Below are 576,716 nucleotides of genomic sequence, written 5' to 3' on the forward strand. Positions count from 1 at the left end.
ATTGGATTTTATCAGATGCCTTCTCTGCTTCTTTTGAGAGGATCATATGGTTTTTATTTTTCAATTTGTTGATGTGATGTATCCCATTTATTGATTCGTGAATGTTGAACCATCCCTGCATGCTTGTGATGAATCCCACCTGGTCTGGGTGAATGATCTGCCTGATGTGCTATTGGATCCTGTTGGCTAATATTTTGTTGAGGATCTTTGTATCTGTGTTCATGAAGGATATTTGTAGTTTTCTATTTTGCTATCTGGCTTTGGTATAAAGGTGATATTGGCTTCATAGAATTTGGAAGAATTGCCTCTTTCTAATGTTTGGAAGAGCTTGTAGATTGGGGTAAGTTCCTCTTGAAACATTTGAGAGAATTCAGCAGTGAAACCATGTGGTCCAGGAGTTTACTTGGTTGGGATGGCTTTAATTACCGATTCAGTTTTATTGCATGTTGTAGGTCTATTTAGACTGTTAATTGCTTCTTGATTCAATTTTTGTGGATTGTATGTGTTCAAAAATCTGTCCATCTCTTCTAGGTCTTCTGGTTTGTTTGCATATAGTTGCTTGTAATAGTTCCTGATTTTTGTATGTCTGCGGCATCTGTAGTTGTATTTACTTTCTTGTCTCTGATGCCATTGATATAGCGTATCATCTTCCTTTTTTTGATAAGTTGGGCTATTGGGGAGTCTATTTTGTTGATTTTTTCAAAGAACCAGCTCTTTGATTCATTGATCTTTTGTATAATTCTTTTGGTCTCTATATGGTTTATATCCTCCACTATTTTGATTATTTCTTTTTTCCTACTAATCTTAGGATTGCTTTGCTGTTGCTTTTCTAGCTCCTTGAACTGTGAGGTTAGCTGATTTACTTGATGCTTTTCTAGTTTCTTGACATAGGCACTGATTTAAATGAACTTTCCTTTTAGCACTGCCTTAATTGTGTCCCATAAGTTTTTTTTTTTCAAGTTAATTTTCTTTAAATGATCTTACTTAGCTGATTAGGGTACGGAGGGTCAAGGGCTACAGGAAAGTGGGTAATACCATTGTTTTCACACTAATATTTTTTCCCCTGTATCTGGGATAAGGGGAGAAACAAAGGGAGAAGCCCCACCCAGTCTCATCCTGATGTGAGGCAAGCTCCGGGGGTCCTGCTCTAGCAGTTTTGATGGTTCAACAGGTCTGAATTGCTGCCAATCTCACCATTCCAATCACGATGGATTCAGAATCCACTAGCTGACATAGTCTCTTCATGGTTGGAGTTCTGAGATCAGCAGTTCAGTTGGAGGGATCTCCAAACTTCATCTGAGATGACCCCAAACCTGATTCTTGTGTGAATTTGCCAGTACAGGGTCCAGCACAGTCCGTCGCCCCAATCAGCTTATGCACATGCTGGTCATTGCAATTACTGGGTCAGTTTTGTTTCCAGCCCTGTCATCCACTTGAACCAATGGATGTTGTAGTCCAGCTTGATCCTACCCACTTCATTCTTGGTCCTCGCGCAAACCAGTGGGAACTGCAGCCTAGTTGGGGCAACTCCCCAAACCCCCACCAGGCCTGCTCCCTACCCTGGTTCCTATGCATGCCAGAATGTACCGCAGACTTGTTCAGTCTGTCCCACATTTCCATTTAGCTCTGGTGCTTGTCAATGGGCGTTGAAGCCTACTTCAACCCAACCAACTTACACACATACTTTCTGTCTAGCCACCTCTACCTCTCTTGTGGTTTTCATGCTCTCCAGTGGGAGTGGTTACCTACGAGGCAGGTACCCACTGTCTCCTACTAGGCCACTCCAACTTCTAGATTATGTACTCTCCAGGTGGTTCTGGCATTTAACTTGACAGAATTGCCCCCCCCCCCAGTGCCAGCCTCTGCCATCTGATGATGTGGCAAAGCCCAACCAAACCTTACCCACTCTAATTTTTGCTTCCACCAGTCGAAATAGTCAGCTCAGCCTGGCCCTTCCCCAATCTAGCTCACATGAGGCCCACATGTTGTAGCCCTGCCTGGTCTATTCTGCCCCCATCCCAACTTGTGCTCTCCAGTGGGAGTGGCTGTCCAGCAGGGGAGCCCATATTCCCCTGCCAGATTTGCCTCCTTCCCCCTGGTTCTCAAGTGTGCTGTTTGGACGCTGCAACTACATCTGGTACGGCTCACCTCACCTTGGCATTCCTTAATGTGCACTGGTATGTGTTGCGACCGAAACTGGCCTGACCCACACTCTATGCTGGTGCTCGGATTTGCCAGAAGTTGATGTGAACGGGTTCAGCCTGGTCTGCCCCCCAACCTGTGCCATATGTATGATGCTGGGTATCTTCCTCTTGCCTGGTCTGGGTTGCTCCATAGTGTGGTTCTTGAGCTCACCTGGAGGGGCTGTGTTCCAACAGAGGAGTTTCCCAAGCTCCTCCTTCAGAACCTCTCCCTATGCCAGGTCTTGAGCGTACTGGTGGTTCCATGGGCCAGCCCTCCTTGCTGGCCTTAAATCAATTCCAGTTCTTGGTGTTGGCTGTTTAACCCCAGCCAAGGCTTGTCCATACCCAGACACTGCTCACACATAGCTCAGTAGAGGCAGAGACCCAGCCTAGTCTGTCCTATATCTACCCAGGTTCTCCAGAGCACCAGATGTGCTGGGGTCTAGCTCAGTTTGGTGCGCCCAGCCCTAGTCCACAATTGTGCCTAGGGATACTGCAGCCATATCCAGACCAGAATGCAGCCCCCACTCCGGCCCCTGCACCCTTCTGTGGGAATCCCAACCCAGCAAGGGTATGCTCACACAGCTCCCCAACCGAGTCTATTCCCAGACCTAGATTATGTGCATGTGCCAGTGGGTGCTCTGACCCAGTTGGCTTAGCCCCTCACCTGTCTCAGCCTTTGCCTTCGATGCTGTGGCCTAGTATCCCTGCCTCATGAAGACCAGTTGGTGTAAGAGCATAGGTCAGAATGACATGTGCTCCATCCTGATTTCTTTATTTTTTTGTGAATTGAAGTTTGCTTGGCCCTGCCTGGTCTGCCCCCTTCTAGTTGCAGCTTGGCCCACCCCACTTCCTATTTTAGGATGTACCTTCGGGTGGTGCTGCCTTAACCTGCCCAGATTGCCATCGGTCCCTTTACCCATTAGTGATGGCAGGTGCCATGGTCACATCTAGCTTAGCCCATTGCCACCCCAGCTTGCGAGCTAACCTGCGGGACTTGTATTTCCATAGGGTTGGACCCACATGTCCCCCATTGAATTTGTCCCCAGATCAAGTTCTCTCACGTGCTGGTTAGTGTCTTGATTCTGCTAAATGTGACCAGTCCACTGTTCCACCACCCAGTCAGGTAATGGTACCTAGCCCTGCCAGACAGGACCCCATCCATAGCTTTGGTGTGGACTGGTGTGTGGCAGTCAGTGATGCTCTATGCTAACAGCCCATCTCAGGATTCCTAATTTGGCTGGTGAATCAGTCTGGCCCAAATAGGTCTTATGGACACTCCCCTCCAAACCATCAGGTCTCAGTCCCCATGTTCGCCTGAAAGTTTCATGACCCTGATACTGGGAATCATGCAGAATTCATTTCTCACCCACTCTAAAGCTGGCCTTATTCAGGGTGTCCCTAAGAGGCAATTTCATATCCTAAAAGCCCCAGAGCTCACCGCTGGGTGACCAGCAGGCAGAGTCTTGCACCATTTGGTGCACTGGCCGCCAAAAGCCAAGGACTCAGTCACTGCCTTTCAGCAGTGGCTTTGGTCTCAGTCCCCAGCCTTGGATCCGGCCTGGCAGGGGCACCCCCTACAGCCACAACACTGCAGGGAGCTGCAAGCCGCCCCCAACTCCAAGGCCTGGACCCCTCCCAGACTCCTCCTGCTGCAAGGTGTTGGCGGCAAGCCGTGTCCCACAAGTTTTGATATGTTGTGTTGATGCCTTCATTGTTGCAAATAATTTTTTAATTTCCCATTTGATTTCCTCTCTAACTCATTGCTCATTAGTAACATATTATTCAGTCTACATGTGTTAGCCAGTGGTGTTTTGACTTCTTTGTCTCTGGCTTCACTCCTTGATGATCTGAGAATATACATGGTATAATTTTGATTTTTAAAAATTTGCTGGTGCTTGTTTTGTGGCCTATAACATGGTCAATTCTGGAGAAGGTTCCATGCGCTGAAAACAAAGTGTATTCTCTTTAGGATGAAAGGTTCGTTAGAGGTCAACTAAGTCCATTTGCTCTAGTCCATTTGGGGTGAGTTCTGTTGTTTCTTAGTTTCTATCTCTTTGATTTGTCCATTGATGTTAATGCGGTATTAAGGCCTCCCACTATGATTGTATTGGAGTCTATTTCTCCCTTTAAATCCATTGATGTTTGTTTCTGGTAGCTAGATGCCTTGACATTTGGCACATGTACATTGATTATGGTGACCTCTTCTTGCTGAATGGATCCTTTGATCATTATGTGGTGTCCTTCTTCATCTTTTTTTTTTTATATTCTTCACATTAAAGTGACTGAGTCCTTCCCTTAAAACGGATATAAGAAAGGCTACACCTGCATGTTTTTCCTTACCATTCGCTTGGAATCTCTTTTTCCATCCTTTCACTTTGTTTCCTCTGATCTTTGTTGGTGAGATGTGTCTCTTGTAAGCAGCAGATATATGGGTTTTGTTTTTAGATTCAGTCCTCTATTCAATGGTGTTTGACCAATGAGTTTAAGCCTTTTACAATCAGAGTTATTATGGATACTGGGCAGTTTGATCCTGTCATTTTAGCGATGGGTTGTTCTTTGAGTCTTCTGTTAGCCTTATAGTGGAATGTCCTCCACATTTGCTTTGGGTTTTGGTAGCTGCTATTCCTTTTTGCTTACATGGGAACATCTTAGAATATTATTTGTAGGGCAGGTTTAGAAGAGGCAAATTCTTGAAGTTTTTCTTTATTGTGAAAAACTTTTATTTCATTTTCAAAGACAATGGAGAGCTTTGCAGGATACGTTTTTCTGGGCTGAAAATTTTTCTCTTTTAGCATCTGGAATATGTCTCTCATTCTCTTCTGGCCTGTAGAGTTTCCTGTGAGAAGTCTCTGACTTTGATTGGGATTCCTGTATATGTCACTCAATTTTTTTTTTCACATGCACATTTAAGGATGTTTTCTTTTTGTTCAGCTGAAGAGAGCTTGATTATATGTGTTGCAGTGAAGTTCGTTTTTGATCAACCCTATTGGGAGTTCTGTGGCTCTCCTGTATATTGTTTTCCAATTCTTTCTCCAGATTATGGAAGTTTTCATTTATTTCGTTAAATACACCTTTAATCCCAGTTTCTCTTTCTATGGCTTCTGGAACTCCTGTAACTCTTCTGTTGGGCCTTTTAATCATATCTTTTAATTCTTGGATACTTTTTTAGCTTGACCCAGCTCTTCTTCCAGTTTGTTTGTTTCTTCATGGTGACAGGAAATACCTTCCAAATCTGAAGTTCTTTCTTCTACTTCATTCATTCTATTTTTGATACTCTCCACTGTACTTTTAATTTGCTCCACTGTGTTCTTAATTTTTGATATATGACCCTGACTTGATTCATTGCTGCTATTTCCTGTATAACATATTCCTTAAATTCTTTGAACTCTTGTTTATGCTTCTCATTGTTGATCAGAAGCTTTACAATGAGTTTTCTGAATTCTGTGTCACTCATTTTTTCAATGTCTTCCTCAGTTAACTCTGAGGGTGATCGAGCCTTTTGCTCCTTTGATGGAGAGTCTTCAGTAACATTCATAGTGCGTTTGTCTTTTCTTTTGCCTTTTGTCATTGCCATTCTGGTTGGTGGATTCTTCTCCTTAGTGCAGATTTCTACGATGTATAACCTACAGGTCTACAAGTTGTTTTTGTTCAATCAATGCCTTGGATTAGGAACATGTCAGTTGTCCTGAATAATTGCTTTCTTGGCAGCACTGATCGCATCGACACCTGCTGGCCAATATGTCTGAATGCCTCCTGGAGTTATTTTGGATGGAGTTTGGTAACATGCCTTGATGGGACTATTTTTTTCTGCGGAGTTTGTGCAGTGCTCCAAGATGGAGGTAATTTTGTTCCTAACTTGGCTCTTGCAGCTCAGCTGTCCTCCCTTCAGTCTAACAGTGCCTGGTCCCGCAACACTGACATCAAATTTAGCGCATGCGCAGTTTACCACTGCTCCTCCTGCTGTTTATCAATGTTCTGAGCACTTGCCTGTCTGCAAGATGGCACCTGTAGGGGCACCAACAGAGATCTGGGGCTGTCTGCTGTCAGCTGCAGGACCACACAGACCCTGCACCTGCAAAGCTGGTACTGCTTTCTCTGTGGGCTCAGGTCAGTGCAATTAGCTAGAAACAAGCCCACTCTGGGCCTTCACTTGAAATCCACACTTGCTGCCCTGCTACACAATATGGTACCCAGTGGGGGCACTGCTGGAAAATTGGGACTGCTGGCTTTCAGGTCCAGGGACACCCAGACCCTGCAAGGAGCAAAGCTGGTGCTACCCACCCCACTGGATTAATTCTGTGTAATCAGCTAGAAACCAGCCCCCTCTGGGTTGTTCTGTCAAGATGGTGCCTGGAGTCCCCCGATTTTTCTCCACTTGTGGCTGGCCCAAGGTATTCAGTGAGATTGGCAGGTCTCAAACTGCATTCGTCTCCCCAGCTCTCCACACAAACCCAGGCTCCCACCTGGCTGCCACAAGAGCTGAGCAGAGGCCACTGCTGGATGTCGGCTGGTGTTGGAGCCTGGGTCACTGGAGTCTGCATTGCCACTTGCCGACCACTGGTGGGTTTTTCTGTCTAATGCAACACTGCTGTGTCACTGCCGCAGCTTAGCTGTGTCAGGGGGTCTTCAAGTACTCCCCTGCCTACTGTCTGACCCCTATTTTTTCCCCTGTAATCTGCTTCTTTTGCTTCATCCTGACTAAAGATTCTCCATTATACCAGTGTGTCTGTACCCTATGCCACCATCTTCGGGTTTTTAATTTCTTCCGTATTTACGAAAGATAGCTCTTTCCTGAATAAAATATCCTAGCTGGAAATTTTCAAGAATGTATTATTCTATCATTTTATTCATTCTTGTCTTATAAAATTTCTGTGGAGACATATGATGTCAATCTAATAGGGATTTCCTTAAAAGTGGCCTGATGTTTTTCTAGTATAGATTTTAGAATTCTATTGTGTTGTAGTTTAACAAGTATGTATGTATGTACGTGTTCAATTATGTGGTAAACAGCACAACAAAGAAGCAGGGAGAGGGGACGATATTTTCCCCTTTAGGGTTTCACTCCTCAAATGGCCACAAGATCCAGGTGTGGGCCAGTCCAAAGCTAGGAGCCAGGAACTCTATTCTGATATCCTACATGGGTGCCAGGGGCCCCAGTTCTGGGACCATCTTTTGGTGCCTTCCCAGGTGCATTAACAGGAGATCGGTTTGGAAGCAGAATGGCCAGGACAGTAGCTGCCATTCTAACAGGAGATACTGGGCATCACTGTCAGTTGTCAGGTTTGCCAGCCACCAGGGAAAGAAAAGCCTCGTTCAGCTGTCCAAACAGGGTCTTTATTGGGTCGAAATCCATTTTTGGGCCTTTTCTCCATGCAACGGAGAGGCAGAGATAAAGCTGGGAGCTGTGGAGATGAAAAGGCAAGGACAAAAAAGGCACACGAAGGCAGCTTTTATATCCCTCCTGATAAGGAAGCCAGAGCACGTGCCGCTCTGGTCCTTATTAGGAGAGGAAATGCTGGCCCAAGCTGGCCATAGGTCTGCCAGGGCTCTACTGCCCCTTCAGGATTTGGCCTGAGGTCCGATAGACATGTCCAATCCCACGCAAACTGTGCCTACCTCCATAACCAGTTACTTACACTGTTGCACCACAAAGCCTGCCCTCCTACCTCCTATCGGAAATTTGACTTTAATATGCCAGAGTGAGGATTTTTCTAGTTTTTTGTTATGGTTGCTTTGGAACTCTTGTTTTTGAATATCCCTATACTCTGTTATGTTTTTTTTTCTTTTTTCTTCGGGAATGATTAAAATCAAAATATAGTTGTTTGATAATGTTCTTAAGTTGTGGAGGCTGACTTCTTTTTTACTTATTTGACTGGTATTCAAGAGGCTTATTTTCATGTTCAGATTTTTTCCTACTTTATTTTTTTTTTGGATTTCAGCTATACTTTTTATTTGACTTACTGAGTTCTTCATTTGCAAGGATGCTGTATGTTTTTTTCCTCAAGATTGCTTTTTCATGTTTCTCATTCATAATGTGCTATGATTTCCTAATTATCTTTAATTGTTTTCTCTGAAGTACTATTCTGATGTGTCACTGTATTCCTTTTGAGGTGTTGCATTATCTCAATGGTCTTCTGTTCAGCAGGCCCTGAGACCACCAAGGGAGGCAGCAGTGCTCCTTTGCAGCAGAAACACTGGAGACAAACTGATGCTGAGGGATGTCTGTTTGAAAGAAGTCACAAGTTTATGTAGGATAGGCAAAGGGGGCAGGCAGAAGGGTGGTTCTGACAGTACTTCACCCAACAATGACATTGTGACAGGTTAGTAGGTATGTCTCTCTGTACCTTCCACTGAGGCTAAAGGCCATGAAGCACAGGAAGCTATGTCTAAGGGCAAACTCATTACCTGCTGACAAACAGAGTGAACTTAGCATTTGACTTCGTAGAATTGTTTACTAAGGAAGTCCTAGCACAGTTTGCTAAAGAGGCAGGAAAGAGAGACTGGGGTGGGGTCCATCATTCTTGCTGCATGCCTACTGAATAAGCCATGTTGGGGTCTAGGTTAGCTGAGATTGCTGTCAGTGGTTCCCCCAGGGACACAGTGTACCTATGGCCTCCCACATGGACTAGGCAAGCAGAGATCCAGGGGCAATTTCCCACAGCATTACATTGCTTTTCCATATTTCTTACATTCCTAGGTTGATATTTGTCCATCTAGCGTAGCAGTTGTCTCTATTTTTAACAGCTTTCATGCTCAAAGCCTTTTTCCCCTGAAGCTAAATTGCCAGGTTCAATTTGATTTTAGTTCCAGCTGAATGTTGAAGTGTAGTCTACCTGTCTTCCTCTATAGTCAGTGGTATTGTGATAGGGGAGTGGGGGGCTACTCTCATTCCCAACATGGATGTGCAAGTCTTGGTGACACCCAAGGACAGGGACAGTCCTGAGCCCATGCCTTGGGTGAGCATAGGTAGCTGCCTGTCAATGCCAAACCAAACTGGAACCACGGTGCCAGCCTGGAAAGTGATGACACTGCTCTCGGTAGTAGGGTGTATTGTTCTTCAAAGAGGAAAAGGGAAGAATTGAAAATGGAAACAAGTTCACAGAGCAAGCACTCTTGCTTCTAAGATTCTGAAACCAGGATCCTCCCTACTGTCGTGAGCCCCTGTTCTATGTAGTGCAGACAATTCTTGGGCTAAGATGATGGGGGGTCACAGTTGCCCCTGAATTTACTTGGCTTTCTGAGGCTGTGGTCCTTCTGGTTGGTGTGGTAGTATTGGGCTACAGGGATGGAGATATTTGAGGCTTCTCTCCCTTGGGTAGCATGGATTCCAATAGTGATTTCTTTCTAAAGATTATATCACACTTGGGGTCTGGTGTTACGATGTAGTGGATGAAGCCACCATCTACAATGCAGGCATTTCATGCAAGTGCCAGACTGTGTTCCTACTGCTGCATTTCTTAGCTGTCTCCCTGGGACAGCAAGAGTGGATGGCCCAAGTGGGAAACTTGGAAGAAGCTCCTTGCTCAGGGTTCAGCCTGGTCCATCCTCAGTAATTGTGGCTATCTGGAGAGTGAAACAGTGGGTGGATAATCTCTCTGTGTATCTGTGATTTGAAAATAAATCAAAAGATTTTTTTTCCTAAAAAAAGGCTAACACTGCTTACAACCTGTGCTGTGGTAGTTGGGGGCAGACGACGTAGGTTCCTTCTCAAGCAGAGCTGTACAGTTCAGTTAGCTCTGTATTCTTTAGTGAGTTCCCTTGCTGGACTCCAAGCTCTGATGACTATAAATCCATGTTTTCCAGCTCTGTGTGTCCCGCAGAATTCCTGTATCTGCCTTGTTCCGTTCTAATGCTACCTCTTGGGCACAGAACTTTTTTTTTTTAAGATTGATTTATCTTTATAGTTAAGTCAGATTTACAAAAAGGAGATACAGAGAGAAAGATCTTCCACTTGTTGGTTCACTCTCCAAGTGGCTGCAATGGCTGGAGCTGAGCCAATCTGAAACCAGGAGCCAGGAGCTTCTTCGAGGTCTCCCATATGGGTATAGCGTCCCAAGGCTTTGGGCCATCCTCTACTGCTTTTCCAGGCCAGAAGCAGGGGGCTGGATGGAAAGTGGAGCAGCCTGGATATGAATGTGATGGCGCTGTGTGCAAGGTAAGGATTTAGCTACTGAGACATTGTGCTAGGCCCTGGCACTGAACTTTCAATGCACTTATTGTTGTTTTAGTTCTTTTGGGGGGAGAAGGAGATGAATTCTGGACATGTATATTTAGCCATCTTGGCAAAGCTGAGCTTTTGTTACAAAGAGAAGAGAGTTTGGAAATAGTAGAGGAGGGCAAGATGGTATTTTGTACTTGTCTAAGGGACTCCTAGAATTCTGAGGTAGGTGCTTTAGTTCTTGGGAGCTAGAATTAGCATACAACATTGTGGAGAGTTTAGATCTGCTGGTTCTTTTAGAAAAAATTAAAATAAGTCAATATGAAAATTTTGAAATTCCTGTAGCTGTTTACAATAATACTCATTTTCTACGAACTGAGTACCTCTCCTATCAACACACCCCAGCTACTCTGTGTGCCTGTGTGTTGCTCTTCATCACACTCCTTACCACCTGACATGTGGAAGTCTGTCTGCTGGCACTCAAATGTAAGCTCCAGGAGAACAGTGCTTTGCCCAGGAGACAGGTAGCACATTTATACCAAGCAGAGAAACTGTCAGCTCATGACAGATATCTAAGCACTTGAGATGTCTAAAGATGAACATGTGGGGGATGGGGCTGATGTAATAGCCTAGTGGCTAAAATCTTTGCCTTATATGCTCTGGGATCCCATAGGGGTACCAGTTCATGTCCTGGCTACTCCACTTCCCATCCAGCTTCCGGCTTGTGTCCTCGGAAAGCAGTAGAGAATTGTACTAAGCCTTGGGACCCTGCGCCTGCTTTAGCTCCAGCCACTATGGCCACTTGGAGAGTGAACCAGTGGACAGAAGATCTTTCCTTCTGTCTCTCCTTCTCTGTATGTCTGCCTTTCCAGTAAAAATGGGAAAATCTTTTAGAATAGATTTGAATTTTTTTGAGATATAATCAACATACCATAAAATTCACCTCTGGGCTTTCATTTTAGGTTGTTTAAGCAAGTGTTTGGAGCAAATTGAAATTACTTATATATATTATATGTGTATATAATATATTATATATATATATATATATATATATATATATATATATATATATAAAATGTGTGCGTATCTTTCATAGGTACTCTGATTCTTTCTAGAATTCTGTGATTCACTGAGACGATCGCTGTTTCTTAGGACATAGAATCTGAAATGCCCTAAAACCTGACTTTGTGTGAGTGGCTGCACACTACACTAAGAAGCACTATTTTGCAGTTTTCTTAATAATTTTCTTAACATTCTATTCCATGGGTGGGACTGAAACATTTTGATGTTTCTGAAATATAAGGTTGTCTTTTGAAATTTTGGAGATTATAATTGTCATCAACTCATATGTAAGTCACAAAGCACCTTTCTGGATTGCTTTACCTCACAGTGAATGAGCAATGTTATCACCTTGTCATGATAAAGAAGTGCTGAGCTACACAGTGACATTTCACTTTGTTTTTGAAATCATTGTTGGATGTCTATTCTCTCCCTTGGTTCCTCTGCTTTTCTGTATCCATGGGGAAGGCAGTGAAAGTTAATGCTTTAGCCGCAGGGTCACTGCACAAGAGCCAAGGAAATCAGTGGATCTAAAGTCATTGCGGGGCTCTGCTGGGATTGGGTTGCAGTCTCTGTTTTTCCTCTTGGAGTCATGAGTGATGTAAATGTATGGAGGAACACCAGGAGAAGCCTTTCATATTACAGTAGTTCTTTTAAAAATGTTTGCTACCTTGGAGCCAGCACCATGCCATATCAGGTTAAGCTTCCACTTGCTATGCCAGCATACCATATGGACGCCAGTTCAAGGCCCAGCTGTTCCACTTCCAATCCAGTTCCCTGGTTGCCTGTACTGGATATGAATGCAGCACCCATCCAGCACACGTGAGATCCAGGAAGGGAGGGGCAGAGCTGGCGGGGGGGTTAAGGGGCTGGTCCCCTCGCTGGACAACCACTCCCACTGGAGAGTGTTGGCTGGGATAGAGACAGACACGACTAAGCAAGGCTACAACACCTGTGCGCTGCATGTGGACAAGATCAGGGCCACAGCATCAGCTGGCAGAAGCTGGCACTGGGGACTAATTCTGTCGAGTCAAATCACAGGACCACCTAAAGAGTGCATAAACCGGGACAGAGAGACCTGGGAGGGAAAAAGTGGGTTCCCCCTTCTTGGGTCACTATTCCCGTGGGAGGGCATGAAAACTAGGACGGGGGCTGGGATGGCTAGATAGAGAGGTACTCAACAATATCTGTGAGGGCTGGATGGTTGAGTTGGTTAGATAAAACCAAGCTTTAATACCCATTGACAAGTACCAGAGCCAAATGGGATGGGGGACAGATTGGTCTTCTGCTACACATACTGGCAAACCAGGGTAGGTGGCGGTCTTGTGGGGGTTATTGTGGGTCGCCCCAACTAGGCTGCAGCTCCCACTGGTTGATGTAAGGGCCGAACCAGACTGGACTGCAACACCCATTGGTTCCAGTGCAACTCGGGACTGAAAACAGAACCAACACAGCAATTGCAACCACCAGCTGATCAGGGTGATGGACTGTGCCGGGCCCTGTGCTTGCTAGAACATACAAGAATCTGGTCTGGGAATACCTCAAAGTATCTTTGGAGATCTCCCCACTTGAACGGCTGGACTCAGAATTCTAACCAAGAAAAGACAGAAGACAGAATAGGACAATCATTCATCTCAGCTACATGTTGGCAGCGAAATATGGGACAAATGGAGACTTCATGATGGACCATATCAATCAGTGGACCACCTCATCGAGCGAAACTGGCAGTGACTCATAACTGGAGAATTATTAACTCCACTTGAGCACATATCTCAGAGCATGCCCCACATCCGGGACTTGGGGTGGGCGGGAAACCGGGTGGGGCTTCTCCCTCAATATCCCCTTTTACCTCAGATACATGATGGAAACAATATGGACATAATAGCATTGCCCACCTCCCTATCCCCCTGAACCTTTTTTTTTTTTCTTCTTCTCTTTCTTGATTTTCCTTCAACTATAGTTAACTATGTAAAGATTGTCAACAACAATACAATAAAATGGATTATTAAAAAAAAAAAAAATGTTTGCTACCTTGGAGCCAGCACCATGCCATATCAGGTTAAGCCTCCACTTGCTATGCCAGCATACCATATGGACGCCAGTTCAAGGCCCAGCTGTTCCACTTCCAATCCAGTTCCCTGGTAATTCCCTGGGAAAGCAGCAGAGGATGGCTCAGATGGCTCAGATGGCTCAGATGCTTTCATTTGATTCCATTGATTCATCCATTGATTCATTCTCCAAATGGCCACAACAGTCAAGGCTGGGCCAAGCCAAAGTTTAGGAGCCAGGAGTTTCTTCCAGGTCTGCCATGTGGGTGCCCAGCTATTTAGCCTGTCATCTGCTGGTTTCCCACTTGCAGTAGAGGGAGCTGGAGCAGAAGTGGAGGAGCCAGGATTGAAACCAGGTGGCCTATATGGATGCTAGCAGTGCAGGCACAGCCTTTAACTTACTGAGCCACAACATCCACCCCACTTTTTAAAAAAACTAAGTATCATGATTCATAGTTGGGTAAGTAGGCATTGTGGAAGATTCAGTCATGGTTGGTCACTTCATTCTGTAGTTCCCAATAAAACACTGAGAGTTGGCTATTGTGGTTACCCACAGAAACCTAGATTTTGAGGTATTTTTCAGAGATTGATTCAGTTGTCTTCTGCGATAGTGAATATCTTTCAGAAAATTTGAAAAAAGTCATCAGAAGAATGTTTGCAGCAATCCCAATATTACTGAAATCTATTAATAGTTGCTTCTATGGCAACATAAAGACATCCTAGATCAGATACTGTGCTACAGGATACTCTGGAAAATTGCTACTGATGACTCAATAATTTTATGCTAGTAAAGGAAGATACATTTGTTAGTCCAAGTAAAACACGAATGGGAAGATAGTAAAAATCCGATCACGTGTCTTGATGGCCCTATTTTTCTTAGTGGGGTAGATAGGTGGTCGTGAAGGAAGCAAAGTGCTATCATTTCCTGCTCATTATAGAGTCAATTTCAGTACTTAGGACTGGATAATCTAATGATATTTTATTGCCCCATGGAGCCCTCATTCTTCTGACTTATTCGTATTTGTTGGCTTACCAAGAAAACTGAAGATCATGATTCTTGCTGCCTACCTCCAAAGAGTTCAAACTTGGTTCAGCCTTCGCAGGGCCATGTACAATGGGTATCATTGGATACACATAGAAGCATCTTTTGCAGTTTCCACTGTGGCAGCCCACATGTAAAAATGTAAATAAATGCCATTCAGAAATAAAATCCATGGTCAACATGTATTTTGTCACTTTTTTTAGTCTAAAGAAAGTTCTGAATAGAATATCAATCAAGATTACATCACAAAAACTTTAAATGTATTTACAGAGTGAATAAGTTACATAGATAAACTTTGACTATTTTGGATGTGTAACAGGTTCACATGCACACATCTAACACTTGACAGCGTTAAGTTTAAGGAGAAAACTAACAATGGCCTTTTACATATATTACAAATAAAATGACATTCTTAAAAAACAAAGTGACAACTTATATTTTGCCTTTATGATTCTACTCCTGACTATCCAAATGGATATTAAAATATGCATGCATGACAGGTAAAAAGACTTGGAAATTATAATGTGATTAATTTTCTCTACAAAATGGCAAAGTGAATTAAAATTAACACTCATCGATCTGTAATATAAATACGCTCATAAAAGCAACCTTCTTGTAAAAAGCAGCCACGATCCTTAAAAAGAGTCTATCTGGATCAATTTTGGTGCAGAGATCCAGGGCCTTCAGAAACAGTAGCCTAGCAACATAAGAAAAGGTACTTCACAGCAGCTCCATTTACGTACAGTAATTGTATTCAAATAACAGTGTGCATTAAATTGTAATTCATTTATAATTCCCTTTTCAAATAAACAGGCTGTCAGCTTTAGACCATCTTCCATGTCTTCAGTGGCCAGCTTCATTCTGCCTGCCCCATTCTCAGCACAAAAAGGAAAAACAAAAAAAAGGAAATTAAAAAAAAAAAGCAAGACTGTACAAATTTTAGAATATAAAAATTTTTAAGTGAAGAAAACATTGCACTTTTGCCAATCTAAAATTCTTTTCTAGAAAGGAAGTTATTGTTCAGTGTAGTCGGCTTTGGTATGCAATGGAAGTCACTTTTTCAGTAGTGAGTTGCATTTGCTCAGTAAATAACACATTTGTGCCACACAGCATGACGGATGGAGTCTGTCTCAGGATATCCTATGCTACCTTGGTTCCTAGAGTATTGCTACATATTGGAAGTTCTGCCATCTTCTTTAGAAAAAGTCCTACAGGTAACAAGAGGGAGAACAGTCCGTCCAAGCCTTGTGAAGACTGAGAAGACACTGAATGACGTCGCCCCAGCATGGCAGCACCGCCAGCCTGGAACCCATGGGGGACGGGAAGCTCCTGTCAGAGACTAGTGCCGGAAACACTGGAGTCTGGAAGAAAAGTTGTGAGAACTCGGTAACTCTGGGCCCTGCGAATCATGTCCCGTATCTCCATGTTCAGTTCCATCAGCTTGGTGCATATTTCAGTCAGGCTCTGGTTAGATCCCACCAGTGCGTAAGTACCCGTCTGTCCTAGAGTTTGGTGACGGAAATAAATATTCAGTAGTGTCTGGACCTCATCATCAGAACTGCTTCCAAAGATGTCGTTGGGCCACAGACTTCTGCAGTCAAAAATAAAATAGCACACGTTAGAGACATTGTTGGTCACACAGCTAGGAGTTTACGAGTGTTCATTAATATAAGATTAATATAAGATTAGTTTTTTTTTTTTTTACAAAAAATAAAGTTTTACTGAGGCAATATAGAATTGCGCAAATACTGCCATAATTAGTGTCAGAATGTTGCATATCGCTGATTTTGAAAACATCAAAAGTATAAGAAATGCAGAATGGAGTCTAATATTCTTTAAATACTACCTTTTACTGATAGCATTCTGATTATACTTCTTTGAATGTGAATTCCAATGAATGTGAGTGTGATTTAAAAATACTGGTGTAAAACCTTAAAAAGGATATGTTCAGGTAGTCATTTCAAATTGTATAGAGATATACCTTGAAGTGCATCTTAAGGATGGCATATGGCCAGAATCAACCACAATATTTTAAATGGGTACATTTTGAATGCCAAATGTTTTTGGCATGGCAATGGTAAAGACCTGAGAAAAGCCATATAAAATACAGACATCCTTTCTGTGGTGAGTTAATTTCCAGGCATGACAAACACATGATGAGATGTGCATTTTCCGAAACCATCTCTGAAAGAAACAGTAGAGTGACCTGCATTCCCTGATTTGCCGTAGAGCTTTGCCAAGTTCGTTGTTCTTGAGGCACTCCAGCATGGACTGGATGGCCGCTTCAGTGGACGTGAAGGTTGGCTCAGACCATGCTCCCTCTATGTAGAGAGGATCAGCAGCAATGGCTGCAGTGGCCTCCTTCAGGTTTCGCTTTAGATCACTCAGTTCCCTGGACATATTCAGCAACTGTTGAAGAAAAAAAAAAAAAAAGATACCATTTTTACTTCTTACTGCATTTGAACACAGGCTTGTTTTATGTCTCCAAAGAAATGTATTCAGTGGGTCCATAAATATACACATGGTACATAACACATAGTGCTCCAGGATCATACCCCAATTGCTGTTTTGTGTAATGCGTATTTGAGGTTTATAACATGCTATAATGGGATATAGATAATAAAATAATTACTGTAGTAAAACAGATGAACATCTGCCAGCTTACCATAATTTTTTCTTTTGTGTATGTATGTGTCAAGAGCAACTAAAATTAATTTTAAAATCCTGAAAGTAAATTAGTTTATTAACTTTAGTTCTCAAGTACTACATTCAATCTCTACACATTCTACATATCTGTTATTCTGTATCTATTTGACCTATGTTGCCCCATTTTCCTCTTCCCCTGACACTGGATTTCCTGATCCTCCCTTTCCATGTCCCTCTTTACAAATGCTATCCACAAGTTAACTCTGTGCCTTCTAGCATTCTCTTAGTCCCCCTTTTAATAGTGCATATATAAGTGAGATCCTATATTTTTGTGTCTAGATTATTTTGCTAAGTACAGTGTCCTATAAGTTCCATTTATGTTGTGACAAATGGCATTTTTTAAAAAGCAAGTCTAGAACTTGAACTCGATGGTCTGGTTTCCAAATCCATGTTCTTTTTTTGTTTGTTTGTTTAAAGATTTATTTTATTGTTATTGGAAAGTCAGGTAGCCAGAGGAGGAGAGACAGAGAAGATCTTTTGTCTGTTGAGTCACTCTGCAAGCAGCCACAATGGCCTAAGCTGAGCAGATCCGAAGCCAGGAGCCTCTTCTGGCTCTCCCACGCAGGTGCAGGGTCCCAAAGCTTTGGGCCGTCCTCGACTGCCTTAAGGGCTAAGTAATATTCCACTGCATAAGAGTTCTTTATTGAGTTTGTTGAAATCAGATTTGAAACAGGTTTGTTGTGTTGGATAAATTTTAAAATATGTATATATGTGAGCTCTCCAAAAAGTCCATGGAAATGCTTGTTAGGAAAGAACTGTGCATGATTTTGTTCTTTTTTACACCAAAATAAACTTTGAATTCTATATCTGTGAACTTTTTCAATGATCATTGTGTGTGTGTGTAAATTATACATGGTATATTCTACTTACCCATTCATCCATTAAAGGATATAATTATGGTTATTTCTGTATTTCTGGCTATTGTGAATAACATGGCAAAGGGCATGAGGCTGCAGCTACCTTTAAGAAGTGATGATCTCGTTTCCTATGGATACACAGCTAGTAGATTGACTACTGCTTTGTATGATCAGGCCATTTCAAGTTTTAAAGAAACTTCCATACTGTTTTCCTTAATGGCTATGCCAATCCATATTCTCTCAAAACTATCTTTTGGTTTTCTTTTTCTCCAGCATTCGTTATGTGCCAATATTTGTCATCCCTTGCCTAACTGATAACAGTGATCTTTATGGGTGTGAGGCCATATCTCACTTTTTGCATTTTCCTGAATGCTAGTTATGTTAAGTACCTTTCCACATACCTCATTTATGTTATTTTTATATCTTTATCGGAGAATATCTGTTCAAGTCTCTTGATCCTGTTGTAATAGTTTTGTTTTTTTTTCTCCTGCTAATAATGTAAGAGCTGAAATTTTGTATATAAACCCTGTCAGATATTTAGTTTGTCAATATTTTTCCCTAGTTGGTAGGCTGCCTTTGTTTTTGCTTGATTGTTTCCTTTGCTGTGAATAATCTTTTTAATTGGTTGAGGAACCACTTATTTGTTTTGCCTCTGAAGCCTGAGCTTTTGGTGTAATATTTAAAGTCATTACAAAGGCTAATACTGTAGAGCTTTTACCCCCATTTTCTTATATGAGTTTAATATCTCAGGTATTACATTTAGCCCTTTCAACAATCTTTTTTGTGTGTGGTTTAAGAGTACAGTTTCCCTCTTTTGTACGTGGAAAATCATTTTTTTTGCAGTGCCACACATTGAAGTGATTTGTTTTTCTCATGGCTGTGTTTAAGATGAGCTGACCATATATACTTGAACTAACTTCTCGGCTCTCTTCTGTTCCGCTGACCTATGTTTTTGTTTGTATGCAAGTACTTTACTGTTTTGATGACTCTAGCTTTGAAATAACTTTAAATCAGTAAGTGTGAGGCTTCCAGCCTGTTTTCTTTGTTGTCATTGCTTTAACTGTTCAAGTTTTATGTGTGTTAGTGGTGTCTCTGTACTGTTCTGGTTATTTTTTGGTATTTTCATAAACACCATTTTTAACATTGTTCACAAAATGAGACGGATGCATACCCAATCGGTTTCTGATTAGGGTGGGGAGGGGTTGAGGTTTGGAGGAAGGAGGGTGGAACAAGTGTTTGTTTTTTGCTTCTGTGTATTCTTTGGTATTCTCAAGAATTATTTTTTTCTGCTTAAAGAGTGTCATTGGAATTTTGATTGATTATGCTAAATTTATACATTTCTTTTGGTCATATGGCTGTTTTAATAATGTGAATATTTCCCATTCATGAATAGAAGTTTCCATTTGTTTGTATCTTTGATCTATCAAGAATTTTGGTGTACAAGTATTTTTACCTCTGAAATTAAACTTATTCATAGGTATTTGTGTTTGATACTCATAATTAAAAAACTAGTCTTTTATCTATGTCATTATTTGTATATAAAATAGTATGTTTGCATATTGGTTCTGTATTCTGCAACTTTCTGAAACAACTTTTGAAATATATATGTATATATTTGATACATATTTTATGTGATATATGTATTTTGTGATACATATATCACCAATTTCATATATATACACACACATATACATGTATAAATGATCATGTCATCTGCAAATAGAGATAATTTTACTTCTTCCTTTCCAGCCTGCATTTCTGTGTTTCTCGTCTGCTTGCTAGTACCTCTAGCGCTGTCTTAATGGAAATAGTAAGAATGTCCTATTTTCTGCATCAGTGCATGCACACATTGGTGTGTGTCATTGCAAACATTGCTGTGCATGCAAGTTCATTTAAAAATTAATTGGATTTCCCTCTGTACCTGGGTGCTTTTCACTGACAATATTGAAAGTTGTTTGGAAAGCTTTCTCAGAACTCAACCTCATTCTCTGTTGGAATTAGCAGAATCAAATATCAAATAAATTCTAATGAATTAATTGCAGGAAATATAACTCAATTTAGTTTGTTGATTTCTTCCAGAGTTTCTATATGTTTTGCATTCTTCTGTTGTGATAGAATAATCCCTTTATTACTGCAAATTATTCCTTGGGAAGGTTCTTTAAAAGTTTGTGAAAGATGAATAAAATGAAGAAACGAAAAAAAAAAAAAGAAATAGTAAGAATGGGCATCACTGCTTTAATTGTGTCATCAGAAAAACTCCCAGTCATTCCCCATAAATTACTGCATTTGTGGGATTTTCATAAATGGTTTTTCTTACGCTGAGTAACTTGAATTCTATATCTGAATTACTAACAGCTTTTACTAAAGAAAGGATGTTAAGCTTTTCAAGTGCTTTCTCTGTTTTCCTTTATTGATGTGATGTATTATTTTAATTGATCTGTGTATGTTCAATCAGCCTTGCATGTCCAGGATAAATTCCACATGGTCATGATGCATATTGTGATGGGTAGGCTGGACTGTTGCTGATATTTTATTGCTTGTTCAGGAGCATGTTATTTAAACATTTGTGAATTATGATTAACATTTGTGAATTATGATTCCTTCTGTGATTATTCCTAGTATTCTTCCATTTTTAATTAAGAAAAGGTACAAGATAATGATTGGCATATTCTTGAATTTGTAAGACGTATTATGTGGGCTAACATCTGATCTGTTCTGAAGAATGTTTACCCTTTCAGAGTTAACATTCTACATGTTCAGTCCATTTTGTCTACTTCAGTTCAAGTCCGGTGTTTCCTTAATTTTCTGTCTGAACCATTGTGGAAGTGGGTACAGAATTTTCCTGCTATTATTATGTGGATCTCTATTTCTTTCATCATGCTCATCAATATTAGCTTTACATATTTGGTTGGGTACATATGTAGTTATTGCATTCTATTGATAAACTGACCCATCTGTCATAAACAATGACCTTGTCTCTTCTGACAATTGACAGTTGTTGACTTGAAACCTATTTACGTGTGACTATTCTTGCTCTTGTTACTTTTTTCATGGAATGTCTTTCATCTCTTCACTTTAACCCCATGTGTGTCTGAGGGCCAAAATAAGCCAGCATATATAGAGTTTTTCAAAATTCAGCCATTCCATGTCTTTTGATTGCAGTTTAACCTATTTATGTTCAAAGTTATTACTGACAGGACTTCTGCCAGTTTTTCGTTTCTCCCCACCTCCTTCACCCAGTAGATCTCTATTCCTTTCATCCTTTTGTCTACCCTTGTGGCTTGGTCATTTTCCGTAATCCTAAGCCTTGGTTTCTTCTTTCCCATTTGTGCAGCTGTTGAAACTCTTTTGCTTCATGGTTACCACACAGCTTACATAAAACATCTTGTAGTTATAATGGACTGTTTTAAGTTGCTAATAACTAGACTTTTTCCCTCCCTCTATTTTTATTTACTTTCACAAGTTGTATCTTCTATACTGTGATTCCATTAGCAACTTATTGTTGCTATAGATACTTTAGAATATTTTGACTTTTAACCTTTATACTAAGGATCTGAAAGATTTATATCATTGCAGTAATGGAATATCCTAAATTTGTTAGTGTATTTATGTGTACCAGTGACTTTTACATTTTAATGTGTTTCCATGATTATATTGTCCTTTTTTTAAACTTCCTTAAGCTTTTTCTTTTTTTTTTTTTAAGATTTATTTTTATTGGAAAGTCAGATATACAGAGAGGAGGAGAGACAGAGAGGAAGGTCTTCATCTGAGTCACTCCCTTAGTGACCACAACCTCTGGGGCTGAGCCAATCTGAAGCCAGGAGCCTGGAGCCTTTTCCGGGTCTCCCACGTGGGTGTAGGGTCCCAAGGCTTTGGGCCATCTTTGACTGCTTTCTCAGACCGCAAGCAGGGAGCTGGATGAGAAGCGGGACTGCTAGGATTAGAACCGGTGCCCATATGGGATCCCGGCACGTGCAAGGTGAAGACTTTAGCCGTTAGGCTACCATGCTGGGCCCAGCTTTTTATTTTCTAAATGATGAATGATCTCTTGTCTGGGAAAGTCATTATTCCTCCTTCACTTCTGAAGGAGAACTTTGCTTAGAATAGCATTCTTGGCTACATTTTTGTTATTGTTTGTTTCAAAGCTCTGTTCCTACATCCTACCCTGTAAGCCTTTTGCTGAGAAATAATGGTGATTACTTGCAGGTCACTTGACATTTTACTTGTGATGCTTTTAACATTTTGTGTTTTTCACTTGTATTATAATGTATGTTGATGACGATCTCTCTGGGTTAAGGTCCTACTGCAGACCTTTGGATCTAGAAGTCCCCATTTGTCCCAACACTTGGGACATTTACCACATTTATTGTAATAAGTTCTCTGCTCCTTTGTCTTTTCCACCTCTCAACCTCGCATAATGTGAATGTTTATCTAATGTCCAATAAATCCAATAAGTTTTATTCACTTGTTCAGTGTTTTTTAAAATTTTCTTATGTTATTTCAAAAGACATGTCTTCAAGTTCAGAATTTTTTTTTGCATGCTCTAGTAGGCTGTTGAAATTATTAACTGTAATTTTACTTCAATCCCGGGTTTCTTCCCTGCCTAAGATCTGTTGGTTCTTAAAGGATATATATCTCTGTTGAATTTTGTGTTCAGAGCTTTAATAATTTGACTAGTTTCATGACTTAGATGATTTTGAATTTCTTTTCAGGCAATCTGTAAGTTTACTTTGCCAGGAAGATCTGTTAGTGGGGGAGTGTGTTCCTTTGGTATGTTTCCTTGGTTTTTCATATTTCTTTTTTTGTGTCCCTGTGTCGCTGTATGTAAGTTTGTTAGAACAACTTTTTCCAATATTAAGGAGTGGCTTTCATAAAGAAAGATTTTTCCCCTGCAGATGGGGCCCAGGGTGTCAGCTGGATAGGATATATTGGCTATGGTTCTGGGTGGATAAAGTAGCACAATCTCCTTGTAGCTTTGTTAGTTGTAGTAAACAGAGCAAAGACTGCAGATGACTAATGATCTAGCCTGAGTTTGTGGCAGTGAGGGGAAGGTTAGGTTGTTGGGTTCTCTATAGACAGGGCTCTAGGTATCTCTAGGTATCTCTCATTATTTCTAATAATAATATTGAGGAGGTGCAGCTGAAGGGATGCCTCTTGGTGTCAGGTGTGACATAGGCCACAGGCAGCAACAGGGTTTTTCTGTGTTATAGAATATAGTTGGTAGCAGTAGCTGTGGAATGGTCCCAGTTCTAGGCTTTCAGTGCACTACTGAACTACCATGGCACAGATGATGTATATGCAGTTTGGCTTCCTTAGGCATGGGTCAACAGAGTTCCCCCACCAAGTAGAGGACTGTGACTCTTACTCCCTAAGGGACTATCTATGACTTCTATCCTGGGGGTTAGGGCAGAGCATTCCATGACTTTGGGAGGGAAGTAATAGTCCCCAAAATTCTTGTGTCCCAGAGAGCAAGGCACACTTACAAATTGGGTTCCCAACAACCTAACCTTCCCCTCACTGCCACAAATTGGGTTCCAGACCCAACAGTGTACAGAGGTAACCTGGACACCAGGAGAAAAGATATTACACAGTAGACTATGGACCCTGGAGTTGAAGGATATAACAGTGGCCCAGGTTTAATGAAGCCAAGTGCAGAAAGACTCAGGACTGGTGGGCTACCACAATGCCTTGGGCTCCAGGCAGCAAAGAATGGTGCGAGTTGGCTGTACTTCAGAGGGAGATGGGATACCTCAGCAGCTCATATACTGGAAGGCTGGTACAGATCCAGGGATGTGTGCAATGGCTGTTGGACTCACAGGAGAGGGAGATATTAAAACTGTTTCCCTGATGGCCAGGTGCCACATTGGCTCAGACATCAGGATTGCAGCTGCTCCTCTGGACCACAAGTTCCAATTCTCCAGGGGGTTGAAGTGGCAAGGCCACTTGAGTGTAGCTCTTTTTTTTTTTTTTTTTTTTTTTTGAACCAGCCTAACCTGGTCCTTGAGAACCTAGGCACTGGGTTCATGGTTACTCTATGGATTTAGAGCCCCAAATTTCTAGGGTTGGTTCAGTTCCCAAGGGGACACAGCTGCTCTACTGTCTCGGGTGCAGCTTCTCTGCTGGACCAGAGCATATGAACACAAGGTACCCTGTTGGCTCTGACAAAGATCCAGTTCCCTGACACCGAGGAACCAGGTTGCTGCAGGTGCTCAGGAGGCACTCTGCTCTGTTGGTCTAGCTGTGGTTTCTCCGATGGGCCAGCATGCACCATTTCTGAGGGGCAGACTATTTTGAGAAACTGGGTGCTACAATGGCACCTCTTTGCCTTCATGGATTGGTTTAAGCACTGCAGGGACATTGCTGCTTTGGTAACTCCAGTGTGGAATGTCTGCTGACTGGAGTGCCTGGGCCCACTGAGGCAGGGCACTGCTTGAGCAACAGGGTCACAGCTGCTTTACTGGCTATAGGCCTTAAGTAGCTGATGGTGGGGTGCAGAACCAACTGGAAGGGGAGGATGAATGCTTCCTGTACAGCTTGTTTCCAGAGGGTAGGGAGACAGAGCACTCCACCTGGCTGGGAAACAGTGTCCTCAGATGTGTGGAGTATGGAGTGATGATGGCAGACACCTCAGCTTCAACATGATGCTGTACAGTAGCATCTTGGGTCATACAAAGGTGAGATACGAAGGGGACTCCTCCCCAGGAGTGTTGTAGCCATGGGCACTGCAGGAAGCTGCTCCTGAAACTGGGATCAGGGCCTGTGAGGTCTGTAGGATTTTTCCAGCAGGGAAGATAGGCAGTAACTGGGGAGGTGAGCTATACAGCTGTCCTGATGACCTTTATTTCACAGTGGGAAGTCTCTGTTGGTTCTCAATTAGTCCTGACTGGGTAGACAGAGAGAGCAACAAGGTGTCTCCTTCCCTTTCCTGTGCAGTTGGAGCTTTTGTGTTCCATACAATTCTCACTCTGGTCACTATAGCAGGAGTAGAGTAGTGTGTTCGTAATTCCGTGTGTGTACTTACGGGAGGAGTAGAGGGAGACAAGTATCAGATACCTCTAGAATAAGACATCTTGCTCGAATTTTTTTTTAAATCATGGAAAATGGCATATGAGTTCATTTGTTTGTTCTTGACCTGTCCTTCTCCCTTATGTCAGCTGAATTGATCTTTTATTCTAAGAACTTGCCATTTCCTTCCTCCTCTTGGTACCTAGCATTTCTGTCCTAGTCAGAATCTTCTTTCTAAACTATATGGCAGCCTTATAAATAGGGTCTAGATCTTACCAGATCGACTCCACAAAGCTGTTACAGAGATCTGTCTAGGGTATTCTTAAGTGCAGTGTCTTGCATGGCCTTCCTTTTGCCTCTTTGTCCTGCCTTAGTTCATTGCTCCTTTTTGGTTTGCATTTTATATTCTAATAGTAATAAACTGATTATAGTTCTCTTACAGTTCTTTCTTCCTGCCTCCCTGTGCCTCTCCCTCTCCTTCTCTTCCTTCCTTTACTCCCCTCCCCCCTTTTAAAACACCATGTCTATGTCCAGGTTGTTTCTTCTTACTTGAATGTTGCTTTGCAACCTCCACATGATCTCTAACTAGAACTAGAACTCATCTTTCAAGATTCTGTTAAGGGGAGATATCCTTCCAAAAATTTCCAATTTGAACTTTTCTCAGCCCTCTGCAATTTAGGTACTCATCTTTTGCACTTTCATGATATCCAATGAACACTGCCATTATTTCATTTCCACTTCCAATTACGGGAAAATTTGGCTTTCTTGGAAGCAAGGTATTTAAATTATCTTTTTACATTGAAAGATATTAATGTCCTGTGACTGAACAGAACTATACATATCATATAGATATTTCCTTCTTACTTCAATGTAAGGGCAGGTATGAAAAGCTAAATGTAAAGAAGAAAAACCATAATACAAGGAATTCTTTTCAAATAAGGATCACTCGGTGAGATTCAAGCAAGTGGAGAAAGGCACTCACATTCTACTCTCAGCTATGAATTTTGAGGTCTCTACTATCTACTTCACCCTATCCCAGGCATTAAAAAAAAGATGTAAGAACCAGAATAGCAGTAAATGTGAGACTTATGCTTCAACAAAATAGTTTTGTGGGAATAAAATCATGTGGCAGTTACAAATGGTGTCTAGAGTGGAGAATAACAACAAAAACCAGTAATGATTTTAGTGTCAGAATACAGAATTGGGAAGTGTACAAACTCACCTCTGGCATGGAGCTAACTTCATGCACCTGGCCAATGAGCTTACAGTAGGACTGAAATAGCAACAGCAGCTGGAAGTGTAGCTTGTAGAGTCTCTGGCACAGTTCCAGTTGCTAAGGAGAAAATTGGCATGAGAAGAAAGTTATTAAAGGAGCAGGGTCATTCTTGAATCAGGAAAATCTCAATAGAGGCAAGCAAACTTTTCTTAAAATTAAGGAAACTTCACTAGCTGTAATCATTCCAAATAAAAGAGAGAAACAAAATCCAGTCCACAAATGCCATCAAAACATACACAGTATAATATAGAATATAATAGCCTATATAATAAAAAATGACTATATAGAGAAGAACAATAGTTATAAAAGGACTGAGTGAGCCTCCAAATTTTCAGTCTATTTGCCAAGTAAATATATGCAAATTACAGTGGTTGAGTGGTTGTCTTCATTTTCTAAAGAAATAAATTATTTTTAAAAACATACGTTTTAGTTATGAAAATCCTTGTAGCTCTAGCTGTTAGATTTTTAAATTCAGTCAATGCTTGGGCAATTACTCTGTGTTGCAGTTCCAGCTGCCATGTATGGTACAGACACTTATAAAGTCTGTGTTAATACCAGCTTACAGTTCTTTAAAGTAGTGTGTCATTCCTACTGATGAGGCTTCTACTCAACAGTCCATTAAACATTTCTTAAGTTCAAGACATATAAAAAGAGATCAGATACAGTAAAAAATGAAATCAAGGAAACATCCAAGATATTAGGTGGAGGAATATTAAAATAAAATCCTTCAAAAGGATCCTTGAGCCAAGTGTTTCTGTTGTATGGATTATGTGTGTCATGAGGAGAAACTGATCCTGAGTAACCCAGCGTCAGAGATCATGCTAAATTTTAGCTCTTAGTTCTAAGGATGGGCTAGCTCCAAGGGAGCAGTGGGATTCTGTGAAAGAACAGACTTCACCAGATCGACTTCCATGGCTCAACAGTCACAAGTGAAATTGGGCTAAATGTATTGTTTAAACTAAACACTTCACTGTTCGTGTGGGGTTAAGTAAGGGTAAACAGACCTTTCTTTTAGTAAACTACAGATAGATTATAAATAACTCATCTCAGAATTGAAAGCATCTAGTGGGACTTAAAATTGTTCCCCAAATCAGTTTAACCAAAGATGTCATAAGAATTTAAGTTTTAGGAAGGATATTCTATTGCTATTATGAACTGACGTTTGATTCTGATTTTAAATTACTAGTATTTATGCTAAGACCATCCTGAATGTAATTTCCGTTCTCAATACTGTTAACCAGCCCAAGTCTAACGAAGTTGCTGTACTCGCTAACCCAATCTTGGTGTTTTGTTGTTTTAATGAAACATTTTATTATTATTTAAACCTCTTTATAGAAAATCTGGAACAGAAGAACTGCCAGGGACTTGCAAATAAAAATGGATTGTTTAAAAACAATGTTGTCTAAACAATTTAAGGGAAACCTAGCTATGAAAACTGACTTTCCTAAGTGCCAAATAATGGTAGTTATTACTGAGAATATTCCACTGATAATATGAGAATTCATAGCAACTTAGGTTTCTGCCATGGGGCAAAAGCATCCTAAAATGCTACTGAGAAACTGCTGCATCTCAATGTACCAAATAAAACAAAAATAAATTAAAAAGGGAAAACATGCTAAGAGATATAATAGTAACAGTAAAAATAAGGTTTGTTATGGGTCCATGCCTAAATGGACTAAGAGTATGAAAGAAAGTTAACTTACTGCAAGAGATTCCATTTGCTACACAGCAAGCATGGCACAGGAAACAAAGGAAAGGAAAGAAAGTACAGGGTCAGTGTATGCATGCATCAGAAAGCGCGACCCTCTTCCAGAGCAGAACTGGCAGCAGTATTAGCATTGCTTGCCCAAACTTGATCAATGGTTGTGAAATGTTGTACCCAGACATGCACAGCGCTTCAGTTAAAAACAAGCTCTAAAGGGAATTGTATCATTGATAAAACATAATTTTTAATATTCTTGACTCTGATTAGTTCATTTAGATTTTGTCAGTTTAAGTCTGGAAATCAAAACTTTGGTTGCTTGAAGATTTTAGTGTTTAAACGTGAACTGTATATGAACATAGCATAATTATGAGGACAGCTGAGTGATTTAATTGTAGCCCCCAATCACGTTATTTGTATTATTGAAGGTAGGGTTACTAATTTGCTCATTTTCATATCTACTAACTATTATGACCCAATTAAAGCTGCAAATGATTAATAATATGATTAAATGAGACAATTATTTTCTTTAGCTGTACTGTCTTCCTCACATAAGTAATATCTTAAAGGAGTACTGGATAGTGTAATTTTAAAGACTGTCTTCTCAAACAAGTATGATATGTCATTTTTCCACATTTAACTTTTTGACTATTGTATCTTCAGTAGATTATTTCTGAAAGTAACCTAGAACTGGTGCTTAGTCTAAAATAAGTTTGTTACTGGACCTGTGCAACTACAGCTCATGTTTCAAATATCACTTCAAAATAACCAGACTTAGTTTAAGGAAAGTTTGCAGATAAAGGTTAGAAGCACAAATGGAATTTTTAAACAGAATTGATTTCATCAGTTGTAACTATGTGCCAGTGTATCTGGTTCTAAATTGTCAAAATATTTAAGGATTTATCTGAGTATGCTGATCCTTCACAATAAAAACCCAGATTTTAAAGTTCTGTAAAAAAAATCTCTATTATGTTAAAATTCAATACATTAAACTCATAAGGAACTGTGCATAAGACACACACATCAAAACTACTTATTAGTATTTACAAACATAATTAAAGGATAGTCCCAGTAATTCCCACACATTATCTAAGGGTTTCTTCTTCCCTCACCTGTTGCTGATGTCATGAGGGGCCTGCACATTAATGATGGTTGTATTGTGTTTACTGAATGTATATCTTTCAAACCTCTGGAAGATACACATCTTTAAGCCTGTGCCCATAATTTTTAGCTATTGTGCTGCATTTTTAAAACTCCAGTTTTTGCATAATACACATTCTCATGAACATTTTGAAGGTTTTCTTGTACAGTGTTGTATCCAGGCATACAGAGTGAGTCTTAAATCCATAAATGTATGTGTTCTCTCCACTGTGCGAGTGTTTTGTAAAACATCACATACGATTCAAATGTTGAGTAGGTACTTTGGCAAGTTACTGCTTCTCCATGGAATTCCCTTTGCAGCAGTGTGGAATGAAGCAAGCAGTGAGTAAATGATAGGCCTGGTGTAATGCAACCATTTCATTTTTCTACGGTTTTCCAAAAAACAGGGTTATGATCCAAGAAGATCCTTAAAGTACTTAGCATAAAAATTTTCTCTGTTCAGTAAAGCAATATGAAACTTTCTGATTACAGCTTAGAGCTAAAAAATGTCCTTGTCAATGAATTCAGTCAGCTCTCAGGGCTTAAACCTTCCTGGGAGGTGTCCAACTTGGATGAATACTTCTCAGTGTGCCTCCTAAACTCTCCTTTTTAGGTAAGCTGGTTCAGGACTCCAAAATATTTATTATCTCAGAATGCTTTCCTGAGTCACAGGTTAACATCTCTCTGGTTTCAGGTTAGAGTCCCAAAAAGATACGAAAAATGCCTTCCTGGGGAACTAATGAAAAATGTTAAATCTTGTTTCTTCTTTGGGCTAATATTTTCCTCTTTTTAGAGTTTAAAAAATAGTCCCTTTAGAAGTTTTTATAGACCTGAAAATGTTTTAGTGACTAAACTTTTTGGATTTGTTGTGTGACTCATTTTCTTTGGTCACAAGGATTTTTTTTTTTCAAATATAAGTTTCTAGACTTAAACATAGGATTTAGAGAGATGTTTCTCAAAGTGAAGGAAAAAATTAAAAGATTAGGAAGCTAAGCTGCTAACAAGGGCCCATCAAAACTGAGCAATGAGTAGCTGCCTGACATTTAAGTTAATTTATCCACTTAGTAGTGGCCATTCCAGAATGAATTTCACTAGGAGATGGAAAGGCTAATGGGAACCAAAGCCTTCTATTCGAGATGCTGCTTTTAAGTCATGACCACATTGGTCTCTCCATTTTCATGGACTGGGAAAATAAACAGTAGAGTGGTATCTGAAAACTTATGGAACTGAGACATATGCAAATCACACTACATGCTTTTGTTTTATTTTTCCATTTAGTGTATTATGTGCCTTGGTCTAGGAGAATTGGCATAACACAAAGAAGACAAATAATTTACTAACCATGTTTATCTTTCTTTAAGGTCTTTACCAAAATATGCTTCCCACATACTAGAAACACTTTCCTTAGAAACATGATTTATTTTAAACATGCATTGAGAATATTCCAACATTGATGAGCTCAGCAGACAGGAGCTGCACAGTGGTTTCTCATATTTACCAATAATATTTCCTGTGTTTTGTAGCCCTCTGTATCCAGCTTTCACTTCCTATTTTGGTTCCTTGGGTTCAGAGAAATGTTTTGCTATTTCAAGAAAACAGTTCAAACACCAGGAGGATTGACACATGCCTCTCACCGTTATTGTTAAGAACTTAATGGGAGTGGCTGGAGCAGAGTCCAAATAGGGGTAGTTATTTTTAATCCTAGCTCATTGTTGTCATTTAGGAAGGCAGGGCCAATGTTATTAAATCTTATTTAGAGACATTAGAAATCCTGTTTTGGAGTTGTTTGTGTGAGAATATTTAGTTTTAAAACCTGAAGTCAATTAAAATGTTTAAAATATGAAGAAATTAAAACATTTAAAAACATGAAGCCAATTTAATAAAACACATCTCTGAAGTGATTATAGAGCTCACAGACCATCAGTATGTAGTCTTTCTTCATTTTTTGGGTGTCTACAACTGCATGTTGGAAAGGGAAAATGGAAAATAATTATCCGGACCCTAGCAAAGAGCAATATTTTCTTCTGCAGAAAGTTCCATAGCATTCCACACTTATGTCACTTTTTTTTTTTTTAACAATGACTAAAAAAGATCAGACTGGGTAGGGCTGGGCAGTTGGGAAAACTGCATATGCCAGTCTGCTTATGCTCGCTGATATACTGATCTCTTTGGCTTCAAGAATTTATTTTGCTGGGTTTACTTGGGTAAATACTTATCTGTCATAAAGTGCACATTTCCTTTAAAACACACACGCATAAACTTATTGGTATGCTTACTTTGCAATTTGCATCCAGACAAAAAATTCTGAAAGATTTTAAAAAGTTTATGGAAAAAAATTATTTTGGTGCCAAAAGTTGAAATGTATGCATAGTTCTATCATGTTATTTTCCATAAGCTTTCTGAAGACCATTCCTATGAGTTTGCTGTCCTTATTTTACTTGCCCCCCACCAAAGGGTGCTCAGAATAACTGACATCAACTTACTTTGCATGATAAAGAACCTACCTATGAAAGAGAGCAGTACTCTGAAGCCAAACATTTCTTAGGTTTTGCTTTGGAACAGAAGCCAAATGTTACCTCTAATCAGTAAAATTAGAACTCCAGATATAAGATCTCAGTATTTAAATGGAGTGATACTCTGATTTCTTCCAAAGTATACCTAGTATGTAATAAATTTCCTCCTCCCGCAAAACCGTTTGTCCACATAGCTCATTTTTGGCCTTGATGTAGTGTGTTACTCATGATGCAGTGCCCAGTCAAGGCTGGTGGAACTGGAGACAGAATAGGTGGAGCTGCATGGCTTGTAGCCAGCTTACTTACAGGATTTACTAACAAATGCCAACAAAGAGCTCAGCGAAGCATTCAGACTAAACAAATCACCCAGCATTGCCCTCCTGAATAGAGCTGCTAACGTCTCTCTTCATGTGGGATGCATTTTGTCTTCTATGCTGGCCTGAGTCCCTAGATTTGTCACATACATGGTACCTAAAGCATCTTGCTCAGGATACCTGAGTTCTGTGGTCCACAGGGTGTCCCTGAGCCACCTAGTAAAATTGTGAAACAATGAGGTAATACCAATAATGGAATCAAATTCTCGTTGGTTTTCCTAAAATTTGCTCTTCTGTTTCCTGACAAATTCTCTTATGTCTTTGGGGAGTTCTGTGCGTACTTAATATTTTTTGGCAGGTCCTTAAATCATATATATAATATATACTTAGCATATATACATATGCTATATATATATATACTTAGCATACATGCTAAGTATATATTATCTCTCTCTCTCTCTCTCTATATATATATATATATATACACACACACACTAAAGTGATTTTCTAGTTTTTTTTCTCTGTGAATGTTTTGCTCCCTAAAACTAGTAAAGTATGGACAAATAGAAAGAATATGGCCTTTAGTGTTAGTCTTTCATTTTGGCTTTTGTATCTTCAAAATTAGAAAAGCCCTAATTTGAAAGGATTGTTGATCAAGTGAGCTATATGTACAGTCTTTGGAAAACATTAGTTTCTTCTTTATTTTTTTATTCTTAAGCCATTATTGTAATAAGGTAGCAGCATAAAGGTGCTTCCAAAAGTTCAGGAAAATGGAAATAAGAGGTAAGTTTATTTAGGTATAAAAATTGAAATCCATGTATAGTTTTCCCATAGTAAGAACTTTTAATGAGCTGTTTGAAGATCTTAATTTAAATAACTGATTGAATAGATGAACGCTATTTTTTAAAACTTTGGGTTTAAAAAACACAAAAGAGGGAAGAGTAAATATAAAAAGGCAAAGCACATGGATAAAGAGAAAATGAGTCAGAATATCTGAAGAACTAGGAAATAAACAAGGCAGCAATTAAAGTGAGTTAATCTAATGGAAATTAGACCACAAGCACAGTTGGAACATATATTTTAAAATTAGAAAGTTTGGGAAATAGAATAACTAGAGTTTCTGGTTATCCCTAGGGCTAATTAAGAAGGTACAAACACAACCAAATCAATGATTCATTTCAACTTGTTTTCCCCAAATATTATCAATGTACTAATGCAAAGTTTTATTATAGAGAATATTTGATCAAGTGAAGATGTTTAGACAACTACTTTTGTATACTAGTGTACAAACTACACTAAAAATAGCTATGTGTTTTCTAATCGTAAATCCCAACATGGTATCAGTTTTCTAGACTAAATTTCCTCTAATAGGATATGGCAGAGTGAGAACTGGGCTGAAATCAGAAAGCACAGGCTTTCTGGTTACGTGGCCATAAAATGGGAAATTTAGATAACTTTTAAATTGTAGTGCTGCTTTTGGGGGTCTACCAATAGCATCAGTTAATCAGTGATGCCACATCCACAATGGAACCCTGCTATTGATGAGGTTGTACGCATTCATAGTTTCCTTATAGTTCTTACTGATACATTGCAGTTTATACTTGGCGTGGTTTTTTGATTCATGTTTGTTTTCTCTGGTAAGATCAGGAGCTTAACAAGGATTGAGGCCTTGTCTGTTGCTCACTATTGTATCCACCATGTAGGCTATACGGGAAGAACTGAATACCAAACTGCAGAATCAGTAACTTCAATTCTTTCAATTTCTTTCTGTCCAGTTTCCCTTGCAGTAAAGTATGCATTTACCAGCCAGCTGGTTTGAAGTCTGTACATGAAGCTCTTTAAGTGAGCAAATCTCTGATTGCTGAAAGGTCAACAGAAATCTTGCCTTCTTGAAGGAACTGAGTGGTTCAGTGGAAAACTAATGAAATTTGGCTTATATTATGATTAAGCACAAATTTGTTAGGAAATAATTAGTATAGTTAGACAGTGTCCAGAAAAAAATTTTATACCTTTTTCCAAAAAAGAACAACACAGTCATCATGCATGACATGAAAGTCATTCTTACTCTTTCCTGTGAATGTGTGAGAGGACTCATTCCACCTGTTTCTCTGAAGCTCTGTGCTTCTTGGGTGGATCAAAAGCAACACAATGTCAGCACAGAGGAATACATTTTCAATAGGCTTTTATTACCTTTTCTTCTGAGTCCCCTGGTTGACAGGTGATTACTCCATCTCTTGATCCTCCTGCAAATGTTGCCTTACAGTTTGCAAGCCACTGTTATCAGAAAGAGATTCATAGGTAAATTTAGAAATTCTTGAACATTTAAAAAATAGAATTTAAAACTTTATTTTAACTGACAGAAAAATTACATATTTGTGGGATATTGTAATGTTTTGCTACATGTATAAGTGTAAATATCTAAATATTTATAAATATATATTTTTTATACTTCCATTATGTATGTGCTTCTGTACACACACACATACATATACATGAAACATTTTCCATTTCTTTATGGTGAAAATACTAAAAATACAAAAAATCCTTCCAGCTTCTTTAGAATAATACATACATTTTTGTTCTCTATAGTAACCAAGCAGTAGAATGCCAAAACATCTCATTGCTATAAAGCCGTAAGTTACTACATGGTAATCAACATTCCTCCTTCTCCTCTTTTCCCATTCTCCCAGGACCCAGTAACTTCCATCATTCTGTCAACTCACATGAACAGGATTTCAATTTTTTTTTTAAAGATTTCATGTATTAGTACTTGTCTGACCTCAGATTCCATCCATGTTGTTGCAAATGACTAGATTTAAATCTATGTTGGAACAGTGTTCCATTCTGTATAGCTGTTTCTTCATTTGTCACTAGATGGACACAGGTTCTAGTTCTATAGTAAATTTGGAAACTCAGTTATCTCTCTGACAGAGTAACTTAAATTCCTTGGACAAAGATCCAATAGTGGGATTGCTGCATGTACTTTTGGAATCTTATCTAAAAAGCTGTTACCTATACAAATGCCTTGAAATGTTTCCCACATATTCTCTTCTAGAAGTTTCTAGTTTCAGTTGTTATATCTTTGGTCCTTTTTAAGTTGATTTTTAAAAACCCACCCGTAATGAATGAGAGATAGAGGGAAGCTGTCAAGTTTCAGTCTACTGTATGTTGATTTGCAGCTTTTTCAGTGCTATTTTTGAAGTGACCTTTCTCCAGTGTGTGTGGTGCCTTTGTCAAAACATGGCTGGCTGGCTTGGGAATGGCATTTTAGAGCAGTGGAGTTATTTAAGCCCTTGCCTGTGATGCTGGCATTCCTTATAGGCTGTGACTGAAGTCCCAGCTGTTGTTTCACTTTCATTTCAGCTCCCTGTTAATATGCCTGGGAAAGCAGTGGAGGATGACCCATGTGCTAGACACCTGAGACTTGGATGGAGTTCCTGACTGCTGGTTACAGCCTGGCTCAGCTCTGACAATTCTAGCCATCTGGGGAGTGAAGACACTGATGACGGGCCTCTTGGTTTCAGTGTCTCTTCCTCTAATTCTCCCTTTAATAAATATATCTGGAAAACTAAACAACAAAAAAGGAAAAATCCAGTTGACTGAAGACAAATGAATTCATTTCTAGGCTCTATCAAAAAATTTTTAAGATTTATTTTTTATTGCAAAGTCAGATATACAGGGAGGAGGATCTTCCATCTGTTGATTCTCCAAGTGGCTGAAATGGCTGGAGCTGAGCCGATCCAAAGCTTGGAGCCTGAAGCCTCTTCTGGGTCTCCCATGCTGGTGCAGGGTCTCAAGCCTATGGGCCACCCTCAACTGCTTTCCCAGGCCACAAACAGGGAGCTGGATGGGAAGCGGGGCTGCCGGGATTAGAACCAGCACCCATATGGGATCCCAGCATGTGCAAGGCAAGGACTTTAGCCACTAGGCCACCACGCTGGACCCTAGGATCTCTATTCTGTTGTTGGTTTATGTGTCTTATGTATGTATGTGTTTTTAGGTTAGTAGCATATGGTTTCATTAAAATAGCTCTGTAGAATATATTGACATCTGGAGATGTGATGTCTCCTGCTTGTTTGTTCAAGTTAACTTTGGTTATTTAGGGGCTTAGGTGCTTCAATATGAGCTTCAGGAGTTTTCTTTTTTTTACTAGTTTGATGAAGAATGCTATTGATATTTTGATGGGGACTGCACTGAGTCTTTAAATCACTTTGGGTAGTAAAGAAATTTTATGGTTATTTCAGTCTATCCTCATGAGAGGTGTTCCATTTTTCTGTGTCTTACAGTTTTCATTGTCGGGATCTTTCACATTCTTGTTAAATTTAATCTATGGTGTTTTTTACTGTCTGTGTGCTATTGTGAAGGGTATTGCTTTGGCTTTTCAGGATGACTATTTGTTGGAACCCTTGAGTTCTTCTATATATGATTTCATGTCATACTATACAAAGCACGATTACCTGATCTCATTCTTTCCTATTCATATGCACTTTATTTCTTTCTCTTGACTAATGCCTCTGGCTAAAACTTCCACTGTGAGATTCATCAATCTCTCCTACTGTGGCTTATTTTACTTCATTTCATTTACTTCTGCTCTGACCTTTGTTTTTTTCTACTGCCATCGTTTTGTTTTATTCTGTGCTTTTGGGATGCATTGTTAGGCTGTTTATTTGCTATCTCCCTATGTTTTTGATATCGCTTCCTTTTTTTTAAAGATTTATTTATTTTATTACAAAGTCAGATATACAGAGAGGAGGAGAGACAGAGAGGAAGATCTTCCGTCCGATGATTCACTCCCCAAGTGAGCCGCAATGGCCAATGCCAGGAACCAGGAACCTCTTCCGGGTCTCCCACGCGGGTGCAGGGTCCCAATGCTTTGGGCCATTCTCAACTGCTTTCCCAGGCCACAAGCAGGGAGCTGGATGGGAAGTGGAGCTGCCGGGATTAGAACCAGGGCCATATGGGATCCCGGGGCATTCAAGGCAAGGACTTTAGCCACTAGGCCACACTGCTGGGCCCTTGGTATCGCTTCTTACTGTTATGAACTCCCTCTTACACGATATTTCATTTTTTGAAGTTGTATAGGCTTCTCTAATGGATTAATATATGGTCTAGCTTCAACCCTAGCCCTTGAACTTGTAATGGGGCACAAGTATCCCTAATGACATCTTAAGCATTGTGCCAATCATATCATCCCCAAACTTATCTTTGGGTTGCATTCTTTCTAAAGATACTTATGTCTTTGAAGGCACAGAAGAGTTATAGTGAGATCTCCCATCTGCTGGTTGACTCCCTTGATGGCTATAGTAGTGGAGAATGGGCCAAGCTGATACTGGGGCTATCATCTGCTGCCTTCCAGGTGCACTAAAAGGAAGCTGGACTAGAAATGCACAGAGCTACGACATGAACCAGTTATTCCTATACAGGATGCAGGTTTCCTATGCTGTAATGTCTGCCCAGGTTGTAATTTTAAAAATATTTATTTGAGAGAGAATCTTCCACCTGGTGTTTCACCTCCCAAATGGCTGCAGTGGTTAGCACAGGGCCAGGCTGAAGCCCGGAGTTTCACCCAGGTCTCCAACATGGGGGGCAGGTTCAGAAATAGAGCAGATGGCACACAAACCAGTGCCTATATGGGACCCTAGCATCTCAGGGAGGCGCATTCCCTGCTGTGCCATGACTGACACAATGCTGACTCTGTGTTGCACTTTTGAGTGAATGTGTTACAGTGAGGATTTTTTCCCCCAACAGATTTTACTTCAAAAGCAAACAAGAAGGGAGAGAAAGACAGATGGAGATCTTCTACTCACATATTTATTTACTCTCCAGATGGCCACAGCAGTCAGAGCTGGGCCAGGCCAAAGTCAGGAGTCATGAACTCCATTCCATCCAGGACTCTTACGTACATGGAAGGGACCTAAGTACTTGGGTCATCATTGACTGCTTTCCTGTGCCTATTATCAAGAAGCTGGAGTGGAAGAGTAATAGTTAGGATTAAAACCAGTACTCTCCTCTGTGATTGCCAACACTGCAAACGGTGTTGTAACCCACCTCGGCCTCCAGCCACCAGGATCTTTTGTAGTGATATTTATTTGGGATTTTATGGGTCTCCTTACACATCTGTGTAGCACTCCAATTTGAGGAAATGTTCGGATTTAGTTTCATTGAATATATTTTCTGTGCTGTTACTTCTTTCTCCTCTTTCAGGTATTCTCATATTTTGAATATTGCTTACTTGATGTTCTCAAAGTATTAGAAAATGTCTAATTCTTTTCTTGTCCCTTTATCTGATTGGAAGTTACTTTGAAATATCCGGTTTGTATATTTCTTCTGATTGATCTAGTCTCTTATTGAGGCTCTTAACTGTTTTTTGAATCTGGTTTACTGAATTATTTCTAGGATTTCTGTTTCTTTTTAAACATCTCTTTCTGCTGGATTTCCCACTCATAGTCGGCACTGATAGTTTCATTTATCTCCATTGACTATCTTTGTAATCCTTCTTTGGATTTTGTTTTTCATTCTCAATCCCCCTATGGAATCTGATAGTGTTCCTTTTGAGGTCTCCTATTGCTTTGCTTTTTCATATTTCTTGTATTTCTGTGATGCTGTGTGCACATCTGATAGATCAATTATCTATTGAAAACTGATGGAAAGATGAATATCCATATAACTGAATAAAATTGTTTATTCAAATGTCTAAGTGGTAATATGAAAAAACATGTTGTTAAAGTACATAATCATACCATAATTTTTCCTGTCAATGCTGGCTCAGTCAGGGTGTAATCTTGTTCTCTTTCCGTTAAACTATTGTATGGATAAAATGAGAAACTGCCAGTTGCCTCAGGGATAATTTTTCTCTTTTTCTGTCCTGATTGTGTCACAGAAATTCTGTGATCTGAATGGGTTTGGTCACAAATCTGAGATCTTCTTTAGAGCAAGGGAGGAATCTTCTCACAGAAACTCCGGTGCATGGAGGAATGATTTGTTAGGGGATGAACATTTAGGTGGGCCATGCAATAGCTGTCTGCGAGTTAAAATGAGAGGTAGAACCTGAGGTTACACTCAGGCCAGAATTAAGCATTTACACAAAGGATAGTTTGTGCTCAGAAAAATCCAATTGGGCATCTGTAATGCAAAAGCCCACCAATGGGTACTCCCATGTCTCTGAGATGGTAAGGTGTAATTTTGGGGAAGCCTTCATTCTCAGTTTGGAGCCAATCATAGGAGGGTATGGTGGCGGTAGGAAAAATTATTTCCATAGTTTCCTTTAGAAGAGGAGTTGGCTGGTGAGAAAAATGAACCAGATGTAATGAGGCTGCTGGGTTATATTGATCAAGCTTGCGGTTGTTTTGTTCTTGAAAACTCTGGAGGTCATAGTCTAGCATAAATCTTCCTGGTTTTAGAGAAGGCAGCGTGTAGCTCAACTTCAGTTGTCAGAGTGTCCACTCTGCCTCAAAGAGTGTGTCATCCAGAACAATGTCACTGCAGTTCTTGTCTGCATGCTGCCAGCAGCCCATTGAGTTTTAGTCCTTGTCTAGGACTGTGGGGCTTGTGTCTCAGTTTCCACAGTGCTTTGTTCCTCTCTTCACACCATTATCTTTAGTCTCTCCATCCTATAGGGGTGAGTGGGTTTCCGTGGAGATGAAGGCTGGGTATCTACCTGGCCATGTTGAAGACCACCATGCACTGATGGGCTGTCATCACAAACTGTAGCAAAAGGATATTTTACTGTGGTATTAATTTGCATTTTTTGATTACTGAAGGTGAGCATGTTTTCATACAAATGTCCAGGTGTATGTATGCTTCTGAAAAAGTCTAATCTAAGACTTGGCACGAATTCAAAATATCTTTTATGTCAGGAACAATTAAGCCTCTAGAGACGGTGGAGTGACATTGTACTGTGATGACCTTTAGAAAGGGATTTTTAGGGGGGAGATGAGTGATTATTTGTTGGAAATTTAAATGTCTGTTAATATTGGTTAAGTGGTGGTCACTTAAAAACTAACTTCACACTGTGATACACTGCCCTGAGGATCATTACTCACTTATACATTCAGTTCCCTTTATGCTATATGGGTAGAAATCTTTTCATATGGTTGAGATTAGGAGCGTTTCTCACAGGCTGGGGGGGGGGGGTGATCTGACCTGAAGTATACCTTCAACTTGGCTGCTACAGGATATCCTTTCTCTGCTGTAAGACAACCTATGATAGTGACATCCTGCCAGTGTGAAGCAATGACAAAAGGTTAGTTTGGTTCACTAACCAGCAGGAAAAGACTTGTTTTCGTTCCTCATGACTGAAAAGCTGGACAACAGTGACAGGTGAAGTATCACAGAAACAAAGAACATTGGTACAGCAAATACACAAACCTAGGCTGGTACTCACAGTGGTTCTTTTCAGGGCAATGCTATATCATAGTAAATAGTATGAATCTTTTAGTCTCCCAGATGTAGACTTTAATTCTGCCTTCCCTCCCACTTGCTAGCTAATGAGGGTAGTAATAAAAATTGCCAGCATTAAATGAGTTAAGGAATCATTCCTAAGAGTTAAATCTTTCACATTGACTCCTTTACCCTTACAATGATTCTGCAGTCTAGTTACTATTATCACTGGCTTTCAGGTGAGGGAAGGTAAATTGTTTATCCAAGTCACCTGAGCTATGATTTGAGCCGAAGTTCATGTGAGTTTGGAATCTATGTTCTTTCTAAAGCATCTGGAAGATTACAGGAAGCCATAGCTTTCACCGTATAGTACACATTATTCGTAATTCTGAACCACTGAATCCTGCCTGCTGCTGTCAGAAAGCAGGTGCCTTGCCTATGTGATTTCTGGAACACTGACATGTTACCCTCAACGTCTGGAAAGGAGGAAAAAAGAGCTGGCGCTAACACAGAGAGAAAGCTCAGGAACTGGGCAAAGCAGCTCTACCATGAGTAGCATTGGATGAGAGTGTTCCTGGAAGGAAAGGATCAACAACTAGAAGAAGAAAGGTATCACATGAATGAAGTGACATATCATGCAGACACACACTTATTTTCTTGGCCCATTAAGGAATAGTCTTAATATTTCCTTTATAGATGTAATTTTGATTTCATGGTGGTAGTCTTTATAGAAAATCAATATTCTAGCCCTTAATTATAGGAAATGATGGAGTTGAGGAAGAGAGGAACTCTTCCACTCACAGTGGTTTGGGTTCACTCGGTTTCTAACTGAATATTTGTAAACAGAAACACTTACTGAGAGAGTGGCTTCTTTTCTGTTGTTGTAGGTATCCAAATATTCTTGCAGTTCTAAAACACTGAACTTGAGCTTGTCCAGAAGTCCACAAGAAAGAAGCTAAAGGCAGAGAAGTAATTTTTCATTGTAATAAGTAAAGAGATACCATCACAAAAGCATGGATGCATAAAAAATCTATGAAATTTGGCATTTTGCTCCACAATTAGCTGTAACTGAATACTAGCATACCATTCCTGGCCTGTGAAATATCTATCTTTCCCACTGTTTCACTGGAGGTAGACAAGCTTTGCAGGTGTTTGTTCCACAGAGGCCCCACTGTAAACTATGATATCTGGTTCTGCAAGAGCTCCACCATCATCATCTAGTGACAGTCCAAAGACTGTAAAGAACGGTTCTAAGGAGATTGTGATTTTGTATTTAATCAAGATTAACATGATTTATGATAGAATAATTTCAAATAGATTCCTTATTGTGAGACAGCTAATCACCAATCAGTTCTTGGAACAAGTGGTTCTTCAAGGATGTTTAAAACACAGCCTCATGAGTTCTAAACCTTGGTCATTAGTCAGTCAGTCTGTTGGTTGTGCTATGATGGAGGCTACTAGTTCAGTGGTCAGCCAGAGACTGGTATAATCCCCCTTTAATTTCCTTATTTTCAGCTCAGCACAGTGAATCCAGGGGACCACAAACCTATGAGACTCAGGGTAAGAGACAGACTTGTGATTTTCTGACATAGCTCTACCTTGGCTGGAATGCTGGTGGACAGTGATGACTGCCGGCCCAGAAGCCCTGGGGAGGCACCTGCCATAACACTGTTTCTCACACACCTCAGGTGCCTTAGAGAGAAACCTTGATGGCAACATGCTATCCTAGCTTGAGCTGCCCATGTCCAGGATACTCACAGTCTCGGCGTCCACGAAAAGGGTAGGGCACTCGGAGCAGGACGTGAGCATCTGAGAAGAGCTGACAAATTTGGAGCCGATTCCACGGAGGTTATCCCCAAGGTAACTGGCTGCGTCACAGGTTAGGAAGCAGAGCCTCTTCTGAATATTCTGTAAGGCACAATAGTGACCACTTGTAAAGGGCCAAGTTTAACTCGTGCGCTAATTTTGTTGTGTGTGATTTTTTTAAAAAATCAATTTTCACTTGACACATAAAAATCATTACATATATTTATCATATACAACATGCTTTAAATTCTGCTCATATTATCTCATAAGCTTATTATGGCTACATCTTTAGTGCTGTTTCCAGGAAAAAAGTATGAAATGAGCATGGAATCTCAAGGGTAGCTAGGGGAAGAGATGAGCATCAATGTTCATCTTAAATAAACAGAGTCATCCACTGTGGAAAATTCTCCCTAAAACGTCATTTTCCAAAGTGTCAATGTTCAAGAATTTTTTTAGTAAATATTGCTTTTTTATTCTTGCTATATTTCTACTGGTTGGCAGGTTGAACTAGCACACAATATTTTAACAAACAAATTCCATTCAAAGGCACTGGCTTTCCCTGGAAGAACTGTCATCCCCTTTGAGTTGTAAAACCTAATTTGTGTTTGCCATTGTATAGGGAAATCAATACATCCATCAAATAATAGCAACCATTAGGTGTTTGTAAGTTGCATTAGAAAAATGCCAATTGTAATGAATAAATATTCATTACAATTAACACGTGAGAGTTCTTCAAACAGTATATAAAAAGTGGAACTAAAGTAAATTTATCTTGGTGCCCAAAATACATTTATTGTTTTTTTATACTATGTATTTTCCATGAACTTTTTGAGGACCCTCATATGTATGGATTATTAAGCATTTTGAAACAATACAAACAGTTTAATGTTAAAGTATTTCTGGAATTCTTACCTCTTGGAAACAAATTGCTTTTGGCCTTAAGCACAACAGCCCATTCTGAATTTGTCCCTTCAGCTTTCTAACAGGTTTTCATTTAAGTTAAAAAGGCCTGGACAAAGTAGCACCCAGTAGGAGGGCCTAGGGAGCCATCATTTAGTACCTCTGGCATACAATCCTTCAAAACTGGATTATGTGAAAAATTTTCAGCATTAAAAAGAGCATGCATTTTGGGTGCAGTGGCCTAGTGGCTAAAGTCCTTGCCTTGCACAAGCCAGGATCCCATATGGGCACTGGGTCTAATCTTGGTGGCCACACTTCCCATCCAGCTCCCAGCTTGTGGCCTGGGAAAGCAGTTGAGGATGGCTCAAAGCCTTGGGACCCTGCACCTTCATGGGAGACCCAGAAGAGGTTCCTGACTCCGGAGTGGCGCAGCTCTGGCTGTTGCAGCTGCCTGGGGAGTGAACCATCGGATGGAAGATCTTTGTCTCTCCTCCTATCTGTATTTCTGACTTTGCAATAAAAATAAATAAATCATTTTTTAAAAACAAAGGTCTTCCTGAAAATGAAATTAGTAAATAACTCCAGTTTTGTCTATTGAATAAGAGATTCACTAGAGTAAGACTGAGAAGCAGTTAGGTCTGATACTCTTAGGGGTTGAGTAACCCCATATCGTAAGAGATTTCTGAGCAGGAATGGTATGCATTGTAAAACTACTGAGTCAAGGGACTCTAGTTACTGAAAGCTGTTGAGATATTTTAAGACAGCTTAACCTATGTGGTGTCCTAGTCCTCAGATGTAACACATTTAAACAGGATATGATTTTCATTTTGGATTTTTGATAGTTCTTTGTTTTCCATATTTCCCTTCTGCAGTGGCTCTTTTAGCAGATGATAGATAAATGACAGGTCTCATACTAGCCTCAATAGGTCTAAGCATTAACTCAGATGCTAATGGCTCTTCCCATTCATAATCCAAGTCCATTCAAAGTTGGAACGATATCATTTTTACCTATTTTTCCTTGTACACAGGGAATATAAAAAAGTTCATGGAAAATATGTATTCTTAAAGTATGCAAGGATTACAAAAATTTTTGGTAGATAAATTGCAACACCTTAAGAAAACAGCCCGTGCTAATATTTTTCGCTGTTTCTTAGGTATTCAAAACAGAAACACTATCACACACGATTTTAAGGCTATGTTTCCTAAATTATATGATATCTGTGTTTTCAGGTTAACATTTCTTCACTGATGGCCTTGTCTGCCAGCTGAGTATTCTCTGCAACATTGCCATTTTCATGGCTACTGTGTGCTTTAAACTCAACACACAGGTCTGGTTAATTCCAATGCTAGCGGAAGGCCTGTGCTTCTCTATGCTGAGGCATGTTTTTCTTTTCCCTTTGTCTCCTTTTTTCTCTCCAAACCCTGCCAATCCACTGATGAAATCTGGAGAGTAAAAATATAGATCAAGCTACGCTGAAAGGAGGAACCCATGGGAATATTCAGTCAGCAGGCAACAATAAAACTCAGCCTTCAGCCACCAATTACTTGTTGACTTGTCCTTCATCTACTTAGTACAGTAGTCATGGTTAGTGTGTTACAGGTGAACAGGTACAATCTGAGCGCGCCCATGTGAGACTCCAATGTTGCCAGGTGTACAAAATGCCAAGGGTTCCGGGGCGGTGTGATTGCAACTAGAGCTCACGTCCAACGTTGTGCCCTTACCTTGAACAAAGAGGAGAACACATGGAATGTGTACACGGCACAGGAGCCATCTGAGTCGCACATGAGCTGGTTAATGTGACTGCGCCAGGCCTCCTCAGCGTCGTCACAGACTGTGGGCTGAAAGGCAGCAAGGATGGCCGAGAAGAAGGGTGAAGGTGGGGGAGACATGCCCCGGTCACCTTCTCCAAAGCTGCAAGAAAGGAAAAAGACTAAGTGAAGATAAATATACCAGGTCGCACTGATACCGCCCTTGCGGCTCAGCGGGCTCGAGGATCCCCAACGTGGCCCACTCTTCCCTTTTAGGGTGCTGTGGGGACTTGATTTCACTCAGCAGTTGGCAGGGTTTTTTTTTTTTTTATGAAGAATTTTCACCTTTAGAATCCCCACAGTTCTTCCATTTCTAATTTCCTTAATACAGATTCAGGGTAGCTTTTAGTGCTCAACTAGAGTTTTCTCTCTCATCCTCCTGAATGCTTTGTCCCAAAGTAAACATTTATTCTTTCATTCCTCCCAATTTTTCATTGTAAAAATGATTTTAAACATTAGAATCCCCTAGTTTCTCCTTTTAATGAGTGAAAGTATGTGCCTCAGGTCCATAGAGAGGAAGGGGAAAAAGTGACGATTAAAGAGTGAGAAGCCAAATTCCTCACAAGGTGTTATGCTAATTTTTCTTGCTGGTGGACAGATATTGCCCACCATTGCCTCTGTCTGACCATGTCAGAAACTTTCACTCCATGTTTCTCTGAGGGATCTGATCTTTGCTTTCTTCTCCCAAAGTAAATCAGGATGATCATTAATGACTTACTCTAGTTGCTGTGCCTATGTTGTTGTTTTAAAATCTTCCTCTCCTCATTATATGTATGCATATATGAATTTGTTTTTCTTTTTAGAAACCTCACTGGTCTTAGGAGTCAGTTGCTGGGCTGGATGATACTTAAAGTAGCCAGTTTATAAAGAATCTCTTACGTCTTTAAACTCAAAATGGAACTGACTTTTTAAGACTTGGAGGTCTGTCTTCATGATTCCCCTGTTCCAACCTCCACATTTTAAAGATGAGGTCTTGGGCCAGCACCATCGTACACTGGGTAAGCCACTGTCTGCAACACCACCATCCCATAAGAGTGTTGTCTGAGTCTCTGCTGCTTTAATTTTTTACTCCGAGTCCTTGCTAATGTTCCTAGGAAAGCAGAAGATGGCCCATGTTTTGAGCCCTTGCCACCTGTGGGATCTGATTAAAGTTCCTGACTGTCATCTGACTCAGGCCCAACCTTTGGGTTCATCTGAAAAGTGAACCAGTGGATGGAAGATTCAAAGTTTGCTTTTTAACTAAAGAAATAAACGTTGAGGACTGTACCGTGTTCCCAGCCCCTTCTTTGGCTTTTCATGTCTTACTTGGGCATCCTTTCCTGATTCCAGGGAAGACCCTGCACTGGGGTTAGATGATGCTAATTCAGTTGAGGTCTAACAAGTTCTTTGTCACTTTGGGTTCCTTCATTAAGAAGTCCCTGCAATACAGGTGTGATGCTGCATGGGAGTATTTCTACCAAGCATTTCCCTACCTTGCAAGAGTAAACTGGTCCAGGGCTCGGTTGCTTTTTTCCTCGGCTTCAGTCATGTCCAGGCTGAAGCTGTCACTGCATTCAAAAGCTGCTGGCAATTCATTGATGGAGCTGGAAAGATCATCCTCCTGCACGGTGGCGTCCTCCTCCTCCTGGACGGCCTCGGCCTGCAGGAGATGGAGCAGAATCCCCCCGGTGTCTAAGAATACACACAGGACAAACGAAAATGCCAAGAAGGGCAGGAATGGACAGGTTTTCTAGCGACACTGCAATTTCTGGAAATCGACTCAAATTCTTTGGAATACAGACTGCTCACTCTTGACCAGTTTTTTCCAGTCTCTTCTACAGTAGTTCTCAAAGGGGCTCTCAGATGACTTTGACCCATGCTTAAGGGGAGTAAATGCTAAACTTAGAAAAAAAATCATGATTCCCCTGGTCCAACCTCCACATTTTAAAGATGAGGAAATGAAGTTCCATGTGGGAAAGGGAGTTGCCAAAAAGCAGGTTGTAATCACAGCCAGAGCCTGGATGATCAGTATCTTTGTATCAGAAGTGCTTCTTTTTTATACCACCCCAGCCTGCCAGAACAAGCCTATTCAGAAAATTTTCCAATGCAAATCCCTTTGCCAATGGAAGCCAGAATTTGGAATCATCAGTGCCTGTCATATTGGCTTGAGCACCATGTATGTGGTGTGCTCAAAGTGACTTAGAGTCCTTCACCAAGCCTGTTGGTAGATAGAGGATTTTATGGAAAAACGTAAGATCCACATGCATACCATACGTGCCTCACTCCTTAGAAGATAACGGGTAAGTATGTGCTCTCATCTTGTTACAACATTGTGAAGTGAGCAGTAAAATACAAGAGCTCCAGGGCAGGCAAAACTGAGCTCAGTGAGACAGGAAAGACACTTAACAAGTGGAAAAAGAGGCTGGGCTTGAGCTCCAGCCAGGGGAAAATGAGCCTGGAGGGTTGGGGAGGGAACGGATTGTTCTTTCTGAGAGGAAGGCAGGCAACTGGATCACACATTAGGAGAGGAGAGGAAGAAAAAGACGTGAACGTGTCTCAGTCATTTTCTATACAAACTAAGAAAATAGAAATAGAAATGAATTAGGGCATTCTCATGGACTAACATCTGGCTACCCATTTAATCTACAGTAATTTGAGTCTAGGACTGGAGAGAAAATGAACAAGAGTGGTACACATACATTAGGGAAACAAGATGTCTCATTTTTAAAGGAATTGTTTGTCAGTACTGAATTTCAGAGGTTTACCTGTGCCGGCTTTGTTCTGCTTTTTAAAGTCACAGTATTGCCAGTGAGTCTCTCCCTTGGATATCAGTGCACAAAAATGTTATCTAAGACAAGGGCTGAGTTCTTATAAATCATCACAGGATACAGGAAATCTCACTGAAACCTAGCTCTAGGGAGAATCAGAATAGCTCTCCAAAAATGAATTAGGTGATGTTTTCTAAGACAAACCTATGTAATTGATAATTCAAAATAAAAAAAATGGGAAAATGACTATACCAAGAAAAGTCAGATGCTAATAATGTCAAGTATATTTTGTGATTTCTTTTTTCATCATGAAATATTTCTTAATCTTAGGTCTGGTATTTTAAACTAGCCAAGTTTGTTGTTGTTGTCTTTGCTAACTCTCAGAATGCTGGTCACAGTCCCTTTGCAGGATGGCTATCTTAGAGACTTAAAGTTGAACAATTTTAGCTAATTGCAATTTCAGTTGACCTTAGTCTGAAGATCTGTTTTCTGTACACTGTGACATATGGAATAGCCAGTCTTAATATTTTTCCATTAGATGTGTCAGAGGAATATACTTTCATGAAAGTTTGTCCTACTTTCTCTTTTAAGCTTACAGAACCATAATCAAACTCAGGATAAATAAATCTTTGTGTTATAATAATAAATTATTTTGGTATTTCTGTTGTTGGTATTTTTAATGTAAGGAAATAAAATTATACTTGTCTGCATATATGCCCAACAGTATAGCAGTAGATAGTTTTATGGACAGGGTTTGCCTGAAGATAAAGTTTAAAAATAAAATACACTACTAATTCTTCCTGTTAAATTCAATAAGGAGATCATGTCCATTAGTTGCTTTTCTCTTCAGAGTCTGCAAATCTGGCACAATACCATGATCGACAGCAGAAATTCCAATAGTGTCAGAAAGAGAATATAGACTCAAAGCACAAATTGTATAATTGGTTCCTACACAGGGAAAAATTTCCCCCATGCATGCACACACCCACGTGTCCCTTTGCATCTTGTTTTATAGACGTCCTGACAATGAAAGCAGTTCACCAGTTCCCACAGATACGCATCAGTTTGTTTCGCCTTCAGTCAACAGTTTTCAAGCAAAATGTTTCTTTTCAAAGAACCTTAAAATAATGGCTGTTGGAGTTTTTGAGAGTAAAATGACTTTAAAACATAAGCTCACACGTACAGAATTCATGTATTCTAAAAAAAAAGCCTGAAAGATAACGATAATCCTATTTTTCATCCTCTCCTAGGAATTCTCAGAAAAGAGGAAATACATATTTTGCTTTTTTTTAAAACCATAATAATTGCCCAAATCTCTTCACCTTTGAGCCCTCAGAAATCTGCAGATTGTTCATATCAGGCAAAGAAGCATCAAAGCTGGCCATCCTGGCGTTAAAGGCATGGGGGTCAGCAGGGGTCGAGTCACAGGCCGTGTGGAGCAGCTCCAAGGAATTGGTGTCCTCGGAGGGCGAGAGGGTCATGATCTGTTTGGAAAGCAAAGGAAATAACACATAGACCCAAGTCCCCATTCTTTAAAAGGTCTAATTATTCTTTGCTTAAAAGTGCAAGCCATTGTTCTCTAGTTGTGGGCGGATAGGGATTAATTTTCTAACTTCTATGCTACCCGGCTATTGGAACTTAAACATAGCAGCTGGCTCTCTGGCTTATGGCACTGCCCCTGAGACCCCAATCCTGTATTGCCCTATCGTGTAAGCTTTTAGATAGCAGAGGAAAAAAAAGTTATTTCCAGAGATTCCAGTATCATAAAGGTTACTGTGGAAGACATCTAGGCCTTCACAGATTTGGTATCCTTCAGGATATATAACATGTAAGAGGACACTTCAGTAAGCTAGTACAAAATGGAATTCAAAGATAAAGTATATTTTGGTGTTAGGAATTTTAAAATCCAGGCAGACACATTACACGGCAAATGCACATTACTAAAACTCTACATGGATTTCAAAACTGTTTTTCATCTAAATAAACTGTCATCTTTTAATTCTTTTTCTGTCCATGAACTCTGCGAAGTGCCCTGCATGCCTGTCTTTGTGTCCAGTTGCAAGCCACAGCCAAGAAGTCAGGCAGAATCGGACCCCACCCAACAGTTCAGATTTTGACCTCAGCAGCTGTGGAAAGTTTTTTGGGGCCACTGGAAATGACCCTCCTGCATTCACGACGGAAAAGCAAGTCTCTCCTTTCTGAGCGGCAGTTTCTACTTACCAGGTCTGAGTGCTCCAGGATGTGGCTGGCTGTGAGGTCCTCCTCCTCAGATGACTCCTCGGAATCCTCACGGTTCATTTTACTCAGGCTGGGGGTGCTTCCTGAGAGTCGACGCTCTTCCACAATCTGCATGTCACACTTGTCCAGGCTGTCCAGGGAACGCCTGCGCACTCCCCAGTTGAAATTGTCCATGCTTTCCCCCTGAAATCACACCATTAGCCTGGTGTTTATACCACCATGCACACTGTCACAGGGACGCTAAGTCACAGCCTCCAAACAAATATAGTCATTATCAACTCTTAACTGCCTTATCTGCATTGGTACCAAAACATTTGTTTACCTGATGGGAAAAGAGCGTTAGGGAGGCTGTGAAAGCAAGGTATCTTGGTACAGGACCCAACAGCTCTGTTAGAGGCAAGGGTGTTGAAATGGTTTCTTGGGAGGTGGCTGAGGGTTTGACACCAGTGTTATGGTTCAGCCTCAAAGTATTTTAAATGACTTTTGGAGGCTCCCCAAGTGTTCTTACCATGGCAAAGGAACTTCCTTAACGTCAGAGCCACCATCCATCCTTCCCCTTCTATAAATTCCAGATTTCTGTTTTGTGTCACATCCAAAATTGAAAGTCAGATCAGTGGTTTTCATGATAATGGGTGTTTTTATATCTAAGAAACTGCCGAGGCTCACTACCTACTCCAAATGGAAATGTTCATGTCAGTCATCAAACCACTCAAGATTTATACTGATAGGAGTGTACCAAACAATGTAGAAATGTTTACAAGTAGAATAATACAGAAGTGTTGGAATTAATATTCTTCCAAATATACTTTCTATATTGGAATCCTGATAAACAAGAATTGCTGCTGAAGGAACTTGGATCCAATATGACCAAATATGCTCTCCCAAATGTAGCTACTTAAAATAATTCTGATAGGACACAGATACAATCACAGGCCAGTTTGCCCAGCATGACCCTGTTTTACAGCAGTGACCTGGGTTTGAATATTGTTAGCACCCATTTTAACTTGCAAAAGGTTTGAATAAAAATATGTATAGTCATAGAGATAACATCTAATCCCTGTAAAACAAAAAGATTGAACTGGATTGGTAAATGGTATACTGTTTGATGCAATTATTGGTTTCACTTCTACTAAGAGCGACAACAAAAACCATCCAGTTGTGCAATTAAACAAGAATTACACGATTTCCAGGATCAGCTAGAAAAATTCACTTTCTCTCAAGAGACATAATGATGCAACTTCTAGAACTATGCTTAGAGAGATTTTTAGAAAAATCTTGCACTTATATTTAAAATAGCTCCATAGTATAGTTACCATGAAAAATAGGTCTTCTATCACACACACCTAAACTGAAATGAACACACAAATAAGCATACATATGCTGGAAGGGAGGAAAAAGCAATTACGTTGCTACACATCTATGATGCAAAACATCTGCTAGCATATCCAAATGAAAAGTAGCATCACCTTACCTGAAGTTCCTGGGTAGCAGATTGAATGGACAGAAAAACAAAAGGTCTATTTAAAGTGGTTGTATTAAACACAGTCAAGTGCATTTGTTTTAGTGTTAACAACAGCCAGCAGTACTAACAATCTATATTTCCTCAGATGCAATTTTAAAAACAAGGTACGTATACACTAAACCCAAAGAGACAAATCAGTATGCAACACCAGAAATTCCACACTTCCTTGTGATGTTGGTTCATTAGGGTAGCAAATTCACAAGGACAGTTTCTGAAATAGCCTTGTCCTTCAGGGCCAATTTTGGTTTCCTCAACACTTTCTTTTTCCCCTCAGGATGCCTAATTATTTGTGAGAATATTGTTACATGCCATGGGAAACTAAAGAGAATTATCCACTGGGGGAAAAAAGGTAACATTTTTATCTGATCCAGCTCACAAAGCTGAAAGTGTTGGTGATCATGATCTGTTCAATGCAGAGTGCGATGAACAGCAAAGATGCAGCAGCTTTTTTTTTTTTAAGATTTATTTTATTTTTATTACAAAGTCAGATATACTGAGAGGAGGAGAGAGAGAGGAAGTGGAGCTGCCGGGATCAGAACCAGCGGCCATATAGGATCAAGGCGAGGACCTTAGGCACTAGGCCACGCTGCCGAGCCCGATGCAGCAGCTTTTAAAAATAGTCAAAAGTCGACAGGAAAGAAAAGATGGCCGACTGCAGAGAGCTGGTGTAGGGTGGAGTAGGGAAGGAGGGGAGCCGATCCAGCAGAGAAACAGGCCAGGAGGTGCGAAACTGTAGGGAGAAGAACGAGAAGGTCACTGGAGTTCACTAAAGCAAGAAGATCTACACAGCGTGAAGGAACAGCCGCAAAAAGTAGGAAAGAAAATACAGCACGCCGCGAGAAACCTGGTGAGTCATGATCCCAGGCAGGGGGAAGGCGGCGGAGGCTCTACCGCCCCAGGGAAAACAGAGGCGGCCGGAAGGATAGGCGCCCACACCGACAGGGGCACCAGTCCCCTGGAAGGCAGGAGCCCCCAGAGGAGGCTACTGGACTGATCATTGGGTGCATCATCCCTGCAGAAGTGGAGGAAAAGCAGGGGAGATTTCCCAGAGGCTTGCCTACCCGCTGCTCAGCGGCTGAGGGAGAGTGCAGAGGGAACAGGAGCGGCGCTGTGGGACTGGGGCTCAGAGATCCCCGTATCGGCTCTGAGCTGTGGACTGGCTGTGGGAGAGTCAGTGGATCCTGTTGCTGGACTAGCCCTGAGCCCCAGAGGCTGGGCAACGCTCGACAGGGCCTCACGTCCTGGTCAGAGGAGCAGACTAGTGGGGGCACATTTCACCTCAAGGGCTCTGTGCCTCTCAGAGATCCGCTTCTACCCTTGAGAGAGTGCAGCTGAGGAAGTGGCTTCTTCAGGGCAGAGTCCCCAGCCGGGCTCAGCTAGAGAGGCCAGACCAGAGCGGGCTCAGCTGAACTGGCCGGACAGGTTTTCCCAGCAGGAGCCCACTCGGAAAGACCTGCCTGTGGTGTTGCAGCCCTCAGCGGAGCAGCGCTTCCGAGTTTGGCACTGGGACCGAGGAGATTTCCAGCCCAGCACAGGCCGGGGTTGGGGATTTTAGACTCCGAGCAGCAGGAGCCCCTGCTGTGCTAACCTCAAGCCCTGAAGGAGAGTCTCGGCGCAGCACTGAGGCGGAGACCCCCGCTGTATTAGCCTTGTGACCCAAAGCCCAGGCGCGGCTCAGCAGAGTGAATCTGTAGGGCACTGCCTTTGAGAGGGAGCCACAGGGGAAGGGGCCTGGCACTGGGGCTGGCCCACAAAGCCTCCTGACCCAGCTCAGGGCTGTGATCTACAGACCCTGAAAGCAGCTGGTGACTCAGGCAGTAAGCCCTGCTAGGCTCAGCCGGAGGCCCCAAACCAGAGCCAGCTCAGCTGAATCACCGCTAAAATCTCAAAACAACAAGAAGCAAAAACACAATGAGGAGAAGTATCAGAAAAAGCAATGACCCAGAGGAAAGATCAAGCACTCCCTCCCAATACAACCAAAAACTAATCTCAATATCTGAGATGCAAGATGAAGACATAGAGGAACTATCAGATAAGGACTTTAAGAAGCTAATGATGAAATTCGTCAGAGAGAGTGAAAAGCGCTGGGAAGAGTCTAAGGCATTCGAAAACCATATCACTGCAGAAATAAATCAAATCAAAAAGGGAATCCTCGATATAGAGCACAAAATTGAAAGCCTAACCAACAGAATGAACACAGCAGAGGACAGAATATCAGAATTGGAAGACAATCAGAATGAAAGGCAGCAGCTCATCAAACAGTTGGAGACAAATCTAGAGAAAGCCAATAGGTCCATACAGGAAATGAAAGACAACCTCAAAAAATCAAATATTAGAATAATAGGCCTTCCCGAAGGAGTGGAAAAGGAGACAGGCTTGCAACGGGTGCTCAATGAGATAATACAGGAGAACTTCCAGAATATTGGAAATATAAATCCAGCACAAATCCAGGAAGGGCAAAGAACCCCCAGGAGATACGACCCAAACAAATCGTCTCCCAGACATGTGGTCCTCAAGCTACCTTCAAGTGAACACAAGGAAACAATTCTAAGACAAGTAAGAAAAAAGGATAAGATTACTTTCAGGGGAAGGGAAATCAGGATCACAGCCGACCTATCAGAAGAAACGCTCCAAGCAAGGAGAGAATGGGGTAAAACCTATCAAATCCTGAAACAAAACAACTGCCAACCAAGAATAATGTACCCAGCAAAGCTCTCATTTATATTTGAGAATGAAATTAAATACTTCAACAGTAAAGAGAAACTCGAAGAATACATCAACACGAAACCAGCTCTGGAAAATCTCCTCAGGAAGGTGCTAAACCCAGAAAGAAAAAATACAAACCAAAATCAAAGATGGCAAATGGGAAGACCTCCCCACTAAAATCCATACAAGAAAAGTCAACCAATCAAGAACTCTAATAGTCGCAAATACACACTTGCATACTTACACTCATGGCAGCCCAAAACCAATTCCTTTCAATATTATCTCTAAACACAAATGGCTTAAACTCACCAATCAAAAGGCATAGATTAACGGAATGGATCATCAAACAGCACCCAACTATATGTTGTCTACAAGAGACACATCTAACCAGAAAATCCTGTAAGAAATTTAAAGTGAAAGGATGGAAAAAGACATTTCATGCCAATGGACGAGAAAAAAAGGCTGGCGTAGCTGTTCTAATCTCAGATGACCTAGACTTCAAGCTGACAGACATCAAAAAGGACAGAGAAGGACATTATATATTGGTGAAGGGACTGATCCATCAAGAAGTAATTACAATCGTGAACATATATGCACCTAATTCCAATGCGCCTAGCTTCGTGAAGCAACTACTTACAGACTTAAGGGGAGACATAGATACACACACAATAATAGTGGGTGATCTTAACACCCCACTAACAACTATAGACAGATCAACAAAACAAAAACTCAACAAAGAAACAACAGAGCTCGTACAAACATTAGAACAACTAGACTTGGTAGACATTTATAGAATTTTTTATCCTAAGACCACAGATTATACATTTTTTTCAGCAGTGCATGGCACCTTCTCCAGGATCGACCACATGATAGGACACAAAGCAAATCTAAATAACTTCAAAAAGATAGGAATCATACCATGTACCCTCTCAGACCACCACGGAATGAAACTGGAAATCAGCAATTCAAAATGTCCCAGGAAATATAGAAACTCTTGGAGGCTGAACAATATGCTATTAAACGAACAATGGGTCAGGGAAGAAATTAAAGATGAGATCAAAAAATTTATGGAAACCAATGAAAACTCTGACACAACATTCCAAAACTTGTGGGACACTGCCAAAGCAGTGCTACGGGGTAAACTCATCGCAATTGGAGCTCATGTCAAGGCCCAAGAGAGTCGCCAAATACAGGAACTAACCACACACCTCCAGGAATTGGAAAAGCAGCAGCAGATGAGCCCCACACACAACAGGAAACAAGAAATCATCAAAACAAGGGAGGAAATCAACCAGATAGAAATAAAAAAAACCATACACAAAATCAACGAATCAAAAAGCTGGTTTTTTGAAAAGATAAACAAAATAGACACCCCGCTGGCCCGTCTGACAAAGAAAAAACAAGAGAAAGCAAGAATTAACAGCATCAAAGATGAAAAAGGCAACATAACAACAGACATTACAACCATTAAGAACATAATCAGAAATTACTACAAAGCACTGTACTCCAACAAATCAGAAGACCACCAAGAAATGGAAAAGTTCTTAGACTCACACAACCTGCCAAAACTTAGCCCAGAGGCAACAATCAACCTGAACAAACCCATAACTGAAGCAGAGATTGAATCAGTGATTAAAGACCTCCCAACAAAGAAAAGCCCAGGCCCAGACGGCTTCACTCCAGAATTCTACAAAACATTCCGAACAGAACTAACTCCAATCCTCTACAAACTCTTCAAAACAATAGAAAAGGAAGCAACCCTTCCAAACTCATTCTATGAAGCCAACATCACCTTAATCCCAAAACCGGGCAGAGATCCTACAGAGAAAGAAAACTACAGACCTATCTCTTTGATGAACATTGATGCTAAGATTCTCAACAAAATCCTAGCCAACAGAATTCAAAAACACATCAGACAGATCATTCATCCAGATCAAGTAGGATTCATCCCTGGAATGCAGGGATGGTTCAACATTCGCAAATCCATAAATGTGATACACCACATCCAAAAACTGAAAAACAAGAACCACATGATAGTATCAATAGATGCAGAAAAAGCTTTCGACAAAATTCAGCACAACTTCCTGCTAAAGACCCTAACCAAGGTAGGCATAGATGGAAAAATCCACAACATAATCAAAGCAATATATGAAAAACCCAATGCCAGCATCATACTGAATGGAGAAAAACTGGAACCCTTCCCACTGAGATCTGGAACAAGACAGGGATGTCCGCTTTCTCCGCTGCTATTCAACATAGTTCTAGAGGTACTCGCTGAGGCCATAAGACAAGAAAAAGAAATCAAAGGAATCCAAATGGGAAATGAAGAAGTCAAGCTTTCACTATATGCAGATGACATGATTCTTTATATGGAAGAGCCAAAAGGCTCAACACAGAGACTACTAGAACTTATACGAGAGTTCGGTAGAGTGGCAGGGTACAAAATTAATGAACAAAAATCAACAGCCATAGTGTATGCTAACAGCCCCAAGTTGGAAAAAGATCTAACCAGCAAGATACCATTCAAAGTAACAAAGGAAAGCATGAAGTATCTGGGAATTAACCTAACCAAAAATGTAGGAGACCTATTCGAGGAAAACTACAAACTACTTAAAAAAGAAATTGAACAAGATCTAGAAAGATGGAGTAACATCCCATGCTCCTGGATAGGTAAAATCAATATCATTAAAATGTCTATACTGCCAAAAGCAATATATACATTCAACGCAATCCCAATCAAATTGCCCAAAACATTCTTCACAGACCTGGAAACAATGATCCAAAGGTTCATCTGGAAGCACAAAAAACCACGAATAGCTAGAACCATTCTCAAGAACAGGAAGTTAGCAGGGGGAATCACAGTTCCGGACCTCTGGACATACTATAGGGCAGTGGTTATCAAAACAGCCTGGTACTGGCACAAAAATAGAGAAGAAGATCAATGGAGCAGAATAGAAACACCAGATGGGAACCCACAGAAATACAGCCAAATAATCTTTGACAAAAAGACAAACGACAACCCAGGCAAATGGGAAGGTCTGTTCAATAAATGCTGTTGGGACAACTGGTTGATAGCCTGCAGAAACAAAAAGATAGACCCACATCTCTCACCATATACTAAGATCAAATCCAAATGGATAAAAGATTTAAACCTACATCCAGAAACCTTCAAACTTTTGGAAGAAAATGTTGGAAACACACTGGAACACTTAGGGGTAGGCCCTCACTTCCTAAAAAAGACTCCAAATGCAGTAGAAATCAAGACCAAAATAAACAATTGGGACCTCATCAAACTAAGAAGCTTCTGTACAGCTAGAGAAACAATCAACAAAGTAAAAAGGCAACCCACAGAATGGGAGAAGATCTTTGCACACGACTTAGGTGATAGAGGGCTGATCTCCAGAATATACAAAGAGCTACAAAACAACCAAAATGTCAAAACAAACAAGCCACTCAAGAAATGGGCACGGGAAATGGGCAAACACTTCACAAAGGAACAAACCCAAATGGCAAATAAACATATGAAAAAATGCTCAAGTTCCCTGGCAATAAGGGAAATCCAAATTAAAACATCAATGAGGTACCACCTAACGCCAGTAAGACTGGCCCACATGAATAAAAGCACCAACAACACTTGTTGGCGAGGTTGCGGGGAAAAGGGAACCCTACTCCACTGCTGGTGGGGCTGCAGGCTGGTACAGCCTCTATGGAAATCAGTATGGAGAACATTCAAACAACTCAAATACAACATACCGTATGACCCGGCAATAGCACTCCTAGGAATATATCCAGAACACTTGTTTTATGAGAAACCAACATGCACTCCTATGCTCATAGCAGCACAATCAGTAATTGCAAAGACATGGAAGCAACCAAAATGCCCATCAACAGAGGATTGGATTAGAAAGCTATGGTTCATCTACTCCATGGAATACTACTCAGCTATTAAACAAAACAAAATGCAGTTCTTTGTGGCCAAATGGGCCAAACTGGAAACCATAATGCTAAGGGAAATGAGCCAATCCCAAAAGGTTAAATACCACATGTTTGCCTTAATTTAAGATGACACGATGTTATGTATAACAAGTTATGTTATGAATGTTATATGTTGTGTATAAACCTAAATTGAAATGTCAATGAGGTGGTCACAGAAGGTGGATAAGAAATCGCATTTACTTTTACCATATTGGTTACTCGTTACTATGTCAATTAATTCCATGGTGATGTAAATTTTTGCTGATGGTATGTTGGAGCTTTTAATTGATCGGGATGATAGTCTGCTGGCTCTGTCTTCAGACCAGAGAGTGTATACCTAAGAAGCCGTTGAACTTATCTGGACAATAAGATGCTGGACTCTATGTTTGGTATATGCTTGCAATGGGGGAATCTCAACTGAACTTGAACTGTGGTTATGCAACAAGGTGGAGGAATCCACCATGGTGGGAGGGTTTGGGGAGGGGTGGGGAGAATCCCAGTACCTATGAAACTGTGTCACATAATACAATGTAATTAATGAATTTAAAATAAAATTAAAAAAAAAAAATAGTCAAAAGTCAAGGGCAAACCCTTTACAGATATTATTTAGCAAGTTCATGGGACAGTTTAATATTAAATAGGAAAGGGAAATTATATGTTGATCAGGAAGCCAAACTTAATCAAGTGAGGAAATACTAAAATTATTCACCAATGAAAGTATGAGAAGACTATTGCCAACCATGTGCCTGGTAAGAATCTACAAGCTGATCATAGGTAATGGCATCAAATTCTATGTCAACACTCTGGGGAAATGTTAAGGTCATTGAATAGACAAGGAAGCCAAAAGCAAGAGGAACTGAGTGTGTCCTGTCACAGCACTGTTAGCTCATTGGCAGAGATGAAGTTCAGTGTGGATCCCACCAAGCCTTGTCCTTCTACTACACTACAGGCATGCTAGAATCACTTACTAAAAATTTATATAGAAATACAAAAGCATTCCTGGATGTTTTATTTGGATAGAATGTCCACTGTCAAACTGTTGAATTTGTAAATATCTTAATCACTGATTTTATTTTTAGTTGTGGTCTAACACAACCAAGAGAAGATTAGAGGGAAGATATAGTATTCATTATGTGTTGACTCTGAAAGACAGTGGTATATTTATAAGTGCTGGACATCTATGCTGTTTTTTCATGGAGATTTGATGGAAATTGCATTTATCAGGAATTGGTTGTTGGCCAACACTGCTGGGGATGCCTGCATCTCATTCCCTGAGTGCCTGTGTCCAAGTCCCCGCTCGGCTCTCCTCCAGCTTTTCTCTAATGACCACCCTGGAGGCAGCAGGTGATGGCTGTTAGCTCCTTGCCACCCAAGTTGGAGACCAAATAGCTTCAGGCTTCTGGCTTTGGTTGGGCTCAGCCTGCACCGCTGTGGCCATCTGGGGAGTAGGCCAGCAGGCTGGAGCTTTCAGACTATCTCTTTTTGGTTCTCAATCAGGTGAAAAAGAAATGCACAAAATGGCAAAAATAAATTTGTTGGTTTTCATTTTTCCTGATTCCTCCACTTCACAGCATTTCTGCCATGTCGTGTTCTCTGCAACTGGACAATGCTGCCGCTCATGCTGCCGCTCATGCTGCATCAATTTTGTCCCTAAGTTTAACTTCCAGAGTGTAGAAGGTGCTTAAGCTGAAATTCTAGTCTCAGAACAAGCATAAGTCAGTTTCGTGGTAGGAAAGTTACTCTTGACATGAGTTCTGAGACATTTAAAAAGTATTCAAAGCAGCACTGCTTTGTATTACATCTTAAAAGCAATCCTGAGAGCTTTGCTTTCTCTGTTGCTAATTATGGTCAAAGCAAGACTCTAATACTTTTTACTGGTTCTCAGACAATTCTAGGTAACCATTACATCAGCCATTAATTTAAGGCTCAGTGTTTTTTTATGCCCCTTAAGCACCAAGTCTACTCAATTTTTTTCCAGGGGATAGGATTAATGAGAAGAATATTGTTTATTCTGAAGACACAATCCTGGGGAGTGAGTAAGGCAGAGAGGACAAAAACAGCTCTTGGGCCTCCACCAGACCAAAGAGGGTCGAGTATCAATCAATCACATCTTTTGAGGGAGGCTAGGAGGCTGCTAGCTGCCATAGTACATGTTAGTAAAGCTTGACTTCCATCTCAATCTTAAGATGAGTAGAAAGCCTTCTAAGAAATACAGTGCACTTAGTTAAATGTGAGCCAGATTCACTAGTGGGCATCTTTACTAAAGCCAATCTCACTGAAGTAGACTGAGTTTTCATTGCCGGGAGGCAGGGCTGCCTCTCAGCTGGAACATCCCTTAGGTATTGAATGAAGGGGAGATGTTCCACCTGCCTATCCTAGTTTTAAAAAACATGATTCATCACAGACAGCATCTGTTACCAAGATTATCATCCAAAATAAGCATAGCTGCACTTGCTTGCTGAGGCTTGAATTCAGCCGCTCCAGGTGTCTGGAATGCCAGCCACTGACATAGAGCAGAGTAAAGAGCTCTCTCCTGTGTGTTGCACTCTGTCTCAAGTTCTAATGATTTCGTCAAACACTACACATAAGTACTGAGGCCCTCTGGAGTTACCAACTTTGAGCACCTTCTCATTTCACACGACATGCTTAGCAAATGTCATCCAGGTACCGGGGAACAGGCTCCGAATGGAAATGTCCCTGTAATATTTTTTTCCTCAAGTTCTCTTTTTAACCACACACACAAACACACATGCAGAGCCTCTCTGTGGTCATTAAACTCAGGTCTTAGCCCATTTAGAAATAACTCAGCAGCTCTGGCCCTGGGCTCCGGCAGGAAGGGTGTGGTGACTTTTGCCACAGTTAAGTAAGTGGCAGTGCTTTGAATAAGTTGATTCAGAATCAAGTTCACAGCTTCCCAATGAAAGAAGGCCTTTGTTGCGAAAACCCACTCTCCAGCGAGATGGACACTGATTTGTTATGAAGGCAAGGGTGGCAGGGCTGACCGACAGAAAAACAGGGTTACCTCTCCGTCCTCCAGTTCCACATCTAGGAAATCGAAGTCTCTGAAGACTCGGAACTGCTGCTCGCTGTTGGCATCATCCATGTTCTCCTGCTCCCGGGCGCCGTCCTCGGAGGACACCAGGCTCGGCTGGTGCTCCAGCAGATCCAGATCTCCACACGAGGAGAAGATCACCTAGAAACCGAGGAGAGTCCGCTCCTGAGAACTGGCTTTCCTTCCCTTGTTTGTGCAATGGAAAACGGTAATTGGCCCTTCCTCCTAGCACTGTATTTCCAGTACACACCTAATTCCTTAAGTGGGTATTTTTAGAATGTTCTTTTATTATTTATGTTGGACAGGTGCCTTCAGATTAAACTCGCGGCAGAGTCGCAAGTTCACACACAGGAAAATGTTCCGAGAGTCGAACTGCTGCTGCTTAATGGCTGAAGAGTGGGTCCTCTCTCTGTAACAACTGTATGTTCACAACTTTTCCACTGTTCTGAACTGAGTGTAGAAACTACATATTCTCTCTCTCTCTCTCTCTCTCTCTCTCTCTCTCTCTCTCTCTCTCACACACACACACACACACACACACACACCAAATACTTGTTAACAGTTTAAGGACTACTGATATCAAGACGGGTTGTTGTAGGATTAACTGTGGGAGCAAAGGATTTAACCTTTTTAGAGATAAACCAGGAACTGGTAAAGTTAAACAGTAGTTAGAAAGTAAAGCTTTGCTCATTTCAGTTACAGAAGAGTGGCTCAGGAAACATAACTTATATCTACATCCCTGTCCTGTTGATTTAAACCAAGCGTATCTTTCAAGTTTCTAGTGTATTAAGATTTTAAAATTAACCTCTATGTTTAGGCTCTTTCCCCTAAGCCAGTATTGAAAAACTGCAAAGTACCAACATGTTTTGCTGTTCTGCCTCCATTGAACATGTATTTTATATCAAAGTACTTTAAAATGTTTGCAGAAAGTGTAATTAAAATGTAAGCTTCTTTGGTTGCAATTTTTTGACACCTATGCATAATTTTTCCATAACACACATTTGCACAAACTTTTAAAAAGCACTCTCATAATGTTTTACTCTGCTTTGAAAAGTAGTTACATCATTTATCAGCATATAAATATGTGTAACAGACATCTCTCAAAAGTACACAGAAGGGTGGGCATTGCAGCACAGCAGGCTAAGCCACTGCTCGGGATACACACTGAGTACTGGCTGGAGCCCTGGTGAATCTGCTTGGGATCCAGCTTCCTGCTCATGCACCTGAAAGGATAGCAGACGATGGCCCAAAGACCTGGGTTCATGACACCCATGTGGGAGATTGGGATGGAGTTCCCAGCTCCTGGCTTCTGCCTGGCCCAGTCCTGTTTGTTGTTGGCAAATGGGGAGTGAACCAGCAGATAGAAGAGAGCTTTCTCTTTGTTTCTCTCCATTTCAAATAAGTAAGCAAATGATTTTTTTAAATGAATGGGTTTCATATATATATATATATATATATATATATATATATATATATATATAGTTAGTGTTTAAGAATGCCATATGAGATATAGCATCAAAGGGTGCATCATACATAGTTTGCATATAGAATAGCAAATTTGTATGTGAGGAAGGGCCAGCTGAATAGTCTGTGAGAGATGGGACATAAGGTCTCTGATTATTAGCTCCTGCCTGGGGGAGTGGGTTGAGTGTATGCTTGCAACTCTGACTTGAATTCTGGCTGCTCCACTTGCCATCCAGCTCCCTGGTAATGTACTCAGAAAGGGACAAGGATGGCCCAAGTATCTGGGTGTCTGCTACACACGGAGGAGCACTGGACAGTGTTCCTGACTCCTGTCTCAGTCCCAGCTGTCGAAGCAATCTGAAGAGTGATGGCAGATGGAAGATCTCTCCCTTTCTCTCTCTCCTGTCTGTTTCTTCCCCTGCCTCCTGTCCCTCTGGCCTTTCAAATAAATAAATATTAAGAGACCTCCTCAGGAAAAGGCTCTCTTTCCTAGGCAGTGCTGCTGTGATTATCATTTCTAGCTCCAAAGGCTCAGCACGGGGCAGACAGTAGGAATCTGGAGGAGAAAGCACCAGATACAAGCACAGAAAGAAACAGCTCTCCCCGGCTGAGCGTGCCGCACTGCAGAAGCACAACTCTGTCTCCTGTTGTGACCTGGGGGGCTTGGTTTCCCTGCCACTCTGCCCTTTGCCTGAAATAAAGTTGCAGGAGCAGCCACAATTCCACAGATCAACAGTGCTAAAAGTGAGTTGAAATGGACGCCATGCTTGGATGATGACCGGCTGAGTATTTTCCCAAGTGATAAGAAATAACAATTTAGCAAGTATTTATGAGCCTCATCAACTGTGCTGTAAAAATAGTTTAAGTGCTTGTTTATTCATCTTTCTTTATTTGAAGGTGTGGGTTTTGCATTTTCCATCTTGCTGGTTTACTTCTCGAATGGCTGCAACAGCCAGGGCTGGGTGAGGCTGAAATCAGGGTTCATCCAGTTCTCCTGCATTGCAAGGAAGGACCCCGTGTTTAAGCCGCCACCAGCTGCTTCACAAGCGCATTAGCAGGATGCTGCACTGGAAGTGGAGGGGGAAGGTACGACTCGATTCCAGGCACTCAGATATGATCAGATACAGGCCTCCCATGTGGTGGCCTAACCTGCTGAGCCACAGTGCACACACCCCAGCATGTTCTTTTTCTTCTATAAACAATACAGGTACTATAATATAGATGGAATAAAAGTACCTGGTGAGATGCAGGTGTTTGGGGCAGTACTTGAAACATCTGCATCCAACTCATAGTGCATGGCTTCATTATCTGCCTCAACCTTTTAAAAAATTTTTTGTAAAAATTCTTATTTTTATTGGAAAGGCAGATTTTACACAAAGAAGAAGAGAAAGAGACAAAGATCTTCCATCTGTTGGTTTATTCTCTAAATGGCCGCGACAGCTGGAGTTGAGCCAATCTGAAGCCAGGAACCAAGTGCTTCTTCTAGGTCTCCCATGTGGGTGCAGGGTCCCAAGGCCTTGGGCTGTCCTCGACTGCTTTCGTAGGACACAAGCAGGGAGCTGGATGGGAAGTGGAGCAGCCGGCACACGAACCAGTGTCCATATGAGGTCATGGCACGTGGAGAGGGAGGATTGACCTCTAAGCCATTACACCACCCCCTGGCTCACCTTCTGATTCTAGTTTCTTGCTGGTGTACACTCTAGGAGGCAGCAGGTGATAGCTCAAATACTTGGGTCCTTGTCACCCATGTGAAAGACTCAGTCTGGGTTCCTAGTTCCTGGCTCAGGCCCGCCCAGTTGTGGCTGCTGTAGACATTGCGGAGTAGAGCAGCCAATGGATGATCTGTGTCTACCCCTCTGCCTTTCAAATAAATGGAAATTTTTAAAAAAAGATTTATTTATTTTTATTGGAAAGGCAGATATACAGAGAGGAGAGACAGAGAAGAAGATCTTCCGTCCAATGATTCACTCCCCAAGTGACCGCAACGGCCAGTGCTGTGCTGATCCGAAGCCAGGAGCATGGAATTCTTCCAGGTCTCCCATGCGGGTGCAGGGTCCCAAGGCTTTGGGCCATCCTCGACTGCTTTCCCAGGCCACAAGCAGGGAGCTGGATGGGAAGTGGAGCTGCCGGGATTAGAACTGGCACCCATATGGGATCTTGGCACATGCAAGGTGGGGACTTTAACCACTACACTATCGTGCTAGGCCCAAAATGGAAATTTTTTTGAAAAAGCAATACTTAGTGAACCAAGACTGACATTTTTATGAGTTTAGGCTGCAAGTATACTGATACAATTCAACTTTTCTGAAAACTCTATATGCTACTACTTAATACTTCAGTTGTTTGTTCATTTTAAAGTCTAGTGGCATGATCTTTTTTACTAATGTGTACATGAGAAAAACTATAATATGCAATTGTTTTCATCTTTATTAAATTTGAGTAAAACAATGACATAAAGTGTGGTCAGGGTGTAATTATATCCAAAATGAATTAATATTTATGAAGATACCTTAAAAAGCTTGTGAAAAAATTAAAAGTAAAAAAGTTCATTTTGCTGTAAATTTTTTTTTGAAATCCGCATAGTTTGACTAATTTCTATTTTCACATCCTTTTAAAAGATTGTAATACTGTGTAATCCTTATGGAGAAGTGCTATAGATAAACATCTGTTTTATAAGGAAGACTGGGCAAATTTATTTTAAAAAAAGCCCAGACAGGGGCCCAGCAGCGTGGTCTAGCAGCTAAAGTCCTCGCCTTGAACACCCCGGGATCCCATATGGGCACCAGTTCTAATCCAGGCAGCTCCTCTTCCATCCAGCTCCCTGCTTGTGGCCTGGGAAAGTAGCCTAGGACGGCCCAAGGCTTTGGGGCCCTGCACCTGTGTGGGAGACCCGGAAGAGGTCCCAGCTTTGGATCGGCGCAGTACTGGCCGTTGCGGTCACTTGGGAAGTGAATCATCGGACGGAGGATCTTCCTCTCTGCCTCTCCTCCTCTCTGTATATCTAACTTTGTAATAAAATAAATAAGTCTTTAAAAAAAAAAAGCCCAGAAAGTCAAAACAATGAAAATGACTGAGTATTCTCAAACTAGAACAAGCATCCAACAACAACAACAACAACAAAATGTTATTTCTGAACCCAGTGAGATTAAAAGTCATGATGTGAGTGAAAAACTGAGCAATTTTTTCTACATGGTCGATATCACATTTGCCATTCATAAATTAAATCTTTCAAACAGATCAAAGACAAAAAAGATATAATACTGAAATAACGGACATATGCAACAGAACTCACTGATGGGTTTTTGCTTAATCCCACTTCTTGGCCACACAGAGAGAGGACGTGTACCAACTTCTCCTTTGTCCTCTTCTGGAAAAGAAATAGACAAGCAAGTTTTTACTTTCAGGTCCTACAGCAAAGCCCCAGCCACAAAGGGACAGCAAACATGGTGGGAATTGGCCTGTGAAATACACAGAGGTTTAGTAGGAAAAAGAATGCAAAGTATCTCATTCATAGTAAAATACTGGAAACCCATTGAAATATTTTAGATTAAGGTAAGTAAAATTTGTCACTACAATTAATTATGAAGGTGCGTGTTTAGCATAGTTGTTAAGATACTGCGTGGATGTCCATAATCCCATATTAGAGTGCTATAGTTGGAGTGCCAGTTCCACCTCTGATCCAACTTCTGGCTACCACACACCTAGAAGACAAGTGGTTGCAGGCCTAGACTGAGTTCTGGGCTCCTGGCTTCAGATTGGTCCAGCCCTGACTCTTGTGGACATTTGGGGAGTGAATCAGTGTGTCAAGGATCTGTTATTCTGTGACTTGAGAAGTGGAAACACTTTTCAATGAAAATAAATTTGAAAAACATAAAAAAGTGAATTTTCCTGTTTCTTTTAAATTGATTTTTGAAAGGATTTACTCAAAAAATTTACAAAGAGAATAGGGGAGGGAGGGAGGTTGGGAAGGAGAGCGAGTGAGTTTCCATCTGCTATTTCACTCCCGAAATGGCCGCACTGCACTGGCCAGAGCTGAGTTGAGCTGGCCAGGAGATTCTTCTAGATTCCCACATGAGTATATGCTCAGTGACTGAGTCATCCTCTGCTACCTTCCCAACCATAAGCAGGGAACTAGACAGGAAGTGCAGCAGCTGGGACAAGAACCACTGCCCATTTGGGAGGTTGGGGCCACAGGTGGAGGCTTAGCCTGCTGCACCATGGTGCCAGCCCCTCTTTTTTTTTAAGGTTTTATTTTTTATAGTTATTTTTATTTTTGATGATTATTACATGGTTGATTAGGGTGATAAGGGTCAAGGGCCACAGGAAGGTGACTGAGACCACTATTTCCACGTTTTTTTTTTCTCCTTCCTGTATCTGGGGGTACAGATAAGGAAAGAAACCACACCCAGTCTCCCAAATGCCTCTGCACCCGGGGAATGGAGGGCAGCCACCTGACACCACCCCAGGGTCCCTGGTATGGGGCATGCTCTGTGGGTCCTGTTCAAGAGGCTTTCCTAATTCAACAGCTCTGTTTTGCTGTCAATTTTACCAAAGGACAATGAAATCTCTCCAGAATCCACTGGTTTGACATAGTTCACTCTACAGTTTGCCTGGATATTCACTGCCAACACTTGGCTGTGGTGGTTAATTTGTTCTGTCCTCTGTTGTACCAGGTATCCTCCGCAGACTCCAATGTACTGCCATATCCTTCATGTGCACCTGGTGATGCTGTCCACTGCTCCGTCTAGGCCACTGAGGAGGCCCAACTCACATATGCACTCTACAGCCGGACCATGGAAATTGCAATTCTCTCCATGGTTGGGGTTCTGAGTCCAGCAGTTCAGTTGCAGGGGATCCTCAAAGAAACTTCATCTCAGGTGATCCCAGACCTGATTCTTGAGTGCTTGCCAGTACAGGGTCTGGCACAGATGGTTGCCCGGATCAGCTTGCACGCACACTGCTGGTTACAATTGCTGGGTCAGTTCTGTCTCCAGCCCTGTCTTCTACACAAACCAGTGGGTGTTTCAGCCCAGCCTGATCCTGCCCACCACACACTTGGCCCTCACGCAAACCAATGGGAGCTGCAGCCTAGTCAGAGTGACCCACAATAACCCCCACAAGGCCTGCCCTCTGTCCTGTTTCCCATGCTTGCCAGTATGTACAGCAGACTGGTCCAGTCTGTCCCATATCCCATTCAGCTCTCCTACATGTCAATGGGTTTTGAAGCCTAGTTCAATCCAACCTGCCCCACTATCCAGCTCACACATGTGCTGGCAGGTACCACTCTGTCTCACCATGCCTGCCCTAATCCTGGTTTTCATGCTACCAGTTGGAGTGGCAACCTAAGAGGGAGGCGTTCACTGTTTCCCTTATGGGCCCATTCCCACTCCTGGTTCTTGCACTCTGTAGGTGGTTCTGCAGTTTAACTGGACAGAATTAGCTCCCTGTGACAGCATCTGCCAGATGATTCTGTGGCAAAGCCCAACCAATCCACACCCACTCTAGCTTATGTATGCACCAGTAGGAACAGTCAACCCAGCCTGGCTTTCCCCTGGTCCAACTCACATGAAGGCAACAGGTGTTACAGCCCCACCTGACCTGGTCTGCCTCCTCCCAGCTCTTACCAGTGGGAGTGGTGGTCCAGCAAGGGAGCCCCACGCAGCCCCTACCAGATTCTCTCCCTTCCCCCTAGTTCTCACATGTGCTGGTTGGGTGTGGCGGCCCAGTCTTGCATGGTCTGCCTAACTTTGCATTTGCCAGCGGGTGCTGTAGCCTGGCCAGGCCTGGCCCACCCCTATTTCCGCTCAAGTTGGTGGGGGTTACAGCCTAGCCTCCGGTCCCGGACCTCTTGTGAACTGGCTTGTGTTGCGCCCCAACCTGGCCTGACCCACACTCCATTCTGGTGCTTGGATTCGCCAGCAGGTGATATAAATTGGTCCAGCCTGGTTCACCCCCAACCTGGGCCAATTGTATGCTAGTGGTTATCATGACCTAGCCTGGTCTGGGATGCTACCTATTGTAGTTCTTGTGCTCACCTGCAAGGACTGTTTCCCAACAGAGGAGTTCCCCAAGTTCCTCCATCTGAACTTCGCCCAATGCCAGATCTCGTGTCTGTCAGTGGGTCCATGGGCCAACCCTACTTAATTAGTCCTCCTTCTGTCCCAGCAGGAGCAGTGGCCTTTCCTGACCAGCCTTTACCCATTCCAGTTTTTACTGTTGGGTGTTACAGCCTAGCCAAGCCTGGTCCACACTCAGACACAGCCCCCATATGGCTCAGCTGGGGCAGAGACCTAGCCCCACCTGTCTTATCCCTACCCTGGTTCTGATGATCACCAGTGGCTGCTGGAGTCTAGCCCAGTCTGGCACACTCCAGACCCCCACATTTGTGCAGAGGGAGACTGCAGCCATGTCCAGATCAGACAGGAGCACCTACTCTAGCCTTTGCACTCACCAGTGGGAACCAAATCCCACCCGGGGTGTACCCTTTGTTCCCCAACCATAGATCTTGCACATGCCAGTGGTTGCTCTGACCCAGCTTGGCACAGTCCCTCACCTGTCTTGGCCTTTGCCTTTGGATGCTGTACCCTGACCTGACCCAGTCTGCCCCCACTTCCAACTCTCGCTGGTGGGTGCTGGAACCTGGCCCTGTTCAGTCTGCTCCCATCCCTGGCTCATGCAAACCGGTAGGTATGACAGTCTAGCCCAGCATGACCTGCACTCCAGCCTGGTTTCTGCACTTGTCAATGAGCTAAGGTTTGCTTGGCCCTGCCTGGTCCACCCCCTTCCAAAACCAACCCACATATCTGCCAGCAGCTGGAGCTACCTTGCCCAGCCTGTCTGATCTCCAGGCCTGGACCACGTGCTCACCAGTAGAAGCTATGACCCACTGGGGGAGTTTCCCAAGTTCCCCCGTCAGCCTACTCCAAGACCCAGACCTCATGCATGCCAGGGGGTGCTAGGCTCTTGTCTGGCATAGCCTGCCCGAGTTGGCTTTTGTATGAGCTGGAGGATGTTACGGCCTCACCTGCCCCACACCCTGTTTTAGGATGCACATGTGGGTGCTGTGGCCTGGATCTGCCCAGACTATTCTCAGTGCCTGTACCCAAGAGTTTTGGCAGGTTCCATGGTCACACCTAGCTCAGTCTATCACCACCCCCAACTCTTGAACTAACCAGCAGGACTTATTTTTCCACAGGGTTGGGCCCACATATCCCCCACAGAATCTACTACTGGACCTGTTTCTCTCACGTGCTAGTTAGTGTATTGCCCCTGCCTAATGTGACCTGTCCCCTATTTCAACACTGGGATATAGCCCTGCTAGACAGGCCCCCAGCCCTAGCTTTCTCATGGGCTGGTGCATCAGTCTGACCTATAAAAATCTTAAGGTCTGTCCCCTCGAAACCATTAGGTCTCAGTCCCCTCGCTTACCTATAATTATAGTGGCACTGTCATTGGGAGTCTCTCAGGATTCACTCCTCACCTACACATACTGTGGCCTTATCCATGAATGTCCCTAGGCAGTAATTACACACTCCCAAGACTCCAGAACTTGCTGCCAGGCGGCCATTGGGTGAAGCCCGATGCAGGTTAGCACTCTGGTTGCCTATAAGGCCAGGATTTGCCCACTGAATGGCAGTGGTGGTTAGGGCTCAGGCCTCAAGCACTGAGCCTGACCTAGTCCGAGTCCTCCCAGCAACCGCCACGCTGCCAGGGGTTCCATTTACCCAAGCCCCAAAGTCGAACTCACCTGGGCCTCCCCCACCAGTCCCTATTTTTACTTTTTAAATAGGTGACCCTTAGAATATATAAAATAAGGCCTATGTCATGTTTTCACTGGACTGTACTGGTCTAAGTTATCCCAAGGGTGGGTGTATTTGGAAAATAGCCATGAGTCAGTCATATTTGAATAAAAAATATTGTGTTTCTAGTGAACATGTACAGACTTTTTAGAAAAATTCCATAAAAATGCATAAAGACAAATATTTGCATGACAGTTACTTTGCATTAGGTAGTAGAGTCTTCTAGAGATGTTTGGAAGGATGTGGCAGGATGTACATAGGTTATAAGTATCCTACTGTCCTAGAAGGGATGTGGGCATTGTGGAAGGTCTAATCATCCAGTACTAGAACCCATCTCTACAGGAAGCAATGACAGATGATGAATCAACACATTCCTTTTCTGCTAACTTTTTGGTGGGTTTTGTCGTGTGTTGCCACAAGACCGCTGAATAATGCAGATGTTTCCCTGGACAGCAAGCTTGACAGCATGAATACTGTGACCCAGTCACCCGTGAACATGAACAGGCCTGGACTGTGATGGGTGCTCTTCCTTCCACTCTGCACAGCTCATCCTATGTGCAAACCATGGCTGAAGTGTATGCTCTGAGGATGGCAGCTCTGCAGCCCTGTGCTATAAAATCGGTTGGAAGAATTAAGGCGGTGCTCTTTGCAGAAAAGACAACTTTGGGGTAAGTGACAGAAGACCCAGATTTCTTGGAGTGACTAAAGGGTTGTCATGTGAGGGATCAGATTTTGTTTTCAGATCTCCCTTGCACCTCCCTGAAGTGCTGCACCCTTAACGGGCACTGCTGGGATGGCAAGTGGCAGGATCTTGTATGAACCATGCTGATGGGCTCTACAGGTCCCAGCTCCCGCCTGAATGCTATCAACATCAGATTATGTACCTGAGAGTACTGAGGCCTTTTCCAGCTCACAGGAACAAGGACGTTGGAGTTGGAGCCTGATGAAGTGGAGGATGCACTCCGAGTGACAGCCATGGCTCTGGGCTTGCCATCACGCCCAGAGGCGTTCTGTAGTTCATCATACCGCCTCCCAATGATTGGTGTCTTGAGAAGAAAGAACACAACAACACACATTTCTTCTATCTCAGGAATACTAATATGGTATATGGGATTGCTCCAACTAGAATGGCCACAAACTGCTTGTTTGATAAAAGATGGGAGTGCAGTGTGACAAGGACACTCCATCCCCCTAGTATTCAAATACACATTCGGAGTAATTCTGCACCTCCACAGCAAACCCAGCTGCTTGTTCTTGAACATGCTAGAAACAACCAATGAAGACGAGAAGTTTGCAGAAAAGCAAAATCAGTTTGTGTGTTTCAGCTTGAAATAACTTCTTAATTTTTTTTTACTAACACATGGCAGCAACCCAGCATCGTCTTCTGAATACTAGAAAGAAAAAAGGTGAGTTTGGGCTTCATCAGAAAACTCAGCTTGGCTTAATCTGTTTAAATAGTGCTATATATGTGGACCTGGCTCATTTCCTGGTGAATGTGTTCTTTTAGTATTGTGGGCAGTGTTTGTTGATCTTGTTTATCATCAATGATCTATTCACAGACCGTCAGAGAAGATCAGGCCATTTTATGTCCTAGGTTTCCTGCCTCTTTATTAAGGCAGATTCGGTCTGTGACCTGGGGAAGCCAGCTAGATGGCTTATTCCTGTGAAGCCCAGTGAGTTGCTATTGGGTTGTAATTGAAGGGAAAATGTTGTGGCTGGAAGGAGGTGACATGACAATTTTCTGATAAGGACTGAGTAAAAAGTCATGGCTTAATATGCTCAAGTCCCTTTTTTTCATATCTCTGAGCTTAGTTTCCATCTTAGAAGCTGTCAATAGTGAGGTCAACATGCTGCCTGATGCGACTTTCAAAATGTAGAAAAACTAATTTAGGCCTTAAAATGTACTTAAAAATAAAATCTAAAGGAATGGGCATTCGGCCTAATAGCTAAGAACCCACTTGGGGCAGCAGCATCCCCGATCAGAGTGCCATGGAGTGACGCCAGCACCACTCTCGGGTTCAGCTTCCTGTTGACATGTATCCTCATGGCTCAAGTGGCTGTGTCCCTGTCACTCCCATGGGGGACCTGGAGAGATTTCCTGGCTTCCACGTTAGGCCTGGTCCAGCTGTGGTTGTTGTAAGCATTTGGGAGACTAAACCAGAAAACTGGAGCTCTCTGGCTCTGGCTCTCAAGAAAAAAAAAAAAAGTATAAAATAGGTATTCCTTTCAACAAGCAACAGTTTTGATCTTGCCAGTACAGATTCTTATTAACGCTCACCACAACAGTTATCATAGCTAAGTACCTCCGAAATATCAAAGTGAAAGTCCAGGGTTTTCCCAGGTAATTCTTTTGAAGCACTGGTCCACACGCGATGGATTTCTATCTTTGAGAGATCACTGTGCTGGTATGAAGGCAAAACGAGGCTGGCAGATCTAGACACCACGAGCTTCAAGATATTCAAAGCTTCTCTCCAGTGCACAGTCTGTGGGCAATAAAACATCCCAGTGTGAAAAAGGCTCTGGTTCTTACAGCTAACGCATTGCTAGGGACACGTCTCTGGTGTCCAGCAGTCAGAACTCACAAACACTAAAAGGCAAATGGCAAATACTAAAAAGATCACTGATGCATCAGATGAGCTATATTTTGGATGCCAAAAATAAAAGACCAATGCTGTCCGTATTCAAATAAGTTTACCGTGATGAGGTGTGATGTTTGCTGATAAGGCCCCCAATGCATATTTTGCGGTTGGCTGCTCGCTGCTTCTCACATTCTTCCTTTCCCAGTGCCCTGTTTCCCTGGTGCTTTTCCCATGGCCCTGGCTCTTCCTGGGCACCAGCATTTCTTTTTCTGGCCCTCTTTCCTTCTTATCTTATCTTGTTCACTATCTAGCCCTGGGACCTGGAGGCTGTTCTAACTCTTTGTTTTTCCTGATAATTTGTTCCCTGCACTCCATTCCTGTTGGCATCGGCCTGTTTAGAGTCTCAGCTATCTATCCTATTCAGCTTTAGGGATACTTACAGAATGCCTAGGGCCAAGCCACATCTTTGCCTAGCCTCCTTCGAGCGCGCCCTCTGGTGGAAGGAGTTGGAGAGGCACCCACAGTCCCTGAGCCTGGCCTGCAGGGGTCATTCTCTCCTGCGCTGCCACTGGAGTTCCCCCGCACCAAGCAAGCTCTCAGCTTCTGTGTCTTAACTCATTCCCTGCCTTCAACCTGTTCAGCTTTTCTTCTCCTGATTGGTTCCCCAAATACCTACTATTCCTTTGACCATCTTTTTACCTCCCCAATAAATTAGACTGGGGCTGGGGAGAGGCGCTTCTCCTATAAATTACTGAACACAGATAAACATGTTGGAAGGTGGTGTTATTTTTTCCCTAGGACTTGGAGTCAAAGTTCTCTAAGCAAAACACATTTCCTGCCTTGTCAAATACTGCAAAAAAGAGGTCATGGTTTGACTGTGAAATTAGCTACCACGCAAGGTAAGGTGCTGAGTGTCAGAGCCAGCCTACAGGCCGAGACAGAGTGGACAGCCCAGTGAAACCATGACCTAGAACACAGGACAGGCAGAAAGCAGGGACCTGACCCTGCGTCTCCTGTGAGAGGAAGTGAGAAACAGCTATTCCTATCTACCACATGGCATGACTTGAGACACAAGATGTTTGGCTTGGAAACACTTTTAATTTCTGTTAAAAAATGTGTTTGGTAGGCTGGATGCATTTACCAGTGAGCCTAGAAAAACTGCCATGTTTGCCCTTGAATTCTGAAACTCACTAAGTACCCAGGGAACAAACAGAGGAACATTTCAGATTCATTTCTGCCATTGTCGTTATAACCACCAATATATGGTTTGTTTTGGGGGGGATTTTTAAGCATATTCATGCAAATTTCTTAACCTTAGTTCCCTTAGCTTGAAGGTGGTGATTTTTAACATCTTACTGCCTCCTCACGTGTTGGGACACCTGGCACACATTCGGATAACCTGCTGCTTTTCTGAGCAGCACATGAAACAGAAATCCTGTGTCTGCCCTCCCCCATGTGTGTACTTTGACACCCAGCCAGGAAACCCATAACAGGTGGAACTACATCCTCTGAAGGTCGGGGCCTTGTCCTGTCTTCCTTCATAGGCTACCGCTCGGCGTGGGTCATGGATACAAGGCATGAACGGGGGCAAAGCCTCTGGCTTTCTGGAGTGACTCTCGGGCTGCTCCATGGAATTATCCATATACTCACCTGCACGTACTTCTCAATCGTCTTCAGTACTTCCACATTAAACTGCTTGACGGGAATGACAGAGAGGTCCATGTAGCTGAGCAGGCTGTAGATGACTTGCAGGAGGGGCTGCTGCATGCTGGGCAGGCCCTTCTCCAGCAGCTGTGGAGGCAAAGGGCAGCTGGCATGAGCTGTGTACACAGGTCCACACGGGAGCACTGGGCTTGCCAGCACCACCCCACTGCACGTCTCCTCAAGGGGAAAACCGAGTTCTAACAGAACCCTTCAACTGGCCCAGTCCCGGCGATTGCAGGCATCTCGGGGGGAGAACCAGCCTGTAATTGCTGGGACTGGGGACACAGTGCCGCTCTCTCACATGGGCGCCAGGAGCCCAGCTACTTGAACACTCACTGTGGGCTCTTAGGGGCCACAATAGCAGGAATTTGGACTCAGGAGCTGAGGCTAGGCATCGGACAGGGTGTTGTGATGTGGTATCTGGGTTTCTCCACTGGAAGATTTATTCATTTATGTTATTGGAAAGTCAGATTTACAGAGAAAAGTAGAGACAGTGAGAAAGAGCTTCCATTTGCTGGTTCACTCCCCAGATGGCTGCAACAGCTGGAGCTGAGCTGATCCGGAGCAAGGAGCCAGGAGCCTTCTCCAGGTCTCCTGTGAAGGTACAAGGTCCTTGACTGAATTCCCAAGCCACAAGCAGGGAGCTGGAAGGGAAGTGGAGCAGGCAGGACATGAACCGGTGCCCATATGAGAGGCTGATAAATGCAAGGCAAGGACTTTAGCCACTAGGCTACCTTGCTGGGCCCTCTCCAATGGTACCTTAATTGCTAGGCTAAACATCTGCCCCCAAAGCATGATTTAAAATGCTAAAAAAAAAAAAAATCACAGACCATTGTGTGGCCTGTGATGTTGGCATCCACATTGGTACTGGTTTGAGTCTTGGCTGCTTCACTTCCAATCCAGTTTCCTGATAATGTGCCTGGAAAAGCAGCAGAAGGCCAAAGTACTTGGGCCCTCGCACCTGTGCGGGAGCCCTGGGAGAAATTCCTGACTCCCGGCTTCAGCCTGGCAGAGTCCTGGTCATTGCAGCTATTTGGGGGAGTGAACCAGACAGTGGAAAATATCTGTGTCTCTCGGCCTCTTATTATTCTGTCTTTCAAGTAAGTAAAATAAATCTTTAAAAAAAAAAGAAAAGCAAGAATGCTCTGTAAGCAGTTTAAATGTTGAAACTAGGGAACTGGGGCCCAGCGCTGTAGCCTGGCAGCTAAAGTCCTTGCCTTGGACGCACTGGGATCCCACACGGCTGCTGGTTCTAATCCTGGCGGCCGCGTTTCCCATCCAGCTCCTTGCTTGTGGTCTGGGAAAGCAGTCGAGGGCGGATCAAAACTTTGGGACGCTGCACTGGCATGGGAGACCTGGAAGAGGCTCCTGGCTTTGGATTGGCTCAGCTCTGGCCATTGCGGCTGCTTGCAGGGTGAACCTGCAGATAGAAGATCTTCCTCTCTGTCTCTCCTCTCCTTTGTATATCTGACTTTCCAATTTAAAAAAATCAATTTTGCAAAATAGATTTTGACAATTTTGTTAAAACAGCTGAAAAAAAACAAATTAGGTTTTTAGGTTTTTAACTTTTTATCCAGGTAAAATATATGTAAACAAAAAAATACTACTTAACCATTTTAAGTGTACAATTTAGCGATATTAGGTGCATTGACATTGTTGTGTAACCATTGTAACTATTTCCAGAACTTGCTCAGTACTCACAAAATATTCATGAAATAGCCCCTAAAACCCACTGCTCCCAGCCCCTGGTGACCACTGCTTTATGTCTCTATGTATCTCCTCTAGCTAGAATCATGAAAGCATCCTTCTGTGCCTGGGTTATTTCATGTAGCATAATACCTTGAAAGGTTTCATTCATAGAACAGAATGACAGGATTTCTCTTTTCACAGCCACCTACAACTGCATTGAATGTATACACCGCATTCCCTCTGCATTTCTGAAATTTTTATGGTTATTGATCCCAGAGAATGTCTTATTGCTGTCTCACCCTTCACCTTTGAAAGCCAGCATTTCCAGCCTTCATACAGTAGCGCATTTGCACCGTCCTCCCGACACCAGTGCTGGGTTGAGCTGGATGTATGTGGGAACAGGTGTGGCCAGGTGACTACTGAAAGCAGATGTTCTTCAAAATGCCAGGGGCGCAGTGTGGAGAGAGCTAATGAATCCTGGGCTGTTCATGGTCTGAATGCCATCCACTTACTGCAAATCAAAGTCCTGCAGGGCCAGTGAGAAATGCTGACGGATGTGGCATCTGCCGTATGGTAGGCAGACATCTTGGACGTGTGGCGCCTTTGAGGTCATAGTGCATTTTACTAACCTAGCTGGAACATGGGTTATCGACATAGCTGAAAGGAAAAGTAGGACAGACTCTTCTTATCTTTTTTCAGAAGATTCTAACAAGAGGTATGGATGCGTATGCCTGTAGGACACATCAACATGGACCATCTAAAACAAGTTGGCTGTTACCAGTACCTCATACATTTTATGGTTTCGTATATGACTTTGAAGGCTGGAGATGCTAAATAGAACACATTTTATCACTTGCCCAATATGCTCTGTATTTCTAGTACCATTGTTAATAAAAGAATAGTGTTTTTCTAACAACTGTGCCAGGACTACTTTTGGGTGACGACAAAAATCCCATTCTAGGTTTAAAAAAAACAAAAACATACAAGAGAAATAAAAAATTTTGATTACATAATTGATGATGTTAGTTTAGAGCAAGCAGCCGTGAAGCCTGTAAATCCATATTTCAGCACACAAAACAATGAGGACCAAATGTTCTTAGCTCTACCATGCACCCACAGGTATCAATGTATTTATTAGTTGTAGTTTCTGCTTTGTGGTAGCTACAGCTAGGCTGAAAGGCCTGCTCTGCTGCCTACAACTCTGGCCAAATGACTCCAATTGTCTTGGTTTCTTTGTTTTACTGGTCTCTACAGCCACAGGTTGTTATAAGGATTAAAATGATTCTGTTAGGGTAGCGTATGGCGTAGAGGTTGACCTGCTGTTTGGGAAGCCTGCAGGACCATGCGGTCATGGCCTAGCTGTGTCCCCGAGTCCAGCTTCCTGCCAATGTGCACTGTATGAGGCAGCTGATGGCCCATACGACGGCCCACATGGAGACCTGTGATGGCTTCTGACATTGGCCCTGACCCAGCCCCTGCCATCCAGACATCTGGGCAGTAAACCAGAGGACTGGAGCTCTGTCTCTATCAGCTCTTACGTTATTCTGTAACAGATGCTCAATAAATGGAAGTTGAGTATATTATCGGTTTTGTGGGTGTGTTTATATGGACTCAAGGAAGCTATGATAGGTTTTATCCTCAGTCTGAATGCTTACCTCTGCCAGGTAGGTGACCATATTCAAGGTAATGTCAGCATAGGCTTCATGGAGGTACCGACAGACCACATTGACCCACGTGGCGCAATCCCTCGTGTAGCTGTGCGTTTTATAAAGCGTCATAACGTGTGCAAGATTCGAAAGTTTAGGGTTCTTCTCTTCTAAACAAACCTTTTAAGGTAAGAAAAGCAATGAAAGATACACTTAGAGATGAAATGGAAATGTTAGAAATTATGCTGCAAGTCCTAGAAGTTTGGAAAGTACACCGATGAACACTTTTTTTGCACTTATACAACTGCTTAGCTAACAAAAATCTCACCAATTCTTTCTGCTTATTTTTAAAACAGTTAGTAAACAAGACATTTTACATCAGCCACCCTGAGACGTACATCGCTGGATGTCAGGGACTCTCTGGGTCTGGAAAGGTTAAGCGTTCACCTGAATGTGGAACCGACACTCGTACCTGAGCGATCCTCTCTGCTACATCCTTACAGAACTGATTAGGGCTTTCAAAATGCTGAATCAGCTGTGGCAGCAGACACAAGACATTCAGTGGAAACCCTGAGGAAGAGAAGACACAATGAGGGCCTGGACAGAGCCCATTTTACTTCTGCACGGCAGAAAGGCATGTGACAGGCTTGACTCTGAGATGCTGCAAGCATTCTTTTGCATCAGCTTACACGTCCTCTCACACAAACTCACCGAGGAACGCACAACCACAGTGATACCAGTTATGAAGGAGCAGCTGGAGCCGACCTGTAGTGTTTCTTGCAATGGCCTCATTGTGAAAGGGTGACTGGCCCAGATTGAACTGAGCTTACAAAAAGTGAATTTTAAGAATTATTTGTGTGGGAAAACACACTATTAATTCTTTAATTATGAAACAGAACTCTAAAAATGATGAAGAATGGCTTGGTATCTCTGTGTTACACTCTGGGATCATGACCTAAAGTCAAGGCTTTACGCTATGGTCTTAAAAACCTGGTTTGCTGATTTGGCTGAATTCAAAACAATCAGGAGCCAAGAGAATTTTCCAAGAAAGAAAAAGAAAAGAATATGTTCGAGGAAAGCAAAGAAAAAAAAGAGCTTAGTGCTGGGTCTGTTTAGAGCGATGGGATAAACTAATGGTGATCGCAGTGTGATCTGGGCAGCACACCAATACCTCTAATACCTTAGATATAATTTCTGCCCTTTTTTGCTTCTTATCAGCATATATAAAAGGTTACACCATGCCAAATATTTAAAGAAAAAATCCCAACTATTCCCAAACAACCAGTTCTAAGCAGAACTGTTGAAAGCAGTAAGTTTAGATTATCTCATTACAGTAAAAATGAACACAGCAACCGTCAGAACTGCAAGAATGAACGACATTGGCTCTACCAATAGCTTGGGATGAATCCACCATGGATACTTTGGACACCGGCGTCAGCAGACTGAAAAGTTGCAGAGTCAGGTCTGTGGTGGTGAGGGAGGTGAAGCCTTTCAGCAGCAATTGCTGCAGCCCTGAGAAGTCAGCCCACTTGAGCTGTGCCTGGAGTTTCTCAAGCTTTTCTCGGTTCTCCACTTTATCCAGTGGCATGTGTGCCAGTAGTCTATTGAGCAACCTTAAGGCCATTAGATATTCAAACTCAAAGTCAGACTCCATCAGAGCAACTGTGACCCAGAAGATGGTGGCCAACAGGTTGGTTGGATGGTTTATGTGGGATGGGTCCGTGAGACTGTCCTTTAAGGAGGATGAGCTCCGGGTTCTGGAGGACAGGCCTTGCTGGGTACAAGCCTGAATCCTGTCCAGTGTGGCACTTCGAGGTGGGTCGGAGGATCGGTCGACAACTCCAAACTTCTTGGGCACAGAGAAGCTTCTTTGATGTCGGCTCCGTTCTGCAGTCGTGGGATTGCCACTGGCAGTTCCAGGATTCACATTTAACTGCCCTGTGCTTTTTCTGCTTGCTGTTAGTTTAGTGCTGGAGTTCAAATCCGGTGATGAAGAACTGGGTATAAAAACAAGTATAACAGAACGACAATGTACTTCAGTGAAAAGACCAGTCCCTTCCAGCCCATCAAGAAATACCAATGAAGGGAAGCTTTTCTTTGGGATTACTAATTAGTTTATCTTCCTTATTGATAAAGCTATGGAAAATAAAAGATGATTAACCCTTGTCAGCAAAACAAGAACGAATTCCAGTGCTGGTTTCACTTACTGAAACTTGAGTGGTGCTGGGAAATTTTTTCAAGGGCCATACAGGCGGTATGAAATTATTGACTTAAAAATGAGCCTGCTTTGATTTATTGAATTTTTAGTTCCACATACAATTGTCTTGGCAGGGCCAAACCAGATAATTTCATGGGTGTTACCCAGCACATGGGCTGGATGTTCAACACCCTTGCAAGAAAACCAGTTGATCTTAAGATTTTATCGATCTTGCATTTAGTTTGATTTAAATTTGGGTATCAGCGATCACGAAACAAAACGTGCTTGCAAGATGCAAACTTAAATGTTCTGTTGGCTGATAAGAGGAAAAGGAATGGAAATTACTACCTAAAGTTAGTAAGCCAAAAGAATTTTTTTCCCCTTATAAAAATTCATTGAAATAATTTCTATTTGTGCTGAAAATTCAATATTTCTGCCAATTTTTACCAGTTTAGATACTCCACAGGTTCACATAAATATGTAAGAAATCAGTAATCATGTCAAGATTATCCATTAAAAATGCTCATCTTAAAAATGAAACAAGGTTCAATAGGATATAAAATAAAATTAGTGACTCAGTGTTAAGATAAGCTCCGTTACATCAACAGAATGTGGAGTACTGAAGGAACTGAAATGTGTTACCAAACATAAGCAGCAGAAAACAGATCACACAAGGTAGGTCTCTCTTATGCAAAGCCATTATCTATTCCAAATATTTTTGTAACAGTGGTTCAGATTGGATATATTCATTTGCAAATAATATTTAGATTCTACTTACCAATATGATAAACCTAGTATGTGTTGTAAATTATGTATTTACTTATGTAAAGATTTTTTGACAGGCAAAGCAAGAGAGAGAGAGAACCTTCCATCTGCTAGCTTACTCCCCAAATGACCACAATGACTGGGGTGAGGCCAAGCGGAAGACAGGAGCCAGGAACTCCGTGTTACACTTTCTCACAGCACTTGGGCCATCCTCCGCTGCTTTCCCAAGCATCTTAGCAGAGATCTGGGCTGGAGGTGGAGTACCGTTGGACATGAACTGGAGGCCATGTGAGATGCTGGCATTGCAGGTAGGGGATTAGCTTACTGTGCCACAATGCTAGCCCCCCCCCTTTTCTATTTTTTAACTTTTTTTTTTAAATTAAGAAAACAACATATACACTGTTTGGGTCACAAACTTCAAAAACTAGATTTTTTTTCTTCTTTGAGCTCTGCCAAAAGTCTAAGATTCTCAAATACTCATTTCAAGTCTATTTGATGTCAAAATATCATTAAAATGTTTCTCACCGAGATAACACAGTTAAGAGATCGCTGTTCTTCAAGCAGTCAGACAAGTTGTCCACGGCAGCTTCTAAGGTCAGGAGCGCCTCCATCACATAGCCCTGCCAAACACAGACAGCATCTGGTGTTACTTGTTGCCACTGTTAGCTTCCTGAAGATACAGCTAATCAACGCAAACTTCACACCAATAATGAATAACTTCCTGAAGATACAGCTAACCAATGCAAACTTCACACCAATAATGAATAACTTCCTGAAGATACAGCTAACCAATGCAAACTTCACACCAATAATGAATAACTTCCTGAAGATACAGCTAACCAATGCAAACTTCACACCAATAATGAATAACTTCCTGAAGATACAGCTAACCAATGCAAATTTCATACCAATAATGAGTATCATTGAAAGCAAGACAGACAGCTTATGAGCTGCTTCCATTATGAGCCTAAAGACCAATAGAAAAGGCCACTTAGGAAATTCAGGAGCTAGCAGATAATCATAAACATTTACTTGCCTGGGGCTGAAAGCCTCATCAGGGATAGAAATACAATTTTAAAAAGATCTATTTAGTTGAAAGGCAGAGTTAGAGAGAATGACACAATCACACACACACAATCTTCGATCTGCTAGTTCCCCAAATGGCTCAAATGGCTGGAGCTGCGCCAGGCCACAACGAGGAGGCTGGAACTCCACTGAGCTCTCCCAGCTGGGTGACCAGGGCATAAGCACTTGGGCCGTCATCTGCAGCTTCCTCAGCTGCATCAGCAGGGAGCAGCCTGGACTTGAACTAGCACTCACGGGATTATATCACAGGCGATGGCTTAATCTATCATGCCACACCACTAGCCCCAGAGACTGACACCTTACGGGAAGCGGTAAGCATGGCCCCCCATCGAGGGGAAGGTTGGGCATGTGCGCTACAGAGCTGCCGTGTCTGAAGAGATGAGGAAGGGCTGTGACTCAGCAACAATTCCAGCAGCACTTCTGATACAAGGAGAAAGAGAAGCAGAACCCCCAGGTGCTGGCTTCCTGAGAGGTGGGAACATGTCTGATGGGAAAGTAAGGCTTGGCGGGAGCCGCAGAGCTGGTAACGGCCTTGGCTTGCCACCTGTCCATCTCCCAATCTCCTGGCAGTTATTCTTCCCCTTTCTTCTAAAGTGCTCGCCAGTTGGCTGCAGGCTCAGCCTACAAGGGGTTAGTGCTTCACAGACAGGATAGAGACCCCTGCTCCGGGAAGGGTGATTGTGGAGCTGCATCCTGGGGTGGTGACAAAAACAACAGAAAATCAACACTGCCCCTGCTAAGTAACACCACCAACAATCACTACAAAGAAGGGGCCACCATGGCATTTCCAGTTATTGGCTGGCATAAAAAAGGTACTATTCATTTAATTTTTAGAACAGTGTTTCCTCCCGCCCTCCCCCACACCCCCCGGAGTGGTTTTTGTCAATTTTACAAACTGTCCAAATGGCTGGAATAATTGGTGAGAAAATAAAAGGGGAGATTAAACGAAGTCAGTGACTCCTCTGGGAAGTGAGAGCTTGCCCTGTGTCACGTGACCTCAGTGGTCTTCCTTCCTTACCTGAATCTCATCTCCATGTTCTCCGATGACCTCCACGAGTCTCGATAGAACATCAGACAAGGCATGCGCCGACAGGGGCTGCTTGAGGGCTCGAAATATCTGGAAGGAGCGGCCGGCATAGTGCCTGGAGGAGCTGGCGAGGGCTGTCTGCAGGGCAACTTCACTCAGGTGTTGCTCCAGGTGGAAACCTAGACAGGAAGGGCCAGAGAGTGGGTTGTTTGTTACTCGGCACACTTACATATTACAGCTTAAAATAGGCTAACTGCCCAGAGCTACTCTGGTGGTGCTCATTTGAGAAGCCCACCATTTAAACACGGGGGCAAGTGTTGGCACAGTGGACTAAACTCCCACCTTGGGCACCAACATCCCTTATTGGGGCACTGTTTGAGGCCCGGCTACTCAGCTTCTGATCCAGTTTCCGCCTGATGTATCCTGGGAAGCAGATGTTTGCTCAAGCACTGGGCCACTTCTCTTGCCACCTACGCAGGATTCCTTGGATGGAGTTCTGGGGTATGAGTTACAGCCTGCCGCAGTCCTGCAAACTGCAGGCACTCAGGAATAAATCAGCAGCTGAACATACGCTGCCTGGCCTCCCACTACCATCACTTCATCTTTCAACTCTGAAAATCCTCAATAAATCTTATAGAGGAAAAGTGTTATTAGAAAACAAAAAAAGAAACCAGAAGCCATGGAGCAAGGTGGTGTTGGTTTTGAACTTGAGGCTTTGTGGCTCTGGGAGGCAGATGTAGTTTAAACACCCACATTATCAGAACAAATGTGCTAAGGTTGAAATGTAAGTGACTGGTGGTATTGCATAGCGGGCCGAGTCGCTGCTTGTGCCACTGGCATCCTGCATCTGAGCACCGGTTTGAGTCCTGCCTGTCTGTTTTCTATCTAGATCCTTGCTAATGCTCCTGGAAAAGCCATGCAAGATGGCTTAAGTAGAACCCTGCTACTCATGGGGGAGACCTGGCAAAGTTCGCCGTGTCTCCCAGCAGGCAGAATCTCAAACAGCAGATAAAGGAACTTGGCTGCCCGCCATGACCCAGAGGCCTCGAGGCACATTTGGCTGTTACAGGAAAGTGGACCACCAGGCTATTTCATGACAGTGTCCTTGGTTGTAGCTTGGATGTTTAACCCTAAGGATAGATTTTAGTCTAAAACTCTTCCTGCAGAGCAAACCAGAGTCCTGAAAAACGAACTCGGACACCTTCAGAGGGTTAAATACAGAATGAAACCCATGTAAGGGGGTCACAGTTGGGGAATGGTTCATGTTTTGAGAGAGAGTTTCATTCATATCTTTGTTTTTCAAAACACATATTACTACTACTTAACTCTTAACAATGATCAAAAGCTGATCTGTTTCTGCATGAACACCAAGGCAACAGTTATACAGAGGCCTGCAGAACCCCAGCAGGCCCTGTAACAGTGCCCTCTGGGGAAAGGAAGCGGGTTCCTTCCTTCCCCATGGTAAGCCTTCATCTCCTAGCCGCCCATGGAGTTAGGAGTATGTGCCTGACTTCTAGCCAGAGGATGCAGGGGGCAGTGTGGGATCCTTGCCCTGGGAGCCTGGCATATAAGCTCATCCCCAGTGGCCGTCCACTCAGGCTCTCATGTCTACCTGCTGGCTGGATGCAAAAGGTTTGTATAGCCAGCACACAGGGGCCAGCTCACCTTTAGGCGACCTGAGGACACCCACCCATCACCCACACTGACCTGTTACACAATCCAGGTCTACCCTCTGTTATTGTTCTGCCTGTGTGCTCCAGCGGTTGTTTGCACAGCAGCCATGCTGTTTTGAGAACTATACAATATTTCCAGGAGTACAGAGCGTGATTGCGTGTGCATGTATGTGTGTGTGCATGTATGTGTGTGCGTGTGCTCGCACAAGTGTGCACACAGTGAAAACTGCAGGCAAGCAGGGTTGCACAAGGAGAACTGGGAAATGGAAAATAACTTGATCAAGGTGCCAAAATAACTGAACTTTAAGCAGCTTGAATTATCTTCTGAGGCTTCCATATAAGACATTCATATGCATCCTCATTTTTATTATATTTATACAATTAAAGTTTTGGACAAATGAACAGCTCATATACCAACAGTATTTCTTACCCGTTTGACTACAATGATGACTTTTTAAGGTTTTGAATTTCAAAAACAGATGCCAAAGGAGAAATTTAAAATAAATGGGAATCCTGTTCCTGGGATGACTATTAGTTCAGTTTATCAGCATTTTTTTAGTTTGTTTTTTTTAGTAGATATCCTATGATACTACAAAGACATGTGGTTTATCTGAAAGACACTGCAACTAGCCAAATGTGCTCACTGCCAGGAGCAGCTGGGAAAACCAGCAAAACGGACTTAGCATTGTCAGCACAGTGTGAGAAAAAATGCAGAATTTTTACATCGTGTTGAGGAATCCAGTTTAAATCTCACACACAAATCAGTCCAGGCCAAGTTGGATCTGAAAAGAACATTGAGGAAAACAAACACTCAAATATTATGATGCTTTCATGGTTAAAACAGTGATCCCTCTACAGTGTTAGAATATTGAATGGTTATTTGCATAAGAACTGCAAATACTTTTAAAATGAAATATTTTATAATTAAAAAAAGCAGTTTGACCAATTCAGCAGGTTGAGCATTTAAAATTTTTAAAATATATTTATTTTCATCTATTGGAAAGACAAAGATGGTGGAGGAAGAGAAAGAATGAGAGAGAAAGGACAAGGGAGAGAGAATGTTTTCATCTACTGGTTTGCTCCCCAAAATGCTTCCACAGTCAAGGCTAGGCCAGGGCAGAGCCAGGAGCCCAGGATTCCATCTGGGTCTCCTATGTGGATGGCGGAGACCCATGTTCTGCAGCCCAGGTGTATTAGCAGGAAGTTGGGCTGAAAAGGTAGCTGGGACTAAAACTGGTCTTGCTATTGGCTGTGGGCATCCCAACTGGCAGTTTAAACTACTGTACTACAATACCTCCCTTTGGCCATTTAAAAAAATATTTATTTATTTTCATGGCAATGTCAGATACAGAGAGGAGGAGAGACAGAGAGGAAGCTCTTCTGTCCATTGATTCACTCCCCAAGTGATTGCAATGGCTGGTACTGAGCAGATCCAAAGCCAAGAGCCAGGAACTTCCTCCAGGTCTCTTACACGGGTGCAGGGTCCCAAGGCTTTGGGCCGTCCTTGACTGCTTTCCCAGGCCACAAGCAGGAAGCTGGATGGGAAGCAGGGCTGTCAGGATTAGAATCGGTGCCGGAGCTTTCAAGGCAAGGACTTAAGCAGCTAGATCACCGTGCTGGGCCCCCATTGGCCATTTTTATAGGTGAGACTGGCAGTTACTCCGATTTATTTCTTATGGCCTTTATAAACAAGATTCATATGGGCAGTTTAAGAAGCAGAACAAGTGGGGTTGGGAAGTTATTTGCAAATACACATACTGTTCAAGATCACTCAGTTTAGCAGTATCTGAAATGAGCTGTAAGCCCTCAATGCCAAGTGTCAGGGCCACATACAGAAGACATCTAGTCCTAAAGGGAGACAAGTTCCATTACTGAAAAGCAACGAAGAAGAACTGGACCCAGCAGGATCAAGTACCTGATTTGGAATCCTTAAAGACGGACACCACATGACGCAGAAAATTGGTGAGCTGTTCAGCGCTCTTTGAGTTTTGATTTTTGGGAGTAATGTCTTCATGGCACCAAAGCGGACCAAATGCCCTAAACAAGGCACACAAATGGGCACGAACAGAAATCGCTTTGAATAATAAAAATCATAATACTGTTCAGATATCAAGGTATAACATGTGTTTTTTTAAAAATTTTAACAACAAATTTAGAAGTACACTTTTGTTTTACAGAACTTACCAGTATACACAAAATCCATGTAGCTAATGTTTCAGGTTTTTTAAAAAAGTTACATTTATTTACAAAATTTAAACCTCATGATTTATCAGACTAGTTATTGCCATAGTGTTCTTGCTACACACTTGCCAAACAAAATAACACACAATGGTGACTAAAATATGGATGGAGACACAGATTCCATTTCCACCTCTTGGCATTTGCGGAGGTAAGGCACCGAGCAGGAACATGTCAGAAAGTTGCCAGATACTGAGGAACCGCGGCGAAGCCATGAACTCTGCTGTCTACTTGGCTTTCGACAATGGGCAAGAGACGTAGCCAAGCATGAGGACTTCCAAGAGCCGAGCTTCCCGGCACGTGGGACAGCCAGCCAGGCAGTGACAGCCTGCACAAACCTTTCAGCTCTTGAGCCCACACGTTCCTCACACTTTGTGGGTAGGACCCCCCAGGCTCCTTCCTAAACTTCCTGTCTCTTATATAGGCTGACATGTAGTGTAACCTGAATCATTCATTGAGAAAAGAAAATGCTTTTGCCCACAGTGCTGGCATTCACGGATGTACTAGCTGAAGAAAGAAAAAAATCTTGGGGGATTTAAAACTTACAGAGACTGGACTCGGCAGCCAGCAACACACTGAGGAAAGAAGGCACGCCCCAGGCCACAGGAAGCAAGGCCTTTGGGCAAATTCTGGATTTCTGGATGTTACAAACTTAGCAGCTTTCTGAGTTCAATCGCTAATCAGAAGATGCGAAAATAACAGGAGTGCTTCAGTTTGTCTGGGTTTTGATCTGTTCATCTGATTCCTTTCCTGTGATGCTTTCCATTGTTTCTGATGTCTGACTTTCAATCACAAATGACTGTCTGGAGCAGCCAAGCAGACAGCTGCTCCCTGGGTGACTGGCAAATGCCCTTGCTTTCCACAGTGAGGCTCTTTGCCAAGTCTCAAAACACCCAGCTCCTGGCTTCCCCCATGGTTGATTAAAGCCCTGCTCATCACGGGGTGCTCCCCCCCTTCCCTGCCTCCATCTGCTGCATCAGGATTGTACCTGTGTCCTCCCGGTCCATCAGCTTCCACGTCAGTGCAGCCAATGTAACTTCACTGTGTACCTTTGGTGCAGACTAGTCAATGCAACTAAGCTAAGCAAACAGCCCTTGCGTAGAGCTCCAGGGCCACACTGCCATGTGTGTGGTTTGAGGTCTCAGCACTTTTCTACAAGACCAAGATGAAAATGGCAACACTACTCAGCCCATCCCCTGGTTACCTGGTGGTCAGAAACTCTATGAGTTTGTTTGCTTTCTCATCCGTTTCAGCAGCGGTGTCCGCATCTTCCACCTCTTGTGTCATCTGTGGCAGGTTCCCGCTGCTGCCTCCCAGACTGACGCTGGAGGAGGTGGAGCTAGAGCTCAGCCCCGAGTCCGGCACGGGCGAAGACTGATCCTCCCGCAGGAAGTCAAAGCCACCTGGTGGGACAAGAGCGGTGTGTGTTAGACGACGGGGGACTGTCAGCATGCGTAATGGGGCCTGACAGTGAGCAAACACAAGTGTGCAGTTACAGAAGGCTGGGGCAGAAAATCCCTGATTTTTGATATTGGCTATCATTAAAGGTCATGGAACCACTCATGCTGCTGTATCAATCAGCAGGTGTTTGGGAACAAAGAGCGATCTGCTCTTTTCTCCTCTGCTGTTTTAGTTGATGCTTTCTGTGAAAGAACAGAACAGGCATGTTTGCATGTGTGCTGGGGCCAGACCAAGGTAGTCTGATTACTAACTGTAAATGAACAGGACCATCTTTTCTCAGGGTACCAGTCACTCAGTGGCTGATGAGTAAGTTATGCTTAGTGCTTTTGAGTAAATTTTTCCAGAGGCTTAAATATTATATGTATATTAGCATGTAACTGATTACGCTGCATGATATTCAAAGAAATATGGTATAAGGGAACTTCAAAAAGGTCATGGAAAGATAGATGAATACTTTGGTGCCAAAATTTAAATCACCACATTTTCCATGGAAATTTTTTGAGGCTGTCTTATATACACAAATACTATGGTTTGATTTTTCTTAGTCCATTTTTTAAATTAAGATTGTATTTCTCTGGCTATTATGTGAGTAGGACAATATATACATGTGACACTCTTTTCTTTCTAGATAGTAATCATTAAAAAGAACATAGTCCTGGGTTACTGACAGGTTTACTGAAAGAAGGAGAGGCCTGGGTTTGAATAACGTTCTCTGCTAGTTACAGCTTCACCCCAGGGAGTTCACATAATTCTCCCAAGTTTAGTTTCCTATTGGAACAAGCTAAAGATAATGTCTGTCAGACAGGTTTTAGCAGCTATAATTAAAACCAGGTGTTTAATAAATGCATATAAAGAAGAAGATCTTTCATCATTTTAAGCTTTGTTTCACCTAGGGATATTGTGTGTATTCTTTTTTTTAAAAGTAAAATCATTATCTTTAATTTAAAATCTCATCAGTGATAGAAATCTGAAAATATTATATGCCATATGACCCCATCTCACTCCTGGTAATTCATCCGTACGTAATGAGAACAGCACATGAAGAGCCAGCCTATTCCCGTGTCTATAGCAGCTCAATAGCAGAGACGGGATCAACAGAGACACCCAGACCATAAAGAAAACATGGCAGGCATACACGATGGGCTGCTACTCAGCCATGCAGAAAACGAAATCCTATCATCTGCAGCAAATTGGGTGCAAACGGATACCACCATTCTGAGTCAAATAAGCCAGTCTGCCAAAGATAAGTGTGTTCCCTGATTTCATGGTACAAAAAATGTAAGCTGTATGAACAAAATTTACACTTTGAGATTTGATTATTGTTTGTAGCTTTTGTCTATATTCTTGAGGAACAGTGTTATTTTTTTCCCTGTTTGCTATTTCTTGAATTCTTCACCCTATGGAGCGCTAAGCCTGTGAGTGAACTGAAGGTATGGCCTAACCAAATAACAAAGAAGGCAGAGGAGGGCGAGACCATGGGTAAGAGGGAGGGAGGTTAGATGCATCACCATGCTTTTAAGGCTGTACGGTGAGATACATGACATTTGTTCACCTTATCTAAATAAAAGAGTCAATGATAAGTTCTTGCCTTAAATCATTTGATTTAACATCGGTGGTATAATAAATGTAAAACTGGTGCATTCAGCGATGTGTAACTTAGGACTTCACATTTTCCTCAGTCCATGTTTTGTGCAGTACCATCCTATGTCCAGAAATTAGCGTTAGAGCTCTAGAACTCTCCAGATTCTCTTAAACATCTGGAGTCCAAAGACTTGCTTGTGTCTGAGAAGCTGTTGATGTACGCAGTGGGTTTGAGATCTCAATAACACACTCTGATTTATTTCTCAAAGAAATATGTTAATGTGGGCCTGAAGACAAGACAGTACAGTGGAGTCCTGATGAGTGAACTGCACGTCCTTTTCCAAGCAGTGAGGAACCACTTGGTCAGCTGGCCCCTGTGGTGTAGCACATACAGTACAGGAAATGCCGGAGACCATATCCAGCGCCCATGTGATATATAATATGATTAGTTTCAAAATACCTCCTGAGTTCTGTGAGTTGGCAATCTTTATCACTTTAAGACACTTAAGACATTTTCATTTTAAATAACAACTATGGGTTAACCCTTTTGGCTATGTCTTCACAAACAGCAAAACAAGTAACCACTTGGTGAAAATTCAATGGTCTATTTTCATAGTTTGTGATGGCACAGTCCTTTCTTTGGCTCAGCTAATGTCTTCTATTCCCACTTACCCAAAGATAATTTTTATTTCAAAATAGCAACAATGACTTTTAATAGGCTCCCACTAAATTGTGCCATCCAGAAAAACTCATTAAAGTGAAAATTGCTTCAGGGGAGCTGGGAAGTACAGCTGGCACTTTGGCCAAGAGCTGCTCTCAGAAGGTTTTTTCCATTCTCATCCTCAGTGTTCTGAACTCATGATCTTGGCCAATGAACATTTTAATTTCCAATGCATCAACAGGAACATGGTAATGAGAGTGGTGATCACAATTATAAGGGTATATGAAAAACATTGAATAATGAAGATTTCTCAGAAGTAAGTTCACATCAAGTGAAACGTGGCGTATTTCATTGTGTTGTGATTTGCTCTCACTTGGGAAGCTGGGGCAATCACAGGAGAAAGGTGCATTTGGGCTCCACTGACATTCTCCTGTTTGCCTCAGCCTCTGCTTCTTTTATTACCTGTGTAGAGATATTCAGGTTGGTAAGCAGGCTGAACAGTTAGGGTTTTAGCTTCACCCATCTCTCGAGTCTGCAGGAGCACGGAAGCAATGGCATGAAAATTGCTGTTGCAAGAGAGGGCAATCAAGAGGTGAAGAAGCAATTTTTTGCTGTGTTCAAAGACTTCAGGCCGGTAATGATCCAAACCTGGAACAAAAGCATGCAGGCTCTTACTATAAACAAACGCTAATCTCATTTAGATTCCAGGGATAGTAAAGATTCCAAGATACAGAGGAGGAACAGGTTCAAAGACTGTTTAGTTTCCTTTGTTCATGCTTGTGTTACTGACATAAAGAAGCTGGGCTTAGGAAAAACAAAATGCTTTACTCCTCAACTCGTGTGTTCTCATAAAATGCTGACAGACGGGCTTCTCTTGACCTCTGTGTAGCATTTAGCATGGTTAGCATTCCTTCCTCCTGACATAGTCTCTTCCTTGGATCTCTCTGTTAGTGAAGGATTCTAATAGGATTTGCCTTTTTATTCCTGTCATTACGGGATTTCTTGACTAGTTCCTTTACATTTTGCACCACAACTGAGGTATTTCTGAAGCCCAGGGCTTGGTCCTCCATGCTCAGCATTCTCTCTATGTACTGTCTCATGGCTTTTAAGTGTATTACATTAGTTACAGATCCTCAAAACAGCCCAACTTAGCATGGTTATCTTTATGGATATAGCATCGTGAGATACTATTAGACTTACATTTCAGAAACAGGACGATTTCAAACAATGACTCAGAAAAAAAATTTACAGCAGGTGTCACAGAAGACCAACGAAAAAGAAAAGAGACTAAAATATTTCAGAAGAGAGGCGAGCAGAATCTCAATGAAAGGAAATCTCTGTGGTCAAAGGCCCCACTGATCCATTCTTACCTAAGAAGACAGCATGGAGTAACAACGGTAGATGAAGAGCCCAGTCTTCCCGTACGCTGTGATCCACCACCATCTCAGTCATAAAAATGACAGCAATATTGCACCTGTGCAACGAAATGATAAAATGAATGCCACTCCCAGAGAGGACTGAAATGTGTTGATAACATCATTAAGTCACAATTAGCTACAACTATGAGGCCTCATTCAAGAGTTACATAAACCTCATCATCTAGGGAAGCAGGTCTACTTCTTTAAAAAAGAAGTTTTTGGGGGCCGGCGTGGTAGCCTAGCAGCTAAAGTTCTCACCAGGGCATGTGTTGGGATCCCATATGGGTGCTGATTCTAATGCTAGTGGCCCTGCTTCCCATCCAGCTTCCTGCTTGTGTCCTGGGAAAGCAATCCAGGACGGCCCACAGCCTTGAGACCCTGCACCCACATGAGATACCCGGACAAGGCTCTAGGCTCCTCTCAGCTCTGGCTGTTGTAGCCACTTGGGGAGTAAATCAGTGGACGGAGGATCTTCCTTTCTGTCTCTCCTTTCTGTATATCTCACTTCCCAAAAATAATAAATAAATCTTAAAGCAAAAAGTTTTTGTTGAGGGGTGAAGATATACACAGAGAGCTGCCATCTATGGATCCATTCCCTAAATCTTTACGAGGACCAGACCGGGCTGGGCTGGAGCTCTAATCAGGAACTCAACCTCTGTCTCCCATGTATGTGGCCGGGACACACCCACTTGAGTCATCACTGCAGCTTCTAAGAGTCTGCATTGGTAGGAAGCTAGAGACAGGAGCCAGGGTTGGGGATCGAACCTTGGAAGGCACCTGAACTCCTAACTACATGCCCTTTCCAAGGCTATTTCTTAAAAAAATACTTATCCATCCATCCATCCATCCATCCATCATCCATCCATCCATCCATCCATCCATCCATAAGGCAGAGAATAATAGAAAGAGAGAGAGAGAGGCAGAGCCTTCTATCTGCTGGTTTACTCTCCAAATGGCCACAATAGCTGGAGCTGAGCTAGTTTGAAGCCAGGAGCTTGGAGTTTCTTCCTGGTCTTCCATATGACTGAAAGGGCTTAAGCACTTGGGCTCTCCTCTACTATCTTCCCAGGTCATTAGTAGGGAGCTGGATTGCAAGTAGGGTAGCCGGGCCTTGAACTGGCACTCATGTCAGATGCTGGTGTTACATGTGGTGGCTGTACCTGCTATACCATGGCATCAGCCCCTCCAAGGTTAAATTCTGACAGATCATAGAGTCCCGTAAATAAAAGATACATTGGTTTAGCTGATCACATAATGGAGAGTTTACTAGGAGCCAAGTGATGGAGATATTGAAGACAAAGCCTCTCTTCAAGTTGTTTACAGTCTTAAGAGCATTACAGAATAAATATCCACATCAAGAGGACACCAAGAAAAAAAGGGGACACCAAGGAAAAACTCAGTGTCCTACAAGGCAGCTTTGCACATGGGTACGCAGCTGACCAAGCTCTGCTAACATGCTGGCAGCTCTCACACATAGTCCTACTAAAATTCCCTTTGACTTGATGGGAACTAGAGCAGGTTCTCTGCCTCACAGGCTGTTTCCCTCCACTGACACATGCAACTTACCTATGGAGTGGTCCCCGGGGTGTGATGGTCTCTGGGAGATAATCAACCAGGGGTGCCCAGCATCCTCCCGTGCAGGGCATCGGCAAGGGCTGGGGCTGCTTGGTTTCGGTAATAGTTAACAACCAGCCTGTGTAGGGAGAGACCGGATCATCTGCAGGGCAAAAGAGACAAGATTTCTGTTTTCCCTTTTTGGTGTTTTCAGAAGGATTTTTAAAAATGCATATTTGTAACAAATAATCAAATGAGTTAGAATGACTTGTTTAGGTAATTGCTTAATTAGTTATTACTTGCTTACTAATTTATAGCATTTATTATACAGCAAAGAAAAATAGCAACTCATCTGAAGGCCGAGCATTGCACAAACTGCTGCTCCAGTTTTCTCATTGAAGTGAAACACAATTGTGCACTTCAGGAGCCTGAGCTCCCATCCACATCCCACAGCCCATCATAATCATATGATGATGACAGTAGTAGAAATTACAATAAAAGTCCTAGCATTAGGCACTGTTCTATGCATTTTAAGTATACATAGTGCAAATAATTAGGTACCTATTATTATGATCCTTATTTTTTAGAGGGGACTCTCAGGCTAAGTCTCTTACTGTAATCATCATATTCAATCATTTGTGACTTCAAAGCATGTGCTCTGGTTTCAGCTACCACCCTTTCTGAACAAGGGTTCCTGCAAGGGCCTCTTTCTTCTCTTCCCACTCTTATCCTTGCCCCTCCACACTATGACCTACAGAGCAATCCTTCCAAGACAGCTTAGAGAGACAAAGTATGTCTCTCCATTCAACACTATCTAAAAGCTTCCCTTTCTCCTCTCAAGTCCACACCATGGCCTTTGAGGACTCACCTGACTTGGCCCTGTTTCTCTTGTAGCTCATCTTCTACACACGGTCATCCGGGCTTCCTTGCTGCTCTGTGTTCAGGCCAGATTCTGAACACCTTCAGGGTGGTCATATTGTTCCCTATGGCTGAAATGCTCTTCCACAAATGCTGCCTTGCTTCCTCTACTTCACTCAGATCCCTGTCACCTCACCCCAGAGGCTCTCTGACTACTGTATTTAAACCCATTCCCGTATCACCTCTTAATCTGCTTCAGCCTCAAATTTCTTCTCTTAGGCTGGATAGCCAGTTCACCAGCACCACCTCCCCTCACAGCAGTGCAAGCGCCAAGAGAGTAAGGACTTTATTCTGCGCATTGTTGTTCTTCAAGCACCACTACTATGCCTGGTCCATGGTGGGGAACCAATAATCTTTTTTTTAAATGAATGAACTTCATCAACACTTTTTCAAATAAGTATAGCAATAAAGAGTTACTTTTTAATGCTCTCATATTGTGACATTCAAGGTAAGTAATTTCACTGGGCACTTGATAGTGACCAAGGTCTAGGTCTTAAGACAAGCTGGCTTGACCTCGGGACAGGTGTAAAGTGAAGGATGCATTACATCATCTTTAGGCTCTTCCCTCCCCAGTCTCTTGGTTGGACTTCTGCAAGGTATTAAGACGTACAATTATGTACTGCTTAATATCAGGGACATATTCAGAGAAATGTGTCTTGCGTGATTTTGTTGTTGTACAAATATTATAAACTTACACAAACCTGAATGGGACTGCCTACCACACACCTGCAATGTGAAGCAGAGTTCCCGTCATAGCTGCAGTCCGTTGTTGACCAACAGGTCATTCTGTGGTGCTTGGCTGGCTCAACACTGTTGGGTCCAGGGTATAACTCTGATCTTACTAGGTGTCAGAGCTGGCAGAGGAGAATCCTTCTGTCATGCCAACTCAGGATTCAAGCCATGCCACATGCTAGAATCAAGAACAGCCTTCCTGCTTAGCGAAATGAGCTAAGGGAGTTCTGGTGGGTAAAGTCAGCGTTATCCTCAAAAATCGATTGTTGGCTGTTTCTAAAATGATGAGAAATGAGTAATGATGGCTCTAGGAAACAGGTCCAGAGGGGCAGAGTTAGCAACCAGACCTAGATTGCAAAGATTACATTTGGATTCTAGATGCTTCTTCCATTGTTATCTGTGATGGCAGAAAACTGCCTGTCTATGCAATAGGAGGCATCGCAATTATGAGCTATAATATAGAGTCATTGGGATTACTTAGCTTTTACCAGAAATTGAACATTTTCACTAAAAAGAAAGTTACTCAAAATAACAACTACAGGGCCTGGTGCAGCAGCCTAGCAGCTAAAGTCCTCGCCTCGCATGTGCCAGGATCTCATAAGGGAACCAGCTCTAATCCCAGTGGTTCCAATTCCCATCCAGCTCTCTGCTTGTGGCCTGGGAAAGCAGTCAAGGACGGCCCAAAGCCTTGGGTTCCTGCATCCTCATGGAAGACCTGGAAGAGTCTGCGAGCTCAGGTTTCAGATGGATCAGCTCAACTCCGGCCATTGCAGCTGCTTGGGGAGTGAATCAATAGACGGAAGAGCTTCTTCTCTGTCTCTCTTCCTCTCTGTATATTTGACCTTCCAATAAAAGTAATAAAAAAAACCCTACAATATAAATTTAACCCTTAAACCACCACCATATTTGGAATGAAATGAAGTGCAATTAATTCTACAGCACAGTTAATGGATTTCCTTAGCATATCTAAATATCATGGGGAGTGTTTTTTCAGTTCCAGACTTTCTGTAACTCATGACCAACCAATTCCCTACACTTGCTGTGTATCCACAGAAACCATCCATGGCTTGCACAAAGTCAATGAGTGCGCACTGACCTTTTCGTTTTCCCAGCTGTCCAAAGTACAAAGAAATTACTGGAACAAAGCCATCTCCCAGTTTAGCACAGTGTTCACTCAGCTACTGAGATGACAGCACTGAGAGACTCGATGTGCAATCAGATCCTGTCCTGGGCAGGCAGAGTCACAAAGCTTAAAGGTTAAACCCACTCCCATGTCAGGCGGAAAAACTGAACCACAGTATTTGCTCTCTAAATCAACAGTATCTTACCTGCCTCTCCCCAATGGCATCGCCAGTGAACCATGGCAAGAATATGTAAACATGCGATTGGGAGGATTGGGTAATAATTTGAATTTTTAGTTTTGATTTGTTTATCTCTTGGCTTTTTTAATGTTTAAGTTGTTGATGTACGTTGATTTGCATAGCTGGACTAAATGGGTATTAAATACTTATGGTCCTTTTTAGTAATTAGAACTAGAATGATCAAAATCTTAGTTTCCCATCACCCAGCCACCTGCATTTACTCTGGAAGCCCCCAGCCTCTTGGTACTTACTTTTGTCTTCATCATAGGATCCTCCAGAACTATTGCTGTACCTGGACTCTAGGCGGGTGTGGGCCCTGACGACATTGCTAAACCTTCAAAGACAAGAGCAACCACATGAAATTTCAATGTGCATGTGCACCTGCTGCAACGCATCAACACACATTCCTGCTTACTGTTTAATTCCGACGACCAAGAAACATTGCAACAACTTTACCCCAAGTATCTTCCTATTTGAGGGCCAATGGCGTTTTGTGGTTGAACAGGTGTGGCCATTGGCCCTCAAACAGATAGGACTGGAAGACACAAAGACAATTTCTTCATAAGTCTTAGACTCTACCCAGCTTCACATTCTGAGTTTTCAGGGAAAGGTGACAGTTGTATATATGTAATACAACCAAAGACTTGATTGATCTGTCTTGTGGCTTTGTAAGAAGGAATCCAAAAATAGAAGAAGAAAGGTTAAATAGCTTTATATTTGCCATATTATTTATTCTGCTCATGTATCTACAAGATAAGCATTATTTACTTTCCAAACAAGGAAATTGTGGTCGCGTGAGTATAACTCATTTGTCCATTGTCAATGACAGGTAGGGGGCGCTGCAGAGACACCTGCAATGCCATGCTGCTTCTGCTAGGGCAGAACATGTGACTTTTAGATCAAGTTGACCAAGCTCTTCACAGGATCTTCAACCATGACCAAGACCTTCATTTGCTTGGTTACCGTCTTTCCAGTAAAGAATAAAGCTTCACCTTTTATTTATCGCTTTCTTTTTAAGCAAGAATCAAATGATGCAAGCACATTTCCTAAACTGCAAACCAACATCCAATTCTACTGTGTTAATTCTTATGCTTCTATCTGGGCTTTCTAGAAGGTCCTATTTTCAGGCTTTTGAAAATCAACAGCATATTTATTATCCAACTACTGAGAAGACAGGGCAAGGCTGTGGCCTAGGACAAGCAGGTTTATTGTTGAGCACATATTTATTTATATAAGATGATATACAGCATGCATATAATTATTATGACCCAAAAATGTCATACTTAGATATCTACATAAGAGATGCCATTTTGTTTAAGGAGGTAAAGGCTATGGGACAGGGCTGTGCATGCACTGAGCTGGTAGTAAACTCATTCCTGGCTCAGCGAACTGCAACAACATGGCATCCTACAGTTTCCACCCAAGACAGGTCCGGGTAGCCCTTAGACCTTATGGTGAGCATATCAAGAACTCTAGTAGTGGCACATCAGGTGCCATTTTGTATGGTGTGGCAAAGGCTTTAAGACTGCAGAGACAACAGTGAGCTGCACATGCGCTGAGCTGGGAGTAAACTCATTGAGCTCAGTGCATCGCATGGGTCCCACAGGGAAAATAATAATGACTTTGAAATCTTACAATTCAAAATAGGTCCGTGTGGCCCTCAACTTAACAGCCAACAGGTTCCCGCAAGATGACCACCAACAACAACCTAGCTATATGGGACACTTAGTGTGTCCCTAATCCTGGGACCTGCTGCAACTGGACGTGAGAGAAAGGTTGTAGAGAAAACAGTGCAGCCTCAGCACGGTATCACAGGAGGTGGAAACTGGTGAGCCAGGTGCTGGGGCTATGGAGACCATGTGGAAATCTAACATAAGAACCTAGACCTGGAACTCACTGGAAGGAGTGGCACAAGTAACTGCAAACAAAGAGCCATGTACCAACTGCAATAAGTAAAATCATACTGTAGACCTGTGGGTGACACAGCTTAGAAACCTGCCCCAAGCAGAAGATTCTGAAACCAGGACTACAATGACCAACAGCCAAAGAAGAGGCAAAGACACAATGAATATTACTAAAGACTCGCCTGCAAAGGAGCAAAAGCCTTTGTCAATCTCAGAGTTCACTGAGGAAGACACCAAGAAAATGTGGGATACAGAATTCAAAACACTTGTTACCAAACTTGTTATCAACTACAAGAAGCATGTAAAACAGAAGTTCATGGAATTTAAGGGATATATCACACTGGAAATGAATCAAATGAAAGCTGATATATCAGAAATGAAGAATACAATAGAGCAAACTAAAAGTATAGTGGAGAGTCTCCAAAATAGAATGAAGCAAGCGGAAGAAAGAATCTCAGAATTGGAAGATATTTCCTGTAACCAAGAGGAAACAAACAAAAAGCTGGAAGCAGAGCTGGGTCAAGCTAAAAAAGTATTCAAGAATTGAAAGACACTATTAAGAGGCCTCATATAAGAGTTATGGGAGTCCCAGAAGGTACAGAAAGAGAAGCTGGGTTTACAAATGTATTTGATGAAATAGTAAGGAAACATTTCCCTAATCTAGAGAAAGAATTGGGAAACAACATCCAGGAGGGGCACAGAACTTCCAACAGGCTTAATTAAAAGTGATCTTCTCCATGGCACATGATCATCAATCTAACATAAAGAAAAGATCCTTAAAAGTGCATGTGAAAAAAAAACCAAGTGATGTATAAAGTAATGTGAATTAAACTCACAGGAAACTCTACTGGCCAGAAGTTGGATCAAGCATTATCAAGACCTGAACCTTGGCACTTGGGTATGGAATGCCAGTATTCCAAGTGGTACCTTAACAGCTGAACCCAGCATGACACCCACCCTCTTATGGCACCTGCAACCTTACACTTCAAACATTCTTTACCATCATGTCTTTGGGGCTATTGCTTTGAGAATTCCTAAAACAGGATACCTAGCACATCTGGTAGTTTTCATATGAAATGGGCAGTGCAATAATCTAAATCAGACTAGCAGTGAGGACATCAGGAAAACGATAAAGTGATTCCTTTTAAAGAAGTTCTTTAATCACACCTCTGCTGATGAACATGAAGTTACAAATGGCATAAGTACAGCTCAAATATCACCCAGTCAGGACCAGAAGCAGGGTGACAGAAGAATTCTACAACAGAGTTCTCCACCTGCCTGGGGTCGCTGTGCCCTCCTAGCTGCTCAACAGCTTGTGGAGGACGTCAGGTTGGAATTGTACTCAGAGAGCCAGGCAGGGAGGAATGACAGACTGATGGTGAGCCTTCTCTTTTCCTTTTTGAGCCAGATCTTAAGGAGTGTTGGGTAGAGTTACTAAGGCCAAGCATCAGCCTCCTCCAGGCCCTTCTCTATCCTTTGGAGCAGTGTAACACAGGGCACAGTGTGGTAGCCTAGCTGCTCAAGTCCTTGCCTTGCACACACTGGGATCCATAGGAGCCCTGGAAGAGGCTCCGGGTTCCTGGCTGTGGCGGCCTCTTGGGGAGTGAACCATCGGACAGAAGATCTTTCTCTCTGTCTCTCCTCCTCTCTGTATATCTGACTTTGTAATAAAAATAAAATAAATCTTAAAAAAAAGAAGAGCAACACAGTGAGTGCATGCTTGGAAAGGGAACAGGAAAATGCTGACTCATGACATGAACGTCTTTTATTTCCTTTTGCTTTCCCAGACTGAGCAAATGCATTGTGGGTCTGGGCCCGAGAGAAACTTCAATGATTAAGCAGACTGAATAGTCTTTCAATACAAAAGCTTTATACCATTTAAAAAAAACCTATTTATGCAGGTAGTTGAGGTGGCAGTTACGTCAACATTTGGGATGTCCTATCACATACTGGAATGTCTAGTTGGAGTCCTGGCTACTCCACTTCTGATCAAGCTTCTTGTGGATGTGCACCCTGGGGCGCAGTGGAACATGGCTCAAGGATTTGGACCTGGCCCCAGGTGAGAGAGTTCAGGCTTGTAGCTTCAGCCTGGCCCAGACCCGGCTGTTGTAGGCATTTGGGGAGTGAACCAGCAGACAAAAGATCTGTCTCCATTGGTCACTGTTCCTATACATTCAAATAAAATGGAAATTAATGAGTAAAGATTGAAACAAAAATACCATGAAAATAGATCTGATAAGAGCAAACTAGAGCAGTGAAATTTCTAAATTTTACCTTGCTGATTTAGTGAAAATTAAGCTGATGTCATTGAATGAATAGTATATGAACTTTGCTAATCTATACTAAGATTATCACTATTGACGAAGATATCCTAATCTCTATCACTGTATCAATACATTAAAAAATTTTATATTTGAATTTATATTTTTTAGCTCCCTAGGAATAAGTCTTTTATGAAACTAAAAGTTTATAAAATAGGTCTTTATTATGATTTTAGTAAAAATATTTGTATTTGTTTCTGCATGTTTTAAATTACTATATGTAGCTATTTAATTAAAATGTATATTCATTATAATGAGTAATAAGGTAAGTGATATAATAAATTTTCTTGGAATTTCGGAGTACTTTCTGTAATTCCTAGTGAATAACTGAAAAAAAAAAACACCGAAGGTTAGAAAATTTGCTATAGTTCTCTTTCTCTTTTTTAAAGATTTATCTTACTTTAAATGGAAAGTCAGATATACAGAGCGGAAGAGAGACAGAGAGGAAGATCTTCTGTCTATTGATTCACTCCCGAAGTGGCTGCAATGGCCGGAGTTGAGCTGATCTGTCCGAAGCCTTGAGCTCGTAGACTCTTCCAGATCTCCCACACAGGTGCAGGGTCCCAAGGCTTTGGGCTGTCCTCGACTGCTCTCCCAGGCCACAGGCAGGGAGCTGGATGGGAATTGGGACCACTGGGATTAGAACTGGCACCAATAAGGGATCCTGGCACATGCAAGGTGAGGACTTTAGCTGCTAGGCTACCGTGCTGGGCCCTATAGTTCTCTCTTAATTTTGGCTCTTGGGGTGTCTTTAACTAAGGTTAATGTTAAATTGTAATGGAAATCCAGTAAAGATTTTTGATAGCACAGCTGTATCCTCCTCTTAGATTGGCTTGTATTACCCTTGCTTTGGTATTCCTTCACTAGTCCGGCCATACCACCCTGAACGCACCCCATCTCGTCTGATATTCTTTCACTATAAGCTATGTCTTTTTCCCCAGTCCATAGGAATGATGATATCTGGCATTGTGCTACCGACTCACATCAAACAACTGTTGATCTATTGGTAAAGGACATAATGTCAGGATGCCCGCTGGGCTCACCTCGTTGGTACCCACTGGAGCCCAGTGCCTCTGGGTGCTGGGTAACATGGCAGCTCTGCAGAGTGCGGTCTCTGTATCCTCTTGGTTTGCAAGGGTTGAAAGTGCAGAGCAAACGGATGTCTTGTGTGAAGGTTTAGTGAGAAAGAAGGAACAATGGGGCAATGGATGGCAATTGTATCCGCCCCTGGGGTCGTGATATTTCTCCTGTTTTGATTCACTTACTGAATAAGCATTTTAAAGTCCACTATGTGCAGAACAATACAATGATCACTGAGGACATGACAGGTGTGGGAGATAGAGTCCCTGCTTTCCAGAAGCGAACATTCAGTGGTTGAGGCAAGTATGGGTACAAACACTTGGAAATTAACATGACAGTGACCAGCTACAGACATGGGAGGGTACAAGCAGATGAAAGAGAAGAGAAATTTCAGGTTAAGGACATGGGCTAACAGGATGAAGAAATAATGTGGGTAGAGAATAGTATCAGAGGAGTGGCGAAATCCTTTGGGTAGAATATTCACAAACACGCACATGTAGGTTTACATATGTGTATGTATGTACTTTCACACAGATTTGTGTATATATGTACACTGACAAACACATGCAAAATCAATCAATACATTTATAGGTAAATACGTAGAGACAGAGATACTGCAAACATTAGTGGGAAAATCTAACAGATAAGCTTCTTTTGGTGCCTCCACTGTTGAAAGTCATGCAAGCTTTTTTCATACTATGCATTTCCATGAACTTTTTGTACATGCCCTCACAGACACGGGTTCCAAAATTGTTTTTTTGCACTAAAATAGACATATCTCTTAATTCCATTCTCCAAAACCTTTTGTAAGTACCCTGGCATGCTCAGTATTAAATAATCTGATGAGTATGAATATGTATAAACAGTTAGTGTGAAAGTCTGCACCAGGCCTCTGGAGGGCCGGCAGTGATGTGGGGAGGGAGAGCGAGAGCAGGGCCAACCTTGTTGTCACAGAGAAAGCCTGCTTCCTACGCCAGGGCCACCTGGTTATGACCCTTACAGCTCTGGTCCTAAAGAAACCCTGGGAACAGGTTGTAAACAGAAGAGAGCTCGCCTTTCTACCCAAAATTCAGATGAGAATCTCAGACTAGAGCAATCAATGATCAGAAAGTAGAAATATCTTTAGAGAAATAATGTGACTTTTTTTTTTTAACCATGAGGTAGTTGTCTACAGAGGCAGTGAATACAGATTTTAAAAAGAACATACTACTTAGTAACATTGCACTGTCCATGACATATGAACAGCTTTATTCATTTCTCAGACAGAAGGAATCAAAGGCTTTTATTAGATAACTACAAAGGGACAAGGGATGGACTTCACCGGCCTTTGGGAATCAGCTTTTTAGTTTGAAGGAAGTGCTTGGGGATGCTCTTGTGCCTGAAGGTCCCACAGCAGCCTAGGACCCTGGGCAAGACTTAGGAGGTCAGAGAATGAGCCTTGGCAACTCCAGAGACCAGCCAGTCCTGGATCAGGGAAGCTCCCACCGCAGCTCCTGCTGGGCTCCAGGGCTCTGGAAGAAATCCAAGGCGGGGTCAGGAAGCACTGTGGAGCCTTCTGGCAGAAGTGAGAGGCTTCCTTACTGGACTCACTGAATATTCTCCCTGTCTCTCTAAGGGAAAGAGCTCCCTTACTTTTCACTAGCAGAGGTTCAGCCAAGTAGGGGCCGGTGCCCCGAGAAGCCCCCTTATGGTCCTTACTTTCACATGCAAGGCCTTTTTCTTCCACTCTGGGTTTGCCCCCTTGCTCTTTCCAATCAATAGAAAAGAGTTTAAGCCAGATTTTATACACTGATGAGTGGTCCGTAGGCAATGAGAAGACAGGTATGTGGGCAAGAGAAATATTTCCCTTAAGGAGTGAAAAACAAGGGAGCGGAGGCTTTGTTGAGTCAGAAAAGGCAGGCAGTGCTCTTGGTTAACTGAGATGGGACAAACAAAAGAGTCAAAAAGAACAGGGACCGAGTAAAGAGCTTGTCTCAGCCAGCCACTCCAGCTCTAGGAAATTAGCCAACAAGCAGCTTTGAAAATTTTCTATGGCTGTCTCCTGTAATTCCCAAAGGTCCATGCCCACTACCTGACAGCTAGGGATTCTTATCAGTCTTCAGACCTGTGGTTTCAGCACTAGGTCTGCATCCCTCCCCCTATTCATCTTTTCTGCCTATGTGCAGGCAAGAAGTTGTGATCTTTACAGACATAGAGTAGAGCTGAAAGTCAGATTGTATTTCTAAGAACCAGGGAGGCTTTTTAGCGGGTGTGTGAACTTTTGGAAACCCCACAGACGCGTTCTGATGCCTTGGTAGCGACGGCTGCTGCCAGCCGTACCAGACGGCCAGCGGAATGCAGGCACTGACCTTTCATCAGATTCTTTCAGTATCTTGCTCTCCTCGGCGTCTGGGAAACTGTCCTGGCCAGCAACCACTGTGTTGCTGCTGGAAGTGGTTCCTGTAGATGGGATAAGAGAGACGCTTAGAGAAAGACATGAGCTCAAGTCTCAGATTCCCTGTACACCGCCCCCCCCGCCCCCGTTGTAGAGCTTCCTTGGATCTTCTATGCACTCTCATTCTAAACAATCTTCTAATCCTGTACCACCCAAATCAGAGAATCCCAGGCACCTGTTATGATCAAACCCTCAGCTCCCTTCCAAAGGGAGGTTAGGGCGTTCTTGAAACCTCTTCCTTAGGTTACGTAGGTGAGGAGCTCAGTGGGTGCCCTGCTGTGAGCTGCCTTAGGGTTTCTGGGCCCAGGAGCCAAGCAGCTAATGCTGGTGAAGCAAGTACAAACTGCCAGACTTCTGAATTCTAAGCCTCCCTGCAGGAACACTGCTCCGGCAGCAGTGCAGGGCAAAGGGAGCACACAGAGCCTGGGGGAGTCAGGCCGGGGCAGCACAGTCCAGGGGGGCTGGCAGTATGCTTGTGGTGAAGGGATGCTGACGTATCCAGCTTCTCAGAGTGATTATACAGGTTGAGGAGCCCTTTCCCAGAACACTCAGGACCAGAGTACTTTGCATTTCTGAGTTTTCTTTTTTTCTTTTGAGGATTTTGGAATATTTGCATATTGGGGAAGGGAAACCTTGTCTAACGTACATCAAAATCACTTAAGTTTTATATGAAAATGGGTATTATTGAAAAATCTGCATGGATTTCCACATTTTTTTTTCACAAAGATTCTTGAATTCCACTTTCCTATGAACCCTCTTAAATACTAGTATATACTTTATACACACGGCCTAATAATTCTGTGCATGAAAAACAGATTGCATACATTGAAGCCACTGGATTTAAGGTATCATATGGGTTTCCCAAAAGTTACAGATTTTGGATTGTCAGGATAAAGATGCTCAAGCCAGTGTGGCTGACAAAACAAAGTGAGATGTTTACAGAGTATCAGCCAATGGAACCCCTCAGACATACAAAAACAGGGAATGCTAAGGGGGAGATCAGCATAAAGTCAACTTCTACCATGGCACCGGAGTGTGTCATTGATTCTTGGTCATCCAAAGAGATCACTTCATTACTACACAAACATGCTAAGCTTTCTAGTCACAAGATGCCCACAACATCTCTGAAATAACCGAGTACCCAGGAAAGAAGCAGAGTAACACGTTCTCACAGCCCGGTGCTTCTTTCCCCAAAAGTGAATCTTGTGCCAAGACATCTACCCAGGCAGCCAGTCTTTGCTTACCTGAGGCCGCCGCAGAGGCCTTGCTGCTGGCCGTGAAGCGGTAGAAGGGCGGGTTGTCACAGTGCTGGACAATGGGGTTCACTGGCTCAGTCTGCTGCAGCTCAAAGAGAAGCTCTTCCATGGTTTGGATGGTGTTGTTACGGCACAAGTAGATGGCCACCTTTTTAATCTGAGCAGAAAAAGAACAAGCCACATTTCCCAGAGTCCACGAGAATGCTTGGCTGGGGACCCATTCATTCATCACGACCAGGAGCTGTCATCCCGATGGCTCCTCTTGAGCCACCCCGGGAGGAACTGAGCCACAGGCTCCGCAATCACCTTGCTGCGCATTTACATCTGACAAACATTGTTCAAGGTCCCGTCTTTTCTAATGGTTTCATTTTCAAAAAGTTCCTTTACAGAGCACGTCAATTCCACCTGAATTTAAAACTGCCATCTAACGTACTATCTGGAGAAGACACGTTTATCAGCACAAACCCTGGGGGAAAAACAGCAAGCTGCTTTTGTTGAAAAAGGCATCCAGTCCCCTGCTATCCTCTTTCTTAGAACTGGATGAGTCTTGGTTGTTTTTATTGAGATCTTAAATATACCTGTGGATTAAAGCCTTGTGCATCCCCTAGCCTGACCTACGAAGTGGAAGCCCTGTGAGGCATTATGTAGTTCCAAACACCAGGAAGGCATAAACTCTCTCATGCAAACAAGAAAACAGAGAGGCCTACTGTGCTTAGGTTTTTAAAGATGCAGCTGCTCTGTTGATCCTATCACTTTTAAATACAAACAGCAAATACTGGACATCCCAGGAGAACTTTCCTCTGTTGACATTTCTCTTCTGCCATCTGAATTTGAAGTGGAAATCCTGAGGACTTACTTGCCTTTGTAGTCCAGTTCAAGAGCATTAGGATATACATAGGAGACATTTATATTAATCACATAAACTGTTCCCTACTGCTTCTGCCATAATGGGTCCAATGTTTAGAGAAGTCAGCTTTCGGTAACTTACAAAAATACCCATTCCTTCATTTCCAGGTTATTGCATCTCAAGGCATAAAGCAAGGGGATGACAAACATGTCCCTTGTATGTGCACCCTGCATCTCAGGCAGGGGGGACAGAGGGAACATTCACGTAAGATCTAGGTGAGCTCAGGAGAGATGAGTGGACAAGGCCATCTCCTCCTTTTACAATGAAACAAAAAATATATTCTAATTGGGGAGGTGCACACAGAAGCCCTCCCACCCACCCAGAATGACCACAGCCCTAAGCCTGGGAGACTCTTACGTAAGGCAGGAGGACCGTGTCGCTGCTGACCCCACACAGGCTGATGAGGAACTGCAGGGTGATCCTTAGGTTGTTGCTCCATTTCTCATTGTTGGCTAGCGCGTTCCAAGCATTTTCCATTTCAGGCCCCGGAACTTCATCTCCATACTGCAGCATAGCACATGACATGAAAACCGGACCAAGTGACCCAGGTGAAAAATGAAAGGGTGCACAAATGCATGATGGTAAGCAGTTCTGAGTGTCATGTCTGTCTCAGGAAAAATCCCGAGACACGGGGAAGACAGGATCAGTCATCAGGAAGATGCCATTTTCAGCAGGTGGCAAATTAAAATGTGCAAATCACACATGTATAATGGCTATCCAGGAGATTTTTTAAAATGCTAGGTTTTAAAAAAAACTGATAAAAAGCACATGCTACAACATTTGCCATCCCAACCATTTCACATGCAAAGTTCACTGGCACTAAAGACACCCACAATACTGGGCAACCACCCCAGGCAATCATTCCCACCCTGTTCCCCGGGGGGTGTGAATACTATGTTGCCCGGGTTTGCAGTACGGAGTCTTATTGAGACGGGGCATTCTCTGGTGATGTAGCCCTGCTATGCGGGGCTCTGAGCTTACCTTGGCCGTCATGTACATGAGGTTGTTGAGGACCAGCGATGTGGCTTCCGGTGAGCCCCAGCCATTCCCTTTGAGCCCCTGAGAAGCAGTCACCTCTCCTTCCCGGTCCTTGCCGTCATCCTCCGGGCTGCTGGGGCTGGAGCCAGGGAGGAGGAGCCTGCTGTCCACCAGCTCGATGTTGTGCAGCCAGGGCAGCAGGTAGGTGAGCATGGTCTGACGTCCCTTGGGGTGTGTCGTGGGGAACCGCTGGCTGACCTCTACAGAGAAGTGTAGGAATGGGGAGCCGTGTGTTATCCCAACTTGCCAGCACCTTCTTGCCAATGGAAGAGTTCTTTCCGTTTGCAGTGTGTTTGGAAACAAGCAGGTTTCTGAAACCTTAGGCCATCAAACTCTCAGACCGAGCCTTGTCCTCAAGCCTGTCGCTATATGTCTAGTGCTCGGCCTGGGAAAGGGCCACGGCACAGCGAGGACAAGCACCAGCTTGGAGGGAGTGGAGTGAGCAGGAAGGCTGTATGAGTTCAAATCCACTGCTAGTGAGGGCGGTACATTAGGGTGGACAAAACAGGGCACTTGGAGCCAAAAGGGCAAGTGTGTGGATCCATGTGTGTCACACACTGCTGCAAGGACTATGGGCTCCTCGGAATTCTTGTCTAAAATGGGTTCCCCGGGGTCTCCCAGGGGGTTCATGTGAGGACTATGCTGCATAAAAACAGGGGCAGAAATGTGGCACAGCAGTCCAGGTGCTCCCTGGGGTGCCTGTATCCTGAAGGTTTGAGTTCTGGTTCTGCTTTCACAGCTTAAGCCCTTGGGACCCTGCTTCTCATGGAGAAGACTCGGGCTGAGTTCTGAGCTCCTGACCGCAGCCTGGAGTAAACCAGTGGATGGAAGATCTCTGTCTGGGTCTTTCTCTGCAGCTTTGCCTTTCACGTAAAAATAAATCATGCATGCACAAATAAAAATTTTTACTAAAGCCATAACCATACTGTGGATAGCGCACTCTCAGCAGGTTGTCAGTGTGGTTAGGATTACACTGGAGATGGTTATTATCTTTTCACTAATCCAGTGATGAAACAAGCCCCGTTCTGGGCATCTACTAAAAACTGCAGGACAGGTGGAAGGTGCCTGGAAGGGCTGCCGGCCACTGCGTGCAGTAAGCAGATCCAAAGGGGAGCGTCCCTCCTGCATTTCACCATCACTTTCGCTGCGAGCACCTCTGCCCTATTTCACTGCCCTCAGCATTTCATTTTGTAATCTCATCACGGTGCCCACAGATACGGAAGCATAGCTTTGGGTGTAAGCAGTAGGCTCTGAAGTCATCTACCTCCTTGTGTCTAGAGAAGAAACTTTTGTCCTTTGGGAAATTAGAACGCTTGGTCTCACACACTTGTTATTATCTAGAGTGGCACGTCCCCTCACTGGGGGTGCTCATGGCTAACAAACAACCGAAACACCAATTTTGAGTGTCAAAATTACACTCAAATAACCCGTTGAACCCCTCCTCCAAAGTAGTTTATTTAATTTGGCCCTTTTCTTAAAATGAAAGTCAGAATTAAGTTTATTTGGAAGAAAAAAAGAATATTTTGATGTTCTTTATAATAATCAGAAAGAACTAAGCTGTTAGGTCTTATACAGAACATTTCAAAATTAACTTGATTGCTTAAGCATATGGCTGTCAAGATTGATGTTATAGAGGCAATGATGTATTCTCAGACCCTTATGAATTTAGAAACTTTGTTATTCCAAGATTTGGGGCATTTTTCTAGGGGCAACTCTCTGTTGCCCCTGGAAGGCTCAGGGGAATGAGCAAACAGTACATGAAGGAAACAAGTTACGATGACAATTTTGGGGAAAGTGAATGTATGACAAATGACACCGTTTTTAAACTGGTGTAAGAATCTGTAGGTTTTCTTTTGTAGCAGTGGTCACCTTCTAATGCAAGGACATATTTGGGTTATCACTGCTTACATGTTCTGACACCTTGTCTCTCAGATGCGAGACCAGAAAGGGTTAAGGATGTCTCTTTGCGACATCACCCTAAGCATCTCCAAGCAAATTGATTACAGAGGCATTCTGGAAGTGAAAAAAGGAAACGCCAATGCCAGGGACATGTGAGCAACCCCCCTGCTGGTGTCTTCAGAAACAAAGAAAATGTATGCTTGGTGTCAGTGGGCTGCCGGATGCACCTGCTGCCTCCTTTGAGTGGGACCTGAATAACTTATCTCGTTGCTTAGGGTAATCAGGTCACCCGAAATGATACGCCATTAAAAAAAAAAAAAAACACCACAGGGCTTAGAAGAGTAAAGGACATAAAAAGCAACAGGCGTGAATCCACTAAAACCACTTAATTTTTCCTTGCTATTTTGAAAAGGAATTACTCATAAGTCAAAATGCCCAAAAGGTAAATTCATAGAGTGTAGGCTGAAGTTGCTTGTAGCTTATCACTCGAGTTTCTTATCTTGTTAAACATGCCAGGTTATCTCCTCTCTCCCACTTGATGGGCATCTCCCATCTCCAGGAGTCTCCTTGTTCCTGTCTCACTCAATGCAATCCAACTTCTGCTACCTCCTACCAGAGAAAAACCCACATTCACCAATGAACTGTGAGATCCAGACGGTCATCGTTACACAATTCCTGGAAGGTAATGTCTGTTGAAGATGTGGAATGCTCATTCTCTCACTCTTCTCTGGGTTTTTAGGAAACCCACCTCCTGGCTGGTCTCTTTCCTCTCTGAATATGATTTCTTCCCCTTTCAGAACCCTTAGCTGTTCCTTGGTATAGCTGGTAAGTGCTAAGTATTAGGGTCAGTGTTGTGGTATAACAGGTAAAGCCAAAACCTGCACTGCTGGCATGCCACATGTGTGCCAGTTCATGTCCTAGCTACTTTACTTCCAATCCAGTTCCCTGCTGATAGCCTGGGTAAGGCAGCAGAGGATGGCCTAAGTGTTTGGGCTCCCACCAATGTGGGAAACCCAGGAGCTCCTGGTTTCTGCCTGGCCCAGCCTGGCCCATTTTGATCAGCTGGGGAGTGAACTAGTGGATCAAAGCTCTCTCTCTTTCCCACCTCTCTCTGTATCTCTGGCCTTCTCCCTTCCCCCCACCCCCAAAGAGCTTAGTGTGGAGTACAGCATTCCTTCCCACTGTGCTCTCTCTGTTCCGGATCTCCCTGGGTTCTTGGCTCTGTACCTTCCTGTTGTCGAGGAGCAGTGGTGTCGGCTTTCTCTCAAGTCCTGGCCAGTTTAGACTCGGGGATGTCTAGTAGAAGTTCCCACGCAACACCTCCCACTGCACATACAAGGTCTGTGTCCCCCTAAACCCTCTCCTCTCACTGTGCTGACTCTCTGGGTGAGTGTTCACCACCAGCCCCACCCAGATATCACACCAGGCCCTCTCTTCAGTGCGCAGCCCAGCAGCTTTTGACTCTTGTCCATTTAGCATCTTCCTCCTTGGATCACTGACAGTTTGTTTTCAGTTTTTAAAGATTTATTTTATTTTTATTGGAAAGTCAGAAATACAGAGAGGAAGATCCTCCATCCATTGATTCACTCCCCAAGCGGCTGCAATGGCCAGAGTTGTGCCAATATGAAACCAGGAGCCAGGAACCTCTTCCAGGTCTCCCACACAGGTGCAGGGTCCCAAGGCTTTGGGCCATCCCCAACTGCTTTCCTGGGGCACAAGCAGGGAGCTGGATGGCAAGCAGGGCTGTCGGGATTAGAATCACTGCCCATATGGGATCCCGGTACATTCAAGGTGAGGACTTGAGCTGCCAGGCTACCTCACTGGGCCCACTGTCATTGTTTCTTAACTGGTATCTTTTCTTTACACTGGATTTTCCTCTTTCCACTCTCTGCTGCCAAGACACATACACCCTGAAGCCAGTCTTTCCAGAAGGCAAGCTGATCTTAGGCTCACCCTCTTCTGGTTTGTAACTCACGAGTGATGTTCAAAACCCCAGCAGCAGAAAATTGCCAACCAACACATACCCTTCCAAGGCTTGTCACCTGCCTCTCCATCTGTCCATGATCATGGCTAGTTCCACCCACTCCCTACATGTTCTGTTAGCCACAATGACCTCTGATGACCCCCAGAATGCTTGGTGGTGCCACTTTCTACTTGGAAGCCAATGCCTCTGTACTTCTCTTGATCTGCAATGTCTATCAAGAATTTGTCCACCTTGAAAATCCTACTCTGCATTCAAACTAAAGCTCAGACATCAACTTCTCCGGGAAACCTTATCCTAACTCCATTACTGATTGCTTCTCGGCTTCTGTCTCTTACATGTCACATTCTTTCTACAAAAATTGCACTTTTCACACTGTATCACAGTTATCTTCATGACTAGACTATGGTCCTTTGATGAGACAGACAGTCCTATACACTCTTTCTTCTAAAGATCAAACCTCAGTTGGAGTAAATAAAAATAAATTTTATTTTCCAAAAAGCATCGATTGATTCAATAAGAAAACTTTTCTCCCTCTTCACTGTTTCAGGCAAGATGTGACTAACTGCTTAAGACAGAGAAAGTGGCTTGCAAAGAGGTGGATTTAAAGAAGATTTGAGGAGGCTACAGCTTGGGTGGGGGGATTCCCAACAAAGGGACGGCATGTGGAGCAGCAAGGATGTGAGAGGGCCCAGCATGCTGCTTAGAGGTCATGTGAGATTACTGTAGAACCCTGGAAGGATGAAAGTTAGACGACATGTTGGGAAAAAAAAATTTTTAGAGGTCTAATTCTCTAGTAATCACTATGGAGGAAGACAGTTGTACAAACAATTCTGGTTTGGCTGCTTCCTAGCTATAAGGTCTTGAGTAAGCATATTTCTATATGCTTTAAAATTATGTGTGAAAGGGGTGAGAGAGAGAATGAGAATGAATCTTCCATGTACTGGTTCACTCTCTAGAAGCGCTGGCTGGGCTGAAGCTCGGAGTCAGGAGCTTTACTTAGGTCCCCCACATGAGTGGAAGAAACCCAAACACTTAGGTCATCTTCTGCTTTTCTAGGCATATTAGCAGGGAGCTGGACTGAAAGTGGAACAGGCAGGACATGAACTGGTGTCCCCACGCGACTCTGGCAGCACAGGTGGTGGCCTTAGCCACTATACTATGGCACCAGTTTGTTGAGTAAATTCTGTAATATCTTTAAACCTCAGTTTTCACCTGTAAAATACATATGACGGTGGTAATGCTGGCGATAATTCCACACTACCACTGGGCCAGCTGCATGAATTTTGTCAGCTCATGCTGGTCCTAACATCTTCTAAGGTGGTTATCATTGCAGAGGAGGACACAGAGTTGAGGGAATCTGTGACAGGTCCAAGGTCAAACAGCCAGTGATTGTCTGGACTAGAGTTTGAACTGAGGCTACCTCACTCCACAGCCTCTGTCCTCACCACTGTGGTACAGTCCTGATGGGGCGCACGGATTGTGAGCACCTAAAACACTTGCAGAGCCTGCAGCATACTGATGCTCAATAAATGGCACCTGCTACTGCAGGCAGTTACACATAGGACAGGTAGGAAAGGACAGCAGAACTGAGAGGTTATGTGCATCTCTGGCTTTGCCCAGGAATGCAGATTGCAGCCTGAAGGAGGGATTCCAGTCAGGGCTGTCCGAGGCAAGGGTTCAATGAGGATCTGGACAAAGGCTGAGCTGAGGCCAACAGTAAAAGAATATGAATTCAAGATACCAAGATCTGCCCTGTGGCCAACAGCCACATGAGCTTAGGCAAGAAGTTAACTGAGAAATCCAATTCCTTAGGAACAGATTCTCAGCAGTTATTCATGAGGATGCTTGTAAAGATGTGCCCCAATCAAGTTCTCCACAACCCAGTAACAGCAACACGGACGCTTTGGAATAACCAACTCGCAAAAGCTACATGAGCAGGCATATATGGTTTAAGTTGGGAAATACACAAGCAAAATACATGTAGCAGAATTATTGATCTAAGCATCTTTGTACTTGTCTTATGTATGCTTATACCTAAACTGATTCAGATCACTTCTGATAAAAAAATTTTTTAAAGTTATTGTTGGTAGCCAGATTTAGCTTGGAAGCATTCGGATCTGCGAATATAGCATCAAATACTTTGTGTTTAAAATTACACCCACAGAAGAGTCACTCATGTATCTCACTGCTGACTGCTTTGTGGTACCTGAGAAAAGTGGAAGAGTGAGCTCCGGGTACATCCTGGCCAGTTCACAGGACAAAAGGGCGAGCGACACGCTGTAGAGGGGTGGCAGCGGGCCATGGGTTCCGTACAGAATGCTGCCAGGTCTTTGTTCGGCAACTTTCTTTGAATATACAAAAAGCTTTGCTTCAAGGATCTACAAAGAGGTAGGAAGACAAGAAACAGTATGAGAAAAATCAGCTGGGAGTCTGAGGAATATTTGTATTTTCAAGTCGGCAGTTACAAGATAAATGAATTCCTGTTTTAATACGGTATTTCAGGAAAAGCATTCATGAATTTGTTTAGAGATTATGAAATTCGTTTTCTGCTCTTCACATCCACAGTGATAAACACAAAAGAATAAATGTGTATCAAAAAAGGCAGCAGCAATCAGATATTATTTCCTTCTGTTGCTCAAGGGAATTTAGCCAATGAGACCGCAGTAAACATACCTGCATGAGTTGCATGGAGATTTCATAGATCTCTCTGTTGGTGTCAGAAGCCTTGAACAGAACCAGGTTCAACAGTGTCACTATGTCAAAAGGATAGTTCCTAAAAAATACACACAAGCAGCAGAGTTCGTAAGACAGCCTGGCAGGTCATCCTGATAGATCAGCACCTCCCCAAATTCTAGATGGCACCACGATCTCAGTTGCATCCCAGTGACAGTCCTAGGCCCATTTTTACCTGTGTCTTTCGCTTGGAGTCAGTGAAGGAAAGTGACTATTCTCTGCTTTTGTCTAAACTGGACTATCATGGTGCCAGTGTAAAAGAACACAAAAGTCTATCTCATGCAAATAGATTAATGAAAACCAAATACGAGTGAGAAGATAGGAGAGGAGATGTGTACACCAACAGCTCATTTGATCTATATTTTCATTGGATTCACCCAAATTCACAAAGTGCTAGATAATGATAAGGAATACAGCGCGAGGTACTAATGAGGCAGAGCTGGTGAGGCCGGGAGGAGGGGTGCAAAGGGTGGGGTAGAGTGGGAGAACAGGTAGCAGGCCCCAAGTGTCGAAGGAGTGACAACAATCCAAAAGGCAATTGATGAGGAGCTTGAATCAGGGCAGGGGTAATAGCGACCTGAGGGAGGAGGCATATCTGTAAGACACTACGGAACTAGCCAGCAGATTCGCACTAAGGGACTGGGAACACACTGAATAGATGATGCGGCCCTTTGCAGTACAACCAAATGGAATATGGAGATTGAATTTTTTTCCTTGATATTTAGGCATGACTTCTTTCCACTGTATTTCTTTACAGTAAAAAAGGGAGGATAAATCCAGAACTCCTGGTGGGAAAAACAAATGATGGTCTAGATGCAGAGGGTAGTGATAGATGTTTATTTCAGGCAATTTGCAGATAGTCTGCAGATAGTCCTGTGGCTTCTATTTTTAATTCTATTCTACATAATCATATATTATGGAACATACACATATATAATAGTACATTACATTTTCATGTTTATATGCTATTACTTAATTCTAGAAAATAACATTGCTTAAAAAGTTTTGTTCTAGCACAACAAGCCTTTAAAAAACTCATAATCTTACTATGATGATATCCCATTTACCAGCAAGTCTAGTGACAGAGAATGAGAACTGGTTACACACAACAAAAAGGCCACTTAGTATTATCATGTATTTTTTTTTTACAATACTGTTCATACATTAATATATTTTTCTTCTAAAATATCTAAGCAGTACACCAGGGCTGAAGAACCCATTAAAGACGCATCATTCAAACAGCTGGCAAGCTGTTGGTGGCTATAGGTAAATGTATAGAATGAAATGTGGATGTACTCTGTGTATTTTTCTTTTTATCATATGCTCTTTCCTACCTTGGAGGCAGTATTTTCATGTGTGTTCCTAGCTTTTTAAAAAAGCATGTAGGCATACATGTACATTTAAGTGTTTTTTCCTCAATGCACAGGATTTTAAACACAAATGTAGCTCTGCTACCTGTGTGTGGAATATCTGTGATTTCATTTTTCACTGAACTATAAGGCTTGCTTCAGTTTTCTTACTAGTTGCATAGTATTCCACAGTATGGATACACCATAAAGAACAATTCATGTTGTTGATGCTGTTGTATGCTCTCTCATTTTAAGAATGAGGTACTCAACTCATCAACTAAGGTTCTGTAGTAGACATTGCTGAGCTGAATTCTCTGAAAATAACTTCAGCCAGAGAAGTTTGCCCAAGCCGGAGTCAGGCCTGCCGCCCAGGACTAGAACCGTGGCACTAACCACGATTTTCTTTCCTCTGCTCAGTCCTGCTTCCATTACTTCTCTGTTAACGTCAGCCCCAAGGGCACTCCGCAATACATTTTCTGCAACGCAACTTCCATCTCAGAGTCTGTGTCCTGGGGAAGTCAACCTCTGACATACACTGACAATATTTAGGCTAATTTCAACTTCCCACTATCGTAGAGCAACAAACACAAATGTTCTTTCTTTAGGAAACATGCCTAGAAGAACCCTTTCAGGGCCAAAGGCTCATTTTAGCTTTGGTAGACATGGCTATGTTGTCCCTCCAAAATAGCTGTGTCTATGTGCAGTCTACAATGATTATGTCTCTGAAACTTTTACTTGAAACAAACACAGTGAAACGCTAGTGTGTCTGCTGGGTAACAGTGAAAGCCTCCACACAACAGTGGGCATGACAGCACGGCCAAGACCAGGTGCTCATTGTGTGCCAGGCGCTTCACCAATGCCTCTGGCTCCATTTCATTTACCGTAATCCCAGAGAGCTGAGGATTCTTCCAAGAGCACACAGAAGGGGTGGGGCTTATGCTCTGTTCAGGTCTGATTCCAAAGTATTCAAGGTCTAATACATGGTGTTCTCAGCCTTGCAGACAACCCAGAATAGGATGGTGGCTGCCCTATAAGCCCATCCAATCTGGCATTCTTACAAACTGCAGTATCTAGAAGCAAAATTCTCTGAGAAAGTAGAAAGGAACTCCTTCCTGAGTCCCACAGTAGCAGAGATGCCAGACCCACAGCTTTGTCTCCAGGCTCTGGGATTCAATAACATATTTATACATTAAAGTTCACTGGAAAATACTGTCGTTTCATTGGGGGCTTAAAGGCAGAAAAGGGGGAGACAAACCCTCCTGCTGATACACTTGATCAGGCACTGAGGGCATTGAATGAGGTGCAGAAGTTTGAGTGTGGAATTCATGCACAGATCCAGGAAGTGAGAGAAAACCAGACAAAGCAAGAAGAAACACTTTAAATGAACAAAACAGCATAAATATAAGGTTGTTCTTAGATGTGAACAACAGAATAAAATGTTCTAGAGGAAGGGTTAAAAAGAATTAACAGTTGTGATCATACAGGGTAACAATCAAATAGGAACCTAAATATGAAAGAGGTGAACCAAAGATACTCGGTTTCCAGGGCCCAAACCTCCACTGTGCTTTCCGGAAACACTCTAGTAGGCTGACAGGACGTGGCTCTGTCACCAGGTACAGAGTGCCACAGCGATTCATGAATCCTAATCTTGTGCCTTCCTTGCCTGGAGACGGGTGGGATTTCCTTAAGAAATGTGAGGCACTTTTAAGAATCCAACTTTACCAGGTCTGATTTATAGAAAGTTAACTTGGAGCGAAAGAACTATTCCCCCAAAACAAAGCAAACACATTCTTTAAAAACTAAAATTTTGACCTTATGTAAGATTCTAAAATATCTAATAAACACTTTAAGATTATGTTAAAGGGTAAAAACTAAAAAAAGAATTTAAAGGCGTATTTAAGTAGACGTGCAGGGAACTCTGGTGGTTAAGCCAGGGATTTCAAATGGCCTACGAAATGTACCTTTCAGCTTGATTCATATCCTTGGAGAGCCATTTGGTCTCTTTTTCAGTTTCCTTATCTGTTCCACCCTGATCTCATAGGGAGTTGAGGGGAAGTTAGTAAGAACATGCACAGAAACCAAATATTTCTTTGAACTAAAGCTATCTGGCAGGTAAGCTGTTTCCTTTCATGCAGTATTACAGTCCTGACCAACATTTAACAGCTCCTAGTCAAACACATAAACCTGTTTCATGATAACGTGTTCAAAATCAATGTTACATTTGCTACTTCATCCTCACTTCCCTAGCTCCACTCTGCCTTCCCATCTCCCAGATCATAGCATAGCCTCCTGTAGCTAACCTGTATACACATACATACACACTGCCCTAGTTCTGTAAATACACAAAAAAGAACATAGAAGATGAATTTCTTCATCATCACAGCTAATCACAAAAGTAACTGATGTAATTAAATGTAAAAATGAATGATTTCAAGCTCGGTGCAGTAGCCTACTGACTGAAGTCCTTGCCTTAAATGCCCCCGGGATCCCATATGGGTGCTGGTTCTAATCCTGGCAGCTCCACTTCCCATCCAGCTCCCTGCTCGTGGCCTGGGAAAGCAGTCGAGGACAGCCCAAAGCCTTAGGACCCTGCACCCATGTGGCAGACCTGGAGGTTGTCAGGGTTCCTGGCTTTAGATCGGCTCAGCTCCAGCCATTGCGTTCACTTGGGGGGTGAATCAATGGATGGAAGATCTTCTTCTCAGTCTCTCCTCCTCTCTATACATCTGACTTTCCAATAAAATTAAAATAAATCTTTAAAAATGAAAGATTTCTTCTAAAACTAAAGGTAAAAAATTTAAGTTGACAAGAGCACTTAACAGTGCCTAATCTTTTAAGATGACCCAGTTTTAAGAGGAATCTTTTCATAAACTAAATTCAACATGTGATCATTTTTATTTGAAAAAAGGAGGTAATTATTTTACAAGAAACATTCTTTATTGTGGAAAATGGCTTGCAGGCATTACTATACAGATAAGACATTTAAAGCATGATTCATCATGGAAATGACTCTTCAGGACCATATTTCATAAGATAAAGTGCTTAATTGCTTCTCAGATGTAAACTCACAGAGAACAAATCAAGTCAATGCTTAGAACACAAGAGTTGTTGTTCTTTAAAAAAATATTTTGAGACATAACTTCAAAGATGGCACATATTTGGAGGCCTGTCTAGACTACATGAGCCGAGAAAGAACAAATTCGGCTATAACTCAAACTCTGAATCTGCCCATGGTGAGAGGTGGCAGGAGTGTTAGCCACTGTGAGGTCCTGGGGTCCCCGGCCCGGTGTCCTTCCTGGACAAGCCACAAGCATCACAAATGTACACAGACATGCGACGTGTGTCTAAGAAGCCTAAGGGGTGACCTAGCATACCTCAAATAACCAGATCTATTTGGAGCACGGAGTGTTTTCTGAAGTAACATTTCTGTGATTAGAGAGATTACTGAGATTGGGACAATATTGCTAAATTCAAAAAGCATTCATTTTTTTCCTTAAGGAAAAATACCTAGATTCAGTAAGAGGAATGTAGTATGATATTTTATGAGATGATCATGTAATGAAACAAGTTTGATTATGATAGTTCCAGCCAAGTTCACTAGGTGAAAGACTGCTAAGAGGCAAAACTTTCATTGCTTGCATTTGTCAGAGAAAAAAGGTACAAGTTGTAGATTCTACACATATATTTTGAAATCAAGTTGTTATGGACATCATTTTTATTTTTAAAATGTTGAGATATCTGAAAATAGAAAAAAACAATCTGGAAGGAGAGGTTTTGTAACAATATTATTTTGGCAATGTCTTATGGGTATAAATAATTTAAAAATAATGCTTCTATTAGGAAACAAAATAGAACAGAAAATCAGTTTGGGTTGTATCCATCTGCTGTAGCTTTTCTGGAGATATACAGTAAAAATTCTACTACCAAGATTAGGGAAAATAAAAGCTTCAGACATAGGATGATATCTGTGACTTTTTAAAAAATAAATATTTTAAATAGAAACTTATACCTTTAAATAGCATACTCATTTTGGGTTTACTAAAAAAAAGCTGTCTTTTAAACACTGTTCTTATTAACTTAGTCCTATAACAGGTTAGAATCTAAAACAAATTCATTTTTGTTCCCTTCTTCCAGTAGTTCAAGATTGCTATTTAAAATACATTTAATTTAAAAGGAAAAATTTCAATCTATGAAAAGTCTTTTTAAAAATAAAGTTGAGCTGCATTCCCTCAATTTTCCTGCTATATAATTTTTTCTTGCCAATAGTTTATGCAACTTAGAGAATCTACATTTACCTATTCAGCATCTTTGCTATGAAATAATTTCACTCAATAAATTATAGCTTTGAATGGCTAATACATATAACCAGGTTTTTTTTTTAATATGAGAGAGTAAACAGAGCGAGAGAGAGAGAGAGAGAGAGAGAGAGAGAGGAGGGAGAGAGGAAGGGAGGGAGGGAAGGGAGGGAGGGATGAGAGGGAGGGAAGGGAGAACGAGAGAGAAAAAGAGCAGGAGAGTGAGAGATTGTGAATGTTCCCACCCATTGTTTCATTGTCAAGTGCTGGGGATGTCTGAGCTGGGCCAGCCGAAGCCAGGAGCCAGGGGTGCAGGCCAGGAACTCCATTGCTTGAGTCATCTTGTGGGTTCCTAGGGTCTACACTGAAGCTGCAGTCAAGAGCCAAAGCTGGGTATGGAATCTAACTATGCTGCTGTGGGGAGCTGGGGTTTAACTTCTAGGTCAAGTGCCTGCTCTTCTGGGGAGTGATTTTGAAAGTGTAATCTGTGGAATTTGCAGTGCTATACTTTTCGTTTCTTTTCTGAAGTTCTGGGCAAATGTGGGTTATTATGGTTAGGCTACTTCCTGAGATGGATCTGAAGACAGCTAACAGGTTTATGGCTCATGCTTATCACAAATGCTTTGAACATATTTTTCAATTCTTTGAATGTTATCTTTTAAAAAATGATTTTCAAATACATATCCAGTGTTTCACTGTGAATTCTGAGGCAATTACAGAAATGCACGCTGGGTTGGACAGTCACTCTCCTAGTTGAGAAGCTGAGAAGCCTGCATCCCATGTCAGAATGCCCGCACTCAATTCCCACTTCTGGCTCCTGAGTCCATGTTTCTTGCTAATTCAGACCCTGGCAGGTAGCTGTGGCGACTCAAGAAACTGGTCTTTGCCATCCATAAGGGAGACCTGGAATTCCTAGCTTCTAGCTTTGGCACAAGCCCAGTCTTGTCACTGCAGGCATTTGGAAGGAGTAAATCAGTCTGTTCCTTGGGGAGTGGTGGGGTAGTGGTGGTAGCATGCAATAACCATAATTCACTCCTCCAAGAAAATGAGAAAACAAGCTTAGTTGTATGCAGAATAGTTCATCTGCTGAGGACATGCATTTTGTATTTTCTCAAAACTCGCTCACATTATTGCAAAACAGATATATCATGAATTCCATTTGCTGCCGATCACTAAGATTCATACCTGCTTCCACACACAGTGGCTATGGCTTTGAAGCAGCCAGAAGCCAGCTGGTAGGAACCTGTGTAGCATCGGTCAATCGCCCAGTTGAAAAGGTTTATTTGGTCAGGATTGAGTTCCAGTAACAAGACAACAACTTCACAGCCGAGCTGATGAACCTGAACAGAGGAAGAAAATCATTGCTAGTTACGAATGTTCTACAGAAAGACACAAAGTCAAGCTTAGCCAAGATAAACTTAGTAAAATCTATTTTGGTTGACTTTAAGGCACACATTCTTTCTGAGGAGGGTGCAGTGTTACAATGGAAATCTAAAACGTACAGATTAAATTTGACTATCTAAATCTATCATATAATCGATTCATTTTCAATTTTTAAGTCTGGAAAGGTGGCAAAGACATTTTTGGCAATATTTTTTTCTTGCATTTAACATTTGCTTGAAGAACATATGTGCTTGGTAAAAAAAAAAAGCTATCCTCTTTCTACATAAAATCTTCTAAGGAAAATCAGAATATTATTAAGAGGCTCAATTAATAAATGCACTGCATGAAGCTTGAGTGCGAACCTTTTACAAAAAGAAATCCAGTCCCAAGAGACTCTTCTTGACCAGAGGTTTCCATTTGAAACGTATGCTAAGCAGAATGAAGACTGCTAGCTGATGAGACCTAAATCTCCTAGGAATACAGGATCAGAAAGGGAAGGTACAGAGTGGTCCAGGAGAAGCCTGGTGCCAGGAGGCCACACTCCCCGCCCCATTACCACGTTCTAGGAAATTCCCACTCTCCTTGTAAGCTGTACCCACTTGGAGAAGCAACAGTTCTGACCTTTTTTTTTCTTGTGGGGTTTGAGTCAAGATGGGAGATATATTTTAACTGGCTGGCCAGACATCTTCAATCGAGTTTCCTTGACGGGTTTAAGTGATGAGCAGTAAAATCAGAGCGGAATCCATCACACCCAAGGACTTAAAAATAATAGTTCCTGGGGCTGGCATGGTAACCTAGTAGCTAAAGTCCTCGCCTTGTATGCATCAGGATCCCATATGGGTGCCGGTTCGTATCCTGGCTGCTTCATTTCCCATTCAGCTGCCTGCCTGTGGCCTGGGAAAGCAGTAGGGGATGGCCCAAAGCCTTGGGACCCTGCACCCATGTGGGAGACCTGGAAGAGCTCCTGGCTCCTGGGTTTGGATTGCCTCTGCTCCAGCCATTGCTGCTGCTTGGGGAGTGAACCAGCCGATGGAAGATCTTTCTGTATCTCCTTCTCTCTGTGTATCTGCCCTTTTCCAATAAAAGTAAATAAATCTTTTTGGTTTTTAAATAACAGTTCCTTACAAGTTAGTTTGACTTGAAGGAAAATGAGCTGGTTTTTAACTGCACTTCAGAAAATCTGTGTTGGAGAATGAAATAGATACAGCATACAATTTATGAGGATATGATAAATTAACTGAATATGTCATTGTGGCCACCATCAGGTCAAAAGTCCAGATGAAGATTCAAAACAAAGTTTGACAAGACACTATAGTAGCACTAAAACAGATACTGGCATTTCTTTGATTGCTTTTTTAACTACCACCTCTAAGGGAGAACAGGTAGTCTGTGACTCCTGTATATTTCACCCAGTATGCTGTTCTCCTGTTATTTTGTGCAAATCAAAGAATTTTAATCTTTTATATGGTTGAATAATATCCTATTGTGTGTGTATCTCACACTTTTCTTTATCCATTCATCTAACGAAGGATACCCTGGTTGATTCCACAGTTCAGTTACTGTGAACAATACTGCTATAAGCATGTAGACCTAGGCATCTCTCTGATACACTGTATCTTTTTGGCATATGCCTATATATTCAGTAATGGCATTGCTGGGTATATGACAAGTCTCTTCCTAGAGTTTTTAGTAATCATACTGGCTTCTACATGGGTTGCACTAAACTACATTCCCATCGCTGATGTAAGAGAGCCCCCCCTTTGTCCACATCTTTGCCAGAACTGTGTTGGCACGTGCAGCAGAGGGCTTTGGAAGTGTCATCAGGACTGGGTTTAGTGCTCTGACTCCCTTTACCCTTTGGCCATGTGAGGGTGCAGCCAGGATAACGGCCAAGAAGCATAAGAAATAAATTCCTGTTGCTAACCCAGTTCTATGGGATTTCCTAATAGCCATCTGAATGAACCAGTTATGAATGAGCTTGAGAACCTTTTACAGTTACTGACCGTTTAAGGAACCTCTTTTATAAATTCGGTTTCTGGCTTATTTTTTTTTAACTCAGTCTGACCTTATTAATTTGTAGGGGTCTTTTCCATAGTCTAGGAAAGAACTCTTTGCTGGTTATGTGATAGCATCTCTTATTCTACGGCTGTTTTCACTACTACAGGTGTCTTTCAGGGAGTGAAAGTTAGCACTTGTTTCTTGCACATGGCCAATGATTGCTATATCCTGTTTAAGAAGTTTTACCCTAATTTCCAGGATGAAGATATTATTCTGTATTTTTTCTTCAGAAATTGTAGTATCTGAACTTAAATGATTAGGTATATACTCCACCCACAATCATTTCAGTAGGGAGTGATACAGCTATCCGCTTGACTCAACTTGTTGAAAAAACTTCCTTTTTCTATTGTCACCTATGATATGAAATAAATCTCCTTGTATGCTGGTTGGTCATTTTCTAGCTGCCTTCTATATTTTACTGACCGTATTTATCTATTCTTCAACCAATGGCACTGTGTTTTAATCACTGTAGGTTTATAATTAGTCTATTAAAACAAGTGCTTTAACTTTGCTTGTGTTTAAACTTGTCTTAGTGATGCTTGGTCCTTTGCAATTCATGTTTATCTTAAAACAAATCTCTTAGGGTGTTTGGTCAGCGGTGTTAGCAGTTAAGATGCTGCTTGGCATGTCTGCATCCTACATCCAAGTGTCTCGGTTCAAGTTCCAGCTCTACGTAAGAGTCTAGCTCTCCACTGATTTTAACTCTGATAGGCAGCAGTGAGGCTCAAGTAAGGGGTTCTATGCCACCCACGAGACCCCTCCACTGAGACCCCACCTCCCAGATTTAGCCTAGTGCTCGCCTGGGAGACTTCCACTGAGTCCACGGTTGCCAGATTTAGCCTAGTGCTCCCCTGGGAGACCTCCACTGAGTCTCCGGCTCCCAGCTTCAGCCTGGTGCTCCCCTGGGAAACCTCCATTGAATCCCCAGCTCCCAGCTTCAGCCCAGTGCTCCCCTGGGAAACCTCCATTGAGTCTCTGGCTCCCAGCTTCAGCCTGGTGCTTCCCTGGCTGCTGCAGGCATTTGGGAAGTGACCCAGGTAGTTAAACATTTCTGTCCATCTGGTTCTGTCTCTGCCTTTCAACTAAAAATGAGTAAATAAAAATTTAAAAGAAATATCTTTTTGAAGCTTGAGGTTATACTGTCTCTAAAATAGTAGAGAACTGACATCTTCACAACATTAAATCTTCAAATTCCTGAGCATGATATATTCTCCCATTTATATCTGTTAGTTTTTCTCGCTAGTGTTTATATCCTGCTATGCAGGAGAAATATAAATCAAGGTTTTTTTTTTTAAGATTTATGTATTTTTACTGAAAAGGTAGATTTACAGAGAGCAGACAGACAGATACTGTGATATTCATTCTGCTGGTTCATTCCCCAAGTGGCCACAACAGTCAATGCGAAGCCAAGAACCAGGAGCTTCTTCTGTGTCTCCCATTTGTGTCCACCATCCTCCAGTGCTTTCCCAGCTCACAAGCAGGGAGCAGGATCGGAAGTGGAGCGGCCTGGACATGAACCTGCACTTAAATGGGATCCCAGTGAATGCAAGGTGAAGATTCAGCCACTGAGCCATGGCACCAGGCCTGGTATTATATAATTATACAATTTATTCAGAAATATTTAATGTTAATTCATAACTTGAATGTTATTATATTTTATAGGATTTTTCTAATTGCTTATTCCTGCCATATTGAAATTATTTATTTATCTTCTAACTATCCACCAAACTAAACTGGATTACTAATCCCAATACTTTATCTACAGATTATTTTCGATTTCCACCTGCATAAAAGCATCCTCTGTGAGTAATGAACATTTTTTTTTCATTCCTCATATTTCTTTGTTCCTGAACCATGGAATACTTGACAGTATATTAAAGAAGTGTTGAAAGTGAGTTTCCTTGGTTAATCTAATCTCAGGGGGAACATTTTCAATACTAATTATTATTTCTTAAGATTTATTTTTATTGGAAATGCAGATATACAGAGAGAAGGAGACACATAGACACATCTGCTGGTTCACTCCCCAAGTGGCTGCAATGGCTGCAGCTGAGCTGATCCAAAGCCAGAAGCCAGGAGCCTCTTCCGGGTCTCCCAGGCAGGTACAGGGTCCCAAGGCTTTGGGCTGTCCTTGACAGCTTTCCCAGGCCACAAGCAGGGAGCTGGATGGGAAGTGGAGCTGCTGGGATTAGAACCAGCACCCATATGGGATCCTGGCACATGCAGGGTGAGTACTTTAACCACTAAGTACTGCACCAGCCTTTTAATACTAATTATTAAAAACAGTGCTTACATTGGGATTCCTAGGACATTTTTAACCAGGCTACAGATGTTCTATTTAGTTTTTCTAGGAAATGCTCTCATGAATGCAGAATTTTATCAAATACTTTTCCTGCATCTGCTAAAATTAGTTTCTTTCTGGATCAGACTTGTCATGGATTTATTAATCTTATTAGGCTTTTAACTGTTTTTTTTTTCTGATGATTACTTGATTTTATAGACACTAATATTTAGGAATTTTTATTTTTAAGTGTCACTTTATCCAATCCATTTTTCAGGAGTTTGGTATGGTATTAATATGCTATGTGGTGATTGATATTAATGGGGACTGATAGCTAGTCTTTATTTTAATGTATTTTTTTAAGTCTACACATTTCTTTCCAAGCAAGACTTTATTAAAGCTCACGGCTTGTTATTTTCATTATTCTTGATTTATATATTTTCCATTGTTACTAATTCTTTGACTCACTGGTTATCTGGAAACATTTCTTGTATGATTTATTTATTAGAGAGGATGAGAGAGAGACAGAAGGAAAGAGATCTCCTAGGCACTGGTCCACTGCCCAAGTGGCCACTACAGTCAAGGCTGAGCCAGGGCATCAAGGAGCCATCAGCTTCCTTGCGCCTCCCACATGAGTGGCAGGGGCCCAAGCAGTCTAGGTTAGCATCCACTGCCTTCCCACGTACAATCTGGGCTGCTGGTGTTGCAAGCAATGGCTTAGCCTGTTGTGCCACAGTGCTGGTCCTACAAATGTTGCTTTCAGCGATCTTATTTTTCACTACTACTTCAATGTTACTGTGAACACAGGATGAGTTTGGTCAAGACTTTACTGACAACCTAACTTATAACATGTATTAGTACATGTTACTGTGTATTTGATGCTGCATCATAGTTGTACAAACAACTTGTATAGTTTGTTTATGAAGAGATGCGTTATCCACAATGCTTTTAAAAACAATGCATGCTTGCGTAGTACTTACTCGTAAATCCTGACAGGCTAGAATGTTATCAAGCCACTTGTAGAGGTAGCCATCTGGAGAAAGGCCCACGTTGTCAAACACAGGGCCGCAACACAATACTGCTGACATGGCCTAACAATAAGACACAACAAAACATGAGAATAAAACCAAGAAAGATCTAATGATATGCAGCTGTTTTTCTAAAACATAACTGATTCGTAAGCCAGAGACTTCTTAAAGCAGTTATTCTTTCAAGATTTTAAAGACTTCAAGAGTAGAGTTAACAAAAAAGTGATTTGACTCTTTTTGTGAGTTAAAACATTGGAAGTCTATTTTTCATGGACATGTAATTTCATGACTATAACCAATCTTTAGGATGAAAGCATACTCAAAGGGAATTAACAACCACATCTAAACATATTTTTCAGTAATGATTTTGAGTAAATTGTGCTTATAGGATAAATAGCACTTTTTCAAATGTTGCCTTTTTAACGAATTTTGACTAATTTTCTGAGTTGGCAAGCTTTGAAAAATATAAAAGTATTCATGATCCTTAAGAAAAAGCAAAAAACTGAAAAATGCAGAAATTGCTTTCTACAAAGGGGAAAAGAATGAAGGAAAGGGCGATCCTGATGCATGCACATCCACCAGGTCTAACGGGCTTCCATCAGCTCCACTGCGACCAAGGCCAACTGAACCAGTTGGAGAACGCACAGAGCGGCCACACAGAGTCACACTGTTGAAGCTTTACATCAGTCCTCAAGGTGTGGAAATTTATTTCTGCCAATCACAAGAGTGAAAGGTAGGAGGCTAAAAGGGAAGCATGGCTATTGTTCGATTTCAAACTTGAATGTCACTTTGTGCTTTAGGGTGAAAGTTCCTGGGTAGAGCAACTATTAAAGGGTAAATCAGAAAAGTCATATGGTTCTTCAATCGTAGAAACATCGGAAAAGTGCGAACTTGCCAAAGTTTTGCATTGTGGAATTGGCAACAGATCTGGGATACTTGGATCTAAATATCTACAGTTATCAACGTGGATACGTCCACTTTGAAGTCCATGTGAGCGCGTGTACCTTTGTGTGTATGCCACTGGGTTCTTTTGCATGTGCACTTATATTTTATCACATGCCAGATCAATCACATTGCATTATTTATGTTAGACTTCTATTTTAGGCATGGTTGTGCATTGGAAGAAACAAAACATTGATCTGGCAAAAATAAGTGAGGAAAATGATACTTTTTTTTATGACACTTACTTTCAATGCACAATACTGATATCTTGTAATCTGATGGTTTCTGTCACTGTATCGATCCAGAGGAGTAAACATAATGCTGAAGGGTCCTGCCCACTGGCTGAACAGGATGAAAAGATGGTGCCTCAGGCTTTGCTGGGGGAAGAGAAACCTTCGGTGATGAACTAGGGAGAAAAACAAAGAGTTAGATTCTGTTATGCAGCACAGTCCATATCACTATTCCATAAAGCAGCTTCAGAGTGTGTGTAAAAAGGCGGAATTAGAGGATAAATGTACTTCGGTGCCAAAAATTTGGATTGCTTCCTTAGCAGGGGTCTTTAAAAGTATATGGATGGGCCTGGCGGTGTGGCCTAGCTGCTAAAGTCCTCGCCTTGAACGCCCTGGGATCCCATATGGGCGCCGGTTCTAATCCCAGCAGCTCCACTTCCCATCCAGCTCCCTGCTTGTGGCCTGGGAAAGCAGTCAAGGGAGGCCCAAAGCTTTGGGACCCTGCACCCGCGTGGGAGACCCGGAAGAGGCTCCTGGTTCCCGGCATCGGATCGGCGCAGCACCGGCCCATTGCGGCTCACCTGGGGAGTGAAACATCGGATGGAAGATCTTCCTCTCTGTCTCTCCTCCTCTCTGTATATCTGGCTTCCCAATAATAATAAAATCTTAAAAAAAAAAAAGTATATGGAAAGCTCACAGTAAGAAAAAAAAATCCACGGATATCACAATTTTCTACAATCAAAATAGATTCATGATTGATTCTTATTTTGCCTTGAACTTGTTTTAATTTGGAAGGCTGACATATATGCAAATGCACACACACACACACACATAAGGAAAGAGACAAAGAGAGAGAGTAAGACAGGCGGGATGAGCTCCCACCCTGTGGTTTACTCCCCAAATGTCCACATGGGGCAGAGCCCAGCCTTGGGTCAAAGCCAGGGCCAAGAACTCAATCCAGGTTTCCCATATCAATGGCAGGAACTTAGCCACTCCAGCCATCAACACCTTCTTCCAGAGTCTGCATTTAGTAGGAAGCAGAGCTGGGGATCAAAATTAGGTACTCTGAGGCACACAGGACTCAGAAGCAATGCCTTAACTGCTAGGCTCAATACCCAGGAATGTGTTGAAGTACTCCTGTGACATACTCCTAAGTTTTTTGAGCAATTCCATTCCATAGTGCTATTTTTTCTTTAGGGAATGAAGCTTATCTTAGAAACTTAAGCAGAACTTTTGAAGTCCATCTCCTGCCTCCTGCCACAGTAGTCAGTAGCAGCTACACTCGTAAGGAACACAAATAAAAAATGGAACTAATGTCACCATGCTTTAATATCTAAGAAACTGCAATACTTGCCACTTAGTTGCTGCTGATACACTAAATGTCTGCTTGACACTACTGCCTACTTTTAGGGAGAGCTAGGCTGCACAGCACAGACTGCTTCAAACAAATCCACGTCATCCGAAAACGTTGATCTAACTCTTTATTTGGGTTCCTCCAACATGAGGACTGATAAGATGTAACACACCACCAGAAGCAGAAGTATTAGTTGGGGTTGCAGCTTTTTGAAATTATACCTAAAACCCTTCAATTTCTTTTTATATCAATTGACTGGCTGTTTTGTTTTCCAAGCTTGTATCATAATGAAAATGCTTTTACATCCACTTGCTCTCTGAAAGGTAATTCTCCCAATAAAGTAATAATTAATGAAATATAACATGCAATAATCTATGTAAAATTCTATTTAGTGTGTCAGGGAGCAGCGATATTGCTGAAATTACATGCTTACAGGCTGGCACAAACACGGTGGGAAAAAATGACATTTGGGTGAATGGGCCTTCGGAGTTAATTCTTATGGAAATCACACAAGTTCACTTTCAGGTAGAAATTAAAAACAAAGAGAAATGATGTGTAAAAAGTCAAACGGAATTTCCATTGTTCCCTTTTCCAACCCTGTGCTGAGTTATAATTTGTTCTCATGTGTATTTTCAAATTTCTCAATAAATGATCCTACATTTGTATACAGGCCCTTAGGATTAACAAGCAAGGCTCAGTAGGAAAGCATGAATGTTTGCAAACAAGATAGGTGATTTGCAGTGATCAGACACTCTACCTGGAACACATTGGATCAAGTTGGCGACCATGGCACTGAAATGTGCCCGGATATCTTTAAGAATTTCAACTTCTTTGTCATTTTCAGCTTCTAACAGCATGCGGGTCAAATCCACATATTCTAAGAACAAAGCTCCCAGGGCTAGTGTGTCCCGTTCCAAGGCTCCATTTGTGCTGAAATTAAGGAAACAAAGTTTTAGGTGGTTAGTCTTCATGTCAAAAGCAGTGCATGCCTCATGGAATACAAGATGCATGACAGAAACCAGACACTAAATTTGCTGCTATAACAGCAAATATATATAAAAAATGCTCAGGTTCACTAGGTATTAGGAAAAATACAAATAAAAAACCAGATTGAGGTTCCATCTAACTCCAGTGAGACTGGCCAACATTCAGAACTCTTCTAACAACACTGGCTAGCATGCACGTGGGGAAAAAGGTATCCTACTTAACTGTTGGTTGGAGTGTAGGCTAGTACAACCACTGAGGAAGTCAGTCTAGAGAGTGCTAAGACAACTGAAAATTGATCTGCCATATGACCCAGCTAACACATTTCTGGGGATATAGCCAAAGGAAGGGAAATCTGTACATGAGAAAGTGATCTGTAATCTTATATTTACATCAGCACAATCTACAATAACAAAGACATGGAAACAACCTAGATGCCTTCAGAAGAGGAATGGATAAAGAAGCTGCTACATCTACTCTACGGAATACCCTCAGCCATTTTAAAAAATGAAATATATCCTGTATAACAAAATGGTCTCAACTAGAGACCATCACACTCAGTGAAATAGGCCAATCCCAAAAGGAAAATATCATATATCTTCTCTAATATAAGGCAATCTTCATGCAAAATACAGGATATATATATATACGTATATATATATAGGATATACATACATATGTGTACATATATGTTTATGTATACAAACATGCACACACATATATTCATCTAGAGGAACTGTACAAGGGAGACAAACATATCGAGAACTGAACATACACTAGGATGCTAGGCTTCCTACCGCTGTTTATACCTCCAATGTCAGATACTCTCAGTTCCCTGTGAATGACCTGAGCAGCAGCAGCTGGCCGAAGTGTTTGGGCCTCTGAGACCCAAGTGGGAAACCTGGCTAAAGCATCTGACACCTGGCTTCAGCCTGGTCCAGCCCTGACCAGTGTGGCCATCTCGAGAGTGAACTAGTAGATGCAAGAACACTTTACATTTTCCCTTTCTCTCTCTGTAACTCTGGCTTTCAAAATAAAGAAATTTTTAAATATACATAAATATATATGTATACATATATACGTGTATATATATATGTTAAAAAAAGTAAATTCGCTGCTTAATTTTATGAAAAGGGAAAGTACTTCTTTTTTTTCTGAGTTAAAGGTTAATATATTTTTTAAAAAGAAAAAAATTTTGACCAGTTTGGTAGAATTAAGACCCACCTGTCACTTATGACACCAGCGTCAGCCAGAAGTTCAAAAATTCGGAGTAGTTGCAGCCTTAGTAGGTCTCGCCGTTCCCGGCGCTTCTTATTCTGCATGTTGGGAGGTAACAGACAGTGAAGGGCTGCGTTACCTTGGCTTAGGAAAGTGTGGTAAGGTGAGGCATGTATCAAGTCGACTGCAATTTACTAAGCTCGAAAGGCAACAGGCATTTGCCTTCTTCCTCATCTCCTGAGAAAGTCCTTGCTATCCCAGACTAGGAGAGCAACAGATCCTAAGCAGGTCAGCACAAATGCTAAGGCTGGAATGCTTAGGGCTAGCACACCTCCCTTCCCAGCACCTGCTGAAAGGCTTCGGCATCGGAAACACACGGAGGGGACACTGCTAATCCCATCAGCTCTGGTCTCGGAGGCAGCTTGGATTTTGTTTCAATCTGCTCAATTTCTGCTATTTCTCATCAAATATACCTCAGGAGAAGTTTTTTGATGATATTTTAATTTATTTTTTCATTCTGATACATTATAAGTTTCTTTTATATGCTAGAACATGTGGATTCATTTCAGAGAAATTATGTCATACATGGGCAGACAACTGATATTCTTGGTCATCTGATTCCTTATGAAAAAGTCTACAAACCAAAATTAAATGTAAACCTTTTGCAGAACAACGGAATAATTCCTATTTAATCTCTGAAGTTGTTTTGAAGTTAGATGGTTAGGACATGAAAATACTTTAAGGGGCCAGCATTGTGACACAGCAGGTTCAGATGGTATGGGAGATTCCGACTTCCCATATGGGTACCTCTTAAAGTCCCAGCTGCTCTACTTCCAATCCAGCTCCCTGCTCATGGCCTGGGAAAGCAGCAGAAAACGACCCACATGGGTAGGCTCCTATCCCAGACTTTGGAGCCCCAGGAGGAATTCCAGGCTCATGAATTTGACCTGACCCAGCACTAATTTGTGGAATGAACCAGTAGTTGGAAGACTTCTCTTTCTGTAACTCTGTCTTTCAAGTAAATAAGTAATTCTTCATTAAAAATCTTTCAAATGGAAGCAAATCAAACTATATTCTAAAAAATAATGAAAATGACATTGAGCGTTCAAAATTAAAAGCATGTATGTTGTTATTTGAAAGGCACAATTACAGAGCAAAAGGAGACACAGAGATCTTCCATCCTCTGGTTCACTCTTCAAATGGTCATGATGACTGGAGCTTGGCTAGTTCAAAGCCAGGGCAGGCACTTCTTCCAGCTCTCCCATGTGTATGAGGGACCCAAAACCTTGGGCCTTCCTCTGTTGCTTTCCCAGGTGCATCAGCAGGGCGCTGGATTGGAAGTGGAGCAGAATGGACTCAAACCAGCTCCCATATGGGACGCGCATGTCGCAGGCAGTGGCTTAGCCAGCTACGCCATGGTGCTGGCCCTCAGGGTATTCATACTCTTTAGGGTAAATCTTTCACTTTGACTTAAATTCCCATCCTTGTCCACATAAATTAAGTTTTAATTATTTAAATTCAGAATCTCACCTCTGGTCTGCGTTCCAGAGCTTCTTTCATTAATGGATGAAGTTCTTCCACCAATTCTCTATGAAGAAAAAGATCAACATTTGGTATTCACTGTTACTGACAACTAACTTGGAACAAATATATCTATTCAGCACCCCATCACTGCATTTTAAAATTCTTTACTTTGCTTCTGACATTATCTTCCTTGACTTGTGCTTTTCCCATCAGAACTGGAAAGATGTGTCAGCCTGTTGTTCAATTATTTGTCCCTGTCCCAGTGTTGTGCTGTAACTGGTGCAGTTCATAGCAGCTGACTTGATTTTATTTAGTTATTTGCAAATCTCCATGGCAGGGCTCGGCAGCGTGGCCTAGTGGCTAAGGTCCTCGCCTTGATCCCATATGGCTGCTGGTTCTAATCCCGGCAGCTCCACTTCCTCTCTCTCTCTCCTCCTCTCAGTATATCTGACTTTGTAATAAAAATAAAATAAATCTTAAAAAAAAAATCTCCATGGCAAAAACCTCTCACTTGAACCATCAAACAATACTGTCCAAGTGCTTACAAAGATCAACGTACTTTACTATAAGTTGTGGAGCTGAAAATATGCTCGAGTCCTGCACACAAGAAATTTTCAGCCCCCACAGAGGAGAAGACACAGGTGCCATTCTGCAATGGCCAGTGAGATCTGAGCTCTTTGGAGACTGGTTCATAGTTCATTTTAATACACAGAGTCTTTTTGGATTTCAGAGGTGAATTTTCTCTTTGAGCTACATAATAAATACAAACTATGGACAAGTGTTTAAATGTTTTTGAAATTTTTATTATTTTGCTACTTTCTTTAAAAGTCAGAGTTACACACAGAGGGAGAGACAGATCTTTCATCCACGGGTTCACTCCTCAACTAGCTGCAACAGCCAGAGCTGGGCTGCTCCAAATCTGGGAACCAGGAACTTCTGGGTCTCCCAGGTGGTCACGGGGTCTCAAGATTTTGGGCTATCCTTTGCTGCTTTTCCAGGCCATACTGCAGCTGCATGGGAAGTAGCCGGGACATCATCATCCATATATGATACCAGCATCAACAGGTATAGGATTAGCGTGCTCCTTAAAATTCTTATCAACCTCTTTCTCTGATGTGGGACAAATATAAGTTTAGGCCATTTTGATAGGAAGCTTGTGTTGAAAATACGCAGTTTAGCCTTTCTCACATTCTCTGGTTCCCAGCTTGATATTTGCTAATCTAGTTAGTCTCTTCTTTACGAAATAACTCCGGAATTACCATGTCAAAACACATCAACATATGGGATCTAGGCTAATGCCAGACTACTCTCTGTGCATTCTGCCTACAATCTGTGTCATGTTTCTGGCAGGACACTGTGTTCTTTTTAGATGACATCTCCCAGAAAACTCCAAGGACAGGAATTTTACACAGCTAAAAGTTCTACTATGCTTCCTGCTTCCCCCAGATGAGAGCTTAGCATCTCTTCATCAAGAAATAGGAACAATATTAATGGTCTTCTCTACCAAACAGGTACCCTTTACAAATATTTACAAGGTATGATAACAGTTAATAGATGCCCTCTGTTAATCTGAGATTGATTCTTCTACTCTTATTGCTTTTGTTGTTTTACATATACTTCATTTCTATTTACTATACCAATTTTGCAGTTGAGAAAACTGAAACCCACACTTTTAGTTTTCCCAGTTCATAAAGCTATGTTAGTTACTTCATGTTACTTTCAGAAAAGGGAGAGGACAAGACATGCAAAAGAGCACCTGTTTCTTTCATAAAGACTGTTATTAATTCCAGCATTGTTTTGGTTATCTTGCTAAATGTCTATATAATGCTTTGTCTTAACTAATTAATAATGTTAAAACTTTGGTTAATTAGCTCCAAAGCAGTTACAATCCACAACTTGTTTTAAAAATAAACTCTGACTCTTGAGTTTGGCACAGTAGCCTAGTGCCTAAAGTCCTCCCCTTGCACGTGCTGGGATTCCCACATAGGCGCTGGTTCTAATCCTGGTGGCCCTGCTTCCCATCCAGCTCCATGCATGTAGCCTGGGAAAACAGCTGAGGATGGCCAAAGCCTTGGGACCCTGTACCCGTGCGGGGGACCCAGAGGAAGTTCCTGGCTCCTGGCTTCAGATTGGCGCAGTACTGGCCGTTGCAGTCACTTGGGGAGTGAATCATCGGACAGAAGATCTTCCACTGTCTCTCCTCTTCTCTGTATATCTGACTTTCCAAGAAAAATAAGATAAATCCTTAAAAAATTAAAAAAATGAACTGACTCTAAACATGAATAACAACATTTTTAATTGTCTCTGTTTTTCAAACACTATGTTTCAGAGATGCATGGAACTTTCCATTTTCTATCTACATGGAAACATTAAGAATTAAGTTTTTGGGATTGGAGTTGTGGTACAGTTAATGCATGGCCTGTGATGCTATATGGGTACGGGTTCAAGTCCTAGCTGCTTCATTTCTGCTCCACCTTCCTGCTAGCATGCTGGGAAAGCAATGAAAGATGGCCCAGGTGGCTGGGCCCCGCACTTAGGCAGGAGACCCAGGTCAAGCTTGAGGTTCTTTGCTTTGACTTGTTCCACTTCTGCTCTTTGTGGCCATTTGTGGAATGACCCTAGTGGCTAAAGTCCTCCCCTTGAGTGACCCGGGATCCCATATGGGTGCCAGTTCTAATCCCAGCAGCTCCACTTCCCATCCAGCTCCCTACTTGTGGCCTGAGAAAGCAGTCGAGGACGGCCCAAGGCCTTGGGACCTTGTACCTGTGTGGGAGACCCGGAAGAGGTTCCTGGCTCCTGGCTTTAGATCAGCACAGCACTGGCTGCTGTGCTCACTTGGGGAGTGAGTCATCGGATGGAAGATCTCTGTCTCTCCTCCTCTCTGTATATCTGACTTTGTAATAAAATAAATAAATCTTTAAAAAAATACAGGAATCTAAAAATTCAGGTATACTGGCTGTCTTAGAGGACTTCAGAAAATATGCAGAAAATGGAATTAGAAGGCAAACTTATTTTGTTTCAAAAATTTTTGAGATCTACCTGTACAAGAATTCTTCAAAAAGTCCAGGAAAATATATATCATGAATATGTCTACAGATAGATTTCAAAAAATTTTGCAACACAATAAACCTACTTTTAACTCCACATTTCACAAACCTTTTGACGTCCCTTCATATTAAGGAAGAGCAAAAGGCTTCCAGGAACATCAACTCACGTGATTAAATATACCAAAAGGGTTCTGTCACTTTTTAGCCTTGAGAGTGTGGTATAAATGGCCGATGAGCAGAGGAGATTATTATCATTTTTTAACATACAGTTATGATTTTGATATCATCGCTTCTGTATAACCTAACTGGAGACTGACACACAATTATCCTCACTTACAGTAATCTGAAACAAAGTCATACACTGAATAAACTAGGAGACAAAATCAAAGCAAGATGTGAGCCACTTGCAAGGCATGCTTGTTAAACGCACATCAACTGAAGGTGAAAAAGGAGATCATGCAATACCTATTGATCCTCCAAACACCAGAACGCAAACCCAACCTGTCACCAACTGGGACTACAAGAGCAGTAGCATGTCTGAATGTAGCACAACTCATCAAAACTACTGTACCTGAACACCAGGGAGTTTGTTCTTCCGAATCCTAGAACTAAGGATTCTGTGATCTCAATGCTCTCCAGCCTCATCAAAGGCACCAACTGCTTTAAGAGAACGCCCACGGACGGGGTGCCTATGGCCTGAAACAAGGTGATTCAACGTGAAAAAGAAGCAGTATGCTAACTGATGGTTCTTTAAATCATACAAGGATTCCACAGAACACTTCCAAAGTACTGAACCACATCCCAAGGCACTGCCATCAAGTCAGAAAAAAAAAAAAAGAAAGAAAAAAAAACCTACAGATGTATCACAACAAACATATTTCTCATCTGGAACACAAATTCTAAAAGAGAAAGAATTATGGTAGTCTCCTTCTGTTTTAGAAAAAACTCAGCTCAGTTAACAACAGCATCTTTAACAAAGTATTCAGGGCATGTTTTAAAGGTGGTGAGGAGTGAGAACAATGTGACATGGGCGACACGAATGTGACCTCCGGGATCCCATAAATACAAGCCACTGGATGGTCTTAAACAAGTTCAACTTCTCTTTATCTCTGGTTCCCACTTGTCAGGGAGGAGTCATAAATTATTCACATAAACACTCAATGGAATTCAGGAATGTGCAGGATGAAAATCTGATCCCACAATACTCCAGATGGCAGGCACAGTGCAATTTGCACTGGGAATGCTAGACAAACAAGCTAAAAAAAAACCTTACAGAAGAATTCTTCTGAAGCATGTCATGTCACCTTGTTATCGTAGCTCACTGTACCATCAGGGGTGGTTGCCATTATTTCTGGAGTGGAAGCTCTTAAGTGTCCTGGGCTCATAATACTGGGCTTTGCGACTCCAAAACACAGAATAAGGTAATTCCTCCATAGCGTCACATAGTTGTCCCCACTGCCGGCAGTACTGGTTTTCTTGGCATTAATTGGGCTGCTAGAAAAAAAGAGCAGTCAAAAACACAAGTGAGATGAAGTTCTGGGTTTGAACTATCACTTACTCAATAAAAATTACAGGAGGTACTCAGAGACAGCTGTCCTTCAAGGACTTGGGGGCATGGTTTAGGAAATACCTGCCTTGGATGAGAAGTGGAGCAGGTGAACTGATGTTAAGATGGCTTCAACCATTAGAAGTTCAGTAAGACCCATAATTAACCAGAGTTATTATTAAGACAAATATTTTTCTCCTTTACAGTTTTTTCTAGACAAAAACTGTAGATTGTTTTTTTCAGCTTTAAGAATTCTGCAGTGTGAAGTTTACAAATTTGAGATGATAACAACTGAATCCTTTGGACAGAATGACAATTTAGGAGAGAAAATGGCAAAAGCAGCAAATCAGGGGAGAACAGCGAGCTCCCTTACTTTGGGTCTACCAGAGGCATCACCGACTGGAGCCTGGTGAAGGCGTAAGGCCATGCGTAGCTGAGGGCCATGGGGCAGTGCTTGGGCAAGTTCTCCTGCCGTAGGAAGCTGAAGAGGCAGAGGACCCAAGGGTCTTTGACAGACTGTGCAAAAATCCAGACGTGGGAAGGGCTCTTCACATCGTAATGGCTATTGACCAAGATGGCGTTCCATTCCACCAACCACTGCAAATCCACATTGTGTGTCAAGGGCAATGCTGCCTGTGGGAACAGGAAGGAGACAGTGCCTCAAAGCTCAGCTCAAGGGATCTGGCCTCAATGGGGCTCAACAAGCTGGGCCCCTTCTATTGGCTCCTGCTGGCCACCTCTGCAAAGGGCCAGCTTGGGACCCAAAACACTCACTCTGCACCTACCACATGTGGTCCTAATGGGTGCTCATCAAAGATTTTTTTTCCTGCTAGATAGTAAGCAGCTTAAGTGCAAAGTTTAATGACCAGGGTCACATTGTGATAATTTTCATGTCTATAGCACTAGAAGTGGCTTAGCAGAGATTTGTTGGGGGAAAAAAAAGAAACCCTGAAATTAGTAAAGGTGAGTGATAGCTTTATCATACAAAAAATTCTGTTATTTATCTTCAAAATTCACAGGTATGGTTGAATCCCTGCAATTCTCATATATATATTTTTTGCTATGAGTTTATTTTTACTTAGATCAAAAACCTTATCCTATAGAGAGATTGCTGAACCCAATTCCTTTCATGAATGCAACAGATATTTTTTCAGATAACTACTTATTTTTGACTTATGCTGTCAGACCAAAATACATACGCATATTTTTCTTTTTTATTGTTATTTCTCATCGCTTCTCGGCCTTTTGGCTAAGATCAAGTGCACTGTTATTTCTCATGACATGGTTCCACAAGCACAGGGATTCCCCCATTCCTCTCTCCACTGCCCTTCCCCTCTATGATGACAATTGTATAGTCATTCAGCAACAGTCACAAGTCCAGCATTCTGCTGTTTAAGTGTATCATGACATTGTAGATATAGACAATGGTAGGCAGTATATTGAATGTATTCAAAACAGCATATAGTTTAAAACCTCTAGATACAAATCTGTGATTTTGTTCTATAGGCATTTAAGATATGGATAAGCCTTTGTAGTTCATTCTCTCTTAAGTTCAGATATTAAAGTATAAGACACACTAATTTTCAAATGGTCTAGTTACTGTGCCAGGGGAGGAAATGGCCTTTATGTTTGTTGGGCATTTAATGTGAACGATTTATCTTCATGAGTTCCCAAGGGGAAGTGTGCTTCAGTAGTGGCCTTGGTGGCTAATGGGCTGTGAGGGTCGAAGCCGAGGCTTGCGTTTCCAACATGAGCTTTGTCTGAAGTCCATGACCTGGGGAAATGAATGCTGCAGTCTCAAGCTGACTGATTACTTGGGAATTATAAAGGTGTTCTCGCCTGATCCTTCAGTAAATTGTAGGAGATTACAGATGTAAACACACCAGGCACAAAGTTGACCCTGCTTCCGCCATTTCTCCACGCCACATTCTGTGCATCTTCCTAAATTCAACATTGCTGACCTAGTTACCTGTAGCTTCAGATTTTGAATCTGCTAAACCCGGAACAAAATCATGTGAACAAAATCTGCAGGGAAGTCAGACATGCATATGAAACAGAGGTGACCACTTTTCCAGACTAGTCACTCTCACTCTTAAGGTCTGCAGTGCCTGGTGAACAGTGTGGGCGATGATGATGATGATGATGACGACGCTAAGCAAGAAGATCACTAAAAACAGGAATCTGTGTTCAATTTCAGTTGGAAAAGGAATAAAAAGCACACAAATGTCTTTATGGTCATTTATAATTAGGAAGGCAATTCCAAGAGTTCATGGAAAACAATACAGATTTATTTTTGTGTGAATTTCTTTTTCTGAAATGCATGCATCTTTTTTTTTACATAACATATGCTTTCCTGGATGCTTTTCTTGTATTAACAAGCATCTGCACCAGGCTTTAGCAATGTGGATTCTCCAAGCAATCTCAGATATGCCCTGCTTTACTTTAGCTGAAATGAATAGGGGTTCTGCTGTGATACTTTTATTTGTAAAAAGGTAACTGAAACCAGTTTCCATGTCCCTTCTACTTCTTTAGGAAATGAGATTCTGAACCCAAAGAGGCTTAAGTATGGCTCTGACACTTTGCTTCTATGTTACTGGGGTTGCAACTACCGACTCAATGTGCGTGAGTTTCACTAAATGTGAGGATCAAATAAGACAAATGCAAAAGTATCTTGTAAACTATAAACACCAAACAAAGAGAAGTTACATAGTAAGCAGAACATCAAGTCTTGTGCATAGCTCCAAGTACATAGAAAGTGTTAAGTATGCTGAGAAAAGCAAATTCATTTTAAACATCTTGAGCAACTCTTGTAAAGTTTGAAATTACGGTTGAAATTTTTCTGTCTTCTAAGCCGGCATTCATTGTCTGGAGTAGCTTTGTGCCGATTTATTCATCCGACACAGCTCCCATCTTTTCCACCCAGCCTCATTCTTCCAGATCACTTTTTCTCTGATTCTTTTTTAGACAAGATGAGAACTATGGTTAAGGTGCTATTAGTAATTAGGATCAAATGTGTACTTACTGAATCTGAAACTGCGACATGAATAAAGCTTTCCAGAATGGAAGAACTCAGCTGATCCATGACATCGATCATGGGTCTGTCATCATCCTGTGAGCAAAGGACAGGCGATTACCCTCTACGGGAAGATGACGCCTTCCCACCTGCCCCACTGTCTTCACCTCGTCCCTGAAGCAGAACAGCTTGCAGCAGAGTGTAAGAGTTTTCTCACAGAAAAGTGAGCGCCAAGATGGCGAAAGGGCCTGAATCAGACTCCCTGCGCCGCTGAGCTAACTCTTGGAACTTTCAGAGGAAGATAATTATAGCCCCCGTTTCACACTGTACTGAAAAGACATATTCCAGAAGTTCAAAGACTCATACGCCACACAAAAATCTAAACACCCCTGTCGAACACTATCCATGGAAGTGTTCACGTAGTCGGTAATGTTACGGACGGAAAGCTGCCTTGCCAGGCCCATGAATGCCACTGATCTGTTAACACAGACTGCTGCCTCTGATTGAAATTTAGTCTCAAACTTTGCCAGAGATAGCAGATGCACGCTTTGTGGTATCTACACAGTGCACAGCCTTTTGCTAAAAGAAGTAAATTGGAAAGGGTATGAGATGGACTATTTCATTGAAAGTTCCTCCACACGATTAATATATATGGCCATATGAGGGTACTTCAACATGCTTGTAGAAAATGGAGTGAAAAGGTAAGTTTATTTTGATGTACTTAAAATTACTGTAATTAATTAAATGTATGTATTTTATGAAACAATTCCATAGGCTATGGGGTTTCCCTCCATATCCCCAAGGCCTGCCCCCACCTCCGGATTTCCCTTGTGTCATTTTTACACTATGATCCTTCATAAGCAGTCATAAGCCCATCATTGTGCTACTTCAGTGTATCTTGACATTGCAGGTAGGAACAATGGCAGACAGTCCAGCATCCTATTGTTAAGATATGTTTAACAGTTTCACTGGGAGTCCAACTTTGATTTGGAGTTAAAGCATACTGCATTGCATCTTCACATCTGGATATGACAGTCTATTACAGTTATCATATATCCACTTAAATGAAAAACCATAAAAACAAAAACAAAGAAAAAAAATAGAAAGTTAACAACAGGAAGTAACATGCTACAGAATAACCAAAGTGTTGAAGAAATGAAAAAGAAAATAAAAAACTTTCTTGAAGCAAACAATGTTACTGTGTGACCTATGAGTCAGTGAGGCAATAATAAAAAAATTTTTGAGTGAATGGAAATAAAGCAAAACTATCAAAACCTATGAGATGTAGTAAAAACAATATTGAAAGGGCTGTTGATCTTGTATTTTGCATGAAGGTTGCCTTATATCACAAAGAACATATAATTGTCCTTTTGGGATTGGCTTATTTCATTGAGCATACTGGCCTCTAGTTGGGACTATTCAGTTGCAAATGGTAGAATTTCATCTTTTTAATGGCTGAGTAGTAGTCCATAGAGTAGGTATACCACGGTTTCTTTATCCACTCCTCTTTTGATGGGTATTTGTGTTGTTTTCCATATCACTGCTATTATTATAGACTGTGCTGATATACTTCATGAAAAATGTCTAGTATAAAAATGCTTGAATTCCAAATTCCTTTGAAATCAGCTTTTGGAATTTTTTTTTAAAATTTATTTGAAAGGGTAGAGAAAGATAGGGACAGAGAGCCTGAGAGAGATTAACTATCCACTACTTCACTCCCCAAATGCCTGAAACAGGCCAGGACTGAGCCAGGCTCACGTCAGGAGCCTGGAACTCCTTTCTGGTCTCATGTGGGTGACAGGAAACCAAGTACTTGAGCCCACATTGCTGCCTTCCCTACCCTGGCTGCCCCAACCAGGGCATGCATTAGCAGGATGCTAGAGTCAGAAGCAGAGCCAGGACTTGAATCCAGACACTCTTGATATGAGATGTAGGTAGCTCAAGAGGTGTCTTCGCTGCCACACCAACTAGCTGCTCCAGCCTCAGCCTGTAGCTCTCCTTTCCACAAACATTTTAGATGACTTTTGATATATGAATTACATAATCACTTCCTATCATTTACTTACAGAGAAATTTGTAAATATAAAACTAAGTGCTAAGCTTTATAGGAAAACCTTGGAATGTCTGTATTCTTGTATAAATGAGGATGATTTAACAAAGTTGGCTGCTAGAGAAAGGAACACACGAGTGACACCCTTGAAGCTGCCCAGTGAACAGCAGTAAGCAGGTGTTCAGGGGCACCTATCACATCTTCACTGCTGACTTTGGCATGAACCTCTCTGAACTTTAGTCTCACAATCTGTGCATTGGGATAATAACAATGGCATTGTTCTGTTATCACAAAACAAGGTCTAAGTAGGAAGCATTTAGCACAGTGTCCAACATACACATAGTAATTCCTACTGTCATTATTGCATCATCTGAAACACAGGGGCAGCTTCTAAAATGGAGCATGTCTTGAGTGACACATTGATCATAAATTGGAGAAATGGTCCTGAAATACAACAGAGCTATCTATAGCCAAGATTATAAAAAGGAATGTGAGAGGTTTGCAAATGCTTTGTAGTACTGTGGACAATTTTGAGAATGGTAAAACAATCATTTGTAGTTTAAAACACGGCTAGAAAGTGACGTTTTTCTGAAGAATGACATGACGTAAGTCAATCTGTGTGTCTTTCAACAACTTATAGATAAGGTTTGGCAACCCTTAACAACTGGCTAAGCCACAACACCTTAACTATGTGTGCAGCTCTTGATTCAGGAAGTTTAGCCAAACTCGATCATGCTTAGTAACAGGCTTCTTTCTCCCATCTCAAGAGGACATGTCCTTGTAAAGCCATTTTTCTTCCTTCACTGAGATTATACAACTTTTCATCAGCCAGTCTGTTACCTCGATTATTTCAATGGGGTAAACTCTTTTTCCAACATTATTCTTCATATATCTTCTTTCATAAGTATATGCTAACACTATAAAGATAATGATCCAGAACCAAAATTAACCCAAGAATATTTTTATTGCTCTTGATATATGGGATATGTCTTTAGTAGATTATGAATGTTACTGCACAATTAAAGGCCAAGCATTTGGGACCAACCTTGTGGAATATCAAATTAGGAACAGCAGTGCAAAAATGCCACTTAAGCATGGGTTCCAGTCCTGGCTATTCCACTTCTCATGAGCTCCCTGTTAATGTGCTTTGGGAAACAATGGAAACGTATCTCCCTGAAATGTGCTTTGGAAAGGTGGACTAATAGCTTGGGCCTCTACAATCCATGTGGGAGACCAGATGTAATTCCAGGCTGCTGGCTTTGACCTGCTGCAGCTCTGACAGCTATGGCCAATGGGGGAGAGAACCAGTGGTTAGGAGGTCTTTCCCCTCCCTCCCTTTCTTATGCTCCCGGACACTCTATCTTTAAAATAACATATGTAAAAAAAATTCAAAATGAGTAATTTTAGATAACATATAGGACATACAAGAACATGAAATAATAATATATTATTTGTAATTTTAGGTCTACATTTCAAAACAGTTTGAAGACAAAGATTGGAAAAATTCAGAAGAATCCATACCTCAGGCTGACCCAGGGCAACAAATAAAGCTCGGATCTCCTTGAGTATTAAGACAGACAGCTTGCGTGTGGCCACCTGGAAGCTGCAGAGCAACACCAAGGCAAACCCTTCCACGGCATGCAGGACACTGCAGTGAGGGCCTCGCTCCGCCTGAATTCTGTGGCTCGAACCATTTGGGATTAGCTGCCATGTAACAAGAACAATATGCTACATTCAGCAAAAAGTAACAATGGAAGAAGCAGAAAATACTGATACACAGATCTTTTGTAATACTTCATCGTGTAAAACTTAAATGACAATGGCTTAGACCCAGACAAGATGAATTCATCATTATTCATGAACTGTCCTAGCTCCTTTTCTTTTTTCTCTCTCAGATCATTTGTGACCATCTGTTACCTCTGCTGAGAAAGAACTTTTCAAAGGCGGTTAACAGTATTAGAAACGCAACTGCTTCTGTCCATATCACTTGGGATTCCACCGCACATACAAAACAGACTGACTGGTTTTCACTTGAGTTTCCTGTAGACTTCTGGATACTAGGAAGCTGAGCTTGAACATTTACTTTCTCTTCAGACGTGCTTATTTGTCTGCCTCTTGGGTTCTAATCTAAATTTGGCACATTGTCCAGAAGGGTCTTAAACTTTTCCCAACTGCTAGATCCAAGTTGATCTGAAGCAAGGGGAAGTCAGGCTTCAAGGGAGATTTCTCCTTCGTTTCTGTTTTGCTTTTACAAGCGTATTTTAATAGCATATCTTCCTTTGTCTGTCTAGCATTTTTGGCATTTGAAGAATGTAAGGAAGGAGGGGGACTGCAGCTTCCCTCTGATGTCTGCCCATCTGGGGTCCTCCCCACTCCCTGTGCTGCCTTGAGGCTCCATAGACCTCCATCCGTCTGCCATGCTCACCTCCGGACAGATCCTTGACTCTCCATCTGTTCAGGATCCTCACCAACTCACTGGTTGGCATCGAAGACCCTGGTTCTCCCCTGTCAACAGTCCTCCTCAACCTGCTCTCCAAGATTTTGCCATTATTTTTTAGCATGCAGGCCCCAGGCATGAAAGGCACAGGGAACTGCAAGGTTGCACTTCCTTCCTGTGCATATTGGTCAAAGCAGCCAAGATGCTGCTGACCAGGAAAACTTCAAACACTGGACATCAGTTAGCTTTCAAAAATCCATGTTCCATATTGGTATCTATATCTAACTCCAGCTTCATAGCCTATATTCATTTTAGCTTGAGAATCAATTTATAATCAGGCAAACAAACAAACCCAACCTAATTCTACTCCCGAAGTGGCCTGGTTAGTCTTAAAAATCTAACTTTGTTGGGACATGAAGCCTGAGTTTTTCAGTCAGCATTCAGCAAAGCCAGAAGCAGTTCCTCAGTAAACTGCAAAGGCTCCCTGGGTTGCTACTCACTCCCAGAGGGGGACCTAAAGGAGTTTCCACTGCTAGGGAGTGTGTGAAACTTACCTCTGAATTGCGGATTTTATTGGCTTGTTCATAGGCCTTTCCTTGCGTTTGGATGACCAGCTTCCACTGGGTCAGGAGCTGCAGCAGTAACTTGAGGGAGGAATCAAGAAGGGTGTGATGCATGTCGTTGACCTCTCGGAGCAGGAAGTTGGTAAAGCCAAATAGCACATCCTCTCTCCAGTCTGAGAAATCGACCAGTAAACCCTGAAGAGAATTTTGGGCAATATGTCGCAGCTCATCGTCCATATGAATGGAAAGCCTATAAAGTAAGTAAAAGAAAACCATCTACTTCATTTGTTTTTCTCCTATATCTACAAAATAACAGGTAGCAGACGGTGTCAAAAATTCATAGTATGAAAAAAACCACACATGGATTTCAAACCTTTTCTTTCATGAAAATAAATTTATCTTTTAACTCTCTTTTTTCCACAAACTTCTTGAAGCACCCACATAGAGGTCACAGCCAACCGTGTGGGAGACCCAGAGGGAGTGCCTTGCTCCAGTCCTTTGTCAGCTCCTTGACCATGGGACCTTGGACTTGCTACTCAGTCTTGCTAAGCTTCAGATCTCTTTTGTGAAAGGGGCCACTCACTGTGGCTGTAATTGTTTTTTAATTTCAAAGACAGATATACAGTGAGGAGGAGAGACAGAGAGGAAGATCTTCTGTCCATTGATTCATTCTCCAAGTGACTGCAACAGCCAGAGCTGCACTGATCCAAAGCCAGGAGCCAGGAGCTTCTTCTGGGTCTCCCATGCGGGTGCACAGTCCCAAGGCTTTGGGCCATCCTTGACTGCTTTCCCAGGCCACAAGGAGGGAGCTGGATGGGAAGCAGGACTGCCAGGATTAGAACCGGCGCCCATATGGGATCCTGGCGCTTTCAAGGCGAGGATTATAGCTGCTAGGCTACTACTCCAGGCCTGCAGCTGTATTTTCTAACTGTTATGAAGGTCTCAGAAATGATCCATGTACAGTGATGGTGGTGAGCAGTACCTATGAAACTGTGTCACCTGATACAATGTAATTAATGAATAAATTAAAAAAGTTTCTTATTAGAAGAAAGTAAGCTTCACTTGGAAAGCTACAGTGGAAGAAATGGGATTCAAGTGAGTTGAGAAAAGAGAATTTGGCAGGAAAGGGGATGATACTTTGCTGAATGAACAAGACTGAGGCTAGGGACCAGCTAGTAGGTAACTGCCAAGATTCAGGAAACAAACAATGACAGCAAGGAAACAAACAATGACAGCAAGGAAACAGTGAGGAAGTGAGAGATGAAAATCAAAGCCATTTGGAAGATAGAATTTCTAAGACTGAGTGGCCTGGATGTGTGCAAGAAGGCGGCGATTGATTCAATGGGTACCCTTATAAACATGGCCAAAATGATCACCAACAAAGAAGAAGGGTGTTGTGGGCAGCTTGGCTAAGGAATTTGATCAAACTCACCTGGTAACTATGAAAGACAGCCAGGATTCCTTAATACAGAATCTCTCCCCAGAGTAAGTCTAGTAGAAGTTGTTCCACTTACATATTATTAAAGTATTTTAAAAGTTTGATTTGATAAGGAGACTCATTATTCAATTCTCTAAACCATGAAGTATACTAATTGGACTAGATTTGACAACCAAAGTTGCACGTCCCTAACCTGAGAATTCAAAACCAGAAATGCACCAAAATTCAAAAATCCACCATTTTTTCAGCAGTATCATGAGAACAAAAGTGGAAAATTCCACACCTGGCCTTATGTGATGGGACCACAGTTTAGATACAGGCACACTAAAAATATTGCATGAAATCACTTTAGGCTGGCTTGGTGGATAATAAATACAAAAAATGAGGCTTGGTAATTTAGATTTGGGTCTCATTATCAAGATATTTTATTGTACAAACAAAAATAGTCCCCAGTCCTCAAATATATAAAACTTTGAAATACTTCCATTCCCCATTTACGATAAAGGATATTGAAATTGTATAAGTCAGATGCAAAGCTCTTCAGTGGGCAGACGTTTCCTGAGCCAGGGAATATATTTCCTGTCTTTATAGTACAAAATGTTTTACAGGGCTACTGAAAAGGAAGATCCATGCTTATTCCTCAGACCAGCTTTAGACAACTTAATCTATAGTTACTAAATAGGTCGGGATCGCTGAGAGAAAACAGAGAGGGCTTACACTAAGAGTTGTAATGACAGGTTGTCTAAAGCACAAGTTCTCAGCTTCCTCTATTTCAATCAGCACAAGACATGTTTTTTTTTTTTTTTTCAACGTTTTATATAATTTCAAGATGGTTCATTTCATGTGTCAACTTGGCTGGGACAGTGTCCTGATATTTGTGTCCTGATATTCTGTGTGTTTCTGTGAGAAGGTATTTTTTTAAGTGAAAAATGATTTTAAAATGTATTTAATTTGGAAATCAAGCACACACACACACACACACACAATGAGAGCTTTCATTTGCTGTTCTGCCCTCCACCCCCATACCTGTAAAAGCCAGGGCTGGGTCAGGCTGACTCTGCACCTTTTCTTTTTCCTGGTTCTACTGTGGACAGTCTTCTACCAGCTGGTAGCTTGGCTCTTCTGGGTCTCTATCCTGATGGTTTGCCCTACATACCTTGAAGTTACCAGCCTCCATAATTATTCAGATTCCTTATACTTACACTCTCTCTCTCTGAGCTGCTCCGTTCAAATGCCCAAAGCCCACTTGTTTGGGAAACAGACCCACTGCCGGAACAGCTCTGAGTCATCTTTACAGTCCACAGTTTGAAAATGCTGGTTTGTGAAAAGCATTTAAAGTTGTTGCCTGTTCTTAAGTTTACTATAGTTCTTTACTGCATGGATAATTTGCAATCCTTAATGTCAGAAAATAAGCTTCCATGGGCAAGAAATTCCCATTTTTGGACAGGTAGTTGTGTTAAGTGCTTCAGATCAAGGTTCCTGGAGGCTGCAAATGATGACCCAAGTACCTGGCTTCCTGCTGTCCACGTAGAACACTCAGATGGAGCTCCTGGTTTTGACCTGGTTTAGTCCTGGCTGCATCAGGCATTTGGGGAGTGGACCATGGATAAAAAAATCCTCCTTGTTAATCCCTTTTTGTCACTCTACACTTCATATAAAATAAATCAATAAATCTCAAAAAATAAATGAAAAGACTGCCAGCAAGCATCCGATGCTAGGAGAGGGGCCAGGAACAGATTCTCGCTCAATGTCAGAAGCAAGCAACTCCATCTGCACCGTGATCTCCACAATCAGTACAACAGTTTCTGTTGTTGAAGCCTCCTACCCTCTGAAAGCAATATAATCATGACTGTAGCCCTGTACCAGGAATACAAGCCATGTTGCTGTCTATTTAAATGGGCCTTTACGTAAGGGCCAGATACTTTCACCGCCTTGTAAATGAGATTAATTCTGCAATTCCTGTAACTTTGCTCTCATGCATAATCTACCACCCAAATCTGTTTTAGTTTTAAACCCACAACTGGGCAGGATCATCGCAAGTCCCCTGTGAGCCCCTGGGCTACGTGGTGCTTATTATTCCAGATGACTACTTCCTGGCATGACGGTGTTCATGTACATGATGAAGTGAAGGGTCATAAAAGGATTCCTGAAGGATGAAGACACAGGACTAGCGAGGGGAAAGGGCTTTAGGGATCAGAAGCCTAGCTGATCTTGAAAGTGGAATGTCTAGAGAACAAGGCTAGGCTGGTCAAGGAATCGAAATTAAAGGCCCATGAGCCATTAAGGTAAGTCTGTGCAGCCATCAGCAAGGGGAAGGGGTGAGAAGGCGGGGTGGTAGTGGTGGTGGTGGTGAGAGGCGTGGGTGAGACATCCCCACGGTAGTTCCTTAAAGCCCATGAATGGAAAACTGGGAGTTATGTCCTTCACCCACATCTTTCTCATTCTTACACTGATTTAAAGCTGACGATCAAAGATCCTCTTATGAAACACATATGATTTAACACAATGAAGCACAACACAGCTAACTAAAGCAGAAGGGAAGACTGAGAATTCAATGTGAGAGACATCTGACCCAGTCTGAGTACTCAGGATCTGCAGGCAGGGTTGCCCCTACTTCAGATGGAGGTAAGGAGCAAGGAGTTTCCCAGCTCCCAGTTAGGCCATCCCACAGGGAAACTGGACCGCAGAAGCAAGAATAGGCCTTGACTGCAACATTAACAGGTGCAATGCTAACAAAAACAACTCAGGTTTGGCGACAACAACTGCAACAGACAGCAGAGGCTGTATGAGAAAACAACCAGGTAGAAATGTGACTAGCTTGGAGGACTCAGGCACTTTTTTGTTTTTAAAGATTTTTTTTTTAATTGGAAAGTCAGATATACAGAAAGGAAGAAAGACAAAGAGGAAGATCTCCTTTCCGCTGACTCATTCCCCAAGTGGCCGCAACAGCCAGAGCTGAGCTGATCTGAACCCAAGAACCTAGAGCTTTTTCCAGATCCCCCATGGGGGTTTTGGGTCCCAAGACATTGGGCCATCCTTGACTGTTTTCCCAGGTCACAAACAGGAAGAGGAGCAGTTGGGATATGAACTGGCACCCATATGGGATCTTGGCGGCTGCATGCAAGGTAAGGACTTTAGTGGCTAGGCTATGGCGCCAGGCCCTCAGGCACTTTATCTAAGAAGCTGCTCTGGCTCCCAGAATTTAAGATGCATACATGTATGTAAATAAAACTGCTAAGGGGGTTCAAGAGGCTCCCACAAGGACACAGCAATGAAACATACCAAAATAATTCAGCACTGTCAACATCAATTGCAGCGGTCCCTCCCATGCTGCTGGCATTGGAAGCACTGAGCAGAGGGGTTAAGTTCAAGTTTATAAACTTTACTCAGAAGAAAAGGTCAATGAAAGAAACGCCCTCCTCTAAACAATGCCAAGAAGAACCACAGGTTATTCGAAAGGCATGGAATCTACAGCCTCCTAAAGCTGCTGAGGGCAGCAGAGCAAAGGTTCCAAGGTGAAGCTCAGGGTTTCCAAAAGAATTGGCTTGCACACCAACATGCTGTCCCCTTGCACTGGCTCACCAACAATGACAACAATTTCTTCTGGGAGTGGGGATTACAGAACAGACTCCATATACTTACAAAGTATTGAGCTGCACTCGATTGAAAGGATATTGAAGCGAATGACTGGGGCAATACAAAAGTACAATTGAGTCTACTTCCTTCTTAGCTACTCAGAACAACTAACCACCTCTACCAATGCGAAATGCACTGTAACATGAGGCAGCATAAATGTTAAATATTCAGATACTTTAGAAGATCAAGGAGTTGACATATGCATTATCTTAGAAATATCCACAAGTGGTAGAAAATATTGCACAGAAAGATATTCACTGATTTTGCATAAAACCATGGATATCTGATTTCAGGAAAATTATGTGAATTTAGGCAAGCATCTTTATTTACTCTATGAAGTCAATCTCCTTATCTGAAAATGTTTATGTAACCAGCTCACCTAACAATAACGTAGAAAGATGTGCTGCAGAGCATGGTCTGTGAAGATGCCCCAAAGTAGCAACCCACATTTACTATGCCCTGATTGGATAGGAGGGCTCATCCTAAATGGTCTGCATGCATTTAGTTCTCACTATATCACAAGGTGATTGTCTGGAAAGGGGAGAGAAAACACTGAGCAGTAAAGCCTCACTGTGTACGTGGGGCTCCAGGAAGCGAGTAGAGGCAGGAGTGTGTGGGGTGTTGGGGAAAAGGCCGATCCAGGGGTCAGAGATGAAGCAGGAAACATCTGGGAGAGGAGCCAGAGAGAAAGTGGCAACTGCCTGGCGGAGAAGCGAGCTCCTGCTTCTATGTAAAGATATAGACAAGAGAGCAATGTAGGCTCTGCTACAAGTGGGAAGGAGGCACCCCCAGGGAGCTTACATGCTGACAGGAAGGGCTGCACAGCTCTCAGAGCTTCCCTAGGAAGGTTCTTGGCTCATAATGCCGGCTGGACAATGTGTAGAAAGTCAGTAACTTAGTAGCTAGGACAGGGAGGGTGGCCTGCTCCATTCCACAGGCCATTTACCTATTGGCCACAACAAGGTCAGCCAGAGGTGTGAGCATCTGTGGTATTTTACTTTACTGGAAAAGCCTCGGTGTGATAACAGAGGACACATCTTAAAGGTAACAGGGAACCGAGCTAGGAGGGCCAGAGGGCCCAGGTCAGCTTTAGTCTTCTGTGGCCAATGGTGAAGAAAGCCAAGTTTTTCAGGTTCAAAAGGGATCACGGATGTGAGTATAAACCATCTGAAACAAAAGTTCTCACATCCCTCTGACTAGAAGAAACCTCCGGCTTCCTTTAAAACCCATGAAAGGCTTCTTCACGAGTTTCCCATATAGTCCAGTAATTTTCTAGAATTCTCAAGGATTTTTTGATTGTTGTTCTTTGCTCTCAATAAAACAGCATTCACCTTTGGGCATCCTAAGATTGCACGCAATCATAAACAGGACGTGCTAGAAATAGGATGGACATTCCATCACGTCTAGCAGAACTCCCTCCCTGCATGCCTGGCACCATGGCCTGCATACTCCTGTGTGCCCAGTTACTAGCAAGGTGATTCCAAAGGGAAGAGCCTCCTATACAGATTCATCACAAAAGGGCATCGGGGATTTCACTTGAAGGATGTGTGCCATTTTACAAACTCGGTATATCAGAGGTCTTCCTGAATCTAACCAGCAGTGACACTTTCACTAAGGAAACTGACACCTGTTCTACCTCAGTGTAACTGATGACTGACTTCCCTGAAGACACCCCTTTCCCTCCAGTAACCAAAAGCAAATATTCCCGGTGCTATTTAGCACCATCATCAGTCCCCAAAGGCACATGGTACTGTCTCAATTTTACCCATGGGAAGAGACAGGCTGATAACTTGCACAGAGGAAGTGACGGCAGGCAGAGTTGGGATGCGCAGGCCTTCTGGATGATTCCATTATCTTGTCTCTACCAGTGTGCTTCCTCCACCTTTTCAGAGGATGGGCTCTCATTCTCTGGTGGTCCGGGAGGATCATGCAGTGGTTTATCAGTTCACCTGACCACAGGGACCTTTTCACACATGTGATCTATCTTCCAGAAACATCTCCTCACACCACCCTCCCAACTATGGTCCATGGCTTACAGTTTCTAAGTCTTTTTGGCCCCTGACTCAGTTTTTCTTCATTGTCCATCTCTTTCCTGATCCTGTGAGGCTCAATGTCAGCATGGATGACCTTTGTGGTATCTTAGTCTATTTTCTCCTGCTCATTCAAGTCACCATGTCCACTGTATTGTTTTCTGGAGACCCACCCTTTATTCCTCTTGGATTTTCTCTTTACTGAGAAGTGGAAATCTCTTATTTTCTCCCTTTTCCTGCTATTTCCATGTACTCTGGTCACATTTTTGTTACTGGGGCTTAACAATTAGGCCCTAGATTCTAATTTGCTTTTAACCTTACATTCTCCTTTAAAGTATGTTCTGAACAATGAAATGGAAGAAAGAAGAATGAGCCACAGCCTCATGGCAGTAAAAACAAAACAAAACAAACAAACATGTCCTGGGGTACATAGGTGACAAGCTCCTGCTAGAAAAGTACAGGGCTTTGGCCAGAGGGTAATGAAGTAGGAAACAGTGGTTCTGGAGCTCATGGATCTTCTGTAAACATCACAGGATGCGTAAACCTTGTGCTAGTGGTCCTGGGGAAGACAGAAATGGCTGTGCTCACTTGTGGAACAAAGAGGAATGGGGATCGACAGCAGATGACCAAAGATAGGACTGGACAGCCAGAGCTGATTACTAGAGGAACCCAACCTGTGAGCACAACAGTGAAGATACAGGAGGCTCTGGGGTGATGCTCACGGGCCTCAGGAGGCCACTGTGTGCGCGCAGAAACATATGGGAGCTGCATTACTAATCTGGTGTTGATACGAAATGTACTCCTGGATAGCTGAAGATGCATAAACGAGGCCATAGATGATGCAGCTTTCATTTGGTCAATATTCATCAGGTTTCCCTTTACCTACCATTCTCAGATTTAGCAGACTGAAATGCCATTTTTCCTGTTATTTCCCTAATTAAAACTTCATCAGCGCAAATGTCTCTGCTAATTTTAAAGAATAAAGACTCTAGTTTTATTTCATCAATGGATTTCTGAACTCTTATTCTGAATCAGTGGTGACTTTGGTTCTTCCTTATGCCATGCGTCCCATGGATCTAAGGATTCTGTCTTGTATATTTAGGTAACAAGTCACTTTTGAGGTTTACATGAAAGGAATGCAAACCTGTCAAAGGGAATTTCAGATCAACAGGAGACAGCTAAGCTTACCCTCCAAAGAGGTCACTTTATTCAAAGCAAGTAAATTTCAGGTTCTAGATGGACTGCTCATTCTCGAAGGGGTAAAGAGGGTAACAGATATGGTTTGGGGTAGGTTTCCAAAGTACTGAAACTGTTTAGGATCCCCTTTGTGGGGATCAGAGAGCTTAGTCTGGAGTCAGACACTGATGAGCTCTTGCCAGCCAGAAGCATCCCACTGGCTGGCCACGTGTCTATGCCTTTGCTAATGTTACTTAGTTTCTCTGAAATCCGCCTCCTTTCAAAGGGCAGTGCTACAGCTTGAAAATGCAGACATTTAAACCCCCAATCCTAAGTCAATGACACTAAGTGGGCAGAAACATCATGCAATGGTGTTTAGGAAGGAGGTGGGCCTCAGGTGAACTTCTGGAGGGCTGGTCATACAGCTCGAGAGACACCTTCCTGGATTACCATGTGGTTCTTCCTCCACACAGGCTCTGCCACCCTCCGCAGGTGCTGAACCAAGGTACTTATCCCACCTTGCAGTTGAACCCACAACACTGTGAAGTAAATAAACTCTTCTTTTTACAAAATCAGTTGCTTCAGGTATTCACTGTAGTAAGCAAAAGTAGGCTGCAGCAGGCACATCAAGTTTCCCCTTCTCCCAAGGGGGATCTCAGGAGCTGCTCAGTCCATAGTTACCCTTCTACCTACCCACTAAACTCATGGGTCACACTTGGGTGCCACCAATTTGCACAAGTTCAGATGTTGGCTCCTTAGTTATTTCATGAGCTTAGAAATTTGCTCTAAATTGAATTTTAAATACAGACAGGAATATAACCTAATATAACACATTTAACAAATATTTGCATATTATAATCACTATATATTTTTAACGGAATCATGAAAAAGAGTTAACATCAATTTTTATCAAATAGTTACAATGGCTTTTACCTACCTAGCCAGCAAGTCAATAAGTTCAAGTTTTGACATCCCATCAGGAAGCAGTCGAGGAATAGCAGCAACACAGGTCCTGAAAAGATCGATTTTGGGCTTTCTCTCACCCCTAGAATTCAAAGGCAAAATGTCAACGTAGGTCAAAAGATTGTAAGAATTAAAAAAAATTAGATGTGATTATTTGAATAAATATTAGATTCTCAATCACTTTGTCAAAACCCTCCATGGAGAAATTAAGCCACCCATGAACTCTTTCAAGAAACTTAAATGACAATATAGCAGCATCATCTACATTTTGACGATTCAATCTTCTGAGAAAAATCTAGAAAACTGGCACTAAATTAGTACAATCATAGAATGTGAATGTGAAATTCAACTGCAAGGGCCTGTAATGTGCTCTGTTGGGTTTACTTGCCCTAGTTTCTTCAATTTCATCCTTGGAGTGTCAGTTTGCGTCTAAGCTGCTCTGGTTCACATCCAGATTCTTGCTGGTGCACAGTGAAAGCAGCAGACAGTGGCCCAGTCACTTGGGCCCCCACCACTAACTGTGGGGACCTGTTTGAGTTTTAGGATCCTGCGAAGTGAGGCAGTAGATGGAAGACCAGCATCTTTCAAAGTTTCTTTTTAAGAAATGCAAAGTAGCACAGACATATAGGAGCGATTTCCTTTTGGCACAGTGACTAAGATCCGAATGAAAATCCAGCAAGCCGACTTCATCCTCTCTAATGAGCACAACCAAACGGCCACTGTGCTCTGTGACATCATTTTTTAGTGTGCTAAGTTTATTAAAATGAACCTAAAATAAAACAAGTGTTGACTTCTCAGATGCTCTGCTTTTGCGAAAGTCTTCAGAATTGTTTTCTCCTTCTAGCTCCTCTGGCGTGAATTCGATGAGGACTCATGAGAAGCAGGAAATGCGCAGTGTCTTCCAACCAGCTCATGGAGAGCTGTCTACAGGGAGACCTCTTGATAGCTCAACAACGCGAAAGCCTCACTCTCACTCCCAGTTTCAACAGCTCTCCTAGCTTGCTCACCAGATTTTTTAAACAGCTTGGAACCATTTTCATATCTGTCAGAAAACGAATGACCCTGACTGGCCAGAAGCTTAAGGGAGATGTTGCCAGATTTCCAAGTCTAGATTAGAAACCAACCAATGCATGATTTCCGGCTCCTGCCATACTCTCTGCTCTCTGGACTTTTATGGAAAGCAATGAGAATCCCCAAAATAACATACTTTAGAAAATTTATTGAGATGCTTAAATGAAAAAAAAATATCCTGCTAGCATGAACCACAAATGGATTGAGGAATAAAGACTGAGCAACACAGGATGTGCAATGTTGAAGTTCACCTCCTAAGCAGGGCTTGGGAAATTGGTGGGTCAACCTCAGACGTCAGCTGAGATGACTGCACCCATCAGTGTTGTGTGGCCTTCGCCCTGTTCCCTAAACACGTCTCAGATTCTCTAACATTTCCCTTAGTGTTTCAGAAATCAAACTGTGAGTTATTTTCCACCCAGGGAGCTGCTTTAAAGTTTACTATGAAAAATCTTTCCACCCTATTTGAAGAGGGGTATCTTAAGACTGATTGAATATGAATAAAGAAAGAATCATCATAGAAAAAGTGTGGAGTATTTCTTAGAACATCCACATTTACCTTTAAAACTGCTTCTTTTCTGGTTTTGAGTCCAATAGTTTTGGTCCTCTATCTTGTGATGTCTACTAATTGTATAGCTTTATTTCATAGCTTTTAATTTCCTTATTGCTATTTATTTTTATTATTTTAAAAATTTTACTAATTACATATAATTTTCTTTATTGTTCATCAGTTACAGAGTTTCTATCACATAGCACTTATTCTTTCTAAATTTCTTTTTTGTTTAAGATTTAATTTATTTATTTGAAAGGCAGAGTTATAGGCAGGCAGATACACACACATGAGAAAGAGACTTATTATCGATACCATTTGCTGGTTCAGTCCCCAAATGGCTACAAAAGCCAGCACAGGGCCAGGCTGATGTCAGAAACCAGGAACTTCAGCCAGGTCTTCCATGTAAGTGGCAGGGACCCAAGCAACCGATACATTCTCTGCTGCTTTCCCAGAAGCATTATCAGGAAGCTGGATCAGAACTACAACAGTTGGGATGGGAACAGGTGCCCATTTGGGTCCCTGCATCACTGCAGGCAGCAGTTTTACTTTTTAAGTTACAATGCTGAGACAGAGATTAAAAAAAAAAAAGGGAGAGAGACAGATAGTGAACAAGGATTGTCACGTGTTGTTTCACTCCTCGAGGGCCACCAAAGCCTGGAGTTTGAATGAAGTCCAGCTCTATCACATGGAGAACTCATTCAGAATGATTCATTCTTCCTTAAGATGGATGACACAGAAACGACTAAGCAGGGATTGTCACTAGAAACCAACCAACCTGCATTTTATGAAGCTGGAATGTTAGTAACTTGGCGATATCATTCTTTCACATGGATTGTGATGCAGCTTGGAAACAGTCACTTCTGCAAAATGTGGACTAGTAAATGAGCCATGGGCCCCATAGTCTAACTTCCTAGCCTAATGACACTGAGATGCAACCAAAATAGACCTATCTCAGACCTTATTTTTATAGTTAGTCAAATCTTGATGAAGTATTTTTTTGACTAACCTTAATATTTTCTTAGAACTCTTGATTCCAATGAGAATGAACTTCATAGACTAAAAGAAAAAAAATTGCTATCTGCATCTTCTGAGTAAGTAATGCCTGATTGGTAATAGTTCCCATCGTACTCACGTGATCATGTCTTCTGGCTCTTTGTTTAACATCTGCACGTTAGTGAGCATCATACACCTCCCCACTTCTTTATCAAGGTGCCTCAAAATGTTGTCCACTGCTTTTCGTACTTGAGAGTAGTATAAAGACATTCCTGAAAAGCATGTGTTACACTTGAGTCTTTGGCTAAATCTGTCAAACAGTGGCATTGTGGCAGATGCATCCTTTAACGTTATCTAGTCAGGATGTGCAATCAGTGCCTTCTGTAAGCACAAGAAGTGAATCAGATTCGCTCTCTGGCCTGTTGGCATGGAATGCTACCTCAGAAGGCCCGTGGGAAATAAAAAGGTAAGCTTTCAGTGCAAAACTTTAGAGGTCCACACAGAGCTTTTCATAGCATGCATTTTCCATAAACTTTTCAAAGCACCTCTATTGTGCCCTGCACTGAGGGAATGCTTTCCAAACAATCATTCAGTTTAAATTAGTAGGAATTCTAATACTTCAGCAAAAAAGTTAAAATAAATGAAACACAAAGCTCTACCTCAATTAAATAATTACTAACCATTATTGCTCTTGCATTAAAATCATTGGAACTTACTTTGGCACTGTGTCATTAAAGATTAAATATTTTAAAGTAAAAAGTTTCAGCATGTTTATCCTTCTTGTCTTTGGAATCCAGGAAATAACAAAGTTTGTAGCAGTTTTCTAAATTTGGGCACTTCATAAGAAAACACACACACAATCACCTTTTTTGGAATAAGATGGCCAAGTTAAAAATACAATTTTGTTAAACTCACAGTACAACCACAGGACATAGGGTGGTTAAAGCACAGGTTGGACTAATTCTACTGAAATTTTTTAAAAAAAGGAAATGAGCCATAAGAATTCAAAAAATTAATTATAAGAGAGATTACCTACAAGAATACACAGATGTTTTGCAAAGTTACTGTAAATGTAGGTAACCAATGGTAGATGTTTTCAAAAGCCATAGTTAAAAAGTCTTACATTTAAATGGCAAAATCCTTGTATTTACCAGGAAGTTCCAAGAAGTTTAAAGGGCAGTGAAACAAAACACAGAATGAATCAATGAAAACAATCAATTCTGGAATGTTTCAACAGCTACTGTGTAAAGATTTAAATGCATCTCAGCGAAAAGTCATTATCTACTGGTCATTTAAGAGGCTTAAGGCCCTGCTAAAACACATGTTGGAAACCTACCTATCATTTTGGCTTCCTCTTCAGTTAGCGTTTTACTTAAGTATGTTTTCTTCACTCTCAACGTGTTTCCGGAAGGAAGAACAGCTCCAGTCACTGGCATGGGAGGCTCCCCATCTTTCTGCTGGAGGCTATCTGCTATTACCAAGAAGGCCCGTAAACCAATGTTCATTCTCTGTAAGACAACATGTTCACGATGAAAGGAGAGGCCCAATGATTGTAGCGGAATGAAACCATTAGTCTTATGGAGAAGATTAGCCTGTGGTCTAGGTCAGAACATCATTAAAAGGCACCAAAGTGTAGGCTAATCTTACGAACAAGACATTGAGTTTCTGCCAGTGTTTGTTGCTGCATCACAAGAAAACAGCTGGAGAGATTTTCATCAGGCTTGGAGGACATGTGGGAGATGCTCAGAAATTGTATTTTGTGCAGGATTGCTGAATGAATCTCAGGGGGATAGTGGATACCCACTGGATCAGATGCAACCAATGGCAAAGGAAGTGAACAAAAGGCTCTTACGCCTCCAAGAAGGGAGATGACACATGTTTTAACATGTCAAGATAAAATGCCCGGAGTCCCAAATGAGAACTGCTAACATCTAATTCTCAGACTTGACTGTGATCCACAAAGACCAGCAAAGTTAGAGAATAAGTTTTTGGAAGCCACTGCTGCAGAACCTATATTGATGAAAGCATGTGGTTGTCAAAGAGGAATTGCTGTTCAGGATCAGAGCTCATCTTCCTGGGGCTTCGATAAGGCTTCATGTGGAGTGGGCAGGTGACTTAGCAAGGCAGCTGCTCTCCACAGCATTGCTCTGAGAAGATCAGAAGGTATCAACACACCCGTACTTCCTTGAACAACCACATATAAAACACCTACACTGATGTCTTCAAGCCTCACAAAGTAGTAAGCTCCCAAATATACTACCTACAGAAGAAAGCCTTATAATTATCAGTAATAGTAATTATGATTTTATAATTATATTATATAACCATATGTTGTTATATGATTACATACATACATATAATTATATTAATTTTATATATCTTATAATGTATCAGTACTAATGATTATGGTAATTATAATTTATTGAGTTTCTCAAATACAGTTCTACATCATACTTCTTCCTGTTTATAATTTGTCTGTCTTGGGACATTATATAACATTGCCAAGTCCAAGTACCAGCTTCCTTTCTGTAATATGAGGAAGATAACACTGTTGAATCACATAGGGTTAGGATTGGTATCAGGATTAAAGAAGATAGCTGACAAATAATTGCTGGCAAATCCGTATTGGCAGTCCAAATATCCACCTCGTATTTGAAAGTCAGATTTATGGAGATAGAATTCATGTGTAGAAAAACTTGTGCCTTGTAGTTGCCTAAGTAAGTTTTGAGAACCATACAGATTATTGCCATCACCATCAACATCCAAATACCTGTACAATCCCCCTACATTTCCTCCTGCCTCTCTGTAATCAGCTTTGTCCCCTAACCCTATCACCGCCTAGTGCTTTCACATGTGTGGACTCCACAGCAGAAAGCCTTTGGGTCTTGGTCTGGGCTGCTCTCCTTCAGTGAACTGCCCCTGAGATGCTGGTGTGCAGACCATTCATTCACGCCTTATTAATTGCTGAATGGTATCCCATTGCATTGATGATTCAGAAACTGCTCAGCATACACTAATTTTTAGACATGACTTGCTTTCATAATTTCAGTGGTGAAGAATAAAACTCCTACAAGATACTCATACAAACTTTTGTGGACATGTGATTTCCCCTGGATAAGTACTCTGGGGAGGAGTTCCTGTAGGTATATGTTTACTTTTGTAAGAAATTTTCAAATTGCTTTGTAATTTTTTGCATTAACACCACAATCATATGCATTCTTTATCTTTTTCCCCAGCACATCTCATTTCCTCAACTATTAATGAAGTTGAATATCTTTTCATGGTCCTATTAACTATTACTGCAAGAATACTTCACAAAATCACAGAAAATGGAATTGCAAGATAAAGTTTATTTTGTGTAAAATAACTTGAAATCCACATTTAGTTGTTTCATAAAATCATTTTAATGATACTTTAAATGATACTTTTAATGATACTTCTTTTGTGAAGAAGCCCATTTTGTTTACTTAAAAATCGAGTTGTGTAATTTTCTTATTGAGCTGCGTGTGCTCTTTACATATTCTGGATAGAAGTATTCAGTTTAGATATGTACAACACAATCTCAGAACACCTTTCTCCTACTAATTCTAACTTAGTTCCTGTTAAGTACTGTTCCCTACTCAGCTGCCTTTTTTACCCCTTCCAGCCTCTGGAAACATCATGCTATTCCCCACTTCTGTGAGATTCACTTTTCTAGGTCAGACATATGGCTCAGATCATGCCTTTTAAAAAAAATTTGTCTATGCCTATCTCCATGCCTTTCACAATCATCCATGCTGTTGCAAATGACAAGATCGTATCAGGTTTCTCTCTGTAACTGGTAAACAATTTTGTCACAGTCTGTGCCTTCCTATTATCTTTTAAAGCGCAGACATTTTTATTTTTATGATGACCAATTACTCAGGTTTTTCTGTTAAAATTTTCATGTCCTAAAAGTTTTGGCTAATTGAAAACTCACAATGATTTTTCTCTTGTCTTCTGGAAGATTTATAGCACTGGATTTTACAGTTAGGCTTTTCATAAAAAACGTTTAAAATTTATTTACTTGAAAGAGTTAGAGGGAGTGACAGAGACAGAGACAGAGACAGAGAGAGAGAGAGAGAGAGAGAGAGATGACAGAGGAGGGAAGAGAGAGAGAACTGTGATTTCCCAGGCAGGTAAGCAGGAACCCCACCACTTGAAGCCATTATCTGCTGCCTCTCAGGCAATTAGCATGATACTGGAAGTGGAAGTGGGCCATGACTTGTACTCTGTGAACAGGTACTCTGATTTGGAATGTGGTATTCCAACTGTCCTGATCACTGTTTAACATTATAGCGCACCTTGAACTCCATTATACATAAATTTCTTGCAATAGTGAATAATTTTCAGTGCAAAAATTTTCCGTCAGTGTTAATGCTGTTTATCATTGCTATTGTTAAGTTGCTCACTTTCCAATTATTCATTAATATACACTATATATAGTATCTATATATACATACATATATATAAAGTCTCTTACAAACTTCCAAAAATCATTTTATTAGTTTTGCTAGATATTGTTTGAGATTCACGGAGGAAAATTCAATTCTGCTGACTCTTGAACTGGTATTTCTTATTTCTTCATTTTCACTTTTATTTACACATTTTAATTGTATTTGCATGGGGGTGGGGCAAGCTTCCATTTGCTGGCTCCTTGCTCAGTTGCCTGTGCCCATTAAGGCAGGGCAGGGCTGAGGCCAGCAGCTGCAGCTCAGCCTGGGTTCAGCCGCCCAAGCCCTTGGGCCATCACCTGCTGCCTGACGGTTATGTCCCATGGGAAATGTGGGTCAGACGCACAGGAACTGGCCCAGAACCAGGCACTGCGATATGAGACGTGAGGGTCCCAAGAGTCTCAACTGCTGTGCCGAACGTCTACTCCACTGCTCTTCCTTCTAGAATCCAGCAGGAATGGGTTCCAGAAGGGCAGCCTGCTAGGTTTGGCTGGCAGTGATCTCAGAAGTTTAAAATGGAATGTGGTGTCCATTTGCATCACCTGTGTTCCACCTTACACAAAATGCCCACCATGCACTGGAGTCCATGATGAGTCTGGCCCCTGTGATGGGAGACTTCACAGCTACCTCCCTGTGCATACATTGTCTAGTTTCACGTGCTTCAGTATTTTTTATTACTACCTGTATCCACTCTTCTTTATCATTTTCCCAATATTAAAATTGTTAACCTACACCAGAGAGTTTCAGTAAAAGCACCTAGTTTTCTCAAATGGAAAACATTGGTACTGCACGGCAGAACTTGGTGGGCAAGACCTGCTCTACAAGAACAGACACAGCAGCAGATGTGCTTCAATCTAAGTCTACTCATCCAAAAAGTCACTTCTGGGGCCCGGCGGCGTGGCCTAGCGGCTAAAGTCCTCGCCTTGAATGCCCCGGGGTCCCATATGGGCGCCGGTTCTAATCCCGGCAGCTCCACTTCCCATCCAGCTCCCTGCTTGTGGCCTGGGAAAGCAGTAGAGGATGGCCCAATGCATTGGGACACTGCACCCACGGGGGAGACCCGGAGGAGGTTCCAGGTTCCCGGCTTCGGATTGGCACGCACCGGCCTGTTGTGGCTCACTTGGGGAGTGAATCATCGGACGGAAGATCTTCCTCTCTGTCTCTCCTCCTCTCTGTATATCTGGCTGTAATAAAATGAATAAATCTTTAAAAAAAATGTCACTTCTGAAATGCTGCCATCTGGATTTGGACATGGACAGAAACAAAGAGAAGAGTTTTTAAGAGAAGATGTACCTTGCCTCCCTCCCATAAGTGGCCAAGCCAAGGTAACACTGAATATGGGCTCTGTTAGAAGTGCATGAAAGGAGCATTCATACCTCGGGATTGAGACTGAACGCCTTGGCTGGTTTTCCCACACAAAGAAAATCGAAAATGATTTCTTTCATTGCAAAATCCAAACGTTCCTGGAGGGACAAGAACACAAAAGGAAAGTGTTAAAACCCAAATTTAGCAGGAAATGGATATTTTCACTATATGCACCGGATATGTGATGCTGACTGCTGAAAGCGGAGATGGGTTGAGCCTCACAGGGTGCAGGGATTCCCTGAGGGACATCAGGGCCAGCTGCACCCTTGGTGGAGCCGCTTGGGCCTGTCCAGTGTGCACAGAGGCCTTCATTATATAAGGTCTGTCATCAGCTGTTAAAGTACAGAATGGCAATCTTCCTCTCTCACACACACGGTGTATGAAGTAACACCTGAGCTATTTGGTTGGCCATACAAGTAGGCCAAACTCTTTCTACCTGTACTACAAATGTTGGTAACTTTCTAAAATTGAGTTTAAAAGCACGTAGCTCTAAAGAAAGGAAAGAGGAGGCAAAGCAGGGGAGGGGAGGGAAGAGGGAGATCGGTCTTTTATCTGCTGATTTGGTCTTCAAACACCCGCCAACAACCAGGGCTGGATCAGGCTGAAGCCAGGAGCCAGGAACTCCATCTGGATCTCCGTAATGACCAGTAGAAACCCAAGTACCTGAGCCTTTATCTGCGACCTTCCAGTCTCACGAGCAGAAAGTGGGTTTGAAAGTGGGAGAAAAACTCAGTACTGGTCATTCTGCTGTGGGATGTTGGTGTGCAAGCAGTGGCCTATCCTAGAACCAATTTGGAAGCACATTGATAACATCCTTCGAATGGCTTTTGGTGAAGAATGAGTTCTGGATAAATGCTAATGTTTCAATTCAATTCCTTTTTTTTTCTTACAGGGCAGGAGTTATGTCTTTGCTCTCCTGCAAACATGAGAGCCTTTATTCCTCCCTAACTCTCAGTACCGAGAGCACACAAACAGAACAATTACACAGGGAGCAAGAGTCAGGAGACTCCTTCACTAAGTGGCTCTGTGACCTCATAAAGAGTCACTCTGACAGTCACAAATGTTTCTTCATTTGTCAGATGCTGAAAACGCTTGCTGGGGCCATGGATGTCATCATTCGTTCTGAAATGAAAAAGCAGCAGCTAAATGTGAAAGTTCTCAGGACCCTTCTGAAAGGTCTACACACCCAGGATAACATTTTAGGCTTTCCATATTTGAAAAGTATACTGACGGAGGAGACTGGCTGCTTAAAAACCATTGGACCATTCTCACTGCTAGTAACATCCCCATTACCTGGGCTATGAACTGGATGATTTTCACAAAGATATTCAGAGGCATATCCCTTGGCACCACACCGCGGGACCCTTTGGGGAAAAGCGTGGTGATGATGGTTATAAGTCGGCTGAAAAAAAAAAAGAGGGGGTGGGGAAGAGAAAACAAGCAAGGTTGGCCGAGTTCCAGCTCTTCAAGGGGGTTGCAGCTGTCCCATCTTATCTGAGCATCACAGAGAATCCAGAGAAAGAACAAACACCACCTCACCCCTTTCATTAGCATAATTACTCTGAGAAAAGTGTTTTTGGACACGAAGGAAGGGCTGTTGGAAGATTAAAGATGCTTCCTTTGTGAAAATGGCAAATGCCAGTCTGGAAGTGGACACTGCGGATCCTGACACAGACAGGAGTCTGCACTGGCTGCTGGGCTAACCACCAAGGAAGGCCTCCAAATGTTCCGGATCTTAGGTCAGCTTCAGACAGCTTCTAAACAGCTAAAGCCAGCACCCGCCACAGTAGCTAACTGAGGTGGTTACCTGAACCCTAGCCAACTCTTTACCTCTGAGTAGCTGTGTTGCTTTCACATTTAATTCGAATCATGTAAACCCAGAGAAGTCTGTAGAGTGATTCCAGTGCAACTCGAGCCATCTTGGGGTCTTTGTTCTACAACAGAAATGAAATGATCAGACTGCTGATGAATTGGTGACCCTTCTCTGGATGCTTGGAAGAGGCACGCCCCATGTGGGTGACAGAGGCACATGGCCTAAAATATTTTTTGTTTTGCACCCAAACTTTTTTTAACACCATTTTTCATGTACTTCAGGCAGTAGGCATATGTTGGGGTTTTATATTTGCATAGCAATTGACATTTTTACATATACACATTTGTTAACTGATTTTGTAAAGCATGATGAGAAAGGGCAGGACATTACCCACAATCTTCAGAGGCCAGTATTCATCTTGGCGCTCTGTTTTAACTTTTTTTGTTGTCTTCTCTGTTCCTGCTGCTTACCTTTTTGGTGCCTCTGTGACTGATGTCCTTACACTCTTTAGGAATACAACAATACAGAAAATGAACCACTGTGCTCCCGCAGAGATAGAGGAGCAAAGGAGCTGTTTTAATTTTACATTTATACATATACATATTTATAAAATCTTTTTTGCCTGTGGCTTATTATTGACAATTGATTTTGAGCATTTCAAGATGGTATCATGATTACTGCAACTGCCAACTAAACCAATTTCATCGTCTCTTTCATTCCCTGAAGTCAAATACAAGTTAAAAAATAAACATGATTGTTTACTCCCATGCATTTAAAGTCTAAGTGGCTTCTAATCATTTACTGAACAGCATCTGAATTCTATAACATGGCAAGTGAGAAGCCTCTTGTTGACTTGTAGCAGGTGCACTCCACACTGCCCCACCCTCCTACAAGTCCCTGGGCCTGGAATGGCTGCCTGTTCTTACTCCCCGGAAGATGCAATTGGATGTCACTCGCTCTTACATTCTCCTCCTCCTATTTCTCCATTCCTTCCTGCATCCTCCAGAGATATTGTTGAATGCCTCTGCTTCTGTTTCCTCAAGTATCATTCCACCTTTTTTCTTGAATGCTTCCCACCAAACTGTAAGCTCCACGCATTTTGATTCATTTTTGTATCCTCAGGGACTACAAAGAGCAGATTGAACATTAAAACTAAAACTTATTTGAGTAGTTCAAAACCTTGGGGCACCAGCAAGGTTTTCTTTCTATGTAGAACCTGTACAGGAAGTGACCATTGGTTTCTAGTTGAAGTTAATCTTTGCTATTATAGTGATAGTAATCAATGTCTTAGATTGTATGACATTTTGGTATTCCAGGAGTCCCCTCACATGACATTAATTCAGGGATTTGATAATTAAGAGGGGCCTAATGAATTCCTCAAAATCTGAAGATCAGTGAATGACAGCTGGAACAGGAGTAGAATTTTAAGTATTGCTGTCTTGGAAACTGGAATGTGTGTATTACAACATTACTGCAGCAAGCACTCTCAATGATGTCTGCCATCTTAATTGTCATGTGTGGATTAGATATTGCTATTGGTCTCATTTTATAGAGGATGAAGTTAGGGCAGAGAGCTGAAACAGATTCCTGAGGAAGCATAAATAATAAATAGCAGAGTCAAGATTTGGACCTCTGCAATCTGGCTGTAGAATCTTTGAAGCATTAATGCTTTAGCTTAATATGGAGGCTGTTCAAACATACCATTTGGATCTACTGGACTGTACTCTTCTTTAAATTAGGACTTCTTCATTTGTCCCAGTATTCCCTTAGCAGCTAACACAAGAGATAGCGCAAGTACACTTGTAATTTCATGACAATGACATTTGTAACAATTGTGTAGGAACATTGACTTCTGTGTCAAAGCTCTCTGCTTCAAGGACAAAGACCTTTCTCTCATTGGACTCTGCATCTTCAATTAAATAACAATGTGTTTCTATATTCTTTTTGGTCCTGAGGTTCACTGATAAAGCTGTCTGAGACAATAGGGGGCTTCAGAGTGGTTCCTCCCTGGATCCAATGCATCTCTTCTTCTTCCTTAGGTTTCTCAGTCAGAACCAACGGAGGTGAGTTTCACTAAATTCACTTACAGCAGGCTTCCTTGGAGACTTCCTATAAAATAATGTGATGCTTACTGACATGGGTGGGCAAATTGTTTTAATCATCCATTGAGTTTGTTATAATCAAATACCTTTTAGTTTTCTCTTCCATTCCAAATACAGCCATTTAAATGAATCTGTTTTCTGTTATATTTCATTACATATCATAGTACTTTTTTTGATATTCCTTTAGAATATGGTTCATGTCCTGGATGCCCCACTTCCCCTCCAGTTCCCTGCTTATGGCTGGGTGAAACAGTGGAGAATGGCCCAAAGCCTTGGGATCTTGCATCCATATGGGAGACCTGGAAGATGTTCCTCACTCTAGAGCAGTTCAGCTCCAGCTGTTGTGACCATCTGGGGAGTGAACCAGCAGATGAATGATCTTTCTCTTTCTGTAAATCTGCATTTCCAATAAAATTTTTAAAAATTCAAAAGAGAACAGATTTCCAGCTAACAACAATGTTTGCTATCTTTACTCGACAGTCAGCAAATGCATTTCTTAACTTCTGAGGTTGAGATTTTTTCTTTTCATAATACATTTTATGAAACACAGCCTTACAGAGCTACTGTATTTTTGGAAAATAAATGTAAAAACCCTCCCAAATTAACTCAGGCAATAGTCACTGCTGCCAAGTGGTAACCAAGTCCTAGGCTTTGGGCAGTCAGTGTGCCTATTTGACACGAGGCTCTGCCTGCTGGCCACTGGTGGCGAACTCTGGGGTTTTTAAGGTATGTAATTGCCGTCTAGGGAGATTCACAGATAAGCCCAGTGTGAGTGTAGGTGAGGGATGATTCCTGTGTGATTCCCAGTGACAGCGTCACAGAAGTTTCTGGAAAGTGTGGGGACTGAGACCTGGTGGTTTGGAGGGGAGAGTCCATAGGACCTATTTGGGCCAGACTGATTCACCAGCCCACATGGGAATCCTGAGATGGTCTGTTAGTGTAGAGCATCACTGACTGCCACACACCAGTCCACATGAAAGCTATGGCTTGGGGGCCTGTCTGGCAGGGCTAGGTACCAGTACCTGACTGAGTGGTGGAACAGTGGATGGGTCACACTTGATAGGGTCAAGACACTAACTGGCACGTGAGAGAACCAGGTCGGAGGGCACATTCTGCGGGGGAAGATTCTGCGGGGGGGGAGGCCTAAATCTGTGGAAATACAAGTTCCATTGGCTAGCTGGGGTGGTGATGGCTGAGCTAGGTGTCACCATGGAACCTGCCATCACTTACAGGTAAAGGAATCGAGAACAGTCTGGGCAGGTCAAGGCAGCAGTACCCAAATGTGCATCCTAAAACAGGAAGTGGGGTGGGCTGAGCTGCAACTGGACCAGGCAGGGCCGAGCAAACCTCAATTCACAAGGAAGAACAGAATTCAGGATGGAGCACAGGTCATGCTGAGCTAGGCTCTTACACTAACTGGTCTGCATGAGCCAGGAACGCTAAGCCACAGCATCAAAGGCAAAGGCTGAGACAGGTGAAGACTAAGCCAATTGGGTCAGAGAAATCACTGGCATGCGCATAATCTAGGGCTGGAAATAGACCAAGCTGGGAAGCTGTGAGAGAACACTCTTGCTGGGTTGGGATTCCGATGGGAGGGTGTGGGGACCAGAGTGGGCACTGCGTTCTGGTCTGGATATGGCTACAATCTCCCTTGGCACAAATGTGAACCTTGGCTGGGTGCACATAGCTGGGATAGATGCCAGCACCATCTGGCATTCTAAGAACCTGGGTAGATGTAGGACGGACAAGGCTGGGTCTCCGCCCCTACTGAGCCATGTGTGAGCAGTGTCTGAGTATGAACGATCCTTGGCTGGGCTGAAACATCTAACAGTAAGAACTGGAATGGCTTGAAGGCCAGCAAGGAAAGGCCACTGTTTCTGTCTGGACAGGAGGTGGACTACATAGGGCTGGTCCATGGACCTAAAAGTATGCGTAAGATCTGGCATTGGGAGAGGTTCTGATGGAGGAGCTTGGGAAACTCCTCTTTCAAGACACAATCCCTGCAGGTGAGCACAAGAATCATGATAGGGAGCAACCCAGACCAGGCCAAGAAAGATACCCACTGACATACATTTGGCGTGGGTCGGGGGAAGACCAGGCTGAACCACTTCACATCACCTGCTGGCGAATTTGAGCACAGAACACAGTATGGGTCGGGGGCCAGGTTTGGTTGCCACACAAACCAGTACACATTAAGGAGTGCCAAGCTGAGGTGAGCCATACCAGATGTGGCCACAGTACCCAAACAGCACATGTGAGAGCTAGGGAGGGAAGGGGCAGAGCCGGCAGGGGGAATGTGGGCTACCTTGCTGGACAGCCACTCCCACTGGAGAGTGTGAGTTGGGATGGGGGCAGACCACATTGGGCAGGGCTACAACACCTATGGGCTTCATGTGAGCTAGATCAGGGAAAAGACAGGCTTGGCTGACTGTTCCTGACTGTTGCAAGCATAAATTAGAGTGGATGAGGGTTGGTTGGGTTTTGTCATAGCCTCAGCTGGCAGAAGCTGGCACTGGGGGCTACTTCTGTCAACTCAAAGCACAGAACCACCTGGAGAGTGCATAATCCGGGAGTGGGAGTGGCCTAGTAGGAAAATAATGGGCACCTCTCTCTTGGGTTACCATTCCCACTGGAAAGCATGATAAACAGGACAGGGGCTGGGCTGGCTAGACAGAGAGGCACTCAGCAACATCCATGAGAGTTGGATAGTTGAGCTGGTTAGATGGAACTAAGCTTTAATACTCATTGACAAGTACAAGAGCCAAATGGGATGTGGGACAGACTGGACTAGTCTGCTACACATACTGGCAAACCAGGGTAGGGGGCAGGCCTGGTGGGGGTTATTTTGGGTCACTCTGACTAGGCTGCAGCTCGCATTGGTTTATGTGAGGGTCAAGTATGTGCTGGGCAGAACCAGGCTGGAATGCAACACCCATTGGTTCCAGTGGAAGTCAGGGCTAAAAACAGAGCCAACCCAGCAATTGCAACCACCAGCTGATCCGGGTAATGGACTGTGCCGGGCACTGTGCTTGCTAGTACGTACAAGAATCTGGTCTGGGAACACCTCAGACAAAGTTTCTTTGGGGATCTCCCCAATCGAAATGCTGGACTCAGAACCCTAACTAAGAAAAGACAGAAGACAGAACAGGTCAATCAACCATCTCAGCTATATGTTGGCAGCGAAATACTGGCCAAATGGAGACTCTATGATGGACTATGTTAATCAGTGGATTCTTCAATGACCTCATCGTGCTTGGAGTGGTGAGTTTGGCAGCGATTCATAACTGGTGAACTATCAAAACCACTAGAGCAAGTATCTCAGAGCATGCCCCACATCCGGGACCTGGGGTAGGTGGGAAACCGGGTGGGGCTTCTCCCTCAATATCCCCCTTTACCTCAGATATCAGGGAAACAATATGTAAATAATAGTCTTACCCATTTTCCTATAATCCTTGAACCTTTTTAGCCTGATTAACTATGTTAAAATTGTCAAAAATATAATAAAAAATGAAAAAAAGACCTGCTTGAGCAGGACCCTCAGAGCATGCCCCACATGATGGACCTGGGATGGGTGCGAGGCTGGGTGGGGTTTTTCCCTTTGTTTTTCCCCTTACCCCAGGTACAGGGGGAAAATTGCATTAGTGTGGAAACAATGGTCTTACCCACTTTCCTGTAACCCTTGATCCTCTGTGCCCTATCAACTATGTATGATTAATAAAATAAAAATACATTAAAAATCCTACCAATTGTATTTTAAAAGACAATAAACCAGCAGTTTTTATGAGCACAATAAATGTTACATTTTAAAAGAACTTAAAGCAAAACACATTCTTTTTCCCCCCAAATTGGGTCTTGTATACCAGACAGGAAAGGAATTAATCATGTTTTGTTTGAGCTCAATATACTGACTTTCACAAAAAGTACATAGATAGATAAATATTGGTTATCACTGCCCAAGTAGAGTTCTGGAAAGATGTGAAAGTCCTGGTGAGAAAGTGGTACAAATTTCTCAGGACTTGATGATGGCGTAGTGTTTATGGGGAGGGAGTTCAGAACGCTCAGGGAAAAACAGAATTAAATGATTGCTCTTTTTTGGTATAAAAAAGCCAAAGTCAATGCAGAATCTTTTTCATAATACATATCTTCCATGAACTTTCTGAAGACTCTTTGTATGCACGGATTTCAAAGATTTTTACACCAAAATAAACATTACCTAGAATTCTAGTTTTATTTCACCAACTTCTTGAAGTACACTTGTTTCTGGCTAAATGAGTTAAATGAGTGCTGACTGCATCAAATACAGCTAGCTAAGATCAAGTGCAGGACTAGAACCACTAAGCTCACTTTTCCCAAAATCTGGAGTGGGATGGGGCTACAAGGAGAGAAGGTGGCTGGAAGGCATAGAGGGGTATGGTGTAGGTGGGTGATCTTTTACGAAATGATAGGGTAGGTCTAAGTTTCATAAAGTATTAAAGCACTCAAGACAATGCTTCCTTCTGAAGCCATGTTCATTTTCTCCCAGGCACTTACACTCTACTGACATTGATGATGTTTAGAAAGTCTTCTGTACATTAGTGAGTTTTCATAAAGGATCCTACTCACTTTCCCACTGGGTTTAGTTGTAAGTATATGCAATATAATGTTTATACCACCAAAACCTATCAGAGATATTTTTAGATATCAGTTAACTTTGGGGAATGAATTCCAATAGCTTATGATCCATAAAGCAGAATATTGTTGCCTTTACTTTGCCTCATAACTACCTCTTTCATGCTTCCCTGGATATGAGAGCTCTAAAAATTACAAAGGTGTCTCTGTACTCTCAATCTTCAGTGCCCCATGAAAGTTCCTTACAAATCCCCCATTGAAATGCTTAGCTCTTCCAGGAAAGACTTCATTCTCTGAATTTTATGCAGTGCCTTCTCCATCCTTTCCATTTCCAGCTCCTCCTGCAATACCTCACACAAATAGTGGGGCATTTAACAATCGTGTGATGAATTGTTCTGAATTCTGGAATGTGGTTCTGCCTCTCTCCAGTACTGACTCAACCCACATGTTCTAATCTTACTGTCTCTCCCAGAAATTCTATATGTGTGGCATGTTTACACAGGGAAATACTCGCAGAGTCCAGGCCCCTTTTTATGTCTTTCTGGCAATAAGAATTCCGAAGTTTTCTAACTGAAGCAATTAAACTCTGAAGCAGATACTCTTCTACATTTCAAAAACAACTTTGAACAAGACATTTTGGCCTTTTTGGCTATAAGAATACATTGTCATATCAACCTCAAAAATTGGTTGATTCCAACCAAAAATTCCAAGATACATTAAACATACAGACCAAAAACAACAACCAACAACCAGAATTTTTACCCATTTCTCTTTTTTTGAACAGAACTATTATTTTTCTATTTGTATAAAATATAAAAGAAAAAGCCTAACTTTACTGCAACTAATAACTAGATTAACTTTAAAGTTGGGTAGATAATAAAAGGAGACTGGACTGTATGGTAGCATTTTATGACAGAAGAACAGCCCTTCAAGTGAAACACCTGAAATTGGTGGTCATTGTGTAACAGTTGATAACCTTGAAATGCATTTCATTTTTCAGAGCACTTAAAGCTTAACTCTCTATCCACTGTTATTATATTTCACTGCCAATTTGAAGGAAATGAATGATTCTAATCTTGGATTTCACAATCAGCTTTTAGAGCCAGTACAAGGTTGGTGCTTAAGAGAGTGCTAATGCTCATTATTGTGTAATTATGGTAAATGCTAAAATAACATAATCTTAACCACATCACCAAATGAAAATGTTTTAGGAAAAAAACAAGGTAACATGTATAAACAGATACAAGATTTTAGATGCCAAAACTCAAACAGCAAAATCAAACCAGTAAAGGAAACTGAACTGCATCTTAACTATTAATGAGTGTGTAAAATTCATTCTATTTGTACTTATAATTAAGGATGATTTTTAGTTATTTTTCATCCACAGGTCAGAAAAATTGCCACATTTATCACTCCAATCCTATGAACCAATATCAACCTAATCATAATCTGAACTGTAGACTCTTGGGTCTCCAGCAACCTGACCTTGTTCCTCCTGCCAGCTACAGAGCGGTAAATGCTTGGGACTAACAGGCTGCCCCGTAGCTCGCACAGAATTCCTTCTAATAGTTACAAAGGACTGAGACAGCAGCATGCTTTCTTCAGTGTGCTAGGTCAATCCTTTGGTTGAATGGAGCTTTTATATCTTCAAATATTTTCCTGGACTGGAGGGGACAGAGGAATGATGGAAGACTTATATGTGAGCTTCCAAAATAAACTCACACATTTCCATCAGTTAACAGTGGTCTTTATTTTAAAATTATTTGATAAACTGAGAGCAGATGCTTTTAATTCTACCCTTTTAAAGTGATGCTTATCAGATCAGATCTATTTTACCAAATCTAAGTATTTTTTTTATCCCTACTCATTTTCTAAAACTGACTCTATAAGGAATAAGAAGTTATATAGACATTTTCATTCCAATAGCACAGATATCCACAATCACTCTCAGAATTCCATATCCTGGCCAAGAAAGGTACTGTTGATTTTTACAAAAATAAAATAAAAATAAAAAAGATACTAACTTTGAGGTTGGATAAGCAGTTGTTGAGGAAAATGTGCCACCTGTTGAGGAACAGCTGCTTCTGACTGACACAGAGTAGACAGGTCACGAGGGGGTACAAAGCCTGAGAAGAAAGGAGATCGGGTCATAGGATGGTAACACACCTTCCCCACACCCACCATGGACATCTTCCTCTCGGGCCAGGCAGGCCGGGATGAGGAGGTGGCTGCTGGTTAGCCCGTAGAAGCTTGCTGATAACAGTGGGGATGAACTCTTTCAGGATCACAGTTTATAACATTACATTTCATGTTCAGCACTACAGAAATGTAATTCCCTAATGCAATCTGCACTCACAGATTTTAAAAACACAGCACTATAGATCAGTCTCTATGACTGGAAAAAAAATTAGAAGCAGAAAGGCACTCTAATCCCGTAAATGTTATTGGCCTTTTCACACATAAACATGCACTAGTTTGTCTCTGTCTTAGAGGTAGGCGTATATATTTTCTTTTGCATGCAACCTTCCTATAATTAAGGAAGATTCCTGAAAGAACTGTTATTGCATTTTGGTAAACTCTACCAAGACAAATTTAACCACAAGAGGAATTTGCTTATGGCCATATAAACAGAGGTACTACTGTGCTTTTCCTGTCTAATGGGGCCAGCTTCCCACTGCAACTGGAGCAAATAGAAAAGCTAATACATCACACCATACACACACACCCATTCCTTTTTTGCATATACATCTTCTGGATACCTTTTCCCTCACCCAAATTTAAGCACAGTAAAGATTCAAGCAAAAACATAACTGGGTCAACTACTAACTTGAATTAGCAAGGGACAATCACAATGATGAGACTCAATGTTCACAAATTCATGACCTTAACTTTAATCAACTTTGAACTGCTACGACCGAGTACAACTCCACTGTCCATCAGTTATCTGCCTGCAGTTATTATAAGGACAACAAACATGTAGACAAATAAGGAAAGTCATCTTTCCTACCTGAAAAGCTGCTCAAATCACGGTAGTGATGTTCATGTGCTGGGACACCAGCCAACCACGCAGGTCACCAGCCACCTATGCAAATTGCTTTTGCCTGACCATCACCATTACAGCTACCATATACTTCCTAATTCTTAAACTAGGGCCTACATACCACAGAGAGTAAAAGGCAGTGGTAATTTGAAACAATTTTCTGTGCTGTCCTTTTGTATTGAAGTCATCCCAAGATTGTTTTTCAAGATTTTAGAGAACCTTTGCTTTGGGCAACTATCTGTTTCCCAACCCCCTTCTCTGCTTGTAATTGTGATTCAGGATAGAAATTAGCCAGAGGAGGCTCCAGGTGATTGAAAAGCTGTTATGAACTTCAGACAGAAAAAAGTTCTCAGAAATTAAAACAAAAATCAAATTAAGCCAATCTTAACAATAGACAACAGCATCTCTAGAACCAGTAGGGGCCCCTTGAGAAACACAGCCTAACTTCTAGGCTAAATCATGGGCAGTACTAAACGAGAGCTCTAGTGTGAAACACCATAAGTTTTTGAGGAACCACAGCTAATTCTCCCATTTACGGAATCCTTAATCAACTCGACTTAGGAGTTTCAGTGTTTGCAATTTTTGTTTATGCTTTGGATTTTCTCAGAATTACTAACCAAGGAATGCTTCTTTCGAGAAGAAAGTTCTAGTGTGGTATCATACAGACTTTCCACAAAATTTCGAAGGCAGGGAACATTCACTTCATTTTTAACAGCCTGAAAGAGAGATGTGTGTGAATAACACTTGTCTGATGGTGTTGCTCTGGCAATCTAATTAGAAACATTTCATAGCAATAAAAAGGTAACTCACAGCAGCAACTGGGACCAGGATTTCAACGAAAAGCCCAGCCAAGGCATGCTTGATATCCTTGTCTTTGACCTCCAGGAAATAATGTGCACATTCCTAGGGAGGAAAAAAATAATAAAGGGAGGAAGAGTAGATGGAAATGTGCAAATAAAACGTATTTAAGGAGCTCATATTTCATCCACCTCAACATAAAATATTCCCTAAAAACCTACGGAAAATCAGTGGATAGCATTTATCTTGAAAACTAAATGTGTGCAATGGCCCCGGCGATAGTAAACCTGTTTTTTCTAATCTCTTTCTACTTCTATCTCAGTCAACTATTCTGAAAAAGATAGGGTAGCTTTAACCAGCAAGCACACAGACTTATCCACAGAACTTCTAGCTGATTCATTCAACCACTCATTTCCAACAAATTCCTATTGATTACTTACTGTGTGTTGGGTCCTGGGTTCTTGATTAGCCCACAAATACTAATTCCCAGGGAAGGTAAACAGAGGAGGAGGTTGAAGACATTAAACTTATTTTAGGCCCTGTGCCTGACAGTCTTGGGCACAGAGCTGTTTACTTGTCCATCTTGACATTTTAGGTGTGTTTATTATTCGGATAGTTTCATAAGCAAGTCTGGAATGCTTCCCTTCTCCAGCTCAGGCGGGGAAACCATTGGAATAGTTTTCCTTGGGCAAGTATACCTTTGCTGGTGGATGCTGTAGGGCACTTTTGGTTTCTCAGGGGGCTCATTCTGTGGGTGAGCTGGCTTGCCCAGAATTCTGCCAGCTCCTCCTTCTGGGTCTCATTGGCAATAACATACCACGGACTATATCAGCTAATTGCTTTCATTCAGGAGTCCAAGCCTATAGGCACTTGATGATGCAATCATTAATATCTATGTTAGCTTTATCTTTTATTTTCAGTTCGCATCAGGACAATCACTGAACGTAGTTCCTAAAGTACTCAGTCCAATACCTGCAACTCAAGATGGGTAACACCAACATGCGAAGTCACAGAGACCATTTTCCCAAATAGAATGGAGCATAAGTTTCCAGGACTGTGACTCTTTGCCTAATTATTTCGCATATGTTGCCATTTAATTACATAGACACCTGCATTATTAATTCATCAGTGAGTGGGATACAAAGTAATGGGACAGTTGCCCTTTACTAATGCTTGCCAGAACCACTCTCAAAGGTCAGTGCCATCACTGCCACCTGCAGACACAGTAGCAGGATTGGCCAAGGTTGCAGAGCTCATCTATGCCAGAGCCTGAATTTAGACCTGAAATATGGACAGAGTCTGTCTCATTTTTGAGTTGTAATTCACATACTATCATTTATCTATTTAATGGGTACAATTCATTGGGATTTAATATATTTGCAATTGTTCATGTTATCACACTCAAATTTACACCATATGAATGCTCTGAAGAAGAATCTGTATGCCCCTTAGCAGTCTATCTCCTTATCCATCAACACCCAGACATAGGAATTGGCTCATTTCATTTCAGTTTCTGTGGGTTTGTACTCTGTACATTTCATATAAATGAAAACATGTAATATGTGATCTTTCGTGTCTTGTTTCTTTTATCCAGCACAATGTTGTCAAGGATCATGTATTTTAAAGCATGTAGTTTGTTATTTTTATACAAGCATATGGACAATCCAATTTTGTTTACCGTTCACTAGCTTATAAACATTTGGGTTATTTCTACTTTATTGACTATAAATCATGCTGCTGTGAACATTTGTGTAGTTGAATTTTAATAGGGATGCGTATTTTTACTTCTATTGGGCATACAGTTGGCCCTCCATAGCCACGGGCTCTGCATTCATAGATTCAACCAAGAGCAGACTGAAAACGTTGGGAAACAAAATGTTAGGTTGTTGTTAACGTGTACTAGGTCATTAGGCCTATGGTGATTCTATCTGTATTGAACATGTAAAGACTATTTTCTTGTAATTTTTCCCTTAAAAAGTACAAGATAATTATTTATACCTCATGTACATTATACTAGATAATGTAAATAATCTTGAAATGACATAAGTATATAGGATGATAGGTGTAGGTTATATGTAACACTACATCTTTTAATGTGATAATGTGTGCATCTAAGAACTCTGATAAACATAGTAGGCTCAGGGATTGATTCCCTGTGCATTATGAGCTGACTACATAATCAGGGTTACTGCTGGATCACATGGTAATTCTAGGTCCAACTACTTGAGAAACTCCCAGTCCATTATTCAAAGTGGTTGTGCTAATTATACACTGCTGGTATGAATGTAACAGTTACAATTTTTCTACATTCTCACTTTTAATTCTTGTTTTTCCTTTCGATGGAGCCATCCTAACAGGGTACAGAGGACTGGACTGCATTATACCAGCCTGGGAAAGACCTCAACTCAGAGTGTGCAGGAGCTTATCTGCTGAATGGTGATTGCTTTCGCGTTTTTGCAAAGTTAGACAACTGTAAATTAGACCACTGAAAGTCAGGGACCATCTGTAACAGGTTTCGATATTGCAGGTCTATCATTGGACTAAGGAAACTGCTCCAGCTGCTATTCCCTGGGCTAAGTCCTCCAAGACATTACCTGCATGAACTGGAGCGAGGCCTCAAAGTCCTCCACTGGATACATCTTGATTCGAAAAAATTTCATTCCCATTATCAAGCTGATAATACTTTGCACCACATACGGGCTCTGCTCTTTATGCCGTAATTCTTTTAATTCTGCCATAAATTTCTTCTTTACAGCAGGGAACCTAGGAAGAGAACAGAAGTGATTTATCAAATAGTGGGTAAGATTGTTCTCAAATTTACAAAGTGAAATAAGCATCTTTTCGTTTGATTTTTGTTTATACTCTTTGTTCCTGCTGAACTAGGGTCTTCTTACTTGCTAAACAGCTTGTTTAGGAAAGCTTTAAATCTTTAACTCTTTACACACACATATGTTATCTTAAAAATTAAGACAGAGAAGGATAAAAACGAGGGAATATCATTATGTCCCTAGATTTCTAACCATGAACTACACTGAAATCTACTCTCCTATTAAGGACACATTGCCACAGGGTAGACCAGGCAGCACTGAGCAACCTTAGGCCACAAGCGAAACTAGAAACCAGGATGGAGCACAGGTCATGCCGAGCTAGGCTCTTGCACCTACTGGTCTGCATGAGTCAGGAAAGCTAAGCCACAGTGTCTAAGGCAGAGGTCGGGACAGGTGAGGGGCTGAGCCAACCTGAGTCAGAGCAACCACTGGCAGGCGCGTGATCTACGGCTGGGAACAGGCCCAGTTGGAAGCTAAGGGGACAACTCTAGCAAGGTTGAGGTTCCCACCAAGGGGCACGTGGCCTGGAATGGGGACTGCGTTCTGATCAGGAAACGGTTGTAGTCTCCCTTGGCACACAAGTGTGGACTGGGATTGAATGTATCAAACCGGGTCAGAATCCAATACCGTCTGGTGTTCTGGAGGACCAGGGTAGATGTGGGACAGACTAGGCTAGGTCTCAACCCCTACTGAGCCATGTGTGAGCCATGTCTGGGTATGGATGAGCCATGGCTGGGCTGAAACATCCAACAACAAGAATCAGCTTGGGTTGAATGCCAGTTAAGAAAAGCCACTGTTCCGGCTAGGACAGGAGGTGAACTGAGTAGAGCTGGCTCATGGACCGACTGGTATTCACAAAATCTGGCACTGGGAAGAGTTCTGATGGAGGAGCCTGGGCAACTTCTCTGGCAGGACACAGACCCTGCAGGTAAGCACAAGAAGCATGATAGGAAACAGCCCAGAACAGGCCATGGAAAGTTTCCCACTGGCATATATTTGGCACGGGTTGGAGGCAGACCAGGCTGAATCAGTTTACGTCATCCACTAGCAAACCCAAGCACCAGAAAAGAGTGTGGGTCGAGCCAGGTTCGGTAGCAACAAAAACCAGTGCACAATACGGAATGCCAAGGTGAGGTTGCCTGTGCCAGATGTGACTGCAGCAACCAACCACCAAGCGTGAGAACCAGGAAGGGAGGGGGCAGAGCCCGCAGGGGGAATATGGGGGCATTGCCTTGATGGACAGCTACTCCCACTGGAGAGCATGAGTTAGGATGGGGGCAAACCAGACTAAACAGGGCTACAACACCTGTAGGCCTCATGAGGACCAGATCAGGGAAAAGCCAGGCTGGGGTGGTTATTCCTACTGGTGCAAACAAAATTAGAGTGGGTGAGGGTTGTTGGGGCTTAGCCACAGCATCAGCTGGCAGAAGCTGGCACTGGGGGCTACTTCTGTCAACTCAAAGCACAGAACCACCTGGAGAGTGCATAATCTGGGAGTGGGAGTGGCCTGGGAGGGCAATAGTGGGCTCCTCCCTCTTGGGTTATCACTTCCATGGGAGGGCACAAAAACTAGGACAGGGGCTGGGCTGGCTAGACAGAGAGGCACTCAGCAACATCCATGAGAGTTGGATAGTTGAGCTGGTTAGATGGAACTAAGCTTTAATACTCATTGACAAGTACAAGAGCCAAATGGGATGTGGGACAGACTGAACTAGTCTGCTACACATACTGGCAAACCAGGGTAGGGGGCAGGCCTGGTGGGGGTTATTTTGGGTCACTCTGACTAGGCTGCAGCTCGCATTGGTTTATGTGAGGGTCAAGTATGTGCTGGGCAGAACCAGGCTGGAATGCAACACCCATTGGTTCCAGTGGAAGTCAGGGCTAAAAACAGAGCCAACCCAGCAATTGCAACCACCAGCTGATCCGGGTAATGGACTGTGCCGGGCACTGTGCTTGCTAGTACGTACAAGAATCTGGTCTGGGAACACCTCAGACAAAGTTTCTTTGGGGATCTCCCCAATCGAAATGCTGGACTCAGAACCCTAACTAAGAAAAGACAGAAGACAGAACAGGTCAATCAACCATCTCAGCTATATGTTGGCAGCGAAATATTGGCCAAATGGAGACTCTATGATGGACTATGTTAATCAGTGGATTCTTCAGTGACCTCATCGTGCTTGGAGTGGTGAGTTTGGCAGCGATTCATAACTGGTGAACTATCAAAACCACTAGAGCAAGTATCTCAGAGCATGCCCCACATCCGGGACCTGGGGTAGGTGGGAAACTGGGTAGGGCTTCTCCCTCAATATCCCCCTTTACCTCAGATATCAGGGAAACAATATGTAAATAATAGTCTTACCCATTTTCCTATAACCCTTGAACCTTTTTCCCCTAATTAACTATGTAAAGTTTGTCAAAAATATAATAATAATTAAAAGGACACATTACCAAGAGTAACAGTGAAGCAAAGATATGGACAGGAAAGTCATTGCAATGGGGATCATGACGGTCCTTCCAACAAGGCATAAAGGTCATTGTTAGGACTTGATGCTTTGAATTTGGCAAGGAGTTCAGTTTTCTCCTTCCTCTTCCTATTCTATCAAGCACTCAACATCTCCTTCAGGTGAGAGACATAGTTCTACGGTGAATCAGACTCTTTCAAAATAGTCTAGCTGTTAAATTGAACAGGTTCACAAGCTACAAGTCTCAGGCTCAGCACTTTCCAAGCAACGTGCAGACCCTGGGGGCTCCAGGGATCACATTGTGAGTTCACGAGCAATTACACACTAGGTCAGCTATTTCTGACAAACACAGCAAATGATTTTTGGACTTACACACCAAATAAAGCCAAGAAAGATTCCTACATCCGTTCCCAAAGCTTCTGTTGCTGCTGCTTTTATAGTTTTAGGTGAATAATTGTGGAAAAAAGTATTTTTAGGTCAAAGGAAAAATGTAGTAATGAGAACATTTAAATCCCATCTAAAATGAAGATGAAGGGATCATGTACTAGATGCATGGAATTTTTGCAGTTTTGTTGGTTGAATGCAAAACAAAGGCACAGTTCTTATCCTCATGCATGTAAAGTATTTGTATTCCTTGAAAATAAAAAATTTGTTAAAACTATACTATATTTTAAAAGTAGAATAGATTTTATGCTAAGAAGAAAGTAGTGGGAAACTCAAAAGCATCTCAGAGGAGAGAGATAAAAACTGCTTTCAAGATGTTTAATTTAATAATGAACACACACACACACCAGGAAAAGGTGCTAGGGCTCATTGTATTTTGCCTCCTGAGGTTTCTAGCTTGAGGAAAATTGTTAATTAAGCTCCAGACATTACTACAAGAGGTAACAGCAATTACAAAGGCCAGGGGCAAACTAATAAAATTCCAGAAGTTTAGAATAAATCCTTGGCACCTCCAAGTAGAAATTTTAGGACAAACAAAATCGGTAGGAAACACATAGGAATTCTCTCAGCAAAATCCGGTATGAGAGGCTTTCAGATGGAAATCTGCAAGTGCTACCAATTTCTTAGTTCTTGTTTTACGTGGAGAAATTACACATTGTTTGCTTGGTAGCACTTTTTCCAACTGTCTTTGTTTTTATACTTGCTGCATATCTCACGATATAATAAAATGATTTTACAAAGCCAATGGAGAATAAAATAGGAATAGCTTCAAGAAGATTTACATATATTATGAGTGTGATATTTTCTAAACAATTGTTAATATAGTTAAGAATATTCCAGGGCACATTCCTGATCTATGGTAGAATTTTCTGGATTTCTACAAAACATTTTTCAAGATTGCGTTCTAGACTAGTCACTGCAATATTTAAAAAATACTATTAAAATAACATCAGAAACAGTAGTTACATTTATTTTATAAGTAAAATATGAATACTGAGAAAGTATATATTGATTTTCAGATGAGTAAATCAGCAAAATTTAAAGAAACATTAAAAATTGATTTGCATTAGATAATATCTATTTAATTGAAAATTTAAAACTCTAGTCTTCACATTTTGCAATGTAATTTCTAAACTCCAATGTCACTACTCTTTTCTCATTGTTACAGAAAACGATGATGATGCTGATGAGAGTAGTAAGTAAATACACAGTATTTACCACCATGATAGCCATGATAGGGCACACTTTACATAGAGTCATTCATTTAATACTCGCAACAGGATGAACAAAGTAATATTATTGCATCTCTTCACAGACAACAAAATCAAGACAGTTTGTAACTTGATAAAATCCCATAGTTGATAAGTAGAGCTGGAATTTAAATCCAATTACACCTACACCACGACTTCTCCAAGTGTGATCCCAAGACGAGCATCATCATCACTAGGAGTTTGTGGACACTGACAACCTACGCCCTGTCCCCAAGCTACTGTTACAGGCGTGACTGTGTTTTCTGCCAAGTTCACACATTGAAGTCCTAGCCTCTGTACTTTGGAATGAAACTTTATTTAGAAATAAAGCCTTTAAAGAGATAAAGTATTGATAGAGTGGGTCCTAATTCAACTGGACTGGTGCCTCTATACAAAGAGGCGAGGAATATATAGACACACGAAAGGAAGAGCAGATGAAGATAAAGGGAGAAGACAGAACCTCAAGCCAAGGGAGAAACCAATGTGCTGATTTTGAACTTCCAGCCTCAATAACCGCAAGATTGGCTGTTTAAGCTTTCTGGTTCTGTACCTCACTATGGCCATACTAGCAAAGAGACATCTAACTGCTTCGCTAAATAGAAGTGTTCAGTTTGAAAGCGAAGTGACTTAAATATGGCATGATGGCTCAGTGGCTTAATCCTCACTTTGCAAGTGCTGGAATCCCATATGGATGCCAGTGCATGCCCCGGCTGCTCCACTTTCCATTCAGCTCCCTGCCTAAGCCATGGGAAGGCAGTGGTAGATGACCCAAGTCCCTGGACCCCTGCACCCACATGGGAGACGCAGAGGAAGCTCCTGGCACCTGGCTTCAGTGTGGCTCAGTTCTGGTCATTGTAGCCAACTGGGGCGTGAGCCAGCAGATGGATGTCCCTTCTCTGTCTCCTTGTCCCTGTAAATCTGTCTTTCCATAAAAAATAAATCTTACAAAAAAAAAAAGAAGTGACTTGAAGGAACAATGAGCATTTTCTCCAAGCACCTACGCAAACATTTTGAGAGAAAAACCTGCAGAAACACATTTGAAAATAGAATGATCTTGGTCATATAACTTAGTTGTTGAATATATTATTTGTTGTCTGACTAGATGTGAATGCCACAAGACCAACTAATAGCAGGTGCTCAGTAAACGTATTGAGATTAATCTCCGCAAAGGGCAAAGATTCTGTCACATGAAGTATTTTAGCAGCTGAATACATTATCCATGTTACAGAGATGGCTCTTTCAAGGGCACTTGGTTAGGCTATTCAAGGTCCTTTATCAAACTTGAAATTTTATCCCTATGATTTGATTTCTGTTGAGAAGGCAGTAAAGGCTTTCCCCACAGAGAAGGCTCACGTATTAACATTGGTTTTCATGTATCAATCTAAGAATGTAACAAAAAGCAGAAAAGGGTGTGTCATTTGCATTTCATATGCTCAGGAGTTGGTGACTAAAAGTTTATTTCTCACTTGAAAATAAATATCTTTTACTTGTAAAAGTTCAAAATAACAAAAATGTGTTATTTTGGCACAAAAATAATCCAAAAATCTATTAGCACTTAAAATCTGTGTCCCTTTAAAATGGCCTTAGGCAAAAATAAAATTAGGACCTTCCCTGCTGTGTTTAGTACTGAATACAGTAAATACAATAAAACTACACGACTACCTGCTTTCTAGTATATCATAAAACTTACATAAAAATAAACCGCATTTAAAAGTTATAATACATTTTACGAGAGCATAAGAATATATAAAGGTGTGTAGTATACAGGGAAAGAAATCAAACTGGATCATAGAATGGATCATCACCATTCAAGCTCATACACAAAAGCAATTAAAAACAGAATTTTAATGTAACTGACTTGGTAAAAACTTATCAACACGTGTGTAATTTACTAACAAAATATGTTCTCCCTAATGCCAAGAACTAAGCATCACCATTACCAGTGGGACTAAGATTAGGGACCTATGTTTCATGCTTAATGTTAGCCAAAAGGCCGAGAAGCCAAGGCCTAAATTCCAATAACTAAAATCACAATGAAGAAAATATTTCATATGCATCGCCACTGAGAACTAGATTAATAATCCAACTTAGGGTTATTAGTGAACTTTATAGGAATAAAGTTAGCCTCACTGTACTAAATAACTACACACCGTTTTCTTCTCCCAAGTACACAAGAAAGCAGTGGTTTTCGGAGATAATGATCAACCAATGGTCCTGATGTGAAAGAAGTAATGTGACAAGTCATGGTGAGACACTAGCTTAGGATTACATCATCTGTTAATAAAATGTAACAATGTATCACCAGGTTGAGAACATTAAATGCATTATTTGAGTCTGCAATTACTACAACAGCTAATTAACAAAGGTACTTAAGAATATCTAATTTTAATTTAATTGATTTTGAAGAAGGCAAATACTAAAGAGCAACAAATTTTTTCCCCTTAGTGAGAGGGTTGAAGGGCTGTGCTGGGGACTGCAAAGTACTGGAGCACTGTCCATACAGAGGCCTGACTGCCAGCCAGCCAACTGCAGACCCACGACAGACACTGATGTCATGAAAGCTACTGCTGGGAAAGTGGTGGACCATAAATCTGACCTAATATGGAAATTCCTACAACCTTAAATGTTGCTTAGCTATGACAACGTTTCTCAATCAATTTACTAGACCATCTGACAGTATCTGATAGTGTTACACAAAATTCACAAAAACCAAGAAAAAAACCCAAAGGTCATTTTTGGCACATTAAACTTTCCAGTGACAGCATAAGAGAAATATGGTAAGAAAATTGCAAAAGAATTACTAAGGAATTTATTCAGCTTTTCAGGGATTGACATATCAGCAAATATGTATATGAATGCCTCATTTTTCTACTCTTTCCCAGGAATGGGGTAGATATGCATGAATTAATTTCTCAGATAATTGCAGCTTATCCATTCAAAATGTCAGTATCTTCCCTATTCATTTGCAATAGAAATCTCTCCAAAATGTATTGTACCTTTTTGTCTTTAATGACTCATGAACTGTAATTAGCAGGATAGTCTAAGCTGAAAGTATAATATACTCTGACGCAAAATGGCCCATACTACCACTAGGTTTTTGAAAAGATATGTATTTTAATAGCAAAGGCATATTTACAGAGAGGAGAGACAAAGAAAGATGTCCCATTTATTGTTCACTCCCTCAAGGGCCACAACACCTGGACCTGAGCCAAACTGAAGCCAGAAGCCAGGAGCTTATTCCAGGTCTCCCACATGGGTGCAGGGCCCCAAGGCTTTGGGTTTCCTCCTCTGTTTTCCAGGCCATAAGTGGCGGTGGGATGTGAAGCGGAGCACCCATTTGGGATACTGGTGGTTGCAAAGGGAGGATTAGCTAATTGAGTCATCATACCAGGCCCTATCACTAGTTTTTTGTAACTGATATGTGTATTTAAGGTTTTATTCAGAAGGCAGGGAGACAAACATCTACTGGTTTATTGTCCAATGTTCCCAATGGCCAGGACTGGGGCAGGGTGAAATTAGGAGTCAGATACTCTAGGTCTCCTATATGAATGACAGAAATTCTACTACTTGATCCATCACCTGGTGCCCGTCAGAGCCTATACTGGCAGGAACTTGGAGTCAGCAACCCGAGTTGCAAATCAAACTCTGGCTTTCCAACGTGGGGACATGGGTTGCAGGCATCCTCACCACTATGCCCAATGCATGTGCCTACTGGTAAGTTCTATGTATGTTTTGACCAGTTTCTTCCTTGCCTGTTGCTGTCAGCCCTTGAGCCTGATATTTCTCACTGGCATCCATGTATCATTCCCCAGAAGTTTCTCTTCTTCTTAACACTGAAGCATTATGTGTTAGAAAAAAAGAGAGAGACAGAATGGTTAGGATGAGCAGATGAACTGTGTTAGGTTAAGCCACGCCAAAGAGTTCTCCTTGTTTACTTCTTGAGCTCATCTCTACGTTTTGACTAGGAATGGTTGCCAAGTAATAAAAATTTTTAAATATAAGCTTATAAGTCGTGGTGGTTTTTTTTTTTTTTTTTTTGGTCTAACAGGATAAAAATCTGTGAGGATTTTATTTCTCAAGGATTGGAGCATCACCGCTGCTTGAAGCTAGCCTTTGGCCTGAAATCCTATTAAGTCTGGCTCATTTTGCTCCACCCACGCATTGGGATTTTGTCCAATTTGCCTCAAGGTTGGGTAAAATGAAGACAGGTAAGTAGGGTGGTGATATCACTTTTGGAAGAATTGTATTATGGCTAATAGTCTAACACCACTTTGTTCTAGCCTGCTAAGTGGCATTATGGGGCCAGATAAATTTAGCAATGAGAACTTTCCCTTGACTTGTTTCCATGACAGAGTCTGGGACATTTTTAGCTCTGCTGAATTAAGTGAGATCTATAAGAGAGAGGCCATGCTAGAAAGGAATTTTCCCACTTATGGCTGATGTGTGGTAACTGCTCAGGGACTGCAGAGAGCAAAGCTTTAAAGCTGCTGCACTCTGGGTACAAGGAAAAGTGATTTGGTTTAGTCCAACTCCTTTTTTGAGTGAGGAATCTGATTGCCATGGACTCAGTAGGCTCTGGCCCATTTCCTAAATGAGAAGGCTACTGCTGACAAGCTTCTATTTAGTCTCAGGGATGGGCACACATACACACACAAAGAATTTCAGACTATTAAGAACTTACAAGGTTCTGAAATTCACTTACTTAGCTTGTGCCAGCACGCCAATGACTTCTGCATACAGATCTGCCACAATGTGCATATTGCCAGTGTTAGGACCAAGGTATCTGAAAAAGATATAACCAGACAAGTTATGGATCCCAGTCTCTAAAAGGAACAAACTATTGATGAAGTTCTAAGTACTCAAGTTCAACATCTTACCCTTCTTTATATTTAAAGTGCTTGAAAGCCAAGTTAATAACATCATGTATTAAGCTGTCTATTACAGGATGAAGTGGAATCTAAGGGGAAAAAACATGGCCATTAAAGAATGACAGTAACAGTGCTTTTAGTAACTGTAAAATGACCACTAGCAACCTATAAACATGTGGAGTTCATACACAATCCAATAAACTTGAGCTCTCAAAAACTTAGGTAATATTTGCAGAGACAAAAACTAAAAGTAACAGCAAATTATTTGCTTACCTGTTTCAAAACTTCTATTAATACTAAAGAGAAAATAAAATCAATGGCGAGGTCCCGTCTTTCCATTAAATAATCTCGCTGCTGTTCATCACTGTAAAATGGAAAATATTCACATTAAATCACACCAAAGATGCTATAAGTAGAGTGCAAACTCATTTGTATTACAAGATGGCAGTGGTCGGTGCATGCTAGCATTCTTTGTATTATAAGACAACACTGGATTTGAAGGAAGAATCTTTGACTTTGAATTAAAGAGCTTCAAGCACATTAACTTCAGGAGCCATTTATGAGTCCATAATTTCATTCTGGGACTTCTCTAAGGCTTCTTGCATACCAGGATTTTCATCACCTATAAAATATGCTCCAAAGACAGGGATGTCATGCTGGAAGTGTATAAGCAGGACTTTGTGAAAGAATCTAACAAATAAGATGCTTTCCAATCATAGTGGGACAACAGAGAGCCAAGAAAGTACCAATAATGGTTTTCCTTTTTTTTCTCCTGTCCCCATTCTCTTCTTTTTACTTTTTGCCCCTTGAGGTTTAGTGAAAAGAAAAAAGAAACAATGAAGAGGTGTTGGAAGAACAAATGAAGAGCAGTAGGAAGAAAGCTGAGTCCTTCAAGTTTGTTCAAAAGCTGGAGAGCAGAATTAGCACAGTCAAGATAGAAGTGCTCTCTCCATCGCACTCTCTGCTTGCTTAGCATCGCGACTAAGGAGGGCTCATCTGGAATTGAGCAAGGTTGACAAGTGGAATGACTGACAATCTTCTTGGCACAAAGCAGTGGACAAGAATGCAAGAATGCTGACTCTGTTGTGGACACTCCTGGCTTAAAAGTACGTTTCCTCCAATCAGCGTGGATCCACATATACCTTACTAGATAGAACACAAAGATTAGTTACTCCTCACTAGGGTATTGAAGATTTCTCTGCACACCCCTCCTAAAACTGTTCTGCACCTCAACTGTTGACATATGCCTTGTTAGAGTTATAAGCTTGTTTAGACTATCCTGAAATCTGCCAAGTTCAGCAAAATTATGTGTCAACACAATAAACTGCTAAATATTAAAATGAAAACAGACAAGAGACAGCTGAATAGTACTGTATAGCCACTTTAAGGTGTATAGCAGCTGGTTCTGTGTACAAACAAAAATTGAAGGGTCAATGAAGTAGTCACAGGAGGTGGTTAAGAACTTGCACTGTTATAATGTATTGATTACTCAATACTATGTCAATTAATTCCATAATGTTGTAAATTGTTGTTGATGTTGTGTTGGGGCTTCTAATTGATCGGGACGATATTCTGCCAGCTCTGCCTTCAGACCAGAGATGGTCTCCCCAAGAAACTATTGAATTTATCTGGCCAACGGCATGCTGGACTCTATGCATGGTATATGTTTGCAATGAAAGAATCTCGACTTAATTTGAAGTGTAATACTGGAAGAAGGTGGAGGAATCCACCATGGGGGGAGGGCACGGGGAGGGGATGGGGGAATCCCAGAGCCTATGAAACTGTGTTACATAATGCAACATAATAAATAATTTTTTAAAAATACATTTCCTCTACTTGTAATTTCTCCATCTATGAAAGGAGTGTAATAATTATATAGGGCTTGCTTTTCTCCTATCTGAATGCTTGGGACCAGAAGTGTTTTGGATTTCAGAGGTTTGTCTTCATCAAAATTCACCTGAACATACTATATTTAGGTTTTATGAAGACACTAGACACATGGCTTGAAGATGATCATGATACTTCTATTGCACCTATCCTTTGAGTGTACCTTGTTACTTGTTACCTGAGGTCAGTTCCAGAATTTTCTATTTGTGGCACCATGCCAGCATTAACGCAATTTTAGATTTGGGATTCTGGATTTCTAGATTGGATTCTAGATTTCTAGATTTCTGTACTTAAATAAAGGTTTGGGAAGATAAGACAGGTGAAGTATTCAGCATAATCTCCTGAGCACATAAATGTCAAAAACTTGCATATTAGATAACAGCAATGTAGAAGGATGACTGGACTTTGGAATTGTCAGGAAGATATATCAGAATCAATGAAGACTATTTTGTTAATGTTTGTTTACCTGAGACACAGGGAGAAAGAAAGAGGTCTGGGCCTGGGCTGAAACTGTGAAACAGAATCACAACCTAGGTCACCCCCTCCACCCCCGCATAGACGGCAGACACTCAATCATCTGGTTATCACTTGCTGCCTCCCAAGATCTGCACTGGCGGCAAGCTAGATTTGGGAGTTGAAACCAGGCACTCCAATGTGGAATGTGGGCATCTTAACTACTGGCTTATGCATCCTATTCAAGACTATTCTAAATATGGAGCGTTTTGTTGTTGTTGTTGTTGCTGAATCAAGAGGGCATGAGAAAGAATGGAACCTTACCATCTGTCAGATACCAAATACTCCTGGTGGTGCTTTGTGACCTTGCAGAGTGGGTTAACAGGAAAGTAGAAGCTTTGTCTTTCAAGGAGAAGAGAATTCACAGGGCAGGAATTCATTCATTTAGAATCCTTAATGAAGAGCCCTCCCAGTAGGAAGAAGGGTGAATAAAACCAGAGAAAGTCCCCTGTGATTCACTAGCGGGCTATGCAGTAGTAGTGCTAGCTGGGTGGAAGGGAATGGTACAGAGCTGTGTTAGAAATGAAGGCATTCACAGGCTTGTCTTCTATCCAGAACAGCACAGAATAAGCAAACAAGAAGTCCAAAAGGAAGGAGGACTCTCCAAGGCAGCCCACAGCAGTAGAGGGGCTATTTCTGAATTGGATATGGCTGGTATCTTTGAAAGTGGCCAGAGGACTCTGAGGAAGAAGCAGTTCTTGGCAGAAAGAATTTGTGCTTCTGACCCTCTTATATCTACTAAGCCAAGGTATGCTTTCAAATAAAACAGAGACATATTTTTCCAATAATGAAGTCTGTTTTATAGCTGCTTTGAGGTCTAACTGCTAGGAGGCTGGAGGCATTTGACAAATTTAGCTGGCAGTTAAGATGTTGATATTACGCTAATCTTAGAAATCATAGCCCAATGCATAACTCTCTTATTTTACTATTTTGGTTGTGTGTGTGTCTCCCTACAGTACCTTATTTATTCTTCCTTGTAAGATAGTCTCATTATTAGCTACACTATGCTTCAGAGACTCATTCATTTGGCTTTTTCCCAGGCACAGATTCTTTTTCTTGAAAAATCTTTTTAATTTATAAAAGGGGAACATATTTCATACAGTTCATATATGCAATTTTAAGAAAATAGTGATATTTCTCACCCAACCCTCTCACTCCCACCTCACTTTTCTGTTAATTCTCACAATGACATACTTCCAATTTACTTCACAACTACAAGTTTCACCCTCCACTGAATAAAGACTTAATCAAATAGTAAATAGGAAGATCACTGTTTCTAAAGGGAAGAGACATGAGTACAAATACTACAGTCTTAAAATCTCAATTTTGCTTATACATATGACATTAAAAATACTACATATGTTACCACAATCCAGTCATTGGTTGATGGACATCTGCTTTGATTTCATGTCCTAATATTGTGAGTTGAGTTGCCCTAAGACTCAAAGCTATCAAATTACTAGAAGAAAATACAAAAAAAATATACTGCAGACACTGGCATAAGCAGAACTTCATAAGGTCCCAGAAGCATAAATTGTAAAGACAAAACATAGAAATGGGATTACATCAAGTTAAGCACTTTCGGGCCTGCAAAGGAAATACTCAACAAAGAAAAGAAATGACTGACAGAACCAAAGAAAATATTTGCAAACTATACATTGGATGAGGGATTAATATCCAGCATATATAAATAACAAACTAAACAACCAAACCAAACTCAACAGTTCTTAACAATTAAGTCAAAATTCTTAACTCAGTTAAGAAATGGACTACGGATACGAACAGGCATTTTTTTTTTCCAAAGGATGAACATAAATGACCAAGAGATACAAGGAAACACATTCAAGATCATTAGTCATGAAAAAAATGCAAATAAAAACCATAATGAGGTTTTACCTCACCTCAGTTAGAATTGTAATTATCCAAAAAACAAAAAACAAAACCACCCACAAATGCTGGTGCAAATGTGGGGAAACAATGGTGCCCTAGTAACCTGTTGATAGCAATGTAAACTAGTGAAGCCAATACGGAAAATGGTATGGAGATTCCTCTGACACCTGGCCACCAATCTACCCTGCGAGCCACTGGTCTAACCCTGTAAATGTACTCAAACGAAATGAAAACAGCAGTTACAGGAGTTATCGGAACATCCAGATGTAGCTAAAATGCTCAGTTAAAGTTTACTGTCCTGATTCTCTGTAGAGTTCAGTGGTTAATCTACAAGAAATAATCAGTATCACAATCAAAACACATTTTAAATTCATGAAAAAAATCTACTTTTAGTAACTATATGTTGACAAAAGGACAAAATTAAAATGCCACATTTTATCTCCAGATAAGTTAAAATAGCCTGTAAGTGAGGTGTATAAAATAGTAAAATGATCCTATTTATGCACTTTTTTAAAACTAAACTACTTTTTAGAAGATTTTTATTGCACAGTGGAGACAGAAATATCTTCCATCTGTTGATTCACTCCCCAAGTAACCGCAATGGCCGGTGCTGCACTGATCCAAACCAGGAGCCCTTCCAGGTCTCCCACACAGGTCCAGGATCCCAAGGCTTTGGGCCGTCCTCGTCTGCTTTCTCAGGCCACAAGCAGGGAGCTGGATGGGAAGTGGGGCTGCCGGGATTAGAACCAGCGACCATATGGGATCCTGGGGTGTTCAAGGCAAGGACTTTAGCTGCTAGACCATGGTGCCGAGCCCGACTGAACTATTTTCAGACATAGAATGAAATTCCACCTTTAGCATCTGATAAACAGCAATGCTTTTACAAGGAAAGACTACTAAGAGCTCGAGTTTCTTACAGGGTGATGGAAATGTTCTGGAATTGGACAGTGACTGAGGTTGTGCCACCCTGCTCATGAATTACAAACACTGCAAACAGTCACTCTGATGTTATGTGAACTATCCCATTAAATATCAGCTAAAAATTATTTAGTATGATAAGCAAATGAATTCTGCTTAAACTGAAGTATCTTATAAAACAAAAATATAAATGTGGATGAAATATAATTTAACAAAATTGCAGGTCTTGGGTGTCAAGAGAACTCTTAGAAAAGCATTAGATTAAGAAAAATAAGAGCAAAAATCAGAGTTAATGTTTCATTGAGTGATTGGCCTCTACTTATCTTCAAAATAATTAAAAATGCATAATCAACTTTTTGGAGAAATATAACTGCTTATAAAAACTCGTATTTTTTTTTAAAGAAATGCAAGTACATTAAGTGTTCTTGTGTAGATTGTATAGTTCTCACAGTTCAAACACACCAAGGCACTTCGATTAACATGTGGAAATTGAATTATGTGTTCATTTTGGTTCAGAAAAATGTTGACACCTCTGTATACACAGGGTCTTCATGGTTCCTGAAACACGCATGTCATGAGAATACTTTGCATAGATTTCAAGTCTTTTTTGGCATAAAATAAACTTACTTAATTCTATTATTCCATGAACTTTTTGAAGTAGCCTTAAAAGAAGCTCTATTTTGTAAATTTTGGGCAGATGCACATTACCTGGAGTGCATGAGAATCTTAAGTTGTGCAGTAGCTAACACATTCATGGAGTGGCAAGCTCCACTTTCCAAACTCGTAAGAAAAGCAGGACCCAGATTAAACAACAATCAGCTGGAAGGAGAAGTCGCCATGGTGCAATCAAACTTTCCAGTTTTTGCTCTCAAGCGGGCTGAGGCACAGGGAGGTGGGGAGCTGCCAATGTCACACGGCTGAGCGATAGTGTCAGGATTCCCACTGCGTGCAGCACAGCACCCTTCTTGTGCACTGAGTATTCAAGGTAACTGGCATGAGGACTAAAATATCCCCACACATTACACAAGACCTTGTGTGTCCATGGAAGACAGAGGATGACCTGGGGCCCTTTATACCCTGTCTCCATCAATGCCAAAATAAGAGCTCCTGTGATTTTTAACCCACAGCATCTGGCATCCACCGGATACTACAAATGCATCACCTTCAATGGACAACAGGGTCCCCTTAGCACCTGCTAGAACCCTGGTGAAGGGCAGGAACACCGAGATGCTTCTGAACTCCTGTTTTGGGTGACACTTCTTAAAAATAAAAGAGAAAAGAAATTCCCAAATCTCAGGCAGACAGAAAAGTACCTTTTAGATTTATTGCTTGTTCTTGGTCTGTATTCATGGGATTCATCCTCAATGCCATTTTGCCTTTTATACCAGTCAAATAATGTCCGCAGGATGGAAGGCAGGCAATACTCAGCCAGGGAGCTCATGGAGCTGATGACCTGCAGGGAGAGAGGTAAGTGATGAAAAAGTCTGTGTGGCACTGCCAGTGATGAAGAAATGCCCATGTCAGAGCTGCAAGCAATCTTTACTGCAACATTGTTACAGTCCCTTATTTTATAACCTTTATTAGTGCATCTCCAAGAGATTAAATCTCTTAATGTTGACAGGGCTCCTAATTACAAAATAAAAATAAACATTAGGCATAACACATCTAAAGGGTAGTTTAGAATCCCATATCAAGAATCTAATAAGGGCCCGGTGGCTTGGCCTAGCAGCTAAAGTCCTCGCCTTGAATGCCCCAGGATCCCATATGGACACCGGTTCTAATCCCGGCAGCTCCACTTCCCATCCAGCTCCCTGCCTGTGGCCTGGGAAGGCAGTCGAGGACGGACCAAAGCTTTGGGACACTGCACCTGCATGGGAGACCCGGAAGAGGTTCCAGGTTCCCGGCTTCGGATCGGCGCGTACCGGCCCGTTGCGGTCACTTGGGGAGTGACTCACCGTACGGAAGATCTTCCTCTCTGTCTCTCCTCCTCTATGTATATGTGACTTTGTAATAAATAAAAAATAAATCTTTTTTAAAAAAAAGAATATTGAGGAAGGTGAACCTTATTCATTACAAAGAAAAAATTAAACCCAAATACCTAATGAATATGTAAACGCCTTAATATGTGGATTTTGGTGCACACTCCAAATATTATGACTCATATTTCAAAAATACATCATGGACAAAGGGTTGTGGCTCAGTGTTGAGATGCCCACATCCCTCACAGGAGTCGCTGGGATCCTTCCTGGTCACAGTTCCTGATTCCAGCTCCCTGCCAGTGTAGACCCTGGAGCACAGCCTCAACGACCCAAAGCAATACAGTTTATGTTACTTACGTGGGAGATTCGAATTAAGTTTTTGTTAAAACTTTTCCCAGTTCTGATCATCTGGGAAATAAACAGCAAATGAGAGTGCTGTGTATATCCCATCTATTTCTCAAAAGTTTCTGACATAAAAATTTTTGGGATGTATTATGTAAAATAATACTGTCATTTAATTGGTAATGATCTCAACTTGATATAGATTCTGTGTTAAGTATACATATATGAAGAAGACTCAATCTTTTTGATATGAGATTTCAAAAAAGTATTAGGGGAAAATGGGATTAAAAATACATTTTTGGATGGGGAGTGGGTAGTTGGTGCAATGGCTCAACTGGCTAACACACCAACTTAGAGTACCAGCATCCCATATGGGTGTTGGTTCATGTCCTGGCTGTTCCATTTCCCACCCAGTTCCCTGCTTATGGCCTGGGAAAGTAAAGGATGATGGGCCCAAAACCTTGTACCGTGTGGGAAACCTGAAAGAACTTCCTGGCTCCTGGTTTTTGATCAGCTCAGCTCCAACTGTTGCAGTCATTTTGGAGTGAACCAGTGGATGAAGATCTTTCTCTGTCTCTCCTTCTCTCTGGAAATATGCCTTTCCAATAAGAAGAAACACATCATTTTAAAAATAATTTTTTGTTGTAGAATATTTAAAATTCATAAATAACTTTCACAGTATGCATTTTCCATGAGCTTTTAAAGACTGTGTGCATACATAGATTTAAACCATTTTTGTCATCAAAATAAACTCATCTTTTGATTCCACTTTCCATGCACACGCAGAAAAAAATTAAATTTCATGAGTTTGGAGGGGGAGAGAGAGAGAGAGAGAATATGAATGTTCTAACCTCTGGTTTATGTTCCAAACATGTTCAGCAGAGAAGTCTGAGCCACTCTGAAGCCTGGGCCTACAAACTCCATTCCACATACGTGACAAGGACTCAACTTCTTGTGCATCAGCAAGACGCTGGATAGAAAGTAGAGTAGCTACCAGGACTTGAAACAGTACTGGACCTCAAAGTTGACTCCAGGTCTCGAACTCAGGCATCCCAAGAGGCAGCCAAACAGTCACCTGTCCTGGTTTCCTATGAACATTTTTGAAGTACCCACATATCACACACACACCAACAAAGAATATATATAGAAAAGAGGGGCTTTGGGAGAGGGTAAGTGGAGCTGGAAATGAAGGAAGGATTTACCTGGGCTGCTTCAGAAAGGGGAGTCACGATATGGAACCAAACCAGGTGATCTTTTACAGATGAATAGATAAAATGTGGTTCATACACATGATGGAATATTATTCAGACACAAGAACTGAATCCTTGTGTGTGAAACAACAGAGAGAGAGATGGAGCTAATTAATGTTAAATGAAAAAATACGACACAGAAAGACAAACTACATGTCCTCCCTCCATTTGTGGAAGTAAGGAAAGTAGATCTGAACTGGAAACAGTGATTGTGAGAGGCTAGGAAGGATTGGGAGTGGAGAGTAGAGAAAGGTTGGATGACCAGTAAGAAAACACACAGCTAGAAGTAACAGGTTCTTGGAGTCACAGCACGGGGGCTGACTAGTTCACCATGAAGAACTGAAAGCAAGAGCTGGTAACTTAAGAACACAAAGGAAAGGGGAACTGACATTACAGCACAGCTGGTTAAGCTGCTTGAGACACTGATACCCAGGATAAATTCTGATTGCAGTCCTGGCTGCTCCACTTCTGATCCATCTCTCTGCTAAGGCACCTGTGAAAGCAGTGGAAAATGGCTCAAGTAAGGCATGAAGCTCCTGGCTTCAGCCTGGCCTAGCACGGCTGTTGTGGTCAATTGGGGGGGATGCAAACCAGCAGGTGGAAGATCACTTTGTGTCTCTCCCTCTCTCTAACTTCACCTTTCAAGTAAATAAGTCAACCTTAGAAACAAAGGATAAATAACTGGAAAAACCAAATTTCTAATGTGAGCAGCTTATGATATATATTTATGGAAATATTGCATTATCTCATAAAAATACACAAGTATTTTGTATGAATTTAAAAGTTTTTACAACCATAAAGAGATAAGAACTATAAACTAAACTATACAAAGATCCAAAGCTGGAAATGGTAATGATGTAAGAGTGTTCCATAATGACTGCATATTGATTCAGGAGATGAAGTTGAAAAGAGTTTGGTTAAGACAGAGTAGAGGAACATATTGTTGGAAAGTTTCTTTTCTAGAAAATGTGAAGTCTCTACAGAGCTCTGCAGTAGGCCCATAAAAATGGTGTTTGGGAGGTTCACTCTAGCAGAGATGTGTGGGAGAAAACAAACACTTGAATTGAATGAGATTCCTGCCACAGTGCCAGGCGAGATGATCTTCTCGGCTGGAGCTGGGGAAGTAGTGGAAGAAATGGAAATTTTTGGTTAACTTAGCACACTTCTGCAGTTAGCAGGCCAGGCCCAACCTCCTTTTATAAAACAGGAAACGCCTCTGAAGGGAGCAGACATACTTCCAGTCCTCCGAACTTTCCATTCTCACCTTTAACAGCAGCTGTAAAACAGACACCCATGGCTTTCATCGCCTCTTCCTATCTCTTGCTAGCTTATTTCTTGCTGTCTTACCCATGAGAGCTTACAAGCGTCCAAATAAAATTGTACATTATCTTTACAATGGAAAAATAGAAGGGAAAAGAAATGGGCCATTGTATTCAACCTGCTCTATGAACCTATCAGTGTTAGCTTTTTTAAATTAAAAACAACAACCTTTTTAAAAAAGAGGATCCCTTCCACTCTCCCCCAACCTGAGCAATATCCACAAACTTTTCCTGGTTGTGAATTTGATTGCCATAACTGCTTAGAAGTTACTAGGTTTTATCTAAAGTTATACCAGCACAAGAAAGGATATATACATGAGTCTTCATTATTTAAAATGTTTTAAACTAGGAAATGAAGAAAGTTCCTAAGAGAAAGAGGGATCAGAGCCCAGAGGCTCCAGGGATGGGGTAGCAAGACCCAAAGAATCTCCTCTTCTAACTCAACTTAGAAACTGTCTAAAAAAAAAAAGGGGGGGGGAACCCCACAAAAAACCCAAAAAACAAACAAAAAAAACTGCCTAAGGAGATGTGAACTCTGAATGTAAAGGAGTGTCCTAGATGGTATCCTGGGATTAAAAACAAGTGGGTATGGGAATACCTCCAAGTATCTTTGGAGATCTCCCCAATCGAACTGCTGAACTCAGAACTCTAACCAAGAAAAGACAGAAGACAGAACGGGACAGTCATTCATCTCAGCTATATATTGGCAGCAAATTATGGGGCAAACGGAGACTTTATGATGGGCCATATCAATCAGTGGACGACCTCATCGAGCGAAACTGGCAGCGATTCATAACTGGAGAACTATTAACACCACTTGGGCACATATCTCAGAGCATGCCCCACACCCGGGACTTGGGGTGGGCGGGAAACCGGGTGGGGCTTCTCCCTCAATGTCCCCCTTTACCTCAGATGCATGATGGAAACCATATGGACATAATGGCATTACCCACTTTCCTATCCCCCTGAACCTTTTTTTTTCTTTTTTCTTTTTTTTTCTTCTTTTTCCTTTAACTGTGATTAACTATGTAAAGATTGTGAACAACAATACAATAAAAAGAAAAAAATTTAAAAAACAAGTGGGTAAAAAAAAATGGAACAGATAAAATGTGGAGTTTCATCAACAACATGCTGGTTTCTCAGTTGTGACACATGGACCACAGTAATGTAAAATGTTAATAGGGAAATTGTCATCTGTCCATCCCTGGCATTTGTCTGCACTGTCACTGTGACTACTCTGTAAAGCCCAAACCATTTTAAAATAAGGTTAGGTACAGAATATTTGGGTGGGATATTTACAAGCTCCATTACAGAACTGTTACATTTCTGTCTTCAAAAGAAACTTCAGCTGGACTGTTAAGCACATATGACCCACCACTTTACTTAGGCATAACCCATCAATTCTCAGGTATGATCATGAAAATAATTTATACTACTGATTAAACAGTCATTCTCCAGACTAGAGTCACTGGGTGTCCTTGGGCATGGCCAAGAGCACTGAGACCATCAGAGGAGGGAAGAAAGGTTAGCCTTGGGTGGATGTGTGTGTGTGCTTTTTCCATCTTTCTGGTGCTGTTCTTCAGAGCCTGGGCTTTCAGGAAGGAAGGGTGGAATCTGCAGAGACCTGGCCCTTGACGCTCAGGAAGGAGGAAGGTCTAGTGGCTTCTGGTTTACTCAAGTCCTTCATTTACGGGGAGTGGAGCCAATGGGGAGCTGAATTCTGGCTCTGTGCTGCTGTGCAGAGTGGGCAGGGCCACTACAAAGATGCTCTTGTTGCTTTTCAATGATTATATTCTTCCACCACGCATGAGCTAGGTGCTGGGCAGCATGAAGAGATGAAGTGCTCAGAGTCACAGAGTGATTTCATGCCGGTGTTTTGTTTTGGCAGGCGGGGAGACGGAGGAGAACACTAAATGTACTCTGCAAATGTTTCAATGTTTACTTTAGCTTTTTATGTAGAAATGGCTGAAAGACACTGTCCATTATGCTGCAGAGAAGACGTGATTTGTCAGCAGCATTTTATTTCACTTGCTAAATGTAAAGGAGAAAATGTTACACAGAAATATTTAAATAATTCCTCCTTGGAGTCCTTCTATATTTCTCATTAACCATGCTGACTTCTCATGAGTGCTGTATTTAACAAATAACTGTAATGTAATTTCACTGATGGTTTGATTTTTCAAAGTCCTGGGGTAAAACGATCTTATGGGCCAGGGTAATCACTGTGCAATTACACAAAATGCTGATCTAGTAATTTTCAATTTATTTTGACTCAATCATGTATCACACTGCTGCTAGACAATGGCATGCTGAGTGACAAACACTAATTTCATAATATCAAAAATACAAAAATCTAAATATATTTGCCTACATGTAAAGAGAACATCTTCATTATTATGTTTTAATGACTTGGTTCATCTCAGAATATAATACACTGCCTTGTTGAAGAATAATTAAGAAATGCTGCATAAAACATTTAACATTCTAAGTCCAATGCTGGCTTATTTGTTTTTACTCTCTACTGCCTATTATTATCACTTACATAATTTAAATACATTTTCATTGGACTGCAACATTAGGATCCATGTTGAAATGTTAAAATTTCATCTACTTCCTCTTAAAGAAAATTGTTACTACCCAAGATATTAAAAAGCTATTTTAGCTTAATATATTATAAATGGATGGTTCCTTTTCCATGTGCTCCCTGTTAGCTGATGGCATTTTAAATATATTAAGAAACTGAAATATGCATAATTCTCCTGAAACAATATATGGCACCCCATACATATATAATTTTATGTGTCAGTTAAAATAAACATTAAAGATGAGAGGCAGAACTATTAGTAGTATGAAAAAGAACAGAAAAAACTAATAAGTATGTAACACAGAAATAAGTGCATAAAATATATAACATATAGAAGAAAATTCCAAGAGAAGTTCCTTTTTGAGCAAAGTATCAAATATAGATGACATCCATGGAGACCAGCCACACTAAATTTCAAACAGCTGTTTCTAAAATTAATGTCAGAGCCCAATATGTGCTCCTGACAGGTCAACATGCCACATTTCCGTCATTTCAGTAAGCTAACGGGGAAATCAGGTAGCTTCAGGGTCAGGTTGCAGCTCTGTCCCTTCTTAACTAGACTAAGAATCTTGAGTGTCCTGGACTGTTCTGATGACAAAATGAGATGTTGTCAAATTGTGGGGCACATAAAGAACTTCCAAAATGTCTGTCTCCTCCTTCCATTTCTAAATATTGAAACTGAAGCACCTATAATGACTCAATGAGCTCACAGACTAAGAGAATTATAGAACAGATGGCACAAGGTGGTGACAGAATTTTGCTCATTTGAGCCTGATAAATGCGACTTTAGGGGTATGGTAGGTGGTAACAAACCATACACCATCCAAGCACAAGCCACAGGTGCTTTCATTACAATGCTCTCCACTGAGTTTGTGTTTCCACTCTTCTATGCTTTCTGCAGATGGAAACACAGTGCCTTCTTCCCTGAGCCTGCCACATGCTATCCAAAGAAGCTGCTGAGTGATAGGAGTTCTATCTTCAGCTCATATGCAAAAAGCAGTGAACACCTGGCTCCCCTGTTTGCTGCAGGCAACTGCTCACTTCAAGGCTAATGGAAAGAGACACTTACCATAGCATGGCAACTTTTGTCCCTATTCTGGAACCAGACTCCACCACTTGAATAAAACCAATTACTGTAATATATCTGACTCATCCTCATGTCAGACTCTCAGGAAGCTCAACCACACTGGAAAAATGTGTTAATTTTACATGGGCAATGTGGACATAACGGTTGGCAGGGTGGTATAGCATGAAGCTCCCGTATTTCATTCAGTACAGAGGCTCTGTGACTAGCCATGGGGTTAGTTCCTGACAAATCTACTGAAAGCAGAAGATGCTGGAAGATGAAAACACAAGTGCACTTCCTACCCTTAACCTACTGCACATCACATGCTAGCACTCACAGGCTGCAAAGCACCGATTATATCAGCTTGTAATTGTAGCTGCAGCTGCTCCTCCTGCCCAGCATCATGAGAGGACCAGACCACACAGCCCTAGGCTCAGGGAAAAGGATAAGGTCAACATTTGAAGTGTGTGAGGGTACTGAACATGTACTGCTTTCTCATCAAAGTAAAGCCGGAAATTGATCAGTGGAACTGCTATAAGCTGGGGCCATCCATGTAGGAGGGTTCCATGAAACACACACCACGTACCTATACTTGGTCTCCCCATCTCCTCTAACTCCAATGCATTGTAGTAGCAATGCGTCTCTGCTTCCTGCCTCACTGCCAACTACTCTTGATCTTTAAATCCCAACTTTTTTTCTTGTCACAGACTATTCACGCCTTTATCTGAAAGATCATCAGGGACCAATTCAATGGCTAGCCAATGGACTTTTTTCCCTCTTGAAATCTGTTAAGCAAATGGCATAAGTTACCAGGTACCCCATGAGGGGTTTTTCTGCCCAGGATCCTACAGTGCAGCTGACTTAGCCTCCAGTGGCTTCTCTGTGTACAGCATAGCAAGATAACCTATCGGAGATAACTGTTCTAGCACAAGCTTCTCTGGGAATTAATAGTATTTCACTTTGCAAAGAGAAAATAGCTTCCACTCAAAATATGAGACCATTTTAAGACAAAGTTGGAGAAACACTTTTCACAGCAAAATACATAAAATACATACTATACAATCGCTCTGATTGAACAGCCCTAATAGCTCTGAATCTTATTGAGAGCTAACGATTTTTCATGAAACAAAGCTGCTAAAAATATTTTATAAAATTTTTAGAATTTTAGAAACAAAGATGTCCCATCCCCAAAATGTTTCATACGTGTATGGAAATATTTGAAATCCTAAAAAAAAATCTAAATCTGCAATACACCCAATTTCAAGCATTTCAGATTAAGGATTCTTCACATGGATTTAGCTATCTTTCTCATTACGTAAGGCAAGGTATGCTTCCAAGGGCACAGAAAATCAGACAGCACATGCATGTAGCTGGAAAATATGTGAACAGTAGAGTAACTACTTTGTTTAACAGCCAGAATCTTCCTCAGACTCATCCCTTACCAGGCAGGCATTGTCACCTCCCTCTGTAAAGGGTTAAAGTATTACTTTCCATTGAGGTTGAGTTAGGTTGCTGTTGGAGCTGTTTCTGATCACCACCCACTCAAGACCACATTCAGAGAGAGGGTGCTTTTCCTCTGGAGAATGTAACACAACGTCTCAGCCTTTACACTGAAAAAAAGAAGTCTGCAGAACATGCCAATTAGAAGCTAACCACTGGAAGAAAAGTGATGAGTGCAACCTGCCTTTCATTCAGCTCACTCTCCACAGATAGGGAGCTCCTCTCCAGACCTGGTGCCATGACTATGCTGTGACACTTGTTCCTCAAGTGCTGCCAGTCACAACAGGGCATGGTAACTTTTCTGCGAAAGCATGTGTCACACTAACAGCCATGTATCCATAGTAAGAAGGCATTCCACACCTCAGTGAACAGAAAGGCTTTCTCCAAGCTGGCTTCTGATGAGCTCCTAAGTACCTGCACCTGTACCTGTTGCTAGGTCCCTTCACCACTTGGGCCACTGTTGCCCCACAGAGCCTCTCCCTAGGATTCTCCTGTTTCTGGCCACTCTTTTGTGGATCCCACCTCTTGATTCTAAATTCTTTCAGTTTTGTCTTCATTCACGTGCTCCACTCTGTTTGAGTGACCACAAAAATAGATGAGTCCCGGTTACTTCTCTTGAGGTGTTCTCTTGAAAAATCAGAACATATAAACCAATGCAGAGCCTTCCTTCAGCTGCCTCCTCTGCAGGTCAAGTTTCTTTATTAGCTGAGCTCCTCACCTGTGTCTAGGCGAAGCTGGCCCCTAGCACCTGCTGCAATGAGCCCCAGTTCACCTCTTTGCCAGTGACTCCCCTATATTCTGTTCTTTCTCACTTTCAACTTCTCCTTTATCCACCAAGAGCCCTCCTCTTCAATATACCCTTGGCGACATCATGTTCATCTATGCAGAAGGTATATTTTATTGTTGAACTCTCATCTGATTATTCACTGCTCACAATGGCAGTTGTGTGGAGGACAGGGCAGGATTAGAGATGAGAGCATCATCCAGGTCTCTTAACATGGGCAGAAAAATCTAAATACTTGAGCCATCACTGCTGCAATCCATTGTGCACATTAGCAGGAAGCTGGAGTCAAGAGCCAGGACTGAGAACAGAACCAACACGCTTCCATGAGGGATATAAAAACTTTAACCGCTTGGCCAAATGTCTGTTCCTAACAAATATTTCTATTTAGTTTTTAATTAATGCATTTCAAAGATAATGCTAGAGTGACCCAAAGAGAGACATCCTCCATCTTCTGATTCACTCTCAGAATGCATGCAGCCACCAAGACAGGAGCCTGGAGCTCCAGCCAGGAATCCCCATGTGAGTGGTACAAAGTACTTAGCTGTGTCGGGTACTTCTCAAGCGACACATTAGCAGGAATCGGGATCAGAGGTCGAGCTGGAACTTGAACCAGGCATTGCAGTATGGGATGTGCTATGCCTAAGACCTGCCCCCAGGTAAATTTTAATTCTGGTGGATCATCTGCTTACTTGTGACTCAAGCTAATTCATCTTCCTAGCATTAAAGGGTTAACTTATCTGATTTCCAGAGCATAAACACCTGTAGTGTTTACAGCATAGTGTCCCAGAGGAATCTCTCTTCCATCTGCAACAGAATTTCTGGAGGACAGAAACTATCTAATTCTTGCATGTGATCCGAGCATGCTTCTGACACAGAATTTGCTGATTTAAATGGAATTAGCTCCAAATTGTGGTTTAAAACCTTAGTTGCCCTTTGCTTCTCCTTGTTGAATGACACAAATTTTTGTCCTACGTTTAACTCTTTGCACAAGTAATATGAGCACTGACAAAGGTTTACAGAAATCATTCTGCCTAATTATCACAGCTTTGTTTACATTAGAAAACCTCAACTGACCTTTCACAAGAATTTCTATTGTATTCTTCACTTTGCTATGAAACTTTATTCTCACCCCAAATTTGGTGCAGGACTAGAAACAATGTACAAGCAATATAGCAAAAAAAAAAAAAAAAAAAAAAAAAAGCAGGGTCCTTTTAGGCTATAGGGTCACTCTAAGGTTGCTATAAGGTTGCGCATATATTCACAATTACCCCATTAGGCCAGGTTGCCCTTTAACTTTCCCTCTAACTTTCTCTCTCGACAGTCCCTACCTTGCTTCATTTACATCATATAGACCTCACTTCATCTCTTTTTCCCAGTTATCTTTTGGGTAGGATAAAGCACACCCTCACAGACCAATGGCGGTAAAGCATTCAGTAACTGATTGCCATTGCTATGATGAGTTTCTGTTCACACCATTATCAGAATTGCCTAGGATGAAATGTGTTACCTCTTTCATAATGGTCAGAAGCTGAACTTAATTTCCAGGTATTTTCCTGGGGTCAAGCATACCTCCACTAATTAAAACTGTAGCCCCAGCTTTCTGGAAGCTTCAAAGTGTACCCAAGAAGTTCTTTTACAGGAAAGAGAAAAACAAATAACAAAGAGTAATTGCCCTTCTGAAGAAAAAGAAAAGCTCCTAGGGTATGGGGTCCGCTCCTGGGGTATGGAATCGCTCCTAGCATATGGAGTCTGTACCAAGGTAGACTCTCCAGCGTGCGCTTTCCCATACACAAACTCCTGCAGAATTCCAGATCAAAATTCTACTGAATCAGAACAAGAGAAATCACATGATTTGATTAAGGGAAAGTGACTAAGATTAACAGAATGATAATTCTCATAATTCATTGGTGGAAACAGTGGGTGGGCACTGCATGGCTGGTTTTGTGCTACTTAACGAGTGACCTGAAACCAGGTAATTTATGAAGAACGTAAACTTACAGGTTTGGAGGCTCAGAAGTTGAAGTGCAGGCTGACTTGGGTTCACTCTCTACTGAGGTCCTGTTTCCACCTCCAGAGTAATGCGTCTTCACAAGGCAGAGAGTCAAAAGCACCCACTTGCTTCTGCAAGCCCTTTTACAACACTACCTTGTCTCATTTACATGCAAGCCATCACCTGGGCCTAATTACCCTTAAAGGCCTCGTGTCTTACTGCCATCCATGAGCAACACCTGAATTTTGAGCACAATACAGTCAAACCACAGCAGACACTCTTGAAAGCTCCTTTGCTGCCTTCATTTTCATGGAATCCACAGATGAACCAACTTCAAGCTTCGACATGGTCTGGGCCTCAGGCTATGGCCAAAAGCGAGCTACCTTTTGTAGGTTCTGTGAATTTATGATTTAGTAACCAGAGGTCAATTTGCTGTGCCTTTCCTGAAAGTTCTCAGTGACCCCTCACTACTGGTTTCCTGCCGAAGCTTCTCCAGGTAACACGGCTCTCAAACCTAAAGGTAGATCTGGAGTCACCTGTGGGTCTTGTTAAGCTGCTGGTTGCGTGGCTTTGGGCCTACCCAGGCCTCAGGTGAGTCTGATGCTGCAGGGCCACAGGCAAGTCTTTAAGCTGCAAGGTTAATGGGAATCTAGCCAATGAGGTGCCCAAATAGGAACCTAAACCCAGGTCCATCTAATTCTGAAGGCCATCTCTTTTTCACAATGCTGAGATGCAGAATTAAAGGCCGAACAAAAATTCAGAAATTGTGTTGAAGCCTAATTATTTCGGAATAATGGTTACCCATGATTATAAAATTTAGAGTTATTTTCTCAGATAATAAAAAAGAGGTACACTAAGTTGGAGAACAATTTTTTTTTTGGAGACAAGGGCAATGGTAATAGAATAAAAAGGCAATGAATAGAAAATAGTGGAAACATTTAGTAGATAGATAATACACCTTTATACTCCTAAAGGGAGCAGAGCTGCAACATGCCACGGTTCTAAAATGGTGACCCCAAGCATCGTACACCATCTGCACACATCTCTGACCACTCCAGCTCCTGTCATGTAACCATAGCAACTGACAGTGTGACTAGCGAAGGCAGCCCTGTGACACAGAGATGAGGCCCAGCCTCCATTTCAGCAGTGTTCCAGAAACACGCAGCTCTACCAGAAACAGGAGAGCAGGCCTGCAGCCACAGAGGTGTTGCAGGGCTGGCCTAATATGAACTCTGAGGTCTCTCCCAGGGAACACAGTAATAAACAATGCAGACAGACGATCTTGACTCTGCAGTCTAGGGTAGTATTTCTAGGTCACACAAAGCCGAGATATCTTCCTTGCATTCCATACTCAAGTCAAGTTCAAAGGCCTATACACTGTGTATTTTTCAAGAGACCATAATAAATCACCAAGGCAGAACAGGCCACAGAACTACTCAAGGTGGTTTAAATTTTCTTGTTGGTCATCAGCTGCAGTAGGTACGTTATTACCTCTCTCTAATGCCCTGTTATCTCTCATTCTTATAAACAGACCTCAAACCTTCCTCAAGACTTTCAAATATTATCTATCAGATCCTGATTTCTTACGTTTACTACCTATTCTAATAGGTAAAGATCCCATTATTAGTCCTGACTTGGTTTCAAATCACTTTCATTGTAGCCATCGTCCTAAATTGGTCTGTTCCTGCTACATTCTTGTTTTGAATCTAAGATTTTTTACTGTTTTATAAATTATGGTTGAGCTAGCCTCTCTCTCACAGCATTATGAACTATTAAATAACTGAAGTTCATCTGAATTTTTTAAAAAAAGATTTGTTTATATAACTTGAACGTCAGAATTACAGAGACAGAGGGAAAGACAGAAAGAGACATCTTCCATTCTCTGAGTTATCCCCCACATGGCTGCACCAGCCAGAGCTGGGCTGGTATGAAACTGGAAGTCAGTAGCCTCCTTTGGGTCTCCCATGTGAGTGCAGGGCCCATTTGCTGTTTTCTGAGGCCACAGCAGGGAGCAGAATGGAGCAGCCATGACTTGAACGCTCATATTTGATGCCTGCACCACAGGCAGTGGGCCAGCCTGATACACCACTGCATTGGCCCCCATCATAAATTTTGTATCACCAATGACAGCAATGTGGCAAGTACGTAAGAGTAGGTATGAGAATGTGTATAAGCTCTAATGGAGACATCTGAATATGATTTAGTACTGGTTCAACAGAATCATCTATTTTGGAATAAAATTTCCTTTGAGATACCTTTTTTTTTCTCTGTTTCCCTAATTCTGGTGCTACAAAGATTTAGGAAACATTCAGTAGGGGACTTATATTTTCCATCACTTTCCAGCTATTTCTAATTCAAACTGATAGGTATGTGCTGAATATCCACTGGAAAGCCCATCTCTGAATGCCATAGGGCATAGTTTTTAATTTTTTCAAACATTCATGAATTTCTATTGGAAAGGCAGATTTACAGAGATTAGGAAAGACAGAAAGATCCTCTATTTGATGGATCACTCTCCACGTGGCAACAATGGCGGGAGCTGAGTTGGTTCAAAGCCAGGAGTCAGGAGCCTCTTCTGAGTCTCCCATGTGGGTGCAGGGTCCAAAGGCTTTGGGCCATCCTCCTCTGCTTTCCCAGGCTATAAACAGAGAGCTGGATGGGAAGTGGAACAGGTGGGACATGAACTGGTACCCATATGGGATCCTGGTCCTTACTAGTGGAGCAAGTAGCAGCTGAGCCATTGCATGGTGCCCAGGGAACATTTTTAGGCCATCTACTACTATTCTCTTCGAGGACATTCGTCAGCACAATTGCAAGCCAGCATCTTGTCTTCTGTGCACATCAAAATAAATAAAAACCAGGACACAACACACATAATACATCACGTACTTGATCAAACTGGGGGTCTTCTCCACGTTGTAGAGATTTTGTCAAAGGCTTTTCCTAGGAAGAAAAAAGAAATTATTACAGGCTCTGAAACATTGTCTCTTTAATGTAATTGTTTTTATTCATTTCTGTATTTATGAAATGAGGAGGCAACTGTTTTTAAATGTGTGAGAAATTCTTCCTTTGCTAGTCTGACCTTAGCATACAGTGTCTGATCATTACCACTAATATTCGTGATGCTAACACATATAAATGTTTCAAAAACATTAAGGAAATAATACTCAGGGAAATGCAAGTTAAAAATGCAGTAAGATATGACCTCATACCCATCAGAATGACTTATCAATAAAAACAAAAACAAAGACGACAAGTGTTGGCAAGGATGTGGAGGAAAGGGCACTATTTATACGGTGGGTGGGAATGTAAATTAGTGATTTTCATTATGGAAAACAGAATGGGGGTTACACAAGAAACTAAAAGTAGCACTAACATGATTCAGCAATGTTACTTCCAAAGGAAATGAAACATAATAAAAAGATAGCTGCATGTGCATGCTCATTAAAGTTTTATTCACAATAGGCACATTAAGTGTGCATTTCTGGATGAATGGATAAGCAAAATGTCACTTAACTGCACAATGGAATACTTATCAGCCTTTTTTTAAAGGAAATACTGTCATTCTTGACAGCATGGACAAAGTGGAGCTTATGATACAAAGCCAGGCAAAGAGAGATACATACTACACAAAATTTCATTTGTGGAATTGAAAAAAGTCCAATTAATTCACAGAAGCACAGAATAGAATGGTGGTTACCACAGACCATTGGTGGTAGGGGTGGTAGATGGAAGAAATACGGGTCAAAGGGTACAGAGTTTAGGCTGGATAGAGGAATGTGTTTTTGAGATTTATTATATAACATGGTCTGAACGTGTCTTCAAAATTCCTGTTCGCCAAGGTGATGGCGTTAGAAAGTAGGGACCATGGAAAGGCATTAAATCATGAAGGTAGAATTCTCATGGATGGAATTGGTGCCTTTGAGAAGAGGCCTTACAGTGGCCGTTTGCTCCTCGAGCAGGTAGGATACACTGATGAAGCTCTCCCTTTGAGGCACAGGCCCTCGGCACCTGCTGAATGTACAGGTGCCTTGACAAGGGACACCCAAGACTCCAACACTGAGAGCAACACATTCCTATTCTTCACACATTACCAACTTCTCCAGGCTGGAGACTACACAGTGCATTTGATGCTAAGAACAAGTTTACAGATAATTAACTGAGGGGTTTGATATCACCGACAGTGAAACTCTATACTCTACATGTGTGGTCTGAGCAGTTAGCAAAGGATTTCATAATGGAGCTACTGTGGTTGGTGCTCTTTGTTCCGCAGAATGTGGGATGAAACTGCCCAGTGAACTTCCCCTACCTCATCGGACAGCGGAGCTCGGTGGATCAATCTGCTGCAATGACATTGAGGTGTTTCATCTAGCACCATCAGAACTAAGCTGTGGGTGCCCTATTTCAGCTGGAACCAAAGAAAAATGCTGCTTATGGCAGTGAGAACACCAGAGTCCCATTTCAAAGTGCATGGGTTCTGCACCTGCCCCTGGCTTTTGCCTCCAGCCAATCATTTCCTAATGCAGACTTTGGGAGGCAGCAGTGACAGCCAAGTACTTGGGTTCCTACCACTCACATGGGAGACATGGACTGAGTTCTCCACTTCAGCCCAAACCCAGTTGCAACTGTTGGGGGCATCTTGAAAGTGAACAAGTGGGTGGGAGCTCTGTCTGTCTAGCTGACTCTCTGCCTTTCAAATACATACATAAAAATGTAAAAAAAAAAAAAAAACAAAACCACACTGGATATATGTATTTTCTTTTCCAATAAGTTGTACCAGCCTTGACTCAACTTTGAAGACAGAAGAGGCCATCAGAGACCTGGGGGTATAAACCATCTTGAAAACATCCTCCACTCATGTTGACTGGGTCCCTACCAAACCTGCCTCAGTTGACCCACAGGTAAACTAAGGGCCAGGTTCCTCTTAATAGCTAATGAACAATCGCCCAATAACTAACAGCTAACTGCTGTTACAACCCTTGAAGATCTTTCTATAAAGGATGTTTGAAGAAACTGACAAAGTGGATTCTCTTTTGTTTCAGTTCATTATTAAGATAAATATCTGTAATCAGAGCAATGCATGCTGATTTTCACTCACAACAGAGAGAAAAACTTACATCACAAGAATAATAGAGAGTATTTCTGATAAACTAAAGGTAGTAGCACTTAAGATGCGGCGCTGATATGAAATGTGAACATTGCCAGAACTGTTTTAGCAACCAATTTTTAACTGGAAACTCTTGAGCTATTCTTTCCAATTTACAGCTGGCTTTGCTGATTTGAGGAGAGCTGTTTTCTCCTCCAAAGTGAACAATACCAACTACAAATCCACTATGTGAAGAGTGGAGGGAAACTTCAATTAAATTTGGCTACAAAGTTAATCTTCATTTTAATTGAACAGAAGAACAGCTCTCACAGGTATTAAAAATAAAAAGAGCCCGGTGCAGTAGCCTACCAGCTAAAGTAATGAACTGAGATTCCATATGGGTGCCAGTTCATGTCCTACCTGCTCCACTTCCCATCCAGGTCTCTTTTTGTGGTCTGGGAAAGCAGTTGAGGACACCTTAAAGCCTTGGGACCCTGTACTCACGTAGGAGACCCACAAGAGGCTCCTGGCTTCAGATTGGCTCAGTTCCAGCGATTGCGGCTACTTGGGGATTGAACCAGCAGATGGAAGGTCTTCCTGACTCTCCTTCTCTCTGTAAATCTACTTTTCCAACAAAAATAAATAAATCTTTTACAAAATTAATTATAAAAAAGCAAGCACACAAAACAATGAATTCTAGCACTCACCAAGGAGTGTAAGATAGCACTTTCACTAGTTTGTGTTTGTATTATATTCCTTTCTTTTGGATATAAAGTACCATTAATTTTTTAAATTAATTTATTCATTAATTACATTGTATTACGTGACACAGTTTCATAGGAAAGTACCATTAATTTTAAGCAATATTTATTTGAAGGGTAGATTGACGGAGACAGGGGAATAGCAGATATCTTCCATCTGCTGGTTCACTCTACAAATAGCCACAATGGTCAGGGCCATTCCAGGTCAAAATCAGGAGACTGGCACTCCATCCAGGTCCCCCAAAAGGGTATCAGAGGGCCTAAAGGTTTGGTTCCTCTTCCACTGCTTTCCCAGGAGTATTAGCAGGGGCCTGGATGGGAAGCAGAACATCCAGGACTTGAACTGGCATCTGTATGGGATGCCTGCATGACAGGCCAAAGTTTAACCTGCCGCATCACAATGTCAGCATCATGGAATTTTCAGCTTCAGCCTCCCGTGCCTGCTGCATGCGCTAAACAGACTGTGAGCACACTGGCAGTAAAGCGGTCCTCTACTGACTCCTCTGGGATGATGCTCCATCAGCAGTTCCTCCCTCCCATTGTGTGCAGTCTAACTCCTGTCCCCTCCTGTCTGCCCCTCAGCTGTCAACATGTTTAAACCACCTTACCGTGATGCCTTGGTTGACTAAACCCCCAGCCCTGGCTTTTTCTTCCTATCCAGCTCTCCTCAAATTCAGTCCTGCAGTGAATGGTCTACACTTATCTTCCCTGTGCACTCTGTAACCACTCACAACATGGTTCTTCTTTCACCAGTAAAAATAGCCTCCTTAAAGACCCTCATAAATTTTCAAGTGACAGATTTGGTGGGCAGCTCACAGCACTTTTCGTTTCTTCCTGGACTTTCAGCTTCAGCAATGCTACTCACCAATATGTCTTCCCACTTTAAAAAAAAATGAGGCACAGAGATGAGATACAGTGAGAGAGTGAGTGTGCTTGCTCTCACATGCTGGTTGGCTGCATACATGCCCACAAACACCAGGGCTGTGGTGGCACAAGCAGCTGAGCCATCACCTGTAGCCTTGCAGAGCCTACATTAGCAGGACACTTGCATCACGCACAAGAGCAAGGAACTGAACCCAGGCACTCCAATGTTTCATCTTCACTGGCGTCTTACTGCTAGCTAACATCCTCCTGTTTTCACGTAAGTCACACCGCCTCCCACCTGGTCTCCCACTTTTTCAGGCACACTTTCTCTGTGGCCTCCATAGGCCAGTCTTTCGGCTTAGCTATATGCCACAGGGCTGAATCATCTTGGGAAAACTTACTAGCACATTCCAATCCTACCCCCTTCAATCTGTAAACACAACTTAGTGAAATGAAAGTCCAGTCCTTACCTCTCCCTTTCCCTGTTATTCTTTCAAATAAAATAAATATCTAAAAATATAATAGATCATAAGTGTTCTTCAGCATGACCTTGTGCTGATCATAATTTAAGATTCTGCCCAAAGTTTCATTGATTATTTTCAGTATTATGAAAATAGCAAAAATGAGTCAAACAGATGGTAAGGACTGAACTTCAGTACTAAGTATTATGTTATTATTACAGCACATTATATTTTATTTCTCACCAACATAATATATTTTCAAGTGATATCTTTTTTGTTTTTTTTTTAAGGTTTACTTATTTTTATTGGAAAGTCAAAATTTACAGAGAGAAGGAGAGATAAAGATCTTGCATCCACTGATTCACTCCTCAAGCAGCTGCAATGGCTGGAGCTGAGCCAATCTGAAGCCAGGAGCCAGGAGCTTCTTTCAGGTCTCCCATGCAGGAGCAAGACCCTAAGGTTATGGGTCGTCCTTGACTGCTTTCCTAGGCTACAAGCAGGGAGTTGGAAGGGATGTGGATCAGCCAAGACACGAACCAGTGCCAATATGGGATCCTGACACATGCAAGGCAAGGACTTAGCCACTGAGACATCACACTGGGCCCAGATATTTTCTTCATATTAAAAAAATGATACCTATACAAATTATAAAGAGAAGTGAATTATCAAACAGAACTGATAAGTTGGGAAATTATCACTTAGTTTCGCATTTTTAACAGACCACTGGGCATCAAAATGACTATCTTACCCATGGATGGATTGGCCTGGACATTATTAAATTGAAGTACAAAACCCTTTTGATATTTTCTATTTCTTTGTGATACTTTTCTCATGGTTTATCTGCTTTAAGCTTCACTTGGACTTTCGCTATGGTGGTATATTAAAATCTAATCTCACAGCTGAAAAGTCTCATTTGGGAGTCATCAAAAAAAAAAAGTTTTCGATGTACGTAATTCCAAGCACATTTATCACAAAGAAAAGGAACTAGTTTAACCATGTACAAAAACAAGTGGATTATGAGCTCACCTGAGAAATCACCTCATTCTGCAGCTAAATGGATCTGTTCAACAATTATCACTGATGTTAGCCACTAACTCTATGTGTTTCTCGGTTGGGTGAGTTTTCAGGGTTCTGGAGATTGCCTTTATGGAGCAAGCAAACAAGAGGCCAGTTCAAACAGCTTTACTAAGAACAGCTATTTTAAGCTATTTATTTATGTATGTATTTATTTATCTAATTTGAAGAGAAGCCAGTACTTGGAGCAGTATGATATAAATACTCCCCAAGTGAGCAGTTCCTTTTCACTCTGCACTCAGGGCAGCATTAATTTGATTCTATCACGACACTCCACACGGAGTTATATCTATATATTATTTTTATTCCCTTCGTATTTCCCTTATTAGGTCAGTCAGAGCAATAGTGACCTCTATTTAAGGAGGAGCTTGGCCAAAGAGATTAGCTGATTGCCCTTCTGGGAAGCTGACTGGAACCCAAGGAGCAGTGACACATTTAGGCTGGCGTTTCTGCTATTTACACAGCCTTAGTCAACAAGCATATAACATTTGCTCAGTACAGGAAGACTGGCATGCATGACAATGCAGAAAACCACTAACTTACAGTCGTGGGTGCGATGAAACACAAGTTAACTGTGCAAAGGCTGAGGTTAGTGAATCACTGTAAGACTTCTATGTAGGCCAGTTACAACAGGTTTCATGAAGACCTGCACGTGATAAAGACCTGAACTTGATCTAAAGAGTTACTACTTCCATTCTTCAGAAAAGTGGGGTTTCCCAATTGCCATACTCCTGAAATATTAAAGCAAAGGGGGAAGGTCTGATAATTTCTCACAGCTAGTTATCTGCAGACAAGTCACACATGTGAAGAGGTAACATGCAAAGGGAGGGCTAAGAGCTTGACCTCCCTATGGGTCCCTAAGCAAAACCAAACCAAAGCATAGCAAAAATCAGTGATCTCTTTTATCACTACCAGTGGAGTGCCTACTAATCTCAAGCTGTTTCACACTGCCCGAGAGGGTCTAAAATCAAAAGAAGAAACTGCTGGGAGTGTGTATCTCCCTGATGATTTACAGTCACAAACAAATTCATCAGACAAAAAGAGCCATTCATCCTAAGTTTGTTGGTGGTGCCATCAGTGTCACTGGAACAGCACAGTGCCCTGTTGACTTCAGCATGATGGGAAGAGTGTCCTGAACTCAATTCTGTAACAGAACCAGGAAGAGCAGCAAGCCCAAGTGAGACACAGGGCCAAGGAACAAAGGCATGTTGACAGACATTAGTGCCTGAACCTGGAACAACCTTAGCATGCAGTAATGCTCTCATTAGCTAATTGCTTGGTCTTCCAGTGTGTGTGCCAGCTGGCCATGCCTGATGTTCATACAGGTTGGTCTTACGGCATGACATACCTCATTACAGATTCATGCTGTGTGGTGCAGAATTTGGCACCCTGCACTCTCCAGAGTTTGTTACCCAAGAAAAAAAGTTATGTTATTTCCAGTTTACTTTTAGTCTTGTTTTGAAACGGAAGTTTCCTCCATTGTTCTTTCATGCCAGCAAGCCAGCCTGATCACTCTGTGTTATTTTTAAGCCACCATTCCAACATGACATGGTCAGCACCTATCTGACAGCCCACACCTGTGAGCCAAACCCAGCACGGTGGCAATGTCTGAAAAGTCCTGCCCACATCCCATTCATTAATTCTTTTTTATTAGCAAAGGTTTATCAGTCTCAAGAAATCCTAATAATAAAGCCACTCCCATTCTCACACCATATTTCATCCTAAAAGTGGGTTTACACTCCAGGACATGAAGAGGAAGATCACAGCCCTCTCCCACTCTGTTATCATTCCCTAAAGTCAAGAAGATCTTGTCCTGTGTTCATGTTTCAAAGCAGAAAGAGAAGACAATAGTCTTTATCTATGTGGCTCTGTCAAGCATGAGAATGGCTAGGTCCAGATGGAATCCCTGGCCTAATTTCTGATTCAGCATCCACTGCAGCCTTTTGCAGAGACAATGGAAGACTAAACCAGCCTCGAACCACTAAGCCACAGTTTGTAAACCAAGAGATAAGGGAGTAAATAGGTGTACTTCAGTTGTCACACATGTTAGTGCCAAAAACTAGCTTTGCGGTGGCCACCATTTTACAGAAAAGTAATGATGAGTAACATTTAGGTGATTTTTCCAGAAGCACACAGTAGGAGCAGAGTAGAATGAAGATTCAAACCTAGATCAAAGTAGATGATCTATACTACTTCTTGTTAATTCAATCCACAAAGTCAAAACTGATGGGTGCTCTTGAATTTTGAAATTATGGAGAGTCTTGTTTTTGGAGAAGAATGTTTTAAGATGCTAAATGCCTTTAGCTATAGTGGCAGGTGCTACACAAAGAGAAATTCATAGATATGAGAGTGAACATTTTGAGACTGTGACTAGTAAGACTTAACCTGATTTTTTACCCATTAGTTGGGTGGGAGTTAGTGCAGGTGACCACAAAGGGAATAATGAGGTATACTCAGATGCCCAAATACAAGAAGTTGAAAATCAATGTCTCTGTACTCAGAACATTGTAGGACATTCATCTGCCCAGAACAAAGGATAGAAAAAAATCCATTATTATCAGGACAAAATCCATTATTACTAACATACCTCTGCAAGCAAGAAGACTTCTGGAAAATACACAAGTTCCTGTAATTTAACATATTCCTATTATATTCATTCCTGTATGTAATTGTTCCTTTATTTCAAAAAAGACACTTATTATCTATGATATATAAAGTACTGCTCTCACTACATGGATGTGGGGTGTGAGTGTGTGTGTGTGAGAGAGAGAGAGACATGATGTACCAGACACAGATATTGCCTCCAAGTGATTTGCAGCTTCCACTTAAAAACAACCTCAGCCTGATCTTCATAAAATGCATTTTACATTATAAACTGTTAAGGACACATAACTGAAAGTTTTGTAACATAAACTTTACTCCTCAAACTTAATATTTTGTAGTCTAGTCTTTTAATTAATCCAAAAACAACAAACCAGGGTGTGTGAAAGAATAGGATGGTACTTCAGATAGAGATTTCTGGTTCTATGTGAGTGTGTACTGACATAAACATGATTTTAAAGGAACACCAGGGAAGAAATTAAGGTGATGAGGTATTGGAGTTGGGGTTTGGCAAGAAGACAGGGTGAGGATGTTAATGGTATTCAAGGAAGAGAGTGCCATATGCATACATGTTTGCTGGCAGATGAGAACCACAAGTGCATGGTGGAACAAAGACAGGCTGTGACCTATAAGGTGTGGAAGAGTGAGAAATGGTTTTGTGAAAGGAATGGAAAAGACTCATTAGACTAGAACTGAGGAGAAAGAATTAGCGACAAATTCCTCATTTTTCCTTTTATTTATCTTGGGGGCCCCCTCCATTGCCCTTGAAACCTTTGCTTGTACATTGTTCTCACAGCACAAAGGCTCCCCTTGGCTTTAGCTGCATGAGAAACAATCCAAGAATTCTGCAGAGGACTTGTGCAGGAAGATGGACTAACACAATCCAAACTCTCACATGCAATAAACATGTGGCTGTATTGGATAGGATAATAACATTTTTAAAAGAAACGCATCATTTGGGGGCAGGCATTTGGCTCTGTGCTTAAAATGTTGTTTGGAATGCCCGCAACCCAAATTGGCAGGCCTGTGTTTAAGTTCTTGTTCTCCATTTCCAGATTTCTGCTAGTCTGTATCCTGGAAGACAGCAGTTAGTGGCTCTAGGTATTTAGATCCTTGACCACCTGCCCCTAACGCACCTCCTGCTTTTGGACAACTGGCTGGAGGTCCTGGCTTCCAGTTTCTAGTCTTGGATATTGCAGGCATTTGGTGTGTGGGCCTTGCAAAGGTGGTATCTATCTGTTTCTTTATTGCTCTGTCTCTACGTCCTTCAAATAAATTCGAAACATTAAAAAAAAATAAAGCTTTTAAATGAGAAAATGAAATCACCAGAAAGACGAAGGGAAAGGAAGATGAGGAGCAAAGCGAGCAGTGCAATGGTTGCCCAGCAGAAGGACTGTCTCGTTATCCTGCAGGCCTTTCTATCCTCTAGCAGCAGGCAGGAAATTGTGGACTGGAGAAGCAGGACACTGGAAACCAGATGTCCAACCACAAATATGGTTCTAAACAGAAATGTACTGGACTAGAGGAAAAAAAAACCTATCCATCAGTACAGTGAAATAGATATTCAAGTAGCTTCTGCCTGGATCCTAGGCAAAAACAAGAAAAAAGTCATCACAGGGAATTTGAAAGGACTGGCTAATGTTTTACAAGAGTGTAGGGATCTCTATCTATGTCACCTGCCAGGTGCAGAAATCCCCAAGTCAAGACACCAACAGAATATCTAGCCTTGAACAGTGATAATTCTGGGATAATATAAAGATACAAAACCAAAGCCATGCTAGAGAAACATCCCACATTCATGACTATAAGGAAGATTCATAGAAAACCAAGTCTCATTTAAAGAACTCCTTAAAAACTTGTCAAAGTACACGGCAAGCCATCTACCATAGACCAAATTTAGCCTGCAGAAACAGAAAAGTAGAATCTCAAATGGCTTCATAACAGAACTGTAGTCTACAAGAGGACAGAAGGTATGTTTAAGGTGACTGAAGCCATGAAAGAAAACGCACAAACTTAATGGAACAAAACACAATAAAAAAATCAAAAAAGCATTTTACAAGAGAAACATAACTCTTCTAGCAATCAAAAATAGGACAAATTTAAAAGTATCACTAGGTGTTAAGCAATTGGTGAGACAAAGCAAAAGAGAATATTGTGAATTAAAAGATCTGAAAAAACCAAGAATGCAGTGGATACAAATATGAATAATAAAATTAAAGTTAAATATATGTATGTATATACATACACACATAAAGTTAAATATATATGTAATATAGCATGAGATGGCCAATTATACAACTAACAGGAGTTCCAGAAGAAGAGAAGAAGGAACGTGAAGAGATGAATATTTACATATGGAGTGACTTTCATAATTTATGGCAGACATAAATACCCAATTCCAATAGCACAAGCATCTCCAAGAGGAAAAAAATATATAAATTTATCTCCAAAAACAGTGAAATAAAATTGCAAGACACCAAAGACAAAGAAAAATCATAAAAGCAAATGGAGAAAAAAATAAACAATTCAGGAAAATATAATCAATCAATCAGACATTTCAACACAGACAGAGGCAATACCACAAAAGTATTACTACAAAAGAGGGAAACTTAATGTTGAGCTAGAATCCAATGGCCAGCTAAACCACCATTAACAATTGTGAGCGAAATAAGGACATTTATATATACAACTCTGAGTGACTTGCTAATTATCAACATTGATTTTTAAACAAATTTATATGCACTTTGGGAAGGAAAAAATTTAAACTACAGGCAAGGAATTCAATGCAAGGAGAAAAAACATCATATCCGTTATGTCATTTTAAAAATAAACACTTGAAAGAGACACAGATGGTCCCATTTGGATTATTTAGAACACTGTGCTTGGGGAAGGTGAAATAATTGGTATGACTGGACAGGAGCAAATGCTATCAAATGTCTCTATGAAGCTATAAAAATAGAATTGAATTACTGACTTATCCATCAATGTTAATGAATATGACCTGAGTGTCCCTTGGGTACAAACAGCAACACTGCTGATCAAGGGAAAGATGTTTAGAAAGATATTTATACAGAAAAGAATTCCAAAATTTGATTTGGGCAAACACTTTCATTTTGTTGTCCCCTTATTCCAAAATGAAGTTTAGGTATTTGGAATTTGGAAAGTCACAAATAAAACTCAAACTTTAATTTGATGTTGCATTCACAATGTTCACAGTAGAATTCTCAGTCGGCCTCTCAAAAACAACACTGAAAAGTGCAGATTCTTCAGTAGCACTCACATCATAAATGCATGCTTCCAAACTTGCACATACCACTTTTGCTATCTCAAGTTTTAGTCAGGGGAGAATATAATTTGCAATTTGATACAAACTAATCTCTAATTCAGTTCTAAAGGATTCAATATCTTTCTCCATAAATCTAACTCAACACGACAAACAGTGGGATAGTTTTTAAAATTCACTTAAATTATCTCTATATACCTCAAAATAACAATTCTTTCTATGGCTATAGCAAAAAATATCTACTTTTGTACTTTTAGAATTAGGTAACAAGACATAAAAGTCACTCACATTTACTGTCCTACAAATAAGCAATAACAGACAAAACATTACCAAATATTTTTCAGCAGATAAGGAATAGATGAATGGTCTCTTTTTAGAAAATGATAACAATTTCCAAAAATCGATTGAATACATTTGTTTAGTTCAAACCATCAAGCATGTCTTTTGAGTACCTAGCCAAACCTCTTACATGAGGCACACAAGTAGACTTCCTGATGAAGGGCACGTGGGATTTTTCTTTTAAAAATTTTTATTGATTTTTATTTGAAAGGCAGATTTTTACAGAGACATAGAGGTCTTCCATCCACTGGTTCACTCCTTAAAGGGCTACAGTGGTCAGTGCTCAACTAATCTGAGCTATGAACCAAGAGCTTATTCTGGGTCTCACACATGGATTCAGGAGTCAGGAACAAAATATTTACCTCTAATTAGAGGACTGCTATGGTCCAGAGACTTCAGATGTAATGTTGAATTCAAGAAAAACTCATACAAAATTACTCTTAAATATTTATTTCAAAAACAGGTGAAATGAAGAGTCAGGATGCAGTCCTTAAAGCATCTTTCAACCTTTACTCAACTTGCCAGTTCCTTAGGAAAAGTCAGGAGGATTCACAATTTCAGAGAGCCTTCGCCAAGCACTTGCACACTTATCCAGTGGTAAGGAATGAAGGGACTCTTCTGTGTTTCACCGCCCTCTCCTTCTCCCACTGTCCCATGAGCTTTGGGCCACACACAGGCAGCTTCCTTCCCTGCTTCTGTCTGGGGAGAGGCTCTTTGCTGTCTCACAAGAGGCTTCCAAGGATCAACACTGTTCTAGATAATAGAAAGTTAGGTGCTTGACTTGGCTGATTGGAGTTACAAAAGAGCCCTGTGTAGGTAAAAGAGGGAACAAAGATATCTCTACATGACAGTGACCGTGGCAAAGTCTGGCAGCGGAGCAGAGTGGTTCAGAAGTGGGCTGAAGTCACCTACTTAACCTTCTCTGGGCCACTTTCTCTATTATCAAGCAGATAAATATTGCCTATCCAAAATGATGAGAAGCAAGATGAGAAGTTAAACACAGTGTCTGAGACATATGAAGTATACTATGGATAGTTACCATTGTTGCTATTAAGGGTTCTAGAAATAAAATCCATAAGTGAATGGAGAAAGAGGCACTATATTAAGAATAAGCTATATGAGTAAACTACCAAAGTAAGAAAAAGTTTCCATAATTAGAGAAATTCAGTAGATGTATGGAATTTTACAAATAGAACACACAAAAATAACTTCCAGTTTCCTAATAAAAACTTAAAAAGAATAATAGTTAATAACCCTGAGGTAAATACACTTAGTAAAAATCTTTGAATTTTTTAATTGGAAAGTCAGATATACAGAGAGCAGGACAGAGAGGAAGATCTTCTGTCCATTGATTCACTCCCCAAGTGACCTCAACAACTGGTGCTGAACCTATCCGAAGCCAGGAACCAGGAACCTCCTCCAGGTTTCCCATGCGGGTGCTAGGTCCCAAGGCTTTGGCCCATCCTTGACCGCTTTCCCAGGCCACAAGCAGGGAGCTGGATGGATGGCACAGCTGCCTGGACACAAACCAGCTCCCATATGGGATGCTGGCGCCTGAGATGGAGAATTAAGCAGTTGAGCCATCCAGGCACAGTATTTTTTTTCCCTCTTAACTCAAGAAGCCTAACTATTATTTTTCAAAAGTTATCAGTGAAACTTATCTTCAAAAAAAAAAACCACCTTTACAAATTAGGAAAAAGTAATTCACTTTTTGTGAGGAGGTCAAGTGTTGTGCTCAGTCATCCTTTGGTATCTCTGGTTCCACAGCTTGTCCTTTCTCAAAGCTCTCCAATACAATGTCATAGTGTTTGCAGTAAACCTACACACCTTTCCAAACACCTTAAATCATCCTCAGATGACTTATTCTAGCCAATACAATGCAAATGCATGCAAATTGTAGTATTGTTTGGGGATTCATGACAAACATAACAGTCTGTACAAATTCACTACAAATGCAATCCCACCCTCCCCCAAGATTTTTGGTCCACAGTTGGATGAATGCAGAGTTGTGGAACCCAAGGATGTGGATGCAGAGGAGCGACTGGATTCAGCATACAGACAGACAGGGAGAAGGGTAGATTTCAGGGCACACACTTACCAGGGGCTCTGCCATGATGATGCGAATCTTGCGCTCAGCCTGAGTGGTGAAGTTGACGAATAAACTCTTGAGGACATATTCTCCTGGCTTGCTGTCTGGATCCACACTGATGGGTAACATGGTTGGTGGCCCTTTCTCCCTGTGTGTGCCAGAAGCAGGTGGAACTGGTGGCTTGATGTAACCGTTGCCAACTGGAGATGCTGAAAAACAGAATGGATGTTCTTACTGGCTGAAAATAACATCATGAATATTCAGATGGGTTGCATTCCACCATAAGTACAAGGATATGAATCACATAAAAATGTCATACTTTATATCATAACCTGGTTTTATTCTTTAGAAATGGTATTAGAATTTAACTTTTGATCACATATTTGCATCATACCAGATAGATCAAAATTCCTCTGACCAGCACTACTTAAGGCAAATCACACTGCTAGCTTATTGCAAACTGATAAATCAATCATATTTCAGGTGTTTGGGGCATCATTTTTTTATGTATCAGGCAAAAGGACTAAGGAAATGTATATGAGAAAAAAGTAATTGTTGCCCAAGTTTTATTAATAACAGGAGCTCTGTGACTCCTATTCACATGTTAAGATTCTGGGGCTTCCAGAGGTCTCTAAGAACCAATTTTCAGAAGCCCTGTGGCTTTTGCTTGGGAAAGGAACTAACATTGTATTTCAATGCCATCTAAAGAATGGGTTTTACTTTTCACTCTCAACACAGTAGGTATTAAGAGAATGCTGAGGACAAGATAATGATAAAATATGATTTTAAAATAGAATAGTTTTACAGGATTGGAAACAAAGTTCAAGGAAGAGTGTCGAGATAAAAGGAGACTTGCAGTTTGGAAACCAAGATGAGAGGGATGTCATGGACCAAAAAGGAGCAGAGTTCTACATGAAAGCTGAACATCCTTTAGAAAATTACAGTTGTAGACAGCTCTAACTCAAGCCCAGCGCTGAGAAAAACACACATGCACTTTGTTTCCTTTATTGAATCACAAACATATCCCCAGTTGCTTTGTGGATGACTCTCCAGTTCGTTTCCTCTGACATACATTTCCTCTTCCTCTCCAGTTCATTTCACCTGACCTACAGAGGAAGCACCACTTCTTTTTTTTTTTTTTTTTTTTTTTTTTTGAGGGTCCTTTCAGATCTCCAACTACCTCTACAGCCTAACAACCAATAGGAGCCCTCAAGGCAGAACAAGAACATGGACTATGTATTACTTCTTTCATCTTACCATTTGCATCAACACATCCTAGTCTAGGTGCATGGAAATCGATGGCTTTGGTTATGAACGCAGCCTCTTGGCTGACTTTATCCCATCTCATTTACACACAAAATCAATCTGTCTTCTGCCTGATATTCTTTGAAACACCTTTTCCCTCTGAACTGTCAAGAGCATTCAGTTTCCATATCAGATCCCAAATACACGAGCCTAGATTCAAGCTCCCCTGGCAGCCTTCTTGGACCCTGTGCCCAAGCCTTGCTGGTGCTTTAAATGACCCACCAGCATTCCATTCTAACTTCAGGCTTCCTGGCTTCGCCCTTTTGCTTCCATCTTTCCTTCTTTACTCATTAAATCCTCCTGTTATTACTTGGAGTTGGTCCTGAAAGTATAATTGAACTAAGTACCTTCTCATCTGTAGCCTTTGGAAAGTTCCATTATAATGGTGTGCTCTCCCAAGTGCAACACAATAAGTCTTTATACACATTACGTTATTTACTATAAATCATCTCTAAGAGACTTACAGAACTGATACAACATGAAAGCCATGCAAATAATTGTTACATTGTTCAAATAATAAAGGCAAGAAGACAACACTGCAAGTTCAGTACACTTTTTTTTTTCTCAAGTATTTCTGATTGGAGGATGGCTGAGTCCATGGACATGGAACCTGTGCACAGATAAGAAATTACTTTCCTAACTATAAATGGAATCTTGGTTTCTTTCTGTAGGTCTCAGAGTCATTCATGGGGTGTCAGTAGGCCAGTGTCTTCAAGAATGGGTGCAGGGCTGGTGTTGTGGTAAAGCATGTTAATCCACTGCCTGTGATACCCAGCTGCCCATACAGAACATGGATTCTAGCCCCTGTTCCTCTACTTCTGACCATCTCCCTGCTAATGCCTGTGAAAATGGCAGAAGATGAGCTAAGTGCATGGGCTCCTGCTACCCACATGGGAGATTCATAAGGAAATCCAGTCTCTTGGCTTCCTCCTGGCCCAGCAGGGGCCATTGAGGCCATCTGGGAAATAGTCCAGCAGAGAAGACCTCTCTGCCTCTGTGTCTCCTTCTCTCTCTGTAACTCTTACCTTTCAAGCAAGCAAGTAAACAAATAAATAAATAATGAACAGGGTTCAGCATATGCAATAAGAGTCATTAATTAAATGGCACTGGAAATAGCTGACTAAAAGGTGCTACTTATCCTCAAGCTACATATTAAAAAATCAGGCGATGACAATAAAATCCTGGCCACTCCCCTTGCTTTGCCTATAATTGTCACGGCGTAGACACCTTACAAGGCCTCTGGACTCTAAGACAGAGTGCCCTCCTGTTGGAACAAGGTACCTCCCTAACATATTGAGGGCATTACACCAGAGACTGGAATTTGGAAACTTGAAACGTGTACTTGAAGTACAACTATGTATTCTTAGTTTTTCCACAGGTTGAAATCCATTTCTAGGTTACAGAAATAAAGGGGCTGATGGAACACAGAACTGCAAGAACAGATTCATAAGTCTAGGGCTCTAGGGCCCACAAGCCATAACTGTAGTGAGAGAATTTCCATTACAATGACCTCTGGCAGTCCTTCCCCAAGAGTGTATTTCGAATTCAGTAGCTAAAAACCAGACACCATATTATCTGTTAGACACATCTTCCATTTCAGAGGTCAAAGAACTAATTCACTGCTATTGTCAAAAACAAGCACCTGTACTCCAAAGCCAGATAACTTTGTGACTACAAATGTTTGAGTGAAGAGTCTTAGTACGCTGGAGTTATGCTAGCCTTTTAGACAGCAACTAAGGAGACAGTGCCCATCATTCTTCCAAACACCAATCTCCGGGGCAGATGGAGACACAGGATTGGATACTGGGGCAAGTCTCCTTGAATCCAATCAACTTCAAGTTTCAGTTTCTCCTATTCATTCTACCATATTCATTCATTTTGTTATGAATGCTAAATTTTCAAAACTAAACATTGTGACTTGTGACATGGCACCTTTCAAGAATGCAGATTATTTGGTGACAATACAGTTAAGGGCTAAAAAAAAAAAAAAAAAAGAAAGAAAAAAAAAGAAAAAAACCAAAAAACACATGTTCCTTGACCATCAAATTTGAGTGACAAAGTCTGCATTAGTCTAAAAATTAGAAAATTACCTTTAAAAAAGATCATTAGGGGCCCAGCGTGGTAGCTTATTGACTAAAGTCTTCACCTTGCATGTGCCAGGATCCCATATGGGTGCTGGTTTGTATCCCGTTTGCCCCACTTCCCATCCAGCTCCCTGCTTATGGATTGGGAAAGCAGTCGAGGATGACCCAAAGCCTGGGGACCCTACACCCACATGGGAGACCTGGAAGAAGTTCCTGGCTCCTGGCTTTGGATTGGCTCATCTCTGGATGTTGCAGGTTCCTGGAGAGTGAACCAGCAGAAAGAAGATCTTTCTGTTTCTCCTTCTCTCTGTAAATTTGACTTTCCAATAAAAATAAATCTTTGTAAAAAAAATCCTTAGCTCCCATTGACATAATGTTTGCTTTCACTCTATAACTTACACGGTATATGTAGTTTCTAAGGTCAAAACAGAGTTGGTTCATATACATATCCTACATCTATCCAGATTCAATCAACCAACTGGATGGAAAATATTCCAAGAAAATGCCTCTACTGAACACATAAATTTTTTTCTTCCCCTATACAGTGTGACAAAAATTTCCATGTTATTTAAACTGTAGTGAGTATAAATAAATTGGGGCTATTTAAAGTGCACAGGATGATTGTATAGGTTCTATACAATTACTACAGCATTTTACATAAGGAGCTTCATCATCAAAGAATTTAGGTAGATTTATCCACATTCCACATGAATATTGGCAGACACTGATAATCTGGAAATAGAAAGTTCTAAAGAAGAAGTATTACTCCTACGGGTAGAAACACTAGAAACAATAGAAGAGACAAAGAATGGAATAACTTAAAGACGCAGTTGCCTGAACCTGCTGGTCCCCAAGGATGAAGGCACTGAGGACTCCATCTAGCATGTGCTCTTAATTCATTTTCATGAGGATGACCCTAAGTCCCACAAAAAGGTAAAAATAAGTGGGTAAAAGATTGATAATAAATTGCCAAAAGGTTTCCATTTCAAAAAGATGTAAACTTTTTTTTTTATTGTGTAATACAGATCAATCCATGCCCCTAAAGATCCAGCTCCCAAGACTTAAATCCACGGTAGGCACTGTGGTGCAGTGACTTGAGCTGCTGCATGTGGCAGCAGCATACTGTATCAGAGTGCGAGTTCTAGTCCTGGTTACTCGCTTCCATTCCAACCTCCAGCTAATACACGGGAGCAGGCAGAATATGATCCAGTCACTTGGCTCCTTGCCCATCTACATAGAGATCAGGATGCAGTTCCTGGCTCCTGGCTTCTTTCTCGCTCAGGTCAAAAGGCTGTTGTGGCCATAAGTGGAAGCAAACCAGCAGATGGAAAATCCCCCTGCCCTCTTTCTCCATCACTTTGCTTTTTGAGTAAGAGAAATTTAAAAACATTTTTAAGAATTAAATCTAGTTCTTCATGGATCTCCCTTTAAATTGAAATTTACTTTTTTTAAAAAGATTTATTTATTTTTATTACAAAGTCAGATATACAGAGAGGAGGAGAGACAGAGAGGAAGATCTTCCATCCGATGATTCACTCCCCAAGTGAGTCGCAACGGCCAGTATTGCGCCAATCCGAAGCCAGGAACCAGGAACCTCTTCCAGGTCTCCCACGCGGGTGCAGGAACCCAAGGCTTTGGGCCGTCCTCGACTGCTTTCCCAGGCCACAAGCAGGGAGCTGGATGGGAAGTGGAGCTGCCGGGATTATAACTGGCGCCCATATGGGATCCCGGGGCGCATTCAGGGAGAGGACTTTAGCCACTAGGCCACGCCACTGGGCCCTGAAATTTACTTTTGATTGCAGAAGCAAAATAGAACATGGGCTCTGGAACAGCCACACTTAGGCCCTGTTTTCAACTTTGCTAAGGCTAGAAGTGATGAGATTTTCTATTTCCCCCTGAGGTGCTTCCCTGCTCCTTACTCCTGACAAGCACATGTTTACCACTCAAGGAGCACATCAGAGTCTCCTTGTCACCTGGCTGGGGCTAGGTGGGGCTCTCCTCTTCAATAGGGCCTACACTTGCAGTGCCACTCAACTGCTCTGAGCTAGGGCCAGCTTGCTCTTTATTCTAGGGCTGAAAGTAGAAAATGGAATCACTTGCCATAAAAGGGTCCTGACAGTTTGTCCAGCTCATCTTCCCCACCCAAATACAGGGGTCTCTAAAAAGCTTGTGGAAGATAAATAGTATGAAAAAATACGCTCAGATTTAAAATTTTTCATTGCCCCAAAGTAAGCTTATCTGTTACTTCTGTTTATCCACAAACTTTCTAAAGTATTCTCATGAGTGCTGAAGGAACAATTTTTTGTTGTATTGAAAACTTCCTTTGAATGTCCTGCCTATGGGTAGGGACTGTGGTGCACTGAAGTTAAACCACAAATGCCCACATCCCATAGCAGAGTTCCTGGGATTGAGTTCTGCCTCTGTTTCAGATTCAGCTACTTGCTAGTATGCATCCTGGAAGAAGGCAGCAGACGATGGCCCCAGTGCTTGAGTTCCTGTATCCACATGGCAGACCCAGATGGTGTTCGGAGCTTTAAGCTTCAGCTGAGCTGATTCCTGGCTGTGGGGCACTTGGGGAGTGAACCAGTAGTGGAAGAAAGAGCTTTTCTGTCTCTCTCCCTCTTTTTATCATTCTTTCAAATGAAGAAACCTATTTTAAAAAGATAAATTTCTTGCATAGGATGAATTATTTTAAAGAAATAGTTTTACTTTATTTTGAATTGTCACAAAACACATCTAAAATATACCTCTTACAGTCATTTCTTTTTGTGTGTCTATTTTCATTTATATATTTAGCAGCTTAAAGTATTCAAGCATGATTTCTACTGAACTACGCAAAATTTAGTATAGTCCAAACAGGCTTATAACTCAAGTCATATGTTAACAATTGAGGAGCAGAACAGTTTTAGGAAGGGCGTGCAGAGAAATCTTCAATACCTTAATGAGGAGCAACTACTTTGTGTCCTACCCCGTAAGGTATATGGGAGTCCAAGCTGTTTCCTGTCTGTTTTTAGCTTTCCTTATTGGTCTCTGTCTATATGATCCAATTTTGGGGGGGGCTCTGGAGTAACCCTGATGGTCATTGCAAGAGAGGTAGGGGAGCCAAAGTTGGAACTGTTAGGACCAGAGAAAGCTCCTCTCCCGAATCCCGAAGGAAGTTGACTGTTCTTCGGTTTCTGAGGACCATTCAGGGCTCCTGGCTGTTATTCTGGTGACATTAGATCCTGTGAGGAAGGATCTGAGCTTCTTACCTCAGAGTTCTCAGCCTGCGAGAGCACTCCATTTCCCCAAGGTCTCCTTGGGAATTGGGATGTAGTCCTTGGTGCCCGTACTGATAGCCCCTGTTGAGGATCCGGGAGTCTCCAGGGTTGGGATACAAGCCTCCTTCTGTCCTCCTGCTCCACTCTGGTGTCCCACCCTGCTCTGTGAATATGACCTCTTGTTAAGGGGCTGTCAGGATGGCTCTTGGAACCCACTGTATGCCTTTATACTTTTTGCTAATGTCTAATACAGATTCGAGTCTGCTGTCTGTAAGTTACCTGTTACAATCTTGATAGGTTATACTTAACATCTTCCTCACACACTCTAAGAAGGTGGAAGATTTCTCTGCTCTCCTGACCTATTATGGTTACATAGGGTCTTAAAAGCATATCAGGCTTTTCAGTTCCTTGATACAGAGTCATTTCTAAAAATATGGCTTGGGAACAGCCATGTGAAGCATTTTCTAGCTTCAGCTGTATTTTCTTCTTTGTTCATCCCATCATCCTAGCCTCATGTAATAGTTCATTTACTCTGGAAGTTTATCCAACCAGCGCTTCTGGGGTGGGGCCTGATTGGGTGGACAGGAAAGGGCGTTATTTCACTTACTCATTAGGGTTTGCATTAACGAATTGTTTTGAAATTTGTTTCCTCTTCACACTTCCCCATTGAAGTTTTCTTAGACTAGCACGTTTCTATTTTTCTCCATTGTCTTCCTTTTTGTTGATTTTCTTCATTGTATTTTATTCCAAACTATGTTCCTTTTCGATGTTGCTGGGTGGTTTTAGTAGCATTTTATATTTTTATTATCTACACCAAGCATTCTGTTTTAGCTCTCTTGGACATTCATTTCATCTTTAATAGTTTCTGACCACAGATGATCACTTTTTAAACGCGATTCTGCCCCTGACTCCTGGCCCTAATTTCACTGATACTTTAATTTGTGGGTCAGCTGCTTTCTACTCTCTTAGAATATCAGTACAGTTTCCTTAAGTTACAACATTTCCAGGAATGACTATTTTCTAACTAATGCATCATCAATACAGGCATCCTTCTGCAATTTGTAGTTCAGTGACATTTGTATTATACCATTTGAAAGGAAACATTAACTGGAGTTTCTTCACATAACAGTCTGCGAGGCTAATAGTTACAATCAATGTTACAGGGAAACTGACTTCTTCCAATCATATTTTTAGAGACAGAACAGCTTCTCAGAAGGTATCATTCATTGCTCACTCATTCATTCATTTCCAGTAATATCCATCAAATGAATCTGTAACCATCAAGCACTGTTTTAGGTACTGGGAAGGCAGCTTTGCATTGCTTTAAGGAAATTTACGTTGTGCTAAGATGGGGCAGCATCAACTGTTCCGTGTGTACACACACACACACACATCAGACTGCAACTAAGACTAACAGAAAAGAGAGTAAGAACAAGCAGCTAGAGGTACCTGTTCCTCCTCACTTGCCCAAAGTCCTCAGATGCTACAGTTTGGAGCTGCTTCAAAGAGGAATGAAGGCTGCATAGATTCTTGATACTACCCAGGAAAATTCAGACACTCCTGGCAGGCAGGGTCCACCTTTTGATCCACCCCCTTGGCCTATGTGATAGTTCATGTGGAGATGGGAATTTTAATCAAAATGCTCAGTAAGCACAAAGCTTCCCCAATTCACTCTACACCACTCTCCTTGAAAAAGTGATGTTTTGCCTGATTTTTACTGGATTGCAAAGGCAGATATGCACAGGACCAGTTTTACAAAAATATTGAATGCTTTTTCTGTTGTTCTCATTATTAAAATTCATATGCACTGGGAATTAAAAACCACAACAACTCTATTCAAACCCCTTGAGATTCCAAGTGGTAACCAATGGTCTAGAGTAGGTAGTCTTTCTAGAAATGGTAGACTATTTCTACAGCTTTACTTTCTAGAGATCAGTGTAACTGTTCAACAAAACAGAAAATTCCAAGTTTTAGTTCCCGGTGTATTCCGTGCATTCTGAGGGTTGGGATCTTTCTTTAGGTCTACACTTGTGCTCCAAAATTCCTCTTCCACAGGGCTTGTTTCATTTATGGTTATCACAGAAACATTTTATGAAACATAAATGGAAGATGACACAGCTACTGTGAGAACATGTCAAACTGAGTACAGAACAATAATAAACTGTCTATTAATGCATTTGTAAGGGTGCTTGAGAAATCATATGTTAAAACGTACTGCAAACCAAGCAAACGTACTGCAAACTCAAGCCAAGCAAATATCCAGGAAATAAGGCAAAGGAAATTAGAATAAAAAAATCCTCCAAACATGTCAGACAGCAATATTTTCCTCTGAAGACCATTATTAAAAAGTGGAAAATGTTGGGATAAGATGAAGCAATTAGTTTGAGCAACTGAAGAAGATTCAAGTAGTTAACTCAAGATCTGAGTCCATGTGTTTTATTTGTTGATGATATCTTATACGCTTTCCCTTACCTCCAAATCTTTTGAAAACGTATTGGAATAGCACTTATCATGAAGTCTATTTGCTCAACAGACTTTTTAGTCTACAACACATTGCTGTTGATGATGTCACAACACTGTGCCGTAGAGCCCTGGAACTTATCCATCTTGCTCAACCAAACCTTTCTATCCACTTATAACCACTGCCCTCCTGTTCCTGGCAACTACCATTCTATTCTAGGACTCTGTGAATATTTCTCTTAGATACCTTATACAGGTGGAATCATGCAACATTTGTCCTTTTGTGGCAGGTTTACTCAAGCATCATATCTTCAAGGTCTATCCAATAGCTATATTGCAACAACTGCCTTCTTCCTAAAGGCTGCTTAACGTTCTGTTGCATGTATATTCCCAATGTTCTTTACACAATCAATATGTGCTGATATAGTGTTATCACAGTAGCTTCTCAACTGTGTTTAAAAAAAAAAAAAAGAGCATTGTGGCACCGGTGTCTGGGATTCCTGCATCCTGATATCCAAGTACTCGGATTGAGTCTCCGCTGTTTGATCCTTCTGATCCAGCTCCCTACCAGTGCTCCTAGGATGTAGCAGCTGATAACTCATGTACTTGGATTCCTGCCATGCATATCGGAGAGCCAGGTGGAATTCCCGGCTGTCTGCTTTGGGTTTTAGGGAGTGAACCAGTGGATGGAAGAACTTTGTGCTTCTCTCTGTCTCTCTCTCTTTCTGCTTTTCAAATAAAGAAGTCTATCTTTTAAAAAAGAAAATCTCATTTAACAAAACAAAAGCAAACCAGCTACTTACTTAAGATTTTATTAGTCTACATAGAAATTTTATTTTGGCATAAGCTAGTTCTGGGTCTTCAGGGGATGGCAAAATAAAAAGTAAATGTGATTTGGAGAATGAGGTTTCCTAGGAAGAGTTCTTCCAGGAAAGATCAATATATCCTCGGCCTAAGGAGAATCCTTACATCCAGCTGCCTGACCACTCAACTGAAAGTTCTAGCCATTCCAAGGGCTCTGGAAAAGTCTTGGAGTACAAAAAAATCAAGCATTGAGATCTAGAACAAAAATATGAAATCTGATTAATGATGTATCTCAGAAATATTTAGACTCCATCCTTCCCTAGGTGACAGAGCTTTCACCTGTCTGTTTTCTTAAGAGTCAGAGTATTTCAAGGCCTAGTTCTCTATTTACTTCCATCTGAGTCCATCTCAAAACCACTTTGTTTTCCCAAAGACTAAATGTCTGGGAAACAGCCAAGCAGTTTGATGATGAGAAAGTGAGCATGGAGTTGCTGTCCTGTTATCTTTTTTCTCTTCCTCTGCCTTCCCAAGCTTTATCATCGAGGATGACAGTAACACCTCAGTGGCTTCCTTTATAAGTGTCTGTCATCCCCTAAGATGCAATTACAGGGACTTTTCACTGATTTTCAAAGTAGGCACCGTCATCAGTGCCTGAAAGAACATCTGCCAAGATTGGGAGCAAAGGAAGATGAGGTTACACTGACATTTCAAGGTCCTTTCTCATCAAAAGGAGATTGAATAACCTGCCAGAGGCAGATAATCCTGAATTTCAACTTCCTCTTTCTCCCCAAGAGAACTGACAAAGTGCCCTCATTCATGTGCTCCTTGCTGGTCCTTCCCCCTTCCTTCTATCATTTGCTTCTCCTTATTTTCTATGAGCTCAAAATTGCATTAATTTGGACTCCACAAATTCAAAATTTGTGATCAATTGGACAAGACTTCAAATGTTTCGATGTTTACTTTAAGATCTATTGACTTCCAATGGGACTCCTTGACGCTCAGAATCTTTATTTAGCAGGTCAGGCTCACCTGGAGGGCTGGCTCCTGCATCCAGGTAAGGGGCTCAGGTGGGGCTGGGAAGTGTGCATTCCTCATCAGTTCCCAGGGAATGCCAGAGCTCCCGGCACAAAGTTTACCCTGATACCACTGGTGTCAATAAATACGAAAGCAAAGGAGAACAACTAATCCAGTTGACAAAACTGTTTTCAACTTCAATTGTCTACCAAAACAACTGGTAGCTTTGTAGCTCCCACAACAAAGCTTATACTTTACAGGTTAAATACAGTGGAAAAAACAGTGGATTTGGAGTCAAAGGTCGGAGAGCCAGTGTGGCTCTACATGACCTTGAGGAAGGAACTTGAATTAACTGGGCTCTAGAATCATCACTTGTTAGTCTTTTTGGATTTATTTATTTTATTTGAAGATCTGAGTGACAGTGGAGAGAGGGAGCTAGACAGAGGAGAGATGTTTCATCTTTATTCCTGAAAATGCCTATAAAAGCCTAGGCTAGGCCAGGTTGATGCCATGAGCCTAAAATTCAATCCAGGTTGTCAGGGGCCCATGTATGTAGGCTGTCGTCTGCTGAATTTCAAGGCGCAATTAATAGGCAGCATGACTGGAAACAGAATGACTGGGACTAAAATCAGCACTCCATGTTGGATGCTGGTGTTGCAAGCAGTGGCCTAACTCTGTACCACGATGCTGGCTCCATTATCTGTTATTCCTAAAGCAGCTAGGACAGGCTATCATTTCAATATGTGTAACCTATGACTATACCAGAAATGCTGTGAAAATACATCACTTATTCTAAACATCCACAGTTCAAATATTTAATAATGATTCCATTCCTTTTCCTTGAATTGATATGAATTATTGAGGCCCTGTCATTTGTCAGTCATATAGTAGGGGTGTGGAATGCCTGGCCTTTGGGCCATGTTAGCCCAACAAATAATTTGGTCTGGCCCTGGATAAAGCAACTATAATAGGGGACTCAAAATTCAATAGATCTATAGCAGGCTAATAATTAAGCTGACAATTCTGTATGGCTTCTGAACAATGTCACAAATATCCAAAAGGCCCTTGGCAGACAAAAAGTTCCCCACCCTTGTAGTGGAAAACTTTGCAAAAATAGTGGCATCTCCAGCTATGGAGTGGCTTCCTTTATAAGTGTCATTCACCTTTTCAGACTAGAAACTCCCTAAACTGCAGCATACACATAAGGAAACCTGTCTTTACCTCTAGCTGTCAGCTGAAGAAATACATTAAATTTTAAAAAAACCACAATATTATGTACTGGGAGTCTGGATTATCTTCTTGAAGTGAAGGCATGTTTGTAAAAAGTTGCCTGCATCTCATAGCGGTAGCAATGCAAAATTCTAATTAAGTTGCAAGTTTGTGATCCTTCTTATTCCTAATGTACAGCAGGGACAAATGCAGGTGTGTTCTAGTTTGCCTGGGCACTCTTTCTCATCTGGGTTACAAAATAGTTTGGGTCCTTTCAGAAGTATTTTTGTTTCAAAAGACTACAAAAGTAGGATTAATTACTGCATTGAGCACAAATTTCATTTGATGTCCTAGTACATACAAGGCACCCTGAAAGCTCCATGGGAAATACAAAGACACAGATTCTTGAAGGCTTTTTAAAAAAATCTAATATATTCAGTCACAAAAATGCCACAACATTGGACACCTAGTGGAAGAACACAAGAACTTAGACTATTCATCCACTCATGTGGCCATTCATTCAGTCACCAGATATTTTCTGAAGGCCCATGCCACTCCAATCATGTGGCTCTCTGTTGCAGGAGCAAAACAGGCACAGCCCCTGCCCTCACACTGTATCAATCTGCGGGCCGACAAGCATTATCTAAGAAACACGCAAAGAACTAGACCTGGGAAGGCTGCTGTGAGAGAGAAGCAGGGAGGTTTATCTGTTGTAGGTTCAAGAGTCCTGGGGGTGGGAACGCGAAAGCTACAACCTGAAAGTCACCGGTAGGGAAGGCTTCAATGTGAAAGACCTGGAGCACGAGGGTTAGAGAAATGATACAAGTCGGGCAAAGAAGAAGGGTATGGTGGCTCACTTTCTTGGAGTTCTGATAGGCTGTTCTGGCTAGCTAGTCCTTGGTCCTTCCTTTTGTTGATTTTCTTTATGGCCTTTCCAGTCATCCAGAATTCTGGCTTCCTCTTGACGTACTGACACCTCATTCATATGTTTTCTATGCATCTCCCCTCTATATTAAAGTGCCACAGGGCAAAGAACCCATTATATTCCTTTGTATTGTCATATTTTAGCACACTGTGAATATTTGTGGTATCAAGGAGTAAGGAAGCATAAAGATGAACAAGATTACAAATTATCCACAGCTTAGAAACCCTTCATTCAACCCATGACTCACATCAGGAGCGCCGGGAGAGTTATTTCTGCTACCAAGCAATGCTTTCTGACAATTAAAATACCAACCTGCCTAGGAGCAGAAAATTCTATTAAGGTCAACAGCCACCTCTTTGGCTGAGAATGTGATTAATGCTGTGTTGGGAACACTTGGCTTACAGGATCTTTAAAGGAGAATGTGTTACATTGCAAACAGGGACCCAGTACTGACTCAGGGAACCGATAAGTGGGTTCTGACCAGCTTGGTTTAACCAGCTAGACTTAGAGAAAACAGCAGCGTGACAGCATGCTGCACAGTGAGGTAAGCCCTATTTTACAAAGTTCATGTTCTCAGCCTGTCTAGGACACATACGTGTGTATTCTCTGTGTCACGCAGTGTAAATTGTCCTTCTTACTGTGAGTCAAGGACAAAAAGGTTATGGAGGCTGAGGGGTCAGCTCCCTGGGCATTAGCCTGGGGTCTGACAGTTAACAAACCTGCTTCTTGAGCTAATCCATTAGACGCACATTGAAGTCAAGCATTGAGGGCAAGAGAATAATAGGAGTGACTTTTTGTACCTGAGTTGGTGGGGATATGCAGGGTCCCTGCATGAAACTGTGCCGAATGGTGTGTGGGTGCCTACCACTAGGGCAGTGCCAGAGGCTGTAAACAAAGGCAGTAAACCAAAGTTCTAGCTACTCCTCTTGAAGATTATGTGATGGGGGTGAGGAATCTGAAGGAGCATCTACTCCCACAATATCTTTGTTAACACAATATGCATTATATCTTAAAGTTATACACCTATGAGCAGGTACAATACACATTACAACATATATCCTGTTATAAAATATATACCTACATATGTTATGATGTGTAAATGCAATTATGATTACACATGATACACATACAACTTAATGTTATTAATGATATTACAATATAATGCATATTTCCAACCGTTATGGCAAGCAAAGGATTTCCGGTATGATACAAACAGTAGCTCAGTAAACACTTGCTCTATGAAGTAAATGCACAGTTGAAATCTTTTATTGTTTTGTTAGTGTTTGATTTTTACCACACCAAAATATTTATTGAATTTCCGGTCCCTATGGGATTATTTATGAAGATGCTCATTTAATAAAAACAGATTTTAGGTTTTGTTGATGCACACATAGGCATGGAAACGTCCAGTATACAAATCACTGGATGCAGGCCTGCCAGAAGTTTATATAATTTAAGATGGTGATAAACCTACCGAGACACAGACAGCGCTTAGCTGTTGGGGATCACTTACCAGAGCAAAGTTTATATATCACGAACAAGAAAGGCAACGAGTGGAAAAGAAGTCAAGATAGTTAGCAGACCATGGAAGAGGTTTGTTGAGATAAAATATAATAGGGTCAGTAACATTTCCAAGGGATACCTAATAGAAACAACAAGCATTTCCCACGAGTTCTGTTATGATATAGTGTTTTCCCCAACACCTAATACTTTAATTTTTAATCCTATAATTTATATGCTTGTTAAACATTCAAAAATTTCTGAGAGCAAAATGTTCCTCTTTGTACATCACAAAAAGGGAATAATAAGGATTTTGTTCTTAACATGAGTAGCTACCAGCTGTAAATATTGAATAGTTTCATAAAAGGTGGCTCAGTAGACTAATGAACAGGCAATTCAGTCTCCCAAACCTGAAATAAACAGAATGTTGCTCCACTCCTAGAGCTATGCCTCTGCCACTTAGAAATGATCTTCCCTTGCCTTCATGACATAGAAAGTCACACAGCCAATGTCCAAGACACTTACAATTAACTCTGTCATGGATGTTTCCTCTCATCAGTTTTTTTTGTTTGTTGCAAAATATTGTTTAAAATGATCTGCTAGAACTAATGTAACCACACTACTACTCTGATAAGGAAACACGGTGGCATGTACTGTGGATCCATGTAATGTTGGTTGAGGTTCTGTTCTACTTGTTTGTTTTAATTTTTATTTTTCATGATACAGTTCCATAGACTCAGGGATTTCTTATCATCATAAAAAAAAAGACCATTTATTGCTTAAATGTTGGTGTAACCTAGGCCAAAGCCGAGGGGAAACTGCTTCAGGCTGATCACAATACTTAGAACAAGCCAAGTGAGGGTATTTACCTTAGTATTTAGAAGAATGAAGCTAAAATCCTATCTTTGCTGTAATATTAAATAGGGTGGTATGAATTGTTTTCCAAATATACACTAGCTCTTGTTACAGATCAGCACTTTACAGTACGGTCACAACAAATCTTTTCATGAAAGCTGAGCGCACAGAAAAATTCCATTCCATCACAGCTGATTATTCCATAGCCTCGGACATAAAAAGGAGATCTCACCCCTGAAATACTACAAATCCCAACTCAAGATGTAAAAGCCGTTACTCTCGATTCCCAACAATGGCTTTCCTCTACGCAAGCCGCTGCCAGTAAATACAACTGCTCCCCGGCCCCTGCCCAACGAGACTTTTAAAGCAAATCCTCCCGCCTTTGCATTGAATAATACATGAGAAGCTACACCTACGGCATCAGCCTCCTGTACCTACCGAGCCCTTTGATGAAGCTGACCACACAGGACCGTCTCCAACAAGCTGTTGTAATCTCCATGGGCCTGAAAAGAAACCCAAACTGCACGTCTGGGACGGCTACACGGACTATGTTCCAAAGCAGAAAAACATAATGACGGGCTCCATGATCCAACTGCTCACTGACACCCTAAGTGTCTCAGCCACAAGGTAGTGCTCTTGTATTTTTGGTCCAAGATGTATTTTTAGTCAGGTGCGAAAGAGCTACAGTAGAAGATATACTCAAACAGGCCTTCCGGCCAGGGCAGACTGTTCAAACCAATGGGACAATTTTTAGCTGCACAGTAAGACCGTGACCTACAACTCACATAGTGCCCGTATGTCTATATTTATCCACAAGAACATACTATGCTGACAGATTAATAAAGCTGTTCAAAGCACTCCAGGAACATGAGCCCAACCCACATGGCTTTTCATAAACAGTCCATGCATGCTGAACCCATGCGCGACCCTGCACGCTTAACTGGCTGAGGACACGGTCCCGTGACTGCAGAAATGTAAGGGCAAAGATAACGCAGGGAGGGTGATAAACCGTTGCTCTGGGAACTGGGGCTCCTGTCCCCAAGTACAAATGGCTTTACACAGCTTGTATTCTTCCAGACAATACCAACAGCAGAGAATTCCCACTGGAGGCCAAGAGCCACTGAGAAACCATGCACCCTTAGGGAAAAGCAAGCACTGAACAACTGTTGACATAACTCGTATAACTCATAAAGAAATTTGGATTCAAATCTGCAGCCATCTGATTTGAAATGATACAGACTAAACCAACCTGTGGGAAACCTAGTTCATAAAACCAAGCCGCAGCCAGTAGCAGCATTAAGCTCTCACCTTTAAAAGCAAAGAGGGTCAGGCTAATGAGGGGATAGCAAGGAAAAATGCACATTTTACTTAAACACAAACTAAAAGTGTAACCAATGGGCCTGCCAGTGTGCATAACTCTGACGGATGCATTCCAGGAGGCCCGATGAAAATCCATTTCTTCACTCACACAGCTGTGAAGACTGAGAAACCAAAGTCATTTTTTTTAGTCTTGATTTACTCAGGATAATTAAAGGTTTTCTTTAAGTACATAGACAGAAATTACAAGACAGCATGGGGGGAGAACTGACTGATGAGCTGAAACATTTCGTGAGAAGGAAAACTGCAGTTCACCGGAAGGCACACCTGGAGTGGTTCTGGCCTGCTTGGTCTGGTGAGAATGGCTCAGGGTCTCCCCGCATTTCTGCACAATCAGGGCCAGGCATGCTTCTTAAAGTGTTGACTGGAGGGGACACGAGACACTTTGGGCACACTTGATGAAAAGGCTCAAAACAACTCTACAATAATAGCATGCCTATGGAGGTCTATGTGTTTGGACAAATAAGGACTTTTCCTTCTATATCATAACTGGCGTTCAGCAGATTGAAAATTTGCACTTTGTTGGTCTCAAGTCTCTCATGCTATATTATTAGAGCAACTTCTCAGATGATGTGACTGCTGTTCAACTACTAGAATGTTGCAGTCTTATAAAAATAAGAAAAAAACGTTTTATTGTTTTGCTTTTCCATTCTATTAATAGATACCAATGAACAAACAACACTTAAGGGAAGTGTGAGAAGAAATGCAGAAAAGGGAGCTTGCATGCCCCGGTCACTGGCCTTGCCTTACACCATGTGAGGTGTTTTCCATGCAATAGTTCATGATGTCTTCATAGCAAGCATATAGAGTAGGTTGCCATTTCCATTTTAGAGTTGATGAAAGAAAATTTAAAAAGGACTGCCCAAGGTCACCCCGAATCCAGCATTATCACATTTACTAATATTCACTCTAGCACTTTCCTTAACATGAATGAGACTCCTACACACTATAACCTTAGAGCATTCCTCTTTGTAGACAATGAACAGTCATTCTCAAACTTTGTACTTGACTGTGTTCAGAAATGTTGCATCTCCAGAACTTCCAGAGACAGAAGCCTCCTTTGATATCTTTCACCTCACTGATCCCTTGCCAGCTTGGACCTAGTTCTCCTGCCTTACACAGAATTCTAACAATCTTTTCCCCTCCAACTCAGGGGATGGCAACTGCAAAGCAACAAATCACGGCTCAAGAACCTTAGGAAAGGACAGGCATCCAATAATACTTTAAAAGTTTATGAAAAATAAGATTAGGAAAAATAAATAATTTTGTAAAAATTTAAAACATATGCACTATGTTTTCATGCATTAATTTTCCATAAACTTTTTGGAGACTTCTCTTACAACAATATGAGCAATTGTGGTCAATTGATGGCTCACAGTGTTCCAAAAATCCGGGAAAAAAAAAAAAACCAAAACATTCTTAAAATTTATAAAGAGGGGTGGGTAAGAGTATTGTAGAACTCTAATAATAACTAATAAATTTGACAATAATTTAAATTATTCAGACAGGGTTAAACTAGGATAACATTCTGTAGCAGAAATACACAGAGAGAAAGAGAATAAAACACAGTTTCGAATGTCTTCATCTCTTAAGTTGAAATGTTTGTCACTTCAAGAGATAAATTGCATGATTGGGAGAGATTTGCTCATAGATGGCTATCTCCCCAATGATTGTGAATAAATGCCATGTATTTCAAACTTTGTTAATGTAATCTGAAATTTAATAAAAATAAACTGGTTCACTGGCTTGTTTGGAAGTTTCCTAGTAACCCTCAAGTATTCACAGAATGGATGACTTTAAAGTTGAGAATGTTTTTCTTGCCCAGTTAGTCTAATTTTCATAAGGATTTCCTTTCTGCTTTGTGTGGCCTTCGCATCATGACTCAAAAATAAAGTCAGGCCCAATGGTTCTTAGAGCAGAAGCTCAGAGCCAAGAGCATTCAGCTTCCTCGCAGCCTCCAGGAAGGTGTGTGCTCAGGCTGACAGCAATGGGAAAGAATGAAGGTTACTCCCCATTCTCTTCTCTGATAGAAGGGTACTTCAAAAACTTCATAGGAAAAAGAAAATTAAGCTCACTCAGGTGCAAATAAGCTTGGAATCCAATATAATACATTTTTTTCCATCAAGGATTTGAGGATTCCACATATAATTATCCATTAAATGAAGCCTATGGAATTCTGCCTGCTTCACTTAATTCTGAGACTATCTGCTCTATTATTTCATGAGAAACGAGAAATCTCATTTGGACACCAACTCAAGACAACTTTTACAGGTTGAAGAAACAGTCAACGTGTAAAATGATATGGCTGTGATAGTTGTATCATTCAGGCTCCCTGATGTGTTGAAGAAAGTAAGCTGACAATGATTCTAGTAGGTTTCATTATTACTCTTAAAAACTCAATTATTTCTCAAAACAGAGGCTTTAGAACCAGTTTGTGATATGTAAGCATTTAATGAAATGTTTCAAGAATAAAATGATTACACTTCCTTTGTATAAACACATACATGTTAGTCGTCCTAGAAATTCAGTAAATACAAGTTCAGATACTGGCACGGCATTGTCCATGCCTGCAATGATGGACATATGACTGTGTATGAAGAATTATGTGTTAGTAATGATATAGAGGAACTAGGTGGGGAGGAGGGAATTGGGGAGGGGATAAGGGAATAAGGAACTGAATCATAAAATGACAATAATAACAAAATGTAAAAAAATGCAAAAAATAAAGAAAACAAATAAATCTTTAAAAAAAAGATATTGGCACGGAGGGTTCCAGCATTTTGTCACAGCCTATTAAGCTGCTCCTTCAACACCAGCATCTCATATTGAAGTGCCTGCTAATAAACACTTATCTGGGCCACTGCCACCCACCTGGGACACTGGGATGGAATTTCAGACTTTTGGTTTGGACATGGCCCTGCCTTTGCCATCATGGTTGTGTGTGTGTGTGTGTGTGTGTACCAGCAGATGGAACGTCTTTTTCTTTCTCTTCCTCTTTCTTTGTAACCTGCCTTTCAAATAAATAAAATGAATCCTCATAGAAATATGCAAACTGATAATAGATGCCAGTGCCACACAGTACAGTACAGAACATATTCATAGCCTTGTAATGACAGATTTCTCAGAGACAAGGATTCCCTGAGGCCGTCTTAAGGAAGGAACCAAATGGAGCAGAACATAAGCAAATGTCACCTGCAGCCTGACCTCTTCCTTGTGGAAGCCTAACAAGGGCAGGGGACCTATAAGATAATGTGTCACTGTGTTTGGAAACACTAGCTTCTTGTCAGTAGCATTTGCCAAGCCTGTCATGGCCTAAAGACATATGCAGCAAATAAACACAACCCGAAAATATCTATCACGAGGGCCTTGAGGAAAAATACTGGTTTGGCTGGGTACAGGGCATTTCTGGAACAAGCTATGGGTAAAGCAGCCAGTGTTGACCAACCAGGTGTGCCACTCCAGGTACAGACCAAAGCTACATACAGGCTTACTTTAAACCTCCAAGGACATCTCATTCTCTGGCAAATTATCACATGTATTTATATCTAACATCTGAGAGGATAATAACAAGAAATATTAATAAGTGAAAAACTTAAATGTGTTAAAAATTCTTTAAATGCTTTTTCTCCAGAAAGTGTCCTCTGATGTTTTCCATGATCAGCTTAGCTGAAAGACTTGCCCCAATTCTATTGCTTCGTATGTAATTCATTTTTTAGATTTATTTATTTTTATTGGAAGGGTAGATATACAGAGAGAAAGAGAGAGAGAAAAATCCTCCATCCTCTGACTCCCCAAGTGGCTGCAACAGCTGGAGACAAGCTGAAATGATCTGAAGCCAGGAGCTTCCTCTGGGTCTCCCACATGGGTGCAGTTTCCCAAGGCCGTGGGCCGTCCTCTACTGCTCTCATAGGCCACAAGCAGGGAGCTGGATGGGAAGTGGAGCAGCCAGCATGCGAACCAGCACCCATACTGGTGCTTATAAGGCAAGTATCTAGCCACTAGGCTATTGTGCCAGGCCTTACGTATGTAATTCTTACCTTGATCTTTCCATGGCTTCTGTCTTAAACACACTATTTTAGAAAACTATTCCACTGACCCTGTTTTTTCATATTTATTTTTGGAGAAGGGCCTGAAAAAGGTTCCAAGTTTAGGCAGATCTAGGATCTCCATCAAAAGCCCAGACTCCAGGACTAAGCAAGGCTTACAGCATCTCAATCCATGATGGGATGAGAACCTGTCTTTTCAGTGATGCTAATGTGCAGCCAGGTTTGCCTGCTTTTCATAACCCTCAGGAATATTTAATGATAAATGAACAACTGAGTGAGTTTTCAGCAAAATCTCTCCCTGGGCAGAGGAACACATATGTGCCTTATTACAATTATCATCTTGAATAGAGTGATCTCACTAGCAACTTTACATCTACTGAAAATGTAATTAAGAATCAGAAGTGAGCTAAAACACCTTGGGGGTGTGGTGTCTTTGCTATGTTTCTTCTCTTTCAACAGGCTCATGGGTTCTGTTTATCACTCTCAAAGAGATGCCACAAAACCTATGTACTTGATACACGCAAATTACTCATAGTTCTAACATGCAGTTTAATCAAGCTTTTTTTCTTTTTTTCTTTTTTGTTTTGGTTTTGGTCTTCAGTTTTAAATCAGTGGCTACTTGAGTGCAAAAAAAAAAAAAACAAAGAAAAAAAAGATCACTTGATAAATGTCTTCATTATAAAGAGCATTCACACAACTTATGATACCAATAGCCAAGATATTTCCAGATATGCCTTCAAATCTTAATGAAAGAAATCACTGAGAGTTGAGCTCTGAGTAGTTCACTAGTGTTCAAGTGGGTGGAGTTAAGAGAAGAATTTCTAAAGTTGAAGCTTTGTTCCTTAAACCACTAACCTTGTCTCTAAAATGTGTCATTTCTGGTAAAATGGTTAATCCAGGTGTGCAGAGTATTGGTCCATCAGTGTTCAGAACTGGACAGATTCAGCAAAGAGTTCCCTGGCATCACCACCCAATGTTGTGAGTTATCTTTAGAAGCAAATTCATAGCAATGTGGTGTGAGAGCACCACGATTTCCATGTTGTTTTGTATCACAGTAAAGTGCATCTTTGTAATATAGTAAAGTAGCAGCTTTCTGCTGGAGGCAAGCTTCCCCTTTGCTCCATCAGCCCCACAGTCTTGCTCTACCTAGGAAGGATTCTTTCTGGCATCCATCTATATCATATTTTCTTCAATTCTAACTCCTCTTTTGGGCTGCTGATATTTTGGAGAATTAGAAAATGTGGATTCAAAGGGGGGTTCTTTTTCAGATAAAATTCAGGCTAGCCAAAGCAAAATATCAGGACCCATCTTGACCTTATCAATAAGGCAAAATATAGATTCTGTGGCAACAGTGACTCCTAAATCCATGTTTAAGGGCTGTTTTCTTTTTCTTTCTCTCTTTTGAAGATTTTATTTATTTGAAGTACAGCATTAAAAGAGATGGAGCTCTTCTATCAGCTGATTCACTTTTCAAATGGCCACACTAGTCAGAGGTGGGATAGACAAAGGGCAGGAGCCAGGAACTCCATTCAGGTCTCCCACCTGGCTGAGAGGGGTCCTAGCATTTGGACCATCCTCCACTGCCTTCCTAGGCACATTAACAGGGCGCTAGATTGGAAGCAGAGCAGCTAGGACTGGAACAGGAGATCATATGGGATGCTAACAATGCAGGTGGCAGGTTGACCAGCAGCACCACAGCAACAGCTCCCCAGAGCTATTTCTTGCACTAACTAGTGTGGAGTCTTGAACAAGCATCACAGGCTGACAACCAAGACTGTTCATCTGCAAAGATGATGCACCCAGAAGCGTGCTCTGAAAAGCAGCAACTGTTTGGAATCAGGTTAGAAATAATGGTACAGTGGGTAGATTCAATTAGAGATCTTCATTCAAAAGAGGTGTCATAGGCTTACAGGCAGAAATGACAAGCCGAGCGTCAGTGACATGACCAAGCATAGGAGAAGAAAACTCCCAAACTGAAACCCAAATTTAGAATGTCATCATTCTTTATGAAATGATTCCAATTGCTAAAAGTCTGGGATCTACTGAAAAGAAAAACATTCAAAATGCTTATTCCTGCGTTGTCCAATACAACAGCCAGTAGCCATAACACAACTCCAGTGAGCACTTGAAAGTTGACTAGTGCAACTGAAGAAATGAATATTTTTTGTAATTAGTCACAATTCACATTCAAAAACTCACATATGATTCAGTTCCTGGGAAAATTTTTCAGTACATATGGAACAAATTTCAAATAAGAAGCTACTTTTCCAACTATAAATTTTATAAAATCTAAACAGAGATCAGTGTTTTTGGTGAATCTGGTGCTCAAATTGAGATGTGCTGATTTATTGGTTATTCAGGAAGAAAGCATGCAAAATATTCATTAAAGTTGAAGTTGCTTTCATATAAAAGTGATAACATTTTTTGGCATATTAGGTTAGGTAATACTGGTTATTAAACTTATTTCACATGCACTAAAAAATCTTAGAATTACAGGTGTCTTGCATTCTATTTCTGCTGCGGACCACAGCTCCAGACCAATTATTGCTTCTGCAACATTAGACACAGAGAGAAAAACTGCTGCAAACAAACATGGAAAGCTGCTCAGGAAAAGCCTGTTTTCTGTATTTATGTATTAATTAGTCAGCACACATAATCATGTGTATTGACAAACAATAGATAAAAACACTGAGTTACCGACTCAACAAGATACAGCTATTAATCATTTCAAAAAATGAGATGAAATCAGGTGAAATGAGATTAGCAGAGAAAACTAGAGCACATTGTTCAAGATTGTGTGCCTAAGAGATGCCAGGCAAAAGGACTGGAGCACAGATTTTCCAGCTCGTGGGTACCAGATTGCCTTCTTGAATTGAGAGTCAGAGAGATTTCTGATATTAAATGCTTCCACATGGCACCCAAATTTACATAAGACCAAAAATATCAAGCTGACTATGAAACAGATTTTTAAAGTATCTTAATCCTCCCTGAACTCTAACTGCATCATCCACATTACAATGATCAGCCACTGGCTTGTGCTATTCCCTGAGACATCTCTATCCTTACTAATGTCACATGAGTTGCCACTTCACTCTTCTCCAAAAAGCACCTTACACTTCACTATTCACCAGGCTTCCACCTCAAGTTTTGTACACAGCAAATCATCAAGGAATATATGTTGATTTGCATATATTTTCCATTTTTGAAAATTCAGGTGAGAAGTTAAACTGGTAATACTTTGCTGAAAAATTGTGAATTCTTAGTAGGGAGGTACTTGAAAATTGTGTGGAGAAATGAACAGATTACATGTGGAGCCAGAAATAGGACACAGCAAGTTGATCTGCTGCCTGCAATGCCAGCGTTTCCATGGGTGTGCTGGTTCCCAGCCCTGCTCTTTCACTTGCACTTCCCATTCAGCTCCTTGCTAATGCACCTGGGAAAGTAGCGAGTGTCAGACCACATCCTTGGGCCACTGTCTTTCATCTAAGAGACGTCAGCCTGGCTCAGTTCCAGCTGTCACAGACTTTTGGAACCTGATCTAGCAATGGAAGACACAAAAGAAGACACACTTTCTCTAGGTCTCCCTCTGTATCACTCTGCTTTTCAAATAAATAATCTCTTAAAATAATGATTACTTAGGCCTGGTGTGGTAGCCTAGTGGCTCGAGTCCTCATCTTGCATATGTTAGGATCCCATATGGGCACCGATTCTTATCCCAGCAGCCGTGCTTCCTATCCAGTTCCCTGCTTATGGCCTGGGAAAGCAGCCGAGGATGGCCCAAAGCCCTGGGACCTGACGTCTGCGTGGGAGACCTGGAGGAAGTTCCTGGCTCCAGGCTTCTGTATTTGTACTGGCTTAGCTTCAGCCACTGCAGCTACTTGGAGAGTGAATTAACGGATGGAAGATCTTCTCTCTGTCTCTCCTCCTCTCTGTATATATGACTTTCCAATAAAAAATAAACTAAATCTTTTAAAAAATAATGATGACTTGATTTTGGTAAAAAAAAAAAAAGATAGAAATCTATGTAAATGTGCAATCTTTTCATGGAGATTATGTTATGAAAAAAGTGATGTATAATTTTCTTGGACTAACATAAAACTGATTTCTTAATTTCATTACTCACGAAGTACCTACATGCAGTGCTGCATTATAACAATAGGCAAACCACCACTCTGACTTCCACCACCACCACCACCACAGCACAATCATTTACAGTGTTTACACAGAGTGTAGTGGCTTCATGGAGCTAACACCCATCTGAAACTTTAGGAGTCATTCAAACATTGAGGAAAGCATCCTCAATATTTAAGTAGACGGACAGGCATTTGGCTTCGGTTTTAAGACAGTTGGGGCATCACAGAGCAGTACGAAGGTTTTTGTCCCAGCTCACTCCAGATTCCAACTTCCTGCTAATGCACACCCTGGAAGCTGGCAGGTGATAGCACAAGCGCTTATGTACCTGCCACACACAAAAGGCCAAGATGGGGGTTCTGGCCCCTGGCTTCCGCCTGATCCAACTTCTGCAGTTGGGGGCATTTGGAGAGTGAACAAGCAGATAAAGATCTTTCTTTTTTTATTTCTCTATCAAGTAAAATGAAAATAAATAAAAAAAATTTCAAAATAGTTGGCCTTTTCTTCCATCCAGTAGGTGTATCTTCCACTCCCGTCATTGGCTCTTGCAGTCTAGTCACCATCCGCTTCCTCACTTCTTCTACTCCCAACTGCATATTTTAGATTACTTGGTCTTTTCCCTCAATTTTGCCAACCATCCTCATCAAAGAAACTCTTTAAAAACTCACTTGTTAAAAAACCTTCCCTTAACCAAATAAAAGTAAAACAGTTAATTTCCTCACCCAACTACATTTTGGGGTGAGAATGAGGAGAAAGGAATAGAAACATTTGATTATCCATAAAAAATGTGGTCTTATTGTCGCACAAGCTCTCCATTTGACTCTTTACTTGGCTCTCATCTGCAATGCTATAGGTTTGTCTACTTGATTAATTCTCATGAGTAGTTTTTTCAGAGTCCGTTGACATGTCTTCCTGAAATGTGCCTATCACGGATATGACCATTACAACTTAATTGTAAGACTTGTTATTTTTCAATATTCATTCAAACAGATGAGCATACAGAAGACAGTACAGGTGTAAAGTTTAAAACCTGTTGCTTTATTATGACAATTCGGGTACACCTTTAACTGACTTTCATATGATGACTAAACACGTGGCATAACTTATTGTTACTGGAGCTCTCTATGGCTTTCCGAGGAGTCAGACATGCTTTGGCAGCCTATAAAAGTCAGGAGAGCTTCTAGAAGCTTTTTCAAATAGGTGCATTGAAAGAATGTGATTCAACTATTCTAATGGGATAGAGATTGAATTGGCTTAAAACAGGAAAATGTGTTCATGAATTCACCTAAGATTAGGAGACATTCTCTGTTAGGGGGATTTATGCAAGGATATATGATCCAAAAAGCAAGATACATACTCTCTGTCTAGTAAGAAGGGTGAACACCGGTAATGCTTGTAGGTCAAAACAGGACACACATATCTACAGATACGAACATGAGTGAAACAAAAGCAGTTGGTAGAATTCATCTTGAATTTAACACATACTATCTTCGGGAACTTTTACAATGCCTTGGTTTCCTGTGAAAATTACACCCCAGTTTTCCTGGAAGATGGTCATATACAACACATGGATAGGCAACTTTATGAAGTGACACCCAAAACTGTTCCAAAAGAATCTTGTCAGCAAAGCAACATCTAGTAGGAGTCTAGAGTCTATCTGACACTTGAATGGTTCAACGTCATTTAATTATCTAAGTCTTATATTTCATTAAAAATCAAAGTAATTTAAAAATCTGTCAATTTATACCCTGAAGATAATAATGAAAGAATAAGGGGCTGGATGCAGCTGATTATTCTTAAAGGAAATAACTCCCTGCTACTTTGGTGTATTATAGCAATCTAGTGTTATCAAAATATCATCTTTTACCCTCAACAAAAATATTATGTTAAACAGCACAATTTCTATTCAAACTATAATTACAAAACTTCACTCCTCAATTACTTTTGTTTTTTTAAAAGAAGTGATACTTTTAAAACGATTTAGTTATTTATTTGAAAAGCAAAGTCAGAGTGAAAGAGAGAAGAGAAGAGAGAGAGAACAGAGTGAAGAGAGGGTTTCTCAACCACTAGTCACTGCCCAAATGGCCACAGAGACTTGGCTGAGCTTGGCTAAATGGGAGACTGGAACTCATGTAGGTTTCTCACATCAGGAGGGGCTGGGGAGCAGGGGCCATCATCCACTGCTTTCCTAGGATCATTAGCAGGGAGCTGTACAGGAAGTGGAGTGGCCAGGAGTCATGTGAACCAGCGCTCATAAAAATGCCGGGTTCATAAACAGCAGCATAACTTGCTGTACCACAATAGTGGCCCAATACATATTTTAAGATTTATTTTATTCAAAATGCAGACAGACAGCGAGAGAGAGGACAAAAGAAACCTGCATATGAGAAAGTGACCTGCAACCCAATATTTATGGCATCACAGTTGACAACAGTGAAGACATAGAAACAATCAAGATGCCCACTGAGAGAGGAGTGGATGAAGAAGCTATGGTACATTTACTCCATGGAATACTACTCAGCCATTGAGAAGAATGAAATTGTACATTTGCAACAAAATAGTCCACATTATTAGAAAAGAAAGAAAAAAATCAGTATGTTCAATGAAATCAGTCCCAAAATGACAAATATAATACTTTCTCTGATATAAGGCAACATAGATGCAAAAAAATATATATAGGTAAACATGTCTGCACATATAATCTCATAGAAGACCTGTGTACTGTTCACTAATGAGCTAGCATACTGGAACATGAAGATATATTGCAGTATGTATGAAAGGAGTATTCTCAATGAAACTGTTAAATATATCTTGACAATACTATACCAGATTTTCTACCACTGCCTGTACCTACAATGAAATGATACACTTAAATAGAAGAATGTTGGACTTGTGACTGTATTACTGTAGTAATATGAGGGAAAATAGTGTAGAGGGGAGAAAGGGGATGTGAAGGGGAGAATCCCTAAACCTACAAAACCACATAATGGAAAATAATCATAACAAAAAGAGAAATTCTTCATCCACTGGTTCATTCCCCAAGTGACTGCAATGCCATATCAGGGTAAGGAGCCAGGAAGTCCTTCCCAGTCTTTCTATGGGAGACAAAGGTTCAAATATTCAGGCCATTTTCTGCTTCCTTCCCAGACGTATCAGGAGGGAGCTGGATTAGAAGTGGAGCAGCTGGGAAACAAACCAGTGCTGAGCAGGGAATGGTGGTGTCGTGGGCAATGGCACAAAAAGGTTTCACCACACATTAAAATTAAACACAGGCTGGATCTAGGGAAGACACTCCAATCATGGCCATTACACCTTCGATTGGCAAGCAGCTTGGTTCTGTTCCCTCCTCCACCACCTGTACTACTGTAACCCTTACTTTGAGTCCTTGACATCTCTCTCTCTCTCTCTTAAGGTCATCCTCAAGGGAATTCTCCCTCCCTCCGTTTTCAGCCAAGACTCCCCCAAATAAGCTGGAGATGTGATCATGTTGCTTCCTGCTTTTTACAAGCCTACTGGCTGTCTAGTGACAGGATAACATCAAAGCCCAAATCCCTCAGCAGTCCTGCTCATCATGGGGACCAACTGGCCTCTGTGTGCCAACCGGCCCACACACTGTCCTCCCTTCCCACCACTGTGAATGCCCTTTCCCTTTCTTTCTTTAGCATTCTTCAAGTTCAAATGTCATGGCCTCTGTGAAACGACTACTCCCAGCCTCTTCCCTCCCACTGAAAATGATGACTCACTTCCTTCTCTGAATGAGAATGTAGGTCAGCATCCCTGGGTCCCAGGACACCACTTGGCACAGGCACATCATTGAGTTAATCAGCGATTTTGTTTACCTCTCTCTTCTTTATATCCCCTTATTTCATCAATGCAGGCCATCTTGGTGAAACATATAGGATATGGAGGCAAGCCTGCAGAATCACCAAGTGTTATCGACCTCAGGGCCCTCCAAACCTAAGCATGTCAGTAATTGAGAAGAGGGAAAAGGTGCAGTATTGGTTTACTCAGACACTTCCTGAAGCTTATTCAGGCATGTTTAGCCTGTGTACATGCTTGCAGAATATAAACTTTCTTTCCTACAAGGTAATTCATTTCTTCAAAGAATTATCAAACAGCAGCATCCTTTACATGGAAAAAGACCTTAGTCAGTTAGGAAATCCATTAGTTCAGTAGATTACATGGAACATGATTATTTTCCCATTGGTAAGATGCTGAAAAGTATAAACAACAGATAAATTAAATTCATGTAACAAAGGACATCAAGGAAAATGTAGGAATGAGTTACTATTTTTATAGACAGTAATCCTTGGCAATGTTTATTGGTTTTGGAAACAATCTATCTTAGAAATAGCCCCTCACTTTGATCATTACAGACATAAAAAATTCTTTCACTTTAACATCAGACCAAATTCTATGAGCACACTCTGAGAGTTAGGTTGTTGAATTCAGTCAAGGAAACAGGAGAGGTTGAGAGGAAAAAAACATGGCTGAGATCAGATGTTGAGTTCCTGCTTGGAATGAAAGTTTCAACAAAGGAAAAAAAAATACTTTCACTTGCTAGGTGGGGACACATTTGTTGGAATAAACATTAGTTATGTTTTATTAAAAAAAAAACACCTCCTATACCCATTTCAAGTAATTTAGTTCACCTGGGCAGCATTAATGATGGGCAAGGGTCACTATGTCCTGCAATGTGTTAGGGCACATAAAAATGAGAAGATAGGTTGATTCTTAGCACAGGAGAGATTTAGGCAAAGCACAGTTACACAATGTTGCTATTGCTGCAGTGGAAGTGGGAAGCAACTGTAGGGGACATGGGGGTAACACTTAAACCAACACACAGGACAGGAGCCTTGCTTCAGGTTTAATTCATTTGAAGCTTGCAGAAACTTCTTGAACTCTAGCAAATACTGGTGACTTGCTACATTATTAGACACTTTGCCCAGCTCTGAGCTTAGAAGGACATTATTCCATCTTGAACATTATCACATGGTTTGTTTTTTCAAAGTTCAGAAACACATTATTCTATCAAAATGTCCTCTCTAAAGAGCAGTACAGTTTAGATCACCAAGCCAAGAAAATGTCACAGATGGACCCTGGAACTCCCTGGTTCCTGGTCACATGGTCTTGGTAATGAGCAAACATGACTAAACCATGGAATCATAGAAGCATTCAGACAAACATTTGTTGAGCAAATTGCTAGTAATAATGCCTATCATTTATTGAACAGTTACAGCAGAGTTTGCTGTAACTTGAGTTAGACAAAGGGCAGGATATTTCATAAATTTAACTCATGGTTCTATGAGTAGGTATACAGATATATGTATTATTATTTACAAACATAAAACTAGAGATGTAAATAGTATGCAAATCAAATATAGTATGCTTATATATTATCTTTTCTGAGAATCAGAACTTACAGTGTGGGCACTCGATGTAGTAATTAAGACAATGGGTTAATAGATGACTATGTACCAGGTTTGATAACCACTTCACTTCTAGCTCCTGATTCCAATTTCATGCTAATGCCAGATGCCAGAAGAGGATGGTGATGATTCAAGTGGTTGAGTCCATGCCATCCATTTGGGAACCCTGGATTGAGTCCCTGTCTCCCAGCTTTAACCGGGTCCAGCCCCAGCTATCACAGAAATTCTGGGAGTGAACCAATTTACTCGAGTGTGTTCCCCCTCTCTTACTCTCCATCATTCTCCCCAAACCACACATACATTCTTTCTCTCTCATAGAAATAAATAAAAACATCCTCAATAATCCAAACATTTTAGAAAACAACCAAAATTCAAGTAACTTGCTCAATATCCATACAAGTATGTCACTAAGGTAAGGCATACATTTCTAACAGTACCAAATCACACAGAAAAAATATTCTTAAGTCAAAAGCAAGTGACACAATCTTTTGAATTCTTCCCATATTTGGTATTCTAATCACAATGAGTGAATTTTAGTGGTCAAAAAAGGCAGCAAAGCTAAAACAGAGAACAACAAAACCATAGCATCACAGCTCTAATGTGGAACATAGACAAGAACCCAAGAGGCAGAACCATGATTCTGTATTGTTGCCCGGCGTGGATGCTGAACCTCCCCTTACAGTGGAGCACAATGAAGAACCGAGTTTGCATAATGGCTCTTTCTTCTTGGTGCCACGTGACCACTGTTGCATCATTTCCCTCAGCAGCAGGGCAGGGTGAAGAGAGTGATTCACTTCTGTTTTCAGCAAGAAAATGTTAAAGCAAATAACCCAGACGGCATGTCCTCCTGGCTGGTTCTTCCAGGCTGCGTTAACTTTCCACTTAAAGTGAAGGAGACAGATCCCTGGGCTCAAGCTCTGAGCTCCCATGATATTGACAGCCCCTGCAGCAATAGGCTTGAGGAGGTCTTCTCAGCAATAATTTAGAACTGCCCATAGAACCTTCTAACCTTCTCTCCCTTGCGTGGGTTAACCAAAGAACTTTCAAGAAAACACTGAGCTGAATACATCAATCTGTCAGGACAAAACATGGCCCAAGTTGCAACTGAAATGGGGTGGGACAGCCTAGAAACAGCATCAACAATTTCTCTCTATCCTTTTCCCAGAGCCCAGAGAGCATTTTTATTCTCCTGGCCCAAGAAGTGACAGTCTCTTAGTCACTCTCCAAAACAAGGGCCTTGTCTGGCAGAACAATATGATATTTAATGAGCACATCAAGCCCATTTTGATGGCTGTTACACTGTGTACGAGGGACACTTGAGAATTGTTGAGTGAGTCTTCCATCATTGGAGTGTGTACTCTTCATGAGGACTTACATCCTCTGCTTCCACTCACTTAATATATTAACCAGACAACTGTAGTTAGTTTTGGGTCTTGCACTTAACTTCAGGTAAGCTTTTCCTCAATTTCTCTATCATGTTCCTTGAGATCAAGGTTCTTTCCACCTCAGCAGCGTAAAAACATGGAGCAGATTTCATTTCTTTCATCCTTAATTGCATTTCTAGAACTATAATATTATTTCTACCTCCCCATTGGTTAATAACTATGACTATTATTCTGGGACTATCACTGACCTTTAGATTACAGACTATGGACCAGAGATGGGGTCCATTTCTGCATCCCATCAACTTCTTAAAGCTACCAAAACAAATGGCTTGGACAGATGTTATTAATACACATAATTCAGAAAATGACTATTTCTTAATGATCCTTAGTCAGTGTGCCTATAACCATTGATACCAATAGCATGTGTCTATGACAGACTCCTTCACAGAGTTGACACACAGTGCAATACTAAGGATAAAAACTAACACTCAAAGGGCCTAGCATGATAGCCTAGTGGCTAAAGACCTCATCTTGTACGTGCTGGGATCCCATATGGGTGCCGGTTCTAATTCTGGCAGCCCTGCTTACCATCCAGCTCTCTGCCTGTGGCCTGGTAAAGCAGTGAAGGACGGTCCAAAGTCTTGGGACCCTGCACTCATGTGGGAGACCCAGAAGAGGCTCCTGGCTCCTGGCTTTGGATTGGCACAGCACCAGCTATTGTGATCAATTGGGGAGTGAATCAATGGATGGAAGATCTTCCTCTCTCTCCTCCTTTCTGTATATAAGACTTTGCAATAAGAATAGATCAATCTTTTAAAAAGCCCAACACTCAAAGCCCTGGGAAAGCACTGGGCTGTTCTGGAAAAGCACTGGTAGCAAAAAACCAATGAGGACACGTTTTGTATGCTCTGGAGGGAAGGTGATGAAGGCCTGGAACAGGCCTTGGCAGGGGTGATGGTGATGAGGATCCAGATGTGGAAGATGTCAGTCGGGAAGATAAACATAACAAGGCTTAGCAGTGATTTGGATGATTAGCAACTGAAGGACTGAAAAGGACTCCAGCTTCTGGCTGGAAATCATGGACTATGAAATTTAGTATTTAGAATGAGAAAGCTGAGCCCAAGAAGGGACTTGGAAAGATGAAGTCCTGGCTTCATCAGGTTTGTGAACAAAGGTCCCATTTATGGAGATATGTATAAGCAACCCAGGAAACAGGGGCAAGCTGGCCTTCGGGGCCAATAATGAGAGTATCATATTAATAAGACTCACTGCTATTCACATGTTAATATTCACACAGTTAATATTTCATGGATTGATGACTGGTCACATTTTATTGCAATTATTGATTCAACTGACTCTCCTTAAGGGCAGAGACTTGGCTCTTGTTCAGCTTAAACTATCTGAGTACTGGAATTCTGTTTTAATTTTCTGCTGTCTTCACCATTGGTATCCAAAGGTTGGAAGCAAAGTCAAGTAGGTGGCCAAAGTTTTCCCCCAGTAACTGAATTCCAGTTTCCAGCCTGCACTGAATGCGAAGAAAATGAGCATCTGACACTTGCAGAAGTCTTGGTGCAAAATGAGTAGAGAAAAATGGACTGAGAAAAACTCTGGTTAGAATGGCAATACCAAACCAGTGGCTCTGGAACCAGAATCAGACTTGAATCCAACAGCACCACTTAACTGACACACTTCCTTTGGATGGTCTTATTTATTTATTTATTGGATGTTAGTTATTCATGCATGAAATGTATTTGTCTCGATAGGATTTGATGAAGTTTAGCTGAGATCATGCTTAGCACAAAAGCTAAAGCAGAGTAACCCATGAATTTCAGCTACTCTTGTTATTGAATCAATGCAGGACCTAGCTTGTGTGGGTCATAGATAGCTAAAGTGAATGAATGATTAAAACCTTTCAAATTAATAGCTAAATCTGAATGATGAGATACATAGAAGCCTCTGTAATTCCATATGAAATGGAAGTAAGAACCATGGCATTTGGTATGAGAAGGGATATTAAGGACATTCGCCTACTCCTACTAGTTGGAATTAAAGAAGTCTATGCTATACTTACTAATCTTTATAGATTTCTATGAATCTAATATCTTTCTTCGTTTCTCCTTCTTTTCTGAAAACTGGGTATAAAAGGCTCAACTGCCTGATCTCAACACATTCACCAACATAATTTTTTTTCCCCTGTGGTAAGCCACGAAAAAACTTGGCTTGTTTTTGAGCAGGCCTAAGAAAGCAAGCATCAGGCAATGTCCCTCCTTTTCTGCCGAAACTGGAGGCAAAGAGATACATGATCTTTGAGTATTCTCACAACGCTTCATCTATGCTTTTTGACAAGTACCACTCAGTAATTCATGAGGAAGAATCTGTGCATATATCAATTTCTATCTGAGGGTCATCAACTTTATCTGTTGTTAATGTTGTGAGTTAATGATAGGCAGTATACTTCACTGCTCATACTAGAGTGTGGATTTAGACTTAGAGTACAAACGGTTTCTTCATCTTTCCTCATAAGTAAAATTGTGTCACAGTGAAAATTAGAGCATATAAAACAATTTAGCATAGCTCTTGACATCTTGTAAGTGCTTAGAAATACAAGCTTCTGTTACTGCTTTTAATGCAATTTCATACAGCTACAAATCATGAGTTACTAACAGTCATCCAGCAGTAGTTTTTATTTTACATCAGTCACTGGTAGATGCTGACCCTTCTTCCTTTATTCAGGTAGCAGGGAGAGCCCCTTTCTCACAGAAGTTGGGCCAGCCCAGTGACGGGGCATGAATCGTGTTACACCTAAACCAATGCAGCAACTTCATCCAGCTTTGCCAGATGTGGTCTAAGAGAAAGCCTATAACCCAACTCCCATCAGAGAGATGCAAGGGGAAGTGTGCTGGGTCCTTCATCGAAATCTTTTTCCTGTTAGAAGAAAGCCCTAACCAGGGCCTCCTTGCTTCCTGAGTCTGAAATGAAGTGAGGACACTTAGAACTGAGCATGCACTTATAAGTCTAAAAGAAGGGCTGGTCTGGATTCGTGGGCTTGCAAACCCACTGGGAACTGCTCAATTTCTGAAGCTGTAGAGTTGGGTAAACTAACTAAAAAATCTATTATTTCAGCCACTATGAAGTTACTCTAGCAGATACCGCATCTTAAAATGGTATCTATTTCAAATGAACTAGATGGCAGTAACACAGTCCACGTATTAACCTGAATATCAAACTTGTGAAGAACATGCTATTGTATTGGGATTAGTGATGAGGGATTTCAAAATGGAAATCAAGGATCTGCGGAATCTTAACCAATCATTACAATCTGCAGCTTCCCTTCCCTTCCCTTCTTCCCTTCCTTCTCCTCTCACTTCCTTCCTTTCTGTAGAAGAACTGATTAAGTTTGAAAGATATTATTTGAATTTCAACCCTATCCATCTAAGAAAGTGAACTAAGGATCGAAACAGATAGCAAACTAGACAACAGGAAAAAGAAACAGCAGGTAACATAATTAAGCAGATTTGGGGGCATACGAAATGTGCTAGGATAATCTTTCTGAAGTTCTTTTTAAACTGTTAGAGAAAAAACAAAATAGTTCCTCTTGCCACATTAGAATGACCAAAGTTTTCAACACCTCCAAGGTGAAATCTCAATTAGCAAAAGCTAGGACAAGTTTTTTTTATAAACACTTAAGAGTTGTGTGAGTGGAGAGAAATCAGCAGGCAGGACAGACAAATGTCGCTGATTTCTCTGTGTTCTCACAGTTGTACTCAGTCCAATAAACTCAGTCCAATGGAGGGGAGACACAGAAGGTGTTGTAGTCTCAATCTGGATGAGAAGCTGAAAATTGGCCTCAGGGCCACCACCATGTCCTACTGAAGATAAAACAACATTTTGTGTGGCTCCCGACACTTCTTTAAAAAGTTGAAATTCTCATCAGAAACATGGAAGATTAACTTCCAGGTACACACCACAGGACAAGAAATACCACAGTTAAGATCATGGTGTCCTTCAAGGGTAAGTCATCTTTTTTAGGGGAGATTTGCTAAGAATGTGACGCTCACGGGTAGTGTTCTTAGCATAGCAGTTAGCACACTTCTTGGAAAGCCGCATTGCATTTGAGAGCCTTGGTCAAGTCCTGACTCTGCCCTGAGCCTTGCTTTCTGTAAGTGCAGACTCTAGGAGAAAGCAGTGATGATCTAGCTACCCATGTGGGAGCCTGGATTGAGTTCCCAGCTCCTATCTTTAGCCTGTCCAACCCCTGCTGTCGTGGGCATTTGGGAAGGAAGAGAGTGGATAAGAGATTCTTTCTCTGTATCTCTCTATTTCTCTTTCAAATAAAGAAAAATGTGGTGTTTGGGAATTACAAGTTGAAAAGTAGGCTTGTTAGAAAAGCTGCAGTCTGTCTTCCAATTGGTGCTCCTACTTGTGAAAACGTATTAAAATGCTTACACACTTTGCTCAGTCCACAGGCAATCTGTCCACCTTGAACAATTTTTTTTGGTATGATTTAAAAATCCTTTGATGCTATCACAGACCTTTTTACCTTTCTGTGGTTATCACAGATAGATAATATAAAAAACCAAACAATTATTACAGTATTATGCATCCCTACAACCTTGTCAATTTTAGCATGTGTCAACTGAAAACTTGGAAGGGTTTTCTTTAGTTGTATGATCATATATTTAAAACTCCCACTCTGCCAACAATTTTCATTAACACTATGTAGGCCGGGCAGAGGGCGAGGGGGAGGGCCCATCTACTGACCCTGAAGACAGGTCTTCAGGTGGGATACAGTCCCATTCAAATTCACTGGATTGGACACTCGGTCATCTTATGACAAAGAATAATAGTAGAAAGAATTTGGCAGGCTGTGTGGAGTGCAAACTTACTTTCTTATTCTTTTCAGAATACTGGAAAGCAAGCTAGTCTAAAAGTTGATCAAGTTTAGAAAGTCAGGTTGGAGACTAAGCCTATCCTTATCTCTCAGGTTCAATAATGTATGACTCAACCTCCTGCAGTCTGGCTTTCATGGAAGAATTAACTGTCAACTCTTATGATGTTTACATAAACCTCGTTTTCAGTGGAGGCATTCAAAACCCGTCACATTAATCAGTGAGAGACCAAGTGTCAAGTTTGTTCCTTTCGTATAAGGAAGTGAGAGAAGGAGACAACCAAGGTCACACACAGAAAAGTAACAGAAAAACAGGGAAGAAAAACCCAATGTTAATACAGTTGCAGCATTTTATTGATCTGACACTTATGTAATAAGCCATTTTACTGATTGGTCAAATCTCTCCTGGATACATATAACATTCAAATGGAATTTTACTGAAGTGTTGCTCTAGTTAATCGAATACCCTATTTTTTTTATGACTGCCAAAACACATATTTACCTGTTAAGGCTAAACTCAAAGAAGTCAACTTAGTTTTCTTAGGCTTAGGCAAAAACATTAATGGAAGTTTAATTGTATATTTCCATGTTGTACTTGGGGCCTTAGATGAGAAATCCTGGAATTTTAAAACTATCTTTCCCTGCACGGCTACTTTGCACTTGGCAATTGATTAACACAGCAAAGCAGTCAGAGCTGTATATCGAATTAGAGCTGATAAAGGCACTAAATACAGATTTGAATGCTTTCTTGAAAAAGATTTCAACTCCTTTAAATTGACATGACAACAAATTCTTACACGTTATAAAAAGTATTAGCCGAAATGTTATAGCTTCGGCTTAAATTTCCATCTGCAGCTCATCAAATGACTACACACTAGAAAGGAATTAAACCAAATCAGACTCATTACAGAGTCTGATATGCTGGCAGAATATAAACTTTCACTGCTTAGCATCTGGAGTTTTGGGTGACTGACATTTAAGTGTGTGTGGGGGTGGGTCTGTGGTGTGTGTTGTGTGTAAAAAAGAAAGAATATTTGTAACAATATAGGTGATATTCATGATTACTAAACTCACGGATGTGCACCTCTCTCTCACACACACACACTTCTAATTTTCACATATTTAGAAAGATGACAAAATCACACAAAAGGAAGGATAATCGGCTTCCTCCTTTATCCATGAGCAAAATTCTTGTAAGCACAGTAACTCCTCTTCGCATTTTTCTAACTTTAAGAATGATAATCTGACATCCATATGCTGAAGGCTGGCCGAGGGTTCCTCTCCTCTGTCAGCCGTCTTGCAAAGAGCATCACCTGGAAGTGTTCCTCCAGAAAGCAGCTTCTAATTGTTTTCTTGATATAGTGAACACAGAATTCCATGAATTGAAAGCCAACAGTGTCTGTCAAACACTTCCTCCCAAACAAAACTCCCTGGGCCTAGACTGCCGCTGTAAAGATCATCAGCTACCACTCCCTGGGGAATCTTTAAATCCTGGGAACTTCTGCATTAATTCTCCAAATTTCTGAATCCAGAGAGGAAAGCAGGGAAGCTCTGCGAGTCTTGTTGTGGGATCCAAGTGAGATGCATCTGTGAGGCTCCTCAAACAACAGTATGTCTTGCCCATGGGGAATGTTTAATAAACAGGTATCAAATAGTGTGGGTCTTGCTGACACCGTTGAATAACAAGGCATGCTGGAGCAATAGCCCGGAAAAACTCATGCTCAGACAGAAACATTCTATTGAAAAGTAAATACAGATGTGCTTATGGAAAAGACTCTTCCTCCACTGCTTCTTGAGGTCTAGAGATAGGACCTATCCGCCCAAAAGATCACTGCCTCAGTCATGTAGGTGAAAGTTCTAGGATGGAACAGCATTTAAATAAGCATGATGAGTAAGTTCTATCACATATGACAGATTACTAAGAAAAGATGAGATTAAGGTGTGCACTATCTTACTCCACAGATGCCATTCATGTTTCCAAGAAGTGACTGCTTACTGAAGCAGTTTCATGGCAGTGTGCAAATAATGGTTGGCTCCCAAAAGGTGCCACATTGTGGAAAATTAGAAATCTCCAAGCGTTTAAACAAGAGGGCGAAGAGCAATGCCAGGATACAAATAAATCTAGAAGTCTCGACGCACAGGTGGGTTGGATGGATTCGTCTCTGTATATTGTTACACGACAAATATGAAGTTACATCAATTTTTTTAAAAGTCCAAATCAAGAAAATTGTGTGCTGAGTCCACAATTTGTTAATTCAAGTATATTTTGAAATGTCACCACATGATGCTCTATAGACAGCTCATATCATAGAACATGGAGAAAATGAAGACTTATTAGCCTAAATCAGGAATGTACAAGAAACTAGTTTATTCACAATCAATGCACCTCCCTCATCAAATAACGCAGTGTGCCTGCAGTTGGTGAACATTCTGGGCCCTAAATAAGTGGAAGGTAGAACACCAGCAACAAGACCTGCACAAAAAGCTTTTGTGTGGGGTTGTCAAGCTACGGAATATACTCCAGTAGAGCAAAACACCATTTTTTATTGGCCCAAACTCACATCTGTGCCCAGCTCATTCTGAATATGAAATACGATATAAACCTGAAAAACACACAAGTAGAGGCTGTTGTCAAGACGAGGGCATATGTAATCTATTCAGGACCCTGAACTGTACCCAAAAGTAAACTAATGAGTCATGGGTATCAAAATGTTCTGAAACAGGTGTCTTTCAAATAAAGTGAATATTTTCTTAGTCTATCAGTGGAAATATCTAAATATTGGCCACTTTCTCAAATACCCTGGGCTGTTTCCAGATTGTAAAATTATCCAGGTCATTTCTCCTTGCTGTTTCAATTCTTGCTAGCAACTTTACTAGACAGAATGCAAAAGCAGGTAGAAAAGCTGATATTCAACCATTTTGTGCAGTCTTTCCTTTAGCTGGTTTTATGGTGGAGTTGACCAGAGCTATCAGGTGAAATGAGATGCCTGAATTATAGATAAATTTCCATTATCCCATCGCAGTACTTTCCCTGCTCATACTACAAAGTATGAATGTGAGTTTGCCACCATTTCCTAAACAGAAAAACGTACATAGCACAGCAGAGACCACTTCAGTAAAGTAACCCTAGGGCCATTCTAAGAGAGGCACAGCTCATCTCTACATATTTAATTATTTTATTTATTACAGCTGTATCTATGTATCTTTCTGTACATGTATGAAGGTCAACGTAACGTACTCCTGGCAGAATAAATGTACCTTTTTATTAAATCCTTATTTTGTGACTATGTACAGGTGCATTAAATGAAGTGACCACTGGACACTGAGCTGCCTTCATATTATTTGCCTTCATATTATTATAATGATGGCAAAGACTTCTGAATACGTAAGCTTTTTGTTGTTGTTGTTGTTTTCCCTTAACCAGCCCATTAGACGGGCATGGTGCTCTCCAGTACTGCCCAGGAGGAGAGACAGAGTTCAGGGTTGCATAGAACCGTCATATACACCATCCCTCAAAAACTCAAGTAGCCATAAAACACCGAGTTTCCCCTTTGGGAAGCAACAACCAAAAAAAAAAAAAAAAAAACCAACCAAAACAATGCACTACTTAACCACTTAGCGGGATTAGAGGGGGAAACTATGGCATGCACCAGCATCCTGGATTTGAGCAAATGGGGCTTTTTTTCCCCACCTGTAAAATGTGGATAATGTAGGGTTATTTAAAGAGTAAAGATAATGAACAGAAAGGTCACGTGGCTCCCTTTTGTTCCATTTAATCCCAGTTGAAATCCAACATCTTGGCATTACTACCTTTATTCTCAAAATGGTCTCAGCTTGGACAATTACATAATTGTCCTATATATGAGTTACTGAGCTAAATATTAGACAGAGTAGCAGTTATTTTTAGTCTGAGACTACTGACACATTTAAAAGAAAAATCTACCTTGGACTCCTTTGAACCCTGGGATAGATGCTCTTTCTATGTGGAGGGCATATATGCCACTCAGGTTTTACATTCCATTACAGGATTGTAAATTCCTTTAGCAGATGGAACCTGTGGCATCGGAATGTGTGTGCACCAAGAACCACTGAATGGGTTGCCCCATTTCCCATTTCAGTTTCCGGCTAACATGCACCCTAAGAAACAGCAGGTGATGACTGATATGCCTGGGTCCCCACTACCCATATGGGAGACTTGGCTCAAATTCCGGACTCCTGCTTGCAGCATAGGAGACTTGGAAGAGACTCCTGGTTTTGGATCAGCTCAGCTCTTGAGTTGTTATCGGCATTTTTCTAGAGCAACACTGGACATTTACACAATGGACTGCAGTCCCGTCCTCTTCTTGCAAAGAGATTGGTTGGTTCCCCAGAGCATTCTGAATGCCACCAGAACTCTAGCCATCTGAAATGGCTACCCAGTATTCACAAGTTTTCCTTGAGGGTATTGTGAGAGTTTGCCAAATGTTATAGGAAGGATACACACTTTTCCGGAAAGAGGCAGATGTTGAATAGATTTTGGTGCTTTCATGTATTTGGGCCCCATGTTCACTGCATGTCATAAGGTAGACAGAAAGCCAAGAAAGCCATTTAGAGCTCTATTTTCAGAGGGCAGTAGCAGCCCACATGCCTGCTCTATTTGGCAGTACAAAGTGAGCCCTTTTTTTCTGCGCAGTAGCTTAGTGCTATCTGCCCTACACTTCTCCAGAAAATCCAAAATGCCAAGGGGAGTTTGTGTCACTGAGAAAATCCAAGGACAACTCCCAGGCTGCCAGAAGGCATGTATTAGGAAGGGAGGGACATTCTGATAGCAGCTGATGTGGAAAAGGAGGCAAAATCAAAAACATAAATCTGGGGGAACAGTGGCCCAAAGAAAGCAATTCATACGGGCGTCTGCTCAGTTCTCTTCTCTAGGGGTGTGGCAAGTGCTGACTGCTCAGAGAATAATCACTGAGCATGCCAAGGCTAAGAGGAAAAGTGGTCCAAGTCTGACAGCAAGTGGCTTCAGAACAGAGGCAAGCATTAGAATTAAGCTAATATTATTTCAATATTTACTGAGTTCTTGCAACATGCCAGATATTGGGCTAGCTGTTTTATAGTTCATCACTTTATTTACTCCTAATGGGATCCATTATTTTTGCCTCAGTTTCTCAGGTGAGAAAATCAAGGCAGAGTGGTTAACTAAGCGTGCAAGGCTATACGAATGCAGGAGGTAGAGATCTGAACCACATCTATTGAGACCTGCAGATTGTGCATTACGGGGGAGTGTGTCAGATTAGGCGAGTAGCATGGGTTGGGGAGCAAGGCAGTTAAATGCAGAGGAAGGTGATTAATGGAGCATGGCTGCAGTGGGAACACAGCATGAGAGAGCATGGACGAGGAGCTCAGAGAGGCCTAAATGGCAGGAGCTGACACTCAAGGTGAGAGGGAGCTGGGCAGATGTCTTTGACCATGAGACAACCAGGCTAAATGGAGAAGGCTGTATGATGGCTATGGTCACCAACACCAAAGGACAACAGCTCTAGGCATCACTCACTGACTGGGGAAAGAGCACAGGACACCTTCTTCCCAGATACAAAGGCCATTTCAGACCCCAGTACCACTCACAGGAAAGAGCAGCCTCATCAAGTGGGTGTGTCAATGAAGAACGGAATGGCAAAAGGACCCAAGTGAAAACTAACATAGGCAGTGACTTTCTTCATGGGTTTGTTACGTCTTCAGAGGAGATAATTATACACAAAGCTACATTCCCTCTGCCCCCCCCCCACACACAGTGTGGCATTTGTTTACAAAAAAAAAAAAAAAAAAAAAGAAGAAGAAGAAGGGAAATCCTACCCTCGAAATACTTAAGAGATTCATCTTTCTTGTTACTACTACCTTGCACAGCAGGTAACCCCAGTGACAGAGGGTTTTTTTTTTTTTTTTATTGCTTTCTAATTGTTGCGCGTCTGTGAATAAGTGCCACTGTATAATTAGGAGCTGATTCTCCATGCAGGTATGTGGGCGGGCACGCTCGGCTCTCCAACCTGTGATCTAGACGTGCACGTGCAGGCACAATGAGCTGCTTGCCCATGGTACCTGCTCTTAACCAAGGTTACAGAGCAGCTTAGGCCCCAAGGCTTCTGTTGTCCGTGCTCCCCGCCATGTGGGTTCCTTTCTCTCTCTGCTGTGGAAGAGATGTGAAACTCAGCAATGACAGCTATGCTGGGCTGTAAGCAGGTTAGTGTTGTAACAAGCTTGACGAAGATAAACAAAGTTTATTTCCTCTTCCTCTTTCAAGAAAGGACTGTCTGATAAAGGAACCCTGCAGAATCACCAACTTTATGCTTTTGAAATAAAGAAATGAGGAGAGGAAAGAAACTGTGTCTTTTGCCTCTCCTGGAGCCTCCCAACCCGGCACCTCATAGGTTTTCAGTAACTGTTGACGGAATGAGTCGGAAGACTTCAAAATTATACCATGAATTTTCTCAAAGCAGAAAGAATCACTTTGAACCATTTCTGATGTGTGCATGTGGGACAGAAGGGAGAAGGCAGAGAGCACACACTTTGTCTAGAGTCTTTTGTCAAAAGATCAGACGAGAGAGGTTTTTTTTTAAAAGGAGATCCCACTGGCCTTGGTGTCATCACAACATAATTTTCTATTTCACTAGGCAATGACAAAAGCTGACAGGAGACCACAGTCAGGTTTTAGAATAATCAAAGGATGATGAGAAAGCACATACTTACTCCTGCCCAACTCACAAGTGAGTTTATTTCAGTCGTTGGGAAACTGCTCTATCAAGAATCCTCTATACCAACTTCTCTTCAAGAGTCAAAGGAGAGACAAAGAAGGGTTCATCCTCGAGTGTGAAGTACACAAATCATGATTCCAAGTTTGATGATGTATGGCTATCACCAGTAAAGGGATGTTGTCTGAGCAATCGGATCATTTCCAAATGGCTTCGCATTTGTAGCCAAACAGTTACAGACAAGCCACCCAATGTGTACAGCGGTGTAAAATGGCCTGGAGAGAAGTCATGGGTTCTGTGGCCATCCTCAGCGACACACACACCTGACTACCTAAGGCTGAAGATGCGCTGGCTCTTTGCTCAAAGCAACCCTGACACAGGTTGTTTGACCCAGGTTTTGTTTACATAAGAATAATCTAGGCCAGAGGGCATTTGTGCAAGAGGTTATTAACTGTCACTCTTGAAGTACAGATAGGTTAATTAATATGCACACGATACAATATCTTCTTTTTGGAAAAAGAATGATGTTTTTAAAAATTGAAAACCATTCAAAATCAGAACTATCTGATGGGGTCTTTTCTGAAGCAAGCACAAAGGTGGGTGGTGAAATGCAGAACAGTTTGCTCTTAAGATGTTGGGACAAGACAAGGCATCACAAATTCCCGGGGTGGGGGGAGCTCAGTCGCATCTGATTCCAGATCCGAAAGCCGAGAGGTTGGCTTTTTGAAGGAGCATATGGTTCAAGTCTTTATGTAGGTCACCAGCGGAAGTCTGTGGGAGTCTGATCAGCCATGAGGGGCAGACCCTCCCTCGTTCACGCTACAGACAGGCACGCTCTGTGGACCAGGGCAAACATCGAGATTTCTTTTTAAATGCGAATATGAAATGACATTCTGCACATCCTGCCCACGGAGGAGCAGGAGAGGAGACAAGGCTGGGGCCGTCTGTGTCTGCACTGAGAGTGAGCACTGGGCTTTGGACTCTGAAATACTTTTCTTTCTCCAGACAATACCCTAATCAAACAATGATGAAGTCCTCGGAAACCCTGCCACACCCCTTTGATTAAACTGTACTTCACAAAAATATTTAGATAAATCTGGAGCACAGCCAATAAACACCAAGGCAGGAAATGCAACCCAGAATGCCTGCTCCCATGCCCCAGCCTGAAGGGCTATCTCCCTTGAACATTTAATCAAACAAAAATCCACTGTAATTCCATTGCACCCTTTGCACTTAAGCAATCCTAATTCAGCCTCCGACATTTAAATTTTTTTTTTTCACAACAGATGGAAGCCCCCCAAAAAGAAAAAAAAACTTCCTCGGTTCACAAACATATGTGTCCAGTTGAGATTTCCACGCTCATTCGCCAACCTTACGCAATATCCAGCAAACAAACAAAAAGGTTATATTCTGTTACTCACTGTTACTCCAGGATTTCAGCAAATATTTGATACTGATCTCAAAGAAGCCGGAATCCTGCTGGCTGGCCATGTCTGCAGCATACAAAGAAGCTTCTAGCAGTGGGAGCTGCTGGAGGAGCAGGTACCAGGCTGGGGATGTGCCTGTCACAGGTTAGTGCCAGCAGCCAGGGGTCAGGAGCCGAGAGGCCGGCTCTGCAGATCCAAGTCATTTAAAGGACACCCTGGGGAGCCGGAGAGAGATGCTCCGGGCCACTCCTCCTCCTCCTTCTCCTGGGTGTTGATCTCCCTGCAGCCCTCAGAGGCGGTGGCCGCTGCTGCTTTCATTTCTGGGCTGCCATAACCAGAAACGCTTTGCTGCCGCCGGCAGTCCGTCTGCTCTGTTGCACCAGGTACCAAGGAAGTCCCCACCTGAACTGTGATCCGCTTTCTCCCAGGAAGGAGGGTTTCTTGGCCGGCCTCCCTGACACGGTGTTGGCGGCCTTCCTGCCCACACAGCCGCTGCGGGGGGCCCGGGGATGGGCTGGGAGCACCGCCCCTGGCCCCAGCTCCACCTGAGCCACCGCTTGGCCTCTGCCTCGGCTGGGGGAGGAATTTCCAGGCTTGCTGGGAGCAGCCTGGGTGGCTCGGGCTGCTACTTCCCCTGAAATCCACAGGACTGCAGCACGCTGCGGTAGCCTAAACTGCACCCTACATCTGGCTGCAGCCATGCGCTGAACAGCCCTCTCCGTCAGCCCCGCTGCAGTAGGGAAACTGGATCACCAAGCAGACAGATCTGAACTCTTCCTCCCTGCCCGTCCCGGGGAACCATGCGGGCTGCATTTTTGCGCCTCCCCCTCCCCGAAATGCAGTCTTTGCAGGAGACACGCAGTCAAATGCTCCGCGTGCTTGTTTACGGAATGTCGCCGACTCCACCATGGATCTGTCTCCAACATCTCTTTTCTAATCGCGCCCAGGAAAGCTGATTCTACTTTTATGACGAGGATAAGGAACCATGGCATTGGATTGCTTGCTGCACAATAGCTTTTTACCGCCTGAATTCTTGCTATCAGGTGTCCTGATTTCCCTTAGCTTTGCTTCACCTTATCATTCAGGTTGACGAGGGGATTAAAAGAGTATTGTATTTTCATAATGACAGGCTGTATTTGAGCAAGTGGGATTTAGCCAACCACCTGCTAAACTACAGGATCTTTCCCCTCTCCAGGACATTTATGATTAATGTTTTCTGAAAGAATTAATAAACCATGTTAATAATTATTCAACAGAACAGATGTTGGGCAACCCCCTCAAACCAACACACAGATAGGACTTCCTATATTCATAGATCACTTAGAAAATGGAAGAGAAAAAGTACAATATACTGTTATGTTTAAGACAAAGAACTGGAAAAAAAATCAACTTGAAATACAATCACTGGAATCACATTCTGAAATGTGCTAAGACACTGTATCAATACAAAACACTTCTCCACAATCTTCTACTTACACATAAGGCAAGCACTGAACCAGAACCATTCGCTTCCTAACTCCAGCCTTAAGAAATTTCTCAAGCTGACTTCTGCTAATTTGGATGTAGTCCTGACCTGGGCACATTTTCTTTCAAAACCTGTACTCTGCATGGATTCTAGGTAAAACAGTACCCAAAGGTTCTACTTTGAGATGATAATTACATGTGAAAACAAACTGGGTTCCCACATCCACCTTATCTGGTACCACTCCACCTAACATGGTAGTGAACGAACAGGAAGGCTGTGCAGCACTTGGAATTAACAGTCACATTGGCTCTCTAGCCACCACCTTTGGGTGCCACTGGACAGCTAGCCCTTCATAGCTTTGAGACTTCAGGCACATTATTAACACAATAAAGCCTAAGTTATCCCATCTGTTGAATGGCAATTATACAAAAAGGGTCTGAAAAGTTGATGGAAAAAATATAATTCAGGGCCCGGCAGCGTGGCCTAGCGGCTAAAGTCCTCCTCGCCTTGAACGCCCCGGGATCCCATATGGGCGCCGGTTCTAATCCCGGCAGCTCCACTTCCCATCCAGCTCCCTGCTTGTGGCCTGGGAAAGCAGTCAAGGACGGCCCAATGCATTGGGACCCTGCACCCGCGTGGGAGACCTGGAAGAGGTTCCTGGTTCCCGGCTTTGGATTGGTGCGCACCGGCCCGTTGCGGCTCACTTGGGGAGTGAAACATCGGATGGAAGATCTTCCTCTCTGTCTCTCCTCCTCTCTGTATATCCGGCTTTCCAATAATAATAAAATCTTTAAAATATATATATATAATTCAAAGATAAGTTTATTTGAAATCCATGCAAAACTCAACATAGTCCTCACTGCCATGGTCTTTTGAAGAGTTGTACCTAATTTCCCAGAGTTGTTGGAACCAGTTCATGAATACTGTATGAAAATTACTCACTGCACATAGTAAATGCTTAATTCAACTCTAGCTGCATACATTTTTATTGTGTACCCTCCAAGACGTCACAACAGAACTGAAAAAAATAAAAAGAAATACATCTGTGTACCATTTATGGGACTTCGATGTTTATTTTGAACACAAGGCAAACTCTTTAGGAACAGTGAGTGAGTGGCATAAAATCAGCTGCAAATATGCAAACATGCTATGCAACACACAGATTCTCTGTTGACTTTACAAATGAGACTTGGGCTGGTTTGAAGCATATTTAGATACTACTATCCACATAATAACTTGCTAGAATGTCCCATATATTTCAAAGGGAACTGTCAGGAAAATGTAAAAGAACATTTTCCCACTCCATCTAGTTTTCCCTGTGAAGACTGAATTGGCAACCAGGAGCCCAGTCTCTGTCAGAACCTGAGATCTAGCCTGGACTCTGCTTTTTTTTTTTTTTCTCATTGGAGTACCTTTTAAGAGAGCATATATTGTAAAAGAACTGAAAAGGCCTTTTGTTTTGTTGAAAGGCGCATGAATCAAACAGAATGACACCTGCTGCCAACTGGGATAAAACACTTATCCTTTTGTCTCTCCTCTCTCTGGGGGTGCTTATAAATTTTTTCAAGGGCATCACAGGAACCTGGACAGAGGTACTTTGAAATACTGGTATAATAATACCTGAATCTGTTTCTGGCTTGCCACGTGACTTCACTGACCAGTTAAAATGATCTAAGCCTATCTCAGCCTTCCTAGTTGTAAAAATGTGAGCTTTCTCCATAAAAATCTTGGGAGGACATAGCAATGAATCTTTAAGTGAGGGGACAGGCACAAGGGCTAGGGGCTGAGAAGGTGGCAACACAGTAACTCAGGAAAAATGGAAGACCTGAGGAAACGGTGTTGTCAAAAAGACTCCGAAAGTGGTACCTTGAGATAAGTGATAAGTTAATGATGTCACCTACATTTATGGAATAATAATAATATTGTGCAGAAATGCATTCTTAATACTAAGATTTAATTCTTTAGATTTATAGTTAGTGTGACTAGCCCCATTTTACAGGTGTGAAAATTGAGACACTAAGAGGCAAAAAATAAGGTCAAAGGCATATTGTGTAAGTCTAAAGAATTCTAGAACCTGAGTTATTTATCCTATTTGTGTGTGTTGTTTTCAATCCTAAGCAAGGTGAGAATCATAGTACCAAGTTCTGAGAAAGTTCTGCAGGAGGCCCTCCTGGTGAGCAGCTTCCACCCCACCTGGTTGACCCACTACAGTCTGGGCGAGGAACTGCTTTCTGGGACTGGCAGCCCTACCATGAAGAAACCTATAAAAGGTGTACTATTTTCAGGTAGGTTGACTTCACCGTGCAGGTAATGTCTTCACGAAGATGCCTAGTGTGGCATGGAGATGCGACGAGTCTTGAGAATCCAGCCTGAACTTCCCTTTCCCAGTTGCAGAGGGGATAGTAACAGCCTTTGCATCTACCCCAGAGTCAGTCTAGCAGAAGGGAGTGTCCACTGGTGGTCACGTCACCCAATGGGTTAGTGCAAGTCCTGAGTGGTCCAGGAGGAAGTAACAGAGTGTTTCCAGGAGGGAATGACCAAGTGGTGGCCCATGTCCCAGCTTGCGGAGTAGCTGAGCTGGATGAGGGTGCTTTAACCCTCATGGCTCCTCATGCATAGTAGGTGTCATGGACACACACAGAGAAATGCGCACAGTAGGTGTCATGAACATACACAGAGAAATAGACTTGTCATGCCTGTCAAGTTTTACTTGCTGCCTGTGGAAAAACTGTGCAATGGATATGTAATGCGTTCGTGTTTTCATTCGTATTTAACTTAAACTTTCCTAGTATTTTGGACAAATTTTTTGAGACTGAAATGTGCGATGCTAGAAAGCAAAATGTGAAAACAAGTGAAGCAAACCATCTGGATGCCTGCCAACATGAAGAGCCATTACCTAATGATTCCAAAGCACCTGACTGAGGTGATTGGGTTAGGACTGGGTCCGCCCCCTTGTCCCTATACATGGAGCACGTGAGCACACATGTGTAATTACTGTCATACAGTTTCATGCACATTCATGCAGAGAATGCTGGGTGGAAGAGAGATGCTTTGTTAGCATCCTAATCCACCCCCCAAAAGGAAATCACTTAATGTAAGGAAAAAAAATCACTTTATCAGTTTTTTTGATTTGTAGGTTCAAATTCCTAAGAAGCGCTAAATGTATTATATTCCCGTTAGTATACAATGTATCTTGAGAAGAACTGCTCCAAATCAAATTAAGCATCCCTGGATTGAGTTAGAAAGACAGCAGCTGAAATCAGGGGTGACAAGCAAGGAGAAAGGGAGGGTTGGTTTTTCTTCAAGCAGTAGGAGATTTGGAGCCCTTTCAGAAATAACCTGAAGAAGCAAGTGTCAAGAAAAATAATGAATGTCTCTTTGACCTACTTTAGATGCACAATTTGGTATGAACTACCCCATTCCAACAAATAGTTGACAACAATACGACACTATGCCAAACACTGTTCCTGTCACAAGGCTACAACACAACAATCATTTCTTATACAAATCCAATCTCCAGCACAAACCTGCACACAGATTCCGTGTGCTTTGAAAATACTCCAATGAACTGAAAGACATCTACATTTTTTAATATAATAGCTTCATATGCAGAGTTCAGATGTAAACAAGAGGGGAGAAAATGCCTCCTAAAATAGTTTTCATTAAAGAAAAAAAAATCTCAGCAGAACCCAATTTTTTTTTACTGCACAGCTCTGAAGCCAAGGAACTTTTTTTTCAAAACAAGATTTATGTATTTATTTATTTACTGTTTGCAAGGTGTATATACAGAGAGAGGAAGAGAGAAGGTCTTCCATCTGCCTGTTCACTCCCCACATGGCTGCAATCACTGGAACTAAGCTGATCCAAAACCAGGAGCCAGAAACTACTTCTGGATCTCTCAAGTGGGCATAGAGTCCCAAGGACTTGGGCCACTCTCTCTGCTTTCCCAGTCCATAAGTAGAGTGCTTGGAAGTGCAGCAGTTAGGACATGAACCGGCGCCCATATGGGATGTTGGTGCCACAGGGAAGAAGATTAGGCTGTTGAACCACTGCACTGGGCCCAACCAAGGAGGTATTTTGAGGAACTGAGGACCAGAACAAAAGCATTGGGCATTAGTATTGTGCAAGGCAAAGATCTTGAAGAATGGAAGTAGAAGAAAACAAACGACACTGAAAAGGGGCAGCAAGGAGAGGCAGAAGGAGAGCCTGGAATCCACTTGCTTGCTTGTCTGTACATGGAAGGCCCTCCCGGAGGTCTGCTGTCCTCCAAGGCATTTTTCCAAGTCTAGACATTTACTGACTGTTCTATGCAGGAAGCTGTATGACTGAGGACCTGTGCAGACAAAGCTAAACAAAGGGGGGGGGGCATTTGTCGGGTGCCTCTCTAACACTAGCAGGAACACATCCTCAGAAAGAACCGAAATGGGGGTGCCTGTTAGTGCAGGATACTGTTCCACACAATCGAAGAAGGAATTCAATAGCAAATATTCAGGAGAGGCTAATTAGAAGGGAGCAGGGTGGGGAGTGATGCTGCCTCCCAGTGTTGAGTCTTTGCTCTACCCTGTGGAAGCTGTGCTAATGCAGAGTTGGTTGTGAAGCAGTGCTTATCACACAGGTGTCCTGAAAGAACCAGACGGACACCAAGACACATTCAACTGTTAAGGAGCAGATCTGCAGCCAGACAATGCACCCAGTATACACAACAAAATGCTCTTCTGATGCCACGGTCAGGGTAGTAAAAGAGGAGAGGGACCTTGCTCATCATCAAGGGACTCATCCCAGCCACCTTAGTCAGCAACCAAGGAGAAGAGGGACCTGCCAACAGACTGAAGTTGGACAAAAAACAGCCTGAACAGGTGCACCTATGACTCTGCAAACCCAAAATAAACCTCCAGCTGAGCAGATTCAGGTTAGCTTAGAAACATTTCATATTTATCCAGTGCGATCTTCTTATCAAATTCTCAAAGCAGGGCTGACATATTTGGATATTACTAAGCTACAGCTAAAATGAGGACATGATACAATACATATATGCTTTACAAAAGAAACAAGAAAAAGATTTGACCTTAATTTCTACAGAACAAAGGCATGGCAGGCTCACTATTCCATATATATATATATATATATATATATATATATTCCATATATATATATATATATATATATATATATATATATATATATATATATATATATATATAAAGAAAACCCAGGAGGATCTCCCCACTTCATTCCCTCCCCTGGAAGCATACAACATTACCAATAACTTTACTTCTGTATTTTAAGATGCTATTGGCAACCCAAGAAATTATTTATACTCAGATCCAAAGAGAGACAATAGGAAGACATCTCAAACAGTTCATGGGAAATACGTATCACAGAAAAAAATGCAAGGATTTTAAAAGATTTGCACCAAAATAAACTTACCTGTAAGTTGTATTTTTCCACAGACTTTTGGACTATTTCTTATATAAGTAGGTATACAAGTAGTTAACTACTAATATATGCTTATAAAACATTACGTCCTTTCTGAAGAAGTAATAGTATTTTCTTTGGATATTATCATTTACCAAAAGTGATGACTAATGTTTAACAGGGTAAGAAGCAATTACATTTCTGTTAATATCATCCTTTCCCAAACACTGTTCACTATCTAAGGAGAGCTAAAGAATGTTGGTTCTTCCTCAAATGAGAGTAAAACAAAACATAAAATATCATTTTCATACAAGCAGTAAAGTCACTGTGCAGTAAGATGTTTCCACAAGTTAATGACAAATATTAAAGACCACCTAGAGTAGCACTGAATGTTCCTACTGATGCTCCCAATTTCATATGCAGAAATAAACATTAAAGTCATAAAAGGGCAGGTCAACTTTTCCAAAAGGGTACATTTCAATGTACATAGTTACTGGGATCTATAATTTGGGGGCCACTATTTTGGCACAGAGGGTTAAGCTGCTGCTTGTGACGCTGGCATCTCCTGTCTCCAGTTCCAGTCCAACTGCATTTCCACTCCAGCTCCCTGCTAACGTGCATGGGGAAGCAGAAGCTGGCCTGGCCACCCATGCAGGAGACCCAAATAGAGTCCTAGGCTCTTAGCTTCAGCCAGTTCCAGACATGATCCCCAGCTGAGAATTGAACCATTGGATGGAATACCTCTCTTTCTCTGTAACTCTGATTCAAATAAGTAAATCTTGTAAGAAAGAAATCCGTAATTTCAAAATCAATAAAACTGGGATATTTGAGATTTTGATTACTTATGCTCATTTCTTTCACTTCTTGCTATAGTTATGATTGCATGTTTACAATTACAAGCCCCAACAAAGGTTGAGGGACCAACAATTAAGAAGCTGTCCATTCGGCTGCTCATGACATGCAGATCATCACCTCAGACAAGTTCTTTCTGTACTTAACAAAGATGATACTGCTCATTCTCAAACTACCTCATCTCTCGGGGCAACCTGTGTTTCCCCACACACTCTGGAGAAATCACAGCATGGGAGAAGCAGAACATTCAGTAACATACTACCTTGTATAATCCTTAGTCTCGCCTGGTTTGCTTTCTCAGCAATTACTCTATCAACAATGTTTTGATCAACACACACTCCAGCTACATGGCACAAGAAGGCAACCAAGACCTCAAAATAAGTGGGAATGAGAAGGAGTTATATTGATAAGAAATGATGGAGTCATCTGTTGTGAAATGAACGAGGCAGCATCAAAATGCTTTGTTCGGTTTAGAGGAAAACCAGTAACTGATAGAGGCGTACATTCAGAGCAGACCGGGGAGAGCTAACAGCCAAGAGCCAGGCTACCACCACTGAGCTTAAGCACAGTGGAGTCTAGGAGTTAAAGGCAGGGTCTACTGCACTTGGCACTGGCACTTTGAGTGTGTACCTTGCTGAGCATCACAGCGTCCACCCTCCCAGTCTGCAAAATGACCATCTGTTCCCTGAGCTGTCTGGGCAGAGGGAGCCCCTGGGGCTGCCCTGGAGAAGTTTTTGCTCCACACCCGACGCCAGTGGAACCGAGAGGCACAGCCATCACCTTCCCCACCCCAGACGTGTGAGAAAAGGCAACTGTGCCGAGGCCAGTGTACTTTGGAGGATGGAGAAAGTCTTGCAAAAAGTGTTTGTTTAGAAAGGGTGGGAAATCGCAGACAGGCGGGCCTTGTGCAGGAGGGTGGGGCTGCGGGTGGCCCGGCAGTTCTGCCACATGCTCAGCCTAGGCGTCGGAACGAGGTGGAGAGTAATGATCTTTGCAGACACTTCAGGCTGGGTGAGGTCACTTGGCGCAGCCCACAGATGCGGAGGTGAGGAGTCATGAGTGTGACCCTCGGTGTTGGCCACGAGAAACCCAAGCTCCTGGTGAGATCAGCCCCTACCCCACTGGGTGGCGGCTTCAGTGATCCATTTACGTGCTTGCCCTGTTTCCTTTCTCATTCATGAGATGCCTGATACTATCCTACCTGTCCCTGGTAGGCTCATGTTTTCCATGATCTCAAAGGAGACTTGGGGGTTGAGAGGGTTTGTGCATGCCCAGGGCTCTAGCTTTGGATGTTGGGTCAGTACAGAGACATCAGACAAATATGACGAGGAGTGGTCCCTGCTGAGCCCTTCACCCCTCATGAAACACAGCTGCAGGTAAACAAATGTACAAACAAAAGAGAACTTTGAAAAGTTTTTGGAAAACAGAATTAAAAGACCAGTGTGTCCTGTTTGCTGGAGTGGGCTGCTGAACTCTCGGCTTTTGGTTTGGGGGCATGTGCAGGAGTGTCCAACTGTTTGAATGGACATTCAGCAACATTCAGGAATGTGTTGGTGGTTTGCCTGGTCTTATCCAAATGTCACTCCTGCCTCTCTGCATAAAGACAGGATGGGTGGCAACCATGCTTGCTCATCACTCCACCCTCCTTCAAGACTTTTTTTTCCATCATTTTTTTTATTGCTCCCCAAAGGAACTTTCCTCTTTCCCTTACCCTTGAGAATTATTTTTAAAAAATAAATTTTGTCAAGAATGCTGATGTCCTTACTTTTCATATGCACGACTTAAGTTCTGTGACCATTAAAATACAGAGTAGTTGATGAGTAAGGAAAAGGGCCATAGACATGCTCTCCTATGGGCTTCTGGATCAAAGGCAAGACGGCACAGCTTTTCTTACAGTGAGAACCAGATTAGTCAAAACACTTTGCCTGGAATACACACAGCAGCTCTCTTCTCTGGCTCTCAATTGTCACAGATGAGGACACAGAAACTTAAGGGGTTTCACCATTAGGGCAAGGCGAAATGATAATAACAAAGATGAGTATTACACTAGTCATGGGACACGGGTAGGCTTGGGACTCAGCCCTAACCATAAAATGCAATGGAAGTTACATGTACAGCTGTACATTTTCATTGGCTACAGTGAAGCAGTTACAAACGAACAGGCAAAACAGAATTCACTGATACACTGTGTTTAACCTACGTGCCAAAGTAAATAGCCCAACATAAAATAAGTACAAAAACTGATGAGACATTTAATATATATTTTTTCTTTTTGCAGTAAACATTTGAAATTTAGTGTATGTATTATAACACATAAGCCTGCTTCTTGGGACAGAGGGAATCTTGTATCATAGTGCAGTTTTGAGTCCTGGCTGCTCTGCTTCCAATTCAGTTTTCTGATATAGCAGCCGGAAAAGCAGCAGATGATGACCCAAGTGCCTGAGTCTAGGCCCCCCATGTGGGAGACCAGGAGGAAGATCTGGCTCTAGCCACGGGACTGCCCAGACCTGGATGTTGTGGCCATTGGTGTATCTTACCAGTGGGTGGCTGATCTCTCGCTCTAGCTCTGTCTTGCATTTGCCCTGTTTACCAAATCAATATACACAAAGAACTATTTAAAAGTGCACAATGGCTTCAAATGGCTAGTGGCTCCTGTTTGGGGCAGTGTAACACTAGAGAGTTTCTGGCTATTTTTTGGTCACTACTTTGGGGAGTCTTGTGAAACATATGGGTACCTTTTCAGAATAATGTATTTATGTGAATAAAACAGGATACACAGGATCAGGAAGAAAACCAATGGCTTTGAAATGCAGTTACTATTATTTGCAAATCCCAAATTGACATCATGCATATGTCTATTTCTTTAACAACACATTAAATAACATGAGTTAGAGGTCCGGAGGTTACAGAATGAGCATAATAACACATCAATATACTGTCACTTCAACTGGTAGCAAAGTCAGATACTGCCATTACTATCATAGTTTGCTACCTATCCATGTAATTGAAGCCAATATTAAATTTTAGGTAAAGGTTTCCTAAGTGAAGAAACCTCTCAGTCTTACCCACGGACTCACTCTGGGGCATACTCTGACCACTCGTTACTCTTTGCTCCTCCTAAGACACCAGCCAGTAACTTTTTGGGGGAGAGGGGAGCACAGTGTCTAGGGATCACCACATATCTTATATGCTTATTTATCTGAGAAGAAGAGAGAGAAGACAGGGGAAAAGAGAGAGAGGAAGAGCACGTTCCCATCTATTAATTCATTGCCCAAACACCCGGGAGGTTAGGGCTGTTCCAGCTTGCAGCTGGAAACTCTACTCAGGTCCCCTACATGGGAGCCAGGAAGCCATTCTCTCAAGCCAGCACTTGCTGCCCTTCAGAAATGGTGCTAGCAGGAAGCTGGAGTCAGGAGTTGGAACTGCGCATGGAATTCAGAAAGGCAGACATCTTATATCTTAGCTACAGGTCCAAACATCCACTCCTAAGATGCTCAAATGTAACAACTGAACATTTGAGAAGCTTCCTGCACTGTCCTTTTGTTTTAAAAAAAATTTTTTTTCACTTCTTTTTCCCTTTCCTGCTCTTGTTTATCCTGTTTTCTCACGTATCTTCCTCTTCCAGGAAATAGTCAAGTGATATTGAAAGACATGAACCACTCTACATGATGACATATATCTGCGAATCTGTCGCAATAACCAGAGGTGTAACACTTGCTTCCAAAATAGTTGACTGACTATAAAACACCAGCTAGTTACAGTCCACACATTAAACCTATGCACAATAACTAGCATTTGAATGTAAACTCTGATCAATGTCTGAGGAGATAACAGGCAAATTTTGTCATCTTCACAAGTTAGATAAGCTTCTTTAAAAGAATTAATATGCATGGAGAAAGTTTCTATGAACTATCTCCTGACTTCATTGATAACCCAGATAAAAAGATGATGTGTTATTTTATTGCATATGCTGGGATAGTGAATGATCTTATAGTTAAATCCATTTTTTAAGATTTATTTTTGCTCTGAGTTGTGGAATCAATTTGGTATGTGAAAATTAGGATAAGCTTTTAATGAAATGGAACGGAGGCATACATTAAAGTGTGTAAAATACAGCATGAGCACAGCCAAAAAGTGCAGACAATCTCAACATCCATGAACAAACAAGATGTTTACACACAATGGACTTTGATTCAGCCATAAAAAGGAATTGAAGTACAAATATAGGATATAACATGGATGAATCTCAAAACTGTTACATTAAATCTAAAACATCAGACCCCAAAGGCTCATGCTTTGTATGACCCAATTTCTAAGAATTATTCAGAATTGGTAAATCCTGGACAAGATTTATTGCATCTCTCACCAGGAGCAAAGGGGAGAAGACTTTCAGGCAAAGAGGACTTGCTTAACTGGAGTTTTACATTTTGAAATGTTTGGAAAGTGATTGCGTGGCTCTGCAAGCCACTCAAAGATGATTCATTAAACATCGTTTCATCTCAGTAAATGATTATTTCTTTCAAGGATGAACACCCTTGCTCTGGGAAAGCTTATCCCTGGGTTCTCTCTCCACGTGCCCTGTGCCTAACTGAGGTGCAGCTACACTGCCACCTACTGATGACATCTGGACTCCAGCACTGGGGAGGCCTGACTTCCACTGAGTACTGTCAGAAGGCTGGAAAGTTGGTACACTTGCAGTCAAGCCCAGCCCTTGAGAGTGACAGAACTGTCAGCCATTTTCAACTTGAGGCAGGAAACAGGGATGCTTTCCAGTCCCATCTGTCAATCCTGAAATACTTCTCAAAACTCACTGAATCTTTCTGGGGTTGACTTAACTATCTGCAAAATGGGAACAGCACTCCTAAATGCAATGGTAGAACGATGAACATGAGACAGCTTCCAACATGCATCCAACACAGGCAACTGTGTACACAATGCAAGTTCATTTCCTTACTTTCACGATTTCTGCAGGTACTCGGGAGTGTCATCTCCTTGGTGAAGCCCGAGGAAGAGGCTCCTGCCTCCCTGTTTCAGGTTGTTGTCAAGAGAGACAGAAAAAAGACTGAGTTTCTGCAGCAAAATGACTTCCTGTTCTCGGATGAATATGAAAAGGAGAGGAGAGAGTACAAGCAACAGGGCACACAGGGCGGAAACTGACTACAGAATGAAGCCAAGGCGCAAGGACAAAAAGGACCAGGTGAGTGTCAGCTAGGGAACCTGTGTGGGAAGACAGAACAAACCGGAAGCTCTTGCTGAAATTCTGCTCATTGCTACAGGTCCTGCTTGTGGGGAGTGGGCAGGCAGGTGGGAAAATCAGTGGAGAAAGTGAAAAGAATGCTGAGAAATACGTGAGACAAAGTATTTGGATAATGTTGCTAGTGCGCTTACATGAAAGGTTCCAATTTTATATCACATTTTATAAAAACGGGATGGTTAGCAGACTGAACTGTGAGATATTAAAAAAATTGCCAGAAAAAAAATCATCACGGACTTTTCCAAAGATGAGAGCAAGGGATATAAGAACTAAAGATTAAACATAGAGGGAAGGAAGGATTGTGAGATTCATTTGAAATAAACAGGGAATAAAATCACCGGAGTCGGAAGCACCTGCTTCCATACCATAATATTAAAAAGACGTGTAGGAAGCTTTCTAAAAACTATGGTATGTTAGCACTGGAATAGTATAGGAAACAAAATGAAAACAGCAAGACTTTCTGTAGCAATCCCTCCTTGCCTTTAGAGGATATGTTCCAATACTCCTAGTAGCTCTTTGAAGCCAAGGAGAGCATCAGACCCTGTGTGCTAATTGAATATAAGCCTTGTGATATTACCACAGCTCATTTGATAACAGAGATAGCTATTGAGCAAGTACTGGACAGGCAGAGTGTTCAGTGCAGACCCATTGGAAGAAGAGATGTTTCTAGCCCAGGTAGGATGGCAAACACCACCACCAAGCAACTCAGAATAGCGTGCAATTGAACACAGATGATTTTCCTATCTCTGACATTTTCTATTTAATATTTTGGGCCTATCATTGTGGAAATCACAGGAAATGAGTCTGCAGAGAAGCAGCTGGGGTAGGGACACCACTGGGCTCTTAAGAATGCTGATGGGGTCCACAGGGCAGGGCGTGAGCAGCAGGTACAGGGCAGCAGTGTCCCTGCCAGGGCCTCCTGGGTCAGATGAGCAGCCTTCACTCCGCAACAGTCCTGTCTGACTCATCCACAGAACAACCTCCCTGTCCCCCTTCGCCTAGGACCCTCTCAGGGATGACTCTGATTCCTGGATGGGAGCACAGAGCTACAACCCCATGTGTTCTATGAAATGTGCAAAGCTACCTCTGGTTCCATTTCCGCCTTTCCCAGGGACCTCACTGCCATCAGCCTCTTGCATCCTAACCCTTTCCTTTCCTAGGAGTGCCCAGCTCCACTGCCTTTATGGAAACATTGAGTACCTCTCCACTTGGAAGCAAACAGTGACACAGAAACCCTCTTCTTACCTCAGCTTCCCTTCCAGACTCAGCCATCCCCCTCGACTGCCTTTACCCACAGCCTTCAGTTCTTCTCTCAGCCCCCACACTTCTCTTCCCTCCAGGTTGGATTCTGGGACACACTCATGCTAAGGGGACAGATGGCCTCCATGGAGCCACCTAGTTCTTAACTGGCAACTAAGCAGCACTTGGCAGGGGTGGGCCACATCCTTCTCCAGGACTTTTCTCTTGCTTCCTCATAACCTCGAGCTTCCTGTTTCCAGGGTTTGCAGGGTTGCTGTGGCTGGCCCCGCCCAGTCTCCTCCAGCGCACCTTACATTCTCCCCACTTCCTGTTCTACAGGTGCTTCAGTTGAACGCTTCCATCTCGGTGCCTTAGCAGTATTGTTCCACCTGCCCACAGGCTGTTTTCTTGCCTCAGTTCTGTTTCTTTTTCTATCATGCCAAGGATTACTTCTTCAGAGAAGGCCTTGCTAAACTCACTGGTCTCAATCCAGAGCCATGGTAAAAAAAAAAAAATTATTATTGCTACATTTCCTTTTTCTTCAGTAGCATGTAGCACCATTTGCACATATTGTGTAATTATTTTTCAACGTGTTTTTCTCCCTATCAGTTTCATTACATAGATTCCATGTTTATTTTGGTCACCATTTTACCCCCTGTACCCTGAGTCTGCTAGTGAACACAATAAACAGAGCACACGGCACACTTGGTTAGACATGGAGATGAACAGAGATGCAGACGATAAATGCGGAAACATGAGTGAACTCTGAAAAGCATGTGAAAACAGAATCAAAAGACCTGATTGTTTTGGTGCAAAAATTCTGAAATCTACACATATGAAAGGATCTTCAAAAAGTTAAAGCAAATGAAAAAATTGTGCACAGATTTCAACATTTTGCATCACAATATACTTACCTTTTAAATCCAATTTTTGGTCAGCTTTCTTTTTTTAAAAGCTTTATTTTATTTGAAAGGTAGAGTAACAGAGCGGAGGGGACAGCCACCATTTGATTGTCCAAATGGCTGCAACAGCCATGTTTGGGCCTGGCTAAAACCAGGGGTCAGGAAATCCACCTGGACCTTCCACAAGGACGGCAAGGGCCAAGTCCTCAGGCCATCTTCCACTGTGTGTTTCCAAGGCACAGTAACAGGGAGCTGGATCGGAAGAACAGCCAGACTCAAACCGGCACTCTGAAATGGGATGCTGACATTCCAAGCAGAGGCTGAAGCCATTACAGAGGGCAGGAAGCCCAGGCAGTTGAGGAAACGGAAACTCTAAAGACGGAATCAGTATTCCTGGGTGAGGAAGGCTCATGTCATGTGTTGAGTCTCTAACCTACTAGCCAAAACTGTAAGGGTCTCATCCCAGATCCCTCCTGGGGAGAGAAATGGATGGACTAAAATATTGTGTCCTTCTGAATGTTCTCAAATGCCTGTGAAGGTAGAGAGGTGGGAAATCCACCTGTCACTGTATGTGAAGTGAGATTTCTATAGGAACGGTGTCATGGCCTTGCTATTCAAGGCAAGGCTTTGTTTCTACTAAAGACTGCTTGTATCAAAGTCCTAACATGCCTCATGTGATCCTGAGGTTTTGTCTCTTCTTAGGAAGAACGGGAGAGATGGGAATGTTTTAGGGCAGGTGTCTGAAGAGGACTGACTGTGATGTGAAGGTTTAAACCATCACTGTTGAGAGCTTGTGGACTTAGGTGTTAGAGGGACAGGTACATTCCTTCCTTGCTGCTCCCGCTCAGTCAGGTGGGCAGAATGAGCTTTTCAGATGTGGTGGCATTTTATTAAACAACACGCAAGCCTTCCTCAGAAAGTTATTTGCTCTCCCTCTCTACTCCCATGTACTGCTACTCCATCTCATCATGAACAAGTTAAGTGTGTCACCACCACCTCTGCCCATCCCATGGGAGCATCCAGTCCTTCCCTTTGTGGCCTCTTGGCAGCATCTGGCCAAGGTTTCTTTCTGATATTTCACCCAGTTCCTATGACGTCAATCTCTTTTTCTCCCCCCTCTGTGCTTGATCTCAATATTTTAGAGGCTCCTCCTCTGCTGGTTCCTATAATGGCAAGAATAATTCGGAGATCCACAAAGGACGAACTTTTCCTTTCCACATGTACATCCATCTAGGGAGCTGTTGAAGCTCACTGCTTCCTCTTTTGCCTGAGATTGTTCAGGTCGCTTCTCCAGCTCAGACAGGCAGCTCCACTTCCAACTCTTGATCTTGCACTATCCCTCCTGATCCAGATCTTCCTCAGGTAACTCAGACCAAACAAGTCTAAATCTCAACTCGCCATTTGCTTCCCCTTTTCCTTTACGGCCCAAATGGTAACACCATTTACTAAGTTATTCAGGTTAGAAATCCAGTAACACCTTTATTTCTCATTCCTCACATCCAAAGACTCAGCAAGCGCCACTGATTCTACCTCTAAAATAGTTCTGGCATCTGTTTTCTCATCTTCATTGCCACCATCATAGTCCCACCTAAGGCATTTGTTAAGTCTTCACCTGGCCCAATGCAATGATCTCACAGGTCACTCAGTACCTCATGCCCTCCTCCTCTGTGTAGCTGCCACAGTGTTCCAATGGATCTTCAGGTTGCTGTACAAGAAAGACCTCTTCCTTCTTGTATAATCTCCTGCAAGTCTGGGCTTCAGCCACAGGACTGTCTGCAAGTCCTCTTCTTACCACTAAACTCTGAGCTCCCTGAAGTAAGTGGAAGGCCATGCATTACCAGCAACTAGCTTAGTGCCTGGCACACAGGAGAGTCTAAAATATGCTAGCTGAAAAAACACATTTAAATTTAAAATGAGGTCTATTTTTGTGGTTGAGTCCAGAAGCAATGAGTATGAGAGCATTCCTTTTATTTATTCCATATAAAAACATTCTTTTGCAATCTATCTACCAAATGATTTTCATAGGAATCTCAAGAAATAGTGGAAAACAGATCAACTAATAGTTACACAAGAGCTAGAAATTAGATGACAGTGTGGAATACCCTGTTCTGATTAAAATATCCCACCCGAGAGATGTTATTCTAGAGATTAGTTTTGAAATCCCTTGCTTTTACTGCAAAATTTCCTTGATTTCCATATTGTTAGGCCTTGGGAGACAGCGAGGCCCATGCAGAAAGTGATCCATGAAACCACACACTGCTCTTCCAGTACCTGTCAGTGACAGGGCAGAGTTTTCCTGGAAAAATCTCACTGAGCTGATGGTTCACAAGGCAGCAGCATTAATCAAGAAATACCATAACGTCTTACTCTGAGGCTTTTTCCAGAAATGAGGTAAAATTAACACACCTTCTACAATGGTTTGGAAAGCTTAAGCTTGTCCTCCAAAAAGTCATGAACTGGCAGCTTGGTCTCTGGTGTGGAGCCTTTCACAGGTGGAGTCCAGGAGTAGGGAGTTTATTTCAGAAGGCATGGATGCTGTTCTCCTGGACCCTGCTTGGTTCCCACAAGAATGGGCTGTTAGTGAGACAACACGCCTGGTGTCTGCCTCGCCCTGGCTTCCTGCTTCATTGTGTGACCTCTCCGTGTGCATGTGACCTATCACTGTGCAGTTGCTGTCACCGCAGGGCCCTGGGCAGAGGCTGCATAGATGGCGCAGCTCGACCTGGGACCTCGCCTCCAAAACGAAGTGCAGCCTCACTTTTTTGTGTATTACTCAGCCTTGGGTTTTCATTTCTAGTAGCCACCACTACACAGTTCTTGGAAGATACATTTAAAGGTAGTCTTATTTTGGTGAGCATTTTTTAAGACTTATGCATAGTTTTTCCATATTATACATCTATCATGAAATCTGAAAATTCCTCCACTTGCATGATTTAAATTTTTTCATCAAAGGAGACATTTTAAATTCACTTGCCCATGAACCTTTTGATGTAGTCTCATATACTTACATAACATGGGTAGGCTCTGTTCAAAATACCTTGGAGTTACACACAGGAAAAAATACGAGGAATTTAAATACAAATTATCATTAAAGAAGGGTCCAAATGTGGTTGTTTTTCTAAACCATTTTGTTCACAGCCAGCTGATGTTTTGTGGATGGCATGTCAGAATCTAAGTATGGAGCAGCTATAATCTTATTCATTTGTTCTGGATAAATGGTGCTCCTGAATCATTTGTGTGTATGAAGCTCCCTGCACTAACTTGCAGGTTGGCAGCTAGCCATGGTCCCGCTATGCTTGCACAAGCTGAGCCACACTTGTCCTAGCACAGAGGAACCTGCTCCTGATCTCCACACACCACGCTCTTTCAGGACCTGACCCCTGTAAACACTTGGAAGGAGAGAACCGCTTGCTTGTTCAGTATCTGAAAAAACTCCCAACATTGCCCAGGATGCAGAGGGCCACAGCAGGCCAGGCGGAGTTCACGGCAAGAGGTGACAGCCAGGCTGGAAAACAAGAATGGCTTCTGGAAATAAATGTTGCCCATGTTTTGCTCATGAGATCACCTGCCACCCATCCTTTGGGTGGTGGCAGTAGTAAATGTGGGTGTAGGGGAATCTGTAGAGAATTCAAGTTCCTATTCCAACGTCAAGCCACTCTGGCTGTGAGCCAACTCTGGCGCTTCACTCGAAGCAGGAAAATAATAGCTCTTGTCAGACTGATCATTAATAACAGAGTGCACAACGTCCGACACAAAGGTTCCACACATCAGTCACACTACTACCTCTCACAGTTAACTGCAAGCATAAAGCAGTATGGCTCAAACCTCTCTCCTAATTTTATAGAGTAACCATGTGTGTTTGTACCCACTCTTCCTTACGCACCCACATGTGAACATACACCCTGGGATTAACTCCCTAGTCAATTAAAGACACAGACTTAAGAGTGAGTGTTTAGCCTAGCGTTTGGCGGAGATTCCCAAATTCCACATTGTGGTGCCTGAGTTTGATTCTTGCATTTGGCTCCAGATTCCAGCTTCCTGCCAGTGCAGACCCTGGGAAACACTGGTGGCTCAACTGGCTGCCTCCTGTCACTTTTGTGTGAGATCTTCTTATTTTTTTCATTTTACTTTATTTATTTACTTTTTTGATAATCTTACTTAGTTACTTAGGGCACAAAAGGTCAAGGGCTACAGGAAAGTGGGTAATACCATTGTTTTCACACTAACTAATAGCATCATTATTTTTCCCTGTATCCTGGGTCAGGGGAGAAAATAAAGTCAGTTCAGTACACTGGCTGAGGCTGCATGTGGGAACTGTCTCCTAGGGGCGTAGGTTGGGCCAGGGCAATGAGTGCAGACCTGGCAACTGAAGGCAAGGGGAAGGAGAGGTGTACTTTGCAGTTCGCCTGGGTTGAGTTTTAACCTTGCACACACACTGCCCCAGGCTTCCAGAGTGTGCCTATATGGGCAGGTATCCACTTAAAACCGACATGGCCTTGAGCCCTTGGCACTGCCCAACATAGGCCTTCTGTTTTTCCAATAGCGCTCTTTCTGATTACACTAAAGATGACTTTCATATCCCTGCATGATGAGTGAAATACTTCAGATGGATTTGACCTTTAAGAATCATCAGGCAGACAACTTCAAAGGCCTTTTGTGATTCAGTGTTGCACAACTGGAGGAACGTTTAAGATGCAGCCTAGTGATACAGAAAACTTAGCCGTAAGCAGCTTTAATCCTGTTATGATTTCTAATTAGAGTCCCATGTTATCCTGTCTTTGATGCTGAGACCTTCAACTATGTGACACTAATGGCTATGGTTGCTGGTACTGTTCTGACCTGCTGAATGTTTTAATTAATGAGCTAGGTGAAGGCAAAGGTGTCACACTCACCACGTTTGTAAGTAATATCAGGGTGAGAGGCCACTCATCACTGACAGCTAAGATCTTACCTATACATGTTTAAGACGTGCTGGAATAACAGACTAAAAGTTTTTAAATGTTTCATCGCAGAACAAGGGTCAAATTCTGCAACTTGGCTGTCCCTCCTCTCCAAAAAAATACGAAAAGTGAAGTGCCTTTTGTCCCTGATGTATCTATTCATTTTACACAGCACATATCTGAATTTATGCTGTTTGCTATTCACATATCTGTTGGTGGGGTTTACTGGCATATTTTAAGCTAAAAAGGGAGAGCGATAGTATTTACCTTGTTCCCTGCTCTACACCAGGGTCTGTGCCTGACCATCTGGCAATGACTATAGACACATTTACAATAAACAAACCATGCACTAAGTGACAGACCAGACTTTAAAGCAGTAATCAAACCCCAGGAAGTCAATTGCACTCACATACATTACAGAATTTTTTTTGTACTCCACATATTAGCTACCACAAATCAGATAAAAAAGTGACTTCTCTCTTCTGAGTTGGTGTTACTTCACTAAGAAGATCATAAATTAAACACATGTCATTTCAAAATTACAAAAGGCAAAAGGAAAGAAACGAAAAATTGTATCTATGAGCTACACGATGTGTGTTCTCTTTACATCAATAAAGATGGTTTAATAAGGGTGGCAGTCAGCATGAAAAGATTGAATTCCAAAGATGGAATTTCTCATTGGCTGTGAGTTCAACATCACGTAACAAAGCTAAGCTGGATGTCTCCAACCTGGGATGGGGCTGTCCTATCAGATTCTGCCCATGGGGTTACCCTCTCCCTTCTGGGTGCTATCTGAAGAAGAACGGATGATAAGAGTAGCAGGGGTGCTCCTCAAATGTATATGTTAAAGTCCTAGAGCTCACAATACGGCAGCACTTGGGAGTCCTGAAGAGGACATTAAGTTTAAATTAGGTCAGTAGAGGGCCCGGCGGCGTGGCCTAGCGGCTAAAGTCCTCGCCTTGAACACCCCGGGATCCCATATGGGCGCTGGTTCTAGTCCCGGCAGCTCCACTTCCCATCCAGCTCCCTGCTTGTGGCCTGGGAAAGCAGTCGAGGACGACCCAATGCATTGGGACACTGCACTTGCGTGGGAGACCCGGAAGAGGTTCCTGGTTCCCGGCTTTGGATCGGCGCAGCATCGGCCCGTTGTGGCTCACTTGGGGAGTGAAACATCGGACGGAAGAACTTCCTCTCTGTCTCTCCGCCTCTGTGTACATCTGACTTTGCAATAAAAATAATAAATATATCTTTAAAAAAAATAAATTAGGTCAGTAGAGTGGGACCTAATTCAGTGTGACTGGTGGCTCTACAAATAAAGGACATGGATTCCCACACAGAAGGAAACTCATGTAAAGACACAGTGAGAGGACAGCCATTTACAAGCCAAGGAGATGGCCTCAGAAGGATCCGACCTTGACCTTGAACTTCTAGAGTTCACGTCTGTGGTTTAAGCTGTCCAGTCTGGTACTCTGTCACAGCCACTGTAGCAAATGCATATACACAATCAATGCCTTAGTCCAACAGGAATACAGCATTTGAGAACCAGGTGACTCAAGAGGGCAGTAAACATTCTTTTTGGAACACAAAACGATCACTATATGAAGAACAGAAAAAGAAAAATCCGAAACTAGAACAGACTTAGTATTTGTTGCATTTACTGTTTCTTATCTCATTTCTCTGGCCACAGGTAAGTTCTACAAGATCACGCACACTGTAGATGTTCGATAAATATGCTGACAAGCTTAATTTCCTTTGGAGGGAGGGTGAAGAGTCTCCTGTCACAGGAACTATTTCAGCAGAAACTAACCATATCCACTATGATGGCATTAATGAGATGTGTCTTGCCACAAGCATATGGGTAGGTGACCTCAGCGTCTTTTTTACAAAGCTACTGAAATTAAGCAATTAAATTTTATTCATCTGATTTTACTTTTGATGAATGAAATAGTTATTCATCATGAAAAATTCCAATTTACTTATTCAGATGTATTTATGTGAACAGCAGAGGGAGGGACTGAAATCTCCCTATGTTGCTGGTTCACATTTATATGCCTGTTCTAATCTCAGAGTTTTAGGAAAAGCCTCAGGGTCATGTGACTATATTTTACATTTCTTCAACCAGAATGTATTATCCTCCCACTGTTCTTCCTCGCATAGAAAATAAATTTTAAGTCAAAGTTTAGTATAAATTTTCTTAAAGCTAACTCTTTTTGTTTTGTTTTTTTTTAAGGAGATGAACACTTCTGGTTGCATTTTTGTTCGTGTTTGTTTAATTTAGAGCACGAGAAGAGAAAGCAGCAGGGTCTTCATAAATGTCTAATGATAAATAATTAATAGTATTAAAATCATCACCATTATCTTCCATTTCCAAGAGCAGCAGCAGATGGTGAATCCTGGCTGTGACTAATTCTGGCTGTGCCCGTGGCTGCCTGCAGATCCTTCAAGGAGCCAGCATCCAAAGAACAGAGCGAAATTCACCGGACTCACATGAATTTTGCTATTATTCTTCCAAAGGCTCTCTTGGCACAGACTCTGCCAGCAGATGAGTCTGTATATTTTCTCATAGCCATGCAGCTTATAAAAAAATATCACTAGATGACCTTATAGATTTTAAAGCACAAGGCTGCCCTTGACTGAGAGATAGATAGACCCCTTTTCTTCCACCCAGGGAAGAGTTGGAGTTCCAATGTCAATGTTACTGTTTTCGACCTTTTCATGTCACCTGTAAATACTGAGCATGTTCAGGTGACTGAAGAGCATAAGCACTTTTAGTAAATAACACTTTTTGTTTCACAATTCGCTTTGGTAGATGTTGAACATTTGCTCCCATAAATTTTATTTCCAACTTGCTAAAAGTCTTCTATGTGCCAAGGGCAATATCACATATGGATACAAGCCACCAAATTCTACAGACCATCATATGTCTGGGTTTGCAGTAACTTTGTTCAAAGTCTAGGTGTGCTCCCAAAATATTTGCTTTCATAGGGGCAATTCTCAATCTAAACAGAACCACAGAAACTCTTAACATTGCTGGGCAATGAGATTCACAAACCCTGGCCACGTAACAGGTGGAGATAAATAAACATGTTTACATTCTCAGGAAGCAGTGATCAATACTAAACGGTAAACTGAGATCAATAAAGCTTGACAGTCAAATTTGTCATCCAGTTTCCTCAGCTTACAATGTGAGCATGAGGCACTGAACAAAACATACTCAAAGGGCTGTTTTGTGGCACAGAAGATGTCACTTGAGACCTCCACATCCCATACTGGATGGCAGATACCAGTCCCTGCTATTTCATCGCTCAGTCAGCTCCTTTGGAATGTGACTGAGAAAACAGCAGAAGACGGCCCAAGTGTCTGAGCCCTGCCACCCGCAGGAGAGGCCCTGGCTCCTGGATTTAGCATGGCCCAGCCCTGGCTGTTGCAGCCATTTGGGGAATGACACAACAGATACAAAAACTCTCTTTTCTATCTAGTTATTGCTCTGCCTTTCAAAATAAAAAGATATATCTTAAAACACAAAAGTTCTATGTGTACTAGTTTTACTGTAGATAGTGCCTTGTCAAACTTTGTCAAATTGATAGAGACTATACGACATTCTAGTTCCAGTGATCCTGTAACTATTACCATCTACCTTTTATGAATGAAGTCGAATATTTTCTCATTTGACTACTGCTATTGCTCTTGTCTGTTTTGCTGCCGGATTATGCTTCTTTTAAACTTTTCATGTGTTTATTTTGTAGTCATTAAGCCTTTGGCTATTATGGAAACTAAAAGCGTTATCTCCTAAAGACAAACAAAATACGGATTTAAAAATGACAATGGAGCAGAATAGAAACACCAGAAGGAAACCCACACAAATACAGCCAAATAATCTTTGACAAAAAGACAAACGACAATCCAGGCAAATGGGAAGGTCTGTTCAATAAATGCTGTAGGGACAACTGGTTAATAGCCTGCAGAAACAAAAAAATAGATCCACATCTCTCACCATACACTAAGATCAGATCTAAATGGATAACAGATCTAAACCTACATCCAGAAACCTTCAAACTTTTGGAAGAAAATGTTGGAAACACACTGCAACACTTAGGGGTAGGCCCTCACTTCCTAAAAAAGACTCTAAATGCAGTAGAAATCAAGACCAAAATAAACAATTGGGACCTCATCAAACTAAGAAGCTTCTGTACAGCTAGAGAAACAATCAACAAAGTAAAAAGGCAACCCACAGAATGGGAGAAGATCTTCGCACACGACATAGGTGATAGAGGGCTGATCTCCAGAATATACAAAGAGCTACAAAACAACCAAAATGTCAAAACAAACAAGCCACTCAAGAAATGGGCACGGGAAATGGGCAAACACTTCACAAAGGAACAAACCCAAATGGCAAATAAACATATGAAAAAATGCTCAAGTTCCCTGGCAATAAGGGAAATCCAAATTAAAACATCAATGAGGTACCACCTAACGCCAGTAAGACTGGCCCACATGAATAAAAGCACCAACAACACTTGTTGGCGAGGTTGCGGGGGGAAAAGGGATCCCTACTCCACTGCTGGTGGGGCTGCAGGCTGGTACAGCCTCTATGGAAATCAATATGGAGAATATTCAAACAACTCAAATTCAATATACCGTATGATCCAGCAATAGCACTCCTAGGAATATATCCAGAACACTTGTTTTATGAGAAACCAACATGCACTCCTATGCTCATAGCAGCACAATCAGTAATTGCAAAAACATGGAAGCAACCAAAATGCCCATCAACAGAGGATTGGATAAGAAAGCTATGGGTCATCTACTCCATGGAATACTACTCAGCTATTAAAAAAAACAAAATGCAGTTCTTTGTGGCCAAATGGGCCAAACTGGAAACCATAATGCTAAGGGAAATGAGCCAATCCCAAAAGGTTAAATACCACATGTTTGCCTTAATTTAAGATGATATGATGTTATGTATAACATGTTATGTTTTGAATGTTATATGTTGTGTATAAATTAAAATTGAAGTATAGGTGAGGTGGTCACAGAAGTTGAAAAAAAAATTAAAAATTAAAATTAAAGAGAAAAAAATGACAACAATAAAAATGCATGAAAGGAAGGAGGGTTTGCTATGAGCAAAATATCTCATCTTCATCTTTATGTTCATCACAGGGTAAGTGACTACAGGCAGTACTGGTGCTGCCTAAACTTCACCGAATCCCTGGGTCTCAAGCACTGTCATTATTCTGCTCAGAAGTTTCCAAAGTATCACATGAGTCATTGTAACAGGGAGATTTGAAGGACAGGGCTATCCTGGCACATTGCAAAGGCTTGAGGCAGCACGGACGTGATAGCAACTAAAGCCAGTGTAGATCCAGAAGACCTTTATGCCAAGTCCAACAGCACCATTTAACCAACCAGACAGTGGGCAAGTCAATTTTACTGTTTTTCAGTTCTGTCCATACAAATGGGAGCATTAATAATACACAGCCCTCAGGGTTGGAAAGATAGAATGAGACACATCTAGACCAGCAGAGTACACTGAATGCCTCTTCAGAAGATGGAAACTCTGCTGGCCAAGCTTTGCAGCAGTGTGCGGGTGTGTGGATGCAATAGGATGCACTCTGTCAAGCAGGAGGCCTTGGAAAAAGTTTCTCAACTTTGCAGCAATGGAACCAACAATTTCTCAGAATTATCAAAAACAAACAATGCCCTCAGAACAGTCTTCCCCACATCAGGGTCACAAAGATGACATGAAATGACTGTCCCCCATCCCCAGGTGCTGATGTAGTTTGGCAGCAAGGGGCGGCCCTTCCTCTTCATCATTCCTCTCACAGACAAAACAAAAAGAAAAAGAAAAAGAAAAACTAGAAACACTTGTCCCACCCTCCTTCTTCCATTCCTTGAACCTCCCTACTCTAATCAGTGGCCCACATCCTTCTCAACCATGTAAAAATGAAATTATAAAAAACCATACACAAATGATGGAATGAGAAAGTATATATTTTCCATGCACATTTGAATCCTCATCATAATTCTTATAAGCTTAATATATTACTCATGTTTTTATAGGTAAAGAGTCTGGAATTTACAGAATCCCAGACCACTCATAATAAATATTTTGTCTGATGAGTTATGAATTTAGATGTTTTAAACAGGTCCATGATTGAACTTTACAAATTATTCCCAAGTGTAGCAGGGCTATATAACTTATTTTAATCTCATCAAAAACATCCCTTAGCCGTCTTTGATGTACTGTGTTTTGGACTGTGTCACATCTGTTACCGCGCTCAATAGACGTATGTGTGTTTATGAATGAGGTATCGTGCCCATTTTCAAAGATGGAAAAAATCTTCAATCCAAAATCTAAATATGAAAACGTTCCTTTTACTGATACAAGTAAAATAAAACAAAAAATAAAAATAAAATAAAAAGAATTTTTGTAAGTATTAGCATTGTTAAAGATTTATTTTATTCTTATTTGAAAGGCAGAGTTGAGAGAGAGAGCTTCCATCCACTGGCTCATTCCCTAAATGGCTATAGTAGCTGGAGCTAAGCTGATCTGAAGCCAAGAGCTAGGAGCTTCTTTTTTTTTTTAAGATTTATTTATTTTTATTGGAAAGGCAGATATACAGAGAGGAGGAGAGACAGAAAGGAAGATTTTCCATCCAATGATTCTCTCCCTAAGTGGCCACATGGCTGGAGCTTAGCCAATCCGAAGCCAGGAGCCAGGAGAATCTTCCTGGTCTCCCACACAGATGCAGGAACTCAAGGCTCTGGGGCGCCCTTGACTGCTTTCCCAGGCCACAAGCAGGGGGCTGATGGGAAGCAGGGCCGCCAGGATTAGAACCGGCAACCATATGGGATCTCGGCGCATTCAAGGCAAAGACTTTAACCACTACGCTACAGCGCTGGGCCCAGGAGCTTCTTAAAGCATCCCACATGAGTGCAGGGTCCCAAGAACATGGACCATGTCGTGCCATTTTCCCAGGCCATAAGCAGGAAACTGAATCAGACGCACAGCAACTGGGACTCAAACCCATGCCTATAGGATGTTGTCGTCACAGCTGAAAGCTTAGTTTTACTAAACCCTGGCATCAACCTCAAACATTTAAAATAGACATATAAAATACAATCATAGCAGGCCTATCTTTCCTCTGCCAACTACCTCTCTTTATATTTTTCTCCTGCAGGCAAACTATACCTCCTTCTACCCATCAAAGTCCCTGAACATTGCTTGATGTCTTCTTTTTTAGCCCTTCCATGATAACCTTTGTTAAATTCTTCCTTTGCTAGAATGTGGTCCTTTCTACCAGTTCAGGTCATTTCCATCACTTAAGATGATGCCTGAGGGCCCGGCGGTGTAGCCTAGCGGCTAAAGTCCTCGCCTTGAATGCCCCGGGATCCCATATGGGCACCGGTTCTAATCCCGGCTGCTCCACTTCCCATCCAGCTCCCTGCTTGTGGCCTGGGAAAGCAGTCGAGGACGGCCCAGAGCATTGGGACCCTGTACCCGCGTGGGAGACCTGGAAGAGGTTCCAGGTTCCCGGCTTCGGATGGGCACGCACCGGCCCGTTGTGGCTCACTTGGGGAGTGAAACATCGGACGGAAGATCTTCCTCTCTGTCTCTCCTCCTCTGTGTGTATCTGACTTTGTAATAAAATAAATAAATCTTTAAAAAAAAAAAAAAGATGATGCCTGAGCCTCCTGAACATCCTGATTACTCATCATGATCTCTACTTTCTCACTGTCGTTAATATCATATTCCAAATGGCACTCAGCTATTAGTTTTAATGATCCTATTTATACAGTCATCTCTACAGATGGATAATAATGTCTTTGGGAATACAGAATGTCTGTGTTATTTTCTTTCTGCCCTTATTATGTCCAAGAATCTTGCACTAGTTTTATAACGATGGAAGAAAATGCTTTTTAAAGAGTGAAAATTCACAGTGTCCATAAATATAAATGCAAAATTCAATACAAAAGAATCCGCTTCAGTGAGGCACAAATATTAGTTATTTTCTAGGTTTAGACAATTAAGCACTGAATAGCTTACTAGTAACATGTCAGCAACGAAATTTGATAAAAGTGGTATGTTACTAATAGAGGTAATGTCAGTTCTTTTGAAAATAAGAGTTGGATGTGTATCAGCCTTCAGTGAAGAGATAGCTAATGAGCACAAAACGGCTGCCTGGCACCAACACAAGACACTCTGGACACTGTAATATATCATCTTGATCTTGCCTAAGCTTACAGTCTAGAGGAGACATGGTGTTCATTCAGGATGGTGCTGACTACCATGTGGGTTTCTATAATGATTCAACTCTTTAATAAAACAATCCAGTTTAACATCTCAGGCTCTGTCCCTTTTCTTTAGCGGTGCTGATATTTTTGGTCATGTCAGTGCTAGGGGAAGATAGATGTTCCTAGATTTCACCAGCAGGAGGCAGAACTAATCAATGTCCTGCTAAGTGAGGAGCTCCCCAGAACAATGAAAAAATCACCCCATGCGCCCCCAACCTAACTTTCTTTTTCCATCTTTTTTTTTCCTATAATGATTTATTTCAAAGGCAGGGTTACAAGAGGGAAATGAACAGATGAAGAGAGCAAGGCCTTCCGTCTGCTAGTTCACTTCCAGTGGCTGGGGCTTGGCCAGGCTGAAGGCTGGATCCGAGAACTCCATCTGGGCCTCCTGAATGGGTGGGTAGTCCCATTGGGCCATCTTCTGCCTTCCCAGGAACATTAGCAGGGAGGTGGGATGGAAGCAGAGCACACTGAACTCCTACGAGCTCTGGGACACAGGATGTGATGCACTAATAACTTAGCCTGCTGTGTCACAACAGTGGCCTCCACGTGATTTCCAAATGCTCCCCTTTAATCCACACACAGGAAAACACCTGTTTATTGATTTAAGTCTTTCATCTGTCTTACATGTAAATAAAATACTTTTGTGCAAGTGTAAGATCTTGTAAATCTCCCAGGAATGCAGCTAGCATGTGAGCTCAGACAAAACTGTGTACTCTGTTGCGTCTGGAGCTTTAACAACTGCTCAGTTTGGAGAATCACAACGCTACAGCTAAGGCCAAGCCTGGCCGCATCTGGGCCACACCTGTGCTGGTCAGCCTGCGGGGTGAGGGGGTGGGGCACATTCTGGCGACTCTGCAAGAGGCACGCAGCGCTCAGCTATGTGCATGTCTTTCCACATAACGATGCCTGAGCAGTGACGTGCTGAGACGCAGCGTGCTTTCACATGGATTATTGTCTTTACCTTTCTCCCTGATATGGCAGACAGGCATTTAAAAACAGAAGCCCTACGTAGACAGGAGTTACAGTATCTTTGCATTTCATTCCAGGACAGTACAGGAGGTATGACAAAATGTTATACAATCTCTAGATGTAGAGACAAATTCTTGAATAAACCATTATTAGTTGGCCTGAAAAGAAAGAAAACACTTAAGAGAGGAGTTGGGGAGTAAGAAGATAAAAGATTGACACCATTAAGACATATGTAATAGGGGCCAGGTTAAACTGCCACCTGGGAGGGTCAGCATCCCAAGCGAGCACCAGCCTGGAGTCCCAGTCGCTCCACTTCTCATCCAGCTCCTTGCTAACACATCTGTGAGAGCAGCAGAAGCTGGCCCAAGTGACTTGGACCCTGCCATTCAAGTATGATACCCAGGTGCAGTTCCAGGCTCCTGGAAGTGTTACTGAAAAAACTGACTCACGAAGTTGGAGAGTCCGTAAAGGAATACCAGAAATGACTGATCTTACATCAGCATCAAAATTAAAATCATTTCTATATAACTATATATAAAATACATGCAGTTATAAATAGCTATAATATAGATTCTTTGGGGACAGTTCTACAGTTATGCTTTTCTTTTTCTTCTTTAGATTTTACTTTATTTAAAAGGCAGAGTGACAGAAAGGGAGAGACAGAGGGAGAGATCTTTCACCTACCCACAGGTTCATGTCCAAATGTCTGTAACAGCTCAGGCTGGGCAGGTGCAAGCCAGAAGACTGGCATGTCATCATCTGAGTCTCTTCTATGGGTGGCAGCAGCCCAAGTGCTTGAGACAGCTTCCTTTGCTTCCCAGGCACATTAGTAGGGAGCTGGATCAGAAGTGGAGCAGCCAGTACTAGAACTGGAGCTCACATGGGATGCTGCTGTTGTAGCTGGTGGTTGAACCTGCGGCTCCACAATGCTAGCCCCTACGATTCCATTTTTTCAAGTAGTTTACAGTAAGTGCAAATAGAAACCCATGCATTTGAAAGAAGAAACTTTTGTCTTAAATGACCTTGTTGATTCTTTTGAGGTGCATAATTTGGACTTCAGGTTTACTATATGATGCAAGCACATGGACGTTTAAGTAGGAACTAAATCAAATTGAAATTCAAGGAATTTTAAAAAGACAAAACCATTTCTTTGCAGTGGATATTAGCTAAAGACGACACCAAGCTAAAAATACATTAGCACGCTTATAAAATCTGACTAATTATTGGAACACAGTTACGCCTCAAAGAATGATTTTATTGGGAAGTAAAGGAAACGTTGAACTATAAAAATGGTCCTCTGATGTACCATCAACTATAAACATGCTTTATACACAGATTTCACTCTAATCTGGAGGAGAGTTTGCTCTTTGAGAGATGGACACAACTTGGATTGTTTCTAAAGGAAAAAAGAATTTAGCTGAGTTAAATCGACTGTTATTTTTTTTTTCTGTACCTCATCTTTCGTAAGGTGTGGGCCACTGTTAGGCCTGAGAGAACTGGGCCTCTGAAGTGACATTTGATTGCTGCTGCTGCTGTGAGTGGGGTGGGGTCATTTAGCTAGCTCAGCCCATGCAGGGATCCTGGTCACTCAGTTCTCTGCTCAGTTGAATTCACTCTGACATGGGTGTCCCGGCGCTGGGATTTGATTTATACGTTCTTCGTGTTCTTGTAACTCAACCATGTAACCCACATTCTTGAATATTCTGGGAGAAGAAGTGGCCTACATGGGAGAGCTTTTATGATGCTCATATAAGGTAATCATTAAGGCCGGCAAGCATATTTGTCCCCGGCCTTTGCTCGTGAAAGGATTTACTCTACACGATTAAGAATTTATGTCAAAATGCTCCCGTGCACAAGGCTGAAGAGGGACGTCGTCAGAAGAACCCTGGGAGCAGAACTTCTCAATCAAACAGTATTTGGAGACAAGCAACCGTGCTTTCTGGGACAGATTTTAGTGCAGTGCTTTCTGAAGCTCAACAGAAAACGTAGATTTTGGAAGATATCCGTCAGGAAGCAAAAGCTAAGCCAGATACCCTCAGGAGAATCTACAAGCATGTCTTTAAAATCCCATGGCCATTTCAAAGACGAATAGGATTTCGGTCTCATCTATGTATTAATGTATAATTATAAACTATCATTCTCCCAACACTAACATCGGGTATGAGGTAACGCAAATAGTTTAATGAACATGTGACCATACATGATTTCAGTCCAGATTTATCACATGCCTAAGAAGTCCTAAGTAGGGGAAAAAAAATTAGACCCATTTTACCAATTAAGAAACTGAGGCTTTGTAAAATCATTTCTTTACAGAGGTTATTAGCTAAAGACACCAAGGTGAAAGACTACCTCCTGCAAACAGAGACAGTGATGCCCTTTGTAATCCTGGCCTGCGACATGTCCCCACAGCACTGTCAGAGATAGACTGTGCTCCATTCATGCACAGACCCAGGTGATGTCCGACTTTCTGACCTCTATGAGCCTGAGGCGCCAATGTCAGCGTCTACCACCAAGGATCAGCATGAGGACTGCGCTGTCGCGTGCAAAAACAAGGAAATGCCACACAGCGCTCTTCTGCCTTTGTAAGCACTAGTGAGTTCTCTTATCATCGAAAATATTCACATGCATTTCCTTCATCATTTCTTCAGCGACACATTGGCCATTCAGTAGCATGTAATTTAACTTCATCGCATTGTAAATTTCTATTTTTTCTTCCTGTTGTTGATTTTGTTTTATGACTTTTCATCTAAGGAAATGCAGAGTAACTACAGTAGAGACCATCATATCCAGATGTGAGGATGCAATGCAGTATACATCTCTATCTCCACATCAAAGATGGACTCCCAATAAAACTGTTAATGATATCTTCACAATGGGATGCTGGACTCTCTTCTTCTGTCCATACCTACAATGTCAGGATACACTTAAACAGCAGAATGACAGACTTACGACTGCTTATGAAGGACTATACTATTGTAAAAATACAGGAGAAATCAGTGGGAGAGATGTTAGGGGAAGGATAAAGGAAATCCCAGAACCTATGGAATTGTATCATAAGATAATTAAATAATAATAATAAAACACACTGACTCAAGCTTGAGTCAGGGTCTCATTACAAATCACATTTAAAAACATAAAGAGACAGGGCCCGGCAGCGTGGCCTAGCGGCTAAAGTCCTCACCTTGAACGCACCAGGATCCAATATGGGCGCTGGTTCTAATCCCGGCAGCTCCACTTCCCATCCAGCTCCCTGCTTGTGGCCTGGGAAAACAGTCAAGGACGGCCCAAAGCTTTGGGACACTGCACCCACATGGGAGACCCGGAAGAGGTTCCTGGTTCCCGGCATTGGATCGGCGCAGCACCAGCTGTTGTGGCTCACTTGGGGAGTGACTCATCGGACGAAAGATCTTCCTCTCGGTCTCTCCTCCTCTCTGTATATGTGACTTTGTACTAAAAATAAAACAAATCTTTAAAAAAATATAAAGGGACAGGTGTAAGCACAGATGATGGAGTTTTATGCCACTTTATGAATTTGTGTTCCTGAATAAGCCAAGAACTCTTTCAAAGCAGAGCTTCTTACCATATCTCTCTGCCTTTCAAATTAATTAAATAAAAATTTGTGAGGTGGACCTGGTCTGCTCTTCTGCTCCTTAAAAAAATCTATGACCAAATAAAATTTAAGACAAACTTCCTAATAAATCACAGTCAGGAAAAACATAATTTCATATATTTGCCTTTTATATTTTTCTAAATATTGGATCATATATAAAATCAATTTGTTGAAATTTCAGTGATTTTGGTAGGCAGATTATGTGAATTAGCTCAATTAACTTTTTAATTTGTTAAGTATGTATTTTTCTCCTTGGCACTGATTTCTAAAACTACATGCAATTGCTGCTACAGAATTTTGATAATTAGGGCCTAGCACTAAACAAGCATATAAGGGTACTTGGAAATCTTTTTGGAGAAATTTAATTAAAGCAAATTTGGCAGTAGGCATTTGCCTTGAGAGCTAAGGCGCCACCTGGGACACTGTGCATCCCATACCACAGTGCCTGTACTCAAGCCCCAGCTCAGCTCCCAATCCACCTGCCTGCTAATGTGCACCCCAGGGAGCAGCAGGTGATGCCTCAAGGCCTTGAGTCCCTGCCATCACATGAGAGACCTGGATCAAATCCCAATATCTTGGGACCAGCATGGGGGCTCATCAGGCTAATCCTCCATCTGTACCATTGGTATCCTATAGGGGATCCTGGCTGCTCTGATTTCTGCCCAGCTCCCTGCCTATGGTCTGGGAAAGCAGTGAAAGATGGCTCAAGTCCTTGGGCCACTGCACCCATGTGGGAGACCCAGAAAGAAACTCCTGGCTCCCAGTGTCAGGTCAGGTCAGCTCAGCTCCGGCCATTGTGGCCATCTGGGGAGTGAACCAGCAGATGGAAGATTGCTCTCTCTCTCTCATTCTCTCTGTAAATCTGCCTTTCAAATAAATAAAATTAATAAATCTTTAATAACAACAACAACAACAACAAATTTAACCTCTTGAGGATGATGCAGTGGCATAGGGTGCTAAGTATCTTGCTGCTGTGCTGGATCCCAAATGGGTGCTGGTTGATATCTCAGCTGCCTCACTTCTGATCCATCTCCCTGCCAATAGCCCGGGAAAACAAAACAGGATGGCCCTGCAGCCACGTATGGGGCAGACCTGGTCCCCAGTTTTGGATGCCTCAACTCTGGCCAAAGCAACCATCTGCGGAGTGAATCAGTGGGTGGAAGATCTCTGTTTCTCCCTCTCTCTCAGTAATGCTTTCAAGTAAAATAAATAAATCTAAAAAAAAAAAAAAAATCAGCCGCCTGACTATTGCAGGCAGAGTGAATGGAGATCTCTTTCCCCGCAATAAAAAAGTACCCTAAAAAGTCATTGTGGTGAAAACAATTTCAAATTCTGTGCATAGTTGTGTGTATGTGTTTTAATACTACACATTTCCCATGCAGGAGCAGGCACAGTGGCACAGCTGCAGACCACAGTTCCACTCTAACCACGTGAATACCAGGAACACATTGAGAGATGTCTTCTTTTTCTAAGCCCATGTCCCTACTTCCTACAGGATAGAACTGTCCATGGCAAGGCTGTTATATATATTAAATTAACCCCAGAAGCAGCTTCTAGATTAAAATTGTCCACAGTGGCTCTGCTGCCAGTGCCACGCTCATAACTGAATCCACAGCTTGTTTGACCCAGGCAAAAACAATGACAATAGCCACATTTCACAGGGCTTTGCACAAAGAATCCCACCACTACCTTGGACCCTGAGAGAAGCTGTGATTTTACTGTAAGTATTGTGGTTTTTCCTGGTACACACCACCCACCTCTGTCTGTGCCAAGGGTGCCAACCCACACTGCAGAGGGCAAGACATCCCCTTACTTCCTGGCTCAAGTCCTGGCTGTTCTTCTGCCAGCTTGGCTCTCTGCTAATGTGCCTGTGAAAGCAGCCCAGGATGGCCTGGGCATTCAGGCCTTTGCGTCCACAAGGGAAACCTGGATGGAATTCCTAAGATTTGGCTTCATTGCAGTCATTTGGGGAGTGAAGAGAGGACAGATGACATTCTTTCTCTCTGTTTTCTCAATAATTCTGCTTTTCAAGTCAATCTTAAAAAAAGAAAAAAAAACATCCTACAACATTTCACTTCCCTACCCACATGAGCCAGGTCAGTGTAGATAGAGAAAGAGTGAAAACTCTGAGGTACCGCAGACCACTGTCCCCACCACCCACAACTGCACTGAAACACTGCACAGGTCAGCCCCAGTAGCAGGGGAAACAGTCTCAGGGAGCTTCCATCTTCCCCAGCTGTGGGGCACCCAGTGGGAGCAACCAGTAAAACCCTGCAGGAGAGGGGTGCTCGAGGCCACTGACCAGCTCAGGCCAGGCAGCTTGTAAGAGTGAAGGTGAATTTCCAACTCCAAATCTATGACTCTGTGCTCATTTCCATCATTCTCAGGCTAACAGACCTGGGCATCAGAATCAGGAGTCCAGAGGGCTTTGGATTGTCAGTGCATTCTCACACAAAATTGTGTGAAATCAAAGTGACTATACAACAAAAGTTGACTTTCACCAAAACTTCTCTTGGGTTCTCTCACTTTTGGAGAGGGCCACCCATGACAACATGCCCTGCCCTGATCCCCTGAGCCTCTGAAAATGAGTAGCTCTCACTTAAGGATCATGTTACATGGCTAGATCATGTAACATGACCTTAACCTAGAGATTCTCCAGGAGGATGGGATTCAACCACACAAACCCAGAAAACTGAGAGCTTTCTCCGGCTGGGGGACAGACCTGAAGCACCAGGGGCTTTGATCCAGAAAGAAAGCAGGTGGGGACTCAGCATCTGTACCTCACCTTCCCAATTTACGAGGAATCTGATCCCCCATTTATCAGTTGAAGCATTAGCCCCTAGCGTATTGTGAGATTAGACTTTGGGAGATAAGTAGTGTTGGATACAACCACCAGGGTGGGCTTCTTTCTCTCTTTGTGTCACTCCATCTTTCAGATTAAAGAAAGAAAGAAGAATCTGTCTATCCACCCTTGGATCTGGGCTTGTCTGTGTGACTTGACATTGGTAAATGACAGAGGGGGGCCACATTGGTGGCAATTCACTTGGTCTTTGCTTCTTGCCCTGACTGGTCTCTTGGGATTAACATAATGAGGAGAGAACCTTGTCATGTGAGCTGCTCAAAATAAGGGTCCAACTTTGTGACTGAGAGGATCCCAGATGGTCCAGTCCCAGGTGAGTGGGCCCAGCCAAGGAGAGCACAATGGGGATTGGCACTGTGAGGTGGGGCATAAAACGGACTCCTCTGATGCCAGCATCATGGATGTTTGCTGTTTCAAGCCTTGGGTACCCCATTTCCAGTCCAGTTTGCTGATGTGCTTGGGAAAGCAGCAAAGCATGGTCCAAGTGCTTGGGTCCCAGTGCCTACGTGGGAAACGTGGATGAATCTCCAGGCTTCTGGCTTCAACGGGATTGTAGCCACTTGGGGAGTGAACCAGCAGATGGAAGACTTCTGTTTTCTGTCCCTTTTTGTCTCTGTAACTTTGCCTTTCAAACAGTAAATAAATAAAAAAAATATTTAAAAAGAGTAAAGAATAAATGTGGGCTGCTTTAAGACACTGCTTGTGGGGTGGTTCATTATGGAACATACTGATACAGCAGCAGAAACTAGCATTTCAAAAAAAAATGCTCTTAGCAAAAGAAAAAGTGAATGAACTCTTTGTACGGCTTTATAATTTTCAAAACATTTAACTGGTCCAGGAAATAAAAAAGAAAAAACATCTTGCAACTTTGGCCTTCACCGATAGCTCCAAACACATCTTTGTCTTGCTCAAAAAGTGATGACAAGGGCTCCACAGAGGAAGACTGGCAGGCCTATTCATAGAGAGAGAGGCTTTTCTTCCTGATGAATGATAGCTGGCTAGAAGGACTGGAGAAAAGCTAAAGACCTGGGTGAATGCCATGGTGGGAGGCAGTGGGGGTCAAGGCGAAAGGCTTGCCTGTCAAGAGCATTGAAACGCATCGATCCTTGCTGCTTTTTCATGAGGACCCCTGCTGGCCCTTTAGTAAGGATCTTCTTTCTGGAATAATGTTCCAGCATGCCTCAAAGACACCATCTCCACGCACTTGTTGCCCGGCCATCCACGATGGACAGCTCGAAATGTGTCACTCAGCAGCTCTGCACACCAGCAAGCCAGAGGCCAGTTTCTCCACCCCCAGAGAAGCTGGCACCTGAGGTTAGCCTCTGAGTCAGGATTTAGGATTAGTCTGCTGTTGCCTTTCAATTATAGAGTCAGTGTAGGTGTGTAAAAGGTAGAATGTTAAAGGAATAACTTAGCTGCTTATGTAATCATTTTTCTTGCAAAATTAAAAAATATTTTTTATTGGAAAGGCAGATACACAGAGAGAGGGCGAGACAGAAACATCTGTACACTGACCTATCCCGCAAGTGGCTGGCTACAATGGCCAGAGCTAAGCCAATCCGAAGCCAGGAGCCAGGAGCTACTTCCAGGTATCCCACATGGTTACAGGCTCCCAAGGCTTTGGCCCATCCTCGACTACTTTCCCAGGTCACAAGCAGGGACCTGGATGGGAAGCAGAGCAGCTGGGACATGAACCAGTGCCCATATGGGATTCTGGCGAGTACAAGGCAAGGACCCAGCCACTAGGCCATTATACCAGACCCATTTTATTGTGTGTGTGTGTTTTTTTTTGGGGGGGGGGGAGAGTCAGCTTTTTTTCCCTACAAGTTGTTGATTCTACCAAACTTGCCCCAAATGTGAAATAAAACATGGAACTGGCAAAATTATGAGTAGAGGCTTCTGTGTCTGGTAATATGGAGAATAGGTATACAGAATGAAATTTTGCTTGAAAATGAATATTCTGGATAAAAATTATTTTTCTTTTGAAATTTATTTGGAAGGTGGAGAGAGTGAGCAAGTGAGTGAGCGAAGAGAGAAATCTTCAGTTCACTTTCTAAATATCTGCAACAGCTGAATCCAGGAACCTGAAACTAAATTTAGGTCTTGGAGGCAGGTGGCAGATAGCGAACTACTTGGGACCTTACTGGTGCCTCCAGGGTGTGCAATGTAAGGAAGTTGGAATAAGGAGAGAAGTTGAGACTCAAAGCCAGGCTCTCAGATATGAATGCAGGATTCCCAAGTGATGTCTTAACGATTGCATCTAATGCCTAACCTAGATAAAATATTCAAAAATACCTTAGTGTACTGTTGAACTATAAAGAGAGTGAGCAATTCTTAGATCAAAAGCCTCAGCGAAAAATCGTAAGAGTTCATTGGAACTCTGCATTGGAACTTCTCTTCAGGGAACTTGTACGTGACCTTCCGTTTGATTTTCATGAACACACACACACACACACACACATACACAAAACACGAGTGAAAAGCCAAGAAACTGCCCACAGATGGAAAGTAATCAGAGTTCCTCTTTAAAATCAACAAATGTACAGTAGCTGTATAATGGAGACTATCATATCCAATAGCATGTTATTTAACCTCATGGCATTGTAAATTTCTATTTTTCTTCCTGTTGTTGATTTTGCACTGTGGCTTTTCATTTAAGAGGATGTACGTGTAATGGAGACTATCATATCCAGATGCGGATGTGAGGATACAATGCAGTATGCATCTCTACTTCCAGATCAAAGATGGACTCCCAATGAAACTGTTAAATATATCTTGATAATAGGATGCTGGATCTCTGCCATTGCCATGCCCTCAATGACTGACATGATTGATTATGAAATACTATAGTATAATATAGGGGAACTCAGTGGTGGCAGAAGGAGACTGGGGAGGAGGTAAGGGAAATCCCAGGATGAAACTGTATCATAAAATGATAATAATAAATTAAAAAAGTAAAAAAATAAACAAAAGCAATTAAAGCTTTTTTAAAGAGAGAGAGAAAGAGAGAGAGAGAAAATGACAAACATCCTCACCTCCACAGAAAATCTCAACAGAGTATTAGATTTTCAAATCCATGCACCAAGCACGGAGGCTCAGAATCACTGCCAAGTCCAACACTGTGCAGTAGGTTAAGCTGCCACTGATGATGCAGGCAACCCATATCAGAATGCTGGTTCACTCCCAGCTGGTCTGCTGCTGATGCTGCTCCCTGCTAAGGCACCTGTGAAAGCGGCAGATGCCTGCCCAAGGAAACAGGCCTCTGCCAGCACATGGAGTTCTGGGCTTCTGGCTTCACTGGCTTCCTCATGCAACAGCCCTGGCCATTGCAGCCATTTGTGGTGGAAATTAGTGAAGATCTCTCTACATATATCTTTTTGTCCTGTCACTCTGCCTTTAATATGAATAAATTAATCATAAATGTTCACCTCTGAGAACCTGAACTCACAAGGAAAATTCATTCTAGATCTAGGGCTCAAATTCATGCTCAAAGTGTCTCAGACCCCCACATTTGGTTGACTCTGTTAGTGCCTCAAATAGCACTCTGGTAAAAACACATATAAAATGTCTCAGAAAGAACATTTCTTTGTCCCACATTTGAAGAATTCACACACATAAAGGTTAATAGAAATAAATATTTCATAGTAAAACACTAACTATCAAAGCAGTTAAATTCATAAAGAAAAAAAATCACGGGGAACAGTTAGCAGGAGTAACAGATAGCAGAACCATGTCTCCCAAGGATTCTAGATAGTGGAATTACTAGGCACACACCCCAAATAAATGGATTTACCATGTTTAAATAAATAAAAGTTGGTGTTGGAAGCAAGTGCAGGGACCAGAAATACCGTAAAATATCCACATAGGGAACAGGCATTTAGTCAAGGCGTTAGGACACCTGTGTCCCATAATGGAGTACCCACACTGGGTGTGAGCCCTTGCTCTGACTCTTGTGCCAATTTCCTGCCAATGGAGACCCAAGCAGCCGGCAGTGATGACAGAAGTAATTATGTTTCTGCCATCTATGTGGGAGACCTAAACTGTGTTTCTGGCTCCCACCTTCAGCCTGACCCATTCCAGGCTACTGTGGGCATTTGAGGAATGGGTAGCAGGTGGGAATTCTGAATTTCTGCCTCTGAAGTAAATTAAAAAAAAAAAAACCAATAAAACATTTAAATACATAAATATTTAGAAAAATAAACTTGTTGAAATAAATAAAATTCAGTCATCAAAACTGCAAATAAATGGATAGATTTTAAAAGAAATTAAACGTTGTTGGAAGGAAATTGGTGAGCTAGAAGATATATCTGAAGACATGATTCCAAATTCAGCATGGAAAGCAGAAAAAATATCCATGACACTAACAGACTAGAAGAGTAGAACAAAAAATTTTAACAAAAACTTAATTACAGTTCCAGGAGAGCAGGATTGATATTTGACTTATTATTTGAGATTTCTTTCCAAACTGTGTCAGTCAATTACGTTAAATTATAAGCAAAAGAAACTGAGGCTGTGAATGGAATGGCAATAAAGAAGGGCTGACCTTTAGTGTGAATATGTTACAAGAGAAAGGACTGCTAAGAGAAGGACCAGAAGGAAATCCTTCCTTTTGGGAGCTCACACATGGTTAGATGACTTTTTTTTTTTTTTTTTGGCCAGTGAATACTTCTTGTTGGAAATAACAAGACAAGAAGCAACAAGTCTTAGAGTTGAGCCTGACACACCATCTTAGGCTTTGAACATTAGAGAGTAGAAATCAGTCATATAAACTTTTTTTAACAGAAAGCTTATTTGGAAGGTGGAACAAGGAAGAGGCGAGGCAGAGGCTGGGAGAGGGAGGTGAAGTTAGGGGTGGGGTTGGGAGGAAGAGAAGGAGAGGGGAAGAGGGGAACAGAGGGAGAGAAGGACAAAGAGGGAGGGGTGGAAAGAGCAAGAGAGATCTTGTTAGTTTCCATTCTCTGGTTCACTCTCCAAAAGCCTGAAATTACTGGGGCTGCTCTATGACAAAGCAAGGAGCGTGGAACTCCCTCAGGGTCTCCCATGTAAGTGGCAGGAACTCAGGTAGTAGGCCATCTTCCACTGATTTCCTAGGCACATTAGCAAGAAGTGGGTCAGAAGTGTAAATGGTTGAGAGTCAAACCAGGGCTCTGAAACCGGATGCCAGGGTTGCAGGTAACGGCTTAACCCATTACACCATAACACTGTCCTGAGTCTTATAAAATCTTAAACTACTTACTTAATCATACCTATTAAAATGGCTATATCAACACAACACAGAAAGTGAATGACACAGGGGATGTGGGAAGGTTTGGACCCTTATATAAAATTGGCAGGGATGCAACTGGTGAAGCCACTAGGAAAAAGAAACTTAAAGAAATTAAAACTAGAACTACCATATGTTACAGCAATTTAAAACATGTATATGATGATGTTCACAGCAAACTTTTCACAGTACAAAAAGATGGAAACAAAGTTCATTAACTGATGAGTGATATCTACAACAGAATCCTATTCATTATTCAAAAAGGAAGGGAATTCTGAAATACACTACCACATGGGTGATACTGAGAATCTTCTGCTAATTGTAATGAGCCCATCACTAAAACACAAATCCTGTATGCGCACACTTCAATGATGTATCCAGAATAAGTGATTTCATGGAACCAAAGGTAGTCCAGTGGTTGCTAGGTGCTGGGCGCAGGAGGAAATAGGGGATTAAGGTGTTTAACATGTAGAGTTTGAGTTTTGCAAGAGGAAAAGATTTCTAAAGATCAGTTACACAATACATGAAACGTACTTAATACCACTCAGCTGTACACTCAATACGATTACACTGGTAGACAACATACCGTGTGTCTCTTACTAAAATGAAAAACATGCCTCCTTAAGGACTGTTGTGAGAATAACATAAGTAACAAATACTATAGAGTGGTTACTGCATGCCTAACAGGCATGACCTGACTGAAACTGGGCAAAAGCCCAAAAGGTGAGGTCAAGTCCATCGTCACATGGCCATTGTGGCTTCAGGGCAGGTGGGCGTTGCAGAGGTCACGCACTTTCTCCAGGCCATGTGGCTCATAATCCGATGGACTTGGGGCCAAATCCACCTCTTCTGACCGTGACTGTGAAGCTAGACTGTCACAGAGAACCTTTCAGGGAATGCTGTAATCAAGAAATCTGGTTTAAATCCAACTCTATCACTTGTAAATGTATTTAATTATATTACATCCCAAGGTCTTAGACTTACAATTTGAAAACAGGAATTACATACCATCTGACTCCTATGCTTATTCTGACAGTTAAGACACTGCTCATAAATCTGTGTGGTGTTACACACATAGGATATCAATATTATTGCTAGCTTTTGAATTCTCACACGTTCCAGAGAAGATGCAGCTCTATTATAGCGAGCAATATTTCGATTATTCCCCCAAATAATAGCAAAACCATTAATACACAAAACATAATTTTAAAGCAGAAAACTCCAGGTAAAAGTCTTAAGCCATCCAATATAATATTGGGAAGGATGTTTTGCCATCTGAACTGAGACTTCCTACCTTCCTTCCCATGAACTCCAGGACTAGCAAAGTCAGCAGAAACAAACACAATGCTGTGAATTCGACTGTGTCAGGTAAGTTTCCACCTCATTCATGACTTTTTACCATTGTAAAAGAAAGCATGACTAGCACATTCAACATTCCAATAGAAAAGAGCAAGATCATGAGAAATGAACTGAGATCACATCACAGAAGTTGGAGAAAGCCAAGCGACCAGAGGGGTCACTGGGAGAGAAGTTCAGTACCTCCCCAAGTGAGCTTCTGTTTTGGGGTTAACAGTCACCTATGCCCACCCAGGTTTATCTCTTTGGGATATCAAAGTTCTGGATGTGTTCTCCAAGTTTATTCTAACTGGATACAGTTTGATGCAATATTTTTCCTTCTCCTGGTACTTATGTTGAAAGAAAAACAAAACAAAACAAAAAAGCATTTTCATATGCCATATCTGAACTTTCTCAAGTTATTACCCAGGTGATGCTCGATGTCCTATTTTGGTCAAGGGTGGGGCAAACACTTTCACTCTATGGCATCTGTACCTTCAAACACAACCATACAGTCAAATAATTTGTACAGCTAAATTCTTCCTAGAAGCAGGCTATCTTAGTTTTGTTCAGATGTGTGGGACTTTTGGGGGACCATGTCTTTAAGTTTAATATGTTTAGAACCCCAGACCGTGAATTATATATTTGTTGACTATTTCTTGGGTGAATGAATGAATGTATAAATCTAACAAATAAAAATAATTCCTTCAAAATAAAAAGTGTTTTTTTTTCACTGAGATATCAAGTATTTATTCCAACGATCCTAGGTTGGGGGCAGGCATCAGTTGGGAAAGACAGGAGGTAACGAGACAGGTACACAATAGGTCTGCTGTCCAAAGGTTCTTTGGCACACAAAGGACCCATCCACTACCGCAGACTGACTTCTTTCCACTAGCACTAGGGAGCACACTGAGGAAAGAGCAAATGGAAGCAGGATGGATGGGAGTTGGCAGGAAAAGGGACCACAAAGAAAGATCTAGAGGAACTGGAGTGTCATCAAAAGAGCATCATCCTTTTCTTTCTGCGTTTTTTTTATCTTTTTTTTTTTTTTTTCATTTAAGGTAGAGAGCAAGAGAGTTCTCATCCACTGGTTCACTCTACCCAATGCCTGCCACACCAGTGCAGGGAGTTGAGAATTCACTCCAGTCACTGCACACGGGTGGCAGGGGATCAACTATTCAAGTCCTTCTGCTGCCCGTCAGGGTCTGCATCAGCAAGAAGCTGGAGTCAGGGTCCAGAGTGCGTAGCTTAGCCCCAATCTGTGGTTGCAAAACCTAATCTGTATTTTGACTAGTAGGATTAATATCTGCCACCACACTTTGTCATTTCTATGGGTAGTGGAAAGCCATCTATCTGTTTCATAGGATCATACATTGTACTCCTTCATGACATTTGGGGGCAGGGAGTGTCAAGTTCATATTACTGTTTATCTTCCCCAAATAAATTAGCCTATGTGGGATCTTGTGCCCCCTGTTCCTGGTGTCTGATGTTCCTGAATTTTCCCTTGAATCATAAGTGAAGCCTTGGTGGTTTTGAAATCCTACCAGGAGGTTTGCCAGACTTCCAGTTTCTGAGCCACCAAGGCCCCCTTTTCTCCTGTTTTGGTGAATATAAACAAATGAACCATTTTAAAGTGACAAATTCCCACTTCATCTCCTGAGAGCCCTGGCCATTCCTCGGTGCTGCTGTGGGGCCTGGGTCCACTCTGTTATCTGACACTGATCACCCACATGAACATTCTCTCACTTGCTCCCCTTTCTGCCCAACAGCACACGTTCCCATGGTGACTGCAGCCTCTCTGCCTGAAGCTCACCGCTCCCTTGGCTCACCTGTCCTGGAGGTCAAGCCCATCACCTGTGCTGTCCCATTCTTCCCCTCACAGGCTGGATCCAAGCACACTTGGGATCTGCCTCTTTCAGGACTAGTTAACTGTTCCTTTTACCCCAGGGGAATCAATAAGGAGGTTCATCACTTTCCATTCATTTCTACCCCCACCCTGTACTCAAACCCAAACTGGAATCCCATTTGTTTTTGACAGCTCTTCAGGAGGAATGCCATGCCTTTAGGACTCACATCCTCCAACAATGACAGGATCTGTAATTCTTAGAAAGAACAGCCTATTGTTCTGATGGCAATCCTTCCTCCCGACTTAATCCATCCTCCTCAGTCCAGGCGGAGGACAGACCTCAGGACTCCTATTCATATTAGAAACCAACACAGTCACACAGACACACTGCAGAAGGATCCAATGGTTAGTTCACCAGCCAAGGTTTGATCACTTTCCTCACCAATTTCAGGTGAAAGTTTTGCATCATTTCTTGAGAGCATCTGCATAGGCACAGAACACAGAGAATCCAGCTAATTGCATGAGCTACAGAAGATTCACTAAGGGAAAGGATATGCAGTGGAGAAGATGGTGCTCTCCACTGCCACATGGCAGGTGCTAGTCTGTGAGGGTACATCTACATGGAAAGTTGACCATTTGTTAAAGGCCTGCGGAAAAAATGGAGGATGCAACTTTCTGTGTGTTGCCTACAAGTCATAAATAAGAAAAAAAAACAGATCACATGGGATGACAAAAGGAACTATATAGCTATATATAAACTATATTTAACTATAACTATATATAGCATTATTTCACAATCTCTCACATTTCTCATTAGCAGGCTATGAGAAAGCCAAAGACTTAAACTCTTCAGTTTTTTTTCCTATGGGTGGCTTCTCACATGACATCTGCTAGTTCACTCCATCTACATTCTCCCAGAGGGACAGTCAGCCGGAATGTAGAAGCTGGCACTGGTTTCTTAGTTGAAAGTACACCGAGCTGTGGGTGAGAGGTTTCCTTTCAACAGGACTGTTTGGGCAGCTTCAGGGAATACTAGACTGATTCCACCATCAGAAACTACTCACAGAGGTGTGCACTTTGGGCTGCCCCCATTCCTCATCAGGCCGCCTGGGTTTCAGTCCAGGCTCCACTGCCAATGCCATCTTCCTGAGAAGGCATGCTCTGGAAAGCAGAGGTAATTGCTCAAGCACTTGGGTGTCTGCCTCCCATGTGGGAGAACTGGATGGAGTTCTTGGTCCTGGGCATTGACTGGCTGAGTCTCAGCTGTGTGGGTATTTGCAGGGTGGGGTGGAGCGGAGGTGATCACCAGCAAACGAGATCTCCATCTCTCTGCCTTCCAATTAATTAATCAATCATCACACTAGTGATTATAATCAGTCAAGCTTACTAGTGTGATGATTAAGCATGAAAAGTAAGAAACAATCAGATTTGGGGTTTTCTCATGGAGAAAATGTTCCCTGCGGGGAGGGACAGAGTAGGCAGGCGGTACCTGGCAGGGCAGGTAAGCTCTGAGTGTGCCCTGGGAACTCAGCCCAGCGCTGACTTGCAGGCTCTCTCCAAATTCAACGTGTGTTTGTTCAGGTGTGTTTTACTCCGTATATCCCACCTGGCTGTTGGGATCATTTCTACTAGCTGCAAGTAACAGACAAGCCCTTTGTCTTAATAATCACTGAATCTTAACTCCCCCCACCCCCAGAATTCTCCTGTTTATTATCTCACATTTTTTTCGGAGTGTTACAACATATTGAATGTGGCCAACAGCAGAGCAGTAATCTGTCAAAAAATTCCATCCATGAATGGGCAGAAACCTAGCATACAATTACTGTACCCTATTGTGTTTATTTTCTTAAGTATTTACTTATTTTTATTGGAAAGTCAGATGTACAGAGAGGAGGAGAGACAGAAAAGAAGATCCTCCATCTGCTGATTCACCCCCAGTGGCCACAAAGGCTGGAGCTGAGCCAATCCAAAGCCAGAAGTCAGGAGCTTCTTTCGGGTCTCCTACGTGGGTGCAGAGTCCCAAGGCTTTGGGCCATCCTCCACTGATTTTCCATGCCACAAGCAGGCAGCAGGATCGGAAGTGGAGCTGCCGGGATTAGAACTGGCACCCATATGGGATTCCAGCTCATGCAAAGGGAGGACTTTAGCTGCTAGGCTACTGCACCAGGTACTTAATTTTTTTTTTTTTAAATGATGCTACTCATCCTCTACTCTGCAACATGATGGGCTGCATTCAAATCATGGGGTCACCCTGTGCTGTAATACTTGTTTTGCTCATTTCTTATTGTATCCTAATTATATTATACACACATACTTGGTTTTTGATAGCGATGGATTAGGTACTGAAGATTCTGTTGGGTGCACTGAATAGCATAGGAAGATTTCAATATATCTTCCAGTTTGCATGGTCTAAATTTTCACATATTGATAGCTTTAAAATACTTCTCTTACATAAATTTTTTTTAAAGATTTATTTTATTTTTATTACAAAGTCAGATATACTGGGAGGAGGAGAGACAGAGAGGAAGTGGAGCTGCCAGGATTAGAACCAGCGGCCATATGGGATCAAGGCGAGGACCTTAGCCACTAGGCCACGCTGCCGAGCCCTCTTACATAAATTTTTAAAATGACTGTGTATGATGGAAAGTTAAGTATACCTCACTCTCAGCCCCACTCCACCACACCCAGTGGACACAGGAGGGAAAGTTACTTATTTCAGCTGCCTTCCCCCTCCTGCTGAGCTTGACCTTCTCCATCCTAACTGGAATAGAGGGCCACATGAGTCTGTAATGTCCTCACCTTTGCAATAAATATTAAAATAAAAAAGATATTATGTAAAGCTGACAGAACAAATCATTAAAAAAGGAAAAAGAAAAGCAAATGGAGTGAATCATTGGATGGAAGATTTTCCTCTCTGTCTCTCCTCCTCTGTATATACAGGAATTTGCAATAAAATAAAATAAATCTTTAAAAAAAAAAATAAGGGCCTGACATGGTGTCCTAGTGGCTAGGGTCCTTGCCTTGAACATGCCGGGATTTCATATGGGTGCCAATTCTAATCCCGGCAGCCCCACTTCCCATCCAGTCCCCTGCTTGTGGCCTGGGAAAGCAGTCCAGGATGGGCCAAAGCCTTGGGATCCTGCACCCGTGTGGGAGACCTCGAGGAAGTTCCTGGTTTCTGGCTTCGGATTGGATCAGCACTGGCCGTTGAGCTCACTTGGGGAGTGAATCATCATCGAACAGAAGATCTTCCTTTCTGTCTCTCCTCTCTGTATATATCTGACTTTGCAATAAAAACAAATAAATCTTTAAAAAAATTAACTTGGCTGCTTCCTTTTCAATGGTTGCCATCAGAAAACTTAAAATAAAAACTTAAAATAATGTATATAGTTTGCATTGTACTTCTAATAGATCATGCTTGTCTAGGGATTACAGACACAGAAATAGGGTGGTGATTACAGAGGCTGAGGTAACCACAGGAACAGGTGCAGGGGTGCCTCTCTGTGTGGGACAGAGGTGTGTGGACAGTGCAGTGTTGAAAATTAACACCTCCTCAAAGAGGTGACACATGAGCTGATTCTGGAAGAATGGCCAGTGGCTAGATGAAGGGGCTGGGGTGCAAGAAACGCATTTCACATAGAATAATGTCTACTATAGCTCTAGCTCAGTAGTTGTCAAGTAACAAGTGTTCAGTTCCAAAAGGTTTTACAGACTCATGGAATGGAAATGTTTGGAGAATGAAGAAAATATAAAGTAACTATAGCCACTGAAAAACACTTAGTGGCAAGAGGGAGACTGGAGAAGGAGAACCAGATCTTGGACAGCCCTTAACAGCAGTGAGCAAGTTTAAACTTTGTCCTGTAGGTGACAGAGAGATACAAGTTTTACATTGTATGTGTATTTATGTATATATGTGTTTTATTGGAAAGGCAGAGTTGGAGAGAGAGAAGGAGTGACATAGAGAACTCTTAACTGGTTCACTCCCCAAATAACTGCAAGGGCTGGAACTAGGCTGATCCAAAGCCAAGAGCAAGGAGCTTCCTCTGGGTCTCCAACACGGGTGCAAGGATCCAAGGACCTGAACCAGCCACTGCTGCTTTCCCAAGCCACAAACAAGGAGCTGAGTCAGAAACAGAGCAGCTGGGACTCGAACTGGTGCTCGTATGGGATGTCGATGCTGAGATCAAGCCCCCAGCCTGCTACACTATTATGTCATCCCCCCAGATGCAAGTTCTAAAGTGAGTCAGACTTTCATATCAGGGAACTCAGCCTGGTAAATGACAGATTAAGAAGGACATGACTGGAGACAGGGAGATGACTCAAGAAGCTGTTCCAAACGATGACAGATGAGAAATAATAAGGACCTGAGCCAAGTCAGCACTAGTGGAAATGTAGGGAAGGCAGAATGAGTGAGTACCAGGGCAACGCTTAGCATCTAGAATGCAGCTTGTACTCATGGGCATCCACTAGGCAAAGGAGGAGTGAATCCAGAACTGACAATGTGAGTCACAAATATCTTTCATAATCTGAAAAATTCTAGAAAAGGCTGACTAGTTGTTTGGCACTCCTCCAGATACACTGGGGGCATTTTCAGTCACAAGAGAGAAGAGCTGAGGACGCCAGGCAGCCTCCTCGGAACACTTGGCTTCAACACATGATCTTGTAGTGCATGATTCTGTTGTTGTGTTCAAGTTTATATATTTCAAATTTCCATACCATCTTCATTACAGGAACTGTATTTTATCTCTTAGAATTCTCTCTCTTGCTTTGGCTAAGCTATTTGGATCTAACTCCTTCTATAATATTTTAATTACCTCAGACCTGTTAGCGTTCAAGGACACCCCTTCACAGTCTATGGTGATTTGCTCAAATTTAAGTGGCCCCTTTCAGTAGTGCAACAACCTAGATAAGAGGTTGCCTTTTCAGAAATATATGGGCTTTATAGCATGCCTCTTTCAGGTTTATTTTTCTGCTTTTCTTCTTCACATCTACATACTGTTATACTGTCAACAAAGTTTGTATCTCCACAATTACCCTCACAATTAGGCAATGAAATACCTGTAGCACAGATCACTGAGCACATGTATATGAGTCAGCCAAATGTTTTAAAAATATTTATTTATTCAATAAGCACACATAGAATGAGAACATGAGCATCTTCTCTCCTCTGGCATACTTCTAGAATGACATTTAAAACAACCAGAGTTGGTCCTGGCCAAAGCCAAAAACCAGGAACTGCCAACTACTTGGGAAAGCATCTGCTGCTTTCCTAGTTGGGAGCTGGGCTGGCAGCAGAGCAGCTAAGATTTGAACCACCATTCCCATATGGGAAGCTGGCAGCTCAAGCCGGCATCCCAAGCAGGGAGCTAACCCCAAAGCATCACAACACCAGGCCCTAGGAGGGCAACTTTTAATACAACTGGATAGACACTATACTTTTATGCATATTTTTGTTATGTCTCTAATGGTAAGTATAATGTCTTGGGGACCAACTTTTATGTCTGTGTGGCGCGGTTTTCAAATGTAACTTTTTTGACATTTTCCTTATGCTAACCCATTTGAGAAAAGAGAGATAAACATAAATACCATTTTCTGAATAAACTATATGGAGGACAGAGGAGTTAGTGACTATATTTCAATGACTACCTGGATTAGGAGGCAGAACAAAGTCATTCCAAAATATGAAAACAAGTAAAGAATGATATTTCACTGGTTAAGAGTTAAAAGTGCAAAGAGTTAAGATTGTCTGTTTTAGGAATCTAACAAATAGCTGTCACCTTTGTGTTGCCATAACAACCTGAAGGCCTCCACCAGTGCCTGGGTATACTACTCTGACGAACGCGTGCTGGTCCATTGTGCAACCCAGTCTTAGCATTGCACAATGCGGTGAATGAATATATGGGTAAGAACATGTTTAGAATACATATTCATAATATGTGATATAGGATTCATTAAAAACACTCTGGCCATGTGTCCGAGGCTTTATTTCCTGCCCCCAGTCAGTCTGCAAAGCTCCCAAGACCTAAAAGTAGGTCAATGGCATCACGGACATATCTTGGCTCCCAGACAGGTAAACTGTTAATGCCAGTATTTGAACTGCTTCATGTGTAAGACATGAAGAAATAATGAATCCACAGGAAACAGAGCAGCAGGCTCCTCAGCCCCCTATGTAAGTCCACAAGGTCCAGCCACAACAAGCAAAGAGACCAGGAATACTGGATTTCCATTGATTGCAGACTAGCGTCTGAGGAAAGACAGTGAAAAGCAACCTACCCAGAGAAGCACTGTGTCTACACACTCAGCACCATCACAGCTCATCTCCAGAACTCTGGGTAAGGAAAGCTATGGACCACAGTCCTGCACCTTGCCTTGCGTCACGTGGCAGCAAATCAGAGTTAGAAGGTGGTCTTTCTCTGGCTTGGATGCCACTGGGAATCTGGATCATCACACAAAGGGAACCCCAATCACAACTCTGGCCTGACATGAACTTTAGATTCATCTTTACCCAGGCTCTGAGACCAGTGCAGTTTGATCTCGAATTTTCTCTAAACCTTCCAATGCTGCTTGCCAGGACTACCTCACCCTTCGTCCCTTTATCAAGGCCTTGGTCTTGCTCATCATAAGAAGCTTTCCTGAGCTAGTGTGTATCTCCATGGTGCTGTGACATGTCATCCAAATTACTTTCTCATTGGGATATGGGATTGTACAGTACTATTTTTAAATTTAAAAAATACACCTCAATTATGGCTGGAGACAAGGGCCATTCCTCGTGCCCTTCCCTGGCCAGTGGCTCTGGAGCTCTGGGCAAGCACAGACTACCGTGCACACAACCAGGGGTAGTGGTGGGACTGTGCAGCTTGGTGCGAGGATGCAGGGGTGGGGGTGAGGCTTAAGGGATGTGCTATTTCCCCAAAGCTCACAACAGCACATTTATCCAGGAAGAATTTTTAAGATATTTTAGAAAGGCAGAGTTACAAAAAGGGAATTTGTATTTGCTGCTTCACTCCCCAAATGTGTACAATAGCTCGGGCTGGGTCAATCTGAAGCCAGGAGCTTCAGCTGGTCTCCCATCTGGGTCTAAGGGCTTAAGGACTTGGGCCACCTTCTGCTGCTTTCCTAGGGACATTATCAAGGAGCTAGATTATACAGGCAACTGGACCAGAGTCAGTGTATTTGGAACTTGAACCAGCGTGCCTCTGGGACTCTGGCTCTGTACACAGCAGCACAACCCTCTATGCCACAGTGCTGGCTCTCTGGCAGAAGTTTTGATTCCTCAATTTTATTTCTTGCTGTGGTGTGAAGCCATTGTACACCTCAAGGTGACTGCGCTTTAAGAAACAGCAGGCAGAATGCAGCAAAGCATCAGGGACCCTGAACATCACAGGTGTGACTTGGCCTAGGGGATACATTCCCAGGCCAGACTTTCTAAAAGGCACAATGATGCATGTCAGAGCAGAATGCCTTCCAGTGAAGCTCTAAGTGGGATTTTAAGTTTTCACCCTTCCAGTAATCAGTGAGGCTCCAACTCCCTCAAGTATGAAGAACATTGCTTGTGATTAAAAGCTTAGAACTGATCTGGACTAAGCAGTATAGGTATAACAAGCTTTGTTAAGAAAAAAGATCACCAAGTTTTTACTAAAAAAAGGGGGATGATTTGTTAAGATCACCAGGTTCACTTGTTAAAGATTTTCACTACATGATCACGTGCCATTTAAAAACTAGCCATTTTTTCTGAAGTATTCTTGTCAAAAGCAGAAACCAAAGGGTATTTTAAATAACAAAACTGCTGTGAAAGAGTTTGTGCAGTATTATGCTCACATTTAATTGTGTTTAAAATTTTTTGTTGGCTCCTAAACGCAAGGGTACTTTTAAAAGATTCTGGGAAACACAGAATTAAAAAATATGCTTGCCCAAAATTGGGAAAGCCAGGCATACTTCTTTTGTGGTATACATTTTCCAGGAACCATTGGAAGAGCTTTTACATGTAGAGATTTTATAAGTATTTTCAACAAATAAAATTATCTTTTAATCCCATTTCCAAAAACCTTTTGAAGCACCCCCCCGCCATATTTGTTACCTTAAGTTAGAATTCATAACAATCACGGACTCATACAGTTGGGTTAAATTGAAACTTAGGAGATTCACTATACTATGTAAAGGCTCACTATTTTAGACACACACTGACACAAAATAATGATATTTAAAAACAATTTTTTGAGAGGCATGAGGGCAGGGGAGGGTGCAGAAAGGAGGATGGAGGGAAGGAGAGACAGAGAGCTAGGTATGCATTTTCTTGCCAAGATCCCAAGGTATTAAAGCAATTTGATTCTTAGCAATTTCACAATATCTACATTGATGGCTACCACAGTAACCGGAGAAGGGCAGAATTTGCCTCCAACCAAATCCGGAACGGATGGCAGAATTCTGGCAGGTCCCTCAGGCTGTGAAACCACTGTTGCACCAATAAGGGGCACAAACCAATTTCTCCCTACCAAATAAGGGCCGAGGTGACCCCCTGTTTCAGCTTCTGCATCAAGGAGAGTTTAGAAAGGCCCCTTCCCAGTCCGTTCCACACTCTGCTTCCTCTGCAGCCCACTCCTTCATGTCTGTCTTTCTGCTGCATGGGGAAGGTAAGTCTGTGACGGTGGTTCCTTGAGATAAAGGCCATCTAAATTCTTTTTATATATTCGGCTGAGTTATTCCTTACCTGGTGGTCAGTGAATCTAACATACATATATACATATATCTCTAAATATCAACTTGTGCTTCATAATCCCGTGCAATTATTACTTCCCCATTAGAGATAAATGCATTTCAAAAGTCAAACAGAACTTGAAAGGATTATACAGGAAGATGAGGTTTATGAAACTGAAGTTGGGGATTTTTTTCTGCTGTGTTGTGCAGATGAAAGTCTTCCTGTTGAAATCACACACTGGGCCCGGCGGCGTGGCCTAGCGGCTGAAGTCCCCGCCTTGAACGCGCCTGGATCCCATATGGGCGCCGGTTCTAATGCCGGCAGCTCCACTTCCCATCCAGCTCCCTGCTTGTGGCCTGGGAAAGCAGTTGAGGAGGGCCCAATGCATTGGGACCCTGCACCCGTGTGGGAGACCTGGAAGAGGTTCCAGGTTCCCGGCTTCAGATGGGCACGCACCGGCCCGTTGCGGTTCACTTGGGGAGTGAATCATCGCACGGAAGATCTTCCTCTTTGTCTCTCCTCCTCTGTGTATATCTGGCTGTAATAAAATGAATAAATCTTTTAAAAAAAAAAAAAGAAATCACACACATACACTGGCTAAGACTAGTGCACAGTTCAAACAGGTTCAACCATGTATTTACTTGGAGGCAGAGTGGAGGTTGGAGAAGGGGGAGAGAGGAAACAGAGAGCAAATGCAAGAGTGTTTCCATTGGGTCATTTCCCAAAGGCCTGTTATGTTTCTGAGCCCGAGTCAGGAGTCAGAAACTCCATGTAGATCACCCAGGAATCCAATTCCCCTTTTAAAAAATATTTCTTTATTCATTTATTTGAAAAGGAGAGTGACAAGTGTCAGAGAGAGAGAAAGAGAGAACTTTGTATTTACTGATTCACTCCCCAAGTGACTACAACAGCCTAAGCTGGTCTAGGCAGGGGGTCAGGAGCCAGAGCTTCCTCTGGGTCTCCCATGTGGGCAGCAGGAGCTGAAGCCCTTGAGCCATCCTCCAGTGCCTTCCCAGATGAAAGAGCAAAAACCTAGACTGGAAGCGGAACACCAGCATTCAAACCAGCACCCACTTTCCCAGGTGGCAGCTCACTTTGCTGCACAACTACAGGGACCCCATGACTTGAGCCATCACCTGCTGCCTCCCAGATCCTGCAGTGTGAAAACACAAAAATAACAGAAGCATTTATTGCCATGAAGCAATGGTTATTCACTCTAAGGGATGGAATAAAGAAGAAAAGTCAACCGTATATTCAAGATTTAATTTCTTAAATATTATGATGGTTTTATTTTGGGATGGGCATCTCAGTTATGTTTTTAATTTTTTTTCATTTTAATTATTATCTGTTTTTAATGTAGTTGTGGGGAAAGATGGAACTATGCAAATCACAAATCAAACAAGGAAGAACCACACCTTACGAGTTATGAGGACATATCTTTGAGAGAATCAAGGGAGTTGGCATTTTGAGCTGATGACTGTGGACCCTTCAGGGGTCCGCAAGGAAGCTGACTGTTTCTGCAATCAGTGTTCATATTTTCAAGTCGGAGGTGCTGTTTAAGTAAAGGACAGTGGGAGATAGAAATCTATTGCTTCCAAGTGGCCCAGCATTGCCAACAGTCCTTGAGTATGAAATGAGAGGTGGCTGAGCATGTCAATAGTGGGAGACTGGGAGAGTTGTTGTCATCGCTGCTTTCCACTTCTAGTGTATATTGTTTTGTTTAAGAGCGTTCATCAGCATTTGCAATGTGTAACAGTATTTGACTGAATTACATACATGCACATACACACACAAACATGCACTGTGGTACTGAGTATACTACTCCTAGAGCAAGGGACAAATTAGGGCAAGGATTTCCATCTCATGCCAAATATTTAAAAGGAACTCTCCCCCTATGAGAGTTCCAAAACAAATTATTCCACATGTCCTAAAATGGGGCAGGATTTGGGGTACGCCTCAAGATGCTGCTTGGAATGCCTGCATCCCAAATGTGAGTGCCTGGGTTTGAGTTTCTGTTTCACTTCCTGCAAAAAACACCTCCTGGGAGGCAAGAGGCCCTGCCACCCACATGGACCCCAACCGGGTCCAACCCTAGATGCTGCAGGTATTAGGAGAGAGAATCTGTAGATTTATCTCCGTTTTCCATCTCTTTCAAACAAGCTTTTTAAGTGGCAGTACTTACTAAAGAACAATACTTCAGTTCCCTGTTGTCTGGGTTACAAGTGAAATCCAAGTAAATAAATGAACCAGTACAAAAGATAAGTTCACCGAAATGGACTAAGAGCACGAGCAGATCTGCAGCTGCATCACCTCTCTATTGTGTGTGTGTGTGTGTTTGTTTTTTGTCCATATATCTCATTTATTTATTTCTAAATTTTCATTACAGTTGGGAAGAATTCAAGGAACTTAAAAGACCACTTGTGGCTAATACATTCATCTTCCTAGGCTTTCCTAATCATAATGAATCACAAAGACTTCTTTTTTAACTTTTTTTTTAATTCTCATGTTCCATTTTACAGTTTTGTAGATCTGAGGAGTTCCTGCCACACCCTAATCCTTTTTTCCTGTTGCTCTCTAACTTTGGGTGGAGTTACATTTCCTGTGAACACTTCTTTCTCATCTCCCCACCTATTTCATTTCTTCTATTGAGACTATTCTGCTATGGGCAATCTCTGGCTCTCCTTTCTCTTGATCACAACATACATGAGCAAAGTATAAACCACCAGGAACAGCTACTCACCTTATCTTCATTTTCCAAGACGACATATGAAAGGTTAAGTCACTTGCCCAATGCCAGATGTTCATAAGTGATAGATGCAAGTTTCAAACCCAGATCTTTCCAATTATAATGCATCTGCTCTCTACTCTTTCATTTAACAAATATGTAGTCATTAACTACTACAAGCCAGACACAGAGAAGTACTTGCCAGTGTTTGCTATAAACCACAAAAATAAAAAGTATCCTATCCTTTTGTTAGCAACAGTTTATTCTCTGAATTATTCCATGAACTGGTTTTATGGCATGATGCACTGGGCTAAGATTTCGCCAACAATAACTGCATACCATACTGAATGCCTGCTTGAGTCCCAGATGCTCCTCTTTTAATCCAGCTTCCAGTTAAAGTACCTGAGAAGGCAACAGAAAATGGCCTCCAAGTCCTTGGGCCCCTGCCCCCAATGTGGGAGACCCAGATGGACTTCCAGGCTCCTGGCTTCAGCCTGGTTCAGCTCTGGGAGATGTGGCCTTTCAGCAGGTGAACTAGTAAAAGAAACATTCACTTTCTCTCTCTCTCATCCCCCCAAGTTTCCATATTTCAAATAAATAAGTAAACCAGCCTTAAAAATAAACTCATTTTTAAATGTTTTTAAAGATTTATTTTTATTAGAAAGGCAGATTTATAGAAAGGAAAGACAGACAGAAAGATCCTCCATTTGCTGTCTGCAACAGCCAGAGCTGAGCTTATCCAAAACCAGGAACCATGAGCCAGGACTTTTTTCTGGGTCTCCCATAGCTGCAGGGTCCCAAAACTTTGTGCCATCCTCCACTGTTTTGTTGGCCATTACCAGGAAGGCAGGTGATAAGATCAGCCAGAACATGAAATGCAACTTCCGGGGTCCCAGTGCTTGAAGGGGGAAGATGAAGCAGTTGAGCCATTGAGCTAGGCCTAGAAATTAATTCTAAAATGGCTCCGAAGCCACTTGCACCCGAAGGCAGACACAATGACACTAGCTGATGATGTGTTTTCTCTTCCAATAAATCCAACTATTTTCAGCATAAAGTCCCTAGGATCACCAGTACAATGTAGGCAAGTTTTACCATCTGTACATGTACCCCCCAGCTTTCACAAACTGGTATTTATTTAATTTATTTGAAAGGCAAATAGAGTGAGAAAAACACTAAGACAGACAGACACACACACACACACACACACACACACAATCTCCCCTCTACTGACTCACTCCCCAAATGTTTGCAACATCCTGTGTGGTCTAGGTCAAAGTAGGGAGCCAGGAATTCCATCCAGGTCACCCATCTGGGTGGCAGTGAGCCAAAGACGCTGTACTGTGATCTTCCCCGTGCTGTGCTCTACCGGGGTGGTGGGGCCTGGGTCATTCCTTCAAAGACAGAGTCCCCAGTGAATGACAGTCAACCCAAAAAGCTCACTGCAATTGGTCTTTTCTCTAACAGATATCCTCTATATGCTACAAAAATATTGCTAAACGTCGGGGTCCCTGATACTTTCACTGTTACATAATCCGCATGGTTTTCTTTCTGAAATTCGGCTTCTGAAAATTCAAGAGAAAGTCACTCAATAAAAATGCCTGTATACTCAAATATTTTCATACTAGCATTGTGGAAGAGACACAATGTCCAATCGCAGGTAATGGCTAAGCACATTCACTCACAAGAAATATTATTACACTAGTATCATAACTACTATGGTTATGGAGATAAAATATAAACATGAGTACAATGTGGTATTAAGATAAACATAGGTAGTTTTAAGATAACTGGTAAATACAGGGTTAAAAATAATATATGCATATATAGGCTTGAACACACCATACAGAAGATAGCAATGTATTTTAAATGCAAAAAGGACTGAAGAAAGTCAACCAAAATATTTAACATTGCTGTATGAAAAATTTTATCTTTTTCCTTTCTCTATTAGCACCAATAGTAGGATATAGAGTAGATTTGTAGCTATTTTTTTCAGCAGCAATAACTTTGATCCATTTTATTATGAACAGCCACAAAATAAAGAGCTGCTTCAGTATAAAGAAGCCAATAACTGTAAGGTTGTACTTTTCTCATCTATAAAAAGCACAAAACAAAGATACGTCCCTCACCTGTTAGGAGGATTAAAGAAGTTAATGTTTCTAAAATACCACACACCATGTTTGGCATGCTGAAGGAAGTACAAGTTAGCTACAACGCTGGCATATACATGTCGGTAGCCACTCATTCATTCTTCATTCATTATTTATTCAATAAACAAGTGTTCACTGAGTCTTGCATAGGTACCAGGTACTATTCTAGTTATTTCAAATGAAAATAAAAATTAGATGGCTTTTATCATCAAAGAGATTACGGTTTTTCAGGGGAGAAAGCAAATGATCAGAATGCCATCAGCAGGGTTTGTGGAGGATGTTAAGCAAAGAAATAACCCAGGTTCTATGTCAAGGTAGTGCCCCAGGAAGGCTTGGGTCTAAAACAAATTCTAAAAGAGATCTGGGAGACATCAGAAAAAGCAAGGCATCAGTAGACCAAGGAGGAAGACCAATTCCTGCCATTTGCAACAGTCCAGAAATGAGGGAAGGTGCCTGAGTGGGAGTGAAGACAAGTGGTGTTGGCTTTGGTTACCACTCTGAGTTCAGCATGCCTGGAGATGAGTCAGCAGTCGCCCAGCCAGGCACCTGCCCCAGTTACATCAGGACTCTGTGCGAGGCAACCTTTTCATCTGAGAGATGAACTTTAAGGAGATTAGGGCCTTCACTAGGTAATTATTGTCTGTCTGTGTTTGTTCATGTGTCATGTCCTAGAAACACAGCACTATACTGTTCCTGAGCCAGATCTCTGAATAATAATGTCATATTTTTGCATAGACTGAGCCATCTGCTGGTGATCATCTTTCCAGGTAGTAGGGTTCTGCTAGACACCAGTATCTCTATGTGTGTGCGAATGGATTCTAATGAGAGTTCCACTACTGTTGTGTCATTTCTTCAGACACAAAAGTGTGGATGTTGCTCTCTCTAGGAGAGGTGACCTTCTGATGACATATTGGACTACTTCAAGAGGTAAATGAGGTAGAGGAAATGTACTATAGCAGTAGGGAATGAGAGAAGAATTAGATGCTGCTTGCTATCTTTACAGTTTGTTTCTCTTGAAAATAATTCAAGACATACAATATGATAAATCAAATGCATGGCCATGCAAAATTCCACTTCTTGGTGGTCCAGGAAGGTGGGGTGTGAATTAGAAGGATCTGAGGGTACAGTGACACTAAGGGCTCACATCATGCCCTCCTGGGAATCTGGATCAGCCCAACCCCTGAGGTTTGACATTTTATCAGCCAACAATTTTTTCACCCATCAGAAAGGAATATCTGTATACATAATTTCCATCTTTTAAAATATGCATAAATCATAAGTGCTATGTTATTTATGAAGGATTAAACAAACTGACTAGTCTATTTAAAAATAATGTCAAAATAACTTGTAAAATTACTCTTTCTCATTTTAATAGAATCACTATATTAATATTTATAAAGCTAAATATCTAGTAAATGTACAACAGTAGCTGCATGAAAGTGTACATTTTCTAGTATTGACAGAAATTTGATTCTCAGCCTAATAAAATGTAATTTTATCTTAAAAAAAAAGGTCAGTGCCTTAGGGGAAATCCAGACTATTGAAATCCTTTTTCCAATTTTCCTTTCGTAATCTCCAAGTATAACATTTAAAACGTCATCATGAATACACATATATATTTATACAGCTATAAATCCATCAAATTAGAGCCACTGGAGAAGATTCTCACAGAATCTTTAAAAGAACTTGGTGTTGATAACAAAATATTGGCTCAAGAGCCAGGACACAAATTATTTTTATCACTTTGCTCCAAATGTACTCTACCACTTGGAGCCAAGCTGTATGTTAAACATGACCTTGCACCTTGTCCAACTTAAGGGAAATATTCAGATAATAATTTTAGGACATTTGGGACAGCATGTCTGAGAAAAATAAACAAAACTACAACAGTTCCTTATATAGAACTTGTCTAGTATGTATTACTGCTGAATCACAGTTGTTTGAGGAAAAAAAACCTGAGATTTTAAAAGCCACTCTTGATGTTTCAATATTCTCTATTCAGTTAGTATTGCCATCCCCTGAGCTGCATAATTACTCTTGCCAGTAATGGGTATATGAGAAATTTTTAAAAATTAGCTTTTATTAGCTATCTGCTATTTACTAGGCACTAAAGTATGGGCAGGGATACAAATAAAAGAGCTGTGGCCCTGAGAAGAATCAAACATGAGACTGTTAAGTGAATCAAGACATTTAAAAGCACCTGTGCATCCGAAGCAAAATCGTGTGCACAGGTCCAAGGAAGGCACATCTCCCAAAATGTACAACAGCATCTTGAAATGCACTGGGCAGCTACACAGAAGTCTTACCCTGAGTTAAGGCCTTCAAAGATGAGGACAAAGACTGTTTTCTTTCAAATAGACAATTTTCAATTGAAGATTACAAGGCACAAAAAAAGATACCATGGTCCACTTAAAGGAACAAAATAAATCTTCATTCATCAGGACTTAACAGACTTTAAAACAGCTGTCTTAGAAATTCTCAAAGAGAACACAGACTGGAAGCTGAACAAGACAGCAATGTATGAACAGCACACAGAAGAAAAGCAGCAGTGAACTTGAAGACAGATCACTTGGAATCATGGAGTATGATGAACAAAAGGGAAAAGAAAGTAATAAAATGGAATACAACCTAAGCAACCACACCACACCATTGAATGAACTAATATGAAGATACCAGGAAGAAAGGAAGTATGAAAAGGCACAGAGCTTCTTTGATTAAATAATGATTCAAAATTCCCAAGTTAGAAAAAAGACAGGGATCTACAAATAAGAGAATATCAACAAATTCCAAACAGGATAGGTTTAATGAACTCTACAACAACACACGTTAAAATTAAACTGGAGGTAATCAAAGACAAAAGAACTATGGAAGTCACTACAGAAAAGTGATTTTTCATGAATAATAAAATTATCTTATTTATCAGCAGAAAGCTTGCAGGCTAGAAAGTATCAGAATGATATTGTTAAGTGATTTTAAAAAAAAGTCAACTGAGAATACTATATCCAATAAAACTGTTCATCAAACATAAGAAAGAAATCATCAGATAAAGACTGAGGGGGTTATCATTAGAGCTGCCCTATAAAGTAACTCTTTAAAGTAGATATAAATGATTCTAGATAATGACTTGAAATCATGTAAAAAAATAAAGTTCTTCAGTAAAAGTCAAACATATGGACAAATATAAAGGGCTGTATTATGACTATTATTTGTAACTCTACTGTTTATTATTTAATTCGACTCACAAAATCATTTAACAGAATTGTAAGTCTATAATAATGGGCATACAGTAAGTAAAGCTCTCAGTTTTACATCGATATTATAAACTGGATGGGGTGGTGATGTAAAAATGCAGTTTCTATACCATTGAAGTTAAGTTTTTATCACTTTAAAACAGATTCATACAACTTTACGATATGTTACCTACTATCACACACAAAGGCGACAGGATTTATATAAAAGGAAATGAGAGGGAAATAAAAGTATATCACAAAAAAAAAAAAATCAACCAAGCTCATTGCCCAGAAGGCAGGGAGGAAGGGAATAAGTGGGTAATTAGTAAGGGCTGGATATGCAAGTCTTACAAAAAATAAAACAAAACGGCAATAGTGAGACCATCCATATCAGTAATGATTTTAAACATAAATGGATTAAATTCCTTAATCAAAAGACATATATTTCCATAATGAACTTTTTAGAAAGCAATATTCAGCTATTTATTGTTTATCAATAGATTTATTTTAGATCTAAGGACATATATAAATTACAAATGAAAGGACTGAAAAAGATATTTCAGGTAAATAGCTAACCAACAGAGAGCAGAGATAGTTAATGCTAGACAAAATAGGCTTTAAGTAAAAAATTACTGTAAGGGACCCAGTGGTGTGGCCTAGCAGCTAAAGTCCTCACCTTGAATGCCAGGATTCCATATGGGCGCTGGTTCTAATCCCGGCAGCTCCACTTCCCATCCAGCTCCCTGCTTGTGGCCTGGGAAAGCAGTCGAGGACGGCCCAATGCATTGGGACACTGCACCCATGTGGGAGACCTGGAGGAGGTTCCAGGTTCCCGACATTGGATTGGCACGCATCGGCCCGTTGCGGCTCACCTGGGGAGTGAAACATGGGATGGAAGATCTTCCTCTCTGTCTCTCCTCCTCTGTGTATATCTGACTTTGTAATAAAATAAAGAAATCTTTAAAAAAATTACTGTAAGAACAAAAAACAATGTAATATAATAAAGAACCAGTTTACGAATAAGATATAACAATTATCAACATAGAAGCATCAAACATCAGAGTGGTAAATGGTTGGCATGTGGTAAGTGCTTGAAAGGTGTTTGCAGAATGAAAACATCTCCGTAACTCTGAACCACACATGACAAGGAAAAGGTGAAGGCATTATCCTAAAAATAATATGGGTTTTTTTTTTACAGATTCATTTATCTTTATGGTAAAGCCAGATTTACAGACAGAAGGAGAGACAGAGAGATCTTTCATCTGCTGGTTAAATCTCCAAGTGGCCACAACCGCCAGAGCTGAGTCAATCCAAAGTCAGGAGCCAGGAGCTTCTTCCAGATCTCCCACGTGGATGTAGGTCCCAAGACTTTGGGCCAGCTCCACTGCTTTCCCAGGCCACAAGCAGGGAGCTGGATGCGAAGTGGAGCAGCTGGAACACAAACTGGAACCTATATGGGATCTTAGCACATGCCAGGCAAGGATTTAGCCACTGAGTCATTGCACCAGGTCCAATATTATGGATTTTACTAACACAAAGTGGACGTTTCGGTGAGGTAAGCTTAGTCAATGTTTTAGAGGTTGAAATTAATATTCTGGAAATTGCTGGGAGCATACATTTTAAAAGACACTCAGGGGATGTAAATCAGACATATTGCACTTACAATTGTGTGTATAATGTATGTTGTTCTTGATGCATCCACACATTGAAATATATTAATAACTGCTGGGGTCCGTGTGATGGATGTGGAAGACAGGAAGGTGTGAGGAGCATTGCTTACATTGCAGGCAGGGCCGGGAAGGAACCCCCCGCTGAGCAGGGCTATGGGGCGGGATGTTGCTTTGATCACCTGAATGCAGCCCGCTTGGACACCGGACTTCCCCACTGAGTTTTCAGTAATCTACCTAGGCATTGTCTGCCTCTGGGGAGTTAACAGTTGACCTATGGTATCTGTGCGAGCTTGGAAGCTGATGTTGCTGATGTTGCTTTTAGCAGCTGCTACAGCTGCCCCCATTGATATGCTAATCAAGGGTGTTCTGTCCCTAGGTGGTGGGAACTTGTTTAGAGCCTTTCCTCTCCCATTGACGATATGCTAATCAAGGGTGCTAACTTTCCAGGTATAGGGGAAACCCATTCTTTCCTTCTTTCTTTGATCTTTGGGTCCTGCCTCCTGTGTTACATTTCCTCCCTTAGCTGATTCAAGAGGTATGTGTTACTGATTGAGCTTGCCTTAGGTGAGACAAATGGCAGAATTATCTTTAGTAACACCCATTTAATCATGACGTAAAAAGTCTGAGCCAGAGTTTAACTGATTCTGTGTAAATAAAGCGGACGGCTTTATTGCTGTGTCCACTATCATGGAATTCTAGTGGTCTGTCTCTTTCTTTCTCTCTTTGCGCCGACTCCATGCACACTTCACGAGTTCTGAACCCCGGGCCAGAGCTGGACTCCAGCAAATAACCTAGGTGTGAGAGTAACATAGGTATGCATCACTGTAATGGGGAGTACAGTAGTTGTTAAATATTGAAGGTTTCCTTTTTTTTAAGATTTATTTATTTTATTACAAAGTCAGATATGCAGAGGAGGAGAGACAGAGAGAAGATCTTCCATCCGATGATTCACTCCCCAAGTGAGCTGCAACAGCTGGTGCGCCGATCCAAAGCCAGGAACCTGGAACCTCCTCCAGGTCTCCCACATGGGTGCAGGGTCCCAAAGCATTGGGCTGTCCTCGACTGCTTTCCCAGGCCACAAGCAGGGAGCTGGATGGGAAGTGGAGCTGCCGGGATTAGAACCAGCGCCCATATGGGATCCTGGCACATTCAAGGCGAGGACTTTAGCCGCTAGGCCACACCACCACGCCCTAAAGGTTTCTTAACTCTGTGTATTTAGTGCACCCATCATTCTCCATGTTCCTGCAGAAAAACCTAAATGAGGCTCATTTCCTTGGTGATGTTCAATTTTCCAGAAGTGAATGTGGCTACAGGTAGAAAGGATCCAGAAGTGTACCTAGGCCAAGCGATTTTCCTGTTCACCCGAGTCACCCTTGGACACTTCAGCATAAAGGAAGCAACTGGAGACTGGGAACTCCAAGACAAGGAAGGAAGCCAAGCTGAATTAAACTAAACGTACTTGAGCAGCTTGTTCATATGGCTTTATAACTTTCTTACTATTGGCACATACACCTGGACCTTTGCAATAACCTATTGATCAAAACAACAGATCAAATCCCTTTGTGGACTGGTTGAATACTGCTGCCACAATAACAACAAATATCGCTTCGCATGAGCACAAATGAGAGCTCCAGACTTGGCCAGACGTAGGAAAATTGTGGCAAAAGTTACAAGAGAGGTTGGGCAAGAAAGTATGAGTGGATGGAGGTGAAAGTGCTCCTTCTGTCACAAACTGAAGGCGGCAAGCTGTAGCAGCATCGTTAGTCAAGTTTTCTGCCTCAAATTCCTTTAACCTGCCTTTAACTCAATTCTTGCTCTCTGGTCAACAGAAAGATTAGAATTCTGATACACAAAGGCAAGGGCAGAGTTCACACGATCAATAGAAGCCTGGCTCCCAGTTCCAAGCGATGTTGTTCTTCCCAATGCCTTTATAGTTTGCTATTCTTCTAAAATCCGCACAACTAAAGGTTACCCACAAGGATGTGCTTAGAAATTCCCATTTGTTGCCATAACAGCTCTCTTCTTCCATAATAGTGAATACCGGGTAAATCCCCTTTAAAGAAATACACTGAACAGGCTGGACATTTAACACAGTAGCACTTGGTTTTAGTCAATCTCCAGAGAAACATACAAGTGAATAAACATGAGACTGAGTAGAAAGGCACAAATAATGCATCGGAAATAGCTAATAACTAGAAGCTTGGGAAGTGAAAAACATCTACAGGTATACCAGAAAGATTTTTTTTTTTTTCCAGAAGAGTCTTTAACACACAATCCACATTGACCTATGCGGAGATAAGGTGAGAGGCCTAAAGTGGCATCCATATATCTGGATAAAGGAGTCCAAATCCCAGTGTATAATGATACAAAGTGATTACTGGGCCCAGCACAGTAGAAGTCCTCATTTTGCCTGCGTCAGGAACCCAAACGGCCACAATCTCACGTCCCAGTGGCCCCGCTTCCCTTGTAGCTCCCTGCTTGTGGCCTAAGAAAATAGTGGAGATGGCTCAAAGCTTTGGGACTCTGCACCCACATGGGAGATTTGGAAGAAACTCCTGGCTTCAGATCAGCTCATCTCTGGCCTTCTTGGCAACTTGAGGAGTAAATGATCAGATAAAATATCTTCTTTGTCTCTCTTCTTCTCTGTATATCTGTATTTACAATAAAATAAGTAAATCTTTTTTAAAAACAGAAAGTGATTATTTTACCTTAAGGAGAAAACATAGCTCACTCTAGAAGATCTATTGCTAAAAGTGAAGGTATCTTCAAAAGAGTTGAAAATCAGGACTGTCTGATAGTCACTGATAATTATCTCTGTTCTAGTCACCCAGAACAGCTGCCGCATCTATAGAGGATGGCACCAGCTCGCTGGGCTTTGAAGTGGCACCGCCTCTCAAATGAAGAATGTAAAACACATATTTGATCATAGGCGTGACAAGTCAGGGAAGCTACTCTTGCCAGTGATCAGTGTGGGAGGAGCTGTGATTAAATATTTAAATAGCACTGGTGTACAATAGGTGTAATTGAGCCAAACATATAAAGTTCTTGCCCTGAGGAGTTTGCTGTCAGTTGTAAAGCTAGTTATTCCAGAGATGTTTGTTATGTTGCTTCATTTGGTAAACATTCTATTTCATACATCAAAGAGCTATCATTTCAATATACTTTCCTAGGAAAAGGACTTGATATCTGATTACTAAATACAGCAGGTATACATCCTAGTCATCATTCCTGCAAGCTCATTTTTATTCTGATGCACAAAACAGAATTCTGTAATAGACACAGAAATCAAGTGTGCTGGAAATTTTGATTTTCTAAATCTGAATTAGCCAAAAAGAAGCTTTCAATCATTAGTAGTTCAGTAAGAATGCAGAAGCAAAATAAATTAGTGAAGAACACAAACTCGAAGCAGATATTTGGCGCAGCAGCAGAGCAGCTAACTCAGGATGCCTGCATTTCGTATCAGAGTCCCTGGGTCTGAGTACTGACTCTGCTCTGCAGTCCAACTAAAGTTGACCCTGGGAGGAAGCAGGTGATCTTTCAAGTACCTGGATCCCTGCCACCTCTGTGGAGAAAATCCACTGAGTTCCACCCTAGGCATTGGGAAGTAAACCAGGGGATGAGATCTTGCTTTTTGTCTCTCAAATAAAATAAAATTAATGAACACTGACTCAAAAACATGCAACTTGATTGACACACAAAGAAATGACTTTGGATTTATCCAAGACACAATAAGTAGGGAGAAGAGGTTGCAAAAGTAGTACTGGCTTTGCTGTGCAGTGATGGTGTTTTTATATTCATCATTTAACATCTGCACAAGACTTAAAGTAGTCATATTGTAAAACACAAGTTCCTTTCACTAGGGATATATTAAAGCAGGATCATGACAACAGAGTGTGGCTGACAAGGGAATAGGAAAGAAGAAAGTACTTTAATAGAAAATACATACTAAGGAAGACTAAAGCTTCTTAGACAAAAAATAGCTCTGTATGTGTTACCAATGAGTAAGAAAAGGCAGGTAATACAAATATTCATTCATTCATCATTCACTTGCTACACTGTTTTTGTTTTCAATATGCTTGGAGCCTGAGTTGGCAATGGTGATACCCACACACATATATAGAGTTAAATATAACAAAAACATGACGAGCAGAGGTCTAGGGAACAAAAGTAAAATACAAATAATTATCTAGTGGTAGAAGTGTATGGGACAGTTTGAGAAATGAGATGACATTTGAGCTTAGCCTTGAAATAGAACATGAGTCACAGAAAACAAGGTGGGAAGATGGGGAGTCTTTGAAAACACACGCCAAATACAGTCAGTGGTTAGGTGTGTCCAGGCCAGCACACAGAAAGCGGCCAGGGTAAGGGACAAAGCCTTCCCTTTGTGCCTGGGGCAGACTGGAGCTCTCAGGTCTGATCAAGTGTGTGGCCTGTTTCTGAAAGCCAGGGGCCTTTCGCACAGAGAGGGGCACTAACAAAAGGAAAATGCAGCCAGTCCCAGAAAGTCTCCTGTTGAACAAGAGAAAATCTACCAACCAGTGAAGAATTACCATTGGCAATGCAGCTGTGGAATCTGGGGATTTTTATCTGAGTGCCCCAAGAATTGGCCATTTTTACTCCAACTTTAGTTGGAAGAATTGAGGGCTAAAAGGATGAATAAATTACTTGTCTGGTTTCATACACTGTTAACAGAATCCAGGAGGGTGTGACATAGCACTGGCAGGTTGGGACAGCAGCATCTCCCAAGCATCTGCTGTGAGCAGGGATCACTGGGAGATTAAGACAACTGAACTCTTCCATGCAAAGGCCTAAGAATTAAAATACACAGACAATAGAAGCACAACAGGACAGTGCACTTATTAGGAATAGTATGGATAGATATTTTATCACACAATAGGTTGATACATTTCTGAACACTGCACATATTTTTGTAAAACAAATTATAGAAATGCATTAGATAAGGAAATCTATTAATTGACAGTACGGCTAATTTATCCAGATGACAGTGATCTGATATTTGTAGTTCAGTTATCTTTTAAAATGGACACAGCTTTCCTGTAAACTGAATTGAAAAATACAGTCTAGCCTTATTTGTACCCATGGCCCAAATGAATATCAACTTGTCACAATCTAAAAGTACTCTGGGTGTAAAAAACATAAAATATAGTGGAATTCCACTAACTCAGAATGGTGTGGCTTCCCCTGTTGCGATCCACTGGGACACTGTCAGTCAAGTTCCCTGTGTTGTCCCCGAACAACCCCTGTCCTTTGTGGGTCTTGGCTAAATCGGTCACTGAGCCTGTTCAGATAAATACAGCCATGTTTTTAACAAGAGAAATCCTCTTAAGACTGGAGAAATACGAGCCTTATCCCTTACTAATGAGTGTACTAAAGTTTTCACTGCCAGAGCTTCTAAGAAGTGTGCAATCCCTGCTAAGTATGTTGGCCTGAGCAAATAACTGGATGATGGGGGGATACTCAGCTCCAGTCACAATGTCATCTTGTCAGGGCTCTATTCAGAAGAAGGCTCACCGCATGTGTACAAGAGCAGAAAAACAAAAAGCTCTCTGAACTCCAGCTGCCCTCTGCAGAATATGAGTCTTGTTAGGCAAAAAAAAATTGGGCTGAAGGAGTCCTCCCACAGAACCAAATCATGAGGATGAAAAGAACATACTCCCAAGACAATGCCAAATCTGTTCAGCTTTTAACAATATTTTCCGATGGTCCTCACATGCCGTTACAATGATGGTGGACATAAAGAGCAGTCTCACAGGTCAGCACTGTGGTAGAGTGGGCTTGGCCGCCACTGGCAATGTTGGCATCATACGCTGGAGTGTGGCTTGGAGTCATGGCTGTTCCACTTTTAATCCAACTTCCTACTAAAGTGCCTAGGAAGACAACAGAAAGTGACCCAAGTACTTGAGTCACTACTACCCATGTGGGAATCCCAGACGGAGTTCCTGCCTCCTTGCTCCAGCCGGGCCCAGACTTTTTGGGGGAGTAAACCAGTGGATGGAAGATCTTTCTCTCTCAATATGCTGTTCTGCCTTTTAAATCAATTGCTCAGCCAATCTAGCTACCTATAACAAAGAGAATCGTGTATGATGGCCCTTTGGTTTTGATGAGCTACAGGATGTGCTTTAGATGAGCAATTATAGGTCTCAAAAACAACTTAGAAGTAGACACTGAAAAGAGCAGAACTTCTGTCTATTGTAGGGAGTGAAAAAGGTGAAATCCTAAAGACATGTGAAATTTAGAGAATTTTAAAGGACAGATGGGAAAAGAAAAGTATAAAAGACCCACCATGATGGCCAGAGGTTGAATGTTGGTAGGAAGGGCACTGAGAAATCTCATGGGATGGTGTATTGCTGACACAGCTTTTCCTCTGTTTTTACCAAATTAAAAAAAAATTAAAAATTAATATAATGAGGACAAATGTTATGTGTTCCATAGACAAACTTCCAAGAAGATGACCACATTTCGCTCACTCCTGTTCCTCCCCCTCAATGTCTCTCTAGTCCCCTGCCCCCTTCTATCAGCTGCTGAAAGACATAATTTGAATCCCCTCTCTATTCATAAGCTTACTTCACCACTAATCACAACTTTCAAAAAGAATGTTTTTCAAGGACAGGGTCCCTTGTGCTGAATAAATACCTAGGCCCCGCTTGTCCTCCTCTTTCCAGACATCCTGTGGGATCTACTATCCACACGGAGGTCTTCACAGTTAACATCTTTGTTTTTGGTAATCAAGGAAGGGTGATGAACTTCATGTGTGAATCCGCACAGTCCACAGAAGACAGAAGGGGAAGACAGTGAAAAAAATCCATAAATGACCAAAAAGAACAAGGGACACACTAACAGAAACAGGGACTTAGGGAAGCCCAGGGACACAGGTGGAAGGAAACAGCAACAAATCTGAATCTGTGCGGGCCATGGACACAAGAGATCCTCCTCTTTCCCAGAGGACAAATCCTCCCTCTTGCTTCATCTACCCCATGCTCCCTCTTAAATACATTTTAAAAAGTAGTTTTAAATAAGTTACATTAAAGTAAAATTCCTTCTCTCTCACTTTACGGCTGTCTTCAGCAAAGAAACAGACTTTTTATCTCTAAGGAAGGACTGCAGAATAGAGCCAGTTGAGTTCTAGACTATATTCATGTCTATGAAGTGTCTCCTCCACCAGGATGGACGGGCACTTCCGCCCCTACACCTGCTTGGCAGCCTGCCTGATACCACAGTGTCTGCTGCACAATGGTGGACATGTGAGCGATTAATAAACACAGGTTGATGGTTGCATGGGTCACTGGCCTCGGGTAGCGTAGGCATTATTTTTATCCTGGGTTTTCACCGCAAAAAAAAAAAATGGCATTGAGAATCTTAAACCAGCTGTTAATGGTGATCTCATGAAGAACAACGTCCTGGAATGTGAAAATCAAGAAACCTTGAGATAAGCTAGGTCTATAATTCTTTCATTTTTCTTTTTCTTTCTTTCTTTATTTTTCATACATCATCTGAGAGAAAGAGAGCTGGATTGAGATGGAGAGCTGTTATCCATTGACTCATTAAATATTCCCAGTAGAGGGCCCGGCGGCGTGGCCTAGCGGCTAAAAGTCCTTGCCTTGAACGCCCCGGGATCCCATATGGGCGCCAGTTCTAATCCTGGCAGCTCCACTTCCCATCCAGCTCCCTGCTTGTGGCCTGGGAAAGCAGTCGAGGACGGCCCAGTGCATTGGGACCCTGCACCCGTGTGGGAGACCCGGAAGAGGTTCCTGGTTCCCGGCTTCAGATCGGCGCAGCATCAGCCAGTTGCGGCTCACTTGGGGAGTGAATCATCGGACGGAAGATCTTCCTCTCTGTCTCTCCTCCTCTGTGTATATCTGGCTGTAATAAAATGAATAAATCTTTAAAAAAAAATATTCCCAGTAGTACCAGGCATTGGATCTGGGAAAAACCCAGGAACCCAACTTCCTGAGACATCTCCTGCTGCCTTGCAGTGTGGTAAGCAAGAGATGGACCCAGGAGGCAGAGCTGCGAATAAAATGCATATATTCTAATGCAGGACACCAGCTTCTCTGCCCAGGCAAAGCGCTGGGCCCTCATGTGTAACCGCCAACTGCACTGAATCTGATGCTCTCACATAGTCCATGGAGTCTTTGATTTCCTGTTGGGCTCACTTGTAAGTATGTTGTGTTTCTTGTTTAAATCTTTCAACAGGACAAGCACAAAGCACTTTGCCATTTGAGTATGGGAAACAGTAAATATCCATGATTTAGAGCCACTTATGTGAGTAAAAATTACGAGAGAACAAAACTTTTGAGTAAATGCTAGAGGTCTCCCAAGATGCTCCATCATTAAACAAAGTAACAGTGATGAAATAAAAAACTGAGATAAATCATTCATATACAGAGTAGGCTGGCAAGGTCCAAGTTTGAAGAATCCATGTGACTGCTTAAAAAAGTTGTTTTCTCTGTATTTTCTGAATAATGTAATTTAAATACATTGAAACTGTAGTCTACTTCTTGCCTAATTGTACTCCTTAAAAACTGAATGGAAAACTATTGCCACTTATGAATGCAACTCAGAGTATTTCAAATATTTGAACTTGTATTTTAAAGTTGCAAATTGTATGTCACAGTTTCATAATGCAGCGTTTAAAGAGATGTCGTGTCACTCAGCTGGGCTGTGAGTGTTTGGCAGTGAGATGATATCCTGGGATTCTAGTTACAGCATCCAGGAGGCAAGGAGTTTATAAACATTCTGCTTTGGGATAGAGGCCGAATTCCATTCAGTTGATTAACGTGTATTTTGTGAACAGTTTTTACATATTAATCTATTTAAAATGTTTCCTAATCCCAAATGTCCACATTTAAAAGAAGTGAAAGAATATGGTAGACTTCTACAGACTTTTATTTATTTTAATTTTATGCTAAAGACAGAGATTAAAGCTGGGGGGATGGGGAGCCAGGGAGGTAGATCTTTTTTCTGCAGATTTACTTGCAACAGCTGGGGTTGGACTAAATCCAGGCGCCTAGAACTCACTCCCAGTCTTCCATGTGAGTGGCAGGGACCCAAGCATTTGAGCCATCACCTGCTGCTCCCCCTCCCATCGCCAGTGTGTGTATTAGTGAGAAAATGGAAGGCAAACAGAGGCAGGACCCAAAACAAGGCACTCCAGCCAACACTGAATGTGGGCACCCCAAGCAAATTTCTAACCACTGCACCAAATACTGCAATTAGAGTTTAGTTTGAGCCAACTTTACATCTCCTTCCACACACGGTATTTTCAAACAGAATGAAAGCAATGTGCAAGGATGGGTTTCTGTTTCAACATCTAAATTTCATGCATATTAGCAATGTCTACCTCTGTTGCTCAAGTGCGCCAGGTGCAGCCTGTGCTAGGGAGACCTGCCAAGGAGGGGAGACGCAGGGAAGGTGCAAACACAAGCAGCGGGTAGCAATACGCATACTAGGACACCTCTAAAAATTCATAGAAAATGTGTGTATTACAAAACAAAAACTAGGCATATATTTTAAACTTCCTGGCACCAAAAATGAACATATCTTCTAATTTTTCCCCATGAATGTTTTGAAAAATTCTCTTATAATTCATGCTTGTTATTATTTGGGGGTGGAGAGAATAAAGCTAGTCCCTCTATTCTTGTATCATTCCATTCAATCTTGTATTAACTAATCATTACTTCTTTTTAAAAATTCATTCATTTGAAAGAGAGAGACCCATTATTTGCTGGTTCACACCACTACAAGCCTAAGATGGCTAAATCTGGGCCAAGCTGTAGCCAGGAACCTGGAACTCCGTCTGGGTCTACCTACTTGGTTATAGGGATTCACCTGGATCTATCACTGCCTTCTCCAAGGGACACATTAGCAGGAAGCTACAACTGCAAGCAGAGCTAGTACTTGAACCTAAACATTAAGAGTGGGAAGTGGGTATCCTAAGCAGCCTCTTAACAACTGCACAAAAGCCCGAACTATTACTGACAATATCTAGAAATCTGGTCAAGAAGAGTTGAGAACAGAGCTGGCATTGTGGCTCATGGAATAAACTGCTTGTGATGTCAGTATTCCCTATCAGAAACCTGGGTTGAGTCCCAGCTAATCTACTTCCCACTTTACTCCTTGTCAAAGAGCTTGGTGAGGCAGTGCAGAACATCCCAGTCCCTGGGTCTCTGCACTCCTCTAGGAACTTCACATGGAGGAGTTTCAGATTCCTGGATCCATTGGCTCAGACCTGGTCACTGCAGCCTCTAGGGGCTGTCTCTCCCTCTCCTATCCTCTGTCTTTCAAATAAATAGGTATATTCTCCAAAAGAATGATCAAGAACTTTGAAACATTAAAACTTTCACAAGGGGAACAACTACCAACTACTAATCAGGGAGGCAGCAATGTCATTCCCACTTCCTTTGTTTGTCACCGCCTGGATGCCTGTCAGGGTGCTTTCCCCTCCTGCAGGATGAGCACCAAATCCAGTTTCCCATCTGCATATTGTCTTGCCCTTTCTAAGACAATAAACCTGCAACAGGAAAACCACCTCACATATTTCCTGTGGGAGGAGGTGCCTTGAAGTGTGAGTCCCTCATTATTGCATTCCTGCTAAGACACATTCCTGGGGTTCTTTCTCATTGTCACCTTCCAGCTCTCCTTGTGGCAATTTCGAGTTTCTATTTTAGGTTGTGCCTGAAGAAAATCTTCTTGGTCATTTCCTTTCCTCCTGCCCATCTGTTAATACATATGGGAGTGTCTGCTCTGGGAATCAGAAAGTGACTTATTGCCAATAAAATGGCTTCTATCATTAGCGTAAATACTTAGAACACAGCTTAGAGTCACCTACTTTTTGTTAAAGAAGGACTTGCCTATATTTAAAACAGCAGAGCTGACTCTACTTTTGCAAAAATGAAGGCAATATGAAAGGCTATAACTTTAGGATGTTTAGGGTGCCAAAACTGTATTATCTTTTTATTTAAATTATTACTTGGTGATGTATGGCATCCTTTTAAAAAGTAATTATATTTTGGTAATATTTCTTTTGAGACATAACAAAGACTGCTATTTATTTTGGATGGAAATGTCTCAATAACAAAAGAAAAAATATGCAGCTATAATTTATCTCATTTCTGAATCAGGCATTTCTGCTCAGCCTTCAACACCAGGGATGGCCTTTATTAACTTTCCTTAATTCAGCATTTCTTTATTTCCTCACATCATTTGTACTGCTGACAGCTTTTATATTTAAGGATTCAAAATGTTTTTCATCTACATATTCTAATCAGCTCTAACAGGCACTGTTACCATTCTAGAAAAACCTGTACAGGGGCACAAAGAGGCTCAGTGATGGAATGGACCCTATGGCGCAAACAGGACTAGAACAATGACCTGGAGATTGCAGATCTGCCCTCTTCATTGTCCAGCTCTGACTTTCTGTGGAAAGAACCCCTTGGTATCTTTCTTAGCAGGAGTTTTGAGGGTGGTAGTGGGTAGGTATGGGAGAGGCACTGCATGATAGTGGCAGGTGAGGGACAGTGATGGGGTCCTGTCAGGCAGCTCCTGCTTCCTTCCCGCAAAATGTGGAAGAGACTAGGACTAACGTTAATCTTTAAGGATATTTTCTTCTTTTACCTCAGTAGTCCTCAACCAGGGGTCAGGATAAACATCAGGAGCTCTCAGCAAAAATGTACGTTCTAACAATGCAGTCAGAATCCAGGGCCCTCTCTTGAAATCAAACATTCCAGCGATCCTGGAAAAGCTCCTGCAAGGATCTGGATGTGCCTGATTATGCCGGGTTCAAGGATCTTCCTAGAAGACCAGAAACCCTTCCCAGAACCGGACCCTGGGGATGGACATCCAATATGGACTCTTTCCCACTAAGCTGCTTTTTCATGGGTGAGAAAAGACATGTTAAAAGAAGGAACAAACAACTCCCCCTCCCTTCCACAAAGCAGCCTTGTAAGCACACAGTGGAGGCCCCTGGGACTTCCTTGTAAGGAAATACCATTACTACTTCTGAAGGCCATTAATGCACTGTCAGTATTGTCATTAACTGATGTCAGAGAAGCAAGGATGTCCAAATTCACATATTTTGCTCTCCAGGTAACAATTACATAGGAAAACAAAGGATTACTGTCAATGGAGAGTGACACACAGCATTGTGCATCTAGGAGCTTTTCAAGAAGACAGCTGAGACTTGTTGAATAGATGTAGCCATCCTCCGGTGTACCTGCCATTTACACTTGGGTACATATTTTGATAAGTTCAAAAAATGATTCTTTAAGTTGTATCTTTTTTCCCCTTTTTAATAAAGAGGAGTTGTTTTAAAACTTTGTCCAGGATTAATTATTCACTAATTTAGGCTTTAGGCTTCCGGTTTTAGTCTTTGGTAAATGTAAGGATGGAATAGAAGTTATTTGATAGTGAGGGAAACACCATCCAGAAAGCTAATCCAATGACAGAAGCATACACCATCCACATGGCTTCCAGGATGTTCAAAGACGCACCTGACAATCCCTCGGTCAGCACAAAAGCATTAACTCCATTTAGAATAAAAATTCAAAGAATTACAATCATGACTGAGGGCCAGTGTTGTGGGGTAGTAGGAAAGCCATGCCCTGGGACATCAGCTTCCTATAAAGGTGCAAGTTGATGTCCCAGCCGCTTCACTTCAACATAGCTCCCTGTTAAAATAGCCTGGGAAAAGCAGTGGAGCATGGTCCAAGTTTTGGCCCTAGCCACACTTGTGGGATGATAACCAGATGAGGCTTCTGGCTCCTGACTCTAGCTGTTGCTGAAAACTGGCCATTGTGGGCGTCTGGGAAATGAACCACAGAAGGAAGACATCTCTTTGTCTCTCTCTTGCTCTTTGTTTCAAAACAAATAACTAAATATTTTAAAAATCACAATGCAATATATTTTATTTTGTAGAGTGTTCACATTAGTGTCAACTAAAAATGATCATCTATGTAATCCAATTTTTTTAAAGATTTATTCATTTTATTACAGCCAGATATACACAGAGGAGGAGACACAGAGAGGAAGATCTTCCGTCCGATGATTCACTCCCCAAGTGAGCCGCAACCGGCCGATGCGTACCAATCCAATGCCGGGAACCTGGAACCTCCTCCGGGTCCCCCACGCGGGTGCAGTGTCCCAATGCATTGGGCCGTCCTCAACTGCTTTCCCAGGCCACAAGCAGGGAGCTGGATGGGAAGTGGAGCTGCTGGGTTTAGAACCGGCGCCCATATGGGATCCCGGGGCGTTCAAGGCGAGGACTTTAGCCGCTAGGCCACGCCGCCGGGCCCTATGTAATCCAATTTTGTAAATTCTATTTACAAATTCATCTTTTAGATTATACAAAATGTTAGCAGTATCAAAAATAATATTACAAGTAGAGTTCTTAGGTGGCTCCTTTACCCAAATTAAGTGAAACAAAGAATGTGAGGTGAGTTGCTTCCAATGTTTTTGAGTAAGCACATCACCATTGTTCCTTCTACACATTTAAAAAAAATAAATCTAATGTAGACAACTGCAAATGCTTACAGCATATTACTAAAACATGCTGAATAAACACAAAAATTCCATGGACATAAATACATTTCCAGGGTCTATATTTGAATATATCTAATGCAGCATTTAAGGGGAGGGAAAAAGCAGATGGGAGCCGTCAAATCTATGGCTGTAGATTAGCTGTAGAGCGATACACAGGAACTATCTGCTTTTAAGCAAAACTCTTTAAGGCACTTCTCATTTTACTTGTATGGTGAATGCAGGATCCAGAATCACATTTTTTTGTCCGATCAGGAGAAAAGCCTATTGTAGAGCTATAAATCTAACCCTTATTCATATACTGGGTATATCATCAATGCTTGTATAAAGGGGAAAACATTTCCCTTTGACTATGAGTAATATATACAAATATCATACCAGCAATGTTTCAGATTTCCCTCATAGTAATTACTAGTCACCTCATTAAATGTGTTGTCTTCTCTTTAGAAAAGCAAAGTAAAACAAAAATAAAACTCACTCCCCTTAAGAAACTTCTTCAAGAAATAAATATTCTTTCAACTTGGCAAGCTGCTTCATGTTTTCTTGTGTCAAATTTTTTATTAATCAATGCCATCAATATAAATCTTTAAATAAAAATGTTAAAAGTTGACTTTTAACCTTTTGAAGGTGGCTGGCCTTTTGGTCCATTGGGTTAGGCTGCCTTCCACAGTGCTGGCATCTTGAGTCCCAGCCACTATACTTCTACAAATGCACCTGAGAAAGCAGCAGCTGGTGGACCCAATGCCTGGGCTGTCATCCAGACAGGAAAAGTGGATGGAGTTCCAGGCTCCTGGATTTGACTCAACCCAGAACTTGCCATTGGGGCCATTTGGGGAGTGAATCAGCAGATGGAAGATTTCTCTGTTCCTCCCTCTGTCAAGCTGACTTTCAAAAATATAAAATGAATCTTAAAATATATTTTGAATCTTCAAATGTTTTAACTTCAAGTGGTTAATTCACTTATAATGTTATACAAGCTGTCATTTAAAAAATCACAAGAAGTCAATTATTTTCCTATTTCAATATTTGTTGAAAGAAAAGCTCAAGGGCTTAATTTCCAAAAGCAAAGCTTTCAAAAGACAAAAACAGGCCAAAACATCAAATATATTAAGGCTAGAACAAACAGTAAACACAGGCCTGGCTGTTTCTAATATTGCATAAATTTCAGAGGCTTTGAATGATATTCTTATGTTTAATGATTCACGTTGAAGAAAATTCATGGATTTTATGTATGAAGAGTCTCCATGTCATGTCATTCTTTTCTTTAAAAAAAGTTACAATGGATCTTTTAGTAATGTCTTATTATATAGAATTTAAATAACAAAAAGTCTGATGAACAACTCTGGGTAACATTCTAGGTGTGAAAATTTGGCAATGCTACATTTGCACCCATCAGCCAGCCTTCAGAAGAAAAAGCATTCCGTACAATGATCCAAATCATTTATACCAAGAAAGAATGATACAGCCTCAGACACGCATCATTTCATAATCACACATTCCCTCCTTTAGCTTTACTATAACCTATAAAATTGGCTGCTATAGTCCCATTTCACAGGTAATGAAACAGGTGCTGACAAATCAGGTTCTGCCTTGCCCCAGGTTCCTTCCGTGGTAAGAGGAAGGATCTGAACTGAGCCCAGTTCTGAAGCAGACACTGACTACGAAATCCCCAGGCTGAGGTCCCTATGTAAGAAGAGAGCCTTCAAAATGCCCATGGCTTTGAGCACTGTGTGTGTGTGTCCTGCTCTGATGAGACTATTCAAGGCACTTATAGGCAAGCAGTGTCGCTGGTGGAATGGATGTGCTGTATTTCTTCTTGTATATCATTTTCTACCTGCCTGATTACTTTCCCAGCTCTTAAGCACGTACACATGGAAAATTCTGGGTGTTTGGAAAGTACTCTGGTATTTGAAACATGGCTTCTGACATCTCAAAGTGGTTACTGAACAAAGGACAGGTAGTCTCAACGCTAGGAAGCACTCTTTCTACTGCACATGCCATGGAGCTCCCCAGGCAAGTTTACCACACCTCAATGGAAACAGCTTCAAGTGTCCCAATCTCCAGGTACCAGAGTTCTAACAGAGAGTGGGACACAGGCCAAGCATCCTTTTTTTTTTTTTTTTTTTTTTAATATTTAGGGGGGAAAAGTGTTTCAAATTTCAGATGTCTTTGGATCTGGGAATTCTGTATATATACACAAACAGATAGTTGGGGAAAAGAGACCCAAATCTAAACAGGAAATTCTTGCTTCGTTTATACCTTTTAGCCAGAGTCCAAAGGTTAGTGCCACTGCAGTGGACTGTGACCATGACACGAGACTTGGTGTGGAGTTTTCCACTTGTGGAGGCATGTGGGTGCTCAAAAAGCTTGGGACTGGGAATTTTTAGACCAGCACTATCTAGCCTGTGAGTGAGAGAGCATACCTCACCAGAGTGGCCATCCCCGTGTTTAGAAAAAAGCAGACATTCATCCTCACTTGTCCTGCCAGGCTGTCTACCCTCAGAGAGGTCATTACTCTGATGGCTAGCCAGCATTTCCAATAAAACTTACACCAAACACAAAACAGCATTACTTCAAAATGTTCAAAATTCACTTAAACATAACCAGATTTTCTAATATATTGACTTTCTCTTCTATAACATACCACTGTGTCCAGGGGATTCATTCATCTCTTCCTCTTAGAAGTATGTAGAAACTTGTACAATATTCAAGGCATTATGTAGAAGAACTTTCCCATTAGCCTAGACCAGGAACTGTTCTAACCCCAAGGCCTAGGCTCCTGGAATTTAGTAAAACTCCAACATATTTTTCAATGAGTGACTGATACCATGCCAAACCAACCAACCAACCAACCTAAAACAAAACAAAACAAAAAAACCCCAACAACAACAACAAAAATATAAAGCTATGCATTATATTGTGATAAAAGGAAAGAAAAGTCAGTATAAAGGCTTTGCTTTTCAATAGGCTCCACCTACCAACTAATTCTTTCTTAAAATTAGGATCTAACAAATTCCACAGGATTGATATAGCTATAGCACATCAGTCAATTAGCCACCAGATGTTGATTGGACATGTACTCTATGAACTCCTCTCATGGACAACTGGCCATTCCAGGAAGTACAAAGTTATGTTTTTAAAAACTTTCTATAGAATATAAAGTTAATATAACACAATGCTGAGACAAGGAGGGGCTAGCACAGAGGAGAACAGAAAGAGATCAGAAGAAGGAGGATAGGTAACCTACACAAGATGGAAGACTGGACTGAGCTTTCACAGGTCCAGGCTCATGTCCAGGTCTGGGTAGAGAATAGAAAAAATGGCAGAACAGGAATGCAGGGATATGTACGTGTGTCGAGAGGAGGCTGGCATGAAGAGGATTTCAAAGAGGGACAACATGCATAGCACGCCAAGAGTCAATTCCATTCAGCACAATTTGAGTCTGTTGGATAAATATTTAGACAGTGCATGTTATGTCTCAGGTACTACAATAGATACCAAGTATACAGTGTTTAAAAACACTGATGTGGTCCTGGAATCACTGGCTATTGGGATATATGGACAAGCAGACAAGATTACATAGAAGGTATAAGTGCTGTGATAGGGAGAGGTCTCGGTGTTACAAGAACGACATAGAATGGGCAACCCAAATGTGAGGGGTCTTAGAAACTTCTTAGAAGATGATTATCAAACTGATAACCTGAATCCAAAGAGGGGGTTAGGTAAAATTGTCAGATGAATCATGTAGTAGCTACTCTAGAGAAGCAAGCATGAGGGCCGAGAGATGTGAAGTTCGTTGAATTTATTGACACACCAAAGGAAAGCTAGGGAAGGGGTTGTACTGAAAGCAGTAGATACATTTTAGCATGTATTTTATGCTATTCACGTTAAGGAGTTTGGACTTTGCGGAGCAGGAATAATGCTAAAGAATCCTAAGCAAGGCAATGAAACACATTTATCTTTGAGGTAGGTAACTTTCTGCAGTGTGAGATGGTTCTGAGAGGATAAATGGATAAGGACAAAAGGAATATGAAGCTGGATTCTTGAAAGGTTAGCCCCAACACAGAAAAAGAACTAAGTGAACAGTTCTTTTTTTATATACATATTTTTAATTTGGATTTCTTTTCATGTGAATTCATGGTCTTTATCCATTTTTCTACTGAAATGTTCATCTTTTGAAAAATAATTTAATCATACATTTTAACATAATACTATTATCCCTGCTTATTAATCATGTTAAAATGCTAATTACAATTCTGGTTTGTAGTATTATGATTTTTTACTTTTTAAAATTTGTATTATTTTCCATAATACAGTTTTATACATATAAGGATTTCACCCTCTTGCTTTTTCTCCCTCCCTATTCTCCCCCACCAGCTGTTCTCCCCCATATTATTACGATAGTGTTGTTCTTCGGCAACAGTCTTAAATGAATGAATGAAGTTATCAACCAATCAATTCATCACTTTAGGAGGACTGACCATGAGACTTCAGGTGAAGATAAAGGTGTGCCAGTTGCATGTAAGGGTCAGAGAGAAAGCTAATGGGAATACCCCCTGTGTGCCCAAGGCTCAGAACTCCTCAGCCAAGTGACAGCAATAGCTGACCACGGGGTGCAGAGGCAGAGAACAGAAAATGATTCCAATACTGGAGTCAAAAGATTTTAGGTCTGAGCTCTAGTTTTAACATTCATGAATTTTGAGATGCTTCTTAATTTCTCTGATCCTCAAGGTTCACATTTATTAAGTATGAGTTTTATGTGTAACTGCATAGCAACATTAAATCAGAATGCTTCCAAGTCTGGACCCTTCTTTCAGGGTGTGGATGGCACTGGGACTGGAGGGCTAGCTCAGTGGCATTTCTGAACCATCCACTGTTCAATACAGCTAGCAGAACCCACATGACAGTGGGGTTGTGGTTTCTTTGAAAGGGAATTTAGAGATTAAATGTCTGACATTATTCAAACTGTGGGCAGATTTACTCTGATTTATCCATTGCAGAAGAGCAGAGAATGGAAAAGCCCAACTGCTGCCATCCCCAAGGACAGCATTAAGGTCAGAAACAAGCAGAATAAAAGACATAGCTGAATGCCATGGGGGGGTCAGTGGATCACACACCTAGGCAGCCAGGGGCATGGTGACATGCTTCAGAATAGAACTCAGCTCTCTGAAGTTTAATGCTGTTTCCATGACTCAACTGTGCCAGCTTCATTATGCGAACTCAAGATCTTAGAAAAGGTAATACATAAGATACAAGTTAAGAGATCTCTTCATAACTTTGTGGCAGTAGGTGACATCCCAGGGGCCACAGGACCTGGCAGGAACAGAACTAAGGCTACTAGAGGGAGGATCCCCTCTTGGGGATCTGTGATTTTTGTCAAAGGAGAAGCCTTTCTGGGATGCGGGGTGGGGTTGTGTCAGTGTTAGCTGACAAAGGCAGGATGAATTGCAACCCACATAGACCCAGGTGTATAAGGAAGAGAGGAAGACAGAAGATGGAAAACAGCCTGTAACAAAGTTCTAGAAGCGATGGTGACTTGACTCATCAGAAAGGGCTTCAGGCCAAGCAACTGCTGCACAAGTAAGCAGGTGTCAGCTGCCTGGTACCATCAGGAGAGAGTGATTGGGTTTTGTCAGGTACTTGACACACTTAAGTGCTTCTCCATGGAGCATTTGTCTTATGATGCCCCCAACAAACTCATACTGCTGGCCTGTTCCACTGAGCTTTGCTTTTCTTCTTCTGAGTTTGATAAACGGGCAACATCACTGAACCAAAAGAAAAACCTCATAAAAGCAACACCTTCCATCAGAAACTGAAATTTTTATTTTGTGCCCCTGTGTTTCCTATCTTTACATCATCAGCTAGCTGTTTTTACTAAGCATAGACAGTCAACCATTAGAGGAATCAATACAACTTTTGTGAAATAAGGCTTACTGAACGAATTTTCCATTTCTATTGTTACAGACTTAACCCTGAGCAGTTGGTTCTAATCTACCCTCTACAAACAAGGATCCATCAACAAATCATAACAAAAACTTCATTTATAGTTTTTTTTTTCCTAGAAATTCCAAAGCAAACAGCACCGAGATCAAGTTGACTAAGTCACTCAGACTCTCCAGGAATCACTTCGCTAGCTCAGTGAGGATTTGGCAGCACAGATATCTCACAGGCCCTCCACTCAGAATCCTGCATAGACATCTGGAGCAGACATCAGAGTCCTTTTATCAGGACGGCAATCCATGTGTCTCCTGTTCTCTCATACATTTCACCATCCACATTGTTTAATTGAGCCCTTGACAACAAATGGTTTTAGGCTCTGATGCAAGACAGGAATTTGAAGCATGCATTGGCGTATTTAATGATGTTAATTTTGGGTGCACACAAACACCAGCTTCACTCAACAATCCAGTAACTTGCAAAAATAAAACACACCAGAGAACGAAACATGGCATGGAATTCCTCAGGATTGCAAACAAAGCAGTTCCACACTCTTCCAGATGCTGACAAGAAATAAAATAGCTTCCAACTGACAGATCCTTAAAGATGTCACAATCAATAAAGAGAAGGCAGACATAGGGTGCCTTCAGCATTGAAGAACTGCTCTTAAACCAAACTTATTTGGCTCCTTCAGTCTTCAATGTCTCCCAAGTTCATTTGACATTAACATCTGACTGTAACACAGCTAGAGTTCTTACTTTGTTTTGCTTGGTTTGAACAGCAAGATACAAACAAATAAATTCTTACTTGGAAATATAGATGGTCTCTTTTTAGGGCGTCTCAGATGAATAGGTTCCAGGTTCTTAATGTTTCTTTGAAGTCTTCCTCTAATGTCATTTCCTATGAGCAGTTCAGGTGGCAGGCTACTCCGTCTTGATGATTTGTAGTCATTTTGAGATGAATTTAATCTGCTCTTCGTTCTGGAATATAAATTGCTGTCATCAACTGCCATCATAGGGAGACACATGAGAAACTCTAAGCAAAAGCCCCCAAAGCCAAAAGCAGCAGCAGCAGCTGCTGCCGCCGCTGCCACCACCACCTCCGCCCCGACTCCAAGGTTCTTATGCTTTACCCTGCGCTTGTTTGGGAAGCTAAGCAAGTTGATAGGCGTGGACTTGAACAGGTGTAGAATTACTAAGTAGCTCCTCCTTTCCACAGCTAATAGCACAGGGAAGCGGAGATTCAAAAAAAAAAAAAAATCAGTGCAAAGGACTGGGGAATCTGAGCAGATGGGACATACCAGTTCATATTCTTATGGATACTAATAACAGTGGTTCATGACTGCCACGTGAAATTTCTGTTTTATCAGTGCAATGTCATCAGGTAAACACAACTTACTATTTAAGAATGAATGCTTATGCAAATTACAAGGCTCATTTTTTTTCTTATTGTTTGTCCAAACTCTTACCGAATTTAAACAGTTTGAGAGAAAGAATTTTAACACTCCCTCATACCTTTAAGTTCCAAACTGCATCCAAACCCAAAACAAACATCCTTCTTTGTTCAGTTTCTCATTTGGCCTGTAGCCAGATGAAGGTTGGCTGTAAGAGGGAGTTGAGGGATGACTGGCGATGACCAGGAAGGAACCAGTTGTGGGTGTGTGTCAGGCAGCAGTGCCGGGAAAAAGCACTGTGGGGACCCACCCCTTCCATCCTGTGCTCCATCTGGCTTCTTTAGAAGCTCACACTTCTGGCTAGGGAGGCAGAGGTCTAGCAAGCCAGCTTTGGCTGAACAAGTGATGACAGCTCCCACTCAGCCAACAAAGTCAATGTTATCTTTGCAGGAATTCTGTTGAACTTTCAACTGAAATGGCTGTAACGGTCTAACAGGCATCAGCAATTCTACCCTAAAGATTCCTCTTCAATCCAATCGCATATTTCCTTTTACTTCCAGATCCTGTATTTTTGTTCCCTGACGTGGCTTTATTTACGTGGAAATGCTGCTCACCCTTTACGTTAGCTGATAGTGTGGAAACTCTCACTCTACAATTTATCCTGGCCAGCTGTGTCCAGGTCTGTGCCCTCACCAATGTGTGTGTGTCTATGTCAACACACATCCCTGGTGCTCCATCTGGCTGCCATGTGAGCTGACGGATTGAGAAGACACACTCTGCCTTTTCTCTTTACAGCATTTGGAATCAGTAGAGATAAAAGGTGACAAAAGATTTAGGTGTTGTTTCAGGAACCACTACTAGGTTTCCTGGAAGGAAGGTAGGTTTTTCTTACCCTTTAAACTTTAGCAATTAAGGGGTAGGCTTTGGACCCAGCAGTTAAGAGGCCTGTGCCCCCCACATCAGGGTAGCTGGGTTCAACACCTGGCTTCAGTTGGTGACTCCTTCCTGCTAATACTGACCAACACAGGCAGCAGGTAATAGTTCAAAAGACAGGGTCTCTTTCACGCACATGGCAGAACTGGATTCAGCTCTCCATTCTTAGATTTGGCCCAGCTCAGCCTAAGCCATTGTAGGTAATTGTGGAGCAAGTCAGCAAACAAAAGCCATCAAATAAATAAAAACTAAACATAAATTTAAGAATTGGGCCTCCCTATCTAGTCAAGAACACAACTGCCCGTGATTTCTCATTTATCCTTAAGCTCTTTCAGTAGCAGGTCTTTAAAAATAATAGATGTTTTGAAGACAATAATATTTTTCACAAGTATATCCAGTAGAACAGCTACTATAATCCAGCAATGTATAGTTATGATCCAGCAATCCATTTACGTCAGATCATTGCCATTACTATCATTTTTACCAATACTGAGGATCACCTATACTATTTCCTCCTTCAATCTATTTTGTCACAGAAATGTACCATGAACTTCATAGCAATTAGGGACGTGTACAATATGCTTTGAAAAAACTGCCTGCTAGCTCCCTTCTTAAAAATACACTTTTGTCTCGTAAAGAAATAAAAAGTAAAGCCTTTCTGAAGTGTGACAGAATGGTTTAATAAGAGAAATATATACATTTCTGTTCTCAGAACCTCAAGAACCATGTTTAATTTAGCAGTTCACACCAGGACAGAGCCCTAGGACACAAAAAACTGTATGCTAATGGGGCCAAGTGTGGCTCTGAGCAGGGCCAAGCTCCAGCTAGTAAGTCATATTATCAGCACGGGCTACACACGCTTGCATCTGAGACAGACACGGTAGAGGTTTCTAGGAAAGGGTGCTGTTATTACACACAGTGTGCCCCTATGACGCGGCCTTGGCTCTTACAGGGCTGGCTGGAAATATATGTGCATCAAGAATGTATTGCCATCACAGCATCACTGATTGCACTCTATGCTGGCTGAGTTCTCACTGAGCCCCGGACATGTGTTACACCTCAGCGATCCCTTGGAATCACCTTGCTTCATAGAGGTGCATACCAAGACGCGGAGGCCATCAGACAGGAAGATGTGAACACAGGTTCTACCTGACTCCAAAAAGTTAATGCTTTAAATGACACCACTACACAGCATTGTATGGTGTATAAATGCGCATGACATCTCAAAGGAATGGAAAGCCATTCTGTTTTCCCAGAGTAACTCTTTGTTTTCAGCAGGCTTTCACCGCATCGACTGTAGGACTATGGGGTGATCCTGCTCACTCATGAGGCCTGTCCCTTGTAATGGAGCTGAGGTCCATGGGATGAAAGTGAGGAAAAAGAGAGGAAAAAAAGCAGAAAAAAAAGAATTCAGATTTTTATAAAATTATCCTTTTGGAAGATCTGAAATGGCAGTAACATGAATGACGACCAGCCACAAAAGCACTAGCTTGGTTCCATTTAAGTGAGAATACCCAAACTGTGATATGAGGTCCTTCTTGCTTCCTTTACTAATAGCCAAGAGGAAGTTAATTCTTCTCTACACATATGGTGAAAAGAATGATGAGACTAAGTTCTGGGGTAGGGGAAATCTCAAAACTTACAGCATAACCGAGAAACTATTTGAAAAGGTTGAATGACTGATGTATTTAATGCATCTGAAAGGCAGATGGGGAGCAGAAAGAGAGAGAGGAGAACAACAGAGAGAAATCTATTTTGCATCCACTGGTTCACACTATAAAAACTGGGCTGGGCCAGGCAAAACCACTAGCCTCGGGCTCTGTCTGGATCTCCCAGGTGGGTGGCAGGCACCCAAGGACTCAGACCATCCTCCGTGTGTGTGTTACGATGAAGCTGGATCAGAAGTGGACAGTCAAACCCAAACAGGTGGATATGAGATGCTGGTGTCCCAAACAACACCTTAACCATGGAGCTCAAAGTCTGCTCTTATAACAAATGATTTTCAATATGCAACTGAACATTGTCTCATTTAAGTACCAACACCTTCACTCTCTTTTAAGTACAAAGTATGGACCCTTTCATATTGTAATTTGCAATCCATGGATAAGTTGTGTACTTTATATTAGACGATGTGACCATTCCATAAATATTTTATTCATCCTGGTAGTTAACACACTATCTTACTTCATTGAGATTATTGATTGGAAGAGATTTTTCTGAATCGGTAGTCATGATTTCCTTATGAATTATAGTAGCTACATAAAGACATTCCTGAATTATTTTAATCTTTGTGAAAAAGTGTCAATTGTATAGAGAATGCTGAGATTTTATATTGCAATAATCTTCCTTATTGCTATTACCCTTCCCAGAAACAGCCCTCTCAGTAGGTTGTACGTCTGGTAAGTTGCAGTATTTGCTTCCATGTATCAGCCTAATCTGCCTACAACTGTTTCTCACTCTCAAAGTATCTATTCAGTTTTGAACCCGAGAGCTCCTCATCTATTTTTGTTGTTGTTGTTGTTACCTGAAGGAAACAACAGTACAGAATGACAGATGTCATCAAGTCAAGTAGCTCAGTGGATTTCTGTCTGCAGAAGGCCACCCGCCACCTCTCATTGCCACGGCACTTCTGCTTAATAAAAGAACATGGTAATAGTACCTAGCATGTGATTATGGCTGAGGAATTCTTTTCACAGTTTGTAAAATATAAGCAAGATGTTCAGTATTAATTGGCTGCCAAATGTAACAAATACCGATGACCCCTATCCTTTGCTGTTAGAATCCTCCGCCCTTCTGGCTTCTATGATGCTCTTCATTTTCTTCTGATGTCTCAGGTCCCAGCTGCTCATATTCACCAGGACCCCATAAAAGCCCATTCCCCCCCCCCCCCCGCTCTTTGGCAAGTCCACCTACTGAGCATCCATGAGAGTACTTTAGACAGCTTATGGAAAGATGGAATTGAAAGACACTTATTTTGATACTAAAAAAATGCTGAAATGCATGTAGTCTTTTTAAAAACATATTTCCTCTGACCTTCTGAAAGGTTCCCTCAAACATGTGGATTTCATTCTTTCATGTAGAACACTGAATTTAGAAGTCCACTTTGTTACACGCCCACTCTTTTTTTTTTTTTTAAACCTTGTTCCATCTAACCAGCTCAACTGTCCAGACTTCACGGATGTTGTTGGGTTTTTCTCAAGCCACCCCAGCCCCTGCCCTAGTTTTCCTGTCCTTCCATGGGGGGTGGTAGCCCAAGAGGGAGGAACCCACCATTTCCCTACCAGGCCACTCCCACTCCCAGATTTTGCACTCTCCAGGTGGTTCTGTGGCCTAAGTTGACAGAACTAGCCCCCAGTGCCAGCTTCTGCCAGCTGATGCTATACACGCCCACTCTTTGAGGTATACTCCCGTTATCTCACACCGTGCCAAGTCCAAGGTCTCTACTCTTGAGAATCTCTTCCTCTAGGGAGGAGGCAGACATGCAATAAACCAGCAACTACAATACAGAATGGCCACTCCATGCAAGGATGGTGCTACAGAAAACAAAACAAAACAAAAAGCCACCCAGTTAACCTTTCCTGAAACAGAGGGCTGTGAAGGAATGAACGGATATGGCCTACCAGGGTAGTCTGTGAAAATGGCACTGAGGTGTGACACAAAACCAGCTATGTCCACTAATGTCAACCAGCAGCACCCCAACCCCCAACCCTCCCACAGATTCTGTGTCCAAATATTCAACTTCAGATAAAAAGTATTTTTAAAAATTTGCATCCTCACTGAGCATATACAATCTATTTTCTTATTTTCACTAAAATATATGACCATTGACATCCCATCTACATGCATTAAGTATTATAAATAATATAGAGATTTGAGGTATGTAGAAGGATGTGTCTAGGTTACACAGAAAAATTAATGCCATCTTAAATAAGAGACTCAAGCATCATTAGGCTTTGGAAATGAAGGGGTCCCAGAACAAGTCACTGATGGTCCAGAGACACAACCCACACTTACAATGGGATCTTTAGTAATGCAAGAGTGTAGATTCCAGAAGAACATAGTGGGACAGTCCCAGAGAAAAGGGGGCTGAAAGAAAAATAGCCAGGGGCATTATTACATATTTTTTTAAAGCTAGCATAAATTAGTCATCTAGAAGATAGCTACTTATATCACAGCTACAAATATCATATGTTCTGTCTAAGGCGACCTTCATGCAAAATATTAATAGTCCTTTCAGTACTGTTTTTACTGCATCTCATGGGTTTTGATATTTTTATTTTCATCTCTTCAAAATAGTTTGTTTTCTCTTATTAAATTCTTCACTAATGCATAGGTCATACAGTAGCATCATTTCCTTCAAGAAGGTTTTTGATTTTCTGCTTCACTTCTTCAGTGACACATAGCTTCATGGCATTGTAAATTGTTTAGCTTTCTTCCTGTTGTTTCGTTTTTATGGCTTTTCACTTAAGGGGATGTAGTAATAAGTGTGTAACAGAGACCATCATATCCAGACGTGAGGATACAATGCAGTATGCATCTCTATTTCCAGATCAAAGATGGACTCCCAATGAAATTGTTGAATATATCTTGACAATAGGACATTGAACTGTCTGCTGTTATCCATACCTACAATGTCAAGATACACTTAAATAGAAGAATGATGGACTTATAATTGCTTATGAAGGACTGACTATACTACTGTAATAATATAGGGGAGATTAGTGGGGGGGATTTTGAGAGCCTTAAAAAAATTTAAAAATTTAGTGTTACAAAACTAACTCCAAATTTTAAAAAACCAGTTAGTAATTCCTAATAAAATGTAAAATAACATTTAGAAAATTCTGGCTCCTGTAAGTAACGCTTCTGCTAAACCACCTTTATTTATTCTAGAAACTATGATGCAGGGATTTGCTGAAACCAAACCTAGGCAAGCTTTCAATGTCATTCAGACTGTATCATTTTAAAAAAAAATGTCAAGACATTTCCTACTGGCTTGAAACCCAATTTCATTTATGCTTGCACACTTTCTTGCTCAATGTTGTAAGAGTCACCAAAATGCAGTAGCTGCTTCTTGGCATAATCTCAAATTAAGGTAACATGTAGGACATTCTGTGTGTGTGTGTTGGGGGAGCTGGTGTGGGTCTCTTTGGTGAGAGGGTATAACACAGACTTCACTTTTTATGCCATCCCTGACACAACCACACAGTCTATGAGAGGAAAGACAGGCCATGTCTTCTGTTAACAGGACTGCACTGGGTTTTGCATTCGTGAAATAATTGAGGCTTTTGAAATATTTCATCTGGTTACTACACAGTGCAACCTCAGAAATGTGGCTGGTAGAACCAAGCTGGCCAGTGACTTCAATCAGAGAGCTGGGGCACATTAGCTGCTCCCTCACCACTGGCCGTTCCCACCTCTGACTTCAACTCTCATCTGTGCACCAATGACAATGTGTCCAAGCCCATGCCAACTGCCTCTAAATCTCAGCATTCAATTGCAAAATGACCATTTCCGGGCAAGAATTCAGCATGTACAAACCTAGTCTCTCCAAAACCACAGCTACCGAACTGCTCTATTTTTTTTACTGTATAAAAAGGTCCCAGAGACCCAAGTTAGATACACTGGGATTACTCTTAGTCATGTAATTTTTACTCCTTAGACAATTTTATATTTGTGTTCTCTCCTCCTTGTCTGCTGTCACTGTCTGGTGCAAGCATTCATTATCTTCCCTGAGCCAGATCTCAAGACTGCCAACAGGTCTGGCCACTTTTGAGCTTAGTTCCTTAAGCATTTCACCTTTGACATGGTATCCTATTCCTTTATATCACAGCAAAATACTCAACTTTCCACTTCAGGATGCTGGCAAGAATTGGACAAAATATAGTGACCAGTCCAGAGAATTGTAAGGCTGATATAAATGCCATACCTTCATTCAATGGAACATAATTACTTTATTGTAGCCATATGTTCCTCTTGGTGTGGGCTGACGAACCGAAACCCCCAAACATTAACACTGGCCTTATAAGAAATATCTTGCCAATCCTGGACCTGAGTAACCAAGAAATGTACCCCAAGTCTTCTAAATTACATCATTATAAATCATTTTGTTCATTTTAGCTTTAAGATCTGGCCTTCGTTTTAAAGCTCAGGTTTGCTGTTTTGGTTGGAAGCTGTCAGAACAGAAAGCACAGAATTCAGAAACATATTTGACATTTTTTAATTTAAAAATTTTTTCTTGATTACAAAATGTGAATTTATAAATTTTGAATCCTGATGAACAAACAGGTCATTTGCACAAAACTGATTTATTTAGTGTCCTGGAATTTTGATTTACAAGTTGAGAAAAAGAAGTAATCTACATGGGTGAATTAATTAAATCAACATTTAGATTAAATACATTACATTTTCACAAAATAGGCAGCAAATAACTTGAGAAATGTCCTCACATAAATGCTAGTAGTATTATTCTGGCGAAATAATAACTTTACAAATTTAAGCTATTTTATAAGCATCATCAGATTAGATGGGTGGTTGTGGTTTTTTTTTATCAATTAATATATAGGAGAAGGAGGAGGAACCCATTGGGGGCGAACACCAGGGCCATTGTGCACTGCTTTTTGAAGATTATCAGGTAGCTGGATTAGAAATGAAGCAGCTGAAACTCAAACCAGCCTCTATAGCCAGTGTTGGCATTGGACATGGAGGTTTAACATCTAACACCACGGTGCCAGGCCTGAAGCATGGTGTTTTTGATAAAGACACTCAATAAAACACGTACAGAAGCTTTTTCAACCTAATAAAGAACATCTTTGAGAAATCTGCAGCTGGTATCATGCTTAGCAATGAAAAAAAATGGAATACTTTCACTCTAAGCTCAGATTCAGGGAAAAGGGGTCTAAACTTGCCACTTAACCTTACACTGGAGTTCTATTTAAGTGCTATCTAGTAAGAAGGGAATTTCAGAGGAAAATGTAAAACTCTGCTTGCTGATAAAATAGATAATGATGCAGAAGTTTGTGGGAATTTATTTTTAAAAGTTACTTTAATTAACATATGAAATCAACAAAGGTAAAAGATACAAGGTAAATATGGGGAGAAAATCCAGAATACAATAGCAGTGAAAACTTAGAAATTAGAATAAAAATACCAAGGTTGATGTTACAGCACTCAAGTTAAGCTGCCACTTAAAAGTGTCCGCATCCCAGGGAAGTGCTGGTTCAAGTACTGGCTGCTCTGCTTCTAATCCAGCTCCTCTTAATGTGTCCATGAAGGCAGTGGAGGATGGTCCCAGGGCTTAGGCCCTGGCCACACAAAGACCTGGATGGAGTTCCAGGCTCATGGTTTCTGCCTGTTCCATTCCCAACCACTGTGGCCATTTGGGGAGTTAACCATTAGAATTTGAAAAAGTGATCCTAACACTCAGAAAGTGAAAAATTGATCTACTGTTTGACCCAGCTATCCCACTCCTGGGAATCTATCCAAATTAAATGAAATTCACATATGAGAAATGGTCTGCAACTATATATACATATATATTTTAGCAGCAGCACAATCGACAGTAGTGAAGACAGGGAAACAACTCAGATGCCTGTTGGAAGATGAGTATGTCAAGAAGCTGTGGTACATCTACTCCATGGAATAACATACAGCCATTGAAAACAATGAAATTCTACCATTTGAAACAACATGGTCCCAACTAGACACCATAATGCTCAGGGAAATAAGCCAGTCCAAAAATTACAAATACTATGTTTTCTCTTATATAACACAACACTTGAACAAAATACAAAAGAACTAGATATTTGGTAAACAAGTATATACATATATTCTCATAGATGAGCTTTATAATGGAGACTGCTGACATACTGAGATGTGAAGACACACTGCAGTATGCATCTCTACTCCCCAAATTACTTCCCAATGAAACCGTTAAATACACCTTGACAGTATGATACCAGAATTCCTGCCTTTGCCTTTGCCTACAATGCCATAATACACTTACGTGGCAGAATGTTAAACTTGTAACTGTTACTAGAGGACTGTACTATTACAATAATATGGGGTAAAATAGTAGAAGGGGAAAATTGGAAGGGAAGAAGAAGAAGGGGAAGGATGAAGCCCTATTCCTACAAAATTCTATGATGGAAAACAATAAAAACAATAAAAACAATTACAAGTAAAATAAATTAAAAAATAAATGTAGGCACTTAAAAAGCATGATATTGTACCATAAAATATTTCTGAAACAGAACATAGAATAGATAAACAAACTCATAAATAAGTAAGCAGATTTTTAACAAAGGTGCAAATAAAATCCAGTGCAGAAAAACAGTTTTTCAACATATAGTGACAGAATGATTAGATATCCACATACACACATAAATATGACTTTGATGTGTACCTCACATCACACAGAAAAATTAAATCAAAACCATCCTAAACACAAAATTCAAAACTACAAATTTTCCAGAATAAAATATAGGCAAAATCCTCTGATGTACAAATAACAAATTAATAAACTAGAATTTATGAAAATAGAAGCTCAATCTTTTTGAAGGATACTATGAAGAGAATGTAAAGCCAAGACACAGACTGGGAGAAAATATTTGCAAAAGCAGGATATTTGGTAAAAAGCTGGAATTCAGACTGTGTCAGGAAAGCTTAATAATAAGAGAACAAATAACACAGTTTTAAAAGCAGGCAAAATATCCAAGCAGACACTTCACCAAAATACCGAAGGCAATTAAGTTCGTGCAAATGTGTTCAGCATAGTTAGCCATTAAAGGAATGTGACTTAAAACCACATTGAATTACCACTGTCCACATTGTAAGACTAAAACTAAGAGATCAACCACACCAATTTCTGGGTGCAAGCCAGAAGAACTGGTATTCAATATATTGTTGGTGTGAGTGTAAAATGGCAAGACCATTCTTGGAAAATAATTTTTTGACAGTTTCTGAAAATCTAAAACTATAGCTTATTCCATGTTTGGGTATTTACCCAAAGGAAGAAAAGGTATATTTATTCTGGCAAGTGTGATGTAATGGCAGTTTTGCTTCCAACAGCCAAACACTGGAAATCCAATATCATCAACAAGTAAACAAATCAGCTGTGGCACATTCATACAATAAACTAGTACTTAGCAATAAAAATATGGATGAGTGTTAAAAAAATAACCATACTGAGAGATGGAAGCTATATCAAGAAGCTTGCATATTAGATAATTATGTTTACACAGAATTCTAGAACACGCAAAGAGACCTGCACAGCGGAAGGCAAACTAATGGCTGCTTGGCAGTAAGTACAGAAAGGAGGGAATTACCAAGGGATGAAATGTCAGGACCGTTGGTGAGGGACTCACAGATGTCTATATCAAAACTATTCAAATGATAGATTTCATTTTCTATTGTTTTACGACACAGTTTAACAGGCACGGGGATCTCCTTTTTTCCTCCCCAAGTTCCCTCCACTCCCCCCTTTTCTCCCCTCCAGTCTTACAATGGGTGTCTTTTGTGAATTTTCACAAGTCCACCAGGCTGCCACTGAAGTGTCTCCCAGCAATCTAGGAGATTATCAGTCATTTCTCTGTGAGTTCATCCTTGCACTGAATGCATGGGGACATACTTCTCTCTGCTTCCACCTATGAACATATTAATTTCTGTTGCACTTCCATTATGCATCCCCTTAGGTACAGTCCACCATGGGGAAAAAATGGTGAACCTTCATCCCCATGAAGTTGAAGAACATGTAACAAAGGTATCAATGACATATTTTAAATATGGGTAATTTTTACATGTTGATCATGCCTCCATAAAATTTTTTTCCTCCAATGTTATACTACTGTCCCCTGGTACAACTGACCAGAGATTCAGAAACATTGACTGCAGTTCAATTAACAAAATTAACTGACAAAGTTAATAAAAATGAACATGATCATTCTGATTTCACTTTACGCACCAAGATCAATGAAAAAATATACAAATACACAAGAGGCTTTTTAAAAAGATTTATTTATTTTTATTAAAAAGGCAGATTTACAGAGAGAAGGAGAGACAGAAAGGTCTTCCATCTGCTGGTTCACTCCCCAAGTGGCCACAATGGCTGGAGCTGAACCAATCCAAAGCCAGAAGTCAGGAGCTTCTTCCAGGTCTCCCACGTGGATGCAAGTCCCAAGACTTTGGGCCATCTCCACTGCTTTCCCAGGCTACAAACAGGGAGGTGAAAGGAAAGTGGAGCAGCCAGGTCATGAACTGGTGCCGATGTGTGATCCTGGTACATGCAAGGCAAGGATTTAGCCAATAGGCCATCAGGCCGGGCCCAATTACCCAAGAGTTTTTTGAGTCATTTCCATTTTTCTTATACTGAACTATTTATATATTATTATTTATTACATCCTTCATGGTTGAAAAAAGCTTTATTTATTTCAAAAACACAATGAGGCCCGAGCAAGACACAGAGTGAGAGAAATGTCCTATCTGCTGGTTCACTCCCCGCAGATGGCCAAAGCATGAGGTACATGAGACTGACCAAGAGCTCCATCCCAATCCCCAACACAGACGGCAGGGCCCTAAGGACTTGAGTTATCTCCTGATGCCATTCCGGGCATATTAAAGAAAGCTAGATGGAAACTGGGGCAGGCAGGACTCCAATTAGCATTCTGACATGGGATTCCAGCACTGCTTGAGACACCTTAGCTTACTGAGCCACAATATGTGACCCCTTATCCTCCCACTTTAATTTAAACACAGGAAAACTCCAAACATGTGAGATTTCCAGATGATGCCTTCATCCTTACAGTCAGTGGCCAGGAAATGTGCTTAAGGAATAAATGGGTTAAAAAGCCACAATGAAAAGAGACAGCATTTCTTGGCAGGAGTTTCTTCACACAGGACCAGGGAAAAAAACGGAAACCTTCAGCCTAAAGGTCTTCAAGATCGGGATAAAACCTGCTGTTTTGCCTGGTTTAGGTGTGGACATGCCAGGGCTGTAGGGCTACAGGAAATGAGCTGGTTGGTCTGTACAGCCTGCCCACTGCTGTCCTGTGCCTCATGTTCCTCCAAGAGGCTGTGAGGACCCTTGGCATGTACCAGCATACCACCTTTGTAACTCGATCCTGGGACTGTGCCATTTGCTAAAGCAATGCCATACACTTACTGGTAAAAACCCTTAGGGGAGGGATTTGGTGCAGTGTTTAAGACCTTAATATCCCATATCAGAATGCCTTGGTTCCAGTCCCAGCTCAGCGTCACTGCAGTTTTCTCATAATGTGCACCCTAGGAGGTAGCAGGTGATGCCTTGGGGAATTGGCTCCCTGCATCCTTAAAGGAGATAGAGATGGTTTCTTGGTTCCATCAACCTACCAATGGATTCTTGGCTTGGCCCAGTCCTAATGTTACAAGCACTAGGAGATGAGGGAGACAATCGCTGTCACTCCATCTCCTCCCCTGCTACCCACACCTCCCTCCCTCTCTTTCAAATAGGTAAATAAACACTTAAAATGTGATCATCATCTTACACACCTTTATACTATGCTATTTCAGGTACAGTCAGTGAAAAAGCTTTCTAAGTCATGACCGCTTAAATGCCAATTTAACCTGAAATGATTAGTATTTTCTTATGATTCCTCCTAATTATACAGAGTAAAAACAAAGTTCATAGAAACCAGTGTGAAGAAAACAAAATATCTAGTAGAAATCAAATCTAAATATCACAATTAAAAACCTTGACTCATTCTAGGAGACCGTCTTTTCAAACTTGTTTACAACATCTCAAAAATGGACTATACTACAGGACAGTAAAAAAAAAATCTAAATACTAATTTGTTTTATGCTGTGATAGAATGCAATACCTTCTCTAATCTCTAGTCAATGAAACTTGAAATTAATATAAAAATGACCAAAAATTTTTATCTTAATTCAGTGCTAATAATAACCTATTTTGTTTAAGAGACAGCCACATGAGACAGAAAGAAATTTACCCTCTGGCTAATTCCTCAAGGGCTTGCAACTGCCCAGGAACTCAATCCAGAACCCTCACGTGAGTGGCAGAGCCAAGCACTTAAGGTATCACTGCTTGCTTTCCCCAGATGTACATCAGCAGGTTGCTGGGATCAGGAGAAGACCTGGGACTCAAACCCAGGCACTGTGTATGATGTGAAGCTCCCACCGAGTGTCTTCACAGTGAGACTCAACACAAACCTACAATGATAATTTATGTGCATTCCCAAGGTATGAGCCTGTACCAAACAGTCCTCATGCAGTATTTCATTTACTTTTATTATTACAGAGGAGAAAACATATTAAGAGGAACCAACAAACTACCAGAACGAATTATTCAAAGTCTATCCTTTCTTTAACACTGAAATCTGTAAAATAGAGGTGCCATGATGTCTGCCCTTCTTTTTAATTCTTTATCCTTACCCACAACCAAGTATCTCCTTGCTACCCAGCTCATTTCTTGGCCATTTTCCATGAGTAGGGAAAGCAATAGAATCAAATGAGGAATTCAAAAGTAGAATTCCTTTCTACCCTCAAGTGTTGAAAGGAACTATGATTTCCTTACATATACCCAGAAATTAAATTCCAACTCAGAATTCCAAACACACCCATGTGTTACCAAAGATTTTAAAGCAAAGCATGCCATGGTGATTCATAATTGAGTTCAAGGAACCTATTCAAATCTAGGAATTATTTCCACCAATCAGATGACCCAAAATTTCTAACTTCCACTCTTCCTAACTGCAGATGAAGCTACCTATTTATTTTTACTATTTTAGGCAAAAGGGATTTATTTTATATCCTATTCTAGAAGCTAGGAGATGCCCAAAGTTAAATAAGTAACTTCCCCAAATGGAGATTTTTTTATTGCAGTTATATTCTAAAAAGAAGCCATAATTCAGTTCAGATTGTTGAGCTGTTTCAAAAAATTTCTTCTGATTACAAAAGGAATATCTCATTGTTGCAGAATATTTAGGGGAGAAAAGTAAATGAAAGAAAGAAAACTATATAAACACACATATATACACCAAAAGCAAACCTACAGGAAAAGGAGAGACAGATCTTTATCCATTGGTTCACTCCCCAAGTGGCAGCAACAACCAGAGCTGAGCCAATCCAAAACCAGGAGCCAGGAGCTCCTTCTGTGATTCCTATGCGGACACAGGGTCCCAAGGCCTTGAGTCATCCCCCACTGCTTTCCCAAGCCACAAGCAGGGAGATGGATAAGAAGTAGAGCAGCCAGGATCCAAACTGGCAGCCATATGGGATCCACACACTTGAAGGGGGAGAATTAGCTAATTGAGCCATTAGGGTCCGAAGCAGAAAATACTTTAAAGTCTCACAACCCAAGACAAGTACTGTCAACATTTTGCATGTGTGGTTGTGGAATTTTGCAAGCTTTGTTCTGTCACCACTCCCACCCACAATCAACCTCAGAGCTTGTGCATAGTTGATGGAATGAACTCAGCCATTTAAGTGGTACCACATGGTTGGGAGAGTTAACTCTGGAACCATGCAAGTGAAATAAGAGTAAGGCTGTAAGAATACAGTGTAAAAAGAACACAGGTGTCGGAAGCCTGGGCATGACAGACAGTGCACACTGAGGTCAACACCTTTATGGGGATCATGGGCTCCTGGGTCCCAGCGCACTATGGTTGTGCATGACTGAAGTTCACACCTGCTTCATCTTCTAATTTTTCAACAGAAGCTTGTAACCTGTATTTTTATCTTGAAATAGCCTGATTTCTAAATTTTTAAATAAAAAAAGAAAGAAAAGAGAATCACTAAGTGGGCCGAAAAAACCAACCGTGATGTCCGGTTCAACACAGCTCTGGCAATCTCCTCAGGGAAGAATCATCCAGGAAATATCCAACACATTGTTTCTCTCTCTGTCTCTGATTTACCAGCAAAAGGAGGAGGTCCAATTCTTGAATCTTACAGCAATCTTGTATTTTCTAAACTTAGTGGAATAAGGAACTGTCTTCCCCTGCTCTTCACACATAACAAGTATTATCATTCCTCAACCCTGACACTGTTTCAAATGATACTGCGGACATTCTGTCTCAAAACAAAGTCACTTTGAGACTGACATTAAGACATGGTGGGTTAAACAGCTGCAGTCATAAGCACTGTTATGAGCAGTGGTAGGTGTCTAGGCTGCTCCACTTCCAACCCAACTGCTTGCGAATGTGCCAGGGAAGGCAAATGACGGCCCGTGTGCTTGGGCCCCCACCAACTAAACTCTCATTTCCAGCAGGGTACAGCCCTAGTCATTGTGGCAATTTGGGGGGTGAACCAGCCTTTCAAATGAAATCAGTAAATCTTTAAAATAATACTTACCTCATCATGGGCCTTCACTGTTCCCTTAGACGAACAGTCCTTAAAGCTACCTAACCAGGGCATAATCCACTCCTTTGCTTTTTTCATTTTTTTTTTTCTGAGTTGCAGGAGGTGGGAAAAAGTAAAGCAATCTTCAGTCATCTAAATGAGGCTCGGGAGTCTGATTCAGGCCAAATGAATGGTGTTTATAACTGTAATTTATTCCAGCAGATCCAGGAATTTGCTAGCAGACATTAACTGGTGGAAAGGAGCAAATGATGTTACACTGTGTCCTCGGAGTGGGCAGAAAATCCGTGGAAGTCTCACTGAGCAGCCACTGCTCTGCTATACGCAAACCTGTATTTTTCTTGTTGTCAAACAAGTTTCTCTGCAAAGGATCAGCTATCACGCCACCTTTGTGAAATGCTCCCCTATTGGGAAAGCTGGTTTTTTCCGTGAATGACTGTTTCTACTTTGATGTTCGCAGAGAGAAGTTTGCCTAATAATTCAATAAAATCTCTTGTGGTTTTTTTTCCCATTTCTCCACAATAATGTCCTGTACACTCCAAAATATTACCTTAATTTGAGCTTTTATATATCTTTATTTTTGTCAGGACTTTCTGCTTTTTTTAAAAGCCTGGAAGTTCAGGTATTTAAGTTGCGCTTTTTCTAAATTCCCTTTTCTAAACTGACAGAGAATGCTCAAAGTCTTGAAACTGGACATCTGGAAATTTTGGAAAATTCAAGAATTTTGAAAAAGGCAGCAGAGGATTTTCACTCAATGTAATTCAAATTTAAAATTCAGACGGAATGTTTAGCAATTTTTATAAATGATTTTTTTTCTGTCAAACCAGGAGCCAAAACCACCATAAACCAAATTCTTTATAGCATTTGATATAAGAGTCCCTCGTATGCTTGAAAGGCTGTATCATATGGGGCCAGTGTGTAGTTCGGTGGGATAAGCTGCCACCTATAATGCTGGTATCCCATGTGAGTGTCTTTCAATTCTGGCTGTTCCACTTCGGATCTAGCTTCCTGGTTTTGACCTGGCCCAGTCCCTGGTCATTGTGTCCAGTCGAAAGATCCCCCCTGTTTTCCCATCTCTCTGTAATTTTGTCTTTCAAATAAATAAATAAATAAATAATAAATCTTTCATTTAAATACACAGACAGCAAATGCTACTTATTTAAATCATATTATTGCCATAATCTGATATGACAGCTACTAGAAGACACAAACATTCCGAGTTCTTTCTCTAGATGAAACGACTAGTCATCTGACTCCCTTCACATAGCCTGTACTTGTCAAACACCTTTCCTGAAAACAAGATTCATAGCTGTTATTTTGTACACATATCACTCTCTTCTGGAGAAGGTGTGTGGGTTTTGGTTTACATTTCCTTGTCTACATTCCTTAGAGACAACTCTTATAACCAAATGCCTTGTGGAAAACGAATACCGATCCTTAGCAGGGAAGAGCGCGCGCACACACACACACACACACACACACACACACCCCTATACCATTGACAAAAGCAACCCTGCGCTTTTAAGCAGACATTGTTAGTTGATGGATGACATGGTCAACCTCTGTGTTTTCAGTACCAAATATTAGCTGCGTGTGATTCTCAAATCTATGTTAGTGTTACCAATTTGGATTCACAAAGCAGTGCCAACAACACAACGGGCCTCATCAGCTTGGATACTTAGTATTTCTCCAAATTCAACAATTCTAAAACTTAAGCCATGATCATCTATAAATTGTCAACTATCCTGCTTTTTCCTGGCAATTGAAGTTTTTAACTTGGGCTTCATTCTCAAGTCCCTCTTCTCACCACTGCCCATATCTATTGCTTAGCAAATCCTATCAATTATACCTGTTTAAATGTGTAACTTCCTCTCGTCACCCTGGTCTTAACTCAGCTCTCCATATACCTCTGTCTAGATTCTATACACGATTTCCACCTGCCTCTCAAACATATCTTCAAACTGGTATCACATGGCTCTATCTATGGATCCCTATGGAACCACAGGCGGGAATCCAATGCTTGCTGCCTTCTGACACCATGGTGTGACCAAGTACGTCCTCAAGAATCCAACGCCAGTTCACTTCTTCCACTCACTTGATTCACAATGATCTCTTCAGCAACCCCTCTGTGTGTGGTGGATACAGCTGGTAGCTGAGTTCTTATTGCCACCTCCTCCTGGAGTCTTTGCTGGCCTTATTCTCATCGCCTTCATTTTCTTCTCTTGCTCCCTGAACTGTACATCCCCCATCCCCAATTTCTTGGGCTCTATTAAGAAGTCATCTCTGAGTCTCTCAGTTGAGCTAGCTGCCTCTTTACTGATATATACCTAATTTCTTACTTTTCTAGAGATCCCTAGCATGGTGCCCTATATATGTGAAATGCCCACTTGGGTCCAAGTGTGTTCCGGCAAAAGGCACTTGAGGCTAAGAAGAGGGTACATACACATGTGGATGCAAAATTTCTGTCCTCTCTCTTGTATGAAATTTCTACAATCTGGGACATAGGGGTTGTATTTTTGTAGATCTAACCAAACATAAAAACCTAACTAGTTCATATCAGCAGAAGAAAGGCAGTTGAAAAACTAAAAAGAACATTTCAAGATCAACAGAAGTATTTAGGCTAAAAGCCTGGCATGGAAGGGCATGGCCAGAACACTTGACTCCAATCTTGTAAAGACTGGTTTTCTTGACTTTACAAATGGCTCAAATACAACTTTCAGCAACCAGTTTGTTTGCATTTCAAAATGAATGAGTGCAAAACCAAAAGCATAAGTGTTTTTTTTTTCTTTTTAGTTACATGTGAAATAGGAGGAAAAGAAAGCAGACTGCAGGGCTGTTTCATTGAGTTGATACCTCTAGAGTCTAGAAGATAGCAATAGCTTTGTGCAACATCAACAGACCCATTCCAAGAGAAAAGGCCACAGTGAACAGGGGAAAAGTAAGGGAATAACAGGTGGAACTGAGGGACCCAGTTTTCTCTGCTGACACAAAGAATCCTATGAGCCTGTATCCCATTTGTAAGTGCCAACACCTACCACACTTGGGGCAGGTGGAAGAGTAAGCAGACCATCCACCAAAGGCACATTCTGCCCAGTGTGGCAAGCATGTTATCAGGCTCTATTGTGCATCAGAACTGTAAGTTCAGCATGGGAGAAGGGAGGGTGCCCATCAATGCACTGGGCAAAGTTCCTGAGAGGAATTCACAGTTGAATGAACCCAAGAAAACAATGCAATATGATGGAATTAAGTGCCTGGCCCCTGCAAAGGACAACCAAGGGGAAATCTTGAATAAGAAATGAAACGTAATGCACAATTTAAATAGAGAAATGAACATTAGGGAAGAAATTAATAAATACGAGTTGTGCCAACAAAAGACCTAGGTTTGCACTGAATTTCAGAGATGCAGCTGACCGTGTTGTCTGCTCTCAAGTTGACAGTTATCTACATGCCATTCTGCAGGATGAATTGAAACATTGTGAATTCCAAATTAAGCACACTAACTTCAAATTAGCTCTGCCAGCTGTATAGATTCTAAACAGCCATAAAAATTTAAAAGGAAACTTGAGGAGGAACAGGGTAAGACCTGATACCCAGATTTTGTAAAACAAAAACAAAACAAACAAAAAACCTGATGAGTGCAGACGGACGCTTTACTCATTAGTCTGATTATTAGCCTGTTGATTTTTAGTATGATTAGAGGGGAAATTTCTGAAAAGCAGATATATTTTCAAATAGAATATAAAACACCTTGTCATGATCTTTTAAACAAATACTGATCTGAAAGGGAGACAGAGAAAAAAACGGACAGAGGAGAGGAGAAAACTTTTCATGTGCTGATTCACTCATGACAGGTCCCAGACAGAGCTGGACTAGGCCGATGCCAGAACTCCGATGTCAAGCCAGGTTTTGCTGGTGTATGGCAGGACCAAGCATCATATGCTATCTCCAAGGAGGTATGTCACCTGCAAGCTGACATTGGGAACATAACTGGGACTTGAACCTAGGCATTCTGAGATTCAGGCACCTCGAGCAATGTCTTAAATGCTCTACCAAATGTCCCCCTGCAATGTCATTTTTCATGATTTTAGTTGAACATGTTTGTGGTGTACAGAGTGAATATTTGATACATGTATTACAAGAGTGACTATCATTAGGTATGTTTAAGTATTCCCATCTAAAAATTATTAAAATAATTTTTTCATTAACAATTACTGTATGCATTTGCAAGCACTTTTAGTAAAAGTGTTTTTTCTTTCTCCTAGCACTAGGAGTCAGTCCTGAAAGGTAGAAATAATTCAGAGGCAAGAGGTCCATAACAGTTAGGGAGATTCACAGAGTGGGGGATTAAACAGAAAACTCTCAGGAAAGGAAGACCTGCTTTCCTTTGGACATGGTATTTGGTAGTTGAGAACGATTTCTTACTCTCTCCCCTCTCAAATTATAAATTTAACTGCATGGAATAATCCCAGAACCAGTTATAGTTGATCAGAGAATGGCCAGTTTCTACAGGTCTTAGAGTGGTGCTATCTGATCTCTCAAGAATTGCTTGTGCAATATTTTGATAAAAATTAAAAACCATAAAATAGAATAAGCCACAAAGCATGTCTTCCCCAGGGAGACAGATTTCACTCTGTGTCAAGGTAAACAAGGCATTTAGCTGGGCCATCTGGGATTTACTCCCTAGCATGAAATTGCTATGCGGTGGGTTAGCACATGAAACATTACACAAGAGACCAGAAAATCTAGGTTTTAGTCCAGAATCTGGCATTTAGTAGCTGTGTGACGTAGGAAAAGTTACTTGACTTGCTAACTTTCTGTGTCCTCATCTGTAAGATTGAGAAAATCGACAGAAGAGGCAGGGGCTGTGGAGGAGGAAGCAAGAACTGCTTATGTTCAGGACTTGGACAGAAGTGGCCCTCCACACACATTGGGAACCTTGGGTCTCTGTGAGCTTCATGGAATTACGTAAGTAGCTTCTGGCAACAAGAGAAAGTGTTTGTTTTGTGCAATGCCAAAACAAAACAAAACAAAAATATACATTAAACATCATTCTATCTAAAATGGAGAAAACCTAGACAAGACAGGTACTTAAGGAAGGACTAAATTAATTCTTATTGCAAAACATTTCTCAGTTTGATATTGGGGCCAGACAGGGAGATAGATAGGAAATGAATGGCCTAGAAAATTTCCCACAGTGTCTATCTCTAACCCTGCACTTGTTATTCCACACCCTTGAATGCCAACCTGGCACCACACTTTCCCAAGACAGCTCAGGATCTTCCAGCACAGGAAGGACAAGATGCTATGATGAGCACTTGTCATGCAAGTTGCAAGTGGAGATGCCATTGCACATTCCCAGCAAACCTCACAGGCGTTCAAGGCCGCCCAAACTCCACCCACTTTGTATGTTCAATTAGGGTGCCATCCTCTACCCTAGGAAAGGACCAGTGTTAAATGTAACTCATTATTCTTGATCACAATCCCCTTACTAAGTAAAAGGAAGAATTGAAGTGTGAGGCCACAAATGCTGTCTCTCACTTGTCTGCCCATTTTTCCTTTTTCACTAACACAAGTTGAGGCAAGAGGGGATGAGCACAGCAGGTGCACTGTGCAGGAATTAAGGCATTCCCATCCCATTTGCTCTCTGTTCCCATGGTTCACTTCGTTGGCCTTGTTGGGAGAACTCCAATGGAAGGACAGGGCAGTCTTTCTCCAGTGTGACTTTGTGGTAAACATGTAATGGGGCCAGGATGGAACAGTGACACGTGGCTTGGCAGGGATGCAGTCCAGCGGGAGGCCTGGCTTTGGATGCTTGAAGGAATAGGCAGCTGCTCCTTTAAGTCGGGTGCCCTGAACCCTTTCTGAACTAACAGGTTTATTTATTTATCCACCTTGTGTCAATACAAACTAATCTTTGTCCCTTTGAAAGAATAAAAGAGTCTGCTTTAAAAGCACTTGGCTGGCTATTTTAAGTCCTGCTCATTGCAAAGGATTTTTCTAGTCTCTAATGGCAATGGGTTACAATGCCACTAGAAACGGTTTCCACCTATTTCATTCTCATGTCTTTTTTAGTTAAGGAGCAGTGCGGTGGAAAAGAGGGTCATGGAAATTGATGCTTACTTTATTTCTGCAGCTAGTGAGCTGGGAATCAATACATTTTATCTATTTGTGGATGTGGAAGACAAAAAATCTTAGAATCCTACAGTTTCCACAATTCCCTCTTATCTCCAAATATGTTCAACACTAAGGAATATGATGTAGAATTTTTAAACTAAGATTTCTGTTTTTAAATTGGAACAAATTATGTGAATCAAATTTATGATTCAGGGTGACAAAGAAATAACTTTAAAGAAAATGAAGGACAGATTTAAAAGACATAAAATCAGAAACTAATGAATTAGAAAATCATCAACCTGGAGATTGGGGTTGTGGCACAGTGAGCTAAGCCAATGCCTGCAAGGCCAGCAGCATTCAGTATCAGGGCGCCAGTTCAAGTCTCAGTGGCTCCACTTCTGATCTTGATTCCCAAAAACGTGTCTTGCCACCCATGTGGGATCTGCACGGAGTTTCTGACTGCTGACTTTGGCCAGGTCCAGAGCTGAATGTTGTGGACTTTTGGGGAATGAACGAAAAGGCCGAAGATCTGTGGCTTTCTCTTGAGTCTACTCTCTTTTGTTCACTCTGTAAGTCTGCCTTTCAAATAAACAAGCAATAAGCACAAATAACTCTTATAAAGAAAAAAGTCATCAAACTGATGAATCCAACAATTGTTTCTTTTTAAATATTTATTTGACAGGCAAAGTTACAGAGAAAAAGGGAGAGATTGAGACTGGGGGACTACTTTTCTATCAACTGGTTCACTTAGTAAATGGCTGAAACAGCCAGGACTGTTGCCTTGGGCTATCTTCCCCTTACTTCCTGGTGCATTAGCAGGGAGCTAGATGAGAAGTGGAGCAGCCAGGACTTGAACCTGCACCCATACAGGATGCTGGCACTGCAGAGAGCTGCTTAATGCCCTACATCACAATGTTTGGCCTCAGAGTTGCTCCTCTAAGATGATTGTCACCAATCATTTGACCAACACCAAAATGTTTGTCAAAGCAAAGATTAAAGTGAAGAACAAATACATTACTTTAGAAACACATCAGGACAAGTAAGTATGAAGAACATACACACATTATTTTAGCAAATATGAAAATCTGTAAGAAATAGACAATCTTAGAGAAAGTTGTTACAAAGTCATTGAAAAAAATTTTCAGGTCCCACTATACCAATAATTATGGAAAAAGTTATATCAGGAATTTTTAAAAGTATATGGAAACCTGAATCATAAAAAAATCTATGCATGGATTCAACTATTTCCAACAATTTCTTGCACCAAAATAAAATTATCAATTAATTTCATATCTACAATCCTTTTGAAGTACACTTAAAAGAATGATTAAAAAAGAAAATGTAATTTCCCTCGAGTCACAGTTGAAAATTATTTTACATACAAATGCTAAGATACTTCTGTATTACTCAAGTCACTCTGGAGTCCAAAATATTTCAAATCCATTTAATAAAACTTACAAGAACAACAAAAATAAGGACAGTGTCAAAAACAAAGCAAAAATCTAAAGTCTGATATTAGAAGCATATATGTCAAAGCCCTAAATACCTAGTAGGTCAAGTATAGAGAATTTCAACTTAGTCCATTATACTTAACAATTAAAAGATAAAAAACAATGAAAAGATAAAAACTGGCTAATAATTTCTTAATTTCATGAAATTAATCTCAAAAAGGTAGAAAAAGACATCTTTCCTTTACTGAAAAGTAGTTAATAAAATACACCAGCACCACTTCATGACCCAAGAAATTAAAGGATGCAAGGATTACCAGAAAAAATTCATAAATAGGATAAAATTATCATTTAACACCAATAGCCAAGACTATTCAGAAAATAGTGAAATAATACAGATATTTGCAACAACATCAGAAACCGATGTTTTTAAACAATTATGAGTTCTGATAATTGAGATACAATACAGAAAGACCACTGATTTGCAGATGAGAATTTATACTTGTAAAACCCATTGACTGAAAAGCCGTGAGAATTAATAATGCAAGCATATTCATCACAATCATGATATGAGAAAATCATGTTCTTCCATACTAATAAGAGTTGTTTGGCATATACAATGACCACAAAGATTCAATATGTAATAAAAACAAACTTAACATGAGTACAAGATGTTTGTGATGACTAGCTTACATGTATTAAGAATTTCAGGTGTTCCTGAACACCGAACTCAGGGTTCTACCTTCATGGCATTGACTTTGCACAGCAGTGACATAAACCATTTCAATACCAACTCTACAGATGAAGAAACTGACACTGGGATATATTAGCATCCAAGCTAAAAATCAGAAAATTTGGGCTGACCTGATTCTGGGGAGGGGGTAAACATTATTTCCAAGAAATATGATTACCTAAAAATACAAGAGTCATAAAAACTAGAAATCAATCAGAGATAGGTCAGGTAGTTATACAAATATACAAAAATCTTTTTCTTCCCTACTAATGGGGAAAAAAGATTTGAAGAAAAAGGAAATTATATTTCCAACTACAATCTGAAATATTAACAACCTAGGATTCAGCAGGAAATTTGTGGAAACTGAGAAAAAAATGCTATAAAATATTGCTGAGAAAAAAAATGAACTTCAAAAATAGAAACCATCTATTATTTCCAAATTAATATGTAAATCAGGCAGATTTTCAATAAAAATGTCAGTTTGTCAGTTAAATTCTTCTGGAAACTTGACAAAATAGTTCTAAAATAATGAGAGAAAGCTGGATGACACATGCTTCATCAAGGCCTCAAAGTTAACATCCCAAGTCCTGGCACACACCAACATCCTGTGTGATATGCCATAATGAGAAGGACACAACATGGTGACTCTGATATTCCTGCCAAAAATGCTGAAGCTGAATGTAATCAAGAGGAAACATCAAACAGTCTGGAAGCAAGGAATGTTCAACAACTGACCTACAGTCTTTCAAAATACCAAGGTCAAGACAGACAGAGTGAGGACCTCCTGTCCCACCACGAAAGAGAACAGGCAGGCAAAACAACCTCGTGCGATGCTTGATGCTGGGCTGGTCCCTGGACTTGGGAGACGAGAAAGGAAGATGGGGTAATGCTGGGGTATAAATATCTATTAATGGCATTATTATAGCGATTGAGAAAAGCTGAATACAGAGCGTGGTTTATGTAATGTTAACATCTCCAAATTGTTCCTAACTTGGAAAATGTATTATAGAAACAGAATATCCATTACCTTAGGAAATATACATCAATATATTTAGGGTATCTGCATAGCAATGGTGAATGGAAATTCTCAAATAGCTAAAAACAAAAAGCAAGAAAGAAAAAAGTGTTTCAATGTGTATGCAGAAAAGGAAACTGGAAAGGAGGGAGAGAGAAATAAAGAAAACGTGACGGATAAAGGAAATAAGGCACCATGTTGATAACTGATCATGTGACAGCACTTCAAATAGTTCATGTAAAACATGCACCAGAAAAAACCATTCATGGACCCAGCACGGTAGCTTAGTGGCTGAAATCCTCATCTTGTATGTGCCAGGATCCCATGTAGACACCAGCTCATGTCCTGGTGACCATGCTTTCCACCCAGCTCCCTGCTTGTGGCCTGGGAAAGCAGTCAAGGATGGCCCAAAGCCTTGGAACTCCGCACCCTGTGGGAAACCCTGAAGAAGCTCCAGACTCCTGACTTCAGATCGGTTCAGCTCTAGCTGTTGCGGTCACTTGGGGAGGGGATCATCCGATGGAAGATCTTCCTCTCTATCTCTGCTCCTCTCTGTATATCTGACTGTCCAATAAAAAAAGATAAATGAATCTTTTAAAAAATTCACGTATTTCAAGTTTTTTGGCAGCCAAATAAACATCTTTTATTTTCATTGGTATGAACTTAGAACACACTCACATTTTAGAACCCTAACAATGAAAACACTACAGTTGCACAAATAAGCAGAAAGATCAGTGGAACGGAATGAAGAGTTTAGAAACATATGCAATGTACTAATGAGGATTCAGAATATGATTAAGCAGAAAATCAAAATCATCTCTACCCACCTAGACAGCATTTACAATAGCAAACCAGGTGAAAGCAAACCCAACAACCATAACTTTGTCAAGTAAAAGAGAAAGAAAGAGCAGCAACTAAAATTAGAGAAGACTTAAAGATAATAATACCTTGGAATTCAAGGGAGAAGAGATTGTTTCAAGAAGATTCCAAGGAGATGGACATGGAAAAGGCTGGGTACAACCATGGGCATTGGAGTACTCTGCCGTTGGAACTAACAGGGCATCCAAAAGAACGTTCCTCAAGACTCACCTGCGAGAAGATGGGAGGTGTGCCTATCTCATCCCCTCCCAGAACACAGCGCTGGGTCTGCAAAGGCATTCGGCAAGTGTTGAGTGTGAACCAAGACATGAATGCCAGCTGGCCATGTTAGCAGAAACAAAGTTTCCTTCTCTGGAACTTGAACTTAATACAACAGGATAGGCAGCCTCCTCTTGCTGCCTGACTTCCCTATCAATGTGCTCCCCGCGCCCCAAACACCTTTTCTCATCCTACATTTGTTCTCTATTCATGTTCAGAGAAAAGATCTTCCACTCAAAGGATGTACTTCTAAGGGCACAGGTGAGAAGATAAGGTAAAGGCAGTAGGGTTGTTTGGTTCTGGAAATTTGAGGGAGCTGGAAGCACAATGAAAACATTAAAAAATAATAAAACATGGAAAGAAATGAACCCTGAGAGTATTCACTTGTTCTTCCTTCTCCCAAAGTGTCTGCTATCTCTTCTAATCAGTTTATTTACTTTAGTCTTCTGTCATACAAATGTGGTTTAAATATCATGCAGTTTAATGACAATCTACTTTAAATTGAGCTCAAAACCCCTCAAATAATATATGAGGCATGGATGTGATCTTCTAAGGATAGTTCGAATTTCCAAAATCAAATGATCAGTTATGCAGACTTTTTAAAAAGTTTAATCTGGGCCTAGTGCCTGAAGTCCTCACCTTGAACACCCAGGATCCCATGTGGGTGCCGGTTCTAATCCTGGCAACCCCGCTTCCCATCCAGCTTCCTGCTTGTGGCCTGAGAAAGCAGTTGAGGATGGCCCAATGCCTTGGGACCCTGCACCTACATGGGAGACCTGGAAGAGCTCCTGGCTCCTAGCTTCAGAGAGGCGCAGCACCGGCCATTGCGGTCACTTGGGGAGTGAATCATCGAATGGAAGATATTTCTCTCTGTCTCTCCTCCTCTCTCTCTCTATATATATATGACTTTGCAGTAAAAAAATACATTTTTTAAAAGTTTATTCTACACACAGGAGTTTATGCTAATTATATTAAGGTATCTTTTACACAGCCATTACATTTTCTATTCATGAAAAGATCATACTAAAATTTTGTAAAAAAAAAAAAAATACCAAGAGTCACCTTTGTTCCATGTTTATAGGCAGATAATTATACCTACAGTGTGAAGAACCAGAGAAATGAAAGGAAGAACAAATTTTACGGGGGAAATACTCAGACTATAAGAACTGGCTAGCACACTGGCCACTGGTATCACATCCACTCTCTGTCTTAAGTTTGGCGGCACTGCCAACTGACTTTCTGAACAATTAAACCTGAGTTCTCCCATTCTGTCACGCACATTCAGGAGAGCCCTAGCTCAGCTTTGTTCTGTGGTTAGATGAGCAAGGTGCTCATTTTGGGGCTGTGAAACTTTTCAGTGAATGTGAAAATCTGGGAAAAGTCATGGCAGAGAAAGAGAATGCAAGTCTTCCAAGATAATCTCGCAGTGTTTAGATCCATTTCTAGCTTTCTCCATTTTCAAGAAACCTGGTTCAGCTGAGAGCTTCAGCTCACCACACCGAGAACTTGGTCATTCAGTTTGTAGCAAGATTCCAGCCTGCCCATAGCACAGAGTGAAGTGCTAAGCTATTTAAAAAAAAATCAACGACAGAGTAAGACAGCCTGCTTTGCATTCCATCAATATAAATGGGAGATCTTTGGAAAGGGAAGAAATGATGTAGTCAGAGTGTATATCTCTTGAAGAAAGAAAAGAATGCAAGAAAGTCATTTTTATGTTGCCTGTAGCATATTCTTCAATCAATTGTTTTTACCTGCTCAGCCCTTCTTCTCTTGAGTGAACTGCATATGAAGGCATAAATTGACGGAAACCATTTCCTTGGGAATTGTGTCACTTTGGGTACAGAATTGCCTTTCCAAAAGCTGTTCCCCCCAAAAAACCCACAATTCTTTGTGCAGTTTTTATGTTCTCTGCTTCTGCAACAATGCCATTTTAGAGTTGGGCTATAGCTTTCTTCCAAATGTTTGGTGATGACATTATACAAGAGACATGAGGCTAAAAATAAATGACATTCAACTTGAATTCCAAATTCCTTTTCTGCTTGTTTTCAGATGATGGAGGACACTTATCTTGCTCTCCAAATAGTCATCCAGTTCCTGTCATCTCACACACGAGAACAAACAAGCATTTACTCAGAATTCTTTCTCCTTAGCAACCTGAGAAATGTCATTGCCAGATAAACATCACACAGCTCCAACCCTTAATCTGCTCCTTAAAGCTCCATTCCAATGAAACACATGGAAATGTCTAGGTAATGTCAGCTATAATTTGTAGGTTAAATCCTTGGCTTTTCCAAAGAACAAGTTTTCTCACCCATAGAACAAATAGAAGCTGAAAATCATGAAGTGCTTGTCAAATGACTAATTTGTAGAAGCCAATGTGTTAAGAAACACACATGAAGATAACCAAGACATGACACTTAAGTAATCAAAAAATCTAAACTTGAAGATACAAGTGTGAGCATGTTAACAGCAATCCAGGCTTTCAGTGGTGCTTTATCATATATACATGACACATCAGTTACCTGTGGAAGAGCTCTGGAAATTCATGCATGACTGTGAATCAGAGACAGTGGGTGGTTCAGGAGTTGAAAGTGAATAATGACTCCAGTTGGAGATGCAAAGAAAACTATTAGTGGAAAGACTGATAAGAGACTGGACATCAAGGAATGGTTAGGATGTGCATGCGCAATGAAACAGGAAAAGAATACTGTGGAAGTGGTAACGCTGGAAGCTGCAGTGGGAAGTCAGAGAGGACAGCCAGTTCTTCCAACTGCTCATCCGCAGGCACTGTCTGCTTCCCTCCTCATGTTGGCAATGAGGAAAAGAGTTCAGTATTTTCACTATAGCCAGATAATATCAGAACTAAACTGCCCTCAAATAGCCAGCTGCCCAAAAATAACAAAACCACTGTCTGCCATCAAAGTCACCTGAATTAGAGTAGCTAGCTGCTCAGCACAATAGAAAGGCACATTTAGAGGAAAGAACACAGCCCCTAAATTCAGGATGACTTGGTAAATGTTGTCATAACATCTGATCACCAGTACTCTTCCTATCACCTTCTCTCTGAGGTGCCACCAACTGCCAGTGACCAACATGCAGGTTGGGTGTCACTTTAGGCAGAAAGTGCATTGCAGTCAACTAATTGAGAAGTTGCATGCAGAAAAGTCAGTGACTTCTAAACCCAAACTTTTACTCACATTTTAATGCACATACAAATCACTAAAGGCACTTTTAAAAATGTAGATTCTTGGAAGGGGTGCAGGTGGAAGAGAGAGAGGGATTTGTGGTACAGCAAGTTCAGCAGTCACTGTGATTCCTGCATCCCATACTGATGTGCTGGTTTAAGTCCTGGCTACTCTGCTTCCAGTCCAGCTTCCTCTTAAGCCATCTACTGAGAGGCAGTAGATGATGGTTCAAGTGTTTGGGCTCCTGCCACCCATGGGAGAGATCCAGAAGGGTACCTGGCTCCTGGCTGCAGCACAGCCTGGGTCTGGGTGTTGTGCATTTTGGGGAAGTGAACCAGTAGATGGAAGATTCTCTCTCTCTTTCTCGCTCACCCCTCCCCTTTTCATCACTCATTCTCTGGCTCCCTCTTCATCATTCTGCCATTCAAATGATAAAAATAAACAAACACTTAAAATGTAGATAATCTTTCAGTAGTTCTCAGGTGCGGCTGGAGAGACATAATGCATAGAATTACTTTAATCTCTTCCTTCCCACTGCTATGCAGATTCCAGGGCAGCAGAGACTGTTGCTCTTTTGGTAATTGATGTATTCCTGTCACCCAGAGCTGAATCACATGCCTGGAAGGCACTGAATCATGGAACTGAATGAGTGAGTGGCATTACCTCAAAACCCACACACTAAATTGAAGATCTCAATTCTGATTTTCATGGGTCCACCTTGCTCAAAGGGTATCACTGACTCTCAGATTCAGTGCGGCTGCAGCAAGGACAGAGGTGGTCCACCAGCCAGAGGTTAGTAGCAAGTGATTTTCAGAATTGCTGCCCATCCTATGGTGCTCAGCTTGCCACGGCACCCACCTTCACTTCAACCATGGGTATTTGGGCTGACACCCACAATCTGGCTTGCTGTGACCTTTCCTGTCCACCAACTCCCTGAGCTGTTCATGGTTTTGGCCTTGGGACTTTCTGTCTTCCCAGCTTTGCATCTAACTCTGTGTCCTCCAAAATCTCATGTGGTTGCTGACTTGCTAAGATTTGATAAAGCTGAGAGGAAGGTACTGACTTGGCGCCAAACTCCAATCACACTGTCACCCTGTGAAACCCAAGTCTTGGGTTTCTCACAAATGTCACAGTTTCTGAGCAATTTCATGAGTATCTGTAAGGTCTGTGTGTGATATCTACAGAATTGAACTGAGCTTATTTTCAAATCCCATTCAATCTATTTTACACAATTTATGTTCATTTGTCTGCTCAGTTCTGTATTCGGCTATTTCTATATCCCATTGATTTACGATTATAATATTCAGGCGGTTGTTTGTGGTGCAGTAGGTTACATTCCCTATCAGAATGCAATTGAATCCTGGTTCCTCCACTTCTGATCCAGGTTCCTGCTAAGTTGCCTTGGAAGCATCTGATAAGTGGTTCAAGTTCTTGGATTCCCGTCACTTGTTTGGGAGTCCTGAGTGGAGTTCCAGGCTTCTGCATTCAGAATGCTGACTTTTGTAGTCATTCAAGGAGTGAATCTGTAAATGGAAGATTTGATTCTTTCCTCTCTGCTACTGTCTTTCAAATGAATAACAGCAATTTAAAGTATATTTTTCATTTATGATCAAAAACAAATATAATCTTTCATTATTTAGCTCATCATTCATTTTTGATCAGATGCCCTTAATTTTAATGCAATCAGAATTATAACTGTTTTCAATAGGCTGTATGAAAAATTTTTCCCTACCACAAGATTTTAAAGATACATTTTTAAAAAATATTTTTATTGTAATGTCAGATATACAGAGAGGAGGAAAAACAGAAAGGAAGATCTTCCATCTGATGATTCACTCCCCAAGTGACCGCAATGGCTAGAGCTGAGCCAATCTGAAGCCAGGAGCCAAGAACTTCCTCCGGGTCTCCCACATGGGTGCAGGGTCCCAAGGCTTTGGGCCGTCCTCAACTGCTTTCCCAGGCCACAGGCAGGGAGCTGGATGGGAAGTGGGGCTGCTGGGATTACAACTGGTGCCTGTATGGGATCCTGGCACATTCAAGGTGAGGACTTAGCTACTAGGTCACCGTGCCAAGCCCTAAACATACACTTATTACATTATTGTTGTTTCCTTTTGTTCCTTAATCCATCTGGAATTTTTAATTTTTGTGCTTGGTATGAGATTTTATATGTACACGTATGTATGTACAAACACACATACATATAAATTTAAAACCAAATATGCAGCATTATTACTGATATCAGTCATTTCCCCTAATTGATGTGCAAGGTCATTGCTAAGTGCCATACTTCAAGTTTCTATATACACACAAACATGCTCTGTGCTTTTTGGGTCAGCTTTGTCTGTGCACCAAAGCCATGACTAAATTAGCAGAGCTTTAACGCACACTGGATGGCTCCAGACAAGGCCTTCAAACACTTATGTTTGTGTCTTGGGCTTTCTGAATATGTGCGCTTTCATAAAAACTTCAGCCTCTACACTCTCACACACCCATGCCAAGGCTACTTGGAGTTTGAAATTCCACTGAATTTTTTTTTAAAGATTGATTCATTTTTATTACAGCCAGATATACACAGAGGAGGAGAGACAGAGAGGAAGATCTTCCGTCCAATGATTCACTCCCCAGGTGAGCCGCAACGGGCCGGTGCGCGCCAATCCGAAGCCGGGAACCAGGAACCCATGCAGGCGCAGTGTCCCTATGCATTGGGCCGTCCTCGACTACTTTCCCAGGCCACAAGCAGGGAGCTGGATGGGAAGTGGAGCTGCCGGGATCAGAACCGGCGCCCATATGGGATCCCGGGGCATTCAAGGCGAGGACTTTAGCCGCTAGGCCACGCCGCCGGGCCCAATTCCATTGAATTTTAAGGTCAATTTGGTAAAAATTGACTTTGACCTTGAAGCTTTTCACCTATGAATGTGACAGCTCACCTTCCATTTGGAGTTATTTTGTGATACTTCCCATCACGACTAGTATGAATTTCAGATTTATTCCTAGGTACCTTTAAGCTTCTCTTATTACAAAGGACAGCTTTACTCTTCCCCATAGGTTAGCATCACCCTGTTGTTGCCAACGGTTGCAGGTGTTGAGGTGGACCTTCCATCTGGCAGTCTGGGTGCACTGCTTCCCTAAGGCTTCACTGAAAACAGCAGCACCGTACACTTTAGTTCTCTCTTTTCGCTTCTACAGGGACAGGTGGAAACGGAGGTGTTTTCTTAGGTCAGTTTGATAATCTTTTAGGTGATATTTGGTGTAGTTGGTTTTGGACTCAGATTTTTCCTATGTTGCGTCTGGTGAGGGGAGTTTTTAGAAGGAAGTAGCAGCAACCCGCCCCCACTTCTTTAGAGGGCACACTGAACCGTAACAGGATTTTATATTTGCCTCATTAGACTAGAAATCAGAGGAGTTGGACTTGGTTAGGGGTGCTCACTCAAACCCAAGTCACCTTGACCTGAAAGCCAAGGTTCTAATTCTCTGGACATGCTTCCATCAAAACACTTCACTGCTGGCAAGAAAGGAACCTGGAGTTTCACTAACATGGCGCTTCATTGGAGTTTCACTAACTTCACAACTAAATGGTACCAATTTATCTAGAAACCCAGCGAAAACTGGGTGGGGTGGGAGGTGACCATGTCAATTTCCCCTTCACTTATGAAGGACGCACAAAATTCCCATGGGGGCTATCGTTCAAGTGACTCAAATCCATGCCCTTCTCTGCTTTTCCTCCTCTGTCCATCACCTGCCTCCTGCCAACAGCCTTCAGACATCTACCTCCACCCCTCATGGCAAGGTTGCCTCTGCTTACGCTGCTCTGGCCACATCTCTGATGTGCTCAACACCCTCCAGCGCCTCCCAAGGCAGTAAGAGTAACTACGCCCTTTCCCTGAGACTCTGTAATGGCTTTGGAATCTGGTTCCTGCCTCCCTCAGTTCCTGCCCCTCACTTTTCTATTCCTCCCCTCCTGACAGCCCACAGCAACTTTGTTCTCTCTGCCAAGCTCATTGCAGCCTTCCAGCCTGGCTCCCTGCTGCTCTGTCTGCCTAGAATATTGCTTCACCAGTCTTGTCTAGCCGAGCCTTGTTTCAAGATTCACCTGAAAAATCCCCGTACGGGGGAGCGTGCTGGGGAGCGTGCTGGGGTGCCACAACCAAGCCAATGTTCAGATACCCACATTCTGTACTAGGGTGTCTAGGCTCAAGATCCAGCCTCCAATTCCAGCTTCTTAGTAACACACGCCCTGTGAAGCTCCAGGGGTGCTCCAGTATTAGGGCTGCTGCCACTCCCATGGGAGATACGGATGGAGTGCCAGCCTCCTGGCTTGGGCCTGGCCCAGCCTCCTCTGCTGGTATCCGGGGCGTGAACCAGCAGGTAGGGTGTTCTTGTTCTCTCTCTCACTTGCTCTATGATAAATTACAACTAAAGCATGTTTTAAATATTACTCTGCAGACTAGCCCACCAGTCCCTGAAATAAAGAATCCATCCTCCACCTGCCTCATCAAACAGCACAATCTGCCTTATTTCCTTGTAGAATTTTCTACTCTCTATATTTTTCCTGGGGGGAAAAAAAAGAAAATCCCCCCCCCCACATGTACAGTTCTAGCTATACTTTTCTGCCTGTCTTTGCCTCACAGTTTCACAGGATGTTTGTCTGTGGTGAGAAATAGTCATTTATTTTTTCAATCATGGAAAAAAACGTATGATTTCAAACATTATTAAGTGCCCCGTTCCAAGGCACTAAAGCACACTGACACTATAGCACAAGCATCACCACCACCCTCCTCCAGAACTTTTCCATGAATCTACATGGGAACTCTGCACCCATTATACCTGTACTACAGTTACTCCTCCCACCACCCCCTGGCCAAGACTTGTCTGCTTTTCCTAGGAATCCAACTACAATATGTTGCTCACAGGGGTGGCATCACATGTTTTTGGCCTTCTGTGATTGGCTGATTCACATGGCAAAATATCCTCAGGGTTCATTTATGTTGTAGCTTGTGCTAGGTTTCCTTCCTTTACAAAGCTGAATATTTCCTTGCCTGCACACTATCATTTATTTCTCCATTTAACTGCTCTTGGACTCGTGGACTGTTTCCATCTGCTGACTATCATGAATAAGGTTGTCAGAATACTAATGTTTGTACTTATTATCTGTCTTTACTTAGCGGGTAAGGTACAAATGGACACAGACTATTTGTGTGCGACATGCTTCTGGCAGAAACAGCATAAGCCAATTCCTATGCTATGAAAGTGTAGTAGTACTAGCTGAACAGTCAGACTTGATGAATGTAAAATACTTAATTAATGTTTTCCGGCATGGGTAAATAACAAGATAGCCCTGCCTTGTTCTTTGCCTCAACTCTAGCAACTTTTCAATCATTCCTCAGCAGCTCTCTGTCATTCTTTGGACAAAAAAATCCAAATCCTTCCCTGAGCTCCCAAGCATTACAGGAGGTAGGCCCGGCTTTACCACCTGTGCCTTGGCTCCAGGCAAGCTCGAAGTGTGGCGAGCTTCTCGCAGCCCCTGGAAGGTGGTTCTTGCACCAAAATGCTGCTTCCTTTGGCTGTTTCATCTTTTGCCCTCTCTTGACCAGTTCCTATTTGTGCATCGCTCTCCAGGGAGGTTGGATGCTCCAGGGCTGGATGGTTTGGTCCGAGCACTCTCCTTCATTCCTAGGAATTGCCTGTGTTTGCTTTTGATCTTCCTAGTGAACTCTACCACAACAGGAACTTCAGTTCTTGTTTACCATGGAGTCCCCCAGTATCTAGTGTAGTATCTGACACAGACAACGGAAGGTCTCCATAATCATACATACATGGATGTATCAGGGAGCTTCCAACAGCTCATGGAAAACAGAATTAAAAGGTCACTTTGTTATGTGCAAAAAAAAAAAAAATGGAATCCATGCATTTTTTATAATACTCATTTTTTCAGGAGCTTTTGAAGTATTCCCCTAAAAACACTAATTAGTATGTTAAAACAGAATGCAGGGCCTGGCGGCATAGCCTAACGGCTAAAGTCCTCGCCTTGAATGCCCCGGGATCCCATATGGGCGCCGGTTCTGATCCCGGCAGCTCCACTTCCCATCCAGCTGCCTGCTTGTGGCCTGGGAAAGTAGTCGAGGACGGCCCAAAGCCTTGGGACCCTGCACCCGTGTGGGAGACCTGGAAGAGGTTCCTGGTTCCCGGCTTCGGATTGGCGCGCATCGGCCCGTTGCGGCTCACTTGGGGAGTGAAACATCGGATGGAAGATCTTCCTCTCTGTCTCTCTCCTCCTCTCTGTATATCCGGCTTTCCAATAATAATAAAAATCTTTAAAAAAAAAAACCAGAATGCAGTAATACCATAGTACAAAATGTCCACTTAACAGTGTCTAGGTGTTCATATACAGCCGAGCTTATGTAAGCAGTTTGAAGACTATCTTAACCTAATTATCCAAATTCCATACATGATAGGGCATCCGGAGTTTCACCATCTGTCTTTCAATGCCCCCAGGAAACTCAATGCCACCTGGTGTCCCAAAGGGCCACAGGGAACAGTTAGTAAGTATAACTAAAGCTTCATGGAGTTAATCACTTAATTTTAAGCTGCTCAAATCAAATTCTAAACTAAAGGATTACAAAAAAATTGAAGAAACTTAGTTATGAAAAAACTCTGGACTTTCTCTGTGGTGTATCCCAGAATAGTTCAACCAACACATGTTAGGCTACGAGAATATGAGCAGGAAGGTGAGCAAGCCTCTGGCATAGCGATTAAATACATTCATGCTGGAGTGACTGAGCTCAGGTTCTGCCTCTGTTCCTGACTGCAGTGGCCTGATAATGCAGCCCGTGTTGGCTCAAGTCAGCAGGTTCTTGACACCCAGTCGGGAGATGTGGATGGAGTTCCCGGCTCTCCACTTCAGCCTGGCCCAGCCCAAGTGTTTGTAGGTACACAGGGGAGTGACTCCAGAGACGGGAGATCTTTGCCTGCCTTTAAAATAAATCTTTAAAATTTTTAAATTAAATAATGTGGACTGGACTGAGTCATTTGATTGTAACTTACGTGCAGATGTCAAAAAGATTCGGTCAGAACAACTGAATGTATCCACACCAACCAGACGAAGGGAGCTGAGAACTGGGGCCAGAGTCAGAAATCTAGCCCAGACACTGATAAGGGACATGAACATCTTAACAGACATCTTAAGCATTAGAGCAAACATGAACTTCCCCCCAGAGGGACTTCTGTGCGCCATGCTTATCAATCTGAATCCTCTTAAGGAGATGAATACTTACTAATAAGGAAACGTGGAGATGACCCGTTTTAAGAAGGCCTACGTGTCTGATAGAATTCCATTAAAACAGCCATAGACAGGTAACAGAAAGATAGATAAATACAGAGAAATATAGAAAAATATCCGGAAGAATAGATACTGCAGAGTTAGCAGTAAACTGGGTAGGAATTTAGTGTTCTGCAATACATTCTCCGCTTATATGTATTTTCTGGGTTTTTTTTCATGAGGCATTCATACTGTTCTTGGATTACTTAAAGGTATTTATCAGTGTGCATAAAATTGGAGTATAAATAGGAATTAGGCCACAACTCACTCGGAGAGTTCAGTTCTCACAAGGAGACGGGCAAGGTCCCGATGCAGAAGACACAGCCTGGTGAGAGCTGTGCCAGCCAGCAGGACCGTGCGTTGTAGGAACCCTGACCACCTGCTGTCCTCTCTCCCAGGGCAGCTTCCCTGGGCGTTACAGCAGCACACACTCAAGTGACTGAGCAAAACTGTGAAGGACTGGGAGAACACAGTAACAGTCACATCGGGGAGGGGGAGCGACTGTTGGGATTTTTAAAATGTTCTGGTAAAAGAAACACCGATACAATAAACCTAACAAATGTTAAACTAAAACCGAAAAGAAAATGGCAGGGAAGTCCAAACAAACCACAACATTAACATCAAAGAAAAAGCATGAAAACAATGACATCTCTAATGAGGGATGGGCTCCTGCCAGTGGGAAGATGGCAATGGGGCTGGGCACCGGGCACCTGGCTGATGGAGTGGGAGACGAAGTGCCTATCTCTCTGCTCTGTCTGCCTACACAGGTGCTGGTTCTGCTCTCACGTGTTCGTCTCACTACATCCTAGTCTCCCTTCATGCCCAAGCTGATCCTCTCCTGCTGTTCTCTGCCTGTTTGATCTCCATTCTTTAAACACTCACTACTTTCTCTAATACACCTTGCAAATCTCCTGTTAGTGTGAAACACTGTGTATCCCCTGTATCACACACAGCATCACGTGTCTGTGACACATGGATGACCAGGTCACTGAAGGCAGAGGTGATTCAAAGACATTCTACAGACAAATCTTAAGCACCAAAGTGGTCAGCCACAGGTCACACAATCATGTTCCCCTAAGATTTTATTAGTGACGTAGCATCTTATATCTTACGATGTCTGACAACTACATCACCTGACACGCTTCTCAGAACGTGTCCCCGTTGTCAAGCAGTACACAAACTCTCTATGCATTCAAGGAATTTCAGTAACTTATGTTGACCAAAAAGATAATTCAATGTTGAAAAATAAAACCTGCTGGTTTAAATAAAATGCATAAATGCCAGTTTAATTTTCTCAACAATCAGACTATGACTTCATCATGGTGCACTTTTAAGTTGAAAAGTGGGCATGTACTGACCAAATGACCTAATCCTATGTTTTTATCGCCCCACCCCATTGTTATTATTATTTTACATGCTACAGCTTTTTATGCATAAAGATTCCCTCCTCCTTTCCTTTCTCTCTTCACATTTCCCCCATATTATCATGGTAGTATAGTCCTTTAGTAAGTTAACATGCTGTCACTTAAGTGTGTTATGACATAGTAGGTAGAGAGAGAGGCAGAGAATCTAGTATCATACTGTCGGGTGTATTTAGCTATTTCATTGGGAGTAAAGATGGCTACTGCATTATATCTTCTCTTCCCAGTATGCTAGGCTCCCTTATAGAGTTCATCTGTGAGAATATATGCATAAACTTGTTTACCTATATATCTATTCATATTTTGCTTGAAGATTGCCTTGTGTCGGAGAGAACACTCAGTGTTTGTCCTTTGGGGACTGGCTCTAACGGTGAGTCTGAAATAATCCATTCTTCACTCTCTAGCAGACTAGCATCCCCGAAAATTTTAACACGGGTGACTCTTGTGTGAGGACTACTGTGTGTACTGAATGAGAGCAAAGTCATGTTTTTGGAAGAATACATTTTCCTTAAGGAAAAAAGATAACTGAGTGGCTATTGTTATTCTAATAGGAGTCTACTGTTATTCTAGAAGACTACTTTATCTCCTTTTAATTCCCCACCGGAAGACAAATGGCAGCTTTGGAGAAGATACTGAAGAGAAGGATAACAAAGCTCTGACTCACAGAAAGAAGCTGTATTGTATAATGTCTCATAAATATTCACCAGAAGGTAGCGCATTATTTTAAATAGTTTTTGTCGCATTTTCATGATAGAGCCCGGAAGAAACCAGAAGCCTGTTATCACGTTACTCTAGCACCCCCTGGTGTCCAGTCCACAGCATGCCTATTTGAGCTTCTCTGCTGTTTATATCATTGCTTATAAAGCAGAACTTTGGGAAGGCACTAATGTGTCTGCAGGTGAAAGCCTCATTAAAGACAACCAGGTACATGGATTTTACTTCTCACCACCAGATGGTATGCTAAGTACGCCCACATACAGCTTTCTTTGCTCTGGAGAGTCGGAGCCTGAATCAGACTCATGAGAACCAAACAGGTGAGCATGGTCTATAAACATGAGGGCTCCAAATGAAATTCTTGTAATCCGTAATCAAGACTTGTTGCATGGAAATTTCCATGGGAAGCCACAGGTGGCCTGATGATCCCAGACTGTCTTGTGGAGACAGGCCGTTATTCAGCTTGCTTTATTAAAAGAGAATTGAATAAATGAGATGAGCAAGGGTCTGTGGTCAGAAATGATGTTAGACTTTTATTTGCATAACAAATGTATACATGCTCCCTTCCAAACACAGATTTAATCCTTTGTGTTTAGGATGCATCCCAATAACTGCCCAACTCAATAATTATTCTAATTAAAGGATTAAAGTCCAGATAATTTATAGCTAGGCTTAAATGAACAAATACATAAACAAGTATATCTATCGTAACACAATGAGTACAAGTCCCTGAAGGAAACACACCCAAATGTTAATTGAGTTTGGACTGTAGTGAAATTTTATGTCTTTTTCTTCTTTGCCTTTTTTCTTTTAGCCATGATAGCAAATTACTCATATAATAAAGAAAAACTCCAAGAAACACATATGACAAAAGGAGAATGTATTTTCCCAGGTCTTTATGAAAGTAAAATCTTAGAATGGGGGAGCCGAGTAGTATTTTGTTCTGTCTCCAAGTCCTCTTAGCTGGTACCTTTGTAAGTACTACTTCTTACTGATAGTAACTTGTCTAATTCCAACTGTCCTCATTTCTAGCTACTGCTGTTCTGTTTCACTGTCACAGCTGAGAAATTGAGGATTTATGTAACCCAGTTCATCTGCTTAGCAACAGGAAGGGTGGGGTTCTAAACAGAGTGAAACTTCACAGTCACTTTGTGCAACTGTGCAAGGAGAACGGGAGGATGGGGAACTGGGGCCATGGTCACTTGTGCAACTTAGCTCTGAGAGAGTTGCCAAAAAGAAGGGAAAGCAATTTCCAATATTATACCCCCAGAGGGTACATAGGAATAAGAAGTGGTTCATATTCTTCCGAGGCAGAACTTTGTTGCTGCAGTCTTGAGAGTACCCCCAGCCTCATGGTAAGCATGCCATAAACTGTGTTAGTGTAAATAAAATGCCGGGTTTCTGGTCCCAGGATCTGTAAATGGGTCACTGGGTTTGGCCTCCAAACTCTCCATTAGGGAAATGGCATAGCTTAGCTGAGAGTCAGATAAATGTACACTGACAATGTATGTGGCTTTAGCCACACAGGCAAGCACCCAAGACATAATTAGTGGTGAGAATGAACCGCCCACCCGCCCACTATTGGGAGTCCTGGAAGAGGTTCCTGGCTCCTGGCTTCAGAAACCTCCGGCCACTGCGGCCACTTGGGGAATGAAGCTGCAGATGAAAGATCTTTCTCTCTTTTTCTGCAAATTTGTCTTTCCAATAAAAATAATGTAAAAAACAACACAGAGCATACACTGGAGGAGTCTGTACAACTGACTGTGTGTTTCTGTTCAAATTCGAGCAAAGACAGCAGCAGTAAGATCCTAAGGACCGTGTCACCAAGTTACATTAACCCTCCTGAATCAGGTCAGAAATTTGTCTGGTTTCTCACACCGTATTTCTTCCTTTTGGTGACCTTGATCTCAAATGCAAAAGGAAGAAATTTCAGTGATTTGCATCAGCAAAAATAATAGAAAGCTTCTATTTTATTTTCTTGATTAGTATTAAAGAATCTGATTTAATGGATTTGGCTGCTTAAACTTAAGTCATATGCTCCCCCCCTCCTTTTTTTCCAGTGCTTTCTATGAGTGCTGTTCTAAACCCTGAGGTTCACAATGAACAGGACCACTAAAGCCTGTTTAGCAAGCAGGGTTGACAGGACGGATGGAGTGTGAAGGCTGAAGGTAAGAGAATCATCCTCAGGGTATGTAGAAGAGTTCATGTCTTGATTTTGGATGATGGTGCTCTCTATTGAAACAGGAAAGACAGTATACTTTATTTTGGTCATGCTAAATCTGAGATGTCGCTGGGATTGCCAAGTAGGCCATCTACAAAATGAGCTGGAAATGGGCTTTGGTGCAGCGGTTAGGACACTGCTGGGGACATCTGCATCCCCTGCTGGAGTAAGCTCCTCCTGCTTCGGATGCACCTTTTAGCTAATGTGCACCCTGGGGGGGCAGCACAGCGTGGCTCCAGTAATTGAGTTCCCAGCACCTAAGAGGGAGACCTGGATTGAGTTACTATGTCATGCTTTGAGCCTGGCCTAGCCTTGGCTACAACAGGCATGTGAAGAGTGACTCGCTTGCTGGCTGTTAAGACCTCTCTCCATACTCCTCCTCCAAAACCAACTTCTGCCTTTCAAATAAATAATCAAAAAAAGTGCATATAGATGTCATCACTAAAGATATACCTTTCGATATCTGAGTATATAACATAGGAGACAAGCTCAGCAGGACATGTAGCAAATGATGGGGGCCTGGCAAGCAGCATCTTGGAACACTCGGCATTAATAGTTGGGGAAGAGAGGAAGACCAGTAGAGAAGATGGACAGGGAGCAGCCAGTGAGAGGAGGAGGTCAGGAGCAGGTGTGTCCAGAGAACAGGTGAAGGAAGAGGGTAGAGGCATGTGTGTAGTTACTCTGAAGTGTTTTCAAAAGATATGATGGGAGTGTAACCAGGGAGTGTGGAAGTGTCACCAAACTGAAACGCATGTTTTATTGGGTACACACTGAAACGTGGTTTTATCAAGTTTCTTTGTCTTTAGCAGTTCCTACTTTAGCTCACTTTCTTCAAATCCAATGCAGGGAAAAAAAGAGGTAAAACTAAAATGTCATTTTTTTGGAGAAAACATTTTTCCTGATAAGAAGCTACAAATTGCCAGCTAAAATAATGTTTGGCTTTTTTCTCTGGGTTTCAATGGTAAAATGATACACTATTTCCACTTGACCATTCAAAAAATGAGGTCTACTTTTTCTACACTTGCAGTTGAATCTATATGTTGAAAAAGGTAACTGTATTGCATTCAAGAATTCTTAGTTATTCAGTTGTCTTTAGATGTTAGACAATCTCCATAACCAAGGTCACAGGGACTCCAGTTCAGGGAGTCACTCGATACAGTCACCAGGATCAGCCCTTTTCCTCAGCTGTGATCCTAAGATCTGAAGACTGCCCTACATACTTGTCTGTCATGGGGAGTTGTAGCTATTACTGTTACTGTGACCATCTCAATTTCCCCACAGGAGCCACCTTCCCAAGAACTTAGTAAGGCACTTTTCAAACAGAAACGAATTACATCTCGGAGTATTTTCACTGGTAAGAGAGCAACATTGTTTCCATTTACCTTAACTGATATTTATGAAGAGCCACCAAATTAGAGCAGGAATAAAGAAATGAAAATTCAGTTTGAGATGGGAAACAGTTAACAGACCTATTCCTAGAGGAAATAAAAAATACAATGCTTGGCTAAAAAATTACTTCTAGGCTGACATGCTGGTCCAGTAGGTTAAATTGCCACTTATGACACCAGTGTTCCGCAGTGGAGGTCTAGCTTGAGTTTTGAGTTCTGGCTGCTCCAATTCTGATACAGATCCCTGGTCATGTGTCTGGGAAAGCAGAGGAGTATGTCTGGAATACTTGGGCCCTGGGCACACATGTGCAGCCACGGACAGAGTTTCTGGCTCCGAGTTTCACGCTGTTCTAATTGTGGCTGATGTGCCAAGATAGGTCTCTTTCCATCTGTCTCTCCTTCTCTCTGATGTTTTAACTTCAAATAAATAAATGTTTAAAAAGAAAATCTGATGTTTTGATATTTAGTTGAGCTGATGGATAGTTTCTTTTAATCATACTTCTGTTGAAAGCTTCTTCCAAAAGCAACCTTTGTTTTTTTTTTTTTAAATAATATAGTCAGACCACATCATTCAATAAATCTATCTGGTATTTCCTCAAGTGGCATTTTCAAATGCCAGACATTTCATAGAGCCCAAGTTCATAAGGAAGGCCTGGAGACAATGGAAGTCAATCTCAGCAACAAAACTATGAATGCTCCACCTCCAGCCACAGCTCTACAATTCCCAGTACTTCCACACACATCTGAAAGGTGGTTCTCAGACCTAATTGGTGAGGTGGCCTGCACTTTCCTATACAAGAAGCAATTGAGGCTCTGAGAGGCAGAATGACACCAATGAAGTCACACAGTTACTAACAGAGAGTACTGGAAACAAGCCACACTTGTTTCTGGCTCTCCTGCTTCCCCATCATAGCATAGTCCCCCAACATCAAAACGCAAAAAGTCTCATGCTGAGCCTACGCCATGTTATCCTAGCTGCAGGGCAACATGGCTCATCAGTGACTTGAGGACTTAAGGGTGTGCCCAGGCAGGGCCCGTCTCTTGGTGCCTCAGTTTCCCTGTAAGATGAAGGACTTGCATGACAGATGCTTCCGAAATCACAGTAGCTAGAACACATTGCTGAATAGATTCTCCCTCTTGCAATCTCACTGCACATTTCCCTGGGTGTCTGTGGGCACAGCTATTTCAATCACCCTGAACGATGCACACTAATGCAGTTTTACAGTGAAAGCTTGTTAAATTATTAATTTGAAAGCTCTTGGGAAAATTACAGAAAGTATTACATTTATCCTGGATTTCTACAAGACCCTTATTTTCCAATGCCCTATTCAGTTATTCACTATGAACAAAGTATTTAATGTCCATCTAGGAAGCTAGAGATGTTAGATAAATCAAATTTAGTTAAGAATTTATAAAGATTAAGACTACTCTTTCAATCTTTTTATTATAAAGAATATTTTTATCTTTTACAGTACTCAACCAAGGGGAAACTAACAAATTAATGAAAAGTTGAACTGTGTAACAGAGTACAAAGATTGTGCAGCATTCTGTTAAAGTGCACAGTGATGAAGGATTGTCTGGTCCACTCATGCTGAGCACTGGGAAGATGAGCAAAGGAAAGGGAAAGTTCTATCATGTGGCTGGCTGCCTTCTAGTTTTCATGATTATGAAATTTGTGAATTTGCGCTTTTCCAATCATTTCACCTGCATGGGTTTCTAAAATAGAGAATTTTCCAAGAGAGAGAATCATTTTTGTGTGTGTGTGTGAGCATCAGTAGTTAAAGCAATGGATCTGATTTGCCTTCATTTGGAAGGAAAATCAAGGTGAAGTGAGAGTTCTAAAAAGCCATGAACAGCATTTTTGAGTGCAGGAAGTGCTTTTAGACAGAAATCATCTGAAGACGCTGGTGAGCATGGGAAAACTGTGGGCATGGATTCTGGAGGAAGATGCATTAGTTTAATGTACTGTTCTCCTTCTACAGTTTCAATCAATCAAACCAACAGCTCTGTAAGACCAACTATGGCACATATTAGAACAGGTCGAGGATGACAAAGATGTAGTACCCTGGGCTTCACTTCCTCTAGTCTGGTACATCTGGCCAAGGCCTGCCTGGGCTGACATGGGTCCTATGACCAGGGCATGGCAGACACAGCCTGTCGGGGAGGGCAACTTTCTTTGCAGAGAGCAAAGATGCCCTAACAGGACTAGAAGCAACCACTGTGGCCTTGTCTGTGCTGTGTGATATCATATTTGTCTAACGGATCACTCAACAATGCCTATTTTAAGACACACATTTTATTTACTTATGCCACAGCAAGAAACAAATTTTCCCAGTATCAGTAAATATTTATAGCTCAGTTCCTTAATATGGTATGCTTGTAAGAAAACCCTTTGAAAGCCACTTTGGTATGAGGGCTTCCCTGCAGCCAGAACACTGTTCCCAGATTAAGAATAATAATGAGGCAATTCAGTCATCCAACTAGAGAAATCCAACTTCTTAGAAAATAATGATTACTATATTAGACTGAATTATGTTGACTCTAGATCTAGTTTTAAGGAAAATGAAATCAGACATATTTAGCCTATATGGGCACATGGGATGGGGGGTAGAGCTAAAGGAATCAAATACCCAAGCCTTGGGAGGAAAGGGCCTAAGATGGCTCCAGGGGTCCCAATCCTTGGAGGAAGACTTGGATCCCGCCTTTTGATGTTCTCCTCTTCACTGCACAGATTTGTCCCAGGAGGGAGATCTTGCAGCTTTGGAACACATATGCCAATAGGGAGAAAATGTCTCCTGTATCCCAGCTTCAGTTCACAAAATCTCCAGGGAAGGACTTGGTTTGGTCAGAAGCTTCACGTTGCAGCAGTAACTCTGAACCAGGAGCCCTCTGTGGCTATTGCAGGTTTGGACACCTAACCCTGCCTCCTACTGTATCTCCTTCTCTCTGTATATTTGTCTTTCCAACATAAATAAATAAACCTTTAAAAAAGATTTATGTAACATTTGCATTATCAATTAATTCTATTTCCAATACTTTTTTGAATACCACTTCTAGGCGTCTACTTCCAAATCCTGCACCCATGCAGGCATGACTGACCACTTGCCCAGCATTCTGATTGTAGCACATGAATCATGAAAGATTAGCACAGTAAATTGAAACCTAGGTTGTAAGACACAACCCAGACACAGTTTTGATAAGGTCTTTGTTCTATTACTTTTTTTTTTAAAAAAAGCATTTATTTTTATTGAAAAGGCAGATTTATAGAGAGAAGGGGCAGAGAGAGGATTTCACTGGTTCACGCCCCAAATGCCCTAAATGGCCAGAGCTGAGCTAATCTAAAGCCAGAAGCCAGGAGCTTCTTGCAGTTCTATCACATAGGTGCAGATTCCCAAAGCTTTCCAGGCCACAAGCAGGGAGCTGGATGGGAAGTGTGGCAGTCAGGACACAAACTAGCAACCATACGGCATGCGAATGATCTTGCAAGGGGAGGATTAGCTAATTGAGGCATCACGTTGGGTCCTACTTCTTCAATTTTTAAAATGTTATTTATTTGGGGTGGGAGAAGGAGGACAGAGGAAAAAAAGACAAGACAGAGACCCTCAGACAAATACAGACTAGCCTTCCATTTGCTAGTCATTTCCCAGAAGCCCAGAAGAGCGGGTATGAGGGCAAAACCAGGAAACAGGAATGCAGTTCCCTTGTGGGCAGGGTTACAACTACTTGAACTATCACTGGAAACTGGATCCAGAGGCAAGTATCAGACCCAGGCACTGTGATATAGCAAGCATCCAAACAAGCATCTTAGCATGAGGTCCAGTGCCTGCTCCTGGGTCTTTTCTCTGAACAAATTCACCTTCTGTAACTCGTTACCAAACTCTGTCATCTGTCTGCTGATTTTGGATAGTAGGGTCCTTGATGAATGAAGCAGAATCAAAGGAACCATTGATGTCCTTTATTAGAATGTGGCAAACTACAAGCAATGACAGAATTTTATTTTGAAAAAGCTTATGAAGAGTGTGCGTGTCATACTGCTTGCTGACAGTAGGGATTAAGCTAGTGTACCTGATTAAAAGACAATTATGGAATTTTCAAGGATTCCTGGCATATAAATGTACAAGGCCAATAACACTGCTACAGTGAAGCTGGTTTCTTCACTGATCTTAAGAGATTATTCATCAGAGTAAAAGTGTAAGACTTTTGTCGAAAGGAACAGAAGCATTAAAGTGGAATTACACACGAGTAGGGAAGAGACAAAAATTATGTCCCTTGGATATAAAGAAGAGCTAGAAATTACACTGAAGCAAAATCTAAGATCAGTAAACAAAACAGAATATTCAAATTTTAAAATACCTCTTGACATAGTCCTAGAGGTACTCGCTGAGGCCATAAGACAAGAAAAAGAAATCAAAGGAATCCAAATGCGAATTGAAGAAGTCAAGCTTTCACTATACGCAGATGACATGATTCTCTACATAGAAGACCCAAGAGACTCAACACAGAGACTGCTAGAACTTATACGAGAGTTTGGAAGAGTGGCAGGATACAAAATTAATGAACAAAAATCAACAGCCATAGTGTATGCAAATAGCCCAAAGATGGAAAAAGACCTAACCAGCAAGATACCGTTCAAAATAACTGAGAAAAGTATGAAGTATCTGGGAATAAACCTAACTAAAAATGTAGGAGACCTATTTGAAGAAAACTACAAACTGCTTAAAAAAGAAATTGAACAAGACCTCAAAAGATGGAGTAACATCCCATGCTCCTGGATAGGTAAAATCAATATCATTAAAATGTCTATACTGCCAAAAGCAATATATACATTCAACTCAATCCCTATTGCCCAAAACATTCTTCACAGATCTGGAAACAATGACTCAAAGGTTCATCTAGAAACACAAAAAACCACGAATAGCTAGAACCATTCTCAAGAACAGGAAGTTAGCAGGGGGAATCACAGTCCCAGACCTCTGGACATACTATAGGGCAGTGGTTATCAAAACAGCCTGGTACTGGCACAAAGCTAGAGAGGAAGATCAATGGAGCAGAATAGAAACACCAGATGAGAACCCACACAAATACAGCCAAATAATCTTTGACAAAAAGACAAACGACAACCCAGGCAAATGGGAAGGTCTGTTCAATAAATGCTGTTGGGACAACTGGTTGATAGCCTGTAGAAACAAAAAGATAGACCCACATCTCTCACCATACACCAAGATCAAATCTAAATGGATAAAAGATCTAAACCTACATCCAGAAACCTTCAAACTTTTGGAAGAAAATGTTGGAAACACACTGCAACACTTAGGAGTAGGCCCTCACTTCCTAAAAAGGACTCCAAAAGCCATAGAAATCAAGACCAAAATAAACAAATGGGACCTCATCAAACTAAGAAGCTTCTGTACAGCAAAGGAAACAATCAATAAAGTAAAAAAGCAGCCCACAGAATGGGAGAAGATCTTTGCGCACTACATAGGTGATAGAGGGCTGATCTCCAGAATATACAAAGAACTACAAAACAGCCAAAACACCAAAACAAGCAAGCCACTCAAGAAATGGGCACGGGAAATGGGCAGACACTACACAAAGGAACAAACACAAATGGCAAATAAACATATGAAAAAATGCTCAAGTTCCCTGGCAATAAGGGAAATCCAAATTAAAACATCAATGAGGTACCACCTAACGCCAGTAAGACTGGCCCACATGAATAAAAGCACCAACAACACTTGTTGGCGAGGTTGCGGGGAAAAGGGATCCCTACTCCACTGCTGGTGGGGCTGCAGGCTGGTACAGTCTCTATGGAAATCAGTATGGAGAACATTCAAACAACTCAAATTCAACATACCGTATGATCTGGCAATAGCACTCCTAGGAATATATCCAGAACACTTGTTCTATGAGAAACCAACATGCACTCCTATGTTCATAGCAGCACAATCAGTAATTGCAAAAACATGGAAGCAGCCAAAATGCCCATCAGCAGAGGATTGGATAAGAAAGCTATGGTTCATCTACTCCATGGAATACTACTCAGCTATTAAAAAAAACCAAAATGCAGTTCTTTGTGGCCAAATGGGCCAAACTGGAAACCATAATGCTAAAGGAAATGAGCCAATCCCAAAAGGTTAAATACCACAAATTTGCCTTAATTTAAGATGATACGATGTTATGTATAACATGTTATGTTATGTATGTTATATGTTGTGTATAAACTAAAATTGAACTGTCAATGAGGTGGTCATAGAAGGTGGTTAAGAACTCGCATTTACTTTTAACATATTGGTTACTCATTACTACGTCAATTAATTCAATAATGATGTAAATTTTTATGGTATGTTGGAGCTTTTAATTGACTGGGATGATACTCTGCTGGCTCTGTCGTCCGACCAGAGAGGGTATACCTAAGAAGCCGTTGAACTTGACTGGACAATAAGATGCTGGACTCTATGTTTGGTATACGCTTGCAATGGGGGAATCTCAACTGAACTTGAACTGTGGTTATGCAACAAGGTGGAGGAATCCACCATGGTGGGAGGGTTTGGGGAGGGGTGGGGAGAATCCAAGTACCTATGTAACTGTGTCACATAATACAATGTAATTAATGAATTAAAAATAATAAATAAATTAAAAAATAGTAATAAAATACCTCTTGGACTAAGGCTAGATTTTCCTTACATGGAGCCAGGTCTGATGAATAAATATAAATATATGTGTGTATATATGTATATATGTATATATATTTATATATACATATATACATATAAATACTTAAATATATTTATTTAGCTATAAATATAAAACCTGGCATCATGTGAGCAGGGTTTTAAAATAAACCAGGAAGAACTGAGGAAATGGACAAAAATGAATGCAATAAAAATCTCTCTTCCCCTTCTTTCTGTCCACTTTGCTCCATTTTTAATAGAAACCTGTTTGGCTGCAAGAGTCATGTTTCTGTTTGATACAGATCAACTGTTCTATGCTTGCAGAGCTATAACGTAGAACAGAGAAGTGGGAAGTAAACATGGATGACTCAGCTTCTACGAGTCTAACAGAAATCAGAGTTTCCTAAAAAACCATTGCTCCATTATCCAGCATTATCCAGGTTTATACATATCAGTCCGACTTCTTTGTAATTTTGCCACAACTATTTTCTCTGAAAATAAAAGCCACATACTTTATTTTCCCATAAAAGCATTACAGCTTTATTTGAAAAGCAGAGTTTTCACTAACAAAGTTCTGACCGACCCAAGCTTATTGAATGGGACTGCATCCTCATGAGGTCTTTCTTTTTTTTTATTAATTATTTTGCATTATGTGACAATTTCATAGGCTCTGGGAACTCCCCCACCCCTCCCCACGCCCCTCCTCCCTGGTGGATTCCTCCACCTTGATGCAGTATTACAGTTCAAATTCAATCAAGATTCTTTCCTTGCAAACGTATACCAAGCATAGAGTCCAGCTACTTATTGTCCAGATGGGTTGAACAGTTTCTTGGGGAGACCATTTCTGGTCCAAAGTTAGAGCTGGTAGAATATCATCCCAGTCAATTAAGAGTCCCAATATAATATCAACAGCAATTAGCAACATTATGGAATTGACATGGTTTTGAGTAACCAGTATGTTAAAAAAAAAAAAAAGCAAGTTCTTAACCACAACCTCTGATTAGCTCATTGACATTTCAATTTTAGTTTGTATACAGGACCGGCTGCTATATACCTTAAAATGGCTATAAGGTACCATTCAGCTGTCTCGTGTCTATTTCATTTTAGTATTTAGCCATTTGTTGTGTTGAAGTATAATTTTGCTGATCTTGGCAGATTTTAGGATAATCTAGACTGGCTTGTAACTCTAACAAGACATTTGTCGACAATTAAGGTGCAGAACATTTTTGGGGGGGGGGGTGTGCAGGAAAATCCTCAAGACCATGGTGAGGAGTGACTAATCTTTGTGTCCCACCCAGCGAGGCATGAGCCAATCCATGCCAGCTCTTTCCTGTCAGATTCTAAGCTCTACTTTTTGTTGTTTGTCTATTTATTTTAGGTTTTTTTAGTTTGTATGATTGTTTGTTTGCTATGAGGGGTTTTCGGAGCGATCCCGATGGTCATTGCGAGGGAGAGTGGGGGTCCAGATGAGGTCTTTCTTATTCACACAATTCACACCTTCCCAGGTTTCCCCTTCTGGTAATGTGTCCTCTCCTCTCTCCTCCTCCTTACTGCTCCAGCCTCCCCTACGCATCCGCTGAAGGGCAAACACCACGGGTGACACAGTTGTCGGAAAAAAAAATCTCAATACCAGCACTTCTGGAATCCAGATATCAAAAGAGAAAGGACGGAGATGTGGTTAGATGAGAGAGGCCCTAGAGATTGGGCAGCATGACTTGGCCTGGCTTGCAACATGAGAGAAGGGTCCTGAGCCAAGAAAGGTGGGAAGCCTCTGGGACTAGAGCAGTAAGAAAGTGGATTCTCAAAGAGTGTGTCTTTATTTGTCTTAGCTCACTGAGGTCCCTGTTAGATTTCTGATATTACAAAAGATCAAATTTGTGTTCTATTAAGCCTGTGATTTTATGGATGTTGGTTACTGCAGCAGTACTGGGACACCAACACAAGTTATCTCATTGTGACTCTATTAATTACAGAAGTGAATAAGGACGAAGCTCTTCTAAATAAAAACGTAAACCTTAAGGAGGGATTGCAGAAATGTTACAGTGTAGGGCCTGGCGGCGCGGCCTGGCGGCTGGAGTCCTCGCCTTGAGAGCCCCGGGATCCCACATGGGCGCCGGTTCTGGTCCCGGCGGCTCCACCTCCCATCCAGCTCCCTGCTTGTGGCCTGGGAGGGCGGTCGAGGACGGCCCAGGGCTTTGGGACCCTGCACCCATGTGGGAGACCTGGAGGAGGTTCCAGGTTCCCGGCATCGGATCGGCGCGTACCGGCCTGTTGCGGCTCACTTGGGGAGTGGATCGTCGGATGGAGGATCTTCCTCTCTGTCTCTCCTCCTCTCTGTATATCTGGCTTTCCAATAATAATAAATCTTTAAAAAAAAAAAAAAGAAATGTTACAGTGTATCAGTGTTAAGAATCCTTCCTCCCTGTGTGAAAGGCTCGAAGGCAATCACCACTGTTAGCCATCACAGAACCCTGTCACATCCTTCACTTCACTGGCCTCTGATCACTTCCCTCTGGTCCTGCTGCCTCCCTGCATTGCCGTTCATGGGTCAAGTGCCTGGGTCACTTCCTTCCTTGTGTCAGTTCACTTTCCTTGCACCACTTCTGCCAGCAAACTCATCACCTGTGTTTCCGCAGACTCTAACTTTTGCAGGAAGTGGTACAAGCAAGCATCCTGCCATCCTACACACTGGTCACCAGTGAAGTTCAAGGAGGAGGGGCTGAAAGGTTTTGACACCACACCTCAGGCACACAGAAGCCCCATTTTCTCTTGTCACAGTGTCTTCTGAGTCCCTTAAGTAAATTGAGCTTGCATTAGGCTCCGTGTATGTCATGTAACTGGGGCTGAAAGCTCCCGGAGTAAAGGAAAGACTTCATCTTTCTTGGATTCACTTCTGTGTTGCATCAATTACAGTGCCTCCCCCAATGTTACCAAGGTCTAGCTTGTTGACATCCAAGTTGGGTGTGATCTCCATATCTCAGGAACAACACAGTTTCTCTCTACAGTACAGAGGCAGGCTCCCAATCCTGCCAGCTAATGACTGCTAGCCTGAGCTTAGGTAAGTGAATTAACGTCTCTTCTGCTTTTCTGTCTCTGTCATGACACACACAATGAAGTGTGAAGCAGATGACAACAGAAATTTTCTTAAGAGGCCTTTCATAAATGAACTAAGAGATACCGTTAACTACAGAAGTGAGAAAGACTATACTGAGGTATTTCTACCACCTTATCTTTAGGTTTCCTTTTTACTTAGGATAGTCTCATCCTTATTTCCATTCTATAAGTAATAGAGTTGCTATGACCTTTGGCTGTGTCTTTAATGTGAAAAGACAAGAGAGATGATCTTTGCTTCAGAAAGTTATCTCTCTCAAGGATTTCCAAAGGAGTAAATTAATTAACATATGTAAACACTGCAAGGATATCCATATTCTCATTAGAAATAGTTTTAAAAAATGTATCTATTTATTTGTTGAGAGAGAGAGAGAGAATGGATGGATGAATGAATGTCTTCCAGTCACTGATTCATGATTCATTCTGCAAATGGCTGCAACAACCATGTAACCACAACTGGGACAAGCCAACACTAGGAGCCAGGAACTCCATCTGGGTTTCCCATATTGGTGTGCTGTCTTCCCATGCACATTAGCAGGAAGCCAAATCAGAGTAGAGCAGCCAGAAATCAAACAAGAGCTTTGATATAGCATACCAGCATTGCAACAATGGTTTATCCAACTGCAGCTCAATTTTGGCCCCTGGAGTTTTCTAAAGGATGTCTGTTCAAAAGCATTGGTATCTGTTCCTGAAGATTTAGCAAGAGGTAAGGTTGGCCTCAATGTCAGGCTATGGAGTTTCATGACAACCTCACCACCCACATCTACCTGGTCTTGGCAAGTTACCAAATCACTTTCTGCCCATTTTCTACAAAGCAAGAGGAGTATATAGTTCTGAGAATTTACACGTAGTCCTGAGAATTCAAATGCTATAACTCACATAAAGGCCTAACAACAGTGTCTGGCTCATTAATAAATGCTTGATACATTTAAATTTTAACAAGGGACACCAAGTTTCCATTATGTAATGGAAACACACAACATATGAATTTTTCCCACTATGTAACGAGAGAGAGGCGGCCATGGGCAGTTCTGTCCTCCACTCACATGCTTGGCAGAGGCAGGAAGGGATGGAGAGATTTCAGTTTGGGGTCCTAAGTATGGCATAAGTGCCTGTAGAGTGAGGGACTGTGAGCCTCTGCAGCATCTAAGCAAAAAAGAGTGTGGATTTGTGCAGAGCTCCATTAAACTAGTCTCAACTTTCCAGCTTTCAAGTGTAGCAGGTGCCTCACCCTAAGCCCTTGGTCTCACACGCCAGGAAGTGATACTTCCACAGTTATTCCAGGCAGCTCTATCAGTACTATCAGTAGGCAGGCACTATCAGTACACATCAGTCATTAGTCAACTCCAGGGTGACCTTCTCTGCAGCAAGCCTGCCATCTGTTCCCTTAGCCCTGGCTGCAGGGTCTCTACTTCCCTTAGTAGATTACAATCCACAGCGACAAGCAGGCGCTGGAAAAGCTTTTACTGTCATTTAAAGGATGCGATGGGCTGAACTGTGAATTCATGTGACTGTATTGTGACAGGGCTGCCAATCCACTGATATGCTAAATATCAGGCAGAGTCACACTGTGCACTCTGAGGAAATGAGCTGGCTGGACTGTGGCTTGTCTGGTGACCAGAGTTGCACCTCGTGGGCGGAGGGCCTCCAATATTACTGTGGTCCAAACTGCAGACAGAGAGAAGAGGCACTGAGACATGAATTCTGATGTTTAGAATTATTAAAGATTGAATGTGTGTTGCATGAAGTCATCACATTGTGACGATTTGTCACAGAGCCACATAAAATAAAAACACTGGGGCAGGGGACACGGGGTACTGTGTGTTCTCTGCATAAAGTAAAATGTAAATAAGCAAATAGCTGTGAAACAGCAAATAATATCAAGCAGCTCCTGACCTAGGTATCATAAAAAAAAATAGTAGTAGTAGTAGTTAGGATAAGATTCAAACTCTAGATGGGTTTTTAGAGAGGTGTAAAAACTCCGTCAGCTCTCAGAATCCTGCAGTTTGAATTGTATCATTTGTCGGCTTGTTATAAACGGCTTATACTTTATTTTTCTTGTTTGCATCATTCTCCTTCTATTCCAAAGGTCAAAATTTGTGCTCTAAAATTATCTTTTTCTCGTCTTTGAGCCATGCCCTGTTGGGAGAAAGCTCTGCTGTGGTTTTCAGCTCCCAGCAGTCCCCAGGGGCTGCTGAGTTAGACAGCTGCGAAGGCTGCTTGCTTCTGTTGGGGCAAGTCTGTCGGGATGGTGGGAAAATGGCTCTCGTTCCCATGGCTACTGAGTGAGCCAGGAGGCAGCCTTGCTTCCTCCTCTGCCACATCTCTAAGGGGCTCAGAGTGGATCCTCTGCTTGCCCCCTAATGGGAGACACAAAAGGATGAGGGGCTGCCTGCCTTCCTCCAGAGATTCCTCATTCAGGGTCCTACGGTGGGATATGATTGAAAGACTCTCCTTACAACAATCCTGCAACTCCATTCTTCTTATTATTTTTTTTAATTTAAAAACATATTTTCCTTTTATTTAAAAAGTAAAAAGAAAGAGTCAGGCAGAGGGAGATCTTCCATCTGCTGGCTCACTCCCCAAAGCCTGGAATAGCCAAGGCTGATCTAGGTAGAGGCCAGGAGCCTGGACCCCCACATGGCTAGCAGGGACCTAAGCAGTTGATCTTTTCACCTGCTGCCCTTTGGTGTCTGAATCAGCAGGAAGATGACTCAGAAACATAGTAGCCAGTCCTTCAATACGGAATGTGGATACCTCTCAAAGCAACACAACTACTATACCAAATGCGCACTTCCAGTAGCTCCCTTCTTAAAACACAATTCTAAATGGTTGAATACTTCTGATTGTCTCCCTGTCAAAATTGCATGAAGATATTTTTTCCTTTAAGTTTTGTACTTGTTCCCATGTAACCACATTCCTTAAGCTGAATGTCCCTTCCTTCTGCCTCATTTTTATGTACCAAATCTGTAAGAATGCTCTAATTGCTCCAGTTCAGAACTCTCTCCCACTTCTAGGTATCTCTAATATTTATCTTGCAATATTCATTGTCTACAACATTGAAGTTCTAAGAAGAAAGTTACAAACTAAAAGCCTTGGACAAAGTACCCAGATCTCAGATGGCTGCCTACCAGAGGAAAATACAACCAACCAACCAGACAGCTCTAAGGGCCACACTACGTGACTTTCAGGGGCTTCCTCTGCCACGCACTGTCACTGACATCAGTTAAGTACATATCTGGTGCAAGCCTCTGCCGTTGCTTTGGTTTGGATACAGTGATCAATGAATGCCATTCTAAATGAAATATAATTTCATAATGATATGAAGCTTAATCTGTAAAATAAAAATAGAAAAACGTTCATAAATACTACATAAAACATATCTCTTGATTCTGTCATGGTCTGGAGATGTTTTCATTCGCTGTAGTTGCAGCACCTTTTTGGAAATCTGTTATAAGCCTTTCATGCTGTTTCTGCTACGGTCTGGGTACGGCTTCAATGTGTCCCCAAAGGCCCATGTGTTGGAGGTTTGGTCCCTAGAGTGGTGATGTTCAAACAGAGCAGGGCCTTTACGAGGCAAGGCCTAGTATGAGGTCAGTGGGGACATGCCCTTGGAAAGGGCAAATGCAATTATTATGGAAACTCAGTCTCTTTCTGGCTTCCTGCCTCCCCATGTGGTCTCTGCCTCCTGTCACTGTAATGTCATTCTTCGGGAGACTTTTACAAGAGCTAAGTTGATCCTTGTATATCCAGAACTGTGAGCCTGCCTTTCTCTTATAGCTACCTAGCCTCCAGTATTCCAATACATTAGCAGCGAATGGACTAATAAAGTTTCATTGTGATGTTTTTATATATGTCTTTCTCTTTCCCCTTATGGATCTTTTAAATAGGAGTCCATCAAGTTTCTCAATTATGAGTTCTATTTCATCTTTTATGCAAATTTAACTAAGTATCAGTTTTCTGCATAAAATGTTCTACAGCAGGACCTATATTCCCTGCCTTAATACAGTGCTTAGCTTATAATAGTTCTGTAATAAAAATGTACTGCAAAACTAGTTATACCTTAGCATCTTAAGATGGGAAAATTTTCTTTTTAAGAAGAAATGGAAAGTGTTGGACAGATAAACATGTTGAAATTAAGACCCAGTAGAAACCCAACACAACACAATGCCTCCAAAGCACAGAGTGAAAATCAGGCCCTTGGATATCAAAACAAGGCCCTGGACATGTCCTTTTGGAAAATACATGCTGTTCTGAAGATGTCAGACTATGTGCAAAGTAGTCATGATGTTCAGCTATAGGACTAGTGGTTTCTTTCACAGCTCCTTGATTTATTTAGATCTTGCCTTTTACAATGCCTCTAATTCCAATCCAATTATTCAGGTCATGAGAGTCCCTTCCCACAGGTCACTGACTCTCCCTTACCCGGGGTCACTAGCTGCAATGTTACAGATGGGCAGCACTCCTGCACCTACCTTCAGTCACACCCATTAACATGGAGCCCTCTAATGGTGCCATTCTGACATCTCAGAAAGATTGCAACCTTTCTCAAGAGACATCATCCACAAAGTGGAGGCCTTTAACGTGTGGTGCAGGAGCTTCATGCACCCCAGAGAAAGCATGTGCTTCTTAAGAAAATGAACCTTACAACTGCTGTCTGTGTCTGAGGAAGCTCCTCTCCTCCTCTCCAGAAAGGCGTACAAAAGAGAATTAATTATCTACCATGTGTGGAGAGCTCATGAATGCCATCACACGGTCCCCACCTCATGTGGCTTTGTTTCCTTTGTCAATGTCCATTTTTTAAAGGCAAATCACAAGTAGGATAAATTTCACATGTCCATATATTTTCTGGAAGTCATAGATTTAACATTATAAATCATTCTCGACACAGGAAAACATCAGAAATCTTATGTAGAACATAATTTTCTGGTTATGCACTAAGAAGTCATAACCAATATGTGTAATTTTGAGCTACATTTATTTGAAAAGCACAGTGAATATATTTTATGGCCTTTTCACTCAACATGGCAAACAACATAGTGTTTAAAAAAGAAATTTAAGTGGAAAACATTGCTTGTATACTACAGTCTCTTCCTCTTAAAAGTTAAACAACACATCAGGAGATCACACAATTGACACTGACAAGTGAAAAATAATAGCCAGATAATGGTTTCTTAGTCTTCATAAAAGATTACACACAAAAAAGGAAGGAGAAAAAGAAAAAAAATATCAGAACTAGCTGACATAGACAATTACGTAAGGCACAGAAACCTAATAGTGATGTATTGGTTTCAGATTAAGATTTAGAAATGTGGTGCTAGTCGCCAGCAAATTTTATAAGATAAAATCCAAGAGCAGCCAGCCGGGTGAATAATTGATATGTGTCTAAGATTAGAAAAGCTAACTTGCAGACTGTCCCGATGTGGCAGGCATTACAAAGTGTCAAATGCACAAGGGAAAGGCTGACAACATATTGCACAATTGTAGCACTCTGTATTATTAATCATGGGGAACCATGCTGTGAAGGTGAAAGCCTGGGGTGGCTTTTCACAACAAATGATGTGGGTTTGAAATGATACTGTAAACGAGATCATAACAAGACATTTAAAAAAGTGACAAGGAGCTCAGGGCATTTCTCTGTGCATCAGAGCTGCTTTCTAAGGCATGTTGCTATGACTGTACAGATCGTGCCTGAGAGGTTAAGGAACTGAGCTAAGGCCACCAGGGTTGATACAAGCCTTCTGCCTCACCTTTCACTGTATCAGATACCCCTTTTACAAGTGGGCTTCAAAAAAATTCATGGGAAATTTCATGAAAAAATGAACAGATTTCACATTTGGGGGGCACAGATCTCACATTTTTGCATCAGAGAAACTTATCTGTGAATTCTGCTTTTCTGTAAACTTTTTGCAATACTTTTGTAATTTATTTTGGTGATGTTTGGGTATCCATTCCTACTTTTAAATAAAATATTTTTAAATTTTACATTTTAGATATTTTTAAATATTTAAATTTAAAAAATTTTAAATTTTAATTGATACATAGTAATTGTGCATATGTGTGAGTTTCAGTGTGCTCAGTCACACAAGGTGTGATGATCAGATCAGGACAACTGGTAGAACCATCACCTTGAACACTCATCAATTCTCTGTGGTGGAAACGTTTGAACTCCTCTCTCCTTGCAATAGATGAATAACACTCTTGACACATTAAAAATGCAAAGCTCACACTTCCTAGCCCCAACGAAATAGAGTTCAGTTCATCTTTTTCAGCAAAGATATGGAAAGTGTCTTTAGCATGCACTGTCTTCCTTTCACATTTTACATAGATCAGGAGACTTGGCAAGAAATCCAGGTCACAACACATTCACCTGCACCTGCTTCTACCTGTTAGACTACACTGTCACTTCGTCATCCATACACAGCAATACTGAGTCATCAGCTGCAAGCACCTGCAGAATGAATGCTGCACATTCAACCCGAAGCCCTGACTGAACCCCTTTATGAAGATTATAAAACTTCACAAGTTTTTATATCATGTATCAATTAAAATTTAAGCACTAAAGAGAGGTCTGGAAACCTGGCACTCTTGTGCTTCTTTTCATTTAACCTCCTTTCAACTCCAAGTTCTGTCTTAAGGACGTGAGTGGCCAAATCTGACAATGATGTTCTTCACACGTGCCAGGCACTGCCATGAGGACTGGCACCTAAACAGAGACTTTAGTGCCCTCTCATTTATGCAGGACACCAGCAGATGACAGTATTATCATAGGCTGGCATGTCTGGCACTCAGTAGGAGTTTTTGTTCAGTTTACAATATTTGATGAGTTGCTCACGAGTGTTGCACTACTGGTGTCCATGTGTCTACCCAGCAAGGAACTGAGCGGTTGTAATGGCACTTCTGTCACTTTCTTAGGATTTCTGAGGCCTCTCCACATTGTTCTTCCTCATACAACACATGGGCAGCTGCGTACTACAAAACTGAAGCAGGGCTACATACCAATGCACTAGCATGCATTATGCAGCTACAGGCATAAAATGTGAACCGCAGAAATACCACATTAACTTAAGCAATGTTTTTAAATAGCAATAAACATTTTTTTTTTAATAGGATGTTCAAGTGGGAATGCTGAAATACCATTTTATCTGGTGTCTGCTTATCACTATTTCTGATTTTCCCCAGGGTCATCTTGCAATAGTGAGAAAACATTCTTGAAGATGGTACAATTGGTCAGGAATGTGTGATTTGGCTTTGTGGAAAGGAAAAAATTCACTTTGAAGTTGGGGAAAGGGAGGAGGAATCCAAAGGGCCTGAAGAAAGTAGTGTTGGAGCCAGCTTGGCAGACACTGTAAGGGGCTTCTAAGCTGCAACTTTCAGAGTTAGCTTGGCTGTGGTCCAAAGACACATTCCCCACCGAGGACTCCAGGACCCACAGCACACATGTAAGTAGGTGATGTGCATGTGTGTAAGTAAACCCACACACTGACAGAAACACAGAGCTGGAATAAAAGTGTCATGTGAACAGCCTTACTAATGGCACATACTCACACAATCCATTCTGTTCTGCTCTAAACTTTTTTTTTAAAGATTCATTTATTTATTTTAATAGAAAGGAAGATCTACAAAGAGAAGAGACAAAGATCTTCCATCTGTTGGTTCACTCCCCAAGTGGCCCCAATGGCTGGAGCTGAATTGATCTCAAGCCAGAAGCCAAGAGCCAGGAATCTTCTCTGAGTCTCCTATGTGGGTGCAGGGTCCCAAGGCTTTGGACCATCCTCTTCTGCTTTCCCAGGCCACAAGCAAGGAGCTGGATGGGAAGTGGAGCAGCCAAGACACAAATTGGTACCCAGAAGGGATCCCAGTGCTTGAAAGGGAAGAATTAGCCAATCAGGCCATTGCACCAGGACCTCTACTATTTCTACATCATTGAAAATGACCAGTGCTAACAATTCACTGTTCGGAAAACACTGCTCAGCAGCATCAAAATGTATCTAATCAACTCTAGCTTCTAAACGTGAGCTGATTGCATTTACTCCTTCTTCAAAGTTTTATAAAGATTTTTATGCATGAAAACATTTTTAAAAATATTCATGTCACAACACACTCATGAAGAGCTTATAGTAGTAATGCATAAGTTCTAAGAGATGAGCAGAGAAGCTTGTGCAGAGCCAGCTAATCCTCTACTGTGTGGTGCCAACATCCCACATGGGTGCCGGTTCACTCCCTGGCTCTTTTGCTTATGGCTTTGGGAAGCAGCAGCAGATGTTCCAAGGCCTTGGGATGCTGTACCCACATGGGAGACTCTGGAGAAACCCCTGGTTCCCAGCTTTGGATCAGCTCGGTTCTAGCCATCAATGGCCACTTGGGAATGAACCAGGGGATGAAAGACCTTTTCTGCTTCTTCTTCTCCTCCTCCTCTTTCTCTGTAAAATTTGCCTTTCAGATGAAAATCTTTTTTAAGAGATGTATAGAAATAAAAAGCTAACCAACTTGAAAGAAATCATGGATTCAACAAACATATCTGCTTCTATTTACAGATCATTATTTGCAAGCCTGTACATGCAGCTGACCGAAGGCTGGGACTTGGGGTGTGCAAGTGAGTGGGGGAGCACTGTTTTCTCTCCTACCTGGCAGCTGGAGATCAGTGTGCTCTGGGGGAGCTGTCTTCCTATTCTCTCCCTAGTTGTTCCCATTGGAGACAGGCCCTTTGGAAACCTTTTGAACCCTAGCTCCTTCCCTAAGTTATTAACCTTGACCAAAGCTAGAGAGGTGACAGGACAGAGTTGCCCGGGAGAGGGAGCAGATGTGAAGAATGAAACTGCATCTGTACAGACAGCTGGGTGTTCCAGGTACACACAATGGCTCATTCTAGAAAGCTGAATGTTTCAAGGCAGAGAGCTGCGGGGTGATGCTTTCAGATGGTGTGCAAGAGCAGCCAGGCAGACCCCCAAGTGCACTCACAAGAGCATAATCCTGGGGGGAGGGGTGCACTGTGAGAGCCAATGCAGTCCCCTTGAACCAGAGGATTTGGACTGCTGCCATGCCAGTGTGCTGGCATTGGGAGCCATTGGTGCCCTACCAGGCCACTCCTTTGGGGTCTTCCAGAATTTCAGCCAATGTCAAGAGCATAATTCCATCCTCAGAGATAACAGCCATGGAGCACTTGGCCCTGCTATGAGAGTCTAGCACCTCTTCTTCATGGGGGTGCTAGGGTATTCAACTCTTTTGGGACGTGATGATGAATAAATGATATCTCTGAAGAGGCTCTGGCAACCTGGCTTTGGGGACTTTGCTGTCTTTTCTAGTAAGGCAGAGGAACCCCTATCTTTATCCTTTGTGGGTCGGCAGCACGTGGCTTTCTGCATCAAGGAGCAAAGACAAGACGATCTATTGGCTAGAATGTGCTAGGCTGAAAAGGGAGGTAAAAGCACCATCAGTAACATCAGGACCAGCTGTGGATTTTGCCTTGTAACAGGCAACATGGACATAACTATCCAGAGGACAGTGTACATTCCTTTGGTATTCACTGAAACCATCAGGGATGGATGCTGACTGAAGTTCTACAATTGAGCATGCTGTGTAGGTCTGCAGTCTGAGGAATATGGCTGGCACTGCCTGTACTGGTGAACATGGATGATCTAGTTTCGTTAATTCCTTCTCTCCCCACTGAGATATTTATTGACATATATCAATGCACTGTAACGGACGGAGACCTATGCCTGGGTAGCTTAAACTCAGGGATTGTGAAATGGTTAAACAGAAAAAAAATAAACAAAAATCTTGAGGAATAAGCGCAGGAAGATGTTTAAGAGAAAAATGTGGGAGGTGTTATACAATTGGGCTCATCATCAAAGCGGCTGTCTTTGGCAAACAACCCAATCAGGATATGAACTTAAACCTCTTATCATTTATCACGGTCCAGGAAGTAAGATTAGCAAGAAGCAGCTTTGCAGAGTGGGAAAAAGGAAGAAAGAGACAAAAACAAAAAGAGGAGCATTCCTGGCATAATAAAAATAGCCATGGCAGATATTTCATAGAATGTTGTGAAATCCACATGGTGTACAAATCTAGATAATACAAGAACTTCAAAGGACAGTTAATGATGAGTAGATTGCTTTAAATCCTAATTTGAACCAACAAGACATGGGGGTGTCTGCTGCCTGCCCTGAAGGGCCCAAGGAAACTCCAACTCCGCCACAGAACAGAGACCCACAGAAAGCATCAGCAGATCTGAATCATAAGCAAGACGAGTCCTGCTCAGATAGGGACATTAACAATTGTACACAGCACTGCCATAGCCAGGGAGACATGGTGTAAGGTGGGCCATGGTTTACGATTTGCCCATTTTTGTTAGGGAAATCATGATTCGGTTTTTAGCAATTAAATATCTGCTTTTTTAAAAACACAGAAAAAAAGGAAAATCTAAACTAAACAACTACAAGTAGTTTACATAGATTTCCATAGTCACATAGAGGAGTGACAGATGCCCTGAGGTGGCACAGATCTGAAAAGGAACAGCTCTGCTCAAACAAAGGATTGAGGGTACCACCCTACACAGGGTGCTATGGGAAACACCAAGGAATAGGAAACAGATTCAGCCTCCAGGCCCCAGTTTCACAGGACAAATGCATGCCTTGCATAAATGACAATAGTAAAACATTAGAACTGGTAAGCTCCACAAAAGAAATACAGTGTGTTGTGAGAATCCGGAAGAAAGAAAAATGATTCTGGCTAGAGATAGGAGCAGGGGGGATTGGGAGGCTAGAGGTTTCCTGGCCAAGAAAGTATAGTACAGTGACAAGCAGCTTGGGCTGTGGAGTAAGACAGCTTGGGTGGGAGTCTGGCTCTGTTGCTCATTGGCCCTGTGTTGCCAGCCAAGTTACCAAACCCTTCTGAACCTTAATGTCTGCCATTAAGGCTGACAGGCACTATGCATTTGCTCCAGAATTATTTTGTGCTGATTACCAGAAGGGAATAGACAACCTTGCTCATGATTCTTGCATTCAGTGAATGCTAGTTATTCTCATTAAACAGGAGGCCTTTCTCAGGTCTGGCCTCAGAGGTTAAGGGGGATAAATTCACGGGATGGGGCTGGGATAGAGACAGCTAAGACAAAGCCATGGTAGGAGGGGTTCAGTGTGTGATATCACTCTTGCTTTCTCTACATAGTTTTCCCCGCTCCCTTCTTTCCTGTTACAGGCGAGGTGATGCTGTGGTTGGAATGAGAAGTGCTGAGTGTCCTCACATGACCTCTTGACAGTTGGCTCCTCCCCTCTGGCATATGTGAGCAAGCTGGAGGTGAAGAGAACAGGCTTAATATATTCCACTCCCTGTGCACACACAGTTGCAAGTCTTTAGTGACATTCCTATTGTGGCTGTGCAGCTTAAACAGCCAATACCCATCAAGCACAATCTAACAGGTTTCTACCTGACTGCTGTATCTTTGGGCTCAAAGAGGAGACAAATGCTCATTTACACACTGTCTCCTTTAAACTTGCATGTTAAGACTTTGCTAGGTTGGAATCTGAGCAGGCAGGTTTCACTCCTCCCCTCCAAAAAGGTACAGGCTTGAAACAAGGATTGAAAAAGCTCTCACGTTCCAGAATTATGCTCTTAGAACCTTTCAGTGAGATGGTAGTTATAAATGAGTGGGAGGCTCAATGAGCCAATTACTTTAGTTGGCTTCCCACTTGAATAGAGCCTGGCCCTGAGGTAGGGTCCACATGCTGCAATATATATTCAGCCAACAAATTTTCATTATTTGTTTGTAAAGTTCATACACTGACAAAGATGTAGAATATATAGTCCTTTTGTTTTCTTTACTCCTTATCAACACAAGTCTGAATAATTATCTAAACAAGTTAGGGGCTCTGTATTTCACAGATCCCTTGAAGTCTTTTGGTGCAACTCAATTCAACCCAGCTCAATACCTATTCACTTGGTATGGATTGCGCCCATCTAGGCCAAGGCACAGGGTTGTGCTAGGGATACAAAAGTGACTTCCCATGTTTTATAATGTTTGGAGAAATGAGACAACTAAGTCTATTTATCATAAAGCACAAAAATAAACAGCTCAGATACCAAGAAGACAGTTACTATGTGATACCTTACAAATCACTTGATATTTCTTAGCCTCAGTATTCCTGTATAAATGATTCTGTTGAGAACACATGATACTTAGAAAAATGATCAATCACGTTGGAAGGCAGTTGCCAATAAACAGATCACTTAAACTGCCAAATTATGTAGCTTCCACTTCTTTGAAGCTGGGGGTTTACTTTTCTGTATTTAAATGAGATAAAATTCAATTTACTATATTCGAGGATTAAATCCAGTCTGGTATTCTTACCTCAAAACGTGGAAATGATAGTTTTGCACAACATAGTTGTGGCCAGCAAACGTAAGAAGTCCTCAAAAACTCCTATTGCCTAGTAAATGCATAAAGAGGCAAGAAAAAAGAAGCTCCAAGAAGTCCTACAGTGAAAGGTTTAGCAGAAGCTCTTTGTAAACTTCACTAAACTTTTTGAAAGTTCGAAAACACAGACCTTAACCCCAGGAAGGTTTTTGTGAATAGAAAGGAGTGTTCATGGTGTTTTAATCTATTTACAAGTAAATGTATGATGCCCAAAACAAAGTATGTTAAACCCCATGGACATACTTAGAAGAGTGCCATCTCCTTAAGAACAGTCTGGGGCAAGTCCTTAAACTTTAACAAAAGGTTTTAACACGTAAAACAAAAAAAGGAACAATACTAAAATAGAAAAAGCTCACAAAAATATTTTTATGCTGCTGTATAGTATATATCTTAAGGTGTTACTGTCAAAAGAGTTGGGAAAATGATTATAAAGAAAAAAAGTTGCAGTAAGTTAAGGTTAACTTAGAATTGAAGAAAGTAATTTTGCTATGTATTTAGTGTAGCCTATGTTTGCCCTGTTCATAAAGCCTGCAGTCCTTTGCTGTAATGTCCCAGGCCTTCACTTTTAATTGTCACTCTACTATGATCTCAGCCATAACATCTTCTAGTCCTATAAATTCCATTCACTCAAGTATACTACACAGGTCCAGTATACTACACAGGTACACCACTTAAATTTTATATCCACTTTTTGTGGCATGTTTTCTATGCTTAAGTATACACCACTGGATTGCAGCTGCCTGAGTATTCAGTAAATAACATGCTGCATAGACACGCACCCTACTTGCAGCAGGCTGTTCCATATGGCCTAGGAGTGTAATAGGCTAGAACACGTACCTCAGTTTGGGTAAAGACACTCCCATGTTTACACAACCATGAAACTGCCTCACAAAACACTTCCCAAAATACATGCTAAAGATGCATGAGGTCGCTTCTCGGCCTTTTGGCTAAGAACAAGTGAAGAATGCATGAGTGTGTGTATGCCTCAGTTTCTTGGCCTGTCAAAAAAGTTGCTCTACCTCATTAAGTCACTGTGAAGATTCACTGAGTTAGGCTGTACAAACCACGAAGCACAGTACATGACACAGAGTATCATGAATTACTGCTATCTGAGCTGTCAAGAGGGTTCAGTTCAGCAACCTAAGCCAGGCAAACACAGCTGTGTACAGAGTCCGGTCTCCTGTGCCTTCCCGACAGACAGCAGGGGGCTATCAGACCACACAACAATCACCAGTCTCTTTTTATTTGGAAGTAACACGGCTCCAGGGCCCAGCAGACCTGGGTTCAAATCCCAGCTCCACCAGTGAATAACACATTTAACCTGACTAGCCACCCATCACACAACAAAATAATTATCTATCTGTCTTCAAGTTGAGTATGGATCTCTCTAAGGCAGAGAACTTGCATCTGATTCATTTGTGTGCTTCAGACTACCTGTTACATGAATATCTGCGAAATCACTGAATGAACAAAGGGTACAGCTATTAAAAGGAGTGCCCTGGGAGCACCAGTGTGTAAGGCGGCTATTGGAGGACCCACTCGAGGTGAGGCAAGCAGCATCATATTCAGAATGGTAGAGGCTGTGTTAGAGACAGGGTTCAAAAGCAAGGGCAGGGATGAGTCAGTGAAGGCTTTCAAACAGGCAGGAGGAAATGAGGAACTAAACTGAACTACTGAGTTGACTGTGAAAGGGGACTAGATGACCAGGCCTAGGAAGCACTGGGCGAGTAGGAGGGCAATGGTAGATAATGGTAATCTGATGGCCATGGGGGCAGGGGTTGGGAGGTAGAACTGATTCACTATCTACAAAGTGAACGATGCAGCCAGAACAAAGATTATGAAGGAAAAGTCTTCACATTAAATGGCTTTGTTAGCAGTTCAGTTCTTTGAAAACTTGTTTTTTCCTTGCATAAAAATAACAGCTTTACTCTAGAACATTTGGGACAGGAAACTATAAAGAATATTAAGATGATGTGGAATCTGGCTATATAGAAGTAATTGTTTCTAACAGCTTGGTGATTTTCATTTAATTTCTTGTGTGCACATGCGTAGCTTTATCAACATGAGAATTGTGCTGTATATCACAGTATATAGCAATTGTGCATATTCACATAATTCATTATATAATTATGCACAAAAAGCACTAATATTAATAACTATTCTGATTTTAATAAACAGTCCTTGATTTCCTAAGCTTTCGTGTCATTATTAGTGAACCGTAACAGTAAAAGCAAAACATACATTATATATAACTATATTATATAATTCTATCATACAGTATATAACTTTATATATAATATATTATAATATTATATATAAAGTTTCCTATTATTGTTTATTTGGGCGATCTTAAATTTTTCATGGGTACAAATAATTCTTCAGTGGATATCAGATATTTCCTAAAAGCAGACTCCTATATTTATACTTTTTTAAAAAATATATTTTGTTTTGTTTTGAAAGACAGAGTCACAGAGAGGAGAGACAGGGAGAGAAATCTTCCATCTGCTGGTTCATTCCTCAAATGACTACAACAGCAGAACCTGGGTCGATCTGAATCCAGACGCTTCTTCTTCAGGGTCTCCCACACGGCTGTGGGGGGCCAGGGATTCAGTCACCCCCTGCTGCTTTCCAAGACCATAAGCAGGGAGCTAGACTGGAAGTGCAAAGCTTGGGACATGAGCCAGCATCCACATGGGAAGCTAAGGCTGGAAGACACATTAACCTGCTCTACCTTAGTGCTGACCCATCCTATATTCATACATTTATAGGTCTTAGCACATGTTTCTAGAATACTTTCCATGATGACCGTGTCACCTTACACACCTTCCAGCAGTACACCAGTGCCTCCTTGTAGCTTGGCCAATATTAACAGTGATCTTTTTAAAAAAAATTGTTCATTTAATAGGCCTTACTTTTTCAATTAAGTTACTTTTAATAGACAATAATAATAATTGCATAAACAGGGGATTATAGTGAGCATTACTGCATTGTGTAAGTTAAAACACAGCTAGACGGGCCAGTGTGATGGCACAGATGGCTTACCTCTGTCTACAAAGCAGGCATCCCACATTGGCACCACTCTGAGTCCTGGCTGCTCTACTTCCCAATCCAATGCTCTGTTTATGGCCTGAGGGGCAGCAGGGGATGTCTTAAATCCTTGAACTGCACACACGTGGGAAACCCAGAGGATGCTTCTGGCTTCTGGCTTTGGATAAGTGCAGTTCTGACTGTTGTGGCCACTAGGGGGTTAATCACAAGATGAAAAAAATCTCTTTTTATGCCTCTCCCTCATCCAACCTCTGTCTCTTTCTGTAACTCATCTAAGTTAAATAAATCTTGTATGTAGGATATATATATATATATATATATATATATATATATATATATACACACACACACACACATATACTTATATATATATGAGAGAAAGAATTTTGAATTTTCTCATGACAAAAAATGATAAAAGTATAGACGATGGATTATTAAAAGTTTTATTTATTGAAAAAGTAACTTTTAACCAATTGTATTAACCAATTACATTTCTGCTTTTTACAACTGTAATGAATGTATTTGAGAAGCAGGCATGGAGAGAGACAAAAAGGAGTGTTGTTCCATCTACTAATTTGCTTCCCAAACACCCACAAGAGCCCAGAATGAATCCAGCTGAGGTAAGGAGAGAAAACTCCATGTAGGTCTCCTAAACAGGTGGCCGGGACTCAGATGCACTGCCTCGATTCCCAAAGCCTGCACCGGCAGGACACCAGCATCCAGAGCTGTAGCAGGTGCACAGCAAAGAGACTCAGCCGCAATGTCCCTGTCTTTGCCACCATCTTTAACAGTCAGACTAAATGTCCACTCTTTTAGTTGCTGTTTGTGAGGAAATATGCTCTTTATTGGAATAGTAAGGTTTTCAAAAACTGATATGATTCATTTACATATTAACCCTTTGCCTATCATATTGGCTGTAAATATTTTAATCCATTGTTAATCCTCTATCATAATTTTGATATGTAGAATGTGTATGCAGTTGAACCTCTTAACTCAATCAAATGCATGAATTGTTTTTGAAAGTGCTTTTTCATTAATTTCATGCTTTGATAATCTCTCTCCAAACTAAAATTTATTTATTTATTTATCTATATTTTCTTCTTGATTTTGATGGCTCTGTTTTTGGCAAACAACTTTAAAAGCCAATCTTGAGTTTATTTCAGCACATGATGTGCCTCAAGGCACTCAGGACAACAGAAAAACAAAAATCTATCTGTAAGGGGTAACTGACCAGGTACTGAGCTGTGTTCCTTGCTGAAACATGAGTGGGTAAATCGGGCCATCTATGATTTAGAACTGGATAGAAGCTCTGTTGTTTTCTCGGATTCAACATGATGACTTCTTTGAAAAAGACAGCATGTGACTGCGTCTGACAGAAAATTGAGTCTTGCTCTCTAGACAAAACAAATCTCTGGAGACTGAAGACACCAAATGCTTGCACCTTTTTCTCTAATGCTTGAAATCTGGTTACTTTGAGCAACCGACATTCCCAGCAAGCCCAGGCCAGGAGAGGTCACTGGAGATGCTGGGCCCTGGGTGGGGCTACGCCTCTGAAGACACAGGTATCCTACTGCGTCTGGGGCTCTCCTGCTCACTTGGACAGGAAGAGAATTTGACTCCAAGGCCGTTTCAGCACAAGCAGATGATGAAATAAAATGTTCATCTTCGTCATCATTAAGAATCCAATTCAATCGATCATCCTGTCATTTATATTCTGTCAAATATGCTAACTGAGCTAAGAACTGATCACAACAGCATGTTAGCTGAACACAACTCTTACACACTTGCTACATTACTAGGAATTCTTTTAAATTATAATTTTTTTAAAACTGTAAAAATAGAATTGCAAAATAAATATATTGTATTTAATGCAGAAAATATGAACCGGTGCTTCCCTAGTATTCATTCTGAAGAAATCTTTAAAACAGTCCTTGTGTGGACCCAGCAAGTAGCCTAGTGGCTAAAGTCCTTGCTTTGCACATGCCAGGATCCCATATGGGCACTGGTTTTGTGTCCCAGCAGCCCTGCTTCCCATCCAGCAACCTGCCTGTGGCCTGGGAAAGCAGTTCAGGACTCAAAGCCTTGGGAACCTGTACTCGAGTGGGAGACCCAGAGAAGGCTCCTGGATCCTGGCTTCAGATCAGCTCAGCTCCAGTGATTGTGGCCATTTGGGAAGTAAATCATCAGATGGAAGGGTCTCCTCTCTGTCTCTCCTCCTCTCTGTATATCTGACTTTGCAATAAACAAATCCTTTAAAAAAAAGGATCCCTTGTGTGTAAATTCACCAATGTATCATTATTTCAGCCCAGATAAATCTAGTATATATATTTGTCTCGCATACATTTTACAGATAATCTTTATTTACTGGTCAGATGGGACTAGGAAGACATGGCTGAGCTCTGTCAAAGCTGAGGGACTAAGGTATCAGCACCATTTATCATGATCTGGTGTGTAGGTTTCCTGCTCTGTATCCTCAAAAACAATGTATATACAAACACACTCTACATAGCCTTGGATATTTTAAAAATTGAAAGACCACAATATTGTAGCCTTGAGTATATCATTTAACTTTACTGGATTTTGAAATACATGATTTGCATTTAATTATAATACATCTATACATATATTTATACATAAAATTACCTTTTATTAAAATTATTTATTGAGTTGTAAACAAGAGAACGGGGAGGAGGTGAACAAGAGTTAGAGAAATTGACAGAGTACACCTCCATCTAGTGGTTCACTCCCTAAATGCTCACAATGGTGGGAATGGGCTAGGGCAGGAACCAACAGCCAGGAACAAAATCCAGTCTCCCTTGTGGGGAGAAGGAACTCAACCCATCTAAGCCATCACCACTGCCTCCCAGGGTCTTTGTTAGCAAAAAGCTGGAGGTATTAGCAGAATAGGAAATTGAATCCAGGTACTCCAATGTAGGATGTGGCTGTTATAACTGCATCCTAACTACTGGGCCAAATCCCACCGCATTTTAACCACACTTAAATGTAGAGTTAAGACGCATTAAATTTATTCATATTGTTGTGCCATTGTGACTACACGTATCTCCAGAATTCTTTATCTTGCAAGATTGAAAACTTTTACCCTTTAAACACTAACTTTCCATTATTCATCCCTTCTCCTAGGTCTTGGCATTAACCACCCCACTGTCTGCTTCTACAAGTTTGATGGCTCCCAGTGCCTAACATAGACAAAATCAGGGGCCAGCATGCAATTTCCAAATCCCTTAGTGTGGTTGGAATCAAGTCCTGGCTCCTGCTCCACTACCAATTCTAGTTCCTGTTAATGTACACACATCAAGTGAGAGCTTGCAATGATGGCATAAGTATATGAGTTTCTGCCACCACCCACATGGGAGTTCCAGCCAAATCCACCTTAGTTCCCAGCATCTGACCACAGCCTGGCCCAGCCCTAGTAGCTGCAGGCATTTGGGTGGTATAACAGCACATAAGAGATCTCCATCATGTAAATATGTTTCTGCCTTTCAAATTGAAAAAACTAAATGAACATTTAAACAGAAGCATGCATCTCTATTTTTATAAGTGATTTATTTCACTGAATGTTGTTTTAAATAATTTATCAATGTTATAGTACTTGCATATGCCAGGATACCCTTTTATAAAACTTAAGATTTTATATATGAAGGGATTTCAAAAAGTTTATGGGAAATGCGTATTATGAAAACCTATGTGCATGGATTTCTATCTTTTTCACTACAATAAACCTGCATTTTAATTCCACTTTTCCAAGAACTTTTGAAGTACCTCTATATAAGCCATACTTTGTTTATCTACTCATCTGCCAATAAACACAGAGATCACTTCCACCAATTGGTTATTATAAAAATGTTGCTATGAGCATGGGTGGACAATTATCTCTTCTGTCCCTACTTTCAATTATTTTGGGTCTGTAGCTGTAAGAGGAAATTGTGAATCACGTGGTAGTTCTTTCGTACCTTTTCCTGCTCCATTTTACATTCCTACCAACAAAAGGGTTGCAACATCTACACATCAGCATTGACACTTCCTGTACTTGCTCCCAGCACAGACATACTTGGTAAATGCTAGCACATATCAAGAGCTGGGTATAAGACAGACTGCGTATGCCCTCAAGAAGTCTGCAATCTGACATGACATAGGAACACTGAGCAAATGGTTTTAAGTGGCATAAAATTTTTTAAAGAGTTTAATAGGCTAATTAGAACAATGGATTGCTTTATCACCCCAGCACCTTTCAACTCTTTGCTCTGTGAACACAGAAGCTGGCAAGAGCTAAACAGACTCAAGGAACAAATTCCAAGAATCAAATGCCTTCATATTGTGAACAAGGTGGGGAGGGGGTCTTCATTGTCTTTTGCTGAATCAAAAATGTTACATTTGGTGAGTCACGCATTTTTACATGGTTTGTTTAGAAAATCACAGGTTACAAAATCAACATACCAAAAAAGTTACTTCTTATACCATCAAATGTGAACATGATAAGAGAAATCAAGAAACTATATTCCAGTAGAAGCAAAAAAAAATCAGACTTCGGAATAAATATAACCAAGAAATTGGCAAATCTCTACAATGATAATCATAAAAATCAAAAATATAGTCCCTGTTCAGACTAGAAAAATCAACATCTCTAAAATGTCTCAACTATTTAAAACAATCTACACATTCAATGCAGTCCCTATTGAAATACTGATAACACTGTTTACAGAATTAGAAAAAGCAATCCTAAAATGCATTCATAAAATACTAAAATCTTACAACTCTTCATTCAGGTGGTAGAAATGAAATTCTATCACAACAAACTCAGAAGGACCAAAGTGATTCTGAGCAAAGAAAAAAACAGATCAGGCTGGAGATATCACACCGCTTGATTTCAAAAAATACTGCAATGGTACTGTAATTAAAACAGCATGGCATTGGCCTAAAACCAACATCTGAAGAGCATACAGAGCCTCAGAAATTAATACATGTCAATCCAACCAGCTGATTTCTGATAAAAGTGTCCAGAATATACACTGGAGCAAGAATAGTCTCACCAATAAATGGTGTTGGCAGAACCTGGACTTTCGTTTGTAGAAGAATGAAACTGGATTCTTACAAATCACAATGCACAAAATACCACCTCAGGATTGATCAAAGACCTAAACTTCAGATCTGAGACGATGAAATTGATAGACGAAAATATGAGGGAACAATTCTTAGCTAAGACCTCAAAGTATAGGCAACAACATCAAAACAAGACAACTGAGATTGAATCAGACTCAAACTCTGTTATAATCAATAGCTGAAGAAACAACCAAGGAAATAGGAGCAGATATTTGCAAACTACTTCTCTAACACAGGATTAATACACAGAATATATCAGCAACTAAAAAAAAAATAACCTCAACATAAAAGCAACCAATTAAGAAATGGGCAAAGGATGTGAAAAGAGAATTCTCAGAAGAAATACAAATGACCGGCAAATCAATGAGAAAATGCTAGATAACAGTAACTGTTAGATGCAAATCAAAACGACCATACAAATCAGTGCCCTTCATCCCTATCAGAATGGCTGTTATCCGGAAGGTAGACAACCAATGCTAGTGAGGATGTGGAGAAAGAACTCATACACTTCCGGTGGGGATGAAAATTCGTGCAGCCACTGTGGAAAACAGTAAGGAAATTTAAACAATTCAAAATAGACTTACCATACAATCCAGCAACCCCATTGCTGAGCGTATACCCAAAAGGTATAAACTCACGGCATTAAAGAGATACCACCTCCATCATGTCTGTAGCAGCACTTTGCCAAAATACCAAACCAAGGTGTTCATCATCAGATAAATGGATGAAAAGTATGTGATACACATGCACCACTATTTAACCATAAAAAAGACTGAAATTCTATCATCTGCAGCTTGAGGTAAGCCAGACCCACAAATACCATATTTCCCTTGTTTAGGAGCTACAATCTTAAAAATGTCCAAGTACACCTGTTCTGCTACAAAGAAGAGTGCTTAGTCAAATCCTATTCTAATACATTTTCTACACTTTGGAAACCCCTTGAATAGGTGCTATGTTGCCCCAGTATCTTCAGATCATCTGTCTTCTCTATTTGGTCCCGTAAGTCTTTGCTCTCAAGCTGTGTAGTGCCATGTGGTGGCCATCAGCCACAGGTGGTACTGCTTGCAAGAAATGTTGCTGGCCTGAAGTGAGACGTGCTTCACAATAAAACACATAAGGATCTCAAAGATGTAAAAAATTAAAATTGTCCCAGTAAATAGTTTGTATTGATAACAGGTTGAAATGGTAATGCTGAAGCATACTGGACTAAAGAGAAAATGTTACAAAAATCGACATATTTTTTCTCATTAACATGCCTACCAGAAAATTTAAAATGCCATACAATGCCATTTTACTTTTTAAAGTTTTTTTTTTATTGGAAAGGTAGAGTGACAGATAAAAAAAAAAGGATAGGTTCCAGATGTTTCATTTTTTAAATGCCTGCAACAGCTAGGGGCCTGAGCCAGGCTAAAGCCAGGAGCCAAGAACTCCATCCTGAGTGGGTAACAGGTACGGAAGTACTTGCGCCATCATCTGCTGTCTTCCAGGGAGCACACTAACAAGAACGTGACTCGGAAGTGGAGGCAAGACTCATTCCTACGCCCTCAGATCAGGGATTTGGGTGCACCAGGCATAAGCTTACTCTACTGTGCCACACTGCCAAACAGTGCTGCTCTAGGGCTTTTGCTAGCACAAAATATCTGAAAATGTCTCCCCATAAGAAATTCTCATTTGAATTATGTCTTGTAAGTTTCTTAATACATGACCACACATTCCATTCATTAAGCTTGAAAACAATCCTAAGGGGGGAAATTAATCATTGAGATACTTTGCAGCTCAAATAAAAATTATTTGGTATCATTGGTCTTACATGATTTGAAAAGATAAAAGACATTCCAGCGGTTTTATACTACATTGACCTACCCCAAAATTGCTGTGAAACTTAACTCCTGCTCCAAGATCCAATTTGGTAAGTTACAACATAAGCTTTTCATGCTTGTTTGTACTGCTTAATGTTCTTTCAAATGAAATCTAATCCATTCCTGTAAAACTTCTTCACAATTGTTTTTGCTACAGGCTGAAAGACTGCTGGCATACTTAGCATTCATAGTGGGATATTTTCCTATGATTTCATTGAATACATTAATTTTAAGACTTCTAACTTAATTAAATACAGGATAGACTGTTAAATTAACTTGCAGCAGATTTTGCACAAAGGGGCTCTAAGTTAACAGTAACAGAATCCTCCTAGAGGGGTGTGTGTGTGTGTCTGTGTCTGTATGTGTACGGTGTATTTCACTGCTACAGTTTTAGCAAATGCGATGGACTGAAAGCATGTATGTTTCTAGTCATTGGGGTATGGTAGTCACAGAGATGTAAGCTGAAACACATTTCCACACAACATTCACTCCACACACAAGGGAAAACGAAAGGTTGAAGAGATGGGGCGATCAACTCAGAACAAAAAGAAAACGGTAATGTTCAAGTAAACACGAGGTTTAGACTCCACCATCTGGAATACAGGTGACCTACCGCTCCTGTGATCCAGCTGAGAACTGCACAGGTTCCCACTCCTCCTGATCAGTGAACTACTACATCAAATCCTGGGGTGGTATTCAATTTCAACAGGACACTACAGCAGTGTGTCTTTTTTTCCATTTCTTTTGATCTTCCTCTGTTCCTTCTGAGTAACCTTTTTCTTCTTTTATTCCATTCATTTCAAGACTTTCACGTTTTTCCCAATCGAACCTGTTGTTATAAGGGCCATTTCCTGTCATGATCCAGATGGCTGATACCATGAATTTCTAATGCATTAACTGTGTCTACAGCAGTATCAGTAATAGGACTGATGTGCAAAGAGATGCATCATAAAACAGATTTCCAGTGTGCCCAACAATGCCTCATTCTTTTGTGCATGAAGGTCTCATCGGAGTCACTTCTGCTGGGTCATGCAATATGAAGCGACATGCTCTATGCCATGGATGATTGGTCACAAGGAGTTAGGGTATTTGGCTGGTGAGGTCTAGCCCTGTTAACTCAAATCCAGTGGTGACAGAGGAAACACTGGTTTATCAGTGTAATGTAGGCTTAAGGACGAAAACTGCCATCATTCTTCCAAGATAAAAGTGTCTAACGAAAATGGTGACAGGGATTAGATTATAGTGCACAATTCCTTACGTGTCTTTTGAGATACTTTTGGGGTGAGTGATGCAGCAGTTAATATGCCACATGGGAAATCCCATAGCAGAGGACCTGGTTTCAAGGCCTACCTCTGCTTCCAGTTCCAGCTACATGCTATCACCATGGGAGGCAGCAGGTAACAGCTCAAGCATTTGGAGTGTACAGACAGGACAGATGGATTTCTGGGTTCCAGGCTTCAGTCTGGTTTGGCTCCTGCTATTGCAGCATTTGAGGCATGACTCATTGGATGGAAGGTGTCTTGCTGTCTCTCTCTCTCTCTCTCTCTCTCTCTCTCTCTCTCTGCCTTTCAAATAAATAAAATTTAACAATTTATAAACTACTTCAACTCTTCCACCTCAAACTATTTTTTCCTAAAATAGATGTTAAAGTCAAGGTATGCTAACATCACTTCTGTCTCTTCTTGATTCCTTTCACTGACATTCCATAGGCACATAGAGCTGTGTGTAGGGCAGAGATTGAAGATAACCCTAAAGAGATCACAATTAACCTAACAGTGGTGATGATACAGCAAGACTGCGCTGCCCATGACAAAAACTACACTAGGTGTTTCTGAGCACTTCCATAGGAATACTGCGTCTTGTTAAACACAAAAGAAAATACCTTGGACACCTTGAATAAGCTAAAAGCCCCCTGAATTCAAAGCTGAAAAGGAAGCACTCTACGGCTACATGAACTCAACCATCAGAAGAATCAACATAAAGCTGGCAGCACATATACAAGAAATCCTCTGTTCTGCTTAAAAATAATATGTATAGCTTCTTCCTCTTCCCTGACACTCAAACATGAGTTTAAAGATTTTTACTTAAAATGCTAATTAGTTTCCATTTGTGCAACATCCACCTGCTATCTGAGGATGTTTATATTCAGCAGGACCCTTTGCAGACAATACTACTGAGAAGTTACTACTATATTAAGCCTGGTCTTTATTAATCATTATAAATACTAGCTAAACATTAAGCTGTTCCATCACCACACAAAATGAACTGTAGTAAAGGACTGACTGGACTAGTTGTGGCTATGTTTGAATCTGGAGGGTATTAGTCACTGGCAACATGTATTTTCAACGTATACACAGAGTCTCTGCATGCCATGAAAAGGTGCTACCTGCTTGAAGTCTTTAAGATGATGCTGTAGTGCCCAGACAGCAATCACCAGCATCATACAGTACTAAGCACGTTGCTTAAAATCATGAGCCAAAGGTATTGATCAGGGAGTATCTTTCGAGTAAAGCAATGAGCATTCTAAGGAATTTAGAAAAAGGTTTGATATTTTAAAAAGAACATGTTCACATCCTTAGTGCACTTCCTTATTAGCTATGGGACCTTGGCTCAGATCTCTTTGGGTAGAGATATGATTTTCCACAGTGGTCATGTGCTGCCTATGTGGCACCTAGGCCTCACAAGCCCTCATTACGCTTCTCCTTTAAGCAAAGTTGTCTTCTTCATACTATTTCTTTCTTTCATTTACGGCAAAGTCAGATATACAGAGAGGAGGAGAGACAGAGAGGAAGATCTTCCATCTGATGATTCACTCCCAAGTGACCACAATGGCCAGCTGATGTTGCGCCGATCTGAAGCCAGGAGCTTCATCCAAGCCACGTGGGTGCAGGGTCCCAAGGCTTTGGGTCATCCTCAACTGCTCCCGCAGGAAACAAGCAGGGAGCTGGATGGGAAGTGGGGCCACTGGGATTAGAACTGGCACCCATATGGGATCCAGGCGCATTCAAGGTGAGGACTTCAGCTGCTAGGCCACTGCACCAGGCCTTGTTTCTTTCTTTTCTTACAGTAAATATAGCAATTGAACATGTTGCCAACCTCTCACTTGAATAATCAACTCCAGAGTGTGCAGGAATTAACAGCAATGACCTTAGGCTAATTATATTATCCCAGTCATTTAATATTGTTTGCCTTCTATTTGGTCATGTTTCAAGGTAAAACTTATAAATAACTTGCTGCATCTGGGACACACATCTATACTCTCCTACCACTACATATCTCTTAAATTTAGAAGTAAACATAAACTTTGCTGGGCACAGGTACAGATTCAGGAACAGTCACCAAAATGCCCAAGACAGCTTGGATGTGCACGACTATCAGCGTCTCGGAGCTTATGTTCTGACCTAGGAATAGGTCTCAGCTCAAAGTAAACTTCAATCCACAACTATCTGAAAATTCTAAATTTGCTCTGAATAACTTGAATTTGAACCACACGCTACTACAGAAATTGCATTTTAAGGTCGGAAAATGTTAGAATTGCTAATCTCAGAATAACAGCTTGCTCCTAGCATTGTGTGAGGTCTACCCTTGAACCTGGCAGGAGGTCATTCTTGGGCCTGGTGTTCTATGATCTCCGTACCTAACATGGCAAAAGGCCAAGAATTAGTTCTAACAGCCAAAAAACAAACCAAAACACACACACACACGTGCGCGCGCACACACACACACACACACACACACACACACAGGCTTCCTATTGACTTTAATGGCTGTAAAAGAAAAATTGTTGAGTAAAAAAAACGAAAATGTTTTAATCAACAAGTGCACATTTCAGCTGGGCAAAATTTGTTCTCATATATATGCTGTATGATCCTGAGGCTGCTTCTGACTCTTTACAATTTCTACGTGATACAGAAACGTATTTGCTAAGCAAGAAAGCATAAATTTTAGCCATTTGGAACACACACAACATGCTTTCTTTTTTAAAAAGACTGGTGCACTGGACAATAAGATGCTGGACTCTATGTTTGGTATATGCTTCCAATGAGGGAATCTCAACTGAACTTGAACTGTGGTTATGCAACAAGGTGGAGGAATCCACCAGGGTGGGAGGGTTTGGGGAGGGGTGGGGAGAATCCCAGTACCTATGAAACTGTGACACATAATACAATGTAATTAATGAATGAATGAATAAATAAATAAATAAATAAATAAATAAGTGACTAAATAAATAAAAAGACTGGTGCACTCATGATGAGCTCTATGAGCTCCCAGATACTCCTAGATGGTCTTTTTACACAGTCATATTGAAATATTGTGCACACAGGCGGTCAGGTCTGCAGAGGTAGAGGGTATCAGGTTTCAGGGAGAGCTATCATAACACCAAGATCCTAGCTTCCTCTTCTACCCTGGTCCACACTTGAGTGGAACACTAGTGTTCTTTATCTGCCTTAGCTTCAAGTTTCCACTGCATCTCAATTCCATTTGCTATTCAACCTGCAGTCAATTAAACCACACTTAGGCTAAAGGCATGGGTATAATTTGGAAGTTCAGACGGCCATCAATCTTGATCACAATTTGACACAGCAGACTTCCAAAATCATGTCTTAGCCATATCCGGACTTGATTCAGTAGTGATAGAAACCTTGACATCAACGCATTACCAAACTGAATTTGGATGCTTTCCAGGTTATTTTAGATTATAACATTTTAAATGAGTATATTAAAACATACACAAAAAAGTTGAAAATAAGTGATGAGTGCCACATAAATGTATTGCAGACGCCCCAGCATTAATGAGTTATACAAGGCTGACCTTTTTAACTTAAGGTGTATGAGGCATTTGTTAACATTTTACTTGAACCCAGAGCTCTGGGTTTAATCTTTTGAGAACATCAAGAGCTATTTCTTTGATTAAGTAAGGACCAAAACTATTTTAAAATAGAGTGGATTCCTAAAAATAGGATTTTTCCATTTAATGGCAAAAAAAAAAAGGTCCCTGTAGATTTGCCTATATTAGCCAGAGAAGAAATGAGTCAATTTTAGTTATAATTTCAAATAATCTTTGTTCTGCAAACACCCTGAATTTTTTTTTCCTTTTTTTTTATTAATTATTTTGCATTATGTGACAGTTTCATAGGCTCTGGGAATTCCCCCACCCCTCCCCACGCCCCTCCCCCCTGGTGGATTCCTCCACCTTGATGCAGTATTACAGTTCAAATTCAATCAAGATTCTTTCCTTGCAAACGTATACCAAGCATAGAGTCCAGCTACTTATTGTCCAGATGGGTTGAACAGTTTCTTGGGGAGACCATTTCTGGTCCGAAGTTAGAGCTGGTAGAATATCATCCCAGTCAATTAAGAGTCCCAATATAACATCAACAGCAATTTGCAACATTATGGAATTGACATGGTTTTGAGTAACCAGTATGTTAAAAAAAAAAAGCAAGTTTTTAACCACAACCTTTGATTAGCTCATTGACATTTCAATTTTAGTTTATATACAGGACCGGCTGCTATATACCTTAAAATGGCTATAGGTACCATTCAGCTGTCTCATGTCTATTTCATTTTAGTATTTAGCCATTTGTTGAAACACCCTGAATTTTATAGTATGCTTCTAGCATAGACCTGTTAAAAGTTCAATTTGTAACATAAAAGAAAAAAGAAAATCCATCCCCTCATTTAAATCCCAAGGATTACAATATAATCAGTCAATTGGCATTTAATATAACCTTAAATGCTATCAATAAGAAGCAACCAAAGCTGAGAAGCTCAAAACTTAACAAGAAGTTACAGACTTATCTTCCCTCTGCATTACATAATATACACACATAACCACGTACATCTGCAATACTCAACTTGAACGGATAACATGTTGCAAAATCAATACTTTGACATATCTCAGAAAATAGTCATTGTGTAAAAAGACAAGTGAGTGCTGGCAATGTTTTATAATCTTTTAGATCATCAGATAAGGATGTCACTTTCTCAAACTAATTTTCATAAAAGCTTCTTTGAACCCAGGGCTGTTTGTGCAAACACTTTCCCTTTCCCCATGACAAGAAGGCTGTGATACACTCTGTGATAACTCTTTGAATGCCACTGGAGGTTTTGAATGAAGCCTTTCCTTGAATGTACCTATTCTCCCCTTAAAGTCAGCAATTCTTTCTGAGAACAATGCTAACCACTTTGGTCCTGTCTTTATTCCCATGAAAACACAGGGGGATCTTTAGGGGATCTCCCCTTGAGTTTCTCTCCAGTATTCTCAATGGCCTGCTCCAGGATGGCCCCGTAATCTTTCCAAGTACATTTCAAATCCCAAAGGAATCCAACATTCTAAGAATCAAATGGAACCCCAGAATCCATTCTAATGGATTCTCCTTTAAGGGAGTCAAGATACACAGAAAGCAGGATCCACCTTCAAGCACCTTACCTGGAATGCAGACGGAGCATCCGTTTCAAAAACTTCTTGGGAAACTCCAGGTTGCAGGGTTGCAAGGAACACTAAAAAATGCTCTGGACCCTCTGAGCTCCCTTGCATCTGTAGTGCAGACATAGCCTTGCAGATGTGGCTCTTTCTTCCTTGTATAAAGTGTATAAAAGCAAATTTTACTGTCAGTGTATACCTGTTTTCTTTATGGACTGCTTGTACTCCAAATGCATCACTCCCCCTCCCCACGTGTACAGGACTGTAGTCCTACCCTGTGCCCCAGATCTCTCATCCTGTGGAATCCTGACTCTCTGCTATCTTTGCAGCATCTTCTCTGAGGCAGCTCACTAGCAACTCAAGTGTAACTTGACCAAGATGGTTGTCTACCACTTACCAGGACTTTCCCCGAGGCTGTTCAGGCTTGTCATCTGACCCTCCCCTTTCTAGTGTCTTCTTCTTGTTCTCTTATTATTGATTTTCCCCTTCCTGGAAACAGAACCTCAGCCTTATTAAAGGTGTACTTTCAAAAAAGGTGAGTAGTACTCTTGAATACTTTGTCATTCTCCTGGAACTTCTTCCAAAGTTGGTCCCACTTTCGGGACTCCTTTGGGCTGCATTAACATGCTGAGGATACAGAGTTAGTGCAACTCCATGCATAACTGGCAGGCTGAAATGACTCTTCTTTTCTTTGGTTTATGACACATGCTATCGCATAATGATATCGGGATCAACTTTCTACTTTCCTGGTGTTGTTGATCATACCACCTGCACATTTTATAGAAGAAAAACATCTAGGGGCTGGCGTTATGTGGTAGTGAGTTAAGCCACTGCCTGATATGCTGGCATCCTACATAGGCATCTGGAGAGTCCTGGTTGCCACACTTCTAATTCCCTGCCAATGTGCCTTGGAAAGCAGTGGAAAACTGCCCAAGTATTTGGGCCGCTGCAGCCATATAAAAGAAGCTACTGGCTCCTAGCTTCAGCCTGATCCAGTCCTGACTGTTGCAACCATTTGCGGAGTGAAGCATTATGGAACATCAGGTTGAGCCAGTACCTACAATGCTAGCATCTCATATTACAGCATCAATTTGTGCTCTGGCTTCTCTGTTTCTGTTCCAGCTTCATGTTAATGTGCCAAGGAAGACAACAGATGATGGCTCAACTACACAGACCCCTTTCCACCCTAGTGGGAGACCCAGTTGGGGTTCTAAGATACTGGCTTCCACCGGCCCAGACTGAGAAGCTGTGACTGACTGGGAAGTGAGTCAGCAGACAGAAGATCACTTTCTGTGTCCCTCCTTCTCTCCATGTCTCTGCCTTTCAAGTAAATAAATCTTAAAAAAAAAAAAAAAAAAAAAAAAAACTTCAACTCTATCGGTAGTCAGGACATGACTTCTAATCTATTCCTGTAGAACCAGAAATGACATGTATCTGCATAGGAATGCTGATAGCTGAGCCATAACCTCTGATGGGCCAATGCACACACAAGAATTGTGTCTTGCTCTACAATACTGTGGAACCATCTCAGTGTGCAACAAAGGCCTTGAGCTCTGTGTCACAGATGCCAGATGGGGCATTTTACACCTAGCATAACAGAATACTCCCTTCTCTGTGACATCCCTGACACATGTTGGTCAACCCATGACTGTGCCCCTAACATTTGTAACCATGTGTTTTTCCTAACCAATCATGAGTTCCTTGAGTATTAGATTCACATTTGGATGCTCCTCGTTGGGATTGGCAAAGAGGTTAACAAATGTGACTTAAATCACTTCTCTGACAGTTTCTTTATTTTCCAAGCCTGGATCTTAACTCAGAAATACACTTTGTAATACTGACTTTGTTGGTATTGGGAAATTGGATCAGTCCAGTCCAGAGCTTATGTTTTCCCAGGTGAAATGTACCTTGGAGGATTTGTGCCACATATCCAATACAATCAAAAAAGATCTGAAGCATTAAGTAAGTGTAGCAGTTGGCTTGGGAAAGCACAGAAAGGAAGTCTGCCAATTAAAGCAGTGATACCTCGTTCCGTGTCCAACAGGTAGGTCAATCAACTGTGCTGTATGATTGGCACACAGAGCAGCACTCAGTGAATTACACCAGCCACCTGAAGTCCCCTCTGTGTGTAGCTCCACCTCCCCTAGGATTCGGCTATTCAACAAATCCATTATGCTTAACCCCTTACAGAAAACGAAACTAACAAAACAAAGTCCAAAAAGTACTTTGCTTGGCTGGTGGGAAAATCCAAAATAAATACCAAGATTTAATTTTTTTCTTTCAGTGGATTGAATCGCATGCATTTAAGAAGTCTATTTTCATCCTCACCACCCATCATAGAACCTCCTTCATTACCTGATCTTTCAATATCACTTTAGCCACCAGCCCAGGAATTTGCTCCATCATCATGCCCATGAGATACTGAGAGTCACCTCTGATATCTCATCTTCTGATCTGCTGAATGTCCACTGAATGATTGAGGGTTGACTAAGTGCTGTAACAACGCCTAACACTGAAGGAATGTTTTCGGTGTGCGAAACTTCAGAAATACGAACTCAGTCCTTACTGACAAAGACTGCTAATTCCCCTGCTTTCTGGATGAAGAAACAGACACACAAAGATTACACAAGTAGCACCAGGTCATATCATGCAAGCAACCTGGCTCCAGAGTGCATATTCCTATACTGTGTCACTGCTGCATAATTCAAGTAAGAAATAAAAATCTTTAAAAAATGCTTTCCTTCCCTGAAAGAAAATAAATGTTCTATTGAGGGTGATTAAAAAAAACCTGTCTCTCTACTAAAAGTAACAGGGATTTATAGAATTTCTATGACAATACACACGAAACAATATTGGTGGCAGCCCAATTGTGTTTTCTACTGTTTAGAAGAACTAATAGACTGGTTTTGTTTGTGCATTAACATTGAAGCTTATTATTTTCTTTTTTAGTGTTTGAAATGCTATCTGAAGTATTTAAATATTTAAAGTATTTGTGTAATTTACATATACTTTACAGTAAAAATGATGAATATAACTTTGAAATAGCTCAGGATATGTAAACAAACAGCTTATGTTTAATGTCATAGTTCTGAAGTATATATAAGCATACTCATTTCTTTTGCTGGAACATAACTTTAAATCAACTCACTACTCCCCTAGGGGAAATATTTATGAAGAGATAAACAATCTTATCTCTATTTCTAAAATTATTATCATTTCCATGTTTCAAAAAAATTATTACAGCAATGACTCTCAAATTTCTTTAACCAACACTCACAAGAAGAAATACATACAACAGTGATACCCACTTCCCATGTGCTGACACACATATTCACATGTGTGCATTTCGTTTTTACAAAATATTTAAATTTGGGACACCCTGAACCTTTTAACATTTCTAGTCTATCTCATTTCAAGTGTTAAAACCACCTGACCTAACTCACTAAATTGAGTCTCTGGCCCACTGATGAGTCATTAACGGTTTCCAATCATCAGTCTCTCAAGAGAGAAGAAGCAGGTTCTGGAGTCCACAACTCCTGTCTTTGATCCTGAAAACATTTCCTCAGAAAGCTCCCTGGTCTCCAGAAGAGCCAGCTAGCACAACACTGCGGCCTCAGGCAGCACAGAGAAGCACCCAGGCAGTGTGGGGCATGCTTATCCCATTTCCTAGGGATAGTAGACTCCAGATTAATTACTTTGCAAATTACCCAGTAATTGAAAACTTGGCTTTGCAAAGTTAGTCCTTGATCCAGTGACTGCTGCCAGATTTCCTGTTTACACCGAGCTCAATGTATCAGGTTATTGTCCCAACAGACCAGTCCTTAAGACAAGGAAAGAAAGGTGAAGTCAAGCAAGGAGCTAGACTCCTGGCATCATTTCAGGGCACACTCCGGCAAAGATTTCCACGGACAAGCAAAGCCTGCAGGTGAGGTCTGGGAGGCTGCTGCCGACACTAAGATGACAAGTGATTCAGAAGGTTTCAAATAGCACAGTTAGTATGCACCACTTTCTCCTGGTTGTCAGGGACAGTGTAACCTACAAGTCCCTGGAATAGTTCCCAGCCAGAGGTGTGTCAGGATTAACACTTCCTCTTCTGGCATATCAAGAGGCATCAGTAAAGCATTCTTGAGAACACACCTATAGAAATTTTACTTGCATACTCATATTTTACCACAAGTCTTGTGGATCTGGACACCGGCTTCAATCAAAAAGTTGCAGTCAGCAAAACAATTTATCTTGGAAGAATGTCATGCAAACAAGTTAGTTTCTCTGTGTCCCTCCCGTACTACTCACTCCCAGGAAAGTTACAGACCAACCTCTTTTCCTAACATAGTCTTTTGTGAAGAGCTTGCCGATTTTCACCCAAGATGAAGTGCAGCCTCATGGCTGATGCCCAACAGCCTCTCCTAAACCATCCCAGAACAAAGCTCAAGATTCAAGGGGCTCAGAAAGATGGACCTTAGGGTCCTGTGTGGTAGCACCGAATCCAGACTCATCACTAAAAAGTGTCAGGGCTCAAGGGCTGCAGTTTTCCTTGTGTTTTCCTAGTATCATCTCCTGTCTTCCTTAGGTAACAACATACCCCTGACTCCTGGGCAGAGCTGGATTTTGGGACTACCCAGAGTGTATACTAGAGGTGAAGTGAGCATACTCCAGGATGGGTACAGGTTGTAAGAGTGGGACTTTGAGGTCCAAAACTCTCCTGTAACTACATATCACCAACAAAAATGTCTTCAAAACATCAGTCTTAGAAAGCAGCTGTGTGCCACATTGTATTATCAAGTTCAAGCATCATGCCACAGACTGCTTGTGGGAGGTGAATTACAAAGATGATGTAGAAGAGATTATGAGGCTATGGGATCTTAAAAGTACATTTAGTCACCAATGTGTTATTTTGAAACAATTAATTTCTAAATACTTTAGGATTGGAGCGTGGTCTAAACACAAAACCAACTTGACAGCCCTACCGTAGCCCTGCAGGCTGTGTGATGAGCGCTTTAAGGTACATTTTGATGCACAGGAAATCACACTGAGTATCTTCCTTCCAGATATTCTGGGCAGAAGCATTTCTGTGTCACTTGGGCTGAAAATACAACACACTTCTGTGGGCTGTGTAAACACCACATGTGAGCCTTTCCTGTGCTATGTACCCAAACATAGTGAAGGAATATAAAAGCAGAATACATCCCAAGTCAGAAGCATTATGAATCAATTTTACTTTGCTCATACTTAAATAAATCTGTTCCATTAAGAAGACAATAAACCAAACAAATATAGCACACATGGGGTTAAGGAAAATCAGTCTGACATTTTCCTGGCCCCACATTTAAATATTATATTTCTAATTATAGATTGCCAGGCAGGGCTGTTCAAGGCTTGGAATGCAAAATCAAAGAGGAAAGATCATTTCTTGAATCAGACAATTTCCTAAAGTGATGTGTCATTTTCCCTCTCGAGACATAAAATGCAGATGCCTTTCAGTTTAGTGATTCAAGTTTCCAAGTAATCAAATTAGAAATGCAGAAACACAACACACGGTTGATATTGATAAGCCAGCACAGCATAACTGGTTACAGTGTCTTGGATAATTTTCAGGATCACTGAGATTCCACTTAGGCACACATTATTCTTTAAAGATCATTTCCCCATCACTGCAGACTTTATAACCAAAAGTTACACTTGATAAGAAAATGATCAAACTCCCACCCGCTCCCATCCCCCACCATCAGTACAACAGAGAAAGTGGTGTCCTCTGAAAGTACTTGTAATGACAATGGCACTGGACATTCACATCACCCTTGCTCTGCAGATTGTGCTAACCTATTGATTTTCCTCATCTAAAATGGCTTGCCTAGATAGCCCAGCACCTCCTCCACCAGCTAAATGGCACATGACAAGGCCCTAACTTGCAAACCCAGGGCCCCATGCTTCTCCATTCAGTGCTCCAAGGGAGGATAGGCCTGCCTGCCCAGGGGAATCAGTGCCCAGGAATGCAGCCCCCAGGCCAGTCAGCTGCTCACATGTGGTGGAGAGATTTTCACAAAGATGTGTGAGTACACTTCCTGCTCAGGGCAGTGAGATGGAGAAGAAGCAATTTCCAGCACCTGCCTCCACATCACCCTCAACCAACCTGCACTACCAACCTGCACTGGAATCCATGTTGTTGCTTTCAAGTGTTTATTTAGGAGAAAAAAACAAAACACACACACACACAAACACTCAGACTCACGATACTTGAAAGTGTTGATGGGAGTTCAGAGATGATTTTAAAATACCAAAGCCAGGACCTCCAGTCCCTTTCAACACCCTTTCAAACTAAGAGACAAACTACTCAGGAGTTTCCTCTGAGCTTAGTGAGCACAACAGCCTACTATGTGCACTTTAACTTCTCATTCGCACTTTCAGCAAGTCAGTGAAGTAGGCACTGTGCTCTCCTACTACATAAGAGAAAGCACAGTGCCTACTGTGTGCCAGGTCCCATTCAAGGTGTTGGAATTGAGCTCAGTGATCAAACATCAGAGCTTAGCACAAGAATCTCTGCTTAGCAGTGGAGTTCTTCCGTTCACTTGGCCTTACACTGCCAGGATCAAACTCTACCAATGGTGGAAGCCAGGAACAAATCAAGGTTTATCTCCAGTGTGATGTCCACACTGGTCAGCCACCCCCAGTACTGGCCTGGGAAATCTGCATCTTCTCACCCATTGATTGGGTCCACCTGGGCAGAGATTTTGTCCATCAAGCCCTGCTGTGTTTTTACTGTGGAGTGGAGACAAGGAGAAGGATCATCTAGGTAAACCGCAAGGGAAGGAAAATTACAAGCTACTGAATGATTACATATTCTCCTGTTGGAATCAAATGAATAGAGCATGGCTTTGGAAAATAAGCAAAAAACCTGTAAACAAACCTTAAAAGAAGAAAAGGAATGATCTATTATTACCTTGTGAATGCTATTAGTACAAAAACGCAAACTAAATACTTCCAGTCCTGAACAGTTTGGAGACATGAATGATCTGGTTTAAGCCTTCAGAGTAATCAGTTTTGTAGAATAACTGTCTCTAGGTGACTGATGTTCATGATGCAGAAAAGAAAAAAAAGACACAGTAACCTATGAGCAACTCTAACCTGGAACTGAAAAAGGGAAAAAAGCAGCTCAATGCTAGACAAAAAAGAGTGGCAGTGACAGCAATAACCAGATTTCTCAAAATAACTAAAAAATGTTTTTCCCCTAACTTAAGAACATCTAGTTATACTAGTTGCAGTCACTGCTGCCAAAACTTTAAAGAAGTTTAAAGCAAGCAACTGTCAATTGTCTAATTTTTAGGCTAAAAATATATCTAGTTAAAATGCTGACGAGAGCATGAAATCAATATTCTAAGGTGAATAATAAAATACGTAGGCATTATGCTCCCTCAATGAGAAAGTTAATTTATTGAAAACAAATTTCTGAATTGTGACACATACACTAAGAAAAATAATTTCCCTTGGAATTCACACCACGGGGCACACACACCCAGGCCTCAAGTGATGTAGTTCATGGACAGTGCCTGATATGTCAAAGATACAATTATCAATATGAATAAAAATGTCTCTAGTTATAAAAAGTATATTCAAAATCTATGCATAGTTACATATGCTCTCCAAAATTCCCATTTTTATCTTTTTTAACTCTTATGAATACTGTTGCCACTGGTTACTTGCATTATTTATACTGTACAATATACAAGACAGGTGAAGTCAAGAGTTTCAAACAAGGTACAGTTTGTAGGCAGAGCTCAGTGAGCCTGTATGAATCATTTCTGAGGGATTCGAAGTTTAAAATTGATAGTGAAATAAACCTACTTCCTTACGATGGACCACAAGTTTCTCTTTAATCTCATTTCAAAAATAATTAAAACCAATATCCAAAGCTATCAGAATTAAATGCAGTCCTAATTCTCTTATTATTCTAAAACTGTAGCAGTTTTAAAAGCAATCCTTAGGGTATAAAAGATGAGCAGAAAGAGATAGCCATTGCAAACAGCTGTGCATTACAGTAAGCTGTAATAGGTATGAAAAGTAACCATGAAAAGAGAAGTTACACATCTGGGGACAGCCCAGCTTCTGCACAGACAAGGCAGCATCACGGGCACATCACCATGTACACCACATGGCCCAAAGCCTCCACAAAGGCAACAGCTACTTAAGCAGGACAGCTTCATTTCAGGAAGTAGGCACTTCAGCCATCTGAAAATGGACATACTTGGAACATGCTGCCATGTGATGGTGAATAAATGAGGCTTTATTGTGCTTGTGAAATCATGTGTTATACGCTGAAAACCAATAAATATGGCGCATCTCTTTTTTAAAGATTTATTTATTTTTATTGGAAAGTGAGATATACGGAGGGGAAGATCTTCCATCCACTGATTCACTCCCAAAACGGCCACAATGGCCAGAGCTGAGCTGATCCAAAGCCAAGAGCCAGGAGCTTCTTCCTGGTCTCCCAAGCGGGTGCAGGATCCCAGGGCTTTGGGCCGTCCTCAATTGCTTTCCCAGGCCACAAACAGGGAGATGGCTGGGAAACGGGGCCACCAGGACATGAACCAGTGCCCATATGTGATCCTGGAGCACTCAAGGTGAGGACTTTCGCAGCTAGGTTACCATGCCAGGTCCATGTGGTGCACCTTTAAAATAATAATAGTAAGAGGAAACTAAACCCTCAAACAGTACATTGAGTGCTGAGCAGCTGCTGATGCTCAGGAGAGCCCTTTATTTATAAACAAGGATTATTTGGCACTCATGCATTTAAGGTTTGGGATCAACTATAAGACCATCAGCTTACCATCATAATTAGATGAGCATAAGCCATTCATTCTGCTTTCCTTGGCTAATCCTCAGAGGCACTTTTCCTTCCAGTAAAGCATACACTCTAACATGTGTTTGTGTTTGCAGGTGAGATAGAGGCCACTTTGCACAGTTTCCTCAGTAAGTCTTAAAATTCTACTGAGGCTCACAAATACCATGAGCCAACTACACTGGAACAGCCAAACAGATCAAGCTACTTAGTGTCCCCCATTTAAGATACAGTTGCTTCTTCTCTAATATAAAACTTTCAAAACTGAAAACATGTTTTCTTTTTCCTATACACACATTAGGCCTAGGTAACGTGTTACACAATAAAGGAAAATCCTCAAATTGTAGCAATTTATGTTTACCTAGTCAAAATCAAGTTGTGTTCATAAAAGTGAAGGTGACAGTCCCACTTGAACATTCATCATCTTTCTACAGCTTTCAGAACACCTTGGGAATGCACACCGTTGACCACCCTCTGCGATGTCTCGGATTCACTGGATTTGGGTTTGAGACACCACTCCTCCATGGCTGAACTTGGGATCCTGGGATACCATCTCCAACTTCTTCCTTTCCAGGAGCAATCTGAATGCAACTTGCTCACCGTCAACAAAGAGAACATTTTGAAGAGGCAGAATCTTAAAATGGTAGTTCTTACAAATGCGTTCTTGATAACCCTGATCAAGACTGCAGGCTTTCTTCAAGACAAAGAGAAACAAGAAGAATGCAAAAGGAAAAAGGGACACATACACTTTGCTTGTGTTTCATGCAGATTTCAATGGGAAGATCGCTGCTGTCCTGAATCTTAAATAGGATTCAGAAGAAATCAATAGTGTATGGTCATTTCTCCTCAGTCCGTTGCTAGCCTTCATTTCTTGTTTTCAAGTCTAGGGTCCAGCTGGCACAAGCCCCTTGCTGGGTCAATGTGTCTGAGGCAGCCTGCTGGGTAGGGGATGAAAGACGCAGAGACCAGCGTTTTGCCTGTTCTGCCTCCCAAACAACCAATGTCTGCATCTGGTCCTGGCCAGCAGCTTAGGAAGCTGGGTCCACTCCAGCAGTGTCTCACTGACTAGCAGCAATTCACACACGATTTCTTTGCAATGCTTTTAGTGTTCTTTTCTAATGCAAGGGATACTATCCAACAAATCAAATTCCATATTTCCAGTTAAAAATATGATTAGAAGTGCATAGTGATAATGTGTTTGTGTCCAATTGCCATTTCTGATAAATGCTCTATTTAACAAACTCAGAGGAAAATCTGAAAACAGCAAAAGGGCACCCATCCAATTTGCACCAGCCTGTAAGTGCTGGCAACCATTCGCATCTGGGAAGGCTTTTAATGTTATCGATAGATTATTCAAATGGGCTGGAGCAGCCCCATGGGCTTCAATCACTACTACTGCTGAGGATTCAGCCACTACTCCAGCAAACCTGGGGAGAATGTACTCAGAAACAAGAACAGCGCAGCAAGTAACCAAAATGGCCCTTCTTAGCATTCAGGATGCAACCATTGGGCAGTAACCCTTCCTGCAGTCACACCCCAAATACCTGCAAGGGCATCTGCAAACCAAAGCACCCAGTGATTCTTCATTAAAAAAATCCTTTAAAGAGACAGTGCTGGTTTAGGAAACTTTAATAGCTCTGATAGCTTCAGAAATTTCAGATACATACTGTGACCTCATCGAGGTGACAAATATGTCAGGAAAATGGAAAAAGACAAATTACAAAGAGAAAAAGAAAGAGGAGGGAAGAGAAATGGAAATATAAAAAAACCAAAGCAAGCCAATCTGGCCATCCAGACTTCAGTGTGGAGGGAGCAGGACGGCTAATGTCAGAGCAGCTGCCCTTTGCTGGCCAGGGAAGACAGGACTGCCCACTTGGGGCACACTTGGTGGCTGCTGGAGTCAAGACCCAGTGCCACAGCGGGGAAGGCTCAGGTGTAATAATCATTCCAGCCCAAGAACAGTGATGGACTCACTTTCAAATGTGTATGTGTGTTTCAGGCCAGTTGGGAGTAAAATGGAAGCAGATTAAAAAATAAAAGGTCGAGGTTGTGTTAAAAGGAAAAGACTACAAAACAAAACAAAATGAAACAAAACAAAAAAGGCAACAAAATTAAGACTTTCTAAAATGGAGTCAGGCGATTGTGAGAGATGACCAGGCTCAGACTTGCTAGAACTGAAACTGCAGAATGCTCCCACAGGCTTGCATCAACTGTTAATGTCGGTATCCTGCAGCCTTCCCATCTCTCAGCTGGGATTCACTTAATTAACTGGTCAGAACAGGCTTGCAATTTAAGATTTCCACAAAACCAGGAACTGCCTCCAAAAACTATAGAAGGACACACATGCGTGTTCACACACACACACAAATAATCTCTTTCTGTTGGCTATTCCAGCTGCTCTTTGGAGCTGCCTTGATTTATATTATCTGAATGGCAATCAAGCAATTCTTTCTATCTCAAAAAAATGCTATTTCCCTTGACCCCTGTCAAAAATACCAATGGCCAATGTTATTTTATTGTCAATATCAATGGATGAAAACGAGTTTGAATAGCTTTTGGAGAACTTAGGTAGCAAACCTCAGCACCTAAGTGTGCTTGCATTAGTCTGCTTTGCATTACCGTGAGACATGCCTGGGAGAAGCCGGCACTTCAAAAGGAAGCAAGGTTTACTCTGGTTCATAATGCTGAAGGCTTCAGGTTCCAGATGTGGCAGGCAGGCCCCATCTGGTGAGGCCAGAGGATGCCCAGGGGACAGCACACATGAGAAAGGCTCTCGGGGGAAGCACAGACAAGGGGAGCTCCATCCTCAGCAATGTGTCCGTAGCCTCTTCCAGTAATGCCGCCACGCATGATTCTGTCCACAGGAGCCCCGCTTTAACAACCTCATCCAATCTAACACATTCCAAAGGCTTTGGGCACCATAAGCGAATGAAGTTTCCACCCTTAACCCATCACTCACTAACAATACTCCTAGGACAAGCCTTCAACACATAGGCATTTGGGGGACACCCAAATCTATAAACCTAGAAGTGTTTGTGGGTAGAACATTTGGATAAAGAAATGAAGCAGTGTCTGAATATATTTGTGTAAAATGTCATGTTTCATAAATTTGCACAATATTTATGTCAGTTAAACTATGTAAAACATCAATTTAAAAAGCAAAAAAATCCATCTTATTTAGTACTTTTCACACACAGGGCAGCTAGTGGAGGTTTCACAGACTGATCCACTCAAGACAGGCTCATTCTGCTCATCTCTCTGGCAACTACATTTTGGCCACCCCATTGCTCATTAGTTTAAGTCAGGGGCTAATTAAGGAGATAAGAGGACAAGCTCTAATTGATCCATTTGTGAGCAACTCCAATTGAAAGACTGATGGGGTGAGATCTACATTTTCATCTGTAATTTCAATTATCTTTACCATCTTGGCTCCCAGGAGAAGCAATCATTGAGAGTCAGCTGTAGACATTGTGTGCTGGAGAAGGCACCAACATTCTAATTGGCAGTTTTCATCGACAGATGGGCTTGCTTTTAAGAGGCTAGCTAGCAGGGCTGCACGTCTCCTGACAGTCATCTATCAGACAACACAAGGCAGAGCTACATCCACCTGCACTTGTAGGTCAGAACCACCAAGAAAATTCTCAGACCTTGCGCTGATCTTGAAAGCAGGGGCCTGGAAATACTGGGCAGAGGTAACAGCAGTCCAGCAGCCAGCTCTCCCTTAGCAAGTGAAAGCCAAGTTTGGACTTCTTGGAAACAGCAAGAAACAGGGAGTAGGCCTTCTGTACAGGCAGATAAAGCTCCCAGCTCTAAAGCTGAGCAGAAGCTTTTCGAGCGTCTCCAAAACAAGAACCAAGGAGTGAGAACTGGTGCATCTGAAAACCTATGTGATGAATTCCTATCATGGAAAGATATGTGGGATCAGCTGTGCTTTTGGGAAACGCAAACAGCTTACAAATAGGTCATAAGATAACTCCATTGTCTGTTAAAGTCTATATGATGTGATGGTCTCATAAAAAAGCAATCTAGGAATTTTTTAATGCAAATAGTAACTATATTTAGGAAGCAGGAGAAAAATAATTTTTAAATGGATTTGTACTAAATAGTGCATTTTAAAATGCAATCGAATGTCGTATACTCTCTGAAAATAACAGAGCCATTTAATGTCTAAAGAGCTCCTAAAGGGTCGCCCTAGGAACCTTTCAAGGAAAAGAACAAGGAGATACAATGTAAGCTTCATTGGCTACAGTATCTCTGTAAGAATGTTTAAGATCTACTAACCACTTAAGAGCTTAGGGAACCTGTAATTAAACAAACTTTCTATTTAATCAGTGGTTCTACCAGAAACTAGAGGTTCTAGCCAGTGGTTTTCTTCTCACTCAAAAAAATGCACACTACCCACGGGTAAAAGGATGGTAAATAAAAGTGACAGTTTCCAACCTTGGCACCAGAATATTGGGTGGAGGGCTTGGTGCGATAGCATGATGGTTAAGGTCCTCGGCTTGAACGTGCCAGCATCCCATATGTGCACCAGTTCTAATGCCGGCAGCCCCACTTCCCTTCCAGCTCCCTGCTTGTGGCCTGGGAAAGCAGTCGAGGACGGCCCAAAGCCTTGGGACCCTGCACCCACTTGGGAGACCTGGAAAGAAGTTCCTGGCTCCTGGCTTCGGATCAGCACAGCACTGGTCGTTGTGGCCACGTAGGGAGTGAATCATCGGACAGAAGACCTTCCTCTCTGTCTCTCCTCCTCGGTATACATCTGCCTTTCCAATAAAATAAATAACTCTTTAAAAAAAGAATATTGGATGGAAACTTTTGCTTTCTACTTTTGGTGGATCTAACTGCACTATTCTGCTGAGTTGGGAGCACCTTGCTGCAGAGAAGATTTTAAACTCACTTTGCTTCAATATACTTCCTTTCCCATCCTTGCTTCCCACTCACCTCATCATCACACGTCTTAGAAAAAGAAGACAGGACCTTTTGTGGAGAACAGGGATCCAGGCTAGACTTACGGAGGCTTTCCGTGTGTGATGACGAACAGCAAGGGCAGGGAGACTGCCATAGCCCTGGGTGTGGCTGGGCTGCCTCAGACAGAAAAGCGGGCATCACCACTGCACCACCACTGCGCTACTCCACGCAAGTTACTTTACACACTCCCAACAAGCTTGTGCAGTGGCAATGAATGGGCCACGTGCACAGACAAGTAACGGTAAATGAAGACCTCTGGATATTCTACCACAGCATAACAGAGGCGTTCAAAGCATACATCTGAGGACATTCTGGGTTCCCTTTGCAGATTCTACACCAACAAATAGGGTGACTTTGGGAAGAATACCTAAACCTCTTTGTTTCCCAATGTTTTAATATGTAACACAGAGACAATGATTGAATCTGTCACAGAAGCTGTTGCTGGGATTAGAGGACGTAGGGGGAGAAATGAAAGCCCCTGGGATGACATCAACCATCCAGCCTTCCCCAGTGCTGCCCTTCTCATTCTGTGGTTGAGGGGACAGCAAATCCAGGTCAGTGAGTCAAAGATCTTTCCGTTCCAAAAACATGCTCACTAACGCCATGCCTCAGCATCCCTGCAGGACTGGTCACAGAAAACCACGAGGTTACCAAATCAGGCATACACAGGTCTCACATGAATGGCATAGTATTTGCTTATGAACTGTGCAATCCTCCTGTATAAGTTGAATCATCGGATACCTATCACAGTGTAAACACTATGTAAGTGGGTGCTATTATATTGTTGAGGGAGTGATGGCAAAGTCTATGCATATTTACTACAGAAATCTTCCCAAATGCTTCATATCCATGCTCAGCTCTGTCTGTAAACCTGAACTGTGGTGATATGAAGAGCCAAAGGTATACACATCCCCAGGATTCCAGGCACCTGCCAGGCTAAGTTCTGATCATTCTGAAGGCCAGGGAAGCTGTTTTCCATTTCTGGGCAGTATTCAAAGATTGTTTATATATCCAGCTTCCACAGAAGCAAAAACAAAGCTGGAGTGAACATTTCTTGGGGACTAAAAGGAAATATTAGAATCTTTCATACTGTTTTGGAAGATTATTTTTTAAGAGATATAAACAAAGCAGAAGCAATGTCCAACTTGCTACTGGTATGAATGTCCAAACTGAAACCTTAGGCTGAATTTCTACCATTTTAACAATACAAAAAGTGAAAGATGAGAAAATTCTGAAAATATGTACTTATTCACTTGAAAAGCAGAGTTTGTCACATGTATGTGTGTGAGTGTGAGAGAGAGAGAGGAAGAGAAAGAGAGAGGAAGAGAAACAGACTATCTTTCCATCTACTGATTCACTTCAGCCAGTTCAGGTCAGAGTCAGTATGATGCTAGGAACAAGGAACTTCACCCAGAGCTCTCACATTGGTGACAGGGCTGCAAGCACTTGAACCATCCTCTGCTGCATTTCCAGGTACATTAGCAGGGAGCTGAATTCAAAGTAGAGCACCAAGGATGCAAACTTGTGCTCATATGGTCTGTTGGCAACACAGACAGCAGCTTAACCTGTTGTACCACAGGACCAGCTTCTACAATTGTGCCAAGAGGTTTCCCTGTATCATTCCTACAATTTACCTTCTTTAGCAGTCATGCTAAAGTTGTTGCTATTTTCATTGTACTGGTTCAAAGAAAATAAAGTCAGTGCGCACCAGCATTGTGGCACTGAGGGTTAAGCCACTGGTGACAAAGCTAGATCCCAAACCAGAGCACTGGTTTGAGCCCCAGCTGCAATGCTAATGCACCTGAGAAAGCAGAAGGTGGCCCAAATGCGTGGGTTCCTGCCACCCATGGGAGAGACCCAAATACAGTCCCTGGTTCCTGACTCCAGCCTGGCCCAGCCTCAACCATTGTGGGCATTTGGGGAGTGAGCCAGGGGACGGAGCATCTCTCCTTCCCTCTCTCTCTACACTGCTCCCTTTCAAATAAATAAAATAAATCTTTAACAATAAAATAACAGCTCAGGAAAGATGTCCCACAGCCCCCACCATTACAAGGCCCATTTTTAGGTACAAATACTTAAAGATGACTCCAAGAAGTGAAAGGCTTAAGACTTTTGCATGTTATTTTCTGTCAATTCTCCATTTTCACACAACATAAAAAGAAGTTAAAAGGCCATAGAAGCAAGGAAAACCACATGTCTTGGGTTCAAAGTCTCATATCACCAGTGTGCATAAATCAATCCGAGGACCATCCGGCCACACACACTGCCGGCCACTGCAGGCTGGCACTGCCATTGCAGGGAACAAGTGATGACGTCATGTTGGAAAAAGCATGGAGGAGCAGCTGTGCTGCCGGGAGATGCACAATTTCCACCAACACAGATAAGCTCCTACACGACACAAAGGAGAAGGTGTGTAGAGTTACACGGCGGAAGCACTGTGAGCAGCCAGCCAGCTCGGCGCTTTCCCTGGGAAGGGACTGCCCATCTCAGAGCACTGAACTGGCCTCATGTTCATTGTCCTTTATTATTTCTTAACATGCAAGGTCAAGATGCTAAGGAAACACTGCAGGACTTTAAAGGTGCTATAATCATTAACCAAACAAGAAGTCATGAGGCTGACCAAAGCCTCAAATCATTTAATTTACTCAGCCCTGAGCCTTCACCTACCTTCATGCACTTGTACCATTCATCACTGTAAGTAATGGCCTCAGTCTGATCCCGTGTCCTTCCTGTTCACTGCCACCTTCCATCAGCACTAATGCAGGGCATTTGAAGCGCTCTGTGCCTAGGCCTGACACCACCATGTATCTTGTTCACTGCCTTCATGTAACACTCTGTAAGGCCACTGTTCCATATCACCTGATTAACAGTGACAGGCACTTCAGGAGAAAGAATGCCTCACACTATTTTGAATTCTTCCACACTTAGCAGCCTACTCCAGAACACACAATTCGCAACACACAATTCACCTTGGAACTCCAGTTTCATTCCAGGTGACTTTCATGTCTTCTGACATTTACTGGTATTCCAAGTCCACAATGAATAAGCAACTCTCCTGAGCATATAATCACCTTACAGATTTTAGTCTCTCCCAGCTAAGTATGTATTTGCGTAAAGCTCACTAAGATCTCAAAAGAAATTAATATCTTCCTTTTTTACCCCAGGTGGTTCATCCATCATCCAAAGATCTTTGGTGTGCTGTATGTCCTGTTTTTTTCTTTTGCTCAAAATAAACACTGCACACCTGACTACGTATCCATCATGGACTGCGTTAGCATGGTCAGGCCATCTGGCACCATGACTCAGATTTAATTAATGTTTACCGAATAAGTACCATGTGTCAGACCCTCCACCAGGCTTTTCTGCACTTCTGGCTGAACACTCAATATATATATGGCTTAATTCATTAGGCAACTATTTTGAAAAATCCCATTGTATTAATCATGAGTTTTATATTCTGTGCTCTGGTGTTTTGACAGCTTGAGGCACTGCTGATCTTGAAAGGACTGATTCCCCTAGGGTTGGTCAGTGCCTGGAGATGGTGAAGGACTTACCTGAAAGTTCACCCTCCTGCACAGCCACCCTTCACACCTCCTTCATCAGGCTCTCTTTCTCCATGTACACTGCTGCCTTTTCCAGGGCCAGGTACCAGACAAGCAGGGAGCACCTAAGATCCACTGCTGAAACTATTCTAAGCAGCTAACCCTAACCTGTTTCACGTGTTCCACCTGTCCCTTCCCTGCAGAAGCCACAGAGCTTTGACCCACACGGTCTGCATCCCCTCTGCCTCCTGCCTGACTCCGGTGATGCTGTGTGTGTTCCCACAGAGCAGCATGCCACGCCTCTTGCACTTGGCACACTGTTGAGTGCAACACACGTCTTCTTTAATGACAGTCATTTCCGTTTGTGAATGTCTTACCATACTTGGTTAAAACAAATCCTGGGGAGCATTAAAAAGTCCTCACATAATTATAGAAGTTGCAGCTAAAAATTATTTTGGTTCTTTCATACCATCCTCTGTATTTAGTACATGAGTTTTAAAATGTTTGTGGTGTTGTTATTTATATTCCCTCTGTCTGACTTACGTGTTTTTTTGCAACATGTAACTGAAAAGATGTAATTAATAATTATTTCTGCTACACCAATCAGCTAGCTCTGGCCTATCCCCCATGTCCCTTCACCTGACACACAGTACTCCACCTGTGTCTGGGAATGGGCAGTAAAGGGCCTCTTCTGCATCATTCATATGCTCTCCAGCCCTGAGTGGATGGAATGTAACATAGAAGCCCAGGGGTGACCTCAATGTGTCACATATGTGTTCACAAGTACCACATTTCACTGGACTAGAAGCCGAGTGTGTCTTTGCACATGCAGTTAGTGCAGAGGCAGTAAGGCTGTCTGGATAGTCCCAATTCATTTCTGATCCTTGGGACTCCCTCACAGCTGGCTGCTAAACCGTTCTCCTTGCTAGCCCTTCAGCTGGCATCTTTCTCTAGCTTCCTGTCCTTGGCAGAGAGGGGTATTCTGCCTGGCCAGGCAGCAACGAGCTAGCAGAAGCACTGACAGATGGAGACTGTCTTACTCAGCAAGGTCTCTTCTCTATCTTATTCCATGTAACATTTAGCATTCATTCCTGTCACTGTCATAATTTTAAGAATGTTATGTCCTAGCTAGCAGGAGGTAGTGAGCTATTCAAGGTCAACATATATTGGTGGTTTTCTTGGTGGTTAAAAAATGGGGTGTATAGACCAGTGTGACGGCATAGCAGATAAAGCTCCCACCTGTGATGCTTGCAAACCATATGGGGGACCATTCCCGTTCTGGATGCTCCACTTCTGATCCAGACTCCTGCTAATGGCCTGGGAAAGGAACATAAGATGACTCAAGTGTATGGATCCCTGCCACCCATGCAGGAGATGTAGATGAAACCACTAGCTTTGGTCTATCCCAGCACTGGCCTTTGCTGCCATCTGGGGAAGTGAATCCGTGGCTGGAAAATCTCTAATTTTAGACTTTCATTAAATGAATAAATAAATAGTTTTTACAAAACATGGACTATAAAGCAAACCTTAGGTGGACACATGAGTATACTTCCAAAAGCTGGTCAGTTCAAAGATGAAATTTAAAAATGTTGATTCTGAAATCCACACATAACTTTTTCACCATATCCATTTTCCATAAGTACCCTCCTGTTTCTCCTTCGTGGAGTTTCTCTACCCAGACAAGGTCATGAGCACTGAGTTTCTGTGTAGAATACCTTTCTGAAGGTAAAGGCATCTCCCGTGAATTCTGGTTCAAGTCAAGATTATTGTAGGAAAAGAATATGAAATTGGACTAAACAGAGTTCAAGCAATTTATAATCTGGGTCATAAAAAAGAACGAAGACACATGTCATTACAAATTGCTCCAAAGAACAAAGATCAATAAAAGCTACCATGGAATTTCTTTTGCCCTGAAGTAGTTTTGTAACAGCATCCAAGATTTTGAATAGATTCTATAATCAAGGTGTTTAGGTTGTGGGTCCATCCCTGTTTCTGCTTAGCATTCCTGTCAGTGCTGTGTCTTCAAGAATATTACGTGCTAACCAGGAGGCTGTGAGCTACACAAGGGATCGCCCTCCATGGGAGGATATTCACTCCTTCCGCAGACATTTGCTAGGCAGATTCACTCTGTGTCACAGACTGTCCTGAGTGCTCAGCACAAAGAACCAAACGGGACAAGTCCTTCACTCCTTGAGCATGAAATCCAACCAGAACTGGCTGGTCTTACGCATGAACAGATGGACTGACACGTGCATAAAGGTAGATAGGTCAGCATGACATCACTTGGTGGGCATACCATATTCAGCTTATTTCACTGAAAAACGGGTGTCCCCCCCCACCATACACATTTTGACATCCCTGAACTCAGAGTGTGCCTTAAAATAATTGGAAAAAGTTTATCATCTTTAAGCAGAACTCTCAAGTGCTCCAAAATACAGAAAGTCACTGAGATGTTTTCAATTTTGGAGCCTTTCAAAACTCAGCTTTTCTGATTAAGGATGATCACTTGGTAGGGTTTATCAAATATTTCAAAACAAAAAAAAATCCAACATCTGAGACATGCTGATTTAAGATTTTTGAGTAATAATACTTAACGTGTATATAAAATTGCTGACAACTTGGCAGTAGTCACAGTACAATTGCCATGTCCCTGCTCATACATAATCTTGCTCACAGAGATTCATTTTGCTTTCACTTCTACTGAGTTACAAGCACTGTCGGCACAGCATATGTTCTGTTTAACTGCCATTTAAATGGTTTTCAAAATGACTTCTCTGTGATTTGGCACTGTAAAGAGACACTGTATATGTAAAGGTACAGGTAAAGTACTGGGGCGTAAATATTATCTTTGTTTTACATTTTCATAATTCCTTGCAAATTCAGATTCAAAAGTTTCACCAGACTGAAGACACAAATTGATGAAGCTGTGTGACGGCTTGTTACTGAGACTCACACAAATGGATTGCTCATCACACTACAGCAATGCTACTTATATCACGGCAAAGCAAAACAAAAAAACTACCAACATGGATGGAATCAAGGACATCAGTGTGACCTGTATTAAACTAGTATGTCACAACTGCTTCTTTGCATAAAAATAATGCTGCATATTACAACGGATGGCACTTTGGATTTGATGAGATGCGGAGAACAGGGTAAATTGCTAGTTAATTAGAAGTTTGAGAAACAGTAAATGCAAAGTGATTGATTCTGAACAGCTTCTAGTTTCTGAGGGTATTTGTACATGCATGACTTCAGGCAAAATGTCCCAATTCCATAATTTTATGTGGTTTTGCATATTATTTGTCATTAAACATTTTATTCCTTCTTATTTTTAAAAAATTATTTTTGGCATATGTTCCATTCTGGAGCAACAGTATGACAATGAGCAAACCTCATGTTCTACTTTCCCAACTTTAATTGGTGTTGTTCCAGTTTTTAGCAGTTTAGAGAAAATAGTAGAGAGTTTCTGGGGCTGTAGGCTGAGCTCAAGCCTTCCCATTGCTATACAGGAAGGAGTGAAATAAATGAAATCATTAAAGAGTCCATTTGTGATCCCAAAGCATGCATACAGGATTTTAAGAATTCTAGGACCACAGTAACATGAATAAAACCTCAACTCTAAGGATACGTTTCTAGGCAGCATTTGCTCACAGCTGTAAAAACGCACTGATTTCTTTTGAAGCATAATTCTGCCAATCAGTTTGGAACCAGAGCAGGTTGGAAACCATACCAACAGAGAACACACACACACACCCTCGAAAGAGACATTATAAACAATAGCTGTCGATTATATTAGACATCATTTTTTAAAGCACAGCCTAGAGTGATTTATCTGCAACATAAGTTTTCATATTCTACAGTCAAGTGGCAGTTGCCTTGGTCTAAAAGGGAATAATCAAATCAGAAATAGGTAAATGGGCTTCTACGTGACAAGCACATATTTCAATAGTGTGGGTGACAGGTGGCCCATGTAGATGCTGTGTCCCACTAGGAAGATCTGCTTCCTGTTGCTAGGACCCTATGGGAATCTCCTGTTTAATCAGCAGTAGTGGATTCAGGAATCCCTGAACTAATACCACCTTCCCCAGCGACCGACTCCATTTCAGCCTTCCCTTTAACTAGGCCAGCTCACGTCAGGAATCCACTGACAGTTGGTTGAGGAGCATGCGAGCGCTGCAGGGGACGTGTTGTGCCAACCCCTAGGCCGCATTTCCATGGGCATAGCTGAAACAGACCTGAACGGTTGGGAGTGCAGATGGCTCCTTAAATACAACTGAGAGCAGTACTCACCTACCTGTTTTCAGAACGAGCTTATCTGCAGCAGTGAGGGCAACTGATCTGTATGGAGACTGCCACCTGATGTCTATGCTGGGACTGAGGTGGCAGCAGGCAGGGGCTCCACGTGGCCCCTTGGGTGTGGGTTTCCAGAAGCCGAAGAAGCTGCATACAAGGCTATGCTACCCGAGGCCAGCAGAGACAGTATCTTTTCCTATATTTGGTTCCTTCACTGTATTTTCCATAAGACAACTCTTTCATACAGTGCTGGAAGACAGCACAGAGCAGTGCATGGGAGCATGGGCAGGAGGTGAAACAGGCATAGATTCAAATCTTACCACCATCATTTGTTCTTTTAATTCTACAGTGGGAGCAGAACTTAGCGTGACTGACAGAACTAATCATACATGTAAGACACTAATAATATGGCCAGCGTGTGGTGTGGGTAATCATAAGGATCGGACAAGACGCCCTTGGGCTAAGGGGTCTGCAGAGTTTCATGAAGTTGCCTTGAGGGAAGAATATGTCCTGAGAAAGAAAAATAAAATCTGAAACCTTACTTCAGTGATCCATTTTAGAGAATTCAACAGAACTCAGGGTGAGTGTTAAGGTGTCACTTCGGATGGTCACATCTAAGAGTGTCTGCGTTTAAGTTCTAGCTATGTGTTAGAGTCCACTTTGCTGCTAAGACACACCCTAGGAGGCAGGTGATAGCTCGATTATTTTGGTTCCTGCCACTTACATGGGAGACACAATTTGAGTCTGAAACTCCTGACTTTGGCCTGTCTGGACCCTGGCTGCTGTGTTGGGGAGTGAACCTGTGTCAAGAAGATACTTCTGTTTCTGCGTTTCAAATAAATAAAAATAGGAAATTTAAAAATAGCCTTGAATAGACAACCTCAATACCTACTAATTCCCAACCACAACACCCTGAGCTACTTGAGGACACACGTGTTCCTACTATCTCGTCTAAAACACAGTTAGAACGCCCCTTCTTACTTCTCTTCCCTGAGTCGAATTCTAGACAACAATCTGCACCTGACCCAGCACAGTCAGCAGGCTGAAACTTTCTCTAGTCTCCAGGTGGGCGCACATGGTATTCGCATCCCAGTTCTAGCCCCTCCCTCTTCCAGGTGGCCCCTAACCCGCTACCTACTTAGGAGCGTGTGTGCGTGGTCGTCACTCAGAGAAAGCCGGTGGAAAGCTCGCGCCAATTAGAAAACACGAGGAATCAACAGACAGAAGTAGCCAGACGCACCTGCGACGCTTGAAATGCAGCTCTTAGCACAGTGACAAGGTTGAGTCCTTTCACTAGGACAGCACACAGCCACCAACTGCCTGATGCGTTGGTAAAGCAAAAGCCACAATTTCCGGCTCCACTTGCTGTCTCCAGGGACCCACCCCCCTATCACCACCTCCCCCAAGAAAGGGAGCCCCAACGAGTGCTGCTCGGGTAGGAGAGTGGCGCGGGGTGCCGTGAGCCCACATGGAGGGCATGAGCTTGCCCACTCTAGGCACCAAACTTTCTCCTACAACAAAACCCCTTTCGAGGCGTGAGGAGGATGGAGCCCGCGGGATGCCGTCAGCTGCTGCCGGCGACAGCTCTCCCCGCCCCCGCCGCCCCCACCCGCTTCCTCGCGGGGGAAAGCCGGGCAGACAGCGCAGCCCCGCGCCGCCCCACCCACCGCTCCGCGCCCACCCCCGCCCGGATCCGCGGAGCCCAGCGGGCACTTCCACAAAAGCGCTTCCCGCGGCGCGGAGACTCCCCGGGACCACGCTGGGTACCTTAGGAAGAAGCCAGGACACCGGCTCCCGAGAGGACCCGCAGCATCGTCCGGACGCCCCCACCGCCGCCACCGGAGGCTACTGAGCTTTGCCGAGAGCCTGTGGCGCGGGTCCCCAGCGTCGCCACGGCCGCCCGCGCTCGCCCGGGCTCCGCTGCCCGGCGACAGCCACTGTCAAGCGCAGGCCCGCCCCCTGCGCGCCCGGAGAGCCCTGGACCCCCGGGCCGCGCCGCCGTCGGGATTGGCTGCGGGTGGGCCTGGCCACGCCTCTGCCGCTGGCCGCGCTGCCCCGCCCGGGCGGGCCTCTCCCCGGGCGCCGGCGCGCAGGGCGGGGGCCCCGGGCTGGGCGCGGCTTCCTGCGGGCACCGGCGCGCGCCGAGCCTGCGCTCCTGGGCGCTGCAGTTGCCCTCTTGCTAGCTAGTGCAGAAATAAATAGACCACGGAGGGGAAAAGAGAGAGAAAACGTCTTCCGTTTGACCCTTCTCGGGAAGGGAAGTGGCCGCAGCAGCTGTGGGAGTGATCTTATTTCGATGTAGACATTCATTAGGAAAACTCTGGGCTGGCCAGAGGGGATGGTGCGGGACTGGAATTACAGCCAGGAGGGTTTAGGAGTGATTGTGTTTAGCGGTTTTGATTTTGCTTTTGAGTTTGAAAGTGCCCTTAACACACCTGCTCAACTTTTTTTTTTTAATCTCCCGAGGAAGCCAAATGCAGCTGTGCAATTTATCTAAGGTGGAAGCTAATTGGAGATGCATTTCTATACATCTCCGCTCCTTTAGATTTGGTCTTTGTTCATGCAAAGAGATATGCTGTTTTATGTAATACCATTTGTCTTGTATAGCAAGGAACTAATTAGAAATCTGGAGAGAAAGTAGGTGGGTGGTTCCTGGCAAGGAAGGAGGGGGAGCGAATGTATAGGATATTTTTTCTTTCCTCTAACAGAATGTTTTGCAATTTGATAGTAGTGGTGGTTGCACAACATTGGCTATTATAGCGGCCACCGAGTTTATGCACTGTAAGAGAGTGGACTTTATGGTATAGGCGTTGTATCTTGATAAATCTGATAGAAAGGTCCCCACAGGCAGAGATACAGCCTGTTACAGTTCTCCATGGGCAAAACTTGGGGCTTGCTTACTGACACCTGCCCATTCATTCAGTGGAGCATGCGCTTCTGTAGCAAGTTGCTCTGACCTCAGGCAACAAGATGAATGGGCCGCTCTGGCTGTCTGCGTGTAACTCCCAGCTTTCTGAGGGGGCCAGCTCTGAAGTCGGAGTCACTGCAGGGAGGAAAGTTCTAAGTGTGCCAGGTTGAAGGCATGGAGACGGAAGGCAGGAGCTGTACCCACTCAGGGAGGTGGGAATGTCAAGGAGTGTTTTAGCAGTTAGTTCACGTAGCTGCCTGGGAGACATGGCAGGCAGTGCAGCTGGTCAGTCACTCCCAGGACAAAGGAAGACTGGGCTGGAGCTCAATTCAACAGAAGTAGACTAATTAGAAAGTAAACTTTGGATCTCCCCTCCGCCACCACAAGGGTGTTTGCTATCCCTGATAGGTAGTATGGGATATTGGTGAATGATAATATAAATCCATTCAATATCCCATAAGGGAGTAAGGGTACCCCTCTCCCCCCGATATCTGCTTCTCCCTTTACAGCTTTGCGGGATTTTTCTCCAGCGAAGTTCAGAGGTGAGCTGAATGTGCTCAAGGCTTTGTGATGGGGCTCAAACGGAACTCGGTTTCCTGATGCATCGCCTGTTCTAGACACTGTCAGCCATGCAAGCTGTGAACGTCCATAAAACTGCAGCCAGCTCAGGGGCACTCAAAGCAGACCACGTCGTGGCCGCTGAAACCTGCTTCAACACTGGGGTTCATAGATTTTTGCATGGGAAAGCAGAAACGCTGCACAACCTGGGGGAAGTCTTAGCACTGATCTTAGCGCCTTGGTTGGCTCCATTAAAAACAACAACAACAACAGAGTGGGCCTGTGGCTGAACCACTGGGAAGTACCAGTAGTTACAAGTTCAGTATTTGCAAGTGTCAATGACTACTTGCCTATCTCTCCATGGGATTGCAAATGCCTTTTCAAAGCTTGATTTTCCTCGTGGGTCTAATTTCCTTATTTCTTCTCCTCGCAGTGCATCCCCAGCCCCATTCTTTTCCTCTCCCCACCTTTTTCTTTTCACCCAGAGTGGGCCTTCTATAAATATTTTATCCAATATTAATGTAGATGTGTTATCAGAATGAGAACGTAGTTTTCCGTGCTAGTTATGAATTGCCCCACATAGCAGAGATGGAGAACGCTGAAACAGAGTTGCAAGAACATCCGAGAATGACGTCAACGCGTTCCACTTTTCCATAGGCTGTGAATTAAACTCTATATGTAAACACCTGAGCTTGAAAAGTTGGTCTCAGACTAGGAAAGCATGGTGTCTATAGCTCAATCAATGAGCTAAACACTTGGGAGCAGAATTTTATTGCAGTAATGTTAAACCTTGAGAAGATGGCTTACTAGTTATTTTGAAGGTCCTTAAACATTTTCTATATCTTTCTTGTTTAAATATTTCAGCACCTCCTGTTAGGGTCACATTTTCCCCAGATATTCTAACTATATTTATTCAGAAAGCAGACAAAGACAGAGCGAATGTCATTTCCCTGGGTCACTACCCCAAATACCTTCAAGGACTGGGATTACAGTTTGTTCTGAGCCAAAACTCCACGCTGGGAACTCCATCCAGGTCCCCAGCATGGGTGACAGGAATCCAAGCACTGAAAGCAGCATGGCTACCTCCCAGAATTTACATTTTTAAAAAACCTTTTATTTGAAAGAAAGAGAAGAGAGATTATCTTTCATCTACTAATTTACTCCCCAGATGATCTCAACAGCTGGAGCTAGGCCAGGCGGAAGCTAAGACTCTGGAATCTCATCTGGGTCTCCCTCATGGGTGGCAGGGACTCAAGCACTTGAGTCATCCTCTGCTGCTTTCCTAGGCACATTAGCAAGGAACTGGATCAGATGTGGAGCAGCTGGGGCTTGAACCGGCACCCATGTAGGATTCCACTGTTTCAGGTAGAGGTTTAACCTGTACATTAGCCTCCAAAGTCTATATTAACAGGAAGCTGGAGTCAGGAGTGAAGCTAGGTATTGAATCCAGGTACTCTGATAAGGTGGGATATAGGCACCTTAACCACTAGTCTCTATGCCTTACCCCTTTGTAAAATTCTTTATACCTAACATGTCAGCATTTCAGTTGTCTCCATAAATTTCTGTGCAGAAATCTAGGCAATCTAAAAGAGGGAAGGAATGCTATCCTCCCTGGTGTCAACACTTGGAGAAAAACTGGTGGGAAGGCTGTAATTCTTCCTGATGCAATAACTCCCTTAGGAGTTACTGTGAGCTGACAGAATTGAGATAATGAAAATAAACAAGCTACTTTGTGAACGTTATCATATAGGATCGGCACCAAAATGATAAAACTCAACATGAGTTTGTATTCTTCACTGATATATACACAAACACAGGTGAACATGACTTCTTTCTGAATATATTCAGAAATAATTGGAGCAAAAGGACCAACTTAATTGAATCACACATGACAGCATGTGGGAAACAGGGCTTGGGAAGTGGAGAGTGTACTGCTCATGGGGCTCAGCTGGCTGAACAGCTGTCAACTCTGGTGTGTGGCTTTGCAACCTTCCCTGGCAGACTTCTCTTCCAAGCTGACAGAGCAGAGTTACAGGGACAATAATCTGTTGCCCCTCAGGATGCTTTGGGGGATCCCTATGGGTGAAGAGCCAACCAAAGAGAGGCAGAGGAAAGGAATCAGAACACCACTCTTCTGAGCTGTCTGCCTGATTTCCGTAGTTATGATCATCTGGAAGGGGTTCTAAAGAAAAACCAACGTATCTCCTGGCTACATCTTAAGAGTGAAAGCCTGTCAACAGATAGCCACAATGAAAGTGGTAATCTCATGAAACAGAATTATTCTGAATGTAACTTATATGCGCAAACTACATTTTTAATGTAAAAATATAGTTGCACCTACTCTCTTTCACAAAATGAATAGTGGGTATCTAGTCCCGCAATGACAGAACCACAACTGGTTGTATGTGGGAATAATAGGGAAAGCATCACAATGGAATTGACAAGGAAGAACAAGTGAGGTTCAATAGTCTGGGAACAAAAGAAGACAAAAACAATTCCCCATGAAGGAAGCAACAACAAGAAAAGTCTCCGAGTGTGAAACCCTTTCTGCCTTTCAGGGATAAATGACTGCAGGATGGAAGGGATGCTGTGAGACATAGATTTAAATAAACGTGTTTGTGGACTGCCTCTGCTGGCATTCTCACTGTTTTTGTATTTTTCCAGATTCTCCCCTCTAGGGAGATAGATAAATGCTTAAGAAAGAGAAAAAACAGGCTTGAAGTATCTCAGCAGTTACCATAGAGAACAAGAAAAATAAAAATTTTCTTATTATGTGAAAGTCAAGCATGACATATAATTATTCAGAAGCAACCACTAAAAAGTCTTTTCAGTAGAATAAAAGAATAGAGAGCCCCCAGAGGAAGCCACTGGTTGTGACATTTAACTGGGAAGACAACCAAAAAATTTGCACTAGGATTATAACCCTTTCCTTTACTTTGGAAGACTTTGTATTGATTATTCAGAGACACTTAGGTTTGCAATTCTGGCTGCCTTCAGTGATTACAAAATAAAACCCCAGGGCCATGTGTATAAAAGAAATGGACATCAAATAATTTTCCATCTTTTCAATAAGTGACTTGGAGACTTTTCCTGATGTAACAAATTGCTCCAAAAATGTAATTATCCATTTAAAAATTTTGTAACTGCTTTTGCTTGTTTATTTGATTAAATTGGTTCCATTTCTTTATTTTTCTTTTTTCTTTCTCTTCTTCTAAGACTATAAACTTTATTTTGTGGCACCAGGAGACTAAGAAGGGAATCACCAAGGTGTTGATCTCTGAGGATTCCCGGGGAGTAAGAGTGCTCCTTGGAAAGGGGGAATACATCAAATCTGAAACAAGAGTCATTGTGGTAGGTAAGGGTCTGCATTATGTTTCAAAGTCCAGATGTGAACACCTTCTAGACAGCAAGAACCACCAGGATCCAGCATTGATAGCTGAAGAACAAAGAAAACCTGATTATCATGTTAGCTTCCCCGTTCTTGGACTGCACTAAGAAATTGTACATTTATGAGACTAGATTTTGTATAGCAGAGACTTCTGATTATTTGCCAATAGGCATTCTTCCTTACCTTTTTGACTAAAGGACCACCTGAGCTTTAGACAGAAACAGAGTGGTTGCAGTAGGGTAGAGATGCTAGTTCCTAGACTCCTTTCTTAAACATAGCAGTGTGACTGGGTTCTGGACAACGGGATAACTGAATCAATGATACATCCTTGCCTCTGGTTTGCCTTCCTTCTTCCCACTCCTACAGCCTGGTAGAGAATCAGGTAGTAAGAACAACACTCAGAGATTGGTAGAACATCATATAGAGGGTCTGTGAGTCGCTGGATGACCTCAGCAATTAAGGACACTTATCTCCCTCCATTCTGTATATTCAGGAGCAGAACCCTAAGTCTCAATGTATAACAGCTTAGGTTATATCTTAACTAATAAAATGTATACATGTCTATAAAACATTTTCTGAGATTTCAGATGATACATTTCTGTACATATAGAAGGAATTTGTATAAGATGGTAATATAAGTTTATAGCTAGAAGATTAATCTTAAACCATCAGGACCAAGCAGGGATGGAAAATTTAAAACATTAGGTAAAATTTGATTTTGCAGATATTTTAAGCATAATTCATCAAAACATTTTTAATTAGCTTATTTCAGGATAGTAAGAAAATAATTGTGAAAGTATAAATTACTAGAATATAGACTTCATGATGATAAGCCTCATTTATTTTTTCTCTGGAGTATTCCCAAGAACTAGTTCAAGGCTTAGTTTATGGTCATTGCCTGTTTCATTCAATCAGCACCTGTTCAATAAAGGCCTCCATGGACCAAGTTTGTGTTTTATACTAGCTCTCAAACTCTCCACAGTTCCTACTATCAACCACCTGCTTCTTCATACTTTTATGTTCCCTGCTTGGCACCTGCAAGCATTCAAGGCTGTAACCATGAATCTTAGTTATAATGCTAGATTTTATTGCTATCCAAACAATACCAAATGACATTAGCCCAAAATTGAAAGATGATTGTTTCTTACCAGGTTAGAGTTCCAAGTCAGCAAGAAGCTTTATCCCAAATGGTTACAGGAGAGTTTTCCAGTAATTGGCTTCCTCATCTTCAGGCAATTGTTTGCATGATTGAGAATGAATCACAGTGAGTCCCAGCCATCCTGATGCAAGGAAGGAAAAACAAACGTCTGAAGGAGACATGTACTCATTTTAAGTACACATTGAAGTACACCAGGCTGTAGGAGTGGGAAGAAGGAAGGCAAACCAGAGGCAAGGATGTATCGTTGATTCAGTTATCCCGTTGTCCAGAACCCAGACATGTACTCGTTTTAAGTACACAGTAACCTGTCTGAACATATCCCCAATCAAGATGGTCAAATTCTTTCTTAAATTAGCTGTTTAGGGAAACATGCATTGCCTTGGAATTCATGCCTAGCATTAAGCCAAGAGGGATAACAATTATGTTGAGTCACGTGATACTACTCTAAAGTGACTTCAAATTCTAGAGACGCAAATTGAGGAAGAGTATATATAAATTGTGCAGTTGAGTACATCACAAGATAAAGAAAACTGCACAAAACATTTGGTTTAATGAATTGCATTAATGAATACTTTGTTTCTACTATCCAGCCATCCACACTCAGTGGTGGTAGACCATTGTCAGCCACCCCAGGAGCTCCTGCCGTAGGTAAACACTTTTCTAGCTTTTCTATTATTAATTACTTCCTCACAAATATATATCATCTAAATGTTCATAGACACAATAGTGGAAATCTTTTGCAATTTATAATATGATAGGTTTCTATTATTCTACAAATTCTTCATTCATCCTTATTTTTTTAAATTAATCTGTTACAGAACCAGGTAGTCTGACCTATAGTTTCCCATTGTCTGGATTTTGTTGACTGCGTAATATTCCTAATGGTTTGAGAAGTTCTTCTCTCCTTGACATTTCCTGCAAACTGGTTTCGGGAAACACATAGTTGATCAACTCAGGTATGATTTATTGGCAAAGTAGTGCTAGTATAAGGGGATTTTTCAAAAAGTCTGTGGACAGTGCAGCTTCTCTTTTTAATCCCATTTTCCAAGAAAATTTTGAAGTATCCTTAAATACTTCCATCAGGAAGCATGTATTATCTAATTTTCATTCTGTGTTGCATTCCATTTTTGGTTATTTCTGTTGACATTCCATTTTTTGGTTATTTCTTCTTCATTCTTGTATCGTTTTTAAAAATATAAGCCTCCCTAATCTAATTTTTGATTATCATGTTCATATAACTAATGCAAAATAAATGTTTACATTTCCCTTCTATCCACCAGTTTTTAAAGATAATTTCTAAGATTATCGAGATGATCATTCATAAATTAGCCTCATGAAGTCATGAATTTTAGCATGTTTAATAGGTACAGAGTTATGCCTGCAGTTCTCCCACTAAACATGAAGTTTAGCAGTCTCCAAGACTACCACTACTCCCAACAAAAATTGGCAACTCTTGGCATCCCCAAGGTATTCCTCAGTTTGATTGTCTTAAAGGACTCCCAGAACTTCCTGAAATCCTCATTTGCTCCCAGTGAAATAAGAGAAGAGTCTAAATTAAAACACCCAAGAAAAAGCACACAGATCAGAGTTCTACGACAGTTCCTCTTTCATTTTCCCCTTCCTGGCAAAGTGACAGGCAATGCTAATTCTACCTAAGAGCAAGAGATCTCCTTTCCTTTTTCCAAAGTCAGTGAATTAATTATGAGAATTCCTGGTTAACTATATCCCCAAGTCTCCATTCCAAATACCACTGCACTGATAGTTATGGCTTTATCTCACAAATTTTGCAGGAAGGTAGACATTCAGGTCTTCACACAGGTTTTACTAATAGGCCCTACATGATTATTAACTCCTTAAAATGTTTGTACAAAAACAGTTATTTGAGAGTGAGTGAGTGAACTTGCTCATCTGCTGGCTGTCTTCCTAAATGCCTGCAATGGGTTGGAGCCAAAGCTGGGAGCAAGGAGCTGGGAACTAAATTTAGGTCTAACCACAAGAGTACAACTTCTTGAGTCGTTATTGTTATTTTGTAGGATTTACTTGCACAGGTAGCTGGAGTCATGAGCCAGAGCAGGAATCAAGGTTAGGTACTGTGATGTGAAACAGAGGCATCTAATCTAAATGCCTATTCCCACTTAAAGCTTTGTATTCGAAATCTTATATGGATGAGTTCATTTTTCTAGGAGAAATTTTGTTTCCCAGTGAAATCCCAGAGGTGTCATTGACCTTAATTTTAATTAAATTGTGAACTCCTTAAGAAAAAAACAGAGGAAATGCATGAATGAATGAATAAATATTGCTCTGGGTTGCCTATTTATCTTATAATGATATAAATATAAGAAGTCTAACTTTGAAAAATTTAAGCTTTGCCCATTAGTGTTTTTATATGACTTTCATGGAAACTTGGATTTATGGAATAACTATGACTATATTTATTCTTCAAAGCCAGGACAAGTTAGAGAGATATGGGAATTGCTGTAGGTAGACATGGTGAAAACAAGGTACCATGAGAAGGTGGACAAACAGACATCTTATAAACCAATCTAAGGGCAAGAATTTGTATCACCACCTGGGTCTGAAAACTTGAGAGGTGCATTTGGTACAGTGATCAAGCCCCTGCTGGGGATACCCACGTCCAAGTGGAGTGCCTTGAAGAAATCCTAGCCTGTCCACCTTCCTGATGATTTGTATCCATGCAAGGCAACAGATGTTGGCTCAAGTCCTTGGACCCATGCTACCAATGTGAAAGACCCGGATAGCATCCTAGGCTCCTGATTCTGGCCTGGCTCAATGCTGTAAAACCTGGGTATATGGAAAGTGAACCGTGCATGCAAGCTTGTTCTCTTTCTTCCCTCTATCTGCACCTTTCAAATATATAGAAAAAAAAAATCACCTCCATTGGTTAGGTTACATTTGGTCACTTAAGGTAACCACAGTATGTTGACTTATTTCAAAGGGTGTCATTCCCAGCAATGAAAGAAAGCTTCAGGTGCTCAAACTCTAACCATTAATGCAACAAATGCCAACAAGTTGCAAGAATGGGTCTTGAATGAGGCTTATTCCTAGCAGTTTTCAAACACCTTCATTAGCCTTGCAGATTTACATCTCATTTCTAGTTAGCACTTTCCTGCTTTCATCTGGCAATGAGACATGTGAGTGACAGGAGAAACAAGTACTGCTGCGTTTACCACTGCAGGTTGAATTCTGAAGCTTTCTGTTCTGCACCCACGACTCTTACCATGATTCAGAAGTGGGATTCTTCGAATGACAAGAGCTGTCAGAAGTTCATCACCAACAACACTTAAAATAAGCAGACCAAACTCTGGAACTTTGCTGATAAAAATGACATGTATATTGTGAAAGAGAACATGGCTGGAGGTGAAAATCAGGGCATCACCACCCCCGCATGGGTGCACAGCATGGACATCTCTACCACAACCTGCGTGCCTTGACCATTTATTGACAAGAAATAAAATTAAATGAAGCTGAGTGGGATTTAGAGGCTGAAAGTCAGTAGGTTTGTGATACACATTCCTTAAATTTTTTTCTTATTGTAAAAATTGATTTATTTCACTTTTCAATTTTAATTATTGCTTACCAAATTCAATGTGATTTTAAAAACACAAAGACAGCCCATTCTTTCTTCCCTTCTCCCCTTTCTCTCTCTCATCTTCACTCTTTCTTCCTCTCTGCGTTTTTTTAAAAAAAAAAACTTTCAAGGTTGCATATTTTAGATTTACACTGCAATAAAAGGCTTAATACTCACCAAATAAGACATTTATCAAATAAAAAAGGAAAGGTTTTACTTTTGTGGAAATACAGCTACTGGCTGTCAATAATTGAATATAAATATATATGCAGTGATGCCAACACACAGACATTTCCTTTTCTAATTTCTGTTTGTTTCTAAATTTTAGCTCTTCCATGAGAGAACACATGGTATTTGTCTTCCTTTAAAATTCTTATGAACATAGAGAACGTACTTCATACATATATATCTGAAAAGATAACCACTTTCCTCCCTCAATTCCTCTTCAGGTTTTTTTTTTTTTTTAATTTGTACAAAAGCAAGATTTCAAACCACAGATTAGTGTATCACTAACCATTATATTCAACAAGTGAAGAGTAGAAAGACCACAGTTTCACAGCAATTTAAACAAGGGCTAACAATAATCAAATCACAAGATATCTTCTTAATCCCTACACATATTTTGTATTCTATATCAATTACTACACATCAGAGAAAGCATTTGATATTTATCTTTTGGGACCCGGCTCATTTCACTAAGCATAATTGGTTCCAGTGGCATACATTTTGTTGCAAAAAATATCTTAGCTATTGCAAACTGAACTTCAATAAACATAAAGGTAAATTAACTTTTTCATATGCTAATTTCAGTTTATAGGATGAATTACTAGGGTTGGCATGTCTGAGTCATAATGGAGATCTATTATTTGGTTTCTGAGGCACATCTAGTATTGTCTTCCATAATGCTTGTATTAGTTTATATTCCCAACAACTGTTAGGATGCCTTTGCACCTGCATTCTTGCTAGCATTAGTTTTTTATTGATTTGTGGATGAAAGCCATGTTCTAACTGGGATAAAGTTAAACCTCATTGTTGTTTTTACTTGCATGTCAATAACCCTAAACAATTTTTCATGTCTCTATTGGTATTTATTTTTCATCCTCTGCAAAATGTCTGTTTGTATCTTTTGCCCATTTCTCAACTTGTTTGCTTCATTGCTGTTGAATTTCTGTATAGATCGTAGATATTAATTTTCATCAGCTGCGCAGTTTGCAAACATTTTCTCGCATTCTGTTGGCTGCATCTTGGTTGTTTCCTTTGTAATACAGAAGATTCTCTTCTTGATGTGACGCTATTTGTCTACTTTTGCTCTTATTGTTTGTGCTTCTAGGGTCTGTATGAAGAAGGCTCTGCCCATGTCAAACTCTTACAGAGTTTCTTTGATGCTTTCTTGTAGTCATTTGATGGCATTAAGTCATTGATTTGTGTGTGTGTGTAAGATGTAAGGTTGCTTCATACTTTGCTTGCATAGATGTCTGAATCATATTGGAGATTATTAGATTTCTGACATATATCAGTACTGTCTTGTGTTTGTTTACATTTCCAACTACTGTGTTTTAGAGTACCTATATATTTCTTATATAAATCTGATTATGAATTTTGATACTCAGATATTAAACAAAAAGATAACACTCTAATCTTTCAAAATGGTAAGTTATTGTTTTCTAAGTCATTTTTAAAAAGCAAGATCATTTTTATTTGAAAGACAGATTTATAGAGAGAAGGAGAGACAGAAAAAGAGACCTATCACTGATTCACTACTTAAATGGCCAGAGCTGAGTTGATCTAAAGCCAGGTGTCAGGAGTTTCCTCTGGGCTTCCTACATGCATGCAAGGGCCCAAGGATTTGAGTCATCATTTCTCAGGTAATGAGTGGAAAACTGGACCAGAAATGGAACAGCTGAGACATGAACCAGTGCCATATGGGATGCTGGCACTGCAGGCCGATGATTACCTGGCTAAGCCACTGTGCAGGTCCTGTAAGTTTTACATTTATAGTTGCACATTTTAATATTGTTTGACATTCAGTGATAACTTAATGAACAAGACCTTTTTAAGTGAAATTTCATTCATATCTATCTGCATATCTATCGTGTGTAACAGAGCTGCTTGCAGTTGTTAATGCAAAAGAAAAAACAAACAAACAAACATAAACCTACCTTTCAACCACAGTCATGCAGTACATTGAAATGAGGATGAGGATCAACAGAAAGATCGCTTCAAAATACAGGTGAGTTGGTCAGATACATCTCTCCATTTCCCCTCTTCCCCTTTTCCTCTTCATTCAATTCACTGAATGAGCTGCCGTTGCTTTTAGTCATTCAGATTTCTTGGGACTGTTGGGGAACATCGGAGTGATATGACTCTTACAATTATTCATACAAACAGGAGAGGCCTAGGAGAGTACCTCTTTCCATGCTTATTTCTGTGCCTTGATTACCCAGGAGCGTCGAGTGCTCTGTCTTGCTAGACCAGCCAAGTCATAAATGACTGGGTTCGTGCTGGACACAGGGGTGTTGGGTGAGTTCCTCATTGATGTTTTGCTACTTCCTGTGCCTAACTTATCTATGTGTCCCTCATCTCAGAATTGGATCTCTTCCACTGAGTCCCCTTCACTGTCTTCATGTGCCACTCACAAAAGCCCACTGCCTTCGTATCACTGATCGTCACCTAGCAAAGTTCCCCAGGCAGCAGCACTTCACAGTTTGTTACTTGGGAACTGCAGAACTGAGGGTGTTTAAAGGCTTCATGAATTCTCTCTCTTTCTTTCTTTTTAAGATTCACTTATTTTTACTGGAAAGGCAGATTTATAGAGAGGAGGAAAAATAGAGAAACATATTCCATTTGCTGGTTCACTCCCTAAGTGACCACAACAGCCAGAGCTGAGCCAATCCAAAGACAGAAGTCAGGAACTTCCTTCAGGTCTCCCACGTGGGTGCAGGGTCCAAAGGCTTTTAGGCCATCCCCTACTGCTTTCCTGGACCACAAGTAGGGAGCTGGATGGGAGCAGTCAGGACACGAACCAGCACCCATATGGGATGCTGGTGCATGCAAGGCGAGGTCTTAGCCATTAGGTTACCATGACAGGCCCCATAACTTCTCTTTAATGTAGAAGTGTTGAGACAGTCAGGTAGAGAAAGCAGTTGGACCACGTGGAGATAATAGTTCCTGTTTATTTCAAGTCCTATGGGGTATAAGTTTGTTCCCCTTGATCTGAAGATGGATGTCCTGCCTATCCAGGTAGTTTAGAGGGGCAGGGCTGACTTAGGCTGATGTACACGTCAGCATACACTCACTGTAATACCTTAGTATGCTATGTGCCACACCCACCAGCTGCCCTGAGGGACCACAAAAGGAGCCAAAAAGGGGCAGGAGCTGGATTCTGGGAATTATCCACCTATTTTCCAGAAAAACCACAAATATCCCTCCCCCCTATGCGAATGCATCTCCCTTTTTATTAAACAAGCCATATAATAGTAAACACAATCCAGAGACAAGGCTGCTCTAGTAGGACTCATTGTGACTATGGAGTGTGTGTTTTGCTCTATCAATAAAGCACTTGGTGCTCACTTTTTATAACTCAACAGCTCACTTTAAATTAATTCTTGAAGCAAAATCAAGGACCCGGGATCCGGGCAATCTGCCTGGTCTAGCACCAGTATCTTAAGCATTGTGACTTTCTGCTTATCTTTTGTGTGATGTCCAGCTCTTTAATGCATGGTGGCTCTTACAGATGCGATGGTCTTCCTTTACTTTTCATGTCTTGGTAAGCCTATATTTCAAAACCACCGCAACACAGGAGGCTACCATGGACAGATTGAAATTCTCTCTGTTCTAAAGCCAAGGAAACAACCAGTATGATGGGAACCAAGGAAACCAAAAGGGAAGAAACTAGCAGGTGAGGTTAGATTAGAACTGGGAGGAGCCCCTTAGTCAAGTGAGGGTGGTTGGCTTTGCTGCTGGCAGTTTTCTCTCTCCCTCTGCTGCCCCACTGGAGTCTGGCCTGGTTCACTTGTCACATCTGAAATCACCATTAGCATCACTGATGGTCAAAGTGGCTCCCTTGGACTACATGTCTGTAGGGGGTTATTGTTACCCAAAAGCAGCCTGTCCCTATCCACCTCTGCAGGCTCTTTGTGTAGTACTTGTTAGCCTCTGGTGAGCTAGTTAACCTTCAAATCAGAGCACCTGCGACCCCATCATCTATCGACTGGGATGAGAGTATGAGTGGGAAGGGGTACACACCCTTAGTTGAGGGGTGGAGGCAACATCAAGCGAGTGAGACAAATAGGACTAACATAGGGTGAGGAGTTCAGGAGGCCAGGGCTCTGCAGGCAATGAGGTAAACCTTTAAAACTTTGCAAGACCCTAAGGAGAAGAGAAAACAGACTTAATCAGATAGGGGAAGCAGGAGACAGCTAAAGAACCTTGCCTTTTTCATTTTTCTCTGTGTAACTTAATCCTTTTTCTACTGACCACCAAGTAAACTCTTACCTTTTTCTTCATAATTTATTAATATTTTGGGGCAAGAAATCAATATGAATTTGTTCTAGCTTATTTTTTTTGTTGTGAACGGTTTATTTTGGATTTTGGTATAAACATGCTTTGTCCTTATCAATGCTACAAAATCCTAACTCAAAGTTTTTTGGCCTTAGCCAAGGGAAATTAGCTTTGCAAAAGGAGTGCTTTTCAGAACTCCAAAAGACTGTCAAAAGCAAACTGAATTTTCAATTGTAAGGTTTAATTTATAAAGGCTCCAAAGGTGGCTTATTTTGTACAGGTCTTTTTTATACCCAAATTTTTATTTTTAATATTTCACCCAGCCGACAGGCAGCCAGTTAGTTGAGCTGCCACTACTGCTTGCTGGATACACTCTCATAGGATGCTGGACTCAGGAGCAGAGCTGGAGCCTGAATCCAGGCATACCAAGCAGTTAGCTAACTGCTATGCAATGCCTGCCCAATCCCATTTTTTCTTTTTTTAAGATTAATTTTTTCATAAAATCAGATTTACAGAGAAGGAGAGACAGAGAGAAAGATCCATCTGCTGATTAATCCCCCCCAAGTGGCCACAACAGCCAGAGCTGCACGTATCTAAAGCCAGGAGCCAGGAACTTCTTCCAGGCCTCCCATGCGGTTGTGGGGGTCCCAAGGCCTTGGGCCAACCTGGACTGCTTTCCAAGGCCACAAGCAAGCAGGGAGCTGGATGGGAATTGGAGCAGTTGGGATACAAACTGGCAACCACATAGGTTGCCGGTGCGTGCAAAGTGAGGACTTTATCCACTAGACTACTGTGCCGGCTCCCCGCCCCCACTATTCTTTTATAAAGATTTGCCAATAAATGAATTATTACAGTGGTTTGAGATCAATACCCTCTCAGGAAAAGAGTGATTAAAAACAGGTAGGAGATGGGTAGGAAGTAGGAAGGCTAGGACAGAGCTTCCAGAGGTACAGCTTCTCCCTGCAGGGGCTCCTGCTGTCCTTTGCGCCGAAGAGCTCCATCTCTCCTGGGGCCTGTCTCACTGTCTCCATCTCTCCTCCTGTTGGGAACTGAAATAGCTATTGTTGTCCTGACATGCGGATGGTTACCCCCTTTCAGGGGAGACCAGTTCTTATGAAGGATCCCTGCAGATATGAACCTGATGCTTCTTCCCCATGCAATACACACTTCCACACAGTTTCTTAGTAGGACCTGGAGCCCATATCTTCCTTCATGTCTGTTCCAAAGTGTCCATCTTAAACTCTCCGGGTTTTTTTTAAAATACCCAAAACTATGGAGCTTTATGTAGCCTAGAACATGATGATGTCATGATACATTATTTTAGTAATTTTGCAGATTACCTTGATATTCCTTGAGTTACTCAAAATGTTTTAAAATGTATTTGAGGGAGACAGAACATAAACCATCTGCTGGTTTACTCCTTAAATGAATGTAAGAGCTAGGGCTGGTCTGGTGCTGAATGAGGGGCTGGGAACACAAGCCCAACCTCTCACATGAAAGGTGGGGAACCAATCACTCGAACCAACACCACTTCTGCCTCTTAGGTCCAGATTAACAGGAAGCTGGAATTAGGAGCTGGAGCTTGAAACTGAACCCACACTCTCTAAGGTGAGACACAGGCCTTTCACCTGTGAGGCTAACCATTAGTCCATTTAAATTACTGATTTTTGACTACTCCTTTATAAGTTTTTTAGACAGCTCCAAATTTATGGGAGGCTATCTCAGAGACCTTTTCCTCTAAAATGATTTGACTGGTTTAATGCTGAGAAGGGTGGATATAAGCCACAGGCAAAGAAAAAAAACCCCATAACTTTAGAATCTACTGAATGTACTGTGTAGAAGACTCTCCAAAGACACACATTATTTCGCCATTAAGTCCTTGTGACAACCACCTTTGAGACAGAGGAAAGAAATTATTCTTGTCTTATAGACCTCAAGGTACTAAGACAATAACAGGCTTGTCTGATATCACACTGCCTCTCTGTGGTGGGTCTGGGACTTGGAATAAGTCTTTTGATGGCCAGTGTGAAATTTATGCTCTATTTCTTCTTACAGTGTGGACAGTTCATATTTTATTCACGATATGCCAGCGGCATCTTCAGCAAGCAGGCTTTGAGCAGAGTTTAGTGTTCAGGGAGTGGCCTGCAGATCAATCTCTGTTAAGGGAAAGGAAGAGAATAAAGCAGGCAGAGGAGTGGACCTAGTATACAGTACTAGCAGTGTGGGCCAAGGCCATAACTCTGCGTCACACATGACCCACCAGAGCTGACAGTGCATTGCATTTTCAAGTAGCTGGGCATTTAGCCTAGTAATTAAGTTGTCAACGTCCTCTGTTTTGATATCCAGCTTCAGTTCTGGGTTGCAGTTCTCAGTTCGTTTCCTGCTAAAATAGACTCTGGAAGGCAGCTACGATGATTCTCTACACCCATGTGGGAGATCTGGATAGAGTTTGCAGCTCCCAGCTTCAGCTCCAGCTGGGGGCCATGGAAGGAATTTGGGCAAGTGAACCAGCAGTCGGGGTCTTTATTTCTGCCTCAACCTATGTCACTCTTTGTCTGCCTGTATTCTTTCACCTTAGCCATAGGAAGCCAGCTGCTTTTGAGAGCATGTGACCTCTGGAGAGGCAGATCCCTGCAGCAGAGGTAATCCCTGGTTGAAACTGGAATCTGCTGAGTGCACTCTGTGCAGCTGGGACAATTCCCTCCTTGAAGGGACGGGGGTAGGTGGTACAGTTCTTCAGCTTTGGCAGAGAACAAAGAGAAAGCAGATTATGACTCATTCTGCTTAGTTTCCAAGAAAAGAAACGAAAGGGCTATGCTCACCTCAGTGTCAAGTAGAAGCTCCTGAAGATGTTTGCCTATTACACCCACGTAGTACGACTCTGCATTCTGCAGATCTTGCCACTGTCCACTCAGTATGGCTTGGTTATATTCTGAAAGGAAAGAGGTAAAGCCTTACTCTCGCGTTGAAGTGGTGTCAGAAGTTAAGGCTGTATGTGCAACATGAGTCCACTGCCGTGAGCACAACCCCTGCTTCTGTTGAGGAGTGCTTCTCAGACCCAACGTGTGCGTCAGTCAGCCAGCCAAGGATCTAATGAAGATGCAGAGCTGCTGAGTAAGCCTGGGTAGGGGTGGGGTCCGAGGCACATAATTCTGTTTTGTTTTTTTTTTTTAATCAGGTTCTTGGGTGATGCTGGTTCTGAATGGGGTAGCAAAACTAAAACTTGATCCTCCTTCATCTAATATCTTTCTTTTTCTTTTCCTTTTTTTTTTTTTTTGTTTTGGTTGTTTATCCTCGCTCATCCCACAGCACATAATGAGAAATTCAAAGTTATGAAGACCAGAAGTCTGAAATCAAGGCGTAAGCCAAAGTTAAGGCACTTTCTCATAGAGTCAAAAAGACTCCTCTTTTGGGCCCAGCACAATGGCTCAGTGGCTAACTCCTCACCTTACAAGTGCTAAGATCCCATTTGGTCACTGATTTGTGTTCCAGCTGCTTCACTTCCCACCCAGCTCCCTGTTTGTGGCCTGAAAAAGCAGTCGAGAATGATCCAAAACATTGGGACTCTGTACCTGCATAGGAGACCCAGAAGAAGCTCCTGGTTCCTGGCTTCAGATCGGCTAAGCTCCAGCTGTTGGCAGCCATTTGGGGTGCAAACCAGCAGATGGAAGATCTTTCTCTCTGTCTCTTCTTCTCTCTGTAAATCTGCCTTTCCAGTAAAAATAAATCTTAAAAAAAGACATAGAGACTCCTTTCTCATGCCTTCCTTTTGCTGTTAGTTGCAGGCATTCTTTGGCTTGGGGTAGCATCACTTTAATCCCCCCTCCATCTTCACAGCTCCATCTTTCCTGAGTGTGTCAATATTTCTCTCTTCTTCCAAGGACACCAGTTATGTTGAGTTATGGACCCTACCTACTGACCTCAATTTTAATTAGCTTACCTCCACATAGATTCTATTTCCCAATAAAGTTGCATTTATAGGTTTTAGGGGTTCACAACATGGCATGCATCATTTAGGGACACACAATCAGCTCATAACAATATTTGAGCATAGTGGGGGTGGGAATCCAATAAGCACTGGAAGCATTTTAGAAATATTAGCAGCAACTAATTTAGTACCTTTTAAACCGAACTAATTTGTAAGGTTATCAGCGGTAATGTCATGAGTGGAACTGTAAAATTCAGACTCTGGGGCGATTTGTTCCGCCGGTTCTGTCAGGACAGCTGCTTGTAGTGTGTGCCAAAGCAGTTTTCTCAGCGTCTTTTTAAATCTCTTGACAGCTGATGTGCAATAAATATTGTGTTCAAAAACAGTGGAATGATGTCACGGACCGTATGTCCCATCTGAGATTGTTGGTGCACCTGATTTTGTAGGAGTTCTGGCTTTTAAAAATTCTATTTAACTATATCTCTATTTCTTCCAAAGTTGACTTGATTCTGGAGCACCATTTTCACACAATATCTATTTATGTTCCTTTCTAAGTATTTCAGGTAATGCTTTTTAAGACTCCTAAAAATATCCCTAACCTTTTGATGCTTGAATCATCCAAGGTCCTCAATTCACTATTTCTTGGTCCCCGTTTAGTGAGCACATCTCTCTAATCTTGAAATTCTCAACAGCAACAACCACTTCTTATTTATCTGTATGACCCTCATGTTTAGTGCAGTGTTTAACACATAAAAACGCTTCCCTACTTACTGAATAAATAAGAGAAGCTGGGAAGAACTAGAATGTTTCACAACAGTTCAACTCAGTTAATTGAAATTTTCCTTAGGACATTTTATGGGTCTTTTACTAGGAAAATAACAATGTGAAACATCATGAAAAAGATTTATAATCCTGCAAAAAAGAAGGTAGTAAAACATAAATGTATACTGAATTGATGATATAACAAAACACAGGTGAGAAAAGAATAAATTAAAATAGTCATTATATTAAATAGAATTATGATTTTCCGTTCTTGACTTTAATTTCTTACAATACTGGTATAATTTAGTTTGTGTAGTACTAATTGCATTTTTAAAAAGAAAGCAAACCACCAGTTCATGGCTTTCCCAATGTCCCCGATAGCTTGGGAGACAGCCTAGTGCTCTCCAGCAGTGCTTGCGGACTTCCAGAGCTCAAGGGTAGGAGTGTCAAGCAAAGCCAATCTGTCTCCAGGGAATTCTGAAAGGGCCCTGCTCTGCTTTCCCAATTCACTTGCCAGAAAGATATTATCAAAGACTATTTTAAAACTGATAACTTTAAAAATTAATCTTCAAAACTTATGGATTCAAAATCACAGAGTTCATAGAATTTTATTTTTTTCATGTTAACTTAGCACCAAGACTTTGAATCTTTCAGCGATGTAAAAAAATGTATTTAAAGTCCCATTTATTTTACTTGAATCTGAGAAAGAGTGAGTGAGTGAGCTTTCTTATCTGCTGGTTTCTTCTCCAAAATGCTGACAAGAGCCAGAGCTAGCTCAGGTAAAACCGAAGAGCCAGAAACTCATTCTGAATCTCCCGTATGTGAAGTGTGGCCTAAAGTGTTTGAACCATCACCTGTTGTCTCCACGGTAGGAGCAGAGACAGGACTCACCCACTCTGATACGGGATGCAGGCATCTTAAGAGACGTCTTAACCACTGTATTAAATGTCTGCTTGCTTTGGAAGACTTTCAAGCATGGAACCAAGGTCTGATCTTTTGTAAGTTTCTATTCCTGGAGAAGACCTTGTCAAAGTCAAGAGTTGTATTTTACCTCCTAAATTTCTGTGGTCACCACCAGGAAGAACATACAGTTTCAGTTTTTAAAAGTCCCATTGCAGATAACAAGAAAGATGCTCTATTCATCAAATAGTAAATTTGCGCAAGAATCTTACCTGGATCTCAGTGTCCTCCTCTAGACATCTCTTTCTCTCTCTTTAGATATATTTTGCTATGCGTTCTTGGTTGTTTGCAACCGACAGTTCCTAATGTGGCTTTGTACCATTAACTGAATGGAAGAGAATAGTGGTTATGGATAATTTATGGACATATACACATATACACATACATGTATATACATACATCTATGCACAGAAACACAGCTCCGTAAGTTCTGTGTGAGGCCATTTCAGCCATCCATAGCTTATGGGTTATACCCGAAAACTAGGCCATGACTTCAGACAACAAATGATTGATACATTTCATTCATTTACTCAGCCAATAATCAATAATCTAGCATTTCCTATGTCTTAGATTCTGTTCCAGATATTTGCTTATTTATTCACCAAACATCAAACTTTGAAATGAATTCCTTGTAAAAATCTTTCGTGTTATTTCCTGACTCTTACCAGTCTGTACTATTCAATACTAACTGAAACCTTTTGTTGGTGATGTGAGCCTAGAGACAGGATGGTATGTCAAAACTTTCCCTTTTACTTTGTGCAGCTGCAAGGATAGAGACCTTGAATAGAATTTCTTTGTCTAGTAAAGCAGATTCATGTTTCGGATATGCAAAGGCAGGCTTAAATCCTAGCTGTAGGTGGGAATAAAGAATAAGACTTCTACAGAAAGGAACGAACAGGCTTTTGGAAGTAAGAAGCTGGTGTTCAGATGAGTATGTGTTTATACACGTGCCTGTGTCTCCAAAGAGAAAACTCCAAGAAAATCGAAGTAATGTAGCCCTAAATACAGTGGTAGAAATGAATGTAAAAGCTTTTAGAACACATTCAACTGAAGTGTGCTTGCTTACTTTTTTTTTTTTTTAAGATTTATTTATTTTTATTACAAAAGCCAGATATACAGAGAGGAGGAGGAGAGACAGTGAACAAGATCTTCTGGCTGATGATTCACTCCCCAAATGAGCGCAAAGGCCAGTGCTGTGCCGATCCAAAGCCAGGAGCCAAGTATTTCCTCCAGGTCTCCCACATGGGTTTTGGGTCCCAAGGCTTTGGGGCATCCTCTGCTGCTTTCCCAGGCTGCAAGCAGGGAGCTGGATGGGAAGTGGAGCTGCCGGGATTAGAACTGGTGCTCATATGGGATCCCAGTGCATATAAGACGAGGACTTTAGCCGTTAGGCCACTGCGCTGGGCATGTTTTTTTTTTTTTTTTAAGTAGCTATAATCTTTGTTAATCACCTAGAAGCACGTACATGCTGTAGACTTTAGGTCTGTGCTAGTGGCAGTGTCAGGAGTTGGGTGATAGGAAATCCTCTGCTATGGGGCTGTGCTTTCGAAGTAGCCTCTGGAGGGAGGATGGAGACCTCTGCCCCAGGAGGTGCAGGCCAGCAGAGGCCCAGAGCCAGAGAACACCGGAGAAGGAAAGAGGCTCACCAAACAAACTTAGCCGATTGTGAAGCCCCTGCCGCTCCAGCAGGAATCTTGAAGAGAGTTCTGCATATTCTATTCTGTGAAATGTAGGGAAAGGGCTTGGGTCATTGGGGCTTCAATTTGAAAGGATGTCATGATCATAGGAAAACTTACGAGTGTGTGTGTGCAAAAGACGACAGTGTGTGTATTGGTAAAATTCAGCAGGTAAATAATATTTTTTAATGTCTTTTTAAAAAAAAAGTAATAAAGTTACAGTTTAAATGATGCTTTTTATTTCTCAGTTCCTAACGGTAAGTCCTTTTTTGAAGTAGCAATACATTATTCTCATGCACTAGGTATACCAAGGTACTTCAAAAAGTGTATGAAAATAAATGAAAAGGTAAGTTTATTTTGAGACAAAAAGTTTTGGAATCCATGTGTGGCTTTTCTTCTTCACAATAAAACCATGCATGCTGGTTTACATATTACGCAAAAAAACTTTTAAAACAGTTTTGTGTATTTTCAGATTTTATATAAAAACTGTAGCTGATCTTTCATAACTTTAATCAATATTAAGTTGATAACAGATTCCAATTTGACACAATTGGCCCATTTTAACTATTGGATTAGCCCTAATCATTTGAATAATCTATAGTTTGTTTCTCCATTCTTCCTCTGCAACTTATGTTCACTTTCATGTTAATATGAACAGTGTAGCATTGGGCAGCTTATACACAGCTCTCTAGGTATGTGTGCAAGAATTTGTCTAGGGTAAACACTGAGCAGTTGCATTGCTGGGCTTTAGTGTATGTTAGTCTGGAAGCCCTAAAAGAATCAAGCTCAAGGCTAGCCATTCGTACTGGTACTTTAGTAGGAAGCCATTCCTATGATGGTGAACTGAGGAAATAGCAAGTAGAAGAGGGAAGATAGAAAAGAAAATGCAACGTTTTGTGAATAACAGCAGCACCAAAAGTTTTATTCATTTGTTTTCCACTTCTATGTGAGAAGAAGAAAGAGACAGAGGAAGGGAAATAGAGTTCAAAAGAGCTCAGGTTGGTCTAGGCACACAAACTATGCAGAACCTAAGAATTTATACCACGTAAATGCTGTTATTAACATGTGCTGTATCTCTCCGTCAGTCCATCCCTCCATCTATTCATCCATTTCTATTACTTTTCATGCATCTAAAATTAAAATATGTATATTAGTACACTTTCAAATATTATAGCATGCAATGTTAACATTGTTTATAATTTTTAAGGCAAAATTTATTTGTAACACAAATCTTTTCTGTATTTGTTGAATTTGAGAAATGTGGACACATCTGTAATACAAACCTTTGTCAGTTTCAATGCCAACTCAAACAGCTTTCTCATATTCCCTTGCCAATTTTCATATTATCTACTTAGAATCAATAGTGTAACACCTCATTTAAGATTTGAAAATCTTGCTTACATTTATTAACTTACCTGGGTGTTTGTCAACTTTTTGAATACATATGTTTCTGTCTTTCACATAAGTAGGAGAAATCTTGACAATTTTTTTTCTCAAAAATCATTTTCCATACTCATCTCTTCTTTTTCTGAGATTCAAATTCCCTGTAAAAGACTGTTAGGAGCAGATATGAAATTCTGGAAAGATTTGTAAGCTCTGAGTTGAGAACATATGATCTAGAGAAGATTACATTTGTCTTTTTTTTTCAGTTATATTGGAGGTATTATTGTTTTAGGATCAATTTCTAGAGAAATTTCTTGGATTTGGTGCTATGGACCACCAGAAGCCTAAACTTCACATGAATGTACAACACAGACATCTGTGTGTGCGTGCGTGTATACAGTAATGATTATGCATCTGCATACATCCTTAAAACCTCTGAACCAGGAAAGAAATTACATGTTGAAATTACAAAAAAAATTTCTTCATATACAAGGATCTGTGTAATGAATAAAATTAAATTAATCATTTGTAGGCTTCAAGCTAAGCGCTGGAATATGTCTTTATTCATTTTGAGTGGTCAGGAATTATGTGAAATACTATTGTTTCCCATGTGAAAGATGAGTAAACAGAAAAGAAATGGCAGTGTGAAGCTCAGACATTACCTTGGCCCAAAACTTCCCTTTTCTTCTTCCCTACTTCTTCCACTTCCCCAATTACAGCATCTCATCTTCAGGTGCATTATATACTTTGCTCCTTTTTCCTTCACTAGTGTTTCTTTCCTACTATCTAAGAATGCAAGTTTACTGAAAACAATGCATATATAGTTACAGCCATGTTTCTATTGCCTAGAGTATTACCTACTATATGGACACTCACATATTTGCCAATATTTAAATATCAAAAGAGTTACTCTGTGATTTTTCCTACACCATTTGACTTCTGAATTTTATTTTATGAATCTGTGACAACTGTTCGTCTTTAGCTCCTTAAAGAAATTAAAAAATTGGTAACTTTATTCTTTCAACTGTGTTGTGTCTGAAGCGAATATGGTTGTCAAATAAATTCCAGCATAGAAAGATGTCTCTGGTTCTATGTGCCTGCAAAAGCATGCACTTGCAAAAATACTCATCCTCTAGAAAATTAAATGTTGCATGAAAGTATACAGCAATCTATAAAGTGTTGTTCCAACGAGATGTACATCAGTTATGATTCTGTTGTTATTTGCTAAGTCATCAAGTTATACTCATATTATCAACAGAGGACACTTATAACAGGCAGAGAGGACAAAAATGATTGTAATCAAATTGTCTGTCTCCTGGTTTGCTCACCACAGTACGCAACTTGCTTTTGGACTCGGTTTGGTCATATACTCCTTCTCCAGACACAGCCCACACATGGAGAGTCACAAACACTGCCTACAGAGGCGGCATGAGAGTAAGAGAAGGAGGACGAAGGGCAGAAGGCAAAGCAGTAGATTTGGAGAGAGACAAAGAGACATGAGTGGGCACATACGTATGTACTGGGGAGTGAGGAGTGAAAAGAAAAAGCATGAGAGATGTCAGAAATTTCAAAGCAGATGGAAGAAAAGCAGAGAGAAAATATATTACAATATTACAACAATTCACAGATGTGTCCCATGAAGTTTGCAAATTCTCATTTAGCTTCAGAGGAAAACAAAGGATAAATAAACACTTTATGACAATTGAAGCCTTGGATTGAAACATAACAGACTTGAGCTGAAAGTTACATACAGTACCATGACTATTTTTATCACCATTTTGCAATCTTGTACTCTTAAATGTATGAGCGTTTATATCCTATTACAAATCTTCTAAACTTGCCCATGTAAATTTTGCATGTTGAGCCCATTTGCTTAATATACAGTCTTATATATTATATTCACACTCAGCTATAAGAATGCCATACGCCCGTGCATTTCTGTCTTGGGTGATAATGTAGGATTTATTACTCTGTCTTTACAGGTACGTGAAGAGATCAGTCTGATCTATAGTAAAAATGACTGCTTATTAAACATCCTCTGTCTGCATTCATAGACATGGCTGGCATTAGTTCATCTAACTTATAGCAACTAATGCTATACTTTTGTATACACACCTTAGAGCATGAGGCTTTGCCATAGCAGAATGGGACCTGGAAGTCTCTATTGGGAAAAATGGATTTCTAAACACCAGTGCCCTTCTCATTGATTGCTCACTGTGCTATAATGCTAATATCCCAGGGATTCAGAGTTGAATGATCTCGGCAGTTGATATATATTTTCAGAGGCTTAACACTTGGATCTTCAGCATGTGGTTTGATTCAGTTGATAGAAATAGAGCCTGACATCTGTTCTTGTGATATGATCTTAAGGAAATGGGTTAAGAAGGGACAAAGGGATTTAGGGATATTTGTCTGTGGTCATGTAAATAGCAAATAACTAAACTGAAATTACAGCATGAGCTGCTTTTTTTTTTTTAAGGAATGTATTTATTTGAAAGGCAGGGCAATACAGAGAGAGAGTGAATGAGAGATGGAGAGAGACAGTCTCCATCTGCTGGCCTACTCTCCAAATGGGCTGCAATAGCCAGCACTGGGTCGTGCCAATGCCAGACTCAGAGCCCCAGCCAGGTCTCCCAAGCATCTGGGCCATCCTCTGCTACCTTCTTAGGTGCACCAGCAGGGAGTCAGATCCAAGGCAAAGCAGCTAGGGCTCAAATTCACACTCAAATATAGATACCAGCCTCACAGGTGGTGGCCCTACTCACTGTGCTGCAACGCTAGACCCAGCTCCCTGTTTCTGGATGCTCTATTTCCTTGTCCATATCATGTACTGGATGTAGGAGGAAAGGCTATGGCTTCAGTGATAACAAAATTTCTGAATCAAAACCCTAGGATCATGAATTCAGAGCTCCACCAAGCTAGTCCCAAATGGTTCAGAATCCATTGTTTTTCTTATACAGAATCATATATTTCATAACCCAGAATGGTTCTGATTCTGCTTGCGCCTAGAGATCAGAGGTAGCCCTGTGGACTAGGATAAGAGTTCCATTCCTGGACCTGCAATTTCATAAATTGGTTTTGTGGCACCCTCATTCTTAAGTTTTACTTTATTTCTCCCAAACGTGGCATGTGGAAAAATATGCTGGAGACTATTCTAATAAAATACATGGCATAACAACTTTCAGTTAGCTTTTAGGGCTATACGAAATATTTCTTAAGACTTTTTCAGTTTCCCATTGAAAATTCATTTAAGGGAGAATAGTCTTAACTTCTTTCCATTTTCTTTGTCCAAAAATGAATGCTTTCATCATTGCATATGCATTTCCAAGCTTGACAACTGGCATAAACCAAACAGTATTCATAGGAATAAATAAAATGAGACTTAGAATCACTTTCCCACTTTTATTCACCAGGGTAAAGGAAGAAGAAATTACATACACATAATTACTAAAATTTTGTTTCTTGAGTAGGGTTTAGGTAATTTTGTACAGATTAATTTATGCTAACCATAGAAAGCTAACAAGAAATATGCCTCACATATATTCCTGGTTAACTTTGGAAGGGCCAGTTCCATCAGACTCTCATGGAGTCATTATAAAATGATGGGTTGAGTGTAATTTGTGCTGTTTTACCATGTTCCATTTCTGTTGTGTGCATTTGCCAGATCTCTACTTTGTTTCCTAATTCAATGATGCTAACGCAGAGTGAAGAGTCACCTTGGATGAGAGAAATTCTGCAAAACAGTGGTTGCAGCAAATCACCTACTATGCACTTGATCTGGCACAGTCATCCAAGACACAAACATTAGGATGCTGGGTTTGTTTTCATGCCTTCATGGTGCTATGTGGAGACCAGGTGAATGGAGCAGCAGAGCTGGGTTACCAAGTTGAAGACACAGGTGCTGAGAAGACAGAGGAGGACCTCGTAGAGGATGGCAACCAGCTGCATGAGACCCTCTTGGAGAGGCTGCAGGTTCTGGTGGAGATGTTCCTAGAAAAGCTCTGGTCTGCAGCCAGGACCACTTTTAATGTCTTTCTCTCTGTGGCTAGTAATGTTTACTGATTTTCCAGGATAGACTTGTGGGTTGAGACCACTTTCTTTATGATTCCGGTTCTTCCCATTGTCTCTGAGAAGTTGCAAATGGAGCATCAACAGCAACTGCAGCAACAACAAATACTTCCAGAGCCAATTTCAGGGTCATCGGGAGGGAGACCAGAAGCTCTACTGTTATTCCCGGGAATGAGCTAGATAGTCGCTGCGATGTTTGAGTTGCCTTGATGGGAGAGGCTTGAAATTCAAGTGTTTTGAACAAACTTTTAAAAATTAACTTTGGCACATTGCTTATTCAAACCTCATGGAGAGAATTCCCCAACATTGTCTGCTGCAGAACCCCAACTTGGAATTGTGTTCTCCAAAATGTTCTAAGTTCTTGCTCCTGTCTTTGCTCTGATACCAGGTGCAGCCACATTCATCGTTACTCCAGCTGGGCCATCCTCCCCCTCCTCCTTTTTAAACGTTTAAATGCCTAGGGGTAGCTATATATACATATAATTTTTAATGTTATTTTCTATGATACAGTTAGAGGGAGGAAGGGGAGGTGAAGAAGGATTCCCTACTCCCATACCACCGCTTTCACTAAACTGCGCCTAATTTGGAAGTTCTCCTTACTATGTTTTATGGCTAGAAATGAAGCCAGGTGGATGCAAAGATCTCTGACCATTAATAAGTTGTTTTGTTTTAGGAAGAGAAATGTCAGGGAGGAAAATGTGAAGCTGACAAAATGCACTACAGCTATAAGGCTGACATTGAATCCCTATGTACTTGGGAGAAGAGTGAGCCAGCCAGCTGTACCTTCTACCACAAGACGGAATAATGGGGATTATGGAGGACAGAGTAGGAGCTCATTGCCACTGCACATTTTGCCTATTAGATCTGGCATGTGCATTTTTGTATTAAACTATTTTAAATATGCTTCCAACTGAAAGCGTCAAAAATAGTTCATGAAAAATACATCTTATGAAAAATCTGTGCATGGATTTAAAAATGGCTTAATGGTTTTATATCAAAATAAATTATATTTTAATTCCATGTTTTTCATGAACATTTTGAAGTAACCTCATAGCTTTCTATTTTTGAAGCAGTGAGGACTGGGACAAAAATCTCTAAGCTGTCAGAATGTAACTGTTGTGATCTGTTGGTATGCATGGCTGCCTCATCTATGCAAGTAGCTTCTATTGCTCAGTTCTTAGATGTCCAGCTGGGAACTGGACATTAGAAAATAAATTATATGATGGTCAAGGATGGGCAAACGACATGTAATAAAATGTCGGTGAATCTAGAAGACAAGTTATGAAGCAATTCCTCATTTTGAAAAGAGGGAGAAGAGTTTGAGAGCATAACAGAAAATGATAGGCAATGGGTAGAAATGTTCTCTTCTGTAATCACAATAAGAACATTTCACTAGTATCAGTATTGTTTTAATCACAATGAAGGCACTCACACGATGGCTTCAGTCTATATTAACTAATAGCAAATAAATGACCAGAATGGCTGAGAGACATAAATTTGATGTTTTGGTCTCATGGATGCTTGTAAGTAAAAGGTCACTTGTTTCCTGTGTAATAGGAAATAAAGTGATGTTACAGTCAGCGGCCCACATTTCATCCCAGTACAGAAACTCAGAATTAGGTCAAGAGATTGAGGTTTGCCTCAAACTTTCACAAGAAGGAAAGAGAAAGAAAACTGTGAGATATACTTGGTTAATGGAAAATGTTTGTCCTAGCTATGTTCTTATCAGGAAAAACACATTTAGTCATCAATATACCATATTCAAAGCCTTTGTTAAAATAATATATGGACAAATGCAAAATATAACTTTATTTACCATATTCTCTTTTTACATACATTCAGTATAAAAATATTCACACCTTTACATGTGCCACTCATTTTAAAAAAGACAATTGCAAACTAACTGGCCTGTTTGGTAAAATATATATATATATATTAGTTTATCTGTGTAAGCAAATGGTTCCAAACCATTGTTCTTGCATCTCTTTGAACACTTTTGGTCTGTGTGCTCTATGAAAGCAGAACTCACCAATAGCAGGGATACTATTCCAAAGAAATTGCCTTAAAATACATAATATTTTTGTGGTTGGAGTGCTAAATCTTGTTTTGTGGTTTAGTAAGCTGTAGGGGGACAAAAAAAACTTGTTTGAAGTTCTTGGTCCTTCTGACTTTAAATGAAAGTCAGAAATGTGAGTTCTACTAGACTTCCTTATTGTGCCTCTCTAGTCACGTGTTCCATGTGGTAACCTCATTTGCAAAGTCCCATATGAAGTTCCGCCTTCCAAGGTGCTATCCCACCAGCTTCCTTAAAGTCAGACCTGGGGTGGGTAAACATCCTGGAAATCGTTGGCTTCCAATTCAGCAGGACACTGATGGTGTTATTTGATATTGAAAAAGGAAAGAGGTGTTAGACTTATGCTCTTATAGCCACACAAACTTACGCTGGCGTGAATGTTATTAGTTTGTGGGCAGTGCGACTCGATGCTCAAGCAGACTTGTGACATGCTTACGAGTGTGCCTTTATTGGTAGGCTGGTATGTTGATAAGTTAGAGATCAACTGCTTATGCTACTATTTATGGATCCATGTATGCCTCTCAGGGACATGAGGAGAGAGGACCCTTGGGCACACTTTCTAGCACAGTCACTATGCAGCTGCTTTTGGAGTGCGGTGCCAGGGCCCTGCTTGCTCCCTGTACAGGAAGGTTTGCCATTGGTAAAGATGGAGAGCACTGCAGACGTCATCTTCCTAAAGTTGTACCTTGTTCTAGGTAATTCATGAAGTGTCCACGGACCCCATACCATTACTAGGAAACTGGTTTCGTTAGACTCTCCCCAATGGTTATTTTGTTCAAAATCACGAGTTTGAGTGAGGAGGAGTCATCTGTCCACACAATGGATGTGGATAAACTTTTCTTTTTGACTTTGCAGATGGATTTCTTTCGGTGTTTGTGCATGAGCTGTTTCAACTTGTCCTTAAAAACACTCGTGGTGAGAGTATACAGGATTGGGTTCAAGGCACTGTTTACTGGAAGGAAAAATATCACTATCCAGGAAGTGATTGTGCCTGGAAAGGAAACAAGTGTGAAAAAAAAATTAGGAGTTGAGATTTTAAGCAGACATGAACCACACTTTGCAATGAATTCTACCTCTGAGTAGGCTGCCTGCTACCCAAGGGAATCCTTCTGTTGACAGTCACAGGAGCTATGAACCCAGGTTCTCTCATTTAACCTTGCTGAGTTCTAATCACTCATTTGTAAGCTGTTGTGAGTTTAAATAAGATGAAATATGTGGGTACACTTGTGAACTCTAATTTTCAATGTAATAGTGTTTTTTGTTAACATTGCTTCCTTTTATAGGAAGATAAGAGCATAAGGAACCTGTTCTTTTTTCTTTTTCTTTAAAGATTTATTTATTTGAGGGTCTAGTGCAGTAGCTTAGCAGCTAAAGTCCTCACTTTGTATATGCTGGGATCCCATATGGGTGCTGGTTCTAATCCTGGTGGCCCCAGTTCCTATCCAGCTCCCTGCTTGTGACCTGGGAAAGCAGTTGAGGACAGCCCAAAGCCTTGGGACTCACATGCGAGACCAGGAAAAAGCTCCTGATTCCTGGCTTCAGTTCGGCACAGCTCCGACTATTGCAGCTGCTTGGGGACTGAATTAGTGGACGGAAGACACTGTCCTCTCTGTCTCTCCTCCTCTCCATATAGCTGACTTTTCCGATAAAAATTTTTATTTTTTAAAGATTTATTTATTCAAAAGTTGGAGAAACTTTAGAAAGAAGGAGGGAGAGATCTTCCATCTTTTGGTTGACATACCCCAAACATACTCTACCGTTTTTATGTCTGCACTAGCCAGGGGTGGGCCAGCTGGGCTTCCTAAGTGGATGCAGGACCCTAACATCTGGGCCATCTGTCACTGCTTTCCCCAGGCTATTACCAGGACACTGCGTTGGAAAGGGAACAGCTGTGACTTGAAATGGCACTTATATGGGATCCTGGCATTGCAGAAGGTAGCCTTACCTGCTTTGTCACAATCGGAGTGAAATAATTCTGAATATGACAAAGTTCATAAAACTTAGGGTTCCCGAGCCAGATCTGACTTTCATCTTAACTCTTTCTAGACTTGAGGCTTATTGCCCTGTGCTGGTTTCCCCATCCTATCACTGAGGTCTGAAGATCAGAAGGGCACGGAGAGATACATCCTTGAAACTTCTTGAGTCTTTTTTGTGTGCAGTCTTATAATGCTAAAAGAATATTTAGGAAAAGAGGCCACAGGGATTGGCCATGAGAAGAAACTTGCAATGACACCATTTGCTCTTTTAATTTAGAAAAGGATTGTGTGTGTGTGTATGAGAGAGAGAGAGAGAGACGGAAAGAGAGGGAGAAATAAAGAAAAAAAAAAGAAAAGAAAAGAGGAAGGAAGGAAGGAAGGACGGGTGGATGGACGGACAAGTCTTCTCTCCATTGGTTTACTCTCCACACGACCTCAATAGCTACTGCTGACGCCAAGTTCCGTCCAAGTCTCTTAGATGGGTGAGAGAGGTCCCAAATCTTGCTCATTCCCTGCCACTTTCCCAGGTATATCATCAGGGAGCTGGATAGGAAGTGGAGCAGCCAGAACTCAGATTTGATGGTCACAGCTATGGCTTAACCTACTGTGACATAATGCTGGCCTTACCGTTTGTTCCCTGAGGCCAAAATGCTTATCTTCCCCTTTACATAGCCTCTTTTCGTGAACATAAATCTCTTAGGCACACGGACAAATAACCATGTTCCCTTGACCTGCTCAGAACTGGACTGTGTTTCAGGAGTCATAGATTAGGATCTGTGAATTCCCATTTGAGCACCAACTTCTGGCATGTTCTGATCTCATTACACTTGTTTTCTTCCCTTATCTTCAAAATTTCAAAGTATTCCTTATTCAGGTGAAGAGCAGAACATGAGTCAAGGGTACCTTTTTTTTCTCTTCTGTCTCCCTACCTCTCTCTCCACCCTGTAGCTTTTCCATCCTTTGCCACATTGTTGTTTTGCTTTTCTCTAGATCATGCTTACTTAACTCCTTGCATCCCTCAATTCTGTGTCTTTCATTTAGTCTCTTTTGATCTAAGCTTTCCTCTTTTCTTTTTTTCTTCCTGCTTCTGTCTTGCCTACATTTTCCTCTCCTATCTTCATCTTTTTCCTAAAGAATGGTTTGTTTGTTTGAAAAGCAGAGTTAAAGAATGCAAAGTAGACACACACACAAACACGAGATACAGACTGAGAGGGAGATATCCCCTCCACTGATTCATTCCTGCAGCAAGAGCAGGGCCAGGCTGAAGTCAAGTGCCTAAAACTCCTTCCAGGCTTCCCCTGTGGGTAGTAGGGGCCCACATACTTGAGCCACCTTCCCCAGTTTTCCCAGGCACGTTAAAAAGAATCAGGATCAGGGGCAGCCAGTATTCAAACCAAGTGTCATATGGGATGCCACAATCATGCACAGTAGCTTAACCTGTGCCACCATAAAGCCAGAAAAAAAATGGGAGGAAAAAGAAATCTACAGTTGTCCAATTTTAGATGAATTTAAATGTAATATTATTTGTCTTCAATTTTAAAGTTAGCTGGTCTAGACAGTAAAGAGTTGAAGAAAAAGTAGCTGTTTTTCTGTTGTGCTCCGAAGGGAAGTTTGATGTGTTATCTGATCCTAATCTGACAGAATGACTCCTGGTCACCCTTGCTTTCAGTGAGGCAAAGACAAACAGGCACCCCCTAAGTCCACATGTGAGTTCTGTTCTAAATGAGGCATCCTATTCGACTCTGGGGGAACCCTAATTTAACACTAGCACCTGAGTCCTGAAGCAGGAGTGCTAATGCTGGCTGTTGTCTTGGCTGATCCAGGTGCTGTTAGTGGCAAGCCAAGGCAAGCAAACACACCCTGGAGTTCTTGGAGGGAACGCACGCAATATATTTAAGTTAGTGAGTCCAGCATTGCCTATTCTGCTTGGGATGCCAAGCAAACAGGAGGAGGATTTGGTGGAGAGTGACAAATATTTCTATCCTAGATCCACTGGGTTGCTTTAAACAAACCTCAAAAAGTCTTGAACTATGAGAAAGGAATCAGTGTGGATAATAATTACACCTGCTACTCTGACACTGCTGATATCAGATAGCTCCTAATTCCAAATCAGGGAGCATGGAGGCTAAAAGGCATTTCTCTCACCCACCAGATCTACCCCATAATATCTTCAACTATGACTCTGTTTGAATATAGGGCCTTTAAGAAAGTTAGTTAGAAATGAGATCATAACGGTGAGTCCTATTCCAAGCTGATGTCTTCCTGGGAAGAGATCTTGGCACAGGTATTTTAGATACCAGGGTTACACACACAGAGGAAAGATTACATGAGGACACAATACAGAGGCAACCATTAGCAGATGGGGGAGAATGGCTCAGGAGAAAGTAGATGCATCCACTCTGTAATCTTGAACTTTAGCTCCAGAGCCACAAGAAAACAAATTTCTGTGATGCTTTCTTATGAAGGTCTGAGCAAGCTAGTATTGAGAAGAAAATGTCCCAGGATATTACGAAAAAGAAGGCATCATGGATGTTAAGGTGTCAGTTGGGATGCTTGGGTTTAAGTCCTGGCTCTGCGCCAGATTCATGCTTCTTGCTAAAATCTATCCTAGCAAGCAGCAATGGTCAGGTAATTGGGTTGCAACACCCATGTGGAGACCTGGATTGAGTTCTTGACTTTGGCATAATTCATCCCCAGCTGCCACGGGCATTTGGAGAAGCAAGCAATAGATGGCAGCTCTGTTTGTATGTCTGTCTTTTGTTTTCTGCCTCTTGAATAAAAACAACATAAAGTAGTAGCCATTGAGGAATGACTTGAGTCAGAGCACGTGGATTTTGACAGCCTGTGTGTGTCACCCCTCCCTAGCTCAGCAATAGCAGCAGCATATATATTGAATAACACTTTGTGAAAAGCACTGTGGTAAATGCAAAGATGAAGAGATATGGTCTTTGCACTCTTTAAGATTATCCTCGGAAGGGATCACTCTCCAAAAATAATGCCAACGGCCAGCAAGCAGTGAAGATGAAGCCTAGGACTTAACATCCCATCTTGGAGTGCTCAGGTTTGAGTTTGAGCTTCACTTTCTATCCCAGCTTCCTGATAATGCCACACGAATACTAGGGTCCCTGCCACCCAAATGGGAGACATGGATTGAGTTGTGGGCTCCAAGTTTCAATCTGATCTATCCCCAGCTGTTGTAGGCCTTTGGGGAGTAAACCAGCAGATGGGATCACACTCTCTCTTTTTCCTTGACTTTCAAACAATGAAAATACATAAGAAAAAATAAATATTAAAGTAATGCTGAGGGACCACTGCCAACATCTCATATAAAAATCAATTATGGTCCTGGATGTTTCACTTCCAATATAGCTGCATGCCAGTGTTCCTGGGAATGAAGAAGATGGCCCAAGTGCGTGGGCCCCTGCCACTGACTTGAGAGACCCTGATGAAACTCCTGGCCCTTGGCTTAAGCCTGGATGATCCCCAGCCATTGTGGCCATGTTGAAGAATGAATCACTAGATGAAAGATCCTGTCTTTTATTTGCTTGCTAACTATGCCTTTCAAATAAAAATAAACATCAGGAAAAAACTGTCCTGATATGAGGCAGCTTCAATGGGGTTAATAAGTGAAGCTAAGCACCTAGGTAGGATGCAACAGGAGTTGAGAGAAGTCATAATGGCAGCATAAAAGAGGGTATCTCTGGGGTTAAACCTGGCAGAACCAGAATACACACAGGCAGAGTCTTATGGATTGAAAGTTTAGTCCAGGTGGAGGGAACTGTTTCAGCAAAAGTTGATGTTCTATCAGAAAAGTAGAGAAAAAAATCTCAATAAGTTCAATGGTCATGGATCATGGCATATAGGAGGGTGGCAGAGATGAACTATTAAAAAATTAATGCCAGTATCTGAACTTTATTCCATGAGAAATAAAGGCCAATGAACATTTGAGTCCTGTTGTGTTTGAAATGTTAGGACATAAAATTGATATATTCAGGTGGGTGTAATAGCTTAGATGCTGTTCAAGCGAACATCTGTGACCAGTAATAGAGTGGATCTTCTCTTTACGTAAAACTGGCTTTCCTTGTCTGATCTCACACATTCTATGGCTTCTTCTCTCTCCACCAGCAGGAGCCCCCAGCTGCCTGCTGAGTTTCACTTCTGCATCTGTAGCTGTTTGTGGAGGTGAAGTGGATGGTTAAGGAGCTGGCAAGGATGTTGGGTGGTACTTGGCAGCAGAGCATAGGGCCAGGGCCTACATGACTCAGGGCACAAACCAGAGGCACAGAGGCAGTTGCAGCTGTTGGTCATCTGTGCATTCATCACTCTTTCAGTAAGTGCAGTGCCCCTGTGGAGTGCCAAGATGACTAAGACCTAATCCCTGTACTGGGTCCACTGCCCAAAGAAATCTTCACTGAGATGCAACAGTGAACTGAAGACAATCCCAAGTTGTTTCACCAAGAATCAAGCTGAAGTTCCAGAGAACTTCTAAATGGCTGTCATCCCAGATCCCAGAAAGGGCCCCATGTGAAGTCCTAACCAATGAAAGTGACTTTCTCTGGCTGGACTAGGGATGTGGGTCAGGAACCGGGCCTTTGGGATGAGGCATTTGCTTGGAACATCTTGTGCTCCTTAGAGCCTACAGCAGCATTATTTGGTTAGCACTACCAAGTGTGTGTGTGACAGAACCACAAAGGGAGCTATGGGAAAGCAGCGATGCATAAGCCTAGGCCCTCACAGACTAACTCCAGGGGTTAGGGTAGGACCTGGGCATGCATGACTCAATTTTTTTTTTTAATGTGTGCTGCTGTGGTCTGATGAAATGGTTATACTGGCTAATCCTCTGCCTGCAAGTGCCAACATCCCATATGGGCACAGATTTGTGTCCCAGCTGCTGCACTCTAAGCCAGATTCTTACTTTTCGCCTGGAAAAGCTATAGAGCATGGCCCAAAGTCTTGGGACCTGCACCTGTGTAGGAGACCTGTAAGAAGCTCCTGGCTTCACATTGGTTTAGCTTTGGCCATCATAGCCACTTGGGGAGTGAATCAGCAGATGTAAGATCTTTTACTCTTAGTATCTCTACCTTCCCAATACAAATAAAAAAAATCTTAAAAAAAAAAAAAAAAGGTGTGCTCCTGGGGCTGGTGTGTTATAACATATTCAGCCACAACCTACAGCAACAGAATTCCATATGGGTGCTGGCTCATCTCACAGCTGCTCCACTTCTGGTCCAGCTGCCTACTACTGCATCAGCGAAAGTTGCATAAAGTACTCTAAGTTCCTGGGCCCCTGCACCCAGTGTGGGAGATTTGAATGAAGCCCCTGACTCCTGGTTTTGGCCTGGCCAACCTGGCCATTGCAGTCATTTTGGGAGTGAACTACTAGATGGAAGATAGATCTCTCTCTGCCTCTTTATTTCTCTCTTCCTTTCAAATAAAAAAGTGTACTGGACTGAAAAAAGAAAAAGAAAACATGGGTGCTCCTGGTTAAGAATTATTATCTAGTTTAAGTAGAGGCAAGATACCCTTTGTTTATTTGAACTTCTGTTTTACTATTATTATTGTTATTCCTAGCCAGATTGCACCACTACATAGTTTCCACATCAGAATACCAAGTAAACAACCCTGAGGGCGATGATAACTCTTCATGTTGCTGCTGTGGGCATGTATGGAGCACTTGCTACATGCTCTAGGTTCTAGCCTTGTCAAACAAAGGCTGCAAGGAAAACACAGTATAGATGGGAATGACAGAAGGGACTGACCTGGTATTTCCACCTGGAAGAGAGAAAGGATTTTCACAACAAACACAGGAATCCAGCAGATGGCATCAGAGAACACTATAAAAAAGAAACGCTTTGCCACAGCCACCTCTTGTCCAATGTGAGTCCTCACTTCCGAGGTCTGCACGGCGGTTTTTTGAATGGAACAGAACATAGTCACGTAGGAAAACACAATGACGAGAAAAGCCAGCAAGTTCACACCTGTGGAGGGAAGCACACTTCTTAGCATATCTGGTGCATTTGTCAACAGGAAAAGATCCTGGCACCTGTACATCAACATGGTGCCCCCTTCTCTTGTTCTGAGAAGTAGTCTTTTTAGTAAGGCCAGTGGCGTTCAGCTAAAATCCCATTGTTCAAAGAAATAAGGTAAAATAATTGGGTTTTCCAAATTCTAAAGAGATCTCACACACATAAGTCTTTTACAAAGAATTACAGGTTTCTGAATTTCAAACTAGGTATACGAAGAAGTGAACTCTGGTCTTTTGAAAGCATGAAGAAAGCTCTTTTTGTTTCTGTTCTCTGTCAATTCAAACCTTCAGGGAATACTGAATCATAGGCATGTCTCAAAAAAAATAATAAAGCCAACTACATTTCCATATCTCATAAATATGACGAAGATTACCTTGGAATTTATCACAAACATAATTATGTTTCTCAGCAACAGCATTGGTTTTAAGTAGAAATCGTGCTTAAAACAAAGATACAGTTTTCTTTAGTGTGACTTGGAGACCTTTGAAACATAGAGGAGTTAAAAACTACTGTATGAATCATTTTCTTTTTAGGCCAAAGGTAAGTATAAGATTTCCCTGAAACATCATCCTCTCCTAAAATGCTGACATCCTAATCGCTTCCTTTGCTTGATTTTGCTGTAATGAATTCTAAGTGTGATCATTTTCCTTCTCATATGATCTTAAAACTTACACATATTTTCAAAGATATTTAAAATGTTCATCTGAACCAGGACTCTATGCAAAATTGGGAAAATCTAGAGAAATACTTCAAGTTCAGGATGATACATTTTTTTTAGCCAAAGTATTTTATACTCCACATAATCTTATGATAAGCCATATAATTTGGAATTATATAAAATTGTTTGTCTTAGGCCATTTGTTACACATATAAAGTTTATAAAGTTTACACATAAAATGTCTCTTTTGGAGGATGCTTCTTTTGCCTCAGTTCGAAAAGCCTAATTATGGAAAGGATCAAAAGTCTCTTTGTTCTAAATGCACTGCAGTAGTGTAAGGTGTTAACAGCGGAAAGTAGGTATGATGTAAATAGAAATTTTTACTATCTTTGTAACTTTTCTCTAAAGCTATTTAAAAATTCAAAAATTAGTTAAACTTGTTCAAGTTCCAGTTGCTACCCTTCCAGTCTACCTTCCTGCTAATTTGCCAGGGAAGGCTGCAGATGGTGGCCCAGGTACTTGGGCTTATTACCCACATGGGCGGGGAAATGGTTGGAATGCTTAATTCCTGACTTTAGCTGGTCTACCCCTGGCTGTTCTGGGTGTTTGTGCATTGAACCAGTGGATGAAAGATTTCTTGCTCTCATTCTCTCTCTCTCTTCTTTCTCTTACCCCTCCCCCCTAATGCTCTCTAAATGTCCTTGTCATTTTATGTCATTTATTTGAAAGACAGAAGTGAGGGAGACAGACAATTGGGTCAATCCCCAAATGGCTGGGTGTAACTGCTAGGGCTGGACCAGGCTGAAGCCAGGAGCCTAGAGCTTCCTCTAGGTCTGCCACACAGTTGCAGAAGCCTAGGAACTTGGATCATCTTTCACTCCTTTAAAAGATATTTTAGCAAGGAGCTGGAAGTAGAGCAGCCAGGAAGCAGACTGGTGCCCACATGGGCTGCCAGTACTAAGGGTGGTAGCTTAACCTGCCATGCCACAGTGTTGGCTCCAAGAAATAAATCTTAAAACAAGACAAAACAATGAAGAAAAATATGTGTTTTATCTAGAGGCTAGACTCCTCATACATGAAAATTGATGATGATTATGACAGGTGCACTTATCAAGGTAGGCCTTGATTACCTATATGAAATATGTCACAGATGCTTAACCCTTCTTAGCTGATCTCTATGCCTTAATTGTGAGACCCAGCCATAGAAACCTTCTTGAGCCCTACATCTGGATGAGTTCCCTGGCCTGGGGCCCCTGTATTACCTCATCTTTTCCTGGAACCCTGTCTCTGTTCCTCTGGTTGCCCTTGGCTAATGCCTTCTCATCTTCTGGGCCTCTGTTTGTATTCATTTCTCCTGGAAAGCCTTGCCTTAGTACTTAAGTCTGCAGCTCCTAGAACATTCTGTAATCTTCCTTCATGGCATTTATCAGCAGGTGATAAAGAATATGTTTACTTGTCTGCTGTTCCTTCTCTGGTCTGTGAGGGTCAGATTTGTTATATTTCAAGTATCCAATTGAGGGCACAGAACATAGTAGGTGCTAAATAAATCTTCATGGCCTCAACTAGCAAAATAGTGTGTGTGTTTGTGTAGGGCACCATTGGCAGTCTCTGAGCAGGGACAGACACAGTCCCTTGGCAGCTCGGGGAGCTAGGGGTAGTGCTCATGAATAGACAAATGGGAGGAGGGGGAATGCCCTGGAGGTCAAAAGAACTGTAAGGCGAAGATCATAACTCAGGGTTGAGGAAGTAAGACTTTAAGCCATGGCAACTGGAAAGGAAAAAGAGAACTTTCATGAAAAACATTTGAGGGACAAAAAAGAACAATGGAGCTTGTTAACTGCAAGGATGAGGACAAAAGACAAGAAGTGGATATCACCTGGACAGTGCATAATCTGGGAGTGGGAGTGGCCTAGAAGGGAAATAGTGGGCTCCTCCCTTTTGGGTTAACACTCCCACTAGAGGGCAAGAAAACCAGGACAGGGGCTGGGATGGTTAGACAGAAAGGCACCCAACAGCATGTGTGCGGGCTGGATAGTGGAGCTGGTTGGGTTGAACTAGGCTTCAATGACCATTGATATGTATGAGACCTGAATGGGATGTGGGACACACTGTACTAGTCTGCTGCATATAATGGAAAGCACGGGAACCAAGAGAGGGGGCGGGCCTGGTGGGGGTTATTGTGGGCCGTTCCAACTAGGCTGCAGCTCCCACTAGTTCATGTGAGGGCCGAGTGTGTGCTAGGCAGAATCAGGCTGGACTGCAACACCCATCAGTTCATGTGTAAGACAGGGCTGGAAACAGAACCAACCCATCAATTGCAACCACCAGCTGATTGGAGTGATGGACTATACTGGGCCCTGTACTTGCCAAGCATACACAAGAATCTGGTCTGGGTTCACCTCTGACAAAGTTTCTTTAGGGATCCCCTCAATCGAATTACCGGACTCAGATCCCTAACCATGAAAAGACAGAGGACAGAACAAATCAATTGAACCCCAGCCATATGTTGGCAGTGAAAAACAGGGCAAATGGAGACTCTAAGATGGACTACGTCAACCAGTGGATTCGGTGGCAATTTCTTCGTGCTTGGAATTGCAAAATTGGCAGCAATTCATTCAACTGTTGAACTATCAAAACCACTTGAGCAAGACCCTCGGAGCATGCCCCACATTTGGGACCTGGGATGGGTGGGAGACTGGGTGGGGCTTCTCTCTACCTCCCGCTTTAGCCTAGACATAGAAAGAAATGTGTGGAAATGATAGTCTTACCCACTTTCCTGTAGCCCTTGAACCTTTGTGCCCTAATTCACTATGTAAAGATTGTCAAAAATACAATAAAAAATGAAAAAAATAAGGAGATCTCTAAATGATAAATGTGACAATTCAATAGAGGACATGGAAAAAGACTTCATTCCAAGCAGAAGTAAGACATCATAGAGAATTAGAATTTTTTCTTTTTGATTTTAAGCAGCTTAATTTGTTACTCACTGTAACGTAGTATGTAGGAAAAGAAAATTGTTTCATTAAGAATCCTTACACTGCTGACTTAAGAGCTGTATTTATGGAAGGATACCAATTTTCTGGTATTTCCATTTAAATAATCTCTTATTAGTGAGTTTCCACAATTATTGCTATTATTTCTTTAACTCATCACTAGATTGTTACAAGTAAGTACATCCAAATAACTTGATACAGTCACACTTCTAGGCACTATCCTAGAATTCTTTTAGGTCAAAGTCACTGTATGTGAACATGAAATCAAAGAAAGTTAGAGAGACTGACACAACTACCCAAAGATCCTGGACATAGGCCCTTGGCTTCCCCACTGAATCTCTGCAACACAAGCTTAAGAAGAACTCGTATAAATGCATGCCAGAGCTTTTCTTGAGAGAGGACACCATCTTGACTGGCAGTTTATGTTCTCATGTGGACAGGGTACCCAGGCTGAAATTGATGGCATTTGTATCAACATTATGCTTTTACAGGGAATTTTTTAAAAAAGCGTAATTTACCTAGGAAAATTCCAAGAGAGTACCCTTTGCTCCCAATCTCTTCTGTTTGGTCATAATAAAGTGGGAAACACACTCCATTTTTTCCATAAAAGTTTCCAAAATAATCCTCATCCCAAAAGGGAATTGCAGCGATCAGAAATCCCACCATCCAGATGCAGATGAGAATGAATGAGGTCTGTCGTCTTCCAGGGCGAAAGTTACTGAAGGGGAAAACGATAACCAAGAACTTCTCCACAGTCAGGTAGGTCAGCAGGAGGACAGACACTTCAGTGGACAGCATGGCCAGGAAGCCCATGAGGCGGCACTGGACACTCTCCATCCACAGCAGGGCATACTTCTGATATTGTCCTCGGTATTTCATATCAAAAAAGCCGATGAAGAGCAGGTAGACACCCATGAGGCAGTCAGCACCTGTGCAGGAATTCATACAATGTTATGTTGATAACTCTACACTGAATCTTCTGGACTCAGTGTGTTGATTAGGTCTAACTCCTTCAACTTGTCTTGGCAGAACTAAGGTAAACACCTGCTAGAAGACCAAGCAGCCAATAAACTTCTCTATTGCTTCTGAAGTGCTACACAGAGTCTGTTTCACAGTTCAAAAAAATGAGAAAGGGAATTTGGGAGTGGTTTTTAAGTAGAAAACTTTATGCTTGTATACATCATAAAAGAAATCCTCCATGTTGAGGATCATGGATCAATGGAAGAGAAGATCAAGAAATTTAGTTCTATAATCCACAAAAAATTCTTGTTCTGTCACCTAACTCAACACCCTGATTGTCTCATTTCCACGATTTAACCACCAGAGGCAGGCCACAGAACCACTAAGAGAAGCAACTTTACACTTAAAAAAAAACAAAATCTTTCCCAGCATCTCTCATTCATATTAAATGCTATTTTGACATATGTATTCCAATAACACATATATGTAGGGTGTAGCTCCCAGAAGGCATCCTAAATCTACTTAGATAGGAAACATACTTACAACAGAGGACTTTGATGGACAGAGCGTGAGTTGTATTTTCGGCCTTAATGAAAGATCGCATGCCAATGACAAAAAGATTTCCAAAGCAGGTAATGAAAGCTATAACCCAGACAAACACTCTGAGGATATTGTTAGCCAAGAGGTCCTCAAATGAAGAAATGCCGTCAGTCGAGGGCATACATATTCGGACATGGGGAGCATAGGAGCAGTATCGAAAGTTTTTGAAATAACTAAAGTCAAAGGGAAAAAAAGAGTCACTTGGCAGTAATGATACAGAAAGTACAGTTGCAGTGCCGTCAGGGGTACCGGTCTGGGTTAGGTATGGAATTCTGCTCGGTTTGTTTAGTAGTGATTCTGGGAGTGTGAGGCTCCATTAAATAACATGTTACTTCACCAGCATCCTTTTCTAAAAGATGAAGAGCCAGACATTTGGAGGTTTGGTCAAGGGCAGTCAGGGAAAGGCATGAGATAAAGCCTCGGGGATTCTGAGATTTCCTGTGCTCCCACGGGGCTACTCTTTAAGACACTGGCAACGGTGGGCCATCAGTGTTAAGTGGATGTCTAGCCAAGGTGAGGGGGGTGGGTTTGTGATATGAGGAATCTGCTGTAATCACTGAAACCATTCCTGTCTTGCTCATGGATTGAAACTGCAATCTCCTCACTTCAGCCCCCTTCTCCCTGTCTCTAATGGAAAATGAAGGCTTTTGAGACTAAGAAAATTCAATCTCTGCACTGCCGGAAGAAGCAGCTGCCTTAAACACAGGTTTCTTACTAGGATCATGAATGCCTTAAGCAGTTGGTAGAGGAAAAAAAACTGGCCAGTTTATTTACATTCTGAGTACAGGAGCTCGAGCTGTTGAAATTTCTGAGGTCATTTGATGGAAGGTTGGATTGCAAACTCATGCATGCATACTCCCTTCATACTCATTTTAGTGTATTATTTTTATCTCTATTAATTTATTTTTCTGCTGTATTTTCCCTAATCCTTTTGTATGTCTCAATATAGTTTCTAGCCCAACAAGTTAAACAAAGCCTCCCTCAGGAAGCTCCGAGATCAGACCCTGTGGTAGTTAAGCCTCCTGGGCTCCCTGCCTTCATCATACATTCCACCCAGGCACACTGGCCACTTTCTATTCTCCACGCCAGCCTGGATCATCTCCTTCTTAAGGCCTTGCTTTGCTTTTCCCTCTGGAAGATTCTTACCTCACCTGTTTTCAGGGGAACTCCCTGCCTCCACTCAGGTCTGCTCAAAGGACACATCATTTGCTTTTCAAGTGTCTGTTTAAAGCCTCCTTTCTAGCCTCTTAATTTGCTTATTTATCTTCCTAGCATTTGTGAACTGTGCATTAATTTATCCTTTTACTCTGGTTTCCAAAGCTAAGTGGAAGTTCCACTCTCTCTTCAGTTCATTACTGTGTTCTCATCGAAAACACTGATATATTTTTTTATACGGAGATGGTTTTGGGCAATTTAGTGCTGAGTGCGTCAGAGAAAGAGCAAATAGTCCTGGTCCTCAAGTGTCTTTCAGCCGAGCTTCCTAACACCTAGGAAACATTTAAAGGAACTTGACATAATATTGTCTTGTTTTCTTGCCCTGGAACTCTTGACTTGACCTCTTGGTTTCATTATGTCCATTGTCTTTAGGAGAGTACCCAGAGATCTCCTCCCACTGTGACTGTATTACAGTTGGCAGGTAGGAGGGTGGAGGTGATGAGGTGAAGCTGTCTCAAGAAGTGAAGGACAAGGACAAGGAAACTTGGGTAAGAATAAGCAGACTACTTCACGGGGAGGTAACTAAGCTAACAAGTATTTCTTTCATCATTTGATCCTTCTCGACTTTGGCCTTGATCTAAGGTCCATCTTTAAGATAGCAGCTTCTCTATCAAGTTTTAAAAAGACTTTCTTTTTTCTATGAAGACCTCATTAGTCTACCTACAACAAAGAAAGAATATCCTTATTAAATATTTATCTAGAAGTTCCACAGAAAAAGAAATTAACCAAACCATGTGGATATGCATTGAACACTTGTGTTTTTGTGATCACACCTACTGCACATTGAAAACAAAATGTTCTCTCAAGAGAGCACCTTCACATCAACAATTTTCATCCACTTGCTGCACCCAACTTGTAATCTTACATCGGATTCTCCCTATTTTTGTGGATAACAAGGGTTAATCTTTTTGAAATCATGAAACATTACACAATTGATAAAAATGATCATGTTATAAACACATATTAACACAACTTACACAGTGCACTTTATATGAAAGTGACTTATCAACAACTACTATAAAGATTAATTACCTCCATTTTGTAGTGCACTTAGTAACAGTAACAACACCTGGAATTTATAAAGCACCTTTCTTCCTAAGGGCTCAAATCTTAGAGCAGCCCGACTGGCTCACTGCTCACTGAGGTGAATTAATGTTTCCAGGTCTTGTGGGTACCATTTAGCCAGTGACTTCATCTTGTGTAATATGTGGCATTCTGGTACCCTGATCTCATATTGGGCCTCAATTGGATAAACATCGTGTTTCCGGGGAGAAGGGTCATTCAAGTCGGCACATCATAATTTTGAACTCTATTTGACAGGGACCAAAGGTGACAAAATTAAAAAGTTCTCAATAAAAATACTTTTGTTGCATAAAAACACATTGCAGTGATACAGTTAACATGAGAGCATGGGAAGCATTTTCCCATGCTCTCTTCTCCACTTCATACATACATACATGTGAGAAAGATTCTTCATGGGTTGAAACATGCGTGTGTTTATATTTGGAATCTCTATCCTTTCCAGGTCTCTGGAAAACATGTACAATAGGTTTAATGTTTTTGGATCAAACTTTTTGTCTTAAATGAAGTTATTCATTTGAAAATGTGAAAAGAAAGCTGAGGAAAAGACACACAGATCAGGCAAGGGTGTTGGGGGACGGAGACCTTCCATCCACTCGCTCACTCTTGAAATGCTTGCAATAGTCATTAGGGTAGGACCAGTGGAAGCTGGAGTTTGTAACTTATTCTGAGTCTCCTGTGTGGGTGGCAGGATCTCAAGTACTTAAGCTATCACCTATAACCTTCCAGTGTGCATTGACAGAAAGCTGATGGAGGCAGGGCAAAAATCCAGGGACTTTGATATGAGATTCAGGTATCCCAATGTGTGCCAAAAGCTCTCCTTTAAGACAAATGTCTCAATCATCCTGTAAATAGTGAAGGCTCTGGGACCTCAGACTAATCATGGCTTTATCTTTTTTTAAGAAAAACATTTCAAGGGAGAAAGGGAGAAGGGGAGAAGGATGGAGAGAGGAAGGGATGGAGGGAAGGAGAGAGAAAGGGAGGGAAGGAGGGAGGGAGGAGGGGAAAAAGAGAGAAAGAAAGATCTCCTACCCATTGATTTACTCTCCAAATGCCCACAACAGCGAAGACCGACCTAGGTGAATTCAGGACCCAGTAACTCATTCCAGGCTCCTGACTATTTGACTCATCACTGTTGCCTTTCAGGATGTGCATTAGCTATGCCAAATATACATCCCTGTGAAAAATCTTTTTTTTTTTAAATAATTGCTTTTCTTGTCAAATACCAAATGCAATGACTTAAATCCACTAGTTTCAATTCAGATAAGAATTTTACAATACAATTCTTTAGGTAATTGTCATTTCTACTTACATGTCATATAGGTTGGGGCTGATTTTGTCATTTTAAATGCAGAATTATGTCCTAAAAGAATGCTTTCTTCCCTTCCTTTGTATGATTTAAAATGGCAATGGCAATTTGTGTGATTAAGAAAGTGTTTGATCTTACAAACATGATATGTAGAATATTTCACCCAGCTGCTGCTAATTCCAACTTCAGAGCATCATTCAACTTGGTTTTATGAGACTCTGATTTGAATGTTCGCATTTCTTTGTGGGAAATTGGTATTTATGTTGGAAAATATATGGAGCAAGCAAGCATGGCTCCAATTCAGGACAAATGTTATCAAAGACCCCGTTAGGTATCATCTGTAGCCTTCCATTCTCATAATTTATCTGGATTGTCCACAAATGTGGATAGTTTGGACACTGCTTTAAGATGGTTTGAATTTAGAGCTGCCACATAAGAAAAGGGATGGAGAAGGGAAAACCTAATAAAATGCAGTTTTCTATTTTGAATATTTATTTTGAAATATGTCTTATTCTTTTTGGTGGACTTGAATAAAGGTTTATGAATGCAGTTCTGAGTTTTTCTGTGCCCACTGGAGGCATCTTGCTCTTCAGACGACATAACTGGAGCTTAAGAATATACAGTATTATGGATTCCTCATGTCCCATTCAGCAGGAAAGCTGGAGTTCTTTGTAAACAGTTTGTCCCTCCTTTTGCTCTCTTGATTTCTCCCTGATGCACTGCAATCTTAGCTTTATAGCAATCCTGTGACTATGTGATTAATATTCCATAGTGTCCCAAAGACACTAATGTATTCAGAGCCTAATGTATTCTGAATACCTAACACCTTGTGATGCAGAATTTAGAGGCCAATAAATGATTGGAAAATACATTTGTAAATTAAGCTTAGGAAAAATAAACGAGACAGTTAAAGAAAGAAAAAAAAGAAGAAAGAAAATTATGGAGTAAATAGTTACTACTTAGACTTTCAAAGGGGTATTAAAGAAGGCATTGGTGTTTTGATTTTCAGAAATGCAATATGTGGTGAAGGAAAGAATCATGCTGCCTACATCCTGAGGCTGCTTTCCTAATTTAAAAACAATGGGATATTATATATATGCATATATGTGCATATATAGATACACACACATATAAATATGCAGGCACTAAATCTATTTCATTAGTGGGTATTCACTAATATCTATTAAGTGACAACCTAAATTTTACATTACTTGACAATGGAAAACTAGTAATAATAAATAGTATCATTACAATTTGTTTTCAGAAATAAATGAAAAAACACTGGCATTAGGTCCTGTAGTATGCTGTGCTAAAAAAGACAAGCAAACGAACTTTGCCAACAATTGCCATTCATGGGAAAGGGTTCATGAAGTTCACAGGATAACTGGTAGAGTTCCTGGCTCCACCCGAATCAAATATGGCTGAAATTTAAAAATACTAACCAACATTAGTTATCTGAATGTTCATATTGGTGGAATGATTTTTCCACACTTGTAATGTAAAAACATGCACTGTCATCCGCTATTAGATTTTCTTGTAGAAAGGGAGAGAAAGCAACCAAAATTTTCACATCATTAACTTCTGTCAAACTTTCAATAGCAAATTTACATCTTACAACTATAATTCTTTGTTAAAAACTGTACAATAAGAATTTTCCATGTGAATCCAGTTTTCAGGAAGGGATGATTCTGTCCTCCCACGCTAAAATAAATTTTATACATGTTGAATGGTAAAAACAAAATGAGGCATTACTATTATTCAGCACATACTTGTCATCACAATGATATTCAAGCCATCTGAGAATGCATTCTCCTCTGTGAGACATACCCATTCCAAACAAGTGGATCTCTATGGAAAACATATCCACCGCCATCATAGCCAACACAATGTAACATTTTACTTACAGAGACTGAAGTTGTTTAAGACTTTCAAACGGGTTCTTGTGGAGATACAAAAGAGGGTTGGATGACAGGTTCCTTTTTTACCATCAGAGGGAGGGGGGGAAAAGCATGAGGATGTTATTATTTTCAAAGGTTACGATGTCGCCCCTTAAATCTCATGATGGTGAGAAGAACTTACAGTTTTTGTAAAAGTGGCAGGTCTCTAAAAAGGTGAGGTGGTAGCTCCGTCATCATGTTGCTAGACAGATCCCTGTTGGTGACAGAGAAAACCCAAAGCAATTACATTGGAAATAAGTGACCTAGCTATTATTCTTCAGTTATCATCATCCTATTTGATGCAACAAAAATATGAATTCAATTTAACCAATCTGATAACCTGTTTCCCAACAAGGCCATGTGAACCAGCCAAATGGGTATGTTTTCCATCACTTACAGACATGTGATATTTTGCTCATCCAGTTCTTGTCTGGAATTTCCTCTTACCCCCTCTCCAACAATCCTGGCTTTAGTATCTATTTTGATTAATTTCCTCTGTTTTGGGTACTGTTTGTACGTTTCTATAATTCAGGTTTCCGACTTGCTTCATGTATGTGATCTCTTGCTTATCCAAACAAACTTTTGAGGTCAAGACTTGCGTCTTTTACTTATTTTGCATTCCAACTAAGATAACATTGGATACTCAGTATATGCATAGACAATCTTGAATAAATAAGTCTACATATTTCCAATATATTTTTACATAGGAATACATCTGGAGAACAAATTGTGACCTTAAAATTCAATGCTATAGGAGTGTCAACTACAAAAAGAATCATAGGCAAGAAACTGCATAGGGTAAGGAAAATAGATTTCTGAGCATAAAAGTCAACATTGTATAAGGATTCAAGATATACTTGTGAGCCACAGAAGAAATTTAAAAGAGATGAACAATTGAGTAAGAGTCAAACAAAATATAGAATTTTGATACTCTGGAGCTGCTAGTAGTATGTTAGAATTACACATAATTAAGGCTTAGCTCTTTCTCTGAAGAATCTTACATTTAGAATAAGCAGCAGATTATAAGGCAAGGAAAAACATGAAATAGGTACTTGTAAAGAAGTATAGAGAAAATATGGAGGAGAGTCATCAACCTTTCCCTGGGAAATCAGAAAGTATCTGCACAAAGTTTGATGACTTTAGGTGGGGTAAAAATAAAAGCAGCAGTTTAGAGTACAATTGAAGAAACAGATACTTGGAATCAGGGACATCTTCTGGAACAGGCATGTGGCAAAACGTGTTACAAGAGAGGAAATGTAGGAAGGTGCTGAGGAGGTGATCCCCGAAAAGCACATGGAAACGAGAAGTGAGGATTAACTACCCAAGACACAGTCCCAGAAGACAGCCTGGGAAATCAGAATCCAAAGGATGCTTATTCAAAGTGCACATTCCTGGTGTCCACTCCAGAAGGATCATAGCAGGATCTCTGGGAGGGAGCCTGGTAATATTCATGAAAACCAATATTCTCTGTGATTCTTTTACACATTTATATTTGAGAACTGTATTATCAAGGTCTTTGCTAAACAACAGGCAACAAGGTCATTAAACGGGACAGTGATATAATGTATTTGTTGTTCTAACATGATGATTTTGCTAGAAGAAGCATGAAAGATAGGTGGGAAAGTATGAGAACTGGTGGAGGAAGACCAGACAGGGGGCCTCTCAAGGGCCAGGTGGGAGTTGTTAGCATTATAAAGGACAGGCTTAGGTCTTAGAGATTGAAGTGCCAGAGAGGTATGCCACACGCACAGTGAGAGAACAGCCTTCAGGCCCAACTGCCAGGAAGGGCATGGAGCATCAAGGAGGAAGAAGCTGGTGATCATCCTGTTGGTTTAAATTTTAAAAGGTTGCTCTTGGAGTGCTGTCCCAATACTCAAGATCGAGGTCCTGATAGCTGGAACTACTGTTCTGAGGCTCCAGGTAGGAAGCACACACCTAGCTGACAGCTCACCAGGAAGGCCACAGGTGTGTGGGGGCCAGGGAGTCTGACAATAGAGCCAGATGGTGATGATATCAATTGGCCACACCAAGAAAAGGTCCTGCAAACTGTAACACAGACAAAGCAGTCTCTGTTCAGGGATCTCATAGACCTGTACTTGTTCATCGGTTTGTTATCATAAAGGAACAGTGAAACGATCTTACACTTGTACATTCCAGATGCAGAATTACATTGTTTAAGGAATTCAGCAGCTGAATTCCTCAAGCCTGAACTGGAATAGATCACTGGCAGTCTTAGAAGTGGATTTTGACTTGTAGTGTATTGTTTTGGTGTGGCTCTTCCTTCATGTTGGAGGAGAAAGGATTGGGAAAATCTTCAAAATGTAAACTTGGTAGTACTGTTTCTTCCAGTTTATATATAAATTAGGAACCTATTTATCTTGCAACACTACCCTATCCCATCCTCTAATCATGCCCATTTTCTAGACTCTGACCAAAACTCTACTGAAAGTCTCTTCTGAGAGAGCTATTTTTATTTTTCTGACATAAAACGAGAACAGTTTTAAATCCAATGTGATACATTACACATACCAGGTCCCTGAAATGTTAAAAATCTGTGGATTTATCAGTTCATTAAATTATTTTAAAATTACTTTTGTTGATTTAGTTTTCCTGGTTCTTTCAAGATTAGAATACAAGGTAAAATAATTGGGAGCATGGCAATGAAGTAGCCCTTATTCTAAGACCTCTATCTTAATTGCCTATTGCCACTATTTATAATGTAACAGACTTAATTTTAATGTCCAATTAAATTATATACAATTATGTGTGGAAGAATGAATTTATAATACTAATGCTTTTCAAAAAATTAGATCCTTGAAAAATATGAACAAAGTTACATGAGTTCTCTGAATATTTTCCAAGGAAACTAATTCTCTCTCCTAGATGTACATCTTTACTTCATATGTGATACAGATATAATTTTTCAAAGGATAGTAAGTATTTTTCATTTATTTATAATTTTAGTCAACTGTTTTTCAATATTTATTGAAAGTCAAGTATACTCCAACTATGAAGATACATGATACATTTTAAGAAGCTATAGAAAAGTAATTTACTCCAAAACAAACACATATAATCACTCAAAGAAAAAGAATAAAACTATGGTAGATTAAAATCATATTTACCCCACTGCCTGATTTGAACGTACTTTTGGCTCTAGGATAATTCTGATTTTCTTAATGGATTAATGGATTTTGTATTATTTTGAATGGCAGAGATAGAGAGAGAAAGGAGGGGAGGGGAGGGAAGAGAAGAAAATGGGGCTGAGAGTAAAGAGAGAGAGAAAGGAGAGAGAGAAAGGAGAGATGTTCCATCTGCTAGTTCACTTCCCAACTGCCTGTAACAGCCAGGCCTGGGCCAAGCAGAAGCCAGGAACCCTTTCCTGGTCTCCCACATTGGCGGCAGGGACCCAAATACTTGGGTCATCTTCTGCTGCCTTCCCAGGTGCGTTAGCAGGGAGCTGGATCAGAAGTAGAGCAGCCAGGACTTAAACCAGCACTCTGCTGATATGGGAAACTGGTGTTGCAAATGGTGGCTTAGTCCACTTTGCCACAAGTCCAGCTCCCTGAACTGGTTTTTAATATCAGCAGTTTGCAGGATTTTGATTGCTACTAGTGGAAGAGCAGTCGCCATAGCCATTTAAATTTATAATCTTGGAAGAAGCAATCATATTCTTCCTAGTAGACGATGCTACTTACAGTTCTCCTAAATTTTTTAATGAAGAAAATGTCTTCTCTGGAACAAAATCAATTTGATTTCTAGGCAGAAACCTGTAAGACATGGTGAGAATCAGCACTGTGTAATCATCAGTTCTCACTTGGGAGATGCCACGGATGTGGCAGGAATCGAATCAGCCTCCTTCCAAGTCTCAAAGGAAATCAAAGAAACCTAAGGCAGGAGTCTCACCGAGGACATACACGAGGTCTCTCCAGGAAATGCTGCCGCAAGCAATTGGAGCTTCTGAGTATGGTCTATAAAGCTGTAGTTGGATTATGTTAGCAAGTGTCTTTTTCTAATTTTTCTCTTTCCATTTTGCTTTCCAAGCACCCATACAACCAACAAACATTACCGACTGTTTATTATCTATGGAAAACTATTTGTGAATAAAATAAAAACCAAATACTTGCGTTTTTAAGCTTGCCACTCCAAACGTGTAAGTTGACCAATCCATTTGCCTTCCTGTCCCTATCTCCTACCCCTTAAAAAGGTTACTTAGCAAAAAAAAAAAAAAATGCAGCAGCATCTTTGGCCAATCAGAATACATTAGATGTTCTCTCACTTTGAATACAATTATAATATTTTTTTTCTTTGGGAAGAGAGATATTAAGTGATGAGAATCATCTGCAGGGCTTGCTGGTCATTGTGTAGCTAACCATTTGCATACACATGATTTTACTCCATTGATGAACTTTCCAGTACATTTTCAATGGAGACGATGTACAGCAATGATGACTGCTATAGAACCAGGGAGACCAGCTGGATACCTAAACCATGGGCAATTTAAAGCTGTCATCCTCCCCACTAAATCAACCAATCAAGGTGTACATTTTTCTACTGTTGCTTTCAAACTAAGGCTGTAATTGAAACACTATTGCACAATTCTTTGCCAATGTTTCAATTTCCAAACCTAGGTTTTCCACATAGCAACTGAAATCTACATTGACTTACAGCACTGTGAGTGAATTGCAGGACACAAAGGTGGAATTTCTAAGACGCTTTATCCGATTGCCTTCCAGGTCCCTGAAAGTCACAGAGGGAAAACATTTTTAAAAATTTTGCACAAGTTGGATGCGCAGAGCTACTTTTCATTGAACATGACAATTCTGGGCTTGACTGCTACTACTCTTCACAAATCCTGCTCTTCTTTCCCCATAGGTATTACAGAGTTTGAACTGATAATATTGTGTGGTGCTGTTTGAATCTGATTTGAGAGTGTCCTCCCCGTTACTCCCCCTCTGCCCAGCCAGGTTTCATAGATTGAAGTTTAATCTTCCTTCTGAGGTGTTAACAAGGTGGAAACTGAATCTGACCATGGTGCTTGGAAGTAGGGTTTTCTAGAAGTGATAAGATCAGTAGAGTGGAACCCCCACTGCTGAACCTGATGACTGTAAGAAGAAAGATCAACAGAGAATAAATGCAGATACAGGTGCTGACACCACGTGCTGTCTCCGTTCTGCCAGCAAGAAGCCTCTCATCCCATATGATCTCTTGAATCTCCATAAGTATGAGTTAAAGAGACCTCTTTTCTTTATAAAGTTAGTCCGCCTTAGGTATTTAACCTTAGTAACAAAGCATTATAATGACATCCTGATTCTTTCCCTTTCCAATTAATGTGAAGACTTAATAAAGTTTAAGGAAAGAACAGTGTAACATCTAGTGAGTGGCTTTCTGTGCTAGGTGCCCTGTTACTAACAATAATAACCCCCTGTCTCATGCTACCATCTATTATTGTGTTTTTCCAGGATGAGGTACTGTATATTCTGTGTGCATAACACAACCTTCCTGCAAAACTAACATCACCATGTCTTTAACACAGACAGAACATGAGTCTCTGACCTGTCTCCTTTCTACATCCAAGTTTGAAAGCCTATTCTTATTTGTGATCAGGTCATCTTGTTAATTCTACCTAGAGGCACTCAAAAAGTTCCTGGAGGTGCAGATGCTGTGGTCCAGTGTGTGAAGTCACTGTGTGGGATGCCTCTATGCCATGTTAGAGAGCTGATTTGAGTTCTACCACCACTCCCTCTAATGCAGCGTCTTGCTAGTACTTAACCTGAGAAGTACCATATGATGGCTTCGCTGGTCAGGGACCTGCCTCCAAAATGGGAAATCTGGATGGAATTATGGACTCCTTGGTTCTGCCCGGCTTGCCTTTGTCTACTGAGAGCATTTGTCTACTGAGATCTCTGTGTCCATGTCTGTCACTGTGTCTTTCACATAAATAAATATTCTTTAGAGGCTTATGGGAAAGTAAAATTAAATGTTAAGTTTCTTTTGATGTAATTTTGATTTGCATAGATAATTTTTTATAATATACATTTCCATAAACTGTCTGAAGACTTCTTACATTTTCATTGAGTGTCTATTGTTCATCCCAATGTTCAGGGCAATGCAAAATTAAAGTGAACATTCCAGGAACCAGAGTTTCTGGCACAGAGTCCTGTCTTTCTCCATATTGATGTTGTTGAGTGTTTCTTATGGGGTACAGAGGAAGGGTGGGATGGGGTCTCGGTAATCCCCTCTTTCCTGGCTGTTTCCCTTTTTATGTATGCAGTTTTAAAATTTCTAATTATTTTTACATCTTAATGAATTTTGATATTGTCAGATCCTTGTATTCATTTTTAGTACACTCACACAGGATCTTGATTGCTCTAAAAGTTTTTTGATAAATGATAAAATTAACACATACAGGAAAATAAGTTAATAAATAAGCAGCATCATCTAAGAATGTTGCACAAGAAATTTTGAGGCTATCTAGAGAGGAGTGCAAGCTATCAGATTGAAATTTTATCATTTTATGGGCATTGAGTCTCCCAGTTTGATGATAAGGAGAGTCCTGCAGATGATACAATCTACCTTCTAAAATCACAGAGAACATGTGACTGGGACAGCTCTTGCTTGCTGCTGGAAAACCTGGTGATGAAACAAGACTGAAACATAAGTAATAATTTGAAACAGCTGTTATACAACAGATAATTGGGGTGGAACTGGCCAAATACATTTAACAAAGGTTTGTGAGTAACTGCTAAGTGCTGGTCATCATGCTAATGTTAGGGCTTGGAATCACATGATACATTTTTTACTTTTACCCAGCTTACAGAATGGTAGGAAGAAGACAACTAAATGAGCCAGTAATTACATGATTATGAACCTCAAGTAGTGATGACATGCAGAAAATGGGTGGCTTAGTAGTTTTTCATGTAGCACAACGGGAGGACAGAGGCAGTGCCCAAAACTGGGTGGTATGTCTGGAACAGTTTCATGGAATGGTAATGTTTATGTATTTCCTGAGAAATGTTGGAGCTAGCCAAAAGTAAAAGGGAGTGGGACTTTTCAAGTTCAAGCAATGCCATATGCACAAGGCATTGACTACAAAAGCAATAGTTTGGTACATCTGGAAGAAATCCATCTGGGGAAGAGAAACAGCCTAAAAGACCAGATAGGGTAAGGAATAGAAAATGAAGGGTCTTCAGCTCTCAAGGTGGAAGGTCAATCACAACCTTTACACCTGTGCAAACTCCGCAAGGATTTTTAAACTGGGAAATAATTTTGGTTTTGGAAAGAAAACACTGATACACTTTTTAGATACTTCTTCATTAACTTTATGGTTACTTTTTCTCATTTTGGAAAATAACAAATCAAATTAAATGAACACTCACATCCAGTTAAGTTGAGGCATATGGGTGCATATCTGCTTGGGAAGGGCTTCTAAGTAGTTGTTAGCCATAGACCTATATAAAAGGAAAATGTTAATTAGAAACAAAATGATAAGCCACTTTAACAACAGTATTTTCACTATTTTAGAATTTGGAAATGTGTGTGTTAAAATTAATGTTAGGATGGAGTATAAAAACATAATTACCCCTTCATGAAGACCTTTAAATAATGTATACAGCAAAATTAGGAAGCAGATAGTGTATGAATGCCCAAGTATGATATACTTTCCCCTAGTAATAAATAGTACATGGTTTGATTTTATGAGATGAGTCTAAATTACATATTAAGTGATAATTTTTAAGTTCATGATAATTTCTCCTGTAAATTTCAAATTTGCAGTCATTTCCAGTGTCATGCATCCAATATTTCTTCTTAGGGGAAATACTAATCATGTATAGCATGACAGGACCACACTAGAAATTGCATTAAATCTAGAAAGTGACAGTAGGGGGGACTTGGGGAAAGGAAACAACTCATGAGCATATTAAGCTGTATGGCTAATTTATGATATTTTGGCCTCTTCTGGCAAATGGAAAAATAATGATGCTATATGATCAACTATAAAGGAACATCAAAATTCCTTACTGACAAATCTTTCTAGTGTGTTAATAAACATTGACAGTGAATGTAAGCATGATAGTAGCTCTGTTCAGATTTTAGAGTTTCAGTGACCACTATTTAGCAAAGGAGATTTTTTGCTGTTGTTGTTAAAAATGGAGTGAGAGATGAGAATCTGGGAGATTGTAGTAGATTTAAATGTAGCTAGGATTTAAAAAATGAATATTACATTTGGCCAACAACTGCAAATAACAGCATGCCTTGGAACTAAAAGAAATTAAAGGAGTTGAAGAAAATCAGTAGTAGACTTAGAGTATCCATTTGATTGTGGTCTGCTGTTCACTTAGAATCATGGCCAGGAAGTAGCAACAGTAGCTGCGGTTGGGAACACGGGAAAGATTTTGGCTAATAAAGATGTTAGAATGCTTAACTTTTTAAAACAGAAGCTTTTTCCCCTCCCTAAGCTGGTGTTAGATGTCACTGCAATTTACAGACAGACATATTGAGAGGTAGAGGAATACTTACAGGAAAAGCAAGGAATTTAGTCCAGTAAACAACCGATGTGAAATTCTGGTTATTGGATTGTCATCTAGAATTCTGACAAAACACATTGAAAATATTTTCAATGTTAGAGATGTTTTTCCAGCAAAACCAAGAAAAGAGGTAGGATGGGCCTTTCTGTCTGCGATGCCTAGCCTTTTTCTTTGTGGCCTTGTATATTTGGTTCAGGGGTCTCTTTCATGAGAGCTTTTCTTTCACCATGCGGTGGCAGCTACACTGCCCTTCAATTTGCTACAGCTTCATTGCAGCACTTATCAAGTTGGATCTTGATTATCTGCTTTCTCTTCTCGCATCTACCTTCCACTGGACAAAAACATAATTCTTAGGAAATCAGAAATGGTTCTTTCGTCTCAATGCCATTCCAACGATGTATTCAATAAATTTCACACAACTCAATGAACAAATGTCAAACAATTCACAAAGAATTTTGCGAAGAAAAGAGTGAAAATATTTGTATGTTTAAACCATTGTTTTTAACTATATGTGACATTTTTCCAGAATAAATTAAAATAAGGACAAGTAGGTCTCCTGTGCTCTCACGACCTTGAAGCCAGGGACCGTTTCCTCCTACTCTCAGAAGTCCATGAAAATAGGATTAGGAGGAGGCAGGATACACCAGGCATGCCAGCAACCCTCTAACAAAGTAAGTATAGCTTCCAGGTGTGAAAATAGAGAGGTATAAGACATTAAGAACATGGCCTGCAAGATTAGCCATGGGATCAGGCACACACAAGTTTCAATGAAACGAAAGTCATGATTTTTTCCATAAGATCATGCCAACCTGTAAAATTATGGCCAAGTGACTGACAGCCATCCAACTGTATTTCTCGCTCTGATGGGAGCACAGACATTTGATATGAGACGGGGGGAGGAGCATGGAGCTCAGTTTCACAAGTGGTGAAATACTATGAATGCATATTTGAGAACTCTCTGAATGTTCCAGAAGTAAGAACAAGTCTTTGCCTTTCCCAGTCAGTGGTTTCCTACTGAAAGTTTTCTTTACATGGGGACATTTGGTAACATGTGAAGACATTTTTAGTGCTGTAATTCTTGGGAGATGGGTCCTATTACTGGTATCTAAGGAGCAGGCGGCATGCATAGTGTTAAGTACTCTAAAGTGCACAGGGCACACTCTTCTCCTTACCTCTCCTGAGCAAAGTATCTGGACCAAAATGTTCACAGAGCTGAGGTTGTAGAATCCTGCATTTGGTTAACACTGTATGGATAAATGGATCAGCAAAAATACCACGGGGTGCAAAGGCAACCCAGAAAAACAAGGCCAGCTTCATTTCTAAATACAAGGGACCCAAATACAATTGTCTGATTTGCTTGAACAAAGCATATTATGGGTGTTTGGTGTGGCAGTTGAGCCTCTGAGACATTGTTATCTCATACCAGAGTTTGTGCATTTGAGCTGTGGCTCTGCTTTGATTTATACCTTCCTGCTAATGCACACCCAAGGAAAAGCAGATGACGACTAAATACTTGGGTTTCTGCCACTCATGTGGGAGACCCAGATCGAGATTCAGGTTTCTGGCTTGGGTGTGACCCAGGGCCCAGTACTGTGAGCATTTGGGGAATGAACCAGCAAATAGATTTTTTTTTTCTGTGTCTTTTAAGTGAGCAGATGAAATGTTTAAAAGGAAGGAGATAAAAGAGATGTAATAATATACACCCCAAAGTGGAAACTCTATGAACACTCTTGTATGTTACTGAAGACTGTGATCTTTTCTGGGGGCTCAGGGAAATCAAAACTAGAATACTTACAGCCACGTTAGCTGATGCAAATCTCTAAATACTCCAGGTTTGAGGCTTGTTATGCAGTTGTGGTTGAGATACCTACAGATAGTATGAATTAGTTAATCAGGAAAGTCCAACACTTTGTTTTGGTCATATATAATTATAATAATAATCACTTATGAGATTATGAATTATGGACATCTGCTTCTGAAACAGCTCAGCTGGACAGGCTGGGAGAAGCTAGAAATTAATGGACAATGGGGAGACAACAATGTACAGACAACTACAGGTGTAGCATCAGGGATAGACAAAGGAAAACTGTTCACAAATGATGCTGTAAGATATTACATTATGTTGGAGTACAAAAGTATAATAACTAAGTACATGGGGCAACTTTTGCTTTTGTCCTTTTTATGATCATATTCTTAGTAAGGTAGCATTGTAAGAAAAAAATATAGTAAACTAACAAAGATTAGAGTAAAAGTAAGAAGCTAAAATGTGAAAGTGAACCAAGCTAGGGAAGCAAGCAGGTCAGCCTTTTTAAGTCTTCTGGCCAAAGAAGACCTAAATTGCAATAACTAATTTAAGCACACTGTTATAACCTGTCCTTCCCATTTCTCTACAACCAGGTCAAGCTTTAAGAAGTACCATTTCTAACAGTTCAGTCTTTACTTAAAATTGCAGTAATAACATAATTATAGAGAAACCACTCACAGTACTTGAAGATTGTGTAATCCAAAAAATGCTTTGCTGGAGATGTGACTAAGGCAATTATACTGAAGATATCTGGTAGGAATAAAGATTAAAAAAAAATCACAAGATGAAAGTTTATGGAATTTAGTATGTCACTTTCATTGCCTGAAGACAATTTGTGGAATTGCTTTATAAAGCAGAAGGCCCCATTGTCATGTTGGGAGGGTGGAGGTGCCAGTAAGAGCCATGAGGCTAGCCAGCACACGCGGTTTCTGTAGGATATTTGGCTATGCCTGCCTTGTACCACTGAATTCAAATGTGCTGTGCTTAGGAAAGGAGTCAGTCTTCTTTCTGCAAACTAGATCCATGGCATCATCCTGTTCTGACTTGGGGCTGGGGAAGCTGCTGCCTATGTGAGATCACTCTGCCTTTTCTTGCGGAACTTACTCCATGAGAATATTTCTCTTCTTGCTAGCCCCTTGAACAAAGCAGGGAGTGAATTTTGGGCGGCACCAAGTGAACTGATGAGGTGTGAAAGATTCCACAGAGCACTAATAATTGAAGTGGGCTAGTCCACCAACTCTAACTCATGGCATAAATCCCCTAACTTGGGCAGCAACTTACTAATGCAATATTGATTTATCATAGCACTGGCAGGAATATAGAATAAACAGATTTCCTTTTTGTTTTCTTTACTACACAATGGGAGGTTAACCCTGAATTCATTTTTTTCTAAAGGTTATCAAGGGGGCAGTAAACAGATCCATGCTAATGACTACACAGTCTTTTGAATGGCTCCCATTTCTCTTATTTTCATTTTGACTCCTAAAATATTACATAACACAGTCTTGACTGTTATGGACTTCACTGCAAAACTCTGGATAGAATAAGTGCTCATTCATTGTTGACTAATTTTATTGTACCAGAATTGTTTCCTAGGATAACTTCCCAGTCTTTGCCTCTAGATATTGACTATGTTAAGGGTGCTAGGATATTCACACACTTAGACTTTAGCAAGCAAAGCCAAGATCAGGATCCAATTCTCAGTAAACCTTTTCTTTACCCAGGATGCTGTAAAAATATGGCCATTTTTCTTATGATCCACCATGTGGAACTGGTGGTACTTCAGTGCAAATGCATCATAGCCATAGTGAGGCCCAAAATTTCAATTTCTATCCTGTAAACTTGAAAGCCAACGTAACGTTGTGTCCTCCGAAACCCCATCTTCTGTACTTTGTGGGGAAGCTACTTCACAGTGCAGAATAAATTCTGCTTAATTTGAATTAAGATTCTATTACAAATATGATAAACTCTCACAGATCGGTATCTGCTTTAGTGTTTTCAGAGTTTGGACTGGTGTAATGAAAGTTAATAATGTGAATTACATTATATTAGCACATGAAGAAGAAACAGAATGCACTGCTCTAATAAAGGTATATTAAATTTCCTCTATATAACCAATTATTGTTCATATTTAAGATGGTTAATTCAAGGGTGTAATGCGCATTTTACCTAATTCTTGCGTCTTGAAGAGATAGGTGCAAGTCACACATTGCGAACTTAACCTTGTCTTTTGTCTTAGACATCGAAGAAAGGAAAGAGCAAACCCAATGTTTGGAACGATCCATCTCATATGGACAGCTTATCTCGCACCACTGACACCAGGTAGGACTCAAACTCCTCAAATAATACAAAGTCCCCAGCCTTTGATTGAACTGGCTGGCTGTCACCCACAGAGACCCAGAGTCCCTGGTCTCATGTCTCTAATTTAGATTGCTAAACTTAAACTCTTTTTAAGTTTCTGCTTTCTTCTTTGTAGAATAGGAGCTTAGAAGTGTGAAGAGAAATTTGGAAGTATGACAATTTGGCAAGTGTTGCCCACTTTTTTATTCAGAGCTGAGATATGAACCCATTTAATATACTTTCACTGAATGGCTTTTCTAAGAATAACTTACTGGTTCATGAATTCCTGCTGTTTCAGCTATCAGGACTTTTCAAAGCAAAAACACCAGGAATTTATGTACCTGACACAAAAGCAAATAAATGCTTTAATGACATGCATGTTTATAAGCTATTTTTCAAATGTGACATTTTGTATTCAATAGCCAAGTAGACGCATTGAATTACATTTTGCTGCCAATAACCATTTAACAAAAACTCAGCTGAAGAAGAAATTCGTGATTTATATAAGGTTTATGTTACAATGAAAAGAACTGCTGTTGGTTTCCATGGTAGCAGTGACAAAGTATCATGGTCAAAGCCATAAATCATATTTTATTTCTCTGAAAGGTCATCTGAAACTGCTTTTTCCTCCCCAACTTTAGAAAAGCTTGACATTTTAAAAAAAATCACTAAATGAATAAGCTGATCAATAGTAAAAATATTCAGATCATTTCAGTAACATTTGTTCATCTGGCAATTAAAATTTAATTTTGATTTAGCAATTCATTTTTTGGATGGCTAAATGACGTCAATTCCATTTAGAACATTCCAGACTGGAGACTCACTTGACAATAACTTTAGGTTATTTCCCAATACTACCTAAAAATGCAGACTAAATTAATTGGCTCACTACAATCCACAGCATGTATTTGTGTGTATCTTTTCCCTGCCCACAGAAAGTAAAAAAAAAAAAATGCAGATTCTTCAGCTGATATTCATGTCTCTACAATCCGAATTCTACTCCCCAGTCTGTGCTCCGCCATCTCCAGTGGGAATCCTTCCATAGGCAAACTGTGCAGTCTCTCCCAACATCCTGAGCCGTTTCGCATACATTTGTTCCTTCTTCTAAGGATCCTCCACACCCTCTCTTTTCCACATTTACACTACCCAGCACTGATTCAACAATCACTCAGTGACTGTAACAGGGTACTTACTACATGAACAACAACATATGCAACAATGGGGTGGGGAGGTACATGGCACTATGAGGGAACCAGGAGGACCATCCAACTCAGAGCGAGTGGTTCCTCCCAAATGCAAGGACCAGAGTGAAGGTTTCATAACATGTAATCACAGTTGATGCAAGTCATGTTTAAACTTAGAAAGTAAAATAACTGTGGGCAATAAAGTGTATTTCCACTTACAGTGTAGAAGCAAGAAAACATGAAGGAAAAATTCAAGTTTGGCTCTTGGGATTTATTTTAGAACATTGTGAGACAAGATTAAAGTATCAACCACTTAGTGTCCAACTCCTACCTTGTCCCCGTGTTCTCAAAGAAGGTGACTTCAAGGGCCGAAGCAAACAGAAAGGCTATTGAACAGGAGCAGTTTGGGATGTAGAATATATTGGTAAAAAGGGATTCAAGTCCTCTGGTTTTAGAAATTTCATCCAGAAACAGATAAACTTGGGAAATGGAAACAACAAACTACAATAAATTACTGAGGATTCTGGACAAATGATGAGCAGCTAGAAAATTAAAAGTGACCAAGTGTGGTTTTTAGTTTTAAAACAGGATAGAATTTGGTTTCACATGCTATAGTGGAATGAGCTCAAAGTCAGCCTGCCAAACTAACAGGTTCTTTCAGTGTGTTTTGTGGATATCTGAAAGAGAAAAGGAATAGGGTGGTTCATGAGGAATAGGGCACTTCAGACCAATCTCATTTTCTTCTTGGAAACGCTGACCATCCAAAAAACACAGCGTAATAGACATTGTGTGACATGCCTGCCAGGCATTGATCAAGTGGCGCTATGATGTTGTTAAGGACAAAATAAAGTATGAGACACATCCTTATCTGAATGATGATGAAGAAGACATATGGAAAGACAATTTGTTGCTGTCCTCTTCAGTGTTTTACTGCATGATTTGGGTAACGATGGTTCATCTTATTTTCAGGTGACAGAAATCTGGCAGGAATAGGGAATACATGGGATGATCCAAAAAGATCTTCACAGTCTGACAAGAAAAGCTGTATACATTCAAGGACTCAACTCAGAATACTTTTTAAATGCTAAGTGCACAGGTATAGGATGGACTACACATTACTAGTAATGTACATACATAGCATGGAAATAAGCATTGTAGTGGCAAGGGCATTCAGAATTAACAGGTTCAGGCGATCCTCACAAGGATACTACAATCCGATGGCACACAGACTATAGAAAGGAAAGGGTTCTACTTCTGCTCAGCTTGCTCTGATCATGTTCTGATAATATTCTCTCATGACAGCACTATGTGTTTATTCTAGGTATCAAACATTAAAGAAAATTCAGGCAAACAGGACAATCAGAATAAAACACAAATTTGAAAGAAGGTATGTTGGGGAAGAACTCAAGGAACTAGTGATGCTGAGACAAGTCGTTTGTGGTAGGATGAGGGGGATGACAGTTTGAAATGGCTGTACAGTTTTGTTGAAGACTGGTTAAGTGTGTTCTGATTCATAGAAATGATGGGAGCTTTAAAGATCCTTTAAGCATGGTAACATGGGCAAAATTTATTATACTATTCTTTGAAATATCATTTACTTAGAACATCACAATCCTCTTTCTGGTTTATTTTTCTCCATGGCCCTAATCATAGTTTAATAAATAATACTTTTGAAATTTCATTTATTGATATTCTCTATTAGAAGTTAAGCACCCCAAGGAGTGAACTGTTTGTGGTGAAAAATTGGGAAGAAAAGGACAAAAGGACAGAAGGGACAAGACGTATGTTTGGGGCTGGAGGGAATGTTTCCCGGAGTTCGGGAAAGAGAGGTAGGAGGAGTCAAGGAGTGAGGAGGTTCCAGGAAGGATCATTTACTGAATTTGTAAGCTACTTTAAGGTATTTGGATAATTTTGGTAAAGAAACTGAGCAACTTTTGAATTAAAGTTTAGGTACTGAATAGTTTACGGTGACAACAATCTGAGGCTGGATTATGGGGAAGTTTCTGAAAGCACACAGTGTCAAGGTTTGGGTTTGAGGTCAAGCCCTGGTGCTTATTAACTGCTTGACTTTGGGAAGATGAACTGTTTTTCAAGATTAGGTTTCCTCATTCCTGAAAGGGTTTATGCTTCATAGACTTTGTGAATCAGTTCTCCAGTGTTTGGAATTCTTAGACTGGAATTATAGACTTTAAACAATGACATCTAAATCTTCATTGTGCTTGATCACTCTGTGCTATAGCTTGCATACAGCTCTCAAGTATTTCTTGCTGTGTGTGTGTTGGAGGGGGTGCTCATAATCTTTTCTGTGAGTCTCTGGGAGAATCAAAGAACAACTTTTATTGTGAGAATGCTGTGGCGATGATGTTCAGGCCGTGATGTGTTGCCTGTTTCCCAAAAGTAGAACTAAATGTTTACTTGGAGAAGTTGCCAGCTTATCTTGGCAATGAAAGTTAATATCTACCCTTTTCCCCTAGAAAAATTTGGAATGTGCATTCTCCAAGTGTTTCCATACCCTTTCCTGTATTTGACTAGAGGCACTGTGAAAGTACTGACACAAAAGAAAATTATATACCAAGAAAGGATTTAGCCTGAAAAGCTTATGCAACTCTCTGCTTGCTCTTCTCTAGAAGTTGGGTTTTCCCAAGTGAGTAGCAAAAGGTGCAGGCAGGAATTCAACATGGGACAGAAATGTATGATGGGACAGTATGTGTCAGAAGAGGTTCAATGAACTGTTAGAACAATTTCTTTTAGTCTCTAGTTTTGTCTATAGTTTCATCATTGTTCTAGATAGGCACTGATTCTGCCTCTTGCAAAAATTGGTGCTTGTTCGTAGGTTGAACACTGAATCATTGCCATCTTTAAGTATCTCATTGGTCATAAGGAGATTCACTAAGAAATTCTAAAAACTTGTATGACACCAGATAAGAGGATATAACCAGGTACTCTTAAGCAATAATCTTTTCCCTTCCTTTACTCTAGTGTTATTTTATTTGTAACCTCTGGAGAGCTTCTGAGGCAGCACAAGGACCACGCTGTCTCACAGAATGAACATGTTGCTATTGGAAAATTTCTAGGAAGACTAGAAGTAATATGGTTTAATGATCTCTCTACGGGACTCTAGAAATCTGGAGTGAATATCTCACTGCTTCCCTGTAACAATGACCACATGACTGTGTGCTCTAGGACCGAGCAGAGGGTCCTGACTGTAGGTGAGGTTGATAGAGGCGATAATCCAACCCAGGTGTGATTAAGTATCTGGGTTCACACAAAACTCTAATCCAAAGACTTCCTCAGGTTGCATCATTTCCTACATGCATGAATCTGTACCTAAACTCATAAACATGGAATCCTTGATGTCTCCAATCAAATGTGCTTGTTCAGCCTCAATACATTTTTGGATCATTTTTATACCTGTACTTTAACATATTTTACAGTTTTAGAAACTTTATCTTCTACAGTAGCTGTGGAAGGATAACACAATGAGGTCATGGTACTTTTAAGGGCCTTGCAGCATACGCAGCATTACCATGCTAGAGTGATTCTGTAACCTCACGGATCGTTTGGCAAATGTGGTCTCTTTATTACTTCAGGGTGACTGGGCTCAGAAAGATTGACAAATATTAATCCAAATTATAAATGACCAATGATGCATTGATTCTGAATACTCTCAAATTCTTTATGAGAGCAGGAGGTATTTCATACCATTGATAGGGATGTTCTTATTCCATATCCAATGAACTTTTTCAAATACTTCAGCATGAAAAAGTTATGAAGTTAAATCAATCATCATGAAGTTACCTACTAAGTAGGAAACCAAAGTGAAGAGCTATGTGTAGTATTGGGCAACCCATGGAGACTGTGATGGGATGGATGATTTACTTCTACACCTCTAACAGAGACTGCCTCCAGGATTACATGCCCCAAATCATGAGCTTATTTGCCAGATAATTCTGGGAGCATATTCACATCTTCTTTCTCACTAGTAGCATTTCTTATCTCACCATGCCCTAGCTGTTAACATTCATTTTTCTCCAGTAAACTAACATTGTTGATTGTACTATTGTGTTTTTGCTCTTCCTCCCCACCCCCAGGAGACAGCCTGTGTCTTACTATGTGATTTACACGATCTTACTGTTCTTGTCTGTGTTATCACTCTTTTTCCAAATTAAAAAGTACATCCAGTGCCTCTGATTTTAAATGTCATTTCCTAAATAATCCTGAGAAAAACCATGGGACAGTGTATTTTCCTATTGAGACTTCTAGCTCCAGTCCAAATTAACTCTGAAGAAGTTAAAATCTGTTCAGCTGCTTTAAATTATGAAATGGAATGATAACATGCTCTTAAATGCTCTATTTCTAATCCTAACCACATTTAGGAATATATTTAGCAATGGAGATAATAAATTTTATATTTTATTTTTAGAACAAAAACATCTTAAACAACACATCACCAGGGTTTTCCCATAAATACCCTATTAAGAGCTACTTACATCTTTTTAAGTTCTGTGTATTTGATGAAAATTTTATCTGGGAGACTGTGGATTTTGTTTTCCTTAAGAGACCTGAAATAACATGCAAAACAGACATCATTATGGATTTTTCTGGCCAAACTCGTTCATAGAAGCAACATGCTTGGAAAGAAAATATGTGATGCTATTCTGAAGTGTTTAAAACAATTGAGCATGACAATGACTGAAAACTTTCCATGTAAGTATTAAATGTTCATTAAAAATTTATTTTTGCAAAGATCTGACAAGATTACCTATTCGTCTCTCTTACACACAATGGAAAGCCTATGATGACTTCCCCCCGCCCCCACTTTTTCTTTTCTTTTCTGGGTAAGTTAGCAAAATACAGCACACAAAATGAAAAATAACCGAATATTCCAACCATGTGTAGCTAAATGATGACATTGCTGCAAATTTTGAGGCTCTTACAAATGTACGCAAACAGAAATTTGCACAATCTGGCACGGCTAGATTTTATACCTTTGCAATCGTGGATATGTTATCATCATTAAAAATGAGATGGGATAAGTGAGTGTGCTTCCTTTTAGAAAGCATTTCAGAACAGGCACATTAGTCACCATGCATAAATCAGAAAGCAAACAAACATAAGAATTCTAGACCACAGATGTTTTTGAGCTAGATGTTAATGAGGCTAATCCAACATACTGTGCTTTACAGCATTTTTTTCCCCACAGGAGGGAAGCATACAGAATTCTCTGATGACTGGTAATTTTAAATAGACTTTCTATCATTTCATAATTTGGCTCTATAGCATCAGTAAAGAGTTTCCTTCGGTTTTCATGTGACTTTAGGGACAAATATCAAGAATCGAGCCGTACTCACAGTGATGTCACATTGCAGGAAAGAGTTGGCACCATCCTTAAGTCAGAACCAACACATTCCAACTCAGTTTCTTTGCAGCTACACTGTTGTGGATACTGGCTTAGAACTAGGGGTAAAAAGAAGCAGCTTTCACTAGGAAAAATAGCATTTTGGTTGAAGTATGACTTTCTCTATAAATGACATTGTTCTGTTTTCACTTTCATTTTACGAATTTATATATACCTTATTACATGGATTTATTCAAAGAAAACAAGAGTTCTCCTTAAATCAGCGCAGATTAATATGGTGTCTATTTCAGTTTTAGTTTCCAGTATTCATTAACGAAGCATTGCATTAAAAACACAGAGCAAACCAAGACTAAGTTCTCATTGAAAAACACTAGGAAGATTGGGTAAATCAATGAATGTTATTGGGTTACTTCGATTGACTAGCACAAGGCAGTTGCTCCATAAATGCTTGCTGATTAAGGTTAAAGTGAAAACTTTCATATTTTAAACTTAAGAGTTGTGAAAAGAGCCACCTACATGTTCTGCTACAGCCACTATTACAGTCCGGTCAGATATCATCTCACTTATGTTTTTTTTGTGTGTGTGTGTTTTATTCCCATGAAAATCAAAACAGAAAATAAAAGAATCTGTTGCTTCCACCAGAACAGTGGGCAAGACTCTTCATCCTCCCTTACCTACAGGTAAACCATGTTCCCACTGCCTGTGGGTTCTTCAGAAACACCTCTTGCATCGCTCTACCTCACTCTTCTCAGTGGTATGTTCTAGATTCTAGTCCTCACTGTTTCCTTTGCCTGAGCACAAGGACAGTGTGTGTCACATCCTTCTTTACTGAGGAAGTTGTTCTGGCCTCTGCAGGATGTTCAGCAGTGTTCTTACCCTTCCCACTAGATACCAAAGATGCCTCCATCTTCAGGGCAAAGCTGTGCTGACTGATTCACTGCTCTAATTCATTTTCTCCAGTTCTGATGGAAGAAGAATCTTCCTTACAGGCATTTTCCTATTCATAAATAAGTAAACAACGCAGAAGTCTATTGCTTCAATGGCTGCTTTCTGTGTACCCAGATAATCTACAAAATGAGATGTATGTGTGACACAAGCAGTTGTAGTTCAGGAAGAAAACTTTCAGTAACATAGTTTTAAATCTTATCCTTTTTCATCTACACCTTGACACATAATGTCTGTGCATATAGTAACTGATAACTATTAACTGTTACCATAAAATGCACAATGCATTCAACTCTGAGTATGCATTGGTTCTTTCCACTGTGTAGACCAAAATCCACAGACATTCAAGTCCCTTCTATTAAATGGTGCAGTATTTCCAGAGAACCAATACTCTGCCTCCTTAAGTGCCTCTCCAGGCACTTAAGATACCTAATTTGATATAAATGCTATAATATTGTTATACCAGATCATTTAAGGAATAAGGAAACATTTTAATGCTAGTATAAATATTTTCAACTCATAGTTGGTTGAACTGGCAGATGTGGAACCCATGGACAAGGAGAGATGACTATAAGCCATTGGTTTAGTATTTACATTACATTATATATACATCTATCAATGTATATATGCAACTGTGGATTAATCTACACAAGTATTTATACATAAATTATGGATGATACATACACATGCACGGATATGCAGTCCAAAGGGTATAACTAAAGCACTTTGTGGGCTGGCCCAGCCTTGGCACAGCTCTTGTGTCTTTTCCTCATGTACTGGGAAAAGGTATCTTGAAGTATCCACTCGCCCTCCTACTCTAGAGTTATGCTGGTCTTGTTCTCCAATTCATCCTGCTACCTCTTATTCTTCCCTACTGATTCAAGACTTCAAAGTCTACCTCAACTAGCATCTTTCCTGGGAACATTTCCCCTTCCACAGAGAACCATAATTTATGCCATTGGGTTCCATTTCCCTTGGGTAAATTTCATTCCTCTGTTTCAGTACTTATACTGTAGCATCACTAATTTTGCCAGGATCTAGCTTTTTGCTACTGTATGAGACATCTGTGGGTTGAAGTCACATCTTAGTAGTCACTGTACTCTTAAAACATTAAATAGGACCTGGAAAGCAGTACATTCCTGATATCTTTACTGAGGAAAGTAATTTAAAAGAACAAAAACTTTATTACTTGCAACAATCATGCTATATATGTATATGTATATATGTGTATACATAGGTATATATAGGTATACACACATATATATGTGTGTGTGTATATATATATATATGCTTTAAAAAAGACTTCTTCATTTTTATTGGAAAGGCAGATTTACAGAGAGAAGAGACAGAAAGATCGTCCATCTGCTGGTTCACTCTCCAAATGGCCACAATGGCTGGAGCTGAACCAGTCTGAAGCCAGCAGTCAGGAAATCCCTCCAGATCTCTCACACAGGTGCAGAGTCCCAAGTCTTTGAGATATCCTTCACTGCTTTCCCAGGCCATACGCAGGGAGCTCGATGAGTAGTGGAGCAGCTTGAACATGAATTGGCACCCATATGGGATCCTGGCTCTTGCAGGGGTTGAATTAGCCAATTGAGCCATCACACTGGGCCCTATATATTCTTTCAATATGGACTCAAAGATGGACATTTTCTTCTTTCACTAATTTCAGAACAACAGACAGTCTATAGTAGAGTGAGATACTTTGACCTGAAATCTAAATTCTGAAAAAATGTTCACCATATACAGTAGTTCCCCTTATCTGCAGAGAGTATAATCTGAAATCCAATTTGATGCCTGAAACTATAAATAGTACCGTCTTATTTATGCTATACTTTTGTTATATAGACAGAGTCACAGAGAAGTTTCATGTGTTAATTAGGTAGAATAAGAAATCAATAACAAATAATAGTATCATTTTAACAGTACAGTTCTATAAAACATATGTGAATATTGTCTCTATCTTTCTCACTGAAAATATCCATTCACTATTTTCATACTGTCATTAATCATAGGTAACTGGAAGCATGGATAGGGTAACCATTGTATAAATGGGGACTGTTGTATCCATATCAATCCATCACTACAAATCATGTTTCTCGCCATTCTGATACTGTCTTTGAACCAACACCACTTACAGCACTCCTGTGTTACTGTAACATTGTCAACATTTCCGTGGACTGTGCCAAACATAGTTGTCCATCCACTAGTGTCACCTGTGAAATGGTGATTAATACATGTCAATCATTCTAGAAAGCACACATCATGCTACAAGCCAAACGTATAAAAATGTGATAATGAAATGAAAGATTTGTTTACATTACAGAATAAAATAATCAACGTTTTAAATGGATAGTGTGAGAGAAAAAGCTAGGCAAACATCTGTAAAACTTCCCTTTTGACAATGGTAAATATTTCAGGTACATAGATCACAAAATACACAATGCAAATGTATAACTACTTTATATAAATTCATTGAAAAATATCACCTATTTCCAATTAGGACATTTTAAATCTCAGAAGATCTTTGAAGATCTCAGAAGAAAATATAATCTAAATTTCCTTTCTCTCATGTGTAAACTTCGGCACAAGTACATGTAGATGCATATTTGAAGGAAATAATGAATTAGGATAAAATTTATGTCACCTGATATTTTTAGGTCGAGTTAAAGGCTACTGACAGGTCCAGATGTGGAGACATAGTGCAGGATGCCTCTCTGCATCCAGACCAAAGATGGGCTCCCAGTGAAACTGTTGAATACGCCTGACAGGAGGAAACTGGACTATCTGACATTGTCCATGGAAACACTTCAATACCGAATGATGGACTTAGGACTGCTCATGAAGGATTACTTGTTGTAACACTAGAGGGGAAATCAATGGGGGGGGGGACTTGGGGAGGTGGACAGAAAATCCCAGAGTCTATGGAACTGTAATATCAACTATCACTACTACTACTAAAGCTATAATGTTAAAAAAGGCTACTGAGTCTTGTTGAAACAACTTCTTCTCAATTTGTCATATGTTCATGTGATCTACTTATTGGTCAAGTTTCTTTCTTTTTGGGGGTAAAATATTTTGCCCACAAAAAGGAGGTCTAATTTTGAAGCATCTTAAATATATGCAACAAAGGTGGTAAGATATGCATTATAATGTATTATCCTGAAGCTTACACAAATCACAATTTATGACACTCAAATTTCTATAAGCCAGAGAGTAAAATAATTGTCTTTAGGTTACTTTATTCTCTAATTTCTTTAATTTCTCTTTCTTATTAATATATTTGCTAATTACACCCTTACACCTTCAATAGCATTATAAGCACCTTCATGTGGTTTATTTAATCTGGGCTCAGAACATCCTCAGGAGTTAGACAAATATTTATCATCTCTGACACTCATGCAACAAAAAGGAAAGGCTGAGGATCCGGGGAACATGCTTGTGGCTACTCATAAGAGTTTCCCCCATACTGTGGTTATGCAACAAGGTGGAGGAATCCACCATGGTGGGAGGGTTTGGGGAGGGGTGGGGAGAACCCAAGTATCTATGTAACTGTGTCACATAATACAATGTAATTAATGAAGTTAAATAATAAATAATTAAAAAAAAAAGAGTTTCCCCCATAACTGAACACTGAGCACCTATCAGCTACTCTACTATTCTTGATTCTGCTGACATAAAGCAAAGAAGACACAGGTTTCTTCGCAGAGACAGTTGATGTCTTGGAAGGCAACTACAGAGACAAGATGAGGCAGGGTACTGCATGTGCTGACACAGGCACACCCAAAGTGCTGTGGTTACAAGGAGAAGTCACTCCCAGCCTAGACAGGCAACTTCCATGTGGCCAATATTACACCTGGACTCTGTCCTAAAGGCTGGTTAGGAGTATTGCATTGGAACCCTGGCCAGGAGGTGGTTTCCCTGGAAAGGAGGAATGTGTAAGGATGCAGCGGCAGAAGCGCAGATTCCAGAGCCAGATGCCTGGCATTCCTGGGCCCAAAGCCCCAGTCTGATTGCTGGTTGGGCAGTAAGTGCCAAAGGGAGGATGGTTCTGTGTGGGGAAAATAACACATGGTATTGTTTTTGATTTAGGATGTCTAGTTCCGCTACCTACTCCAATTAGACATGTCAACCTCTGGCATCACTTTTCCCCACCAGAAAAACAAGCTAGATTCTATAAGAAATATGGTCTCAATATTTGTGCTTAAAACTAGGCTGTATACCCCTATGTGATCTGGACTCACTCTTTTTTTTTCCTGTTTTCTATTTATAAGCTAGATAATTCTGCTGAAGTCATGATGACTTTCCAGTCCCCGAAATACACCATCTTGCTTCATTCATCCTCAGAGCCTTGTCACCGGCTGCTTCCTTTGCCAAGAATTCTAGTCCTCCAAAATATTTCATGCCAGTTTCCTTTTTCATTTACTTCTCAACTCCAATGTCATCATCCTGAAAAGGTTTTCTCTGGTTGCACCATTAGGGATACTTCCCTTCAAACAACTTCCTTTTTTATCTTCCTTTTATACATTTATTTATTTTTATTAAAAGGGAGATTTACAGGGAAAAGGAAAGACAGAGAGAAAGATCTTCAGTCCACTGGTTCACTCCCTAAGTGGCTGCAATGGCCAGAACTGAGCAGATCCGAAACAAGCAGCCCAAAGTTTCTTCCAAGGCTGTGGGCCATCCTCCACTGTTTTCCCAAGCTACAAGTAGGGAGCTGGATGGGAAGTGGAGCAGTTGGGACACAAATCAGTGCCAATACGTTATCCCAGTGCTTGAAGAGGGACTATTGGCCAACTGAGCTGTTGCTCTGAACACCCCTCTCCCAATAACTTCCAATGTCATGATTCTATTCTATATTCTTCATGGTATCTATTGCTCTCAGAGATACTTTAACTTATTTATGTACATATTTACCTTCTCCTTAGTTCATTTTGGCCATTAAAAACCCACACGGTTGAGACTCTTGTCTCTATTGGACCCTCTGAGTCCTGGGGATTTGCAGAGCTCCTGGCACATAGACGGGTGTTCAAATAACTAATTGGGCTTGTCTATACTAATTGGATATTCTTATGGCTAAATCAAATTGTCAACCACTTGATGGTAGTAATAGAGTCCCCTCAAATTGATGCTCAAATATGCAAGGGCAGATTAACGTCTAAACACATGGAAATGTGGGTCATTGCCACACAGAAATTGCAAAGTGCTTATTTGTGTTCCAACAGGATTTCCTATTGAATACCAAGTCATATCTTGCAGTTCATCATAACTCTCATTATAATTCTCTTCCTTCTGATTCATGATTGCAGGCAGTATTGGGGGAGCCCAGAGGGAGAACTCACCACAGTTCTCTTCATCAGCACCATTCCCGCAGTCATCCACACCATCACAGTGAAAAGCACGTGGCAAGCATTTGCTCATATTTCCACAGGGAAAATATCCTTTTTGGCACAAAGGAATGACCACACTGCTTTCAGTCAGTGCAAAATCTGTGCAAAAGAGGGGATAAGATTATCACATAACAGAAACCAGCAGTGCCTATGCCCAAATTCTTTCTATGTCTTCCCATTTGATTTTCTTGTGAGTTGAGCTTGCCTGGTATTATTTTAGTGCATGATGTCTAATCTTCTGAATTAAAACTTTTCTTGTATTTGAGAGGGCAGGGTTGGGGGGGGCAGAGAGGACGAAAGTGAGAGTGTGTGAGAGACAGAAACGAGCTCCCATTTGCTAGATTCCTATGCCCACAATGACGTGGGTTGGGCCAAGAATCAAGCCAGGAGCTGGAAATTCCACTCAGGTCTCCCACATGGGTAGAAGGAATCCAGTTACTGTCTCACTGGGTCTACATTACATTACTATCTCCAGGGATAGAGTAAATGTGGGCTGAGAACACAAAGCCTTGGGCTACAGGCAAATGCTGCCTTGTAGTGACCCTCAACAGCCCTGCCAAGGGCTCTCCTAAAGTGAGAGAGGCCTGCTGCCCCTCCTGGATCAGCAAATTAAGCCATTTTATAAAGGGCAGGAGTTTGGGACACCAAAGCTAAGCCATACTCGCAGAAGCATGTGAAGCTGGTGTGACCGAGAACGTGAATGGATTATACAAGCACTGGTGCTAATGATCCTAGAGACCCATCAATCGGATGACGACAGATGGCCTCTCTTCCTGGGGACAGATGGAGGTGCTGTGGCTGCTTCTTAGGCAGCTGTCGCTGCACTTTCCAGGGCCTTCTAGAATAAGCAGATTGACCCCAGAGCAAGGTCCCAGGATGCTCACTGGTTGGTTGTTCTTACCAAAGCCAAAAGTTATTTTCTCTGTGCTTGCTGTAGTGGGGGGTGAATGATTTATTGTTGACCCATAGCATTTCTCTTTTGAAAATTTATCTACCAATGTCTTTTCATTGACCATCTCTGATCAGAAACATTACCCTAGACATATACTCTTTTAGATCAACATCTTGTCTTTTGGTGTTTAAATGTTCACTTTTTCTGCATGCCACGAGAACCTACTTCTTCCTAAATCCTACCTGAGCACAGCAAATTCTGAGAATATACAGTGATGGGTGAAGGGAGGGGAAAATGAGAAGTGTGGCTGTGAAGGAGAGAGACAAGATGAGGCCTGTTGGAAACTAGGCCCAGGAAATGTACAGAGGAGAGAAGGAGATTCCATCTTCCTTCCAATGTTTCTCTTCTACACTCTTATTTGTTGACAGCTTGTCTCCAAGATAGTCCATTGTCCATTTGTCTTCTTGGTAAACATTTTTCCAAATCCTAATCTCACCCATTTACTGATTTGCTGCATACATCTTGGCTGGCTGTGCCTTGCACAGAGAGCGGGTCATGTTTGTACAGGCTGCTTGTGACGAGCCAGATAGAAACCACATTCTGGATCGGTACACATATTTCACGATGCACCAATGGTGAAGGTTCCCCTCCTGCCCACAGTAAAACTCCCTATGTCTGCTCGATGCTACATTTGTACACCCTTCCTCAGATTCTTCATTAATTTCTTCCTTCTGCATTTTCAAAATGTTTGCCTCTATGCTACATGGTTTTTATATTTATGCCATTCTTTCTAGTACCAAACAACCAAGCAAACCTGCCCAAGTCCTGTCATATCTCCAGGCCTCTAGAACAAAGATGCTCTACTCCTCTTCATGGCTTGTTTTCTTGAGGAAGCACAAAGCCAGGCCCTCTGCCTCCTGACCACCTCTCCATTCTCTAACTCGGAACTCTCAGTGTTGGCCTTGATGCTTTGTGGAAACAATGAATTCACTGAAGTCCTTTGGCTTCTTAATCCATTCAGCATTTGTAGCCCTCATCTTATTTGGCCCCATCTATCCCCCAGGATGAAAGCCCTTTCCCTTTAAGCTGTGAATTCTCACTATTCCTGACTTGCTCTCCCTTCATAATGTCTGCAGCTTCCCTTCTTCCCCACTGATCTCTTGAATTAATCAGCTGCTTTGGCTTTGCCCATTCTGCACACGATGCACATCACGTCAGAGCTTTCCACTCTTGTATTACTCAGACCAGCGACATCAAGGAAACACTTTACATAAGCTTGTAAAAAGCTGCAGATTTTTGTTTGCTAAATGAGAATATTCAAAGGTGTTACCACTTTTTAAACCATATATTTCATATTCATTTATCAGAAAAAAATACTATTTCTTTGTTAGAAATTAGAATACACACTTATAGAAGAGGAGGCAAGCCCTTTAAAAAATACATTTTGTTCTGTGTGAGAAATTTCTTCATGTTCATGGATGGGTGAGAGGTTTTTCCCAACAGCAAGGGTCTGGAACACAGTGTTTGGAACCCTGTGTGAGAAAACAGAATCTGTCAGTGGGACCAGCCTTCCAAGGGAGATGAGCGCTCTGCTCCGCAGCTGGTGTGTTCTTGTTCCTTGCTTGTCACTTGACTGTAACTCTGCTTGAGAGCCTCCAGGGAGGGCAGCTCCTGACTCTACAATAATAGTGCAAGCTCAAAGGAGCAGGTGATTTGTCTGCTTTAATGAAAGTTATCTATACACAACCTTAGTGTACCATGTATGTTATTGTGAGGGTTTTCTATTTCTGTGGCTGCTTGCTTTTGCACAGCCAGTGTGGAAGTACACCAGTGGTCTAGCCATCACAGTAGATAAAATAAAGCTGTCATTATTCATGAATGATCTATGAATATAAGATATCCAAAAATATTAATTGGTTAGTTACTCTAACAAGGTTTCTGTAAGGTCAATTACACATTAAAAACAAGACATTAGAAAAATTTTTTATTATTTTTAATTCATTAATTACATTGTATTATGTGACACAGTTTCATAGGTACTTGGATTCTCCCCACCCCTCCCCAAACCCTCCCACCATGGTGGATTCCTCCACCTTGTTGCATAACCACAGTTCAAGTTCAGTTGAGATTCCCCCATTGCAAGCATATACCAAACATAGAGTCTGGATGATACTCTGCTGGCTCTGTCTTCAGACCAGAGAGGGTATACCTAAGGGGCCGTTGAACTTGACTGGACAATAAGACATTAGAAATTAAAATGCTTAACAAAGACACTCTAACATCAACAGTGTTATATATTTAGGAATGAATCTAATAACATGTGCAGGGCATTTACATAATGTACATAACATTATTAAAAACTATTAAAGACCTAAGACTTAATGCTTTAATTACATTAATTCTTTCTCCAGATTGAGCTATACACTCAAAGCAACTTCAGTACAAAGCCCAGATCTGAGGATGTACAAGCACAGGTGTGGGTCTGTTTCTTTGGAAAGGTGTGTAGTAATGTTAAGAGTCACAAAGAGCTGGCCACTCTTGAAGGACAGGGCAAGAGAATGTGTCTCTTCTATGTCAAGTCTTGCTATAAAGGTACAATAAATCAGGTAGGGTATTCTTGGTGTAGAGACTGAAAAGTAGATCAATTGGACAGAACAGAAGGTTCAAGAAAGACAAGCATGCAGGACCATTTAATGGATGGTCACTGGCATGGCAGAGCAGAATGGGAGGCAAGGGTTGATGTGAAGGGTTTATAGGTTTAAATGGGAAAGGTTAAACAATAGAATCTCTGGAAGATAATTTAAGAAACTTTAGGGCAACGTAAAGAAAAGGTAAAGTCAAACAAAAGCACTAGTCACAAATGAAAATCAAACTTCTGCTTAAAAATAGAAGAGCTAGTTATTAGTAAGAGTGGAAAGACCAGCGACATAGTGAAGATATTTGTATAGTCTTAGACTATATGGGGATAGCTACCAGTCATTAAGGAATGGGAAAACAGGCAAGAGACTGAACACTCAACAAAAAGAGGCTTCCAAATGGTTAAAAGCATCTGAAAAGACATTGCATCCAGTTCCCACAAAGGAAACACAAATGTCTTGATGCATATGTCTTAAAGGTAACAAGCTATCATTACTGATTACTAGTAGGCTTATAATTTGTAGGCTATTTGTTGAGGATGTGAAATACTACAAACTCATGCACTGGGGGAAATGCTAATTGGTATGTCTGTTTGGGAAAACAGTTTGTCGTTATCTATCAAAATTGAAGCTTTGCAAATCCTAAGAATCAAGTTTTTCTCCTGGGAATAGGCCCATGCACCACAGGTGCAACTAGGGACTCATGTGAGAATATCCACAGAGTGGTGGGCTTCTAGTACAGCAGCTAATGGTGGGACATCCCTATTCTATATCATAGTGCTGGTTAGAGTCGGGGCTGCTTCATGATCCAGCTTCTTGCTAATTCACACCCTGGGAGAAAGATGACAGCTCAAATGCTTGGGTCTCTGTCTCTCACCTGGGAGGCCTGGATTGAATTTTGATCTTCTGACTTTGGCTTGTCCACCCTGAGTGTGGCAGTGACTTGGAGAATAAATCACTAGATGGAAGATCTCTCTCTCTATGACCCCCATCTTTGAGTGTGTGTGCCTTTTAACTAAAATGAAAACTAAAAACTAAAAAATTAGGAATAATCATGGAAGCATCATTCATAATAGTTCCCAGACGGGAAACAACCCAAAAAGGAAATGGATTAAAATTTTAAAAATGGTGCCATTGTAGCACAGGTTAAGTTTCCTCTGGGGATGCTGGAATCTGCAAAGAAGTAACTGTTGACATCCTGGCTTCTTCCCTTCTGACCCAACTGCCTGCTGATGAAGCAGGGGAAGATGGCCCAAGTACCAGGACCCCTACTATCCATAAAGAAAACTCAGATGGAGTTCTTGGCTCCTGGTTTGGACTGGCCAAAAATCTGGCTGTTGTGGCCATGAGGGTAATGAACTAGTGGAGGTCTCCCCCACTGCCTGTCTCTCCCTCTCTCTCTTACTTGACTTTTAAAAATGGTGCCACATTCCTCCATGGCTTGTGGAAGTAGCCACAATGATTTCAGCCCCAGCTGAGCGAGTGAGCAGGTCTTTACCTTCTATAGATTTCTTGTGTGCCATTGATAAAACATTCGTGGCAGCTCTGACTTGGATGGTAATAAGATACTGAGATGGTAATGTGTACTGCTCTCTGTACCGGAAATGCCATTTATCTTGCTTTCTGCCATCTTTGATAATCATCTTGGAAATCATTTCTGTGAAAAGTTTATTGATATATTCCAAGGCCATTCTCGAGCAAACATCCTCTTTTTTCTCCCCAAAATGTCTTACAGAAAACTCATGGCATTTCATTATGGTTTTAGATGTTTTTATGTTTCCCATAGTTTGCTGGGTACTCCTAATGGAAAGAAATTTATTTTGTTGATGTTGAGTCTTCCCATGGCTGGGAAAGGTCTCAGTTCTTTGTGTGTAATTTGTGCCTCTAACATCGGTGTCCGAGCTTAACTAACATTTTCCAACCTGGCCGCACTGCTTCTGAGTCACATACACTCGTGTGTATATGAGAGAAACAGAGAGAGAGACAGAGAGAGAGAGTGAGAGATAGAGAGTGCGTGCCCAAAGAGCCCTCAATAATAATCCAGATTAATTTTGGTTGAACTTTGCCATTCACCTGCTGACTGTGACGTTGGGTAAGTGCATAAAGATACTTCATGCTAATTTTCTCTTCTTATTTTCCTTTTATTGGTGCTTTAGTTGCTTTTTACTTTTTTTTATTTAACTTGATTTTTTTTTTTTACATGATGACATTTCTGTCATGGCCAAGCCTCTTTCAATTTTCCAGTGAATATTTGAGAAGAACAAGGTCGCCACAGTGTTCTGGGAGTCTGGTCTTCATACTGTACAAACTTTAAAAAACAATGTATCGTGGAGAGAAATCACATAGTATTTGTGAAACCCTGTTATTTTAGGGAACACTAACTTATTATTCTAAGTAGCCAACATTAGCTTTAGTTATTACAGTAAGAAAACAGGAAATAATCATAAAGAAAATGGCCTAAAATAAAGGTGTAGAGGTTTTTCAGTGTCATGCAGCATGTTTCCTGCTTGAAAGGAAGCTTGTAGAAAGACTGTGTCAATTGGTTCACCCTCAGGCATAATTTGAAGGGATGTTTTGCAATGGTTTTCAACGGTAGAATATAGAAGCGAATATATTCTAAATTTTTTATAAACCGTGAAAGTAAAAATAGAAGGAAATTAGGAGTGAAATAAGTATCTATGGTGTTATAAAATGTTTAGCCTATGTAGGTGAGATCGGATCTCTCAAGGCATGAAAACAAACAGAATAAAAAGAAAGAAGCAGGTAGTGACCTATTCAGTGTTCTCTGGCTGGACCATAATTGAACAAAATAGGGGCTAATGAAGGTCAAGGTGGTGAATGGCAAAGAGAATATGGCCCCTAATCAGAGGAGCCTGCTCTCAAACACTTCATGCTCTGGGTTTATTCATTTCTGTAGAAGCAGGGGGTGATCAGCAACATCAAGACTGTAGGAACACTCTACAAAGTCATAGTTTCTGAATCACACCATACATTAAAAAGCTGAGTGAGGCTTATTAGACATTTTAGGTTCTGCTCTTCCCTTAACAAATATTTATCCTTATAACCCTCAAATTTAAAACAAAGAATTCATGTGTTAAATGATCCAACTGAACCCAACTAGCAATCCTGCTATACATAAAATATGCAACAAAAATCAGTGTATCTTGCAGAAAAAAAAAAGGTCTACCTGAAGCTCAGTGCTGGAACCAAGCCTTAAGTATTAAAGAGGGGGTAGAATGGCTCTTCTGTCCACTCGACATTGGGAATTGAGTGATGCTGTTTGCCCACAGGTGCTGGCAAAGCAGTGGTGCTACCTCTGCCAGTAGGGCATGAGCTTTAGAACTGATCACACACAAAGAAAATGCCCCTGAGATGCTAACTTGAAGCATGCTTCTGATCTGAACACTCCATGGGCTATGTGGAGGCAGCTATGAGGACATGTGGGAAGCTAAAAATCTTCCAACATTAGGAAATGCCCAAGGTCAGATATAAAGGGGGAATTTATATCTGAGAAACTAAGCAGTTTTAGAGCTTCGACTTTACAACGTATTTGTTTAAAAGACAGTGTTACAGAGACAAAGTGGAGTGAGAAAAGGAACAATCTCCCCTCTGCTGGCTTGATTTCCCAAATGGCCACATGGCTGTGGCTGGGTCAGGCTGAGGCAGGAGCCTGGAACTCCATCCAGCTCTCCTACATGGGTGGCAAAGCCGTAAACACCTGGGCCATTCTTCTGTTGCTCTCCCAGGTGCATTAGCAGGGAGCTGGATCAGACGTGGAATGGCTAGAAGATGAACTGGCAGTCATATCGGATACCGGTATCACAGGCAATAGCTTAATTCACTGCATCATGATCTTGGACCTGGTGATAGAGCTTAGGGTGGGCATCTGGTCTAGCAGTTAAGAGGTTTACATTCCACACTACCTAGCCCATTTCAGCTGCTGACTCTAGCTTCCCACTGATTCACATGCTGGGGGCAGTGGCATTGGCTCGAGTAATTTAGTAGTTGGGAAACACTAAATCAATTCCTGGCTCTTATCTTTGGGCTGTCCCTGTGCTGACAACGGTGGGTACTGGGGGAATGGAATGGCAGATGGGAGCTCTATCAAACTCTGTGTGTTTGTCTCTCTGCCTTGTCAATAAATGGAAAAGTAGTATGACATTTGTGTGATTAAAATTGTCAAAGAACTTAGGGAACAAACAGCATAAAATAAGAAAGGATGTTTAGGGCCCAGCATGATGTCTCATTGGCTAAATGCTCAACTTGTAAGCCCCAGGATCTCTTATGGGCACTGTTTCCTTTCCCTGATGCTTGCCATCCAGCGTACTGCCTGGGAAAGCAGTGAATGATGGCCCAAAGCCTTGGGACTCAGCACCCATGTGGGAGACCTAGAAGAAGCTCCTGGCTTTGGATTGGCTCAGCCCCAGCCATAGCAGCCCTTTGGGCAGTGAACCACTGGAGGCAAGATCTTTCTGTCTCTTCTCTCTGTACATCTGATCTGCCTTTCCAGTAAAATAAATCTTAGAAAAAGAATGGAAGTTTATTAAACAAGAACAGATCACTGTAAACATGGTTGGAATTCTTGGAATGAAACATGGGGACTAAAAAAAAAAACAGATTTAGTAAACTAGAGTCAGAGAAAGGGATATTTAAATTTGTCTTTTCCTCACTAAACAAATTTTATTAACATCAAATTTCCTAGAGCAAAGACAAGAATAATTCTACCATTGGTAAGAAGGATGTGGCTTAGTCCAGGGATGCTCTGAATCGGCTGATAACAAATTCAGGCCTGTACCACTTCGGCAGAAATCCCTAGGTTAAATACATTGGAGTCTTGACACACATCTACAGAAACATAGACATGCACATACATATGCACATAATCATTTAATTTAAAAAGTTGAAACAATACCTAAGCTATAAATTCCATAGCATCTCCCAATAGGCCTGGAGCAAAATTCCATACTCAAATATGTTAGTGGTTGCCTACAGCACAATGTATGAAGTTTGGCTATAAGTATATTACACATGTGACACTAAATAGCCTCTTGTCAGTTCTTCCCAGATTTTATAGGCATTCAAATATGCAGTTTTCAGTGTTTTCAGGATTTCAGGATCATGAAGAAATCACAGAACTAACATGAAGAGAGGAATTAAGACGTTGGGATAGTCGTTTGGTTTTGGTTGGGCATACATTCAGCCATCCTGGCCACAGAAATGGCAGGAAATGGCAGGAACAGAACCAATAACAAGAAAGGAGGATTCTCAGCCCAGGCAGGGTGGTGGAGGTGAGGCACTCATGGGGGAGGAAGTCTTCGCTAAGGTCAAAGGAACCATCAGCACGGAGCATGTGCAGGGATCAGAGCATGGGAGGCAGTGAGGGTGGAGCCAGAGCTGGAGAACAGACAGCTAGAGACTTGGGAAGCAGGCAAGGGGATGGGAGATGGAGATCCCAGGGGAAGGACATCAGGAGGAGGGCGGCAAGCAGATGAGATGGAGAAACGGTGGGAAGAGATGAGTGTGCAGAGGTGAAGTGTGGAGGGTAGCAGGAGGGAAGAAGAGTGGCAGGAAGGGATGTGGAGAAGGGAGAGAGAGAGGTCAGAGCCACTCCTTGGAACAGCGTAAAAGAAGAGCAGAAGAGAGGAAGGCCACCAAACCCACTGATGGATAAATGGATAAGGAACGCAGGGCTTTGATGCACAGTGGAATATTACGCTGCAAAACGAAGACTGAAATCCAGGCGTTTGCCCCAAAATGAGGGGGCTGAAGATTATGGGGCTCCGGGAACTAGATAAGCACTGCATCTTCTCCCTCCTATGTGCACACTGAAGAGATGTGGATGGGAAATTAGCATCGTGAGTACGAGAGAGTGGGAAGGACTAAGGCAGGAGAGGCACAGAGGGGGGACAATGGGGGCCAAAACACAGACAGAAGTTATCACAGCTCAGCTCCTGCAACCCACTGGGCTGAGCACAGGTCACAGCCACGCAGTCTACACTGTATAAAGACAGCAGAGAGAGAAGAAGCTGAGACTCACAGTGGAAACGCTAGCTGGCCGAGTCAGTCTTCTCATGCTGACTTGTGTGGGAATATCGCACCGCAGCCCATAAAATATATACACATTATACACATTCCATGTTCACTGATTTAAAAAAAACAAAAAAGGCTCTTATGTTTTAAAACATTGATTTATTTTTATTGGAAAGTCAGATATACAGAGAGGAGGAGAGACAGAGAGGAAGATCTTCCGTCTGATGATTCGCTCCCCAAGTGGCCGCAACGGCTGGAGATGAGCCAATCCGAAGCCAGGAGCCAGGAACCAGGAGCTTCTTTCTGGGTCTCCCACGCGGGTGCAGGGTCCCAAAGCTTTGGGCTGTCCTCAACTGCTTTCCCAGGCCACAAGCAGGGAGCTGGATGGGAAGCGGGGTTGCTGGCATTAGAACCAGCGCCCGTATGGGATCCTGGCACATTCAAGGTGAGAACTTGAGCAGCTGAGCCCAGAAAGCTCTAATTTTATCATGTTGAACTGAAAGACTTTTAACTTTGCAATATGATTCATTTTAATTGTATTCCTTTCTAAAACATTCAAAAGGCTGCTTATCACATGAACACTGAACCAACCACTTGATTCCAGCTTTGAGCGGCATTCCCAAGAGGCACATTCCAACACTGACCTTCACCACTGACAGTTTTTAAGCTCGGATTTTTAGAAAGATACTTCTGACCTCCAGGAGTATAGAGTGAGAAACGGATGCCTGTGAAGTTTATTTTTCATTTTCCAGTTAAGTCAGCTTCCAATTTCACTATTATTTCTCATTCAAAACAAGCACATTCATTTCGCTTCATGCATGTTAAGTTGTGTATTTATCAAGTAAGTCAGCCAAGCCCTAGGGATGCTTAAACAAATATTCACTTTGATATATTTTATGCATTTACCACTGTGGTGGAAGGTTATTCTGGCTATTATTTTCCATGACAAAAATGTAGTACTTTCAGTATCATCTTATTGGAAAAGCAGCTGACTCACTTTCTCTCTCAAGTGGCAGGCACTTCTGTGACTTCCAGTGGGGGTCTTAACATGCTTTTCACGCATCTGGTTGTATTTGTTCACAGTGGGATGAGCAAACGAGGAAACATCTGTGGTGAGATGTATTTAGCTGCTGCTTCTCCACATAGTGACGCTCCCAACACAGTCACTTCAGAGTTCTCCACTTATCCCTCCTCTCTCACAGCGCGCTGCACTCGCCCTCAAACGGATGAGTTTCTTCTTCATTAGAGGTGCCGCGTTAGGCCCTCTGGAAGTCAGCTCTGAACCATAATTGATTTTCACAGCCATCTGCAGCACGAATGACACTGTGTGACACGAAAATGTAGCAAAAACCGTTGCTCTAGCTAGAGCCGCCAAGTAGAACTGAACCGAGTCAGACTCCGACTTGCTTGATGGCGGCCACTAGGGGGCAGTCCAACACTGCTCACTGCAAGAAGTGCTGCTTGGGCCCTCCTGTCCGAGTTTGTGGGTCAGCAAATCATTTTAAGAGTAACAATCAGGAGTTAGCAGGCGGAATGTTCAATACGTTTTCCTTTATTTTCCCAGATAAAATTGTTTTTAATTTGCAATATTATCCCTAACTGTCCACGAAAATACCTTTTCATTTAAGTGTTTTGATACCAGCTAACAAGGATACAGAGAAAATGTAACAATAGGATAGGTTCTGTAGCCATCAGTTAAATGACAGTCAATTTCATTCCTCTGTTGGACCCTTCGGGTTCAACATGACCAGAAGAGAGAGGGTAATCATATAATTTTTAAAATGTTTATATTCAGAGCTAAGAACCTATCACAACTCATGACTTAAATTTCTAAAGCAGTAGTTGCATAATTCCCAATGATCTTCCTTTATTATAAACAGCCTTACCATTTTACCTTTCTACAATTCAACTGTGAAAAAGAAAGGTATTTGGTTTATAACTAGCAAAAGTTATTTTATGATATTAATAGGCTTTACCTTGAAGTCACTTTAAGTATAATACTTTAACTGAAAAGTAATGTGAAATGATGACATAAGAATTACAATAAATATTTATTTGGTTGGTACCATGCACATGAAATATGACGTGTTCTAGAAATTAAAAAATATGAATTATGTGGTTGACATTTCTTTGAGTTTAAAGAACATGGCAAGTACCATCAGTTAAACACATTAGTAAAAGTTCATTAGGGCAAGAAACCAATGAACTGTACCATCGTTAATCAAATCATCTTTTAAGGGCACAGATGAGTGATAAACTGAGAAACTCCTTCAAAATTGTTTATGCCTGAAAATCCCGTAACACTAGATATTCCAAATGTGGATAGAACTTCAATGTCTCAACTCATATCTTAAAGAAATAAAGTGTTTTCTGTAAGTGAATTTTATGCAACTTTCAATATTGTTTCTCCTTAGAAAATACTTGTTTTTTTAATGTGAGAAGATTACAATATAAAACAGTTTCATAGTGTACTGAGATGATCAAACAAGTTGAACTGAATTTTTACCATCACTTTAGGTTCTAAATAAAAATTAAACAAACCTTTCATTTGCTAGAAGTTATTCAACAATTGCTCATAAATATGATAATTCATTCTAAGGTTAAAAATATCCAGTTGGAATTTATTCCATAAAACTGAGTATTTCAAAAATTTTAAACCAAGTTCTCAGAAAATAAAGATAATTTCAATTTCCTTTCTTCTCAGAGGTCCAGCATATCTTTATGAAAACTTATAAATTAAAATACATGCAATTTGGAATGACAGTAAGGCGAAATTTAGCAGACTTTGAACACAAGGAATAGATTATTCACAAGTGTGTAAGATTATGGCAAAGCAAGAGTTCTTTAAAACCAGGTGGATATAAGTTTTTTTGGGGGGGCAAGGGAGTCAGCTTTACAGAATTAGCAGTCTGCTTGACATAAAAATTTCCCCAAATTAAAAACAGAATGGAGAATTATCTACTCTTTTGCAGACTTTTTAACAATTTTTTCTGAGTTAGGTCCACTCTAAGGGATAGTTTTTCTTTAGATTTATCTGTGGCTTCCTGTTACCTGCTAACTCTGTCAATTTCGAAGTCTGGTTTGTAACCAACAAATATTTTATGAATACATTTCAACAGGTTGAACTCTCATGAGGTGAAATCTTATTTATTCATCTGTTGGATTTTAAAAATACTTAAAGTTCTTGTCTCTGTTATAATTGATGCACACTTTAAAAAACATTTCATCTACAACTTTTGTAAATAGATTAAGGCACATTCCCATGAAAAAAAACAATTTGTAGCATCCAGAAATCGCTAGGCGACTGCACGAGGCTACCAGCAGTTAGTGACAATGACAGCAACAGGCAAACTCGGTGTGCGCTCCTGCGACCCGGCTATCAGCCACGGGGGGAGGAAGACATCCTATATTCTTTGGAAAATGCATTCACTGAAAGTGAGAAATCAGGAAGCTTACCTTTGACATTGATCAGAAGGAAGAAGTGAAGTACAAAGAGCATGGTGATCCAACGGGGGCTGCAGAGACGGGTCATAGCAGAAGATCCCGGCGCTTTCAGCAGTTGAGTTACTGGTGTGTCCTCCTTCTGGTACACAAGGAGTTCTGATCTAGCAACTTCGGTGCCTCCCATGTGTCTGAGCATGCTCGCAGCCAGCTCTCCCCTGGCCTGGGGGAGGCCACCTCTTGTCACCACACAGTCTGATTGTCTTGTTCTTTCTTACGTTTCATTTTACTTTAAATCTGTAATTGCATTCCTGCTCCTTACCTCCACACGGTGTGTAAAGATACAGATATACATAAAACTTTGGCACTATTAGATAAGAAGCGTGCGTTGATCCCTTAACCTTTCTGCCTTAAATCATGCAGAGTAATTTCCACTAATTTAGATACAGACATGTGTTGAGATTCTGAAATATGAATGGGTACAGCTCTACATTGGCCAGGCGTACTTTCTGTGCAGCAGTAAAATGATCAAGAGCCACTTGCTGCAAACTTCTTGAACATCTTCTACTCACACAAATGTTTTCAAAAGAATACAGAAATATAGTAATAATGAAAACGCATGGTTTGCATTCAATAATTTTTCTATAAAACATTTGCACAAAATTTTGTACTTTTCCCCCAGAATATTCCTTTTTAAACATGGATATTTCTTGCTTTAACTCTGTGTTGCACACCTATTAAAACACATTCATTAGAATTTAGTTCCTACATCATGGCTAGTGCAAGATGAAGTATAGGAAGGGATTTGGGCTGTGGGATTATGTTGATCCTGGTTAAATCACAAAGAATTCTCCGAGAAAACATGGTAGAACGTTTCCTCTTCAGAGTACAAGCCTCACTCAGTGGAGAATACTTCCACGGATAACACAACGCAGCCCTGGTTTGGACAGAAGATTTTCTAACAGAATGATACGGAGTCTCATCTTCTTGCTGTTAACCTTATCCTAACAACACTGTTGGAAAAACTGTCTTGTGATGAGAGTCTTTTTTCATCGCAAACCATAAAAGACAAGGGTTTGCCTTGTTCTTCCTTTCCTTCCAGCATTGATAGAATGAGAAGTCAAAGAGAATTTAAAATGAAAATATTTTATTGATCACATGATGTAGTTAGGTCTTCTCTCTTTGAAGAAATGGGTAAGTTTAATTCCCCAGGACACCTTCCAGATACATTTAAAGATACTCATCGGAGTTTTCAAGCCCCAAGAAGTAAGAGAGAGAGAGAAAAAAGTCAAAGATGAGAAGAAACATTTCAAGATCTTTTCTTACATTTTAAGCACCTTTTCCCCTTCCTAACCTTGAGATCTTTTTCAGATAACACAAATTTCCTTACTTTGTTTTTTTAAAAAAAACTGAACGATTGGGCTGTCTTACACTCTGTTCCTCAGAGATGATGGATGCTAGTTTCTGGTGTGGGACACTCGAATGTGAATATTATAAGTGCAATTAAATCTCATGGATTATTCATCATAAGTCTATTTGAAGCTTAAATATGTTTCCTATGGGACAAAATGTCTTGGAATAAGAGGAAATGTTAAGATTCAGTTTAGATTTCTTTGTGAATAGAAGCCTGAGCAATAGATTTAAATCACTAACAGGGAATCGTTACGCTTTTTTGTTAGATTTTTCAAAGATAATGTTTGAAATATTAACATTCTTGGATCTGGAACTCCGTAATGGTAAGCAATGGTTAAGAACCTTCTTAATTCCTTATTTGGATTTTAAAGGCAGAAAGTGCAAGCGGTGATTTGCCCTCTCATTCAATATGTTTTAAGTTGAAACATGCAGTGTGACTATCTAGCCTTTTGAACTGCACCTACCAGGGCTGAAAGGTACACAGGACCATAATGAATATGTTTAAAACCATGTGAGTTAATTTCCCTTTTCCCTAGAGATATAATTCCTGAGGAGGAACCTAGGAGGGCCTCATCCATAGCTTAGACAGAAGACTTGTGCAAGCTGATACATCCTTGAATATCAGCTTCGAAAATGTGCAGAAGTTTCTTTTACCAATCCTTGCCTGATTCTCACCCATTCCTTCATTTCATTCTCCTGTTGGTACTTTTGGCATTTATACAAGGAAACCTTATGTAAACATACTGACTCCTATACTGCAAAATTTAATGGAATCCTAGCTAACTCAGGGATTTTAATGAAAAATGCTGGTTACCTGGTTTTGTGTGGGTAAAAGGGGGTAGGCATTTTCAAAGATTTTGCTCTAACTTTTATGTGTGTGTTATAAAAAATTATTTGGTACAACTTATTAAATTAAGAATATATTTAAACACAGGCAGAAACTGTTCATTCTTGGCACACTTTTGGAAATCTATGATTGTTTTTTCACATTGGCTATAGATCATTTTTTTTCCAAATCAAGGTTATATTAAGCATTCACTCTACTTAATGATGGTACTGCTTTGTGAGCACCTCTCACTCCTATAGACTATATAATCTTTTATTTACAGCATCTGATCCCTTAACTGTTTAGTATCACTTTCTGTTTTGGAGCAAAAGGACGAGTGATAATCAACTAGTAAGTTATAATAATCAATAACATTTCACTTAAGATAGGTCATAAGATAAAGATCTCAAACTTACTGATAGCAGGCCAACAATGACAGAATTCCCCTGAAGATTTCCTTACCTCAATCAAGCTACAGTTAGCCAGAATATCTCCCCCTGTATTACTAAGTATTTGTGAGTAAATTTATATGCTAGCCTCTCCAAGGGAATTTGAGACCTTAATTTACCACTCATTAAGACTGAAATTCTGAGTAACGTTATTCACCTATGGTAACATTTATTTGTAGCTCACAGGCTGAAAAGAACCTACCAGACTCTCAGGGTCTAATCAGTGAAGTGTGTCTTATCAGTTGAGTCCTGGTACATGCTACACTTTGAACACAAAATTTAAGTGTTCTAACTCTGATGTTCCAATTTTTAAATAATTTAAGTCATGGTCTATGTAGTTGGGAATTTCAGTTCTTGGCAACTTCAGCAATTACAAGCACAGTCACAAACCCAGGGCTTAAAAACAACAACAACAACAACAAAAAAGAAAACAAAAAACCAGAGAAATAGGAAAGGCATTCTCACATGAAAAGAATAGCTCCTTCATGATAACTTTTATGTCATTTCTAAAGTTTTCAAAGTAAGGAAAATTAAATCTTTGAGGGAAAACACAAGATAAAACACACAGACCAAATGCCAAAATATCGATGGAGCAGTCAACAAGCGTTAACAGGAAGAATCACCCAGCCAACAGATGTGGCTAGCAAAGCCGCAGCACGAGTCACTGGCGAGGTGTGAGAGCTAAATCCAACTATCTTAGAGGATGGAACTGAGCATTTCTAAGGTGGGGCCCCCAAGCACCATCCACAAGAAATGCCAATTCTGTAAAAAGCATCCCAATTTAGACCCCTAGATGGTACTCAGACTAACATAAAGTACAATGCCCTGTTATTTCATCTCAGTCAAGCATCAACGGATGAGGGTTAATAGAAACCAAAGCAATATGCATTCCAAACACATCAAATACTGAAACGATCAATTATAGAGTGTAAAATGTTTAAAGAAAAGTGGAATTGCAAAAGAAATAGAAAGCAAATATTTCTTTGAACAACACAGTGTCAGAACATTGGTGAGAAAATTAGTTGTAAATCAAAATAAGGAGATGGTGGACATTTCCTAGGAGACAGCACATGTAAACAGGGAGTGAGAAAATGAAACAGACTGAGCGATCTGGAAGAAAGGATGAGAAGTTGGAGCACAGAATTAGAATCCCCAAAGGAGAAAATAGTGAGAATGAAGAAGTGATAATATCTGAGGAAATAATCACCGAGAGAATAGAAGAAATTTACAGATCTGAAAAGAGCAACTTCGTAAACAGAGAAAAACAATTCTGAACATTTGGTTTTCAAGTTTTGTAACATCACTGAAATGAAGGAATCTCTAAAAGAAGAAAAGAGAGAGGAAAGAGATTAACTGTGAAGGAAAGTTTAGATTGGTAGCAGATGAGCCAACAAGGACCACAGGAGTCAGAATAAAGGTAGTGATACTCAGGTTTCTGAAAGAAACACTGGTGGCTGAAATTTGTTTTCTGAGCAAAACTATCTTTCAAAAGGAGCATAAAATTCAAACATGAGGTAAACTATAAAGTTAAGGAAGAACTACAATGAAAGCTACAGACAAGACCTTCAATGTCACTTCAGGTAAGAAAATCAATCTTGGAACCATTCGGAGCCAATAGTGAAGTCTGAACTCTGTTCGTTGTGACTGATGGCCAGAAACAAGTGCCAGCTACTCCACCAGTGTTCTCCAGACCCACCTAGGCAAGACTGAGGGTTCAAGCAAGCAAAGCACATTGTTGTACCTGAGCTACCCAGAGAGATTCTACTCATACTCCAAGGATCAGACTGGAATCAGGGTGGATACTCAGAAAGTGCACCAGAGACACGGTGCTACTTTCTACTTCAGTTCCTTATTGTTCAACTCCCTGCAAAGGCCTTAGGAACCCCACGTTTCATCATGTGACTCGGCTGCACCTCTCAGTAGGTAGTATTTGTCTTCCTTGATTGACTTTCCAAAATGTCAGTTATTTATCTGCAACGCAGAGCAAAAGATACCTCGATGCAGAAAGCTGTCGCTCACTGGGTCACTGCTCAAATGTCTTCAGTGATTGGTGAGTCAAAACCTAGAGCCACAACTCACTCCGAGTCTCCCACTTGGGTGCCAAGGACCCAAGTGCTCCAACCATCTTCTGCTGCCTCCCAGGGTGACATGAGCAGCAAGGTGAAGTCAGGGGCAGAAAAGCAGTGTACCAGACACTGTGATGGAGCAGGCAAGTGTCTTGACTACAAGGCAAACCACCTACCCCTGCTCCATTGACTTTAAAAAAAATGTGTTTTTTTTTTTTATTTGAAATACAGATTTACAGAGAGGAGAGACAGAGGGAGCTGTTCTTCATTCTGCTGATTCACTCTGCAAATGGCTGCAATAGCCAGACCTGAGCTGATGTGAAGCTGGAATCCAGGAGCTTATTCTGGGTCTCCTCCATGGGTGCAGGAATCCAAGGACTTGAGCCAAACTCTGCTACCTTCTCAGGCCACAGGCAGAGAGCTGGAAAGGAAGTGGAGCACCAGGAACATGCGCTGGCCCCCACAGAGGATGTCAGCACCACAGGAAGCAGGACTAGTCTGTGGACCCATGGTGCTGGCCCCTCCCTGGACTTTGGTTTGGACAATGAGACTTGTTTCTAACGGTTGGGTATGGCCACGTAGGACACACATCATCTTCTAGCAGAGAGTTTGAACCTTTTTCTGTCATGGCTTGACCCTTTGTACTTCCTGCACTCCTTGTCCAGGCTGAGTCATGTGACGCATGCTTGAGCTGGAAGCCAGTGAAGGTCATGTGAACCACAGATGACCCATGAGATCCAAGCATCATGCTTATTTATACCCATCATTGAAATTTTGAATTATTGTTGCTTATTCAAATGATCAAACAGTTCTGTGTGCCACCAGTCTCATCTTAAGTTTTACAGGGCAAAAAGGATGTGACTGACCTAAAGGTATGGGCTATGTATGTGGAATAAATTAGCACAGCAATCCAATTTTTCTTTGCAGTTTTCTTCTTTAGGAATGTGTTTCATTTTACAACTATACCCAAGTATCAGAGAGTATATTACTCAAAGATTTCCTGCAAAACCATCATTCCTTTCATTATCACAAAACAACTTCTGGACATGAAATTCTTTGTTTTATTGAACTTCAGTGCACAGCTTGCCAATAGGTGTTGTTTTCATGCATATGCAACACAGTCTCTATATGCTTTCATTTTAAAGCTTCGGGTACTATAAAATAAACTGGAACCTTACAGGCCGAATGTTCGAATGGTTGGCTGTATGTATGGAGTTTACCCAGATGAATCTAGTTATTTACAGGGTTCCAGTGATATATGCTGCTGGGTAATGATCTCTGAAGTGAAAAGTCACAAATCATTTTCCTCTAAATTCTTTTTGAATTTGTTATGCTGGTGCTTCCTTTTATAGGATCATAAAAACACAAGCCTGGAAGAATCCATGCAGGTCTTTCCCCAGCCTGGATTCTCATGGGTTCATTCTTCTTCCATGCCCTCTGTTTGAGCATTGACATGGGTCTGTGCACTGCTTCTTGACGCTGTGACTTCCCACATTCTGACAGCTGGAGGACGCATGCAGAGACAGGCTCACAATGGCCTTTTTGTTTTAAACATTTATTTAGTTAATTCATTTGGAAGGCAAAGACAGAGAGCTCTTATGTTTGGGTCCATTCCCTAAATATCAATACTAGCTGGGCAGTGGTCAGGCTGAAGCTGAGTATTTGAGACTCAATGTGGGTGACAGGGACCCAATACTGGAGCCATGACCACTGCCTCCAAAGGTGTAAATGAGCAGGAGTGGAACTTGGCCCAGGCACCCTAATGTGGAACGGAGGCACCCTAACCCGGATGCCAAGCACCGCCCCAAATTACACATTTTAGATGGAGCTAGGACACTACTAGGTCCTCCTAGCTATGTCATTTAGCAAGTCATCTCTAAGTTAGCAGAGTTTCTCTGCTTATCTGCCAGTCATCCCGTGATAACTCAGGATGACAACTTTTTTTCTTACTTACTGACATGTCCACACATCAAACGTGCTTGCATTTATGTCTATGTTGAACTTGAAGAAGGTGCAGGAGCTGGCGTGGAGATGACTTTGAGAGGGCATTAAGGTACAAGTGGAGCTTGGGCAAGCAGCATGTGACATGCTTTTGAGTTATGGCAAGAAATGCAGACTTTATGTGGCAGGACAGAGTCCAGAAAAGCTGGAATCTAGCAGGCTGGGAGAGAAGGTTGAAACGGTGTAGTTGCGAGAGCAGAGTCTGGAAGGAGAAGCACCCATGGAGGTACCGAGGCAGTAGAAGAAGCATAAGCCAAAGCCATGGCAGAAGGAACAGAGAAAGGGGAAAAATGGAAGCCACAGGTGGAAGGTGGAAAGGATGGATGGAGAAGATGGCCAACGAAAGGAAGGGAGGGAGGGACGCCTCAGTGAACTCTCAGATATCTGGATTAGGACAGTAGATACTAGACAGAGGAGACGAGTGTATGATGAGGCAAGTATTTGAGTGTTTCTATGCACTAAGTTTGAGCCACAAAGGACAGTCAGATAGCAATGTCTGGCCAGCAGGTGAACTTAGAAGCCAGGATGCTGGAGAGATGATCTGGCAAAGGAAAAACTTCACTCATAAAAAAAAAAAAAATCCCTAGAATACTTCAAACATAAAGGGATTGAAAAGTTAAAGGAAAGTGTGATATAAAATTTAATACCATTCAGTAGCTGCATTAACAGGAGCTATTTGTTACAAGATTTATTTGAACGGCATTAAAATTCTATGGCACGGGCCCAGCACGATAGCATAGTGGTTAAGGTCCTTGCCTTGCACGCACAGGGATCCCATATGGGCACCGGTTCTAATCCTGGTGGCCCCGCTTCCCATCCAGTTCCCTGCTTGTGGCCTGGGAAAGCAGTCGAGGACGGGCCAAAGCCTTGGTACCCTGCACCCGTGCAGGCAACCTGGAGGAAGAGCTCCTGGCTCCTGGCTTCGGATTGGCTCAGCTCCAGCCATTGCGGCCACTTGGGGAGTAAATCATCACATGGAAGATCTTCCTCTCTGTCTCTCCTCCTCTCTGTATATCTGCCTTTCCAATAAAAATAAATAAATCTTTTAAAAAAATTCTATGGCACACAAGGTGCTACAGCTGCATATTGCTAATATTAGAGCACTACCAAATGAATGCTCATTTGTGATGAGCATATGTATGTATACATACATATATGAGTAAACCAGAGTGAAAGAGTTAAGAATTATTACAGTACCATGGATTATAGGTGAGGTTATGTAAACATTTACAGGCTGCAACTAGCTAGCTACTGCCACACAAGCTTACACATTTCAGAATGGATATGTAAGATACACGAGGCTCACAATGAGGAAAACACTATACTCTGAAATGTTGATACATTGTTTTCACAGGATTTGGTATAGTGGCTAGCAGCCCAAGAGCTAGACTTTTCTAAGCACAGAGTTAGGAAAGATGGGAATTCTTTATTGAATCATAGATTTGCCTCGGAGGCAAGATGCCTTCTGCAGGCCTCTGTTTCAGGATTCCCATGAGCTTCTGTAGGGATGAAAGATTTCAAAGCAATCCTGGAAGGCAGCTGGGATAGGATCCGAGGTCCCAGAGAAATTATTTCACTGGCTTCCCGAAGTTCTCATGTACATCACCCAGGACAGCTGACCTCCTTAAATCTGTACTTTCTTCCCTTTCCTCATGTCTTGTAGGTTACAGATACCTTATCCTATACTTTGCATGTTCAAATAATCCATGATGCCCTTTTCACCATTTTTTAATGAATGGAAAATAATTAAAACCTGCTGATTTGGATGTAAAAGTGTGTATAAAGTTTGATTTTAAAAAATGAATATAATGCTACGTAGTGGGTGTTGAGGTGCAGCACGCTGAGCAGCTGCTTGGAACGCACGTGTCCTGTATCTTGGAGCCCCTTGGAGCCCTGGTTGCTGTGTTTCCTGCTCTGTGCCAATGTGCCTGGAAAGGAGCAGCTGATTGACTGAATCCTCATTAAGACCAAGATGGAGCTCCTGCCTTAAGCAGACCTGGACCTGGCGAGTGAATTGAGATGAAAAAAAAATCCACCTCTTCCTTTTTCTTGCTGTGATTGTGCCTTCCAAATAAATCTTTTGAAAAGTAAACTTATTTTAGATGCTAGACTCTCTGCATGGTCCATGCCCGCAATGAAAGAATCATGACTGGTTATGAACTGTACTACTGTAACAAGATGGAGGAATTCAATATGGGGGAAGGGCTTGGGGAGGGGTTGAAGGAATCCCAGAGCCCATGAAACTGTGTTATAAAATGAAATTTAAAAAAAGTAAACTTATTTTTAAATTTCATTTTCCATGAACTTTTTGAAGCATCTTTGTATAAATATTTATGTCATTTAACACATAATGGCTTTGGAAGATGGGAGAGGCACAGGTCACACCATCATGCATATGAACCCCAAACCACAGTGTTTGAAAAAGAAAGTGTGCCCAAAGAAAGGGACTAAGTATTACAACAGTCAATGACAGGTACTTATGAAGTAAGTGTGTGCATCAAAGAGTAGCCGAGACAACTAGACTGAAACAATGAGGCGTCTCCAAACACTGTGGCCATAGTCTGCATATGGGGAATCCTCTATTTACATAAATTAATAAATGAATAACATATATTATTTTTTTGTGCAGAAAAGATTAGAGTGAAAAAGTATCTTTACTAAGTACATGCTGATAGTAATGCTTTTCATTCAGCTCACCAACAGCAGGGTCCTTTCTCTATTTGAAATTATTCCTTATCAAAATCTTTATGTGTCAGAAGATTTCCAGGTTGTTAGCACAACTACCATTCCTGACCCAGCAATAAATAGCAGTTCTCTGAGGAAGAGCTAGCTTGCACGCAACGCAAAAACTCAAATCATTGTAGATTGCTGGGACATTAGATGAGCTAGGCACTTGGGAAACATGTATTAGAAGACCAGTTTGAATTTCCTACAGCAAAGTTCTTCTGTTACCTCTCAATTTTATGTTCAATGTTTAGTTTAAAATCTTGGCTCAAGCTTTTCATAAATGAAAATAAATTAAAAGCTTATTTATTTCATAAATGAAAAGCTTTTCATAAACAAATATCTGAGGAAGTTACATTAAAGATTTTTTTGAAATTACAATTGTACAACCTTTGCCAAATGTAGCCATTGAGGACACCTCTAATGGAAACAGCAGGTGCAAATCAGGCTATTCCTGAGGTATTGGAATACATGTGCCTTTCAGTTCCTCATGTCAGCAGAGTTTACGATGTACAAGGCTTTCCCAGCACAGACACTCTGGATTCAAGATGAGGTTGTGATTCAGCCTTAGCGTGTTCCACAATTACACCCTATCTAGGAGAAGAGAACTTTCAACTCCCACTGAGCATAATGGTCTCTAGGTGGGACCACCAGGTTGTAAATACAATAATTTCATTCTTCTTAATAACTGAATAATATTCCATGGAGTAGATGTACCACAGTAGATGTAACCACCCCTCCTTGGATGCACATCTGGATTGTTTTCATGTCTTTGCTATTGTAGACTGTGCTGCTGTAAGTATAGGTTTATAGATCCCCTTCTCACATGCAGATTTCACTTCTATTGGGTATATTCCTACATATTTCTGTACATCAACCTCATATTTAGACACCTTGTGGAACCCATTGGCTAATTCTGACTGCTTTCTTAGGGAACCCTCAGAACTTTGTCACACTTTGTAACAACATCTGCCAATAAAGACAGTCATACTCATTTTTCTAGCCCATCTGTCTTTTGAATGTTTTTGTGCCTTGCTGCAAGGGCTTCAGTACAATGCTGAGTAGAGGCCACAAGGGCAGACACTCTTGCCTATAGAAAAACAATGAATATTTCATAATTCAATACAGTATAATTTTTTGTAGATACCTTTTAAGAGGTGGGGTTAAATTTTCTTGTATTCGGTTTCCTGAGTGTTTTTTAATGTATTTATTTATTTAAAAGACAGAATGATAAACACAGAGGCTCCTCTCCCTTCTGTTTTTCCCCCTGCTGAAAATATTGGGGACTGGACCAGGCCCAACCCCAGTCTGCCACAGCAGTGGCCAGGATCCATGCACCGTTACCATAACCTTCTCTCTACCAGGGTGTATGCTGGGAGGAAGCTGGAATCAATAGCAGTGGTGCTGGGATTCAAGTCCGAACACTCTTACATTGACATGTGGGCAGCCCAGAGGGTGTCTTAATCACCACGTCCAAATGCCTGCCCCTTGTCAGCTGCTTATAGTGACAGCAAAAAGCTAGTCCTAGCTACCCCACTGCAGGAGATGAGAATAATTCCATCTTTGGATTTGTGGGCTCCTGCTGGTGCCTGGAAATTGCTCTGTGCAAGGGATTGTAAGATCTGCAATTGTTATTCCTGGCAGTTGCCACCCTTCCCTTAACCAGCCATCCGCCTCTGTAATCAGCTTGCTCTGCTCTGTTCTTCCCGGGACTGTCCTTGCTGATGTATCCGCTTCTGTAACCAGGTTGCTACACTCTTTTCCTCCCCTGACTGTCCTTGTTGATGTACCCACTTCTGTAACCAGCTTGCTACACTCTGTCCCTCTCCCGACTGTCCTTGGTTGATGTATAGCTAAATGATCAGACCGTTTCGCTGGTCTGGGCCAAAAGCATGGGGTTTGATGACTTGAAAAAGCTTGAATCCCAGGGTGGGCACTGCAGTTTTCCCAGGAGGCTGCAATTACCAGACCTGGCTAAATAACAGCTCTTCTTTGTTTAATCTGTGTCTGGTGTGATGTCTCTCACTCTCCATAACAATTCTACTGCTGTTGAAAGGGATCTTTTTAGAGGGGGAATTATTTTGGTTTCTTTTTCTAAAAATGTATACAAAATGAGTGTATTTTCCTTTTCATATATGAAAGCCATTGATGGCCCAAGCGGGGAAACTTCTGCCAATGGTGCAGCCTTTCTCTTCTTGCCATTTATAGCGGTTCCTTGCCCTCTACCCCTCCTCCCTCCCTATCATTATCTTTCCCAAATTATTACAACAGCATATCGAAAGGATATTGATCTTTGTATTTATCATCTAAAATGTTTTCATGGAAAATCTTATTTTTTGCCTCCCAACCTTGACAGGTTTATTTCAGTTTGTAACTTCTGGCTTTGCATGGACCAGATCTGGCTGTTGCAGATGTTTGGGAAGTAAGCCAGCAGATAGCAGGTCCATCTCTCTCTCTCTCAACTATTGTTCTGCCTTTTAAGTAAGTAAATAAATAAAATCTTAGAAGCAGAGGGCTTTAGGCTGAGTTCTCAGGTTTCACATGGCTATAATAAGGCAGCAGCTGCATTGGCCCAGAACTGAGAATTGGAAAGTCAGTCCAGGTCTCCTATCTAGGGAGCAGGGTTTCCTATGGTGCTCATGAATTAGGAGCAGTGCTGAGATTTGAACCCAGGCATGCCAGTATGAACAGTGCCATCTGTAACAGCATCTCAGCGACTGCACCACATTCCCACTCTCAGGATCACTTTTTACCAGGGGACTCGACTGGGAGAGACCCTGTGTCCAAACTCAGATTGCCGCTAAAATTAATTTTCTTGTGGTAGTAGGACTGACGGCTGGCGCTCAGTCCTTCCCTCGACTCCCTTTGACTCCTCTCAGCAACCCCTCAGGTTCCAGGGTGGTCCTGTGATGTCCTGGCATGGCCTGTTCCTCACGCCAGTATGCTGGCCAGTAAGATGGAGTGTTATAACATATCAACCACTTGAATGACATCCCATCACTTTTGCCCTATGTTGATGGGAAGCAAGTGGGCAGTCCCCATCTGCAAGGTGCGGTGGCGCATGAAATGTAAGGAGGTGGGCACCAGGCAGACAGGCATGCTAGAATCTACTCCTGACAGCAGACAAATGTGTTGCATCAAATTGAAACAGAAACTTAGGGGCCAGTGAAATTTGTTTGCAAGGAATGTAAGCGAGACAGTCCTTCCTTCCCTGATGGCTGAGGCTTCTCACACACTTCCCTTCCACTGGTGATTGTTTTCCTGGAACCCTCACTGTTGCCGCTAGCTTTGCTTCCCACTGCAGTACTGATTGATGTGTCGCTCCTGTAGTTAAATTTATTGCACTTGCTTCTTTTCTCTCCTGTGGCTCTGGCTGGAATAACCAGCAACCACTAAGAATTCTCAGAATAATTTAGATCTTCCTTTTCCAGGATGATGACTTGAAAACTGCAACAGCAGGGGGCACTGTTGCCAGATGTTTCGCCCCTCTCTGGTCCTACATGATTGAGATTTTAAGCCAGACACGTGGTGCTCTTCACTCAAAGGATCAGAAGAAAGTTTGCTTGGTAAGTCCCGAAGTAATGGTGTAAAAGAAAAATGTATTATTTTTTCCTAGAATTCCAGAAAACGATTGCCCTGGGCTGGCCCAGTAACTTTATTATGTTAAGAAAGATTCATGTCAAAAGATGAGAAGGGAAGTTTGGCTTCTCAGGCTGTGTGGCAGTGACCTAGGTCCAGCACAGGCTTGGGTGACCAAGCAGGAGCAGGAGAGGGGGTGTCACAGTGATCAGCTGGCAGTCTGTGAGGCACTCTCACCAGCTCTCAGGCCAAAGGAAGTCCTTCTAGATGGCTTTTTGTCTGTGATGCGTGTGTGTTTGTTTTGCCACTGTATTAAGTGGCAAAGATTGGGTCTTCTCCATCATTGTACCTTCAATTGCAGAAGATCCTTCTCAGATTTAACGTATACTATGTTGATTTGCACTAATTGGATAATTCCTGCCACTTCACGCCTGGCTCGACTACATTAATGGAAATGGGCTTCCCTAAAATTAGAGTTTTCCTAAGAAGACGAGGCTTTACTATGTTCTTGTTCACCTGACAATCAGCCCGTGATCAAGGAGATCGACAGTCTAACATAACTGTAGCAGAGGGGCTGTGGTGAGATATATGAGGTGTTCCAGATCTTTTTGTTTCATTCCCAGGTCCACTATATATATAATATTACATATTAAATATATGATGTATTTTATATAAGTATATATTTTATATGTAATTATTTTATAATACACCCCCATAGGCTCTGGGATTTCTCTGACCCCCTCCCCAAGTTCCCCCATATTGTTGCAGTAGCATAGTCCTTCATAAACAGTCAGAGGTCCATCATTCTGCTATTACTTACATTGTGGGTGGACAGTGACAGATAGGCCAGCATTCCCTCTATACTCTGGCGGTGACCTCAACAGCTTCCCATGACTGTCGGTCCATATTCCCAGCTTCCACAACTTTCAACTGGTTCTCGTTTCCTTGAGCATTTAAATTTTGAATTTTGTTTGACTTGAGATTCATAGTTCTCACCTATTGGGTCATTCCCCAATGCTTGCAACAGCAGGAGCAGGGTAAAGCTGACATAGGCAGCCCAGAATCAGCCTGGGTTTCTCACATAGAAAGGACCCAAGAACTTGACCCATTGCCAGCCTCCCATGGTGCATATTAGTGGGAAACTGGAATTGGGAATGGAGCCAGGGTTTGAACCCAGGCACTCCAATGTGGGGTGGGGGGAGAAGCATTCCAAGTATTTTCTTAACCACTAAGCTAAATGTTTGCCTCTACATGATTATTTTGGAGAGCAAATTGGGAACCACTGGCTGGGTTTTATTTGAATAGAGATCTGACATGATGGAATTTCAGGGGCAATGATCTTGCTTCCAAACTCCAAATTCTTGATGTATAAAAATCTTTAGTAGGATTCCCAAGAATAGCATCTAGAAAATAAATTTCCTCCCATTGAGTCTTACAGTGGTCATTCATTCTCATTATGAACCCCAGACTATCTTTCTTGGAAACTATTCGGCAAGAAACAATGTTTTATGATACAGTAAAGCTTTAAAAACAATTTATATAGACCATACATTTCTAGTAAAGTAATTTCACCAAGCACAGGCAGGATCTTAAAGAATATGGAAGAAATCTACACTTAATTTTTTCTCATTTTAGCTTAAAGGTCTAAATGATAAATAATGAGTTTACTGAGCATAATTGCTAGGCTATAAAACTGCAGCTTTGTGAAGATCACCAATATTCCAAATCTGGTGTGAGACCTGTTTTCTGTTCTTGCCTAGGAAACATTGCCATCAAACATGAAACAGGAGTGGAGGTAGAGAAAACATGGCAGTCTGATCTGGTTTTTAAGGAAATGAGAGAAAAGTAGTGCCATCTTTGGGAAAGGCCTGGTCACTGAACAGCCAGAAAACCTCATTTGCTGGAAAAAGCACTGATGGGATGTAACACATCTGCAGAGTGTGTATATAGCTAGCAGCTCACACCTACAATTTGTTCCATAACTGACAAAAACTATTTAAAGATTTATTTTTATTGGAAAAGCAGATTTACAGAGAGAAGGAGAGACAGAGAAAGATCTTCAGTCTTCTGGTTCTCTCCCCTAATGGCCACAACAACTGAAGCAGAGCTAATCCAAAGGCAGGAGAGCCAGGAGCCAGGAGCTTCTTCCAGGTCTCTCATGTGGGTGCAGGATCCCAAGGCTTTTGGCCATCCTCTACTGCTTTCCCAAGCCATAGGCAGAGAGCTGGATGGGAAATGGAGCAGCCGGGATACAAACTGGCATCCTTACGAGATTCTGGTGCTTTTAGACAGAGGATTAGCCAGTTGAACCATTGTGTTAGGCCTTATTAAAATTTTTTTAATTACTAGTTTCTTCTTTATATTTTGGAATTTTTTTAGTTTGGTTTTTAAAAAAAGATTTGTTTATTTGAAACCATAGTGAAAGAAAGAGCTGTCCTTCCACTGGTTTAATCCCCAATTGCACATAGCAGCAGCCAGGTGCAGGTCAGGCTGAAGCCAAGACTCAGGAATGCCAGCCTGGTCTGCCATGGGGGTGGGAGATACCCAAGTCTTGGGCTTATCTTCTGCTGCATTTCAGGTGCATTCGAGAGAGCTGGATCAGAAGTCAAGCTGCTTGGACTGGAACAGACACTGATAGGACATGCTGGTATGGCAAGCACTGCTTAACAAACCATGTCACTATGCTGGCCCTGTAAAAGTTATTTTTAACTGAAAAATAAAAACTAAATGTTTACATGATGCTGCGTGCTATGTCTGCATGCCTAGATTATTGGTTGTTCATGCCAGGGTGAACATATCTATCTCCTGCAACATTTAATATTTCTTTGTGGTGAAGACATTGGAAATTATTCCCTAGATGTATATCTTTTTTAGATACAAAAAGTACAGTTTATTACCTGTTGATCAGCCTTTCTCTATATCACTTTCTCCCTCTCCTAAGTCTCTAAAACTGCAAGCCTGCCGTCAAATTCTATGCAATCAACACTGCTGAATTCAAAGAAGAGTAGACTGTACATTATTGTTCTATTTCATTTAACATAGACTCCAGAGCTATCCGCGTAGTTGTAAATGACATTACACCAATTTTCTGGCTAAACAGGATTTCATTGTATATATTTACCATCATTTCTTGATCTGTTCATCTGTACATAGATGCTCAGGTTACTTACATTTCCTCGTTATTGTCTGTAGACAAGATTGTGATAAGATCTTGTCAACAGACTATTTTCATTTGGTTTGCACATAGACCCAGAAGCGAGATTATTGAATTTTATGGTAGCTCTATTTTCACTTTTATGGGGAGCTTCTCCACTGTTTTCCATATTTACTTATTTTTCTAACAAGCATTCTCTTACCCCACATCCTTGTAAGCATTTATGTTTTGTATTTCTGTTAACAACTGTTCTAACTGGAGGGAAGTGGCAGCACCGTGGTTTTGATTTGCATTTCTTGATGATTAGTGATGTTGAGCATTTGTTCATTTTGATCACTTCGCATTCTTCTACTATGATCCTATGATTTTTTTTCCTGTTCAGTTGTTTGAGTTCCTGATATATCTTGTTTTTTAGCTCTTTGTCAGATGTATCTCTTGGGAATGCTTTTGCCTATTCTGTAGGTTGTATCATTATTCTGTTGATTTTCTCTGTTGTACAGAAAACATTTAGTTTGATGAAATTTCATTATTTTTGTTTTCGCTTCCTGTGATTTTGGAGTCTGACTGAAAATGAAGATTCTTATCTATTCCAATAGTCTGCGGTGTTTTATTTATGTCATTCTCAGAAGTTCATTGCTTTAGGCCTTACATTTATGTCTTTACTCAAACATATGTTGATTTCTGCTTAGAGAGAGGGAGTCTAATTTTTTTGTATGTACATATTCAATTTACTCAGCATTATTTATTGAAAAGACTGAAATTTTTCCAACATGTGTTCTTTTCAAAGATCAGTTGGCTTTCAACAATGGAGTTTACTTCTTGGTTTTCTAAACTGATCTGTTTACTTGTGTGTCCATGACATGCTAATGCTATCCTGTTTTAGATGCTAAAGCTTTACAGTATATTTTAAATTTAGATAGTGTAACATCTCCTGCTTTTTTCTTTTTTTTTTTTCAAGACTACTTGAGCTATTTGGGGTATTTTGTGATTTCACATAAATTTTGCTAATGCTATTTTCTGGTTACCTAACAAAATGTCATTGGAGTTTAGATAGGGATTATGTTGAATCTGTATTTTGCTTTTTGCAGAGTGAATATTTTTATGTGTTGATTAATCTGTTCTGTAAATACAATATGCCTTTTCAATTCTTTATATCCTCTTGGAAAATTGAGTCTTAGCTGAAATTTGCAGTAGGCACTGATTATAGTTCATTTGTAACTGAACATTTATCATTGGCCGCATTTTTTGCAATATAAATAGACTAGCATTATACAGAAAAAAATCACTCTTGGTTATATTCTCTTTTTATTTATTTCAGTACACAGAACTGTGAACTCAGGACATGACCACATACTGCATAATTTTCTTGGGAAACCGTACTGGATTAATTTAAATTTGGCACTTCCAGAGCATAGGCTGCACTTAACCCTCAGCTCTAATTCCTCTCACTCTTGGCAAATATCCCTAAGTGAGTTAGGCCTACCTGGAGCTCCTACATCCACCAGCATGATTTTATTGCTAGGATTATTCCATCTTAGGAAGAGTCTGTGAAGGTTTAATGATGTTCTGTGGTCTGTTGTGAGCTGAAGGCTCAACAGAATTTTAAAGGGCATTGGCTTTATCTTCCTGGTGGTTACACCTCATGAGCTGGAGCCTCAGGGAGGGACAACACCCTCTAGTGCACAGACAGTTGGCTGATCCTTTGATTTTCATTTCTTTTTCTTTCCTTCTGTTTCTTATTTTGAGCACTGTCTGGGCTCACTGGAAAGCATCACTCTCTAATCTGCTGGTTGAGGTGATGTGTAATATTCCTTTTCATAATATTTCTTGCCATCCTGTGATTTTCACACCTCCTGCTGCTTTATCCTTTTTAGTTTTCTTTCTCTTTCTCTAGTTCCCACATGGACATGGATGTAATCAGACTCAAATAGCTTTAATTTGATAACAGAATTAAAAATTCTTTGGTAGAAGGAGTCTTGGGATCATATAATCCCTAAGAAATTGATATATGTTCTACAGTTCTAAGAAACCAAAACAGAAAAGTTCACTTTTAACCTCTACTGATTTCTGCTTATTAAAAATACTTGACAGAAAATAATTCATTTTTGTAATTACTTGATGCACTAAACATCATTAATATTAAAATGTCCCTAATGAGTCTTAGCCGAGGGACATTGGGGTAAACAAAACTCTTGCTTTACTTCTTTTTCCAGTGCTTATTACTTGTTTTTGAAATGCCTATTTTAAATTAAAAGGGTACTTAATAACTTCTTATTTTTAACTTTTAAAAAGTGAGGGACATTCTTAGAAAATAAATTCCTGGTTCTAAGCACAACTTTTACATATGTGAAGCTGTTGCCAGTGATGCTGGAATCCCATATGGGTGCCAGTATGTATCCCAGCTGCTCCATTTCTGATCCAGCGTGTTGTTAGAGGCCTGGGAAAGGAGTCAAACATGGACCAAGTCCTTGGGTCCTTGCTACCCATGTGGGAGCCCTGAAGAAGTTCCTTGCATCTGGATTCAGTTCAACCCAGCCCTGGCTGTTATTGCTATTGTGGGAGTGAATCAGTAGATGGAAGATTTTTTTTTCTCTCTTTCCCCTACCCCCTTCTATCTCCTCAGTCTCCCCCTGCCCCCGCTGAATTTAGCAATCAATATTTTAAGAAAAGTGATGCCTGAATTGGTGTGAAATTAGAAATTGATAGTTCTCTCCTAGAACATTTCTCTTGTGTGTGTGTGTGTATATATATGTATATATTAAAATTATGTATTATTAAAAATTATGTATATATTAAAAATTATGTATGTACATACAATTACATTGCATTATGTGACACAGTTTCATAGGCTCTGGGATTCCCTGCTGGCATGGATGTGGGGAGAAAGGCACCCTCCTTCACTGCTGGTGGGAGTGTAGGCTAGTACAACCACTGCGGAAATCAGTACGGAGAGTGCTTGGGAAATTGCAAATAAACCTGCCATATAACCCAGTTATCCCGCTCCTGCGAATATACCCAAAAGAAGTGAAATCTGCATGTGAGAAGGGGATCTGTAATCCTGTATTTGCAGCAGCACAATCTACAATAGCAAAGACATGGAAACAATCCAGATGTGCATCCAAGGAAGAGTGGTTAAAGAAACTGTGGTTCATCCACTCCATGGAATATTATTCAGCTATTAAGAAGAATGAAATTATACCATTTACAACCAGGTGGTCCCACCTAGAGACCATTATGCTCACTAGAACATTTCTTGATGGTAATAGAATATCTTAGATAGTGGGTCATAAGGAATAGACATTTATTTTAACTCCTAGTTTTGGCACTTTGTATCCACTTGATTCACAGGTATCTGGTGAAGGCTTCAGATTGCTTCAATTCTTTTGGAAGGAGATAGGCATGTGTGAGAGAGTTAGAACACCAGGGTAGAGTGCTTTATATCAACCTACTCGTGAGAGGATTAACCCAGATTCACAAAAAAGGCACTGATCTGCTTTGAAAGCATCAGCCACCGCCCCCCGCCCCAGGAGAGTGACAAGGGAATTAAATTTCAACACAAATTTTGAAGGAGACAAGCAATATTCAAGCCACAGAAGTCTCCAAAGTTAATTATTGAAAATGTAGGGGCAAGAGGGACTGGAGGGGCAGTTTTTTGAGTTACCATATCCCTCGTAACTCAATTTATGCAATGAGCATAAAATGGTTCAACATTGAAACCTGGCAGTGAAGATATTTTGCAGTATGCATCTCTACTCCTGAATAAAAGAAGGACTCCCAAGGAAAAGATTAAATATACCTTGGCACTATGACACTAGTTTCCCCCCAATGTTGGTATATTCCTACAATGCCTTGATACACTTAAACAGCAGAATGTTGGACTTGAGACTGTTAATGGCAGGACTATACTACTGCAATAATATTGGGGGAAATGGTGGAAGGGGAAATTGGGGAGGGAGAAAAAGGAGGAGAGTGGGGAGGATCCCTATACCTACAAAACTGTATCATGGATAATAATAATTATAAAACATATAGACAAAAATCAAACTAGATACAAAAATATTGGGCGTGTGAGATCTGTCAGATCACATGCAGCAATTACAGTGTCTGTGGCTTCTTCAGTCCTATATTCTCTTTCAGAGGGGGATTGGTTTCAGGACACACAAAAGGGGTATAGAAAGCAACAGGAGCCTGCACTGGGAAGTACATGCATGGGAGAACAAATGTGTTGGTCATGTGAATGCAATTTTGTAATGGAGATACTTAGAACTGGAGAGACAACAGCAGATGAATGACACAGATGGGTCTAAAATACAATCATTGAGGTGTGGCAGATCAGTGCACAACATGAGAGTCAGTGTTGAAAAGAGGAAAGGAATCCAAGCTGGATAGGGACACTTTCCTGAGCCAGTGCCTAGGGGAGGACTGGGCATTGATCTCAGCGTGTACAATGCACTGCGAGTTTGTTCACCCATAACTCATACAACTGCTTCAGAGCTGATAATGTGACATAGTTGAGGCATTCTCTATTGGTACTTCTCTTGTATTTCTAAGACTCTGTATAGATAAACCTTGTAGGTTAAAATATAAATGGATCTGGAAATAATTTTACACTGACATGGAAGTTGTTGCATAACACTAGTAAATATTATATATATATATTATATATGGATATATAAAACCAGATTTAACTATGCTAATGGTTTAATCAATTTTCATTGTCACTCTATCTTTCCAGCTATCTATCTCCTACACATTTCTATTCTGAATCATTAGAAAGTTAATACATGGTAGGTCTTTAAATACTTCAAATGGGTATTTTCTAGTAATAGGTATTTCTAGCAGTAGGCATATCATCTGACACAATCACAGTATACTTTCAACTTCAGTAAATTTAACATTGATAGACATTTTTATCTAACTATCCATATTCCAGTATGTTAATTGATCAAATAACTTGTCTTCTAACATATTCTTGCTCTAATACAAGTTCCAGTTAGGATTAGGGATTCTGTTTAGTTGCCACATGTCACAGCCCAGCATCAGCCTAAGAACAAAACATTTATACAAAGAGTTCCAAGCCTTTTTGGAGGATAGTATCAAAGACCAAGATCTGGGAGAATCATTTGACCACTGCAGTGAAGGTTGTGTGAGGACTTGAGGAAGACCTAGTGGAAGTCTCCTGTTTCCATGAATGCAATTCTGCTCTATAGGGAAATATCATAGAGGCAGAGAAAAAGGAATGGAGCTGGAAAATGAAACATAATCATGTGATATCCAAAATGGACATACATCTCCTTGAAACTTGACAGCAATTAAGATCCCCACCAGGGAAACTATCAACCAGAAATTCCTTTGTGTGGTTACTGTTTTGTGCATTTCCTTTCAAGCAGATTTACTTTAGTAAATCCCTTAAGGACAGTTCACCTCTCACTGTTTGATATGCTCACACAGTGTTGTCCACTACTGAACACCTAATAACAGGCAATTATAAACAGCTCTTATTAGAAGACATTAGGTCTCTATCTCTCTTCCTTTGATTTCTAGACTGTTAAAGCCCTCCCACTCTTATTTCTGGTTGCTTTTCTGGACAGCCCTTATTTCATAGCTCCTTCATCTATTTTTCTTTCTCTTCTTCCAGTAAGAGAAGACTTTAGGTTTTTTCCTTTACCCTTAATTTTCCTGTCTACATTTTAGGCCTGGCAAACATTACCTATTTTTTTTTTCCCAACTGTCTGTTTCCAAACCTGTATTTCCAATCCAGATTCGTCCTGAGTGACAGCTTCATGAATTCAACTAGGGGTGGGACCTTCTAACTTTTTATCTTCCCCTTGCCTGTTTGTTTTCTTTTCCAGTGTAACTGTTTCACTATGGGCCACAGATGTTCACATCCACACTATCAGAAAGCAATACCATGGGGCAGGTGGTTAGCTTAGTGGTTAAGATAGTGTTTGTGCCTGTGTCCCACATTGAAGTACCTGACTTTTTAAAGTTTCAGATGCATTTCTGATTCTAGTTCCTACTAATTCAGCAGTAGGAAGTAGTACTGATGGTTTAAACAGTTGGTTCTCTTACATTCATGTGAGCAACCAAGACTGACTTCACGTCTCCTGGATTGGTTTGACTTTCCTTTGGCTCTGGTTGGCATTTGTTGAATGAATCAGACAACGCTCTGAGTCACTCTGTCAATCTTTCTACTAAACAAACAAAGTCAGTCAGTCTCCCAACCAGGTTGCATCACGTCTCTCTTTTCTGGTTCCACTCTGAGATTATCCCTCCTGAAATAATATTTGACACACCTGACAAAAATTTACAATGACTTTTTATTGATTTCTTAATTCAAGCCCGTGTCCCTATATTGGTTTCCAAAGTCTTATTCCCTAACCCACTCTTCTATTAGACATGTCATAGTGTTTTGACTTTAGTAAATCAATCTGCCACAAAATTTTTCAAATACACCCATGGTTTTTCACCTGTAAGCTTTATTCACCTACTGTACCTCCTGCCTAAGGTTTGCCCAGAAACCTATAATGTCTAAATATATGTGACATGTCCTTTGAGGACTTTTAAAATCTGACTGCCTTCTCTTTAGCCTCTTCAGATTACCCAGCTAACAGAAATGTCTTTCTTTTCTCAATTCCTGAGGTCACTTTTATCCATAACACATCATTTGTTACAGCTTGTACACTGCTGTGATGTTATCGGCCACTCCTCTTTTAAATTGAGCCATGGCAGAGGGCTCAATGCTTACAATGCCTTAGAGTGACTTACCTGGTGTGATTCCTCTGGGGTTATTTGTTAAATGTTATTAAATATTAAAATCATACCTGTTCTCAGATTGAGAGAACAAAAGTGAAAACTTTCCCCAAATCATGGGAAATTTGTGCTTATTAGTAAAGGAGACAAGACATTGAAATTAAGCATATTTAAATATTGTTGGTTTTTCCTGATCTGCTGATGTTACTGACTTAGGATTTGAGACACTCTTGCCTTTACAGTTAGGTTTTAATGTGTATCACTTTCTAACTAACAAATCTACAATATCATAGTACATTTAATTATGTAATATTTTTACATTCATAAATCACTTATAGTTGCAAACATTTTTTTCATAAATCTCATTTAATCTTTCCAACAACTCTGAAATAGGCAGAATTGGTGTTATCACACTTTTGGTGAGAAATTAAGGCTTGTAGTGTTTAAATGGCTTGTTCCAGGTCATGTAGTACTGCTAATGAATGGGGTAGAAGTCATGTGAAATGACTCCTTGTCATTTGGATTTCACAAAACATTCACATTTATGAACATTTCCCAGATGTCATTGGAAAGGACCAAGGGCTTATATCTGGCCTATCAGATTGGGAGAAATAAGCCATAAAGTTGTTTCTGTGGTGAGAGTAAGTTAGAATCTGGAAAAATAGGGCAATTCTATCCACACCCATTACAGGTCAAGTTGAAACTGAAAAGCATCTTATCATTTTCAATAAGGTGAATCTCTGCCAGGATCCTATTGGCAAGCAAGTGTACCCCAGCGAAGTTATTTTTGGAAATCAAACACCAAACTATTATATCTGAATAGAGTTTTGATAATTATCTTTGACAGACTAATTTCAATTGCACATTCATATTTGGTCTGCGCAGCATCTGTCTGTGTCAATTAGAACACATCTGGTCATCTTAGTTCTCACTTAGTTCTTTACACAGCTCTTTCCTCAGATCACCCAGTTTAGGCTTTGAGAAGAGACACTGCAAAGGAGGCTATGGGGCCACAAGTGTTCTTGACAGTTTCTTAAAACTACTGTTCTTCCTCAAGCCACATGCCTTGGAAATGTTATAGAACAATTTTGAAACCAAGAGTTCTTTGAAAAGTGGAAGAATGTGTAAGGAGTATAAAAAGAGACAATAGAAAAAGAAGAAATTAGGAGTTCTGACTTGTATTTTGTAGAGTAATCCCAAGAAGACGTAGACAAGGAGGCCGTTGGGATAAATCCCTGAGGATTGGAATAAAAAAAGCATAGCCTTGAGACTGTCTAGGCAAGAGGTGGGATGCTAGGAGAGAGGGACCCTTCTGGATATCAACCCATGACATACTCACAAACTTAGTGAGTGTGCCAATATTCACAGAGATGAGTAACAGGGAGTGATGGCAAGACAGGAGGAAACAGCACGCCTCTAAGAGACAAGGCAGGTGACCTCAGGCCCTGCTGCATCACCACCATTCCCTCGTCGCAGTAGACAGAAGGGTCAGAGCAAAACCTACACATGGAGGCACTCCTGCATTGGCAGAGGGAAGGGACTGCTCAACACAGGGAGCATGCATAGCCCACGCCCAGAGCCTTGGGGAGACAGAGAAGAGCATGCGGGTTCTAGAAGCAAAAGGAAGGCAGGGGGCTGGCACAGTGTTCTCGGGAACAGTGTCAGATCTTTCCAACCACTGAGCAGAGATCTGTGAAGGAAGGAGGAGGACATCACATAGAACTTTCAGAAAAGATCTTTGCACCTGTCTGACATGACCCGAGGTACAGAAGAAACCATCATGTCAATTTACCCGTTTCGAATCCCAGAGGTGAGGTTTAAATATGGGGATGGATTTTAGGCCTAGTTGAGGCACAGGGGAAGGGTATTGGTTTTCCGGGGTTGCCTTAACCAAGAACCATGGCTTGGTGATTTAAACTAAAGAAATCTATTCCCTTAAGTTTTAGAGGCTGGAAGTTGAAGATCCAAGTGTCTGCAAGATAGGTTTGTTCTGAGGCTTCTCTTCCTGACTCATAAATGGCTGTTTGTTCTATGTTTCACTTTGTCTTCCTTTTGTGCATGTTCAAGTTCTAATTTTCTTATAAGCACTTTGGCTATATCAAATTAGTTCCCATCCTAATGATCTTATATCACTTAAGTGCCTTTTTCCTGTATCTAAATGTAATATTCTGTGGTTCTGGTAATTAGAACCCCAGTAAATGAATTTTGAGTAGACCTAATCCAACCCATAACAGGTAGATATTATTGAAAGGGAGATAGGACCAACTTTTGTATATTTTTCTAGAAAATCACACAACCTATTTTGAAGTAAGGTCCCCAGATTTTTGGTCTCAGGCTTTAAAAGTGGCTGGCTGGTTAGTGCCCACCTGGACACTGGGATCAGGATGGGAGACAAAAGAAACAAGGAAAGCATATATTAAAAGCTTCTAGAAAATCCTACTAAAATGACAAATACTGGATTCAAATTCATTTTTAATATTGTAGCATGGAGGGGCCAGTGCAATGGCTCTAAAGGGTACTCATCTACCTGCAGTGCCAACATCCAATATGGGTGCCAGTCCTAGCTGCTCTGTTTCCCATCCAGCTCCCTGCTTGTGGGCTGGGAAAGTAGTGAAGGATGGTCCAAAGCCTCAGAACCCTACACCCACTTGGGAAACCTGGAAGAATTTCCTGGCTCTGCCTTGGGATTGGCTTTGCTCTAGCCATTATAGTCATTTGAGGAATGAACCAGTGGATGGACGATTTCTCTATCTCTCTGTTAATCTGAACTTCAAAAAAGGTAAAATTTTTAAAAATATTGTAGCAGGGAAATAGTTCACATATATTCATGAAGGTAATGCTTTTGGTTTCCATTAGGAGTAACTTTACATTATTTTTACAAGATAAAATTCATTAGATTGTTCTAAAATTCTTAATGTTTTGCCAAATTTAGAAGCTGAGAAACTGCAGTCTTTCTCAATTTGTCCAATTCTGAAAGAGTATATAAATGTATTCAATTAAATACAAAGGAGCTCTAACAAAGATTCTTTCCACAAGTCAAGATGTTCCAAAGCTAAGTTATAAATTTTTATAATTAAATCTGTGCAGGGTTGAACTCCCTCCTTTTAATTTCTCCATTTCCTACTTGGCTTTAATAGGGAAAAAGTCAGAAAATTTATTGTTTTTAATAAATTCACTAAAATCTCCAAAGGCTGATTATTTCGACAATCTATTTGTCCCAATCTTTAATGAAAGAGATTTAACTTGGTTTTGTAAAAAGAAAATTCAGGCAAGATTTAGATTTGTTTAGAAATAAGAATCCACAATGTTTTAAGATGTTTACATTGGTTTGCAAATTAGTTCTTCCAAGACTTACGCCTTCTCCCCAAATCTAAATAGTTACAGGTAACTGCATTAGTTTGCCAGGGCAGTCCCAACCAAGTGCCACAGCTGAGCAGCTCAATTAACACGAGTTCATAATCTCACAATGCCAAAGGCTGCATCTGAGATCAAGTTTCCAGTGTGTTTGGTATTTTGGAGGTCTCTCTCCTTATCATGTAGGTGGCTATGCTCTCCCTGAAAATTCCCAGGGTCTTCCTTCTACACATGTCTAGGTTTCCTCTTTTTTGGAGGACAACAGTTATAGTGGAATAAGACCCACCCTAAAGACCTCACTTGATTCAATTATTCCACCAAGGTCATATCTCAAAATCCACTGACCCTCTGAAGTATGGAAGCTCAGGACTACAATATTTTAATTTGAGAAGAGGGCATCAACCTTTCCATATCAGCAGCAAAGAGAGAAGGTGAAAGGTGCCATGCAGAGACACTGATTTATATTTAACACCAGGGACACCATCAAGCTGTTTATTTCGAAATCTAGAATGCCTGCTCCTCCTTACACAACTAACTAGCCTCTAGTCTACTTCAGAATCCCTCCAGGGTCCTGGTGGGAGGGAGGAAGGAGGGTGAGAAGCAGGAAAGGTCTTACAGGGGTCACACACATTTAATCCGGCATTGACATTATCTTTGACAGACATTCAGAACTGATCCTCTCCAAGCACGGTTCTGGGTGAGCCAGGCTATGCTGGGTGAGCAATTCTTTTCTTTGGAGACAACTTTGTGGCTTTTGGTGGTCCCTACTGGCAGTCCTTGGCCACTCATGCCCTGTACTCAGGAATCTTCCCTCAGCCACTGGTGTTTAGGTGGGTTACTGCCCCAGGTTCTTCTGTTGGGACAATTTTCAACATGTTCCAGATTTTTTTTTTTCTCTTGAGGAGCCCACATGGCTTCCAGAAGAAGCCCATGTTCTTGCTATTTTTTCCTCTGGCCTTCTATTGTCAATTTCGTATGCATTTATGTGGGAGTCTCCCATAGCCACAGCAGAATACTCCATTATGACAACTTCCAAGTTTTAAAGGAGAGATGCTTTCCAAGGCTTCATATGGCAGTAGAGCATCAGTGCTCCTTGGCAGAGCTTGGCTGTTCACAGAGATCAGAAGCAGCAAACTTCCAGGAATAATGGGATACTCATGGAACTCCTATTTTCAGAGTTAGCTGTAACTGTGCCATGACCTCTTACAACGGTGTCATGCTTCATCCTTCATCTCTCCCCATCCCATGTTCTTACTCAAGCTATCACTTTACCTCCTGTTCAGTTACATAGCCAAAGACACATAGACAAATTTAAGATGAAGGATTAGGTGGTTCTGGCTCAGTCAAAAAGTGACAATACAAGACAATTTTTAAAATCATCTTAGTGTGGTTTTATCATCAAGGTTATTGATATTTATCTTTTCTAGCTCTTTCTATATAAAATGATATAATTCTAACAACTTTTTGTGAATATCACTAATGTACAAAATATTCCTCAAAAAGTTAAATGTAATATAGAAAGCCTTAACAACAAAGGAGTGGTAGAATAAAGAATCTCTGAACTAGAAGACAAATATTTTGAATTTCTCATTCAGACAAAACATAAGTAGAAGTGATAAAAAGCAAAAATAATGTGCAAGATCTATGTGATGGAAAAGAATGGAATAAGAAGGCTTATTTAGCAAATTAATAACACAAAGCTTCCTTAATATGGAGAAGAAAAAGGATATCCAAGAACAGCAGGCACATAGAGTTCCTAATAGTCATGACCAGAAAAGATCTATAGCATGACACATTATATTCAAGCTTCATGCAGTAAACACAAATAAAAAAATGATACAATGTGCACAAGAGAAAAGACAGGTTACATTCAGAGATTCTCCAATCAGACTTACAGCTGACTTCTCATCAGAAACCCTACAGGCTAGGAGAGAGTGGAGAGACAAAGTACAGATCAAAAAGGAAAGAAACTACCAACCCAGAATAACTATACCCAGCAAAGCTCTCACGTACACATGAAGGCACAACAAAGACCTTCCAAAACAAACTGAAAGGATTTGCTCCCACCAGACCAGCCTACAAATAATGCTTAAGACATGCTACACAGAAATGGAGAGTAATAACCACTAAAATCGAAGGAGAAGGCAGCGACTTTCCCAATAAAGTAGCAAAGAAAATCTAAAGCGAACACTGAGAGTCTTTACGTTAAAATGGCAGGATCAAATGCTTTCCTTTCAATAATAATCCTGAATGTAAACGGCCTAAATTCTCCAATAATATGCATAGTCTGACAGTATTAAAAACAAGACCCATGGACTTGGCTGCCTACAAGAAACATACCTCACCATGAAATATACAGAGTTATATTACGAAAAACCACATTTCACACCAATGGAAAGAAAAAAATGAGCAAATGTAGCCACTTCAATACCAAACAAAATGGATTTTAACAGAAGAACTATTAAAATAGATGGAGAAGGGTATGGCACAATAATCAGGGATCATTTCAAGAAAAGTGACTATAGTAAATGTATATCAACCCAATACCATGGCAGCTGGCTATTTAGAACAATTGTTAATGGATCTAAAGGGAGACATAAACTTCAATGCAATAATAATGAGGGATTTCAACACCTCACTTCCACCAAGATTGACAAGGCAGAAACTAAACAAAGTAACAATGAAGTTAGCCTATACCATGAACCAAATGAACCTGGTCAATAACTACAGGTACAGAACACACATTCTTTTTATCAGTTCATGGAACCTTCTTTAATTTAGATGAGGTTATAGGCCACAAAGCAAGCCTTAACAAATTTAAAATAATTGAAAACATATCATGCGTGTTTTCTGACCAGCATGGAGTGAAGCTAGAAACTAAAATCTCCAGAAGCTTCAGAAAACATGTAAACATCTGGAGGCTGAGCGAAATGCTATAGAATGAGCAGTGGGTCAAAGAAGACATCAAAAAGGAAATTTTAAAAATTCTTGTAAATAAATGAAGATGTCAACACAACATATCAAAACTTATGGGATATCACAAAACCAGTACTAAGATGAAGTTCATAGCAATTAGTGCCTATATCAAGAAATCAGAAAGCAATGAAATAATCTACTGACATATACCAAGGACTATAAAAACAACTGCAAGCAAAATCCAAAATTAGCAGATGTAAATAATTAGAATTAGAGGAAAAAACAAAATTGAAACAAACAAAAAAATGATACATGAGATCACTGAATGGAAGAGCTGTTTTTTTTAAACAAACAAATTGATATGTCATTGGCCAAACTAATAAAAAAGAAGAATAGGGAGAAGATCCAAATCAATAAAATCAGAGATGGAAAGGAAATTGTAACAATGTATATAATGGATGAAAATCCATACAAAGAGATTACCACAGTTATGTGCCAATAAATTAGAAAATCTACAAGAAGTGAATGGATTTCTTGACATATAAATTATATTGAATAACCAGGTTCTATGAGACCAGCATCACTTTAATTCCAACCCCCCCAAAAAAAGATAGCACAAAGACAATAACTCTGGACCAATATCCTTGATAATGATAGGTGCAAACATCCTCAATAAAACACTACCTAATTAAATCCAACAACACACCAGAAAGATCACTCAGTGGACCAAGTGGAATTTATCCCTAGGATGCAGGAATGGCTCAACATCCGCAAATCAATAAATGTGGTATACATTAACAAGCTGAAGAATAAAAATCATATCTCAAAAGATGTAGAGAAAGCATTTGATAAAATACAACATCTTTTCACGAAATAAATGATCATTCCTTGACAATACCAGCATTGTATCAAATGTGGAAAAGTCAGAGGTACTTCCCTTAAGATCTAGAACAGGAAACGAAGCTTACTCTCACCACTGCTATTTACTATAGTCCCAAAAGTAAGAGAAAGAAAGCGAAATGATGCAAATTAGAAAGGAGGAAGTCAAGCTCTCCATGCTTACACAAGACCTTAATCTCTACATAAGAAAACCAGAAAAACTTTGCTAACAGACTATTGGAACTCATAATATAGCTAGGACACATGCAGGACACAAAATCAGCACAAAAAATCAGAGGTCTTTGTGTACACGAATAATTCCATGGTTGAGAAAGAAGTTGTAAGTTCAGTCCCATTCACAACAGCTGGAAAAAGATTTAAATACCTTGAAATAACTCCAACCAAGGAAGTGAGAAATATTTACCTTGAATTTTAAGAAACATCAAAGAAAGACATAGAAGAAGACACCAAAACATGGAAAGTCTGCCATATTCATGAACTGGTAGAATTAATATTGTCCAAACATCTGTATCACTGAAAAACATTTACAAATCCAATGATTTCCCATCAAAATACCTATGGCATTCTTCTAAGATGCAAATCAATCAGGGAAAAAAGGACAGTCTTTTTTTTTTTAAGATTTATTTATTATTATTGGAAAGCCGGATATACAGAGAGGAGGAGAGACAGAGAGGAAGATCTTCCATCCTATGATTCACTCCCCAAGTGAGCCGCAACCGGCCAGTATTGCGCCAATCCGAAGCCAGGAACCAGGAACCTCTTCCAGGTCTCCCACGCGGGTGCAGGCTCCCAAAGCTTTGGGCCGTCCTCGACTGCTTTCCCAGGCCACAAGCAGGGAGCTGGTTGGGAAGTGGAGCTGCCGGGATTAGAACTGGTGCCCATATGGGATCCTGGGGCGTTCAAGGTGAGGACTTTAGCCACTAGGCCACGGCGCCAGGCCCCCAAGGACAGTCTTTTTAAACAAACAGTGCTGGGAAATTTTGACCTACTCATGCAGAAATACCTTATCTTATGCAAAAAAACCAGCTCTAAATAGATAAGGGATCTAAATCTAGGATGTGATACCATCAAAATACTGGAGGAAAAGATCGGGAACACTGCAAGACACAGGCATAGGTAAATACTGCTTGGAGGAGTCACCAGAACAACAGGCAATGGAAGCAAAGACAAGCAAATGGAGTCCATCAAGCAAAGAAACTTCTGCACTGCAAAGGAAATCATCAATGAAGTGAAGAGGCAAACAAGAGAATGGGAGAAAATAGTTGCAAACCACACAACTGATAGGGAATTAATATCCAGTATTTATAAATAACTCAAGAAATTCAATAGCAAGGTAAAAAGATTAGTGAAGAAAGAGGCAAAGGGATACAAACAGGCATATTTCAAAGGATGAAATTCAAATGGGTAATTATTTAATAGATAGTAAATAATGCTCAGTTGCTCTGGCCATCAGGGAAGTACAAACAAAAGAAGGGTTACCCCACCCCAGTGAGAATGACTATCGCACAGAAATCAAAAAACAAGAAATGCCGGTGAGGATGTGGCAATAAAGGTACCCTCATCTGCTGCTGGTGGGCATGTAAACCAGTGCAGCCATTACAGAAGATAGGTTAGAGATTCCTCAGATACCTAAAAATAGATCTACAGATGACCCAGTCATCCCACTTCTTGGAATATATCTAAACCAAATGAAATCTACACATGAAAGTTGTCTGTTTCCCAGGTTTATGGCACTTCAATTTAAAATAGCTAACGTATGGAGCCGACCCAGCTGCCCATTGACTGAAGAATGGAATCTTGTATTTCGCAACAAAATGGATCCAGTTGGAAACCATTATGGTTAGTGAAGTAATCCAGTCCCCAAAAGATAAATATCCCATGTTCTGTCTGATCTGTGGCAAGTAATAGGCAGAGCACAAAAGTTGTAATCTCTATGAATGAGTTTAACATGCTGACACTTAAGTGCCATTTATAGGCTGTATCTACACTGAAGAGTAATAGTTAGATTTCCTGTTTTTCCTATAAAAGATCTTCTAAATGTTCATGAAAACGTGTCCTATGAAAAAACTATGCATTTATTCCAAAGCTTACTATAGAAAAAAAACCCTTATATTTCCATTTTACCTGAAGTGCCTTTACACAGATGCTCCTCAACTTATGGTGAGTTTACATCTGATATTCTGTCATATGTTGATGCATTTAATATGCATAACCTATCAATTATCACAGTTTAAGCTTACTTTATATTAGCTTAGAGTTGGACAAAATCTCTAATGTGAAGCCAATTTTTATAATAGAGTATTGGATATATTTCATAATTGGTTGAATATTTGTATCCATACAAACCATGAGCAATATAATGCCCAATAGAGTGTGGATTGATTCCCCTTGGCAACTGTGGTGTGACTGAGCTATAGTTTGCTTCCCCTTCCCATTATTTCAGAAGCGGAAAAGGTCAAGTTCCAAAATTTCTCATTCCCACATTGCTTTTATATTGTCATAAAGGTTAAAGATGATAATTCAACCCACCATGAAGTCATGGTCAACTGTATTTATATCCATTAAGGTGCTCTCCACAGCAAGTGTAAGCAGCAGTTGTTCTCAACTGTCCCATTTTCGAGATGAGGAAACGGAGGCACAGAAAGGTCAAGTTGCTTGATGCCAGCAGAGCTATCATTCAATTTCAGGTCTGGGTTCTTGTTTGTTTCTGGCTCCTGTTACAAGTTTTAGCTCTCAGGGCACAGCCATAAGGGTCCCAGAAAGAGCCTGTTGTTGTTAATAGATCTTCAAAGACTAGGTTAATTTAGTGCCACAGACTGTGAAAAAAAGACTGCTACCAAGCAAATGCTCATTAGTCAGTCACTAAAGTTTCCTGACTTTTTCAACCTGCTCCTCGGTTTTAAGAAATGGTACCTTCAAGTCAAAACAAGAACTGAGTTTTGAGAGCAGATTGTGGAAAGGAGAATAAAAGGTACAGGACTACATATTTTCCTAGGGCTACAATTTGGGATCTGTGGGGCTCAGGGGCAAACAGGTCACTAAGTCAATAAGATGGCCACTAACAGTCAAGGTCATTGGGTTACATGTGGCGAGCAAGATGGCAGCCAAGCACAGAGCCCTGGGCGTGAACCAGGGCAGGGGGCACGTTGTTTCAAAGAAAGATTGATTGGCCAGGGCCGTTTCACTCACCTACCCATAGCCTATGGGAGGTGGCTTCTGCAGTCATGCTCCTAGCAATTGGCTCCTAGTTTCTCCCCTCCTGAAATTCCTGACCTGAGGCTATTCCTTACCCTATATAAGGAATTGGATTTCCCCCCAAAATCAGAACTGCTTAGACAGAACCCCTGTCTGTCTGTTCGTCCCTCCTGTGCCGGGAGGCTGGGTGGCGGGCAGCAGGCTCATCCCCTCCGGCAATGGGGTACTAGAGGAATATATGGGGAAGACCCCGCAGGGATCATTTGTGCTCACCAATCTGCTGGACACTTGGTTGAAAACACAGATGTGCCAAACTTGCTAATCTTGGTTGTTGCTTATAATGAGCTATTCCCAGACATTGGTGGAGCTCAGACTACCCACATGCTGAGAGGTCCTTACTGCTAGGACAAACTGCTCTCCTTGCCTCCATGCCTCTTCTTTATTTCCCATTCTTTCCCCTTCTCCACTTGCACCCATGTCATACACTTCTTTTTTGTCATCACATATCCATTCCTAGAACTAGTCTCACAAGGTCAGGCTCTGTGATTATTTTCTTTTTTGTCTAGCCAGTGGGCTACAGTAGACATTTACTGTGTTATTTCTGCTGTTTCGGAGGATTGTTTCATAAGAAAATACAGAACTCTAAAATATTGTGAAGAAGGAATTATACCTCCTAGAATTCTTATTTATCTGTTTGTCCATATTTGGCTCATGGAAAAATTCAAGACATTTCCTCAAGTTTGCCTGTAGGTGCATGTGATCAATTGCAGATGAAGACTCTGTTTGGCAAGAATCTTCCAAACATGTACCAGGCAGCCAGAGAGATGGCTCCTGCTATTGTTTGGGATAAGCCCCTTCTGCCACGATGCGTGCTGAATTCCCACAAGCATAAGATCAAAAACCTGTGATCTTAGGAAACCTTCCTGAGGATATTGTCACACATATACATGCACATGTATATATTTATACATCTCATAGTATATACATACACATCTGCAATGAAGTAAAAATCCATTTAGTACATATTATGAGCCAGACTTTCTCCAGAAAGTCTCTAATGATGAATCAAGATTTAACTAGTTTAGTGATCTTTTTAGTTGATTACTAGTAGGAACAGTTTCATTGTTTAGAAAAATATTACAACTGGTTTACTAATTCTACTTATAATTTAGTAATTATCTTTTAATCACAATTACTAAATGTTGTACCTTTATCTTTCCCAGCATTTAACTCTGTAGACCAAATTCTTGTTACCATGATGCTTTCTCAAAAGATTGAATTACCTACTTGTACCTTTCCAGGGAAAGCCACTTCTGAGCAAAGTGAAAGAGCCCCTGTGGTGGTTGGCTGGCAACTCTCTTTATCTTCCTCTCCATCACCCTTCTGTAGTCTATAATTTGATGGTAAAAACAACTCATTGTTGTTACCTGTAACTCTCTCTTTTCCATGGGGTATGGCTTCCTAGGAATAAGCTTTCTTAGGGATGGAGGATATGCCCTGTGTTAGGACTTATCAGGTTGCTGGGCCACACATAGTTAACTTTACACCTGGCAACAGCTCCAATTAAGAATGATCCTGAAGGTAATAGGGTGGAATTTCATGGCCTTGGACTCTGCTAACTGTAGCTTTACAGCAACCCATCTGCTCAGGGCATCCCAAGCTGGTAGAAACAGTCACTGTAAATGGTGGATTTTGAAAAACACCTGTTAAGGGTATCTTCTGCCCATTCAAGCCAACCTTCAAACAGGGGAAGGGGAGGGTCCACCTGACCTTCTCCAAAAGCAAGAATAATTTGCCTCCCACTGCCCAATGGCCTGAAGCTCAGTCCCCTCTCACTGTGAAAAAATGATTTTCATTTCCCCTGCCATGTTGTCCTGTCCTCAATAAAAGTCTCTTCTGCTTTAAATGGCCACCTACTCACCGTAGAATACCTAACCTTGAACCTAAGAGGGCCAATTAAAACACTGTAAAAACACTGTAAAACAGCCCAGAGTTCATCAGTTACACATTCTCTGAAAGATCTTGAGGGGGAGGAGAAAAATGTCAAAGTCAGAGATGTCTTTAATCATGTTACAAGCCTGATGATGGGAGGAAGGGAGGGTAGAAGTTCATTTCAAACTGAGAGCCTTGGGCTAAAACAACAACAGAGGAACCAAGAAACTGCTCCATCTTTCTTTCATCTATGCTGAGATCCCTGCATGCAGAATTAACCAAGCACTTCTCTCTACAGACTATTCCTTGCTCTGAAGGCCCTGTCACCTTGTGTCCGGCCCCACTTAACTTCCAGCCAATACAGTTTCCATCTAAGTGATTTATGCTTTCTTCTCCTCAGATTTTCATTATAAAACGTTTCATTATAAAACACACTCCACTGTGTTCTGGTTACATGTATGTAATATATAGTAAACCACAGT

At 41.3% G+C, this 576,716-nt stretch overlaps 2 protein-coding genes across 9 annotated transcripts; both read right to left on the reverse strand.

The window, feature by feature from the left end:
- Positions 1–14,656: 14,656 nt before the first annotated feature.
- FRY (FRY microtubule binding protein) lies at positions 14,657–454,658 on the reverse strand. 5 transcript variants are annotated; one of them, XM_058670891.1, is made up of 63 exons: positions 454,484–454,658; positions 349,876–350,048; positions 222,048–222,247; positions 208,370–208,423; positions 193,980–194,119; positions 187,732–187,822; positions 187,468–187,547; positions 187,293–187,373; positions 178,201–178,369; positions 175,619–175,711; positions 175,426–175,524; positions 173,793–173,894; positions 165,076–165,179; positions 164,539–164,647; positions 163,257–163,343; positions 158,745–158,916; positions 157,548–157,680; positions 154,769–154,876; positions 145,543–145,801; positions 144,073–144,255; positions 140,511–140,597; positions 137,862–138,121; positions 137,247–137,436; positions 136,514–136,638; positions 132,902–132,959; positions 131,378–131,469; positions 129,927–130,099; positions 127,831–127,991; positions 126,596–126,706; positions 121,079–121,233; positions 114,190–114,289; positions 113,723–113,894; positions 107,577–107,833; positions 106,953–107,099; positions 105,677–105,845; positions 104,347–104,437; positions 96,945–97,027; positions 93,695–93,845; positions 92,081–92,184; positions 91,173–91,358; positions 88,212–88,410; positions 86,685–86,806; positions 83,088–83,275; positions 81,509–81,603; positions 79,411–80,018; positions 78,494–78,591; positions 78,031–78,201; positions 74,633–74,773; positions 72,707–72,886; positions 71,288–71,449; positions 65,897–65,971; positions 61,111–61,281; positions 49,868–50,068; positions 48,970–49,131; positions 46,373–46,539; positions 44,814–45,003; positions 42,144–42,293; positions 41,242–41,340; positions 34,197–34,280; positions 28,041–28,058; positions 26,284–26,394; positions 16,700–16,902; positions 14,657–16,084 (listed from the first exon to the last, which is right to left on the reverse strand). In XM_058670891.1, the coding sequence occupies exons 3-63, from the start codon at positions 222,165–222,167 to the stop codon at positions 15,826–15,828; spliced, it is 8,910 nt and encodes a 2,969-aa protein (XP_058526874.1). In that variant the 5' UTR covers positions 222,168–222,247; positions 349,876–350,048; positions 454,484–454,658; the 3' UTR covers positions 14,657–15,825. The 5 variants fall into 5 exon arrangements, with proteins under 5 accessions (XP_058526874.1, XP_058526871.1, XP_058526872.1 ...); XM_058670888.1 differs by lacking the exons at positions 349,876–350,048; positions 454,484–454,658 and adding an exon at positions 266,857–267,320; XM_058670889.1 differs by lacking the exons at positions 349,876–350,048; positions 454,484–454,658 and adding an exon at positions 237,893–238,931.
- A 28,858-nt stretch (positions 454,659–483,516) lies between these two features.
- Positions 483,517–541,051, reverse strand: RXFP2 (relaxin family peptide receptor 2). Of its 4 annotated transcripts, XM_058670893.1 has the most exons (18): positions 540,988–541,051; positions 527,926–528,072; positions 524,722–524,799; positions 521,631–521,736; positions 520,770–520,841; positions 513,434–513,505; positions 512,747–512,818; positions 510,944–511,015; positions 509,803–509,874; positions 507,092–507,163; positions 506,122–506,193; positions 502,566–502,637; positions 502,391–502,462; positions 499,555–499,626; positions 496,826–497,055; positions 495,841–496,251; positions 491,405–491,623; positions 483,517–484,660 (listed from the first exon to the last, which is right to left on the reverse strand). In XM_058670893.1, the coding sequence occupies exons 1-18, from the start codon at positions 541,028–541,030 to the stop codon at positions 484,401–484,403; spliced, it is 2,214 nt and encodes a 737-aa protein (XP_058526876.1). In that variant the 5' UTR covers positions 541,031–541,051; the 3' UTR covers positions 483,517–484,400. The 4 variants fall into 4 exon arrangements, with proteins under 4 accessions (XP_058526876.1, XP_004577608.2, XP_058526877.1 ...); XM_004577551.2 differs by lacking the exon at positions 506,122–506,193; XM_058670894.1 differs by lacking the exon at positions 502,391–502,462.
- Between the last annotated feature and the right edge of the window lie 35,665 nt (positions 541,052–576,716).

This window comes from Ochotona princeps, chromosome 12 (assembly GCF_030435755.1).
Source record: "Ochotona princeps isolate mOchPri1 chromosome 12, mOchPri1.hap1, whole genome shotgun sequence".
Taxonomy (NCBI): domain Eukaryota; kingdom Metazoa; phylum Chordata; class Mammalia; order Lagomorpha; family Ochotonidae; genus Ochotona; species Ochotona princeps.

Excerpts from the sequence above, each read along its gene's own strand:
- RXFP2 (XM_058670893.1), bottom strand. The coding sequence starts at position 541,030 with ATGCTCTTTGTACTTCACTTCTTCCTTCTGATCAATGTCAAAG. Across the intron at positions 512,819-513,433 it reads TTACACAATCTTCAAGTACT|GTATCTCAACCACAACTGCA; the intron begins GTGAGTGGTTTC and ends TACTATCTGTAG. Across the intron at positions 502,638-506,121 it reads TTAAAAAATTTAGGAGAACT|GGATCTGTCTAGCAACATGA; the intron begins GTAAGTAGCATC and ends TGTCACCAACAG.
- FRY (XM_058670888.1), bottom strand. The coding sequence starts at position 266,926 with ATGGCCAGCCAGCAGGATTCCGGCTTCTTTGAGATCAGTATCAAATAT. Across the intron at positions 78,592-79,410 it reads GGATTCATCCCAAGCTATTG|GGTTTCCACTGAATGTCTTG; the intron begins GTAGAGCCAATG and ends TCTCTTCCTCAG. Across the intron at positions 16,085-16,699 it reads CGGCAAATCAGGGAATGCAG|AAGTCTGTGGCCCAACGACA; the intron begins GTCACTCTACTG and ends TTTTGACTGCAG.